Source organism: Strix uralensis, chromosome 3 (assembly GCF_047716275.1).
Source record: "Strix uralensis isolate ZFMK-TIS-50842 chromosome 3, bStrUra1, whole genome shotgun sequence".
Taxonomy (NCBI): Eukaryota; Metazoa; Chordata; class Aves; order Strigiformes; family Strigidae; genus Strix; species Strix uralensis.
The window spans coordinates 83,132,316-83,709,031 of NC_133974.1; the positions used below are offsets into that span (position 1 = coordinate 83,132,316).

General features: G+C 42.4%; 6 protein-coding genes and 1 long non-coding RNA gene across 12 annotated transcripts; 3 read left to right on the top strand and 4 right to left on the bottom strand.

Annotated features, from left to right (window-relative positions):
• Positions 1 to 29,988: 29,988 nt before the first annotated feature.
• Positions 29,989 to 37,289, bottom strand: RHOU (ras homolog family member U). Its single transcript, XM_074863123.1, has 3 exons — positions 36,962 to 37,289; positions 36,089 to 36,147; positions 29,989 to 33,005 (listed from the first exon to the last, which is right to left on the bottom strand). The coding sequence occupies exons 1-3, from the start codon at positions 37,287 to 37,289 to the stop codon at positions 32,550 to 32,552; spliced, it is 843 nt and encodes a 280-aa protein (XP_074719224.1). The 3' UTR covers positions 29,989 to 32,549.
• Positions 37,290 to 66,898: 29,609 nt separating this feature from the next.
• EXOC8 (exocyst complex component 8) lies at positions 66,899 to 72,904 on the bottom strand. The gene is made up of 2 exons (XM_074863124.1): positions 71,350 to 72,904; positions 66,899 to 70,692 (listed from the first exon to the last, which is right to left on the bottom strand). The coding sequence occupies exons 1-2, from the start codon at positions 72,865 to 72,867 to the stop codon at positions 70,084 to 70,086; spliced, it is 2,127 nt and encodes a 708-aa protein (XP_074719225.1). The 5' UTR covers positions 72,868 to 72,904; the 3' UTR covers positions 66,899 to 70,083.
• Positions 72,905 to 73,187: 283 nt separating this feature from the next.
• On the top strand, positions 73,188 to 82,598 carry SPRTN (SprT-like N-terminal domain). Of its 2 annotated transcripts, XR_012628198.1 has the most exons (6): positions 73,188 to 73,530; positions 74,803 to 74,902; positions 75,718 to 75,846; positions 76,608 to 76,875; positions 77,152 to 78,207; positions 82,512 to 82,598. XR_012628198.1 is itself a non-coding variant. In XM_074863125.1 (5 exons), the coding sequence occupies exons 1-5, from the start codon at positions 73,265 to 73,267 to the stop codon at positions 77,886 to 77,888; spliced, it is 1,500 nt and encodes a 499-aa protein (XP_074719226.1). In that variant the 5' UTR covers positions 73,188 to 73,264; the 3' UTR covers positions 77,889 to 81,170. The 2 variants fall into 2 exon arrangements, 1 of the variants encoding a protein (XP_074719226.1); XM_074863125.1 differs by lacking the exon at positions 82,512 to 82,598 and having other exon boundaries at positions 77,152 to 81,170.
• An 8,243-nt stretch (positions 82,599 to 90,841) lies between these two features.
• EGLN1 (egl-9 family hypoxia inducible factor 1) lies at positions 90,842 to 126,765 on the bottom strand. Of its 3 annotated transcripts, none has more exons than XR_012628200.1 (6): positions 125,623 to 126,765; positions 99,375 to 99,494; positions 97,085 to 97,221; positions 95,636 to 95,703; positions 93,232 to 93,533; positions 90,842 to 91,553 (listed from the first exon to the last, which is right to left on the bottom strand). XR_012628200.1 is itself a non-coding variant. In XM_074863127.1 (5 exons), the coding sequence occupies exons 1-5, from the start codon at positions 126,523 to 126,525 to the stop codon at positions 93,469 to 93,471; spliced, it is 1,293 nt and encodes a 430-aa protein (XP_074719228.1). In that variant the 5' UTR covers positions 126,526 to 126,765; the 3' UTR covers positions 90,842 to 93,468. The 3 variants fall into 3 exon arrangements, 1 of the variants encoding a protein (XP_074719228.1); XR_012628199.1 differs by having other exon boundaries at positions 93,111 to 93,533; XM_074863127.1 differs by having other exon boundaries at positions 90,842 to 93,533.
• LOC141941063 (uncharacterized) lies at positions 120,522 to 124,853 on the bottom strand. Its single transcript, XR_012628201.1, has 2 exons — positions 121,156 to 124,853; positions 120,522 to 121,065 (listed from the first exon to the last, which is right to left on the bottom strand). It is a non-coding gene; the product is annotated as an uncharacterized LOC141941063 (long non-coding RNA).
• A 31,363-nt stretch (positions 126,766 to 158,128) lies between the features above and the next one.
• Positions 158,129 to 186,966, top strand: TSNAX (translin associated factor X). Of its 3 annotated transcripts, XM_074863130.1 has the most exons (7): positions 158,129 to 158,243; positions 159,442 to 159,472; positions 160,278 to 160,385; positions 163,620 to 163,734; positions 165,365 to 165,495; positions 180,869 to 180,996; positions 182,650 to 184,481. In XM_074863130.1, exons 3-7 carry the CDS (start codon positions 160,370 to 160,372, stop codon positions 183,022 to 183,024), a joined length of 765 nt encoding a protein of 254 aa, XP_074719231.1. In that variant the 5' UTR covers positions 158,129 to 158,243; positions 159,442 to 159,472; positions 160,278 to 160,369; the 3' UTR covers positions 183,025 to 184,481. The 3 variants fall into 3 exon arrangements, with proteins under 3 accessions (XP_074719231.1, XP_074719232.1, XP_074719229.1); XM_074863131.1 differs by lacking the exons at positions 159,442 to 159,472; positions 182,650 to 184,481 and adding an exon at positions 186,868 to 186,966 and having other exon boundaries at positions 158,130 to 158,243; XM_074863128.1 differs by lacking the exon at positions 159,442 to 159,472 and having other exon boundaries at positions 158,133 to 158,243.
• A 22,070-nt stretch (positions 186,967 to 209,036) lies between these two features.
• DISC1 (DISC1 scaffold protein) lies at positions 209,037 to 423,488 on the top strand. The gene is made up of 14 exons (XM_074863132.1): positions 209,037 to 209,110; positions 228,590 to 229,572; positions 233,077 to 233,146; positions 271,514 to 271,664; positions 274,986 to 275,169; positions 278,982 to 279,217; positions 295,065 to 295,119; positions 299,621 to 299,723; positions 310,958 to 311,146; positions 372,664 to 372,724; positions 395,918 to 396,161; positions 401,941 to 401,988; positions 412,531 to 412,647; positions 420,701 to 423,488. Exons 2-14 carry the CDS (start codon positions 228,607 to 228,609, stop codon positions 420,848 to 420,850), a joined length of 2,574 nt encoding a protein of 857 aa, XP_074719233.1. The 5' UTR covers positions 209,037 to 209,110; positions 228,590 to 228,606; the 3' UTR covers positions 420,851 to 423,488.
• The last annotated feature ends 153,228 nt before the right edge of the window (positions 423,489 to 576,716 follow it).

Consider the following 576,716-nt stretch of genomic DNA (forward strand, 5'->3'; position numbering starts at 1 on the left):
TCCCCAGCCAGATATAAATCCCCCACCGTGAATCAATGGTACTTAATGTTCTCCCGTAATTGGGCTGGAGCTTATCTCCTTCTGCAAGAGCAACAGCATGCAGGGTGCAGTGGTTTGCATTTGTCTCAAGAAAAATTACCAGCACGGGAAGCAGTGAGACAAGGGACTGGGTAAGTGTGCTCTTGGTGGACTGAGTTAATGTTTGATGGACAGGTGATGGAGTAGGCTAATATTTGAACCTCTGGAGACTTAACTTCAAACATCCGCCGGGATTTGAGTCAGCTCTGATCTGTTATGGCCACTTGCCACGTCAAAGGGCAGACTTCAGTCAGGCTGGCAGTTTCAATAGCCATCCCCACCTGGCTTGTAGAGGACACTGTGTCCCTGGTGACCTGACAGCCCTGTCCCAAAAAATGGCAGATTGCCCCAGGGCTACTGTGACAGAGAAAGTGCAAGAGAATTGACTCTAACATGTGGGAAAGGGGCAGGTCCAGCAATGCTGGGTATGAGCTGGCAGGTCCAAGAGGTCCTGCTTCAGTGCTCTATTTCTAAATTATTGGTTTTCTCTGGTCAGAGGAGGTGGTTTAAAACAACAGTTCAGATGCATCCCCAAGATAGGAATTAGCAGAGCTGCATGGGGAAGTCTGCAAAGTGCTAGGCAGTGTTGCTCAGAGCAGAAAGGACTTCGGGTTGGCAGTATTATATTTGCTTGTCTCATGCTTTGGTTTTTGAGGAAAAAAGATGTTTTTAAACAAAGATTTCTAGGGTACAAGGTTTCTCCTTGAATTTCTGTTTGTTTGATCTCTATTTCTCTGCTTCAACACAAAGCCAATCTAGTTTATTCCACGCTCTGCACACCCATCTCTCTAGCTTTCATGAACTTCAGTCAGAATTAGCAACCAAAGCTCCAGCTCACAGAGATCTGTTTTACTCAGCCCAAACGGTCATAAAATAGGGACATGCCTTCTAGGCTTTAGCCTCCTCTGGCCATTCTGTACTAGGAGAGTGTATCAACTCTCTGGCTCCTTATTCTGTTCTCAGTACTCTCCTTGCATAAAGAAACCCCATGGATGCTCAGAGGGTCAGCGGAGGGACCTCTTGCACAGCTCCCAGTGGGGAACACTGCTGGAAGAGTCCAGAAACGAAGCCGGGATGTGGAGTGGTTTGTGCTGGTGAAAAGGATAGGTTTGGGGTTTTACTGTTCTTATTGCAATGTTGCACTTAAAATGTGGCTTACTTAGAGAGCAGCCTATGACCCATGTGTACCTTGTCACATCCAATAGATCTCATGTGAAAAGCTGAAAGCTCTCAATAGCAGCTGGGCCCCAGGGACTGTCACAAGGCTGAGCTACGTGAATTAAATAACCAAGAGCAAAACCTACAACTCCTCTGACAGAGCCAAGAGTGAAGGGCTGCTCCCACCCTGCCCTTCTCTTTCGGCACCCACGGGACCAGACCTTCCTGAAACGACTGTCGTTGCTCCAGTGACTCCAGAGAAACTACAATAGTTTAAATCAACACTGTGTCTGGCTCTTTGTCTTAAATCTCCCATCCAGACTTGATTTTACAGACGCTCGGGGTCGTGACAGAGTCCTCATCTATCACAGTCAGGTTGTTCCCCTCCTATCCTAAATCAGACAAGCCCAACTGAGGGCAACTCTTTTGTAGAAGGCTTTCCAGGCTGGTTCCCCCCTCTTCCCTCCCTAATTGTTCATTAATATACGTAAATGATTTAACCAAATAGAGGCTGGAGTTTCCCTCTCCCATAGGAAGGGAATGTTGTTGGAGGAGGGGAGGATCGCACAGATGGATTTATCTGTATCTGATTCTGAGCAAATATTTATTCTCCTTTCCCTTTTCTGCACACTTCTCACCCACGGGAACAATGACAGATCCTCCCCGGCTGTGGGGCAGAAGGGAAATATTATTACTCCTATTTTACAGATATACAACTGGGACAAAGGTGACTTAATCTCAAGCTGGGAAAAGTCAGTAGTGCTTTTACCACCAAGTTCAAGGGACTTTGGACAGGAGCAGCCAGAATAAACAGCCAGAGCCAGGTCGGCTGCTGGCAGGAGCCGAGGTCCCTGGCTGCATCACCAGGCATCCCAGGGAGTGCCACTGTCCTCCCTTGGAGACTCGACCACCACTGGCCTGAGTCACGGTTCCTCTCCTCAACATGGCTCCTGTGGAGGCTGACTTCAGCCCCGCTGACTTGCCTTGAGAAGGTGCCAGGAAGTTTCATTAATTCACATTTGCAAAGTGATTTAGAGTGCTGCCTACAATGAATTCTTTGTAGCAAGAGCTACAGCATTCAGCAAGACACAGGGTGTAAAACGCTGCTGTACATTTTTTTTCCCTTTCATTTGTTTTTACTTTTTGCAAAAGGGAAAAATCAGTGTTAGGCTTTTATTACAAAACAACAGACTACAGCCACCCTTTTTTCCCAGAATAATAATAATGCATTACGTCAAGTTAGTCAGTAGTTTGCACTAATCCACAAGACATGCACTGCTGACCTCTGAGGTAATTTTGGATCACGCTCAAGCCAAATAAAGGCAGATTTGTGGCTGCAGGTGAGAGATCCTCTGAAAAACCATAAACGTAACCACAATGTCCTCTGGTTTGATCTGAACTCAGCCTGGCCTTCATCAGTCTTTCTGGCGCTGGTCCAGAAGTAAGACAGATTAATGATTTAAAGGCATTACACTACGATATGATGTAACTCAGCACAGGTTGGTGACTTTGTAAAGATAGTTAGCAGTAAGTACCCAGAGCAGCAAACCATAGGCTACCCCTGCTGGATTGTACCTTGCTCCTCAGAGGACGTTACAGGATTGACTGGGACCATTCATGGCATGAATGTGTCCAGTGATCACAGGGGCATGTGAATGTGATCTTCTACAGGGCAGAAAATGCCCCTGTGAAATGGTACACCACATCTTCTGCCTCCTGAAGGGACAGCAAAACGGTTTGTGGCTTTGGTGGATGGTGAATGAAGTCAAGGGAGAGAAGTGTGAACCTGTGAGGGTGGTGGCAGCGCCTATGACCATGACATGATATGACACGCTGCATGCCCAGAGAACAGCTTGCAGCTCTGACAGCAGTGACCCTATGGTCTCAGCTCTGCATGGTGTCTTCTGTCACATCCCCAGCCACTGTTTTTTGGGCTCATTGGATATATCTACCAGGGGTCCACTTACCCACACTGTAATCCCTTCTCTGAGTAAGGTCTGAACCCCTCTGTTAATCTTGAGCCTGTACAGAAAATATTTCCCAGCCTGTTATGACTACAGGTCTGCCTGAGCGCTAATAAATCAGCACGGCTCCAGTGGATTAACATAGAGCTGGAGGGAGTGCTGGGTGGGGAAGTGTATATAAAAGGCAGTCCCAATCTTCCTTTAGCAGCCATTAATTACAGCCAGTGATGGGAATAGGAAACAGCAGTCATTCTGGGGTACTGCTGCTTGCAACTCAGCTAGGGGAAGGCTGAAACCTGAAGACAGAGAGGATAGGCACTGTGTAGTGAACTGGGGAGATATGTGAAGTTTAAAAACAACCTCACCTTGAAATTAAGGGTTAACACTTGTTTAAGCATTTGGTCTATGAGGTAACCCTCCGTAGGGTGAGGCACAAGCCCCATCATTGCATGGCAGAGGCACAGGGAGAGAAAAGTGGCACATATGGGAGCACATCAGTAAATGGTGCCAGATATGAGGGGCAACATATTAACATCAGCCAAACAACACCCCATTTCCTCCACTTGAAGAGGCACTTGCGTTAAACAGCAGTCAGCAGGGACTTTGCTAAGGAAAGCAGGTTTCCTGGCCCTGCAGTTGGGGCAAGGCACTCAGAGGGGACCAGGGTGCTGAGCTGAGGCAGGTGTTGGGTCAGGGAGCCATGAGGCAGCAAAGAGTTGGGCTGCTCTGCTCAAAACACTTGGGAAATAACTTTTTCTATTTATCAAACAGCTTGCAAAGAAGCTAAGCCAGTGTCTCTACAGCGATTTGACACCAGTGACACTGTAATTATTAACATGGAAGGAGAAGCGAGCAGTGTGGCAGGTTTGAATAGAACTCTTACGAAAGTGCATCAAATCGGTGGTCAAATCATAGCCCCTGCTTCATTTAAGCAACAGCTTCTTGTGCATTTCCTCCCTCAACAAATAACTTTCTTCTCGCCGAGGTCTAAGTCAAAGCACATTTACCGCCCAGCTGGAACAAGTCAGGAGCACAGGCACAGTCTGTCCTGATGGCTCAGTGGCAGCTCCTTGCTGTGCCACGATGCCTTCTCTACACGCCGCCTTCCTCCCACCAGGGTCACCTTGCTCCTGCTGGTACCGAAACAAAGCTGTGCAATGGCAGAGGCAGACATCCAGCTCCAAAAACTGGCATTATCCCATGATTGCTTTTCCTGACATTTGTTCAGGCCAGCCATGGAGGCTCATCTGGCCACTTTTGTACTGGCAAATGTACTATCAGTTCAAGGCAACTTAGTACTTTCTCTGGTGTTAAGGATTCGGCTTCCCCTCTGCTCAGTAAATTTCCACGTTGGCTTCATCTGGTGTGACTCTGCTACGGCTGGATTGGTCCCACTGCCTCTGGACCTCCTTCCTGACTGTTTCTGCATTTGCACAGCATGGGACACCAGAGCTGAGTCTCTGACTTGGGAAAGTTTGGAGCCTGGAACCCCATGAGGTCTCTTAGCAGATTTATGCTTAAAATATCTCTGAGCTAAGAAGGTGTTAGGCCCTCTCAGAAGTGCGTTCTCTCCCATCTGCTTTTTCATGTAAAAATTGGAGGTGCCAAAATCTGCTGAGAGGACTGTAGAGAAACGGCCAGAAAAGATGCCTGCAGTTGTCCCTCAGGCTCCTGCACAGACAGCGTTTCACAGATGTGAAGTCATGAGTACGGCCATAAACATTATAAGACACACCAAATAGTTCTGGAGTTTTCTAGTGAGAACAAACCCGCATAAATGTCAAGGGAAAAGAAATCAGGAAGATCCTAATTTTTGGGTGGATCCAGTGAATTTGCTTTCTCTGTCTGTGATGAGCACAGACTGTCATCTTCATCCTCTCCTATAAGGTCACTAACATTTGTTTAGCTGTGTAAAGCATGAATTACAGGAATATAAAAAAGTATGTTCCTGTCACACATGCTCTACCACCCTTTTTTTTAATGTCTCTTCCTGTCACACAAATAGGACTTAAAACAGATGCATGCACAGACTTCCATGCTCTAATATCCCCACTTTTAGGTTCTGTTATGGCACCCGCACACCATCATGAAATGCAACCTTGCTCTGATGCTGGATTCACTGTAGCCTCTGGGGCAAGACTGTCAGGACGGGTGGGTTTTTTTTATACACACACCCCCACACACCCCTAATTATGGGAGTATTTGGTTCACCTCTAACAACCCAGCCCCTAGCATAGCTTCCCTCAACTTAATGTGGTGGAGAGAGGGTTCCTTCCCCTTGTATAATCCCCAAAATCTTGGTCCACCTATGTTTTTAATCACAAGCGAGTAACCACCATGCAGGTGGTAGCTGGAGGGAATAGGACTCCTTAATCATCCTGGGCTTCGGTTTGCTCATCCATGAAAGAGGGATAGCCCCTGCCAGGAGCATCCTTGTGGAGCCTTTCACCTGGGTGAGCTCTCACTGTGCTGAGGGCCAGCACAGGGCTCAGGGTCAGCGGGAGCCCATCCTTGGGGATTTAAGTGTCATTGAGGCCTTCTGCCAACTAAATGCCTTTCATTATAAACTTGGCAAAAAAAGTCCTGAGATGCTTTAACCGCATCTGAAGTGGTTCACAACCCGCTGGGCAGAGAAATGGGAAAATTTCGGCGGGGGCAGTGCTAGCACTGAAATTAAAAGGTAGGTCAGTATAGCTCCATTAGTTATGGGAGTAAGAGAAAAACATGCTACCTCCCTAACCTACTCTCTTCCTACTGTTAGTGTAGCTATACCAGCAACTACATCTTGCTGCTGATACAGCTTATCCCCATCAAGGAACAGGTTTAACTACACTGGCGGGACAGTCTGCATTTTATTTGCCAGGATGAGGCTGTATTTTCTGTGGGATAGCCCAGCAAGCCCTTTTCACCATAGACAAGCCCTCGAGCTGCTGACTCTTGTCTTGTAATAATGAATAGCCTTAACATATATCCTCTCCCTTCCTCATGTGTGAGGCTTGCTGTAGGGAGGGGAACGGGAAAGAAGGGGGGCTGTGTACTGTTTCCAGCACTGAGTGCCCAGTCTGAGGTTAAAGACTTTTCCTTCTACAGCTGAGGATTAGGTTTTTTCACCCTTTTACTGTGGCCTGGCCAGCTCTCAATGCTCTTTTCTCCAAGGGGTGACCTTCAGGGAGTCTTGGAGATCATCCAGCCTTGGCGGGCAGCTCGACCTGCTGCAGCTCCGCTGGCTGTGCCCATCCAGGCTGTAGCCCCCTTCCCAGAGGGGCTTGGAGACCCAAGCAGTGAGTGCCCAGTTGTCCCCTCCTTGTTGTGGGGGAGAGGGAGCCAACCCAGGCGCTGTTTCCCAGATGCCCCAGGCCAAGGTGGGCAGCGTGCTTTGGGGAAACCCAGCCAACTTGCTGCATGTGCAGAGAAGTGGGTCTGTTCTCCTCTGGACAGCATCCCCCTTCTCCACCTCCCACCCATCTGCCTGGTCTCAGTCAGAGGCTGAACCCCTTTTAGTCACTGCCTCCTTTCCTCACCCATGGGTGAACCTCAGCATGAGCTTGGTGCTATGCCTCTTGCTCCTCACCCTCACTCAAACGCAGGCAGCCCCCACAGTGGTTCTGCCCTGACAAGGAAGCAGCGTCTAGACACAGATTAGGCAAACAGCTAAAGCACAAGACCAGAAACCGAAAAGCCAAAAAAAAAAAAGAGCTTCCCAGCTCTGTCTGCCACTGATTCCTATGAGATTTGGGGCAAAGAAGGGAACTTCTTTAAGTCTTTGTCTTCCTCACCTGTCTAGTATGGGATAATATTTCCCTTTCTGGCAAGGCTATGGTCAGAGTTAATTAGCATTTGAAAAGTGCTTTGAAATGGAAGACGCATTTGGAAAACTGAAGTATTATTACTGGAATTGAGTGAGTGGCTCACAGTGTAGGGAAGCATTTCACTTCTTTTTCCCTGTGGGTGGAACAGCCTGGAGAATACTGGGATTTCTTCAGATTTATTCATTATTCAAGCATCTAGTACATATCAGGTATCTAAAACAGAACTCAATTTGGATATATATTCCATGAAATATTGGACTGCAGATACATGAAATCCAAGCTATGTTGTCCAGACAAATAAATCACATGACACTGGGGCTCTTCCCCTACTGGCACCAACTCTCCTGGTGCGACCGCCCGAGGACGGGCATTTAAAATCTGTTTTCCATGACTCCTTGTGCAGGATTTTGAAATGTACTCTAGGTTTGCCAGTAAAACAAGCTCTTGCAAGAGTCTCCAGCAAGCAAAGCAAGGTTCCTGAAACAAGTACATGTAAAAAAAATCCAATGAATGTGCTTTGTTTGCCTAGGCCATGATTCTGCAGGGTGTTTTAAAGTATTCATTTGTAGTCTTGTGATTAATCCTACTGAAGTGAGTGGAACTGTTTCTGGGCAGAATCAGGCAGACGCTTAAATACGCTGCTGAATACAACTTCCAATTATTATTTCATCAGCCCACATGCTCTTGTACTGTATTTTAAAGACTTCCTGTGTATTGTTTCACTATCTTCCCCTATACGCTCTAATGCCAATTGTTGCTGAGCCCAGGTTGAAAAAACACCACCTCTGTTACCCATGAAACACGCATTAGTCTATAAAAAATGTGTTTTCCATTCCAAGAAACCTCCACTAATTTAAAAAAAAAAAAAAAAAGAAAAAGAAAAAGTTATGGGGCACATTTTCAAAGCCGTGCTGGGTTGTGGGAGTGGCAGTTCTTAGCTCTGTGTCTCTCATTAACTTCAGCTGAAATTACCTGTCTACCCGTGCAGCTGTGGCACCATGCTCTGAAAATCTGCTCTGAAAGAGGTGCCTTTTGGAAACAGAGTTGTCAAGTTCCTGTGTAGACACAGGAGTTGGGATTGATGCAGAGCTCATGCATCCTGAGCCTAGCTCGTTTTAATTCCATGGAGTTGAGTGGCGCTACCCCAAGTGACTCCTGCATGGACACAGGCAAATCATGCGCATTTTAAATTAATAAGGATGTGATGACAGTATCTAGTGGACCCTGCCTGGAAAGGAGAATTCAGGTTAAAACAATCTACTAATCTAAACCCAGGGATTTCTTTCCTTTGGCTGAGCCACAGAAAATCAGTCATTGGACAGTCTTCACTGGATCAACAGGCTCCGCCTCAGCTAAGAGAGTTGCTGAACATGGGATAATCAGAAGACTAAGTGCAGCTCCCCTCCATGGCTGGGTGTGTGTCATTTTGGAGGCCTGGGGCAAGGCCCCCACCATAACCAGACATGGGTGAAGCCCCACAGTTTGCAGCAACCAGCCCACAGCCACAGCCTGCACCCTGTGCTTGTGCAGTGCTGCACAGGGAAGAGGCCAGGAGGAAGATGGTTATCAGGGCTCTGGACTGGTTAGTGTGGTTGTCTGCAGGGTCACTACCCCAGACTTCAACCCCTGATGTATTGATTGCAAAGGGACCTTCAAAGGCAAGCCCAGAGGTATGGCTGCACGCCCAAGGGAAGGTGACAGCCACGGGCACCGTGCCATAGGTACCTGTGGTAACTGTCTAGGTTCATGGATTGTATCATAGCACAGGCAGGTGGGAGACTCCTTACCTGTATGAGCTACTTACCCCCTCAGCAAGTGGGCGCCCATGGGCATTCACCAGAGAATAATACCCAACATAGCAAATCCAACTCAGGACACTCATGTCTATAGGGCAAAGCAATGTTAGCTGCTGTGAATGGTAGCTTGGGAGGTGCCCAGGCTCAGTGGGCAATGTCCCACTCCTGCGCTGGCCCTGCCACGAGAAGGCATCTGCACCAGCCCAATCTGCTTGGAGAAGCTCGCACAGCACAGGGATGCCACACGGCACCCATCACAAGTGTCATCAATGAAACTGCTCTTTTTTATTTTGCTTTCTGCTGCCTGATGTTGGACCTGAGCCCCTGTGAAATGTCCTCTCTGCCAAAGTCTCTGCTTCCCCTAACGACACTGCAGTGTTGAGCTGGACAGAAAGCAATGAGAACACAGAAGTAAGGCAGTATGAACAGCTGAGTGTGAGGCAGCTCCGTCCCTGCTTAACCCAGCCTCTCATCTTGGCGACACATGCCTCCCACTTCAGCCTCAGAGGCAAAGATAGGTAGTCCCAGGTTAAAACCATTGCTCCTCTGTTCCTCTGACTCACGGTTGGGCTTGTACATGAGAGGGTGTGTTTTCTTCCCTCTCTTTATGAAGCTTGCTCCTACTAGCAGTGACAGGAGTGCAAGCCTGTCTTATCCATGGGAGACCCAGCTGCTCACTGTTAATGTTTAATGACAGCTCTGCAAGCTGGAGATATTCTCAGACTCTATTTCAGCTGGTCAGGTTTCATACAAACTGTTTTCAGCAAACATTGTAAATCTACAGAGCATTAAGTTATTTAGTAACACTGAGCCAGATTCAGAGGAAACTAAAGAAAACTTGGTGTGACTTAGTGCTTCCAAAGGCTTTCTTATATCCAGACTTAATATTTTTCACATATGCAAAACTCACTGTCTCTTGCTGTGGTGCTTGTGCAGTAACAAATGTGTATGCAATAGCCTTCACCAAAGGGTCAGTGACAAATGGGACATGGACACCCTCCCTGTCTCTCCCAGACAGGTTACTGTTCTGTAGTCCTGCACAAGGAGTGGCATCAGATGGTTTCCTAGAGTAAATTAATGCAGCTATGTTATGTTAGGCCAACTGATATCAACAGAGAATTCAGACAGCTAATTTTCAACCTTCTCCAATTTCCCTTTGGCTCATGAAACCATTTCCTGCCCCGGTCCCTCTGACAGTCCCCTGGTTCTCCTCCAAGCATCCATCCAGTAGAGAGACAAAGCTAAATGTGAAGTGTAGGAAGCTCAGAGCTTAAGGTCATGCAAATAGAATCTAAGGGAATGTAAGGATCCCAAATTGGTATTACTTATATGCCCAGCCTCCCAGGAGAAAGGGTAGGTCAGATCAGCTCAGGTAGGAATCTGAACCCTTAGACCAAACTCTGCCTTCATCTAAATCTCATCGTGGCTCTAGAGGTTTTACAGCTCAGGAAGAATGCGATGCTTCCACTCTCCACTCCCACCTTGACCAAGGACTGATCTGAGGCACACATATTTTCTGTGGATATTATTGGCAACTCACATCCAAGAAAGACAATTGTAACTGAGAGCAACTATGTGGAAATTTCAAAGTGTGGAATTTGGCCCCAGCTGCCTTTATGTTCTGTGAAGACCTTGAAAAACCTTTAAAAGTTCATTGCTTTGACTTTGTTAAGAAGGTGAGCTTGTACAAAGGTTTAGGAAACTCTGTGGGTGTGCAGTGGTGGGTTCACTGCAAGGGAGAGCTGGGTTTGCCAGCCATGAACTGCAAGGGGCCAGGTCAGTGCCTTTTGGGTGCAGGGAGAAAATGAAGCAAAGTCTGTCCAAGCCATGAAGACAAGTTTAAACCCTTCCCTCCCTTCTACCTTCCCTCCTCAAAACCATGAAGGCCATTAAATGTCTGCTGAGGCGTATTTCATCCCTAACTGGGGAGGGGACTGAACGGTGACAATCTGAATATTGTGGGAGGAAGGGCAGTGACAAATGCCACCCTGGCAGGCTGATTGCAACCACAAGTACTCCTGGCCCTACATTGCTTGGAAAGGCAGGGCCTTCGCTGTGCTCCTCATCGTAACTAACAGGGACAGGGTGGTCCTCCCCACATCCCCCGTGGAGCTGCTTCCAGTGATGGGAAGACACAGGCCCTCTGTGCGTGTAGAGTTGCACGTGCTCAGCTGCCAGACACTCACATGTGCAAAACCACTCTGCACTATTACAGGAACAAGCTGTGCCTGGAGACCGCTGGTCCTGCTTGCTCCTGGGCATGCTGGAAGCACGCAAGATGTCCTCATCCCTGCTCTTTATAGAGAGCAGGCAGCAAGCTGCAAAAGCAGATTTCCGTCTACCTGGAGCTCAACCCTTCAAAAGCCCAGGGTTGTTTGGACACAGAGTTCATAGGTTCAAACCCATGCCTAGTGTTGATTTTAGGTCACAGCAAGGGAGAGGTGAGCAAGCACGGTGGAGAAGGCAGGAGCTGGCTGGGTTGGGCAGTGGGAGGCTGGTGCTGTGGGCAGCTTCTGCGGACAATGGTTTTAGGACTTACTTTTGGCCCCAAGCAAAGGTGGCAGTCTCTGCCAAGGGTGCAGAGGATGTTCCCAAAGTGTGCTGCTACTCCCAGTCTTCTTTTTCCTTCCCGCAATCCTGTCTAAAAGCATTCCTTTTGCAGGAACAAGATGCTCTCTGTTAAACTAGGAGTGTTGTCAGCGGCCACTGTAAGTAACCATGATAATCTGTAAGGCAATGTGCAGCTCTGATGTGCAAATGGGATTTAGGGAAGCCTCACTAAGGGGATAACACAGACAGTGTTTAAGCTGAGTTTCAAACTGATCATAACGCTTCACTTGACAAATGTCTGGTTTTGAACTTTTTTAAGCCTTTGGGGCTTTAAGCTGAGAATGTCAGTCTCCTGCAGAATAAATCCTTAATATTTTGGGCTTTCACTTACAGAGAGGAAAAAAACTCCAAGCAGAAATGAAGCCAAAAAGAATATCTGATTTCATTGCTTTCATCATACACCACTACGTACCATTTATTTTCTCTCAGAAGCCAGGGACATATCTTCTCTAAATATTTACCTACTTTCTTTCTAAGGGCATGTCTGCAGTGCAGTCACCACGCTGATTTGTGTTGTAGACATACCCGCCTTACTTTTGATCTAATACATCTAATACATCCAGGGTCTAATAGCGGGCTAATAAAACCAAGGTCTAATACTTACAGTGTGAGGTCAGGGTAGCCTGCAACATCTGCTGGGAATATCTTCCAGCCATTGCTCTGTGTTGAGCCAGCCACCCTAAAGCTGCACTGTACTACACCACAGGTCTTGCAGTGAAACTGGGGACAAGCAGGCTTTACTGGGCGTGGAATTTTGGCTACAGGAAATCCTTCAGCCTTGCGGCTCATTAATGCCTTTCTCAAATGCAGCCACGTCTGCCAGGTCTCTCTCTGTCTCCATGTTCCCTGGCCAGTCAACCCAGACAAGCAGAGGCTGCTCTGTCTCCATCCCTGGAGGCTTTCAAGCCCCAGCTGGATCAAGCCCTGAGCAACATGGCCTGACCTCAAAGCTGGCCCAGCTTTGAGCAGGGGTTGGTCTAAAGACTCTGGAGGTGTCCCTCCCTGCCAGAATTATTCTGTAATCCCATGATCCTAGCCCATAGATGCCCATCTTGACTTCTTGAAGGGCTCTGTCCATCTTTGTCCCAGCAACAACTACAAGGTTTTGTACTCTGAGCATTTTCTACCTCAGTATCAGAAACTAAAGGTGTGACTATATCAAAGACATGGTTTTCCTGCCCTCACTTTCCCACAGGCAAGCAGTATTGATGTCTCCATCCTAGAAAGGAAACTAAGGCACACTCAGGTGCCATAAGATGGCTCTCATTGAGGAAGTATAACAAGCCAAAGTTAATGGATCATTGCAAGGCTCACGATGACTCTGTCTAGTTTGATCAGTACTGTGAGTGGCCTTTGCCATATCTTAATTGAAATTGAACAGAGATTCCTGTTCAAAAAGACACTTTCACATTGTGGCTGCAAACCCTGGTGCACACCCCACTTGTCCTCAGAATTGCTGATCACCTCAGCAATCTTCCTGCTGCCCTGGACAAGCAATGTTTTAAAATGTTTCTTTCAAGTTTTTGACCCTCATGACTTCCTTAAACTGTATCTATCTTGCTGTGCATGATGCTGTGCAGGTAGTCTGAAAGCCTCAGTCTTCCAGTATATGTGGTACAACCTGCAAATCAAGTAGAGGATGAGGGCTTGGAAGCTACAGCTTTGTTCCCAACATTGTCATTACCTTGCTTTATGTGAGCTCACTTACAACCATCCCTCTCTCCGCTTCCCTCTGCAGAAGGTGGAAACAAGTAGTGTGAACATCTGCATGCCCTTAGCTGGAAGGTGCGGGAGAAGAGCAAAGCACTCTGTGGGTTATAATGGCCCCATCTCCTTAGCTCTTATTCCCCTGAGAGGACAGACCCAGCATTACTAGACTTCTAGACTTCCTGCCTAGTGATGTTTCCTCCATCCCTGAAGCATTCTGGCTGTGCTCCACTGTATTTTTTCCCCTTCAGTTGCCTCCTTTCTGTAGCAGCCAGAGCCACACACCTACTCCAAAGGCAGCCCCAGCCAGCTGTTACACCGGGCCATCTCCTTCCTCTGACCTACATGCAGGACTCCTGATAGCCCTTTTTTTTTTTTTTTTTTTTTTTCCCCGCTTTCACAAACTTTGGGGAGTACATAGCATTTAGTTGCCTAAATGTCCTGGCCTTTCTGCCTGTGGGAGCTCCACAGCAGATGCCCAGCAGGCAGGCTGGGGCTGTGCTGCAGCCGCTCTAAAGTGCTTGTGCTCCAGCCAGCGCTGCCCTTTGAGCTCACCTACCAACACTTGACTTCCTGAAAGGAAGAGGGAGATGAAGACTTCCATGAGCCTCTAGTTAACATAGGGGAAGTATTTCAGAAGCCTTAGGAGCCCCGTTTTCAGTGGTTTCCATGAAATTTAAGAACCTATTCACTTAGCTCTTTGCAAAATGGGGTTTGGGTACTCTTGGGAAATTTGCCTGCGGTCTCTTCCCAGACTTTGCAGTAGATCCGCCTGAAACATCTTTACATGTGAGTGACATCTACACGTGAGCCAGACACGCTGGGCTCAGTTAACAGGGATAAACAGGCATTTACAGGAAACAATTCATCTTCTCCTATGGTAGATACCTCAAATAGCCCACAGCAATCACAAAATGATTGCTTTCCTCCATAAACTGTAAATTTAATCTGGAAAAGCAGCTCAGCCCTTGACATGTGTTTGAGGATTCAGTTGCCTGGTGCTTTTTGAGTTGCCCTACCTTATCTTAGACATTCACACGGGCATATATACATATATGTACAGGAGCCTACAGGTCACAAAAGCCCTTCCAGCATGTCACTTGAACACCAGGCAAAGGATTCTGGATTCACTGTCCTGTTACCAACAAGATGAGGGTTCCTACTTTTGGGGCAGCTGGAATAATTTCCCACCATTGCACCCCCTCATTTATATCCTATACATTAACATAAATGGTCCATGCTGGAATAGCTGAAAACCAAAAATTTGTCCCACAGTGATATAGAACAAAGCAATGATTAGTAAAATAATAATTGATTTTATGAAAAAGAAAATAAATCTGAGTTTCATGGCATCATGGCAACTGCCAGAGCAATGTGTGGGGGTATCATTCTGCAGATAACTACCCCAGCCAGGAAATGTATGCAAGATGTCACGTTACAAGTGTTACATCATCAGGAAAAAATCTCAATGGTTGATCATCGCCCAGGGGGATGTCAGTGTTCCCAGCTTCTGTGCAGAGAGAAGTCTTAACAGAATTAACTCTTTCCTACATGACCCACACTGCTAGATTTTACCAGTATTTCTTCCACCTTGTTTACCTAAAATGAATCACGGCTCTCTTACTTTCCATTTTTGTCTTTCACACAAGTCATAAACGCTGTGACTGTGCAGTGACAGCTGTCTATCACATCTTTTGTGTGACTGAGGACTTTTTCTCCTCCAGCTCACCAGCGATTTCTGTTGGATGCTGGATGTTCACCACACACTCCATTCCCATAGAAGGCTTCCCATAGAAGGCGATAAATGCTGTCTGCTAAATGCACCCCAGGCAGCCTCCCTGTTGTCTGGAGAGCAGCCCTTTGTCTTACATGAAGAAATAATCCCTGTGCAACATCAGAATGACCCACCCTGTGGTAATACCCAAGGCAGTGTGAACATACCTGTTTTCCCTGAAATACATTCTGGGGGATGCAATCACAAAATGGGGTTTTACCAACTCAGAGATCACACACTATGGCTGGTTACTGCTGACATTAAGGGACAAGTACTGCAGGGACTGATGCCCTCCAAAGCCCCATGCCCAAGCAGGGCAGACCTTTCCCAGTAATGAAATCCCTCCTCACCTCAAGGAGATGAAAATGATAGTGCAATCTCCAGCCCCATAAAAATGTCCTAAGTCAGGGGAACAATGGATAGAATGTATTTCCTCCTCATCCTTGACATTTTGTACATAGAGACACTGTTCTCAGTCCTCAGCGGGTGTCAAGGCATCTGAGCTGTTCTTCATGCTGGATTGCTATGGTTTCTGCCTGGAAACGGGAGTCCAAACAGTTCCTACTATTAATGCAGGCTTCATCCTGTTGAAAGTTCACCTTTGTGCCCTGGGTTAGGCTCACACAGGGCAGAAGGAGGTGTCCTGTGAGAGAGAAGTGCCTGTAACCTCTTCCCTCCCACCTGCATTTGTTCTCAGTTGTTTTGCACCCCTCTTGCTCTCTTGGTCAGGTAGGACACAAATTCCTAAGGTCCTTTTACTTCCTTTTTTCCTGATGCAGAACTATGGTGCTGCATCCCTCGGTCTCTCCAGGCTTTCCAAGTCATCTGTTGCATGGCCAGCATAGTCCACTTAGCCACTTACATACACTACTGAGTCTCTTTTTAAGTTACCTTAAACCTGTGGTCTATGCCAGAAACCTGCTGCTGCCCAGTTACCCAGTTTGGCACTGGAATGTTTTTTGCCCTCACACTGAGAGGCACAGAAACCTTGTGCTTAATTCTAGAGGTCTTCGTCATTTTTGTCCTCTTCATCACATCCCTTCCTTCACACCAGCTCCTGAAGACACCCTCTTTCAATTGCCTTGATTTTTCTTTCTTGTGCATTCAAATACTATTTCTCTCCTCAGCCCTCACATGCCTCCCCCCTCTCAGCTCCTCAGCTGTTATCTTCTTCCAAGCTGTGCCATGCTGAGGTTGCTGAGCAAAGTCTTGCGGGGTTGATTTCCCTTCCCTGCTCATGCCCAGCGAGGCCAGAGCTCACAGACACCTCCTGGACACTGAAGACTGTCAGTCCTGACCCACGGCACAGGTCCCCTCAGCATCTCAGCACCCAGAACCCCCTGCAACACCTTCCTTCCTTCCTTCCTTCCTTCCTTCCTTCCTTCCTTCCTTCCTTCCTTCCTTCCTTCCTTCCTTCCTTCCTTCCTTCCTTCCTTCCTTCCTTCCTTCCTTCCTTCCTTCCTTCCTTCCTTCCTTCCTTCCTTCCTTCCTTCCTTCCTTCCTTCCTTCCTTCCTTCCTTCCTTCCTTCCTTCCTTCCTTCCTTCCTTCCTTCCTTCCTTTTTTATTCTCTTTAATGCTGTGCAAGCTCTAAGTCTCTGAACAAGTGACATACTTCCCTGCAGAGGAACTAAAGCCCTCCCGGCCCAAAGAACATACTGCACTGCCCCTGAATGTCTCGATTCAGGAAGCTTTGAGCTCCCATTGTTTGCAGTTCACAGAGTTCACCTGCATTTTAGTCTCCTCATCTATTAAAGAAAACAAAGTGGAGAGAGAGAGAGCAGGAGAAATACGGCTGTAAAAGCAGCAGTCGGTCAGAAAACCCTCATATTCCTGGTACCAGTTGTAGTCCAATCAATCAGTCTCAAACAGCTCACTGGAGAATAACTGCCCAACTTACCCAAATTTATTTTCTTTAATAACAGAATCCTCCTGTGACCCTGCGGTTCTTGTTGACACAAAGCAAGGCCTGCTTGAGCCCTATATCTGTTCCCTTGCTCCCTGCTGAGTGCAGAGCAATGGAGCCATCTCCCCTTGTTTTCTGCAGACGGCAGATTTAAATCACCACCGGCCACTTCTGCCTGTGAGGGCCAGGAGAGACTTTGCTGCACAGGTCACTCACTTGTGACTTGTGTGCATTCGCCCATGCGTGCTCAGGGAGACTTTAGTTTTTCTCCTTCCTCAGTAAAATAAAGGCCAAAATGCCTGGAGACATCTGTTTATGGTTTGAGTGCTTGGCTCTGCAAGGGCTGTGAACACTATTCAGGTGATGTAGGGACTGGACAATCATACATATACTCAGCTGCAAAGAAAAAAGTGCTGTAAAATCTCTGCGCTGTAAAATCTCTATGCTCATGCTCTGGCCAAGCAGTGTTGCTAGGAGGCTGGTGTGCCCCAAGCAGCCAGACATCAAGATTAAACAAAGGAAAAATGGAAACTTCAGGATTATAGGGCAGGTCTGCATTGTGAGCAGAGTCTCAGGGCACGACATCCTGTGTAATGCATTTATTGCAAACTGTGATCCTTCTTTGGGGCGGTGTTCAAAATCCTTGTGAGAGATGTGGAACCATGTTTTCTGGGAATTCTGGAAGAGGAATCCTGCTCAGCCCTTCAGGTTCAACTATAAGTTATGTCTTTGGAAGGTAAATGAAAGTTCTTTAAAGGGTAAATGAAGGTTTCTTAGAGCTGACATAAAACCCACATCACTCTTTTTGTTAAAAAAGTGTCTGTAGGATAGGAGGAATAAAAAACTTATAGAATGAAACCTGTCTTTTTCAAAGAAAAGGCAGGTTTTTCTCAATGTTTTAGAAACTCAGAGAAGATACTTCTACAGACTTTATCCCAGGTCTGAATCCTGCAGTGCAACCTCAGCACAAGAGTCTGAGTGCTGCACTACCTTCTTGCAAAGATTTGGTCACCCTGGAGGAGACTTCTACTGATAGTTGGAAGGCTCAAGGCACTCTAACAAAGCAGCACCCATCAGCTTTTCCTTGGGGAATCCCAGGTGCTGGGTATAGGGCACGCACGCTGCCTCAGGCATTGCCACGGCAGGACACAGCCCCTGCGAAATCCGTTTCCTGAGTACCTTGTGCTGCACAGACATGCCAAGCAATTGCTTTCCTACCAAAGGGTGAGAGTGAAGTTTAGATGCTTCACACCAAGGGCTGTCACCAGATGCACAGCATCCCTTTCCCAGCAAGCAGTTGGGTGTGCTTGGGAGTATCAGCTCTCTTCAGCTGCACAGCTCAGAGCTGGATGGGGCCAGGGAGCCTGGGTGTCCCAGAGCCCTCCCTGCCTGCACGTCACCCTCTGCTCTGAGTCACCCTCTGATGGCCACACCGTGGGAAGACCTCGTCCTTGGGGCAGGGCTGTGGCAAGCTCCTGCCTGCCTGGGAACCCTGGAAAAGGGCAGGGCTCCCTCTGCAAGGCTGCTTGGACATATGGTTTCCCCTGGCTCCTGCCTCCCTCCCAAAGACCATGTTATCATCAACCGTACGCATGGTCTCAAAGCGATGAGTTAGGGCAGGGGCTGCTGGGGCTGCAGTGCTGCCTGTCACTGAAAGGGAAAATTCACATGTTGCTCATATGACTGGTCTTTCTGCTGGACAGCACTGAAAGATTACACTCCAGATTAATCTTTGATTTAACCTCCCATCTCTGAGAACAGGCCTGCTGCCCAAGGATGGAGAGAGAACATTTCACCCTGAAGGAAAGAGGATTTTGACACTTGACTTGTCACATTTGGTGAGGGAGAAGGCCTGGGTTACATTCTCTAGGCATGTAGGTATATACCAAATCTGGTGTTATGGTCCATTGGAAGCAGGATTTGACCCTGATGAGACAGTAAAATCAAAATGCAGATCAGCTTGGACACATTGCTTCAGTGAGGGTTTTAAAAGCCTCACCCTTTAAAAAGCTGAGTTTTTTCTGAAGCTTAGGGACTAAATTACAAGAGGAAATATCTGCACTACACCTGTACTGGAGAGCAGATTCTGGGAAAGGAAAATACACTCCAAAACTGTAGGAATTGCCCTGCAAGGCAAAGTTTCAATCCAAACCGAAACCCTTGCATGGTCCAGGAGAGGACCTTCTTCCCCTGGAAGGGGAGGACAGGGCTAAGCCCCTGCCCTGCCAAGGTTAGGCAAGAGCAGAAGTGAGGAGGCAGAGACGAAAAGCTGGAACACAGGGAGGGAAGGTCATTGGGGGTGCTCAGTAAGCAGTGAGGGAGCACGTGTGGCCTACAGGTATTTCAGGTATTTCCAGGTGAGGCAATGCTTCTCCTGGGCTGCCTGGGCAGGGTGTGTGCTGCAGCACGCCCCAGAGGGGTCCTGGATCACACAGTGCTGCAGGGACTGGGTGCTTGGGTACTTATCTGCATCCCCTGTGTAGCCATAACCCAGGGATCCAGGCAATTTAGGCTGGGCCTATCCCGCTGACAGCTAAATTTCCACAGCCTCTCCTGAACTCAGCAGGATGGGGGTCTTCTTGCAGGACACATGAGCGAGCAGGGCTGCAGGCATCTCGCTCAGCTGGCAGGGCTGCTGCTGCTCACCCAGAGCTCTGCGAGCAGAGACCAATGGGCCTGTCCATGGGGACATCCTATCATCCTGTGACACATGGAATAATTAATGGACTTCAAGCTAAAAAGTTGGCACAGGCTGTGGTCAAATGTGTTTTTTCCAGTCATTATCATGTTTGCACTTGGATGCAAGCCAAAGTGTATAAACCTTCTTGGGGACATTAATTGGCTTCTTATTGCCTGTCCCTCAATATGGCGGGGGGTGTGGGGCTGAGGCTGTTTGGCTTTTCATAGGTTTGCTCAGTCCCCTAATCTTATGTGAAAATTATCTGGCATGAGTTCTGCAAGTCAGAATGGCAAAAGTGTAATTAATTCCCTGTGTGAAGTGAAAACAGCCAATTTTCCACAGCGTCAGCTTGAACATCAACAGGTCATGGAAGTAATATGCAAAAAGCAGACAAAATTTGGATACAGACAGAAAATACACTGAATTTTTATAGGGCTTTATATGCCGCTGGATAAAAATGTCAATACAGATCTGAAGTGCTCTTCACTCCCTGTATGTATTCAGCTGAAAGTCTGGAACAGCCTATAAGGACAGCCTCCTTTTCTGATCAGTAAGTAGCTCAATACAAGGAATTTGTTGAGAATGTATGTTCATGTGATATTTTTCTTTAGACACTACCATTTTGCAGGCAGGTCCCCCACAGATGTCTCAGCATAGAATGGAAATGATTTTTCTCTAATCAGGGGTAGGGATTTAAAAGTAAAACATTTCTGAAGCCCAACCCCATCCCTTCTGCTGCCTAAGGCTTTGTCTCCTGATAGCAGACTCTGTGAGCTTATGTGCTGTCTTTCTTCTCACCTCGTGTTTGCTCCCACCTTGCTGGTCAAGGGCTGGGCCCCTGGACCATTAGAAATTAATTTGCACAATCTGTATTTGACTTAACAAACTATGACAGCTCTAACAGAGGTCTTCATTCCTCTTTGATCCCCCAAAACACATAGCAGTCACCACAGTCTGGCTGGCCTGGAGACCTGCTGGCATGTCTGGAAGCCAGCTAAAATGGTCCCTGCTGGCTAATCCTGACCCTCTGACTACTGGTTGCTCTGCATGGCTGATAACTTGATTTGGAGAGGATGGGTCTCCAAAGGAAAACCTGAGCTGTTGACGAGCCAGGGAAGCCACGCTGCATTGCTTCTCATAATGAGTGGTGTTGAAAAGCACCTCTCAAGTCTCCATCCTGTTGTTTTACTACAGGTGATTTGAAAAGCAAAGAAGAAAAGCAAGTTATGCTCAGATAGCGTCAAATACAACTTATTAACTGGGCCCTGGCGAGTATCCGGAACAGATGTTACAGATATACGTCTCACCTCTCTGAAACTCTCTTGACACTTCCTGTTACATTCTGGTACAGTGGTGAAATTAAATATTAGCACCAATGTCAAAAAAGCCAGCATGTGCAAACAGTGAACTGAGATGTCTTATCTTTTTTTTACTGCTATACTTAGAATAATGACTAGGTAGCGCAGGTGTAGGGTATATGCTGGCAAATGTGAATTCTTGGGTGCAACTACTCCACTATGTATAACAGTGACAGTGTTGGTGTTTGCAATGCCATTCTCTGTGACACTGCAAACCAGCAACTTCAAATGAAGAGGTCTAATCAAGAGGCTCTGTATTTACTAACTGTTTTCATTTACTCTACCTGCATATAGCCTTATTAGTGAGAAAAACAGAGGGAGAAATCCATCTTCTTCCTTCACCCATTTCTACTTTACGCTTCACACGTCCCAGAAGCTTCCTCACTGTCACGAGGACCACTCTCTGTGCCTCTCCTTACTGAACAATTCTTAGCAAAAGGCCATGATAGCTCTTCGTGTACATAAAATGTAGCAGAAATATTAAACCAAAGATCAAAGGCAGTTCAGTTCCTCAGATATTTTCCCTGACCCTTTAAACTGGCTAGGTGCAGAATGAATAATAAGGACCAGACTCTGTCATCAATTACGCAGAGTTAAATCCAAAGTAGGCTGTTGTAAATCAAGTTACTTTAGAGTTACACAGTGTAACCAGGAGCAGATTTGGGACCTGAGTCTGCAGGCCAAAGAACCAGACCGCAAAGGGAAAATCCTAACTCTCTCCCTCTTCGTTCCACCTAAACTCTCCGGCTCTTCAAATAAGCAGCCCCATCTGCCTGCTTAGAAAAGCACACAAAGCTAAGGCCTTCCTAAGCTACCCAGCCAGAGCAATCCCACCTTCAAGGACAGACAAACGGATCACGGATAAATAAGTTTTTATTTAACTAATGTGGCAACATGCAGCCCAAAAGGAGAAAATATCTAATTTTTATCAGCAGCTATAAAAGGTGAGGGAAAAGGCTTGAATTGCCTGTGTGCAATGCTTATTGGAGGAGAAATAAAACCAAAAGACTTAAGTGTTGTGTAAAGGTGTTTGGAAGCACATTTATACAATAAATCCTATCTCTTCTCTTTCTCTTCCGGTTAGGTTACATGATTCTTCTCCCCCTCACACAAGCATAATGCTTTAATCTAGCTAAATATTTGTAAATTGGCACCACACTGGATCAAGACAATCAAGGAGAATAAGCAAAATGATGCCAGTCATGATACACTTCTTATTACAGTGATAGTGTTTCACAAGATTAAAGGGGATTTTCTAGGCAATGGAGACAAATCCAGAGCCAGCTTTATTGAGAAAACATCGCAGATGCTTCACCCATTAACATGTGGTAGTGCAAACAAAGGAGATTATCTCCTTTTCCAAATGAGCACCATCAACACTGTTATTTCATTTATTACACATTTTCCCACTCAAGTGTTGCTTTTGAAAGGCAAGTGTGTTGGCTGAGGGGACCTAGGTGAGCCAATGAAATAGCCTTTGAAGCAGAAGTCCCAGCCTGATTGCAGCACCTGGGGAAATTATCAGTTGGTGACATGGCTCTTGGGAGTGACACTGTTCTTGGGAGTAACACCACCAACCTAGATGAGAAAAGGAGAAGGGGGGAAAAAAAGCAACCCCAAGCCCTTCCATCAAGGGGATTTTACAGGCCATGTGTCCTGAGAACCTCTATTCTGGTCCACCCACTGAGAGAAAGCTATTTGTAAACACCAGATTGTGTTATCTTTCTGCCACCTTGATTGCTAATTAATCAGAAACAGAAGTGCCTGGGTGAGAAATTCAAAGTTGTCAGGGGAAAACGACCGGGAACCTGCACAGCAACTGCTGTCCTCACTGTGGAAACACCCCTTGAAGTCAATACACTTGCATTAAACCGGGACCCTAGGATCTAGCACTCTTCAGTCCCAAACACTTTTTTATCCCGTGTATTACAGAAATGACAACTGTCAGGACTGCAAAGAGCCCCAGCAGCCCCAGGGCACTGCTTGGTTGCAACCCTGACCCTGCCTGCTGCCACTTCCATTTCTCTCCCTATGCCCCTCTCTCCTCCATAGTCTTCTGTGTCCAAAGCATAGGTCAAAATTTCAAGCCTCGTAAATGTTAAGACTCTCAGCTGTACAGTAAAGTGACGCAAAGAACACATAAGAAAGCTGCTGTGACACGTCAAATCACTTTGAACTGTCGCAGATGGATGAGGATCTGGGGCTGCTTCCTGGTCAGCCAGCCCTGGTTCACACCAGAAAGCTTTACCAGCAAATGCAGCCTCCAGTCAAAACAACCTGGTCCCAATTAGGACCGATCTGTGGCACTTTAAAGGGGTTTAGTGACTGCTTTAACTGACCCTTCAGATGAAGAACTCCAAAAATCTGGACTGGATCCCAAACAATAACAGTGCTTATCAAGGCATCCTTCTGTCATCAGGCTTGCCAAGTGCCTCCTGTCTGTTTCTCATCATTTTTTTGATGGTGATGTTCCCAAAAGCATTGAGTGTAACAGTTGCTTCTCTGCATTCACGGGGTAAAATGCCTGATCATCTCTACAGGCTGCACTTTGCATCCTGATAGCTCCCAGTGTGACATGGGGGAGATTCACCTCTTTAAAAATTAGGTTAGACTCCAACCTGCTTGCTTCTGTTGCATTTTCCTGCTAAAGGTAGCAGTTATAATAATATCATACTGGAGTAACAGTATATCCAGTGTCCCCGTTCCTGAAGTCAAGCAACAGCAGATGTATATTGCTGAAAGCTTGGGATCAGTCTCCCAGATAATTAGGAATATTTTAAAATTACTAGGCCCAATCTGCTCTCTGTAACCTACTACAAACATTACATCTGCACAAGTGCCTTTCACAACCAAATTTATTATGGGAACATTTTCAATGTCATTTTGATAAAATTGACTGAGTTTCCATTCTCACTGGGCAAATGACACATTCCACACAAAATATTTGTCCAGTGAGTCAAAATGAGTTTTAAGTTATACTTTAAGGAAGGACATGGAGACCCCTTTCTCAAAGCACTTTGGCAGGAGAATATTATTTTGTGCTGCTGCTCTGCCTCCCTCCTCAGGCACCTCAAGCATTTGTGCCCTCCTAAGGGCAAAATGCAACTGGGGATTTGTGCAATCAGACCTGGAATAATGATAAAGGGACTTGCTTTTCACCTGGTCAGTGATCAGCAAACCCGTTGAATAATCCCTGGTGAACTACCCACCAAAGTGACTAAAAACTTGTGTCACACCTGAAAATCTTGGCCTAGCATACTGGAGCCTTATAGTACTCTGGTACAATAGGAAATTTTCACTGTTCATGTCCTCCAGATGGAGGGGATGATGCAGAAAACGGTTGCTTGACTTTCATGCTTGGTAAGATCACAGATCCACAGAAGAATTTGGATCAGAGGAACTCCTGAGCAGTTTCTCCTTCCCAGTGCTGTACCGCTCTCACAACAAAGACTCCTTCCCATATGTCCATGTGGAGGGTAGATGCTACAATAAAGAGTAACAATATGGCTTGTTGGGAAAGTCCCAGTCTTCCTTCTCTGAAGGGAAATCCTTCTGGAAAGCCGCTGTAGTTGTAAGGGGTGAAGGCAAGCTTGGGAGTTACAGGGGTCCCAGGGACATGATATGGCTGGATTTCCAGAAAGTTTTTGTCAAGATTTAACACTAAAGCTTGTTGAAACATGACCAGTAAAATGCTGGGCATTACCAGGAAGAGTGCTGAAGAACAAAACATGGGGCATAGGCTTTGCCTGTGGCTCTGTTCTCTGCCCCTTGGGAGTGGGATGGTGTGGCTAGGGGAGACCCGGAGGGACGGCAACTGAAATGATCAAGGGGATGGAGCAACTGTCCTATGAGGGGACACTAAAAAAGGCCAGGATTCTTCAGCTGGGAAGGAAAACAGCAAATACCGTGGTGGTTTACAAAACAGAGAAGGCAGTAGATCAAGTCACGCTGTCATTTACCTTGTCACCTGACCACCTATTTACCTGTAAACTGCTCTGCACCACCTCCTACAATGCTGGAGCTAGGGGGCATGTGACAGAACCAATGGGAGCTCAGTTTAAAACAAAGGAAAACAAATACTGCTTTATGCAGAGGGTGTGGGACCTCTGGGGCTGGCTGCCCTGGGCAGGCATCAGCGAGGGAGACGGCAAAGTCAGGAGTAACAACCAGGCAGGGATATACCCACCAATGTCTGCCTTGTACAACGGCAGGCCTCAGTCAGATGCTAGAAAAATGATTGAGTTAAACTTTAAAAACCCGAGGTTTCACATTACTTTGCATTTTCTGCTTGAATCCTGCATATCTTCTCGGGTATCAGTGGCCCAGGTTTTGGCCTCCTTCTGGGTTACCCAGCCTAGATAAACATACGTGCTGCTGAAACTGTTTCCAGGAACGCCTTCCTCTCCCTGTAATCTCTTATCTCCCAGAGGAGATTGTCAGAGGGTACTTCAAAGCCCTTTGAAAATGGCCAGGGCTCTGCCTGTAGCCCAGCAGATACAGGCGCCCTCGCCCTGAGATGTCAACAGCTGCCCCGCACGCAGGCGATCAGCGCCGCCTTATCACCACCGCAACAACGCGCAGCAGGAGAGACTTTACCCCCCTTGCTATCGCCACCCAATCTTCAGTCTTTGCTCTGCAATATGCTGCCCATCTTCTCCTCAGATTCATCCAGGTGGGTTGTGGCAGATTACAAAAATAAGGGGAAAGGAAAACGAGTGGGTTTGCTCAGCTCTGAGAAACAGGGAAGCCTGAAACCTGCTGAGCTTGTAATTAAAATGTGGAAAGGCCATGACAGAGCTCAGAAGATGGAAGAATGGGATATAGGGAGCGGAAAAATGCTGAGCACCAGGCTTCAGGCAACACGCCGTTTTGAATTAAAAATAAATGAGAAAATTGCCTGTAGAGAGAGGAACATGGGGGGAGAGGTGGCATGGATAGAGAGGATTACTGGGGGGGGGTGCTATTGTTTGAGCACTGCCCTCAGATAAATCTTGTTCAGCGTTCCTCTGCCAAAAGACTACAAGGTGTAGTGAGGCAGAGGAAAGTGGGGCAGCTGTTTCATGGTGTTATTACCCCCGCTGAACCATGGAAGACCAAGTGCCTGCCAGGACAAAAGACAGGACTCCACGCATGCAGTTCTCACTCCATCAGCAACTTGAAAAGGGAAATGTGAAACATTAAAGTCACATTTCTGCCTGGAACTTGTTTTCTGCCATCTTTAACAAGTAGCACCATCACATGGGCTGGCATGAGAGACACAGGTGAGGTGGCCACAGAGGGTCCATGTCACACACAAGGCCAGGGATATCCCACCATGATAGGAAAAGCTGTCTGGACAAGGACTCTGCTTTATCCCATGTCATATTTATCCCATCCATACTAACCCCATTAGGCCACCACTGCTAAAATTACCATCCCAGAGAGAAGGATTTTAAAAACATGTTTGGAGTTAACTGAATAAACTGTGGACTAGGAGTCAGGAAAATCAGATCGGTACATGGGAAGATTGGTGATGACAACATGCTTTTTAGAATGGGTGAGTAAAATAATTTGCAAGGGATGTTGGGTTGGGATTGCACAAACCCAGTGATTAAGCCCATCCTCTTACAACACCAACCAAAGGAACTCCCTGCGCGACTCTGTGAGGCAGACACTGAAACTAGCTCGTTTGGGTAATTAGTGCTTATGCACAGAAATGGCAGGCTAAAAGTTACAGAGACCTACTTAAGTAGGTGAGCTGGACCCAGGGCACCACCAAGAGCAGCAAAACTCTGAGCAGCAGTAGAGGATCAGTATTCACCACTTCCAGTGAAGTTAGGGGGAAAGAGCCATATGGAGGCAATGTCATTACAAGCACACCAGCAACTCCAGAAGCTTAACAGGGAACCCTGCTTAAGTCTTTTTCAGGCTACATAAAGCTTTACAGGTCTGCAACTCTGCTGACCTTGGTGAAATGATTCCTCTTTTGCCTCCAAATAAGATCAGGATCTAACCTAAATGCACAGACCTAAAGAACAACAGATGCCTGGGGACACTCTTGCACCCACCACTACCATCTGAATCGGCATCTGCTGCAGGTCTCCTTGCTCTGCACTGAAGAGCCAGAGGAGCAGCTCAGGAGGTTGGCACAGTCCCCTGCACACCAGCAGGGCTGCTCCTCACGCTTCCTCCTCTAGACACATTTCCCTTGCTGAATTAAAAGAAAACTGGGGCTGAATTAAAAAAGCTGGTCCAAGCTGGGGCTTTATGCCTTTTTTTCATACACATCACTGATTTATCCATCCTGCTAAAACAGTGTGGGGAAATAAATCCGTAACACTGAAGAATACTCTGCCTCAGATGGTAAAATTAATTGAATTACACAACTGCTTGTTCCCCAGGTTATACCACAGAGGAGTGCACTAAACAGGTAATGAACAACCCTCATCACATTACATCTTCCCTCTGGCTGCCAGCAATGGGGGAAGTTAAAGCTTCAGAAGGTCCTGTTAGATCTTGGGGCCCTGCAGTTGGCCTGAAACCCATCCTGCTCTTTCAAAAACATTAAATACATTAGGACAGCCGTGCTGGTTGATGCCAAAAGTCCACCTCATCCCACATCCTGTCCCTAGCCAGCACAGATGCTTGGGGAGAGAGTATAAGAACTGAGCAAATGAAGAGTAATTTTTCCCTATAGTGTGCAGTGATATTTCCTCCCAGCTTCCAGCTAACTCCAGCTTTGAGACTTCCTAAAGAAAAAGCTGTATTTTTGAACATAACAGCCATCCTTGGGGCTGTTCGTTTCCCCATGCATTTCTCTAATTGGGCTTTTAATCTGCTTATGCCTAAAGTAGGTAAAAGTAGTTTCTATCACTCCCCATTGCCCAGGAGTCCCTTTGCCAGTTCTTCTGAGGTTTATAATGTCTCGCTCTTTCTCAAGTAGTTTTTCCCTCTTGTCACCTTGCCGCATGCCAGGGCAACACTGGATATTAGGAAGTATTAGGAAGTATTAGACTGGATATTAGGAAGCATTTCTTTACAGAATGGGTTGTTAGGTGTTGGAATGGGCTGCCCAGGGAGGTGGTGGAGTCCCCATCCCTGGAGGTGTTTAAGAGTTGGGTCGACATAGCGCTTAGGGATATGGTGTAGTTGAGAACTGTCAATGTTAGGTTAATGGTTGGACTAGAAGATCTTCAAGGTCCTTTCCAACCTAGATGATTCTGTGAACACTAAAGGCAGAAGTTGACAGAGGTCTTTTCTGTACAAATCTCTGAGCACATCGATTACCTGCTAGAGCTCAGAAAGCTTGCTCAATTGTAAGAGCACTCACATGCTGCAGTGAGGTTCAGTATTTAAGCATAATACATATGGCAGTATTAGGTCAGCTGAATGCAGTCATACAAAAAGGCCATCTCCTGCAGCACTGTGTCTCTCTCTGTGGTCAGGTAGCTGATGTCTAGGAAGAAAATACAAAGCAAACTAAGACTGTGGTGAAGTTTCCTTAGAGACACCCTCTCCCAAAAATGCCACATTTGTCATTGTCTCAGTTCTAGTCAACCCTCAATCATACCCTACAGGTACGTCCAATGCACAAAATACATGGGGAAAAATGATAAAGGTGACATTTTTTTCCATGAGAAAGAAAGAAATCAATTTTTCCTAGAGCACTGAAATTTGATATGAAAGAAAACAAAATCCTCTCTTGGGAACTTCCATCCATCACAAAGCGGCAGCAATTTCAGCATTCCTGGAAAACCTTATGTACAGTGGGCTTACTTCAGTATGCTCTTATCAGCCACAGCTGCCAGTCCATCCAGTATCTGAGGCAGGGCAGCTGAAGGAGCCTTTTGATCACAGCAGCACACACATGCACAAAGTTACCCTAGCACAAAGGATGACCTGAACTGCCTTAGCCCTGTCCAGATGTTGGGATGCGTAGGACAGCAGCCCACCTCAGCAGAAAAGCAATGCCCCACAGGTAGCAGAGGGATTTTTGTGCTGGGATTTGGCAATGGTGGGTTCTGGGCTCTCAGCTAGCACAGCCCCTTTTCCTGCCTCCAGCCAGCACACCCCAGCTTCACACTGCCCAGCGCACAAACCCAGTGGAAGTGATTATTCAGAGGCACCAGCAACAGCAGTGGTGATTCAACACCAGGTACTCACCAGAAAGGAGCCCACTGGTGGGTCAGGCACTTGGGCAGGGTCACTGGCCTGTGGGCACAACCAGGTGGACAAGCTTCCCAGCAGCTCCCGGCATGTCCGTTAACAAAGCAGAAAAGAAGTCGACTTTGTTTCAGTGAGGAACTGGCCACAGGAAAAAGTAACAGCACATCAATCTCCCTCTACTTCATGCAGGTTGCATGTGTTTCAATGCTTGCAAATACATTGGCCTTATGACCCAGGAGGCGGGCAGCATGGGAGGGCATCCCAGTATGCCACCCGTGTGCCTGCGCCCCTCAGCACCCAGAAAAACAAACGCAATGGTGACAGTTTACAAACCTTGGTCCACAGTGAAGCTCCTTCTCTGGAAGTTTTGTAGGACTACTGGCTCCACAGGGATGCCCAGGGGTCTAAATGCCACTCCCCACTCAGCTAACACAGCCCCAGGGCAGCCGTCACGCAGAAGGCCCCTGTGCCATGGCCACCCAGGGGCCAAGGCACAAACAGCCGCAAGCCTCGTGGGCCTTGGCCCTAGCACAAGGGACGGGATGACAAGACCCTTAGTGCCAAGAAGGAACTGGTTCTGCTCTTCCAAAAACACCCTCTGGCTCCCCTGGGGCATGCGTGGCACAACGTGCAGCATGTGAAACACCACATCACTGGTCTCGGTGTCCTCCCAGCTGTCCCTGGGCAGGCTGTGCTCCTGCTGCCGCTCACCCCACTTTTGGGGGCCAGGCACAACAAGCCTGCCCCCACGTTGCAGGGCCACAGCAAGAGGCTGCCATGCTGCTGGGGAGGCAGAAAGCCTGCCATCGCACCCTTCCCAGCCCCCTGGGGATGGGGCAGCATGGAGAAAAGTCTGTATTTTTTAACCAGAGGCCTTTTGCCAGGGCACCGGGAGCACAGTCCCAGGCTGGCAGCGTGGCCATCTCCAATCTGCCAGGTGTCAGTACGGTGCATGGCCAGGGACTGCCCTCCAGCCTCCCCGAGCGGGCAGCAGAGGCAGACACATACACAGGTCAAAATTTATTTCCAAATACCTCATTTATATCATTCTCACATGAAATATTTCTTTCAGAATATAGCCTACACTTAGAAAACAGAAGAGAGGTTTTTTTTATAAGGCACATCAGATTATAGACTACATAGAGACATCTCCCCCTCACTTGCGCTCGTAAAATACTGGTGATTTTAAAAGTAATATCTCTAAAACCTAGACCCTGTGTAGCCCCGTGTAGAGCAGTATTCATAAAGTTATTAGACCTCAGTTTACACACACCTAGTTAAGGGCTATAACAAGTTGTATATACATCACATTTTCAGAAACAGTCACAGCTGGCTACATTTAAAAGTAATGCTACTCCAGACTATGAAACAGGCTGCTTATAAAATATAACCTACTGCTTCCAGTATGGCGTGATACAAAGCAGTATGATCTTGAAGAGAAATTCTGTTATTTTTGCAAATGGAAGCTGCTCAGATTCAAGCCTGTCTCCTCCCCAAACCCACACTTTTGAACGACTGAGACCATTTTACAGAGAAGCAAAGCACTCAAGAGAAATCTGGCTTTATGTTTTTCTCCAGGATGACAGTATGACTGCATATCTGAAATCCTGTCAAAGCATTCAAGTAAGAAATATAAAGGCTCAGATGTTAACTTCATGACCAGTAAACATTAAACCATTACCAACCAGATGCAACCAAGTTAAATGCATCCAGCTTCTGTGCCATGGAAACTGTTTTTCCAGGCTGTTCCAGTGCAGAAGCCAACACATTTTTATTGAATCAGGCCCTAGGTAAAGATTTCCATCCCATTTTCAAGTTTTCAGCGATGGAACATTACCCATTCTGCACTCACTTCACTGTAGAGGAGGAAAAAATACTGCCTGTGGAGCCTATGCCAATGCAGCACAGAATCCATTTACATAGTGTCATTTTCTTTAATAGGCCAGGAGGTAAACTGTGGTCAACTTTATCAACTCAAATGGCTTCCACAGTTCTTTATATCAGGCATTGATTCATTTCTGATGAAAAAAAGGTTCCGTCTCTCTGTAACTGCAGTTTAGTTTAAGACTATGAAAAAGGTCACTTCAAGGCTATGGCCAAAGGAAAAAAAAAAAAAAAAAAGAGAATCTGATCTTGAAATATCTAGGGGAAAAAAAAAGTAGTCAGGGCCATAAAAAGTCAGACAGACAGACAGCACAAACTAAATGTTCTCTGCAGAATAAGTTAAAATACTGATTCTTGCAGAGTCTCACATTATCCCTCTGGTCTCTTGAACTCACTGGGGCTGGGATTAGGCTTAGTTTAGTAGGAACCAGATTTAGTCAGAGAATAGGTCACACTCAACTCCGCACTATGTTGATCACTCAGCTACACTTTAGGCACACTTCAGTTAATCTGTTGGACTGACCTGGGAAAAAAAAAATTGTAAGTTAAATTTCTGGGGTGGCCTCAGCCAATTTCACGACTATGAGCTTTGGACAAGAGTCAACCACAAACAACTGTTGCCTTTAGAAGGGAAACATTAACTTGGTTGAAAACAGCATCATGAAGCAGCAGCCTCAGTTTCTAGAGTCATTTGTTATAAATCTTGATCTGCCCAGTTTGTTATTTGTTTAGCAGCCTTAAAAGGTAAGGAGGGACATCCTGAAATTCTTGGCTGTAGACCTAAAACCAGATGTGGTTTACATGGTGCTGCACAGATATTTGTTATATCTCTTTAAAAAAAAAATTAAAAAAACCCCCCTAACACAACAGCATTTACATTCCTTTCAGCTGAAATAGATGAACTGTCGTCATGTTTGCAAAAATACAGAGGAAATCGCCACTGCTCGAGGTAGCGAGTTAAAGCTTGGTCATGTTCTCGGGCTTTCACTCAGCTTCCTGGGAAAGGCAGGGGAAGGAGGACAGAAAGGACTTTCACAAAGTCAGGAGGTGACAAACAAGATGTCAGCTCCGTAAGGGATTAGGTTCCCTCACCGCATGCTGAAGGTATATTCATGACCTTTCCAACCATGGCATTTGTGTATAGATTACACCTCTCGCATACCCTTTTAAAAGTGATCCCTAAGAGCACTGGCTTGGGAAGACATGGAGAAGAGCGCAGGAGTGGGGTTTTAAAGCTACAAATGTCAGTTAGGAGGCACAGTGTTATTTTTCCCTTTGATCGTCCACGTACAGAGCTGCATGTTTCCACTGTTGCTCACGTGTTCCTCCTGTGAAGCCCTGGCAGCAAAGGCCTCTGGTGTGCGCTCCTCCCTGTCGCATACACCTTACAACACAAGACGACAAATCCTGTGGACAAATCCTGCTACCCTCACAGACACGCGGTGCTCTTCTTCCTTAATGAGAGGTTTTAGTCACAAAACTGAATGCCAGACCTGATTTATAGCAATTATTTAACTAAGAATCCTTCTGCCGCCCTCAAAAGGGCAACTGAGATATCCAGTAGCAACATATACACATACATACAGATCTACACTATACACTTGGGACGACACAGAATGAGATTTCAGCTAATATAGCCTCTATTCAATGTCCTCAGAGCAGCACTCAGGTCCTTGTGATCCCTATACAAAACAGCAGTATTTTTTCCACCAGGATTTGGAGAGGTTTTTCATCTTGTCTGGAGTCCTACACTTGGATTTCTTTGGTTGCTGCTGGGTATCTGAGTACTGAATACCAGCCACGATGGCCGCATCAAAGACCTCCTTGAGGTTTTTCTGAGTCAAAGCAGAGCACTCAATGTAGGATGCGGCTTTTATTTCCTCGGCACAGAGCTTCGCAGCCTCCTCCGAGACCGGCTTTTCTTTGCACTTGTCCAGCTCGATGAGAACTTTGACATCCTCACGGAGGTCCGACTGCGTCCCAACCAGGATAATGGGTGCCTTGGGGCAGTGGCATCGGATTTCGGGAACCCACTTCTCACTCACGTTCTGGAAGGACGAGGGGCTCACCACGCTGAAGCATAGCAAGAAGATGTCCGTGTTGGTGTAGCACAGAGGCCTGAGCTTGTCGAATTCATCCTGCACAGAATGAAATCATGTTAGCATCCCACGGAAAGAGCACATCAGCCCTGGAGGACACCCCGATATGCTCCCAGTTTTAGCCTGCCTCTGACCTTTGGGGAAGCTGAGGATCACCTGCCGCTGCCCTCTTGAGAGGCACCCTGACATCGGCACCCAGACCACCCAATGTTAGGAGCACAAGTCGCCCGTACCCAGCCTGAGGTCTCACCCTGCATGGCTGCTAGCCAGCAGGCACCCTGCCGCCATCAGGCACATGGGACGAAGGTGGTGGCTTCCCCATGTCACTGAGATTTTCTGACTAATGCCGCAGCTTGTTTCGAGTGCTTAAATATTTTCTTCGCTCTTTGTACACGGGCCCTCTGCCCTGTTTCAGCAAAGGAGCAATGCTGTGGGAAGCAGGTGAAGGCACATGGGCAACAAAGCCAAAAATCGAAGTATGGGAGGGTGAAGGTACTTTCCACAGGTCCACTTCTTACAGGGGTGAGTCAGTGAGCTGCTCCGATGAGAAGCGCCCGCATACCTCAAAACTGCTCTGCCGACACCCCTACCTCCAGGTACCACCGGCAAGAGGCAGCAGGCGTACCTTTCCCGGAATCGGCTTTTAAACTGGTGACTACTTAACAACATCCTACAGGATATGGGAATAATTTCCCTGCCATTGTGCCCAGGGATTTAAATCTGATGGCAGCAATAATGACTCACAATGTGCAGGCTTAACATGCCAATAGCATAGAGTAAGAGCTTTTACCTTTCCCTCCCACCCATGCCACATCAAACAACTGCAAACAGGCCTCCCAGCGCTGCCTTTCTCTTTTTTTTTTTTCTTTTTTTTTTCTTCCCCTTTTACTGCAAACTCCAGCAAAGCAAGGCCCTTTTTCAGCTTCAGGAATTAGCCACAAGAAAGCCAAACACCTCATGGTAACAAAGGCATGCTGATCCTCAGTGAAGAATGCAGCAAGAAGCAAGGGTTAACTCCAGAGGCTGCTTTTATGCTGACAGCAGGATAAAAGCAGGGTAACACTAGCAGCCTGAACAGGTAGGATTTGCCTCAGCGGCAGTGACATTTTAATTAAAATGGACCGTGTTCTCAGAAGCTCTGAATTGAGAGTGCAAAGAACACACACTGCTGAAAACATCTCTCTCGTACCAGCAGCTTACTGCTGAATTGCAAGTTCCATGTTAATTTTCAAGATGTGAAATTTTGCTTTAAAGCCTCTGGAGGCCCAGGATATGCAGTTTAAAGCCCCCTGGAAGCCTCAGAAGTCTTGTTCCGCTCGAATGAATTCCTTCCAGCAGTATCTCCGAGAAAGACAGCGATTTATAAAACACGAGTCGAGAAAGCAAGCTTCATTAGCTCTCTTGATTCTCAGATTAAGCCTCAGAGGAAACCAGAGTCTCACTGCTTGGCTAGAGAGAAATCCTGCATTTACTGAGATGCTGCTCTGAATGACAGGGCCGTTTACAGAAAGGTACCTTGTCATGTAATTGCCTCTTTTTGCCACTGAGAAACCTCAAAAGGGCTCGATTCAACGGGTTTGAAAGCCAAACCCAGATCTTAAGGGTTTCTACCGAGATGAAATAGTGCCCTTTATATCCCATGTAGAGCCCCATAGTTTCAATGGTAGGTACCTGACCTGCAGGGAGGGACTCTACACCTCTTTGGGCTGGTAATGCTGAAATACAGTTTCCGTCTGCCTGGAGCACTTTTTTAGCCGTAGACTTCAGTGGCCATCTCACAGCAGCAGTTTTACCAAAGTATCCAGCTAGGTATATTTTACTCAGGACAACATCTCTCGGTTTAGATAACCCCTTCATTTTTAAGTCAGTGACTCTACCCATACCAGCTGCACTTTGGCAGCCAGAGCAAACATCTTAACCATTAACGGCAGCAAAGGCAAGAGGTGACTGGGCCTGCAGCTTGCAGCCACGTCTCCACAGGCGCTGCTGGTCCACAGGCTGTCACCCGATGCCAATTTCACCTGCCACGTCCACATATGGACACACACAGCCAAGGCTGTTGCGGTACCATCCCGTCTCTTCAGCAGGACACGAAATCTTGGGACAGTTCTGCTGGTTTATTTCCTATCATTACCCGCAGAAGGCTGTTTGTAGGATTTTAGCTTTGGTTTGTAGGGCACATGGGAGTCCTACACTGCTGTCTAGGACTGCAGAGCCCTTCAAACCCCTTTCCTAAGTAGGGCGCCCAGTTACAACTCATCTAAATAGGTTTCTATGTTAAGGCCACTGAGATTTTTCAGCATGGTTTTGGTGAAGGCATAGACCCAGATGCACAAAGCTGCGCAGGAACCTAACTCCCACTGTCTTCAAACACAGGTAGCAGAGGTAAGTAGCAGAGTACTTTTGGCCATCCAAGGCTCAACCCCTGACAAGCAGTGGTGCACGCTGCTCAGGGCGGTACAAGCCAGGGACTTGCAAAAAATAAGAGGTGGTAAGAAACGGGCTCTTCTTATGTATCAGGCAAACTAGGAGCCACGAGTCATCAGCCACCCTCCACTCTTCAGGACTTAGCTTACAGCAACCTCGGCTTTGGGGCAGCAGCACTTTTTAAGGGGGTGGGAAGGGCAAATACGAAGTCTCCACGGTCGACACCCAATAAGATTTTTTTCTCCCTTAAGCTTGTGCCCCTTCAAAAACACAGTCTCTATCTCCGGACACCTACAGCTGTGGAAGCTTTGCAGGCGTACATCCCAAACACCGTAATTCTTAAACCCACAATTATTTAGCAAAAACAGAGTAACAACCGCTCAAAGAGAAAACCAGGTGGCTCTTGAATCCTCAATATGTCCAGCCTCTCTAGTCAGGCTAAGAAGAGCAGCAGCTTGAGCCAGCAGAGCAGCAGCCTGTGCCCAGCCCCTACTCAGAGGCAGCAAACGTCCCCCACCCTTCAACAGACACCAGGCAAAGCAGTGGGTTAAGCGGCAGTGAAAGCGATAGCAGTTTAATAAGATGATCAAACACTGGGAATCCTTTCAAATCCACGAAGTCATTAGCAGGACTACTTTGCGCAACAACTTCTCCCCTCCCGCTGTCACTTAAATCAAGTAAGTGGCTTCACTGACCTGACCAGCTGTGTCGCAGAGCTGAAGTCTCACCGGCTTGCCATCGACAGACACGACAGCTTTGGAGAGAAAGGAGGAGGAGGGGGAAAAGAGTGGTGAGTCCAACTTTACACGTTTTCCATTAAAGAAAAAAAAAAAAAAAGATGTACCATCCCTCTGTAAGCCAAAACGTCTTGCTAACAATTTTTTTCCCCTCTTCGTCTTGCTCTTACAGGCTTCTCTTCAATTAATTTAGATTTAACAGCTTAACAGAGCTGGGAGTCCCTCGCTACCACTTGGGCTCACATCCGCCCTTCAGGCTTTCCGATTAATTTCAGCCCAAGAGCTGAGGTAGGTTGTGCCTGCACCGACCCTCAGCTGGCAGCTGGGAGCGCCGGCCAACGGCCCCGGTCCTTCTGCTACAACGGGTTTCGTTTATTACCCTGTTGTACATCTCCAACACGCCCGGGACACAAAAAGCCCCCCGCTGAACCAAAGAGAAACCCCACAACCTCCCCTTTGCCATGGAGAGACAAGTCAAGTATTCCAGCTTTCCTCCGAGGCGCTTCCTATCCGGCCGAGGGCTGGAAGTTTTAGACCGCAGAGTTCACAATTAAAGCCTGGCTTTGGCCGCGCGGCCGGGCGCGACACCAGCTGCCAGCCCGGCTCCGTTACACGGGAGATCCGCCGGTGCTGCCGGCTGCGACGGGATTCTAACGAGCCCCGGTGCTGCCGGAATAGAGTCCTGCCCCCACATAACTCAATAACGAAATAACCGAGGCTGGACGGCCGCCCCACCCCCGGCCCCCAGCAGCCCCGCCGCGGCCCCGGGGGGAGGCACAGGCGGGATCCGCTGCCGCCGCCCCGGTCCCCGCGGCCGTCCCGGGCCCTTACCGGAGAAGTTGTCGAAGGCGGTGGGGATGTACTCGGTGGGGTACCCGTTGGTGGTGTAGCTCACCACCAGGCTGGTCTTCCCCACAGCGCCGTCCCCCACCAGCACGCACTTGATGCTGCGCCGCGGCTCGGCCCCGGCTCCGGCCCCGGCCCCCGCCGCGGCCCCGGCCCCGGCCCCCGCCGCCCGGCAGCGGCCGCCCAGCGCCGCTCCCAGCGCCGCTGCCGCCCGGCCGCTGCGCACCCTGCGCGGGGGCACCGGCGGCACCTCGCAGCCGCCGGGCACCGGCTTCCCGATGTAGCCCGCCTCGCCCTCCTGCTGCGGCGGCATCCGCACGGCGACGCAGAGCCCCGCCGGCCGGGGGGCGGCGCGCGGCCCGGGGTCGCCGGCCGGGGGGCGGCGGGGCGCGGCGGCGGGCGGGCGGTGCGGGGCCCCGGCGGGCCGGCAGGCGCGGCGCGACCGCCGCGAAGCCAGCCCCGGCGCCGCTGGCTGTCCCCGGGCGCAGGCGGCGGCGGCAGCAGCTCCCGGCGCAGGGGGCGGCAGCGGAATCCCAGCTGCGTTGCGCTCGCCTCGCCCCGCGCTACCGAGTCCCGACCGCCGGCCCCGCGCCTCCGCGTGACATAGCGCGGCGCGGGGAGGAGCCGGCGCCGCGCGGCCCGGCCCGGCCCGGCCCGGCAGGCGGCGCCACAGCGCTCCGCGCCGCCCGCCCCGACGGCCGCGGACAGGGGGCGCGCCGCCGCGCGGGCGCGCCCCTCATTGGCCCGCTCGCCCCGCCGCGCCGCGCGCCGACAAGCCGCGCGCCGCCATTGGCTGGCGCCGCGGGGGCGCACCGCCCACCCCCGTCGGGCCCGCCCCCGCCCCGCCCCGCCCCGCCCCTGGCCGGAGCGGGTGTCCCGGGGCGGGTCCGGGCGCGCCAGCGGCGCCCCGGGGGCTCGGCCGTGGGCCCGGGGGCTCATCGGTGCAGGTCTGGGCAGTTCCGACGGGAGCCGCCCCCCACTGCCTGCGGGGAGCTGCGCCTCTCGCCCGCCACGAAGTCGATCGGACTTACCGGGGTGGGAGCGCACTTCAGTTTCGCCGGCCGGGTGCTCTCGGCGCGTTTGCCGTGGGAGCGCCGTGAGTGAGCGCCGCGCTCCGCAAGCTCCCACCTGCAGCCTGGGGAGGGATAAACTGGGCCGTGTGCCGTGGGAAAGGGGGGACTGCATTTTTAGCACCGTTGAAATAAGTTGGCCGTGGAAAGTTTTGCGGTTGAGCACAGAAAATGAAAGGCTGCTGAAAAGTTTGGCTTTGCCCTGAATTGGGAACATTATTAGCACGTTTCTTCTGGGGACCTTAGCAGCACTGTACAAACATGAACGGTGCCACCTGGAGAATCTGGGATGTGGATGTTAGCATCCTCGTCCTGCAGACAGCAAGTGCAGGTATCTTACACAACTTACCCAGATCAGTGCTGATAAACCTACAGCAGAGTTGGGATCTCAGGTCACCATTTTGAGCACCACCGAGTTCCTAGTGTGACCTGGCATGCTGTTTCCCCATTTCCCTCACTAAAATGGAAACCCACATGATGCGGCTGGTTCCGTAGAGCAGCATGTGCTACAGCTGCCCGTCATGCCCCAACTGCCTGTCCCATGCTCACTGGAGGAGCTGGTAATGTCAGGCCTGTGGGGCTCTCATCTTCCTGCTTCTATAAACCCTGGAGCTGTGCGGTCTGACCACTGAAGGCCCTGCCAAGGCTCGTGCCTCATGGAAATAAGCACTCGGTACAGCTGATCTTGCTTTTCTATGTGCCTTAGTCTCATCCATGGGAACAGCCGCTGTGGCTCTTAGACAACATTTTGGGCACTCCAAAGCAGGGCCAGAGCTAAGGTCCTTCCTGGCTGAAGGCAGCTGGGAAGACCCCGGGTTGGATGCTCTGTGCAGGCAGTTGGAGGCGTGGGGAGGAAACAGCTCCCTGGAGCCCTGCGCCAGGGCAGCAGCACCCACCCACTCCCTGCAGGGAGCACAGCCGGGCAGGGACGGAGCACAGCAGCCAGCGGAGCACAGGGGCTCAGTATGACCCTCATGCTCAAGACCCGTAGAGGCCACTGATCATCCTGAGGGACTCCCCAGTCCTGTAGAATTACCTTCCCCGAAATGAACAAGGATGGTGCTGTCACATACAGGAGTTAGCACCAGAGAGGGACATTACAGGGTACCCGACTACAACCAAGAAGCGTTTCCCCATCGGGTGTTTTCATATATTGATCCCCCTCTGATGAAGCCTGAGAGGAGGAGATCACCCAGGCACCTGAGCTTTGCCAGGATCGACAGCCAGAAGGATTAGAGGGGAGCCTGCCTGCGCTCAGGCATGTACTAAAATAACAGAAATGGCTTAATTCATACCTTTGGTTATTTTGGTGCAAGTCCTCGTGGGGATGCCTAGGTTAGAACAAAAGCATTCTATTTTAATTTAGTGTAATTATAGCCTGTCTACCTAGAAAAGCTGAATTGCTTTAACAATACTGTTGCAGCTAACTCCCCAGAGTATGGATACAGTTGTGCCAGGATAATGCTAATATGGCTTATTCTTGTCAGGAAAAGGAAAAACATTATGTGTGTAGGTGCAGGCTCGCTTTGCAAACAGCTACAGCTGTTTGAAAGGTTACCACCATGGCAGCCTTTGCCACACTTGTGCCTGGGGTTGCTCCCTCCATAGCAAAGCCCTAAAGCCTACATTCTCCATAACCACCCAGCTGCAAAGTGACAGCATTTAATTCAGTATTAGGCAGCTTCACCTCAGCAGATGTTTTACTGAGTGGGGTGAGAAGCCTTTGCGTGGCTGCTCTGTTGTAATGGTTGAGGAGGCACAGAGCTACCTGTAGTGTGGTAACAACTTGAGCATGGATGCTGTTTCCACAGTGAACAGCATGGCTTGGTGTAGCAGTGATATGGGTGACAAATCACACCCCTGATCAAAATCAGGTACCGATCCCAGTACCACAAGTTGTTACAGGTCCTTTTCCTTCAACTGAGCCAAGAGGAAAATGGGTGAATTACACATAGACTTGTGTCCCTTCTTCTGAATTGAAAACAAATTGCTTCAGTGAAACTTTGAAGGTAGTCATGATCTACGCAAGACAAGGACTAACATCTTCAGTCATTTCTGAAGAACTGTATGGAGCATGGAGACTAGATGCTGTTATCTTTGGTACATTTTCTCCCTTCTGCCTTGTGCAGGGGGCAGAGCCACATTTGCAGTCCAGTGTCCCATTTTTATTCTCCGTGGTTCTGAGTTTATACATAGCTGCATCTCTACACAAGACAAGGCAATGCTAACGAAACTCACGTACGATGGGAAAAGGCATGGCTTTTAAAGCTCTAGTTCCCTCTGAGAGTTTATTCTTCAGGCTCCTAGCAGTGCCCAAGAAAGTTGTCTCCCACACACACAAGCTTTGATAGAAAAGCCCATTGTGCCTGAGGAGCAAAGCTGTCAAGAGGAGTCTCCATCTCCAAGCCCAGATGCTTGTTACCCTTCTCCTGCCAGAGCCCAGCAGTTGGTAGTTTTCCATCTCTAGAAATCCAGAAGAACTTTCCACCTCAGGGAACAAGAAATTGGAGAAAAGTCAATAGACCAGACTAGGTTCATACCACATTTATGCAAGGAAAGATATAAAAGGAATACTATAATTAAATTTTAACTGTATTTTACTCTCAGCAGCATCCCATAAATCATGTATCTTGTTAGTATTGTGGATGGCGTGTGATGCTGGAAGTCAGCATATGGTAAATATGCTGACAGTAAATACGGTAAATACTGTACGCTGGTCGGCTTTGGCCATCTTGGGCAGCGTGTCGTGGCATGCTGAAGTCATGACAGTGTATGAATTTCTGTCCGTTTTGGACAGTGTGCCAAGTGAAGGTGAGCAGACATACTGTGATCTCTGACACAAGGACGGAATATGACCCAGCTGAGGGCATGCGGATGCCTGAGCAATGTCACCTCTTATCTGCAGTGACAAATGGCAAATCCATGGCCCATATCAATGCTGAGATGAGCGCTCATTAAGAGAAAAGATGCACAACCACAAGGAAAACTCTTGTAGGTGGGAGATGAGAGGGCGGGGCACATGCACTGGGTGACAATCTGTTTGAACGGCGTCAAAAGATGATGTGAGAGAGCTCTTCATGCAAATGTTGCGAGTGAAAAATGCCATGTGCACATTTTTAAACACCTTCAGTAGACAAAGACAGCCAATGCATTGAGCTAAGTAGGCCCCAGTGAGATAGCTATAACAGTCTGCATTGTTTCTGTGCTCGGGGAGGGGGGCGTGAGTGGATTCAGAGCTGCATGGTTGCCCTATACTGTAATGTACCCTAGCAAATACAGTAGCCTTTTGTGTAAGAGGATGAGCTAACCGGTTGTTTTGCAGAGGGGGGCCCGTTTGCACCACAGCAGCAAGTCAGAGCAGCTCCCAGGCAGCCGTGCCAGCGGTGGGCTGAGGGTGCATTGATGGAGGGATGCTGTAACAGTCAGCCACTGTCTCCGAAGCTTTCGACCTCAACCCTATCACACACACACATCTTACAGGTTTGAACCCAATTGTTTTCAGAGCTCTGAGCTGGGGGATAAACAGGCTTAACTCCACATAGGTCAACAGGGTGGCAGTTGTCTGTCTCAGGGCTGAATTTGGCACATTATCAGCCAGTTCACAGAAAAGCTCTTGCTCTATCTTACATACTCACATTAGTCAAATATTATTCTTTGAGAAAAATGACAAGAGAGAGGAAATTATTTTATCAAGACATGAAGTAGGTCATTGTTATATCCTGGCTTATCATTTTCCCTGCGATATAAAAAATATGAACTGGATACTGGCCTTGTAGAATAAAAGCTTTCTTTTTTTTTTTTTCTTGTAGAAACTTGAAAAGCCTGACACGGAGAGAGGCGAGGGAGTGAGGTGGTGCGCTCTGAGCATGACGTGATGCACTGCTGCTTGTTCAAGGGAAGGGTACAGCCTGCTCTGCAGGGCTGTCACCAAGATCCTGTTCTTTGTTGAGAAGAGCAACCCCAAGGTCTGGAAAAAAAACATCTGTGATGCACCCCTTCATTTTTCAAAGAGCAGGATCACGGTGACGCAGCTGAGCTGGCTGGTGGCAGCGGAGGTGGGGAGAAAAGAAAGGGGAAGTATGAGAGAGCAAAAAAAGCGCAACAACCTGGGAAAGAAAAGGCACCTTGTATAAAGGATGACTCCAGCCTGCTCTGATTCCAGAGAAGTGCTTTTGAGGCTGTTCTTTGAGAACTAGGAGGGAAAAGTGTTAGAGAAATACAAGATATAGCTGCTTTAATTATATATTTGATTTGTAATTAAAAAAAAAATATTTGCCAAGGATTTTTTTAAAGAACATTTTCATCACCCAAGATATCGATCTCGGGGAAGTTTTCACTACCTGGGGAAAGGGATCAGTAAGCAGCACACATTATTAACACAATAAACTCTCCCCACCCCTCCAGCTAAGTTCTGATTGAGAAGACCCTACCAAAAACTCACAGGCAAAAAGCAGTGTTGAGATAAACCTTAAAAACAAAACAGAGCACAATTGCTTCAAGCCTTCCAAATTCCTAGTTAATTCAGAAAACAAATTAACCCTAACCTCCTATCTGCAGTGCCTCTGCAGGGGAACCACAGTGGGACGTGATCCCTTTATCTTGCTTTCCAAATCCTTTTCAGCTGATCAGGGGTCACAGCTGCTGAAAAGTGCTGCATGTCCTGTATTTTGTGTGATGGTCACCAATTTGCCTGCTTGTCCTGGAGCCCCTCACTGCCTTAGAGCTCTTCCACACCCCTCCTCCCCTTCGGCTGCACCAGAGGTGGGAGCTCTGCTCTGGACTGGCTGCTCTTCCCAGGGTTCTCCCTGCTGAGTCTGAGCAGGGACTGAGCAGTGGCCCCAGCAGGTCACCTGGGCAAGATCTTTGGGTAAGATCTCGGTGATGGCAAATAAATGTCTTGGTGAGAAAAGTAACAAAGATGCCAGTTTTGCCAAACATCTGAATGAAGGAACTGTCCCTGCCGTGTGGCATACTGCATTTCATCACTCTGCTGCTCACTGGGATTTGTAACCTGCCATGCTGTTTTTGCCACAGGAGTCCCAGTTTACAAAGGCAATCTGGACTGAGGAAGGAAAATCCAAGGACTGAACTGGAGGAGAAGAGAACATGTTTGGGCAATGTGCTGCACATTGGTGGGGCTGGTGAGAGTGGCAGAGGAGAGAGTTGAGCAGAGAAATGACAACTCAGTTTGGACACATGCCTCTGAGGAGCCAGGGGCAGAGCAGCTAGCACTCAAAACAGGCATGGTATCTGCAGCACAGATGCTCTCTGCCACACTGCCCATCAGCCCATATGTGAATTCCCTCAGTAGTTTTTCTTGGCTGCCATAACCCCACCAGTTCCCCAGGTGGACTCCAAAACAGCTGTCAAAACCCTAGTCCGCCACGCTCCTGATCTCTAGGGGCTCTTTCCAGCAGCTGAGAAAAACTTCCCTTCCTACTACACAACCCCTTCCCTGTCAGGACAGACTAGTGGGTAACTTTTCTGCCACAGCCTTCCCGATATTTGTAGCGCTCCTGGGAAGAAACCCCGCTGCCTGCCTCTGCTGGTTCCTGCTCCAGCCCTGCTCTCATCCCTGCCATGAGCATTCTCTTCACCCTTCCTTCAGCAAGCTTGAGCTGAGGTGTCCTGTGTTTACGGGCATCTTCACATGACCCCGCAGGTAGATTGCCCAAGCCAAGACTGCAATCCACCATCTCCTGTGTACACTCCTACCCCCATCTTCAGTGTCGTAATCTGTGCTCCTGAAGTTGTCTGTATCTCAGAGGTATTTTCTGTACACCAGATATTTTCTTTCCTAGGCAAGCTAAAAGACCTTTACTGGTTTTCCTCTCAGGGTTATGCCAGGCATCTGTCGTTTTCTCACTGGTTAGATACCCCGAGTCTCTTTGAATGAGGATGAACACCAGCGGTCTGCGTACACCAAAATTCATCAACCCCCTCCCATGCACCCCACCTGCACGCTGTACCTGAACCCCTCACTTGGCCAGAGTTTCAGGCCTCAGGGCTGCCTCAAATGGGAGCCAAGTTCCAGAGCAGCCTGCCAGACCTGGGGTTTCCTCCCCGAAATGTCCACCCTGGTGGCAGGACAGATGTAAGGAGCCTGATCTCCCAGGCCTGCAGAGGGAGAGCTGGGAGGGGCCGGGGGGACTCCAGCTGCCCAGAGCTTGTGTCTGGACGAGGGAGTCCTCAGTGGCCAGACCTAAAAATGCTGAACTTTTACATATGGATAAAGTAAATGCAGGGATACCTCTTTACATTTTGGATGTGGGGCTGTATTTAAGAATAAGGTCCCAGTTTGCAAATGAGTTGTGACAGAGAATGATGTGGTCAGACCTGGCTGGGGGATCGGGAAGAGGCAGCCAGAGCCCTGGGTGATAGAGTAGAGCAGCGAGCGCAGAGGGAGACAATCAGCGAGGAGGAAGGTGGAAGGAGGCAGGGTTTGCACATCCTAAACCCAAATGCAAACCTTGCAAGAGAAAAGGGAATCCCAGGGAGCAGGCAGGCTGTGTCCCCTGGGCACGGAGAACCAGAACACAGAACAGCCTCATAATGCTGAGCAGTGTCCTGTGGCACTTGTAAAATATGCCCGGATGGGGCTGAAATGGTCAGTAGCCAGGGTGAGCAAGGGTTACTAGGCAGGGACAGGTGTGGCTCAAGGGTTACTAGGTGGGGCCAGGTGTGGCTCAAGGGTTGCTAGGCAGGGCAAGGTGTGGCTCAAGGGTTACTAGGCAGGGCCAGGGGTTGGTCTAGGGTTACTAGGCAGGGCCAGGTGTGGCTCAAGGGTTAGTAGGTGGGGCCGGGTGTGGCTCAAGTGTTACTAGGCAGGGCCATCTGTGGGCCAAGGGTTACTAGGCAGGGCCAGGGGTTGGTCTAGGGTTACTAGGCAGGGCTGGGTGTGGCTCAAGGATTACTAGGCAGGGACAGGGGTTGGTCTAGGGTTAATAGGCGGGGCCAGGTGTGGCTCAAGGGTTACTAGGCGTGGCCAAGTGTGGCTCAAGGGTTACTAGGCAGGGCCAGGGGTTGGTCTAGGATTACTAGGCGGGGCCAGGTGTGGCTCAAGGGTTACTAGGTGGGGCTGGGTGTGGCTCAAGGGTTACTAGGCAGGGCCAGGGGTTGGTCTAGGGTTACTAGGCGTGGCTGGGTGTGGCTCAAGGGTTACTAGGCGTGGCTGGGTGTGGCTCAAGGGTTACTAGGCAGGGCCGGGTGTGGCTCAAGGGTTACTAGGCAGGGCCAGGAGTGTCTGCAGGGTTACTAGGCGGGGCCGGGTGTGGCTCAAGGGTTACTAGGCAGGGCCAGGGGTTGGTCTAGGGTTAGTAGGTGGGGCTGGGTGTGGCTCAAGGGTTACTAGGCAGGGCCAGGGGTTGGTCTAGGGTTAGTAGGTGGGGCTGGGTGTGGCTCAAGGGTTACTAGGCAGGGCCAGGGGTTGGTCTAGGGTTACTAGGCAGGGAAAGGTGTGGCTCAAGGGTTACTAGGCAGGGCCAGGGGTTGGTCTAGGGTTACTAGGCAGGGCAAGGTGTGGCTCAAGGGTTACTAGGCAGGGCCAGGGGTGGCTCAAGGGTTACTAGGCAGGGCCAGGGGTTGGTCTAGGGTTACTAGGCGGGGCCAGGTGTGGCTCAAGGGTTACTAGGTGGGGCCAGGGGTTGGTCTAGGGTTACTAGGCGGGGCTGGGTGTGGCTCAAGGCTTACTAGGTGGGGCCAGGTTTGGCTCAAGTGTTACTAGGCAGGGCAAGGTGTGGCTCAAGGGTTACTAGGCAGGGCCAGGGATTGGTCTAGGGTTACTAGGCAGGGCCAGGTGTGGCTCAAGGGTTACTAGGCAGGGCCAGGGGTGGCTAAATGGTTACTAGGCAGGGCCAGGTGTGGCTCAAGGGTTACTAGGCAGGGCCAGGGGTTGGTCTAGGGTTACTAGGCAGGGCAAGGTGTGGCTCAAGGGTTACTAGGCAGGGCCAGGGGTTGGTCTAGGGTTACTAGGCAGGGCAAGGTGTGGCTCAATGGTTACTAGGCAGGGCCAGGTGTGGCTCAAGGGTTACTAGGCAGGGCCAGGGGTTGGTCTAGGGTTACTAGGCGGGGCCAGGTGTGGCTCAAGGGTTAGTAGGTGGGGCCGGGTGTGGCTCAAGTGTTACTAGGCAGGGCAAGGTGTGGCTCAAGGGTTACTAGGCAGGGCCAGGGGTTGGTCTAGGGTTACTAGGCAGGGCCAGGTGTGGCTCAAGGGTTAGTAGGTGGGGCCGGGTGTGGCTCAAGTGTTACTAGGCAGGGCAAGGTGTGGCTCAAGGGTTACTAGGCAGGGCCAGGGGTTGGTCTAGGGTTACTAGGCGGGGCTGGGTGTGGCTCAAGGCTTACTAGGTGGGGCCAGGTTTGGCTCAAGTGTTACTAGGCAGGGCAAGGTGTGGCTCAAGGGTTACTAGGCAGGGCCAGGGGTTGGTCTAGGGTTACTAGGCAGGGCCAGGGGTTGGTCTAGGGTTACTAGGCGGGGCCAGGTGTGGCTCAAGGGTTAGTAGGTGGGGCCGGGTGTGGCTCAAGTGTTACTAGGCAGGGCAAGGTGTGGCTCAAGGGTTACTAGGCAGGGCCAGGGGTTGGTCTAGGGTTACTAGGCAGGGCCAGGTGTGGCTCAAGGGTTACTAGGCAGGGCCAGGGGTGGCTCAATGGTTACTAGGCAGGGCCAGGTGTGGCTCAAGGGTTACTACGCAGGGCCAGGGGTTGGTCTAGGGTTACTACGCAGGGAAAGGTGTGGCTCAAGGGTTACTAGGCAGGGCCAGGGGTTGGTCTAGGGTTACTAGGCAGGGCAAGGTGTGGCTCAATGGTTACTAGGCAGGGCCAGGGGTGGCTCAAGGGTTACTAGGCAGGGCCAGGGGTTGGTCTAGGGTTACTAGGCAGGGCCAGGTGTGGCTCAAGGGTTAGTAGGTGGGGCCGGGTGTGGCTCAAGTGTTACTAGGCAGGGCCATCTGTGGGTCAAGGGTTACTAGGCAGGGCCAGGGGTTGGTCTAGGGTTACTAGGCAGGGCAAGGTGTGGCTCAAGGATTACTAGGCAGGGACAGGGGTTGGTCTAGGGTTAATAGGCGGGGCCAGGTGTGGCTCAAGGATTACTAGGCGTGGCCAAGTGTGGCTCAAGGGTTACTAGGCAGGGCCAGGGGTTGGTCTAGGATTACTAGGCGGGGCCAGGTGTGGCTCAAGGGTTACTAGGTGGGGCTGGGTGTGGCTCAAGGGTTACTAGGCAGGGCCAGGGGTTGGTCTAGGGTTACTAGGCGTGGCTGGGTGTGGCTCAAGGGTTACTAGGCAGGGCCGGGTGTGGCTCAAGGGTTACTAGGCAGGGCCAGGAGTGTCTGCAGGGTTACTAGGCGGGGCCGGGTGTGGCTCAAGGGTTACTAGGCAGGGCCAGGGGTTGGTCTAGGGTTAGTAGGTGGGGCTGGGTGTGGCTCAAGGGTTACTAGGCAGGGCCAGGGGTTGGTCTAGGGTTAGTAGGTGGGGCTGGGTGTGGCTCAAGGGTTACTAGGCAGGCCAGGGGTTGGTCTAGGGTTACTAGGCAGGGAAAGGTGTGGCTCAAGGGTTACTAGGCAGGGCCAGGGGTTGGTCTAGGGTTACTAGGCGGGGCCAGATGTGGCTCAAGGGTTAGTAGGTGGGGCCAGGTTTGGCTCAAGGGTTACTAGGCAGGGCAAGGTGTGGCTCAAGGGTTACTAGGCAGGGCCAGGGGTTGGTCTAGGGTTACTAGGCAGGGCCGGGTGTGGCTCAAGGGTTACTAGGCAGGGCCAGGTTTGGCTCAATGGTTACTAGGCAGGGCCAGGTGTGGCTCAAGGGTTACTAGGCAGGGCCAGGGGTTGGTCTAGGGTTACTAGGCAGGGCAAGGTGTGGCTCAAGGGTTACTAGGCAGGGCCAGGAGTTGGTCTTGGGTTACTAGGCAGGGCAAGGTGTGGCTCAATGGTTACTAGGCAGGGCCAGGGGTGGCTCAAGGGTTACTAGGCAGGGCCAGGGGTTGGTCTAGGGTTACTAGGCGGGGCCAGGTGTGGCTCAAGGGTTAGTAGGTGGGGCCGGGTGTGGCTCAAGGGTTACTAGGCAGGGCAAGGTGTGGCTCAAGGGTTACTAGGCAGGGCCAGGGGTTGGTCTAGGGTTACTAGGCAGGGCCAGGTGTGGCTCAAGGGTTAGTAGGTGGGGCCGGGTGTGGCTCAAGTGTTACTAGGCAGGGCAAGGTGTGGCTCAAGGGTTACTAGGCAGGGCCAGGGGTTGGTCTAGGGTTACTAGGCGGGGCTGGGTGTGGCTCAAGGCTTACTAGGTGGGGCCAGGTTTGGCTCAAGTGTTACTAGGCAGGGCAAGGTGTGGCTCAAGGGTTACTAGGCAGGGCCAGGGGTTGGTCTAGGGTTACTAGGCAGGGCCAGGTGTGGCTCAATGGTTACTAGGCGGGGCCAGGGGTGGCTCAAGGGTTACTAGGCAGGGCCAGGGGTTGGTCTAGGGTTACTAGGCGGGGCTGGGTGTGGCTCAAGGCTTACTAGGTGGGGCCAGGTTTGGCTCAAGTGTTACTAGGCAGGGCCAGGTGTGGCTCAAGGGTTACTAGGCAGGGCCAGGGGTTGGTCTAGGGTTACTAGGCAGGGCCAGGTGTGGCTCAAGGGTTACTAGGCAGGGCCAGGGGTGGCTCAATGGTTACTAGGCAGGGCCAGGTGTGGCTCAAGGGTTACTAGGCAGTGCCAGGGGTTGGTCTAGGGTTACTAGGCAGGGCCAGGTGTGGCTCAAGGGTTACTAGGCAGGGCCAGGGGTGGCTCAATGGTTACTAGGCAGGGCCAGGTGTGGCTCAAGGGTTACTAGGCAGGGCCAGGGGTTGGTCTAGGGTTACTAGGCAGGGAAAGGTGTGGCTCAAGGGTTACTAGGCAGGGCCAGGGGTTGGTCTAGGGTTACTAGGCAGGGCCGGGTGTGGCTCAAGGGTTACTAGGCAGGGCCAGGGGTGGCTCAAGGGTTACTAGGCAGGGCCAGGGGTTGGTCTAGGGTTACTAGGCAGGGCCAGGTGTGGCTCAAGTGTTAGTAGGTGGGGCCAGGTTTGGCTCAAGTGTTACTAGGCAGGGCAAGGTGTGGCTCAAGGGTTACTAGGCAGGGCCAGGGGTTGGTCTAGGGTTACTAGGCAGGGCAAGGTGTGGCTCAAGGGTTACTAGGCAGGGCCAGGGGTGGCTCAATGGTTACTAGGCAGGGCCAGGTGTGGCTCAAGGGTTACTAGGCAGGGCCAGGGGTTGGTCTAGGGTTAGTAGGTGGGGCCGGGTGTGGCTCAAGGCTTACTAGGTGGGGCCAGGTTTGGCTCAAGTGTTACTAGGCAAGGCCAGGTGTGGCTCAAGGGTTACTAGGCGGGGCCAGGTGTGGCTCAAGGGTTACTAGGTGGGTCCAGGGGTGGGGTTTACGATTACTAGGCGGGGCCAGGGGTGGGTCAAGGGTTACTAGGCAAGGCCAGGTGTGGCTCAAGGGTTGCTAGGCAGGGCAAGGTGTGGCTCAAGGGTTACTAGGTGGGGCCAGGGGTGGCTCAAGGGTTACTAGGCGGGGCCGGGTGTGGCTCAAGGGTTACTAGGCGGGGCCAGGGGTTGGTCTAGGGTTAGTAGGTGGGGCCGGGTGTGTCTCAAGGTTTACTAGGTGGGGCCAGGTTTGGCTCAAGTGTTACTAGGCAAGGCCAGGTGTGGCTCAAGGGTTACTAGGCGGGGCCAGGTGTGGCTCAAGGGTTACTAGGTGGGTCCAGGGGTGGGGTTTACGATTACTAGGCGGGGCCAGGGGTGGGTCAAGCGTTACTAAGTGGGGCCGGGGGTCGCTTTAGGATTACTAGGCGGGGCCAGGAGTGTGGTTAGGATTACTAGGATTACTGCCATGGGATGTCCCCTGGGGTACCTCTCACTGGGCCATAGACGTCCTTGCATGAGCCCACGTTTTATGGGGAGTGAGAGCAGCTTCCTAATGGGGGACTTAACTTCTGTCACCAGTTCTGGGATGTGAGGGGGGCAGAGAGTCCTGTCTGCTCTGCAGGGACGTTTCTGCACTCAGTTCTGCACCCACCCTCCCCATCGAAGCTTGCCCCAGCCAATGGATTTCTGCTGACCTGCCTCCATGGATGGTTTGGCCCATGCATTTTTAATTGGTTACTCTTAAAGTCTGAAAAACAATGATTGGTCCTAGTATTGTCTCTTTTGGAGCCAGCCACTTCCTCTTGGTAGCAAACGTGGGAGAACCCCATGGCCACTGCTGAAAAGCCTTTTCACTTTCCATATTTAAAGATCTTTTCTGAAAGTGGTTGCCAGGATCTTCTTGGTGGGGATTAAAAGGCTTGGAACAAGGCAGTGCAAGTGTCAGTTTTATTGAAAGTGAGCAGGCTGTTCTTCCCTGATAGCTGCCCAGCTTAGAGGGTGAGCATCGTAGGACAGCATCCACAGTTGGCTCTGGGGCAGCTTAGCAGAGGGGGAAAAGCCACGGCTTTTTCTGTGCTGCATGGTAAAACAAAGGCAAGAAAGCAAATAACGTGACTGACTTGGTGCAGAGCAAACCCTGCTGTTCAAATCTGCACTGTTCTAGCTCAGGTGTTGGTACGTGGAAGCTCCCAGGTGCCTCCCTGATCCCCAGTTTAGCTGAGCCAGCTCAGCGCTGAGTCCAGCCCACCTCCCTGGTATTGGCAGCTGCATCAGGGGAGGAGCAGGTACTTCTCAGCACGCTGTGCTTCACCCCACCAGAAATCTGCTTTGGGAGAGGAACTCTAAGCAGGTTTGGGATGCTGGAAAGCAGTTACCCAGGGATTATGTTCCTCTTCTTTTTCAGGGACTGGATGAAAACTTTCAGTTCCCAGGTTTTCAGGCCAGAACTGTTCAGCCAGAACAGGTATACATAATCAGACATAGAAGCCAGCCACAATGTAAGTTATTTTTTCCCTTTCAAGCATCCCATCTCTACCTGTGAGTCCCTCACTAACTATTTTGTTAGCAGCCAGAGTGTAGCCTGGCCAGCATACAAGGCTGCACTCAGGAAATTGCCATTTTGGTCCCAGCTTTCCTGCTCACAAACCTCCCTCCCTCTGCCAGAGGATTTACCTGGATTTAAAAAGAGTTTCCAGAACAGTACCACCAACGTGGCTCTACAGGACAAACCCTTCCAGGGTAGTTTATTTTCACCAGCCAGCCTAGTTTAAAACAGGTTTTTGAACAGAATGAGATTCAAAGGACTCCTCTGCTGATAACCTTGCCAGACTAGTGTCCTCTGTTAGCTGGGGAGGGAGGGAGAAGGCAGAATTCATGTGCCTAAAAACACAGCTCTAGACGAAAACTTCTGTAGAGTTAAAACTGAGCCTCAGTTTTATCAGTGTATGAGAAGATACTTTTTAGATGTGTTGAAGCCCTGAGATTAAAGATGTTAACAAGGGCAAAGCATTACTGGTAGATAATGCAATCCTAGCTTCAGACCTACTTCTCCTGCTGCTTTACAGTTCTCCATACCTTTGAGAGTGCTAGAGCAAGAGGGATGAAAATGCTGAACCTCCTCCTCTCCAACGGTTAAGGAGAGAGGTTTTCACGGACAGGTGACCTCGGGGCTTTGAACGTCAGTCTCTGTTAGCTACAAATACAAACCACTAAAAGGCACCAGAGCTTTCCCACTGAAGTAAAGGCATCGGGAGCAGGAGATTAATAGGTTGCCAGCTGTGTCGGCATGATAAGCCAAGCGAGGACCCGGGCGCTTTCAGTCAAAAGTGGATTGAGACCTCAGCTAGGACACATGACAAATCAGACAGAAGCCACACATGGAAAACTGAGTGAGGCAGCGCGGGCAAACATTTCTTATCTTTGCTTTATGTCAATAGAAATGGCATTGTAAAAGAGTCAGCAAAGTATTTGCTAGAGAGGAGGGAAAAATCCACAAGCTTTTTTGGCTGTATGTGTGGGTTTTAAAATGCTACTGTTTTTCCTTGGAAACTTGTCATTGAAAACAAATGGGCAAAAATCACCCAGCGAGTTCTTCCAGAAGGCTGGTTAGTTGCTTGTTTTGGTGGATTCAGCCAGGCTGTGCTGGCAGGAATGCTGCCTGCCACTGCTGTTGCACTCTAAAGGGAGCCAGCAAAGTACCACCTCTTAAACCAGCCCAAAACACAGCTGCAATAATTACCCCATCTACTCTGATTTGCTACAAAATGGGGCTCAGGGGGGAGGCAGACCTCAGAAATCTGAGGCTGTCTGCAAGGTGATGCTTTCTTTCTGCAGCTGTCTCCCCATTTCCCACAGCTCCTGCTTCGCCAGCAGCCCAGCCCAATTATCTCCATTGGCTTTTGCTTTGCTTTCTGGTTTTATAGTTTTCTTTAAAGCTAATTAACAGAAAAGTGGATGAGGCCCAGATTTCTCACGTGTATTTTTTTTGCTGGTGGTAGTTTTCATTTTGCTAAGTTTTCTTTTTGCTTTTAAGCTGTGTTGATAATGCAAGAACATCTTTCCTACCAGAGGCAGTACCGAGCAAGGAGGATGATAATTAGGGAAAGGCCATGAGCAGGTTTCACCTCCTTGGTGGGATCCAATTTTGCAGCCCCACCCTGTGTGGGTAATGGGCCCCACTGTACCTCTGCTGTCAGTGCCCTGGAGCAGGGAAAGGCACAAATATTCCCACCACGCAGGAGGTGTGCAGGTGTCAGGGAGAGGAGAGCCGGAAAGAACAAAAGGCTGAAGCCTCACAGTCTGGATCCATATGGCCCCTGGATCCATCCCTGCCCCACGGAGCCTGGGGCTGGCCGTGGGGCACGGCTGCCTGTTACATTGCCAGCAGGGAGCTGCGGCTCCCGACACGTCCCTCCTGCCACAAATCCTCACCCCAGGTGTGCAGGGCTCTGCAGGGATGTTAAACTTGTGTCTGGGAGCCATCCCTGTAAACCTGAAGGTGCTCTGTCAAAAGGTCCAGTTGTGACTGTTCAGGTATCGAAATGATGGTATTTCTTATTAAAATAATCTCAAAATAGGATTGTAGGTAAAACAGTGCTTTTTCATATAATGCCTTAATTAATGAACAACACAGATTTTCTGTATTTGCAGTCCCTGACACCATGGGCATGGACATGATTGAAGAGCAGAGACAGATGACCCAGTAGCTGAAAGACTGATCATCTCCCTGTTAACACAGGCAAGTGGGGAAAATGAACATGGAAAATTCATGATGCTGAACTGCTTTCTGTTTTTCTCAGCAGAGGAACTTCAGGCAACGTGGCTGTAAAGCGCTGAGCACCCTCCACTCTTCCTGACCCCACCAATTTCCTCTGCACAAACTATCCGTATGGATTTGATACGTGGTCTCTGAGAGGCCATGAGGCCTCATACATCCCAGTAAGGCAAAGTGTATGGGGTGGAGGAGCCAGGTCCCTAAGGGTCAAGTTAAGTGCAAGCCTGACCCTGTTCTTGGGACCAGACTTGCCTGGCACGTGCTTTAAGCCACCCATCCTCACCAGGCTGGGTTTCATCTCAGCCACAGACCTCAGAGGAGGTGGCCCCGGCTTGCCCCATGTGGTCCTGGGCAGCTCAGCATCCCCACCAGAGCTGAGACACATTCAAGCCCTGGGGCTGGGGCAGGAGGTTGGGAAACAAGCAGACTACAGGACCTGAAGGCTTCTCTGGAGCCACGTTGCCCTTTCAGTGTCCTCATGGATCTGTTTTTCCCCTTAGACCCAGGGGCTGAGCAGCACTTCCCCGCCCCACAGGCTGTGCAGTGCCAAGACACCAAGGCTACAGCTACATAAATTAATAAGACAGGCCAGGGAATGTTTTCTGCCCCCAAGACCCATTGGCATGCCCAGCCATCCCCAGAGGGACGAGCTCTTGTCCCCCCAGAGCAGGAGAGCTGTGCCCAAACCAACCTGCCGGGAACCTTCCCTGGCCACCCCAGCTCCTGAAACATACCTGAGCATCAGCTGTGGGAATATTTGCTTGGTCTGGGACAAACTCATGCAAGGACAACGCCAACCATTTAACTGTACATGCAACTGCCTGGGCCTGTGCCCTGCCTCCACTTTGTTTATTAGTTTATGAGTACCTTGCTGCTAGCCTACACTAGTATAGACAGAAAGCCTACCATTAACAAGGGCAATAAAGTGCCTGTGAGGGAAAAATCCAAAGTGTTTCATCTGATTTTATAAGAAAAAGGTGCTTTGTCATCTGAGGTTCAACCTCTTTTGTCCTGGTCACTGTGGAGCTGGGTTCAGTTGATGCAGATAGTGTGATTTTTTGTGGGGTGTCTAGCAGAGGGAGCCCTGGCTGCCGTGCATCGCCGCCATCCCAGCGGATGCTGCTGCTGTTACAAATAATAATACAGCCAGGTTTAAGACAGGCCTGCCTTGCAGGGATGTAATGCTCCGAGTGGCCAGCTTACCAAAGGGAACAAAGAAATGATTATAGGGTTGGGGAAAACATAAGGGAAAAAAAAGCTAAAAGAAAACAAGGAGCCATTGACAAGAGGCACAAATTAGTTAGGTCTCGAGTGTCATTCCCCATCTGATAAAACAAAAATGTTCAGAGCAACAATTAACAAAAAAATATGAGGAGTAGAATATCTCTGTTTAGCTCCAGGTACTGACTATACACAGAGCTCTTTTTTTTTTTTTTCTCGCGCTTTGGGTTATCTTAGGTCTTGGTTAATGTGGAGCTGGTTGCGTGTGTGTGTGTGTGTGTGTGGTGCAGTCCCTGCGGGTTTGGGAGCTGCCTTTTGTGAAGGGGAGCAAAGGAGCAAAGCAGGAGCAGAGGAAAGAGGAGTGTGCTTTGGCTGTTCTTGGGGAAATAGCTCAGGGTTAGGAATGCGCATTTGAAAAGGACTCAAAACTAGAGGCAAATCCAGCAGGTGGTTAAGGTTTGGAAGAGAGCACTGAATAAAACCAAGGCAAATAGAAAAAGAAAGCTGTGGAGAGTACTGTTCCCCAGGATGCTCTGGGGTAAGTTGGTCCTCGCCGGCAGGCTGCAAGGCAAAGGACGGATGGGCTGCCCCCATGAAAGGGCCATATGAACAACAGGGAGCTTTGCCACTTTGAAGAGAAAGGGAATAATTTGTTCTCCGCAGCATGCGGAGGTAAATAAGGCAAGATATAATGAGCTCAAATTGCAGTGCAGAAAGCTCAATACAGATGACAGGACAAACTTTCTAACACTATGGACAGTTGCATATTGCAGTTGCCTCTAGGGCAAGGTGCAGTTGCCAGCTCAGCAAGGTGAGACACCCAGGGCTGTCAGGAATGGTTAGGGACAGCTGATTTTATTTCTAGGCAGCTGGGATGTGCTGGTGTTTTCTGACAGCTGCTCTTCCAACCATACTTTTGGAAAACAATCCAAGGACTGTCAAGTGCAATGGCTCCATGGTGATTTTCACTGGCAACAGAAAGGAATCCAGACAAAACCTAGGATACATTTCAGTGCTCTTGCTCCCTAACCATAATATTTGTTTGCTTGTGTGGAAGTAGATGTGCCTATTCCATTCACTTTTTCTCCACCCACTTCACTGACCATCTCCTCTTGTCCTGTGGATCACCAGTGTGTTCCTGAAGCGCAGCCTGAAAACCAGAGGACTGGATATCCTCATGGGAGCCCTTCTGGGTCCCTTCCCCATGAGAGTGCAGCCAGCTGCCCAGCACTGGACCCTGCCCACGGCCAGGGGATGGCTCCTCTCTGTGCGTGAGGCACACACGGCAGAGCCCTGTCCTGCTTGCACTGCCAGCCACTGCCCAGGAGCCTAAGAGAAGACATAGTCAAGAGCTGTCAGATGAACAGCTAGATTCTGTTAAATGTTGTCTGTCCTGGTTTTCAGATTGTTCTCTATCAGAGAAAGATCACAGAAACAAGAAATGACACTTGCCTCTTACAGTTTAGTGTTTGGAAGCAGTAGTTGTTCTTACCTATATTATATCTTTTACCTATATCATACCATCTCTGTATGGTCTTGCTGGAAAAGTCTCCATTTGGTTTGCAGTGATTCCTCTTTCCTTCACTGCTGAATTGACAGATTCAGCTGGTGCCCTCAAAATTGGTCTGAGTTCCTTCTACTTTTCACAGCAGCTAGTGGCATTGTAGGTTATTCAGCCAAAGTTTGCCCAACAATCTTGTTGCCATGGCACAAAGCAGAAGGGAGAAGCCCTATCTTTACCGTTACTGTGTTAGCTTTTGTAGTTCAAATAATTAAAATTTATTTTGTCAGTAAACTGAAGAAGCATGAATTGAAGATGAACAAATAAAAATATTGAGGTTTTTCCAATGCAATAAGGACTGCATTCTGCAAATCCCTGTGCAGCTTGCTTCTCTGTTAACCCAACCATAAATGTTCTTGAGTTCAAGTCCTCCCCTGACTGGGGCTCTTCTGCATGGCTTGTCCTTCAAAAGCTAAATGACGATAATAAATCGTCCTACTTAAACAAGGGACTTATTTCACCTTTTCACCACACTCATCAAAAAATAACAATGCTAAATAAACCAAAAGCCCAGTATGCAAAACAGGTCCTGTGCACCAAACTGACAGGCTTCTTAGGGTTTTGTTGCTATGGTGCTATTGCCTTGACAAGTTAAAATATCCCTTGGCAGTCTCTGTGGGAGCCTAGATGGAAAAGTAACCATCAAAAGATAACCAAATATTGTCTTTGACTACAGTCGCTGAGCAGTTAATTTTTTTTTTTAAGCTTTAATCACCCTTGACTTCACGTTTGGTTATTAACCCACCAACTTAACTATACAGACTAAATGTCTGATTTCCAGAGGATTGGTCCAAAGCTGGGTTGGTTTTTAGTTTTTTTCTGAAGGACTTTAATATCTCCCACCAGCACACAGAAAACCTATTGAATCCCCTGTAAGACTCCAGGGCTAAGCAGGGAGGTACTTGCAGGTTATCTGCCTAGAAACACACTGCTCAGAGCTGATAAACTCACTGAGGCTCTATCCTGCTTTCCTTTTAATGCAAGTCTTGCTAAGCGGCAGGAGTAACCTGACTGAATTGTTGGGGGTCACAGCTTGAGGTCTTTAATCAACATTCCCAGCTTAATCAACGGGAGTTCAGCTAGCCTGAAACCTAAAGCAGGGTATTTCTGGTATTTACCCTGGTGATTGTCCTTTTCCTATCAGGACAACTGGTTATGGATAAATGTAATGTTGCTGCAGAAATGATCAAATGTCCATTGGACTTCTTTTTTTTAACCCCCTCCAGCTTTAAAATGCCTACAGCTGAAATTTTCTAGTGGCAACTTGCTTAGGCTGGTTAGAGACATCTGCTAATAAATGAAAGGAGCAATTTTTTTTTCATGAATAAACTCTTCTGACTCACAGTCCTCATCCTAAACCACAAGACAATCCTTCCCTCCTGACTTAAGATCCATAAGACATAAGAAGCTGACTCTGACTCACCAGAGGAGGGCTGGGATTGGACTGTATCTGCTATGTGCATCTTTCTTCTAAACACAACACAGTCAGAAATAAGATGGGAGAAAGCCTCTGGTACACTGGTCCTGATTTCTCTCTGGGAATCACTGAGGTTTTGATTGCTCCCTTTGGTATGAGAATTAATTAAGCTTGGATTTGTAAACAGCACTCTAACCACCCCTGCGCTGACAGGCACAAACGTCAGGAAATATGTAGTTAGTTCCACTGGCACTACATCTTTGATGTTTAATTGTAAGTACCTCTGTGATACCAGCGGAAGTAGAACAACACATCTGGAACTAAAAGCTTCCTGCTAGACTTTTCACACTAACTGTTTCCAGCTTTTTTTTCAGATAGGAGTTTTCAGCAAAATATTTTCTACTTGAAAAATACTGATTCCTTAAAACTATTGCTTTTCTTGTGGGAGCTACAAAAGAAAACATGCCCAACACATTTCTCAAATAAAATTAAGGAAGAAAATTACAAATATCATGTTTTTCCATTGTTGACATTTAGAATAGTGTTTTCTTTATTCAAATGTCTTCTACAATTTAAATAATTTTACTTTTAAGTGATAAAAAAATCAGCTTGAAAGTACTGAAATGAAATATTTCTGTTGACTCAACCTGCATTTTTATTGTTTGCCTGCAAATATTTTCCATGGCTTGATCTTCTATCCCATTTTGTGACTTGAGGGACTTTTTCCATTTCAAGTACCTTCTCTCTGCTGAAAATAGTAACCAGATATTCTGTGTCTGAATAAAAAATAGGATGAAGTTCCAGCTAAGACAGACCACATGTGCCTTTGGAATATGTTCACAGAGGAGCAGCACACCTGTGCCATCGCTTTGGGTATACAGCAAGGCTCTGCTGTAAGTCAGACAGGAGAGGAGCACTCCATCAGATCAAACATGCTACTGGCTTCCTGCAAGGAGTTGCCAGCATGAGGCTCAGCAGGACAAGAAAGTGGACAGGAATAGACAAAAAACTGGGGGTGAATAATTTTTCTGCATATGTTTATTGAATTTTCCAGTTGCAGAAATGCAATTGTGTCAATGCACAGTCAGCGGGATGAATGCCCCAGCGTAAACAAAAGCACCAGGTTTCCAGTATTCATTTCTAATGTTAAAATCCTGCAGAAAAATCTGTTACTGTGCATAGGGAGGGCCTGTTCCTGATGGGGACAAAGCTCACAGTGAAGTACCAGGCTGTAGCACTGGAGCCAAGAAGTTGCAGCCGCAGCTGCTGCTGCCTTGCCCTACCCGGGTTGCATGCCTGCCTGCAGCCCTGCACAGCGGTGGGACCAGGAGCACACCAGTAACTCCGGCTGCATCCTGTGAGTTTGTGAAGCTGCCTCCTTAGGCTGCAGCAAGCTCACACTAGAAAGATTTTTCCAGCTCCCAGGAATGAAATAACACCTCTGCCAGTGCAGTTTATAACAGGGCCTCAGGCAAAAAAGTCCTAGCATAACTACAGACACCTCCATGGTCAGAATTGCCATTGCCCCTGAGGGCAGAAACCACAGTAAAACCTAGACCCACGAACAGCAGCACTGTGACCTGGGCTGGGGTGCTGGGGTGCTGAGATACTTGGGCTGCCAAGCTGCTGGGTGTGGGGCTGCGGGGATGCTGAGCTGCAGAGCTGCGGAGCTTTGGGGCTGCTATACAGCTTGGATGTTGTGCTGTGGGGGTCTGGGCAGGAGGGCTGTGGGACTGCAGGACTCCTGGGCTGTAGGGCTGGAGGGATGCTGGGCTGTTGGGATGCTGGAATTCAGGGATTTGGGGCTGGATGCTAGGCTGTGGGTCTGCAGGGCTACAGAACTGGCCATTTGGATGCAGGTCTGCCGGCGTGCTTGGCAGTGGGACTGACTGCTGGGACACTGAGCTGGGGGAATATGAGGCTTCTGGGTGGTGGGCCCGTGGAAATGCTGGTCTGGAGGGCTGGGGGGTGGGTCCGAGGCTGCAGGGGTGCTGGGTGGAGGGGCTGCAGGACTGCGGAGCTGCGTGCAGGTCTGCCGGGCGGGATGCTGGGATGAAGGTGGCGGGAAGCGGGATGCAGAGCTGCGAGGGTGGATGCGGGGCGGCGGAGATGCTGGGATGCGGGGCTGGGTGCGGGGATGCCCGGGGTGCGGAGCTGGGTGCGGTGCGGCGGGCGGGTTGCGGCGGCGGCGGCCGCCCCCTGCTGTCGGTGGCGCGGCGGCGGAGGGGCGGCCCGGGGCGGGCCCGGGGCCGGCGGGGAGGGCGGCGGGGAGCCACACTGACCTCCGGGGGAGCATCTCCCCGGCCGCATCGCGGTGCGGGGCCGGGGTGAAGGGCCGGGGGCGCCGCGGTCCCCCGGGAGCTGCCCCGGTGCCGCTGCCTGTGCGAGGTGCCCGGGGGTCCCCCGTGCTTTGGGGGCCGGCGGGCTGCGGGGCTGCCTCCTCCCCCTGCCCTGGCAACGGCCGCTTCCCTGGATGCCCGTCCCCTGCTGTGGCCGTAGTGACGGCCTCGATTTGCAAAATCCCGACATATCGTGGGTTTTTTTCCTTTTTCCCTTTGTGCCCAGGGCCGGCAACAAAGGAGCCTGCATTTTCCACGTGAGATGTCCTGGGGTGCCATCAGGTTACTGATTTATACCATTAGTCACAACTTAGAGATCACAGCGTCACACTCGGGGGCTATTTGTCCACTAGCTGGAGTCACTCACAGGACACCAAACCTTGGCATCATCCTCGTTTTCAGCTTGCTGTGGCCGCGGGCGTAGCAGAGCTGCGAGCAGGAACGGCACCCGGTGTCCTCAGCACCCCTCTTTTCCAAACTGCAGGGCATCCCCATTAAGCAGCACAACGAAATTGTGTTCAGTGGATCTAACTTTCCTTCCCCCAGGGACCACCAGGACACTTATACAAGCACTACAAGCTCCCTAGCCACTCATGACTTTTTTATTCTCTTATTGTATACTTTTGCTTTCTACCCTAAAAAACCTCCACTATCAGAAATGTCCTGGTATAAGTACAAATAGGCTGTGCTGCACTCATTTCTTAATCTCCTCTTGGATGAACTAAATAATTACTCACCTGGTTGGCTATTTCTCATCAAATATAGACAGTACCAGCCCCTAGGACACTGCACACAGTACAGTGAGTTTCCCAGAGCTTCCTGTGCCACTTGTGCAGTGTGAGCAGCACAGCTAGAGTTCAGGGGGCGAGAGCCAGTACAGCATGTTTCTCAGCCCTCACATGCTCTGTGGACCACTTTCAGAGCCTTTTCGAGCAGCCAAAACCTGATGCTTGAACTGCTCATGAACAGCAGGAGGAAAACACACCAGTTTTCACCCAATTTTAATTTGCAGACCCAAATATTTTCCAGCAGAGTTGCAGACCATCTGTCATGACTTTAAGACAACTGACAACAGGGTTGATTTTCTTAGCTCCCTTTCCCCTACAGATAACCCACAGATCCCCTCAGGGCCTGCAGACAATAGGTTGCAAACTGCTGGCATTGATAGATGAGTTTCCTCCCCCTCCACACAGGCTGGAAAAGTGCTTGCTTGTCTCTTACTTCAACAAATTAAATATTCCAACCCCAAACAATGCTAGAGCTAATAATGGAAACGGACTGGTTTAGTATTTGAGTCTGATACCTCCTGATCCTTTCCATCCCCACCCTTCTGCTCTGGCACTCGCTTCTTAGATTTTCATTTAATAACAAAGTGCACAGACGTGTGGATATGTGTGTGCGTGCAGGCTCACAATGTTAACCAGAACATCTGAGCGAGGCAAGGGACAAAAACATCATTCCAAAGGTATCAGTGTTTCAAACCGTGGCCTTGGTGCAGGGTTTGAGTTGGCAAGGTAGGGAATTACAGTCTTTTCTACATCAGCAACAACGAAAATATCACTTTCTGCCTTTCCTACTCCTGAGAGGCTCTTCTGCCTCAGCCGACCGATATTCTCCGTACCAGCTCCCAGGGATGGGAGCCGGTCGTAGGCAGAACCAAACATGTATAGCTGCAGCACCAGCATGAACGGAGATATACAGAAGCAAGGACACATTTAGTGGTAGACTCCTAGAGGCAAGCTTGGCTTGCAGCTCCCATTTAAGTGTGCCAAGGTACTTGTATGCACTGCAGCATAGACGTGTTCAAACCCTTGCACTGCAAGATACTGGAACTATTTTAAGGGGGGGAAAGCATCTGGCTAGCAAACAAGCTTTGTGTGTTTGGGCCTGGCTCATTTAAAAACCATGTTTCTTCCAGAATATTGGAAGTAATGAAAGTGCCTGCAGTAAAATACCCGATAAGCCTCTCCTCCTCTATAGAGAGCGTAAATGCATGTCATTTTCCAATTAGCTCTTGCTCTGAGCAATTACGTTGATCAAATAATTGAATAAGTGACAGGAATGTGAATTCTGGAGACAGTTAATTTCGTTCATCTGCCAGTTTATAGCTTGACTTGCATGAACACATAAACCAGGCTAATGTGTTATTTATAACTTTGAAAATACAATTATAATAGTCAAACATGAAGAGTTGTGTGTGCGGAGAGGAAGGGTTCTGCTAGTAAATTATAATAATAGCATAATGAGGGAGTTTGTAGTTTCTAGGCAGCATGTGAGACAGGAAGGATGTGTGGCTTGTATTTGGCTGAAAAAGCGAACAAGGCTGGTATCAGCTTTAGCAGGGGGAAAACGGCCCCGACCTGAATGTGGGGCAGAGGCGCAGCTGAAGTCTCACCCTCCTGTTTTGTGAGACGTTGTGTATGCGCTGACCCAGAGACTGTCAATGAGGGCTAAATGTCCCCTCGGCTCTCCCTACCCTGGTACACAGAAACCTCTCTCAAAGTGAAGCCGAGCATCGTTTCTGAGGGAGAACCAGGACTGTGATTCTTTGCATGGAGATGGGTGCAAAAGAGACAAACCAGGTGTTTCCTACTTGGGACAGGTCTTGGGTGAGCACCAGGGTGCTCTGGAAAAAGTTCTAGTCCAGTGTGCTTGACATCGAGGTACTGGAACAACCCTTTCAAACCTGGCCCTGACTTCCATCAAAAGCATGAATCCTGCTTTGTGAGTTTTCTTCAGAAATAAGAATAATAATAATAAAGAAAAAGAGCTCAGCAGGAAAACAAACCATTTGTTTTTCTTCTTAAAGCTATCTTTAGATTGTCTTAACTGATTGTATCTTTTATCTGAACTCCCTGTAGCAACCTGGCCTACCATCCAACAGGAACTAATTAGCAGAGATATACAGTAATAAAAGTAGTGTGCAGGCATGAGCCATCGCCTTGCAGGGAGTATTACCTGGATGAACGCTATGCTGACTGCAAGGAGGAAATTTGTGCAATTAATTGCTTCCTGATTAAAGGTATTTGCAGTCTGGGCCTTAAATCTTCAAGGCCTAAAAACAGACACTGAGTTAAATGTGGAATTTGCTCACAGTAGTCAAAAACATTACCCCAGACAGCAGGATTCGGTGCTGTAATTTTGGTTGGGAATAAACACTTTCCTGTCTAAGTGTATTATACCCCAAGTCAAGTACGTAGAAAGTGCTCCAGTCAAAATTAAGGGGCCACAGAAGGTCTTGCGTGGGTTTAAAACAGTTTCTAAACCAGTTTAGTTGAACCCGTACCATTTTCCTGTGAGGACACGATCTTACAGGAATTAATTTCACAGAGCTTGAGGCAGCAGAGCCAGAAACCCCACAGGACGTCTCAGGCTGGAAGGCTATTTAAATGATAATAAACTTCGGGAGAAAACAAAAAATGGTGACTGATTACAGGCACACCAGGAGAGGGGCTATTTGGTGCGAAGAGGCCAGGCAGCAGCGCGGGAGCCTTCTGCCTACTGCGTGCATCACTTGTCGCCAAGCAAACAAGATGGGGTTTAATCCTGCCGGGAGGGAGGAGACCTATTTCAAGCTGTGTGGACGGCAGGAGGGAAGAGCTTGCTGTGTGGGGCATGGGGTGCGGGTAAAATGAGGGAGGATGGAGGTGTAGGCAGGAGGCTGGGACTGCTGCTCGCACCAGTATCAGGCTCAGGTGGAGCCACATCCCAGAAGAGCAGCTGATCTGCCCTTGCTGCGCACCCTTTGTTAAGGGTCATAGTTTTCCCGAGGGCATTTCCTCCACCCTAACACGGTGCCACATCTCCCACCCAGTCAGATGAAGCAACTTTATTTTAGCGTGTCCAACTCTATTATTGCTGCCTCTTGGAAAGTTGCAATACTGGTGATTTATGGAGCCTACTGCTCCCGCTGAAGAAGGGAAGGCTTTGTTTGGGACAACAATTTGTCACACTAGAGCTGAGGTGTCACAGAAATGCACACTTTCTTTGCTCATGTGCTGCTCTTGCTCTAGTATCGCCCCCCTATTGCTTCTTTGCCAGTTGGTTTTGCAAAATTCAACAGAAATTTACTGATGCTCCACGCATGAAAAGACCTTTAACATTTAATTAGCTCTGAGTATAGGAGTAGGCCTCTCAAATTCAGGGGGACATATGCTCTTCAGTGTGTGCTTAAGCACCTTGCTCGATGGAAGTCTGAAGGACAAAGATTATAGATCTTTCCTTGTAACCCTCCCAATCCCACTCCTCCCCACATACATTGTCATTAGCGAGAGCAGGCAGGGAGGTATATGGCCTGAATTACATTAAGACAGATGCATGGACTGTAATCTAACATGCAGTTTGGCCTCCTTCCTCCACAAAGCCAATCTGGCACCTCTGCTGGAGAAGTTACATTGTGGAGTGGGAAAACAAACATGCCTGCCAATTGTTAGTGAGGGGGAAAAAAAAGCAGAACAGGAGCTGCTTATCAGAGACCCACATTTTGAGAGGAAAATTCATAGAATCTTGAGGAAGGAAGGATCCTCTGCAGAGCTTCAAGTACTCCTCTGACAACCCCATCCTGCAGGAGCTGGGCCAGGAATTACCTTCCTATTATGAAAACTGGGTCTGGAGAACCGAAAATGAACCTAACAGGACTCCCCAGACTGCAGCAGTGCTGTAAAGCTGTAATTAAAAAACAAAACCAAACCAAACACATTAGTCTTAACAAATCTGACTGGCACAGATGGTTTTCTATGAATTGTGATTTTACAACGGTAGGAATGTCTCAAAGCCCAGAGAACTTCAAGTCTGGAAGGCAAAGTTTTCCCCTTGGCCTACAGTCAGGCTTGGGGGTGTCTGAGGTTCAGATCTCAATTTTGCCCAAGTCTGCAGGTGTTTAGATTCACGTGCCTCATATCACGAAGGATTTGGCTAATTCTCTCCCACCTTCATGAGAATTTTGATTTTGACTGGATCAGCTTTCTGGGAGGACAGAGACAGAACTGTGTGTGTTGGTGCAACTAGCTGAAGAGCAGCATGATTTATTTTTTTTAAGTAACTTGAAATCATCATTAATCCAAGCATCTCCAAGGTCTTCCCAAACAGCAGTGAAGTTAATGGTACTTGCTGTTCCCCCTAGCCCACCTCCCTAGCGCAATACATTCAATAATCATATGCGATCGTAATAGCACATCTGAACAAGATTCCCAACAGCTGCAGGGCCAAATTATATTTTGGGTAATCTAAACCGATGCCTCAGAGTCCAGCTCCTGCCATGACATGAAGAGATTAATATCTCAGCTTTTATACCTGCTTTTAGCTCTTGTACTGGTCTATGAGAACAAATTGAATGCAATCCTATCTGCTTGTGTACACAGGGGCTGCCTGTTTTCCCTGCACCGAGGTGATGCCCACTAATGCAGAGTTCTTGTGGGACCCCCACTGGCAACCATGTGCCATCGCAGCTCTCTTCAAGTAATTTGGGGAGCAGGTTCTCTCCATCCTCACATATAATTTTCTGCCTGGGTGAGAAGTGGGATGCTCAGGTTATCAAAGGGAATGCAGCCGTGATCCAGGTACTGCATGGGGAGGGAGAGGGGATAAATACCACAGGGTCACAAAAGGGTGATCTAAAATTGCCTGAAAGCTGTCCTGATCAGTTACGTAAACCACCGGGAAGGGGAATACTGCTCAGGGGTCAGCACAGGCCAGGCCTCTTGTTAGTACTTTCTCTCTGCCATGTCAATCAGAGCACATCTGTAGCAGAGAATCTAGTCCAGCCTGAAACTCTGAAGTTGAGATCTGTATTACAGGGCACATTGAGGCCACTGAAGTTGTATTAGCAAAGTTTCCTAATTACTCAAGACGTAATTACTGTGTCTGAGGTGGCTCAATCAAATTCTGATCTATTACTCTAATCAGCATCCCTTGTAATTCTAAAGGGCATAAATCTATTTTCACAAAAACAGTGGCTGTGTTTCTCTCTCCACTACCTTTCACCATTTGTAGGGATTGAATGCATATCACAACTCTTGAACCTCTGAGGAAAAAGATATATCTACAGGCTACGCTCACAAAGCTCCTTGACAGATAAGCCCCATTCTGGATTTGATTTTCTTCAGAGAAAACAGACTGAGAGTTTACAGAACTACTAGTATTTTTAAGGGAAAGGTAACCCAATTAAAATGTAGGAGCTGTGCAGCAAAGAGAATGTAAAGATTGTGTAAATTATTAAGATTGGTGGTGGGGACCTTCTTATTGTGCTGGAGTGCAAAGCTGCATTATGAGCATGAGCTCTCATTGGAATTTCAGTCCAATATTGAAGTAAAATGACAAGAGGTCACACAAGCTTGACTTTGAGAAGTCATTAAGCTGAACATCTTACATGGGACAAACGGCTTTTCACATCTCTGCAGGGGCTTGCAGCCTAGCAGAGTGTCTCTCAGGCAGAACAAAAGGTATGTGGGTACATACCTTTAGAAAAAGTAGAAAGCTGAGATCCTCTGCAGGATGCCTGCCAATCATACAGAAACGCAGCAGGAAAACATGAAGAATTAAGAAACTAACAGTACAAAAATTAGAAAATGCAGAAGAGGAACTCTACCAAGGTAGGAAGAAGAGTTGACTCTAACACCTGAACTGTTCAGTGCAGCGTCTTCATTCCCCAATGTGCTACAAACACATCCTAAGTCATGCTGCAGAGCAGCACAGCTATAATGCCTGTGCCTGCCCACGGCATACGGAGGTTTCAATGCACAAAACTCCACCTAGTGAGGAGATGGGCTGTACTGCATATTCAGCATTCAAGTTCAGTACAAATGGACTCTGGTGACAAAATAACCTCTGGAAGGTAGCAAACCCTATAGCGTGATGCTGCCGTGGTGCTCATGAGGCCTCACATATCTACACAAAGTCCCATTAGACTAGAGTACAGCCTCTCCTTGATTTGAATCAGATACAACGTTGAGAAACATTCTCTTCCAACTTCACCTAGTTAAGCCACACACTGTCTTTGTAAGAATGTCACCAAAGTGACATAATTTGGCTTTCATCACCTCGCTGCCCCTTACATCTTCCTCACAAAAGACTGACTTGAAGCTCTTTGACTCCACTGGAAATTTATTAGTGGACTTGAACTTTGAACCAACATCCTCTTTCTGATGATGATGTAATAAAAACAGAAATACACCACTAGCATTATATGTCCAAAAGCTTTAATACATGGTCCTCACTGTTCAGAAAAGTTATTGCATTAAATTCTAATACATAAATTTATCCAAATTAAAAAAAAAAAATCTTCATTTTACACATCACAATTTTGTCATAATAGCTAAAGGAAACCAGTTTTCATATGCAATTGTCTCAAAACAAAAAAAATACAACTAGTTCCTCCCCAAACCAACAAAACTGCTATTGTATTACTCAGTAGTTACTGCAAATCTCAACTTGAATAACACTATCCCACAAGTGTACAGCTCAGGAAAAGAAAAGTGCCATTCCAAATTACCATCTGCAAATCTGAAATTTATTAAACCATGACTCTCAGCATATGTTGACTTTTTCTGTTAGTTGAATTAAAATACAAAGCATGTTTAATTTAATTGCACACCATTTTCCTTAAGTTATTGGTTTTCTTTTATTATGACTCAAATAGATTCACAAGTTACAAAATACCAATGCTACGTACAGCAGTTTATACAAATTCACACGTGTTTGAATTGTGGCAGGCACATGAACATGATATTTGATCACCCAAATGAAAGGCCAGATTCTCTGATCCATTAAAACCAACATCCATGTAAGCCCACTGCTCCATGGATGACAGCAGAGACAAAATCAGTAGGCTGTGCATGCTGTAAATAGATCGGTGAAGGGAGCAGTGACAAAGGCGTAACAGAGCACATGGCAAAATTACATTCTACATTTCACCCTCTGATGAGGATAAGGTGTGCCACACCAGCTTGCAATAGAAGCACAAATAGGGCTCTCCTCCTATTCAATCTTATGCCAGAGCTGGGAGTTGGAAAACTACAGTTCATCTTCTTACACAAAATCCTCAAGCATCACAATAATCAGTCGTGAGCTGAAGTTCCACAGTTTATCCTTCTCTTGCACAGAAAAAATAAATTACATAAGGCTCATCTGTATTTATTCTGCTTTCTTCTGCTGTAAAGAAAACAATAAAACATACCTGTCTTCAAAGAAAAAAAGCCCTCCCTTCTCCCTCTCCTCCAAAATACCTGTCATCATGGAGAGCTCTCATTTATCCACTTGCAAATACTTCTCAAATTAAGTAAGGCCAGTTTGCTACCTTTGCCCACTTTAAACAATGACAGAGAATATATTACTTCAATATATGTCACTAAGTTCTGGTATCAAAGATAGTTCACTAGTGAAATAACACCTGTGTGGCTCTCTCTTGGACATAACATGTTCACGCAAGTTCTAACTCTCAGTGTCCCTGTACCTTAAAATAAAACTATAGCTATTTCAGTGGTTTTCAATCAGCTTTAGCTAAGAGCACCGAGTTACCCTTTAAAACCATTTTGTACATTTCCTTCTGTGATTTTCTAGCAAAAGGCCCAAACACTGGAAAGCAAGTGAGCAGACAGTAGGATGCTTTGCAAAATCTGGCAGTTCAAAAGGCATCCAAAGAGCAAGAGAAGGAAAACAAGCCACTAAAGTGAACACTGCATTGAACTAGCACTGTGAAAACACGGAGAAATTAAGAACCTCCAGTATAAGCAGTTATGCAGAATGTTTTACTAACAATCTTTTGTTTGTTCAGGCAGTCACAAGGCATTCATTACCATGATAGGAATTGCTAAAGCTTCCATTTGAAAGTGTAAGAGGAATAGGATACTCAATCATTCCAGTTAAGAACACTTACTCAGAGTCTTAACACAAGATTACTTAGCTGTAACATGATTTTCTCATAACTAAGAAAGTCTGCACTAAAGCAGAAGAAGTTTATACAGCTTAGAAGATGATGCTGACAGCTTGCTAAAGCCAGCCTTTATACAAGACTTGGCTTATTTTATTTTCAGAGACAAATACTGAACAATAGCCATCACCATCCAATCCAAACATACAAGCATTTGCATAAACTTCCCCCATCTACATTAGAGTTCCCAACCAAATACAGTCCTTGTGTCTTCTGTAAAAAAAAAAAAAAAAAAAAAAAAAGACAGTTCTTCTTGGTTATTGCTGTACTACAGGAAACAATACTAATATTTGCAAGAGACAGAGTGTGTATTTTGAAGACCACATCATTTACAAAAAGCTTCACACCCAGTCTCTTCATCCTGTGCTGCTTCTGTACAGCAAAACTAGCATTCTGTTTCTTCCAAATGAAAGAGTACCTTCAGACCCTCTCCCTGCCCTGCACATCTCAAGAGGATTTATGCCTTTTCACTATGGTTTCTACCAGTAGGTAACGGCCCATAACAAATTTATGTCAGCACCTCAAGCAAGAGTGCATAGTTCACCAAATGGACTTGACCCCAGTGAAGTCCATGAGAAAACAAGGAAGGGGAACACAAAGGGGAAGGCAAGAAAGTTATTCTCACTTCTTCTCTGAAGGGAACAAAGTTTCTAACAGCAGAAGGTTTGTTTGCAGAAAGCTGTAATTTAAGCCAACATGACAGTTCATTACATAGAAGCAGCCCCTTCAACCAAAGAGAAAAACCTATACAAAAAAACATTTTTAAATTTAGATCTGCCTCTGAAATGAATGAATAGAATTTGAATGGGGGAGAAACTGAAGAGTCTGCATTGCTACCAAACAAATCAGACTGTGAAATCCATGTTGTTTATCTTCAGTGATGAGTCACATCTGGATGGTCGACATGCCTCACCAAGTACCACACCCTGGGAGCATTTCAGCACTTCCCCTCCTACCAGAACACTGCCTTAAAAAAGAATTCCTACAGTGACACGATGAGAAGTGATCTTTTCCTGACATACAGTGTACATATATTTAAGACTTCCACAAACATTTGGAAGGGATGCTGCCGTGGTGCTGATGAGGCCTCACATATCTACACAAAGTCCCACTACAGTACAGCCTAGTTATGGTATATTATAGTATTTCCCTATTGTATATTATAGTATTTCCCAAGTCACTACACAAGCCATTCTTACAGCATATACTCTCCAAGGACATGTGACCTCAACCTTACTTCTTGCTCCCCTACCCCCCATCCACCGAGAAGAGTGTTGCATCCTTGCAGGCTTTGATTGTAAGTCTTCAGCTTCTGGAACACAGCAATTAGATGTCTGCATTTTCCAGGGACTCAAAAAAACCCATTTAGTTCATATATTCAATGTACAACATTTTCAGTAAGCACTTTCACACTCTGTTCCTAAGAAGTTACGTCACTTTACACCACAGAGGTGGTACTTTCTGGATTTACACGCATCAATCTTGAAGCATTTCTCAGATCCTGTAACTGCTTGGCTGGCTTTCCAACTCCTTCCTCAAATCTTTTTTCCACAACAGGAAGGACAGTTTCATACAGGAAGGATGCATTCTGCCTAATGAACGCTTTCTTCTCAGGGTCCTGTTCACACCGTAAACTGTAATCAACATGCTGGACAGCCACCAGGATGATTTCCACGAGACTCTCCAAAAGAACCATATGCAGCTCTGGGAAGTAAAGTTTTAACGCTTCCTCCAAGAAGGCCATAGTCTGCTTAGTGAAAGCTACTACTGTATAGCTAAGGTTGACCCAGCAGTCATCACCCGTGTATTGGTCAAAATTGCCTACCCCGCAGCTCCTCATCTCCTCCCTGAGTTTCCCCAGCGCCTCTGGAGTCATTAGGTTCATCCTTCTCCACATCTCCTCAGAGTTGCGGTGCTTGGTGGCCTCGATGATGATATCCTTGTAGCTCTGTAAAGCACCTTTGATATCCTTTACCAGAAGAGCATGAATGATGAAGGTGAGATCCAGCCCAATCTCGCTAAGCTGCTTGCAGTGCTCTTTAGCTACCTTGGGTATCAACGAGAAAGTGAAGGGTGTTACTAGTGTGCAGGCCCCCTTTACATCTTACATATTTACCAATTTATCATTCTCAGAAAACGGGGAAGCGTTAGTCATACTTCACTTATTTCTCCTGCTTTAAGAAGTTCCTTATTAATGAGAAATCAATAACTGAAACATAAACCCTGTCTGTCAAAAATACTCTGGACAATTATATCACAATCCTCCCCACACACTTTTTTTTTTTCTATTAGCAGCTGAAAGAAACCATAACCTGAGAAACTTAGTCTTGCAAAAAATGATGGAAATGTAGTCCACGACAGGCTTGGAAAACAAACAAAAAGTCTTCAAACACTCATCATTCAGATGTAGCTTATGCAAATTTTAGGACCTCCTACTGGTTAAAGGCAAATTAAGAATAAACACATTTTGCATTTCTGGTAAAGGCAGGGTTTTTCTTGCCATGTGTTTTCATCTTAACGCTCTCCTCTGTTAAACTGAAAAAAACCAAACCAGCCGCAAATAAATATTAACCTGTCAATGCAGGAAACCTCTCCGGAGAACCACTCAAGAGCCAACAACTAAACTGGGGTTAGACAGGATTTACAAGCTTCGCAGCCTTTGTTTTGGCTATCAAGTCACACCACCCTCTTTGGACCCTCTTACCTTGACACACTCTGCCGCCGTTGACAAGCTCTCTTTACTATCAAATACTTGCTTGCTGAAGGCATCTACAAACATCCTCATGGAAGAGCGGGCCCAGACAACAAAGGCCGAGTAGCAGCCATTGTTGCCAGCGAAGTCCGTCTCAAACTCTCTCGCCGTCTCTAGAAGGCTGGTGAAGAAGACGTGGCAGAGCTTGTGGATGTAGAGCAGCGTAGCGCCCTCGATGCGCAGCTGTCGGATGGCCGTCTGCACCGCGGCCGCTCGGTTCTTCAGGAAGAGCTCGCACGCCTTGGTGGACTGGCCCAAGCGAATGAGCTGGGACACGGCTCGGCGGGTGGCCCGCGGCCCTCCCCGCAGCGAGCGGTCTGGAGACAGCTCAAACACCAGCACGTCTGTAAGCTGTCGGACCCGCTCATCCACCTTGGCCCGCAGCTCCTTCACGGGCTGGCTCACAGGTTTGTCCCCCAGGTACTCATTGAGTTTATCCAAGAGGTCCACCGCCCCCTCAAAGTCCCGCTGAGCGATGCAGACATCCAAGTCCTCAGGCAGCTCCTGGATCCACTCGAGTGAGAGGTCAACCACCTCCTCCTCAGCAGAGGGCTCTTCCTCCTCCTCTTCCTCATCCTCCTCAAAGGGGTTAGTGGATTCAGGGGGTGCTGGGGCAGGCCGGGGCAGTGCCTCCTGCTCGAGGCGTCGCTTCTCGCTGAGGGCCCGGTTGCGCTTGGTCTCCTCCAGCACCTCCAGCCACTCCTTCTTGATCTTGGCGTTCTCAGCCTGGAAGATGCGGCTCTCGGGGAACATGAGCAGCTTGAACATGTCCTTCATGGGCGGGTTGTCTTTGACGTTGACCACAGCCAGCCCGTCGAGGGGGTAGAGGGCATCGTAGCGGTAGGCGCCGCGGCGGTTGGGCAGGGCGGTGGCCACGAGCAGGCAGTCGTTCATGAGGAAGGCGTGGACCCGCTGGATCTGCGCCATGTGGTCGGCATCGTACTCCACCAGGTCGCCGTTGTAGACCAGGTACTTGCCGGGGCTCTCGGGCAGGAGGTCGCGGCAGCCCTCCACCTTCTCCAGGAGAGTGGTGAGCGTACGCTGCCGCCCCTCCTCGCTGGCCGCTGCCTCCTTGGCCGACAGCGGCAGGAAGGGGTCAGCGGCGGCGGCGCGGCGGGCGCCCAGGGCGGGGTCGTCGCGGTCGGCCTGGAGGAGCAGGGCCTGGGTGACGGCCTCCATGATGCCCTTCTGCTCGGTGAGGATGTGGCTGAGCTGGTACATCTCGCTCTCCAGGTAGCTGATCTCCCGCGCCGTCTCGATGAACTGCCGGTAGTTCTGGTAGACGTTGCGCTTCAGGCTCTGGGCCGTCTCCTCGCTCAGCGCCTGGATGCGCTGCCGGTGCTCCTGCAGGTCCCGGTCCCCGTCCGACTGCTGCGACAGCTGCTTCACGTACTCCCCCGCCGCGAAGCCCCCCGACTCCAGCTGCCGCCGCAGCCGGCTCCCACCGCCTTCCCCCAGCGACAGCGCCATCGCCGCCCCGCTGCCCGGCGCCCGCCTGCCCGCCGCCGCCGCCGCCGCCGCCGGGGGGACGGCCGCCGCGCCTGCGCACAGCGGTACGTACGCCGCCTGCGCCAGCATCGCCGCGCCGAGCGCGCCTGCGCGAGCGCCCCGCCGGAAAGCAACGGCCCGGAGCGACGCGAGGCCGCCGCGCAGGGGAAGCGCCGGCCTCGGGCGGGGCGGGGCGGGGCGGGGGGGGCGGAGTCGCGCCCTGCTCATGTCGCGCGCATGCGCCGGAGGGGGATAAAGCGGCAGAGGCTGTTCAGCGCGTGCGTGGTGGGAGGGGAGGTGGGCGGCGCTGTTTGCGGTGTAGTGCGTGTGCGTGTGCGTCAACGGCTCCCGGGGCTGCCAGGCCGCGGCGCTGGGCGGGATGGAGCAGGACTTCGTGCTGGCGCTGCAGCTCCAGGAGCTGTGGGAAGCGGAGGATAAGGAGGCGGCAGCGGCGGCAGCAGCAGCAGCGTGCCCTGAGGCCTCGCCCGGCTCCTCTGCCCTCCGCCCGCTGTCGGTGGTGGATGAGGCCTGGGAGCTGCTGGACCCCAGCCCCGACGTGCACGGTCTCTTCGTGCAGTTCAACGAGACGCTCTTCTGGGGGCGGCTGGCGGCCGTCGAGGTGTCGTGGAGCCCGCGCATGACCCTGTACGCCGTCGGGGGGGGTGCGCCGGGCTGGCTGGTAGGGCAGCCCGGCACGGGGAGGGAGTCGGGCAGCAGCTGGGGTGCTGGTGCTGGTCAGGGCTGTCGGGAGAGGCCGTGACCCATCCAATAAGCGGCAGCTCAGCTCATTGTATAGCTGTGGGTCTCGGGCAGGGGGAGGGAACTGCCATGTGTCGCTATATGCTACTCCTAACTGGCTTGATGTACTAGTGCCACAGCTTCTCTTCCAGATACTTGAGTGTCCTGCTTTTCTAGCATAGTTTGTACCCCAGGACGTGGGTTGGTCACTGCCATTGTCTGGTTTGTCCTTCATTTGTCGTCCTTGGCAGCCATAAATGGCTTTTCCCGTGGTGCAGGCAAAGCTGGAGGGATGTTAAAGTGGAATAAATAACTTGGTCTTAATCAGTGTATGTTGAAACTTAAAGGAACATACTTGTATTGCTGTCATTTTTCTTGTTCTCAGTTTTTAAGATAGTTTTACAGCGTGGCAGAGAGGCAAATATGAAATGATAGTGGTATATTAAAAGACTTAGAGTAGGAAGGGGAATATAGAGGAAATTTGAGATTTTAAAAAAAGTGGCTTTGAAGTGCAGGCTGCAGTACTGCAGCAGCCCAGCTGATGCAATTGCTGGCTGTTGGGAATCCTGCTCCCTTTTGTCGTCTGCTGGTTGCAATGCTCTTTAGACACTTGGAGATATTTGGATACTGAACTGGTAGACGACTGACTCAGTAACAAGAAAAAGAAAGATGTGTTTTCTGCTGGCTCAGCACGCAGAAGTGATGATACATGAAGGTTCAGTAAGAATCAAAAGTTGGAGGAGGGTGAGGGGTGAAATTGCAGCAACCTGCAGTTAATTTGGTGTTGGCTGCTGTGAATCTCTAGCCTCTGTTTTATGTATATTGCTCCATCAGGAGTTATAATGAAAACAGTCCTCTGCCTCTAAACAGGTTAGCTTGGAACTGGACATTGTGATTTTTTTTTTTTTTCCAGGATTGCTAGCTTTGAATTAAGTGACTGCAAGAGATCTAATAAACTATAGTTAACTTTTTCTAGTTCAGTCACAGCTTATTCTGAGGAACTTGTGGTCTCTTTTTTTGCTTACTGATGTTGAGTTTTTCAAGTAACTTCTAAAAGTGGTTTTTCATGTTACCTACAGTGTGTTGGAAGGGGATGGTGTTTTAACTCCAATTCTGAGTTTTCTTCACTTACTGTAGAAATGAGTAGCTTTTCGTATTTTCTTTCTCTGTCTCTCTCAGCTGTGCTGGAGTGTGTAGATATGAAGGAAGAGGTGGAATGTGTTCCATTCGTCTAAGTGAGCCGCTCCTAAAGTTAAGACCAAGGAAGGATCTTGTGGAGGTATTTGAAGATTGCGTATGAATCTACACATAAAATGTACTGTGGCTCCACCCACACTCCATACAAACATTTTACATTTCATAGTGGGATTCTTATATACAGTGACTTAAAGATTGTAAAATAGTGGTGGCTTTAGTCTTACATTTGTGTTGCAATATCATAGTAGTCTTTCAGTTTTATGATTCCAAATGGGCAACTCTGAGTAGAAGTCAAAATTCACTTGTTTATTATACTGACTTTATAAAGAAGAAAACCCCAACTTTTTTACTTCTAAATTATCCTCTAATATTAAAACCAAACATGGCCTTTTCAGCTAAAAGATAAAACTACAGCCATTTTCTGAGTGTGCTTTCCATCCAACACCAGAAGATAAGGATACAACTGTAAACATAACTTTGTTTTGCTTCTTGTGCCTCTGTCGGGGCTGGTGCTTTGAGTTGGCTCAACATTCAGATTTGCTTAATGAACAGAAATGATGTAGTTTCAACTTTCTCCCAAGTGTCTCCTTTTTTGGGTTGTAGAGGGGATGATCTTTTAAAGATCTGACTTAAGTTTGAGGATTATTTCTCCTTTTTTTTGAAATGTCACTTATTGTAGTAATATTCTCCAGCATGTTTTGGTGGTATGGGAATAGAGGTAATTTGATTTGACGGGTAGTTTAAGTATAATGTTTTTCTGACCCAGACCGAACATGTGAATGTGTGAAGATAAGATCCATACCAAGATAAATGTAGGGGAGTAAAATACTTCGAGCTTAATTTTGAAACTATGTATAATGCTTTTCAGTAAATAGCTAATGATTTGCATTGTTGCAGACACTGTTGCATGAAATGATCCATGCCCTGCTTTTTGTTACTAATAACGACAAAGATCGTGAATCTCACGGACCAGAGTTCTGCAAACACATGCGTCGCATTAATCGATTGACTGGAGCCAATGTCACAGTAAGCATAATCCACTTAATTTAACAGAAGTTTTTTCCTGATTTGGTTTTTAGTATGCTTGGTGTGGTATGAGTAGTATACTTGTTAGACACTCCCCAGTTGGTACTAATACAAATTTGCATCCAAGTGTATGCCAGTTCCATAGTTATTTTGTTGGGAATGATGGTGGGAACGGGTTGAGGAAGATGTGATGAGTGGTTAGTCATATAATTTTCAAGTATACTCTCTGTAAGTATTTTTCTTTAAAGTTTTGTTCTAAATTTGAAACAGCTTAATGATACCAGAGACAGAATAGCTCCATGTTCAGAATAATATTTGGGAAAGGGCAGTCTGTTTTAGTTAAGATTTTATCAGTAGAGGCTAATGGGTTGATGATATTTAAAAATAATGTGCCTGATAAGATCAATTAAGATAATAGTTGGAGGGAGGATACAATACTGGTATCATTTACAATGCATTCTAAACAGTATGTCATTTAGGGTGAAATTGTAGACAGATTTTCGAAGTGACTTCATTGCAGTTCAAAGAATATAGCCAGGTCATATTCCTACCCATCCTGTCTTTTTTAAAAAGCTTTGTTTTAATGGTAGCTAGATGTTGATCAAATTTTATCCAGGTTCAGCTCTTTTAACTGGCAATGTAAAAATCGTAGCAGTAATGGAAGGAATGAAATGGTAATCTATTTTTAAAAACATATTGTAGAGCTAGTGATATAAAATCAGAAACTTTCTGAGTGACTGCTCTTTTGTTTTTAAACCTAGATCTGTCATACTTTTCATGATGAGGTGGATTCGTACCGCCAGCACTGGTGGCGATGCAATGGCCCCTGTCAAAATAGAAAACCTTACTTTGGATATGTGAAACGTTCAATGAATAGAGCGCCCTCTGCACGAGACTTCTGGTGGGTTGAGCATCAAGAGACTTGTGGAGGTACCTTCACAAAAGTGAAGGAGCCAGAGAACTTCTCTAAGAAATCCAAGGAGAAAACTCAGCCAGCAAAACTTCCAAATTCTGAATCAACTAACAAAGGTATTCAAAATAATTTTTTTCTTTTTCAGACTGTTTTTGTCCATACAGTCCATACTCAAACAAATACAGATCAATCACTACATGAGCTTTGTTTAGATGGGCCCATTTTATTTGTGCATTCCCAGGCTCCTTCTCAACTTAATTGTTTGCAGGAGGTTTAGTTTGCTGCACTATTTTCAAGCAGCAGATTTTTCAGGTGAAGAACATAAAATACTAAACCCATGATTAATATATGAAAAAGTTCCTAGCTTTCCTTATTTTCTTTTCATTTTGCAGACAAGACACAAATGCGTGGTACTCAAGATCTGGTGCCTTTTAGTGGAAAGGGATATCGGCTTGGAGGAGGAGACAGTGAACTCTCAGAAAAATGCATAAATTCCAGCAACAGTGTTAGAAATGGTGAAACATCTGCTTCACAGCATCGTTCAGCAGTAAGGACAATACCAATCCCTAAAAATGAGATAAAATTTGAAAAATCACCCCGTAGCGGCATCTTCTTTCCACTTGATACTGATGATGCCAGTGAGAAAATCAACTTAGCTTCAACGCATGAATTTCCTAAACCATCTGTTGCTAATACAAAAGCTTACAAGAATGTTAGTGGATCACCTGTTAAAACTGCTCATGTTAGGGAAGGAAAATCAAACCAAGGTTCTGCAAATGGCAAGAGGGTGATGCCAGTTTATAACAGGCCATCGAAACAAATTTGTGTTGAGCGGACAACAGCAGCTCAGGTTGCATCTGAGAAAAAAAGCTCAGAATGTACTAATACACTGCAGCAGTGGCCAAAAATGGGAGACAAAGCTGCCTTTGAAAACTATTTCATTAAAAAAGGGAGTCCTGATGTCACTTTAAGCATAAACACACCTATGAAAACCCAGGCTGAATCTGTAGTGTCCTCTGCAAGTTCCAGCAGTGCTGTAAGGCAGGATAAAAAAGTCAGTTGTCCTGTTTGCCAGACTGAGGTTTTGGAGTCTAAAATAAATGAACACCTTGATTCTTGTCTTGCATAAAACCTTTCAGAAAGCTGTCTCAGAAGGATAAACCAGGGCTGAAAACATTGCTTAAAAACTACTTTGCTCAGGGTTTGCTTAGCTGTGGTTACTTCCCCCTGTGCCTGTTCTGAACTGGAATTTAAACTACTGTCAGCATGCTGAACAACAAGTTTTGTGGAATTGCACAATCAGTGCTGACTAAGAAGCTAGCTACTGCTTGTGTCCCAAAGGATCAAATGCTCAAGTTCTAATAAGTGGATGTTTGTGTGTTTATAAGTGCACAAACATATATAATAGGTGGATGTTCCTGGTGCGAATGTGGGTAATACAAGAGAAGGTGGGTGCTTGCCAAACTACGTATTTTCAAGGCAGTTTTTAAAATTAAAACTTCTAAAATCCTAATAATTTATCTTTTGTTCTTAAGACCCCTCTGCATTTTTTCGAGTGTTTTTGGTCATTCTTAAAGTTAACCACCTATAATATTTTATTTACAGAATTATTCTGTTGATGGCAATGTAATTGTGACATGTATTTTTTGAATAGTATATTTTTTCCATAAGCCACAGTTATACTCTCAAGTGGTCCTTCTCATCTGTGACATTTTTGAAAAGATAGAGGAGGGTCAGAATCTCAGATGTGGTCTTTTGTCAAAGGTGGGAGAGGCATAGGCATCAAAAGCATAGCAAAGCATCCATTTATGGTTAATGGGTGGATTGTAGCAGGAAAAGAGAAATACCAGAAGGGCAAAGAAGGTGCTAAAAAATCAGGCACAAGACACTTTGTAGATCAGGAGAAGGCCCTACACTTAAGGGCTCAATTAAAAAAAATAAGTATTTTTGAGGAGCTTGTTTTCAAAAAGGATTTAAAAATAGCTCTGCTGTTTAAAAGTTGGAGTGGTCAAATGAAGCTAACGAACTTCAGTCTTCTGTGTGTCTTTTCGTCCAGGATCCCAGCTAGCTTCTCCACCCACTTTTTCTGATGGTTTGCACAAACTCTGTTGAAAGATCACTATTTTTTTAGTATATAGGTTTTATGTGCATGATTAACTGACCCCCATATCCTGACACTACTAGTAAATAAAAATTGTGAGGAATATTGGTAGCAATACTGGTAAAGACTGTTCCTGCCCATGTCATAAAAGCCTCCATGATTTTTCAGTTAAACTTCAGTGCTTTACAGGTCAAAATGGCATTAAATTGACACAGGCTGACAGTCTGTATTTTGCTTCTTCTGGAAGCCAGCCAGCTTGGTGGTTAGCATCCAACAAGCCAGTCAGTTGAGTACTAAAACCGTTGTGCTGTGAAAAGTTATGAATGCTGAGCAGATGTGTTTTCTGTATAAACTTTCTGAAATGTTAACAGTTCTCTTGCTGCACTGAAAGCATTTAACTGGTTAAACAGTTAACAGCTTGATTTCTTACTTGTAAAACTGATTATAAATATTTTTGTTTAAAAAGAGAAAAAATAATTACACTGTTTCATATATTGTTGCTACAAATTTAAATGGCTATATTAGCCTTGAATGCACATGTTTGCCTTTATATAATCAATTACTTGCTGGTCCCTTTTGAAATGGGGAAATGAACTGGTGTGCAATGGAACTTGGCAAATGATATTTTAATGCTTTTAAAATATTGATTTTTTTTTTTTAATACTGATCCTAACAGGTGTTTAATGTGAATCAGATTGTTCTTGCATATTCTGAATAAGTTGGTATTGGATTTTAAATTTTCATTAAGCCTGGGTTTCACATGGCAGTTGTGGCCATCTTGTGTTACTCACCAGTGAGCTCACCTGTACATCTAATAACAGTCTGGTTTAATAGATCCTTTCTATATTAACACCTTTCCTTCCTAAATTTCCCTGTAAAAACAGGTGTTGGTGAATATCGACTGCATCAACCTCTGCCTTTTCCATCATATTTTTAGTATAGTTTCACTTTTGCATTTCTGTGGAAAATTCTACAAGTACTGATTCTAAAACTTGATTTGACATGTTAATTTTCCATGCTTCCTTTCTTAAAACTGCAGTATCTGTCAGTGTTCCTGGTGAAACTTGACATTTACAAGGACAGTACTACTCAGAAGTATTTGTACTATTGTGTTTTTAAGATGAGGGCTAGATTCACATCATGAATGGTCTCTCACATCATGAAACATTTTTTGAGAGATGTTTCCCTTACTATTGTTCTCATCAGTTTCCTGGTTTGTCTTTCCCACTGCAACTGATAAGAGTAAAGGAGAAGGGAGGATTGTGGGTACTGTTAAATGGATATTTTTTTTTCTAATGTTGTCTTTTACATCAAGGGTGTTCATTTGAACAACAAATGGAAAACAAATATGGGAATTGACCTGTAGAATTCAGTGAATAGTGTAGCCTGTTGGGGCGGGGAGGAACTTATCCTATAGGAAAGTCCTGTCTCAAATACACAAATGTCCTAAAATAGATCTGTTTTCAAAACAGTTGAGCAATTCTGGACCAGCTGTGGAAAAACATCACCTCTGCCCATGTGTGTTTTTACAATGAAGTATTACAATGCCCAGATCTCTCTTATACAGAGATAAAGGTGACAAAGAGCTGGGTGGATAGGCTTTGCAGTTGCTACCTATTGCAGGCTATTATTAACAGGTCATGGCCTTGGTTTTTTGGGTATGTTACTGTGAATGCTGTTTCTGTAAGATTCTGTTCTTTAATACAGTGTCCTTCCCACAATTATAACAATGACTACCAGTATGTCTTTAAAACATGCTGGTAAATTTGGGTCTAAGGTGAGAAATTTCATCTTCTCTATCAGTTGACTTTGTTCTGAGTGAGTTTAGATACTGTCTATAACAACACAAACTACTAGTGAATCTTGAACAAACATGCTTCACTGAACTGCAAAATGAGTGGCCTGACTGGAAATCTGAGAAACAATTAATATATTTGATTTCTGAGACAAATCAGGTATGAGAGAGGTCAAACATGTGCATGCTATTTGTCAACAAATGGTTCTGCAAACTAAAGGCAAAAGCAATCTCATTCTGTGGTGGATCTACTGGAATTGTTTGGAATGTTTCTAGAGGTTCAACCACCAAAGTGGGTGTTACTTAACTATTTCATTATTATAGTTAAGAGGCTGCTCTTAAGTTGCCCTGAAACTGGTTATCAGGCAAGAAATCTTGAAGGTCAAATATTTTCAAGTATTTTTTACTTTATGGAAATGTTATCTAGGAATACTTGATGAGTTCTGGTGAATGAGTGAGAAGTTTTCTTCAAACTAATAAAAATTAATGTCTTGCAAGAAAATACGTAATAGAAATAGTCTGCTTTGTGACATGTTTTAAAAGTGATAATGTGCATTCCTCTATACGTTACTGTCTCTGGTAGTCCAACCACTATTTGTTTTCACTTGTGATATCTGGGTTGTATGGGAAGTGTATTCTTACAGCAGGTTCAACCCTAATGCCTGTGCATACGCTGATGAACAGGCCATTTATGTCCAGGTGGAAGTACGCTTCTCGGGCAGGGCAGGTGCTGCTGCACAAACTGCGTAGGAATTAGTTACCTGCGCCTCCTTTCTAGGAATGTTTTTCAAGAGAGCTAGATGTTCATTTGGAACAGGCTGTGCCACCTGCCTCTGGACCAGTGTTAGTAATAAAGGATACCAGGTAGTAATATTTTACAGAATCGAAGGCTAGAGAGGACTTGGTTGTGACTGGACAACTAGTGAATAATTCCTGAAGTGCAAAGTAGCTATTTGAACTTAAAGCTTCTCTTGCTGCTGCAGCAGCAGGATGTGCTATAGAATAAACTGCTTGTAAGGATTTTCTTCTTCCTCATGTGTTCTTCTGGAGCTCCTCCATTCTGTTGTATTTTCCATGCACACAGCATCACTACACGTCCTTCAAGTAAAGCAAGTTACCCTGTATGGAAGGGTAACAGCAAGAAAGAAGAAATGGTGAGTTTCTGAGAAAGAGAGATGGATATCTCTTCTAAAGTGGTTGGAGAAATTTGTGCGGATGAGGGGATGATGCAGAGGTCTCTGGCTGGAGGGTGATAGGAAACTGCCACCGCAGGTGTTTCCTTCGTCCCTGCTGGATCTGCTCATCCTTGGACACAGTGTCCATGCATCAGCTGTTGCATTTTGCCACCTTAAATTGAAAGGCCATGAAAAGGTTGGACTGGGTGACCTCCTGAGGTTACATCTGACCTACATTCCCCTATGAGCATATATGATTGTTGCTTCCTGACACAGTAATGACAGCAGTCAAACAGCTGCTCTCCAGCAGCTGCTTTTTACCTGCTAGCCAGCATTCGTGAATTTTACACTCCGGACTAAAATACCCAAGTTCTTACTTGCATCTGGATTATTACAGCTGTTTTGAAGTCTTGAGCTTAAAGAAACAATTGTTTGCATATGAATGCAAACATTCTACATTCAGTTACCCTTAAAGCATAGTTTATGGGTAGACAGGCCATGAAAGAGTTGCATTTCAGTATGTGTGTGAAAATATACTCTGTGTTTTCCTATTACTCGTGTGTATGGAAAAAAAATACAAAGACGGCAGGCTGTGTGGAGCTTTGGGATTCTCCAACAGGCCATTAGGTGGCACTCCTTGCACTTAAGGAATACTTCCTTCTTCCTCTCTAACCGGTACAGGGAAAGAACAGAAAGTACAGAACTGGCAGACTCCTATTTCACCGACGCCTGCACTCCAGGCTGAGGATGGATCAGCAGGAACCCTGACTGGACCACGAACAAGTTAACGGAGGAGGAATGGAGGTGGGGGGAGATCTGCAACTAGGTGAGAGGTGAGAAGTAATTTACAACTAACTGGGTTTTCTGTGAGTGTTTCTTTTAGCTTTGCTGCAAGAGGGACTTGTAAGATAAGACAGTAGCTCCTTTTTCTAGTTCAGGACTCGGTGAATAACCCAAAAGGCATTCTTCTGTGGTCTACATACACCACACTGCTTTCATCCATTGCAGTGAAAAATCTATTTTTCTGTCACCATTTGGCATCTACCAAACTCAAGAGAGGCAGGATGGAGTTATACGAAGTCAGAGGGGTTTATAAAACACAAAACTTAACTCCTGGGGCTCAGCTAAGCCAGGGAGATGGAAGGGTGTGACAGGCCAAGGGAAGGGTAGTGTACTATAGGTGTAAAAGCTAAAAAAGGAAGATGGCCATGGCCTTAATCCCTCTGTTCCCTTTTAGCTTCTGCCAGGCCAGGCTCCTTTAAGACTAGATTAAGTTTCTAAGAAGGTGCAGTAGCTTGGCCTGAATAGCTCACCCAGTCTCTGTCCCATCCATCCCCTGTCGTTCACATCACTTCATCTGCTTTTTTGTCCTAATAAGTCTTAGACCTCACATTTCTTAGACTGCATAACAAAGAACGTTTGAAGGAGCAAAAAGTAACAAGCCAAATATTTGGCTCCCCCACTGCTTAATTTAGGAGCAGTAAATAATTTTCTTTAAATGACATCAACCTCTGGACCATAATTTCTGTGTTCACTGCAAGTACCTTCTCTTCAGAGATCTGTTGCTAGACTCATGGAAGCCCTGGGGTAAGATCTGGACTAGAGCTCAGTGAAGTCCTGGTACAGTATCTTAGCTATAGCAATATGGTTTAGTTGGGGTTTTTAATTCTTCTAGTAGCTTCATTCAGCAACTTACTGATGGGAGGAACAGCCATAGGGACTCTCCACTCTTACTCCACTTCTGCCCCACTGCTTCGCTCCCCTGCCTTTGCCTTCCCACTGCCAGAAGCATCTCAGTAATTACCTGCTTTCTTCCCAGAAGGATCTGTTTGGTGGGTGTGCTGGCACCTGTTTGTAAGTGGTTTTTGATTTACCAGAAAGGTGTGGGTTGTGTTTTAAGAGAGGCATGATGCAAAAAAGCTGTGCAAATCACTTGCTCAGAGGGTGCCCACCTGCAGATGCTGGCACAGCCTCAGCAGCCCTTGCCTGCAGCCAGTGCATGGTGGGATGCAGCCTGCCCACAGCACCCACATGTGGCTTGGGGAAGCACTGGCCATTTTGTGCCAACTCAAGGGCAGCACTTCTCAGGAGCAAGAAATAGCAGGGTTTTTTTACCAATTCAAATGCTCCTTCATTTCGAGCGCAGTGTACCAGGTCCAATGGTCTTGGCCTGTTTAATGTGTAACCCAGCACGCACTTGCTATTTTACAGGCATTACTCCAAAGACTCTTAGGGGCTCTGCTATTTATAGTGCACAGCACATCTTACGCTAGCTGTTTTTCAACCAACAGCGAGACAAACTCCCTGGTGTGTGACAGGACCACACAACTTGGCATGGGCTGCTCTAGATAATGCTGCAGTGGAAGGATACGGTACAAAGACTAGGCTGTTCTGGCAGATGGCAAACACATCCAGGGGGAAGAGTCATCCTGAGGATAAAACACCCCTGGGGCTTCAAGGATGGCACCTCTACCAGGTGGAGTATGGAAAGCTGTGGGTAAGGGACTTCAGTCTTAAATCTACTGTTTTCTGCAGGATATGCTGCTAAGAATTATTTGGGTTATTTTTTTGATTTGCTTTTAGCAGTACCTATATAGGAAATTTAATTTAAACATAAACAACTTTATTACAGTGATGGTGGTTGAACATGGGAACAGGTTGCCTGGAGAGGTCATGGAGTCTCCATCCTTGAAGATACTCCGACCCCAACTGGGACACGGTCCTGGGCAGTCAGCTCTGGGTGACCCTGCTCAAGGGCAGGGGAGCTGGACCAGACCATCTCCAGGAACCCCTCCCCACCTCACCTTAGGATTTCTGCCTAACAACCCCATTTCAGGACAGTCAAATTACAGCTGAAGACAGTTAAGATCCACCTGCTTGCCCTTGCGTTGGCACAGCCCAGGAGTGCTCACACCAGCTCTAACCATCAGTTTATTTCTAGGTGCATGCTTCTTCCTCTCCCTGCAAGGTTTGGCACAGGCAGCTCTACCCAGACCATGTCCACTGCCACTACCCAGACCATGTCCATGAGGGATAAGTCCCCCATCCCATGCATCAGAGACTGGGGAGCCAAGCTGGGTGGAGGAGCAGGGAGCTGGGTCACTGCCCCAGGCCCTGCCCTGGAAAGGCAGGTTTTAATTGCTGCTTCCTTGCCAAGCCATGCTGGTGGGAATGGGGTGGCGGGGGATGGATTATGAGCCCTGCAGATGGCATGAGTATGACTGAGATGTAATGAACTCTGAATCTACCTATAAGAGATTTAGAAGGCAGGAAAAGCATCTGATGACAGGAAATAGGAGGTATTTCAGGCACTGCAAAACCCTAAAAGACTACTCAAGCTAGCTGGCAACATTTCCCAGGCAGTTTGGCAGAGTTAAGAGGACACCACCCAAGAGTTCTTACTGCTAACATTTGGGCTGACACTAGGGTCTTGAAATGCAGTTTTGTCAAAGCAGTCACATGGCCCAAGCAACACCGTAACTTCAGAGCTGTTTGCAAGGCGTTATGGACATAAGCATCCCCTGAAGGAGTGAGGACACATCAAGTTTAGAGAACACTGAGAAGTTGCTTTAATGCAGCCTTCCTCTTAAACCCTTTACAGGCTCCAGAAATGTTACCTTATGTCAAGACTCCTCTGCAGTGGAGTGCTCCCACATGAAATCAACGCTTTGCACCCTTAGCAGCACAGGTACTAAACCACACATATGGTCATGGTCAGTCTATGCCCACACTGCAGCAGGTACTGAGGGAAATGCTGCCTTAACTTCTACAGGAAGAGATGAGGGAGTAGAGGTCTCTGCTGTTGGGCAAGCATCCTTACTCAGCTTTGAGTTTGATCCCAGCCCCAAGTGTATTTTTACATGTGCGGGTACACTTGTGTCACAGTGATACTTGTCAGTCTCCTGAAAACTGTAGATGTCCTGTTTGTGAATCCAGCACCACTTTCCAGTCTCCTTGTGTCTCTCCTTTTCCTTTCTTCAAGAGAAAGACTACCCCAGCTTGGTGTAAAACTGCTCCTGGGTGATGAGAGCATGGTTAGATACACTGAATTCAGTGCCAGCTGAAGGGTATGTCCCATGAACTGCCACAGTTCAGCTGTGTCATGTATAATGCCACCACCTCTGCCAAAAAAGGAGGAGCACCCTCAGCAATTCAAGAGTAGTTTGCTTCCTTGAGACGCTCAGCAGCTTGCCACACTGAGCTTTTGTCAAGCAGCACCAACTCAAGGCATGTAGCAAGAGGCTATGCTGCTGGCCATAACTTGGTAGCTGCTCCTCTCCAGGCATTTTTTTGCAACTCTCAGCCAAGGGCTTAAGTAGCACCTTACCACCTGGAAAGGCAGGCACCAGGCTACTGCCAGCCTTCATCTTGCCAGCCCATACATTCTCCTCAGCCAAGTATTTTATAATTTAATCCAACACCCACACAAGGGGTGTAGCACAAAAGCCTGCAGCTTGGCTGACAGCATGTGGGACAACACTTGGGGAGCTAATGCAGCCTGGAAGGGTGCAAAAGCGCTGGGTTAGCAAGGGGCAGGGGAGGCCCCCACATATGTGCAGGAGCAGAAGTGGCAAGGGAGTGTGCCAGGGAGGGAGGAAGCGGAGCTGCTGCTCTCCCTACACTCTCACCTGAGGAAACTGGAGCAAATTTATAAATCTACTGTCAGGGCCAGAGGTGTAACCAACCACCTCCTGCTTCCCTACTCTTCCATCCCTGCACCAGTGGATGTTTAGTGGTAGATAAAGCTGCCTCGTGAGTATCTAAACAAGCGCTTACACCATCCTAATTGACAACAAAAAAGCCTCCCAACCAAAATACGCATCCTCTGATTGCTACAAGCTGAAATAACTTTTGCTTGTGCAGCACATCCTCCACCTAAAATTGAGCGACTGGTCTCTTTGTCCCCTCTAGGACCCCGAGAACACGTTTTTCTGCTCCGAGGGGGAGGCCCTGTCGCGGTTGGGACACCAGGGGGATCCCGGCCCCGGCTCCTGCCCCGAGCTGTCCCCGGCAGCGGGTTCCCTCAGGGTTTCTGCACCCCCGGTGACGGCCACACGTCGGGCGCCAGGACCGCGCCCCCCCTCCCCGCACTTGGCCTGATTTCCTGGGTTTGAACAAGCCTGGTTTTTACCGTAAAATACATGCCCTCCTTGGTTATGTCATTGCAGTGCATGGTTACGAAGTTGCAGCAGCTCTTAACTACACACAGTTGTTTCCTACTTGTGCGGTATTGAACAAGGTTTTTTTAAAGCTAGAGTGTTCTCACAGTGCAGGTGGGGAAAAAGAAAAGTAAAGTAGTTTAAAAATTGCTACCTACATGCCATTAAAGAGTTCTACCCATAACAAAAATTTAGGACTGAAGAGTTAACTTACTGCAGTTTTCGCTTGTTCATTAAAATAGGACTGTGCAGGACATGTGCCCAGCACCACATTACTTACTATTATGTTGCAGCTGGGGAAGAGGAAGTGAAGGCAAAATAAATATGCCCAATCTGACAGCTCAAACCTTGCTCTTTGCTATCAGGAACACCATCAGCTGGACTCTAATCTCAGAAAACAGATTCTGTTATCACCCATGGCCCTGGTTCCCTTTGCAAACGTTAGTGGTGTCCACAATCATATTTTCCTTGGAGGAATATTTATTCCTTGATGTCCAAAGATGTTGCCAAGTGCTCAAATAAAAACAGTTCTTCTGAAATATCTTTCAGTTCCAGTAACCCAAGGTACAGCACTTACCAACAGCCAAGATTTTCAGGTTTAGGGGTGGTAGCGTTTAGTTTGTTGCTGGCTAGTGGTTTGTTGGGTTTTTTTGACACCCGTCTTCACTGTTTGGAAAAACTTCCCAGGATTGCCACAGCAATTAATCAAGCTCCAAAATTCTAGTTTCCTTATGTTTCTTAGAGCTGCCACCATGCCCTCTGCTATAATGCAATTTTTAGTAGCAGTTTTATAAAGCTTGGTTACATACAGTAGTGTAAGCAAGATCCACTTACAACCTAAGCAAGTGACTCGCCTTAAGATTTTTGCTTGGTTTTTTGTTTGACGCTTTCTTTAGGTAATGAAAGACCAGCTCACAACCCAATACAATATTCAGGTATTAGGCATTCTATGTGAAAGGAGTCAAATCTCTGCATTTTAGTAATTCTGGATTCATATTTTATTTAAGAGCAAAACCAAAATTGAAGCACACAAGCCCTTGAAACGAGCTCAGGACAGGAACGGGTTCCACCCTGGCAAACCACACTGACACACAGACAGACCCACAAGGAGCACTGGCTCCACATGCTGAATATTCAGTGATGAAATTTTATTTCCCATCTCCAACAGCATTTGAAAGAAATAATGGGTTTCCAGTTTAAACACTGCCCTGAAGCAATGAGTCAGCTGTGCGTGATGCTGGCAAGCTGTTAGTCCATCTGTGCTCAGATGTGAGGCATTCCCTGCAAATTTTGAGTCATGTGAAGATGCTGGTACTGGGCTTATAGGGTAAATGAACTGGTCATCTTTTCCAGCATTTGTCACCACATTATATACAAGGTAGTTACAGTAAATTCTCCAGAAAAACCCATGAACTATTACCAATAGAAGTTTAATCCTGAGCTGCACATTTAATCCCCAAAATCCAACAAAAAAAATCCCCCCAAAAATCCCCAAAGTCCAACAGTTTACAACTTGGAAGACAACCAAGGAAACCAGCTCCTAGTTCAAGCAAAAAGTTACAAACCTCTCATCTTCAGAGACAAGAACATGCTATTTTGCAACACACCTCCATGAAGAGGAAGGATGGATGGGATGCATCAACAACTGTCTTTCCTGAGGCACACACACTGTGTACGCTTTCTCCTCACACTTCATGTTCCTCCCCAAAGCTACCACCTATAGCATAGTTTTACTTGGCATGTCCGATATTCCTCATACTTGCCATACACACGTGTTTTAATCTTGGTCTCATGCATCAGTCTTTTCCCATCCTGCTTCACCATTTCTATTTAACTCATTCCTTCCTCCCTGTCCTGCCAAGGACTTGAGTCTATCGCCAATGGGTTGGTGATTTGCACCTCATCTGCCCCTTCCACTTTTAGTCAGCTCTTAGTACCTGGCTCATCCATTTGGGAGCTATGGGACACATTTTTTCTTCTCCTTTTTCCAGGAAGGGGATAAATGTGCTGTATATTCACTCAACTTCAAAGCTATGGGGAAAAGCTGGATGGAACTGAGTAAGCGGTAGCAAGTGTCAACAAAGCGAATTCTCTGGAACTGGTTTTGTCTGGTAGGACAGAGGACCTTCAACCCACTCCTGTCAGCTGCTATCCACTCCTACCAGACACGGTCAAGCAACTCAGATTCAGCAGATGTTCCGGAGTGAACACAGCTCCTGCAGCAGTGTAACAGCACAAACAGACTTCAATACGTTTGCAGTAACTACTTATATTCAAGATTTACATCTGCAAAAAAAAAAAAAGCTGAGTATTTTATATGAAAGCTGACAATGGGAGACCCAAGTTTCTGCAGATCCATACCCACCCTCCCCCCACCCTCCAAAAGCAGATGAGATCCAAATCCAGTTAAGTCCCATGAATTTCTTCAAAGTCTTTGCTTCTCAATACTCATAAATTCCCACTATGTGTTTGCGAGTGCATGCAGCTATCTCTGTATCTGCATGCCTGCCTGCAGGCAAGGTACACACGCTACACTTCTGAGACTGAGTTTGCTATTGTCACTTGGCACTCTCCCTTCCTCTTCAAAGCATTCAGCAAGCACAAAAAATAGTACTTTCCAGTCTGATTATACTTACCAGTAAGTATGACTTACAAGATGTGATCTTTTCACTCCTGACCTTAAAGTGGTCAGCACAGCCAGATGTTTCACATAAGGTACAGGCTGTCAGCTAGCCTCCTCTCAGATTTGAAAGCATCTTTCGAGAAACGCCCAAGAGAGACTTCATCTTTCGCTGATGCAGTGTTTGACTTTACTATGGAAAACAATCCTCCTGCACACTGTGCTCAACAATGTGATAATTAAAAAAAAAAAAAAATCACGTCTACATAGGATGGTTGCAAGCACTAGAAAGGCTTCTTCCTTGTTCAGTGTAAAACAAAAATGGGAAAGAGGCCATTTCAAGAGAACATGTAAGAAGTTATACAGCACTGAAGCATGAAAAAAGCCTCAAAGCACTTTGGGATCAGCTCAGTGCTGCGCTGCACTTAGGTTTCAATCTAACACATGGGCAAGAACCATCAGCAAGTAACCAAGTGTGATGAAAGGTGCACTAAGGCTGGCAGACTCATCGGGAGATCCAGGTAACTCTTACTGAACCAGCACAAGACAGACAAGCACACACAAGGGGGCTTCACAAGAGTCAGAGCAACAGCAGAAGCACAGCCAGCCAGATGTTTCCTTGGTTACTGTACAGTCATTACAAAGCTCATCAAAAAGCTTAGGGAAACTGTGTGGCATCGTATGGGCTGGCATCTGTAGACTCCACCATTCTTCTGCCATCTTCAAAGGGCTCATAATTCACTGGGAGCCATGTAAAACTGAAGAGCTCCCATGAAACCTTATAAATCCTGTTTGAAGAGGACTTTCATTTTGCATCTCATGTACCTGTCAGAAAGTGGTAAAAAAAACAGAGCTGCCTCTATGTCCACCATCACTCTTCAGCCAGCCTAAACTTGGTGCTGTTTTTGAGGGAGAAAATCATCAGGAAAATTATCATCACACCCAGGTAACTGCAGGCAGTGTAAAAAAGAAAAAAAAAAAAAAAACAAACCAAAACCAAACCAGATCCTTCTCCAGAGCAGAAATAGCTCTGATTTTAAAAAAAACACAAAACAAAACAAACCAAACCAAAAAAACAAACCCAAAACACAAAACCCCAAAACCCCAACTCTCAAAAATCACAACAAACCAAAATACTCCCCACAAAACCACCAAAAATCCACAGGCCCCCTTTATCGGGGGCAGTTTCTACGGAGTAGTTTTAGAAGTTACAAAGATTACAAATAACCACATAGTTTTCAAGAACCTTTATACATCATCTTTTTTAATTAGATTAGCTTTACAAGCAACTTGAGAGCTCTTTCATAATGAACACTGCTTTTCAAATTACACAACTTTATAGGCAACCTGTAAATGAATCCTGAATTTCTTTGCCTGCTATAGATAAAGGTCTTGTATTTCACAGCCAGCTAACATCATGAATAAAAATAGCATTATGAAGCTTTATCTTTAACCAGGACTAGACACATACAGATCATAAGACAGTTTAAAAAATAGTTTTAAAACAAGGACCTGCTTGGTGATGCTCAAGACTGAATATTCAACCGACATGAAATGAACAGTTTCTAAAGAACATTGAAGAAATGGCTGACCCGATTTGTTGACCCTATTGTAATGACTTACATGGAGTGAAAAATTAAGCACTTTTTAAACCTGTCTGGCAAGCACAAACCTATAGTGTGATTAGAATTTGATACACCGTGTAACTGCAGTTTGAATTACAGAGGGACTGAAATGAGTTTAAAGGCTTATGCTTACATTTCTAAAACAAAACCAACCAAACCTCCGTTAAAGTAGTACTAAAGAAGATGAAGTAGAAAGAGGTGGCTTTTTTGCTTGTTTCATTGTAGCCTAAATGCACTGCAGACCAGACAGTAATGAAGATTTGCACTCCTTGGCCAGGTTGGCAGAGGCACTTACAGTAAAGGTATCCTGTCTGTTTTTCTGGGAAGAAAAGAGGAAAGACGAAGAAAACTGTAAAGGGCAAGAACTTACTAAAAAAAACCCAGAAAAGCAAAATCAAAACAAAACTGGGATTTTTGTTGGTTCTCCTAAAGGATATACCAATACTGAATTTTTTCCCCCTTCTGTCAGTTTGTTACTAAACAATTAGCTTTTTCATGTTTTACATGAACAATAGTAATCTTTTTAATAAAAAATTACTGAGCTTTCCATAGAAAAGGTCTCTAATTGAATACAAACTATACAGATGCTAAAATTGTCACAAGTGTAATATATACAGAAATATTTCTGTACACTCACATTGTTTTGGCTAAGTAAGGAAATAAGGGACAGATAGAAAACTGCAGTGAGTAAGTTGATCAACCCCCAAACTCCTGTAAATATGAATGCTGTCTTTTATAGATTTGCTTTTGTTTTCTCAAGCTTTTAAAGCTCAGGAAAAAAAAAAAAAGAAGAAAAAAAAAAAAATCAGTGTCCAAAACATCCATTTCTTAAAAATAAGAACATCAAAGTTTCTGCACATCTTTTATTCTGTGATGTCCCCTCTCCTTGATAAAAAGAAAACAATGTAAAAGAAAGTAAATGTTTTCTTACTAAATATATACCTCAGTATTGATCAAAGGGCAGTGCCTTTTTGGGGAAATCCTTCAGCACAGTGAAAACCTAAAGATGTATTGCAGAAGGAGCCTACAGCGATGCACTTCAGCTTCAGTGTGCTGACCATCTCCTTGATACTATATAATAGATCAAGGTGTCAACTTACAGACTGCATGGGACACCAACATTTGAAAAGGAAATTAAAAAAGTGAATTTTAGATATTCTATTAACTTATATACAAAGGAAAGGGGGGTGGCAAGTATTCTTTAGAAAACGGGAGAAAGCTCAAAATTTTCTGTCAAGTACATAAGGAGGTTCTGGGTACCTCTAATAGCCTAGGAAAGCCCTTGTATATTCTTGTAACTCGATGGTATTTACCAGGTCCCCAAAGCCAATGACAGCAACCAATAGTGTCAAGTTCACTTAGTGCCAGTCACTTGAAAAAAAAAAAAAACCCAAACCAAAAAAAACCAAACCAAAAAACAAGGAAGAGACAGAAACTTCCTCTCTGTGGATTCAACATACAAAACCACAAACTGAATGTTACTAATAGCGAGATACTGATTTGTTTCTGTTAATAAGGTTCAAGAGGACATAGTCAAAAAAACAATACAGCAGCAATCTTTAAAAGTTAAGATTAGTGTGAGATATGATATAAAACAATCAGGTTTTTAGCTGGTAATTAAAGTGCTCCTTTTCCGACTTAAGGTGTAAAGAAAATTAAAGTGATTATTAGTTACTGGCAACCCTTACATTAAATTAGGTCTTTCATGGCAGAGGAGAACAGTATGAACAGTTTTACAAAAATAGATCCATGTTATTTTGGAGAAGACTGTAATTTTTTTTTCTTTTTTTTCAGTTTTTCTTTTTTTTTTTTTAAGACTCAATTTTGATAAACTGTACCTGGTCATACAAAAATTACCCAAAATTCAAACTTTTACCATATAAAAAAAGGGAGAGATGAATTGGATTCAGCTGGATGACAGGTCTGGCAAAATATAAGGATGGACAAATTCTATGTAGGGCACTTATTTATGTCCAGATGCATATGCTGTTTCTTACTGATTGCTTATTTCTTCACATAAGCAGTCACAGGCCTGGAGTCACAATCACATAGTACAATGCTTCAGCAGTCAAAGAACCTTCTATCTGATGCAACATGGAAACACTGTTTGCTTCTTTATTAAAATGTTGGTTTGTTGTTGATTTTCCTTTATCTTGTTATTCACATTCAAAAGTTAATAGATAGCATCAAGATTTATCAGGGAGAATAGCAAGGGGAGTTGCTAAATCAAAGGCTTATAGAACGTCTTTTCCAACTGAGTCAGAAGGTTTGTTAAGTTCAACCCTCACACCTTTTTCACCTGCAGAAATATGAAAAGGAAATTGGTATTACTTTTCAGCATTTATCAAAGTACAGTCTTTAGAATTGCTACATCACTTTCCAGATTAGTTTTAAGAGAGTACTTCGAAGATTGTCTAGCACATATGATCTGGCAAGATATTTTTGTATACATACTCTGTATCCTGTGCTCTGTAAAGTTAACGAGCCGTGGTTACTTATCATCTCTGAAAGTAGGCATCTATTTGGCTGCCCAAGTAGAAAACCAGATACTTCACATCATACATGCAGTTCTGGAGCTCATTATCTCAGCCTTTAAATGTACGCTTTAAGAATGGTCAATCTAAGGATATTGTCCATTATTCTGTATCAGAATATTCAGAGTTTCTGGGTATTTACTTTCATAAAGAAACTTTGAGAGATTTTTGAAATGTAACATTCCATTTGACTCACTGCTAAAAAAATAAACAAAACAAAACCACCAAGCAGCCTACACCTCTTCTGTCCTTTTTTCTAAAAATTGACCTAGATAACTTCAGGTACCCCCAAATAAAAGTTTGACTATCAAAACGTTAACAGACACAGTATCACATATTCAGGAAAAATTCACTATTCTGCATGGCTTTAGTTAGACTGACACTAAGCCAAAAATGAAGTTTTCTATTTTATGACAGTTTATTCTGTAATTTTATATTTTGTCAGTAGAAAATAAAAACCATCTTGCACAATTCTTGCTGCAGATACAGAGCAAAGAAAGCAATTTTAATTGCAAATGAAAACTGAAATCACAATATGATAATATAAATTAATTACAGGGCAACTTATACCGAAATTTAAACAACCCTTCCAACCCAGCCTTCCTTGCTTAAGTGCCTGCAGTTTAGGGGGACCCTGGAGAGGGGCTGACGGGGTGGGTGAGGGGAGCACTGTCCCTGCAGACATAAGCCCATCTGAACTACTTTCCTGCACTCTCTTTGAAAGGGCAGGAGCTGAAGCTGTGCAGAGATAACTGAAACAGCTCTGATCCAACAAGGCTGGCTCCAGGAGCTGCACAGTTACACGCATGTGACACGAAGCTGAGCCTGCAGACAGAGAGGCTTCCTGCACAGACCAGGCAGGCGTTATCTGGCACTCCTGACTGCCTGGGAAGCCACCGTGCCTTGCCGAGCAGTGGGACAGGCTGCCCAGCTGGAGCGGAGGGACTCCCTGCGTTTCTTCGCAAGCCAGGCAGGAGCTGCATCACTCTTACCGCTCCCGAAATGCACAGTCACCGGCTGCACCAATGGGGACTGACCTAACCCCAGCTTTCGCAGCCACCAGATAGCTCTGGGGCTACTTAGGAGCTTCAGATGCCTAACAGCAATGAATGGAAATGTCATTTGGAAATGATGGCACATATCTTCAACATCATCAGTTTCAGAGCTCTTGACGAAACCGTGGAGAAAGTAGCCCTGTACATGTATGCACTTGTGGTACACCTGATTTTTATTTTTGTGCTACTGTAACAAATACAAAATTATGATGGCAATTACAAGCATGACAGAAGTCCTAGGCCATTTCTCCTTATAATGCTAATTTGAACAGGAAAATTAGATCAACTTCCTCTTGAGGGAGAAGCCAAAAAAGGAAAACAGATGCTAGATATGTGGAATTGGAAATGGAGGAAGTAACTCCAGTCTTTGAGTCCAGATTTTAATTTTAGGCTTTGTTTTTCCAATACAGAGATTCTAGTCAAGTTAAGTTGTATTCACTTGTTGAATCACTATAATCAATCAAAGCTATTTCCAGGGCTCTCAGTTCTGCACTGCTTCACAGTCTCTAGTGTATTTATCCTCCACACCTATTAGGGAGAGAAGACTAGGGACAAGCTGCATCCCCTGTATAAAACTACTGAGCAGCCTCGGGTCTCAGAGGAAGTGTGAGCAAGACAAGGCATTGACCTGGATTTCCCAAGTCAATGCCTAGCAGCTCAACCACTGGGTCACCTTCCCTGTAAAACCTGACTCTGAGTTACACTGGTTTTCTCCCCCTTTTTGTGCACAGGGTGGGCCAAGGAGATGAGGCTGGACTACTTAACTATTCCTCCAGAAAAAAAGGACACAAAAGAAATTAACAAGAGATTACCTGTTAGATATTTTACTTTAGCTCGTGCTCGTTCATCTGCATCAAAATACCACACTGTTATTGCGTACCTAGGGAAACAGATGGAAAAAGAACTCCTGAACTATTAAGAAAAACAAACATTGAAGCAGTTGACATAAAACACAACCTAAACGCCATGATACTTCTGCAGTCTTGACAGAAGAAAGATTTCATAAAGCACAGAGCAAGCAGGTTTTTTCTTCAGTTAGTAGGTATTTTCTGAACAGTTATTGACAGGGTGACACTGATGCTGTAAGTTTATGGTTCTTTTTCCTGATGAGGTGCTATTACGTTTTTTGCCCAGAACCTGCAATATAGTCTCTATCCATATCACCTTGCCCTGTGACCTCATCTTTTACTTTACTTGGTCATGTCCCTCACTGAGTCACACTTCAAGAACTGCTTTTTTTTGGACATTTGCCATAAGAGAAAATTAACTACACCTTCTTACACAGCTTCTCCACTGCCTGTAGAAGATTTAAATACAAAATGCCAGCTATTGAGAAAAGACTTTAAAGAGGTTTAGTAAATGGTATTTCACCCTCTGACTCTGCTCGGAGCACAAGGTGGGAAGGGAGAGCGGTACAGCCTCCGAAAAGGCTGCAAGAGGACAGAGGACCTGCCGATGGCAGTTTCAAGTTACTTCTTGCAAAGGTACTTGCGTTATCTCAGAGCTCCAGTCATTGTTCAGTGCTCTGGCCATCAAAACATGTTGCAACATGGGCAACAGGAAGTCTGGATCAACGACTCCCATGATTTACCTACTAACGCTATCTGAAAATGTCACTCAAGATGTGGGGGCAGCAGTGAATGCAGGTACCTTTATCATCCACTGGCCTGCACTGAGGGACAAAGGAGAAACCAAGTTCCCCTTGTGACTCAGAGTGGGAACAACTCCTCTAATACGCTAGAGAAAGAAAAGTTTTGTGTATTAACAATCCTTTCTGCCCCACAGCCCGCTTCCAATTCCCAAACTAGAATGCCGTGGCTTAGTTTGAAAATTACTATTTTCTAACAACTTGCTCCCAACAAAAGCGGACATAGAACTGAAGTACCTAGTCAATCTTACAGAGAAATAATCTTACAGAGAAATAATGAAGACAGCACCCCTTGGCTAAGGTGGGGTCTGCTTACGGTTCTGTGTGCTCCTACCCAGTTCTGCCAAGCACTCCCTCAGAAACTTCTGATGTTTCCAGTCTGCCCTCCTACCTACTTGAGAGGATGTTTTCTCCAAAATAAGAGATCAGACGTCAGTACAAACTCAGCAGCACAACAGAAGCCTAATTATTAAGAAAAAAATCCCTTCTTGTCATAGTGCAACTAGAACTGTACAGGGAAAGACCTGGGATCAGATCATAATTCATAGTGTCACTCATTTCTCATTAGGATTCACTTGATAAAATAGGCATCGTGCAATACACAGAGTCCTACCTTGTAGCAAACGCTGGCTGTACTTCATGAGGGTTGCGGCGATCAGACCAGAAGAATAGCAGTCTATCAAATTTGGGTTCAATATCAGCAAATTGGGCTTTACCTTCTGGAAATATCCGAAGGATGCCTCCACTTACCTACAAATTAAATATTTAAAACCAGTACTTGAAAACAATGTCTCACTGTATTTAGAAGTACTGAATATCACATTTGAAAATATTTCAGACACTCAGAACTGAAATAAATGCCTTTATCAGATGCTACAGAAATTATGAATCTACGGCTTTTCTGTTGACATATTTCATTTAACAAAACATTTCACACATTTTTCACTGAGTAATTTCAGAATGCTTGCAAATATTGACCTTCATTCCAGCAAAAAGCTGTGGCTTTAGATTGGTTACTAAAAATATGCCAATACAGATGATAGAAACATCATATTTCACATCCAAGTTTCACGTTTTCCCCTTAGAGATTGTTTAATTTACCAGCAGCAGAAGTTTATGGCACATTTCTGTAATTAAGATGAGGAAAGACTAGGAAACTTCAAACTAAAACTTGAATCTGTACTACTCTTGGTCAATTTAGATCTCTGCCAGGCTTTGAAAAACAGCACAGATAATTATTTTTAAGTCACATTAACTTCTTCCTACAGATAGTATTGATGTGTTAAATCTTACTACAGATTGCCACCATAGGCCTTCATGGGGAAGTGATACAGTGCAGGAACTAACAAGGTAAATTGATATGACTGTTTTTTAATTGTGATCTAAATCAGTCAAAAAGAAGTGACAATTTAGATCAATTTGTTCTCCTAAAGAAAGTTTGAGTTTCTTCCTTTGCTAACCACTCACTATACTTGGTAATACATTAATTTGTAGTTTGAAATGGATTTTGCAGGAAATGAAATACTTTTGTTCATAAATTAAATATACAGTTAGTAAATTTTTCAGTTATTGTGCAAATGCTATTTGCTTGACTGCTACACTCTGGTTTATATTCATTTTTTTTCAGAGAAGAAACCATAAATCAACTAAAAAAGCCCCAAAGCTGCATTTTAAGATGTTCAGTCCAACCAGTGCACTTATATGCAAAGATGCTATCAGGGCAAAAAAGGCTAGTAATTTATTTTCTAGTTGAAGGATCAAATTTGACATTTCAAAGAGCAAGTCAGAAACAGAAAGCTTCAAGTGCATCCATTTCACACTCATCTTTCTGATCTACCAGTTTTATGTGAGTATGTTATCAGTCTCATTGTCTCATCCAGCTCTTACAAGAAATGGAGAGCATTCAAGAAAAGAAAACAATACAAAACAAGAAAACCCCTCAGCTGCAACCTATGTTATCCATATCTGGTGCACCCAATTCACAGAAACTGCTTATGTGCTCTTCCACATGCTACTTCCTAAGTACGACAGAAGTATCAGTAGTTTTATCTTTTTTTTCATATACAATGAGAATAAACTTCTCCATAGCTAACTGCACAGCAACTGAGGAATAAACAAAGCTATCTTTGTATTATTCTCTCATGCTTTCAATACAGACAGTTAGCTACATCCATTCTTCAAATTTACCTAATCCCACTAATCACTAGGAAAATCCTTATTAAAAAATTACTTTATCATGGTCACTGTATCTATGGAGAGTTTCAAGTCACTGGTAGTAAATTCTTAAGGCAACTTGAACTGTGTTATAAATCCTTACCTATTCTACATCCTGTATCTACAATGATAGAAAGACTTGTGCTGCTCTGAACTATACTGATACAGCAATAACCATAACACTTGGTTTATTTGAAACTGCTCCCAAGATACAGCACCTTTCTTTTTAGAAGCATACTCAAGTAATCTAGTTGCACAGTCAACTCAAGATTCAAGAGGAATATAAGGAGAAATAAACTAAAAGCAATTATCTTTCAAATATTCTTTATTTACTCTTTGTGTATGTGTGTGGCAACTGATGTACAGTAAATTGCATAATTAGATATTTATGAAACTTGGATACTAGCAGATACTTTTATGTATAATTAAGAAATACACATGAAAAACATGCAACTTTCCTTCAATCTCGTTGTCAAGGAAGTCCTGCTGGCATCATTCTAAACCTTGAAAATAAATGCCTTGTCTCTAGCTGCTCTTACCAACAGCAGATCCAGGGGGGGAAGGATACCCACAGTTAACGTAAGAACACAACTAAGGCACAGAAATAAGGACGCGAACAAAGACCTGTAGCAAAGGTGTATTAGCAAGTATATGTAAAAAAAAAAATACAGAAAGAAATTCTTGCATACCTTGGCATCCCAGTCTTTATTAAGATAATATATACACGTAACACATCTTCCATCTCCATTGGGATTATCAACATGGCGCACGTATCCTGTTCCATTGCCGGGATAACAAGCCACCATAGCCTAGTCAAAGAATCAAAACACAATAATTATTAATTTTATCTGTGTGTGTGGGGAAAAAGTCTACATTTTATCTGTATTAATTCTTAAGCAATTCATACATAAGCAACAGAAAAAATAAGTTAGAAATTATGAGAAAATAATTTTTTAATCTGTGTTTTCTTTCTAGTTAAAACCTGGTTTTTAACACAAACAGATGTCTACAACAAAGGCATGAAATACACTGAGAGGAATACTGTTAATTAAGGTATGGAAGGTGGGACTGCTCCCATGTTGTGACTAACCCTTCAGACTTCCCTCCCTTGAATGAAATACAAGAGAGGAAAAATGTCCTGTATATAATTAAGTAACATGTGCTTCTCCTTGTGATAAGAATAGTCGTCTTCCAGACTCAAGTTCACAGACAACTATCTTTTTGTCCTTTTTTTTTTTTCCTTCTGTATTTCCATTGCAAAGAATTCCTCCTTGAAAAGTTGTGTCAAACTTTATTTTTAAGAGACTTTATAGACAAGACCATTAGCCCATCTTACTCAATCACTCCAAGCGCATTCTTGGGCTTGTGTTTTGTCCTATACATAGGAGGTCTTTGAACCTTTGTTGAAACAATCCTACATGTACAACAAAAACATCCTTTTTAGTCAAGAAGTGAGAAATTGAAAACAGACACCGAACAGTAATCTGTAATAACCTTCTGACATCAAACGATTCCCGTTACAGTAGTATATTTAATTTCCCATGCTGCACTTAGCTCAGCTGACTTGAAAGACCCCTAGAAGGTGGTTTGATTTCTGAGTCTTCAGACATGCGGATGTGCGTGTGAAACAAACTGGCCATTTTGCTAACAGATGGCCTGATTAGCTTGATTAGCTATCAGTTCACATGGCTGGTTTGTTGTACAACACATCCCCTTTACGCATTTGCTGGAAATACTAATCATTTCAGGTTTTTGAAAGAGATCCAAAGTTTTCCAGGCCATGTTATCCACTGCCATCGTAGTACTCAGACGTCTGCAGTGACAATATCCTATCTGAAAAAAAGTCGTAACACGAATTTAAAAGAAAAGCAAAAAAGTGAGTTTCTATCAACAATCCTAATACACTACTAACCCTCAATGAATGTCTGCTGTTTAAAAAAAAAACCTAAAAAACATTTAAATGCAATCATTCCTGTCTAGATTTAGACTGGTTAAGTTAGAACTTAAAGTCAGACCTCTGGATTACAAACTCTTTCACCTCTCACATAAAATATCAAAAATAGTGTTCCCAATGAAGTGTTAACTGTGAAAACATAACCCATCAGATTAAAAGTATTTCAGTCAACTGCTTCAGTGCTTTTTTTGTTTTACACTATTTTAATTCCCCCCCCCCCCCTTTAAATGTTAATGAATAAAACTTTCCAGTTTGCATTACTTGCAAGAAACTGTGCTTTGAGCAGGCTGAGAGACAAAGTACTTGCAGTTCAATCAGTAAAATTTTGTATATCACATGTAAGCAGAATAGATTTCATTATAGCGGCAAATGTTTTAAAATCTTTATTTCCATATATACTCTACTGAGGGAAGAAGCAATTTTTTGGTAGCTGCTTCTAGGCAGAAATCAGAACATAGTATTTGCCAAATAGTAGCACCATGTTTATAAAAAAAACCCCTAAAATTTAAGCCAAACTTCATTCACATGAGATGGAAGTGGCTACACTGCATGAAAAGTACTAAAACTAAAAAACTCAAATATATTGTAATTTTGAGATTAGGCACTTCAGTTTCTCAATCCCTTTACTGTAATCATAGTGTAGTCATCCTTACAGGTCTCACGTTATGTAAACATATGACACGTATCAAGTAATGTGACGTAATATTTGGCAAAGTCATTACTTATCAGTTTTGCTGCAGGAAGATAAACCCACAAAAATCAAAACAGTGAGTTACAGATACCAAATAATGTAATAAGGGTTCTGTAATTTCCTTTCTTATGGAGAAAAAGGAACAAAACAAAAGCGAAGCTGGGCTGAAAGAGGAAGATACTGGGTTTCCACTGAAAGCCAACCCTCTTGAAAAGAGTCCCACATACACCTTATCACACTCTCATGGAGCACAAACAGTGCTGAAAGTAGATCCAGGTCCAATCCTGTAATACCATTCCTAATAACAGAAAAGTTTTAATTTAAGAGGTTTTGTTGAGAAGTGTCATGTAAATTAAATCCTGACATTAATTCTTGCTCACCAGCTGCGTGATCAGCTACTAAAACTCATTCAGAATGAAGAAAACATTGAGACCAAGAAGCTAGAGCAATGTCAATTCTCACTGAGATAAGGAGGAGTTAGACTCAGATATGCAAAGGTCTTCAGGCACATAAATGACCTAAATATCTGTCACTGAGATAAAAACCTCTAGTGTTAGAAGTTTAGGACAGTTCCCAGGTGTCTCTGGCCAATACAGGGTTTTTTCCAAGGGCACACTTGGTTGACATCTGTTCCTCAAAAAGATTATTTTGCAGTTAAGAGAAGCATAGATTTGCAGCCTATTGCTATAGTTTCCTTTATAAGGTACTGAAATGGGTACTTGACTTCCCTTCAGCAAAGAGAACAAGGAAGGAATCTCTAACATCAACGTTGCTGAAGAAAGAGGACCAGCAGCACTTTTTGCAAAGTCTGTGGAAACACCAGTTGTCATCAACTTCACATAAAGAGCAGTCATATTCAATGTCATAAGCATTTCATACAATCATTTGAGTCTAAAATAGTCAATGTTTAAAAAAGCCCTTGTTTCTGACTTTGGAGTCTGAAACTTCTGCTATCATCAACTGCAAGAGACGACAAACAGTTTTACTGCGATAACTTATCTAATACATATTTGTTATAACAGTAAGTATGACTCAGCCTTTAGGGGCAAATTGGAAAGCAAACAAATTTGCAAATCAGCCAGTGTAGTATAATATACATTGCTTTTGCCAGTTAGTGTGACAACTCCCTCTCCCCAGTTGAACTATGATAAGGAAAGTCGCAAAAATTAACAATTTACAGGATGTGGAAATATATTGCTTTGTGAAACAATAAGAGGTGAGTTCGTGTCAAACTCTCATGGCATTGCAACATCTCCCACATGAACGGGACAAAAAAGTGACCCAGGTAAATAATGAAGTCACTTTTGTTGAATAATGAAGTTACTTTTGTTGCTGTTTTAACATTTTACAGTATAAATAAGCAAGCAAATACATGTATGCCAAGCAGAGAGAAAAATTTGGGTTTGCAGCTTTTTTTTTTTTAAAAAACACTGTTAATGGCAGTCAAGAGAGTGAGGCATTTGAGACCAGAATGTCGAAGATTCCTTGACATTTCAGACTATGAGCAATAAAGTTGTTAGCTCTCCAAAACAAAGAGCTACCTGTCTGACCAGTTCTCCCATAAAAGTAATCAATTAATTCAGCTCAAGGCATTACTGGCATTTTCTTAATAGACAAGGAGGTATTCCCTTTTGTGCTTCTTGGGCATTACAATTTTTAAGCACTCAGTAAACTTAATTTCCTCAAAGAATATATTTAAGTCACACAGTGGATTTGTTCACCCAGTAGATTCCTTTGCAAAAACTTTCAATATTAACCTTCTTTAACCCAAGAGCACTCTCTCTTAATCTGAGCACTCATGCCTAGCACATGAAGGATGTCCTAAGATAACCCTCTGGAATTCATGAGTAACCAAGAAAGCATGAAAGCGTCCTCACCACTCTGCAATCTGCCCAACTGGTGCTATCAAACCCAAGTTCTCACACACTTAAGCAGCTGTCGATCGCTCATTCATGTACAGATGTTCTACCTGCAAATGTTTAACTCTGGAAAATTAACTTTAGGTCATTGGCCCAAACGACCAACACTAAGTACCTAACAGAAGAGCTAACTGCAACCACAGATTTTTGCTAAGCATTGCCAGCCATTACTCTAATTAACAATTAAATGCAGGAAAGTAACATCAGAGGCAATAATCCATAGTCCATACGGTTTTGTTCACTATGTAATGAGGCTAAGACACTCAACCCTGTGAGGTACAGCACAGCAGTGCAGCTGAAAACATGATTTCATCGGGGAGTAGCCTCAACCTCCTTTCATAGAGAAGTATGGCATCCTCACACATATATAAAGGAAGACTTGCAGGTAAACAGACTGAAGCTTTTTCCTCTACCCTCTCCATTCCTCTCACAGCTGGATACCTGCAAGTTTAGGTATTGTTCCTTAAAAAAAAAAAAAAGGTAGCAGTAATAGCAAACTCTTGGGAAAGAGGGGAAAATACCAGTTACATGACAACATAAAATTCCTTAGGGGGGAAAAAAAACCCCAAACCAAACATAAAATAGAGAAAGGACATGTGTTCTGTCATACTAGTTTATTAATGTAAAATAACTTTATTGTTTAGCTCAGATTAAAGAAAACTGCATCAGTCTAGGAGATGTCACTTTTGCAGTTTGCCGAAGGAACTGCAAATCTCAGTGAGCAAAACAAGATGTCTAAATGCAAGACCGATGACTTCCTACCAGAATTTATCAGATGCTCTCACAAAGACTTCACTGGAAATCCTTGGCATGGGTCATCTGACAGATTATTCAAAGAAAGAAAAAAACCCCACACATCACTGGAATGAAGAACCAAAGAAAACTTTAAAAAAAAAAAATCTGACCTCTCTCTGTTTGGTCCATCTGTGATATATTTCTATTTCAAGAATTTTTTCAGCCCTCACAAACAACAGTCCCGAGGAAATACATTTCCGTTAAGCACACGTCAGTAAGATTTTTCACAAGGTGTACAAAATAATAATCAAATTGAAGGAAAAAAGACTGTATTGGTACTACCTTGTACTACATGTTAACATGGTACAGCTTGGCTTCAGTTCATAACTCCTCCTGCAAATTCTTCACAAGCAGAGACAGAAATTTGCAACAGAAAGAAAATATCAATGGGGAGAAACTCCATCAGCCTTACCCAAAACAGAGAAAGCCGGAAGGGGTAAAATAAGCGTTTTGGGACACAGCTAAGCCAAGTATTTCCATACTTACTTTCACCTGAATAAAACTTTATGCTGATATCCTCCATGATCTAGTAAGCAAGGCTAGAGAACCAAGTTTTCACACAAGGCAACACCGTGAAACTAGAAAAGTTGGAGAGAAATATCAGCCTCTGCAAAGATTCCCTCCTTAAAAATCCATGCCTTGCAATCGTCATAACTGGAGAACCTGCTAGAGGAAAGCAAACTACTACTTGGCTTAAAAATTAAACAACGCAGTAGTTCCCCAAGAGAGAATAGCAATCTGTAAATTTGAGTTAGAAGCTAACATAGAGACTGACACATTGCAGCAGCTTTGAATCATTTATCTTTAAGCCCTCTCTCCTAGTATGAAGTTACCACTACAGCCGTTCAATTTGTCTATTAGCAAAAGAGTATGAGCTATTATTTTCTGTCACATTTTTCTCTGCAAATATGGTAAAACACCTAGCTGCAGATTAAAAAAAAACCCCAACAACCAAAAAACAAACAGCCCAAAAAACCCCAACTATTTCAAATACCAGCTATTTGGGTCATCTTTTGGCAAGCACAGAGTAAGCTGCTCTTCTAGGAAAAAACGACTGAAGGCAAGAACGACAAGCATGGGTCACCCCTCTCCTGTGGCTGCTGAGGGTAGAAGCAGAAGTTTTAACAGGGAAGTAGGCTTGGCAAAGCTGCCAGCTCTTGAGCTGGCAAAGGGAAGGTAAACTGAAATGAGAACAGAGATGAAAAATGAACTCAGATAGAAAGGGAGAGAGGAAAAAATGAGAGTTGACATAGCTGCTTACACTATAAATAGAATCAGCACACAGCTATGTACAAGATTATATCTCCCATGAGCTTCTAGGGAGTTCAGAAACTAATGGTAACCTGAACCACCTCACTTCTTCCTAGGCAATGGCCAATACATGTTTCCTACTTGCTTTGATAGAACTGCATTTCAGATGCATACAAAATCAAGCAACATAACATACTATCAAAAGTTTGGCACAACAGATTAATACTTTTACTATGCTGCTTATTTCTAACTTGCCAATTGGATCTTGATTTCTCAAGACTGAAGTTCAGAGAAAGCTTTGCCAACCTAGCAGTTCGGTGGCAGGCTCTTCAACTTCTCTTCAAATTAAGTCATTGGTTTACTCTTGTCTTATCCTAATAAACTGACACAAATCAGAAGGCAGATTCTCACCGTACACCCACGAGGCTTTGACAGAGCCCTGAGGAAAGGTAGGGCAATCTGAGAAATGTATCTCACAAGGTGAGCCAATGAGTGACTGAAACCAGTGTTCTAGGCAAACCTAAAATACACCTCTTAACTCCCAGTTGAAGTCCTGCAGCCCCCACCGCTACTAAACTGAGATAACAACATTTAAACATTAACAAGGTTCTCTCTGCTCTCCTGTACCTCAGCTTGTAAAGTTGCAAGTCTCAAATCTCCAAAGGCAAAGAGAAGAGATCACCAAGTCAGCCTACAAACTTCAGGGGAAAAAATAAAGACGTATCTTCCTTAATAGTTAACACACTGGCATTTTCTACACTGCTGGACAAGTTAGGAAGGACATACCTGTTCACAAAATTGTGCTAGTTTAACCAAAAGGTGCTGTTTTAAAACTGAATCAGTCGAATCAGTGCAAATGTCCTTGCAGTCCTTCAATCTTATGATGGTCTAGCTTCCATTAACTTCATCTAACTGCTTATTAGGAAAATAAAACTCTGTTCAAATCTAAAAATGTATACAGAGAGTCATGCACTGGCTTAAACAGGATATTAAAAAAAATAAATGTGAAGTTTATCTAATGCATCTCTGAATATAAACAAATGTCTTAAAGCCCAAACCACCTGCTTTACCTTAAAAAAAGAATTAATACAAGCACAATCAAGCTATGTTAGTGCTTTAGCGCACTAACAGCTCCCCTAAGGTTCAACATGACACATTCTGATAGGTTTGATATCACAGGCTACTACAAACTTAAAAATTCAGCAACCTAGAACAAACAAAAAATCCCCCAAATATACCTAATCAAGGCTTCCCAAAGAAGGTAGATGAAAAGCATGTCACTAGGGGCAGAAAGTTCTCTGTTAAAAAGCCTAGGAATAAACACAACACTCGACTTTGCAGATGAAAAGGGTTTAAAGCTTACTTTGATGTGTGTCAGCCTAAGTCTGTCTACATTATGATTAAATAAGTTGACCGCTACACTTCAGATTCAAACACTGTTGAATAATCTAAAATGCAGAATTGGCTGGCCTCCATGGATAACTCCCAATTCCCTCCGAGAGATGCAGACTGGTGACTCAGTGTTTTGGTGCTGTACAAAAATTTGACAGAGAAGTCAGTCAATCAACACAAACTTTAAGGGTCTGTTTTTAATTTAACATCTCAAATGCTCTGAAATTAATAAAACCATTTAGAAAGTAAGTACTTCGCAACATTTCCTCCCCAACATGGGATAGATCGTTCTGCTTGCACATGAGACTAGTCAACTTACTAGTTTCATCACTAACCGTTCAGAAAGAGTGCAGAGAAGCAACATCTTTAAGAACTAAAAATAACACATTAAACCAATCTACAACAGTGCACTAAAATAAGAAGTTAAGCCTCATTCAGTTACATCACTTAAAATATATTCTGACAGTAGGTTGTGCACACCAAACTTCCAGAGCCAACCACATGACATCAAGAGGCACCGTGATAGATGACACATGAAAAAGTGTGGTTACCTATTTTAAGATTATTACACACAATCAGTGAATTTGTTTAGTTGTGTGAGATCTACTGGATAAACTGAACTTACATTACCTTAAAAATAAAGCATGCACACTAGCCCAAACTTGAAAGCTGAAGACTTTTTATACTTAATACAGGAGAGGCTAGGGAGGAAGAAACCCTAATGATTAAGGGTGGGCAAGGGGTGATCGTTTTCTGTTTTTATTTTTAAACAGAACCACACTGTAATATCTGTGAAAGCGAATGGCTGAGAGATTTGCCATTTAAAGAGTATCATCCATCATCCCTACCATTCTCCTCCCAAAACTATACATACTGAGCTGGAACTTCTTCCCTATGGAAGGTAAGAAACTGTACATGATAGTTTTGCCAGATACTAGGAGAAAAAAAAGGACTGATTTTAGTTATTTCATTTCTTACTTAAAACTGTAGTTTTGTTTCTGCCTTAAGGAGCAAAATAATCATAGAACTGAAATTTGCAGGAAATATTATCTTTATATAATTTTGAATGTTGTGCAACTGCGTGGTAATAGGATTGCATATTTAGTGCTATGGCTAGTCAGATATTTGAAAGTACTTGTGTACTGTAAATATCTTAAATTTACTGCATCTACATGAACATTTACTGAAGTATCCAAGCCATGGTCTCAGCTACCACCTCTAGCTTTTAACCACATAAGTGTTTACTGCCATAAACAGTATATTGAGGAAAATGATTTTTAAAATAGTTTTTAATGATATTTGCAAGGGGACATACATGATTCAGCATGCCCACAGCATTCCAAACTTGACACCATACACTATAGCATTCACTCCTGTTTGAGTCCAGACAATTCTTTGAGATTATTTATAAATTAAAAAACCAAATAACTATACACTGAAATGCTAATAGACAAAACACTGCTTTAATTTATATTAACACTGCACAAATGTCTGACTAAGGTTTAAAGGCAAATAGCAATGAACAGCCTGTAATACGCTTTCAAGTCACCTGCAATTTAAACCCAAGAAATGCTGACTCTGCCCATACTGCTTTTTATGGGCTTTCACACATAAACTGCTTCCATCCAAACCCTTCTTTACAATCCCACCACCGCACTGTAACAGGGCCTCTCTCCCAGCTGGTATAAACAGTTGGGGCTTTTTTGGTTTTAACCAATCACTCAGCGTATCCAGTTCAAACATAAGCTAGCATTATACAAATCTACTTGCGTTCCAGCTGTGTTGGGCTCCCACCAGTGCTTGGGGAAAGCCTTGAGGAACAGCTGTGGCCATGCAGAGCTACAGGATGACTATAAACGCCAGGAGCAGGACTGCTGACATTAGCATGCAAGTGAAAAGTGACTCCAAAACCCACCCCACCCATTCCCACCCATTCCAGGTATGGCCATGTCACGTTATTTCAGGTTAAGGAGGCATTCTGCCGCACTGGGGAGGCTGCACTGGCCCAAGTGAAACTCCTGGAGGAGGGCGGCTCAGGAACGCGATATATTTGCTCTTAGGAGTACATGGCCACATGAGCACAAAAAAGATCTGAATGTACCCAGCACTGACTCCAGACAGCGAGAAACACCTGAGGAAACTGTCCATCCTTGCATAGCCGATACAAAAGCCCCATCATTTTCTTAAACACCAAATCCGGTGGCTCTACAGCAAATTTCCACTCATGGCAGCAACGAGATCATCTTTAGGTTAGGACCTCCCGCAGAGAGCAGAGCTCCCTGGTGTTGCTTCAACAGCCTTTTCCCCACTCTCCCCAGTCACAACCACTTGCATCCCAAGAGACCAGCTGATGGAAAAATACATCACCCTCATGCCTTGGGAAAAATAAAATATGCTGCATTACCAACTATCAATTGATTAAAAGGAACCCATCTAGTTTGTTCCAAGTCCATTTATACTTGGCACTAGGAAACTGCTACAAAAACAACCAATCTAGGCAAAAAAGTTACCTACTTTTCTCCTTGCCACTATTTCAATAACAAAAATATTTTATATATATTCATCAAATTATTGACCCTTCCTCAAAGGCAAATAGGCTTCTCCACAGACTGGTCCTTTTCTGTGAACAACTAAAAAAACCTGTTGATACTATCTGTCAAGGCTTCTGTCAATCAACATTGCTATGACTGTCTGTAACTCGACAAGTATCTTGGTTAGAAGTAGGATGCTAACCTCAAATTCCAAATTTCCCACTCTAAAAATCGGAAGGTGGAGGAACCCAAACTCCACACAGAGTGATGATGTAAGCAGAAAAAACACAGTGTAGAAAACCTGACAGGAATGAGAAGAAAGCCACTCTGAAACAACTTGTCACTGAGATTTTTTTCCTCTTTCAAAGCATTCAGGAGAGCACAGAACCAGGACCTCTCTCTCTCCAAATGCTCACGCAGAAAATTGGAAATCCTAACACCACCTGAGTTAGCATGCAGCCAGTACTTACATACTCTTAAACCTTTCTAAAAGCACTGCGTTTAGTAAAAAAAAAAAAAAAAAAAAAAAGGAAGCACATTGTTCCACATCCCACCCAGAAATGATGGACTTCGAGACAGGACATGCACACCTCATTCTCTCACATTTTTGCAGAAAGGTTTTTCTGCATGGGGAGAGATTGCAGGGATTAGCAGTAGTAGCCCAGATCAGAGGTGTCACGTCAGACCACGAGGACTGTTCCACAGGACGTATTTATGGAACCTACTCATGAGATCTGCAGATCTTAAGTTTTACCTTTCAAAGCCTGTTCCCAGCTTCAAGTTGTGACAAAAAAAAGATAAATAAAAAATATATGCAAGAACATGACGGATGAAACACTGTTTGCCTCAGTCTGCAAACACCCTGAAACAACTTGAGGATATGAACTCCTCATCATCTTAAGCAACAGCAGTGGAAATTACTGATGGACAGATGATGTACAGTGAAACAAAAGGAAGATGAAGAAATAGAAGCAGACAACAGAAGGAACAGCAGCACTGACAAAAAGTCTGCATGACCAGAAGGGGGAAAATAATGCTGAGTATCACGAGAACCAAGGAACAAGAGGAACAACAAATTCCTCAAAATACTAGATTCCAGATTTCTATAGAAGAGATCAACTTCCCCTTCCAGTCAGCAGGCAATCACTTCAAGTTTCAGGGTTGACAGAAGTATATTTTTCAGCCATAGACCATATTTTTAAATTAAATTTCTACATCATTACTGAAAATAAAAATCATGTATCTATTACTGTACACTAACAGCGGATAGTAGTTTCTGAATTAGGAGACATCATTTCAGATTACCCATGGGCAGGCAACTGATGTACTAACTTCCGTTACATGTAGTAGATGGCCCTGTATCTTTACGCTAAAGATACTAGAGATCCCAGAACTCACTTTGTATCCTCTCTAAGGTTTCACCTGATCAGAGATGTGCAACCAAAGGAGAGGGAAAACAATTTTGAAGCCAGAGAAAGGCTAAAGGAAAGAGGGAGGAAGAGGAAGAGCAGGTAAGAACCTGTGGACAGCAGAGCTACTTGCCAACCATGCGCTGCAATAACAAAGGGAGCAAGCGCCACAGCACAGATTTTAATTGTGACTGCCCTGCTACTAACCCCATGAAATCAAGCTGCAAGCACTAACGACTGAGATACAATTATAGCTGAGGCATGATGGGGTTTTTCGGTGTCCTCCAGTCCCTTAATCAACCACACTACAAAACATTTCGGACATTGGAGGTTACTCTCAGCACACAGAATTGCGACTGAAAAGAAGAAAAAAGCCACCGCTCCATGCACAGCACAGTACTATCGTGTTCATATCTATCCACTGCAGGCAGAAGGCTGCTCACATAATCTGTCTCCCAGATAAAATGCTCACAGAGTAACCTTGCAAAAAGCTAACTACCTTCAGCCTGTCTGTACCTCTCTGAATGGCAGCTCTGCCCTGAAGTGTATCGACTAGTCCCCCAGCTTGGCACACACACAAACCCTAAAGTGCCAGTAAAAAGACTGCAATATATTTTATTCCCAGGATCAATAGAAGCAATGGCATATAGCTACCAGCAACACAATTGAAAGTTACTCCAAGAAAACAAGAATTCACTTCCCCTGTAAAGGCAACCTTAACTGAGGGTTCCCAAGCCAAGATAACTCTTCCCTGCAAATGAAGGGGAGATGATGAAAAAAAAAGTAAAAAAAGATTTTTCAAAGAGAGAAATCTCAAAGGGACTCCATCTTCCCATCACTGGCCAATTCTTTTTCCCACTGAGCCCCTGAAGAATTCTACCGCTCTCTCTAGAAAGTTGTACCCAAACACAGGGGAGGGTGGGGGGTGGAAAGAAAAAAAAAGGTGTGTTAGAATTTTCACTCATTCAAAGGCAATTTTTCTTTGGGGTTTTACTACGGAGCTATTACTTGTTGAACTATAGATGCTGAAGTCTCAATGGTGAGGAAGGAGACTAGCTTTGTCTTTCAACAGGTGCGTACCTCCGAAGCAGCAGAATGTGTGTAGAAAGAGTAAAAGGCACAGTAAAGAGAAAGTCAGAAACAACACCTCTGCAATATTTGTGTTGGTATATGAAAAGACTAACTGAAAATAAAGCTAGTTGATAGTATCTTCATCTAGATTTCTTGTCCTGCAGAGGAGTATTTTCCATGTTTACAAGGCTCTTTATAAAGTTATAGGACTAAATAGGTAAAAAGAATATATGTTTATCTTATTACCTATACAGCTTACAATACAATTTTGGCATAGCCTTTGGCTCATGAGAGAGACCACTCCCGTTTTCTATTTTCACTAAGGAAAATGACAAAGTCAGGACTCCAGTCTAGGAACTCCTGTGTTGTTCTTGAGTCTGTGCCAGGTGTCAGGAGGCCTTGGGGAGTAACTACATGTCATTTTCTCCAAGCTATAATGGAGATTTAATAGAAGTTTACTCAAGGCATTAATTTTAATGCAAAAATTATAAATTTTTAAAAGCATTTTAATATGGATCTTACTTCCAAGGGATCCCAAAGTACGGGAACAGGCAAAGTAAAGAGCAACAAAATAGTAAATTGCAATAGGAATTTCCCTACAGCAAACTAACCTCCTTTCAGTGAAAAATAAGGAGTTACCAGCAGGATCCCCACAGGACCTGTACTTTTCAAATGTGACCTGGGAAAAGGGGGTGGGCAGCAGTGTGACAGTGTTTATACACAATACCAAAATATGTTGCATAATCCATCCTAGCCCTGACTACAGAAAGGCATACAGAAGGGTAAAATGATACCAAGTACCTGGACAAGAAAATAGCAGGTGAGATTCAGGAAAGAATAAGTGCAAAGGAATACCCTGTGGTGGAAAAAAAACCAAACCCAAACAACACACCACCTCCTTATACACAGTGATGTCTTCTAAACTGGATAGCATCACTTTAGAAAAAAAATGTAGTAAATACAGGCCATTCTCCTAAGAACATCATCGCAACACAACAGCAGAATAACTAAAGTGTCATAAATCACTAGACAGGGAGAGGCAACACAGAATACACCACTGTGCCAGCACACAAATTCATGATGTACTTTTATGTTAAATACTGTAATTCTGTTAGCCTTACCTTAAAAGGGGGATTAGCAGAACCAGAAAAGCTGCACAGAAGGGCAGCAGGAATGATCAGAAACGTGGAACAGTACCCACCTAAAGAAATACTAAAAAGACTGCAATTCTTCAGTTTAGGAGGGAAAGAGTGACAGTTGAAAAATGTATGGAAGCAAATGCCAGACTTTTAAAATAGTGAAAAAAAAAAAAGTAAAACTACTGGGAAATGAGTTTTCATAATACAGAGTCTAGGAGACACTGAAATCACCAGGCAGTAGGTTTTAAACAAAAGGAAGTTCCTTTTCCATCTAATCAAACTGTGGGACTCGTTGTTACAGGATGTTGCAGAGGCCAAAAGTACAAATGGCTTTTAAAACAAGATTACATAAATTAATGGCAAATATGTCCATCCATCTGTGTGTATTACAAGCAGTGGTCTACATGCAACCTCTGGCTCAGACAGTTCCTGAATTGCCAGAAGGTGGATGGTATATAAAAGCATAGTTTATATATATTTTGAAGCTTCATATACACACCAATTATTGATTATTTACAACAAATACATAACAGTATGAACACAGATGACAAATACTTGTGTGAAACGGAGACATCTGATAAAGAAGAACTCTCGTCTAGTAAACATGAGAAGACAGCTTGCTAGAATCTGAAACTAATTAGCCAGAGTGCAAAAATGGTGCGAGTTCTGAGCAGAGTGGGTCATCAGAATTTTAACAGTAACAACAGCTGCTTTATACTTTGTTTCATTGCTCTTAAAGGTTTTTTTACAGTAAGACTGGATACTCTTCAAAAACACATAGCTTTAACCTACAATTCAGGGATGGTCTAGCATCTAGTTCATACAGAAGGTCACTTCAGATGAGCGCAACTCCATCTGGCTTCAATTTGTGACTAGATATAGGGCATGGATGGTCAAACTGGCATCTCCCAACAGCCATGTGGCTCTTATCTTCTGAACACAGTCCTTGCAGAGGACAGCCCAACAGGGTGCCTGCAATTGCTGAATACCTGGCAGGGAGTAGGAACTGAGGCAAGCCTAGTCCTCTGCACCCTTGCCAGGGGCAGCCTCCTCCCTTGGCACCTGCTCCTTCTCCCTTCTCCTCTCCCTCTACAGCAAAGGGACCCACCACTGCAGATGGAGATCTCCAGGGGAGCAGCACAGTCAGGAGGAAAGTGGGCAGGAGCAACAAGTACGTGTAGGGAATACAGGTGAAAGAAAAACAGCTAGAAGTTAAACGGGGAGTGAGGATTGTAACTTGAGAGCTGCGGGTTTTTGATTTATACAACAGCCTGACAAAATATGAGACTGACAAGATCTTACCTGTTCAAAGGTTCCCTCCTTACATTTCTCTGAAACTGTTTTTAAAGTTAACTGTGTGGCATTTTTCTTAGGTAAAATAAAACTGAAACATACTAAAAATAATCTTGTCCAGATGTTTGATACAAATTTGCTACATAAAGTAAAAATACAAGAAATATTAAAGTAAAGCACTTTTTGGTAGTTTGTGGCTTTTAAATAATTGATTTTAAATTCTTAAACTTCTATTTAAATCAGTCTTGTGAAGTGTACACATGCTTTAAATCAGCAAGTTATCCTTGGACTGGACTGCATAATGGGCATATGCACATACAAACTGTGAAACAGGCAACATGGGGAAAAAACAGGCAACAGCACAGACTGTAGTACAAGTGATCACCTGGATGACCAAAAGGGATCCAAGCTAGGAATATATGAAACTTTTACATTACTGACATATCTGACCACAATGTTACTTTAAAAAGCAAATGACCACTAGTAGGAAGATACACTTCTGGTCACTTCACTCAGAGATGCAATAAGCAGGACTTACTACAGACTGTGCCATTGCTGGAATAAAATAGTTTTAACAGACTGCAAAAATTGGCTTCTTTTGTATCTCCACCACTCCAAACTGCAGTATTTTTTTTTCCACGGGAGGGCTGAGGTTGGCAGGCACCTCTGGAGATCATCTGGTCCAGTCCCCTGCTCAGAGCTGGGTCACGCACAGCAGGCTGGGTGACCAGCAGTTGGGTTTCAAATATCTCCAAGGATGGAGACACCACAACCTCTCTGGCTTCTCTGCTTGATCACCCTCACAATGGAAAAAGCGTTTCTTATGTTTAAATGGAATTTCTTGCATTTCAGCGTGCCCACTGCCTTGTCACTGGGCACCACTGAGAAAAGCCTGGCTTCCTCTTCTTCACTCCCCCCATCAGGTATCTGTACACACTGGTACAGTGCCCCCCCCCGCCCCGTGCCTCCTCCTCTCCAGCCTAAAGAGGTTCTCTCAGCTTCTCCCTGTATGACCTGAAAATCAAATCCACTATTATGAGGAGTGCTACTGACCGGCTAATGCTCCCTCACACAGGGGCTAAAGGAGACACAAATAACGTTAAGCCAAACGTTATGATTAGCCAACATCAATTTCACTGGGCATCATATAATATGCCAGCTGAAACTGAGTCAGTTTAAAATGCCCTTATCAACCGGCCACAGTTTCCTTTCTCACAGCAGCAAGGCTGTGTGCCAACTGCCTGAACAACAATGCAGCAACCACTGGAACTGGAAGGGCCCAATGCCTTCAGCCCAGCAGAGACCACATGCTGCCCAGATACAGCAGAAGCTGCTGAGGGAGCCTGGCATCCATGGCGAGGGTTAGCTGCTTCAACAGATGCTTGAACAGGACAGAGAACAGCAACAAGAAAGATATATTAACCGACTATAAACTGCTTTGGAAACCTTTCACACATTTCATCCCTGGATTTTTTCACAGTGCTGAGAATTTAAACATATGAGGATTTCTCTCTCAAAATTAGTATGGACCAAGTTTTTTTACCTATAGCAATTTATATTCCACATTATCACACAGTCAGGTTAGTCTATTATTGTAACTTTTTGGTTTAATTTGACTTGTAACTTCAGGACTGTTCTAACTACATAGCTGCAGCCTTCTGAACTATGCAAGCAGGAAGATAACAGACCCTGGCACACCAGAAGGTCAGCAAGCCACAGCAAGAGTATGCCCAGCAGAGAAACCTACACTTCACCAAGAATTTTGAGCTATCAACACAAAGTGATGTGGATTGACAATACAAGCTCCTGCTGTAAACAGATTTAAAATACTTTCATATAAAAAAACCCCACCCAAACCAAGCAAACACATATAAACCCCTCAAGTCTTCAGCCAGTTTACTGCATTTTAAAACTTCTTACAATCATCCAACAACCAATGCAACAATTCCTCCACCCTGTTAGGACCAAAAGGGAGGACAGCTTCCTGAACTCCCTCACTGCATTCACCTTTGTATCAGTTTCAACATGCTTGTTTTTGCTGAAACAAGGCAAAGCAGTCTCAGGCTCTGCTCTCACAGCAGCATGCTGCAGCCACATAGCAACATGTCCTCGAAGTTGTACACCATTTGTACAGTCCAGAATGCCTTCATGGTCAAACTAGGTGCTCTGAGCTGGGCTGTCCCCAAATTAATGTGTAAAATTAATCCCTGGGTATAAAACAGTCTTTTTCATTAGGTCCCATTAATTACAGGTATGGCTTTCACCTCTTCGTTAGAACACTATGCACACAACATATACATAACGTATACATAACTTCAAACAACGTCCATACAGACGTGCAGGCACACACGTTTCTACCCAATTCCTATTTATAACATTATATGCTAACAAAAATACTCTTGAGCAGTTTTAAGTTAAATACCAAAGAACAAGCAAGTCTTCAAGTGTAAACAGCTGTTACGTGCATAGAAGCATTGCTCTATTTTTGACAGACACTGCCCTGGAACAGAGAGTGAATTTGCTTTCGACCTGAAGCTTACGACTGCCACTTAACCAGCTAATTCTGGCACAAGCTGCACTGAAAATATGCTTTATCAGCTATCCTTAACCAACAATCTTCAGAAACTGGAAGGAGTTTGCAAGGATTTAATGAGCACCAAATGACGTTTTCAAAAGGCCAAAAAGACCAGTATTAGCCCTCCTTTCAAAGTGTCTAAGTAGCAAGTCACAAACGTGGAGGAAAAAAGGGTATCACAAATAATGATTACTCCATTCAATAGCAAATGCAAAGTCAAGTAACCTTACTGTTCCGTTCACTGAAAATACTGCTTTCAAAATATTATTTCCTTGCTGTAGTGTAAAAAACATGCCAACAATTAAAGATCTTAAACTGATATATTCTGAGTAAGTTTATTTCCAAAAAACACTTGCACAGTCCTTGGATTGTCCACAGTCATTCCCTTACTGTAGAGTAGCAAATACAGCAGCACAGGAGATAGGGAGCCCCACAAGTGTCCCACTGAATTAACTAACCAACCTACTCACAGCAGTCCCAAACTGAATTTTGAACTGAAAAAAACTGCTGTCTTGTACAAGAGCTCTCCAAGGAGCCTAAAGAAAACCCATTTACTTTCTAGAGGGGCAAGAAGAAACTTTTGCTCTATAGAGAGTATCCGTTTCCCTTTTATGAAACAAGGTTCCTTTCTGCTGCAGCAGAAAGCCTTCATTTAAGCTACAAGGTTGAATGTAGCTTACTAGCTACAAGTACACCACGAACATACCTACAGGTACATACATACATACATACTAGCACTCAGTACAGGACAACATGGTAGAAACTAGAAAGACGGCATTTTGCAAAATTCCAACAGCAACCTAGCCTGTTCAAGCCAAAAGCTGTCACGATATTAACCAGGACAGTCTAAACACCACAACTGAATTACAGACATCATGAGCGCAGGTAAGTATCATGAAAGAGAATATAAGCTGACGATTTATTTGCAGGAAATAGTTGGCAACCTATTCAGAAATTAAGCATCATCTAGAAAAAGAGAAAACATCTCTCAAACATCCAGTCAAGGTTACTGATACAATTAACCCAGAGATCTGAGGAGACTGTTGTTCAGACAGTCCTATGACTTGGCAGGACATCACTTCCAAGGAATTTCAGTCCAAGAGGCCACTGGCAAGGGAAGACAGCTCTTCCTCCTGAGCTGTACAGCTATGATGAAAAGCATCCCACTTGTTTTTTGGGAGGTACTGAATCAAGCGCATTCTGTGCAGGAGAGACAGCATAGCACATCAAAGCAGCAACACAGTCAGAAAAGTCATTGATACCACTGACAGAAAAAAATGAAATTAATTACCCACAGTGTACTGAAATCACTGATGTGCACAAGCCAAAAGGCTATGGGTTCCTAATCTTCAAAACAGCAACAACTCAAAAACTAACCACAGTTGCACAGACAAAAAATGACTGGGAAAACGCAAGTAACAAACCAACCCAGAATCTCACAGAGCTGTCCTAATGCACCAGGGAACAGAGAGGAAACAGGACAAGAAAAGTGCAATAGTACTGAAATCGCCCATTTCAGACAGAGCCTCTGAAGCAGAATGAGCACTGGGCCTGGCACAAGGGGATGTGGCTGAGCAGGGACCTTCCTTACCAGCAGCAGCCAGCAGCAGTTAGCAAGCTACAGCACAGTGTTCATCGCAGAGGATGCCAGTCTAGCTCTGTCTTGAAACAGAGAAACCAAGAATGTCTTTGGTGCTAATAAAACTCTAGAATAAAGGATAAGAACAGTCAACAGACATAAGAAATCTAGCTAGTAGGTTGGTTTTGAAGCTGGAGGGTGAGGGGCAGGAATGGGGGGGAAAAAAAAGAAGTTTTCATTTGGAGAAAATACTTCTTTCCCCGGGCACGCTACATGTGATCACATGGTGGGTAGACCAGCAAAGCTTCCATACAAAACTTTCACAAGGAAGATCCTTGGAGGACAGAAGAATCCATTTCTGATGGCAAGAACTGAGTCTCACAATCAACATGGGAGAACAGAGAAAAGAAAGATTAAGAAAGAAAAAAAAAATACATAGCTAGCAAAGATTTCTTAAACTGTGTTTGAATTTTCACAGGCAAATTTTGGGATAATCAGTCCCTAAGTGTTAAACTAAGGCTGTAGTTTGGCAAACACTTTAAACTGGCATAAATTTGCATTGCTGCTGAAAGAAAGTCTCACCATCTGCCAGTCCCCGGTGCCAGCACAAACATCTGAACACTGAACCAGGAGCACTTCTTTTGCCAATTTTTCAGATGGATCAGTTCCCCAAACCAGTTCACAGGATGGCCATGTAAATACTTGTGCTGGCAAAGAAGAGTGACTACTTCTCCGGCAGTGCCAGACAAAAGCGTTTGTTGAACTACAGCCTAAGACACAGGGGTATGGAGAAGTTCTTACCAGTCACAGGCAGTGCTCTCCACCCTCAGACACACAATATCCATACCACACTTCAAAGTCACAAACACCACAAAGTTGCCCCTCAGAAACCGGTATATCTTTGTAATTTTCTCTAGTAGGAGAATCTGCCAGAATCTCAGCAACGTTCACGTTTTGGTTTTCACTGGCCATAAACAAGTGTCTTTTCTGGATGCTGTGCTTCTAGATCAAAAGATCATTCGCATTAGAGACAACAGACAGCCTTTTGATCACTTGTTCTGTTTGGGACCCAAAATGCTTGTACATGAGGAACAACAAATGAAACTGTACTCTTCATGTCAGGGCTCTACCCCAACAGGGATATAAGAACCATGGGCTGCTGAGTATCCATGAATCACCATACAACCTTTCACTGACCAGCACACTCATCTAGAAGAAAACACTATGGTCAACAGAAACATCGCTGTCAGGAAAAGAACATGTAAGTATGAGCACTGGTTGTGTCTTATATCAAGGTCTAGCAACTCAAGTGAGTATTGGGAGACTGAGAGAGACCTAGCCACGCTTTCCCACAACTTGGTGACAAATTCAAACCCATGTAGTCATCCGTTAGAAACCAATTAGATCAGTAAGTTTTCTACCAAGAAATAAATTCAAGGTGTGATAGTGAAATAAATCCCCAGAACGATACAGAAGGATCTCTGTAACCAAGCATGCCACAAGCAAATTGAGGGGAAGCCCCTACTTTACAGACATTCCTCAGTCCAGAACCCCAGCCACAGCTCTTGGGTCCTCTGATCAGAGTGGGACTCACCAAAGCTGCAGCAGAGCCCAACAACCGCCTCTGTGATCGCTTTCCTTCTACCGGCATTCTGCCACCATCGTCACTTCCCAGTACCTGCTTGGTTGCCAAGTCCCTTTCCTCTACCTCTTATTTTCATCTGTCTTGTTACTGCCACATGGTTATATTTTGAAGAATAAGACACAGCGGAAAGAACATCCAGAAATCTTACTCAGGTCTCCTGTATGCTATTTTAAACAGCATCTGCAAAAGTCAGACTTAACCTATCCCCCTCCCATGTTCTCTGCCCCTTCTCAGCGCTACACGGCTGCTGACAGCTTCAGCTCTATCAGCTGATTACTGCTCCTTAGCTACATTTCTCCTTCCTTGGTAACATTAATCCAATGTGTTTATAGGAAAACTGCAACATAAATAAATGGCCAGAGTAGGGAGCCTCTTCTTTCCAGTTTATAGAAAAGCTAACAGCAGGGTATGATAAATTCACTCACTCTTAGAAGATTATTTCCTAAAGGACTTTGAAAGAAGCTAATTTAGTAGGGCACAGTCAGACTAGTCCGAATCCAGAGCCCTCTAGGTCTTCAGAGAACTCCAGGATGCTCTAGCACACAGCATCATATCAAAAACTGACGACCATCTAGGGAATTACAAGCAGCAGTTAAAGTACTTACAATCAGGAGGGTTTATTTTGAGATTGGAGGCGGGGAGAGAGTAAGAGATGAGGAATTATGTAATTCAACCATTTCAAGAAAAAGCAGAGAAGCAGGCTTGCACAATGTGTGGCTAATACAGCAAATTTTTAAGTCACTGGTGGCTGAGAAGCAGCAGATGCCACTGGCCCACTGGTAGAGACAGGAGAGCAATAAAATGCAGCAATCTGAACTGTAGGTCTTCTGACAGGTTACAAGGAGTGGGAATGAAGCAAAAACTGAAGGGATGTAACAGGGACTGTCAAGCTGTCTATTCAATCTCCTACCAACAGAAGGCACAGGGTAGGGTTAGGAGATGGGTGGCACTGGATATGATGGGAGCAGAAGCAGGAACAGCTGGTAGATCAGATGTCCATTTATATGGCTGATTATTAGGAATCCGGTCCATGACTGGGATGTCCCACTATTATCGCAGTACCAGTTTAGGATGCAAACTTCAGATTTATATGATTTTAGATGATCAGCACCGTCCACACTACAGAGAAGAGAAACCTAGCAAAAAAAAAAAAATATCAGAAAGCTGCCCTCTCTCTTAACCCCTTCTCAGCCTCTGTAGGGGGAAGGAGAAAAAAACCTTCTCACCTGGGTGAGACTCAGGAGGATTTCATTCCCTGACTTTGATGAGCAGGTTTATACCTCCACTGGCTATCTAAGACCGAACAGGCAGGAAAGAGAAATACATGCACATACAAGTGTGGTAATTGATAAGAGAAAGGAAAAAAAACCCAAACACAAAGACAATTAATATTTTGGTAAGAGATGGAAGAAGAAAAACCTGGGAAATAAAAGGAAGTAGGAGAAAGACACTACAGCTCATGTATGCAAGTATGTGCCACCATCTGCTAGAGAAAAGAAGGAAGCAGAGCCTGCAAAGAAAGAGACTAAAAGAACAAAAGCAAGGAATGCAGTAAGTCAGGACTTCTGAGATGAGTAAATAGTTAGCCATTCTCTTATAACTGCTGCTGTACTGTCCACACACCACAAAGGTAGTTGGCTAGTTTATACCTACTGCTATACAGATACCTTTCAGGCTGGAGCCATCTATTGATGATGGTCAGGTCTAGGTAGAACCATGTCAGTTTAAGTAGATCAGTTTTAGGTAGCCCAGTTAGTCTAGAGAAAACCTCTCACAGAGACTTTTAAATGTAAAATCTCAGGTTTCTCACACTTAAATTTTAGCTTATTTCCTGTCCTTTTACCTTAAGAGGCAGGCCCTGGTGAATGTAAATCAGTTTGAAACAGATGCCATTAAAACAACGTAGCTTTTTCCCTGACAGTTTTACAGGCTAAGAGATGCAGGGTACATACCAAGACCCATTTCTTTTCCCCTTTTCATGTACTGCTTCTAGATACTTTGTAGAAGTGATGGCAAGGTCATCGCCAAAAACACCAACAGGTATACAAGTTAAGTCTTAATTAAATTTGAAGTATCATCTCTTCCATTTTATCTACAGCTATTTTTCCCCAACACCAAAACCAATTCTTGATCAACAGCATCATTAAAACCTTCGATCAGTAATCCATTCATTTCTGTAAAAGTACCCAGCTGCTAGTTAAAGCACAAAGAATAAGACTCTAAGATAGGTGTATTTAGTTAACAAAACATTTTTGAAGACTCAGTAATAGAAAGAGGGTAGGAATTCCAGCACATTTTGGAGCAGATTTATTTATGAATCATTCCCTCTAATAGCATATGCTTGTTTACAGAGCTTGAACTAGATCTGGTAAAGGTTAAAGATTCAATAAAAGCTCCTGTGACTCCTGTAACATAATGCCAATCCTTGCACAACATTCAAAACCAAAGCCAGTTTTCTAAGAAGACACTGCAGTGAACCCAACAACAATATTTGAAATAACTGTCTGCAAGTGGTTTGGGTTTTTTGCTTGTTTTTTTACTTAAAGGTCTATTAAAAAAAAATTAAAGTTAGGCTTAAAAAAACAAATCAAAACAACACACCCTGAGAACTGTTAATACAAAATCATCTTCTCCTCAAAGCTACAACATTGCACATCTGATTTCTCAGTAAATGACTTTTTGAGGAAACACAAACTCCTGGACTTCATTAATGAGCACAGCCCAATTCTAGCAGGTCCCCTGTTGCATGAGGTGTAGTACCAAACTGCAATCATTTCATACCGTGCCAACCCATCACCCAACAATGGCAGCATTTTAAAGAGTGCAGGGGGATCCCCAAGGGCTGGAATTCTTTTGCTGGTTCAGATGCTGGGGAATTACGAATCTCACCAGTGACGCTGCAAATTGGTTTATTTAGCACCTTCAGTAAAATGGTACACTAAGTTCTCCCCACACCAGCTATGCAAACCACAGTATTGCAACATACACACACAGGAATAGTAAAATTATTCTGTAAGGGCTCAGTCGGTCAATGTGTGCCACATTTCCATGCATTTTGGTCCTGTTACTTGAAATAAACCAATAAGAATAAATATTATGTGTGGATTGTTCCTTTAAAAAAGTCTTTACTGTGAATGCAAATCCAGCATACCCATCAAGATTTGAAAGCAGACCGTATTTGACTAAATGAACTAAGCAGCTGTCACCATGCAAAGCGCAGTAACTGAAAAGCACCCGAGGAACCTGTTGCAGCTATCACAGCATCTCCACTGCACACCCATCTATACTGCCAAGAATAAAAAGTATACCAGGGCTTCAGCAGCAATGCAATCAAACCTCGATTCAGAAAAAGCAGGGCCAAGTGAAGAAAAAATTACTTCAGATAACCCAGAAGTGTCTCGATGTTTATTTTACATCTTCCCTTTCACCCTGTAAACAGCCAGGAGCTCTGAAGGGATGTACAGAAGTTTCCACCGCCGGACTGCTCCCCCCACCACAGTCGTTCAACTCAACTTACTGTGGCATTAATGGCAGAGGAAAGGTGCAGTTCTCCATGGAACTGCAAAAGAAGAGAGATGCGAGTCACATCACTCCTACCGCTGCTGACTTTCCAAATAAGCATTCCCCCACGTTTCAGCAGATCAGACTGACTTGTCCATCTCTTGTCACCAACTGGTTCTGTTTATTCAGCTCAGGAGTGAATCTGTGAGAGTGACTGACAGTTTTCATTCTGCTCTTGCTGAAACTTTAAGCAACTGAGCTTTCCTGCAGCACTGCAAGCCCTGACTTTCATGGGGAGATAAACAAGGCAAGGTGAGAAGACAAAGTAACATATTTCTGTACCACCAAGGAGTAAAGCACTGCACCCTTACTGATCGGACCCCCGCACCTGTTCTGATCCCCCAAACACAGAGGAATTTCAGCAGTTGACTGAAAACCAGGTGAGGCTGAACAATCTTCATTGCTTTGCTGTTGCTCCACAAAAGCATGCAGCATGAAGAGATTTTTCTCTGTCTTTCACCATTAGCAAAAGTATTAGTTAAGATACAGTAGTCCAGGAATCACATGCATGATTTGGGATTACAATTCCAGAAGTCCTCTTCTAAAGCCCTGGCATATATTATTTACAGAAGCATATCGCTGCACATAAAACCAGAAGCAGTATCCCTCTTTGCTGCATAAAACTGAAACCCAGCAAAGACACTGGTATTTTTAGAGTGCAAGTTGGAAGCACTGGGGCCTCGACAAGATTTAGGACTGTCCAAAAGATAAATTGGCTTAGAAAAGTCCAAGCTAACAGGGATCTAGGAGGAATCTAGACCATGTTCCCTCTAAAAAGTTTTAGCATAGAACTGGTTCAACTCAAGGTAGCAAAGACCGCGTTTCAAAAAACTGAAAAGTTCCCACCCACTTTTCTTTATCACGGGAGTTTCCCGTGCTCCAAACAAATCCAAAGCTGTTTTTTGCCTTCCAGTTTCTCCCCTCCTCCCTCTCGCAGCTTCCTACCAGCTGAGATTCTGCAGCTGCAGCAACAACAGCCTGTCTGTGACAGCGCAACCACCACGGCCGGATGGTTCCTACCAATTCACTAGCTTCCTTATGTTTTAACAGAGGTAGCAACTTGTAAAGGGGCTTCCCCCCCTCTTTTAAAAAAAAAAATAAAATAAATGATACTGATGAATATTCATTACAAGCCCTTTACCAAGGGCGTGAATTTCATTTAAAGGACTAGAAGGGAATTGCAAATTAGGCTAATACAATGGGAGATTTTGACTCAGTTCTCCGGTCTCAAAACACAGCTAGAGTAAGATTTTTGCAGAAGAGAGACTTGATGATAGTATTAAAAAAAAAAAATCTCTCCCCAAAGCCAGCCTGCTCCTCAAGGCTGTGACTCACTGCAGCACCAACTGCCAGGGGCTCACACCGTAACTCACCGGTTACTGTGCCACCGGGGCACTCGCTCACCGATGCGCATCTCCTCAAGTCCAGCACTTGGCAGGCCGCACTCTGAGCCAGGACTTACCAAAACCCGGCCCCTTCACCCATTCACCCTCAGCGGGTGCTGCTGCGGGGAAGATGCGGGGCGCTGCTCCTCCCGAGGCGCGCTGCAGCCGCCACCCCCCATTTTCAGGAGCCCAGGAGCGTATTGCTTTCGGTTTTTTCGGGAGAGCACGGGAGAAGTTGCATTTCAATAGTCATCGCCTAGCGGGATAAGCTTCCAGGTCAAGTTTTTAACAAAACGCAGGGATAGAAATGAGATCGCGGGTTTTTTTGTTGTTTTGGGTTGGTTTTTTTTTTGGTTTGGTTTTTCCCCTCCTGCTGGGGAAAAGCGAAGGGACAAACAAACATTTTTCACATCCTCTCGGTCGAGAGCAAGCCCCGGGCACTGACCGTGTACAACACCCGTCCGGCGCCCGGGCTGCGGCCCACCCGGCCCGGGCCCGCCGCTGGGGCTGAGGGTCCCGGTGCGGGCGGGCGGCGGGAGGCGGCTGCGGGCGCGCACGCCCGCAGATAAACAGAGAGACAGACGGACAGACAGGCAGGCTGACAGGCGGACGGACGTGCGCACACGCACGCACACCCGCGGACAGGCGCACACGTGCGCGCACTCACACCCCCGCCCGGGGAAGCGCCCGGCCCCGCCGCTCCCCCCCCCGTCCCGGGGCACCGGGGGTCCCGGCTCCCGCACTCACTTTCGTCCTGCCGTTGATTTTGTAGTTGCCCAGCTTGCCGTTGCAGTGTCGGATGAGATCGTCCATGCTGTTCATGAGGAGCCGGATGGTCTGGCAGCCCGGCTCCTTGCCCTCCACCCAGGTGATCTTGTCGCCGCGGATATCCTTGGAGGAGTCGCTCTTCTGGCTGACGAGCTGCCCGTCGGTGAAGCGGCCGGTGTGGTGGAGGGCCCGCACCTCCTGGGCCACCAGCCCGCCCAGCTCCTTGCCGAGGAAGTCGTCCACCACGCAGATGCCGTGCTTGTTCATGCAGGGCACGATGTACTCCAGCGCCAACCGCTGCGGCACCAGCGACTTCGTCTGCCCGTTGGGGCGCAGCGCGGCCCCGCCGGGCCCCGCCTGCACGCCGCCCGGGTACAGGTTCGACTTGTCCCGGTACAGCAGCACCGCCTCCCCGGAGGGCGACGGGGACTGGGCCGCGGCCGGAGCCTCCGCCTCACCGCCGGCGGCCGCGGCGGCATGGTTGTTGGTCAGCGGGGCGGCCTCGGCAGGGACCTCCGGGGACGCCGGCGCTGCGCCCTTCCCGGCCGCAGCTCCCGTCGCCCGGCTGCCGCCTCCCGCCGCGGCCCCGGCACTGTGGGCGCGGGTCGGCGGGGGATGCCCGCCGCGGGGCTCGGCAGCGCCCCCTGCTGCGCCCGCCGCCGCGCCGCCGCCGCCGCGGCAGATGAGCTTGTGCTTCTTCCAGTCCTGGCGCTGGTGCTCCTTGCTGCAGTAGAAGGAGCTGCGGCAACGCCCGCACCGCAGCAGGTTCTCCATCTTCCCGCACAGCTCGCAGTACTGCCGGTCCCGCTCGCTGCTGCCGCCGCCGCCGCCGCTGCTCTCGCCGCCGCCCTGGCCGGCCCCGCCGCCGCTGTCATTCGCCATGGTGCTGGTGGTGGTGCCGCCGCAGCCCCGCTCCGCCGCCGAGGGGTTATGTAAGGAGGCGGGCGGGAGCGGCGCTAACGCGGGCCCCCGCCCGGCCGCGCGGGGAGGGAGCGCTCACTGCATCATGGCCGCCCGGCTCCGCCGCGGCCCCCGCCGCCCTCCGCCTCCGCCGGCCCGCGGCCTCCTCCGGGGCGGCCGGGCGCGGGGCTGCCGCGGGGGCCCGCGCCGCCCTCCCTGCGCCGCTAACGCCGCTAGCGCCGCCTCATCGCCGCCCCGCCGGCGGCGCGGCCGAAGGGAGGGGGGCGGGGGGGGGAGGGGGGGGGAGAGCGGCGGCGGGGGGCGGCCGGCTGGCGCGGTGCGCTTGGGGAGGGGGGGGGGGGAAGGCTCCTTCCGCTCCCCGCCGGCCTCTCTGCCCAGTGCGCGGGCCGGCGCGGCCGCCGCCTCTCCCCGCCGCGCCTCCGCCGCTGTGTCCGGGCGAGGAGGAGGCGCCACTCGCGGCCCGCTTTGCACGTACGCCACTTCCAGCCCGCCAGCGCCGCCGGCGCGTCAGGCGGGCGGGGCCGCGCCGCCAGGCGGGCGGGGCCGGGCCGGGGCGGGCCGCGCCGCGCCCGCGCTGTGCGGAGGGGCCGCCCGGCCCCATCTCGCCGCCACAGCTGCCGGGCCCAGCCCCGGCGCACGGGCAGGCCTCGGGTCTCGGCCGGGAGCCCCCGCGGCGGCGGGCGGGCGGAAGCGGCCCCTCGAGGAGCGCGGCCTCCCCGGTCGCCTCCGCCGCGGACCCACGCCGCCGGGGGCGGGGCGGAGCTCTGTCCGGGACACCCCCCGCGACCCCCGGCGGGCGGTGGGCTGCTGATCCGCGGGTGCCCTTGTCCCTGTCGCCAGTGCGAGCTGCCCCACTGCCCCTCCGGGTGGGGGTGGGGGTGCGGGCCGCCGCAGGTGAGGCGGGGGCTGCGAGGGGCAGGAGGGGCGCCGGCCCGGCTGACATGGAAGCTGCGGCCTTGAGTGACAGGCAGGGTGGCGGCGGCACTCGGGTACGGTGGAGGGCCAGGTTTTGTCACTCCCGTAGGCCCCAAAATATCCCGCCGATAGCTGGCAGAGTGGGACGTGCGCTCGCTCCCTCCGAAATAACCTGTGGCTTGTGTCCCACCTAACTCAGCAGTAACGAAGGCCGGAGTTAGGCCGGTTAAAAAAGCAAAAAGCAGGAAAAAGGAGTAGGCGATGTGGCCGCTGAAACAAGGAGAGGCCAGGAGCTGGGGCCAGTGCTGTGATCAACATGGCAAAGCCCCTGACAGGAAAAAGGAAACTGGTTTGGCAGAGCAGCACTGGTGGAGGGATGAAGGTCTCGACACAGTCACGTCGGCTGTCAGAAGCCACGTGAGGACCTGGACTGCTCTGAGGTGATGTGTAAGCTCCGATTGATCCGGCTTAACTGTGGCTTCGCTTGCTTGCGGTAGGTGTTAGGAAAGTGGAGTGTATTCTCTGATTCCCTGCGATGAAGCCCAACTGGTGGTCGGTGCCTCAGAGCCTCGTGGTAAGCTGGAGCAAGGACTCCTCCCGGGATGAGGGTTCTCCTGCCCACCCCCTTGGAGAACCGTTTGGTGAACAGACAGCAAGTGTTCACTCTGTGGGCTGGGCTGGTGAGAGGCAGCACCAGAAGTTGGTGTGCCACTGCCTGTAGGTTAAGCAAATCCCTTCTAAAGTCCCAGAAGTGTCCAGTACGTAAGCCAGTACACGGATCTGGAGGTAGAAAGGTGAAATGAATTCTCTGGTTAGTAACCCCCAGGCTGCCACAGGCTTTCGTGTGATTTTGGATAAATCAGTTTTTCTTTGCCACTGTAGAAGAGGAATAGTAATGCTTTTGCTCCTCACAGGCTGTTGTGAGGCTTAAGACTGTAATATTGTAGTGTATTGTAGTGAGATGGTTTTATGTACACAATTAAAATGATTGGGCTCTTATCATCTCCCTATATAGAACAGGATTTAAAATTAACTGACATGGCAATAGGACTTGGAGGAATGTTAGGCACTGCGTGTGCTACGTGAAGGATGTGAAAGGAGAAACAAAGTGTGCCAAGGCTACAAACGCCTGTGGTACATAAACAGAAAATGAGAAGGAAAAACAGGGTGAATTATTAGAAAGGCAAAAGGAGTGCTGAGAGGACAAGGTCATGAGAGCCCAAAGGATGCGATTTCAAGGTGAATGTGATCAGCAAGCTGGAAGGCTGAATTAAGAAAAAAAAAAAAAGCCGAATGAACTGGAAAAGCTGGGAACTAAAACCAGATAGAGTCACAGATTACTAATTTCTTTGCTCTTAAAGGGAGGAAAATACAGTGGTAGAGGCAGAAGGAAGTCAGTTAAAAGCGAGTTTTAAGTCCAGAACATGAAGTGGACAGATTTTTAATCTGTGTTTAACAGGAGTTGTTCTTTAACTACAGGTATATGAAGTAGGTCAGAAATACTCAGCTAGGCATTCCTTTAGCTTGCTTTAAACTGAGATTAATGCAACTGAATTCCTAGGACTTGCAGCATTGTTAAACCAGGCTAAATGAGAAGAGAGCCAGGGCTGTTATTTTCAAAACCTTCAGAAATGCAAACAGTGACGTTTTGCCAGAAAGAAACCAAAGAGTTTTATGTTTGTTGCGTACTCCTTCAGCAAACATAATGGAGATGAAAGTCACAGACTCCAAACTCAATAGTCCAAGTATGAAACAAATAAGAAAAGGACCAAGGTACAAATATGGTGCCTGGCTGAAACCTAATGATAGTTATTAATTCATGGGCTAATTTGGCTTCAGAAGTCTTTTGTTCTTTCCCACATGTCTTTTGGGATACAATTAAAGGTCTTGGTCTTCATTTTTACATTTGCTAACGTGCTGATCTACTTCAGGTTGTCTTGACATACTGTTCCCCAGCTTGGTCAACAGAAAGACCAAGTTCAACAACATCCGTCTTTGGGTACATGAAGCATATTCTGTATTTTATGATTACAGCACTTCACCAGTGGCACAAAACAATTTAATGAAGGTTGTTGTCCAGTGACAGAGCTGCAGAAAAGAGTAGTAGTGGTGGTGATGGTGGTAAGGAAACTCAGGAAGACAATGAGTATTTATATTACAGAAGTGTCTACACCATGCTAGAAATGTTTTCCAAGCATATAAAGACCCTATTCATTGCCAAAGAGCTTGTTTCTTAAAAGACAGCGTAAGAACAAAGCACAGTGAAAAGCAACATATGGTATACAAAGCAAAATGACCAGCATGATGGCTGCCAAAACTGAGGGGGGAGTGACTTCCTCCTCTTTCTTTTCTGCTGACTACTCTTCCCTTGCTCCCTAACTTGGCATTTCCAAGATAGCTAATTTCTTGTCTGTGTCAGTGAATGTTGGAGAAGAACTTGACTGGTGACTAGGTAATGATGAAACATACTGCTGTGCAGAGAAGGTGGATGAAAAGTCTTTAAAATATTACCGGTCATCATGAGGATGTTGTGGGATAAATCTAATGCAAGGTCATAGTTTTTTGTCACCACTTAGATATGGATCTGATATGTTTATTAGAAATGAAAAAAAAAAAAAGGGTTGGTCAATGAATAACTTTTCTGTTTTCATTAAGTAGTAATAATAGCTGCATTTATACCATACTTTATATATTTTGAGTACTACAGTGGTAAGGTTGCATAACCAACTGAAAAGGAACCTTTGAAGCCCAGGGAGAGGGGGGAATGCAGAATAACATGATTAGAGAAGTTTAATTCACAGAACAAAATCAGCTTAGAAATAAAGTTTAAACAAAAAGTAATCTCCTCTTCAGGTAGTTTTGCTGTGAACAGGAAAAAAGTCCCTGGGACTCCAGGCCAAGTTTTGCACAGCTGCCAGAAGGCCACTTGGAAGCTACATGTGCTCCTAGGGTTGGTGGTAGTGTAAGGTGTCAGTCAGACAGATGTGTGTCCACGACAGCGTCGCGATTAAAATTCAGAAGTTGGGGGCTTGTAGCATTTGTTCGCTTCCCTCAGATCATTCCACAGTGTTCTTCAGCCTGACTGCTTTTTATTCCACTTAAACCATTATTCACTGATCTCAACAGTGGCATTTTTCAAGCTTGCTTTTCATACTAGCAAGTGAACTGTAACAGGTTTGCAGCTTTTCCAAATAAAACTAGAGAACTGTTTGTCTGAGCTGGATTCTCTGTTAAACTCACTTCCTTTCTAATCAGGACAAACTGTACAAAGTACATCCACAAGGCTATGCAAGTGCTCCTTTGTTGAATGCACGCTCTTTTCCTGAGGTACTCAAAGGGTTAGCGTGGTCTATTCATCTCCCAAACACCCCCCTGCCCCCTGTTTCTGCAAAGCCAGGAAGGGGTCACCCGTTAGAGGTGATCTGGAAGGCATGTGGCTGTAGGGTTATTGACCGAGACCTTTATGGAGGAGCACCTGACTGACCGCAGGGTCCCATCAAATCACTCTGTAACCAGCACAAGCTCAGGGGTCTCAGCAGTTTCCAGGCTTCAGTTCTCTGATACGCCAAGAGCTTGATATTCTCCTGTTACAGTATGAAGTGGCACGCAGCCCTGGGGACAACGGAGAATCAGGCTCAGAGCCCTGAAAATAATCCACAGTACCCTGGACCACCTCCCATCCTGCTTAGTGCTTGCTGATGCCACTGTAGAGTTCTCTAAAAGTTTCTGATGAAATTAAAGTAACAGAATAATTTGGTTGTTTATCACTGAATATCATAATGGTGTAATGTTTAAAGGAAAAACCTTTCATTATAATCTGAGATTATAAGGGTTGGGCTAAATTAGAAGGAGAAGTATTCTCAATTACTTTGTGTAAACTTGTGTTTAATATTGTGTTTAATATTGCAGGATTCCTCCGGGCTCTCCAACTAAAATTGTTTTTGCTGTCCCTGAATCTGTCTGAAATGATATGCATTTGCTTCTCTGGGAATATAGCCTATTTTTATTACGCCAAAAATATGGTTAGGGTTGATCCAGAGACATTTATACATATTAAAATATGTGACTACTTTAATAATTCGTATTTAAAGAAAAATGAATTATGCTAATGAAGTATAAGACAATGTCTTTTTTTTTTTTTTTTTAAACTGAAAATGCTGCTACCAGATGTCTGTATCTGTAAAGCTATGAAAATGCAGCAGATCTTAGAAAATGCTCAAGACTGACTCATTCCAGTTTTGTCCTCATTTTAAACTTTGTACCATGGAAAGTTCAAAAGCTTTTTCCACATTGTTTGTGAGGTTTCTCCAGAGGGAGTATTTCTGGCTTTGGTTAGAGAAGAACTCCCTCTCCTCCTGAAGATCGACAATTATGTACATTTTTGGCCTCTAACTTAAGCAAGCCAGCAGGCCCTTGGGGTGCTTAAAGTCCAGTTATGGACAGAAAGTTACTTTTAAAGAACATTTTTTAAACACTATTTGAAATCTACACACTGATAACAGCGATAAGCAGTTTTGGGGAAAGAAAAAAGATTCCTGTTTTATCTATATGTAGGTCAAATTTATCTGAACTGCTCTGGAAGGTTTTCTCGATTTCGGTGCAGACAAGTCTTTGAGCGTGAGAACAAGGGACTCCCAACATAAAGAAAGTCTCTCCAGCACTTCTTCGTAGGGCCACAATCATAACATGACCTTTTCACTTTGCATCTCATACGTGCTTCCTGCCCCCGTGTCATCATGATTCAGCATCGTGACATGCTGAAAGATCATCAAGGTGGAAACAATGCCGAGCAGTGTTAGGATGATTGTGGTCTGCCGTGATTATTTTGCGTGTACCTGATTTATTGCACATCATATTTTGTCTTTCCTCGTCTTTCAGCTGCCAGGCACGTAGTTGTCTCTTCTGCCTGTGTCCTGCCTTGTATTTGGAAAGGAGAACAGGGAGGATGCCCTGGGGTGTGAGCAAGAAGGACAGTTTGCTCTGTGCCCCTTGGTTTGGGAAGCTTGAGAGCACCTCAGCTCATGCATTACAATATATCATGCTATTTAATGAGTTACAGTCTCCACCTTTTTTTCATGATTTCCTAGAAACTATTACCCAGAACTCAAGAGAGGAACTCAAGAACTGTTCCTGAAGCCATAAAGATGTATTTGTTAAGACTGGACATTTTATCTTTGGGTGAAGATGCAGTTTCTTGTCTCTTTATTCAGCTGGCTAGCACAATTTCTGATATCTCTAGACTATTTTTCTTATTGAGGCAGTTGTACCAGGAAGAGAGATTCTAAGAAAAGAGCAAGTTTAAAACATTTGCTGTTATGAAAGGAGAAACCTGCCTTAGTAATTTAAGAGAGGAAGGAAAAGATAATAGGGAATTTTTGAGGTGATAAGCCTGACTAGGTGTTATTCCTCAATAAGGCTTAGGATTTTTTGATTTTTTTTTTTTGATGAGGCTATTTCGCGAAAAGAATGGGGGCAGGCTTCATTTTTGTTTGTTTTCCAAGTGAACAATGGTGTCCTCCCCCTTTTCTTGAACAATGGGGATACAATATCATAGCTCATCTTTTGTTAAACTAAGAGCGCATCTGTCCTGAAGAGCTCACCTTTGCCAGGGCTGGCTACAGACACGCACACGTACACAAGCATTGTGAGCCTGAACCCTGAAGAGCCATCGCGATGCAATCTAGATGGACTCTGTACAGCTCGACACTGTGTTCTGCACTCTCTGTTCCCCTTCTGCCAGGACACAGTGCCTGTATCAGGATGTAGTGTCCTGTTGCTCTCCTCCCATTGCCCTCCTCAGTGTCTCGGTGATGTCTTTTCTTGCATTTCCATCCTTCCCCAAGACACAGGTTTTTACTTCGTGCCCTTCTGTTTGCCTTCAGTGCTCCTCTTATGCCCTCCTGCAACACTTTCTTTGGTTGTGGTACATGTAAGTCGCAGTGTTGGGTTGCTGCCCACCAAAAGGGGTGGTTTCGCTCCCTCCAGCAGCATGCACCTTAGCACCACGCTTGTCAAGCCTTTTGGTGAGTCAGTTCAAGAGAATAGTTTTCTGTTGGATTAACAAGTTGGATCGGCTTACCGAGTGGTTTGATGTGGTGCAAGAGAGGGTGTGGACCAGCAGGGCCAGGAGTCAGGGAGGGAAGAGCAGGACCACCCAAGTCAGAACGGCAAACTGACTCAGTCATGTCATGTAACTTCATCCTTATTTACTTCATATTATATAACTTGACCCATTTCTACTTTCTCCCTAGCTGAGAGAGAAACCTTTCCTTTTGAAACTGTATTGAGAGAATCAGCAAACCCGAAGTGCAGGATATTCTATACCAAGACTGGATAATGTCTGGCATCAACTGATTCTATCTAAGGATGTGGGGAGAGGTGTTTTAGGCTATTGATTCTGTGAACAGCATGCCAAGGGACTCATATTGTGTAAATTTCTTTGTTTGTTTTTTCTTTTCAGGTTTTAGTAGTTGAAAGGTTCTGTCTGTTGATTAAAATAGTTCTTGAAATTTTAGAACTGAACAAATGTGGTATTAAAACTGATATTCATGCACGCTCATTATGAAGGTGTTCTGTGTCTTCTTGTTTCCTGTGCTAACAGGCACAACCCTCTGTGCAAATACTCTTAGTGTAATACCAGAGTAAGATATTTCAGCATGTTTTAAAGCACTTCCCAAGCAACTTATACCAAGGACAGATACTAAACCCAGAATGCTAGTAGTGGATACATAGTAATCTAAATTCCTATATTAGTATGAAAAATTGTCTTTCCCCTGCATGTTCTAAACTGGCACTGTTTGTTTTATCTCTTTCAATGGACATTCAGATGGCACAGCACTGTTGATAATCCAGTAAAACATAACACTGGAACTGTACACTGGAGAGCTTTTACAAAGCAGTACCTAAATATTAGTCCCAGAAAATTAAACTTACCAGGAGTTCGTGCAAGCACACAGCTGAATATGAATTATTAACATCTTTGGTTTGTTCTCAGAGTGATGGTACGTGCTACAGAGCTGTAATTAGGGCTGGGTTGCGTCTGAGCCTTGCTATCATGCTGCATCAGTTTGTCACTGTTAGAATTGCTACCCTGAACCTGTTCCTTGCTCACCCAGCTAGCTAATTAGTGACCTAGAGATAAGGTGGCATTTATTGGTACTAGAAGAAATGGCCTTTCATTTTTATGCAGAAGCAAAAAACAGGTCAGCAAGCAATTTACACATTCTTCATCCACCCACAGTGCAATGGAAGATGATAATGCTTATCTTGTCAGGAGGTGGATTTCACTTTTTTCCTTACTGTTTCATTAGACTTACATTTTCCCCCTGGCATTATTCTCTTTTGTTGTTGTTTGGGGGTTTTTTGTTGTTGGTTGGTTGGTTTTGGGGGGTTAACCTCAGACTGTGTCTAATGCTAAGACCATGTTCAGGGGTTTTCACTAAAAAACAGATTCCTAAAAGGGTTCCTCAGACTACAGTTTCCTCACTGTGTGATATAGATAGAGTTTGAACTGGAGGGGGTAGGCAGAGAATAGATAGACACTCTGTCCTCACCTATTTGCCAAATGGTACGCGTTGTTGAAATTTGGGTGGGAGGCAACACTCCTCCCTTGTGCAAACCTATCCTCCAATAAAAGGCATGTGCTGTGGGCAAAAGTAGTTAAGGGCTTGCTGCTTGCTTTTTTTTTTTTTTTTTAAATAAACAGCAACTTATCAGTGTGAGAGGCCAAACATGGCTAGCTCATATACACACAAAGACTCGTGTGTTTGTGGATATGCCTACTCTGCGAACCCAGCCTGGCTCCTACCTTATTTTAGCCATTTCTCCCCTATTTTAAGAAATATTCCATATTTCATTTGTGACATGAGTAAAAGAAATGCTGAATCATATCTTTGTGGAGCAACACTCAGCAGTGCATTTGTTAATGGAACCTTATTTTGATTTAAAAATATCAGCCTCAAGAGACTGAATCTTCTAAGAAAAAATTATAGCATAAAGCTAAAAAGAGTTCTCCCTCTCTGTTCTCTTAAGATAGCACTGAATCGCAGACCTCGGATAAAAATCAATTGAGAATGTGGGTTCATGTTCGAGAATCTGCCCCAAGCCTCTGATTTTGCATTCGTAATCCAGAAATGGATGAGGCATGTCAGGAAGAAAACTTCTTCAAAGGTTCATAAATGCATATAACATCAAATGCTTGCCTGGTGCACTGTATATTTTACTGCAAAGGTTTAGTGAATGCTATATGCAGGACAAAGCTATAAAGCAAGGTAGTAAGCTCATCTCATTTCCCTTTGCAAGCCTTCAGAGCAGCTAGATGGGAACCCTTCCAGAAAGCTCTCTGGAAACTTTCATCTAGGCTCAGTGCTCTATAAATAGAGGAGGTCTTCATCCCCGAGGAGGTTTTGCAATGCCGTTCTGCTGAGCTCCGATGGAGGCAGCGGAAGGAGAGTTACAGAGAGGCATGGTGGGACCAGAAAGGGGAACAGGATCTCCTTGACTGTGAGATGAGGTCTGCAGACAGGTTGAGAGGAGAGTAAGTAAGATGCAAGGGTCTTCCCAAAAATGTGTGTGCAGGGAGAAATTCCCTTAGATCCTACACAGAAACTACTGCTGGCAGAGTGGAAAATGCAGCCACAGCAACCGCCAGCTGCAAATAACAAAGAAAGGTACCTGATATTCCCTCAGTCAGTCAAGAAACACTCCTGAAGAGGAGATCTTTCACTCTCCAGAATGAATGGAGAAACGGTTTCACTGGGATCAGTGAAAATAGCAATAAATGCTGTAAAAATTACTGTAGTTTCGCACATAGAAATTTTTTACTTGCTCTGATGGACTGTCATGAGCCAGATAATATGCAACAGAGTAATCATAAACATAATTCTGGAATAAGTCCCAAGAGCAAAACACTTGGAACTTTGTTTCTAAAAAATATGTAAATATAGAAGAAAACCGGCTGACTGCTACAGAACCTAGAAAAATCTGTCCTAACACTCTCCGTTTTCATTAATGTAGGTCCCTTGATTGTGACAGCAGATTAAAAATCATTGTCTTCCCAAATTTAGCTACAGTGTATTTTCCAAGATTTATCTACAGTTTAAATGTGGGGCAAAAATTTTATTGGGCTCAAGCTTTGTGTATTATTTCCAAAAGAAATAACTTAAAAAATAGGATTGAAAAAGGAAAATTTCACTCTGACTTCTGATAGCTTAGCCTCAGGGTAATACCAAAATCTCAGTTACTGTACATTTGAAAGAGGAATACTCCATTACCTGTTTGATTATTTGGGGAAAAAAAATCTGAAAATGTAAAGAAGAGGCTTAATTTTACTAAGCACAGCAATTCGGAGCCAACAAAGCTAATCTGGGAGACCACATTCTGTCTACAGAAGAACGAAAAATGAAAGCAAATCATTTTCCTGCTCACAGACTACATATTGAACACACTGGGCTATAGATAAGTTATTATTAGATGTCAAATATCTTTGATATGCAATCTTTAAATGTTTTTCTTCCTGTCAGTAGAGTTTCAGAGTTGAGAGATTTTTATTTTGTTGATATAAAAATAATATGGAAATGATAATATATAAACACTGAGCCATTGCCTTACAAGATTATCATCCCTCTGCCTTCCTGAAAGTGTCATCCAGGTACAATTTCTTTAAAGGTGAGGGAGATGTGCTTTCCATGGCAGAACAGTACTTACTTCCTTCAGCATGCTAAGGTGTTATGGTAGAGTTTTAAAATTAGAACAATCTGATCTTAGATGGGCTAGAATATATGATACAATGTGCTAATTATAAGGTAAATTACAAGGAAAAAAAAAACAAAACCAAAACTGATGACAAATTACTTGGTCATATGTATGGCTTTTAAGTACACCATGACAAAACATGTACAAAGGGAAAGGGGTTTCAAACAGTAGCATGCATCAGCTCCCAAACACTTCCCTTTTCTTTTTGATTCCAGTGAGCAAAATCATCCAAGCCTATCCTAGCCTGCTTCAACTGAATTGTCTACTGCAATCTCAAAGGCCAGAGTGGAGTGAGTTTTCTTCATGTAAACAAACCTGTTGACACACACAAGAGTAGTTACTCCAAAGTTGGTGTAATCCCTCTGAGCAGCTTCACAGAAACCTTAAGGCTGTACTCTTGAAGTGATGCACATGTAGCTGTGTACAGTGGTTTTCAGAATATTTTGTTAATATTTTGCTAAGTACTGAAATACATTGTTCATAAATTGGTCTGGCTGCACGCTGTTTTGGTGTAAGAGTGCCTGAGAAGGGAGAGGCCAGAACTTGTTTCCAAGTGGTTTATTGACTATTAAACTCATAGCCAGATAAAAGCAGCAGCAAATAACCTGATCCATGTGTTACAACAGTGCCCAGTCTCACCTTCTCTCTCCCTGCATCATATTTCCTATCTAGGTCACTGTGCAGTGTGAGGCTGTTGGTTTACCAGCTAATGTTTCCACACGTTGACCCAGACACGGTGATGACAGGCACATTTTCAGGCTGTTTATGCAAACCACCAGTGTCCCAAGCCTGATCCTGGCACATATTTTACCTTTGTCCTTGCTGGTTTGGTGCCTGGTACAGCTTGCCCAGCCTTATGGATGGAGTTGGCTATACTGACATCTAAACAGCTTCGTAGATAAAGCCATCTTGCCATCAGCCTGTCAAACATAAATTCCATCACTATCCTGCAACTGCTATGTAATTAAATGTTCTCCTGCTAGACATACTCTGGTTTAACAAGTTTTATGAGTCATGGCAGCAAAGGGAAAGGAGAGTCCCCAAAAACAAGAATGGGCACAAACACCCCCTTGATAATCATCTTATTTAGTGAGAATAAGGTTCTCACTTGTCCAGAGAAGTGAACGCCAGGTCTTCCTGAATCCCTTGTCAGTGTATCTCACACTGATGCTCACTAAGGTACCTGGAGAAAGTGATTTTGTAGTTCTGAATTACATAAAACTTGGTAGTACAGATGTTTTCAAGGAAGCGGTTTGTTTTGAGTGTGTGGAGTATTGGTTTGAGAGTGCTTGAGAAGGAAGGAAGAGGTGAGAACTTGCAAATTCTATGCTCTCATAAGCTCAACCCCAAACCCATCTATACCACAGGACATGTATTGCACGTATGAGGAGAGCATGTCCCTCTCCTTTACATTGCCAGGGCACAGCAGCAAGGTCCCAGTATTTAGAGTGGCACTAAAACAATTTCTTCCTAGCTGCAAGCAGCTAGGTGCATGAGAATTGCTGGTGCAAGAAGGCAGCTCAGCGGCACTGCTCTCTTGCCCGCACACCAAGGCAGAGGAATGCACGCCGTGGATCTCCAGGACCATCCCCAGGACCATCCGCACCTCCCTGCTCTCACACCTCCTTCCTGCAGGGAGGGACTGTGCCCCTGGCAGTGTGCACAGGGCAGTGGCTTTGCTTGCCCCCCGGGTGGACCTATATGCTAGCTGTAGATAACTGCTGAGGCGAAGCAGGGAAGAGGCAGTCAAGGAGCGTGTGGGGATGAGAAAAGTTTGGGCACATCTGGAGTTCCTCTGACAGACTTGCCCTCTTGGTGTAGCTCACACCGAAGACAACGAGTCATGGAAAACAAATGTCAGTGGCTGTAGCTTCCGGGTGCACGGGGCAAATTACCACAAAGGTGTATAAGCCAATCTTTAAACTCCAGGTCTGTTGGCTGAAGAGATTACCACCACTCGTCCAGCACTCAGGCACGCACACCCCCCACCCCCCTCCCTTCCTCTTTCCATGCCCCCCCCCAGGGAGGTGCTGCAGCTGCCTCAGCAGCCTGCCTGCTCCTCCCGTGGCAGCCCTTGTCTCTCCCAGGACTGAGTACTGCATCCTCCTGCTTAGGATGGACACATGATGCTGCGTCGGCTAGTGTCCAGTGCTTGCAGCAACACACAGCACGAATGACAGGGCTCTGCTGTCCCCCAGGTGGGACAAGGATCAACCTCTGCTGCAGTCCCTCTGCTTGCCTTGTCCTTTCACCTTAAGCTCTTGATCTATCTGTGTCCTGTTGCAAATGCTGAATTAAACCCTTAATACCCATGACCAGGGATGGAGGGCTAAATCAGATGAAAGATTAGAATACCTAGGCAGCATATATGCTTAACTAAGGGTCCTGAATCTAAAACTAAAGTCCCAAATATCCCCAGGCAGCTGGTTACACCCCTGGTGGTGTCAAGACTTGCTAGGCAGCTGCCTGTGTGAGCTGCCGGTCCCTGTCCGTAGCCAGAGCTGCTGCTCTCTGGGCAGCTTGGCACCTACCTGTTCAAGACCAGGACACCAGCCTCATTTGGTGGGCATCCTAACCCACCAGCAGGAGAAACCGGCACATGAAATACGTTGCAAAATTCTGCAAATCTGAGGCAGGTGTCTGACCTGCAGAAAGCAGTGAGATTCACACATAGCCTGCTCCTCTAGACAGTCAGTTTCTTGCTTCTGCCCTTTTCAGTCCTCCAGGCAATTTTTGAGGTAGCCACCAAAGCACACACTTGAGGTGCTGGCAGAAGAGCAAGGCCTGTGCAAGCAGGAAACATGGTCTGTACACGAGAAGTACGGGAGGTCTGGCATACAGCACCTTCAGTTTGTACACCTCAGGAAAAATGAAAAACCAGTAAATAAAACTGTCTGCTTGTTTTGGCTCAGATGACTAGAGATTGAGACTAGGTAGTGTGAGTTAGTATAATTTAACTTCCATCTCTCTTTTTTAAGCTGTGAAGTTCATGCTGATTTTCTGTATCTCATATGACTTTCTCAATCTTCACAGGCTTCAGTTCTGATCTCTTTTTAAGCCTTCATATATCCATGCTATTGTTAGTCTTGTGGACTATTTTTGGATAATATCTACAAGATATGGTCTTTTTTTAGCTAGCCTCACAGCCCAAACCATGCCAGACTCTCCTCTTATACCTTGATTGCTGCAACATCCTTTCTCTGGTTGTGAGACACATACATGTTTGTCCTGTGGATATTTATTCACAGGGCTGCTGCAAAAGTTCTCTTTGCTTGCCGTTTTGTCACCCCTTTCCACTGACATCCTTATCTCAGCAGAAGTACTCAACCCAATTTATACAAGCCCATCTATATTATGGCTGATGGCATTACTCTATATATGCAGATGGATTTATGTGCACACGCACAGCGGGTGGAGCAATTTTGCCCCAGGTTACTGCAGGAAGGAGAGCAGCCGGAGGCGTCCTGCTGGTGCTGCACACCCCTTGGGGCTCGCCACCAATGAGCTGCAGGTCACTGAATCATTTGTAGAGGCTGTTTGTTTCCAGCACCACCTTTCCTGGTGTCCCAAGGCCCCACTGCTGTTGCATCAAGGATATGCACAATTCCCATGACGGACAAGAGTGAGGAGCCCTGGGGAAAGGCGGCTGCAGGGTGCCAGAATAGCCCTGCCACCCCCAGAGCAAATTCCTAGCAGACTAATTGCCGTGAGCTCCAAGTTGCCTCAAGAAACAGGTTGTCAAGGGGAGGCTCTAGGCCAAAGGATCTGATTTTCATTAGTATAATCCACGATGGGCCACTCAGAAGCAATCTGCACATTCAGGTAGCCCAGAGCCCCTTCTTCCCTGGTAGATCGCCTGCTAGGATCCTGCATAGACTCTTCTTCACCAGCTCTCCTGCCTCTGCTGAGATGTTGTGCAAGTTATCTGGGGGCTTATTTTAAGGAACAGTATGGCACTGATCTGCAGTTTTTCTAAGGTACATGCTATACATATGGAAATACTGTAAAGCTGCTCTCAACAAGCACAGATTGAGTTTCCCCTAATTTTAAACCATCAGACACAGCTGCTTGTCTTGCTTTCAAAGCCTTCCAATCCCAACCCCATTCTCTCCATGACAAAATACAAGGAGATGCCCCATACTGCCCCATACTTAGATTTTATCCCTGCAACTTTGTGCTCTCTATCATAATACCTTTCACTTTCAGAAGATGCTCCCAGTGAACATCTGCTTTCCAAAAGCTCCTTAGACCCATCCACAGCTGAACTGGCAATGGCAAGGGTGCTGGTGTCCCACTGGCCCTTGGGCTGGCCAGGCAGCAGTACCACAGGGCTAATGCTTTTCTAAATGGGTATGACACTAAGTGGTATCACATACAGAATACTGCTCAATTTCTCTGCATGCTGCAAACAAGATTAACTCAGAAATTAAAATAGACATATATAGGCTCTGGGTTCATGCAGACGGTTATACAGAGAGCTTAGAAAATAAAGATCCCAACCTGATAAAAATAGTGAAAGAAAATATTCTAGATTTTTTTGTGAATTCTGTTCTCTTATTGTCACACAGAATTTGCCTTGCAAGCTAATCTAGGGCATCAAACTACTTTATTTTGGTTTAAGATAGTAGTTTCTTTCTTCCCCAAACCATGTTCAAATGTTAGTATTTTACAAAATATAAAAGTTTAGACATTCTAGGTTTTCTGTGCTAGAAAATGGTACTGTTACACAGTGCAGAAGCAATCACCCCCCCTTTGTGCAGACAGCATAAAGACATTTTATAATAGAACAGTGATTCCCAAATAAGAACTGGAAGAAATTTAGCGGTATAAGCTACCTCTCTATCATCCAAAGTAGGACTTTTGCCAGTATAAACTAGTTTGGTTACAAAACATCACAGTTCTTACTGCAATTATTATACTAGGAAAACTAGTAGATCCAGACTGCCTACAAAAACATGACTGCAGCAGCCACCAATATCCTGAGGACTTCTTACGCCAAAGTTGGTTAAGTTGTAACTCCTGATTTCATTGAAATTTATTCCAAGAATGACTTTGTCCCACTGGACTGGATTCCCTTTCATAGCAAGAGTGCAAAGTGCACTTCTAGTAAAATCACGTATTCCAGGAAATATGTAAAAAGTAAAATATTTTTCTTTTATGGTTGGGGGAGGGACTGTGGGGTGAAAATGAGTCATTTCTGTATTGCTGCAGGATTTCTGCCATTCCACTAAGTATCCAACCTCCCACCAACGTGCTGCCCTCCTTGTTTTGCAGGCTTGTGACATTTTTGCAGCTCCAGGTGTCCTCTTTTTCCCTCTTAGCGCAGCTAGGCCTCACAGTCAACACAACAGTTAACTGGAACTTTCTGTAGCTTGATAAATATATCTGCATGAAGGCATTGCATGGTGTGTGTGAATCCAAGTGGGGACGAGGTGCAGGCTGGGCAGCGCGCAGCCCAGGGCTGAGGCAGCCACACGCCGGGCAGGAGGAACTTGCTCCCTTCCAGCATGTAAGCAGTGGAAACCTACAGCATGTAGGGCACTGCCATGTTAATCCCTCTCAGCTATGCCATTTCCCAGCCCCATGCACTGGTTTCCACCAGCGCTCAGGTGGGCTTATGAGGGGCATGCGAGGTTACCTGCAAATTGATGGCTTGGGGACATCCTGGGCACCTGGTCCCACACGCAGCCCCTTTGCGAGGCTTATCTGAGCTCTCCCTCTCTCTGCTTTGCTGTGTTGTGGCTTTTCTAAGCCTGAAAGAGAGATAAAAGCACCATCTTCCCTTCATCAGGAGAAACGGAGCTGCTTCTGGGCATTGAGGCAGCAAGACACAGGAAATGCTAATGTGAGTCAAATTTGGCTCTCACCATTGGCAAAGTAAGCGGCTGGAGTGGTGGTGGCTTTGCTACGTATTTTAGCTGCAGCAGAGCTTGGGAAGCTGGAATGGGAGGGTACAAACTACCATCCCTGCTCCCACCTCTGCTATTTCCCTTTCCTGTGATGGTAGTAGGACAGCATACCCTACTCTCCAAGGTCTTCTGCCAGCTCCCTGTTCCAGCTTGACCATTTTCATCTTTCCGTGAGCGGTGTGAGCCAGTTCCAGTCCTGGCCTTTTATCCTTGGAGTGGCAAAAGTCAACTTTGGCAGGACACACCCAACCAGGTGCCCTGAAGTGCAGTGTTCCCTGGGTCTGCTCTACCAAGCACCAGGTGTGGGCTGAGCATGTTTTGGTACCTTCACTTATGATTAATGCCAACCCGTTTTACTTCATATTGCAGCAGCCTAGGAAAGTGCATACAGTCAGTGATTGGACCTCAGCTAAGAGGATGGTAACATACTAAGTTTCACATGGCTCAGGCTTTGACTGTCGTTGCTGTTTCCTCTTAGGTTTGGGATGCTTTTCAGAGATGTTGCTCCGTTGCCAGGGTGTGTGCAGCTCTGCAGGATCAATGGTTAGGAGAGCCCACTTCACAGGCTGGCTTCTGGAAGGTGTTTCACATGTGGGCAGCTTGGACCTGACTTTGCACCGAACGTGACTCAGAGTATGTCCCTCACTGCACTGGACACTGTGTAGGCACATGCATCTGTGCACAGAGGTGCAAGCCACTGTCGTTCATATACAGAAATGACCCTGCTCAGGTATCAGGGGCTGTGTCACCTGGGGTGTTTTACCTCCATGGAGAATCACACCTTGGACTTCTTTTCACACCCCTGCTTGGGTGAGGGGGGGGGGTTGTTTTAACATGTCATGTTGAAAACTTCAGTGGGTTAGGAGCTGCTTCGTAATGCAGCTCAGCAACAGCTGCCTCCAGGGGAAGCAGAGAGTGGGAAGTGAAGCACAGACACCCTACAGATATAGGACTTTACCTGTGTGGATGAGTTAACTGCCTTTGCCCACTTTTGTAAAATACTGCAAGGTTTATGCATTTCAGTATCTGGCCTATGCACATATTACTCATTTGTTAAAAGCCTGCCCAGTTATTCCCCTTCACCTGTTGCACCCAATTGCTCTTTATCCTAATTTGGCATTTGGAAAAATCTTGTCACCCAAATTACATTAGCAGAAGGTGAAAGTAAGCAAGGAGGAAACAAGGACAACTGCATATATTCCATGTGGGTAGATTACTTGTTCTTTTCCTGTGGAACAACTGCGGATGTTTTTCTTACTTAAAAAAAAAAAAAAGCACAAACCACCAACCAACCCCGAAACCTCTGGCTAACTACCAGCTTCAGCTACACCAGCCATACCCAGCTATATGCACGTAGCTGAGTGATGCCCCCCCAGAGCAGGGCACATTCCAGTTACTTGGCTCTTTGGGATTAACTGTCCCTTTCATCAAGTTGGCTTGGACTACTGTTGCTGTTCATCATGCAATGCAAATCTTCCTGAGACAGACTCTCAGGCTATTGGTTACAAAAGATAGCCATTTCAACAACCATCACATAACAAAATCCAAATGCTCGATGTTGCAGGCAGTTGTTGCCATAGACAGGAACTGTTTATTGATCTAGCCAGATATGAAAATATGCATCCTTTACACTAAATGATGTTGAATATCTCGTGTAGCAAGATGAAAGTCATCATTCTATGATTTATGCCACTTGCGGGAAAGTGCTCTGCCAGAACGTGGGAGGACGTACCTTATCTAACATCCTACCTAACACGTAGCAGCTGAGAGCAACAAGCAGGAGGAGAATTACAATGCTTCTGCTTGTGAAACATCGTGCCTGAGGAGCAGAAGGGTGTGGATTTACCCCCACCTCATTTTAGGTGTCTAAATGAAGCATCAGTGTCAGCAGCACAGTCGTCCTGGGTGCTCTCTCAGAGAGAAACGCAGTTCAGATTTTAGGAAGGATAAATTGCTTTCTGTAGGTACCTCCTTCTCTCTCGACCACAGGAGATGAGCTACACTCCTCACCTCGGAGGAGTCCAGCTGCAGTGAGGGAGCAGGGTGGCAGAAACACTACCTGAAGGGAAGATACTGGTAGTTGTTTGGAGCCACTCTTAAGGAAGGGAAGGGGGAAATCCTAAATGATTGGCTCAGGATTCATCTGGTGGCGGGGACAGCCACAGCCGGCAGTAGTCAGCATGTACAGCAGATCCTGTTATCTCCAGCCCAGAGGTGTGCTCAGGAGGAAGGTTGTGCTGGGATAGTCCCCTTGAGATAAGAACCTCCTGTGATGCCAGTCCTGAAGCTATGCTGATTTACACTAGGATGAAAATAGCCCTCGAAGGTTTCACACTAGTGAAAGGTCAGCCAGACTGGGACATCAGGGCCAACATATAAAGGAGCATGTGAAGTAGCAACTTTTCTCCCTATGTGCTGGAGGTCTGCTCTAAAGATAGACTCCTGAACTATTTATTGGGGCAATTGTGTGTCCCCTCTGCCTGGGAACAGGTTTACCTCTGAATGCTGTCACCATTAGAATATGTATTGGACAGTTTTGAGGAGCCCTGGGCTCAAGCCAGGATTGTACTGTGCTAAGAGAGAATTTAAAATATAGCCCTGTCCCAAAACCCCTGCCTTCCACGAGCTTGCTCGCAGTGTGTTCCCTGTTAACACTTTCTATGAAAACTGGCCAGATCCCCTTCTCAAAACCCATGGGACTCCTTGGTGCCAGCAGAGCTTACATTCATGTGAGCTGCACAGATGGACAAGTTCAGTGCATCTCCTTGATGCCAACATGTGCCAAGGAAAAGTAAGCTTTTACTTTCCCAGCAGATGCTGCTTTCCCAGAGAGCAGGGGACACCCTGTAGGTACCCACTCCTTCCTCTGGCCACAGAGCTGCCAGCAAGGAGGAGAAAAAGCAGGGAGGGAGTGGCTTCAAGGAGGATTTGGAGAAGTTCCAGTTATTACAAGTCCAGTACCATGTTGAAGAAAAAAGGTGGGTGGTTCAGTAAACCTAGTGTGGCTGGCAGTGCCACGGTGACAAAGGGCACTTTCCTGGCGGTCAGCCTGGAGCCTGGGGGGGCATGCAGCTGCATGTCAAAACAGTCAAGGTGAATATGTGCATCGCTGTGAACACATGTAGAAAGCCAGTCCCTGGAGACGATCAATGGATTTGGAGGTCTCAGATGCTCCGGATGTCTTGGCTCAACAGACAGAGCTCACAGTCCCATTGCCTGACCCACACTCTCCTCTGCCGCCTTCTTCCAAGAACCAGGCTTTGGAGTTCGTAAATATGAAAGAGTGTTTCTGTGATGTGCTTTAGCACCAGGCCATCCACCATGGTCCACATACTGTTTTTAAAGTAGTCAGGTCTGGAAAAGATCACGTTGAACTGTTCAAAATACACATTGCTTTCCCCCAGTGAGAAAGGTGGTTGGCCCACCATGGAGGTGTAGCCATAACATGAACAATCAACAGTAGCTGTGGGCTTCCCCTTCCTCCTCCTCTCCCCATGAGCCTGCATGCACCTTCCTGGCAACTGCGCTGGGACGTGTGTTTTGGCCAGATGTGGTGTTTGCTCTGGTAGGTCCCCACAGACACTTGTGCTGCCACAGTCGAGAGCTGCAGCCCCGGGGCAGGGGCAGAGAGCAGTGAAGTGACAGGGGCAGAAACGCTGCACGGGGTTCAACAACCTGCCTGCCACAGAGCCTGCTTCTTCCCTGGTGCCTTGGCAGAGGAAGCATCTGGGCTGGAGAAATGAGCTGTTTAACAACTGCCTAAGATCAAACTGAAGAGCGCCTTTGGAAAACTGGCAAGTATTAAGCAATGCCCGGGGCAGCTGGAGAAATAGAAGAGGATTTTGTGTTTTGTGCAGCACTGTGAGAAAAGGGAGCGACCTTCCTCAAGGGCTGGGAGACAGAGTTTCAAAGATTTGCCTCCCAGTCTGTGCAACCGGTGAGACACCCGCTTGTGTAAGACCAGACTCCAGCAACGCCTTCCTGGGACACCACTGGCAGCTGCTCTGAGGACAGGAGCAGGCACAGAGGTGGGAATTGATCCCTTGAAGCACTGAGCCTGGCCTGGGTCGCTGCAGGCAGCCATGTGGTACAGGCTCTTTGGAAACTACACCTCATACCGAAAATCAGCAACATTTGCTGCCATCTTCCTCTGTGGGAAGCCTGTTTGGTCATGCCTCTGGTAACTAAGAACTTTCCTCTAATTTCAAGACTCAGTCTGTTGATGGCCAGTTTGCACCCAAATATTTTTGGCTTAGACTGTCCTTCAAGTTGAATGGTTTGTCTTTTTCCTTCCTGTCCCCCCCACAGTGTTTATGGAGAGAAATCATAAGCTCCCTCATCCTTTGCTTTGCTGAAATTCTTCCTGTGTCTTACAGGACAGGCTGTCTGTTCCCTGTAATTTTCCTGGACATCTCTTCACAGCACCTGTTCCCGTTTGAGGGCTTTCTGAAAACTAGCTAACTAGAATTGTATATAGTATTCCAGATGAAGTTTCTCCAGTGCCTTTTTTACAATGCTCTTAACATCATTTCCACCTCTTTTCTGTCTGATTTTTACTACAGCATTTGACTCTTATTTGTATAATTTAATCTCTTGGGGATCTCTGCCTGTGATATCCATAACTTCTTGAGTACTGGCAACACCCTCAAGCTTTCTGCTGTTGACAGATTTCATCACACATCAGTCATGTTTCACAACACTCCTGTTTTTTCAATATCTACAGTGTTGGTAAAAATACTGAAAGCCCTAAGACTAGTCTTTGTGGAACCTCCTCATCCAGCACAGCACCTTTCCAGTGTTACTTTCTTCTTCCCTTCAGGCACTTCCTTACTCCTTTACAATTTGCCTACTAATCTCCATCTTCTCCAGTTTGCCTTTTAATCACCTAAGTAGTGGCACTGAATCAAATGCTTTACTGAAGTCCAGTAGGTGAGACCTACCATGCTTCCTCTGCCAAAGAGGTTGAGTTATCGCATCTAAGAAAGATAATTGCTTAGTTTGGCATGATTTGGTTTTGAAAGACCCATCTTGCATCTTATCCTGTTTCCCAGCTACTCATTACATGCAATTTGTAATTATTCATTCCACTAAATTTGTTCTAAAGGTCTCAATACACAGTCAGCAGATATCTGGTGATGACATGTTCCATACACTTTCTCATAAATCAGATACAGGATTTTTGTGTGACAGATCTAAATATTATGCTATGCCTACTTGTGCTTTCATTGGCTTTTAACGTGGTTTATTTTTAACTCATAATTTATCAGTCAGGTGAGTGCTTGCTCCTGAAGGTGTAGGCAGATTCACTGACCTTATTCAGGACCTTCCATACAAGTGTTATGTGTTTTCGTGTATTTTATACTTTAGTTCTCAGGTTGTGCACTGTGTGAATGCTTTAAGCCTTCAGGCTTTGGGGAGAACGGGTTGTAAAATTTGCAAAGAGTTGCTTGGCTGACTGTAGAATATAAAATTAGTGTTTGAAAGAGAAGAGAAAAACAGCCAGGGTAAATGCAGTGTTCCTTGGAGTCACTCAGGTTCTTTGATAGCTGCAGTGTTGGGGGAGCAATTTAATGTCAGGGGAACACAGGAATATGTTTTCATTAGAGAGATGTTTTCCCTGCTAAGCTGGCAGCAGCTGTAGGTGAATCCTTAACAGGGAAACACTTTTATAGTCCCTGTGCGAGGAGGGGAGTCCTCCACCAGTGACTGAATGACAGAATAGTGACCTTCACCTTCTGATCCCTTTCCATCTCCTTTCTGACATATTGAGGGTTTTTTTTTCCCCTTGTTTAGGGAACTCTTGTAATTTCAGAACTGCAGTAATGTTCTTCACAGTGATCTTCACAAGCTCTCCAAACATCTCTTCTTTATTCTCTAGTTACCAAGATGTTGTATGACAGTGAACACATGAATGCCTGAGGATTTGCACATTGCAAGGGAGAATTCACAAGGTGAGAAAAACCAAGTATTGTGTAATGCTCAGTTTTCCAGCACAGCACAGATAAGGTTTCTTTCAATCCTCACGCTGTTTCCTACAACCATTCTGAGCATCATCTCCACAGCCTCCTCTGAGTTATGGGAGATTCTGGAGGAAGTTTATTTATAGCTGTCATCTTGCATCAAGCCTCCGTGGTTCATGGGCCTAACATCTAGTGAGCTCTCTACCAGTTAGCTGATCCACTGTGTTTCATCCACCAGGGGTGGGGGGGTGGAGAGGGGAGAGATTCCCCCAAGGTTAAGCATCTAACTTAACAATCCTAGTGGGGCACAGCCCAAGATAAGAGTTGAGGGGATGCTGATGGCCAGCCTACTGATAGTGTTTGCACTTTTGCAAGTGATCCTGGTGTTAGAGGGTGTGTTCCCCAGTCACGTGAGGAAACAGCAAAGAAAATATCAAAATATTTGCAAGGGTGAAGGGCAGGTCAGCGAGATGAGCATTGAAATTATTTGCTAGCATGGGCCACCCAATGTTCTCTCTATACAGGAGGATACAGGCACTAGTAAGCTGGGAAAAGATAGCCATGGCCCTGGGGATTTAGAAATACATCAAAACACTTTCTGTCTTTTAAATTGTATTTCAAATTCCCTGCAAACAGGCTAAAATTTCACTGTCATGGGTATTTATGGGATGGTTAAGGCACAATAATTCATGTTTTGAAGGGCGCTGTCTACTCCTACTTGAGATATTGCTGTCATATATCCAGTCTAATCCACTTCTCACACTGCCAGGTACATAAAGCAGATGTCTGTCATCACCAACCAGTTCTATCCCAGACCAGTCCCTTGAAGATGTTCAAGTTGCTGACTTGCAATGTTGCTGCTTTAGTCATTATTGTGTTTCCTCACGTTCCTCGGGGTCACCGTCTCTTCTTTCCTCTTCATGTTGAAACAGGGCTGTTGAAGGACCTGGTTATCTGGCACTCTCAAAACATGGCCAAGGTCAATCTGTTTTCTCCACTGTACTGTTTGTACAGCTGTGGGTAATCACGCAGGCTCTGAAATCTCAGCATTCCTTTTTCTCTCTGGGTGCTTTACAATCACTGTCCCCCTCAGGCATCCGCACTGAAAGCACTTTGATTTCTGGGGAATAGACATGTTCTTCCAAGACTTCAACTTGTACAGGTGTATGTGTAATGTATTTTTAATAACGGTGGCTCAAAAGAGCTACAAGGAAGCTTAGTGTTGCTGCTGATGACTTCCATATGGGGTGTATCCTTCTCATGGAAACAAAGAAAAGATTCCACCCATTTGGATATCATGTTCTTAGACATGAGTGAGTAGAGATGTGCATGTCATGTATAGGTATCCTCAAAAGCCTCCTGCTCCAAGCTTACTCTATGTTGTGTATTACCCTTACATAGCCTGTGGTAAAGTTAGAAACCATTAATAAAGGCATTTATCATTAAATAGGCATTAGAATTGATGTTTCAGTTATTACAGCTTTCTAAACGAGTACTGATTTGCTGGGATTTGTTGATATAAATAGATTTTCCTGGAGGACAGGAAAATAAAAACTTCATCCTGAATTTTTAAAGGTGAGGTTATAAATGCATATCAAATCTTTATTAGTTTGCTCTCTAGGGCCTTTGCACTGTGACAGAACTATAAAGTGTTCAGTCTGTAATGAGCACAGTTTTATCTCTGTAATGAGCACAGTTTTATTACGATTTCAGTTTTCCAGGCTGGAGCTGATTACACAGCAGAGCAGTCAGGGAGAGCAGGGCCAGAATTCTGGAGATGCTTGGTCAAGTAACAGACTATGACCAGGTCACAGCATTGGCATGCGTATGGTAGATTCAGCAAGGAGGTTTTTAGTTTTACAGTCCTCAGCATCTTCAAGGTCATCACCCATGACACAAAATTACATTCTTAGACTAATACCTCTTGACAAAGTCTTCTTCAGCTCATTTTCAATGGACAAAGGTCTGTAGTACTACTGTACTTCATCTACTTGTCTATAATTCTCTGTTTTGATGCAGCTCTATATAGAAGCTGCATCAAGACCCTCCCCTGAGACACAACGTAAACCTTCTAGTTTCTGTGTCTGGACCAACACATCTTTATTCTTCTGCAGAGTATGACAAGGCTCATGAGCCCCCTGTGGCACAGAGGTGGCAGATAAAGTCTGCTAGTATGATGCCAAGACATTGTTCCTAGAGTGCCTGAGTATAAAAAGGCAGAACTAACTTTGTATTAGCATTTAAACAACAAGGTGAAACCTGGTCAGTATGAGTCACCGTGACCCTGTGGAGCAGAAGAAACTTGGATGAAAGTAGCAGCTAGGCACCGGAGGTTATAAAGCTATATAGGAAGGTAGATGGAAGACCACCAACACTGTAAAGCAAGGGCTTCTTCAACGCAAATCTGTAACCAGAATCTGTAACCAGTACCCCCTGCTCCTGACTCCTTGTAATATGATTAGCATAACTAATGCCATTTTTAAGGCAAATGGCCATTCTCTGTGACCAAACTGGTCATGTATCAGTCCCCTTTCCCCTCCTCATCAGGCCTGGAAGGTCCTGCACATCAGGCAGATTTATTCTTCCCCTCCCTATCAGCCTCAAGGTTCCTTGGCACCGGGCCGACTACTCCCCTCGTTACCAGCCTTGAGGGTCCCAGGCACCCGGCCAACCAGGTTGTGAGGACCCCATCACAGAACAGGAAAGTGCAGCAGCACACACTGTATGTAAAATCAAGCAGTTACAAGTCCTAAATGGGACTTGGACCACAACTGCTGCTGGACAGCAAAACCCATGATCCCCCAGTGGTCAGGGATGCCTTCACCGTCATCTGCTTCCTCCAAGGATTGAGTGAGTGACTCATATTCTTTTGCATGTTTTGAGTCTATATTATGATTGTTATATTGATCCTGCAAGCCAAGTATTAAGATTTGACCCAATCTGCAGAGGGTTCAGGGGATTAGGAACCATAAGCTAACCTGTGCTACAAATTTTGTGCTATGCTACTTATAAAATTGTGCTACACTGATTCTGATTATAAAAATCCTGTGCTATTATGGTCATAAAATTGTATGCTATACTGATCATAAAATTCTGTTTAAAAAATAAAGCTTTAATTGTAACTACAACCTAGTGCTGTCATCATTCTATCCAGGATCCCTGTAGCATTGGGTGACAAAACGCTTTCATGTAAAATCTGTCCTGGTCCAGCTGGGAATAAATCATCTAGAAGAAGTCCCATACAAATACCTGGTGCAGGTGTAGCTATTTTTGCAGGAAGGGAACCAGATTTACACTGGTGTAAATATTTCAAACAGCTCATTCTCCAATGTAATAAAAAGCAACAGATGGCTCTTCAGCTCTGCATTGTGGAAGGGGTCTACTAAGTGGAGTGGTCAACCACAGAGAAAACACCGTCTGACAAAGTCAGAGCAGTTCCCCGAGACCAGCAGTACCAGCAGAGTGCATGCTCAGGGGGGCACTTGTTAATCTCTGTTTTTTTCCCATAATTTCCATAGCCTCTACGCATGCACCAGCCGCTAATGCTAGAGTTGCAGAAGCCAGAGGCTTTTGCACTGAAGCGTGTGGGAGGGATGGGTATTTGGTTTGTTTCTTTATCCCGCAGAACAAGGGAAGCTTCTTGTTGGGGTTTGGAGTCTGTCACTGGGAGTGGTTAATATGAGGTGTGCACGATAGCTTATGCGAAGAAGGTTCCCCTAACCTGTCATTTCTTGTGTGGGTGTGTTTTGCCCTGGAGCAACCTTAACTGCTTTTTAACAGAACTTTTTGGTGGGAATTTTTAGGAAAGCATTTCTCTAACTACCTGAGCCTTGCTGTGTTTTTTTGGCCCTACTTATACCACAGCATAAAATATTCTGTACACTGGGAATTCTCAAGACTTGATAGTCATCTCAATGGCACCCAATTTAAACAGAATTATTCCTGATTTACATTGACACGAATTAGGGTTTTCCATATATAATGTAATATTTTGCCTCTCTCAGATGTAGACACAAACACCATTCTCAGACTCCTTCTTACAGAGGGTTAACTGCAGATGAATCAGATAACTCTTTTGCTAAGAGCCATTACCTCCAAACTGCAGCACTGAAGAGGACCAGGAGGGTGGAGGAGAATATGTATTTGACACTGCTTATCCAGAAAGTACTGAGGGCTGTAGGCACTGAAGAGCATCTGAGACTTTTCAAGGTTGGTAGGATTCAGATGAGAGACTTAGGCATGTGTACAAAAAAAAATAGCAAATTCTGTTGTTATGCGATCAGATTTACCATTTCTCATGAGAACTGCACCTTCAGACTGCCTCACTTTTGTGACTCCCATAGCTGAAGGAAATGTTTTGGTTTTGCTTTGTTTGCAGCTCTTACTCCATCAGCATCTTTTCCCAAACTACAACAAACTATAACTTTAGCCCATACCTTTTCTTTGTCCTGCCACTATGGCAGAAAAGCCCAGCATTTCATCGAGTGGGCCAGATGGAAGCAGCTAAAAATATAAAGGTTCATATAACTTCAGTTATAATTTGCAAGGGGCTCAGGTACAGAGAGGGGCATGGGAGAGATGAGGGAGAAAGGTCAGTCTCTGCACTTCGCTTCTACTGCATTAAGGGTGTTGGTGTTGCTGTAGATGCAGAATCAAGATATTCTCACCTTGAATTCCTCCAAAACAATTCTTTCATGTGGTTGCCTCAGTAGAATGAAATCTTTATGAAGTAGCCAGCACACCCACCCAGACATAAGCCAGGCACTAACTGTTCATGTTTAGAAACAAACTTTCCCCATGGGTACATTATTCATAGTCGGTCACTTGCCAGTTTTCCCTTGGAAGATATGAACTAAACATTAGGAATAAAGGCAATACACAGTTGGATTTTTTTTTTTTTCCAGCTGGATGCTGCAGCAAACCTGTAGGTTCTCTCAGTCCCTCTCTTTTCCATCCCCTCATTTACAAACTGGCTAAATCGATGGTGCATTCCCAAAGTCTTCCTGCTGATCCCCTCAAAGGCTGCACCATGGTGTATTAGCACTTGGGAGAATCCTGCCACTTCCAAGAGAAATCCCAAATTCAACTGGCTGAAAAACATTCACAGCTTTCAAACATTATTCCAGGAAAAGAGGAAATCATCCTCCTGATCCATCCCGCCAAAAGACTCTGGGCATCTCTGTTGCCTGAGAAACATAACAGGTTGTTGTTATAACAACTAGAGACCAGCTGACCTCCCACTTCCTTTCGTCAACCAGCTGCAGAACTCCTCGATCATGTAACAGTCTCAAACTGAACATCTGACCTCAGTTTATGCAATTCCCCTGTGACCATTTCATAAGTTTTTTGTCACTTCACTCAATTGTTTGTTGAAAGCATTCAGTTATATTGGCTAATGTGAATGTTTCAGTATGACAGATAGCCCCATGGTTAAGCCCTCCATCTCCAAGGCAACCTCACAGCCTTGCTCTAAGAGTATGTCATGTCATGAGATAAAACGAAAACCAAAAGGATACGCAGAGATAATTTCAGCTCTAACTATCCATAGTGCTATTGATTAGCAGAGACTTTAGGAGACGTTCCCAGGCTGGTTATTTAAATGTGGGAGGGCATCGCAAAGACAGCATTTGTCTCTAAAGCTAAACAAGCTGTATGGGTCCACTGTGAGCTCTGACAGTAGACCCCAGGATCTTAAACAGTTTCCAAAGAGCTACATTGAAATGACTGAGGGCATAAAGCTATGGTGATTTTATGTGTCTGCCAAATCATTGCCCTACCTCTGTACAACCTCATTACCTGGAGCTGTAGGTGTTGAAGCAGCTTCAGTACTGCGGTCCTTGAGTTGGACCCACCACCACTCCTATGTCTGCTCTTCACAGTGTTCAGCTGAGTTGATATGGGACTCGGGCTTTTCCAGAGAAGGAAAGATTCATTCTCCACTCCCTAGAGTATCATTTCAAAGTGGTCTCTGCTGACAATACTGCAACAGAGCAAAAGCTTCACTGAAGAATATTGTGTAGGAGTGTTATTAAAGTAGGTCATTGCCCAAAGCGGCAGACTTCATGGATAAAATGAATTAAGAAGTTCCTACCTCCTCAGTAGTTGTTTTCAGTTAGTTTGCCCACTCAGAAAGGCACAGATCGTATCTGGTCCACCTACTCATGCTCTGTCCTCACAACTGTGAGTCTTAAAAACCACTTTTTTTCCATATGAAAGCTGAGTTACCAACCTTGTCTTAGGATCTGGAGCACAGATGTATGCAACCCATATGCAACATCTCAGTGTGACCTTAAGACTCTGAGAAAACCTCATTGGTTTGTTAGCTTGTTTGGGTTTTTTGCCCTACCCTAAGTCCTTGCACCTCCTTTCTGTTACCATTTACTCCCTCAAAATGTTGCTGTTCCTCCTTCACACTTGTGCAGGTGCCATTTGCTTCAGGCATAAAGAAAACATAACCGGAAGGGAAGGGTGAAAGGTATAATTATCAGCTAGAAGAAAGGGAAAGATATTGCAAATAACCTGTTGCCAAAGAAGTTTAACATTGTCACATTTAAATGGATTGTCTCAGAAAAAAAACCCAGTTCTTATTCATGACAACATCTCAGGGATGTCAAGCAAGCTGTTGAGTATCTCTGGGCATGTGCAAAGTGTCATGGAGTCCAACAGAAATCAGTGGAAGACCAAACCTCCACTCCCCACGACTGGTTGAAAATTCTCCACTGCTGGGAAACATTCAAATGTCAGCGCTCTTTCAACTATCCAGTGACATCAGCATAACCAAAAACTACTCTGCTTTTTGTTTGAATAGCTGCTGAGAACAGGGAAATGCACAGTTTTTAAAAAAAATTATGTTTCCAAAGCAGATTTGTACATCTTCTAAACCAAAAGGCTGTGCTTAACTGTGTGCAGCGATAACACTGACACAAATAATTTCATGTTCTGATTTTTCTACGTAGAAAGCAGAAAGCTCCTGTGCAGCTGGTAGGACAGCAATCAAGCTGTTGCACAACTCCATATGCAGATCAGGCCTGAGGAAGTTCTGCTGGGATCCTCTTTGTACTCTGTTTTTCAAATGTGATAAACATCTGTTTTCTTAGATTAGAAAACTGGAGAGAGGTTTTATGTTATACTTCTGAATAATTTTGAACACTGCACGACAGAGTCATGTGTTCTAGATATTTGGAAATACCAGGTTTTAGCAACTCCTGCTTGGCTGCCTAGGGACTGTTTAAAGCTCCTTGTCAAAGCTTTTCTCCTCTACTATCTGACTTCGGTGATTTATTGTCCTTCTGAATCTGTTGACAGATTCGCCTGGTATTCTATTTTTTCAATTTATAGCCATATTCATTTGTTAAACACAAAGGCCTGAGTCAGGACTGGTGTCCCTGCTCTGTGAGAACTCCCAAAGGCTGGGCTCTGCTAATGTTGGACTCCGAAGCATTTGCATCTCCCAGCTGGGCTTATCTGGTTTCTAGTAAGGTGCAAGTTCCACCCAAAATTTTTTCCCTAGTCAGGATGTTTATAATCAGTCCTGGAGGCTCTTTCCCTCTGTCAAATCAGATCAACCAATTGACCAACAGATTCAAAAATTATTAAGGGTGGGGAGGAAGGACAGACACACATGCACACCCACACACAAAGGCTGCGAGCACTCCGCCTTTGCGCTCATATGGGCTTTGTTTCCTTGGGAATCCAGCTACTAAAACAGGCAACAGATGTGACAAGAAATGAAATCTAGCAGAAGAGCAACAAGACTGATGATTTGCAAGCCTTTTGGTTTCGGGATTTGCAACACCCATCCCTTTTTTAAACATGTTAGAGGAACATATCAGGATGTGTGTGTAGGAAAGAAAAACATGAATAATCCGTTGGGGCGAGCAGACTTTTTGTAGCTCATCACCATAAGAACTGAAGTGTCATCAAGCGCCCTCTGTGCAGGGAGATATTTAGAGTGTGCATCCATCTCCCTTGTGCTCAGTCCTGTGATGTCTCCTATGAATGCTCACACTAAATCCCTAGCAGAGCAATCACTTTTTATCAGGTCTGACAAAACATAGGATGCAAATAACCTGGGTTCAGGAATTAGCAGTTCCAAACCAGGTCAGATTAGCAATCCACAGTCCCCTCCTGACCCTCTCTCCCTGCCTGCAGGCCAGGGACCTCTGTTCTACTGCTGTGGCCAACGCCTTCCCTGTGACTGCAGCTACATCAGCTGCTTCTCAGATTTCTTTTCCAGGTATCAGATGGCTTCACTATCAGATCTTTTCGGTGTATAGTTAAGTGTCTCCAGTTCCCAAGTCCTGTCTCACTGTCAGTCTGCATCCTCCCTGGCCTCCTTCACCTGGTGCACCTCGTGGCTGGGTGCTGTGGGGCCCCCTCCCCACTGGGCACTGAGGTGCTGGCTACTCTGGGATGATGATGTGTTCCGATTCACCTCGTGTGGAAGGAAAGCACCATGGTCCTGAGATGGCAGGGATGGAAGGGCAGTAAGGAGACAGGGAGTGGGGAGAGGGCCTGAGAGGGAAGGGAGGTGGGTGAGGGGAAGGCGACATGACAGCAACTTTCTGCGGGTCCAGGCCGAGAAGAGTCGATAGCACCAACGCCGCCACCCCTCCCCCTCTGTTCAACTGGTCGGGCAGGGCGGTGGCGGTACACACCGGCTGCCAGAGGGAGCGGCGGGCGGGCAGCACCGGAGCTCCCCCGCCCGCAGCTGTGCCACCCAGCCCCGCTCTGACGGCATCGCCACCGCCGCCCCAGCACTACATGTCCCGTCGTGCCGCGGGCGCGGGAGGCCCCACGGCGGGGTCGCACAGTAGCTGCCACGGAGTCGCCTGCTCGGAAGCACGGCCCGGCCCACAGCGCTGCCCCGATCTCGCGGGCAGCAAGGCCCGATATCACCCCCCGGGCCGCCACAGCTCCGCACCGCGCCTCCCAGGCCGCGGGCGACGAGCCGGCGCACCCCGGCTGTGTGGCATCTTGCCGTCAGGCACTTGCGCGGGCGCCCCGCCGCGGTGCCGTCGGGGCGGGAGCGTCGTGCGCCGCGGCGGGGCCCTGGCGGCGCGCGGGGCGGAAGCGGGTTGCCGGGGGGACGCGGCCTGGCTCGTCGGTGGCAGCGCCGGCACCGAGATGAGCGGCAAGGAAGGTGACGGCGGCGGCGCGCGTGTACCTCTCCCCCTCCCGCCCCCCGGCCCGGCCCAGCGGCGGTTGGAGCCGGCGGCTCTCCGGTGTGTGGCGCAGCGCGGCTGCGGCCCCGGCCCCCGCCGGAGCGAGGCGAGTACTGCGGCCCCCTGAGGCTCGGTGCCGCCTCCCCAGCGGAGTGGGGCCGCCCGCCGCCACCTGGCGCGCTGGGGTAGGGGCGGGCGCCTCTTGGGGTGTGCGGCCGATGCGCCGCCTGCCGCCGCCGAGGGGCGGTCCAGCCGCAGCTGGCCGGGGCCGGCGGCTGTGCGGGCCTTCCGGGGCCGGTTCAGCTCCGTGAGCCGGCGGGAGACAGAGGCGCGAGAAGTTAGAGCTGGCGAAGGCGGCGGGGAGGCCCTGCAGCTAGGAGGGGACGGGGGTGTGAGCCTGTGCTGTGAGCCAGTGATTTCCTTCAGCTCTGTCACTGAACTCTGCGCTCAGGCTGAGAGAGACCGGTTCTTCTGAGGTGTTACCGCCTTCTCACTTGGGCTTTACAAATATGTGTGTGAATGTAGTTTTAGAATTGTTCATCCTTGGCGATAAAAAAACAGTTGCTACAGTTGAAAGCTGGGTATGTGTTAGGCCTGTAAAGTGCTTGTAGAAGTAACGAACTTTCAATAACGCAGCACTTGCTTTGTGGCCTGTATGTTGGTTTAGCCTAGGCAGTCTCACACACCTCCTTTCAGCCATAAAGTAAGCTCTGCAACAAGGAAGCTGGCTTTTTTATTTCTTATTTTTTCAAATTAAGGCTAAGTTACTGTTATTGCAGGCAGTGGTTTTCAGATACTCAAATTGTTGGTTATTTAGTGGAACCTCTTCTCTCTATTTCTAACCGCCCCCCCCCCCACACACACACTTGAGGAGAGCCTGTTTTTTCCTGTAGGTCGTTATGATGTTCCTAAATTTCAGAGTACTGCAGAGAGTTTAATTTTCTGCACTATTTCAGGGGTTGTGTTTGTAATGTTTTCAGCTGCTACAGGAAAAACAAAACCCTGAACTCATGTCCTAACAGAAAAGAAGGAAAAAATGATTTTCAGTTTCCTCTTTTAGAAAGTAGCTACGCCCACTTCTGGTTTTGGTTTGGGATAATAAACAATTAAACGGAAACATTTTAAAATCCAGTGTTCGTCTGTAACTTTTAAGTAGCTTCCTTTTGTTCTTTTAAGGAAATTGAGAGAACTCCACATATTCAAAAAGGTATGCTTGTATGTAAGAGTTTGCCAAATTTTGGCCTCTGTTAGGAACACAAAGTATACAGCTTACCCTTAGCGAGAGCGAGGGATGGTTAAAAACATGAATGACACACTGAGTCAGTGCTAGGTGAAGGAAGGACAAAAGTGTAAATCACAGTCCAAAAGAGATGAGTTCTGGGTGGGGGTTTGAAAAGGGAGGTTAAGAAAGAGGCATATAAGGCGGTGTGAAAGGAACAGCTATATTGGTGTGAAAAGAAAAGAAACTGGTTAATGGGCAGAGTGTAAGGACTTAAGATGCTATGCTGTAGGAGCTAAACCTGCAATCATGGATAATGGTAGTCTGTGAAGACCCATGATGTAAATAATTGCAGTAATGAAAAACTTGTAGTTTTATTGACTCCTGTCAAGCTGAATATTTAAAATAATAAAAAAAAAGAAGGGGGGGAAAAAAAGGTCTAATCCTGCAGGTCCTTGCTCACACAAGGATTTCCATGCAGCGATTCCTTACAGAAAGGAAACATAAAATGGTGTGAAGACCTTACCAAAAAAAAGGACTTTGGATCCTACCACACTCATCCATTGAAATTGTTAGGAATTTTTTCTAATTTCCACTAGGCATGTGGTGGAAAAAGTAGCATGCTAATATGAAGATGAGGTCAGTTGGTAATGAGGTTCATCCAATTACTTTATCCTGTAAAATATGGCTAAAGTCAGGAATGCTCTGAAGATGGCATTCTGATGCTGCTTATGCTCTGGCAAAACTACTCTGTTTTTAAATATATTTTTTTGTGTGTATCTCATATTAATAGGATCGGGTGGGTTCAGAAAACGAAAGCATGACAATTTTCCACATGGTCAAAGAAGAGAGGAAAAAGAGAATGTTAATCCATCTTCAGCTTTGATGATGTCTTTTAAATGTAAGTAACCATTTGGAAAGCCAGATTGTAAAAACGTGTGGTGTAGAAATTGTTAGGAAATTACTAGTATTTAGTGATGGAATAAACCAGCTTTCTCTGGGGGAGAAACTTGAAACTAGTTGAACTTGTACTTTATACGTTTAGAGCTTGGTGTTTTGCTTTTTGTGCAATAAAGTCCTGAGAGAGGGATTTCACATAGCTCCACCTGACTCATGACTTGCTCCCTTTTTCATCCTACCTGCCCCTGCCAACCCCGCTTGTGCTGACCCTGATGCTAAGCAAACTGCGGAAGTGTTCAGCCAGAGAAGAGGTGATGAGGCCCTTTGGTGGCAGGAAACTGTAAGATCTGCAGAGGTGTAATGCAAAATCTGAGCCATGGGGATGAGAGGAGGAGATGGCTACCGCTGGGGAGACTGAGATTCTCTTAGCTGTTGACCTTAGCTCTGGTGCACAGATGACTGAGCTACTTTAGTGTAAATCTGGATGCATTAATTTGCGAGCTGGTAGCTGTTTATACATGCACTTTTTAAAAATATAAGTTTAGCTAACTAATACAGACCTGTATGTAGACACTTATTTCAGTTTGAGTGCCTTTTTAAAATTAGCTTGTATTTCAGTTTCTTAAATAAGGAAGTGTAAACTTCCCTCCAACCAAATTGTTTTTATGGATTTTGCACAAAACCAGATTTAAACTCTAGTAAATTTAGTTGAACTTTCTCATTAGATGAGCCCTAACAAGGCAAAATTGAGCTTCAGAAATGAGAAGCCTTGACAGAAAAAAGGAGATGTGATGTGGGGAACAGATTAATTCTTGGTACAAAATTTTCCCTGTCCCACCTATTTTTTGTGAAGCTAGGGAGGATGAAGAAGTAAGAGCTGAATGGCTGTTATAGATGGTCACTTCAACATCATATAATTTCCTTGCTTCCTTTAAAATGCATAGTTCTTTTTTCTGTGTAAGTCAGCCTGGCAGATGATTAACTTTAACCCCTGAACTTTTATACTGAATAGCATACATACACTTGCACTTGAATTGAGTAGTGCAACTGTACTTTCAACTTTAATTTTTCACCCTTAGGCATATCAGTTTATTATAAGGTTCCCATTAATTCAAATTCAAAACAACACTTGTTTTCCTCCTTTCACATGAGATCCAGTCAGCAGCGTTTGGTTAATTTCAGAGAGGATGTAAGGGACACGGTTTATTCAGCTTTTCAGTGATCCACTTTTTGTATTGCACTAGTGCTTATAAGACCCAGACAGAGACACTGGTGGTCTTTGTGTCCATGTCAGGCACAAATGTTAAGCAAAAGGTGTGCTCCAGATGGCTTCTAATTGAACAAGCTGTGTCAGGTGAACTGGAGTGGTGCACTATTTCTATGTATGTTGCCTGAATCTAAACTTAATGTGTGAAATTAAATGATTATACACATTTTGCTCTTTTTCATCTCTTTGGAAAAATGTTGTACTTGACATAGTTATCTGTTGGCACCAAAGATTTCTAAAAAATGAATGAGAAATTGTCTTCTACAATAAAAATTAATCAAAAACCAAGGAGTATTCAGTTACATCTTTTTTAGTTTGGTTTGTAAGATTAAGATTTATTAAGTGTCATTTTTAATGGTCTGATTCTGGACCACCAAAATCAATAGAGTCTGAGTCCTTGCTTTCAGTGATGGATTGTACATTAAAGTGGAATGTGTGGAGGAAGTGACTGTGCAGTCTTGATGTGTAGCCTGGAGAATCCCCTGGGTTCTAATCCTTTGCAATTTCAGGCAACAGTACAGTAGATTTTCTTGCACCCTTTTAGGCTAAAGATTACCAGTTTTGTCTGTGTTTTACTTCAGGTGACAAGACACTTGCTAGTAGTCCCTAACAGTTTAAAATGTAGCATAGAACTCTAAAAGCCACAACTGTCCAGAAGAGCTTGGGGGCATTGCTAATATTGTAGATCTTCAGAATAGTGAATTTCCTGGTAGATGAAATCTATAAATGGTAATTGGAAATGTCATATATGGCATCCTAGGAAGGAAAGTACCAGTCACCTTCCCTCAAGTTCCTGTTACTATGATCTGAGGGAAAATGGCTTCCTGATGATAAATCAGTGGTGGACTTGACTCTCAGAATTTGAAGAGACACAGCAATCAGACACATGAAACGTTTAAAAGATCGGTGGGAGCGTTTGTGACTTAGGGTTTCAGACAAAGATTGGGAAGAACAGAACAAGATAAGAGGAACCAAGTTTTTATCAAGACGATGAGAAATACAGTTATTTTTGTAGCTTCATCTAAACTTTGCTTGCTAGCAAACTGCTATGCTTTTCTAAAGGATATTCACTTGCTAGGCCCTTTAAAAATGTAACCTCTTAGCTTATTTTCACCGTCTTCTCACACAGACACTTTAACACTTCAGACAATTATGCAGGAAATGTGTTGAATTTCTTGTAAGTATCTATTAATGGTTCACTTAGTGGAATAATGGTCTATCAAATGTTAATGGTATCTGTGAAACATTCATAATATTTGAATGTGGTAACCAGATACACATCCTCTCTTCTCTGTGTTCATTGTAGTTAGAGGGAATTTACATCAGTAAGTCAGAAATCTTATTTTATGTAATTGATCTCGCTTTGCTTTAGCACTTCTGTTTCTTAGGGATATTGAAATACTAGACTTTTGGCCAAAGCTGGGATGTGAAATGCAACCTTTCTTTTTACTAAATGGTGCATTTTTAGTAGTATATGTGCCTTAGTCAAATGCCTTTTTTTGTTTGCTGTTTTTCTTTTAGAGACTGGTGAATATTATTTACTAATGATTGTAGGATTTTATTTTTTGATTTATCTTGTTTAATTTGGGTGAAGCTTTAAGTCAGTTTCTTAAACAGCAGTATTGCAAGATAGATTTTACGGGTTAAAACAAGTATTTTTACCTTAAAATTGTTTGGGCTGCCTTAAATCATTATAAGGTTTGACGTATATTTAAGCCTGACTTATTAAACAACAGTAGTATTAATGATGACTGTTGCAGCTCTGGCAGGTGGTGGGCAGTGGTGGCCTCCACAGCCATGCCCTGTGCAGGAGCAGCTGCGCTGCCCAACCTGGGAAAAGGCACCTTGGGGAAAAGGCTGGTGAGGCTGGGGCCCAAAAGCAGTTACTGTAGCACAGGCCCTCTGCTCTTCCCCTGCGCTGTGTACGTGTGATAACCGTGTTTGTTACTGTAATGATTGACTCTGCAGCGTTTCAGCTGGAGCTTGACACCAGACACGATAAATATGAACGGCTTGTGAAGCTCAGTCGTGATATAACTATCGAAAGCAAAAGAACGATATTTCTGCTCCACAGGTTTACCAGGTGAGTCATACTGACGTGAGTGTTCATAGAAACCTAGAAGCTGCCTTGCAGTGTTCTCTCTATCTGTGATTAATAGCTGCAATGTTCTGTTGAGAGGAATTTGATTAACTTCCCATAAACATCCTTTAGGCTGGATGTGAGCTAAGGAGTGCACACTCCAGTTAGAGAATTAAAAGATGCTGGTTCAGGTTTCTCGGTTTTATTGACGTGTTAAACAGGATTGGAGCAGTAGAGTGTAACAGCAGATGAGAGCTTTCCAGCTTTCAGCAAGCTGGGAGAGAAGAGTATGCACCCTTCCTTCAGGTTAGTTGCCTCTGCAGTTATTTCACCATTTTGGTTTTTGCAGCCCACCACAGGTCATCAATGCAAAGAGGAGGTGACCTGGGTTCTGTTTACTTCGATACATACTGCAACCTAGGAGGCTTTTGTATAGAGTTTTGAGCTTTTATGTGTGTTGTATTCTCATGAGCCTTCAAGCAATCTTAGGAAGCCACAGACAAACTAGAAGAATAACAGGAAAATGTGAAGCTTTGCATAGCCTGTTGTATAAAATGCTTGCTCTATGTGTCAAGCATTGGTCTTACGTTTTACAATTTTAACAGCTCTCACTGTTCCTTTTATTTTTAATTTAATTTTTGTTATATATTAATGCATTTCTGCAGTAGTAGTAACTATTTATATTTACCAGTAACAGTTATAAATAGGGATTTTGAAGTTGCCCTGTTTTTAGCTTGGTCGTCTTCTGCGAAGAGGCATTGTGGTAATTCTAGTAACTGCTACAGCCTTGACTGTAAATAGCTACTCCCACTGCAGGGGCTGGATAGCTGGGAACTGGTAGAGGAAAGAACAACAACAAAAAACTCCTCTTTACTCCAAATTTTAGATTCCTGTTTTGTAAGACATTCCTGGTTTTGTGAGAGTGGAAGCTTTCCATACTGTAGCTTTATTTCCTTCTCCTTTGCTTTTTGCTATTATTGTGGCTTTACTTTCAGAAATCTGTTTGTTTTTAAATGTTTTCTTGAGACTAGTTGATCAGTAGTTCCTCAAATAGACTGTAAACTAATATACCATATAGATTATTAGGGGGTGGGGGAAGTTTAAAGGAAATTAGATAAACTAAACTTTAAATGCCAAGTATATATTGTGATTGTGAATCAGATATTTCAGCTGTTCCTGAACAGCATAGTCCATAATTACTTCCTAAAAAAAAAAGAAGATATGTAGGTCATGTATTATGCAATACTGTAATGTATTGCAAAGTATTGATTTTTTTTTTTTTAAAGGTTGAAGTACTTCTGCAAATACTTCTAGTTTTCCGGAATACTCTTCTGAAGCCTTTGCACATGTTTCTCATTGTTCTTACTTAAGCAATAATTAAAATTCTAGTCTGGAATAATCATCATGCTACCAGAACTGTGTTTGGCTTGTTGATTATTTTCATGTTAAGAATCTACAGAATTTCAGAATCTGCAACAGGTAGCAATGTTAAACTGTTTCTTATTCCAATATCAGCTTTGTTTTTCCCTGAAGCCGTTGAAAATGTATTGGTTAGTAAAAGAAAATGTGTAGTATTTAACTGTTTGGTCATGATCTGAAAGGTGCTCTTTCAGTTTCTGTTTTATGATTGCAGTGCTCCCAATGGGGAAGAAATACTAAATGAATCTGAAGTCAAGCTAGATGCTGTCCGACGGAAGATTAAGCAGGTTGCCCAAGAACTGATTGGAGAAGACATGTATCAGTTCCACAGAGCTATATCTCCAGGTAAATTATTTTAAAACAGGGAAAGTAGCCTATTTTGCACTAAGCTCAGTTTCTCTTTATGTAGCAGTGGTTCCTCTTAATGCTGCAGGTCATTTCTGTCACATTTCGATGGTTATAAATTAGGGCTCAGATTAATCTTTGTTGTTAGCAAAGTTAGCTCTGGTATTAGAGAGGCTCTTGCCCTACAGTCTTCTTATCATTGCAGTTAAGCAAAGACTTAAATGGGAGACTACAGCTGGAAGAATTTGGACCCTGACCTAAACTGAAGCTGGGAATAGTTCTAATGAATGTACTGGCTGGTCTTCTCTGACTCAGAGGAGTATGTGCAACACAATCATTTACCCCACCTGAAGGGTTATAATTTCTAGGAGGGGAGCGGGAGCGACTGTCTTGTGAAATGATCCCATGTTGAGTTTATAAAGTTCATGAATTAAAACCCTTAGATCAGTATTTTCTTCTCAAGACTCAGAATGTGCTTCTGCCTGTTACAAGCATTAAATCAGAGTTTATATCTGTTTCAATCACATCTTTTCTGTTCCTCTCTGTAAATAGCAGTCTTTACTAATGTCCTTGAGATACTGTGTCCCAGTGCTTTCATGACTCTTGCTGTCAAATCATGTTTCTTTGCTGAATCTTTGCCGACAGTCTGAATCTTACCTAAATTGTTATGACCCATTTGTGGCAACACATGAGTAAAATATGTAACTGCTTCTTTGTCATCTTGATCACGGCGTGAAAGTGTCTTGTGTTTATCAATCTTGTTTTAAACATACTGGAATCTTTGAGACAAACAGTGCACAGGTTAACTTGTACTTACATCTTACACAAACTTAAGTTTGTTAAGAGTGAGATAGCTCTTAAGTGAAAGCTCAGTTTGGCACTTCTGAGTCAAAAGGAGCTTGCCATGCTGGTCTGCAGTGGCTCTAATTCAGTTCCTCAGTCCTCTTGCCTGTGGTGCATTGGGTTGTTCAAATTAAATAGAAGTAGTTATTCTTAAAGAGCCACTTAATCTCTGTGTGTCTTGCTGCTATTTATAGCTTAGTACTGTAATGAGGCAATGAAAAGAAAGATAATTCAAAACTCTAACACTACAGATGACCCTCAACTGTGAACAATACTAGTCCAAGTGTATTATGAGTATCTTGACATGCTGAAAATGTGTTTGGATTTTAATTTTAAGTACTGCTTGTAAAAGCTGAAAATCCTTGCATTCATTTTTATGAACAAAAATTTCTGAAAGCTTCATTGGGACTTGTAAACCTTGTCTGAATAACCCATGAAGTTTGTAGTCCCATGTGAGTCATATAATGCTGTTTATAGAACAACAGCATTTGAGGTCTGCTACCTCATGAATCTTTGTGAGACCTCATGATAGAAGCTATCAGCCTTGCCATGTGAGCAAAACTGGTACCGTGCAACCAGTTACCCTGCATCGGCTGCTTCACATGAATTGTCTCTATTTTCTTAGTATGTGGCTTTGTGTGGGTAAATTCAAAGAGGCATACCTACCTCTTGTTTTTACTGAGGGGCAGCTTGCCTGGAATTAGCTTGCATTCATCTCAGATGTAATAGAGTACGCCTACATAGCAGACATATGGAAACTTAGCGCACAATAACTTCTGTGTGTATCCATGTCTTATAAAGCAAGTGAGCAAACCTGACGCTAGGTTTCTACTTCCAGATTCTCTCCTCTGAGTAAAAAAAGATCATTGGTTTTGTTTTTTAAAAAATACATCTTTTCCAACCTGAAAAGTTGGATCTTTTTTTTTATATGAAAGATACGTAAACTTAAGCTAGCCATAGCAACCTGAAAATACAGAAATTAATGAAAAAATTTCTGTTCAGATTTGCTATGTGTATTTGGTAAATACTCATCCACAATCAGCTACACTGGTTCTCCTGCATAATTGGTTTCTGACTTGCATAAAAATACCTGTTAATATCTAAATGGACCTGAATAAACTCTTTAGAAAACAACTGAAAATATATCAGAAACAATTCATTGTTTCTAAAACTTTTCCCCATTATTTTAAATCTTAGCCTCTTAAAAATGACTAAAATTGACATTGTAGAGCCAACCAAATTACTATAGACCTCTAGTAGAGGAAGTTAGAGGCCTGCTGCATGTGTATGATGACTCAATGCATCCACAGCTGCAAAGGTTTTAGGATAGACTATTTCAGTTGGAAGGGACCCACAACAATCTCCTAGTCCAACTGCCTGACCAATTCAGGGCTGACCAAGTTAAAGCATATTGTTAAGGGCATTGTTGAAATGCCTTTTCAATACTGACAGACTTGGGGCATCAACCACCTTTCTGGGAAGCCAGTTGCAGTATTTGATCACCCTGTCAGTAAAGAAACTCTCCGGTCTAAACCTCCCCCTGACACAGCTTTGAACCATTCCCAGGCGTCCTATCACAGGATACGAGGGATCAGCACCTCCTTCTCCGCTTCCCCTCCCCCCGAAGCTGCAGAGAGCAATTGAGGTTGCCCCTCAGCCTCCTCCTCTCCAAACTAGACAATCCCAAAGTCCTTAGCTGCTCCTCATAGGAAATTGCTCCAGCTCTTTCACCAGCTTTGTTGCCCTCCTGGACGCATTCAGGGACCTTAAAATCCTTCTTAAATTGTGTGGCCCAGAACTGCACGCAGTTACATATACAACAGCACATCCATAACACTTGCATGGGACTTGGAGTGAGATTATCATAGAATTAAAGAATTGTCTTACTACAGTTTTAAGACAACATAAGAGGGTGAATCTTACTGACCTCTCTAGGTAGGAAGAAAGGATGACAAAGAGGTATTAATTAGTACACTAAATAATGATGGGGAGGAGAAGCAGACTTTGCTGTCCATCTTTCCGGCAATCAGGTGTGCAATCTCTCAAACAAATGCCCGAACTTTGTGGTTTTGTGGACAGAACTAAAAGACAGAAATATGCAGCCCCCCACTGCACTTCTGGAGCTAGAACTGGGAATGGCTGTGCTTTTACCTTTTTCCTCTCTTCAGGTGACATGAGTAAGTGTCAAGCCTCTGGAATCTCATCAGTTGTGTAACTGTATCCTGGGCTGCATCAAGAGAAGTGTGGCCAGCAGGTTGAGCAAGGTGATTCTCCCCCTCCACTCCACTCTTGTGAGACCCCACCTGCAGTGCTGTGTCCAGCTCTGGAGTCTCCAGCACAGGAAAGACATGTGTTCGAGTGGGTCCAGAGGAGGCCACAAAGATGATCAGGGGGCTGGAGCACCTCCCCTATGCGGACAGGCTGAGAGAGTTGGGGTTGTTCAGCCTAGAGGAGAAATGGCTCTAGGGAGACCTTATAACAGCCTTACATTACTTAAAGGGGGCTACAGGAAAGATGGGGAGGGACTCTTTATCGGGGAGTGTAGTGATAGGATGAGGGGTAACGGTTTTAACCAAAAGAGGGTAGATTTAGATTAGATATAAGGAAGAGGGTGGTGAGGCACTGGAACAGGTTGCCCGGAGAGGCTGTGGCTGCCCCCTCCCTGGAAGTGTTCAAGGCCAGGCTGGACGGGACTTTGAGCAACCTGGTCTAGTGGAAGCTGTCCCTGCCCATGGCAGGGGGGTTGGAACTAGATGATCTTTAAGTCCCTTTCAACCCAAACTGTTCTGTGATTCTATGGTAATGCTGGCTAGCCCTGAGATCTCCCTGTTGTTGCTGTAATTAGGTAGTTCTTGCCTTATTAAGAAGACTGTATATAAAATCCAAATGAATAAGTTGCCTTCAGTCAATTTCTATAGGTCATCCACAGCATCTTCTTAAATTCTAGCTCTTCAACATGCTGCTCCTCTGAGGGGAGTTTGTGCCAGCTGGTGTCCCATTGTGCATGTTTTGTAAGGACTGTGTTAGAATATACGTGTGTCACTGAGAAGACAGGGAATGCTTTTAGGCATTGTTTAAATGAGCTTGTGTGTACAAGAAGTATGAATTGCAAACTTTTAGCCAGAGCTTTACTCTTACCTTGTTCATTAAATCCTCTGCTCTCCAGTTAGTCACTGGGATGGCAAAAAAAAAGAATATGCAGGCTTAAGGCTTGTAGATCTTTGTCTTGGTGAAGCTAGGATCAAGGAGGTGTCAGAGATGCAAGGATATTTGATGTCAGGATTATGATGCTGAGATGGAAAACCTAGAGACCTGAAGAATGAGGGGATAGTTAGATAAAGAGCAACTGTGGGAGGGAATGCTTTATTCCCCCTGCCTCCCACTGTTTATGAAGAGCTGTAATTGGGAGGGAAACAGTGACAAGAGTTCAGAATGTTGCTTTTAGTTTTGTTTTTAAGTCTAGTGTTCTTTAATTGTTGCTTTGCTTTTTTGGCAGTGGAAAAAGCTTGCATGTTTTGAAAATAAATGTAGCTAGGAAAAGTGCTAGATCTTTTGTCTTTATGTATTTCCTAGAGCTGTAAGTCTTGACCTTCCTTTCACCTGGTTTTCAATTCTGATTTTGTATTTTAAAGAAATTCTGGAGAACTAGTTAAAAAGCTTTTTATGAACAAAAACATTGCCATTAAACTGCTTTTTTTCTTCAAAAAAGAATAAACGCCTATGTCCCATATCTCAAAAGCAGCATGTCCAATTAACCTCAAACTTCCTAAAAATATTCTCCTTTGTCTTGAAACCAAACATGAGACATCCTCCTGTTCCCCACCCTACCTCTCACAGAAAGAGTAAAAGGGATCAAAACTGGGCTTATAATGGAAACCATCGTAGCAGCCTTAACTGGGGAATCATGACTGTCTGCATAATAAAGCTGCCTAATACATATTTTATTCAGTATAATAACTGTTAGCCTATAAATAGAATAGTTCTATGAGTATAATGCTTGGGAATATTGTTTGCCACTTGTAATTGTTAAATGCTTTTTTTGGGGTTACTCCAAGCAGTTGTTCTTTTGACTTGAAGATAAAACAATTCTGGCAGAGCACTAAAGGAGTTTCATGCTTTCCCTCATTAAGAATAGTGCTAATGGCACGCAGGACGTTTCCCCAAAGGACACTTGCATGAGCTCAAACACTGAGTATAGCACTAATTGAACAACAACAAAAACTGATGACTGTTTTCTACATGTTTCTTAACAGTACAGATTGTCCCAGGGGATGATTAAACAAGCAAACAAAGAGATACTGAAATAATGAAGTCTTTTTTTAATGTAGAGCTCTTCATTTGTTATGTTAGAATGTTCTGCTTTGTTGATATTTTTAAAGCTTTACTATTTGTAATATAGAATTCCTGCTCCTTTACCCCACTTTGCAGTGTATACCTTATATATCCTGTGAGGAAATGTGTACTGTTTCTTTAAAATTGTTGTGAGACACTGTGCAAGAGAAGGACTGGAAAATATTGTAGGAATTTATGAAGGGGAGGAAGAAATTTTTGAAGATTTTATATATGTATATCTCTGTGTTTGGGTATTTTTATATATAAATATCTAAAATACTAAGGAAAATATTAATTGTATACAGGAAAGACCTCTATGCACCTTAAAGACAAGAAAGAGAGTGCTCTGCAACATGTTAGCATTTATGGAATTATTCTGAGCATGTTCTAAATCTATTCTGCATAAATGCAATCTTGAGGGAGGCTAAGACAGTTAGGCTTGATAGGTTGGCACTGTGTGGGATTGAATAGAGTACCTTTTTAACATGATTTTGTTAAATGAAATCTGTAGCTGTTTGAAGACTCACTCAATTTTTTGTTCCTTAACAATAAGGGCTTGTGAGAGAATAGTAAGGCTTTTGAGATGTTAAACTATTTTCTATAGGGCAGCTTGACTGAAAAACTTCTAGGAGTGATAGTTTTAACTATGTGTTGATGTTTTTACAGTGTGGTTATTAGATTCTGCTTGGAGCAAGTACAGGTGTGGTATTATCTTCACAGCTGATAGCCGTGCATAAGACAAGATACGGAATGAGGAGACCATAATTCTTTTGGGGCTTCTTCAGTAGAGCGACATAGAGTGATGATAGTAGGTGGAACTAGAGCGTTGTTGGCTGACCTTTCTGTTTGCTGTGTGCCTGTGCTAGCAGCAGTGGTGAGTGGAGTGGTGTGCACAGAGAAGCTCATTAGCTCTTTATCATGTCTGCACTTGCTCTCAATAGGATTAGATGACGAGGCTGTAAAATGTCAGCACCTTGTCAAAACTATTTCTCTGACTGCTTCTGCTGCTGATGATGTGGGAAGTTCTGTGTAAAAGTTCAGCATTGACGCAGTCCAACACATAATTTATCTGGTGCAGGCACTATTTGTGTTCTGCAAGAATGATATAATGGAGCTTATTTCTGTCTCCTCCCTTATACCATTCAGAGTCACTTTAGGTGTGTAATCATACTGCAACAAACTGCATTGCTGGACTGGAGAAAGTCAGTTAAGTCTGTGTGGATGAAAAGGAAATACTTCAGTTGTGCTAGAATACTATTTTTTAACTGCAGTATGTAGGACCACCAGACATGATGCTGTAAGAAATGCTGTGTGGATGAGTGAGGTCCATCCAAGCAAGCCAGATTTAGGTTACTGATTATTTAAGTAATTTTGGGTTTTTTAGTATTGTATGAAGGATTTTGATTAGAACACAAACTAAAGAACCATCCAAGTGATGCTTTCTGTGTTACCTGTTTTTTTGTTCTTAACTCTCCTTCACTCATAATATGGAAAGAACATCTCATACTTGAGCTGTGCTAGTTATCTTTGTATTTGTAGATACCTATGTATTTCTGAAATAATACCAAGGTAAAGAACTATTCTGCACATTGGGAACAGTAGAAGTAGGACATTCTTTTCTTCTGAGGGAAGCTTAAAAAGTGTAGTAAAAATAGGTGGCATATTTAATCATAGGTTGGCGATACAAAGGAAAAGCTTTTTACTGCATGAGGAAGGTGTCATGAATTGTAAACATCTCACCCAGGAAAAGGTTTGAATACACCTAAAACTTGAAAGGAAAGCTATCCATGAAGGAAGCAATCAGGTTTCTGCAAGATGGTGGGAAAACATAGCAACACAGGAACAGGATGTAACTGAAGAATTAAAGTTAATCTCTTTGCTGTTGTGGGTGAAAGGTAAAATGCCAGAACTGGAAACAAAGTTTCCTGATTATACTGGAAAATTAACAGAAATTGCAGTGAATAAGCTAATATTTATCAGATCTAGTTCTGTTAATTTCTTTCTCTGTTTCTCTGATGTTCTTCCATCAACAAGCATGCCAACAAATTTTGTCAAACTGATTTTCTTCACCCTACAAGTTGCTTATTTGAAACTTGATACCTTCAGCTTGTTGCATTTTGTTACGCTTTGTTTATTTCTGGTTCATGCCTTTTTTCCTAGGTTCTTCCATTGAAAGTAAAAAAATAGCAACTGCACAGCCTTTTTACTTTCTGCTGCAGGGTTTGTATGTCCATACACAAAAACTCAAAATAAACCTGGGAAAATGAATGTGAATTCAGACATGACCAAACAGGGCATGCACTATGTGAGCACTGATTATCAGCTGATCCTTGAATGAGCCATTGAGTTCAGCATAAGCCATAAATTCAGCAGGAGCCATTGAAGGCAACATAAGACTGTTAAGAGAAGCTATATACAGTCTTTTAAAGATATGTGCTGTGGATCAGGTGAAACAAAGATTGTCCTTTCCTGGTTCTAACTTAAGACCTAACTGTCCTAAAGTTCTGCGGTATGTTATGGCAAATATTGCAGTTACTTACATGACAATCTAAAACTGGTGATGTTGTTTGTCTTTTAATTCAGTTTCATAGCTAGCAAATAGAGGAGACCTTGTGCTCTGGCTCAGGAATTTTTTTTCAACCTTGCAGCTGTTAAAAGCAGTCATTCACAGACCAGAGCCCTCCAGCCTTTACAGGAACCAAGTGCAGGTGGAACATGAGAGAAGACCAAGAAAAAAATCTGTGAACCTTTTTTGTTTGTTTGTTTAAAATCAGCAGAATGTGTCATAGAACTACTCCATTCCAGGAAACAACTACTATAGCACATCATGATTAGGTTTTTGTTTTGCAGTCATGTGGTGAGAAATAGCTCTTAGTGAGTGGTGATATACCTTTTTCACCATATCATCAGATCTGTATTTATGAGGATAAATGGCCACCATTGGTATTTCTTACATGCTAGTGAGTTGGGGCTGTTGCACGGAAACATCATCATCTTTAGGAGAACTTTCACTGGAGTTTGAACTGAAGAAGCTGTGTTGTGTTAGGTGCTCTTTCTTCTTTGATCATTGAACATCCTGGCTGAGTCAGAGCTTCCTTTCTTTGGTGTCTTGAACCCTTGCCTTCAAGGCCGTTACATAGTGTAAAATTTGCTGTCTGACTGATTGACTTTTAAAAGTCTGTATCAATGATCAAGGCAATTGGAGGGGAGTCAAAGAGATCAAGAAGACTACTTGTCATAGGAATAGTTCGGGATTTTTCTGTTTGTTTTTTAAGAACTTATAGAACGTAGGCTGCTCTTCAGAATTACTACATTTTTGGGGGAATAAACAAACCAAACCCGTCAGAACAAAAAACCTGGTTACAAAAGTAACCATGGTACATCCCTCAGGTCTTCAACTAGGAGTGAAATGAAAGCTTGTGAATTTTTCATATGTGATGAGTTACGTGCAAGAAACGTAGCATTTGTCATATGTACACGTTTCTAATAACGATAACAAAGAGGCTTGATTAAAGTATTCTCTGCAATCAGAGATTAAAATATTCTTTGCAGTTCTATGCAGGGGTTTTGTGGCTGTTTGGGGAAATAATTTAACTCTCACAGGCACCTGTGCCTATTAAATAGGGAACCTATATTTGTTTCTGTAGTTACTGGGAAAACAGGCTAATCTTGGGATTACATTTTCCCTAAAGTTTGTGTGTATTCAGCTTTAAACAAAGTGCAAACAATATTAATACTTCAGTATCTGAAATATATCACTTCAACACGTGCATCTAGAAGGGAACAGAACTTGGTGGTCACAGATGTGTCAAGTAGCAATTGGCTCATCAACAAAGCATTCAGGGCTTAATATGAGAAATTTGCATCAGTTTAATTACTGATACAATAGTAAACTGGTTTAGACAAATCACTGCTAGATGTAATATACATTCTTTATTTATATTTCGTTAGTAATCAGTTCAAGGTTGTTTAAGTCTGACAAATACATCTGGGTTTGTACTGATTACTAAAGTAATTTCAAAACTGAATTGATAACATGGAGCAGTTTGTTTACGTGGATGTGGATTTAGTTGTGTTTTTTCTCTCTCCAGTTCCCTTAAAAATTCAGACTACTCATAGCCTTGTCTGCCATAATGACTCAGCTTTTGAAGTATTACTCAGTGAATAGAACCAGATTGTTTTCCCCCAGATTTGTAAGCTTTTGTGGACATTTGTTCTAGTGCTTCCATTTGTATTTGTTTAGTCCCATTTTATAAAATCCATCCCTGTTAGAATTATTGTTTTAAGGCATTTTCACGACAGGATGTCCAGAGAATGCCTGTCTCAGAGGATAGTTGGCTTTACGCTCTTTCAGTGTACTCTCATAAAATTAACCTTTGACTTCATGCACACAATCAACAAAGCAGTTGGATTGTTTCACGGCCTCAGTTTTAGTTTAATTACTTAAGTTTTTGTCACTTATGCGTGGAAAGAGACCTGTGAATCTAAGGAATCATTGCCAAGTCTGCAGAAAACTTAAATGAAAAAGACTGAGGTGTGAATTGTCAGTTTATTCTTAATAGGATGCTGACTCTGAGGCAAAATGATTTAATTTGTGTATTAATACTTTTAGATTTATTGCTTGTACTTGTTTCAGTTGATGTACCTGGTTAATTATTTGCTTATTTCACCAGTTCTCCCCTTCAGTGATCAATATGCTTGTAGAAGTGGGTTCTTTAAGTCTTACCATCCTCCCAGTATTCTGCAGAGCTTAGCAGTAAGGGCCCTTCAGTTTAACTTTGATTTTTCTGTTTGGGATTTACACAAGAATATGACACCTATTTTTTTTCTGGGTTGTGTGGGGTTGTGGTTGTTTTTGTTTGGTTTTTTTTAATGAGAATATAACTTGCCAGCCTAAACATGATGATAAGATAGATCTGTGGCTGTGCTGTTTTGATTTTGTAATGAATTTGCAAGTGGGTAGTTTCACATGACTTGCCCTGTAAATTATCTGCCCCACCCTTCATATAGTGATCCTAGAAGAAACTTGCTGTGTAGATTTTCTTACAATCTTTTTAGTGGCTGCTATGGGCCTGGGATTCCTGCTGCAGGGTTTAGGGGAGGAGCTGGGTAAGAGAACACAGGCTGTCATGTGCTTGTGTCCCTAACCATCAGCACACACTGCTCTGTGAACAAAAAAATACAGAGAAAGAAAGAGGACAAAGGGATAGAAGGAAAATGAGTTTGAGAAGAAATAGGGAGAAGCAGCAGCTTGTTTGGGAAGATGGCAGGTAGCATTGGCATTGCTAACCTTAAGAACTGAGAGGCATGAAATCCATTTTAACCCATTTTTAAACTGTTGAACAGATACTTAAAGGAGAAAGTGAAGTAAACAGAATTTTAGGAGGAAAGTTTCACCTCTTTGATCGGTCATTCTGGGTTAAAACTTTCATGTATGCAGGCATGTACAATCTCAGGTGGAACTGGATTCTGTTTACCCTAACCTGAGTCCTGCAACCAAGGAATTTCTATTCTTTACTCATTTTTTAAATAGAACTATTTTTTCCTACCCCTTATGCATTCATTTGACTCTTTGTTTGAGTGCTCCCATGACTTGGTTTTTTGAAGAAACCGGATTTCTTGCTAAGTTTCTGCTTAACAGATCTGTCTCAGAGATTGCACATGTAGACAAGTCTTTCACATCAGCTGATACAGCTGGCAAAAAAAAGTGCACGAACTTTCAGGCACAAATTTCCTCCTTTTCAGATAATATGTGCTTAGAAGATATCTCAGGGTAACTTTCTAGTTCTTATGTAGAAAATAAAATTCCAAAATGTAGAAGGAAGCTGTTATACTGGGTCACTGGAACTTATCACTAGTACAAGCTATTTATGTAGAGTAAATGTAATAAAATATCAAAAATACTTAGCCATTTTTTTACCTCACATCTGTAATTTTAAGAATTGCTAGTAGAAATAATACAATGCTTTTAATTGGGATTTTTGGTTGGTGTACTAGAAAAAAAAAATTACAAAAAAGGCAGTGTTACAAACTATTCCATTACTGGCAACTCAATCTGTAAATAAGCCAATTTTGGAATAAATCCAAAACAAGAGCATAAGGGGAAAGGTATTGTTGGATGGAGTAGTGAAATGGGATGGGGTTTTTCACCTTGGGGATTGTTTGCTCAAAATAGCGGATGTCCTACCATTAAGCTAAAACATAACATGTTTAAACATCCTTCTATCTGCAGGTGGAAACACCTTATTTCAAGGTCTTGGGTCATGGAAGTGTCATGTTGTAGCAACTTCTGGAAGAAGGACTTAAAAAAGGAACAAAAAAAAGTCAAATATGAGTATTTTTTGCGAAGTAGTTGTTACCAGGATTTGTTACCAGTCTATTTGTAATAGTAACAATTTTAAATCAGGTTTTGTAAGCCTTACTTGTAAATAGTAGGAGATAGATTCCCTAATTGTGAAAAGGTGACACTAAATGACAAACCAGACTGTTGTGTGCAACATTCACATGGTGGCATTAAACAGAAGAAGTGAGGAGAAGAGTGGGACATGTCAGCTCGGGTAAAACGACGAGAGGAAGTAAAAATGTGTGTGTGTATATGTACATATAAGTATGCCTATATAAAAAAAGGAATAAAAACTGAACTGCGGAGCCAAACGCTTATCATGGAAAAGGACAAAACCTGTGTGGAGAAATAGTAAAGTGGTGTGAACTGAAACTGGAAGTTATGATGGATCAAGAAAACTGTTTATTAAAAAAGTTTGAAAGCTGATTTGATCTCTCTGAGAACTTGGGAAAATGCCAAGTTGATTCTTCATATGTGATAGTTTTCTCCACAGATAGCAGAGAGAGATTCGCAGAGATGTCATGTTGAGGGCTGCTGTATCTGGTAGCTTACAGCTTATCTACAGAAAAAGCCAAAATTTCGTAATGGATTACTGGCCATGTTACATCAGAGGGTAAGGCAGGAAAAGAACGGGTGATGAAATCTTCCTCTCTGCAAGTTTTGAAGTTACTTATCTTAGAAGATGCTTTTATCTAGTATTCTTCTATTGCTTGTGCCCAGAATGCTTTATCCAAATTCCGTTGATTAAGTTACTGTATTTAATTGGCCTTGCAGCTCCCTGTGTGTGTTCTGATCTGTGAACAGCTTATGCTGAGTGTGGCTTTGGTTGCTGGATGTTTATTCTGCTTTTCCCATTGCTGCTGTACAGAAGCATAAAGGGTGCAGGCTGAACTGTCATTCTGAATTGCCTCTGCTCACCTTGCAAATACACACTTAAAAGGAAAAAATGCAGGTCACTCATCATGCTTTTGTGGTTGTAACGTGGAAAGTTGCCTACAATTGAATTTTCCCTTGAGGTTACCTCTAGTTTTTTTGGGGTATTTCCACCCTCATCTGTTGTTCAATTCTATGGTCTCTTCTTTTTGATTTAGACTTTTTCTTTGATACAGGTGAAGACTAAATTTGCTGCTTCCTGCATATCTCTGTAGGTTGAGGTCCTGGCCCTGTAGTGGTCAGTTGAGGATTTTGAGATTATTCTAATGTGTGGTGGTTTAGCCCCTGCCGGGGTCTGAGACCACGTGGCCGCTGCCCGTCCCCCACAAAGGGAGTGAAATACAAAGCCCCAAGACTGAAATAAGGAAAGGTTTAATACAACAATGCAATAGCAACACAACAAACAACAACAATACCAATAACAGTAATAGTGATAGCAATGAACAGAGCAAAATAGCTACCAAATACAGCAGTGAGAAGCACGATGTACAAAACCACGAGTGCACCGCGGGAGCGCTCCCGCGCCAGGAAAATGTGACCTGCCAGGATGTGACATCGGCATGGTATCTGAATAACCCGGCTAGAGCTCCCCCCCTACTGCTGGGGAAACTTAACCCTATCCTGGTTAAACCAGGACATAATGGAACCAGGATTCTACTTTTGATACTCTTGGGTACCTCCACATTTTCTCACTTTATGCACTGGCAAAACTATTGTCTAATCCTGGTTGTCTTGCAGCATGATGTGGCAGTGTCACCTTTGCTTCCTTTGAAGTGAAACCCTTAAAATGACTCAGAATGGCTCTGCTAGAGCCGTCTTGGTCATGTTACAGTCTGTTCCTTTAATGTCCTCCTTTGGTGCTTTCTCTGTCTATAGGTCAGATATACACATGCATTGATTTTATCTTCAAAACTTTTTTTATCTTAGTCCTGCCATGGCTGTTTGTTCCAGGTTTGTTTCTGCTATTTTTCCACTGACAGTGCCAATTTCAGATTTCTGCTTTGAACTTTTCCCACATGCTTTCCCCAAATCTGGTCTCTGCATGTAAGGAAAATCTGACAGAAGCTGTGAAATTGCTGTCTGAACATCCAAGCTCTTTTTTAGATCTCACCTTTGCTATAATGCATACAGAAAATCACCATCTGCTAAGTAGGTAGTGAGAGGTAATTGTGGCAGGTGGCTGCAGATGGCATATAAATCTGGTACAAGCTAGATTTGTTATCCAGTCTTTTATTTCCTTGCCAACACACCAACTCCTTTTGTTGCCCTTCATGTCTTGTTTTTAGACTATCAGGTCTTTTGGGCAGAGCTGTTGTTGCTCTTACTGGACATCACAGCCCTGCCTTTTTTTTGTTTTTTCTTTTTTTTATGGTGTTTTTTTTTTTTTGTCTGGAGTGATTTATAACAACAGATGCTTTGTCCTGAACATGAATTTCACCTAACCTGCCTCTTTTAGGGAGCCTGTTCACGAATTCCCACAAAATAGTGAAGTGGGAAACTCAGTTTTAAACAAGTGTTTACTGTTGCTAGTGTCTTGGTTTAGCCAGGATAGGGTTAAGTTTCCCCAGCAGTAGGGGGGGAGCTCTAGCCGGGTCATTCAGATACCATGCAGAAGTCACATCCTGGCGCTGAAGCGAGACCGGTCGGTTAACACGTGTGTTATGCCATCGCGCTTCTCACTGCTGTATTGGTAGATATTTTGCTCTGTTCATTGTTATTACTGTTATTGTTGTTTTTTGTTGTTTGTTGTTTTTTGTTGTGTTGCTGTTGCAACCTTTCCTTATCTCAGCCTCGGGGCTTTGTATTTCACTCCCTTTGTGGGGGAGGGGCAGCGGCCGCGTGGCCTCAGACCCCGGCAGGGGCTAAACCACCACAGCTAGTAAGATGGAACAACAGGAACTTTCTTTTTCTGTAGGTGAGCTGCCTTGCTTTTGATTTATCTGCAGTCTTGTTCTCTGCGTTGTGTCCTATGTCTTTGTGAACTCATGAAATAGTAATCTGCGCTGTCCATTGTACAAATGCTGATTTTGAAAAACTCTGTTATCATAGAATGGTTTGGGTTGGAAGGGACCTTTAAAGATCATCTAGTCCACCCCCCCTGCCATGGGCAGGGACACCTTCCACTAGACCAGGTTGCTCAAAGCCCCGTCCAGCCTGACTTTGAATGTTTCCAGGGATGGAGCATCTACAACCTCTCTGGGCAACCTGTTTGAGTGTTTTGCTGCCCTCATTTTAAAAAATGTCTTCCTTATATCTAGTCTACCTTCTTTTAGTTTAAAAGCATTGGCCTTTGTCCTGTGCAACAGGCCCTACTAAAAAGTCTCCCCATCTTTCTTATAAGCTCCCTTTAAGTACTGGAAAGGTGCTATAAGGTCTCCCTGGAGCCTTCTCTTCTCCAGGCTGAACAACCCCAACTCTCTCAGCCTGTCCTCATAGGAGAGGTGCTCCAGTCCTCTGATCATTTTTGTGGCCTCCTCTGGACCTGCTCGAGCAGGTCCATGTCTTTCCTGTGCTGAGGACTCCAGAGCTGGACACAGCACTGCAGGTGGGATCTCACCAGAGCGGAGTAGAGGGGCAGAATCGCCTCCCTTGACCTGCTGGTCACGCTGCTTTTGATGCAGCCCAGGACACGGTTGGCAGCTTGGGCTGTGAGTCATGTTGGGGTAAAATTGCTGGGTCATGTTGGAGTAAAAACTGGAAAATGTTTATCTGCTGTGTTCTTGGTCTGGTTTTTGTACTTCAGAACTGTGCTATGTTAGATTATGTTTCAGTGTTATTTCTGGATTATTTTAGTTTTCACTTTTTGCTAGTAACCTTAAAATAGTCTCACTCAAAAGATTTCTAAAAAAATAAATAATTGTGAGCATGGATCACTGCTGGAAAGTTTGAATCATTAGCTTAATTCTTCTGCTGTTTCTCCAGGACTTCAAGAATATGTTGAGGCAGTCTCATTTCAGTATTTTATCAAGACACGATCTTTGATTAGTGTTGAAGAGATCAACAAACAACTAATATTTACAGCGGAAGACAGAGAAGAAACAACAAACATGGTAAAATTTTTTCTTATGTGACAAACATCTTTCTGGGATGGAAATGCAATGAGTAGGCTTAGTCACATTTTGGCATCTGATTAAATAAGGCCAGTTAGTGGAATGGTATTAGATATACATGTGGGCTTTGACTCACTTGTTCAAAACATGCTTTTCATTCTGGCAAGTAGTAAACTAAATCCGTGGGATACAAGTTTATAAATTTCACATCCTTTTTATTCAGAGCAAACTGAACTTCTGGTAGGGGGAAAGATCCAGGATAGTGAAATACTAGCAAACAAATATAGAGGAGGGGTTTTTAATGGCTGGGACTGCCTCTAAGGCCTAACGGTGTATAGTGATGTCACAAAAGTCGGGGGAGACAAATGAATCCGAGGCAGGGTGAACTCCATGAATGAAGTCTTACTGCTGGTGCTGAACGAGTCACAGGAGGCACTGTATTCAGCTTCTGTTAAAATGCACGGCGTATGTCTTCGCTTAGTCGTTGGTAACTTTCCTGGAGTTGATCTTGATGCTTCCCCTCAGAGAACAAGCTTGTGTTCCATCATACCTGGGCCCTAATACCGTATCTGCTGTTTCTTGACTTGCCCATACTCCTACTCTGTCCTAAATAGAACTTTTTGCGTAGGGACAAACTGCTGCCACCGACCACAGTGAACTGGGTACAGTTTGATTGTTGATAGGGGACAAAAGGCGATTTTGTAGTAATGTACAGAAATACACATGCGGTGCACTGCTGCTTTAGATGAATTCCTCAGTCTGCTTCCATTGAAGAGATTCTGCTGTAAAGCACTTCTTATTCTTTCTTCATTCGCTTTGTAGGATATTTGCAAAGAAGCCAAGTTTTTAGCTTAACTTCATTTGTTCTTACCAGAGGCAAACCCATTGTGGCACACCTGTGTTAACAAACTGTGAAGCTGTTAACCCCTGCATACACATCTCTGACCAGATTTGTGAATTTGGGTGGATAGCATGTTATGGGAGCAAGGAAACAGGAAGAAACCGGTGTTGTCTTCCATGTTACCAATATGGTAATAAAAAAGTATTGGAAACTTGGATATAGGAGAAAGCTTGTAACTTTGTGATGAGTTTTCTTCATGAAGTATTTTTTAAGCTATTTTAATGAGTGCAGTTGATATCAAATGCATCTGAGAGAACTGTACCTATCAGCTTCTTGTAGAAAATAGATTTTGAAATTCCAGATGCTATTACAAAATCATAATTTATTTTCATAATGCAGATTATTTTTGATTCTTGGTTGCTTCGGTAGCTTTAGACAGACCATATAGGGAAAATTTAAATCTTTTAGGCTGAGATCTGTCAGCCTAAACAAGAGTGCCTAAAAGGCAACTGCAAATAAATGTTGGTACAAAGACGTGATAATTCTGTTTGCGACTAGAGATGGTAGAAGTAGGGTATGTTTATCATGCTTTGCTAGAATGGAAATCACATCTCAAGTGGAAATGATGCTTTCCTACCTTCTGGTATGCCTGAAGGAGATTAGAAATCAGACTGTGTGGAAGTGCCATGCAATTTAATTTTCCCAAATGTTTTTAATTACCAGTTATGTTAAATAAGTTAGTGTGTATTTGAACCATTATAGACTGCTTTTCGTTGTTCTCTGTACTGGACTTTGTTCTGTTCTGTCCTCAGACCTCCAATTCCCATGATAAACAACCACACACTTGGAGCCTGAAGGTAACACCTGTAGATTACCTGCTGGGAGTGGCTGATCTAACTGGAGAGCTGATGCGGCTGTGCATCGGCAGCGTTGGAAATGGTGACATAGACACGCCTTTTGAACTGAGCCAGTTCTTACGTCAGATTTATGATGGGTTTACTTTCATTGGCAACACTGGACCTTACGAAGTATCTAAGAAGCTGTATACCTTGAAACAGAGTCTGGCAAAAGTAGAGAATGCCTGCTACACGTTAAAAGTACGGGGATCTGAAATTCCAAAGCACATGCTGGCTGATGTGTTCTCCACCAAAGCAGAATTGATTGACCAAGAGGAGGGCCTTTCTTAAAATAAGGAGATTGTTGCAACTCAGAAGGAAGGAGGACTTAGAGAAAGATTTCTAGTTAGGGTTTGTGGGGTTTTGACCCTTCTCAAAGCTTTTTAGGTAGAGACATTTTTAGTTTTGTCTATGAGAAGATTGTTTGCAGTGGTAATTTGTAACCAAAAGTACTTTTTATGATGTGCAAGAGAACGAATGTTTGACTTTGTCCTCTTGGTATGGAATTTCCTGTATTGCTCCATTGTATCTGCTTTCAGAATGACCAGAATTTCCACTGTCTTCTACACCAGTGACTGTCAGATGTGTGAGTCACCTCAAACTGTTGTGGTTGCTATCAGTTTTCAGCAAGCACAGCAGTAGAAAAAAAAATGATTAGGTACTGTTATTTAGCATTATCCACAGGTTTCTGCTGACCTGTTTTCTGAGTATTTGAATTCTGTACTAATGTCACACCTAAAACAATGCACCTATGTATGTGTAAGTTCATCCCTTGACTTGAAACTGAGGTGGTCTCAAAGGTGCCATGTAACTAAAGTTATCCCTGTTTAATGCTTTTGAGCATGAAACTGAAGCTAAGTCAACTTTTCACCGGTTGATAATGAAGCTAATTGCACAAGGTAAATACCACTGTGCACTCATTATTTTGGGGCTCTGTTTAAATTGAGCTCTGTTCAAGTTAACATTGGTACTTCACGGTTTTGACATGAGCTAGAAGATTCACCGAAAAAAAATTGTGGAATGTATTAGTTTACACTTTTTGCAATACAGTTTAATGCAGAATCTGACATCTTTCTGTTTGTAGACAAAAGCAGAAGACCTACCAAGTATGTTTAACATGAATAATTTGGTGTTAGGACAAGCAGGTTTTGGCCAAAACAAATGTGGTGTGGTGTTGGAAATCTGTTCTCCATTGTTTGTGCTGCCCTGAGGACCTCCAGTGGGGTTGAACTGTTACATGTGAAAAAGGGCTAGCCAAGCTTTAAATATCTGTTAGCAGGAACTATATCATGTGCATGTTCCTATGGAGAGGAAATTGCAAGCAGAAATAAGGCAGACATTCTGACTTCCACATTTATCTTTAAGGTGGGTATGTCACCATTGGCAAAAAATCAGGGCTTTCTGCCGGTGTCTGAAGTTAGAAAAGTCTGATAATGTACATTATGCTAAAGGAAAACAGATAAAACAACATGATCTTTAGACTCCAGGAAATAGGCCTCCCAGCTGCAATTGAAAATATTGCATGTTTTTTATTTCCACTTCCATATGCTGTGATAGTGCCAATATTTTTCCCATGAGCATGTCCTGAGTAGCTGGGATCATCTGATACATGGATAGGAAAGGGTAAAATACATTTATGTCACATTTTTCCATTGTTTCCACATAAAGCAATATGTGGTGGGTTGAACAAGGAGTGGCTTTTTTCCTATTGTTTAATACTATTTTTTACAATAAACTCTGAAAAGCACTCACTGCCTGTACGTTGGTCCTTCTGCCTCTTGGTCCCAGTGGTAAATAACAGTGCCAGTTTCCCACTGTGCAGGACTTGACTCGGAAGTTTCACTCCATTCCTATATTCATACTTTGAGGAGCAGTTTCTAATCCTGAATCTCTTTTCTCTTTCTCCCTTAACTTTATTCTGTGAAGTCCAAAACCTAGTTAGGATAGAAATGCCATGTGATCCTCTTGAATTAAAAAAATGCAAAGGATTCCGATGACAAAAGTTTATTGCTGGAATAAATCTTCAACAGTACCCATGTTTTTATATCTCTCATTGTTTTTTTTTTTACTGCCTTTTTCCTAACGGGAGAAGGGGAAAGAAAGGAGAAGGATACTCATTAATATGGAACGGCTTTCAGGTTTTTTTCTCCCAGAAATATATGCATCTAGTATTTCAGTTGATTCAGGTAAGAGTATAGTTCTGTGTCTTTTGGCACAGCTAAATTTGCTGCAATTAATTTCTTGTTGAGTGTATGTGTGTGAAGTGAAAGCAGATATTGGTATTGTGTGATATTAAACAGAGGTCTGTCTCTTGTCTGTCCTAGCAACTATCAGGTGGAATTTAAAAATTTTCATGGCATAGTTTGAAACGGGATGAGATGAACTGCAGCACGTGGCAGCACTTGGCCAAGTGACATTGTGCCTCTAGCCATGGAATGAGCACACAGTGGCCACCGTGTTAGTCAAACAGCTGCTGCTTTTGTACAGTCATTCATTATTTTATAATTACAGATGTCTAAAAATAGGACTTTTTTCCTAGCAATCTCTATAAGTAGAGGTTCTCTCAAAAAATACATATTGGTTCTAATGATTTTGAGATTTAAATTTTCTGTAAGGCAGGAGAAAACTTTTTAATGACAGACGTGATTTCTAAACTTCAGGCTTCCTGCCCATAATCAAAACCTGTGAGTAATTTCTAATAGGGAGCAAAGTGTATGTGTGGTGTATTAAAACACCAGCACAGATGGGAAATAGCTAATGGCCTGCAAACCTCCTGCTCAAGGAAATATTTTCCCCCAAAAAACAATTACACTGTGGCTATTTGAAAAGTGACAGACATTTATCAGCAAAACAAGCTGCTAAACAAGCAATGGCAGTTTTCCCATTTCTTATCCCATTACTCTGTGGAGCTATTGATACCTTTGGTCTACGGCCAGAACAGGACTACGTCATAGCAGATGTTTCATGAGGGCAGCTCTGCGTGCTAAAAATCATCTGCCTTTCTAGAATCTCCTTTCTCAGAAATGACTTTTCTTTACGGGTTCACTTTTTTCCTGACTATTAATTTGCAGTGAGGAAAATAAACTCAACCGCGTTTAGCTTTCCAGAACTGTCGGAGAAGTTATGCAAGAGAAACTTCCTGTTGACAGGACACGTATGTCTGTCTACTTTTCCTGCTTGCTTGGATTTTCAGTGAGTTTATTGAAAATCAAAAGCAAAAATAAAAGAAAATAGGACCTTTTATAATATTTAGCATATTAGGTGCCTTATGGAATTCTATGGACCAGATTCTGGCACTGCCCTCAAAGACTTTGCAATTTTATAGTAGACAAAAGAGTAGCCAAGACAAACAAAAGGAAGATGGTAGAAGCCGGGGGGAGATGAAGTGACAGGATTTTTACCAGAAGACTGTAGTAGGTTGGTTTACCACTTCCCATTTCGGAAAAGAAACTTGCCAAAACTTCAGAAGTTTGGAGTGTGACAGTAAAGGGTTAGTTGGGAAGGGCAAAGGCAGTGGAGAGGCAAAATGTAAGGAAGTGAGGTAGAGACAAAGGGGGGAAGAGTGGCAAGGAGTGGGACAGCATGGAGGAAGAGCAGGGTGAGCTGCAGGACAGCGAGTGCACATGTGAGTAGGGTGGGACTGGGAGGACGTGGGACAGGAAGACAGTCCTGCAAGGAGTTGAAAACAACACTTCAAAACCAGGTGACTCAGCTATAAAAGAGACTTGGATTTGACCATAGGAACGAAATCTAAAATGACCACAAGGTCCCCGAAGCATCAGTTTGTCTATCCTTGGGTCATAAATAAGGGGAACTTGATTTTCTGAGCAGCTGAGAACCTGCAGGTCCTGGACTGAGCAGGGTTTGCAGGCTTCCAGCCATGCTGTCACAAATCAACAACAAGTAGACCCCGTACCGCCCAACTTGCCATGCACGTTCCCTTCACTCCTATATTGGTAGCACTACCACCCTTTGCAGCTGTTAGAAACATGGTTACATACAGTTTTTAAGATAAAGGAATGCTTACGGTGATCACTGTTTTCCCCTTGTGTGCTGTTTACGTGTCCATTTTGCTGTCATTGCTGCTTCAACCCCCTCTCTGTTTCTTCCCTTTCTTTACTTATCCTTTCTTAGGCTGTACCGTTCTTTGGAGGAGCCATTGCCCAGGTCCATCCCATGGTTCGGTCCTTTCTGTGTGTAGCTGGAATCCTGGGGTAAATCATCTCCATGCAGGAAGAGGAATCAGTTGTTTTCTTAGGTAGGTTTGTCTACTTGCACCTCCAAATTTGGAAACGGTGCTCTGGCTGTGAGGGGAGAGGTCTGGTACTCCTGCACGCAGATAAGGCCTGGTGCGTATGTCCTACGGCAGCCATGGTGCCATGTGTCAGGATGGATGGGTGGGCAGGTCTCATGTTGCTTTTGCAGGTCAGCAGACCTTAGTTATTCTGAGGTTTGCAATCATCCTGAGCCAAGGTAAATTGCCTACAAACATGAAAGAAGTTTCTTCTCCAGTTCTGAGGAAGATTGTCTTTGAGGAATATTATTTCCTACCAACTCTAACACTTTTTACCTGATGCATTATTCCTTTGAAAGGCCTATTTGCAGAATGTAGTAGAAGAGACCTGCCTATGACTTCTTGTGGAGACAGTCAGTGCCTCCCTGAACACTGGCCAAAAGTGATGTGATGGCTCCTTTCTCAGCTCCTCCCACAGGCCAGGCAGGCTGGCTCTGGTGTCTCTCCGGCCACACAGGGGGGCTGACCTCAGAGCCTTCACTATTGGATTTTGCAGACCAGTGACTTGTGGGCTCATCCTCTGTTTTTTTGTTTGGTTTTTTTTTTGTTTGTTTTTTCCTAGTGGTTGTGTTTTCATGTCATGCAGATGTTCATTCCTCCCAAAGAAAGAAGCTGTTGTGTATTCTCTGCTCCGCCACTGCCACAGCATGTCAGATGACTTCTTAAGCCCATCATAAACTGTTTCTTGGGTAGTGGTGCAGTGCAGATTTCATGGGACATCATCTATCTTTGGGCACTTCTTCCACAGTCCTGTGCTTTCCTGCAGGCTTGCAAGTCCCTTTTAATCCACAAGGGTCCTACCACTTCCATTTAGTTTTTCCTCAGGGTCCTCCTCTCTGATAGCCCCAGCAAGAAGAGCTGACAAAACTGATCTGGAAATAGCCCAAGTTTTTGTTAAAATGAGATTTTGCATGCTTGGGGACAGGAACCAGATGGGCAAAGGATGCACTTGAATGGACAGTCCTGGATGTTTCAGTGTCACAGGAATATTGTGCTGGCAGTCTCATTTTTAGAGGGAGTAGGGGTTTCTCTCTTTGCAGCAAGGACTGATGGTAGGTATGTTTTGCTCTGCATACCTCACACCTGAAGGGAAAGGTGACAGACAGGAGACACCAGGACTGTGAGGGAAAATGAGTCAGATGAAGCAGTATAAGGTCACATAGCAAATCAGTCAGGAGCCTGGGATTAGATGTGGCTCTTTCAACTTCCATCCCAGCTTTCACTGCTGCAAACCTGAGCTCCTTCTGCTCTCCAGAGTCAGGCAAGCCAAGAAGCTGCTCCACTGAAATGCAAAGGCCACTCGCATGTGCAGGTCTGTCACCTGCCACATGTGTGTGTTTGTGTGCCCAGTGGGCAGGTAGCAGTGTTAGAAACGCTGATCATAGAATCATAGAATGGTTTGGATTGGAAGGGACCTTAAAGATCATCTAGTTCTAACCCCCCTGCCATGGGCAGGGACACCTTCCACTAGACCAGGCTGCTCAAAGCCCCGTCCAGCCTGGCCTTGAACACTTCCAGGGAGGGGGCAGCCACAGCCTCTCCGGGCAACCTGTTCCAGTGCCTCACCACCCTCACAGTAAAGAATTTATTCCTTATATCTAATCTAAATCTATCCTCTTTCAGTTTAAAACTGTTACCCCTTCTCCTATCACTACATGCCCTTGTAAAAAGTCCCTCCCCACCTTTCCTGTAGCCCCCTTTAGGTACTGGAAGGCTGCTATAAGGTCTCCCTGGAGCCATTTCTTCTCCAGGCTGAACAACCCCAACTCTCTCAGCCTGTCCTCATAGGGGAGGTGCTCCAGCCCCCTGATCATCTTTGTGGCCTCCTCTGGACCCACTCGAGCACATGTCTTTCCTGTGCTGGAGACTCCAGAGCTGGACACAGCACTGCAGGTGGGGTCTCACAAGAGCGGAGTAGAGGGGGAGAATCCCCTACCTTGTCCTGCTGGCCACACTTGATGCAGCCCTGGATACATTTGGCTTCCTGGGCTGTGAGTGCACATTGCTGGCTCATAATCTGTTTTCCATCCACTACTACTCTCAAGTCCTTTTCCTCAGGGCTGCTCTCAATCACTCATCGCCCAGCCTGTATTTGTGCTTGGGATTGCCCCAACCCATGTGCAGGACCTTGCACTTGGCCTTGTTGAACTTCATGAGGTTTTCACAGGCCCACCTCTCAAGCCTGTCCAGGTCCCTCTGGATGGCATCCCTTCCCTCCAGCCTGTCGACCTCACCACACAGCTTGGTGTCATCGGCAAACTTGCTGAGCGTGCACTCCATCCCACTGTCCGTGTCACCAACAAAGATGTTAAACGCTGTTGGTCCCAGTAATGACCCCTGAGGAATGCCACTCGTCACTGCTCTCCACTCGGACATCGAGCCATTGACTGCAACTGGTGACCCTCCAGCCGGCCTTCATAAAATCCTGTTGCGTGTAATTTTCTCAGCAGAACCGGTTTTTCTAATCCTTTCATGGAGCTCCGTGTGCTTGGCGCTGCCCCCCCCGCCCCCAGCCGTGCCCGCAGCGGCACGCGCTCCCCTCCCGCCGGCAGCGCGCGGACAGGGGCCCGACGGGCGGGCAGGGCCGTGCTGACACCTCGTGGTGCAAAACGCTTCCTCTGCCTCCTTCCCAGACCTCTTTTCCAGCCTTTTCAACTCAGCCTTTGCCCACGGTGGCTCCTAGTTGATGTGGTGTTGCAGAAATGTTGCTTTACAGGAGCAAAGCAATAATTAGCAATTTAGATGCTTATTTCTTCATTTGAGGTACCTGTGCAGTGTCCTACCAACTTGCAGTTACACCAGTGTCCCTAAATCACTTGGGCTTATTTGAGATTCTTACATCTCTATAAAAACTTTTATTGTCTATTAAATGTTGGGGTGGAGTTTGTCTGGGTCCTCCTTTAAGAACGCATTGTAAGGGGAGCCACAGACATTTGTGGTGAGACCTGAGTTTGTGACTAAATCATGACCGTCATTCTAAAGAACTTAAAAGGTTTAAACTCAATCTTAACAGAGCCTGGCTCTACAGGAACTGATCAGGAAAAGCAGGGCAGCTGTAAGCTTTCAATTTATTTTAAATATATGCTAGACTTTATCGTCTCTGGGCCTGCCTTCTTAACTGAAAGGATGCGTATTTGTCAGCTATTAGAGAACACATATTTGTTCTGCCACCTAGTGTCCAGTTCTAGAAATACTCAAAGCAAGCTTTTTTGGGTGTTAATATTTGGGAGTTATAAGTTATTTTCTGATTTCTCTTTAAATTCTTACAAACACAATTAGTGGTGCAGTGTAAGCTTCATTTTTAGACTTAGGTAGGCCTCTGATAGTAATAAATCATGCTCAGCACCTTCTACTATTTGGAAATTTTGGGAATACCAGGGAATAGCATATGCTTAATTTATATCTCCTCATATGTGTGTATGGTGTTTTGAAGACAATAAAAAGCCATGAGAAACTTTGACTAAATGTGTTCTTGCAGACTTGCGAGTTATACAAATACTCTTATTTGAACTAGTACTTTTAAGGAGTACCAGTGCTAATAGGGATTTGTAGACTGGAGTCCTAAATTCCTTAATTTATATTATAATCATGCTACCCGTACAAGAAAATGCAAGCCTTTTTTTAGCTGTTGAACTCCTGGTATAAAATCAGATGCTCCTGCGTGTGTGAATGTGCCTGTGTACTACCCTGCCATGACTATGTTTGCCACAGAAAACCCTCAGGTAGAAGGCACAAGTGGCTTTAAACCCACAAGAAAAAGAAGTGTCTGTGCTGCACTCTGTGAACATAATGAGGCTGGGGTTGGTGTTTAAGCCCTGGGGCATTGCCCAGTTGATGCTAAAGGTGAGTTGTTCCCTCTCGTTGCACTGGTCCATTGGCTCTCCCTTGCCCTGTGCTGCTGAGGGGTGCCCTGGGCCAGGAAAGACCTGGCATGCACCGCAGCAGAGGGATGATGAAATACCGCAGTGGGCTTTTAAAGGGGATAAAACAACCAGAGTTGTTGCTTGGATCGCCCCAGTGGAAAGGGACCGATAACAATCACTTGTAAAATTGCATCAATAGACATAGAAATGGTGGCACTGTCACCATGGAGATTTATCTATTCTTCTAAAAGTCATTCAAGGGTCATTTAAGGGTCCTTCTCCTACAGGGCCCATTTTTTACTGAGTACTTTCCACAGGATACGCACTCAGGGACTGAAAGCCATTGAGCAGCAAGATCTCCTGTTCTTACACCCACAGTTCCTGCTTGTCCTACACCCAACACCAGGGTGGTGGGCTGGCACACTGGAAATGATTGGGCAAGGCTGATGTGTCTGGACATGTGGCTGCAGATATCTATTGCTACCCAGGCACTCTGCAATACTAAATTAGCCCTGTTTTATGTTATAGTGTCACAGTCATATCTGAACATCTTTGGCTTTTTGTAGTTTAGCTGGGGCCAGATACCCCATTAATGTAAACTGTGTTCTGGATTACAGCCACAGGAGGAAGGAGATGCTAGTTTGTTTTAGAGCAGTTCCTTTGCCTGTGGAAGATCACAGGTTTTGGAGGGATTTCCGTCTTTTTCCGCCACAGCTTAACAAAGACTAAGATTTTGTACAAACCTCTGAATGTATAGGATCGAACTTGCATTGTGTATAAAGGTAGGAGAGAGTTGGAGTCCTTTCTGTCTTTCGGATAAACTCAGGTGAGATTCTAGCTGGTGTCTTCAGTAAAAATACTTTGACATCCCTAGCTCTGGCAGGGAAGTTAGTGGCATTCCTCACCTGCTGAAACTTAGCAGCTACATCCTGCAGCTCTGTCTTGGGTCAAAGCTCTCCCTGAAGTCATAAGGAGCTCTGGGCAGCACTTGATGGTCCCTCTGGGCAACAGGAAAACCCAGAGATAAGCAGCTACAAAGGTGTCTCCACACCTTGGCAGCTCTTCCCTGGACTGCTTATGGCCCTGCTTCTTTTCTGAAGATTCTGGTCACCTTTGCTTTTGGGAATTGCACTTTGCTGTAGGGTGTTACCACAGGGGGTTGCTGATGCAGCACCCAAAAACAGAATAACAACTGGTATATGAGTACATACTTGTATTTTTGCTTTGTTTCCTGCACACTTCCCTCCCCGCTGCCCTGTGCACACACACGGAGCATACCTGTAAAGATATAGAAAAGGAGGTGAGCTGTGAAGTGAGAGAGTTAGCTTGCGGTGAGATATCCACTGTAGTAAAGACAACAGTTGACTGAAAAAATGCAGAAGAGCATTACGAGACTGCAGAGTGACAGGATGGGGAAACAGATTGTGTGTAGGTAGATGTGAAGCGATACAGGGGAAAATAATCTCTGTGTACCCCCTTCAAGATCAAAATATTGGGATTTCTTTCCATGAAAATATCAACTCAATGCTTGTCAGCAAGCAAAAAAGCCAGTCAAATGTTAGGAATTATTAGGAAAGGACTAGAAATAAAGATGAGGATATGCTGTATAAATGTCACCGTAGGAATCCCGGTGTCATGTGCTTTTGAGTGTGACTCTGATCCCTTTATCTCAAAAAGGATATAGCAGAACTGGAGAAGGTCCAGAGAAGGGCAGAAAGGATGACCAAAGGTAGGGAATAGTTTCTCTATGAAAGGAAACTATGGAATTCCAGTGGGCTGGAATCGTTCTGCCTGAAAAAAAGGACGTTAGGGAGGGTATAATAGACATCTACAGAGTTATGTATGCCATAAAGAAGGTGGGTATGGAGCAGCCACTTACTGTCTCTGGCAAGAGAAGAATTAGACACTATCAACTGCAGCTGGCCACAGCCTGGCTCAGAGCAAGCACAAGGAGCTGGTGCCTCGCACAGTGGATGCATACCTGGGGAGCCCCTCACCCATCAGTGCTGCGTGTGCCAAAAGCTGAAGAGGGCTCAAGCTGGGGCTGGGCAAGCACTTGGAGAGCATGAGAGCCACTGCAGGTTACTGACTCAACAAACCAAACTAAGCTGAGGAAGCCTCTGAGCTCCTTTTGGGCCCAGGTTCCTTTCAGGTGAGCGCTGCTCTCAGCTGGAGGGTCGCCCTTCCTGGTGCTTTGCCCCCCTGCCCCACTGCAGGCGAGCGCTGCGCAGCTAGGCAGCCCCCGCAGGGGCTGAGCACAGTGACAGCAACAGGGACAGTGCACACCCCCGGGAGAAAACAGCCTGTGCTCTGGGACAGCTGCTGCTGCTGTTCTTCCTGGGAGGGGGATGCTGGACGTCTACTTGTGTGGAGGCAGCCACAAACATGGGGAGGGAGGATGTTGGCATAAACTGCTGTGGCCATACTTAGGCTCACATATGTTACAGCACAGGGGAATAGAGTTTAAACTGGGTTTCCCGGGTCATAGAAGCCAAACGCTTTCTACCAGAGTCTTACGCCTTTCACCTCAAGATCCCCCAGCAAACCAGCTGGGTTTCTCCTGGAGGGCTCGGGGCCGGGAGGAGGACAGGGTGAGGGTGGCCACAGGTCCTAAACACAGCAGGGTACAGCCCTGAGAAGCAGTGGGGATCCAGACTGTACATGTAGCAACGTGCAGCAGAGACCACTTGGGCACCTTGACACAAAGCTGCTGCTGGATGTGCTTCAGGCACAGCTCTGTGACACAAATAGGACCATCGCAGCATCCCCCAGGCTTGACCTGAGCTCTTGCCTCGCCACAAAATTCACACCACTTGAGCTAACACAGGTTTTGATGTCGATGTCCTTAAATTGTTTGTCTGTTTGTAACAGGCTTGTATTGATTTAAGTTAATTTGGTTACCCAAAAAAAGGGTTGTGCTGATTGCTCTAAATGGATTAAATAGTGATTTTAGTTAAACTGATGGTAGGCTTGTGTGTAGACAGGGCCTGGAGCTTTGTAAGCTAATGACTTGGCAGTAATGCAGTGAGTTGTTTTAGACAGCTGAGACCAAGCTGTTTTAAATATAAGACTGTAAGTGTTACTATTCTAGTAAATGGTCCCCAAACGTGATAATTTTCCACTAACTTGAGCTCTTTCTGAATCCTGACAGATCTCGGATAACTCTCACTTTTCTGATAATAATTTGGCAAGTACTTTTACTCCAAATGGATTTTAGATTAAATCCAAGTGTAAAGCATGGAAAATTTTCATTTTTTTGGGCAAGATTTCCTAATTTCTGTTCACCTTCCCAGCCTGCTAAATTTTCCACATATTTGGCAATGGAAAAAAACTTCATCCTTGTTTTTTATAAAAATTCAGATAGAAGAAAAATGCAAATGAGCCCAGCTCCTGCCAACAGCAGGGACCTTTCCCCACAAGTGAGACCCGAAAGGAGGACAGATCCAGAAGCAGCTACTATTTAATTTCTTCACTCAGAAAAGAGCAAGGGTGAGATTAGCCCTTGGTCATTAAATCTTTTGTGCCCATATCATCTCAATGGGAAGAAACTATTGTATCTGCATAAAGTATTTCCTGCCTGCCTCTGAACCAGCCAGCTGAGCTTCTGTCAAGTGAATCTGCCTTCACAGGTCTTTTCTCTACCAACCTGCAAATCCCATTTTGATTCATCTGCTTTCTCTGTTGATGTTTTTTTCTCCAGGTTGGGACTGATATTTGAAAAGAACGTGACTCCAGACCAATGAGTCACTGAGCCTTGATTATCTTTGATTTGCAAGGAAGCCTGCTGAGGTACTGAATAAACCTTAGCTCAGAAAACAACAGTCCAGCAGGTAGGCTGTGATCCCTTTCTGTCTTAGGCAGGTTTGTGGAACCAGAAGCAGAAAGTTGGTGGCAAGATGGGAGGAGACTTGATGCCTCAGAGGACAGAGAGAACAGGAGGAAGGAAAAGCTTAGGGCTACCAACAGGACAGTGATTGGAGACGAAGAGTCTGAATTACCTAGAGAAGTGAGTACATGGTAACCACTGTGCACTAAGACAAATTTTTGGCAATGAGGTTTCTATACCACTAGTGCATGTCAGGTCCTGACCTGTCTTCTGCATTCCTGTATTCTGGAATTGGAACCCAATAACCTGGAGCACACATAGAGCTGAATCTGTGGGAGGGGGACAAGACAAATCAGGCAAATCAGGGGTTAGAGGATTTCTGGAGGAGCTGCGTTGCAAAGAAGGAGTAACAAACTGATTCTTTGTCCAAGACATAGGCCAAAGAGATCAAGGGAATCAGCACCGTAAAAGCAAGCAGGTTCTGTGTGACCCAACCACCGCAGCTTGCTGGTCAGTAAAGGGTAGGGTAGGGTGAAAGCACAGCCAAAAGGCAGTCCCACGCCATAAACTTGCTTGTAACCCTGAGGCAATAAGCACTGTGGAAGCCATCCCCATCTTCACTGACCCCCTCGCCAGAGAGATCTGCCAGTGGATGAATGCCCTTCCGTTCCTCCTTCTAACCTGCAGCATGTCCCCAGCCGTTTGTGCAACCCCTAGGCCTGCAACTGCACTCATCCCTCTCACATACATCCTCAGTGCCCACACCAGGGTGTATCAGCATCGCAGGAGTACTGATGAATCGTTCTTATGTGAGGGAAAGGAAGTTGACACTCCACTATGCACTTACAAGACTGTGGCATAGCAGGACCCTGAATCCACATGCCTCCCAGACCCCCATTCATTCCCATTCATCACCCAGGATGTAACATTCAGCCCCCATAAAGTAAACCACCAGCAGCCAGGAGCTCTTCCCAGTCTTGTATCCAGCTCTACAGCTCCACTGAGCAAGGCTCAGGGGCCAGTCATTGAGACATCTTATCCAAGTCCGGAGGCTTGGGGGTAGATATATTTGTCAAATAATAATTAGAGTATCACCTTCTTGCCATGAACACCTGAAATGCAGGTGAACAAATCTTAACCAAACTGACCAAAACCTTTGCAGAGAGATGATGGGACAGCTGGACTGGGAATAAGGCCATTTATCCCCTCCTTCCATTTGCCATCAGGTGGTGTCTGAGAGCTCCTTCTGGACAGCTTCAAAGCTATTCCAGGCTCACAGAAGAAAATGCTGCCCACGAGGGATGCCCTGCCCTGGAACACAGCCCTCCCTGGGCTACAAGTTGTAAAATAAACTCTCAGATCAGAACGGCTGGCTTTGCTACAAAAGACTACAAAGCTCACAATGAGTAAAAGAATATCCTACAAAATCCTTCTTCAGACTTCCCTGAGCCTCATCCATGAAACAATTAGTGGATGCTCTTGTTTTGAACTCTGTGACTCACTCTTGTAATTCAGTTGTGGCCTGTGATCACTCAGTTGCTTAATGCGGTGCAGGGAAATAGGCAATTGTGAGAATTTCCTCTTTCCCTCCCTCAGCCTCTTGTAGCTCTGCAGCACGTTATACTGCAGCGCCATGCGACCGCAGTCTGGATGCTCATATCCCAGATGTGCTGGCTCACCCTTCAGGCAACACTTCCTCACAGTATTAAACAGTGATCAGGAAGGTTTCTCAAAGAGAAAATGCATCTCACTACATTTTACAGTACTTTGTAATCCAGCTGCAACTGCAGTCCTTTGATCAATGGTCTTAATAGTTAAGTTGTGGCTTGGCACTACTAGACTTTTATTTCTAATTTGGTATCTTCACCATGTGTACATGTGTGTGCGCATTTGTATAAACTCCATTAAAGATAATAGACTCTATTAAAGCAATTACACTGGTTAATGTATTCCACATTCTTTTCTGTTCACCGTATTTAACTCTGCCAGTCAGCTGTATAGTTACTGTTATGAACTAGTGAGTGATTTTTAATCCCTGGATTTGCATAACATACACATTTGTGTAACTTTCCAAGTACATGGTAGATATGAAAGACTTTTAACAATTAAACCAAAAGTGTTTCCAGAGATTCTCAGCACCCACAGAATATGTTTGGGAGGCTTCTCTGTGCTTACCTTGCCTTGGTCATGCTGTGATAATTTTGGCAGCAGAGCAAGGAAAAAGCCCCGAATAACTGGCCAACTTTTTCACATCTAAAAGAGAATGAAAACAGAAAACTAAAAAATTCCTCCTGCTGGTACCATGCACCAGAAAACCTGCCCTGTGTCCATTAACAGTTCTGTATGTTTGTCATGAGGAGAAGACTATTTCATTCTCTGACTGCTGACTACCAAGTGCTAAATTTCTACTGTTAACAGGAATGGCAGACAAGGTGGTCACAGGAGTAGCCCGGACAGAGCAAGCTGCAGTGCCCTTCACGCAGGGCTCCCTCTGCCCCTAGGGGTGGCTGAACCAGTGACTCCCACAGCCACAGGCAGCAGCTGCTCCTTGTCAGGGTTTGGGGACAAGGGCTTCTTCACGTGATGCTCAGGCTCCTCGCTTGTCTGCTTTTGGCTTTCCTCTGCTTGCTCTCTTCTCTCACACACTTTTTCCCCCTCAGTCTCTTTGTTATTGCGCTTCAGCGGTTGCTTTCCCTCTTACCACTCATCTTCATTTCTTTCCATTTCTTCCCCTTTTCCTCTTTTAGCTTCCCTATTTCTCTTGCTTTCTGCCAAACCATACACACCACTTTCTCCCTTTCTGATCATTTTCCCAAGGGCTGAATCACAGCTGCTCTGTTTGTGTGGCTATTTGTATGGCCCAGACACATCTCCCACAGTTTGGGGCGCTCAGCTGAGGAAGGTGACCTTCCTTGGCTCCCTCTGTAGTCAAGGGGGAGAGATGGGAGCCTCCAGAAGGTGACTCAGTTTTTAAGGCTGATGAAAGACCTTGTGAAGACTGATCTCCTGCCATGGTGTGTCAGTAAGACAGATGAATATCCTAACTTAAGAGCTTTGAATTGGGGGCCAACAGTTATTTAGTACAAATCCTGCTTTTGCACAGTATTTTCTTGCGTCGGATGGAGGAGCACAAATCAGAGCATCTTTCCTCTAACCAACGCTGCCCTCCCAGGTGCCAGACTTCTGCCTACACCTTGATGATTAGCACAAGTTGCACCTGCAGCACAGGAGCAGACTTGCTGACAGAGCCTTTGCAACAGCTTTCCCCCACCCCAGAGTCCTGTCTCTGTGCTACAGACAAAGCATTTGGTCCAACTTCAATAAGCCAAGTGAGCATTTTTGCTCCTGTTCCTTTTTCGCCCTAAAAATAAGTATCATGTAAGGAATAAGGAAATAAAAGTGAAAAGGGAAGTAAAACTATTAATTCTCACTCAACCATTTAAAAGCATGTGTCCGCACAGTTTCCACGGCTTTCATTTTGCCAGGAGAATGCCTCCCAGGGACTAACTTCAACATTTTGTATGGAGCCATGTTTAGCCTTTTCCATAGCAAATCACACAGGAACCATGAACCACAAATGCAGCCATATCTCTATCCAGACATTTGTTCCCAAAGAGATTTTTCCAGTTTTCTGTGATCAGACCAAGAAAAAACAGGCGAAATTATAACAACCCTCCCAGAGTTTCTCTGTAGTCACAATCTATTGTATACTGAGGTTGCTGACAAGCTGTTATATGGTAAAGGTCTATTTTCTATGTAGAAGTCTGGTCCTATGATCTGCCTGGAAGATTTTGTCAGTGACTTTCCCAGGATTTCATCTCCAGCCTGGATCACAGGTTTTATTGCCTGCTGATCCTGGAATGCAAAAATTTGTTCAGGTCACATGCTCCCTCCTATTCCTTGTGCATCTCTGCCCTCCCTTCCGTTTCAAACACTTGCGGGCACAAGAGGGATGACAGCTTTCCCAATGAAGGTCCCTTGTCCCCAGGGCAGGCTTGATGGGACACTCCCACACTTAACCCTTGTCCACAGGTCACTGGTGGAGGGAAAACTGGGTCCACGTCCACATGTTCTTTGACCCAGACAGCTCATGGGAGTATTTTTGGTTAATTTTATTACTGACCGCAGGACATGACATAACAGAAAAGTGTAATTCCTTGGCCTTGTGTCTAACCAAGGTGGCTGTTGTGGCAGTGGCGGTGACACCTCGCTCTCTGTCTGCCGACTGCCATTCTGTGTGCAGCTGACCTGGTGGCTTTGATAATCAAATTTTTATTAGCCTGTTAAATAAAATGCTGGCATTGAGCCACTGGCAAGCTGTAAAGCTGGCCAAATAATTGGAATAATGATTCACTCATATTGAATGTGGTCCATTTAAAGGTGGTGCTTATTTCCTGAATGGAAATGAGTCTCTTCTAAGGATTTGGTTTAGATTAGTTCACTGCATGGTTTACTTCAGCCCTATAATTTTACCACTGATACATAAAGTAGATTCATAAATAGAGCAATAGAGCCTTGGCTGTGCTAGGAGATAGTGCTATGCACTAATGTAAATTATAAATGTAGAGTTAGAAAACCTAACAAGCCCAGCTGGCAAACTTCCATGTATTATCTCACAATAATTGCTTCCAGCCAGTAGATATTTTTTGTACAGAAGAAGACAGGTTATTTATATATTTAGCTTAAAACTGTAATAACATCCTCTGGCAAAGGTATTATCTGATGGTGTCTGAAATGGAACCAGCTTTCCTCTTTCCAGGCATTAACAGATGAAAACCTTTGTGTCATCTCATGGCATTTCCTGAATTGGAGAATAAAATGAGGAGGATTTTTAATTCATATAGTTTATTTCTTAAAAAGTAAATCTATTTTTGACAACCAGATTTCCCAGAATTGTTACATGTGGTTTGTATCACTGACCAGAGAAATATTTCCTTTATGATTCTAATCAGGCAGAAACAACAGTACCACTAGCTGGAGTGGCTCTTGGCTTAGTACAGCCAGAAAAATACCTGTGAACAAGCAAGGCGCGTGAAGGTCACAGAAGAGAGCATGTTTTTCTCTGTTGCCTCAGAAATGCCTGGATGCCTGCTACGTTGCCCATCTGCACATTCTCAGGCAAGCACTACAGTAATGAGGATGTGAAGCTAATGATTAGGAAGAGAAATAAGGGTATGTTTTAGAAATCATAGGCAGAGACAAATCTTAGTGATGGGGCAGGCTCACTGCTCAATGTAGCTGTTCCATCTGCTGGTGATGACAAAGAATGAGAAAGCAGGAGGATGGTACTTGGGATTTTTGAAGACATCTCAGGTGCTTTCCAGTCCTTCAGTAACTTGGGAGGATGTCATGAATATCAAGAAATTTGTTGGCCTGAGTTGTCTTCTCCCTCCCCAGTCACAGGTCTTGGCCAAGGAAGTCTCTGCCAGTGTTTGGGTTAGGTGACTATTGGGTCCCAGCAGAACCCCAGAAGGTCAGGCTGTGCTAATGACAGGCTCCTTCTCAATAAGGGAGACTAGCCCCAGGGAACTCTAGGCAGGTCGTCTTAACCTTTGCCCCAGGCAGATCACTAAAAATAATTTAATTACTGGTAAAGAACCCAAACAGTTGTGAACTGAAGATGCTGATGTAGTAAGTGTGGAAATCATTAATGTAAACAAGCCTTGTCAGGCCTGATGCTCAGTATTCATTGTTGAGAGCACAAGTTTGGTGGATATGGACCACCATAAATGTAAGAGTTTTCTGTCAGTTATTTGGACAAGTCACATAACAGCCTGATTTTTTAAAAAAAGAAAAGGTAGAACTATGTAAGATCAAAATATTCAATGGTATGAGACCTGGTAGACTGAAAAAGTACAGTTGTCCAAGGAGAACTGTTAAGGAATGGGAGTTACTGTAGTGAAGTCTATGCACGGAGCAGTATAAGACTTATTGCTGTTTAATGTTTTTATCAAGATCTGAGAGTAACCATAATATTTCTGCTAAGAAATTGAATAGTGCAAACACTGGCCAGGTGGCAAATAATGATGAAAAGAAGAGTCACCTAGAGTGGCACCTAGGATTGCTCAGTAGAGTGCCCATCCAGGCAAGTGGTGTCTCAGAACAGTCTGAAGATATCTAGCTAAATTAGATATCTAAAAGGCAGGAATAGAGGCTGTACTTACTGGAGGTGAGTTTCAGAGGGTAAGCAGTGACTCTGAAATACTTTGGAGATGTCAGAAGAGAGAAAGCAACTCAGTAGGAGCTCCCAGTGTGATGGAAGAAAAGGTGTTGACTGTCTTTGGATACACAGTTGGTGAGAAGTGGGTAGTGATCAAAAGCCCCACATGAAACTGTTGCTGGAATACATATCCCACTGGAGTGTTCCCACTTAAAAAGAGCACTGAAGAATTTTCTGCCAGCACATCAAAGAGTCACAGAAATAATTCAAGAACTGGAAAAGAAAGGCCTTTCATCAGCTGCTGTAGAGTTCACTTTATTTGGTTTATTCAAAGGAAGAAGATACCAGTCTTCATCACCCAGGGTATAAACACTTACATTGGGGTAAAGCCCCAGGGTGGGATTCAATGACCTAAACATGGTCACCTACAGTGTGTTAGATGCCAGAAGTGTGAGTCCTCCCTTGGGCAGAGGGAAGGATGAGATAAACTCTCAAGGCCCTGCTCAATCCTGTGTCTGAAAGTCTGCTGGATATGCCACAAGCTCAGAGTTAGGCACGGTGTGCACTCCCTGAATTAAGCCCTTCAGTCTTCCCATGTCAGCGAGTCCCCCAGCTGCTCTGCAAGCTCTACAGGTAACAGAAGAGTTGTTTTAACAGAACAGCAAAAATTCCCTGCAATTACTGCTAACATAGTTGCACGCAGAGAATAACCTGCAGTGTCTGATGTAAACTCCAAGGACAGTCTCAGCACAGACATCCATGGATCAAGTTGAATTTGAAGCCAGACCCCATCCTCCAGCTGGAGACCCAATGCACTGGGCTTTCAATCCCTGGACTGTGGTCCTGCTCTAGCACCCCTTTCTGGCATGCAGGGACCATGCTTTACATATTTTCACTTTTAATATCTTGTATTTCTGCTTAATATATTATTTAAATATGCTACACATATAAGGTATATTGGCATGAAAATAGGAAAAATAAAGGCATCAGGAGTGTGTTGCCAAAGCTATCACATTTGAATGCTCTTCGTGGCTGGGTACATGAGCGTCTCTGAGGGGCCCTGTACAGCCCAGGGCACTCGCCTTCTCTGCACCTGCTGCTCCTTCAGGCAGGGCAGCCGTGTTGACCAGCTGTGGGCAAGCCACAGGACCATTCCTCGGCCAGCGTTTTCACCTGCATCACAGCACCAGCAGGTCATTCGATAGCACTGATGCAGTTAGCCAGGGACCGAGTGTGGGAAAGCCTGCAAGAGCAGCCGCGTCCCAGTGCTACAGGATGGGACAAACTGTTGCCACAGCTCCGTGAAAGTGGGAAATGTTTGTGAGGGACTCTGTGCCAGAGTCACTGTGACTGCCCAGATCCCAGGCCTTCCCCTCTATGTGATCCACTCAATCCACACAGGAAAATGAATGTATACAATGATCATCTTATGGGTAAGATGGCATGTTAAAGGGTTAAGGTCTATTAAAATGAATGCTACAACCAAATAATGACAAGTTCAAATCCAAATACACATGTGTTGTGGGGAAAAACCCTATAGTAATGACAGTTCAATAGAAAATAATTCTGTATCCAGATGTGAAAAGATGAATGCAGGAATGGTTGTTTACTGAGTGGCTGTACTGTGATGTTTAAATCCCAATTTGTGACAAGCAGTAGGTACTGAAGAGTGTGAGACAAAGAAATTTGATGCGATTTGGGGGGGTTAGTACAGTAAAAAGGATAGTTGCTGAGAAAGATATGCTTATTCTGCTTTTTAAACCACCAGTGCGCCTGCTTTTATTTCTCCCATGTTTGTTCTTAGTTGGTCTACTGATTTAGAATTATGGTTGGCCTACACTACAATGAGTAAAGGTTCCTAAAATCCATTTTTAAAGCCTGGAGAACAGCAACAGGAGTCCTCAGCTTGCTTGCTAGTGATCAGGTGTCTCTAGGGAAACGAATTTCTTCTTGGACTAATTTAAGTTTATAGGAAGGCATTCAGCCAAAATAAACATCCAAAGGCTTAACTTTTCTGATCTGCATATCCACTGGATTAGGACTTCAAACATTTTTGAATTATCTATAATGTAAGATTCTTAATCCCATAAATATTTTGAGCTGAGTTGTAATGAGCTATCAGCTTTACTCTTGTTTTGAAGTCTACCCTGACACCAGTTGAGTCACTGTCTTTGGAACAGGATCGGAAAATGATGCCAGTGAAGTCAACCAGCTGCTCTGTTACAGCTGTAGACGAAAAACAAAAAAGATTATTCTAGAAAGTGAAATATATTCACCTGTAACAACAATCACATTAAAGTCTCATCAGTTTCTTTCAGATTTGCATGAGTTTGTTTTAAGAAGTTGTTAAAATATTTTTAACAAAAATCCTGGCTTAGCTGAAGTCTCTAGGAGTTCTGTGGTTTAATAACTGGGACTGGGACTTTTACATTTTGCATTAAGCATTCCGATTTATTTTATTTACTTATCTATTATGAAGATTACCTTTATGCTAATCACATCACAAGCATGTTCTAGAGTTATTGTAAGTACCCATAGAATTAACTAAAGCACAATAAAATTTAGAACATCTCTTTTTGGATAGGGCATGGTAGTATATCTAAGCTAAGCACTGATTAAAGCTGTGCAAAAAAATTTTGCTTCAGTTCTGTGGATGAGCTAAATATATATATACTTAAAGGTTCTTTGCAGATTAACCCAAAATGCTCTTACTTTCACTGTTTCTTGACAGAAAACAATCCTTAGGGAAGGAACTTCACCACCGAAAGTGAAATTAATTCTTCTGGTTTTGGACGTTTAAAGTGAAACTGAAGGAAAAGTGGAAGATAGCATTAGTTTTCCCTGCAAAAGGTGTTACTGAGGGGAAAGAAAATGTGTCAGCTGAGCCGTGAGGGTGTGCAGATGAGAAGGAAGCGTCTCAGAGGTTGTGGCTTCAGCAGGACCAGGCAATGGAAAAGTATCAGCCAAGTTCTGGCTTCTGCAGAGGGCGGAGCAGGAGCCCATGGCCACAGCAAACAACTGAGCTGAGTTGCCATCTCCCAGCCTCCTGGCCAGCCACAGTTATCATCATCCCTTGTCCTGAGTCTTCTGGTGAGATCTGGCAGCTTGACTGGGTGCCCTACCTTCCCATGGGCACAGTCACCATCTCACTCTGTTCTGTGCCAGCCCATGCTGCTGCTCTGCCCTTGCCACCCCTTCCTGGCCTCTCACCTCACTGTTTCCCCAGTCCATGCTGAAGCCATGCTTCAAAAGGTGCCATGGAAATGTTTTTTTAAAGTGAAGGAGAGATGATGAGAAGAATAGCTTAAGAAAATCCGTATTAGAACATGAGGCCATGGCCATGATGGTTATTTACTCTTCTGCTCTGTGATAGATGCTGCAGTGCCACATGGGAGCCTAGCTTAAAAAGATCAAGATGTCTTGATCCTGGAGAGATCAAAATAAACGAGTCTAACATGTCTGGGCTTTCCTCATTTTTATGCTAGGCAAAACCTTTTTTTTTTTTTTTTCTGAATTTGACTTGAATTTGCAAGTAGATTTGGCTTCCTTTCAGCGGCATGTTTTGGTGAATACGTTATTTACTACTGAAATAGAAAAGGTCTCTGGTGTAGCAGTGATGGGGTAGAGAGTGAAAAACAAAGATGAATGCAAGAAGAAGAAAAGCAGAGTTTGCAGCTGAGCTATGAGACGACGAACCAGAGGTCGTAAGGGACAGAGCTACAGGAAATCTGTTCACTATGGCAGCAGGTGCATGGGGAGCTCTCATACACTGATGTCAATTGGAAGCAAAGGTACCACACAAAGAAGCAGCTATGTGAGACAGTGAGAAGCAGAGAGGCCGAGATGAGGACTGGAAAACAGAGGGGGGCATTTTGAGCTGGCACGAGGGCTCAGGAAGCCGTTTGAGAAGGAAAGAGGCAGCAGCACTGCCTTCAGTACACAGGGGGGATTGTTAAAATTTGGTGGGATTTCTGATGCAGCATGTAATGCTGTAGTTTCACAGGCGCTTTCAACTGGTGAAAGGTTTTTGGTGAAAAAAAAAAAGGTTTAAATACACATCTGTTCCCAGTTTACTCTAGTGCCAGAGAAATGCTCTTGCCAGCACAAAGTGGGCAGTAGCATGGGGGAAGGGAAGGAAGGCACAACTGGAGAAGTGGAGGGAGCCAGCAGGAACATTTCTTTTGGCAGGTGTGCCTGTATATGCCATCATAATGAAAACTGGAAATTTAGAAATAGAAAATATAATCTAGCTCCCTCCTGTCAAATCTAAAATAGAAGATAGCCATATAGTATCCGCTGTTAGGTATGTCTTCTGTGTAATTTCTTACACCATCCATCTCACTCTAGACACCTAGGTACTGCCCAAAAGTGCATTAGGGCAAACTGTAGGGAGGTAAATTTCTTTGTAAGCTCGGGATGTCTCACCATGTCATTTGGATCAGACCTTCCATGAAGGGCAGAATTCAAACAGCATTAAACCCCAAGAATACTATTCTCACCTACTAGTATTTGCTTCAGAAGTCTATCTGTTTCTTGCACCTTTTTCTCCAGGTATGCTTAAAGTCCTCTGTAGAAACTGTCTGCCATCTCTCTCCAACAACTTTCCAACAGTCTGACAATTGAATGAGGGTGATTGTCCAAAAGCAGCTCCTCTCTTGATAAAGAAACAGATTGCCATGTTCAATATATATATTATATACACACAATGCGTACACATATTCACACATACTGCTGATTATCTACCGAGGTAATGAATTACCATCTGCTGAGTATTCTGTTGTGGTGGGACTTTTTTGTTAAATATACACATTGATGTGAGTATGCATGAGGTAAGGCAAAGTCACCTGAAGCGGAAGTGTTGAAGTTTGGTAGAAACTTTTAACTCTTGGAGCAGATTCAGAGCAAATGCAAAGAATCCATTCACAGGGCTTCTTTCTGAGTACAGATTATACCATACTTCTTTTGAATAGTAGTTTAGGGAAGTTACCTTTTGGTAGCTTTGGACTGATTAGTGTCTCTAGAACCTCCACTGTTCAACATATAAGCAGCTGAAACAAGTCTGCTGCTGATGCTGAGTTATTTGAGGTAGCATGAACAACGACTGGCTGCAAAGAGCTGCAGAAGGACCTTGTGAGGCTGAATGACTGGACAATCAAACAACAGATGAAATTCACTGTGTATAAACTGAATCACCACCTGCCAGTAAGAACAATTCTAGCCTCTCATATAAGATGAAAAGCTCTGGGATGATCACTGCCACTGAGAAGGAAACCATGGGATTAGTTACGTATCAGAAAATACCAGCTAAGTGAGTGGCAGCAGTCAGAAAAAAACAATCAAATGTTACAGACTATTGGAAAAAGAACACAGAACACAACAGGAAACATGAAGATGTCACCACAGAAATCCATAGCTAACTCGCACCCTTACTTAACCTCCTCATCCCAAAAAGCAGACAGAAAAAATTGAGAGGGGCAACAAAGATAATCAAAGGTTTGGAGCAGCTTCTGTACAAGGTCAGTCTGAGTAGCTTAGCACCGCACAGTTTGGAAAAGGGATCACATGATGTGATAACACATACGGAAATCATCAGAGGCACAGACGCATTGGGAAAAAATCTCTTTCTTCAAGCACAAAAATCTGGCAGCTCTCAAAGGCAGTGAGACACAGCCAGTCTCAGAGGAAGCGCCAGGAGCTGGTGCCCTGTGTCACGGGTGAGACCTGGGGAACCTGTCACCAGTGGATGCTGCGTGGGCCAAAAGCTGAGCGGGCTCAAGGGGAGGCTGGGCAAGCACCTGGAGAGCATGAGAGCCACTGCAGGTTACTGACTCGACAAACTGAACTGAGGAAAACCCTAAGCAGGCATTAGTCAGAGGGTGGGAGAGTCCAAAGAGGAAGTGGTGTGTGCGCTGCCTTGTTCCTACTCTTGCTGAGGCGACTGCCCTGGGTTTGAGTTGGAGGCAAGGCTGAGCTAGACGGGCCCTTTGTCTGCACCAGTACAGCTGCCCTTTTACATCAAATTTCTCTCTGAGTGATGGGAGCTAGCGCTGACATCATCTGAATCAGATGCACTACAGCGAGGCTGAAGGAAGAAGGAGAAGGATGCATGGCTATTTTTGGCATGTGAGGGACAGCTGCTTGCTGTCTTCTCTCACAAGTCAGGAAGGGCACAGACTGGAACATGAGGTCAAAACTCCCTTAGCATGTCCTGTATTTCTTAATAAATGGACTGAAACCAGAGAACATCAGTAAGCTGTCAGTTGTTAGATAAACCTGGGCTTTTTTTTAGCAACTTTTCTGAATGTTATGAAAACTTCCCTGTGCACAGGATGGTATTTTTAACTTACAATAGCATTTGCTGCATCTGAGAATGCAGAAGTATTCTTGAAGACTAGGATGGATGGAGGTCATCTTGAAAAATGCTGATTTCATCTATATGGCTAATATAGTGGATATAATGATCCATGATTGAAGCAGGTGTTACTTTAGCAAAGTTAAAAAGCTGTAGTCAGTGAACAGTCATAAACTTATATAAAGTTCATAATTATGGGTATTAATAGAATTAAAACTGACTGTCAGTAGAGAAATACTAGGGATAGCAAAAGTGATGCATGTATTAAATACGGAGAAAATACACAGGAAGTGATGGAGGACTAAAATTATCTAAAACACAAAATAGGAGATGGGATTTTAGCAGAAACTCATGTTGTTGCAATGATATATGAGTTCAAGAGGACAGACTCAGGGAAAGTACAGCGATCTTAGAAAAAGGACTTCAAATTATTTGGTGTATATTGCTGTGGGTTAACTTTGGTAGGCAGCTAAGCCCCATGCAGCTGATTGTTCACTCCCCCTGCCCTCCCCTCCGGGTGGGACAGGGGAGAGAATCAGAAAGGTATAAGTGAGAAAACTCGTGGGTTGAGGTGCTGCATGCACAAGCAAAGCAAAGTAAGGAATTCATTCACTACTTCCCATCAGCAGGTCGGTGTTCAGTGATGTCCAGGAAAGCAGGGCTCCGTCACATGTAATGGTTACTTGGGAAGACAAACGCCATAACTTTGAATGTCCTCCCTTCCTCCTCCTTTTCCCCAACATTTACTGCTGGGCATGATGTCATATGGACATATGGGCTGGGATATCCCTTTGGTCGTTGGGGGCAGCTGTCCCAGCTGTGTCTCCTCCCAGCTTCTTGTGTACCCCCAGGCTACTCACTGGCAGTGCAGCATGAGAAGCAAAAAGCCAGTGTAAGCACAGCTCAGCAGGAACTAAACGTCCCTGTGTTATTAACACTGGCCACAAATTCAAAACAGAGCCCTACACGAGCTACTACGAAGAAAATTGCCTATATCCCAGCCAAAACATGTTCATATATATAAAAATGATAGCACCTTGCAATAAAATGAAAAACTCCATGTTTGACATCAAGAGATGTGAAGCCATACAGAAGTAATGAAAACACATACGGAGCACTGACTACTTAAAGCCAAAGAATCCCATATTCTCTAATTGTATGCATGCCTTGCTGAATTCAGCGAGTATCTGACACACAACGCAGTACCAGAGTAGGGCGCATCAACATCATGGCTGTAAGACCCAAGCAACGCACAGTATGGCTAAATCTGAAAACAAATCGTTTCCCAATAGTTTATTTGGTATATGCACTTGGTTACAGCCCTATCCCGGTGATGCTGGGGCTGCAGCTCGCCAGGACACGGGGAAGGAGGCCGGACGCCTCTGTACGTCCGGCAGAAGCGGCTCTTCTGGTGCGCTGGTCCCTTCAGGCTGATGGCGATGGGGAGTGGGACCGTAGTCGCCTCCACTTCCCTCCCAATTTACCGCCGGTGTCCTGCAGATCTGGGGGAACAGAGACCGGGCAGCCTGAGACCACTGCACGGGCCGGGACCCGCCTTGACCTGAAGGCCCCTCGCTCTCTGCGCCGGGCCTTTGCGCTGAGGACAGCCCCGAGAGCCCCGCTCCTCCCTCCCCGCAACACCCGCCAAGGCCGGGACCGCCCGCCGCCCTCTGCTTCCCCAGGGCGGCGGAGCTGCCTGCGGCCCGCCCCCGGCTGGGAGTGGCCGGTGCCGCCGCCGCTTTCCGCCCCGGTGAGGCAGGGAGGGAGCGGACGGGAGCGGGCGGGGGGGCCGGGGGGGATGTCGGGATGTGGCGGCCGCAGTCCCGGCCGGGAGGTACCGACAGGCGGCGCCGCGGCGGCGGGGGGGAGGCGGCGAGCTCAGGTGAGCGGGGGGCGGCCTGAGGGCCCGGCGGCTGCTGAGGGGGAGGGCGGGCCGGGCCCGCGGCGTGAGGAGGAGAGAGGAAGGGGGTAACGGCGGCCGTTACCCCCTTCCTCTCCCTTCCTCACGCCGCCGGGGCAGGTGCCCGGCCAGAGAGCCGGTAACGGGTGCGAGGCGCCGAGCGAAGCCCGTGAACGAGCAAGGGGTGTCGGGGAGTGAGGCTGGAGGGGCCGGGCGGCTCGGTTGGACGCTGCCTTCAGGCTGGGAGGGCCGGCAAGTCATGTGGAGTACGGGGGAATTTAGGGGTTTTTTTAGGTGAAAAAATAGGGATCTTTCATTTCACAATCTGAAAGTTTTGGGATTTTTAATTTTTTAAGTCCCCAGTTGGCATTTGTTTCAAAGTAAGCAGAGTTTAAGAAACCATGTTACAACATTGAAATAACATCATTATTTTAAACTCCAAAAATCTTTTCACCTGAAAGCAGTTATATTGATACAAAGATGTAAAATTTATTCATTTATTTTTATAAAATAATCAACTGCAAAGAGGGAAGTAACGGTGCTCTTAGAAAAGTCACCCGTATAATACCTCCAAACTTGGCTTAAAGGAAGAAAAAGGAAACTGCCATCTTAACGGAGAAGCTGTGTGTGTATACTTTTATGAATAACTGGGTTTTATAAGACCGTGACCTCCAGTGCGGACGAGCTGCCCTCCTCGTCTTCCCTCAGAGCAGCAGCCGTCAGCTGGCCCAAGCTAGGGCTGCCCGCCTTACTGACACTGGTGCTGGTGAAAGGCTGGAGCCGTGGGGAAATTCTGGAAGCAAATGCTTCACCTTTCCCAGGAGAGCTGGGAAAGAAAGGCCTGTTGCTCACCGGGTGCGTCTGCTGCCTTTTGGGTTGTTTTGGATATGCAGTTCTCCGAGCTCCGTTAGTCCAGCAAGACTTTCTGCAAACACTTCAGTTGTCCTTGCCAATGTTTTTAATAGAAAACAGCTCATTCATGTTTTGGTAATCCATGCTAATCTTTGTGTACAAGTGCTTGAGTAACTTTTTGCTATACTTCTGAGTAGTGATTTAAGAGCTCTGCAGTCAAGTGTTTTTATAATAAAGGCTTTTACAAAATATGCTGCAGAACAGCAAGCACTACTGGTAATTAAAAGTAAATGAGAGTTTTCAAAGAAGTGAACAAAGTACACTGAGATGCGTTATCTCTGCTTTTGTCCTTTCATATTTGTTCATTTACTCGCTAATTTGCAATTGGCCATACAGTAACTCATGAAAAGGGGAGAAGTTCTACTTTATTAAACTTATCTTGTTGTTCAAATACTGAAGTCCCTTAATTATGTTGTATGGGTATTCTCCCATCTTGTTGCTGAAGTTAAAAAGTTGTGATTCTTTCTAGGAAGGCATTGACAGTGGTTTTCCAGTAGAAGCTACAGTAGAGTTTTACTATTGATAGGGCTTTTAGGTACTTATGAAACTGAAAAGTAGGGATGTCTAAAATAAATATTTGATTTAAAAAGAAAAAAGTTGAGCTTAGACGTTTATGGTTACTTAAAATGTTGTGGTCATGGTGGGTCGGGGAATGTAAATGAACCCCCAAATGCTTATGAACAGTGTTTTGTACGCTTGAGATTAAGGCCGTGTCCAACTATGTATTTTTTTCTTACTTCCAGTGCTTATACTGTCAAAGTTACCAATTTTCTGTATAGTTGTTTGAGATTGGGTGCTAAAAATAACATATTCATATACATGATACTGATGATTACAGTGCAGCAGCACTTTAAAGCGTGGTCAGAGGCAAGTGTTGTATTCCTGCTGCCTTCCTCCCTCTTTAAATTTAGATAAATCAACCTTTGTTCTTTTTGGTAAAGTGAAGTCAAAAGTTTGGACTGAAGCTGCTGCTGCTGGAATTGTAGTGGGGCCATGTAAGAAAAGAGGATTTATTAGTACCAGGATAAATTAATTGTGATGAACAGGAAGACAGAAAGCACTGCAAACAATATTTTGTAGTCAGAAAAGCGAAAACCGTAAAGGTTAATTCTGACTTTGTTCACAAATTAGGCACGCTCGCTTAGGCTTTTTTTTGCTCACCATAACTTGGGCCTCCGACAGCTACTGAAGCACCTGACCTTTCAAATGAGATTTACTGGAGTGTGTAACACCTTCTGAGCTATGGAAGTTATGGAAAGAGTTATGATTTTTTTTGTTTCTTTGTTTTAGCATTGAGTTTCCTTGAGCAAACCTTCTTTCTAATTGAGCGGCAGACAGGCTGTGGCCTTCTCTGGTTTTGGCCATAATGCAAATTAATGACTCCTGTGGAAAGGTGTTTTCTTACCTCTTTTGGTGTATTGGCCTCGAAGGTGAACAAAAAGGAACCTGCAGAGTTGCCATAGTGATTTCCAAGTTCATCCTTAGCATCTTGTGTCTTTTTCCAGAGAGCAGCCCTTTCATGCTGTGTCACTTAGATTAGGATTGAGCCCAGGGTATGTTGTAATACTATTCAATATTCTTGAAGGAAAACTGCTGCAAAACCCTTATGTATTCGGGATGAATGTGCCCTTTGTAAATCAGCAGTCACACGAGGAAAAACTTGGCCCTCTGGCACTGAACAAAGGCTACTGTGCCTATGTTAAGCACGGTAGTATCCTTATTTGGAGTTGTTTACTTAATTCTGTGTAATGTTAACTATCTAACACTCCATTTAATTTTCTTTTTTTCTTCTCTTTTAGCCTGTAGGCACAGATTCCATTAACTGCTTACCTGGAAAATGCTTTCAGGGAGAAATGTTTCTTTATCGAGCCTCCTAGCTGCTGCTGCCGTTGAAGCTGAGATCTGCTATCGAAGTACTTTGTTTGTTAAACATGAGTTTTCTGTATGGAAATTGAATTAGCTATTGACATGGAGTTACTTCCCTATTTATTGATGTAGAGAATGTAAAGTGGCTTAATGACTGATCTGAAGCCGGCAGGCAGAGGGGTGAGATCATGAGCTTGCCTCAAGTAGGGTGTCTTTGTTCAGCACAATTCCTTTGGGGCACACAGAATTTGGATTCTGCCTCCCCTCTGTACATCCCATACAATGTTGCTCTATCTGTTTCAGACCCTCCTTCATCTTATAGCCATGCTTTCTTCCAGCACATCCCTTTCTATCTCTGTGTGATAAATTACTAGTTGGGACCCTGCTGGCTAATGAGTATGTTTGGTGGCACTTTCTATTCTTTCTCAACCCTTCCTCCTTTTTCTTTCTTTCTTGCTGCCTTATGAATAGGTGTGTTAGTTGTGTGACCCTGGTGTCAGAGCACACTCTGCTCTTTTTGCCTTCTGTCAATATGTTTATTTGTAACAAGTGTAAAAAAAAAAAATTTAGATTTTACCTTGAAAAGTAAATAGTTACTGCATAAACAGCTCTGTATTCAGAATTAGGATGGGAGGTAGGAAATGCATTTTCTTAATAGTGCTTAGCTAGCTCCTTTCCTTTTGAAGGTGTGTGCATTACCTGTATTTATAGATCAGATCAAACAGCACCTGAGTCAGAACTGCAAATGTAACAGTAATTTGCTAAACACAGTGAATGTATGCTCAGATGATAAAATCTCCTTGGGAAAGAGCTGTGTGTGGGAAGTGCCTGCTTGGAACTAAGAGCAGAGCCAATGTGATGTGTGTGAACTTTCTCTGTTCTCTGCAATGGCAGAAAGGTTGGTTGTTTAGAGGGGTGTAGTGGGCTCTGGTTGGAAGGTTTATTTTGTTGGGCTGAGAGGTCAGTGGGGCAGGAAACTGTTACAGGGGAAAATCTCTTAGTAGAGTGACTCTGAGGCAATCTGTAGAGTGAAAAGTCAAGGGCTTGATAGTGAGTATTGCAAAACTGAGTACGAATGAAAGGATTAGTATCTGTGGGAGAGGCAGGAACTGGGAGGTGATATTAGATTTTCAGAACTGTTTTGCAAGTCTCCAGATCTGTGTATGGTGAGGCATGCAGCATCAGTGTAGCTTTTCAAGACCTTGCTAAATTCTGCGTAATAATAATGGAAATTTAGAATCAAATGATAGTGATGTTTTCAATGTGCCTGTAGATAAGGAAGTTTGACAATGGCTTCACAACTTTGCTGATTGATGCAGTGAGCAGAGGAGTCCCAAGCTCAGCTCAACTATGTGGCATCACTTTGAGTTTCAATTGGCAGTCAGGCCTTTGGGTCTGAAAAGTATGTTTTGAGCATTAATGAAAACCATCCTTAGAGTCTTTTTGTTTTGTTTTTGGAAAGCCATAAAGGGAGCTTGGGAAGTGGAAGGGCAGTTTTTTCCTGCTAGTAAGCTACTTGCTTGCTGTTTTAGTGGGATACTGAAAGTATTTTGTTTCCCATCTTTAATGATATGATGGTAAGCATCCTTTCCACTGACATACCAGCTTAGTTTTATGGATTATCACTGCTGCAGATATGCAGGCACCTGGAATGGTGCTCGTGGAGACTACTTGCAAGGCCAAACACTTATAGCTGCAGGATTTTTTCTTGCGTTATGGCTGTCTAATTCCTGTGGTCTGTTTGTTTTCCTTCCCACACACACAAGTGTTTTACTTCAGGGAAACACCCTGAGGTTCTAAGGAAGGAGCATCACCATGCCTGTTCAGTGTGGTAAATCCAGGCAGCCGCAGCCCTGTAAAATATCTGACTTCTTGTTGTGAGGGCTAAGCTGATCATATCAGGAAGGACTTGTTTTCCCCCATTGTTCGGCTTTAGGGACAAGAGCTTTCCCTTCTCTGTTAGGGTTTTGGCCGGGGATGGTTACTGAGGCAGGGACGAGGTTGAATTTCATGCGCTGGGCTAAGGTCCAGGTGCTTCCTGTTGTTAATGGCCCATGGAGACCCGGGTGATGGGGGGAATGGGCAGCACAGCTGTTTGCTGGGGCTTGGCTGTTCCCATTTATTGAGCAGTACATTAATCTGTCAGTATTTGTTCTAATAGCTCAGGCTGTGATCAGTGGGAGCTGAGCTGTGGACGTGTTGCATTCCCAGCTCTGCTCTTGAAGAGCGATAGGCACACCAGTCTCAGGAGAATGGGACAGACAACTGCTGAGTTTGGTGGCGTTTTACATTGCTGTAGCAAGATTACCTTAATTTTAACATCTTTGTGGTTGCTGTGTCTCCAGTGGCAGTGACACAGAAGGGATGCTGACATCTCTGCATCAGCAGTGGTGTGGAGTCTCAGGGGCATGAGATGCTCTCAGACACCCTGGATGGTCCCAGGCTGTGCTGCTGCCACAGCGGGGCAGCACTGTTTTGGCAGGGCACTGTGCTGAAACTTTGCTCCCATCCTGCTGTAGCCCTTGTTTAGGAGAGCAGTACGTTTTTTATTTGCTTAGTGCAGTGAAAATCTTAAGGAGGCCCATGTTGAAATTCTGTGACAAGGGCCTGGTTGCCATTGACTGGAGTGCAGCACCAGTGCAGCTGATCCTCTGTGTCGTTTTGCTCCCAAACTAGTTAATAATCATCAGGTATTGCATTTCCCCTTTCCTTGGGAAACCTGAATGTGATCACGGTGAGACAGCTGCTGTAGTGTTCCCATGCTTGTGGTCCGCCAGGGTCTTACGCAGGCTTGGCCATGAGAAGAGCTGCTCAGGTTCCCTTTGAGCAGTGCATCAATGCTGGCTCTCTGATTCCTCTGAGAATGAAGATGGGGGGAAAATCCTGCTTTGTCAGGGGGTCTCGGGTTGCTGTAAGGTAAGAAAAGACCAGCTCCGGCTTCTTCCTTTGTATGCAGTGAGCACTAGCAGTATAGTATTTGTTCTTTTAGGAGATTGAGAGTTTTCTTGTTACAGTGCCAGCTTTCGCCAGTGACAGAATTTTCCATGGGATGGTCTGCTCCAGGGCCAAGTTAGGAACCATTTCATGTTAGCCAAGGAGGTGTTCTCTGCCTACCTTGAGTGCAGTTACAATGCTTAGTTTTTTCAGAAGTACATTTGTTACCTTCTTTTTTTATAAGAGGTAGGACTGGGAACTAATAACCAGAGTTGCCGTTTTAGGAAGAGCAATCCATAGGGCTTCTGACTGCCCTCTGTGAAATCTGCCAGCATGCCCTGTTGTTCTTCAGGGCCTTCTGTTTATCCCTTAGAGTGTGGTTGGTAAGGTTTTTCATCTTTGAGTTGAATAGACTGTGCATATTCATGCCATTCACTTTAAAATAATTTAAATAGCTCAATTTAAAATAATTTTAAAATAATTTAGCTCTGTTGTAACTAGTGATAATGGTATGTAGCAACACTTTTGCCATATTTCTGGTGAGCTTGGTGTGGCACTGAATTTCTTGATGAGGGTCCAGACCTTTCTACTGCATGTGGACACACGCTCTTCTTGCGTTACTGCTTTCTCCGCTGCCAGGTCTCAGTGAAACTCTGTGTGCTCTGCCTAGGCACTAAGTTGGAAGCTTAGGCTTTAAGTGTGGCCCTAGCAAGTTTAGATTGGTTGTGTTTTTAATCTTGAAAGGCCAGTATGACTGTTCAGTGCAAGCTACATGGGAAGTACAAGGAATTGTTGTCTTTCTTTCAGGTCTCTCCTTAGGAGCAATTGTTTTACACATTAGCTGTCAAAAATGATCTCTAATGACTTGCAAATCAAGATATAAAATATGAGAGAAGTTTTGAAGAGGAGGATTACTATTCAGGGAGCTAAGTAGGGAATAATAATAGTAGTAATAATAAAAACCCAAGCAGACCAGATAAAGACAATGCAGAGGACAGCTTAAGGTTATTCTAAGAAATTCTGTGTAGCAGCCTGTGTACACATTTTAAGCACCAACATTGCAAAGTAGTGGAATAAGAAAGAGACCAGCCCCATAAATCCCTCAAATTCCAAATAAAACCAAGAAAGAGAAGAGGACATATAGGAATAACTGTATTTGTGCACTCAGTTATATAGAACTTTTACATCTGTGGCATGGTTATGGCTGCCTGATACAGCTGTGTGGCAGAGTATTCAGGTTTGCCTTTTTCCATGCCTGTGTTGTAATTAGACTTCATGGACTAGATGGGGTAGAGGCAGTATACCCTGGGCAGAGGTGGTCTTCCTCCTTCCTTTGCCAGGAAATTTGTGAGAGCCAGGTTTTGTTGCAGGTGTTCAGAGGTGATGTTAGATTTTTTTTTTTGTGTGTGTGTGTAATGCCCTTGGCACCATGTATGGGATTATGTTTTTGAAAGGCAAGTGTCTTCAGACAGTTATAGTCTCGCAGATGGCTCCATCTTGTCCTCCAATTGTCAAGCAGCCTAGGAAAAGGTATCAAGTAATTTTTAATATAGCAAACTGAATAATGCCTTGAGAGAAATGCTCTCCAATGTTTGTACAGCCAATAAAAAAGCCTCAGTAATAAACATTTTGTGAAATAACTGCAGTAGATCAAAGTGACATTTAAGTGATGCTTATGAGCATCATTTAATCACCAGCTAACTACTAAAGGTCTGCTGCTGTGGAACAATAGGAGTTTCTATGTTATTATGTCTTACTGTGTCTGTCTTGCTTAAGGCACTGACCATCATTGAAGCTTGTGATTTCTCTGTGTGTGTGTGCATTCTGGATGCTTAAATGCTGGTTGAGAACCTATTTATTTCAAGTACTGAACTTTGTTCTTAATTTTGTTCACAGAAAGTCAGCTGTTTCCAGCTTCCAGGATGTGATGAAACTATTGTTTATTAACTTCCGTGTGACTCCCTCCTTTGTGGAGTTAAATTGGATAAATTGTTTTCTTGCAGAGTTGGATGCATCTTCACAGATTAAACTCTTGAATTTGTTGTGTGTATAGATAACTTGTGGAATACTGCAAATCCTGAGACATGTCTTTAAAGCTTAGAGGTATGATAGGATAGTTCGGGTTGGAGGGCACCTCAGGAGGTCTCTGGTCCAACTCCCTGCTCAAAGCAGGGCTGACTCTGAGGTTATAACCGTTGCTCAGGGCTTTATCCTGTTGGGTCCTGAAAACCTCCAAGGACTGCCCAACCTCTCTGGGCAGCCTGCTCCACTACTTGGCTGCCCTCAGGGTGAAAGTTTTTCTTTATATCCAGTCTGAACCTCTCTTGTTATGCTCATCTGTTTCTTGTCCTACCCCTGTGGATGGGTTACTCTTATCCTCACTATTGGTATGTAGCATTTAGGAACATTGTTGCTAGTAGAGGGTAATCAGATGTCATTTATAACACCTTTAAAAGTTTTAAAGTAGCACACTTGGCATTCTTTGATTTGCTTTCCTTCCTATAGCATAAAATAGCACTGTATTTGCTGAAATTTACTGTTGCTGCAAATATATCTTTAAACCCAAAGAGGGCATTCTAACCTTAAAGATTTCCTCAGTTCTGCCTTCATGGCTTTCTCTGGTACAGAAGTCCTTGCTTATGACTCAGACTTTAAGGTAATTTAAGTTTAAGACATTTCATATGTTTTTGTTCAGTAAAGCACTATAACACTTTTTATTGTACAGAAATGAAAATCCATGTGTCTTCTCAGTATCTCTCACAGTTTTATTGGCACCTCTTTGTTTCTGTAAGGCTATTCATGCAAGATTCTCCTGCTCACTGAGGGTTGGAGAGCGAGGATGCTTTTTAAGTTGTGAAACTTTTGCAAGTACCTTCAAAATACCGTGAGTTTTCCTTTCCCCCTAGTCAAGAGAGGATTTAAAAGGCTTCCAGCTTAAAGGTAGCACTGTTTCACTCAGGAGTTAAAGGAGCCTGTCAATGAAATTTTTGTGTCTGTGGGCTATCCTAGTAGACTTACTTGACACAGATATTTTATAAATATACTTTCCTATATCAGATCTGTGGATTAGAATAGACTTGTTCAGATTTGGAGTACAAAAACATAGGCAGGTGAAAGTCATGTTATAGATAAGTTAAGGAGTCATCTAAACATCATGTTTGTATTTGCTTCAAATTTCTGGTAAAAATGTAAGTTAAACCTGAAGTTTCCGATGAAACTTCACTGTACAGAGTCCCACACAGAATAGTATTAGTGCAGGATCTGCCTCGAGGGGTACCAGTGACTCCAAGATTTGGTAGTTCTGAGAATATTAAGATACAATTCTATTTAAATGCTGCTTTTAAAATCTCCCATCTTTTCCATGAAGACAGGAGTTTAAAAGTGCAAAGCGTTAGGTGTATTCTCATAGCAGAAATGCTTTTTTTTCTGGTTGTCTTTCAGGAGTCCTGTCTAAGTCCTTAGTTCTGTCTTGGGTGTGCTTTGTGACTTGGGTAAGTTGTGTAGAATCTCATGTGGTCTGCTTCAGCCACAAACTGATGCATCAGATTACTGTTGTACCTCAGGACTGATGAGATCAAATCAGCCCTTGAAAGGAAGCTACAGCAGTTCTGTCTGCTACTTTTTAATAATACTTGTCAGGAGTACTGTGCGTAAACCAGAAAGAAGCAGAGGAAGAAATCCCCTGCTGCTACTACATTAGTACTACTTGGGGGCCTGTCCTATACAACTGAAAGGGATAGGCAAATGTGAGCTTCTTTGCACAGGACCCTGCTAATCCTGGATTCTAAATTTACGTTTTCTAAAGCAAGTAATAAAAAAAAGTATTGGAAATAACGAGTTAACTATATTTATTCTGGAAAACAATTTGAATGACACTCAAAAGTTTTCCTCTGCCAAGCTTTTTGTTACTGAAGCAGATCTTTTCAGGTGTGCATGTTTAACACCATATGGTACAATCTGCACCTTTTTTATCCATTTAAAATGCTAAGCTGAATCCAGAATATGTTGACCTGAAAAAGTGCTTAATTGGCTTATTCAAGACAATCTTTTTTTAATGTATTTTTTAAAGGTCAGTCTGATTTTTGCATTTACTTCTCATTATTTTTTAACTTGAAGTATTTTGCTTAAGACTTTGTTTCATTACAATATCTCAGAGAGTCCTTGGCACCCAAAAAACATCTGCAAGCTATCTCATGTAAGGGTACAATTTCTTTGACAATTAATACTGTGCTTTAGTTTATTTGGGTAATAAAAGCAGACAGGTAAGGTTCAGCAAAAGGTGGCAGATCCTATGGCCTTGTACTTAGGTAGGAATACTTAAGTGAATTACAAATAATATGTGACAGAAATAAGTTAAAAAAACCTCTGGCAAAAATCTGGGCTTTTGTTGAGCATCATAGGCATATGTTAATAAGCGTAACCTGTATTATTAGCTAATACATGTTAGTCCAGGGAGACTGTCGGAGTAAACTGTGGCAGGTAATTGTCTTGATTTCCTAGACGTGAATAGCAGTGATTTACAGTCAGGGGAAAGAAACTCTTAGAAGTGTGTTTTTATTGAGATAATCTCAAAGGGGATGAAAGGAGCCAGTGTGACTTTAGAGCGAGGTTTGGTTTAGATGCTCATACAAACTGTGTGTGTGCTGGGAAACAGGTAACAGGAGCCCTGAAAACTGGCTGATGTCCTGCTAGCCAAAAGGCTGAGCACCTGGAGGTAAGCAATGAAATCAGCGGAAATGGCTGAAGTGGGGTCAGACTCCTTTTAAATGCACCTGGAGAAGCCTAGGAATTTCTGAGCCCTGCTGATGGAGAGTGTGAAGCAGGAAGGCTTTCCACCTGGGGAGGGATGGGGTGGTCTGAGGGGACTGGGGAGCTGGAGGGTCTGGAAGCTCACGTGAGAAGGATTTTTGGAAGTAAGTTGAGATGTGCTTGTTTGCTGTTGTGAGGGAAATGCTATTAGGGGCCTGGGGAAGGCTTGTGCGTGTCGGGGTTGTGACAAAAAGGGTAAAGCAAAAAGGACCAAAGAGGTGGTACTGAAGAGTGATATTGGAAAAGAGAGTATTTCTTTGTGGCTTTGAACATTGTCTGGGAGCTCTGCAGATGGTTATCCCTGTCTAGCATTAAGTGTGACCCATGCAGAGTTCAGTCAAGGGTCCAGAGCAGCAGTTGGAATGATTTCTGGTTCAACTGTCTTTTTCACTTACTTGAAGAGAAATGAGCAATTGGTTTGCGAGAACTCATTGGGGACCAAGAAGAGAAATGCAATGAAAATTGGTGGAAAAGAAGGCGGGGTTTGGTGGGAATGGTGGAAAGCATGTGCAGCACTGGTGTTGGCAGAGTTGGTATGGAGACAAAGATGAGTGAATGACAATCAAAGGAGATCTGTCAGTGGTGATGATGTCGCTCCCTCAGCCTGGGGTCTGACTGCCTGCTGCTTGACTGTATCCCCTGATCCTTGTCTGCCTCTAGTGGGCACAGCTTTTGAATGTACATGAAGACAGGGCTTTGGTCCTATTGAGTCTTTAGTCTCCAGTCACCGTGTGAGGCGCATGGGGTAACTTTCAGCTGCTGTCTGGAGCTGAGTAGGCAGTCACTCAGATCTTGTGGGAGTTGTCATCCCGGGAGTCTGGTTATGGAGGCAGTGTTCCTGCAACACGGAGTGATGTGGGTAAGAAATACCAAGTTTGGTCTCTAATGCTGGGGCTAGTATCTGGTGATAAGACTGCTAGCTGTCCAGCACTGGTGGGTGCCTTCTTTGAGAGCTGTCCAGCCCTTTCTTGAGGTCTTCTCATCCTCTGTATTGATTGTCATCATCACTCTGTGCTGGCACATCTGCTAAATTCTGTAATTCAATGCAGTTACCTTCTAGAGAGAAACTACATTCTTTCCTGGAATGTTAATTTTTTGTGGTGTTTTTTTTAGATATCTAACTTGCTCTAGACAGAATGACTTCTGTCCCACCTTATTTAGATGGAACTGTAATTTCTGCTAGAAGAAAGGCATTCTTGCCCATGGTTAGTATTCTGCTGCAGTTTCAGCAATATCTGCTATAGTACTACTTCCATAGTTTGTTCATAAGATATCAGAATTTCACCTGAACCATCTACTTTTCTCCTCTGTACTAGAGGAAAAGGACATAGCTGATGTCTTCACTTTTGTATTCTCAGACCCAATAAAACAAACTTTCGACTTGTTTTGTCTGTCTACAGCCTTGGGTAAGGGTTGTAAAGGCTGAGCCATATTCTCACCGAAGATCTCAAAAGGGATATACTGTGCATCTTTCCTGCTTACCAGTGTAGGTTTTCAAGGGAACTGCACTCGGCTTGCTGGAGCACAAAGGTTGACCCCTCACAGGCTATAACGTCTGCAGACTGATGATGCTGAGTAATCTGCTGACCTGATTAAAAACTTGCATTAAGTGAAGTTGTCTGTGTAGCTGTTGAGGATAGGAGAGCAGTGCTGCAGTCTGTGCCTCATGGGCTCAGCTGAGAACCTTCATCTCACTGCTTGGAGTGGTGATTTATTGTCAGCCAACAAAAGCACAATCCACACAATCGCTGCTGCAAAGAGCAGAGAATACCTGAGTAGGGGAATTTTGTGGGAGCATACAGAGTTGCAAGGGTTCATGTAAAGCCCAGAGATTTTCTTTTCAGGGGAGCAGCGTGAGGGAGCAGTGCTGCTCATTTCCCTGCCTCTTCGCTCCAGGTGGGCTCTGTGTCCCATGCACTGCTGTAACTGCAGTTTGTGTACATGCCTGGCTTTTGCAGTATCTTGTATTTAAGCTGCATCCTGAGGTGCTGTGTTTTCTGGAGGAAGTTATTGCTCAGCTTTCCTGATGTCTGGAGCTCCATTCCATCTCCATTGTTGTCTAGACTGCATTGACATCGTGTCCTGACAGCCTGACTGGGGCTATAAGGTAAATTTCCTTCAGCAGGCAAAGGAGGAGCATTTGTCCTGGGACTTTGATATTAAATTGTAAAGCTAAAAGCATTCTGACTCCTCACCCTTGGCAATATAGGAACTGCCACGTTGTTTTATTTTCATTATATGTGATCACTACTGAGCTGTTAAGAGAAAATTACTTTCTATTTCAGTAAACTCAATTCTGGTTTCAGACTGACTGTGCATCAGATGCTTAATTTGGAACCCACTCTCTTGGTGAAATTAAAAATTCAAATCTCCAAGCTGGAGCACTCAAACTGTGCTTGAATTAGAAATTGACTGCTGTCAATGTGCTCTCACACTTCACTTTTTTTTTTTTAATTCCTCCCTCCCTTCCCCCCTGATGAGTTTTATATTAGAGTCTTGCTGTAGATGATCTGACTGAGCAGAAGTAGTGGGAATCCACACTGTCACTCCGTAGACAGAGTGATGAAGGAGAAGTGTGGTGTGTTAAATAGACCATTCTTGAAAAGGACTGCTGTGTACTAATTTCATAGTTACATGCATGTTTGGTGAAATACTTTCATGGGATATGACTGCAAACCCATTAAGTGTTGTTTGCAAATTAATTTATTACCTAACTAAACTTCACAGTTGCTATGCAAAATCCTCGCTCCCCTATTTGTGTGTAATATTTAAAGCTCTTTTCAGATCTTGACTGAAAGAACCAGGGTGTTCTCTCCACTTGAGACATTTGTGTGGACTGCCTCCACAGACTTTTGCACTGAAACTGGGAACAAAAGGGTTTTTCCCCAGGAAGAAAAACAACAAACCTTAAAAAAAACAAAACTCCTGAAATACACTTTGGTTCTCTATTGTGAGTGTTCTCTGTAGGCTTGCAACTTGTGTGTCCTCTTGCCTCTTTGGAAAGTGAATAAATTATTCTCAATTATTTAACTATAAGTTAAAAAGAATTCTACTCACAGGTTTAAAACAATTTGGGCTGGATATTTGTGGGAAAGTTAAGTGTCTTCTGTTAGTGACTGTGCTGAAGGTGCCCAGTTCTGGTATTGGCTTGTTTTCCGAGACCTGCTTGTGTTCTCCCCCAGGGTGTTTCATGGTCCATCAGGTGGTCCGTGGGATGGATTGCAGAGCTGGTTGCAGGATAAGGGGTGACTGGAGAGCCTGAAAGGGTAACTTATGTTAGGCAGTTGGTCATGTGAGTTCAGCAGTTCCAGCTAGCCTGGGCTGATAGCAGTGAGGTGGGTGACATATATAAGCGAGCTGTGTAAGGAGGTTTGGAGACTGATTGGGTTGAGGCTCATCAACCGGAGATGAATTTTGAATTTGAGATGTAGTTAACAGCTGGAGAATGAGATGTGTGAGGAGTGTCTGTAACAGGATTACGCTGAAGTTTATCGCAGAGGTCTTGGGCTTCCCTGGCTTTTTTTTGCTTGGGACTTCTGTAACAGTAGCTGACTGCATGAAAACAAAAATGAAAAGAGCAGGAATGTAATTTTTTTGCTATTTAAGTGATCCTGCTTTTTTGAGACAGCACGGAGTCACCCGACTGTTCTAGAGTGAATTTGGCCACTTGCTTTTCTGGCCAACAAAATGAGTTTCCTTGTAATACCGCAGTAGAGAAATTGGGTGGTGTAATTTTCATTCAGCTTGGAGGAATGCAATTTTCTGTAATAGCCAAGCCTTGGGTCTCAGGTTGCCAGCCATAGGGTGTTATTAGTTATCAAATAAGCCTTCCCAGTGCAACTGCATGCTTTCATGGATAAGCTGGATACTTATTATATTTTTAAATTTGAAAAGATCAGAAAGGCATATTTCTGTTCTTTTTGTCACATCAAGGTGCTTAGGCCCTGATTCAACAAGGCACTTACTTGAGAAAAAAGCCTGCTTTTGTGCATAGTCAATGCACTGCTGAATACTGATGGATGCAGATGTGTTTTAAAGTGTTAGTAGTATCGAACACAATTATAATATGTAATTAAGGAAAGGGATGCTTCTCTTATTCCCCCTGAGTAAATAGGTGATTGTTACTGACATGGGAAGTGTTTGATATTTACCAGCTTACTTTTTAATAGATACATTTTTTCTTTCTTAGTGTTAAGGCAAAACCAGATTTAAACCACTTTTTTTTCTTGAGGGGGAAAAACAATGGGCATATTGAAACTGGTATCAGCTAATGTGATTCTTACTCTAGAGAGAGGTGCTGCAATTTCATCAAATGGCTTAAAATGAGTTGTTGCATTAAGGAGGTAAGTGGCTCGAATGTAACAGCTCAGTGACATGCGCATTATGGGAGTGTGTCAATAAAAATACAATTGTTTAAACACTGGCTAAGGAAGACCACACTCACCTTGTAAAATGCATAACTCTCTGAAGTATTTTTTAATGAAGAATAGAAACTAACATGCATTTAATGACTTCAGAGAATATTTTCTATGTGACATCTTGAAAATTTAATAGTTGAATAAGTGAACCCAGCCTGCAACCTTAGAAATAACAGGAACCCTTGGTGAGGAAATAATTTGTAAATGGTATCAAATATAATATAGCTTAGCCATTGCTTGTCTTCTATAGCTGCACTTTATAAAATGCTAGATAAATCGAAGTATAGTTAACATTCAATGAGTAAGATGAAAAAGCTAAATGAGAGCTTTACATTTTAAGAGTTACAATAATAGTCAAAAGTAACTCTTTGAAAGCTTACTAGTATGAAGAGATGGTGCTGGTTTGTTTTAACATGGACTGTATTGAGATCAGTGCTATCTTATTTTGAATATTTAGTGGTATCTATAAAATTCAGCAAATGAGTCAAAATATAACTGATTAGGAACATTTTACATATTTTTATGACATAGGAACTGAACAGTAATGGTTATTGTCAAGTCAGATTGATCAGTCTCTGAGAATGGTTCACTTTTGTTACTGATAGGTTAAACGTTTGTGTGTCTGTAAGTTCTAAATATTCTCATCTCACTTACTTTGTTCGTGTACAGTTTAACGCAGATGTTTAAAGCTTCCTTGACAGAAGCAGCACTACCGAAATTGCTTGGAGCAGCGCTTTGATGGTTGGCTTTAAATATGACCTAGTATTTTTTCCTCCACACCACAGTTACCGCCCACAAATGCTCTGAAGGTATTCTTCTAATAAAAATCAACTATGTGTAATATAGGTGTATTCAGATAGTCAAGCTCTCTTTAAAACTGCATATATTATTTCTCAGTTACTTTCAGGAAGAACTTAATGAGCTTGCAAGCGTTCTGCGTTATGTGTTTAAAGCAGGGGTGAAGAGGTAATGGCTTCAGAGTTTCTGTCTCATCTGTAAAATCCTAGTGGGCTTTGCAAAAAGGTAGTCTGTCCATAGGTGCTACTAGGGCATTTGATCAAAAAACTGAACTGCAGCTTTTGTGGCTGGAAACAAAGACTGACTACCTAAATTAAATGAGATGACTGTTGTACTGTCCTTTAGCATTAGGCCAGGTACAAGCAAATGTGCTCTTTCCATCAGTGGGAAACTCTTGTTGGCTTCACCTCTCCCTCTTTCATCTTGCTGGTGCAACTAAGATGTGAACAGCATTGCTGGTCATGTCTTGCTTTACAGCATTTTTAGTTTTGTTTTTTTTTTTTTCCTGTGCTCTGGCTCTGAGCTGTTAGTTTTTATGAAATGTCATCAGGAAATATTGTTATGGTGAAAGAGCTGTTATAATTAAGGTATTTCTGGGCTTTCATAATTTGGATTTGAAGCGGTTGCACGTAATCTGACATTAGAATATATGTTGCATCATCGTCTAGGATTGTAACACATTTTTTTACAAGTTGATTTGTACTATTACAACTGAAAGGCTTTTTCCATTTGTGACTTTTCTCTTTTTCTATGTGCATGTCTCATATAATGCATGACACACTATAATGTAGGTTTTTTTTAATTACCTGCAGTTGTTTCACGGTGTTCCAAGGTACCATTTTGATAGTCTTGTAGTTAACAGCCATCAGTTATTTGACATGCTTGAAACTGAGGGATTTATATGAAAAATTTGAGGCCTGTCTTTTTTTAACAAGCTAGCTGGATTGGTTAAGTGTAGTTTCTGTATCTGATGCGCTGACAAAGCAAACTGTGGTTGTAAGGCTATGAAGAAAAAGAAAGTCTTTGTATTAAATTTCAGATATGTGATGATAAACAACTGAAATTATTCTAATCTTCAGAAGAGGGACATGACAGAAGGGTAAACAGCACACAGACAGTATACCCAAAGCCCTAGTAACATCCTGGCTGGATTTTGTGATGGCTGAGGGCACTGCAACTGCTCTCTAGCTGGAGCTGGGGGGTCAGGCTGCGGCCACCTCCTCCCTCCCTTATCCTCTGGGGAAAGCATAGGTGTTCGTGTTGAGGTGTTGGTCCCAGCTCTGTGTCCATCCACTCCTCCTCTGCCTTGTGCTCGGTGCAGCTCCCTGGGGCTAAGGACCTGCAGCCCTCTCCTCATAGTGTCCTCTGAACAGCTTGTGGCTTGGACTATAATCTTGAGTATGATTCAGGCAGTGGTGCTGCTCTGGTAGCCAGGTGAGGGACTTGTGCTGCTGGACTCGCCAGAAGGCAGACCTGGAGTCCCTAAAGGAGCTGAACGGTAAACGTGTCTAGAGGGTTACCAGCAAATGTTGGGAGGAGTGCAGAGATGCATGGGTTTTGTGTGGACTAGTTCAGGCTACTGGAATTGTATCACTTTGGCTCAATAATTTTTAGATTTGCATCCAGTTCATTTGGTGCAAATATCTAACCGTTGGCTAATTTAAACCTTACTTACATTAGCTTAGTTTAAATTTGGGGTTTAAAGAGCTGTAATTATGTCTGCTTTAGAAATTCATAGTGATTTGGTGAGATCAATTTTAAACTGAATTTAATTAAACCAAAGAATCTTTTCCATTTTTACAGATGAGGCCTGTGACTAGCCTTTGTAAATGGTGATATAGTATATCCAGTCTTAGAACAATTTTTTTTCTGCATGACTGATTTCTTCTGCTGAAGGCAAATTTAGGCTTTTATTTTGTATATAAACCAAAAGAATTAAATTCTAAAGAACATTTTGTTGCAATTTTTATTCCCTTACTCCAAGAGCAATTTCTATTTGTTAAGACTTCAATTAAATTACTCCCAGTACAGCATTTCACTGTCTTTTTATAGTAGACAGGCTGATGGACTCCGTGACCTTTTTATTTTGTGATTTCTGTGATGCTTTTTTCTCTGACAAAAGAGAATGTAAGAGACAGCTGGGGTATTCTAATTTATGGTGATAGGAAGCAGAATACAGAAGCTTAACTGCAGTCCCATGGTGAGATGTGCCACTATTCTAGTATGTGGAAAATGTATAAATTGCTTTTGTTGAAGGTTATTTGGAGAGAGTGTAGTGAATGTTGGGAAAAGTCTCCTGGGAGGTTTTGGGTCTAATGCTTAAATTTTTGTACAGGATGTCATTGTAGTGAGGTGTGTATGAGACCTGTGTTAGGAGCTGCTGAGGAGTTTAGATTATGTGCACATCTATCAACGTAAAAATTGACAAAGGGTTGTGATTAGAGATGAACACTAAATACATTACATGTAAAGAAAAAAAAAATCTGAAAATTGTGTTTTTGGAAGAGCTGTTTGGGTGATGAGAATACTTCTAACACCTGAGATTCTGGCAATTAATTCTGTTTCTGTGAGTAGAGGGCAGCTAATTGAGGGTGTAATTCAGCTAGTCACTAGATCCCTTTGAGCGGTGATTGTGGCAAAGAGGTCTGGTCGATATGTTTTTGTGTTACAAAATGGATGATGGTGCAGAGCTTGTATTCCCATTGATTGTGTGCAGGACAGATGAATGGAATACCTTTTGACTAGTGGTAAATCCATAAGAAACTGAAATTAGTCACCATGTAATCTTTCACCCATAATTTTTTTTTTAATAGAAATGTACAGAAGAAAACAAAGATAAGTTACCATGTTCTGATCTCCCACTTTTAATGTTTGTTGTGTTTTTTTATTTTGTTTCTTTTTATTCTGCTCTACAAACAGCAAATTTATCTTTTCAACTATGTAAGTAAGGTGTCTATATAGGGAAATTGAGCTAATGAGGAGAGGCCCTTTCTTAATGATATTAATACTGCAGTAATGCTACCAAGCATATGGTGGCATTAGTTTTCTAGGACTGATGTTCCTGTCTGCAAAATTTTTCTTTAACTTTACATTTTGGACAATAGGTAGTACAGTAAATCTAAATGACAATTTATAAAACACCTCATTAGACTGACATCTGCAGCCACAGAGTGTTACAGAGTGCATCTGTTCTGGAAGCAGAATCTGAATCACTTGCTCATACTAATAAAATATGGATATGAACACAAGAAAATGGACATGAGCTACAACAGATTAGGCACACAATTTCTTTGTGAGTATGGTTCTCATCTTTCTGATGCAGATTCAGTCCTCTCCTCCAGGATGTGCCTATAAGTCTGAAAGTCATTCTGGATCAGAAAAATTTAAACAAGGTCTGTGCTTTAGTGTGCTGCTAAGCAAATTGAGGATGAAGCTCCCAGAGTGGTGCTATGGATAGGAAAGATGATGTGATTCATTGTACCCAGGTTTGTGTCCTGATGGATGTGATTATGTTAGCTAGTTCACTTAAAAGCAGGTGCAAACTCTTTAGTAAGTGAATGAATACACACAGTGTTCTCCTCTATCTACAGTATCTTTTTTTTTTTTTTTTGTGAAATGGAAAGTGGTGCACTGTTTGAAATTCCTGAAACATTTTCAGATGCTACAATACCTTAAGCCTAGAAAACTGCAGAAACACTTTAACGACTTTTTTCCCCTTTCCCAGATGGTCAGGAGCACTTAATGCCTGCAGGCTCTCTTCGTAAAAAGAAACTGGCAAAAAGACCTGGATACATGAGGGCAGAAGCTCAGCAACAGATAGAGTTTCAGTCCCTGGGTGCCTGCAAACCGTTCAGCCCAGAAGAGCTCAAACATGGCAAGCAGCACTGTGGAGACTTTGAGAACTGCTCTCAACGCAGACTATGCCAAAATAACTCTGAATTCTTACGCTGTAGTGCAGTGAGTAGTACCATAGTTCCTGCTAATGGGATAACAACGTTGGCCACTACTGGAAATATGCCAGGACACTGCAAGAATCTTTCATGTTGCAAGAGTCCACCATCAGAAAACACAGTGATAGCAGCTTACCCTGCTGCAGAAACAAGCAAAGATGTTTCTGCTGTATGCTGTACATGGCAGAAAAGTCACGGCGCTAAAGTGAGCAAGCCCCCAAACATGTATGCATTGGATCAAACAGAAGTGAATAACAACTGTGAATATCAAAACAGAGATGTTTCTTGTTCTGTCGGTGCACATGATAGCTTTAGTTCAAGTTTCAGCTTCATACAGCTCTCCCTGAACTCAGCCTCTGGAATAAGTGATGCTGAAGGCAAGTCAACCGTCAAGGAAGCTGAGTATGTTCTGCATCCCAGCACTGCAGGAAATTTGCAGAAGCCAGAAGAGATGGCGCAAACTCATGAGCACTTGGGAGCTTTGCATTGCTTCTCCAGGCCCAGTGAGGATTTGGAGTATGAAAATGAGACTACAACAAATGATAAACTACAGGACTGTGAGACTGTGTCTCTCTCGGATACAGATGCAACATTTTCATATTCTACAGATTCCTCGGATGCAGCATCGGCTGGCTCTTCTGTCACCTCAGGCTATGAAAGCAGCTTTACTGTTAGTGACCATAACTGGGATACTTTGATGAAAAAATATGAACCAGTGCTACAAGACTGTCTGCTTGGCAACCGCAGTACATTAAAGGTTAGTAATCTCACTTCATCTTTGATTCCTCCCCCTGGCCCTCAAAACATTTGTATTTATAGTGACAAAGTCACAGTTGATGTAGGAGTTGGGATATTAATGGCTTTTGTGGCATTTGTTCATGGAGGTTTACAGTAGCACGCTGTGTGATAAAAGTGAGACAACCAGTTCCTTTTGGTTCTTTAAAAAAAAAGTTGATGTTGTCGTAGTGCCCTATTCTACTGAAACTGATATTCTACTGAAACAGTACCCTGTTCTACTGAAACTGTGATCCCCTCAGTTCTAATGTATTGCACATTGGTTTCTGAATCCAACAAATACCATTTTCTTCCACAGGTGGCCTTTTTGTCTGCAGTCTGGAGTATATGTAGTACAAAATTTAGGGGTGGTAAGAACTCTTTTCTTGAAGCACCATGATTTAACAACACTAAACTTTGTAACTGGAAATTCATAAGTTTAACTAAAGATTTCTTGCAGTGAGACAGGGTATGAGAGTAGCCTGTAATCTAATAGATGAGTACTTTCCCTGCACGAAGAAAAATGGGGGCCACGTTCCTGCTCTAACTCCAACTGGGAATTGAACCTTTTTTTTCTCCCTCCACTCCAGAGGAGTACTAGGCTGTTGAGTCAGGAGTCTTTTTGCACATGTGTATACCTACCACATGTACAAGCAGTCTCATTCACTGTGTTCTTTGTGGGAGAAGGGTGGGGAAACCTTTAAGAAGTATCAGTTATATTTTGTAATGCAGTTTTTGGGATGGTGGGGTGGGCGTCAGTGGGAAACCATTCTGAGCTTACCTGCAATAAGGAGCCAAATATTGGCTTTATTTTGCATGCAGGAAGCAGTAATCCAGAGATTAATGTGGACACGATGGATTTTACAAATTAGTTCCAGTACTAAGTGGGTGGTGGGGGGTTTTTGTGGGGTTTTTTTGTTCGTGGGGTGTGGGGTTTTTTTTAGTATCTCACTAGTCCTCTGAGTTTCTGGGATGCCTTTCAGAAACTCAGGTTCTTGTGACTTCTCAGCTCAGACATAGCTGCTGAGATGCACTTTAGGCCTGATGAAACAACCTGCTCTGGGGACACTTTGCACAGCCCTCCTATCTGGGTAAGACAGAAAGTTGAGAAACTTTTATTCATACTTTACTCTTCATGATGTCTGACCTGACGGTGCTCTCTAATATTAACTTTTCAGAGGATGCATGTAGGACTTAAACTAGGTTCTCTTATTTACAGACTTCACACATGACAAGGAGCAGTTTCTTTGGCTTCATGCCTGGAATGAAAATGTGCCCATAGTCTGGAATGGTTTGGGAAATTAATTCGCTGCAAATTTGGGAATGTATAATATAATCAAAATAGGAAATTATTTTTCTGTCTTTTCAGTATGCTTATTTGATAGGCACAGAAGAAATAATGCTATCTTTAATTTCTGTATTCATTGAATGGAGAATTGAGGATTTGTGCCCTCAGATGTCTTTGCCCTTGGTTAGCCAGTCGTGTATGTTTAATTTGAAGCACCTTCCTATTGTAATGATAATAAGCAAGTCTCAAATTTTTCAGAAAGGAACAAAGGCAACTGTAGTAAAGAAAAGGAGACAATACTAAAGTTGTTAAAATAGGCTTTTTCTGCACTTATTAAAAAAAAAAAGTGGTCGTCACATGGTACAGATATAGGACATGCCACACTGAAGCACCTCTTTGATTAGTTAAGCTCCGAATGTCTTACCAGCCTGCAAATAGAAAGCACTTTACTGTGACAGCATCAGTCAGTTTGCTGTGGGCATGCCTGGGCTGTGGTACCCAAGCAGGCTTTAAATGACCTGCCACTGTGAGTGCATGATGGAATAAATGCTGCAAACAGCAGCAAAGCTGTACTCTCAGTATAGATGGTTGTTATACATCATATATATGAAAAAAGTGTCATTTGAATCATTCCTACTGCAGGCTTTTTTAAAACTCTATCAAAAGTGTGGCATAAAATACAGAAAATAATTTATGGTGAGGATTCAGAGCTCCTCCCTTCAATATGTTACACATTCCTCACCAACCTCAGAGAAAAAAGATTGGAGTTTCAGATTGTGAAAAACAAAATAATGCCTTGAGGAAAAGGGAGTATATACAATGTTGTTTTTTGTTTCTCTTTTTCCTCTAGGGCATCCTACAGCCTATTATTAATCAAGCATTTTTTGATTCTTTTCTGGCCTTATTTTTTATAGTTCTTTTCTCACTAGTCCACTTCCACATACTGTATGACAGATACTATTAATTTGAATGTCTTGCCTAATTTGTGTGTTGATTGTGCAGTCATGATAACTGAGTGTTTCTGTTAAGTTATTGGCTGGCTACACCTATTTTTCTCTATGCAATTTAGAGTTTAAATATAGGGATTTAAATATGAAAGAGTTTCAGGGAGGAGTCGGATCTTTTGTAAATGTGGAATGTCTAAAGCATGGATTTTCTTGTTTTGGAAAATGCTTTCCCAAGCACTTTCAGGCTTTAGGCTATGAGAATATACACTGCTTCTTTTTCCAGGCTTACCTTTTTCAGTTCTGGTAATGGCTTGTTTGGTACAGGCCACGTATAAATTTAATAAGACTTTTCAGTCTTACAACTGTAGCCATGTTAGGCTGTGGCTGGCATGTCAGTGAGGAGAGGACTGTCAATGTTCTAACCAAATTCTTCTAGCAGTAAAAACTTTTAATGGCCTTTGAATGCACACCTAGCCTTTCAAATTTTTAGTAAATTTAGAACTTTGGTCCACACCCTTTCATGTTAACAAAGAGAAGCAGTAACTTTTGAAATAAAACTTCATTATGGTAAGAATTTCGTTTTGGGTGTGAGAGGGCACTCTGTATGTAGTATTAGTATAGGTATTGGTGGTTTGTTTTTTTTTTTTCCCCATCTAGCATTTGCAGTGTGAACATTTCTGAAAATGCAAACTTCAATCTTATATAGGTGAGCATAAATTATATTTTAATGAAACTAGCACAGTTTTCTGTGCCATACCGAGTATACCTGTTCCAAGATATTAATACTGTATTTCTCTCTCTTTTTACTTAGAGAAGAAATGTGGTTTGCATATGGAAATTCTGGATTTGTTGTGTGCAAAACTCATACAGGAAAAAAAAGTTATAATGGGCTCAAGAACACACTGTTGAGTACAGTGTGATCAGAAGATGTCATGCTGACAGAATCCTCTAATAATCCTTTGATTTATTCAAAGGGTGAAAAATATCCTACAATCACATGATCTCTTTTGCTTTTCAAGAAATATTGTTTGTTATTCTCTGTGTTTGGACTAAAGCCATGCTTGGCTTAATTAGCTGCAGTTCAGCTGACTTACAAATAGGTCTGTCCACTTAACAAATGTTGGGGTTAACTCTCAAAATTGGGCCATTCTAGTGATGTGGTAATCCATTAAATTTATGTTATGTTGAGGTTAATAGTCTAAACATTTTTAAATGCAACTTCTTCATAATTAACATCTTTCTCTTTGCATAGATAAAATCCTTGATCTTACGGCTTCAGCGGCTTCAGGAAAAAGCAATAGAGGAAGATAACTATGATAGAGGTGAGAGTTGCTCCCCCTACCCCCCACTGCATCATGCTGCTTTTTTTTCCTTCCCCCTCATTCCTTTATTAAGTTTATTTTATATTTGCTACATAGCGGTGGGTAGATGTGGAAGACTAGTTCAATGAACTGTATTGTTTATTCTGTCATATGGCAGGAAACAAATTAAAGAAAGAAGTAGGTCAGCAGCAGGTAGCAACAGTTTTTATTTTCTTGAGCCACATCACCATGTGGGAAGGTTGAAATCCAAATATCCACCATCTGGATCAGCTGTTTTGAAGCAGCATGACTTTAAAAAATGCAGAAATGAATGAAAGCTTTGAAAGGAGAAAGGACAGGCATTGGCTGCTGACAGAGTGTGATTTGTTGCTTGCCACATTTAGTCATGACACTACAGCAGGGCTCAAACACAGAAATGAGGTCAGTAGCTATTATAAAAGTGAATGATACTGTCCTGTGGGATTAACTTGATGTCCACTGGGTTGAATCAAAACCAGCTAGAGAATGTGGTGGTGATACAGCTGCTGTCAAGTATCTGTATTTGAACAGTGCTTTTCCTTTCAAATGCCTTGGCACTTCTGATAAGCTCTGTGTGTGTGCATGTTAATAATTAGAGCATCTATTAACATACATCGTGGTTTTCTTATTGTTTCCTGTTACAGTGGTCTGTGTTGGTACTCATATTTTGATAGTCTTGAGGTTCTAGATTGAATTCTTCCCACTAGATCTATCTTCGGTTGGGAAGGCCTGCATATGTTTCAGTAAAATCTGCATGTGTACTTCAGAGAATAAGGCTAGAAAAAGATAGTTCCTTTCCTGCTGCTTTTTTATTCTCAGCTTTTAGGGGTTGGAAAGTGCTCAGACTTGTGGTTTGCCTTTCAAAATTAATGTGTGAAGTTGTGCAGGTGTACCATAGCTCTGTTTCCCTGACCCCGAAGGTGTCTCCCAAGACAATTAAAGTGTGTTTTAATAGTGTCTAGGGAGTAGGTGTGTAGCCCTTTTGCAGGAGTTGTTCTGTTGGTCTCTTAAAGGCTCACCTATATATAGGAGAAGAGTCTGCTACTGTCACAAGTCATTCTTTTAGTGTGGCATCTCCCAGTGGGGAAAGCCTTCAGGTATGTTAAAAGCTGAGAATGTTGTAGATATTCATGGGTTTAATCTCTGTCAAATAGACATTATTGATGTGTATGCTTTACATGTGTAACACTCGTAACTCTTCTTTTTTAAGTGCCTGTGGGTTGAGTTCCCAGTTGGAGACTTCCCAACAGCTGTGTACTCAGTGCGCGTGGTTCCCACAGACTCCAGCTGGGATTCTCTGGGCAGTCAGCCACTCCAACAGCAGTATTTTAGTATATCAGGTGTGACATCTGCATGTGATGCCACGTAGTTGTTGACCACAGTGGAAAATGATGACTTGTCTAACCTTGCACAGAAAGCTCAGGTGTAGTTTTCTGGGGTGCTAGTCTTGTATCTTCAAAACAGGACCATCTTTCTGTTGACCATCATTTTATCAATTACGCTTTTCAGTTTCTACCCTAGTTATCATGCAGGTAGCACAGAGGGTGGTTTGCAGAGTCTCTCATTGATTCCCCTCAGAAAAATGGTCTGGCTGATCTATGATTTCATCAGGTGTTGTGGGCACAGTTTACAGAGAGCAAAAGTGGCAGCAGTATAGAGGTGGAGGGGAGCATCCACAGGTAGGATTGCTGTTTTCTGTGCTAAATCTGGCATATATAGGCAGAAAAAATTTGACCTGATATGGGACTAGATGCTGAGGTTCTTGAGAGGCTTTGCCTTGACTTTCTTGATCCTTTTGAAAACTGGAATTCCAGCTTCACACAAATGTTCTCAGAAAATGCCATGCTCTATGCATGCATGTGACCATGCATCCTTAATTTTATTAATTCCTAGTTTTTGAGTCCTTGACCCACTTTCTGTCATACTGGTCTTTGTTCCTCTTCTGATGCAACTGTCAGCTGGGGTTTTTTTGTGACTACTTTTCATTATTTTTGTGGTATCTGAACTGGCTTCTTTATTTTTCCTTTTGTGAAGCAGGGGCAGTGTATCTGCAGGGAAAGACTCACATGGAGAAAGTGCAGTGCTGCAAGAAGAGTTAGAGCTGTGACCTTCCCTCCTTCTCTTGCAGTGGCAGGCTTTTCACCTTTGCTTTTAGAGCTACACCGCTGCTCCTGGTGTAGAACAAAGTCTTGCCTGCCGTGAAGTGAAGTTTGAAAGCTTTTTAAAGAGCTTACAGATTGGCCCAGTACCAATTTCTGTTCAAGTGAAATCTGTAATTAGCCTTCTTTAAAGGGATCTTATTGCCAAATATTGCTAGCAGGGAATGGAATTGCTAAATGTGCAGAGCTGTGATGTGGGGCATAAATGGAAATATATTATCAGGGAGTTGGAGAAACCGACACAGTGTATGTGGAGGGCTGAGGACATTTTAACTATAACGCTAAAAAGAAAATGACTGTCCCTGTAATTTGGGGTATTTCTTTGAGTATAGAGCGAGTCCTCTGTTAAAAGCAGAACTGTTTTGAACTGGAGATTGTGGTAGTGCTGCGTGTGGGGATAGCACAGGTCTTGCTGATTTGGGAGTGCTGCAGGGGAAAGGGAGATCTAGTATGATGTGGGTAGCCGCGAAATGCCCTGTACATGGAAGAGGTGAGTAGAGGGGAAGGAGAGCAGGTGGCCCATATCCTCAAATGGAAAACTAAATTGTCAATGAATACATCATTGTGTGTAACTCTCTTATCGCTTCAGTGGTAGAGGCTCTTCTCCAGCTTCAACCATAGATGAGAACCCGAGATCTTCTGATTTTGGCTCCCTAAGAGCCATCCAGTCTTGCAGGAGGGGGCTTGGTTTTTATCAGCAGTTCAGTGGGAGGGAGATGAGTTAGTACTTAAAACTCCTCTAAGTGCTCAGGACTGGTTTCTGCTGTCTGACACTGCAGACTTGGCAACTTAAGGAAAGGCAAGCCTTTACTGTCTGATGTTGTTGCTTTCCTGCTCTCCAGAGCTTTTTGAAAGCTCCGATAGTTTATAGTAACTTTTGAAACAGAAGTGCAAGTAAAGTGGTGCCCCTACAGAGAGGGGAAAGTGATGCACTGTTTTCCGTTGTGACAAGGAGGCTAGGAAATGGCACAGAAATAAAGGCAAGTTTTTCCCACTACAAAGCCACAAACAAATACCTTGTTGCAAATAGGTGACGAATAAGGATATATTTGTTTTTCCCCTTTGCAGAAACACAGAACAGATGCTGCTGCTTGGGTCTGTTAGAGAACATTTGTGTTTCCCAGGTTCATGTTAATAAATTAGCTTTTATTTCCTGAACAGGTGATGTGGAGTGTTTTTTTTGAGGGATATTTGGAACCACAACCCTCCATTGTTGTTTAGGAGAGAAGTCGATGCCTGTTTAAATCTTCAGCTTGTTTTTTCCTAGTTTTTCCTTTCTTTAGATGAATCTATTTGCTCTGTCTTCCTCCTCCCCTCAAGCTTGGGAGGTGCACAGCAGAAATGGCTTTTGCTATTGCTTGTTTACCTGTGCTATGCCTTCTTAAAGACCTGCCTTGGCATGGTTAGGGTGTTGCTGTAGAGAAGTTTCAATCAGTCATTCCAGCAACTACAGTTTCTTCCTATACTTACTGGCAATGCTGTCTGTATGGGGGGGTATGTTTGGTCTGAGAGTGTCAGGTGGGGCTGCTTGGGGCAGAGGCTGCCCTCCTGTCCCATATTCGTGCTCAACTGCTAGAGGTCATCGAGCACAGTGTTGAGAGACCTGCACGGTTCTCCCTCTTCATACTGTAGCCACCTTGGGCTGTTTCAAATGCTGATGTTCTTCAGCTTTGAAATGGTGTGAAATGCATATTCAGTGAGACAAATCTCCTTCTCGGTCCTGGTTTAATTTTAAATAGGAACCATTAGGATGTTATGTGTTTTATTGCTTGTTCTGTGTTTGTAGGCGATGAAATATTGGGAAGTAGCTTATTTTATCTGTATTTGCTTGTGGTTTCCTCTTGATGGCCACATTACTGTATATTTTTAAAGCAGGTACAGTACCATGGGAATATGATAACAGTGTTTTGCCTTGTGTAGCATATAGTAAAAATTGGTCTGTTCTCCAAGGATCACTTGGAGTGTTGTCATGGCTCATTATTCATGATGGAGCTTGACAGCTCCAAGGTTAAATACAGTGCTGAATACAGGAGGTTAAAAAAAAAAAAAAAGCATATTTTTGTGTCTGTGGAAGTTGTGCTTGCAGTGGAAGCAAGTGTATTTTGCTCAGTACAAATCTATTGCCCAAACTCTTAAGAACCCTTTTCCTGTTCTTTTGTTCTTTAACTCCTCAACCTTGACTAGTGCAGGAGGCAAATGGATTGGTAACTAAATGTCAAGACTGAGTCTTGCTGCTGAACTCCACTAGTGGTTCACGTGCCATCTTGTTACTCATAATTAAGTTTCTGCAGAACTACTGATTTTTTTTTTTTTCCTTAATTCTTGTATGCAGGAATGTGAGCGTTACGGATTCACTGCTTGCAACTGGTGGGGAATGGTAACTTCCATGTGCAACAGATTATATTCAGAGTTAGGGTTCTTCAGTGAAGGTTGTTGAGTAGATAGGAGCAACTCCGTATCAGTCCAACATGGCAGCTAGAATACAGAAAACATTTACACTTGTCATGGCAAAAACCTATCCTATCTCAGCAATAAAAATTCATGCTGTAGATACATTTAATATCATGTGAACCTTTGGTTACTTTAGCTGAGGTCTCAAAGCTTGAGCTATATGAATTGGTGAGCTGCCATGGACTTGTGCACTGTATGCTCTGCAGAAGTGTTTATATGTTGTTTTCTTTTTTTTTTTTCCTCTTTGCTAGTGCTCTTTGAGACCTCTTCATGCCAATTGTCCCTTCCATGTCTCAGGATCTGCAGGGCATCAAGGACAGAACCCTATGCTGTGTAGGAGTTGGAGTCTCATTTCTCACATCTTCTCTTAATCACAAGTGTAGGAAGGGAAAGGAAAGACTGTAGCAGTTAGCCTCCTGTACGTTTACACTAGAAGAGGTGCTGTTGCTCACTTGAGCCTGATATTTGTTTTAAGGCAACTGCAGAGAGAGAATACAATAGAGTATAATATTAAGTAACGTCTGGGTTGAAAATGTCATTTGTTAAATGGTATTCAGAAGGAGGTCTTGGGCACTTCTTATGGTGGTACTTGCAAATGCTGAATTATGCTGTAACCCCAAACTTCTGGCCAGATGTATAGTTGTTTGGTCTTTCCAAATTTATTTTTGCAGTTTAAACTGGAAAAATATTTTTCTAGCTTAAAGTGCTATTTCTAGTAATAGCTCTTAAACATTTGAACCCAATTTGGTCTTCAAGCAGGTGGATGATGTGTTTTGTTTTTTTTCTTTTTTTCTTTTCTGGAAGAGCTATTTGCAGATGAGGGTTGGATAGAATCCTTGCTTTACTGTACTTCTAATATTTTGAACTAAAATGCTGGCTTGACAGATGGCTGTTATAACAGGACACAAAAATGAAGGCAAGTTAGCTTCTTTCTGAGGAAGGACAGTGAATCTGAGAGAAGATGTATCTAGAAATAACTCTCAAAGAACATGTTACTTTGGATTGTACTTGTTTCGGGATGGCGTGTACCTTAAACCCAGCTGTATATTGAGTGAAGCTGTATATGTGAGGCTACTGATTAAATGAAAGGTGGTGGATGCTGGAGGAGCAGGATTTCTGTGACACAGGAGACTTAACTGCGAGCTTGTAACTTGCAGTTGCAGGCCATTGAGTTGGAAATGGGTTTGGGATGGATGGGACAAATAGGGCTTTCTGTTGTGCTGTACTGTCAGAGCCTTGTTCTATCACAAGCTTGTAGAAGCTTCCTGAAATGTGTGGGTAAGTCTCTTTGGGTTTCATTTTTATAACTTTCCCATAAAGCTATTAAGAGGATGGGGGGAAGGACTTGTACAAATTCTCAAAACCAAATCTTCCTTGCATGATTCTTGTTTATCTTGTCTTTTTCTGACAAACTCGGATAACCTCCACAAAAGGGTGTGGGTAGTTAAGGAAAGTGCATGCTTATGTGAAGCATAAATTAGACTTAATTTTCCTTGCAACAAAACAGAGGCAGCGCAAACCTTGCAACTCTCCCAACTTGTCTGTGTTTCTCTAAAACACCAGTCTGAAATTAAAAGATAGAAATTTTTTCATCCATATCAATTTATTGTTTGGTGCTAGCTGAAACTGTAGACCAAGATGCTGTCGTTCAAATGCTTGGTCTTGGCTTCTGTCTACTAGGAGCAGTAATGTCATCACTGTTTCTTTTTATGCAGTCTATGTTGGGCTTATCCAGTCCCAGTTGCTATTGATTTTTTTTTTTTTTTTTTAAAAAAAAATCACAGAATGGGGACAGGAGTTGAGCCAGTCACAATTTAAAGTATGAAACTCCTTATCTCACTGTCAGGTAGACAGCTGGAAAACTGTCAGGCTTTTTTTTTTTTTTTATACTAAAAGAATATAGTAATGGCCAATGTTTATAAGAGGTAGGTCTGGTATACACTTCTGGGCACTTTCACTTGTGTTTACTCATAACATGTGTAGCACATGCATCTTCAGCAACTTCTTGAAATGCTTTTGATGTGAATCTTCTCTTTAGCCCAGTTGTTCAGTTTCCGTCATGTCAAGGTGTGTCTTTGAAGGAAAACAGAATCTTGGTGTTGGTCTGCTTATGCCCACACATTACAAATGCTGTCATGTTTTCTGCATCTTTAATTCCTTAGCCAATATTGGAGAGGAAGCTGCAGTAGTCATGCAGTATCTCGCTTAGACTGTGCAGCCTAAATATTTTTAGGAAGTGGTAGTATTTTGTGGGATTCTACTATGCTCTCTTATTTTAATCTTGGCCAGCGTGAAGAGGTTCAGCTACATCTTGTGTTTCTGGAAGCTGCTTGACAAAAAGAAAATTGCTGAAGTTTTGGCATACCATGTGCTTGGAAGCTTTCTCTACTCCCGGCCATCTGCTGTCTAAAACTGACACTGTGGGCTACCCCTCCTATGATAGTTGGGCCCTATTTCTCAGTCCATGATGCAGCCAAGCTGTTCCCAGACAGCCTGGCTGGTCTTTTACAAACAAACAAGCAATGAAAAAATCCGAACAAAATAAGCTATTATGGATAATTTAAGAGCTTACTTGCTGAATTGCAGTTTGAAGCATAAAGCTCTGATGCTTGTAACTTGGGAGAAGTGTTGATGTGCTATCTGGACAGTACCCACTGAGTGAGTGACATGGCTCTCCTGCTACCCAGCCCATCTGGCTACTTTGCACTTGCAAAATCATGCAGCCCAATTTTATATTCAGGACAGACTTTATCTTTCCCTTGCTTTTTAGAAATATTAACTCCAGATAAGACAATTTCATTTGCAGTGTGACCACTGGAGACAGTATGACTATTAATTCAACCCACAACTAGAAATTGATTTTGCTGCCCTTGTCTTATGCTTAGGATGTAAACATTTTAAGGGAATGGGGGGACACCTGCTCTTTTGAATTATTGTCTGCTTAATAAATGACCAGACATGGACAGAAATTTCTGGATGGCATGGTAATGCAACTTCTGTCTACCTGGGGATTAAAAAGATGCTGAATGACTGTGACTACCATTTGAAAGCAAGCACTAAAGTCTTCCAATATGAATCCTCTGTGGGGAAATGATAATGCTCCTTGCTGGTTGCTGGGTGGTGTCCGGTCGAACTCCTTAATATGATGCTTCTGTTGGACATCTCTGCAGACCTTCCATCAGCTGCCAAACTCCTCTGCAAAGTGGGATTGCCTCAAGTCAATTAACTTCTCCTTTCTCCTGAGGCTTCCCTCCTGTCCTCCCTGTCCACATGCCCAGACCCAACTGCCCATGGTGGGGTGTGTTCATAGTTCTGCCGGCACGTCTGCCCTCTCTGATGCTTCCCTGCCCTGCCTTTGGCTGCATTCCTTTCTTATCTTTAGCTGATGGAAGGTAAAAGTAGCAAATGTGCTGTTTTGCAGACATCTTAGTCCTCTTAGGACAGTGATAGGGTTGTGGCCATGAGTGTTAATCAAAAACATGAAGAGGGGAAATTTCAAATTCCTAGCACTCTTATGCAATAACATGCTTTGGACAAAGAGTTACTGAGTCTGTAGGAAATGCTGAAGTGGGAACATCCAAACTGATGTCAGGTAATGTGACCTTTAAACTACTGCTGTTGATACCATCCTACCAGTCTAATACTAGTCAGGTTTCTTGGTAGGTTTTGATTTGGGAAGTGATTGAGACATCTCCATGCTCACTAAGATTTTTAAAGCATGAAAAAATAGGTGGAAGTTAATGAGTTGGATTGGTTTGATGTATGGCAAAGTTGAACAAAAAGCAAAGTGAGGTGCTGTGAATCAGAGGCATAATTGAGACATGATGTTGTAACCAAATACAAATAAAAACATACTGTCTTTTTGCTTAGGTCATTGCAGAATGTGTTATTCTTCTGATTCATTTGTGGGTGTTCGTTCATGCACACCTCTGGCGTTCCCATGCTCGCCTCTATGTCTTCCTGCTAATGATAGCTCACTGGAGGAATAGAATCTTGGGTTGTTAGAAGCTCTTCAGGGGTCATTCAGCTTCATGAGAAACTGTCTCAGTGGCAATAAAGAGCAAAACTGGTTTGGTTTTGTATGTGCTATGGCACCATACAAAACATCTGTTGCATTGCACCGAAGTGTCAGGGACAGCGTTGTAGACTGGAGCACCTGGGATAATGGTCTCAACAATAAGACCTGCTTATAAATGAGTGGGTCTCTATCAGATTTTTTTTTTCATGATGTGCTGTACCAGAAATATTTCTGTGCTGTCCTAATATCCAACCCTAAATTTGGAATAGGTGCAGCTGACCTGAGATCTAGAATTGCAATATCTAAATTTCAGACAATCTTGTTTCCAGTTTCTGCCTCTGCCTGAAGAAACATTCAAAAGGCATATTGCAAGGAGGTACTAACTGATGTATTCTGAAAAGCCGGTGTACATGAGGAGACAGAGGCTTGAATTTGACATGCATAACAATATAACTTCAATACAACAATATAACTTCAATACTTAATAAGCACTCTTGAATACTTGTGTGTTATAACATTTTTGTATAGTTCTAGGCTTTCAGTTGTGCAAAAGATGTGGGAAACTTGTCTTTGTTTTCTTCCTGTTGCGTTGTGAGGCAGTCAGATAAGGTTAGTCTTGGACTATAGGCATAGGTGTTGACTTTCTGGAATTAAATACACTGATTTCTCAGGGTGGTATCTTGCAGGGCCATTATGACTTCCAGACAAGGTTTGTCACAGGGAAATATCTTTAGGAGTCTGACCATAAGCAGACAAGCTTTTGGACACACCAGCTTGAGGAAGGTCTTGTATGCCTGAAAGTTTATTTTATTGTTCCAACTTAACTAGTCGCCCTGGCTGAGTAGTTAGCAGCACAAGCCTTGTGCTACCTATTTCATGGTGTTGTGGTAAAATGCATTGTAAATAATGGTGTGGAATTGTGATGTATGTGAGGGGAAAAGCCAGCTCTAGCTTTGTTAATGGTAGATTCTGTGGTTACCACTGAAACTTCACAGTGAGAATGACAGTTGCTTCTCTAAAAATGTCAGATTCATACTTCGCAGTAGTTGATAATTGATAATACTAAGTAAGTTACAAGTTTTACCTGCTTCATTACATCTGAATAACCAAGAGAACACACAGGTAACAAATTGCTAACTAGGAAGGGTTTCTTTTTATGAAAAAGAAATGCTGAGTATTTATTAGAAAACTGCAAATTCAAAAGCAAGTGCATACCAATAACTGTAAAAGAAATGTTGCTGGAATTAAAAATATTTTTAGAGACTTCTGAATGAATTATTAGCAAATAAAGTTCTTGGGTGTAGCAAGTACTGGGGAAACTATTTTTTTCCGTTTTGTTTTCAGATAGCAGGTGTCTTGGAAAACACTTTTTAAAGATAAAGTTAATTGTTTAGTAGTAAGACCATTTAAATTCTAAAAACTAAAATGAAAACATTTGTAGATTAAGAGTACATCATTTGGCTCCTGTATTTCTTCTGAAAGCACAGGTGGAAAAGGTGGTATCATTCAGTGGTTTGACTTTAGTTTTCCTTACAGAGGTGAAGATCAGCCATGCAGTCACACCAATGATCTGTCACTTTTAGAATTGTACATATTTTGAAATTAATCATGGCATCAGAAAAAGGCATGTGGATAGGGATGTGACTATCAGTCTAATACTTGGAACTTAATTCTACTTTATCTGTTTTTAGAGTAAATTATTTTTAGTCTGAAGAGTTTTATAGTTTTAAAGTAAAGTGTATTGTTAAAAAAACCTCCAAACAATACAACCTGTAAGTGAATTTTTCTTGTGTTGTCAAATGCATATGAAATGCTCTCATGTATTTTTTTTTTCTAAAGGAAATGTTAAAGGTGGTTCGCTGTTTTCATATTTCACCAATGAAACGTTCTTCTCTCATGTTGTGTTTATAGCTTGAGATAAGAATTTCACTAATATGTAATTAATTTTTCAGGAAAAATACAAGGCAACCTTCTAAGTATGTACAGACATACCATGTTATCCACTGACAATGTATTCCCAAACAGTATGTCATTTAGCAATGTGATGGATAGCAATACATTATTTTTCCCTATAAAAATTACTATAAGGGGAGCTTTTGACATCCAGCATACATTCAGAGACAGTGTAGATGATACAGCAGATACAGTTGCAGAAAGAGGACCATCACCCTTATCAGGTGAAGGTGGTGCTTGCTTTCTGGAATGGATTGCTGTTCTAAGAGTTCTCTTCTGCTTCAGCTGTGAGACTGCATACTCAGCATTGCACTTTTCTGTCCTTCACCCTTAATTGGCTTTATTCTGAATCATTTCAGAAAGGTCATGAAAATGTAACCATTCAGAAGGAGGCAACAAGAATGCTTCCAGTGGAAGACTTGCGTAAAACCTTCAGTCTCAGGTGAAGCAGTTGAGAGCTTTTAAGAACGGCAGTCCCTTCCAAAAAGTCGGCATTTCTTTCAGCTGACCATACTGATGTTCCCATTGTGCATCTCCATCTTCCACATCATACACAGTCCCTGTGAACTGGAATTTTATGTATTCAAGTCTCTGCACGCATCCCCCCTGCATTACATCAATTCGTAGGGGAAAAAATTACTTTGTAGCCTGCTCACCAGAGCCATTTAATCTGTGAGACTGATGGCAGCTTGTGGAGCAGGATGTTAAATGATTGCTGATGGAATACTAAAATAATGGAGAGAAATGGCAGAGGCAGTAGGGTCTTGCAGTACTACATAAACCACGTTTGGTTTCTTCTCAGTAATCTTACAAACTGTTGGTCTGTTGATGCACAGTCTTCTCAGTCTATATTTGTTGGCTGTTACTGCATTGGGTGGTTTGATCATGCTTTGGTTGGGCCTGGCATTGAGCAAATTCAGGGTAGATTTGAGCATCAAGGCCCTCATTAGAAAAGAAGAGAGGGGGTCTAGGTGAGAGCTATAGGTCTGTGGACATGTGTGCACTGGAGGAGATGGCAGGATTTGATTAGGATTATGGGAGGAGAGGGAATTTTTTAGCCAGGAAGCATGGTTTAACATTAAATTTACATCTGTGGGTTGAGTGAATTCCTACGCATAGCTCAGCACTGGATGGAGGTGGCAACTTATTTCCATCTCTAAATGAGGTTTAAATTACAAGGAGATGTCACAGCTAGGCTTCAGGAAGGGAAGGGATGAAGTTGAGTTGTAGGAAATCATCAGTACAGTTGGATTTTGTGGAGGCAAAGAAGAGTTCAAGAAGCTTTAAAACTGCAATGAATCAGGCCCACATAAACTGCGATGTACATGACTTCCTATTTGTTAGAGCTCAAGTAGCTGACAGTGTGGTTCTGCACCCTAAATGACATTTAAATGTTTTACCAAAGTAAGTTGTTTGTTTTTTTTCTTCCCCCCGCCATGTTTTGACTTTCATCTGCTCAGTCTCAAGGGTATGGGTGACTCCCAGTACTGGAAAATACTCTGGTGGTGTAGTGGAATGCCTTTTGGCTGCTGCTCTGCACAGGGCTGAACCTGTGCTCTTTTCAATATGAATCCTGAGCAACAGCGAGAATGTTCTCAGTGGAAGTCATCTGAAATGAAATGACTGTTTTAATGATGAGCATATAGGAATACAGAGAGAAAAGGTTCCTGCTGTACACCATAATGTAGTGCCAAGCCTACTACTTGGGGTTTTATTGCTGAAAAATCCTCATCTATCAAGTGCTGTTCAAGGGGAACAATTTCTCAATCCTTAATCTGAGCAAAAGTCAAACTGGTGAACTGGAAGCAGAAGGCTCAATAGCACAAGACAGTCTTGTGTTTACAGATTTAAGAAAGTATCTCTGGTGGTTTAAGGGTGCTATGCTGATCCTGACCTTCTCCAAATGTGTACAAGCAGTTTCTGCTACTCTGTATTCATAGGTGAAATGTCATGCTTTGCTGTCCAAGTTCATTGAGAATCTGCTGTCCTGTCCTTTCAAAGAACAAACAAAAGGAATAAAACAAAAAAGCTCAGCTCTTTGAAGTGCACAGCGGTAATTAAAATCAAAACCAAATTCATATTGAAGTGCAGGGGGGTGTTGGTTTGAAATATTTTGACCTTTCCTTGTTGGAGAAAACACTTGTGAGCAAGAGCTGAAATCGCCCGTCTCAGGCAGGCTTCAACAGCCTTGCAGGACCTAGGGCAAGAAGAGTCAAGATGTATGAGTGTTTTTTTTTTTAAAAAAAAAAACAAAAACAAATTTTAAAATTTTTCATAATATTGTATAAAATGACAAGATCTTCCAGGGAAAGAAATGATGAAGATGCTGAGGAGGAGAAAGAATGAGAAATATTGAAGTAGACTTATTCTAGAATTAAAATTTAATTCTGTTTCAGAGCACTGTGCCTGCAAAGCACTGCCACTGGAATAGCTTTCTGATATTAATTATTCTGTCATCACAAGTCTATTCATGTCTGCCTGGAGATAAGTCTTCTTAGTTTTGTGCAGTTTTGTATTTCCTGTCTCAGGTGCTTTTTTTTCCACCTGTAACTCCCAGGACTTGCAACAAGGAATACACAGGATCCAGGAGGATGCTGTTATTTCATTTAAATGACTCTTATGTTTCTTCTTTTGGACATTTTCAAAAGCAATCATGCAGGCCCAAATAAGGAAGAAGAGAGAAATCTGGCAGAGGAACAAATAATCTTCATTTCTCATGCCATGCACTATATTTGTCCTATTATCAAATGTCCTAATTTTTTTTTCATTTATGTGCCACTTTGCTTGTTGGTTGAACCTGGCTGTTACTGTATACAAGAGGTGTTTCTCTCTTCCCTCCTCCTGCTTTCAAAATACTTAGGCTCTGCTTACATATAGGTGTATTGACTGACCCATTCAGTCTGAATATTTAGGGGCAGCCTTACACACTCAGCAAAACTATTGCTATTACTTCTCCTGGGGAAGAAAAAAAAAAGGAAAAAAGCTCTTTTAAACTGAGCAAGGAGAAGGCAAGGCTGCATGTCTGCGTGTGAATGGCCAGTGCCTCCCCAGTGTAAACAGATGGGAGTTACTCAGGAATTGTGTGGGCAGCAAAGCAGCTGAGCTGTATTTGACTTGCTTTCTTCTATTGTGGCACACGTATTTGTTGAGTGCAGGAAAAAAATTATTTATTATGTCAAAAAAAGTGAAATGAAGCTTTCTTTGCTCATTGAAGTGTCCGAAAAAATGCTGCTTTTGCTCAGATGAGGAAAAATAATTAATTCGGTTCTTATCCAAGAGAGAACTCAGTTATGTGATGGCTACAGGAGGTGTAGGTCGTGTAAGGACTGGAATCATTCATAAGAATAATACAGCAGGCTTGGTTCTGCTGGACAAGCATCCCCTGGGTTGTAGCTTTAAGGAAGCAAACTTGGGACTTTGACTTCAACAAGCCTGTGATGAGAGGTTTCTTGTACCTCCATGTATGCTCCTCTAGGGACTGTGCTATTCATAGAATCCTGGAATATCAGGTTGGAAGGGGCCTCAGGGATCAACCTGGTCCAATCTTTCTTGGCAGAAGCATGGTCTAGACAAGATGGCCTGGCACCCTGTCCAGCTGAATTTTGAAAGTGTCCAATGTTGGGGAATCTACCACTTTGCTGGGGAGATTATTCCGGTAGTTGATCATTCTCATTGTGAAAATTAGTGGTGTCAGACACATTTCGTGGCCACCCTTGTGTGCTGGCAACAGTGTTGTGTCTCCTGTCTCTCTGGAGTTCAAGGCCCAGTCTGCCTCACATGCTGTGCCTGCTTTAATTTGTCTAGAAGCCCTTTTTTCATTGCTTTAATTTTATAGGGTATAATTGCTTAAAAGAAACTTTCTTGCGAAGTGCCTCTAATTGTCTTTCAGAGGGAATGCTGTTAAGAGCAACTAATAATGAACTGAATGGTTGCCTAAAAAATCAATTTTTATTTCAGAAGTTAGAAGGGATGGAAAATTAGCTCTTAAGAGAACCTTACCCTCCTTGCTCCTAAAAGCTTTCCTGGCTCTCCCTTTCCTCTATTTCTGTTAGAAGAGTGAACTTTTGTGCTCCCAATTCCCTGCTCCGGAGTTCAGCATGCTGCTTGGCCTTCTCTGCGCTTACCCAAGTTACTTCCTTCTATAACAGATGTGGGCAGGTCAGTGACTTGTGTACCTTCCCCACTGCTGGAGCAGGGATCCTAGAAGCTGGGGTGTTCTTAGCCAAGATAGATGCGGGTTTTTTAATTTCTTTCATGTAAGGCAGATGCCTGTGGGGTTCATATTTCTTTGTCTGTAGGAAGATCTAAAGAGTTATTTGGTTCGTTGTTCAGGTATGTATAGTTATTGCCTATTAATTCTAAGAAATGTCATCTTTCTCATGTTTTTTTATATTATCTTAATTTCCTTTCCCCCATCCATTACAAGGATATACTCTATGTCTGCCTAAAATTACCAAAGTCCATTCTTAGTGTTCAAGATTCAGCTGTCATGTAATGCAACAGTACACATAGTTCCTAATATCTCCAATGCCTACCTAAAAGAAATATTGCTAAATATTACCTGTGGCCCAGAATTTCTTGAAATACCCATGGGAAAGTAAAGAAAACATTTATACAGCACACAACCAGAAAAGCTACCTATACCAAAGTACATTGGATAACCTTTGGAAAAATCAAGAAAACAGTGTGAAATACTAGATCCTTTCTTCTATTCTCATCTGCAGGCCAATTGACTCTTGTCAGTTGGAGGTCTTTTTGAAGTGATGTATAGTGCACAAATGTATCATCTCAGCTTCCGAGCAAGTAGATGGAAGATACCAGGGCTAGCTAAAGGTCTCAAAAAATACCAATTGCCCCTTCAGTGCCAAGGGGTTTAAAGCAACCCAAACCAATTTAGAGAAGAGATACAGAAAGGATGGAACTTCCTTGATGTTAATATTTTGCTCAGCTAAGATTAACTAACTGCTGCAGATTTCTTTTGAAGGTTAGGATGAAGCTGTGGCAATGCTTATTTCTGGTCAGAGAATGTTCTTTTTTGGGAGCTCATGGTAAGGTTAAAAAGTTGAATGAGTATTTCATCACTGCCAGCTCTCACAAAATTCATGACTGTCCTGCTTCCTGCTATCAGTGAGGAGGCCAACTGGGCCTCGATTACCTGTTTGAGAAATATCCTGTAGATTTGGGATATGTTTAGCAGTATTATGATGTGTTCAGTGCCACGCTGCCTGTGCATGGTCTTTGTGCAGGTGATGCTCTTGCCATGCTTGGTTTTTTAATCGATATTTAAACGGCCTCTTCCTTCTGTATTGCTTGGCTGCTTCCAAGCATAGGCAGCAGCTTGCTACTGAAATCTGTGGGAATGACCATAATGAAAAAGGGAGTGTTAATTACCAGGGTAACCCCGGTGGGAAATGCGGATCTGTCAGAACTGCTGTCCCTGGGTGGATTCTGTACTCTTGGGTTTTGCACTTGTTCATTCAGAAATACGCTGCTTGGGGTTCCTTTCTGGCGAAAGGGCTAACAAATGGCTATTTCTTTACTGCCTTAATTTTGGCCATGAGGAGTTGCCAAGGCTCCTACTGTGCAAATTCAGCCCCAGCAGATGCTGTCTTAAAAACGAAGATTTCCAGTCTTTCAGGCATGGGAATTGTGCATGAAGAAGAGTGCATCCTGTGTGCACACAGTATGAGGAACATTAGTGACTGTAAGGCAAGAAGCTTGCTCTCCTGTGTCTCTCTCTCTGATGTCCTCTGTTCTCATGCTCTCATCTTACATTAGGATATCTCCTACCAGTAACTTTTCTTCCCTCCACTTTGTGTTTTAGGAAGGTGCTTGGCAAGTGTCCTTTGTCTCCTCCCCTGAGTTACAGGTTCTTCCTCTCCTGTGCCCTTCTTACGCATTTATTCAGCCAGGAGGCTTTGTTAGCCTTTGCTGCTGCTGTTTCTGCTTGTCACCTGGTGAGCAGGACTTGAATTTGCTCCTCACCTGCTAACTGTAGTCTCCTGGGGGTAGTAGTGGCTGTTACCAGCTTGCTGCTGTGCTGCGTTTCTGTGGTTGTAACTGTCCTCTGGGCTGCAGGCTCCCAGCTGGTGCAAAATAGTCACTCTGCTGCCTCCCTGTAATCTGAAGTCAAGATTAGGGGCATGATGACAAGGTGCATCTTCCTTGTGCCTTTCTCTCAATGAGTTAATTTTCACCAGGCTGGAAAGCTATTGACCTTTTCTTAGCAGGTGGTGTTTTCCTGCATTCCTTTATTTGCAGCAGCCCCGCAGGAGCCTGAGGGACAACAGTGCATGTATGAAAGGAGCTGGAGGTCAAGCCACTGTGCTCTTTAGTATGGGAGGGAGCCTCATGCAGTGTGTCTGTATGCATCAAAATGAGGTGCTGGTGGTTTGAACCTGTGCTCTTTGGAAGCTGGTAAAAAGGATTTGGGTGGTGGCAGTGTGTGTTTCTGCATGTTGTTTTTCTGCTGGCAGTGAATGGTTTGGGTTGGATTCTGTAAGTTCATCCTCAACTCCTAACAAAGTTCCCTGTTCCATCCTGAGGCTTCAGACCTCTATCTGTGATTGCAGGAGAAGAATTCTGGCAGGAAGGTGTAACAGGGAGAGCCTGTGTTAAACTTACCCTTTGCTGTCCTGGTCTCTTGGGAGTGAGAGAACAGAACTGTACTTCTGGCTTGCTCTTTGCCTATAACTTTTGTCCTTGGCCTTGTCAGAGCTTCCCATTTTGGAAGAATGGTGGGATTGCTGTGTGTGGTGTGTTTTGTTTGGTTTTTTTTTTTTTTTAGCAAATATTTACATTGAACCATATCTATTTTGCTCCCAAGACATGGTAGAGGATGTATTAAACGTTGGCCCCAAATACTCCCCTTTCCTCCCTTTCCTCCCTTTCCTCCCTTTCCTCCCTTTCCTCCCTTTCCTCCCTTTCCTCCCTTTCCTCCCTTTCCTCCCTTTCCTCCCTTTCCTCCCTTTCCTCCCTTTCCTCCCTTTCCTCCCTTTCCTCCCTTTCCTCCCTTTCCTCCCTTTCCTCCCTTTCCTCCCTTTCCTCCCTTTCCTCCCTTTCCTCCCTTTCCTCCCTTTCCTCCCTTTCCTCCCTTTCCTCCCTTTCCTCCCTTTCCTCCCTTTCCTCCCTTTCCTCCCTTTCCTCCCTTTCCTCCCTTTCCTCCCTCCATCCCTCCCTTTCCTCCCTCCATCCCTCCCTTTCCTCCCTCCATCCCTCCCTTTCCTCCCTCCATCCCTCCCTTTCCTCCCTCCATCCCTCCCTTTCCTCCCTCTCCTCCCTCCCTTTCCTCCCTCTCCTCCCTCCCTTCCCTCCCTCTCCTCCCTCCCATCCCTCCCTCTCCTCCCTCCCATCCCTCCCTCTCCTCCCTCCCATCCCTCCCTCTCCTCCCTCCCATCCCTCCCTTTCCTCCCTCCCATCCCTCCCTTTCCTCCCTCCCATCCCTCCCTTTCCTCCCTCCCATCCCTCCCTTTCCTCCCTCCCATCCCTCCCTTTTCTGTTATTTCTCAGCCTAAGCTCTCACCTCAGAGCGCATTCCTTGGAACCTCTCTGCCCGCTGCTTGCAATACCTTCTACTGCAGCTGGCAACATTTGCACCTTATTTATCACACAGAATCACAGAATCATCTAGCTTGGAAAGGACCTTGAAGATCATCCAGTCCAACCATTAACCTAGCACTGACAGTTCCCAATTACCCCATATCCCTCAGCGCTATGTCGACCCGGCTCTTAAACACCTCCAGGGACTGGGACTCCACCACCTCCCTGGGCAGCCCATTCCAACACCTAACAACCCATTCTGTAAAGAAATGCTTCCTAATATCCAGTCTAAACCTTCCCTGGTGCAACTTGAGGCCATTACCTCTTGTCCTATCACTTGTTACTTCGTTAAAGAGACTCATCCCCAGCTCTCTGCAACCTCCTTTCAGGTAGTTGTAGAGGGCGATGAGGTCTCCCCTCAGTCTCTTCTCCAGACTAAACAACCCCAGTTCCCTTAGCTGCTCCTCATAAGACATGTGCTCCAGACCCTTCACCAGCTTCATATCATTTGCATCACTGTTGCTTTTCTTCCTTCCTTCTCCTCTGTTTCTGTTCGTTCCATGCAGTCGCTCTTCTTGCCCCCAGTATCTCCTGGAAATTCACAGGCTACCTTTAGTACTGGGGAGCGAAGCACCCATACTGAGCTATTGTGGGACATTTCTGCTGACCTGGCTCCTGAAGCTCTCCCATATCTTTGTTTCTTCCTTTCCAAGTCACTGCCTGGAGCTAAAGCTGCTCGTGGTCAGATTGCTTCCTTAGTCCCTATGTGGCAGCAGGCATGCTGGCAGCCTGCAGGTCTGGGGTTCAGCTGGAATCACCCCTTGCTCTAACCACATTGGGTGAGCTTCACACCCTGCCCTGATGAGAGCTTCGTGGCCAGCCACCAAGAAGGTTTTAATCCTGTTTCAATCCTTTTTTCCAGAATTTGAGGAAATCTCTGCTCATTTCACAGCTAGGTCTCATTGTTAGAGGATTTAGGTAGGTAAATCAGTCTTGCTTATATGTGAAGAAAATAAAGGTATGCTAGGAAAGGAGAAGCAGCCAGAATGCTAGAGGATGTCTTAGTATCTAAGTATCTTAATCCTTTCCTTAGAAAATAAGTAATTTAAAGGGTCAGATTAAGTATAAGGACAAATGATGGTTGGTTTGGTTCCCAAAGGAAGATTTGTGAAACTGGATGGAGTGATCAGGAATGTCTGAATTGGACAAGAGATTTTGCTACTTCTTAAAAGATTTTATTTCTAACTCTTCAGGTGTTTCACGCTAATTCTCTTTTCTAATAACAATGGAGGAAGAAGGTGAATATAAATTAGAATGATGACAGTGCAAATTGAGCAGTGTCAGGGAGAACTTCTGTAGAATTTATTTGAAAAAAGAAAAAAGGCTTTTGATCATCAGTGAAGCTCAGTAACAGGGATATAATGTAGGAGATAAGGTAGTTGTACGGAGGGAAATATTCTATAGGAGTTTTCTGAAAGAATAACATTCAGACTTTTCCTTTCTTTAAAACTTCATGGAAATACTTTCTTGCATTTTTTTAAAATTATACTCTTTCATCTATTTGACACGTTACCTATTGTACCTGATTGCACTTTCTGCTTAATCTGTTTAAAAAAGTATTTCTGGAAAAGGTTTTGGAAACTTGGCACAAATGGAATTTTGTTTGAGGGTTTATTTCTTAACGTTCTTCATAGCATAATTGCATTAAGTATAGGGTATCACAGCCTGGTAATTCCTGGAGCCTGCTGAAGAAATCCATAGGATTTCCCGTCACCAGAGCGTGTGCAGTGTTCCAGAGGCTGGCAGGCTGCCCTGTAGGCCTTTCTCTCCATCCTTTGAAATGTTGAAACATCCAGTCGTCACTGCTGCAGGCAGGATCCTGTGCTGGATAGACCTGAGTCTGATCTAGTCTGGCAGTTCTTGTCACTTCAAGACTGTCTTTGTTTCTTCTGCTGGTGTAACATGCCCATGTTTTGGTGTGTATGTACTTACATGCTGCTGGATTGTCCTTAGAAAGGTATAAGGTATCATCTGTAAACTTTTCTTTCTGGTCCTTTTATAAAAAAAAAAGAAAAAAAAAAACCAAACCAAAACATTTTTCTTCTGCAACTTAAGCTCATATAACCACTCCAGCCTGCAAATAGGCTGCACACCTGAGAATCCCACTGACTTCAGTGGATATCAGATTCTTTAGATCACGGATTTTTAAGCTTTCACCTCTTCAGGTAGGAGACAGCTGACCAAGGGCAAATTTTATTTACACAGTAATGCATCTATTTGATGAAGTTTCCAAGTAAACATAAGTAACATTCTCCAGAATGGGAGGGATATATTGTGTTGTGTTAATGCAGTTACAGTTAAAGCATCCACATCTCAAGGGGCATTCATCAAACATGGTGCTTTGTTAGCCTAAAAGTAAAAGGCTTTAAAATTGTATTTCCTGTGTGTTACTGAACAGCTAGAAAAGAAAGATCTTTGAGACTACTTTTGTTTTCTTCTGGATGTGCTTTATTGCAGCTACTTGCAACCTAACATTTTGATGCTGCCATCACTCATAGTGCTTGTCATTGAAGAAACCATTATGGCTTTCTAAGGACTTGATACTGTTGTTATTGAGTATCTTTGAATAACTAGTTGAATTTGACACACTTAGGAAACATGCCAGAGGGCAAAACAAACATCACTTGCATTCTTGCATGTGGCAGTGAAGAGGTCTGTGAAGAATGCCACCCTGTCCCTTGGCCAGCTTCCAGCCTCCCCTTCCCTGTGGAAGTGAAAAAGGAGTTATGTGTTATTGTGCCGTGCCAGATGTTTTTTGTTTTTGGTTTTTTTTTTTTAATGGAGCAATAATGCTTTGAAAGAGAGGTATGTGGCTTCAGATACCTGTGCTGTATCTCTTACAGTACTCATTGACAGGATGGCCCAATTCTGTTACTAATGTTGATAAAGTTAGAATTCCCATTAGCCTCGTTCTGGAGACATTCAGGTAGTTAGTTTATTCTGTATCTTAGGGACAGAGCTGCAGCTGTCTCTGGTTAACTTTTTGTTTCTTTAACAAAAAGTTGTTTCTTCTTGATTTAATCTAAAACTTGCTTAGGATGCACACAGTTTTAGGTTATATTCAGCTGGCATCTGGGAAATCTGGTAAGACCTGGGTTTCCCAGATGTAAGCTTTGCAGCAAATCCAGAAGCCCAGTGCTTACAATCAGAGCATTGATTGCACACTATGGTGAGAAAGGTCCTTGGTTGTGGGTTGTTTTTTTTTTTTTTTTTTGCTTTTAGAGTCCGCTGTGTAAAATACTTCTACTACTCTTCCCAGTAACTGCAAAATTTCTTCCAAACTTATCTTAATGATACAGGATATGAATCTTATGTGCTAATGTTCAATTTTTAATCTTTCATTAATAATGGAAACTGAGAGTACACTGAGTAGTATATGAATCGCTTTTGGATTGATGTAGTGAGATGACGTGAACCTGAACATCTTCCTTCCCTTTCTCTTCCACCATTGTACAACACAACCCAGGCTTTTTTGGGTGACGATGGTCATGCATCTGTGTAAGTTAGGTTGTTGCTCACTTAGCCTTAGGATTTCAGCTCCAGCATTAAAGTGGCCTAGTATTGACTTCTGTATTTATATACATTAATTTTACATTTTATAACACAGTGTGATGTTCCAAATGATAGAGTGATACTTTTTGGAGAAGCCTAGTATTGACATTTGTATACAATAATTTTACATTTTATAACACAGTGTGATGTTCCAAATGATAGTGTGATACTTTTTGGAGAAGCAGAAAAATGCTCTGATGAGAGAGAATGAATTATTATACAGGAATAGGGAGCTAAAAGAAAAAAAAAAACCCAACCCACAACAGATTTCCTTTTGTGATTTTGGGTTTTTTTGGGGGGTTTGTTGTTTTGGTGTGTGGGGTTTTTTTGTTTGTTTGTTTTAGACTACATGATCATATTTGCTTTTTGCTATTTTCACTGTAGGCAAGCTACTTCAGTCTGCTTCAGATGAACTGTCCATAACATGGATATATCATCACTTGCCATACTACAGTCTTCAGAGTTTTAATTAAAGACTGTAAAGCCCACTGAGCTCCTATCATGATTGGAGCTTTAGAGTTGTAAGGTGTTACTATCAATAAATGCTGACATTTTAATTTTCATGGTTTTATGGAAAAGTTATCCTTATGTAACTTCAGGTATTATAATTGATGCACTTGTGAAAGCTATAGAGCCTGTAGGTTAAGCTGTTCTCATTAGACTGTATAGGCTGCAAGAAAATGACTGTAATGTTAGTTTCTCATGTCTTAGAAAAAAATTAAGGGCTTGAATTGCTTTTTTTCCTCTATCATGGAGATTACAACAAAGTTATTTTCTGTAGTAGCAATTATTGGATGGAGTGACCTTTACAATTTATGACATTGATGTAGTGGAAGGGACATTTTTCCACTTGACCTTTATGTAATGTGTCGGCTTGTCCTGTAGCACCAAATGAGTTGCAACTGACAGATTTGATGGAACACTAACTTGACAGGATCTTATTGTTTGGAAGAAGATATGTGGTGAAATGTGGAGCCTCTAGTAAATAACATGATAAAAGTTATTTGCCTGTCTTCCGTCACTGAGGAACAACTTGCTTAAAAATGACTGCTGCCTAAATTGCAATTTGAACACCGATTAAATGAGATTCTAGCAAAACAGTAATCAAATAGTGATATTTCAGAATAAAACGTGTATTGTTTTAACTTTTTTTCCTCTCTTTGTTGTTCTGGAACCAAGTAACAATGGTTTTCTATATTTTAACCTTGCTTCTTGTCTTAACATCTCTGTCCATAAAAGGAAGAGGAATAAAAGTCAGATAAAGTTTTCGGTATATGATGAGGAAGACATGTCTCCCAAGAGGACGGGAGAATGTGTGTGTGTATATGTAAATATTGATGCACTCCACCCAGAGATGAATATATATGTATGAGTAGCTTCTTCGGTTATTTATTAATATATTAAAGAAATAATGGTCATATATAAATCTGGGAAGAAAGAAGTTCTGGCTGTGGGGAGGAATGGGGAGATATGAGCACATGCTAGGGTGAGGGTGGATAGTGTAGAGAGAACTGCAAAGGAGGTCCAGACTGTCCCTGCCCCACTGCTCCTGCTGGGAAGCCCAGAGGTCAGCTGCTCTTCAGATCTGTCAAAATAAAGCAGAGAAAGGATTGTGCTTTTTGAGGAGAAATTTAAAAGCAAAGAACAGCAGTCAGTTATTTCGGGTGTCTTGTTATAATCCAGTATCTTTTTCTGCTCTGGTTGAAGGTTCTGATGCTTCCTGTAAATAAAGTAATTCCACGTACAAAATGGATAAGACAAGGTTGTAGCAGAACCCAGGATCTATCTGAGCTATTCAAGTAATGAATTACCATGGTTTTTTAAAACTATTGAGCAGCAGGATTGATAAAAGAGCAGCAAATACCATCTGTCTGATCTACATATTTTACCACAGTTCTTCTCAAGCTGTCCAGTTGAGGTAAAAAGGAGCTGAATGGGTGTGGGAGGGGAAAGCAGCTCAGCTATCTTCTGTTGCATTTGCAGGAGGTATTTGGAAGGAAAAACAAAAAAAGACTATTATAGAGGTTGCTGTTTAAACACCTTAATGTAATCCTTACTTGTTATTTCAAAGACAATCTGCTCAAACAATAGAAGAGGATGCTGCTGGACAGAGTCAAGGTAGGAGGCTGAATAGACATGTTTATTTTGCTGTGGCAAAACAGGTGTTGTAGGTGTACTGACATAGAGTGAAATTCATAGCAAGATTCATTACTGTAGCAATGCTATTTAATTGTAACTCATGAAGAAAGTAGAGATTAGTTATTGTGAAGCTCTATGCTAATGAGAACTTATTTCTTGCAGTGTTTGCATTTGTAGTTAACACATGTTACAGAAGATAGTAGGCTTTAATGCCTTTATTTTATGTGCTTGCAGGAGATGTGTGGAAAGCTCAGATGCAGGGCTGGAAGCAGAACCTGTGTCTGGTGAGCTGCAATTCTGGGGCCTACAGCAGGATCACACTTAAAAAGATGTTCTGTCTTTTGTATGTGGGTCATATTAAAATGGCAAATCCCTCGTCCTTGCTGGAGCACCAGCTTTTCTGAACCCCTTCTGGAGAGTGTGGCAGTAGCCAAACCTCTCTCCCTGAACTTGGCTTCTAGCAGGTGCTCCTACCCTTGCCTCTACAGGCCGAGTCCCATCCGAGTCTCATTCTGCTCCCCCTCCCCCTTCCCTCCTGGCTCTGATTCTCACCTGGCTCTCAGTGAACACAGGTACTGGTCTGGCAGCTTTGATTTCCATCCTGAGGAGGCTCTGATGAGCAGGTGGAGAGGCTGCTGGAGACAGTGAAACTTCATGGGCACTGGAAGAAGGTAGTGAATCTGTATTTAAAATTTTTAAGTCTCTTAGTGTGAAGCATAGAGACCAGTGAAGGTACCTTGGCACTGCTGTGCTCCACTCAGGTTGGAGATGTGAGAGGCTCTTCTGTGGATCTGCATGCTGGAGGAGGTCGGGCTGCTTGGCAGTGGCTGTTGAGTGGGCTCAGGTGTTCCTTTGTGAATGCAGTCCAGCCAGGCCTCTGACTGCATTTTGTGGTCGATGGAACGTTGTCTCATTCGTAACTGCTTTGCTGAAGGGGACCAAAGCAGAGTTAAAGGGCTGTGGAACTTGCCTAGAGAGCCTTTTGGTCTTCTCCCCAATGACCTCTGCCGACATTCTCCTGTGCAGCTCTGCCCGCTGCCCTGTGTGCTTGAGGGGTAATTCTTATATCTGAAAAACTTCCAGGAGCTCTGTGCTGGGCCAGTGGGGACAGTTGCAGAGCCAGAATGAAAAGAATATCATAAACGTGAAAAAAGTAAAGTGTGTGTGTGTGAAAGGAGGAAGGTAGGGGAACAATGATATTTAAAAAAAAAAAAAAAGACTCCAGGTTCCCTATTGTTCAAATAGGAAAGAGAGGCTGGGCTCTATCTACTTTTGAAATTAGAAAATTAAGAGGTGACTCCAGGACGCGATAGTCTTTTATAGGGAACAGAGCCCTGTAAGAGAACAAAAGGGCACTAACTTTTAAGAAAAGGTCAAATTATGAAAGGGATAATATAAGCTTTCTTATGCAAGAAGCAGTTCAGATTGTGTAATTACAGCAATCCTTTTATCTGAAGATCTCACACAGGTGTTAATTAAGCCTAATGAGGCCCCTATGGAGCAGTTGTTACTATCTACATTTTTACAGATAGAGGACCTAGAAGCTAAAAGAAGTGGGGTTATTCATCTGAGATCCTGTAATGCAGCATTGTAGAATCGGTGCTTGGAAGAGAATATGCAGAGCGTGACTTGAAGCCACCTGGCACAGCCATGGGCAGAACCCTTTCCATGAAACCATGCTGTGTATTCCTACTGCTTTTTTTTTTTTTTTTCCCCCTGAATATGTAGGTATGTGTAGATGCATAAAAAGAACCCGTGGGCTAAGAAAAATTACTCTTTTTAGGTGGGCTGTCTTGATTATGCCTGTAACTACTCCTGCTATTTTTCCTTTAATTTTTTTTCTAATGCTGTGCTTAAGATTTGCAGGTTCCTGTGATATTTTGGTTAGCATTCAGTGTTTTGAGAGCCTTATGGGAACCAGCAATAAGGAAAATTTACTTATGCTGGTAAGATTTTGTATGTTAATTCCTTTCATGTGTTCGTGTCAGTCTTTCCAATGCAAAGCAGATGGACAGATTGTTTTGTGAGCTCCCTACAGGGAAATCAAACAACTTCTAATTGTCATTTTCTTCCTATAATACTCTTGAGCTGTTAATTCCACAAGAAATTCTGTTAAAAGTACTGGTGGGTGGATGAGGATGGGGAAACAGAATTCTGAGATACTCTCACAATGCTTTCTTTGTAGGATGTTGGACTTTTGAGCGAGTCATCCAAGCTTTTTGTCTGTTTCTGGCCATACCCCACACAGTGTGGGTGGTTGACTGCCTTGTATTTAGTTGTTTTGTTCTTTTTCCCTGGCAGTGGAATTTGGGCAGCTCGAAGACTAAGCTTGTCAAAATTGCCACTGTCGTCATGTCTGGAAGCCTCTGTAATGGATTGAATGTGGTGGGTACATTGACTCGACCACTACCATGATGTGTCAGTATAGATCTGTTTTAGAGAGGTGGTGCCCCTGAGTTGCCAGCTCTGTTTGCACCCTGTTGTCCTACCGTATGGACTGGGTCATTTATAAATGACAGTGTTGCGGTGGAGATCTCGGTGTTTCAAGGCTTTGTTCCTCACATGCAGAACACACAGCTACTGTTTCAAGGGAAGTGTGTTATATCTGCTCATCTTCCATAACAGAGACTTGCAGGCCATGAAAGGCGAAATAGCTCAGCAAACTAAAGCAATTTTTAGAGTAAGAACCTGCTGGGCTAGTTTGTGTTTTTTTTTTTTTAATTTTTAGATCGGTCTAAATGAACAGCAGTCTGTGAAAGCGTATTAGTTCCAGTACGGAGTCATTATCTGAGAGGGATGCTTGGGACCTTTGTTTGCTGGTAGGCACCTGGTCTATGCTACTTGTGAAAACATGATTGCTCAGCAACATAATGGGTAAGAATCTGATCTGGAAGACTTAAAAGAAAATTAAAGCTAAAGACTGCTTGGGGCAGTGTGTGTGTATCCCTTGGATTTCTGTGCCTGTTAAGGGAAGGTCTTATTTTCACAAGGTAGAACAGTTCACCGTTCACAGCAGTAACTGTAGGTAGTTACTAAGTAGGTAGTGCAAGGGCTGTTAACACATGTGTGTGGAGTGGGAGAAGCCTTTGTTTCAGGGCAGTGCTTTTGCGGAAGGTGGTGACTTCGGTGCAAGACGTTACACTGCTGCGAAGCTGCTGACATGGAGTACAACATGATAGCAGAGGAAGTGCCACCTCTGAGGTTATTACAGTGAGATGCCGCTTTGTTCCAGTTCAGCTTGAGAACCTGTTTCTGTAGAGAAGTATACTTTGCACGGTGCTCTGAATCCCACAAACTTTCTGAATTTTTTTTTTTACAGAATTTGGTGCTATTTTGTGAATGTCAGGAGATACTCAATGTTTTGAAATTGGGAATCAGTTGGACAAAGTGTGCTTGAGATACAATTTCCAGAAAAAAAAAAAAAGGTTTTTACAGCTTTTACATTTGATTTTTTTTTTTTTTTTTGCCTTCCAGAGCTGCAAGATTCAACTACAATTGTCACTGCCCAAAATTATTTAAATTGTTTTATGTTTACCCCATGTATGCTTTGGTACCAAAAGCAGTCTTGGGAATTGGTAGTTAGGAAACAGGCAAGAGCTCAGTATTTGTATATGTAAGCCACATAAGCTGTGTGTGTAGGTCAAATAGCTAAAAAACTTTTATTTTGTCATCTTTTGTGTGTCTGTGCCCCACCAAAAGTTAACTTTATTCTAACCTTTGTTCACAGTCTGGAGTGTGGTGGGGGAAAACGGAGTTTTGATGGAGGCCTCTGTGTAAATCTGGCAGTGTAATCTGAAGTCTAGCAGAAATCCAGGAGGAACCCAAATCACTTTCAGGAAAGAAAAGAGACTGAAGAAGCAGATGCTAGTTGAGGTGGAGGGTGTAGGAAGGGAAGAGGATGAAGGGGCAGAGAAACAGAGTGGGGAGAAACTAGGGTTTAAGGGTGCCTGTGAGTTGCTGAGGAGAGGGAATTGGTTTGTGAGGCCAAGTTCAAAGGGAAGGGCAGGAAATAAGTCACCAGATATTAACAGTCAGAAAATATTCTGTGTTTAATTTATTTCCTTTGCCATTGAATTCAGACTCCTTGAGCATGGTGGAAATTAGTGGATCTGACTAGACATAAAGAAGAAATTTTTTTATGATAAGGGTGGTGAAACGCTGGAACAGGTTGCCTGGAGAGGTGGTAGATGCTCCATCCCTGGAAACATTCAAGGTCAGATTGGACAAGGCTCTGAGCAACCTGATCTAGTTGAAGATGTCCCTGCTCACTGCAGAACGGTTGGACTAGATGACCGTTAAAGGTCCCTTCCAACCCACACCATTCTATGATTCTAATAAATTTTTAAATTTCTGAATTGATTTTGACTTACAGCAGGCAAAATAGTCTGAGAACAAATTAAAAATGTTGTAAAGGGTTGTCTCTTATTGCTTGCTTTCTTAGAATATGGGCTTTTCTGGATGAAGTAGAACAGTGTAACTTCTGGGTGCTAGAACAGTGATGGATGGTGGAAATTGGAAACGTGGCTAATTTGAACTAAGCTAGCATCTTTGGTCGTTTTTTAAAGAGTTTTTGGTTTTGCATCTGCTGATCCAGAGTGCTTGGGAAGGGTATCAGCTTAATTTGAGTGTAAAGTTTTAATTCCTGAACAGCACTGGGGATAAGGAAGGAACAATGAAAGAGGAAATCATATATATATATATATATTTGAGATTATGTAGACTACTAAATGTGAGAGTGGAGACCTGGAATATGAGAAAACATTGAGAACTATTGTGGGAACTCATGAAGGGGAATGCAGCGAGCAAGAGAGGAAGAAAAAAGATTTTCTTTAACCAAAAGCAAAATTCTGACATTCAGGTAGTCATCCATAATGAATGGATGTACTGTTTTCAGCTCAACTACCACAGAGACTTCCTTTATCTTCTTTGTCCCCTTTTGTTTCTAGAGTAAAGCTTCAAGTTTTCTCATAGAGTTATCCGCTGCAGTTTTCAGAGCAATTGGTTTGGGGTTGTGCACACGTATTTATAATCTCTTCATAGTTCTCTGTGTGAAATATCCATTCTATAAGAAAGAACATTTGATACCTTTTTATCAGCATGCCTTGCCACAGAAAGAAGATAATATTGTCTAATTGCGCTTTGGTTTTTGTAGTGCTGATCTGTAGCAGGTGGCTTAAACAGAACTGCAAGCTGATTTCGTCACGTATTATAGTCCTTTGGGGAACATTGCACAATTTAATAACTGCCACATTGAAAGAAAATAGATTTTAAAAACTTCAACTTAAAGGAACTTTGCACCTATCCATTGGTGCTTCTTAGCCTAGGCTTCGTGCTTCTTTGGGCATTTTTACAGCATGGCTTTTAAGTATGAAGATAAACCTTTGCGGAACACTTATTATTTATACTAGCTTTGGACTTATATCACAAAAAATAAAAAATTAAAATCTTTCAAACAGAATGCTTTAGGATAGTATTCTCAATATATTCAGGTTAGGCAATAACAAAGGAACCTTTTCTTTGTTTGACAGCTGGAACAAAGCACTTTAGATTCACAATATGTGCTTAAATAGAGGCTGGTACAAAAAAATCTCAACATAATCTGACTGTGTCTCTAGTCATAAAATCCTTGATATAAAAGCCCAGATATAGTCCATCAGATTTTTAAATTTCTTGTTAGAGTATTTAGAACTTGCTTTATAAAAATGACTGGTATCTCACAATATAATGCAATTAGTGGTAGAGTATTGCATTATTTCACTGTTAATCGACTGGCCTGTCTTCTAATCAACCCATGGCATTTATTCAGAAGCAGTGAAGAAAGGCAGATGTTGGCTTAGAGATCCTGGAGCAAGGAAAGGGACTTAATGAACTGGGACTGAATTGTCCTCAGTTGACATTAATATATAGCTGACAGTTGTTCATGTATATGAACTGTGCTGATTGGAAACCTTTACCAAAGCTCTTCCTCTACCATCTCCAATGAAAGAAGGAGCTGTACTGCAAGCCAAGGAGCTATGCATTGATTTCTGCTAGCTACCTTGTTTTGAGGGATCTTTTTAAGAGTAGAATTTAATTCAGAATAGGGATCTATGCCATTGTGCTGCATAGCCTTTTTAAAAAATGCACATTCAGCCTGGAATCAGCGATACGTGTTTTTCTTTATTTCTGTACAATTTCATATGTAGTGACAGTACTGTCAGCACTGCTTACAAAATAATGTTGATATCAAATAAAGTGCACTAGCAATCAGCTTGTTTTTTCGTTTAATGTATCTTTTGATGTTATTGTAAATTATTTTTACTGTAAAGTCATACTGGAAATGTAGGCATCTCAGTGATTTCATTGGAAATTTGATGTTTACAAAAGAATATGAAAAGCAAACAGTCAACAGGGCACAGATTATTTTGTATTGTGCCTTGACTAAAACAGACATGATGTCTCCAAAAATGCCTATGCATGAAAACCCTTGTGCTGTTCGAATGAACGTACAAATGCATCAAATCTGAAGATAAGGACTACATGGGATAGACACTGTATAGAATTGTACCTTTGTAAGGTATTGAGTAAGGGGTTGTCACAAACAGAAAACCATCCACTATTTCAGCAACTGTTATGCATGTCAAGCACTTGAAAAAATGTAAGTACTCCAGCGTTTAGAAAATTATGGAAGTGGCTAGTTTTTGCTGCAGTGTAAAATACTTATAAAGCTCCTACTATTAAAAATGTTGCTATTCAAAATACTGTAAAAACTTAATGTTTTTCAGAAGTATCAGATTAAGAGCAGTGGAGATTAAGATGCTTCTGGTATGCTGGAAGTATTGTGTATCATTTTCACCCCTACTGTGTGTCTGATGCTTTGTTCTCTCCATTTGTCTCTTTGCCTGTCATTTGCTTTGTTGATTGTAAATTTATTGGAGTAGGAATTTTTTTTTTTGCTGTTTTCTGAGCCTAGTACAATTAGGTTCTGGCCTCCATTGGAGGCTCCTCTGTGAGATGATAGCGGCAAATAATAACTACTTTGTTTGCAGGATAGTCATGTTACAGGAAATTGTGATGTATGTTTATGCAGATAATCCTGATGTGCCTTAAGCTCAGCTCAGAAAGAACAACTGTGAGGATAGTTCAGCCTACATCATTGCAGGTGATGACAAGAAAGAAATATGAAAAAACAAGATTTTTCTAATGCTGGCCAAGTAATTTAAGAGGTTAATCACCCAGGTCAGGACTCGGACATTTTGTGCTGGGCTCTCGCCCCCCTCCTGTCCCAGAGGCATGCTGGAAGAACCTTTCTGGCTTTGTGGCTTCTTGCTCTCATCTTCCTGCTGGTATTGAAAGTGACTGTACCTACACGCTCAGAAAACCTGCTGAGTCCTACAGCTTGTGCCCAAATCACTGCTGCATTTAACTTATTACTAAGAGACAGAGAACATGTTACAGATCTGAGTGGCAATCTGTCAGCAGTGCTGCTGCTATAGATGCCCTACGAAATAGGGGGACTGGTCAAATTTTATGCTGAAAGTCTACACCAGGCTTGTAGTAGCACCCTTCTGGGAAGAAGTTTCATATACAGCATAGACTTTTCAGTGTTAAGATGTAAACTGTAGGTGGGAAACTTGGTGTTGTGCTTTGGAGGAAGCATCTGTGAAACTTCTGAGAGTTTATCTTTTTGTTCAAAGCCTAAATGAATGCTCTTAAACTCAATATGAGTTTGAGGGGAGGGAAAAATCAATATCTGCCAATGTGTCAAGCTTCTTTTTATAAGTAGTGTAACAGCTGAAATGTGTTCTTGTATTTTTTAAAGCTTTGAGACTTCCTAACTCTGCTGTAACACTGACATTCAGTACATTAAATTCTGAAATGTTATATATGTTTTAAGGAGGCAGCATTTTCCTGGCTTGTAACTAGTACGGATTGATGGGGGGGAAATGCAGAGCTTGCTGGGAGGCAGAGAGCCTGCTTGTAAGAAATCCTTCAGACACTGTTCTCCATTGCTTCTCTCGCAGGGGCTATTTTGAGTACCAGGATTCCTTCACTTTCCTCCCCCATCCGATTTATGTATACTGGAGTCTCATTGCCTGGAAAGAAAAAGGAGTGGGGAGACAGTAGACAGTTGATGTTGCCTGCAGCAGGGGAAGCTTGTGACATCGGATCTGACATCAGGTCATTGCTGTGTGTTTTGGCTACACTGCCTTGAGTCTGACTGGGAATTCAGGAGATGTATTCTCTTGTACTCTTCAGGTTACTAGTCTTTTAACTTTAAATAGCACCAGAATTGGAGGCAAACATCGACCTAGCATCTCAGTAGGGTAAAGCAGGAATTAGAAGAGTTTGTCACCTGTACTAAGAGTGCCAAATAACTGAGGAATAAACATAAAATAAAGAATTATGGAGTTGTAGCACACTCTACAGGTTCTGAACCACCTGCTTTAGGATGAATTCTGTGGTAGTTGCTTCTGACTCTAAATGGTGTTCAGCAGCCAGGTGTTTTGCTCAGCTGTTCTTCAAGGTAGTCTTGATAGTTCAGGAGCACAGCTCGAGTGCTGAATTTCACGAAGTTGCCTTTTTGGTTGGAATGGAAAAATTAAGTGGTGGATAAGGGGCTAATTTAATTTGCGTTTTGCTCTAGCCTTTTATGGACTGAACACAAACGTTTGGCTGCAGGTACATGTCCTGGTTCAGCTAGGATAGGGTTACGTTTCCCCAGCAGTGGGGGGAAGCTCTAGCTGGGTTATTCAATACCATGCTGACGTCACCTCCGGGCACTCAAGCGGGAGCGCGGGACAGTCAGTGAACACCTGTGTTGTGCGATCTCTCTGCTCTCGCTGCTGTATTGGTAGATAACTTGCTCTGTTCATTGTTGTTACTGTTATTGTTGTTGTTTGTTTTGTTGCTGTTGTGCTGTTGTATTAAACCTCTCCTTATGTCAGCCCCAGGGCTTTGTATTTCACTCCCTTTGTGGGGGAGGGGCAGCGGCCGCGTGGTCTCGAACCCCGGCAGGGGCTAAACCACCACAGTACACAAGTGGTTATAGCCTCGTCTGGAAAGCTTTAACCTCTGCTTACTGGCCTTTCAGGAGCTACTTTTTCTACTGACTGCTGGAAGTATTCCAAGGACCCTGGCCCAAATAGCATTTTAGTTCAGATTAGGTGTGCAAGCCTTTGAAAGGAATCTCCCAATTGTCCCATTTACTGTGCTTTGCTTTGTATTGTAGAGCAGTCTTGGAGTGCATGGACTGGTTTTCTTTCAGGTGGAACAAAGTCTGAAGATGTGCTCTAGAGATGTACCCAAGGGTCTCCAACTACAAACTGGCCTTCAGTCCATGCAACTATGCTAAATCTGGTCTGAAGTAAGACCCTCTGAACTGCAGATGTTGGGGCCTCAGTACTGAACTCTTGGCTCTGTAGATGTGCTCCGTTTAGTCCCCATAGTCAGTAGGGTAGGCATAGCTCTGGGGTACAGCTGCTGCTCCTGTCGCTTCAGTGGGCTCTTCCAGTGTCAGTCCCCAGCCCCATGCCTTTGTGGAGCCAGCCTTGCCTGGGTGTGCCGTTTGACTCTGCACTGGGTTTATTTTGCTGGTTTCCATATGCAGGGCTGAACGGAAGGTAGAAAAGGTTTTGCTCTGTTCCAGTGACCAGATAGCACATGATAAGGGCTAGCTGCTCAACTATCCAAATGTAGTCTGAAGCTCCCTTTTAAGCATATCAACTGTGTTAGAACTTGTGAGGAATTGAGTATCTTCTACTGTGTATCTTTTTGGTACTGTTAAATGGTTAATTATTTTATCCTTAAATTAAAAGCACACACATATTCCAGTTGCTTGTAATACCTTCAGTTTTCACCACAGTATATGTCCTTAAATGTCATATTTGGATATTAATTGGTCTGCATGTTCCCCTGCAAGTAGTTTTGTAGGAGTCAATGCTAGTAATTGGGCTGTAGACACCTTGATTATTACTCTGTTCTCCAGCTGCATTTCAGTCATGTATTCAAGCTCATATTAGACTCCTCACTTTCTAGCCGTTGTAGCATTGCTTTAGATAATATAAGTCCCTCTGTCCTGGAAAATGAGTAGTGCAATTTGCACATGATGATGCTTAAGTTATTAATAAGCAAGGAAAGTGAAGAAGGAATGTTTTATTTTATTTAGAGTGGAAAAAAAAAGAAAGCAAACACCTAATAAGATCATCAGACTTTACGTTTAAGATTACCAAATGGGATATGTGTTTAAATAATTCATAATTCCATTTTGAAATTTCTGTTATAGTATATTTTGGAGACCAAAAGAATAGATAGCCTGAGAAAAGAGAAGTTTCTGGTGGATAGATGTCTACATGTTGGTGACTTTTTTCTTTTACCTTTTTTTTTTATTCCATTTTCCCTCGTATCAGTGAAGTGATCTAGGAGTAGTGTCTTGCTCAGGAAGTCTTTCAGCTGACAGACATTAGAGGTTCAGGAACAGTATCGAGGTAAATGGGCACTTTGCACCCTGGTTCTTAGTCTGCTCTCTAAAGGCCTGCTGCTGTGTGTGGTTGGAGACAGGCTGCTAGAGGGGTCTTCGGATCTGAACCTGGGACTTCTTTAGTTCTTACAAAATAGGTGAGTATCCTTGATGCTGAGTATACAAAAACCCTTCAGTCATCTTGGAAGCTTCAAGTTTTTCAGAAAGTGAATGCTGGGGAGGTTACCTGGCGCTGGAATTATCTAGCAAGTAAGAAAAAGATTTTTAGGGCTGCAGTGTATGATTTACGCATGTAAACCCTACACAAATCCTGGTTTAGGTCTTTCACATTTTAGGGGGAAAGAGCGGAAGGAGGTTGTTTACAGGATTTGTGGGGCGGGATCAAATGGCCTTCTCTAGTTGAACTAGCTGAAGAAACACTTTCTTAATGTCCAGCAATTTGTAGAATAGCACAATTGATCAGCAAAGAACAGACATAAATAAATGTAAATACATGCAGTATGTGGCAAATGAGATTCTACCCTTACTGTGATGATTTTCTTAAATGGTGATAAATAGTTCTGATAAAGTGAACCTTGTTTTCAAGGGAATAAAACCAGTATCAGAATATGTAAAAATTAGAGAAGAAGAAAGATGTTCTCATATGGTCAGTTAAAAATTATGAAAATTGTTTCCTTTGCTCAAGCTATTACAAAACATGATGTTTGGAGACAATGCAGTTCTCTGACTGCTGTCTGTTTAATCGAGTACAGCAGTTGGCATCTTCCAGGCCTGTACTCTGGCTCGGCTTTAAATTGAGTGGGATGTCTGAAGTGCACCAGGTGGTAACAGATTGGGATGGAGGGTAATTTAAGGGTTAATTTTTGCTGTTTGCACTGTAGTAGAAGCTTTGTCTAGGGTATCAGTAGGACTGCTGCAAGGCAGCAAGCTAGCAACTGAATACAGTGAAATAAAAGGCTGGTAAAGAGAATTAAGCCTTATTCCAAATGCTTCTCTGTGAAACAGTATGTATTGAATACATTGAAGTTCCTTCATTTAAGAACTTCATCAAATGGGGGATTGCTTTTTGCATGTAAGATGTGTGTTAAATAACTTATTTTGAGGTGAATTATGGGACAGAACAACAAAGCATTAAGCCTTTGCATGGGATGGAGGTGTCTGAGTGTGTGTGGTTTCTTTCAGTGTCTCAACCCATTGGTGAGCTCTGGGGTTCTGTGAAGGGCTTTTCTGTGTTGGAATAACATGCTTAAAAGACTAAAATGAAGGCAAAAGAAAGAGGTGTCCTTGAGTCTGATGGCTTATGAATAGCAAAGGCCTTCTGTGTCTGTTTCTTGGCTGAAAAATCCTAGAAAATATGGTGGGAAGGAATCTCAGGAGAACACATTTGATCTTGCTGGCCTTGACCTTAAAAACTATGCCAGCGCTATTCCTGAGAGATGTTTGTCTGACCTGAAAACCAACGATGCTGGAGATTTCCTGTCTGTCCCAAGCACTTAGTTTTAGTGCTTTACTATATATAATGTTTTTCCTCATCTCCTTTGCTGCAACTCAGGTTTGTTACTGAGGACTCAAGTTCTGAGGAGAGGTGAAAAGCATTGTATTACTGCTTTCTTTGCAGCTTCCTGGTGTGTAATAGTACTGGAAGTTACTCCTCTAAGTCTTTATCTCCACTAGACTGAAGAACCCTTCTTATTGCCCTCTTTTTCACATGCCTTATTTGCTAGACTTCTGATTGTTTCCATTACTTCTGCTTGATCCAGATCTCTCTTAAGCTGCAGTGCTGAAAGCTGAACTGAGATGAGCTTATTTGCATGGTTTCCTGCTCAGCAGCTGACACTGAGGTGCCCTGGTCTCTCCATGAACTGAAGACATCAGCCAGGTCAAGCTGAGGGGTCTCAGTGTTCAGCTCAGTGGTGCTGGAGTCAGTCTTGAGACATAACCCCTAACTGCAGTGCTGAAAGGATAAAAAAAATCATTTCGTGCTGAGAGATAACAAGGGGATATGGCCAGCAATAGTACTTATAAAATGCCAGTGGAACAAACTATTTAGAAATGTCTTTTAGTAGAAACTAATTGAATACTGTGTAGACTGGAATGTATAAAGCAGGATGCAGCCAAGAATTAATGAGAGAGACTGTATTGGCATGTGAATTCCCTCATGTGTTTTCCTTCCCAAAAATAGCCCGTTTCTAGCGCCAGGATGGGTAGAAGTGGAACGATGAAACAACTGGACAGACAAACACAGCGTGAGCATGATTATGTTGAAGAACAATGGCAATGTTGTTAAATGGCTGTAGAGGGTTGCCACAACTCCCACTGGAGTAACACAGGAAGCCCAATGGTGAATGGTATGAGTAAAAGGAGGTGTTCCCACATGTTTTGGCATTCAGTGGTCATTGGTCACAATCCAACTCTTACTTTTCTGTTTGTAACAGTGATATTTTTGATGGCTGTGCTTGAAATTCCACATGAGATGCGAATATTGATATGTTTTTCTGGTCAAAGTATGGGCTTGGGAATCTTATCTGGGCCCAAATTCCAGCTTCCTCGTGGTGATAGGGATAGGATCAATCTGTTCAACTGTGGTCCCTGAGAAACATGTGGTAAATGTGGTTCTCCACTGCTGAAAAGGTGTTTCTCCTTTGCAGGAAGAGTATGCATATGTGTTTGTGTGGTTGTTGGGGCAAGGCCTGCACTGTGCAGTAACTCAGGTGGTGATCATTTCAGCTAGAGCCTTTTGGCAGTGTTTTGCACTGTAATAATAATAACAACGACATGAGTTGAACTACCCTGGAAAAGTCTGCTGGTCCAGGGAGAAGATCTAGTCTCATTAGTACGTTCTGTGTCTTTGTTGCACCCTATCGGCACAAAAGCAGAAGGGAGATCAATACTAGTCATAGATTATTGTAAAAATGGATCATTTCAGTAAACCAACAAATGTAAACAACCCCTCTTCTTAAAACCCCTTTGAGGATAAAGAAAGAAAATAAGCAGTATAAAGCATGCACAGATGGATGTTATTCTGATAGTAACATGTTGTATTGAAAATGTTAGAAGGGAAGGAATGCTAATCATGCAAAATTGTAGGCAGCGAGGTCATGAGGAAAGTACTGAACTGTAAAGGTTTTCCATTTGTGAGCTAGTTCAAAACTCTCTGATTTGACTAATGTATCATCAAAGGTGTTCTGGCTTGGACCAGCCAGGCTTGTTATCTGTCATGTATGTGATTTTCCTAGTGTACTGGCACTATAGAGAATATATGTACCAGAAATAATAATTTGTAATTGGAACTATGTTCCTTTGTTTTCTATATGAGGAAAGAAAACAAAGTAAAAACCAAGTTATACAGAGAAATGTTTGCTCTAAGAAATTTATAGTTATGATAGTCAATGAACTCTCTTAAGGACCACTGTTACTTTTATTTAAAGTTGAAAGTAAATCTTTTTGTTGGATGATAAAGTAAGCATAATTCAGGAGAGCCTGGCATAAAATAATTGTTTAATTGCTATAATTGCAAGTGCATTTTCTCCTGAAATATATTGCTGAGATATCATACATGATTCTTCAGTTCTTGTCCTAATAACAATGCAATTTTTTAAAAGATCAGACTTTAAATGTATAACTGCTATCTAAGATTGTTTTAAAACCAGAGCAATGAAGAATAGGAGTTTTCTTAGAATTGAATTCAGAGCTGTTACTCTAGGAAAAGAGCACAGATGATAACTTTGAGCCAATTCTTTGGAGCCTTACCAAATTAAAACTCTGTGAAAGTGCTGGGAAGCCTGCCGTTTTGTCCTTGTCATAGAAGAAAGTAGTTTAGCATCCTGGTTATCTGATGTTTTCCATTGTAGTCTTAGTAATTCATCCTTGAGCAAAACAGACCGATGTATTTTATCAAAAGGGGAAGAACCATCTGTGAGGTAGATTTTATTTTTTGTTGATCAACCTTTTTTCTTCAGGTAAAATGGAAACTTTTTGTCACTGTTATGTAATTTTTTTTTTTTTAATTTCATTTCTAGCTGATAAATTTAGACGGAAACTGGAAGAACTGGAGAAAGAGAAAAATTCTTTAAAATTTCAGCTTCCTTCAAGGCATCCTTCAATTAGCAGTTTTTTGGATAGATTCATTACCCAAGTTCAAGCAGCATTGCGCTGGGCTGCTGATCATCGGTAAGTTTGTAATTCCTTATTATGTAAAATGATGCTTTTGTTTTTCTCAAAACATGGAATACAATTTATGAATGATATTAATGAAGAGTTTTAAGGACCTTCTGACATATCAATATGGAGCTTGTTTATGAAAATCCCCCCCGCCCCCCTTCTTTTTTTTTTTTACAATTCTTTCAGAATTGCCCTGAAAAACATTGATCATTATGAACTCATGAAGTAAATGGAACTTTTTTTCACTGATGTTGAGTGGGAATGGGATTAAATCCTTGACACGGCAGCTTGAGCATACAACAGCAAGGCAGCTTGAGCAACGGTTCCCTGTGGGGTTAATTCTGATGCTCCTTTTCAGGCAATGAAAGGATATTTAAATATAAAGAAAAAACAGATTCTTTTCTGATATGCATAGACCTTTGGGAGCTTCCTTTTATGCGTCACTTGGTAGGTGGCAGTAATGTGCTCAGCACTGAACAAAGTCACAAAAATAAATTCTCAGCCTTCTCTTGAAGGGATAACTACTTCAAAGATTGGGGGAATGTGAGATGTGTTGGATGACCCAAGGGAGGTAGTTAGCTTGGGCAGAAAAAGTCTCTCTTTTTCTAGGTCTTTCTTCTGCTATGCTACTGGTTACTGTTGTTAAAGTAAGAGGATTCTTCATAAGTATTGGCAGCTATTCTCAAATGCAATAGCACAAATGAAAGAAGAAAACCCTTTTGTTTTCTGCCAGCTTGTGTGTATATAAAGGCTGCAGTATGCTAGTCAATACATTTGGTTGTGATCTTTGATATACATGAAAATTAGATAAAATCAGTACAGATAACAGGATTTTATTGCAAAAGTTGAGACTTTTAAGGGTATTTTTAGCCTCTATTTATAGTATTTAGTAATGAGGCAGGTTTAAAACAAACTGCACTTCCTCAGAGCTGTTTCCTTTTACCTTCTGAGGCCCTAAGAAGCTGTTTTACCATTGCTTAAAGATTAGGATACAACATTCTGTATTTTGTCATTAAGACATGTTTGCTCTATGCATCAACTTGTAATAATGATTTTGGCTTTAGAGGTGGTGTTCTCTTCAGTGTCATAGAAATTGAGTCAGTAAAGCATCCTTGAAACATATAGTCTGCTTATTTTTTCCTATATAATGTATACATTATATATGTATTTAGATAAAATATACATCATATATATAATTTATGACAGTGTTCCTGTTCTGCAGATGATTATATCTGTAACTCTTCTCTTTGCACAGGTCTGAGAGCAGTGCCATTCTTCAGGGTCAGATGAATATCCTCTTCACTTTTGTCTTGTGCTGCACACTCCTTTCTTTGAGCTTGACTGTTGTTGTGACACCCTTTCTTTTTCTTGCTTGATTCTTGTAGCCTTTCACACCGCTTTGTCTGTGGTCTGACTCTTTTGTTGATGCAGCAAGAGTACCCTTTGTTTTCAGTAGGGGTGTTTAAAATTTTTTTGTTCCGACAGTATTTTTAGTGGTATAGTACAGGGTGGAAGACATGACCACTTCTTCAAGGAAAATTTGTAGGCTTCAGTTTTTATTTTCATTTTAAATCGGAACAAAACCAATATACCCAAGATTTCTTATTTCACCTGGAAAATTAAAAAGATGATCAAACTAGTCCCAGAAGACCAGATCATTGCAGTTTTACTGTAGTTAAGCCAGTCTCATCTTTTTGCAGATAAAGAATGTTTTAAATAAAAAGTGTGTATGTCAGGTTGTTCATTTAATATGCAAGACTGAAATTCATGCCCTGGTTTTGTTTTACTTGATTAAATCATGAGATGAGTTTTTAGGTGAATGCATTCTGTATTGACACAGGGTATTGGGGGCAGGTGGTAGGAGCCAGGTTTGGTTATATTTAGCTTAGGAACAGTACTGTGTTCATGCAATCACCGAAGTTTGGTGAGATCAGAGAGATTTTATTTCTGTTTCCTCATTACAACTAGGCAGATGTATATGGGATTTCCAAGGTGGTTCTCAGAATAGCCTATTGTGGAATGTTTCCTAAATTTTGACCAGTCACTCAGAAATTTCTATTGCATACTGCTCTTGGAAAGATGCAGCTCTTACTAAAAGAAGGCGGCTTCAGAACTGCTGGGAAGTGTGGTCAGCTGGAGCCACAGCAATCTATAATGATCATAGGGCACATACACAGTGATGGCCTAGCACCTCATAATACAGGTGTCTCTTTGATCTATTTTGTTATTACAGAATACAGTTATACTGTCGTTATGTCTATTTTGTTTAAGTATTAATTCCATTTATTTTAGTGCCAGGGTTTTATTTTGCTTTTTCAGTACATTCTTCAACCATAGAGAAGAGAGTTAAGCATGCATTGTTTTCTGATGGTCCTGCAGAAGAGACAGGAACCTCTTGTCCTACACACTTGTTAAACAACTGTGCATGGAGATCATCATTGTGTGATAAATCATGCTTAAACCAGACTTGTGATGCATGGTTTGTATGTGGCATGGATGTATTTGCTTTGCAAGATTATGATGGGAAATCATGCTTCAAAAACATTCTTTGTTTGAGACTGAGTATTTTTTTGAAACAAGATACTGAAATGCATCTGTACAAACCTTTGTCTCTAGAGATGGACACAGAAATGCAATTGGTCTTGCAAGCGTGCGTGCCCTTACGCAGGAACATGAAAGGCAAAATAGATTTGTGTGGTTTGCAGGTGCATTTTGAGAGGCTGATTATAGACTTGACACTTAATGTAATGCACTTGATTGCCTTGGGGTCCAATCATGCAAAGACTTACAGCTGGGGGTTGTACTGACCATTGTGAGGAATCCCACTGCCTGTGATTTTGAAGGAACTCGCTGTGCAAGAGAGAAGTAAAATTTGGCATCATGGAGCAAACACTCCAGATGATCTCTAATGTAGTCTCCAAAAGCTGACAGAAGCTGCAAAAATGGCTTTGGCAAGTTTCTAAACTTCTGTCTAAGAGATTTTTCTCTGTATTGATAGAAATTACATGCCTTAGTTTTGTCTCTTTCAAGGCAGTGATGGATAAATTTCTGAAATATGAAAAAGCTGGGGGAAGCCTGAAGCTATACAAGTTTTCCTTTTTCCTTCTTCAGCGTGTTGTAAAAACAGTGTAAATGTTTGAGATAATAAAGGAAGTTATGCCAAGGAAAAATCTCTTGTTCTCTAACTCTATCCATTTAAGATGTAATCATTCTGGTGATGGAGTGTTATGACTCTGGTGGTAACATGTAGCATTCTGATCTATTTAATCTTTGACATGTCGATACTCAGTGATAATGCTAATTTTTAGCTTTTGTCATTTTTTTTCAAAGGGTTAGACATGAAGAAATACAGCATTGGCATGAAAACGACCACAGACTTTTGAGATCTACTTACCAGGAGAGGATGCAGGTTTCAGCCACAAAACGAAACCAACTTTTTCAAGAAAAAAAATGGTTACAGGTAACAGGACTACGAAGTTGTCTAGAAGAACCAGTGCTGTGTGGGGAAAAGCTTGTAAGCCATCACACAGAATTAAATAAATTTATTGTAATAGTAACTTTGCTTCTGTGCAGCAATTAGAGCCTTGGCTGTAGTCCAGTTTCTAAGTGATGATTGGAGATGGCAGCCACAGGAGTTGTGTTAATCTCATTACGGAGAAGCAGAACTGGAAGGCTCGGTGGCTTGTGTGCGTGCTTTAACCTTCCTCATTATCTTTTTAAATGTGCTCTTTATGTTCTAATTTGCCATTTTAATATTTCACTAATCTTAAGAAGTTTTTGTTTAAAGACAAAAAGTTTTATCAATTTCTGGTTAGAATTGACTATAAATACAAGATTTACCAGCTTTTGTTCCTGAAAGATGATTGATGCATTTCATAAGGATGAAGGAATCATCATGGAACAGTCAACATTTGCCAACAATAACTTTACACTGACACGTGATGTCACAATGTGGTAATTTGGCAAATGGAATGTTTTTAAGATGGCTTCTGTCCAATTTTAAATCTGCAAGCCTTTTAAGCAAAATTTAGCTCTTTCTTTTCACTGTCCTTCAAAAATCTCAGTTGCTGTCTAGTACAAGTCTTTGTTCCACCTCCTTTTAAACCTTGTCAGTCACACTCAGCAATGTGACTTCTTGGAGAGCTAGTAGGTCCGTTTTGGGTTTTTTTTGGTTTTTTTTTTTTTTTTTCCCTGTGGTCTTGTCTTGAAATATATCATTATTTTTGATACTTTTCTTCCTTTGATGGATCCAATAGTATAATCATCTGTGTGTTTGCATACACATAAATGTATATATAAAACCAGAAAGAAATAGAGAAATGCATCTTAGATGGCCATTGCAAAATCTTAGATGAGGAAATGTCTTTTCTATCCTAGTCATCGCCTTTGTATTGTTTAGATTTATTTCATCAGCATATAAGAGGACACATAGTGTAGTTCAACATTATCAGCGTCCAGAAAACTATTTCTGATAATCTAGACATCCAGCCAGCCACCCCAACTGAAAACTGCTGTACTTAAGATTCTACGCCAGCTAACTTTTTTATATTTGCTCCAAGTGAATCTTTATTCCTATGTAGTTATACTAGGGACAGGTTAATGACATCGTTGTACAGGCATGCTATTTATGAGCATTTGATCAAAATTATCATGAATTCAAGGTTTTGGAGAAGGCTGACCTGTGATGTTTGGTGGCTCCCAGCATCCCTTAAAAGGACTGCTCCTGTCCAAAATATCACATGATCTGAAATCATCATTATTTTATTTTTTTCCTCATCCCTACTTTACTTTCATTTTCCTTCTACCCTCTCTTGTTGGTTCTGCATTTGTCTTCAGGGATTTAAGAGCCTATGACAGTGTCTAAAATCTACATATTAATGTTTCTACTGCAGTCCGTACTTCATGGAGAATACCAGCCTGTAAGTGAAGCTGGAGGTTTACAATCAGTACTGATTAGCTGTCATGTTAGAAATCTCAGTTTAAACTCAAATCCACAAAGTAGAACTCCAGCTTATGTTTAGTGAGCTGAATATCATCTGCTGCTCCGTACTGAGACTTTAAGTCCTTTTTATCTGTCCCTGGAGGCTGACCAAGAGCACATTAAAGGCTTCTTGGCATTTCTGGAAAAGAACGCGGGAGAATTCCAGTTTACTGGCTAAAGCTTCCATTCTCCCAAGAACGCCTGTGAACTATTCCCAAGCAGAACAGCTTTCTCTCTGTGAATGCAGATTGTGTGCTTCTGGTATCTATTTATGTTGTAACAACATTTCAGTACTAAGTGTGTTCGTAAAACCAAATTCTGTTCATCTCCCTTTCTGTTCTCATGTAGGATGATTACTGCAGTGATTGCAATTACTACATTTTCACAGAATATGAAGGTCTTTGTATTAAGTAGGGCCTATTAAGATTTTGGCAGTATTCCCAAACCAGTAACACGGAGACAGAATTGTCCTTTGTGCGCACTAAAAGCCTAATTTGAGACTGAAAGAAACAAAACTGATGTTTTTGGCCTGCTGACCTTTCTGTCCTTGATGAATGCCGGTGGGTTGAAACATGGGCCGCTCTGTTCTTTTGTCGCTAAACGTAAAACCAGAAAAGGAGGAAAATAATTGATGAATCTAGTGCGCAGCACTAACATAAGTTGAAATTTTTGAGCCAGTCAATCTTTTAACATGCAAGGACTGTTTCTTCCTGTTTTAAGTGATACTCAGGGAGCTTGTTGCAGTGCAGCAAACCTGAAAGTATGTTTGTTGACAAAATGAGCATTACTGAACTAAACTTAACTTACATTACATTGAAAACATTAAAAGAATGTTAAGTTTCAAAATGAAGCACTCAAAAAGCAAGGAAATGCCGAAGTCAGTTATCTGTGCATAGTATGTATGTTTTATGAGAGTCTTTATTTATGTGAGCGTGTCTTTTTTCCTGAAAGATCGCTGTAGATGAAGGGTGCTTGTTCAGGTATTCAGAATACTATTTTATCTTCATTACTCAATATTGGGCTCCGGAACCCTTTTACTGTATGCCACTCAAACCCCCTTTTAGATGCAGATTTATTAATTTGTGAATGAGCTCTTTTTACAGATTTAATCAACATGGCATCTGAGTGATTCAAAACCACTTAATTTTATCTCTGTTACATCACTTTGGGTGAAGAGAGATTCGTATTGCCATTTTACAGTTAGAGAGTGAATTGCCATAAAAAGCTATATGGTTGTTTCTAATGTCAGTTGTGTAGTTTCTAGTTATTTACCTGAAAAAGGTTTGGGTTTTTTTTATTTTTATTTTCATTTTTCTTTTTAGTTGGCCTGAATTTGATTTCTGTTGACAGTTTATAGGTAGCACTTCAGAGACCCTTCTTGTTGGTTGAATGGAAAATGGTAAACATTCAGAACATTCAGTCTGTGGCTGTGTGTGGAGATAATAGTTTAAGTGGCTTGCATTTTCACAGAGACTGTAATAAATGTAGGTATAGAATCAAATTCTCCAGTATGGCATTCAGCTACTTTGATAGCAAGTAGTTCTCCTTTGATTTTTTTTGTTTGGTTTTTTTACTCACTTTTTGAATTCTGGTACAAATGAGCCAAGGGCCATATATTAAATAACTCAGCAACCCAGACTCCTTCATGAAGTGCTCTTTTCTGGGTGCAAGCTATCTGTTGGGCCTTCAAGGAAAAATTAGAATGTGCTCTTGCAAGAAACATTAGTATCGTAATGCATGGAGTTTGAACTGCTGGCAAGACAAGTGCAATTGAGGTTGAAGCTCTGGTTATTTTAAGTCAAGGGAGGGATTTTGTGCTTTAAATTAAAATGAAATATTAATAACCAAAAGGACTGACCAGCTAGTCAGTGATTCACCACTTGCATCCTGTTCCTGATGTTGGATTGGAAGCCTAGAGGAACAATTGCAGGGATATTCTGCAGGAAGACAGATAGATGGTTCATCGCTTTAGCTGCCAGCCTGTAGCAAGTTTCTGTTGTCATGGTTGAACTGAGATTTTGGGTTTTTTTGGGGAAGTTTTTAACTTGGGAAAAACCTGTGTATCTTAAAGGTAAAAGGTGACTGACGGTGTTAGAAAAGGAACCTGAAATTTGGTGTTGAAATGCACGTGTGGAATCTCAGACTGTGGAAACACTAGAGTTTCTAAATACAACAGACACAAGAATTTTTTTGTGTCAACAAAAAGAATGTCTTCTCGTTGACTGTTGTGCTAAATTGGACAACCTTAATTCATGCTACTTCTGAGACTTGTACTGCATTTTCCTAGGGGCAGAGCGATTTCTTTAACAGGGTTCATAGTAAACTCAGGTTTCTGTTCTATGCAGAAAGAAATTGAAGACCTCCAAGCAAGACTGGCCATACTAGAAGCAAAAGATCAACAGCTAAAAAAAGAAATTGAAGAACAAGATAGGCTTATTCAGTCACCAGATTGTGAACTGACTGCTTTACTTGGATGCATTTCTTTGAGAGAATTACAGGAAATAAGCAAGGCTGTGGATGACACTTTAGCATCTTCCTATCAAATTCCACTCAGTCTGGATCTTCCAGGGACAATAAAGAGGTATTTAAATTTCAGTGTGTTTTAAGTGATGAAGAGTCTTGTATCTTCCCCAATGTACTGTTGAATTGGCTGTCAGTTGTTTTCTTCGTAATTGTGCTAGCTAATTAGCTGGATTTAGACACTTCAACGTCTGTCCTTAGAAACTTTTGAAGTTCTAATATTAATATACTTCCTCAGGAAGGAAGACTTTGTAGTTATTTGAAGGTCTTGCACTTCATATTTTTTATGGTAAAGAGCCACCTACAGAAAGCGTATGTATCCATCAACTGTTAATACCCATCATCAGTTTAAACTACTTCTTATTAACTGGTGGAACTTTTTCCCTAGCTTGGTAATGCAGTAATTACAACATATTTCTCACAGCCTGAAAGTGTGTACTAAGCACCATCCAAATAAATACTAGAGATGCTTCTTGCTTCAGTGAACTTCCAATCATAATCAAGTCCGATGTGATGAGTGTTAGGCTCAGACAGTAGACTTGAGGTAGTGGAGGAAGGGATGCAGTATGGAGACTTTTGGGACACCTACAGTTAAATACACAGCATATGGTATGGTTCCTTTAAATGGAAAAGTAGCTACTCGTGGTAACCTTTTGGAAATAACCTCATCTTTATTTACAAAAGCAATAGAAGTGCTCAGGGCCTAAACTGTACTGGCAGTCAATGGGGACGTTGCTGATGGAACTTTGAAAGTGTTACTCATGATGTGTCACCAGAACAAAATAAAATTCCTGTTTATCCTAACTTGCGTTTCTTCCAGATAAGCAATAACTATGTTGCTTGCAATTTTTTTTCTCCCTTCATGTTTATTTGATTTAGTTTGGTTATATTAACATTCATGAGAAATTGCTGCTCATGTGTGCTAATTTATACAGTTTTTTTTTTTAAAAGTCAGCAGAACATTTTATAGAGGACATAGTCCTCACTTTTGAGGTTTGTTTAAAATTTTAAATTAGGTTATTGGAAATAATTTCTTGAATTAAGTTTAGTTTGTTTTAATAGTATCTTATACCTATGTTTCTGAGATTGAGGAATAAAAGGTCTCAAGCAGTCTGTCTGAGAACCCATGCTTTGATTTGATTTTTCTCTTAGTTTTGGATTTGCTTACGAAAGAATATTCAGATGTTTTTTTCTCTCACACTGCTGATGCAATATTTGAATTGCACTTAACTCTTCGGGAAATTATTTAAAGATTAGTTACATTAGTACTGGTTCAGGAGGAACTTGCTCAGAGTTCTTCGCTCACTAGCACCACAAATAACACAGTCACTTGAGGGGAAACAGGCATTCATCGTTCGAAGTGGGTTCAGAACTTTAATGAAGATTTAGAATTAATTTATTTCCTTTCTGTTCATTTTTGAAAGATGCCTTGAATGGAGCTTTTCTGTTTTAGTTTTGTTTGTTGACCAACTTTGTGTCACTGGGGCCAATGATCATGTGCTTCTGCTCTGTTTACCATAGCTGGAGTTCCCCTATTGCAAGTGGGGACAGATAAATGCTGGTTTGGGCTGCACAGGTAAGCACACTTAGGGACGCATCTGTGACAGCCTTCAGAAACAGTTTAAATCTCCTATATCAGGTTATAGTTGGGTGCTCTTGTCAAATCCCAAAGCCTTTTCTGAGCAAGACTAATGGCAATGATGTAGATGTCCACCTATGGCATGGTCATGTGGAAGCTAAAGTCCTCAGTTCAGAATGTGGAAGCTCTGCACTTAAGTTCTCTGCAGCCTGATTAGATCAGAACATACAGCTTTAGAGCAAGCTCTTACCTATCAAGAATTTAATTGTCTTGTCAGGGAGTGTGCTCCATCATAGTTCTTAAGATGGGCCTTAATGTATCTGGGAATGCAAAAGCAGAAATCTGGCAACAGGCCAGAAGGCTAACAGGCAAGATGAGATCTGACTCTGGAAGAGTGAAAGTGGAGAGGATTAATGGTTATAGTACTCAGCTGAGGTGAGGGAGAGACCTGGTGGTCATAGTTGTTCAAGGAGTTGGCAACTGTCCATCTAGATTATTTTTTTTTCTTCTTATCAATTTACAAGCAAAGTATGGTGATAGGAATGTGTTACAACCTGGCTGATGTAGCTTTTCAAAACAACAGTGAGGGATAACTCACTGTTTATTCAGCAGCTTCTCTCCTCACTGCAGGAGATAGTGACTCTCTGAATTAAAAATGTCTTGTAGGTGTGTTCTCTACATGATGTGGCTTCTTGGTCTGGTACATCCCATTCAAAATCTGCCCAACTGTTGTATATGCTGTGCCTGCTGCTCTATTGAAAAATGGACAAGCTGTCTTGGGAGCACAGACTGAAATCTCCAGTCCAGCTGTGTGACTCAACCGCTTGACTTTATCACGTGGCCCTATACTTGCCTTTCATTCTCAAATCTCTTCCCCCAAACCACTTGCTACTTTAGGTAACTGAAAGCATCCTACAGCTGCGCTTGCGTGATGGTCAGCAGGCACATTTCCAGCATGGGTTCTCTGCCACTTTCAGGGCAGCCTATATATCCAGAAGGGCTGAGGGAAAGAAAATGCTCCTCCTGCAATGGTTGCAGTTATTTAACAGTGAGAGTTAGGCTCACTGTTAAACTGAACAAAGTGATGGGTGTCTTCCTTTTAAAGCTGTGCAGTCCGTCATACCTCAGATACAGTGGTCTTATGTCTGTATCCAGTCATGTTCTGGTCTCTCCTTCTATAAGATGAAAAAGGAGCAAGCAAATAGTGAGATGTCTGGTGTGGATATACATCCTGTGTGCCTATGGGTATCCCGTACACTGTCACACAGTTATAGAATAATTTAGGAGATCATCTTGTCAAACTTCTGCTCAAAGCAGGGCCACAATTTCCAAGTGAGATCAGGTTGCTCAGGGCCCCATCTGTCTGAGTTTTGTGAGTTTTGCGTATCTCCAAGGATGGAGATTTTGCAGACTTGCTAGGCATCCTACATTTCACTCCCTTTGCTGTGAACTCTTTTTTTTTTTTTTTTTGTCTCACATCTAGCCAGAATTTCCATTGTTGCAACTTGCATTACCTTGTCCTACATCTGTACTTCTTGTGAAAGGCAGTTGTATATTAGGTAACAGGTTAAAATGCTTGATGAAGCCAGCTCAGCGTATTAAATTCCAAAGTCTTGGGATATTTAACATGAAAGAGATTTTTCTGGAAATGTACATTTTATTTTATGAATCTTTGCGGAGAAAAAAAAATTAAAGTCCTCTAAAGTTAGGGCTATCTGCACAAGAAATATAGCTATTACTCATGTATATATATCAGTGCTTATGTAGACAGTTGTTCGATATTGATGGGCTGTAAATTACAAGCTCCTGGCTATTGGGTTGCAAGGTACTATATATTTATTCTAACTGCATTGTGCTAGTTGTAAAGTACTGCTATAATGTGCTTTTGCATAATTATTTATTGGATACATGAATTGCATTCAGCACTGGAATAACACAGGGCTGATGTGAAGCATCTCTTAAGACAATCTATGCTATAATGAAGTGTATTGAGTGACTTGCAGCTCACTATAAAATACAAATTATTTTGCTTTTCATGGTCTAAATGCTATCAAATAGCAACTTATTAAAGCAAACTTCAGGGAACGTTAGAGAACATCTTAAATGAGGAATAATTGCCCAGATAGAAGTGTGCAGAAGCAAGAGAGCAAGTCAGTGTAACATGGGTTGAGCATTGTTTCTAAGCTTATTTTTCTTGTCAAATGTTGTTATTTGCAGGAAGATTAATAATCCTTTGTCTTGTTTATCTTTGGTATGCGGTGGACTTTCTGAAAACAAAAAGCCTTTGTTGGTAACTATAGCATGCTTTGAGTTTGAAGAATGTTAAACATGTTACCTAGGGCCCTTTCTTGTGGGCTGTTGGAAGCCAAGGTTAAAACCTGGCTGGTTAACGTGCAGATATGTTAGGTTATGTTTTGACAGGGATTCTCATCAAGATTGAGACCACAGAATGTGGTTGCTCATCCAGACAGGCCTAATTGCCCTTGGTAAACTAAAGGGTGTAATCATTATTATAAAACAAGCAAATGGCAGGGGAAAAGCTCAGTTCACTTGCATGGGGTTGCATGGGGATGTTTTTAAAAGGTGTGAGGAGCTGGTGGTGTGTGCACCACGACACATCTGTGTTTTAACTGAAGATGACATACTGAAATAGGAGGAAAATAGGTCTGTTTGTGTGAAGTACTTTCTCCTGGAGATTGCAAAAGGTAATAAAATATATAATTTCTGTACCCTCTACTGAAGAGGACACCATTTCAGAAATACATTTTTTTTAACTAGTGTAACTTGAATCTTCCAATTATAAAATAAGACCATGTTAACTATTTGACTGATTCTCTTCAGTACCTGTTGTTTCCTTTTTCTTTTTATTTCACAATGAAAACTGGGGAAGCCTGTTACACTTCTGTTCATATTTAGTTTCATTTAGCATTTTCTCTTTTGGTTTTATCCATATTTACAGATGCATGTGACAGTACAACATGTCGTCCTTAAAATAAATTGCACGGTTCCATCTGGACTATTGTCTGGGCACTGAGTGCTGGCCGCAAAAAAGAAATTCAATTAAATATCTTTCAAAATATTTGAATACTCCATCTCTTCTTTCACCCTTCCCATGGAACAATTTTTAATTAGTAGGAATTTGTTCCACAGTGTGTGTGGGATCTTCTGAAGATAGGGAAATTCTCTATTCTGTGTATTAGTTATTGTAGTACTGTCATGGCCAGTGGCGCAGTGAACTGAACTTGAAGTTTTATGCAACCAGTTCACTCTGGTTTAGTGATGCCTGGAGCTCATCTGACAAAGATTAATTCAAAGTGAAATACAAATGCTCAGGGGGTTGAAAACCTTATTAGTTGGAATATACTCAAAGCATTCACCAACTTCAGTTGAGGCCAAAGCCTGATAAAGGCAAAAAAAGTGGTGGGTTTTTTTTTTAGAGAAGTTGGTTTACTTGGGAAAAGTTGGAAAAAAACTTATAGTTTCACTTATTAACTTAGGAAAAGGGACATTCAGAGTGGGCTGTCATGTACAGTCATTAGGAGAGACTGCTTTGTACAAGTTTTGTTGTCCTTCAAATTATATGTGCACATGAAATTTCTAGTCAAATTAACGGTTAGCAAGCTACGTGAAATTACTGAAGAAGTCTGAATGCAGCCGTGTTTATTCACATCAGCCTTTCCACAAAAATCTTAGCTTTAAAGAATTTTATTTAGAAGCAAACCAAATTGCATCCTATCCTTTCAAAAAGATACCTGTTTGCTAGATAACATGCAGTCTATTCAGGAAAAGTCCTTTTTAAATATGTGGTTTAAGGTTTTCTTTGGCTATTTCTGTGAAAATGCATGCATATCAAAAATATCCTCTGGGAACAGAAGGGTAGCACAAATTACAAAGAGCAGAGGGATGAAATGGCTTTATAGCATCAAAAGGTTTCTACTACAGTGCACAGGCTGCTAATGTTCCTGACTCTTTGTTGGGCCTGTGTGTGGGACAGCAGAGGACTGAATTGTATGTTAAATGCCAGATACTCTTGAATCTTTACTTTTGGGTTTACTTTTTAGATTTTTGAGTTGTTTGGACTTTTTTCTTTTCTGCACTTTTTCCTAATTTCACAATCTTAGTAGTACTTAATTACAAGTAGAATGGGATGTTGGTAGGTAGGTTAGAGGCAAAAGATCTTCATGAATATTTTCAGGAGAGACTCTTATGCTGTGTTATGAGTCGGACCATGAAGACCCTGATGCTTTAGTAGACCTCTGAGCACATTGCATCATTATGTAACTACTTGTGGCCTTATTTGGTGCTGGGGAGGTTTTAGCTGATCCTGGGTCTGCATATACATGGAGCTGTTTTCAGCAAGTCACTGTTGCTTTCACCTTCTCATGCAACTTAATTTACTTCTGGGTCTTTCACTTGGTGGGTGATTTTCATGTGGTGCATCATCACGTCTGTGCCCTGGTAGGATATCAGCAATCCCATGGTGCTCCCTTGGCAGAACGGCTTTCTGCCCTGCTGACCAGAGTTTCCCTGTCCTGCTGTCAGTTGTCACTACCTAATAGCCACTTGCCTTCCCAGATACAGTTACATTTCACTGATGGTGGTGTAAGCATGTATTTGTGTATGTATGTGTCTGATCTGTGTAAGGTTCTTGCTCCTGTGCTTTGTGAGAGGATAAAGCTTCTGGGCTCCTTCCTCTGTGCTGTTCCCTGCTTTGTATAGCAATCTTTCTTCTTTTTCCCCTTCTTAAAAATCTCTTTCTCTGTCTGTCACACCCACACCATACTATCTGTCCACATGGTGTTTCTGTAAAATATCAAATGTCCAGGAAAAGGATAATATTAAATAGGAATGAAACTAAATAAAATAGATAAGTGAGAGAAGATAGCTTCTCCCTCTTTGTTTTTTTCTTATAAATAGTCACGATGAAATGAGTGTCTTGAGCTGTTAGATGCACACGCAAAACAAGTTACTTTGTAATGGCCACCACAGCTAGGGCTTCATCACTGAGTAACAGGAGTGAAGAAGAGAGCTCTCAGTCACCTCACTAATTCAGTTATTTTGGCTTTGCAGGTCTGCAGGAATTGAAAAACAGTGTTTGCATATGAAATACACCACATGAAGAAGTGCTGCACAGCCCCAGAAAATGCTTTTCCTGTTCACTTCTGTCCCAATCATAAGCTCTGGGTATGGGAGTCTTCAAGGCTTCTGACAGCTTCAGTTCCCCCCCCAGGCCTGCTCATGGTGATTTAATTTCATTCAGTGATAAATCATGTTCCATGACACGAGGATGATGCACAGGTCACTTTAAGTATTTGCCTTACTGCCTTGACTTAGGGTCCTTTCATGGAGCTCTGATATTTTTTTTTTTTTAATGCTTAACACAGAATTTTAAAACTGTTTTTGTGGTAGGAAACATGTCTCTGTCTATGCTACTTGATATGAATCAAAATACAATTCTGGGGTTCTTAAAATATAGCTGATACCATTGCTGCTACTATAGCTAGGTATAATGAAGATGGTACGTTGCCCTGTTTTTTAATTGTAGTTCTTTTGTTTAGTGATCCATTAATCCATTTGATTCTGTGCACTACATAAAACCTGTAGCAGTGGACTTACAGCAGAGGAGCAGAGCCAGAGAGGATGTCCCCTGGCACCTGGGGAGGACTCTGCCCTGGAAATTCCCCAGGCCTCCTGCCCTCCCACTGACTGGCTGCACAGCCAGCTTCCTCTACCACAAGGGGCTTTTTGAGGGGGAAACTCTAAATTTCATGTCAAATGTCATAACCCAACTTGAGCTTTGATAATAGGATTGTCTCATTTTCAGCAAGTCCCACAGCTGGGTTTGTGTTTTGAGGAGGCCATCATCTTGACTTTCTCAAAGAAGTTGGCTGCAGGCTTTTGTGAGAGGCTGAGATGAGTCATAGGTGAAAGAAGAGGTCTGCCTCTTCCTTTGTGATCTGACTGATTAGGAGGCTCAGCTTTCTTTTTGTAGTTAGGTGTTTTCCTCTCCATTTTGTCTACCTAAGATTAATTTCATTCCTTTGTTCTCTGCCTAGGATTGAAGGGGGTAGACTCCTTTGGCAAGTGGCTTTGCTTTTTTTCTCACTTGTGGGAACAACTCTAGAAGAAACTTTGTACTGAAAGCCTGGGATGCCATGCAATGTCTGCGCTTCAGCAGGTGAAGTGAATTTGCCTCCTGCAAAGTTGCAAACAAAAGTAATCAGGCAAGAGTTGCCAGAGTTTGAAATTGTGGCTGAAGGTCTTCTTGATTGACTTGCCGGTGTCTGAGCCAATCCTTTGTTCTGTGGCTCAGCAGTTCATAGGGACTCTGATCCCCGGTTGGAACCCCTGCTGTAGGGAGGAAAAAGGGCTTCTGTGAAGCCTGCCCTCGCACCGTAGGCACTGGCCTTCCTTGGGAAGAACAGGAGGAGTTGTAAACACAGCAGGGAAAGGAGAGAGCAAGTCTTGCAACTTGGAGGACAGAGCCACTGCTAGCAACCTGAAGTATTTTGGAACAATCTTAGAGACAGTTTTTTGTCCTTCCAGGCAGCATTGTAGAAGGGAAAAGTCCCAGCAGAAAGATGAGTGCTACCTGCTTGAGTACCCACGTGTGCAGTGTAATGAGGAATCTGGTTTTCCTCGCTCTGAGCATCTGGTTCCCTCTGCTTGCCTGAACAGCATCCACTGGGATGTAGCAGCCTATAAAGTCCGGGCCACATATGTGCTGATTCCTCTGGGAATGCATATGATGAGATTTATTTCTCTTTAGGGAAAAATGACCAGCTGTCCCAATCAATGTATGGTACTGAATTCATTTGTATATAATAAAAAGAAACAGCTAACAACAATATCCAGGGACAGACCCTTTCAGTCAGTGAAGTACAATGGATGTTATTCTTAGGAGAATAATTGCAGCTGCTGTGGGCAAGCTCTGTTTTTTGTGCACTCCAGACAGATGTAGCAGAAGTATGGGGATCTCTTAACACATCATAAAATCTGGGGAAAGTGATGTGATGAACTGCTGCTGCAGATAGCTGTTTGATTGTGCCTTTGTTTTCAGACTCATGCTCCTGTTTCAGGTAGCAGCTGGAGCAACAACTGCCACAACCGCTTTGTGGCAGCAGCTGACAGAAGAGTGGTGGGAAAAACAGCACCATGTGAATGGTTGGTTGAAACAGACAGCCAGTTAGACTGTATGAATGGTGTATTATAGACCAGAAGATTTCTTAAGACATGGTAATGAAAATTCAGCTTGGAATCATCATTAAAGATGCTAGCAGTATCTTTCAAGTGACTGTGAACTGGTTGTTTCTGTTGGAGTGTTTTTAGCTAAAAAAACCAGCTACCATACTATGTAGACTGAGGTGCTGCCTCAGTCTTCCTGTTGTGGGCATTTAAAAAAAAAATCTTACTAATCATGCAAAAAGTGGTGAAGTGTCATGTAATGCTCTGATTTTTCTTCAAGCCTCCCATAATTGGGGCTAGTGTCTGGCAGCACTGCAGCAAGTCAGGGTTGTCTCAGTTCAGAGTTCTTGTATATGTAAGAGTTTCTGGGCAGGATGATGAGTTATTGTAGTCCACTTAATATAGTTATAACTCTTCAAGAGTTGACAAAGACAAGTGCAGTCACCAAGCAACCCATGAGTCAATGGGAAACCTTACTGATAAGCTGAGGTTATACAAAGACATTGGGAAACTGTACTTCTAGTTCTGCCTCTTGATAAATTCTGAGTGGGGGAGCACATATATTGAAGCAATCCTTGACATAAAGCAACAATGCAAAAATACTACTCTGCAAATGATAACTAGAAGAGCAAATTGCTGGAGCAGAATCATCTCTCTGATGGTTCAGAGCTAGGTGCATAGTTTTGGATTCTCATTCATATTCCTTGGAGAACTCTGTAGATTGAAACATGCAGAAGGTCCAATGCTTCTGTACCTTAAAGTACATCTCTTGACAATTGTTGTCTCAGATCAGATTAATTTTTGAGGTTGGAAGCTTTCCAAGGTGACACTTTGCATTTTACTTCTAATTCAGGTGACTAGTCCTTGCAACTGCCACAAATTTCATTTTCGGTATGAATTAAACACAGAATTTCTCTCCTTCTATTCAGTGTCAAAGTCCATGCCTCAAGAGCACTGACAGGTTTAGATAGAGAAATTGGATTTTCACCACATCAGTTCAGCAGAAATTTTGTGGTTTTATCATTGTTTAACTAGCTCTGTCATCTTACAGAAGTTTTCTGTGGGCCACATTATCACAGTAAACGTCAGAGTTTATTTGGAAAACCCTGACTTACATTTAAAGGATGATTTTGTTTCCCAACACAGAGATATACTACTGTGAAAATCTCATTGTTTAAAGTCTCATGGATCGTTGCATGAAGATGAAAAGGAACTTACATGCTTGACTGAAAAATTGCTTTACTGGTATGTTAATATCCAGATATGTAGCCCACCCAGGCTTATGAACAGATCACAGAATGAAAATCTTGTTATCCAATGTTTTCCTTGATTAGGTAGAATTGAGCTTTGTGGTGGAGAGTTTAAAAAGAAAACAAAAAGTGCTGTTTCACTGTAGTGCATTTAATGCAATCTAGCTCTGAATGTTCTTAATAGAGCAGAAGTGTAGGACTGGCAACACACTTGTAGGTCTTGTCCTGGTAAAAAACTGCACGTGGTATCTGTAATAATGAATCTGTTGATTTTACCCAAGAAAACTTTGGGTACAAGTATGCTTTCTTATTTTTTCTTTTAGTCCTAGTTGTACATGTCTAGCTTAAAGCTGTCTCTTGTTAAGTATAGTTTTGTTCAAAAGCTTTTTTTTTTCTGATTTATCTTCAAAGCTGAGATATGCACATCAAGGGAAAGTAAGAGTGCAAGAAAGTTATCGATCGTTTTATTTCATTTTGTGGATTTGATTGTGGATTTCTTCCTTAAAGGCCCAGTGAAGTCCCTAGACTTAAGATTTTTGGTGGATTTCTGGTGGATTTTTGCCTTGATGTACACTATAGCAGATGTTTACACCAAATGTTACCCAAGTAGCACTTCTGATTTCTTTTGCAAAGGACTGGACAAAGGCTTTTTTGGAAGGTCAGCTTCTGTTTGCTGTTAAAAGCAAGATTACAAGTGTAGGGTCTGGTTTATATATTTTCATCTTCTAAAAAAGTACAGCTTCTTGTGACTTCAGAATCAGAGAAGGAATTGTGTTAAAAGACTTAAAGTTGGAAAAGTCATGCTCTCTGCATGCTGTGACCTTTAGAATGAGGTTATCCTTTGCAGGCAGTCTCATTACTCTGGGCCAAATTCAGACATACTGCAAACTGTTTAAATGTGCTGATAGTCAAGAAAATACTCTTCAATAATCATTTTATCTAGGAGGGAATACATATTCATATGAATTGAGGGTTCAGCTCATCATGCTTTCTCATATGCATACAATCCAAGCGTAGGCTTCTAGGCCATTGCTCTTGAATTAGAAATTCAAATATGGGTAATTTTAAATTGTTCTGACTTGTGCTTAGTTTTAAAGAAATGAAAGTGTGGGTTTTTTTTTTTTTTGCTTAAGCACTGTATTGTTTTATGGAGAATAGTGAAATAACAGGATCTGGAATAATCTTTTAGGTGACAGAAATGTAAGGAAGAATATTTGCTGTTAAAGGGCATCCTTTTGTCTTTCAGTCTCTTCAGACAGGGATCAGAGATGGCTGCTTAGTTTCTGTATGAATATAAGAATTGCCAGTACAGAATTTATTTATTTATTTTACACTAATACCACGTGTGTGGTGTGTTCTATTGTGCAGTTATGGAAACTGCATTCTGACTACATTTTTTTTTTTTGTCACTGTATATATGATTTTGTCCTTAACACAGGAACTGTTTCTGTTTAAGCAGTATGTATATTTATATACCTTGAATGTAGAGAACAGCATGACTTGCTTTTTGCCCACTTTCATTCTTTGAATATTTTCTTAGGAAACAAAATATAAATACACAATAGCCTGGTATGCAAAGGGAAATATACTAGCAAAGTGGAAGGAAAGACATTCAGAAACATGCCTTCCTTTAGTAGAAAGCCATTCTTCCCAGTATTGTGCTAGTCAGCCTTCCTCTGAACAAAGCCGCTTCCATTGAATCTGTAATTCCTGCATGTAAATCATAACTTCTCAGAATATTCTTTAAAAGGCTTTTAAAACATTATCTGTTACATCATGATGTTTAATGTCCTCTGTGGTCATGTAGGAAGCCTGTGATAGAGCAAGGAATGTGTGAACCAGACCACTCGATTCTTAGTCTTCCTTCTGTCCCTTATTGCATTGAGTTGACTTTCTTTATTTCACCAGCACACCATTCCTCATTATGAACATCATTGTCTCAGCAGGTTCCAACAGTGTTATTCAATTCAACGTATTTGGTACCTATTTTTCTTTAAGGTCACTAAGATGAGATACTTAAAAGGCACTGCCTTGCTTGAAGTATTGGGATCTTAAAATTTTTTCTCATAGTCTGTTACTACATGCCAAGTTAGCCTCAGCTCCTGAATATGCAGCATTCCCACATCCTCCTGCAGTTCTCCAGCTGAAGCCTGTGTTTTGCCAAAGTAATACTTCATTCATCACACAGAAAGGGTAATTCCTCAGCTCCTGCTTTCCTGATCTGGTCTAGCATGTATGCAGTGAGGCCGTAGGATGTAGCAAGTCTACATTCCTCTTTTCTTCTCTCCTCATTATGGATCCTAATGTGTGTAAATCCACTGTAAGCCATTTAAATGATAGGCCTACATGGCCATCTGCGTGCATAAAGAAATTACACATGATGTATGGATTGCGGTCAGTTCTGCAAGTGTTAAAAACCTTTATTTTCTCGCATTTAGTCAGTTAAATTTGCGTTAATTGAATTCCTGTCTTATTCTAGTCCTTCCATCAGCTGGGTCAAGAACTTTTGCTTTCTCTGTGATGAGTTAGCTTATATTGAATTTGAGAAGTAACTTCTAAATGGTCCTTATAATAGATTTCAGAGACTGCGAGGACAAGCAGTCAAATTCTTGATTAGCTGTTCTGCCAGAGAAGAATACCAATGAGTCAAAACTATGGACATCTTCATAGGCAAGAATTCAGTGTTATTCCAATGAGCTCTTTTTAAAGCCATTTTCCCTGGTAGTAGTAAGTAAAGCAACTTTTAAGCGGACATAATACCCCTCTTAAAATGATATATGATGCTCCAGGGTGGTGGTAAAAGAAAATACTATTTCTAGTTCAAGTCACATGTAACAGATCATGGCTGTTAAAGCCCTTTGTTGGTAGAATGAATCGGAATTGACTGCCTGGTTTCTCTTGCGGGTCATTAGCTTGTCAGTTAATTGGAAAGCTTGTGAGGGGCTTCTCTGTGACGGTGTTTGGTGGTAGAAGAAAACAACCTGGGAATAAACTTAGTTAAAAGCTGTTCATAGTTGGTAACTAAGGCTGGTTCGTACATGGTTTTGATTGCTGTGTTGGAGTTGTATGATGGGCTAATCTCTGAAAGGGATAAAGGGATTCCTGTGGTATCTCTCTGAAGGGCTAACAAGGATTCAAAGCAGGATACTACTGTGAAATTCATGTCATAAATAATACAAATACACTTGTTAAGAGTCTACATGAATGCTGTAACTGTAACAAAAGGATTCTTTAGATTCAAGTCTGTGGTTAATGTGGCTATCACTAGCTTGAGTCAAAATGGTGGTTTACTAATGATATTCTTTATTGATACGTGTCAGATTAATATAAAATTCTCTTTAAACTCTAGTTCTGCAAAATTCTCTTAAAACTATAGTTCTGCAGTCATTAAAATGGCAGTGTGTGATTTCTTATTTATTTTTCAGTGATTTGATAGATGCTCATAAAAAAGAAATTTGGGTATAAAGAGGGTGTTTTCTCCCACTCAGCACCTGGACCTGAAAGTCTGCATGGGCTTGTGCATCTTTGTTAGGAATGCAGACTCTACAACTGGGTCTTAGTTTGTAATGCTGTTTAGATGTATGGTTTAAAAAGAAATTAAAAATTGATCTCTCTTCTGTTAACTGAGTGAGTTCTGCAGAGGAGGGAAATGTTGTATGAACCTGGGGGGGCTTTCTATGAGGAAAGTAAACAGATAGGAGGAAAGGCACATGGAAGAGATTTGTTAAATAGAGGTGCCATCTTTATACTGTTGTTCTTCTGGCTATAACTGCACTTTACATTTTATCATGGCCTGGGTCTTTAGAGGTGAATTTTATAAGGCTGTTTCAGAACAATTGGGTCAGTCACCCATTATTCATTCAATTACACACCACAGCCTTGCTGCTCCCTGTTGACATCTGTACACAAAGCCCAGCTCTTTTTTACATAACCTGACCAGCTCAGATGCCGATCAGGAGATGCTGAAAGTCACTGGGAGCTCCAGAGCCTGAGAAAAGAAATGGCTAAATAGTTCATCCCTCTGGCATGCCCAGAGGCAGGCAGAAAGCTAATAATGGCATCATTACACATGTAATATTTTGTGTTTTGCCCATATATTGCTGTAGAAAAGGGAGAGATTGGAGACTGCTATGTGGGAAATGTTGTTAAACCACTTTTACATAGCTAGCCAGCTGCATTTCTGTTTGTTGCCGCACAGAGGCATTGACTTACACTGTCATGAGTTATTTCTGAGGGGACTGCCTCATCTGGAGCTGGCGGGACCCCGATGTGCTGTGGTGGTAAAGAGGTGACTGGCCTTGCTGGGCTGTAGACTGAAAAGGTGTGTGCTCCATGAAGCAGGGTGTTAGGGAAAGCAGTGCAAACAGCTGTCTCATTAATGTGATTAAATAATATGCCGGGCAGCTGAAGTCTGCCTCTGAGGCTGTCTCTCTCCTGTGTGCAGCTGGGCAAGGTGGTCCAGCCAGCCTTTCTGTAGGTGGTCAGTAACTGAGTGTAAGTTCAACCTCGTGTGTTTTGGGGTTCAGACTTAGTAAATTCTGACTCTTGAAACAGGTCTTTGTAAGTGCTCTGCTTGAAAAATACGAAGGAACAAGTTCTCAAAAGAAAACTGAAATGCATAGAGGTAGGCAGCAGGGACTGTGTGCATGTCAAAATGGGCACTCAGCCTTAATGTGTGCTTTCTGAATAACAGTGACTTGTGTTTCTTCCACCTGTAAAATGAATACAATACTGCCTTATCTTGCAAGAGTATCATTGAAATAAGTCCTGTGATGTTTCTGAAATGTTTGGATACTTCAGTGCCAAACACTAAAGAAAAGCTCAGAAATAAATTAATAGTTCTTTATTCAGGAAGAATATCAGTGGTAGGTCATGAAAGAAGTACAATCTTTATAATGCACCTAAAAGGAAGAATTGAAGTGCTGCTGGTGGGGAGTGCTGACTGTCATGTACAGTGAATTGAGGTGTCTGACAGAAAAGAAAATAGTGTGTGATAAAGTAATTGAACACTGTATAAAAAGTGTATGCCTGCTAAGTAGGAGGGAGGGAGGTATTAAGTTGCGAAAATAATCTCTGTGCTAACTCCTAATGTTTGATTTGACTTGGATTTTTGAATTTATGTTAAAAATGTAACTTGTGAATTTATTTACAAGCACCAAAGACACAGGTTTATGTTATGTTCAGTAATATCAAAGTAGTAAACCTATCTGTTTTTATATGTGGAAGAAAACCTTGAATTTTTTTATATAAGCATGGATGATGCCTCCATTTCAGCCCACTGTTGAATCAATTTGGTACAAATATTTTGTAGGTTTTTATTAAACTAAACAAACTGAGTAGTGGTATTTATGTAAAATTACAGTGAGAACAAGTGACTGCAGTTGAACTTCTCCTGGCAGAGTTGGAAATGGGGTTGTAAGAGGATAGTTAACTGCAAACTCTTTGTGTCAGAAACACGTTTGTGTTAGGTGTTTGGATGGTAGCCTAGCAAAGCAAGCTACCAGTCCTGGATGGTAGCCTAGCAAAGCAGGCTAGGAGTCCTGGACACTGCTGGGAACTTCTGAGATATTACGGTTATACAAATAATCATAATTGTGTTTCAGATGGTAAGTAAAATGCATATAAACTCATTAATTAAGAACTGTAAAGCTAGGGTACAAACAGTTTTGCAAACAAACAGGATTAAATGCGTAGAAATTGGGTGGAAAAAATGTTGATTAGTCACTAGCAACACTGAAACAAAATACATAGATTTTATCATTGTATTGGCTCTTTTGTGTTAGTATGAGTCATCTTAAAGCCTATGTGCTTCCATATGAAAAAGTGTCTTGTGTAGCAGGCAGTGATGAGCAGAGAAGGTCAACTTTATTTTATTTTATTTTAATCCCTTCTAGCCTTCAGGAAAAAGAACAATCATTCAGCATGTCCATTAAAGAAACTACTGACAAAGTAAGTACACATCAGTTTTCAGTTCTTCAGAATATTTAGAGAAGCAGATAATAGCTTGCATTTTAATAAATTGTTTGTGTTTTAAAAAATTATTTTGTGGCGTTTCTTCTAAACAGATTTTGCATGTAAATATTTTTAAACATACACTCCAAAAAACCACCCTGGTTTATATTTGGACAGGCCACGGAGATTATGCTTAAGGAAGCAGATGGAGTAATTTATTGTTTCTTGGCTTATGTTTACTAGTGATCAGTTTTCTCGCTGGTCTCCATTTTGGAACAGACTCCTTAGCTTCATGAAATGAAAGTGAACTCTGGTCACAGCTGGATGTTTTTACTCTTAACTCAGTTCCTCTTACTTTCCTAGCTGATTTCATTGATGTGAAGGAAGAGCATAAATGAAGTACCGCTTTTCCCTGCCCTTTCACTAATAATAAACTAGCAGTCTAATTCTTATCCCCCTTTAAAAACACAAAGAAAAGTGATGTGGTGTATTTAGCATACCTTTTGTGTCTAACCAGAGATGTTAATGCTTTTCCTTTAATTTTCTTATTTCTCATGGCATCCTTCCAAGAAGGAGAATACTAATTTTTTTATTTCAGAATGGCACAGTGAGCCATAGAGCATCTTTGCTCCAGGAGTGCTCTAGAAAGAGTTCAATTTGTGGTAGCTAATTCATATAGGTCTATATGGAAGAGGGGGTGGAAAATATTTCTGGCTTTTGATCAGTAATGAATTTATACTCTGAAATAAGGTTATTTTTCATGTTCTTTCTCTAATATCACTCACCAAAATTAGTGAAAATTTTATCCTTTATGATCTTTTCTTCCTAGTCATCTTGACCAGTGCTTTTAGTGTGCACTGTTAAAAAGACTGTTTAGACTGCATCTCAATACCCCTCCTTCGTTCTCTCCTCCTTTATTTTGAGCTCATTCTCCTCTGTTCCTTGCTTTTGCACACATCTTGGGAAAAACTAGTATAGACAACTATAACATGATGCTCCTCCCTGTATTTTTTAAATGACTATGAATAAAGTACCAAGGAAAAGATTGTAATTGACCTATAGCTCATCTACTAAAATGATTGAGACATTCGGTACCTCAGAGAGATGTACTATCTGAAGCTATCTGCAAGCTGAAACCTAAGTTACAGATTTTTGCCTTCTCCCCAGAAAATGTGCCTCTTAAAGTTTTATTTTATAACTGTAGCATCTAGACACTTTTTCAATAAGAGCTGAAACATTGCATGACAGTTGAGAAGTCTGAGAGGTAGAATTCCACAGCCTGTTTGGTTCTTTAAAAATTCAATAGATAAAAATACTATTTTAATTTCATTCTATTCATATGTGATGGCTTTTATTTATTAGAGAAGATAAATAGGAAGCATGTAATGAGACTCCTCCAAATCATTCATTATTTTATTTATTTAGATTGACTTATACTATTATTTTCTTCTCAAACTGAATAGAGCTAGTCTTTTAAACCTTTTCATTGTATGGGAAAAACACCACTTTGTCAGAGGTCTCTCTTTCCTTCCTGTGCCATTAGTATTTATATGGCCTTTTCTGCCTCATCTGTGTTGTGTTCAGCTGAAGCTGCAAAAGCTAAGATTAGTCCTTCCTTCAGAAATTAATATCTGCTTTTGCTAATGGCGAGATTGTGCTGTATGGAAGATCCAGGTGGGCTGTCCTTTTCTTCAGGCAGTGTAAAGAGAATTTTTCTATCTTTTCCAAGGTGCTGTTGTAAAGAAATGTGAAGGTTACTCAAAATTTATTTTTTCTTGAGATGGTTGGAGGAAGAGTAAATTTCAGTGCTTTAGTCAGTGTTCTTGTCCCTGTTTCTGCTGCTATAGATTAACATCATACGCTGGCAAGATGGAAGAGGATGACAATGGGCAAATGTGCTTTTGATATTTTGCAGCTTTTCATCTTGATTCCGCATATCTTTGCTAACCAGCATCCTGCTGGTTTCAGATAGACTGCTGTTTTGAGTAATGTTTATGTGTCTGAACACAGATTTGTAAGGTATATTCCTAAACAGAAACCTTTTTATTTTTTGAAAGTCTGCTTTTAAAAAAGCCCCACGAACCACTGAAGAGGGTTTTTAAATAGATACAGTAATATTTGACTGTAAAGAATTTCTCTGAAACTCAAAGGAAGTTTTTTTGGACTTGGAGCTCATTGGTCCCCCTGGGCTGCAGCAGAGCTGGTCACTGGGGACAGGGAAAGGGCATTGCTGGGGCCACAGGCACAGGTGCTTGTGATCAGACTGGTTAGGGGAGGATGGTGCATTCCCCGAGAGCAAAGGAGGAGCTTTGTGAATGTTCATCATCTTTATTAGCGAAGAAATAACCTTTCCTCAGTGGCTGAAGAAGGTACTGTAATGAAGAATGCTAGCTGTTATTAAGATAAAATAATTAGAAAAAATTAAAAGAATTGGAGCTTGTAGAGTAGAACTGATGTAACATTGAAGAAGTGCTATTAGTTTAGAGGACATTATATTATTTTGCCTTTCCCAGTCCTCACTTAGTTTTGTTGAACTATGCCATATGATAGCACTGAAGATTAATGTTGTTCATTTATCTACAGAATACATGTGACATAGATACAGGCAGAGTCTTGCTAACATACTTATTTCATGTTCCAGGAGAATTATCTCTGCGAGCTAGAGGAACTTCCTTTCAGCCTCTGTTCCCTGCATTTGCTCCATTAATAAAGAGTGCCAGTGAGATTCATTCTGACAGTAGTGCTTACAAAGTGGACAGTGTTCACTAGAAACTGATTAAACCTCCCAGCTTATTTTGCATAATTGCCAAACAGCTGTCTACTGGTAATGACTTTAAGTTACTACCAGCATGGGATATATTCATATAGTTTTCCTGGAGCTGAAAGATTCCCCATCTAATTGCAATTCACTGAGCCATTCAGTACACCTAAAGAGAGAGTGCTGCTTAGAAAGAAGTTATTAAAAACTTTCAGATTTATTTTGGAGATGTGAGACAGAAATGGCCTTTGGGTTCTTTGGGCATGTTTATTCACCTCTGACAGGTTTGGGTTTTTTAAAACATTTTAAGTGAATTAGTAGACAAGTCTCTTAGAAGAGGGCACTGAAATAAAGTGAAGTATCTTGGAACTGAAAAATTATAATAGGTGCAGAAGTGATGAGATATATGTTTTTTAAATTAATAGGAAGACTCTGAAGTCTTTAGATAGTAACAGTTACTGCTTGGAGGATAGTTCTGTTGACTCAAGGAAAAAAATACGACCCATTTATGGTTAAGAGATTCTTTCAGCTAAAGCAAGAGGGTATTATCCATTTAAAAGGATTTACGTTAGTGTCATATCTGAATTATTGTACTTTAATTGTACAAACAGATAAGCCATTAGAGCTGTAAGGCTTTTACTCTTAAAAAAGTGAAGTGATAGCTGTGCTTCTGTTAATAAGCATGGCATATACGTTTGTTTTTGAAGTGGGGGGACAAAGTCAAGGAGGGTGGGGAAACTTTCCTCTGGAGATTTCATTTCACATCTCATTTCTTCACAACTGGCCTGTGCCTCTCTCGACTGTTGCTTTACCCTTGGTTCCAGTGAATGCAATGTTTTCTCAAGTGTCAGCTACAATTTTAAGCAAGTGTTTGATGGTTGCCTTCAAAACAAGATTTGCTTTAGCTTGATGAGAGATTTTTTTGTTTGTTCATTTGCTTTCCTTCACAAATGATGCAATATGGAGTAAGAACCAACAGTTTTGCATATGTGGGAGTTGTGTAAATTGCATGTGCTGTATAAGGTCCTTCTGAGGTGATAATGTACACTTAAATGTAAAGTACAGAAACAGTTGCACTTCCTTTATTTTTTTTTTCTCCTGTCTCTCTCCATGTTTTTAATACCAGTCCTGATTCATTGCTGAAGGAACTTGCAGTTAAAAAGATAAAAAAAGAGAGATAGGAAAAGTCAGAAACCTGAACCCCAGTCAGCTGTGTCTCCTGACTGTGAAACAAAGTACAGTATGGAGCTGGTATAGCCTTATTTATTGCCTCTGCAGATAATTAATGATGGCTGCTTTGCCTTTTTCCAGTTAAGATGTGCAGCATGTTATATTTTGTATAAAAATTGCTGTACACCCTGTGTTATGACATCTTGAACTCCAAACATTGGCTTATTTATGCTCCAGGCATCACTGTTAATGCTAAAATTTTACAAAATTTGTAACTTGGCCCTTCTTCTATGTGCAGCCTCAGCATCTAGTAGTGAAACGTCCTCTGTCATGCAGGTAGCTAATGCTAATACTGTTCCCTATTTTTATAATAGTATGTGCGGCTAAGCCTGGAAGTTTTGATTTATGTTGGGTATTTCTGTAAAGACATCACTTTTTATTAAGCTTTCTTCACCTTGCTGTAGGATGTTATGTCGTGTCTGTAAACGAAGAACATTTGAAGCCTCGTTTAAATTGCCTTATACTTTTACATGAATGAATTATATATCATGGCTGTCTGCCTCAATGTAGGTTTGCACGAGTCAGAAGCTCTGCAGTACTTTGAGGAGGAAAGTGAGTGATATTGAGACTCAACTACCAGCTCTACTTGAGGCCAAAATGCTGGCTGTTTCAGGTAAGTTTTAAGTGACGAAAATGACTAACATTGAGTGGTGTGTTAGAGCAGTTGTTGACCTTTTCATAGCTGAGACTTCTTAAGAAAAGTCATTGATGTGCACTTGTCTAGATCCCTCGAAGGCGTGGCAAGTCCAGCCGAATCAGGCTGTGTCATGCCTTGTGTAAGGTACTTCAGGCCCTTCTCCGTGGCTAGGAAGTACTGGCGAAGTGGATGCTGTGTGGTAGGCAGTAAGCATGCAAAGAACATGGTATTTTTCCATAGGTGAAATTGATAAATAACTATCAATAGCTGTTCCTGGACCTTACAAGTTAAATGCCTAGAGCTCTCTAACTAAGAGCATAAATTTACAACAAAGGTATAATAATTACAAGTGTGGCTTTAAATGACACTTTAAAAGGGAATACAATAACTGGCAGCTTCTGCTGTTCAGATCATTAAACAACTAATGTTGGCAGCAAAAGAGCAATTTGGTTCTTGGTGCACTCGTGCATGTTATTTACAACCAGTAAAACACTGAAATGTGATTACAGAGTCTGATACATAACAGCTTTACATGCCACTTACTTGGGATTACTGCACTGTTCACTAAGGAAAAAAGGCAAAGCATGGTTCTGTCCCTTAAGTTTGAAGAGGTGGGTTTTCTAATTCAGCAAATTGTTTGCAGATGTGTAAGTAGGTGTCTCTTTGCTAGACACCTGTCTCAGAGGCAGCTGAATAGGAGAGAATGTGGACTTGAGCACAAGTTAAAAAAGGCTAGACGGTTTTAATACATGTCAAAGTGACATGTTGTAGATACCTGCTGGTGATTTACCTTCTCAATTAGATACAAGAATCTACTACCAGCACACATGAATTATTTTAAAATGAAACCTTGTGCAGTTTCACATGGTTTGTTTGCCAGAAGTGTATAACGTCAGGCTTGAGCAAAATCCTAAAGGAAATTAAGGACCAGATCTTGTATCAGTGCTGAGCATGCTCAATTTCCTTGCTTCTCATAACACCTTTTTGAAATGGAAACCCTCTGTATTTCTCTGTATCCACCTGCAAGAGGTAAGCTGAGCAATCATCCTTCTCTGCCCGTGGGCTGTTTGAACGTAGGTAATTTTCTTGCTTTCAAAATGGGGTCAGAGTTTTCCCCAGCCATTTTATGACTTTCTTGAGAACAAAATAGCCCATAAACTGGACTTGCAACTGCTTCACGCTGCCTACAGGAAGTAGTTGGCCAGAAAAGATGTACCTCAGTCTGACTCTTTGAGAGAGTAAATGACAACTTGAGGATGATTTCCAAAACATTCATAACAATATTTTATACTTGCTAGCTCTTAAAAGAGGTTGCTTGTTTCAGGAATAAAATCAAAAGGCAATTTAATGCTGATGTTTCTAGAAACTGTATTCACAGTACTGTGACTGTGATTGCCTTTCTATGCTTTTTAAGAAGTATCAGTGCTATTTTGTAGTACTGATAAGAAGCACTGTTTCTTTTTTTTATTCTTACTCTGAAAAGCCCTTACTTCATGGAATTTTAATGACTGTGAATGGTACAATCCTAAGTTGTTACTGTGGCAAAATTCTGAAGGGAACTGGTTGAAAATTGAGGATGAAATGTAATTTGGTGACAGTGGATACTGTAATTTGTTTACCTCATTGTAAGATATGGATACATTTAGTTGATGTGATGGCGCTTGCTTATGTTAAATGCAGAGTAACATGCAGAGGATGCAGGAGAAATACAGGAATCAAGAAAATTGAGCATGAAGAAATAAAATCAGAAAAGGCAGGATGCAGAATGAATTGCAGCTAGCAGAGAAGCAAGTCAGGAAGAAAAGATTTGGTAAATGCAGAAGAGGAAAGAGGAAGGAAGAGATAAAAATAGCTTTTTTTTTTTCTTACTTAACAAGGTGAAAACAATGAGGAGTGGATAATATAGAGAAGTCTGAATTATTCAGTTCCTGTGTATTCCTGTGTTAGGCATAAATGGACACCTCTTAAATAAGGCATAGTTAACAAGTAGGTCTTAACCTTTTAAATACTGGTTAAGATTTAAGCAAGATACTGTATGTATGTATCCCCTGAACTGTCAGGCAACCAACAGAATGTTAGTGAACAGCCTAGATATATTAAATTGTTAGACGGTGGGAGAATCTTCAATTGGGTAATATGCAATTATTTAAGGACAGCCTTGGAATAGCATGAAATTTGGAGGAAATTACAGTGTGTGTACAGAGGTTACATTAAGTTAGTTTTTCATTTAGTCTGGAAGCATCAGGCAGTGATAAATGTCTGTTATTTCTGGTTTTTTTTACTGTAGCAGTCAGATCATTCATTCATTCAATTTCCGCAGACAACAGTATTAATGGATACTGAGAAAACTGTTTTCTCTAAACAGATGTTGCATCATTTTTGATTAACATAGCATTTTCCTTGAGGAAGCAGTCAGAGCTAGGTGATTTTGGAACAGTGTCAAAGCAAAAAGGTAACTAAATGCAGTTACACACATCTGGATTCATGTATCCCAAAAGTTAAATTAGATGAGTTTAAGAATACAGTGAAGTGATACATTAGTTTCCAGAGCTTACCAGTGTGATGACTTAGAAAGCATGATATATACCTCAGCCTTTAATGGCTACCTTGATAGCTTCAGACAACATTAATCTTCTACATGAACTGTACTTTCTATTCCAAACACATTGATTTACAGTATTGGAGTATTTGTACCAGAAAATATAAGAATATAGCCGATATTGTTTTGAGGGGAAACTACCACAATAAATGCAATGTAAGCATAACAATTCTATTAGTCCTGTCAATACAATACCTTGGATATTGAGACTGTATAATAAATGATACTGTAAAGACATGAATCAACACTACATATGTGAGTGTCTTTCCTCCTTATTATTTTGTCATTGGGAGGAATATAAAATTAAATTTGGAGGAGAAAGAATGAAGGTTTATGATTCTTTGGATTACTGAAGGCCATAGAAAAAAATAGAGTAGATTAATTAAATCCCAGTGAGATTTCATACCAAAAAAAGCGCCCATACTTATATGTTCAAGAGGTATTTCTGTGAACATTTACAATTCAGATCCTTTATATCAACAACTCCTTCTGATTGGCATTTGCCAGTTGTGATAAATAACTTGCAGTTAATACTCCTGAGATGCTAGTCCAGAATTTTTCTCCAAACATAATTAGTAGAATCTTATTATATTGTTCACGTTTTTTAAGTCAGTAGCTTTAGCTAATTATAGCTAACAAGTACTCCTGATTGCATGAGATGTTACTGTTGACATACACATTTGTAAATACTTATCGATGAAATCTTAGGGTTTAGCATCTAGTGGGTTTTTTTTAAATTGAAACAAAATACCTTAATGTCAGTGCTTAGAAACCTGCATGTGATTATAATAACAGTTGCTTCTTATGTTAGCTCTTAACATGCTTATAAAAAATTTGTAATCAGTTATGGGAAGAACTCTTCTGTTAGCATCATGTGACTACTTATCATGAAATTTTTTGGGGGGGAGTAAGTTGCAGATGAAATAATCCTAAACCAGTAAGAAAATTCAAGTAGGATGACACATAAGCAAGTGTCAATGTAACAGTAGAAATACTATTAAATTTTATTTTCCTACTTTGGGCTGTTTTGCAGGAGAGGAAATAATATGTGAGAAATGGTGTGTTTCTCTTTTTTTTCTTTTTTTCCTTAGTGAGAAAATAATTTGGGAATAGGAGGGAGAATGTAAACTAAAATTAATTTTTAGTCGTCCTTTCATCAGTTTCCTGTATTTGAATAAAAGAGGTCATTGGCTATATTTTACAATGTCTTCATAGACCCTATGTGAATTTTTTTTCCTCTTGAGAATGTGTAATAGCATGGGACTAGACAGCCAGCAAGTGGCTAGCAGGGAGCTAAGCAGACATGAATGAAATACTGAATTCATTATGTAGTTATCTGAGGTGCATGTCATTAATTTACATCTTTGCAAATACAAATTAGATCCAAACACAGAAGTTAGAATGGGGTGACTTGTAAGTAGTTAAAAAAAAATATTCTGATCTTAAAACTGTCTATACCAGTAAGAGATCATGTGTCATCATCCTATAATTAGCACTATCTCTCTCATTAAATACCTGCAAGTGGGAGCTGCTTGGAAATACTGTTGTGGGATGATTTCCAGCAGTACAGTGAAAAGGGTTTTCTCCTTATGTCAAGGTAGAAGTGTAGTTTATAAATAGCATGACATAAATACTAGATATCATATTTTCACAAAACTTAATGCTAGGACTGTTGCCTCTTTGTCTGCTCTTTGATGCTCATTTAGGGCAAGTTCTGCATGGCTCAGAAAGCAACTGCAACAAAAAAGCCCCCAGCCTTCCAGCTTTGGTGCTAAGCATTCCAGTTGGGAATGAGTGTTGTAGAGAGGGGACAGAGCAGTCAGGCTGGAAAATGCCAGTGCAGGCTGAAAGACATTTTCAGACATATATTATGTGCTTTGGTAAGGTGGATGTCTTGTTTTCATGCCTGTGCTATATTCTTTCATTTAATGCAGAAATACGTATGGGCATAAAGTTCTTGACATGATGTTGAGATCTTCCCCAGACATGCTACATACAGCTCTCAATTTGTCTTTCATTGGAAGGCAACGGTACTCCTGTTTTTTAAATCTTTCCTGTTTCTGAGAACTGTTGTTTGATAACAGTTGGAGAATTTGGCTAGTCTTAGAGGCAAAAATACCAATGCCTCTTTGTGCCTCCTCATGAAGGCTTAGTTTTTTTTTATGAATTGGAGACTGGTAGAGATCTGTGTCCTGTCAGGTGACATAGCTGGTTCCCTACTTTCAGATTTTTGCTTCCAGCAGAGGCCTGGGTTGATGGCTTAGGGGCATATTGAGATTAATTCTTCTTCGTGCCTGTATCACAATGTCTGGCTCCAGTATACAATGCTGTGTATTGGCATGTCTTCCCACAACAGTCACTTTATGCTCCATGAAGTAAAATTTGCCACTTGTGTATTGGTGCAAGTAATGTATTGGCAAGCCGATTAACTCATTTAAAAAAATAATGCCAGAGAGCCCCCCAAACAAGCTCTCAAACAGTCACGCAGACCTCAGACAGCTATGCTATTTGTCTTTTAATCTCATTTCCAAATGAGACTGCTGGATGTTACTGGCTTTCAGTAAACTTCAAGGATAATTTGTTGTAGCTGAAGTTCCAGCATATGTGACCAGACAGCAGAAAATCATTGCTTCTCTTGCAGAAGTCAGTCATGTAACAACTTACTCTCTTTCTCTTCTGTTACTGAAGCTGTATCCCTGGAGTGTGAGAGAAGGTCAAGTAATCTCTTTGACAGTTCTTTTTCTGGGGTTTTATGCTCAAAGGAGAAATGTTAGATGGGGAGAGCTCTCAAGGGAAGGTGCTCTCTCCCCACGGAAAGGGTATGCTGTGGTCTGGAGGGGACGTGAGAAAACCCCTGTGCAGTCTGCAGAGGGGGGCAGTGATGTCCCTCTTTCCACTGACTGTCCAGGGAGCCAAGGTGACAAACCTCTGAACCTCAGTGTATGTACTTTTGGTGCCTAAACCTAGGTGGCATGAATGTTTCTCTCCCTGATTCTTCTCTGATTTTCTTTCCTGGCCTGGTTAGTAAGAAAGGAGGTTGATGATTTCATGCAGCCATCAAGATCATGGAGATCAGGTCTGGGCCGTTTCCCTACTCCCAGCATGTCCCTTCCTCTCCACTGGTAGTAATAGTGAGTGGAGGCAAAGGCAGGAGAGAGAGGAGATGTAAAAGAACCAGAGATTGAAAGGCATATGGTGAGTGGGAGCTATGAGGGAGGGGGAAATGATTATGTAGGGAAGCCTGTGCATACGTCTGCTATTGGGTGACACTTGAGCCTTGGAGTCACTTTCAGTAGGGCATCCTTTACTATGTTGAAAAAGGATTATACAGGACTTGCAATAACCATTTACTGGTTAATGCATATAGTTAACTGCTGGGACTAACCTGCTCCTGGGCTATATTTGTCACCCCCAGTGCAGGCACTTGAGAGCATCCACCAGTAGCTATTGCTCTTTGGAACAGGTTGTGTCTCAGAACTGCTGAATTGGCATCTTTCAAACCTCTGCCTTTTTCTTCAGGGTTTTTTTGTGCCTTTCCTCATTAGTAATTTTCATTTGAGCCTTTGAGTTGTTATTACTGATTTAAAATTTTATTGTTGGGTTTTTTGCCCCCCGTCCCCCCCCCCCCCCCTTTTTTTTTTTTTTTTTTTTGTATTCCTGTGTTGCTCTGTGGTGACTGATTCAGTCCGGGTACAAGAAGCTTTCTGTGGCAGAGAATTCCTCCTCCAAATGTATGTCTGTGGGGTCTCTTGCCAGCTTCTAGATAGATTTTCTTACTTTACCTTTCAGGATCACGTCAATCATTCAGTTGCGTTATGCTTCATAAAAGTGTTGGCACGTGTTATTCCTTAAAAACAATGATTGTGATTCAAATATGCTGGAATTTGGTAAAATGTTTCAGGAGATGATAGACTGTCCTTCATTTGCTATTTGTTTTTTTCAGAGGTGCAAACACACAGGCAGTGCTTTCAAAATCTTACATTTCTGTCATGTTTTTAGCTTTTTTCTTTTTTTTTTGTCAGCAGCTGAATGATAATTTATTTTCTTCAGTTTCTTTTCTGGTGTTGGAATCAGTTTGTATTCTCATTAATCACAGGGTGGAGGATTTTTACCCTTGAATTCCAGTGCCATTGATAAATACCATGGTGGAAAATGCCCTAAACTAAAATGTAAATTTTCACTTTCTTATGTATTATTAAAGGTAGTGTTAGTCTATGAAGAATTAGCTTATAGATAATGATAAATAATGACCAATCTATTCTTTACTACATTCAAGCCAACGTCCAGTACGTATGCTTTACTGTTATGCAAAAATTACTTGTACTACAACAAACATAGTTTCAGTAGAGATGGGACATACCTCTCTGCTTCAAGTATGGATAATAGAAACTATGAACGTATGTAATATCTGACGTAAGTATGAGAAAAAGAGGTCGTAAAAAACTTGTGGGCCATTAACTTTGTCTTGTATTTTGAAGGGCAAATATTTAACAAAGCTTAAATAATAACAACACATTTGTTGGTTTTTACAAAATGGGACCGATTTCAAACCATATTTTTAGTCAATTTGTTGCTGGCAAGTGATATCAAAATACTGATATGTTAGTTTGAGACTACTAAATGGGCAACAATCTGCCCAATATAGTAAAATCTGTCAATGAGCTGTTATAAGGGACGTGAGTTTGTGGCATGTAACTATGTATAGAGAAAATATACTTGGTATGCAGGGCACTGTTTAGCTGTAGCATATAGCCATACAAGGACAATTTTGGGAAAAGAGGAAAATAAGGTAAATATACTATTTCTATTCACAGTGAGTAAAAGCAATTATATAACTACTTTGTGCCTGGGGATAATTTAAAAAAAAAAATTCCAATTTGAGTTGTTTTGCTTGATTTGGCTGGTATTTTTGGCCTTCATGCCAACTTGTTGGTAAAGAGCAGGGGATGAAGGATGTACACGAGGAGAAAGCCCTAGAGGGAAAGATTAAGGAGGAAATTTAAACTGGGTTTTTGTTGTTGTCTTTTGAGATAATGCGGTGTTAAGCCCCTCAAAGTTAAGTGTACATACCCAGCTCCTTATGACAGTATACTGCAAGTACGTTATTCAACCTCTTCAGAGCACTGGATGCTTTGAATTAGCTGGAAAGTGAAAATACAACTTTCTAGTGTTGTAGAAGTATAATCAGTTTGGCCAAGTTCATGTGAAACGATTTCAGATTTTATGATAATCCCAATTATACTTCACATGGTTACTCTTCCCCTTCCCCTCCCTTCCATTTTATCCAAACACTGTTGATTCCATGTATTTACTCAAGTTTAAATGGAATAGATTTAAGATTCTGATAGAGCAACAGACTTTCTAGCCTCGACATTTATAAACAGTTTTCTCAACTTGTGGCTTTTCCCATTTGGTGTGCCAGTTTGTGCCCAGCATGTTTATAAGTAGATGTATGCAGTGGCTAAAATTGCACATTGCTAGTAAGCATCACTGTGAGACAGGAGGAAGGATGGAAAAAGTGACATTTCACCCTTCAGTCCCCTTCACAGAATCCCTGCCTCACTTCTTGGTTTAGACCAGAAGCTCAGCTTTGGTCTTAGATCATTACTTCCTTAGTTTTGTTGTCTCTGTACAGATCTTCTGAGTGAGCGGTCCTATTAGCTTCAGTGATTTTTTTTTTTTTTTGAGTTTGCTGGGAAGAGCTAGGACTGACTTTATTTATCTAATGTCACCCAACTAGAACTCTCCCAGCGGTATGACTGTAATAAAGCATAGCTCTGAGTGGTTGACAAAGTAACAGTTATTGTGTTCACTTAGGCAAAATATTTATTTTTTCATCAAAAAGAGGAATTTTAATATTTTCAGGATATTAGCAGAGTAAAATATTTTGACACATGTCTTCAGAGTGTTTCTACGGCATCAATGTGACTGTGTCTCTTAACAAACAAAAAACCCCAGGAGGGCATGTTTTTAATACTGGCAGCTAGGGATTATATATTAATTTTTATATCTACTTTCTTACGGCATTTAGAAAGCAGTTATTTTGGTTGCTGTGATTGAGGTCACTGATGGCACCTGCGGGGCATGAGTTAGTATACACTCTTCTGAATTTTCACTGCAGACTTCTAGACATTTCTGCTGTAAGGGGGAGCTGCGTCAGGTAGTTTTGGCTTTTGGGTATATATATCTGATGCCATTTCCTCACAGCCTCAGTTTTGATATAAATTTCCCCTCTGGGAATTAAGATCCATTCAATATGTATAAAACTTTCATATGTAATATCATACCTTTTTCCTTGCTATCTTCTGAAATGTAAGAGCAGGCTCCAGATTCTAATGAGGAATCTCTTGCCTTCATGTTTTATTAAGGCTCTTGTGTGTTGATGCTTGGGATGAGTTCAGGGGAAGTAAAGGTTCACTGTTTAACTGTAAGTCTTTTTGCCTTAGAAGCATCTGAATATCTGCCATTTTTCCAATGATGTTGTCTTGCTTATCTTGCTGCTGTGTTTTGCCCATTTGGAAACATGTGACAGATTAAGATAATAACATTTGTGGTGTTGTTTCCCAATAAATGCACTGGTAAGCCATAAGATCCTACTGTTTGATAAGCATATTTATAGTTATTTAACTGTATAATTCTTTGTAAGATAGAACTGGCAAACAGGGTTTTAGCTGAGAATTAGAAATAAGGGAGTTTTGAACTCTTAAAAAGAAACAAAAAAAGGTCAGCTTTAAGCAAGGAAAAGGGGTTGACTGAAACTACCACAGCCTTCTGACTAAATTAAAAAAAAAAACAACACCAAAACCAAACAAGGCTACCATACTTAGCACTGTTCAATTTTTAAGCCTCATTTTTTTGATACAGTCTTTTCCAAAATTTTGGAAAGTGTGGTCTCCCTTTGGCACACCTGTTCTCATATGGCCACTCGAGTTTTCATCAGCATCTTTCCTCCAGGAGGATGGTTGTAATTATTTGCTGGAAGTGCTTTCATTCACTCTTAGGCTCTGGAGGAATGAAGCCACTCTCAGCAGCTGGTGGTGGTTTGCCATATTCCAACCAGTGTGAATACTTGTGTCCCATTCTTCCTCCTAACAGCAGCCAAACCATTCCTGTTTAAGACTTTGTGTCTAATGCTTTTGAGACACCAGGTAAAAATGATGTAATGCCACAATTTAGGATGCTCTGATGTGGATTTGAGGTTTTGGATTATGTCTTAATTTTCTAAAATAAACTTTTTAATTGATATGTTGTGTATAAGGAACAACTTACTATATTCCTGAAACAAAAGCCAAAGGACACCTTTATATCTGAATAAGATGGTGGTATTATAAAGTTACTTCAGGAGTCTATGAAGTCATTGCACATACTTCAGAAGCTGATGAGACATCTGAATGTGTGACTGTATGTGCTTTACATTAATATTTGCCTCAAGGCTAATTTTCTAAGTGCCTTTACTTAATAGATGCCTTTACTTATTAGATCATGCCACCAAATTTTTGCTAAAATAGGATGATGCTGGAGTTATAGATCTTGTGCTAGAGATCTCTTGTATTGGGCAAGTCTACATGGAAATTATTTTTGTCAAGTATTCTTTAGATTACAGTGCGTTTTCTGTGGGTTTTTTCTTTTTTTTTTTTTTCCCAGACAAGTAGCTGCATCATTGAAAAGACGCAGGTATAGCTGTATAAATGTATCATGTAATAGTTGCTCTAGTGCTATTTAAAAATCATTTAATAGCTGAGCATCTCACTGTCATCGTGCATCTATACTCAAGACTTCTATATGAAGTAAGGAAATGTTCCTCTCCAAGTTCTTATAAAAATGGTTTTCATAAAGGTTAAGTGGGCAAATGTTACTCGACTACACTGTAAACTAGTTGAGAATGGAGCTTTTGACTCTGGATCCCTGCCCAAAGGAGCCAAACATTTTTAAAAACTCCAGAGCAGTGTGAGCTGGCGATACTGAGGTATTCTGCCCATCTCAGGTTTCACACTTCAGGGAGAGCCAGAAGTGAAAAGTTTTGACTTGTAAATATGTTTTCTCAGAAGAACATCTCCTGATGGTCATTGCATAGGGTGCATGCCATTTAAGAAATGCAGTGTGTCCTTTATAAACAACCTTCTGGTGCCTGTTATGAACAGCATAGTGCTGCTTTCTTCAAGGAGGAAATACTTCAGGGTTTAGAAGATTAATAGCATCTATTTCAAAAGTATTGTGAGTTGAGATGTCCTCCAAAACAGGAAAATGATCTGACACATCACACCGCAATGATCAATGAATTACAGTATGATATTTTCTGAAGTGTGGACCTTAGGAAAAGGTTTTCTCCAAAAATGTAAATTGTATCAGTAATAATAAATACTATTTCTGTGTGTATAAGGTTAAATGTGCTATGATTATGATTATTTTTGTACTATGTTAATGAAATGGATGCTTGCAAAGCAGGGTTTTTTTCTCTTTTTTTTTTTTTTCCAAAATTGGGTTTTTCAGTTGCTGTTGGGAAATATAGTTGCTTAATTTCCCTTGTTTGCTGTGTAACCTACTGATGTTGCAAGTGTCTGCTTCATTGTCGCTTTCCTCCCCCTTCTCCCTGCCCCCACAAAACATGCAGGAAGTAATTTCGGTACTGCGAAGGATCTGACAGAAGAAATAAGGTCATTAACATCTGAGAAGGAGGGGCTGGAAGGACTTCTCAATGAGCTGTTGGTTCTGAGTGCCAGAAATGTCCGAAAATTAGAGAGAATTAAGGATGATTACACCAGACTGAAACAAGAACTTGAACAAGGAGAGGCTGCCTTTGGTAAGTAGTTCACAGGCTGTTACAGCTTTTGCTCAGTCTTACACACCTAGAAGTCTACTGGGTTTGATGAGCCATCCTGCATTTCACAAAGCGTAACTTTTTTCTGAGGAAAGTTTGTCCAGGACCTAGCTAAACGGTATGCTGAACATGCTTTCAGCTGTTTCCACTGGAGGTTGGGGGAGACTGAGGGGGAGAAGGGGTATCTCAGCAATATACAACTTTTGGAGATCTATCTTAGCCCAGTTCTCCAAAACTTTCTTTTCTAAGCCCATGTTTGTAATAATGATGATGATACTGTGCATTTGTTCAGATACAGAGAAACATATGTAGTCTTTTATGTGGAAGCAGTTGATGCAGCTGGCTGTGACAATAGAACCATATTTAGTATATATAACTAAATATTTAGTATATGTAACATATTTGGTGATGAGTTTGAACGTATGAGGTGCAAGTGATGCCTGGTTCTGAACGCAAGAGTTTTCTTTGCAAATTTATGCTTGAGGGGGAGGTTAAACATCTTGCCAAACACAGCTCACCTGTAACTATAAGCAGTGTGCTTGGGTTGTGGTGTCACGGTGCAATTGGGAAAGTTCTATGCAATTGCTGGGAAAGCTACTGACAACAAAATAGCAAAGACATTCCTAGACTTGGCTTATTCTCTTGTCTGCTATACCCTCTCCTGAAGTTAAGTGGATAAAGTGGCCTTGCTGCTTGATTAAATGAAAACGCTGAATAACATTTAATTGACTACAAATGTATAGTTACTATAGTTACCTCTAAACAGCTACGTATAAATATAAGAGCTACTGTAAAGCTCTAGGGGTTTTTCAGGATCTTATGAGCAGTAGGTTGGTTAAAGAGAGGAAAGTGCCTCTGCTCTAAAAGTATATGAAGTTTCTTCATAGGCAAGTGGATAGGCAAGAGCTATTTTAGAATCAAAAGTTGTAGGCAATGGAATACATCAAAGACAACATTTTCAAGATGCATAGAGGAATATATATATACACTCACACTCTACTAGATAAGAACTTTCTTAGGAATTTCTTAGAAATTAGATGGTTAAAAATTTAAAAAATGGTTCCTCAAAGTAGTCCATTGTTACCTAAGTTGTGTGGTTCTAACCCGCATCAGGCAATACTTCCTCATTGCTTGGATTTGCAAGTGGGTTGAAGGGGGTTCTGACATTCCAATCTGTCCATTTTGTTGCTCCTTTGTTTCTAGGACAATTAAACTTCCTATAATACACATGCACTTTGCATTTGTATTTTTCTTCAGCAGGGTTTTAAACAAAACCTGTGCAAGACTGTTGCTGAAGCAACCGAACTGGTTGCAGTTCATAGATTCCTTTTTTCCCCTTTGCATTTATGTAGCTGTAATGAGGTGTCATCTTGGTCTGATCTCTCCTGTCCCATTATAATTTATAACAATAAGTTGCAAAACACTGTATATTTACTGTGTGGATTGTTCTTTTAATTTATTCTGATTCTGTAGACTAAAGGAGAAATTTATCCTTGTGTAAATTAAAACTCTACCAAGCACATACTAGTCAGAAATACATAAATTGATATCTGAGATCTTTCCTTTTCCTCATCCCTCCCCCATTGCATGTAATATACACAGTTTTCTTCTTTACCAAATGGAAACTCACTGAGGTTTGAGAACACTAGCATGAGTTCGATACCAACACATTTAATTGAATAAAAGCCTTCTGATACCCTCTGGAAAATAATAAACAGACTGTATCTTAAAGACAGCATCCACTTTTACGAACCAGTTGTTAGTTTGTACAGTGCTTTCATGTTTGGGGAATAAAGCATAAAGAATTGGAATACGATTTTGTTACCATTTGTTTTTGCTGTTTAAAAGAACTGGAGATAATTGTGTTGGCTTTGTCTGCACTGTGAAAGGTGTGATTTGTGTCGGGGTAGCCAAGCTGCCTTGCTGCATGGCCTCAGGCTTTGTGGTTCGTTTAAGCCAGTAAAATCTGTGTTGCGGCTGAAATGAGTGGTTTTGCCTTTTCCTCCTGTTCCTGCCCCATCCCATAAGCCAGCTCAGTGCTGACCAGAAACCTGATGTGAGTGGGGTGTTAGCACACCCATGAGACCCACCAGCACATGGTGGGAATGCCATCATTGGCATAAGGGATGCAGCAGGGGTGTGGGGCTTGTGATGGGGAATGTGTTGCCCTGCTGCTGTCTGACAGGAAAATGGCTCCTAAAATGCTTCTGTTGCTTGAGCTAGTAGTGCAGCATGGGCTCAGCTGCTCTGTGCTGTGGGTTAAATTAGTGTGAGCGGTTGGTCTTGTTGCTTGGTGAAGCCCATTCCTGGTTAGTTTGATTTCTCCCTCTATAGCTATGATCCAGGGAGAGAAATCCTTTTTCCATCTAACTCTACTAATTGAGGATGTTACTGTCCTACAGCTTTTTTTACTCTCTGTCTGCCCAGAGTTCATTAGGGAGCCCTTCAGGCCAAATTAGCCATGCTAACTTTAACAGCAAAAATGATCAGGGCTTGGCTGGCTGATCCATGTCCTGGCATGCATTAGGGATGTACCTGTGATTCCTCCTTACAGCACAGTTGTACTATGCTTTGGCTCAACTCGTTATGAAATAGGCGTCTACCCATAAACTAAACATAGGTTAACAAAAGTAACATAGAGAAAGAGGCCCCTTAGTCTTCTTGTCTTTGAAGGTTTATGCTAGTTTAAATGAATTAGTGGGCTTATATGTCTTTCAGTGTAGAAAGGAGATGCTTCATTTTTCTCCAGGAAAGGTAGTTGGATCAATGGGAGCTGTTGTCTCCTCTCATTCTTGCTTTTGTGTTGTTTCCAGGGAATAATCTTCTTTCTCTGCATCAGGAGCCCCCCCTCTTTTTTTAGTATAGCACCTTTAACTTTCTGCGCAGGTATTCCTGTACATGGCTATTTCAACATCATCTAGCAAAAACTTATTTTGAAATGTCGTGTGGTTGTTTTTTTTTAACTGCAGATAATTCCACTTTGTCTGGAAGACATTAACAAAGAAACTGAAATGCTAAAATATGTGTGTATGTTTGTCTTTCTCTTGTGTATAAATTGATCACCTATTTTTTACTTCATTAATTGTTGATTTCTCACAGTCATGCAGATATAAGGAAGCAGACGTCAGGGGAAGAGACTTAATCACACAATAATCAGAGCTGGAATTTTAAATAGGACACATCATTAGCATGTTAATGAATTTTCTCACTTTGTGCCAGCTGCCCAAGTATAAAAGATATTGCAGATGTAGTGCAAAAATCAGGCTTGGCTTACTGTGCTGAGAGCTGTCAGTGCTCCCTGTAAAGGAGATTTGACAAAAATCCTTTCATATTTTTGGAGATGCTCAAAATATGTTTTTCCCATTAGATAATAGAAGCATTAACAAGTAATGCTATTTATTAGCATTTTAGGATGAATAGTACTAATTTGCCCTTTAGACAGTAACTTTCTTCTAAGGGCATTAGAACGCTTCTATTGAAGTGATCAACTGTTATTGCCATTTTACGGATAGGAAAGCCAGGGACAAACAGGTCATGTCATTTTACCTGAAATGGTGGTGAAACAGAGTTTCCTGATTGCTCTAGCATTAATTAAATAATGATTTAATTAATCACATTCAATAAACAGATCTGAAATCAAGTTATACTCTCTGTGAGCTTTACGTTCTTCTAGATTGCAGGTATTTCTGTATCCTAAGACATAATAGTTCTGGAAAAATCACTGAAGGTCTTGTACTTTACTGTTGAGCAGATCTACCTTATAAAGTCAGCAGGTTCTGTTATGGTGAGGAAGAGAACATCTTTGCAACCCAAAACAACCCAACCTGTGTTCGAGACAAGTGAAGCTTAATTACTTTCCTGTCTGCCAAACTGCTGGATTGCGCTTATAAATCCTGGCTTGGGTTGATTGGCATTTGTAACCCAGGGCTGGAAATGAAACCTACCCTCTTGTCTTCGTTTCCTCATTACCAGTACTGACGGGCAGGTTTTCCTGCCTCATTTACTGAATTCTTTTCTGGCTGCACTCAGCCTTTTTCTGCCCCTATTACACTTTTGGAAAAGCATCACCTGGTAAATAATGTATGTATGCACAAAACTAGGGGGGGACTGTATTTCTCAATCTAATTGCTAGGTTGTGCTTGCCAAGCCATGTTAAGTACAATTTCTATACTGAATTAAATTCTAGGGGAAATATAAAATAAAGGCTATCATGCACATCAAAATAGCTTTTTAACCCATTTTTTTGAACTATTGTTTGGAGGCTGATACTTCAATCTCTACTGATCAACTCTCATTGACATCATTGAGTTTTATTGTCTTAGAAATTGCTGTGTAAGTCCTAAAGCTCTTACCAGCCTGCTGGTAGAGTGAAGCTTTCTGGAATTGAACAGATACATTTATTAAATAATGAATTAGATGTAGCAGAGGGGTTTCTTAGGAAGCTGGAATTTTCTTTCACACTTAGTTTTTCCTTCTCTTGTTCAGTGCACATACTGTGCATGCTTGCACAGAATATCTCATAGATTTTTGTCCTCTAACAGAACAGCAATCTATCCAAGTCCACTTTTTAAAATTTGCTTCTTCTAAAAATAAGTGTGTTTTGGCTTAGCTACCTAAGTATAAAATGTGTTCAGAATGTACTTCAAAGAATAAGAAAAATTCTTCTAGTCTTTTTACAGTCATTGTTCAAAAAGCTGCATATTTGGCTGTTACGGAGAATGCAATTAATTAGCCGAAAGCTTAATATCACGTGGACAGCAGAAACCACTAGTGGTGCTGCTTAAAGTAATACTGGCTTTGCATACTGAAATATTTATGAAAAGCAGGTTCTGTGTTTCATATACAGTTGTATAGGATGTGACTTACCAAACTGTTAATGACCATTTACTAGAAAGCATTTTTATCCTCTTTCAAAGACACACTTTTATTCTGACAGATTCAACACTGAAAGTCTTATAATAGAAGCACATGCAAAGTGCTTCCCACCAGGAAACCCTTATGGTTTTTTAGTTTAAATATTTGTTTTTAATAACAGTTGTCATACAAAAGCTTCTCTATTTCTCTTCGTAACTGATTTTTATAATGCTTTTTGAAACTAAGGATTAATAAAAACTTTATACTGCTTTTAATTAATTCAAAAAATACCAATTCAATATCTGCCTATGACATGACAAAAATAGTTCCATGTTTTGCTTTATTGATTTTTCAGGTCATGGTTTTAATTTTTTTCATCAGTGCTGGTTTTTCTGCACCAAATAGGCTTTCCATATTGTTTCCACAGTTGATTCTCTGTCTGAGTGATTATCTGATTCTAAACTGAAAAGCTGAACCTTTTGATTGCTTCTGCTTAAATAAATCATTAAAGGAGAACCACACAGTGTGTAACAGATGGGTTTCCATGAGGAAGAAGCTGTTCTGAGTCTCATTGTGTGTCCACTTCTAATTTGTGCAAGGTCATTACTTTCTGCATGTCATACCTACATGAGATGCTTTTGTCATTCAAGTGAGTGGTGAAATGGATTGGCTTATTGCTTGTGTCTGTGGCCATCTCTATTTAAACAGTGATCTTGTCAGATTTACCCAGCGTTCACTTATTTAACTTTCACAGAAAGTATAAAACCCTCAGTGGTGATGCAGGAATGGGGCTGGCACTGCAGCTGGTAACATCCTTTATTCTGAGCTGACATTCAACTGATTCTCCAAAGTAGCACTCAGCAGCCTTCTGTCAGGCAGCATGTAAAAGCCAGGTCCACATAAGAAAAGAAAAGGAAAAAACAACAACAGAAACCACAAGAAGCCCAACCTTGCAGAGCTCCTTTTGTGTTGTCATGGCCAAATACAGCATGAGTAATTGCACTCTGCTCATCAGTATTCTCTCTGCTGTTTCATTTGAAAAATTGGTATTTCTGCATTTGCTTGGACTTGCACTGTTATGCATATTGTGTGCTTGTCTGCATTTCATTGATTGTGAGCATGATTCTCATTTTCTTGGGTCATTTTTTAAAGCACTTGGGATCTTGCAGGTTAAGTACACCCATATACATCTTTTGGTCTTATAATTCTGTAATGGTAGTCAATGCATTTCAAATTGTTGCTGAGCTTTGAGGATCAAATTCAGACTAATGGTATTAATTCCAAGTCATGCTTCCACAAAATCTATATAAAATAACTAAAACCATTTTTTAGTAATATCATCTCTGTTAAATAACATTTAATTGTAAGTAGTTGAGGGCGTTTTGTGTTACGGAATTGCTACCTTTGATAAATATCTGCAGAATTTAGTAACACATAAAGAGTAAGTTCTGCTAAGTATTTCCTCTAACTAAAATGTGTAATACATTTTTATTTTAGAGATCCCTTTTTGTCAGGATTCAAAAGTTTGGGAACCAGTCTGTTTTAGCATAATTAAGTTTGCCATATATTTTGAGTCACTTGTAATTGTGTTTCTTATAACGGTGATTATAAAGGTCATCTTGTCTTGTGGTGTTCATTTAAATATGTAAAATTACTTTATGATTTTTCACTTGGAGGATAGAGGTTTCGTTTATATAAATGCAATGGAGGTATTAAATTTAATCTGGACATTCTGTATAATTAGATGCAAATATCTGTAATGCAGGAAGTATGAAATACGTGTTCAGGCAACTTGAACTGACTCAGCATTTTGGTTCAAAGCCACCTGGTATCTGTGGGGGTCTTTTGATCAGGGCATTTCTCTGTTGATGCTCAAAAGTGAGCTTCTCCTCTATCTCTTTCTTCTGAGATCTGATGGTATTAACTTTATGGAAATGTTTCATATACCTGTGTAATATTTTTTCTTTGTAGATAGCAGTATGACCTAATTACACACAGAATAACTACTCCTGAAATGTTCTGGTACTGGTTTTGGAGTCATAGAGGTGGTTATGTACCAGGTACAAGAAATAGAGCTTGGTCTGAAGTTTTGTGCTGGATCTTTTCAGGGAAAATGATCATCTCATCTTTAACTAGGATAAGCAGTAAAGACATCAAGGTTTCCTAAGCTGTAGCACTACAGAAATATAGAGTGGCTCTGCTGGAATCATGGAAGTGCAATCCAATGGTGAAGAGTGTTACTGAACAGCCTTCTGCTGTAATGAGAAAAGGGCAGCCTCAAGCCTGTATTGCAACATACACACTTTAATGTGCTGGTGTAAAACAAACAGCAAGCAAGCAGAAAGGTCTGATAGTATGCCAGGCAGCTTCTTCCTTTACATCTGAAATGCTACTGCCAGCTATATACACAGTACATTCAACTTTTGGGGTGTGTGTAATATCAAATTATTCCTGGTTTGACATCTCTGCTCTAGATTTCTGCATTACTCCACTTCTTAGTTCAGCTGCTTCAGCGATTGAGTTGCAACAGGATAAATATGAAGCAACACAGATGAGTGTATTTGGAATAAATTTGGAAGTGTATACCACTGATTTTAATAATTCTTCATTAGATTCTAATTCTGCAGCTGCATCTTCTGAAATAGTGGGCTCAGATTGAACTTTCACAATTTCTTTTTAATGATTATAGCTAGTTTCAGAAGGAATGAGATGCTAAGATGCCAGAAAGCTAGGATTAAAAAAGAAAGAAAAGATAAAGTGTCTTCTGCTCATCAGACAAATGGAACAGGTTCCCGTATGCAATAATAACTATTTTAGCATGACACTAGGCCTGGTGATGACCAACAAACATTCTTTAAGTTTTGCCACTTCTAGGATTTGAGCAGATAGTACTGTCGTGTTACTGTACTTTCTGTTTTATTTCATTGTGAAGCTCTCTTTTTCCTGATGGTGTACAGCTGCCATTTCTACACGTTGTATTAAGAGAATTCTAGTTTTGACAGAAAGATAAAGTTGCGTCTGACTGGAGCTGCTCAGAGGCAGGCAGAAAGGTGTAGCCTGTCTGAGGACAGTGGGGTGCTCAGAAGAGGACCAAGAAAACTGCTGACATACCTAGTTAACACTTAACAGATAGGATTGAATTACTTTTCAGAGAAAGGTAAATACTGCTTTCCTTGACTCACAGATGAAGTAACTGAGACACTCAGGTAATTGGTTTTGTGGTTCTCTTCATTTTGCCATTTCATATAGGTACCACCAGTATGTATTTGCTCAGGACTTGTTGGATGGGATTACAGCATGTATTTCACAACTCGATCCTGAAACATTAACAGGTTGGAAGTACGAAAACAGTGTTTGACCTCTTAAAAACCCGAGGTTTTATTGAAAAAGTCAGTGAACAGTTGGCCTAACATTCACAGTTTTCTTTATTTTAAGTTATATTCATTCTAGGTTTTATTCTCAATGTGATATAGTAGGGTTTCACTTTGTTTTCTTGGTATATTTTTTTCTGACATTGTTCAAGTTATGTTAACATGGCATGGTATTTTCAGGTCCCCAAAATGTGCAGAAGGGCTATTTAGGATTCTTTGCTTCATTTACTTTTCTTTTGAGGATGAGTATAGAGATGGATAGGGTATTTAAGGAATAGTGTCAGTTTGTTTTCAAGTAGCACTTCAGCGAAACCAATCTCAGGCAGTTATCCTCCCAAAGGTTCAGGCTTTCTGCAGATTGAAGATAAAAATAGTACAGCATTTTACTTTCAGTTAATGTTTTGGATTTTATTTATTTTTTTTGGCTATAGCCAAAGCAAGAAAATGTTGGTTTGAGTCATCTGGGATCACTGATGTAAAATCGATGTCCTAGAAAAGGATTATACTGCAGCAGAACCAGAGTGAATATACTGTTTAACTTTGCAGTTACAGGTATTTTTTCAGATGTATGTATTTTGATTCAAAATCTTAGCACATTAATACATTTCCACCCAAAAGTTTTCATTCAAGAGTTTTGGCACTGTTCTCAAGTTACAGTGCACAAGTCTAAATCTATGCTTGCATAAATGCATGCAATTTGTAAAGAATTGCACCTCCTTACACTGATGGTAAATTCACCTCAGTGACTGAATGAAAAGTCAGATAATTTTCGGACACATTACTTTTCATCTTTGCTTTGATATTGGCTGGCAATATTCAGCATCTAGGAGTATCAACATCTAAACAAAAGAAACCCCTGAGATACCATTCCATTTAGAATACAAGATGTTCCTCATGAAATAGGGGTTTTTTCCAGTTTTTGTTCCTGTTGATTGTCAGATGCAGAGTAGTTAAATCTTTCTGCCTCATTGTTTCTTGTTACTGGTTTAAGGTTTTCCTTGAGGTATTTGCAAATACTGTAGTAAAGATACAAGCTAAATGAAGGTTTCTGTAATTAAGATATTTTAAAATAGGGACATTATCATCCTCACCTGACTTTTCACTGAATTGTTATATACTTAAAATTAATAAAATTACTTTCTGCTGTCTAGTTTGTTACTTTAGTCACCGCAGGGTTCCAAGCATGCTGCAGGCTTTATACCCACAGATATGCAGAAGTATAACCAAATCTGGAGTAATGGAAAATACTTATTGAGAGATGTGAGAGGTATATAATATCTGATGATAAAAACAGAATAAAAACACTGAAATTGTAATTCTTTCTAGAACAGCTGTGTTTTGTCCCCAAAATTATTTTAATGCTGCATGTATTATCCTAAAGAAGGTTTAACAATAGAAAACCTCTTCCAATTCACACCTTTTACCAAGATACAAAAGTGGAAATACAGAGAATTTAAATGGAAGAAAGAGAGATTATTTGTTCTGACTATGATTCCCTAGAGAAAATGAATCTACAATTCTTGGTTTTTCTCTGGAAGCTTTTTGTCTTTTTCCATACTTCCATTAAATCCTAACTGATTACTCTGAGGCAATGGAAATCTTATTATTTAGAGCAGAGTTAAGTACCTTGTATCTCCTGTTCAGGAATTTAAAGTTTTCATCCAACAATTTTCTTCCTCCCTCTGTCCTTGGAAACATAAACTGGAGTAAAAGGCAGAAAACCAAGGAATTGTTAATGCCTGGAGTCAGGACCTGGAACTCTGTATCCTTCAGTTTGATTTCTCTTCTCACTGGGACGGGGAGAGTTTGCTCGTTTCAGTTATTTGTGCCACGGTTTCCTTGTATGAGGAGTGGAGGTAACCATTATTTCTCCTACAGTTATGCTGCAAGGTTTGTGGTCTGCAGACTCAATACTAAAGCACAGGAGACAGTAGTAGCAGTCTATAGTATAAGACCAGGGATTTTGTCACCTATAATTTCACAAAATCTGTGGTCAGTGTGCAGCAAGTGCTAGTGATTAGTATTATTTCTGATTTACCTGCCAGATTTCAACTGATAGGCTGAGATCATGTAAGAAATGTAAGAAATACATCAAACTGGATATTTGAAAGACTATTTTTTTTTTTGTTTTGTTTGAACTCTGGTTTATTTCTTTATACAAAAATACTGTAGTAGACAGAATATAATTAAAACTTTGAGTGATGCTAACTGAAAAGAAGATTCAGTCATCGTATTTGGGGAAGATATGTTTCATTTAATGTGTGTGTTGAAGGCTTGGGTAAAGATAAACAGGTAGTGTTTGCCAGCTGCAGAAGATTAGACAGTTCATTACCTGTTGGAATTATCAGCTGGAAGACACATTGCATAATTTGGACTACAACCTTTATACATTCTTGGCTGGATTATACCTCTTATCTAGTGAGGTGCATTGAAATATAATTAACAATGCGCGCTGGAAATGACAGGCTGAAACTGTGTGTATTTTTGTGCAGATAAACAATCCTATATCTAGATCAGAAGTCATAGTAACATTTTCTCTAGTAATTTTTTTCCCAGTTCCTGTATTCTAAAACATTGTACAGAGAAAAATTATCTGTGCTCTGTGCCAGAGAAAAGCAAATAGGTACCAGCCATGTCTTCTGTGGGCTTGACTTTAAGAACCTTTGGAAAATATTAAATCCTGCAGAAAACAGCAGGAATTGAAGATTTCCTGTATTATTGATTTTGAATGTTTTGTTTGAGAGAGAATTTTGAAAATACATGGAGGCAGAAATTCTGATCCATTAATATCAGTAAGAGGTTTGCCTCCAGTTTCAGCAGAGTTCAGTGTTTCAGCTCTATATATAGCCTTTCTGCTATATTGAAGCTGCGGTGTCCATTTCTGACCTGAGCTGCTTGGATGCAGGTCATTCTGCTTTGGAAGTGCTGTCCACATAAGAGAGCAGAACTTGGTCAGAAATTCTTTTAACTGGGAAATCCTTCAGTTTTATCACAACATGATACATTTTGCAGTTTGTAGGCCTCTCCTGTTAAAGAAGAAACAGGTATTTTATGTTGTAGTTTTTAAGCTAAAAGCTAATTACTTTGATTTTAGTTCAATGAACTTACAGTACTTTGACTTTTGCAATGAAATTTTTATCTTAAGACGCTGTTTCTCTGTAGTTAGGAGATAAATATTTTTTTTTTACAAGTCAGAGCATTTGCAATGTGGCATTTTCAACAGAATCATCTCTAGCATTTATTCTTGTTCCTGCAGTAAAAGAATGACCTGAATAAGATGTATTACACTCATATTTTCAGGTTTCCAGTATACAATCTTGTGGGTATATAAATGTTCTTGTAATTATTATCTAGTGATCAAAATAAAAATTTGCATGTCCCAGCAGAAAAATGTTAAAACCCCAGTATGACGCTTATTCCTTCTATTCAGTACCTGTGAAAAAAGGTGTGTAAGTACCAGTGTAACACACCATCGTTCATTAGCTCAGCAAGTGGTGAGCCGTCTTCTTAGGTGGGAGGATATTATTCCAGTGGAAGAGATGCCCTCTAAATAAGCCTTATACACTGTCTGAAATATCCAAAATGGTATTGTCCTTTTTAGGACCTCAGATGGCATTACAAAGGCATAGATGTGAATATTTGTTAACTTAGCTCTTTTTCTCTATGTGCTTTCTGTTTATGTGCTAAGTAATGATTGTCTTGGGAAAACTTAAAAATTACAAAACTCTTAGAGAGGGACACAACTATTTCTGCAACTTTCTGGTGCTGAACAGAGCTTTTGACAGTTTCTGCAAGTATTTGGCTTAGATTTTCGCCAGCCCAAAAAAGTGTGGATGGTGTGTCAGTGTTGTAGCCTGAAGATGCTTCATGAGCAAATTGGCCAATACTCAAAAAAGATTTTACCTACAACCTGTCTGCAGCATGGGTTGTAGACCAGAGGATGTTGAAAGAACGCAGAGGGAGCCCAGCCATCATTTAATGCACAAAGGCTCAACTTTATTAGTACTCACACTTCTTTTATATCCACAATAATTAGTTCATACATATTGCAAAAAGCAAGCTCCTTATAGGTTGCTAAGGTTAGATACTTTGGTTGCTAAGGTTAAATACCAATCTCGCCCCTTATGATTTCTACAAGGCCTTCTACATAGTCCTGCTTCTGTTCTTTGTTCTTCTTTGATACTTTTCGGTATTCTCCCATCACGTCGCCGTTGTCAGCAGTTCCTCGGTGCTGTGCCCTTTCTCACGTAGCCAGTTGTTAGCAAACTGCTCCACATCTCCCCCGTTTTCTTTTTGCACTTGTGCTAAAAATATTGCAGAGGCAGTCTTCTGCAGGGCCCTTTGCAGAAGATTGACAATACATGGCAACATCAAAAGCACAACCACAATTACCAAGATCATGACCCCCACAGACTTGATCAGAGATATTAACCATCCTGAAAGTCCCCATCCTTTAAACATCCTTGTTAACCAATCTAATCCATCATCTTCTGTTAAATGTTTGACACCATCCTTTAGCTGCTGTATGCTTTTGAAAATAGATTCTGAGTGGTCAGACAAATTCATGCAACACATTCCTTCAAATTCCTCACATCCATGTCCTTGCGCTAAAAGCAAAAAATCAATAGCTGCTCTATCTTGTAATACTGCATGGTTAACACTTTCTACATCTGCTGTAAGCCGATCTAAAATTTCAGAAGTGCGATTAAGCTCATCTTTTGCCCAACATCCTATCTGTTTTGCTAAGTTCATGGCCTTATTAGCCGCTCCTCCTGGCAAAATAGTTGCAACTAACACCTGTGTACGTCATTGGGAGGTGCGGCAGGTTTCGCCCATCTCGCTGGAACCCATACGGTGCCTGTTGGTGTAGAAACACAAAGATATCCCCTTCCCCATATTACTACTTTAGCTGGTCCTTTCCACAATCCATCTTTTGGATCCTTATAATTTACCCATATCTCTTTCCTTCCCTCACTTACTTTTGCCTTCTCATAATGTAACATAGCTGGTGGTTGTTCTGCGTCTCCAAATATACACAAGTGATTCATTACAAATAATGTTTTTGCTAATCTTTCCTGTACATCCTGTATTTCCTGATATTTTGCTACATAACGTTTCAAGGTACCATTTGCTCTCTCAACTATGGCCTGTCCTGTGGGAGAATGCGGTATCCCTGTTACATGCTTCACTCCCCACTTGTTTAAAAATCTTTGCACTCGACTTCCGACATATGCTGGTCCATTGTCTGTCTTTATAGTATTCGGGACTCCCATTATTGCAAAACAACATGTTAAGTGTCTGATTACCTGTGTGGCCTTTTCTCCACTCTGCGCAGAGGCCCATATATATTTGCTATAAGTATCTATAGTAACATGTACATATTTAAGTCTACCAAAACTTTGTATGTGAGTCACATCCATTTGCCATACTTCATTAGATTTCGTCCCTCTAGGATTGACTCCTAACATGAATTACAGCATACGGTTGTTCCCTTATTTTTATGGCCCTCTGTAATTGTAAGAACAACTCATAGAGACGCTTATTTTGTACTTCCCTGACTTCTGCATCTTCTATCCTTGCTACTATTCCCGCTACATACATAGAATCAGTTACAATATTCAATGGTTCATTAAACTTAACCATCGCCCAAACTACTGCCAACAGTTCCAAAGTTTGTAGTGTGTCTTGTGCTGTGGCTTTTAATATCTCGTGTTTCCATGTATTATCTTCCTGCCACGTTATAGCTGCTGTCTGAGATTTCTTTCCTGCATCTGTATAAACTGTGATGGCATTCGGAATCGGCGCCTGTTGTCTTTTTGGCTGTTCAATCCAATGTAATTGTCCTAACCATCTCAAAGGTTCCATAGATAATTGATCAGTTGACAACATCATTGGCCCATTTAACATGGCTTCCTGCAATGCTGTGCTATTTGCCAGGTACCACTGCATGGTTTCCTTCTGCATTGGACAGTATATGAATTGAGGTTCTCTTCCACTTATTTGAATAACTCGCACACGACCTTTCTTTACTAAATTTGCTAATGCCTCAATTTTTTGAAGTAGAGATTTTGATTGTTGTAATGCTGGCGTGATCCATTCTAGCACCCATGTCTCCCCCGTTTTCTTTTTAGACTGCGTAATAGCTCCGAGCAAATGCTGTGAACCCATCCACACAAGTATGTCCAGGGGGAGCTCAGCGTCTCTCCGACGCACTTGTCCAGAAGTAATACGATCCATAATTTGTTGTAGCACTCGCTTCTGGTCTGCTGATAAAGACACTACCTGTGCAGGATCATTTCCTTTTAACAGTGGTCGTAATTGTTGTAAAAGCTCGTTTGGGATGCCCACTATAGGTTTTAGCCATTGTAAATCTCCTAATAGCTTTTGAGCATCATGCAGTGTTGAAATTTCAGGATTAATTGTCAATTTTTGTGGTGCTACTATTTGTTTCGTCAAAGACAATCCCAAATATTTCCATGGAGCTGTTTTTTGTATCTTTTCTGGTGCAATTACCAATCTTTGCTTTGCAAGGGTGTTTACAATTTCTTTTATCTGTGCTTCTGTAAATGGTTCTTTTTGTGCAAATAATATATCATCCATATAGTGATAAATTATAACATTAGTCCATTTTTGACGTAACGGCTGTAAGGCTGCATCTACAAAAATCTGACATAAAGTTGGACTATTTCTCATTCCTTGTGGTAAAACTGTCCATTCAAACCGTTGATCTGGCCCTTCTCTATTTATTGCCGGTAAAGTGAAAGCAAATCGGCGCATGTCCTTTTCATGAAGCGGAATCGTAAAGAAACAATCTTTTAAGTCCACAATCAATATAGGCCATTCATAAGGTAACATAGCTGGATTCGGCATACCTGGTTGTAAAGCCCCCATTGGTTCCATTTGCTTGTTTACTTCCCTAAGGTCATGCAAAAGTCGATATTTGCCTGATTTCTTCTTTATGACAAATATTGGAGTATTCCAAGGACTAGTAGATAATCTTAAATGTCCTTGCTGATATTGTTCTTGTACTAGCAAGTGTGCTTGCTCAAGACTTTCCCTTTTTAGTGGCCACTGCTTTACCCATATTGGATTGTCAGATGTCCAAGTTATAGGGATCGGGAAAGTCCAAGCAATGGCCATTAGAATAAATGGTGATCGTTTGTCAAAACTACTCCCATTTGTGCTAACACATCTCTTCCAATTAAGCAATTTACCCCTGGAGGTAATTGCACTACAGCAAGCACCGCTGTGACTGTTTGTCCTTCAATTGTTAATTGTAGGGGTGGCGTTCGATTAGCTAAAGTTAAACCACCCACGCCAGTGATGGTAGTGGTATGCTCTTGTAATGGCCAGCCTTGTGGCCAAGAAGAAGGCGACAGTATGCTGGAATCTGCGCCTGTGTCTAACAACCCTTCCACAGTTATTGCGTTACCTTGAAATGACAGGTGAACAGTCTTCCTAGGTCTCGTACTCAGATCCAGTGTTAGCAGGGTCAGGCTTCCTGTGGATCCGAAGCCTTTATTTCCGCGACTCTCCTCAGTTACTGGTCGTATTGTTTGAGTCACTTGTGGCAGAGGTACCAGCTGTGCAATCCGTTGTCCCTGTGCAATCTTTACTGGTGGATTCAGTGTATATGCCATAATATAGATTTCACCTTCATAATCTGCATCAATAACTCCCGGTAAAACAAATAGTCCACATTGTGATGCCGATGATCTTCCTAATAATAAAGCTCCCATGGCTCTCCCATTAATGATGATAGGTCCTCGTACATTCGTAGATATTGTTTGAGGATTATTTGTTAACAGAATAACATCTACTGCTGCTGCCAGGTCCAACCCGAGACTTCCCCGGGTGGCGGGTTGAAGGACTGCGCTGCGGCTGCAATTTTGGTCGTTGCGCGGCGGCCGGCGAACGCGCTCCGTGTGGAGTTTCCCGACCGTCTGCAGCAAGCCACCTCATTATGGGAGTTGGATCGGCAAGTTTGACACCATACATTTCTGGCTGTACAACTCTTTCGTACATGCCCTGGAGCTCCGCATCGGTAACACCGCAGCTGCCCCTTTTTAGGTGTTTGCACTTTAACTGCTGTTGCTGCTGAAGTCTGGAGAGGCGCAAGGGCTGCCATAACCTGACTTTGAGTAGCCTGAGCCTGTTCTTTCATTCCTTCCCCTAATTTCTTTATTGCCTCTACAAGAAAAGCCTGAGGTCCAGTAGGTATCGATGACGCTTTTTCAAGTGCCTCCTCTACAGTCCAATGTGCCCTTAATGTATTCAATAAACTCTTTGTAGCAGGATTGCCATTTTGTGAAATACACTGTTTTAAGAGAGCACCCTGCATGTAGAGAGGTACTCTTGCTCTTTCAATTGCATTTACCAACTTATCTACAAAACTGCCCAAAGTCTCTTCTCTCCCTTGCTTAATCCCCATATACATTGGAACTCCGCCTGGCTCTTTCACTTGCTCTATGGCTTCTCTCACTAACCTCATTGCCTCTCTCACTTTATCCGGACCGAGCAGTGCTTGAGCTTCTACTCTAGCATAAGGTCCTAACCCCATTAATTCATCCATTGTAATCCCTTGTAATGGATCTCCTGCTTGCCGCTGTACCGCTATCGATTCTAACACTCTTGCTTGCCAATGCGCATTAAACAACAACCACTGACTAGGAGAGAAAATTAACTTTGCTATACCCCGACAATCTGCAGGCAAAAGAAGTTGAGTGCTCCAGAGATAATCTAACATTTGACGAGTCGGTTCACCAGTAACACCATAAGAACTCACTGTAGAGCGCAATTGTGATAAAAGCTTCCAATCTAATGCCGTAACAGTAGCATTTAGTCCACCAGCTGGGTTCGGCTGAAACTGAACTGGAAAAGCCATTGCTGTCGCCATCTGAGTCATCTCCTCATCCCCTTTTTCTAGCCCCTCTCGTGCCAATGCATTCCAAGCCCGACACCTTTCTTTAGCGATCTCTATCCCCAGCCCATCTTCTGAGCCAGGAGTAGAATTCTCGCTTTCCGGCGTCACAGTGTGGCTGGATGCGTCAGGGCTACTCAGGGCAGAAGCGGGGGGAGCGGTAGGGAGAACTCGTTCTGAGCTTTCCTGTCCCGTCTCTTCGGAACGCAAAGGTGGTAAAACAAGCTCACGAAACGTAGGCGGTAATGGCCATCTAGTTTCCTCCTCCCCATATCTGGTGTTTTTCTCTTTTGCCGCAATTGCGCCCTGTGCAGCTCTTTTTTCAGCCTGATACCTGAGCAATTCATTATGAACCACCCTCCATAACTTTCCCAACTTTTTTGCTGTCTTATCATCATTCAATGTTAATTCCCATAACTTATCTCCAAATTTTCTCCATTCCGATAACTCATGAACTGTATGTGGATTAATAAAACAACCTTGCTCTACCCCATAAGCTAAAAGCCCCTGAAGATCCTTTTTTACATCTATTCCCTCAACCCGGCGTTGTGCCAGCCAGGATGCAAATAAATCATATGCTGCTTGCCTGTCCATACCTGAATTTTTCCGTTGCAGCCTTTCCAGGTCTCGGCAGCACGTATCAGCAGGGCTCACCTCTTATGACACCCAGGGCGCGGGCCTTTTTAGTCGCCTTTCGCCGTCCTCGCTGCTTAAGGACCTGAACAACCTTCTCTGGTCTTTATCCTTCGTGGTGCCTTATACGTCCTTTGGCACGTATCACGTCGGGGTCACCATTTGTTGAAAGAACGCAGAGGGAGCCCAGCCATCATTTAATGCACAAAGGCTCAACTTTATTAGTACTCACACTTCTTTTATATCCACAATAATTAGTTCATACATATTGCAAAAAGCAAGCTCCTTATAGGTTGCTAAGGTTAGATACTTTGGTTGCTAAGGTTAAATACCAATCTCGCCCCTTATGATTTCTACAAGGCCTTCTACATAGTCCTGCTTCTGTTCTTTGTTCTTCTTTGATACTTTTCGGTATTCTCCCATCACGTCGCCGTTGTCAGCAGTTCCTCGGTGCTGTGCCCTTTCTCACGTAGCCAGTTGTTAGCAAACTGCTCCACAAGAGGAAATTGAAAAATAAAGCCCATGTATCTGAATAGCTTTTGCCAGTGAGGCTGGTTAAAACCATTTGCAGGTAGGAGCCCTCTTGGTTTTGCCATCCCAGGAAGCTTGAGAGACAGTATTGTACTTTTGTTCTGGTAGGTAAGAGCATTCTCCATTGCCTGGAGTTGGTTTTGAGTGGAATGTGAGCGTATTTGCACTGATTACAGGATTTGTTTGGACAGCAGTTGGAAGAAAAAAAGAAATTTTACATTGCCATTTGAACTAGTCTTTTTAATTTTTTATCACAACCCTTTTCCCTTTTTTTTTTTTTTTTGGTCACTGGGTGTAGTTGTTTTCCTAATGACAACAAAAGAGAGAACTTGTAATTTTTAAAAATATTTCTGTTATCTTTCAGAATGTGATAGATGGTGCTTAATGATGAAATGAAGTCAGTTCTTTCAAAAATTGAAGAGAATTTATAGAACAGTTGTGGGAGATGAAAAGGTTGGGACATGGGCCTAGTCATGGAAGGCTCAAGGTGCTTAGTGGGTCTGTTCAGCTTAATGAACATAAGTCTGAGATAATTTGATGGCAGTCTGCAGCTGTATGCTCAGAGACCAGAACTTGATAGTGGAAAGATCTGTATGGTGATAGACAAAAGCAGAAGTGATCACTTATAATGGCTAGCAATTGAAGTTTGAGAACTTTAGATTAAAAAATGAGTCATTCACCTTTTAACTGACAGGACAATTAGCTTTTGCTAGAGTTCAGCAAAGATTGTTGTAAACTCCCGGTAACTGTGTTTGAGTTATTTTATACCTAGTTCCAGCTGGAATTAATTCAGAGAAATCTCACTGTCTGTGTTTGGCAGATGATCAGGATCAATGAATGCAATAATCTGTTAGACTTGCATTCCAGAACTGTTGTTTTATCAATATAATGATAACTAGAGAAATATTCTTTTTTTTTTTTTTTTTACCCAATGCAGAATATTATTAACATTCTCTGTTAGTATTACAATTCACTGGATTCTGTAGTAACTCCTGGTTCTCTTCCTTCCCCCTTTTTTCTTTCATTTTTAATTTACTAGCTCCCAATACTTTTTTCAATCTCTGCATAGTTTATTCTCTTGCCCAGCTTATTCTATATGAAATTGTTTTCTTGCAATTCAATAATTCATTGAAGTTCTGTTCATCTGAGCTCCTAATCACATGGAGCACAATTTCACACCTTTTCCAGGGCAGTGCACAATTCACCAAGACCACTCTCTTTACCTGATATATTTATTCTTAAAAAAAGCTACCATGTCCAAATCTTTTCTGCCTTGTTTAATTCTTCAAAGGCACAGTATGTAGGTGTTACCTCATTCTTATGCTGCTTGCATTTTGCCTCTCATGGTGACCCCTGCTGAGGTTACTTATGTAGCGTATGAGTGGATTGGTTAGTGAAACGGAGACTGCAGGAAAACACAGAACACTCTAGGAGTGTAGAGCATTTTACAAGCTGTCTGCCTGACCTTGAAAACCAATATTCACTGGTCTAAATGGAAGAAGATATATGCACAGTTTTGCAGGATAAAGTACCAGGACACCTGAATCTTTTCCTGTGTTAGAATACTTTGTCACAGTGCTAAAATTCTGAACTGCAGCTGAGAACCATCAGGGTATACACATTTATTAGTTAGTTCTGCTTCTGTGGCATCCCCCTAGGTAGGGTACCAGGCATCCTTTTATGCCTTTCAAAGAAATATAAAGTAGGAAGAAAATCTCTATCTCTTAAAATTCTCTAGGGGTTTGGGAGTTGTTTTAAAATTTCTGAACCCCCAGAGTCTGTCTTTGGCATTCCGATATTTATTTTATACTCTCTAGCATTAAGCATTCTGCAAAGCATGTGCTTTAATATTTCTCCATCTCTGATAAATGCCATGCATCTCTGCAGCAGAAAAAAAGCTTTAACTTCTAAAATCTGGTCATTAAGTTGTTTACAACTTTTCCTTTCTTTCCGTTAATTGTTCTTCCTACTTTTGTTACTTTCATTGTAAGCCTTCATAATTCCTAAGTCCAGTTGACATGTATTTTTCCTTTATTTTTTACTTCTTTCTTTCCTCATCTCTGTTCAGACCTTTTGCATCTTCTGTAGACTTTTTATTTGTATCCATGTATGTGCAAAATAATTTCGTTTAATTTATTATGCTGTTCACTCATTGCTAATAGTTTTTTCTGGTGCAAATGGTTCCTGAAGCAAGCTGCATGAACAGACTTCGTGGTTAATTTCATTTTCTATTCTGTAATTTATTTTTGTTGTTATCTTTAGTTTTCCCCAATGACTTCGCTTCGGAATTATTCTTTCTTTCTTTCTGTCTTGATTTCCTCCATGGTGTTTTGCTGCTGAACAGTAGAGCTGGTGATAAACTTGTATACCCAAGATATTTCTGGAAATTACATTATCCATAAAGTTTAAAAAGGCAAAAAGATACATTTCTGGAAACAACCTACCTAAAATGATTGTTTACTGAAGAATTCTGCTTCACTACATAGAGTATTCTTCAGGGAATAGTTTGAGTCTGAGTATTGTGAGATTTTAATGTTATAAAACAGGTAACAAGCATAGTAATAGAAGAGTTGCTGTCCAAGAATAACTGTAATAAGGAGTTAGGTAGGAAAAGTTATCTGATTGTCTAGCAGTCAAAGGTCACTAGCACAGGCAAAACTCATTTAGCTTTTGTTCCCCATTCCTACTGTAGGTGATTGCTTTCTTCACACATTATTGTTGTTATTTTGGCACACTGTGTGTGAGTGACAGCAAGCTCTTTAACTCTCCCCAGCTTTGGCAACCACTCCCCTGCCTCTGTGAAATGACAGTCTCTCTGTAGGTTTTGATAAGGCATTCTTTAAAAGAGAGCTTAATCTGCCATCATTTATTTTATTAGATTGAAATATGTTCTTGCTGCCGCCTTTGCTGAGAGTTATTGCTTCAACAATCACAGGCAAATCTGATTTACTGTAAACAGCTATAACAGCAGAGTAGGGATGTGGGCTGTAAATTGGTTGGAAAACGGGAGCAATTTGCTAGCAGAGAGAAAGTAACATTAAGTTAAACTGTTGTAGCATTCACTGGAGTCTTGTATCGTCAGCTATGCCAGCTTAACTAAGTGTTACGGGAAGCCAGTTCTTGTCTGCCACTGTGCCTGCGTTATCAGAGAGCACCGAGAAGGCTCTTCCCTGCCTGGCAGGGTATAGTACTGGCTCAGCTGTGACTGGTAGTAAATCAACTGCAATGAAGAAGGGAAGGGGCTGTTCCTCCGTTTTCCTGAGGGGGCATCTGTGATTTGGATACTGAAAATAATTTATTTTTCATTTTGTCTAATGAACTGGAAAATTGAGGGAGGGAAAAAAAGAAAGCTTCAATGGAAGAATTTAAGCAGCAGCAGGGAGGAGGCATGAAAACTGAGGGTACGTTTGAAGAGAAGGTATTGTAGATTGGAAGAAGCTCTTGATTTAGTAATGCATGAAATGTTTCCTTCAGCCAAAAGGAAAGCTTAAGTCTCCTTCCCTTGCAAACCTCCAGAACTGGGTAAATTCAATTTTTTTTTTTTCCCCTTAAAGAAAGGGTGGGTGATCAGTGGCCCCATGGTTAGAGCGCTATCTCAGTGTGCAATATCTGGATTTGGTTCTTCCTGAGTCTGGGATCTGAATCCACCTCTCTGGCTCCCGCTGACCCGCAGGACGGGGGCAAGGCTGGAGCGGGGGATGAGTCCCCAGTAGTTGAATGTGCTCCGGAGGAGGGGCTACTGCCATAGTAGAGCTTTCTCCTTTTAGGGGTTATAAAATGCATACCGCTCATTCATTGCTTTTTATCATTCATTGCTTTTCTTAGTGCAAACTGTTTCTGGAGCCATGGGAAGTTGTAATTATGCAATTTATATGATTTATTGCTTGCACTCAACAGCCACTCTGCACTGCTGTTTCCAATACTTCTGAATCCATTTAAAAGTTTGACGATCTTACGAATGTCACGTAAATATAATTACAGGTAGCGTAACATTATTGGCCAGTCTCATTTGGTAAAGAATTAATTTCAATAGGAAGTGTTTTCAAGAATGATTTAATTTGGAGAAAAGCCTTGTTTGATGGGTGGGTTAAAGGGTCACTATTTTCGTACGCTGCAGGGTCTGACACTGCGAGGGGCAAGTTCTGCACTCATTAAGGCGGCAAATGTCAAGTTTGATGTTAAAATAAAAACAAACCACCACCCAAACTTTGTAACGTTATGTATTTCCCACATAATACCGTTTGTGCTGCCTCCAAATGTTCCTTTTGACCTCGGCGGACGGCTGTGACCAACCTGCCGTTACGGTAAGGCCGGACGGAGCCGGACAGCGCCGGACGGAGCCGGACAGCGCCAGGCAGCCGGCCCTGCCGGGGCCGAGCGCCTCCTCTGCCGCCCTGGCGGCGCCAGGGGGCGGTGTTGCCGCGAGGGACGCCGCGCGCCGCCCCGCGCGGTTGCGACTGGGCGGGGGGGGTGTGTGTGTGTGTGTGGTGGGGAGGGGGTGGGCGACACCCCCTCCGGCCGCGGCCCCCCACCCGCCCCAGCGGCGACGCGCAGGGTCCTGCCCTCAGCTTCCCCTCGCCACCCTCGCCTCCTGCGAGGTGGGTGCGGACGGCGCTGAGCGGGCAAGGCCGCGGTGTTCCTGGGTAGCCAGGCGGCCTCTTGAAACCCGATTTACGGCTGTTAGTCCGGGGGTTGAGTTCCAGTTCGTTCTGTCCAGGTTGTTCTTGGCTGCACACCTTGCTGTAATGTTCCAGATGGCTGTCGTCTTAACAATAGATAAGAATTAAGAATGGTAATAGGGGATATTTTATTTAAATCCACTTCTTTATCTTTCATTATTTATTCACATTCTATTATACCCAGGTGCTTTATTCAAAGCGCTTGAGGATTTAACAAGGGGGAAAATAACCATTTGAATTAGGATATTATGTCGGCACCTTTCCTGATGGTAAATTTTTAAAGCAGTAGTGCAGTATGGAAGAGCTGGAGCTGTTTCACATGGAGGAGGATGCCTCTCAAAGTGAAAATTTTGTTCAAGTTGCACTTACAAGCAAAGAGTTAATTCTGAAAGAGGAAAAGACCGACTTACTTAATTGGGTGGGAGAGAGTCACAGACAGGTATGCTCACAGACCTCTTGTGTGTTGCTAAAGCAATACCACTGAGCTGAACCTTGTTAATCACACTAATAACAGACTCTTACAATCATCATAGGAGCACAGAGGGAGCATACCACACATGTATTTTGTGCTACTTCTACTGCTGCATAATGGAATAATGATATTCTGCATTTCCTATATACCTATTCAAAAACAGAGTACCGAGAAGTGTGAGACATCTTTTCTTTTAGATACTGAACAGAAATGGTACAGGGTGTGTAATAAGTAGAACTGTGAGAAGACTTTTTGTAAAAACTTTGCAAAGCTTTTTAATGTGTTGGAGCATCACAGAATACATTGCTGAGACTTCAGACTAAAACTTCCTCAAGCCAAGTGTCACAAATACAGTGATTTGGGAAACTATGTGTACAGGTCCATGCATGGCTTGATTCAGAGCAATCTAGAATACTGATTTCTTCACAGAATGAGGTGGTGGAGGAGTAGAGAGGTCATGCTGAGCCTCTAGCCCTCCTTGTCTCTGCACCAGATTTCCTGGGATGGATGGATCCGCCTTCTCACTTGTAAACAGACACTTTGAGAGACTTAATGTTTCTTGAAACAGTGACTAGACAAATTTGGGCATTGTCTAACCTAACTTCAAATTACCAGAATGCTGCTTTGAAACTGAATTATTAACTGGTCAGTGCTGGTGATGCTGCGACATGTAATGAAGCAAATTTTTAAGATGTCTGTATAGTAATGAGTGATTGAGCTGCATGAAGTGCTTTTTCATACAGGACAAATCTCAAATGTCAGTACAGGGAGGAAACAAGCAAGTGCATTGACACTGCTGTAGATTTGTTTCTGTGTAGCCACTGTGTGCATAAAATTAGCCTTCTGTCCATGATAATTTTTACTGACAGAGGTGGAAGCACCGTTTTCCTTTGTTGCTTGTGGGATTTGAGCTTGTTAAGAGAGTTTATTTGGTTCGTAACAACCATGCTTAGGTTCAGAAGGACAGCCAAATGTTTCAAGTAATTAGTAATGAAAGGCAGGCCATTCTATGTCTTGATTTCCATCTCGACGGAACCGCTTAGGGCAGATTTCTGAGTTGTTGGTAGTCTAGATAAAATGAGTTGTTGGTCACTGTCCACTTTCCTACAGCTCAACCTATTGTGGTATTTTAGACCTTGATGGGAATTGCACATGAGAACTAGCACTGTATGATAAGCATGGTACTTGAATTTTCTCTCAGGCTTGTTCCCTGAAAGTCAGGATTTCGGTTCATTGGCATAATGAAATGAAACACATACGAAGTATGTGTTGGGAAGAACCTTTCTTCTTGATATAGTTGGTCTCTTGTAGAAGATACGAACAGCTGATTCCTGCTCATAAATCTAGTGTAGCATGTTCTTAGCAAGGTAGTGGATATACAGATAGAAACAGCCCGTAACAAAAATACAGATTCTTTTTACTTAACATGCACTATCTGCATGTTTTCAGAGCTCGACAAGATTGCAGAATGCGCATGTGTAACTAAAAGCCTCATCAGACTGATCGAAACATTTATAAAACACTCCTGATCAATGGAGTGAAGACAATGTGAAATATGTTTTAGGGGGAAATATTATTATCTGTGAGAATCAATACAAATGTTGCAGGTGAATTACTGTTTCAGAATTGCATTTGTTATGTTGAGGTATGCAGCTGTTTTCCTGTCACTGCTAGTGTTTAGCCATTTGTTTAGCAATAAGAGGAAAATCTGAAGTTCATAGTCGACCATACTGAGATTTTTTTTTTCCTTTTATTTTTTTTATGAGTTCACTTTACTAATTCTATTGTATGGAAGGCAGGAAAACCTGCCATTGGACTTGCAGTTGTATTACATTGCTCTCTGGACCCTTCTCTTGTTCTTTGGAGAAGAACACCTGGTATAAGATGACATGTGTACAGTTTTAATGAACACAGGTTTCTGAACCCCTTTTATGCACAATTAAAATGACAACTAAGGAAAGAATGAGAATAGTTCTTGGAAGTTAAATCATCACGACCCAACTATCCTGGAGATGTGTAAGAGAATTTCAAAATGATGGGCAGGATCTAGAGTCTCTGTGTTTTTTGAACCCAAAGCCTTGCAGTCAGCAGTTTGTTTTCCCATGGGTTTGTGTGACGTGTCATGAGTTATTTAAGTCTCTTTATAAAGGACTTCTCATCATGCCTTTTTTCTGTTGAGTTTTGAATACAGCTCTGTTTTGCTCAGTACAATCTGTTTGGTCTGTGTGTGCTGGGACACATCTTTGTCTTCCATCCAGAAAGGTTATCTAGGTGGAAAGAAATTAGTTTAGGCGATTGTCCTTAAATGCTGCTATAAATGTACTCGTTTGACGTGTGTGCATGCATACAGTTAATCTAGTGTGTCCAAAATGCCTACCCTGTTGTGTCCTAGTGTCTCCAGTTCACTCTGAGGTTGGACAAGGGTGAGAATATGAAGCCAAATTTGTGGTGTTATGTGTGACTATTGGAAAGTGTACATCCACATCCCTGCCTGTATACATGCAAGTAGTTATGTCTGTTCAGAGTCAGAGTGCAATTATTGATGCAGCAATACCATGCAAAACTGGGTTTTTTTCAGAACCTAATTCTACAGATTTGCCTGTTTCTAACTTGTCTTTCCCGAGGAAAACAGGTGCTTCAGCAGGGGTGTCTGTAGGTGTCTGTAGGTGTGCTTATGGACTTGTGACAAACAGCACAATTTCTACCAGGTTCATAGAAACCGGTATTTGTTCTTCTGTATCTCAATTTCGAATGTTGTGCTGTGAACACACTGAAAGCAGTTTTTGAAGATCAGTTTAGAAAAAGAATCAACCCTCAATTACACTGTGACCCCCTGAAACACTTGGCTATGGATTTGTGTGGAGACGATGGGAACTTCTAGCGTCAGGGTGAAATGAGGGAGTTGGGTATGAATGGGATGGAAACATTAGAAGGTGATACAAAAAGAGGTTGGTAGTCTCTTGTGAAAACCTGTAGTAAGCAGGTTACTGTGTTAAGTCCCTGTTTCAGCTGGGTTTGATTCCTCAGGACCACAATGCAAAGCCAAGTTCCCATGGAAGCTGCTGTGGAGACAGCACTCTTTCATAGTTTGCCGAAGTGGTTAGTTTTTTGTAAAGATTTATAAAAGTCATTCCAAGAGTTGTGTTACTGCTTTTGCTGTCAGATATGGATGAGATTAAAGCTGTGAAACTATTTACAGAGATTTCTAGAATTCAGAATATAATTAAACTTCTCCTCTTGAAAGATTTTCATGATAAAAATGCTTTTGGGGAGGAAGTTTATGGGGTGTCCAGAGTTTATGCCCAATAACTAATGTGTCTTATAAGCTATCTTAGCATGTAATGTAATATGTGCATACAAGATACTAAAATTTAAAGTTATAGTCAAGCTAAAAGTGATGGTTTGATTTTCCTGATAAGTTTGAAGGGCTGCAAATTCTTGTGGAAAATGCTTGGTTTTGCCCAGAGGACTCCATTGACACAAATTAATTTTTGGCTTTTTGTCACTTTAATTGTGAAGTTGGTGTGATAGCTCAGAACTTGGGCTAAATTGTGTGTGCAGGGTCTCTGAGGCTGTCAAAACGGTAGTGTTAGTGGGGGTTTTGTAGGCACTGTGTGGGGCTCCTTTGGTTTCCCTCTGTCTCTGAATTGTCTTCTAGTTTTTGCAAGAATGTGTATATACTAACAGCAGAACAGATGGCATCTCTGCTGGTCACTACATCCTTCTACCACGAGTAGGATTTGGTTTAGCTTCGCTTGTGATAAAATTGAGTTCGTGTTAAATGCAGCTGTTGCATGTTGGTTTTCAGACAGGTCCAGTGTGGTGGGCGCAGGGCTGTCCCTTGAGCTCCAAACCAGAGAGCCCTGTGCAATGTTCGGTTTCCTTGTTTAATTCTAAAAGACCGTGAATTGAAAGCAACAGAATAATATTGGCCTTCATAGGCAGAAAGTTTCAGTTGTACGTTGTCTGTAGAACCTTATGCAATTGCTGCCACTTCCCTTTTCCTTCACCCATCTTCCCTCCCTGCATTTTTTTGTCCCTTCTTTCCCCTGATAATTGGCTCATTCAGACACTGATGATCCTGTTTGGATCTTTAACTGATTTCTAAAGAAAGAAACAAAAATTGCTTTGGGAGTGTTGCAAGGATAGGCTTTCCAATGCAGTCCCAGTCTTGGATTTGTTTGATGGGATTTTTTTGCAGTTGCGCCCTTACTTGTCGCTGTGGTAGCCATATGCTAAAAGTTTTTTGTTTCAGTGCAATTGGCATATATTTTAAGGCACCCCAAAAAAAGTATTTTAAAAAAGCAAGGAAAAGAAATCCCTCATAAAACATTCCAAAAGATAATAGCAGTGTAGGTAAACATTTAAAACAGTGTTGGAAGGGTGGCTTTAAATTTCCTTTTTAGTCTAAATTATTTAGAAGATCAGCTTAGTCTGTAGCTTTCTGAGTCCTTGTTCCCACAAATGTCTAAGTCAGTTGCAGAGCAATGTGAAAGGTTCAATTAGGTTTGACAAAACTAATGTAAGGTTAGAAGTTTTTAGTCTTAGCTGGGTTGCTGATTTTTCTGGCAGCCACATAACCACTGTAGATGGAATTTCTAGCTAATATTGGACAAATATTATTAAAAATACTTAAAATCACTCCTATCCTTCTTTATTTAGAGCTTGTTTCGCACCAGTATTACAAAAATATGTCATTGTGGTTGTGTTTTCCCTTGACTTTTCAAAAAAATGTATCTGCCTGCAAGCGCTACTTGACCGCTGAGGTGGTGAAGCTGGCAGCTTGGGATACTGCCGTGTGTCTCGAGAGTCTCCCTTTGCTTAGCTTGTCCAGTGGAGTAAATTACCCCAAGTGCTGAAGTCCTAGTCCAAGTTGCATTGGCTTGGACTAGAATTTAGGCTGTTTAATGACACAAATGATTATAAAAATATGATCTACATCTTATTTTCTATATATGGCTTCCAATATATTTTTAGGCTTTTTTTAAAAAAACTTGGATCACTAATTGTTTAATGAAAAGTGAATAAAAAGTGTATTTTTCCATCTCAGTAAAGTCTTGCAATATTTTTGTAAAAAAGTGTAGTTCTCATACTAAATGAAAATTTGACAGGAAAAATAAATTTCTATGGACAGAAAAAGTCATGAGTTTTCCATCAAAACCTGGGATTCATTTGATTGAATATTAAGGATTATGAAACTGAGCCAGAGAAATGCAATTTTCTGAATATGTATTTTAAATTCTTCTAGCTAATGTTATCCTTGGAAAGCGAAGCTACAGTGCAAATGTTTCTGAAGTTGGTAACTCTGTAAATGCACACAGCATTTGAAGGCTGTGGCAAATGAGGTAGGAGTGTTCATCTCCCTCACTGTACTACTTTAATGTAAATTACTTTCCTGAATATCCATTTCGCATAAAGGGAGCAGTACACAACAGATGCTTCATATGCTTAACTAGGATCATTTAAAAAACAAAGCGTCTCTGTAAAACCTGTCCCTTCCTCGGCCATCAATATTTCATTTGGCACTAGCATTGCTTCTCAGAAGAAAGTTCATCTAAGAACAGCACAGGCAGCACCTCTGCCCAAAAACAAATGTTCAAGGTGATGGAGAGTAGAGCTGTTAGCGGTATGTGATTCCAAGCTGGAGTTTATAACTATGAGAAGTCTGTAATAGATTAATATGCAGATTACATATTCAATATCAAAAGAAGGAGCTTGTCAGAGGAGTATCCAGGTGTGTCACGCAGTCTGCCAGCAATAACTTGCTCCCACTGATCTTATAAATAGTCTGTGGCTTGTTATGTTTTAATCAGAATATCTTAAAGAGCAACATAACATATCAATATATAACTATGTATGTCCCTATATGCTCTTTCAAAAATGAACTTTGGCAGATACTAAAATGGAGAGCAGCAGACTTGTTGGCTCCTCAGACAGGACCTGCTTCTACACGAGTTTTGCATGAGCCAAAGTAGTGTCAATAAATAGTGTGAGCTCTGGATGAATCGTTTGCTTAGGAAATAGAGAAGAACACTGATACGGGTTGTTTTAAATGTGCCCCTAGTGATGAATTGTTGTTATTTGAGAAGGGATGCCTGACTCTGTTTTTAAAGATGGTATCACGATGAATGCAAATTGTCTGTATGTGTCTTTAAAGAGAGTCCTTCCTCACAAGTGTTAAATTTTAGTCTCAATATTTAATTTTATTTTCTTCCAAATAATTTGTATCCTCTGTGTCACTGCTTCCTGCCAATTTCCGTATGTATCCAAATGATAGATTTTTCTTTAGTGTTCTGAGGCATTTTCGTGTTTGTAAAGTTCTTTTTCTTCCTGGGAGAAATAGGAGTTATTCTTCTACTGGAATGTATGTGAAGACTCACAGCTCTATTACTAATGTAAGGGTTCATCCCTTGAAAATAACACTGCACAGTGTGTGCTAGCACAGACTTCTTCCCTCCCTTGGAACTGGCTATTATTTGTTGAGCGCTGTCAACACACTCAGCACTGTGTAATATAAAGAAAGAGGAGGACGGGATTTCTGCCCCAAAGGGTTCGCAGTCTGTTAGATGCACAAAACAGGTTAGATAATGCTAAATATGGCACCGGTCAGATGCACAGATTAGTCTGAAAATGCCACAGATCTTTTTAATATAACTTCCTCCTTTGATGGATGTAGTCTGTGTTTTAATGAAAGTATAAAAATACTCTTGGCTTCCCCGAAGACTTTACAAAAAGCTACATCTGAATAACTGACAGGTAGGATCTATCATGCCAAGCTTAAGCTTATTGCTAAGCCAAAATATCTGATAAAGATGGTTTGCCTACTGGCAAAGAATTAATTGGATTTTATAGTTTGAGTCCTTTCTTTCACTCCATCATTATTATCATGGAGTTACAGGAGGTAGAGATACAAAAGACCTATTAAGTCATCCAGGCGATAGACTTCTCAAAGCCTTCCTTCTATTGCCCTTCTTTTTTTTCTCAAGAGTCAGACCATTCTTAATTTCATCTTGTTATTCCTAATTGTATCTAGTTTTTGCCATCCTAAATAATTCATTTTACTTATTGGTGTATGTATCCTTGAAATATTTACAGGCTGTTACTGTGTCCCCCAGAAAGTTGTTCCTTAGCCAACCTTTATGCAGTTTACTTTTAATGTCTTGATGTAATCAATCTCTTCAATCTCCACTTATCATTTTTGTTGCTTCTCTAATAACTCTCTTTAATGTGTTATCTTTCTGGTAATGAGGTGTCCAGAGCTGAATGCAATATTTCATATGAGCCTGTGCCAGAACTCTGAGGAGGGGGGCTTTCGGCTCTCTGCACTGAGAATTGATGCATCTGCAAATGTGGACAAAACCCCTTGAGCTTTATTGTGCTATATTGTGTAGCAAACAGGAGACCAATTGATTCAGATGTGACAATGGCTTTGTATCATTTCAGGTGATAAAGCGGTGTTATTTATGTTTTTCCATGCAAGTGTGAATGGGATTGTCTAGATTTTTATCTCCACAGGAGTGAACTACATTCACTGAAAAGATTTGTTTCTTTTATCCCCTCTTTATAATGTAGACAGTTAAAAGCTGAACAGGCAACTGAGGTTAAAATAACACCAACGTGATTGGCAGTGCCCTGCTGCTGATCTCTCCTTTGAACATCTGCTGGCACCCTCAGGGAGGGGGGGAATGGTTGGGATAAGCGTGATTTCTGCTGACTCATTATGGTTTATTAACACCAAATTGAATATATCGGCAGTGGAGATCTCCCTGGGGAAGTGGCAGCTAGAACGGGTGCTCTGTAGGTGTGCCTTATTTGCTTGTGATTAAAATAAATAAATCCTCACACTGGAAAGGGTTGGGAGGGTTGCAGTCGGGATACGAGGCCTTGGGAAAGATAAAGCAAGAGTGCTCCTGCAGTAAACCCTCATTATTTTGAGGTGTGTTGAGGGAATTGCAGCTGTGGTCCGTATCCTCTGTGTAGCAGAAGATACGAGAAGATAAAAGGGCAACAGGGAGGGAGAAGAGGCTGGCGAAATGCCGCCCGTCCCGGTGGTGTGTTCCAGGCTGGTGCCCCATGCAGCACAGCACTGCGTCAGGCCGCTGATCCCAGCCACCAGCTACAGACCCTCCAACAAATAAATCAGGCTGAACTTAGAACCAAAGGTGAAAACAAATGGCCTGAAATTGGGTTTGCTATTACTGTGACGCGACAAAGAACTAAGCTTGCTATGACATGTTAATTACATTTTTCATATTTAGCTGCTTGTGCACAGAATGGAACTATGTCCAGTTAAAATTTTAACAGGAAAGTGCAGCTGCTGATCTGAAGGGGAGTTTGGACTCCAAGCACCTGGGATCCCAGTGTGTTTGAAACGGAACTTTTGATACCACCTTATCTTTCTTGCCTCTCCTGCAGGAGATGCGAGATCATTTTCTGTTTCAGTTTAACTGATTCAGTTTAGTAGCTGGTTTATTGAACACTGAGGAACGGAGTTAAACTAGTAAGAAACTTGTTTCCCCTCTTCCAATCTGCAAATAAATAGTTTGGACACACACGTCTGCCAGGGCTGTAATCTTGGAAGAATTTGTGGCCCAGAACTGGTTGTGTCCACTACCTAATTTGAGGCAATGTTTCCTTTTGATCAATTTAAAATACCATTTTGGATAAACTTAGCTTCCTTCGTATGTACACCAGTCATTGAAAGTAATTTATTTAGTGAATTAATACCATTTTTCAGTGTTCTTTTTGTGCCTTTTGAAAAGAACTCACTTTCATTCAAGCTGAGCTTGGTATAAATATATTAAAAGTCACTATAGAGACTTAGCTTACTATTTTCTAATAAAATAAATATGAAGATAATAAAGATACAACTCTGGTAGGTTATAACTGTTTAAATAGTATTTATGTTGTGTGCTCTCAGAACATATAGTATATATTCTGACACACAGTGTAAGTTGGTTGTGGATGATCCTGTTTTAATGACTGCTATTCAAAAAGAGTCATGTCTTTTGAAGATTAAGTAAAAAGTAGAAGTGTGGATTAAGACCGATTTAAAGGCAGGCTTTGTTCTAGCTATAATCCAAGATTAAAACTGTCCCAGAGCATAACGTGGTAGTTTTGCTTGCTCTCCAGTTGTGTATTTGATGCAGTGGGATTTGTATCTTTGGTCCTTGCATTCCCATGCAAGGCCTATGGTCTTGGGTGACTGTCAGGATAAATTGTACCATTCACTTCAGCACGTATGCATTGGTGGAGAGTATCTGACTGGTCCCCAGACTGACAAGCCATGGTCCTTGTAAACATCGCTTTGAGATAGTTTGTTCCCAGTGTCTGGGTTAGTATCCCAGTATCTAGGATAGTTTTTCTTCAGTGTTGAGTACTCTTCCTCAAGTACCTAGTTGGAGGCAGATCCTGGTTTTGAGCCAGAGGCATGGTAGGATGCTCGCAATGTTTTACCCTAATTTGGAGCAAGCCTGAATCTCCTGATAATACGAAAGGAAATTAAGCCTCTCAGCTGTACCTAGTTCTTTTTTTGTTGTGGGTGGTCATAACCTGCCACAGATGAGTAGGCATGTATTGTTCCCAACCTTCTGGCACGTTGAGGACAACAGAGAGGAACAAAGGGCAAAACTACTTGTCTCATTACAGTCTGAAGTTTTAATTTATTCCTTAGCTTTTCAGTCAGCCTAGCATATACAGAATATAAAAACAATGTGTTGAAGCAATATATGGAATAATTAGCCTTAAACTGCAAAGTGTCTTCTACTTCCTTGCTTTATTCAGTGTAATTTACTGGGGAATACACTGATACATGCTAAGGGAAAAGGAGTCTAAATTAAATTAGCTGAAGAAGAATGAATGCTTTGCAAGCAGAGTAGCATCATTCTTCCAAGTTTCTGAAGGGTTTTTTAAAGCACAAATTAATTAGGCTCTCAGTCCCTCTGAGATAAAGATCCTTTTACCCAGGCTGAGGCCAGGAGAGACTGTTACATCGTTTAGTCTGACTTTGCCCTTAGTGTGTGCCAGGCAAATGCTCTCTTAATGTCTCTCACAGACAACCTAATGTGGCTTTTCCTACCAGTCTTTAATAAGTTTTTGAGGACTTGGTCTGAAAGAACTGGGTGCTGCAAGGCAGATTGATGGCTTCTAGATGTTAGACCCTCCAATGTGTGATACAGCATACTGTCATGCGTATGGGCATCCTCTACAGCACTTGGGGAGGATTAGTGCCTTGGATGGGGATCTGCAGCAACTGCTTAGAGCTTGCCGGTAAGAAAGGCTAAGGAGAGAGATGAGTCCCCAGCCTTGTGTCTCTCCAGAGCTTAGGTATTTAGCCCAGACCTTCAAGGAAATGTTCCTTTCCATTTGAGTTCATAGCCTGCAGCCCTCTCCCGAAGACAAGATAAAGTGATTTTTTAAAAATTTTTTTCCAAAACCCCAAGCAAAACTGGTTGTCCTTTAAAGTATAGGCAGTATTTAATTTCTCTTATAACCTGGAGGGATAAAGACTGACAGATTTCACTTTGTTGGGGAATATCCAGACTGCCAGGGAAGAAAAGGGAGCCTGGGTTTACTGCCAGTCCTCTTTGTCTCTAACCAAGAGGATAGACAGTGGTATCTCCTGGTGATGTCTGTTTCCTCTCTAATGAGCAGTGGAACATTTTGACTAGGCTGATACCCGAGATAGACGTTGAGCATTGTGCCCTTGCCAAAACAGGGATACTAAACCCAGGAGGCTTTAGCTGATGATGGAACTCCAAGGTTAGTGAACTTGTAGGCATGTTGAGTGGTTTAGACCACCACCAAATTACCAGGATGATATATTCTGTGCCATCAGAGAGCTTGTGTAAGTTATGTAATGTAATGTAGGCTACATTTTAGTAGAGATGAAAATGTTTGAAATGAGTCCTTTATATTTTGCATGAACTGACTCCTCTTGGTTAGAAAGACCTAACAGCGTATTGTGTCAAATCACTTGCATAGAAGGCTTTCTGCAAGGTTTCAGTGCTACAGGTTTCATAAGTCCTTAATAACCTCCAGTTTAACACTAACATGTTTTTAAAACATAGATACTAGAAACAAAAAGTAATAACACAGAGAATACGTTTGCAAAAGGTTAGTTTCCCCTAGACTTTTTCTTGAAAATATTTTCAAGTTTGTTGTTAAAGCAAAACCTTTGCCAATTGATCTCTACTGAAACATCATTAAAACTTACAGTACAAAGAAATGGTTAATTACTTTTGAATCTATTCCATGCTTGCCAACTGTGAGTCAGCACTGTCTATCATTTTTGCTAAGATAGCATTGTATTTCTTATGTGACTAATGTAATATCTACAAATTCCTGCAAAAATTATGGAATAAATTAAAATTAGAATGTAGAAAAACATCCCTTGTAAAGAGGACACTTCTAATGTAAGACACAGGACTTTGATATCAGGATATACTGCACAAGGCTTGTCTTTACCTCTCTTGGGAATTAAAGTTACCATATTCTCAATAAAACCAGTTAAACGACATGGCAAAAAAACTTAGCTATAGTGGTGGAGGCAGAGAAAGAAAGGGGGAGAGATGGAGGTTTGTCTTAACCGCAACCACATCTCTATCCTGAGGTGAGTTTTGTCCTGGCTAGGGATGTCTTGCAAAAGCATGTCTTAGTGACTGAGCAAAGAGGTTTCAAAAGGTCCAGTATAATTTGGAAGCTGAAGTCATATATGCTGAACAATTTTGGCACTTCTGAGTATCTCTTTGGATGTTGGTGTATCTTAGACTCCCTTGTACCTATGTCACTTAAAATGAGAATAAGGCATCCTGTGGAAAATCTTAACCCTGGTTTTCATTCCTTTGAATGCTATGTTTCACCCCTATCCCTTTGAATAACATTTTTAAACACTCCTTTGGTTGGCATGACTCTGAGGCTCCTTTCCAGTACCAGTCCCTTTTCTCCCTGCTTTCTCATTTGTTCCTCTGGGCAAGCAGGCAGTTCTTATAATTAAGAAATGGGGACTTCTGGGACTTTGGATAATTACAAGATTACTTTTTGAGATGACGACAACTGATGTTTCAGAAGCTTTCCAAGTCTGAAAAGTATTGTATCAAAAATCATAATCTAACTTTTTTTTTGCTTCCTCCTTTATTATTGTGCCATTTGAATTGTCACATAATGATTTTGTAGTGTTCCAGAAGAGGCAAACTGTAATTATTTTCTTTGTGATAACTTAAATGAGATTTGTGGCAAAATTGATCTCGTGGTTCTGTTGAAGTTTGCTGATCCCTACTGCTTATTCCCCTGCTGACTTCCAGTCTGTGATACTGAAGAGTGGTGTAGCAGAAATATCAATTCCATTGTAAGTGAAGGATGGCATGTCAGAAGGTAAATGACCAATTGCAGTCAGTTAATTCCATAAGAAAGCAAAAATCAGGACTTGCAAAATGACCTCTTAAAAAAGTAGCTGTCATGACCTGTAGGAGAGTGTTTCTAAACAGATCAAGCTTCCTGTTAAACACTGAAGTCTAACATTAGATTTTTATGGAAGAGAGATTCATACTTGAATTTTCTACCATGCTTTTTTCCCTCCCAACTATAACTTAAAAGACTTGTGCCACTGGTTTTAACTGCTCAATATGTGGCTTAGGGAAGCGTGTTCAGATCAATCACTCCTGAAGAGAAACAATGTCAGGAGATCTCAATGAAATGTTTGCTTCACATCTGATAGGTCGTTTATTGTTATAGTAGTCGGGCTATCAAGTGACTTCTAATATGTGAGTGACTGCTTTGCTATCACTTCAAAATGGATGTATCAATTATCTTCTCATACTTTACATTTAATGGTCAGATCAGCCTCTGAACTGCAATTTTAGTTTGTTTTTAGTGTACCCTTTTTAGTCATTGTTCTAGATGGCATATTTCAGATGAAGTTGCTTTATTGAATCTCTTCGGGGAAATTAGAGGAGGAGGAGATTAGAATTGAATTGTTAATGCAAAAACATGCTTCGCTAAGTTACTGAGAGAACTGGAATGCTTATTGCTGCAGCATGTAGTGTATTGATCATGCACCAAGCAATTGTTTGCAGACCCTCCCTTGTTTTTTTCCACAAAAAAAAAAAAAATCTATTTGTATGTATGTATATCTTGGTTTTCTTTTTGATTGCTTTATTTTCATCCTTCGTTCTGTTACTCTTAAACAGCAGCGGTAGGGTTTTTTTGCTTTCACTCCCTCGTTGCACAGCTTGGCATAGATGTGTTTTGAGTTATCCTTTAGTGAACAAGTACAGGCTGCCACTTGCACACAAAAAGCACTGAATGAATCATCCTGCTTTTCTTCCTCTTCCTTTTTTTCCCCAGTCTTCAGCATATTTGTATTGCCTGAAAAACAGCCTTGCTGTGAAGTTTTGCAGAAGTTCATTATATAATCTCCAAGCTTGGGTTGCCGTCAGCATTCTGCAGTGAACTTGCCGTGGTTGCTTTTCTTCTTCTCCAGTTTGCTGTGGTAATGGTTTTCGGTACTTTTTGTGATAATCTTCTTCATTTATCTGGAACAACAAAAGCTGTTGTGGGGGTTCAAACTATGTGGTAGGTGAAGCCCATCATTGTATTTGCCTGCCCCAGTGACAGTGAAGTAAAGAATAGTAACACACTTTTTTTTTTTTTTTAACCTTTTGGTGTTTCCCTTATGTTAAATGAAAATTTCCCTGCTCCTCTTCTGGGAAATTGCTGTGTGCAGCTTCAGTGTGAAAACTTTTAAAGTATTTGATTACATTGATTAGTTAAGCAAAATTCATGTCCACAGCAGGAATCTGTTTTTCCTCTTTGTTGTTCATCACTGTCAGTTTTGCCTAATTAAAATCCTCTCCATTTTTAAAGACTATATCATCACCAGTTTTACTCTGAAGGTTTGTTTGAATCACCCACTCCTTATTTACCTTTGAGATTTAACTGTTGCTGCATGCAATAATGTTAATAGTAATAACCTAGAAATAATGAAACTTGGCACTTCTCCAGGTTTTAACAGTATCAGAGCACCCAAATTATAACTTTTTATACTTTTGAGATGTCTTTGCAGTTTCCGTCTGTGCTTAAAGATCTTGGAGGTACTTCCTGTTTGTTTAGGCTAGTACATAATTCTTACCTCCATAACTCAAGGCGCAATGTTCTAGTCCTGTGTTTCATCCTGTCAGTCTGGCATCCTGGTTGCTTCCTTCACCTCAGCATCTGCACCCCTGAGAGAAGTAACTAACATAGCTGCTGATGTTGCCCTGTCTCAGGCTGTCTGCCCTCTCACCATCAGTTGCCTTACTCTCTTCTGAACTTTTCCATGTCCTATTTAAGAAAGAATAAAAAAATTAGTCTGACACTCCAGTCTCTGTGAAGAGTAATTAATTTATCTCTTAATATTTCTGGTAAAATGTGTGAGCAGAGAGGGAATTACTTGGAAAATGATGCAGGCTGTTTTTTCAAATAAGGAATTTTTTCAATGTTTTTAAACAACCCACAACAGTGAGTATAATCTAAGTATGATTAATAACAAATTAAGCATGAAAGAATCCTGTGTCAAGCAGCTCTTTGGTTTTCTTTCTCCTTCTGCTCCATCAGGTGGTCAGTTCATGTTGCTTGGCCACAAATCACAAAAGCTTTGTGATAAGTGTAATGTTCATATAGCAACATTATCCCCTAGTTCATGGTAATTATTAAATTTTTAAGTATCTGAAAGAGAAGATGGAGCAACTGTGTTTCTAATGAATCTGTAATGAGTTCTAAGGCTGGGTAACCATGCGGAGTTGAGGGATTTGCATAATAAGTATTATAACTGGACTAAAACTATAGAGCTCTTTTCCTGAAGAAATGAGAATTGTTGTACAATTTAGTGAAAATTCAGCTTTTGTAGCTTGGCCAGTGATACCACAACTGTAAGGAAAAGGAACTGTAAGAAGGGTGGAGTGATAGCACTTCACTCATGCATGTGTAAAAGTGTGCTTGAAAGCAATGGATTTTATGGCCTGTATAATTACAAAGAAATAAATTTGAATTTTATACTAATTGGATCTCCTTCAGCCAATATTAGGATTCAGAAGAACTGAATAATGGAGAAGTGTAGAGTGTAGGTAGAAACCTCCCCAGCATCCTTACACACTGATAAGCTGAGACGATTCTTTTTTAGTATGAGGATCACCAATAAAGGAGAGAGATTCTTTAATTTCAGTTGCAGGAGAAAGGGCTTTTCTTAGCTCTGAGGTGTTGCATGCTAACAGTGGTAGGTTTCTTTGTCCAGTTTTACCTTCTGCTTAGATTCTTATAGTATACAGTGAATGCTTCAAAACTGCATTCATTGATTTACTGTAACATAGCAAGAAACAGCTCACATTTTGTATCTTGACTAGGACTAGAGGATTCTGAGGGCTCTAAAACAGTGAACTGGAAATTCTGATTTTCTTTTGATACTGACTTTGAATCTATATTTCAAAAATACAGTTGTACGGTTTTCCAGGCAACCAATGTTTAACAACAAAATTACTTCATCTGTATGCTGCCTGTATTGGTTTATTCCATCTTTTACTCTATCAGGACCCATTTTTTACTTTAGAAAAGTGTAGCATTTTCTTGCTGGTTTTAAAGGGCAGCATTAAAACGAACCCTGTTTTATCTGCAAATGCTGTGATTGGAGAACACTTGGTATGCAATATTATGCTTCTGATTCGAAACACTGTGCTGACATAATCATTTGCAATCACAACTGTGACTGCAAAAATAAAGCTCTTGTTACTCTTCTCTTTGGTTTTCTTTCTCCTTCTGCTCTATCAGGTGGTTGCTTCATGCTGCTTGGCCTCATCTCACAGTCAGGCTGGTTCTCTTTCTGTCAAGATACTTTATGCTGTGGCTTTCCCCTAACACTTGCTACTGGTAAACTCACAAATTTTCTGTGGCTTCACTGATCTGATTACATTTCTCCAGAAAATGCTCCCTAGAGGGGGGAGTTGGGGAGGGGAAAGGGGAAAAAGGGGATGAAAATCCAAAGAGATCCAGCTATGGGATGGTGGATGTTGTCCAGCAGTGCAAGGGCAATCACTGATGTGTTATAAAAACCTGTGTGAAGTCAGGTGGTTCCTCACCAGGTATAGCAGGTATTGTCACATTTCATCCACTTTCTTTGCCTTCCAGAGGTATGTAAGTCAGGCCTCTCCTTTCCTTTTTCCTGTGTCCTAGATGTGAACGTACCATGGGGATCTATTTCCCTTATCCTGGTGAAGGATTGAGGATAGCAGCTACCAACAGTGCTCACAGCAGTTTGTATGTCTGAGGTCACCAAAACCAACCAGCTCACATTGGCCTCTGACTGCAGGCTAATGAGATAGTTCATCTTGGTGAGAGATGTATGCTGTCCTTCACACTGCCTTCTTATCACAGTCAGTCTGTTACAAAGATGCAAATGCCATTTCTGACCCCCCATCTCCAGAAATCTTGAGGTCGAATGACGTCAACATTGCATATGGTGTCAGAAAGCACATGGGTTAACACTGTGCTTATCCTAGTCTCATGGCTCTAGGACTGTACAGAAGGAGCTGTCATTTCCTTAAAACCTGAAATCCCTGAAGTGCTGTTTTTGGATTGGTGAAACTTCTTTTTTGAAAGCTCTTTCCTGTGTTTGAAGTCTGGAGAAGCATGAGTCTGGACAAGGTGATTTGAACTCACAGAAATATTTAATTCAGATTGATGTACCTCTACTGCTGCGCTAAACTGATTTATTAATAGTGTCCAGAACAGTGAATGACTCGATTAGGAAGAGAAAAATCTGATTGATATACTTCTTATTTTCTTGAAGAATAATCTGGCTTCTTTGAAGTAGCCTTACTTTTGAATCATTACCATGATATTATTTGTCTGTGTGTTTCTGTACTCTCAAAGCATGTTATTTTTTCTTTAAAATGTGGTCTCTAACAAACTTTATTAAATACTCCTTGCTTAAGTGCAACTTCAGGAATATTTTGAGATGGAAATGGATATGTTTTCTACAAGTAAATGGTAGTGTTTTGAAACTTCCCATCATAGTTTTTAGTTTATCTCAGTTGAAAACAATCAAGAGTACTGCATTCAGCTTTGGGGCCCTCAACATAAGAAGGACAGGGACCTGGTGGAGCAAGTCCAGAGGAGGTCACAAAGATGATCAGGGGGCTGGAGCACCTCTCCTGTGAGGACAGGCTGAGAGAGCTGTGGTTGTTCAGCCTAGAGAAGAGAAGGCTCCGGGGAGACCTTATAGTGGCCTTCCAGTACTTAAAGGGGGCCTACAGAAAAGCTGGAGAGGGACTTTTTACAAGGGCATGTAGTGATAGGACAAGGGGTAATGGTTTTAAACTGAAAGAGGGTAGATTGAGATTAGATATAAGGAAGAAGTTCTTTACTGTGAGGGTGGTGAGGCACTGGAACAGGTTGCCCAGAGAAGTTGTGGCTGCCCCCTCCCTGGCAGTGTTCAAGGCCAGGTTGGACGGGGCTTTGAGCAACCTGGTCTAGTGGAAGGTGTCCCTGCCCATGGCAGGGGGGTTGGAACTAGATGATCTTTAAGGTCCCTTCCAACCCAAACCATTCTATGATTAGCAAGCAATGATTTTTGTCCCTAATTCCCATATCAAAGCTGTTTATGTTAACTAAATAAAACATTCTGAGGCAATATGTGCAAAGGCTTGTTTATCAGCAAGAAGCATAAAGTTATCCTCACTTGACCTGAAATTTTTTCTTCGTGCTTTTTCTGGATGCTTCTAAAACATTTAAGTAGAAAAATAATTTATATTTGAACTGCACTAGCATAATTTTATCTTCACGTTTTGTGTTTTATTGCTTAATCTAAAACACATCTGTAAGTAAAGGTAATATTAATAAATTAGTGCTTTTCTTTCAGAAAAACAGATTAATGCTACTGAGACTCATACATTTTTCAGTTTCATCAGAGAACAGTGTTATTCAGTAAAGAAAATGGTGACTTCCTACTTCTTAAAATTATTATGAACATAAATCTATCTTATGATTACTTGTATGAGAGTAATGTGAAGGGTATTACGCAAGAAAACTATTGCCATAGCTTTGCTATCTCATTTGAGCTGTTTCCGTGTGTCTCAGTTGAGGCCCAGAACCACTATGTTTTGTATTTGACTTTGCCTTCCACATGGGTTGTCATTAGGAGGAGTTCAACCCTCTGACCCCTTGCTCTATCCTTGTTACATCTTCTTGTGCCAGTTACCTACTGTGAGCCGTGAATGCTCATCAGGAGTTGAAGCAGTAGGCTTCCAGACTCTGGGAGTTTTATGCAGGTGGACAAAGGAGCTGTGATTGAGGCAAAGAGATTTCTGCTTCTTTTTTCCAGTGGCAGTATTGTGAGCACTATCTATTTGAACTCTTTGATTCAATCTGCAATGCCTCACCCATTCGGTAATTTGTTCTGGTGTTCTCTGTCAAAATGATACAATCTTCATGGAAGAGATGAGAAGATTCCTTTTAAATCCCAGAATGAAAAGATTTTGTTTCTTTAGAAATTCAGAGTTTTGTTCCTTGTTCCTGACAACAATTTAGAAAGGATGCTGTCTTTAATTGTCATTATTTTTATGCAGTATGCTGATGTTTTGGGGCTGTTTTGAAGCAGAGCTTTAGTAACATCACTGAATGCAATGGGAGGTTGTTGAACTCAAAAACCTTTATTATTGGAGAAAAGGTTTAATTGCTCAGGAAGAGCAATTAAAGGGAGGTCTTGGAGTTGCAGTTTTGCTCCCCGAGAGCTGGAAGTGATGAGAGGTGCTGATCTCAGCAGTTGACCAGGAAAAAGGGTTCAAAGTGGAACACTGTCAGTGAGAGAATTTGTAACTGAAATTACTAAAAATGAATGTCAGGGCGAGTAATGGGATAGGTGATTTTTTTTTCTTAATTTCTCCAAGTGTGTGCATGCCTTCTCTGGAAGGAGGGGGCTTTTTGTCTCTTGTGAGGAGTATCACACCTAGATAACATTGAAATCCATGAAGCTTGTGTCTCAAACTTGGTTTGTGTTTTTTTTAAAGATTTTGGTATTTTTAAGGGAAGTCAGTTGTAAAGACACTTGATTCTGCTAAGGTGGTCCCCACTGCTCTTTGTGTTTTACGTTGCATTGATTCTTGAGGACGTTATGTTTTTCTTCTTAGCTCTTCATTCCAGTGATAAAACAATAAATATTTCAACTTAGCTAAAGCTGATCAGAACAGAAATAAGTTTTTCAAGGGGCTTTTTGAGGGATCTCTTAATTTTTTTTACTAGTTCTATTAGAAGGTCTGAAAACATTGTGCTTGGGGGTGGAAGAATTTCTGCTAAAATTATAAAGGGAGATGTGAAAAACGATATCAGTAGGAAGAAATCTAAACAAAAGCATTGAACTGAAATATCATTTGACTTGTTCTTGGATTGGGTGTTGCCTGTTATGCCCTATGGAAAATGACTTGCCTGTGATGACTTGTGCTGATGCAGCACTAGAAGCAGCTGTTCACACTGAGATTGGTCTTTGTATGTGTTGGCCCTTTAAGTATGTGAGGGGATAGTAGTGTTGAGCTGGAAGCATATTAAGTAATGCAGCTAAAACAGGATTTTGCTGAAATTACTTATATTGGCTATTCTTTCAAAGACACAGAGACCTTAATGTCGATGCAAAACAGACAGAGAAGTTTGTTTTGTGCTGGGGGATTGTCCCATTTCTGTTTTGCTGTCTTTCCCTTTCTCTTCCAATAGCTATCTATCAGATTCAAAATTAAGCCCCCTGGTACCTCCTAACCCTTCTCTCTGCAGCAGTTCCTGTGTTATGACAGGCCTTGACATGCCTCTTTCCCCAAAGGCGGCCTTCCCTACCAGCCCACCTTAGCTGCAAATGTTCTGCGTGTGGTTTCTGGGTTAAGGTGAATGCTGACACTAACACTATAGGAACATAGACAGTTGATGCAGATACTTAAAGCTCTGACTGCAGATAGATGAAATACCTTTGTTAACAGTCTTTTGAAGAAGGGTGAATGGAAGTGGAAAAGAAATGAGGAAAAAAGCAGATCAGAAGCAGAGCCCTGCTGAGAGGATGAGAGGAGTGAGAGTTTGTTTCTGTGGTATGTACCAGCCGATTAACTTTTTGCTTTGACCTCTGCAAGTTACAGTCTTCCTTTGAGGAGAGTTTGAGGGCCCCCTTGGTAGGCATTGTCAATCACAATCAGTTGTCAGTCACTTAGGGCGCCTTGCCCTCCACAAACTGTTGGCATGTCTTTGGTTTCCTTTGGTGAGGTGTGGTGTATCCCTGTGCAGGAGGCTGGAAAGCAATCTCCCTGAACACTGACTGTTTCTGGTATTGAGGGTATCCCCACTGAGCTTCTGAATCATTCTGGTCCTTCAGGTGACATGATGATCTGGCCCCTCACCTGTGGCGAAATGTGCGTTGGCAGGATGCAGTGTATCCTTCTTTACAGCTGAGGGGTGGGATTTGGTTTCACCTCGGTAATACCTTTAGAAGTGAAACTGCAGAAATAGCCTTAATTTTGGTTATGTGTTTAACAGACTTAGGCTGTGGGTCTGTTGAAGCAGTGTACAGTTTGGAGCAACAAACTGAGCAGTTGGATGCTTGGAATCAGCTCCTGTCTCTGCCTTCTATTCTCTTGGCTGATGCTGACACAGTACCCATGTCTTTCTGGGTCTGTTCATGTAACTGAAATGGTGAAATAGTTTCTCTCTCCATGAAGAACATCACTTAGTTTTTTGGGATCCAACAGTGAACGATGCTCATTTAAAGGCAGGCTGCTGAGCAGTTCCTTGGCACAGGAACTTCCTCGTGGAGGAGGTAACATGCAGCCATCATTTGGAGGGTGCTGGGTACGGATCGTCTGATCCTGGGCAGAAACCTGAGTAGTCTGAGAGCTGCTCTCTTTTTGCCAGGAGAAAATTCCCAAAGGGGTCTTCTGTTAACTGTCTTGGCTAGTCCAGAAGATACTTCATCTGCTCACTGTTTTAGGCAAAAATGAGAAATGTTGTTTCAGCAGCTGCAGTAGACAAAGCACAAGAGGCTGAGATTTGCCTTTAAATACAGTCCAGACATACAAGCTGTCACTTTACTCTGAAGGTCCTTGATCTGAAATAGTTGTGGTTCCCATCAGCTAGAATTCCCATTGTGGTAGCTGAAGTACATTGCTGCCTCCGTGCTTTTTCTAAGAAGTTTTTTCCTGAAATAGATTTTTTTTTTTTTTTGAACAGTGAAGGATTTTTTTTCTCTATTGTCCATCTGGTCCTTTCCCCCACATCTGGAATGCCATGATTACCCAATCCACAGCACCAGAGATAATTTAAGAGTCTTAAAAAACCAGCAGAAGTTTGTGGGAAGGATTTATAGCCTGTTGCCTGTATATTTTTTTCTCTGTCTAAAGAACCTTTGCATTATTGTGTTGTTTCTAAGGATGAAATTGCCCTCAGGGAAAACTGAAGTCCATCAGAAAAATGTACTTGAGAGTAGCATTCATTTCCTAGAAATCACTATAAATAAAAGATGCGCTACAGGTAAACACTGAAACTGCAGAGTCGGTTTCTTGGACAGTCCAGGTCAAAAAACCAAATATACTTCAAATAATTGACAAAGTAGGATAATGACTATTTTTGCTATGTATGAGATGAGTTGTATCTGTGTTGTATTTTCTATGCTCCGGTAGAAAGCAGCTTACATTAACACCTTTCAGAACTGATGAAGTCTCAAAACAGGACAAATCAAATACAAGAAATCCAATGTCATTTAATGCCTTTGTTGCTAGTTTCTTAGCTAAGGAGGCCAGGAGAGAAAAGGTTAATCAAAGATGATTCTTACTAGACTACAAGGTGATTTTTATGGCGGGGTGACAGAAGCTGTTACGGAAGGGTTTCTTTCCGTTCTCCTTCATTTTGTCTGCCTCTCCGTCCCTCCTTGCACCGTGCAAGCTCGGCAGGTCTGTCCTGGCCTCCGAATCGGGGTAAGTGTTTACATGCCTGGCTGACTCCAGAAGGCTGGCATGCCCCAGGAACTCAGGGCAGTGGGTCAGGAGATGGCACTGTTCACTCTCTGTAGGGCTCGAGTCCTGCCAGGGTGCTCCCAGCTGGAGACCATCCCCTCGGGTGCCTGCTGCATAATATGCTGCTGGTCCTGAACCTTCATGAATGAGAAATTCCTGTTTTCCAAGTAGAAAATGGGTGACTACAGTAGTAACTGAAGGCAGGATGGAAAAAGTTTTGAGGAGAGCTCCTCAAACCATAGAAGGTGGATTTTAAGAAATCGTTAAGAAGCCCAGGAGGAAGAGGTGATAACTTCAGGCAGTAGGAGTGGAAGTGTCAAGAGTTTTCTGAAATTACCATACCTGGCTCCCTGTTGTCTATTTGACCAGTTCAGCTGGCCAATAACTTATAGATTGTCTGATTTGGAGGGAGAACAAGTATTCAAAACTCTGTTAAAAAAATTATGAAAACATCAATATGTTAATGCTTTTCAAAGAATTGTAGATGTCCAAATGCCGCAGAACTTCCCACAATAACTTATTTTGAGCAAAGATGCAATGTCAGAAATCAAGGTTAGGCAGCTGTATCTTCCTTTGCTGACGTGCTCCATTTTGTTTTAGTGAAGCAGTGCTCGCTTCCTGCTGCTGATTGCAGTGTTGTGCCCTGTTTAAATATCTTCTGGGGAAGACCAAGGAGAATGAAGCTATTAAAAAAACCCTAAATCTGAGGTTCTCTGGGATCATTTGAAATGAATCATTATTAAGCAATTCTGCCTCACACCTTTTTAGAAAGTGAGTATTTAATTGCTAGTGTTCAAATGCATTTTCTTAGGAAATGGTTCCCCTTTGGACATCTCCTTTCTCTTTGGGTAATTTAGTTTTAAAAATGCTGAAAATTGGAATAATGCACAATTAAGAATAATAGTTACACCACTCATTAGGGAAGTGATAGCAGACTGACAGTCTCATGTGAAACACAGAGAAAGCAGAGAAGCTTTATTCCCCCTCTGTGCTTGCCCTGACCCTGAGTGGATGCATCTTGAGGAAGAGTCTGACACAAATTCCCATACATTTGCCTGTCTGAATATGTTAAAGAGAAACTTCTAATTGATGTTTCTTTGGGGATATAGAAATGCAGAATGACAGAATTTCTTTTTTTTTTTTTTCTCCCAGAATAAAATATTTGGCAGTTTCTCTGCCTCTTTAAGAAACATTAGCCATCAAGAACCCAATAGAAAAGAACAGCAAATTGCAGTGAACAGCTGTAATTGAAATAAGGAAAGAAAATGACTCATGAATTGATTTTAAAAGAATTTGGAGAATTCGAATTCATCTAACTAGTCCTTTAAAGACAGAATTTTCTTCACAGTAGATCCTATTGCATCTTGCAATATGTTGCTTCCTTGCCTCTGCAAATTCATTTGTGCTTGTAATCTAATCCTTCTAAGGCTAATCTAAGCCTTCCTGTGCTACTAAATAGGTAGATATAATAAGCAGTCTATTGATTTGTGTTACTCTACCTGGTTTCAGAAGCAGTTATTATACCAAATAGCTTTTACTTTGCTGGGCACTCTAGCTCATCTGTTTTGCTGCTGAGTTTTCATGCAATAGTAAGCATCTTATAGTGCTCACTTTCTGAAATATGCCTTTTTTTTTCTTGGTATTCTGACAATATATTTATTTTCTTCCAATTTACATATGGTTTCTGATCTTTCATGTGTTACTGTCTTCCATATAAAGCATTTTTTACCCAGATGAGTATTCATAAGTCCTTGTCAGCTATTTATAATGCACTAAAAGCCTATTTTATGTTTCACACATCAGTTTGCACTGCAGGTAGGGTGGAATCTGTTATGTATTGGTGTGCTGTTTTCTCCCCAAAAGTATGCCCAGTGTCTCAAATAGTCAAATCTTTTTATTCTCACCTCTTCATCCACGAGGAGGTTACAGCTATGTAGCTGGTCATGTTCAGGGACCTGGAAGCATTTTGCAGACACACTTGACTCAAACATCCAAATTACTTCTCCAGTATCTCTTTTTATACCTTTCTACCTGGTTCTGCATATATCTTCCAGGGTTTGTCAGAAGCTTTGGCAAGTTCAACCCCTATAGACCCATTAGGCAGTTGCCAAACAGGTGTGTATGCAGTACAAAGAAAGTAATTATAAATATTAATGATGAAATCCTCCTCTGTGTAACAGTTATATCCATTTTAGTGTATGAGGAATGACCATTTTTATGCAGTTGACTATGAAACCTGTCCATTGAATGATTTCTGTGGTGTGATCTGAAATCCCATCATCTGGTTTAAGATTATATAATCTTTGAAGTCACCTAGCTGTTATTTCAAGTATATTTCTGCAGAGAATAATGATGTATTATGGGTCAGCATTTACAGAATAAGCAGCTTTGTGAGGCAGTTGTTCAGGTAAAATTTCAGAAGCTAATCACAAAATGATCCAAGGAATGAATTTTAAGATCATCTTTGGCTTGGCAGAGGTATAGCCCCTGACTTGATGGCTTGATAAGACTGACCTGAATGGACTAGAGGGTTTAAACCAATCAACTGGCTTGACCAAAATAGTATCCCTTGGCCCTTTCTTTTATTTTTATCTGACATCCTTTGGCTTCCTCAGAGTTGTGGTCCTGAGGTAGAACTACATTAGGATAGCCCTTCTCCTGTTATGTCTATATGCTTCTGTTACAGCAGTTTGATCCAAAGATGCTGTACGTGGTCTCTGAAGTTCATTAAGTTCATTAACTACTTCCATAGTTGTGTGTGTGTATGTGTGTGTGTGCATATATATATATATGTAGTGTGTGTGTGTATATATATATGTATGCTATTTGTCCAGAAGGTAAGTAGTCCTACAGTACTTGTTACTGGGAACTCCCTGCCTTAAGTGGGCCTCCTCTCATCATTATTAAACTGTGACTTTTTGGTCTGTGGCTGTGGGCTTGGCAGTGCTAGGTTTATCTCTTGTGGTAGAAACTAAATAGCTTTTCTGTGTTAGTTGCATTTTCATGTAAGCAATATATTCTATGTTAAATTCCCAGATCCTCCAAGTTTTCCTCATACTCACCTTTTTAATTTGGATGGGGAAGACAGTGTCTCTATGGGTTTCTGAGGATTTCCACACCTCCTGCAACTTAATTTTGCCCCCTCTTTAGAACAGGCCAGTATTGCTTATCAGGTATTAGGGTCACCAGCATCAGACCACACTGCTGTGAGATGAGGCATTCTGGTTTCTCCCAGAGACGAAACCAGATTTCTTTCGAGAGGTGCTTAGCCCAAGAAGGGAGAGGATTTCCTAGAATTTTAATCATACCCCTTATGTTTTCACCCAAACTAATGTGCTTTAGAGCTGTGCTAATTGACCTGATGTTCTGGTTTTAGATTTGTGGTAGTAACTCTCAGAGCTAATTTACACAATGTGCTTTGAACTGAACTTGGTAATGCAAATATAATGTCCTATTAGCAAACTACGAATGGTTCCTACTGGGATTTGTACAATGATTCTGAGCTCATTATTACTGTCATTCTATACTGTGGATGAGTAGAGGAAAAATAATTAAACAAAATAGTACTTTAAATCCCAAAAGGAATGTAAAATCAACAAAGTTGAAAACCCAGAAGTCTTAACTTGTGTTTAATATATACACTCTGTGGAAAGGGAGGAGGAAGCAAGGGTATGTGTTAAACACTCAGCATAGCTGCCCAACCTAATTGGATGGAAAAATTGATACCCAGTGAATCATGTATTTCCCCCAAATGATTCCATACTTCTCTGAATTTAAGACTGATAATGTTACGTGGAAAATAGTGTAAGAAGTATTTTCTTCTAATCCTCCTTTAAATATAAGTCATCTTCCAAAAGTGTTGCTTGGGGATTTAGCTGTGTGACTCCTACTGATATCACTGGAAGTTTCACAGCTAAAATGCACAAACAGTGCTTTGAAAAAGTCTCTTGCAGTCCAACACTGAGGAAGCATTGCTGTGTGAGCATTTCTCATTTCTACAACTTTACCTGGTGTGAGCAGCAAAATCTATGGGAGGCCTTAAAGTTCAGAAAACTGTTGAATGTTCCTCAACTTTGCATAAACATACAGGATGGTACAAGTCTGCTTCTATTAGACTGTGGGCATTTTGGCCCAACCTTTAAAATTCAATTGGGGTGAGGTGGGGGGGAAAGACAGGCAAGCCACCTCTGACTGTTCAACTGACATATCAGTTGGTCAGCCAAGCAAAGAGGTAGTAGCTCAATTGAAAAAAATATTGTCCAATCTGGTGCTCTGTAGCACTTGGCTCTACTCAGACTTGAACAGTGCCCTAGGAAGTGGGCTATTACGTGCTTATCAGCTGCAGACCAGCTGAGACCAACGGAGTTCCCCTTGGGCTCAGTTCTTCCAGCAGCACTTTCCAACCTGATCTTCATTATTACTTTTTTTTTCCCTATTTACCTCTATCCACTTCTCTTTCTGGCACTACTCCGGTCTGTTCCTGGGCAGATTGTCTCTCTTATACTGTTAACTGCCCAATAAGTAGACAGGATACCTGAGCAGGAAGTGCAAGTCATCCCCTCTATGTTCAGGCTGTGGGACTGGTGGAAAATTTCATTCCCTAGGCATCGCAGTTCAAATTTGGTGTGGTCCAGCTGGTGACTTGCAGACAATTCCATCTACCTGGCCACCTTTTCCATGAAGGAGTGATGAGAAACAGGTGGATGTTGTCTGAAGAGCTAATTAGTTTCTCCTGGCCAGAAGAAGTAAGAGTTACTGCTGCTCTTGCACCTTAGTGAGGAGAGAAGGTTGAGAGAGGAAGCATAAAATCCTAACTCTGTACCTTTTGGAGCAGCCTTGTAATACTGCTCTTGCTGTGGGTTTTGGGATGTCCTGAAGATTTGGACCTTGACTTTTACCAGAGTTGGACTTCTACTTCATGTCTTCAAAACTTAAGAAATTAAAACTTCCCAGAAGCCACTCAAAAAATAATTTGGTCATGAAGATTAGATCAACTAAGCATGTGAATTCATATCTAAAGAACATTTGGTATTAGAAGATGTTAAGCTACTGTAGAAGGAGTCTACATCAGCCACTGGGAAATTATTTCAACATCACCAGAATGACCAGTAAAAGTCCACAAACTACCAACTTGGGAGTCGTTATTAGATTGTGCTAGAACTTTTCTTTTCTGGCAGTAACTTAAGCACTCCAAGTTTGGTGTGGAGGGCAAAACCAGAAGTAAAATTCCCTGTGGTAATGAATGATGTACAGCTTAAGTGAAAAGAGCAAAGTTGACAAGAACTGAAAAAGAGGAATTTGAAAGGCAGAGGAGTGGAAAGAAAAAAGAAGAATGGAGAAGAAAATGAGACACAAACAATGTAGACTTAGGAGTCAGGGAGGGAGACAGTTAGGGTCATACAGCAGACAAAATGTACAAGAAAGAAAATCATAGTCAAAAGTCAAGAAAAAGCGTCAGCTCCACCAGAAATGGTTCTTTTCAGTGAGAAAAAAAAATTATATATATATAAAAAAGAAGCCACTGCATTAAAGCATTGTGCTGCTTTGAAGAATGAATCCACTCATCCTACTTACAATATAGCAGTGCTGAGACTCCATGTGAAGGGCAAGGTCTTTAATTCCCTCCTTTTATGGACATTGTCAAACAGAGGTCTTAGGGTTTAATTCAAATAAAAGATTTTTCTATTGATGCTGAAACTGTCTGCTTCAATCTAGAAAGCGATTTTGAACTAGTAATAAGGCTGATTTTTTCATCATCTCTCTAAGCAAAGTATGAATTAAGTCTCTTTTTTAGCCAAAAAAAGGTTACAGGGAGCTCAAATATTTTATAGTTTATCCAGACAAGGGGAAGATGCAGATTTATGTCTGACTCTGGTGACAGAAGAGGGTATCAAGGAAAAAAAGATATGAAATAGAGTAACAAAGGTGGAAATTACATGGTAATCTGCAATGTAGTAGGTTTTGTCTTCCATTGGAATGTCATTGTAATCCCTTGTTTATTGTGCAGTTGGAAGTAGTGTGTGTATCTCATTTATAAAATGTATTTTATCATCTTAGGGGAAATCTTATGCCTTCATTGTCACCACCTTAACTTAGAGATATTAAAGCTGTTGCTTTCAAGATCTCTAGCAGAGTTTTGCATTGGAAAGTTAACAAGAAAGCTAACAAAGATTTTATGGTGTAAGCAGTGTTTTTAAGTCAGCCAGTTAAATTAATGATCCTGTCTTGAAAGCAGCTCAGAGGATGCCCACTCAACAGCGTGCACTTCTGTCTGTGACTGCCCTTTTGGGTGTTCAGGATTAGTATGAGCACTTAGTACACATACATTCTTGTAGCTACATCTGTTTTGCTCAGCTGCTGTGATTTTCCCAATTACATTTTGTAAATCTCTGTTCTAGCTTTGTATATTAGTAGCGTAGAGGCTTTTAAGGCATCACTGCATGTTCATGGTCAAAAGCATCATGTTTACATTGATATGTCAAGTATAGCCAAATATTACCGATGTGTTTAATGAAACTCATAAGCAGTTGTGTGCAGGTTGCATAATGCCAGGAGGAGGAGGCAGCAGCAGTCAGGGCAAAGATTATTAGGGTTTAAGGAAAGTGATATATTAAGGCTCTCTGCTGTACTCCTTGTTCCTGGAACGACTGCAGAACAGGCTCTACTCAGCCTCTGTGCTGTGCAGCTTCACGTTTTTTCTTGTTTAGAAGCCCTGTAATTGCATTGCAGAAAAAATGCCTGGTATAGCCAACAGTGACCAAGTAGTTTACAAAGGGTTTCTGAAAACTGCAGTGTATTGGACTATGTGGGACACTTTGCTTCTCTATATCGCTGCTCATTGTCAGCTATTTTTTAAAAAAGAAATTGCTGCTTCTCTGTAGTTTGACGACCTGTTCTAGATCCTTGGAGAGAACAGCGGTGCAAAAACGCAAGTTAGAGCTATTTGCAGTTATCATTTATAAGCGTTGGTACAGAAAGTCACTGCTTTATTTGATGTCATTTCAAGGTTGTTAAAAAATAGCTTGCAATGCTGAATATTCCTCTTTCTCATTGCTATCGCAATTTGTATTACTTCTAACCTTCAGTATATACCTTTGAGCTCTGCTTTGCTTTCTTTAAAATAATCTGAAGGACTGATGTCTTAGCAGCCATTTATTCTACTGGAGTGAAGATGTGTTTGTCATTTTCCTTTGTCAGTGGTAACATTGGCCTTTTTTTAACACTTTTTTTCTTTTTTGTTGACTTCAAAGCTCTTATGCTTGTACTCAACTCTCCCTTTCATCTCTTTTAGTAGCCAGATTATATGGCAGCATTTGGGAGCAAATTCTAATTTTTTTTTTTTTTTTTGGCTGTGCTGTGTTTTTGTTCCATAAAGAAGTTTTGAGCACAAACATCTTATGCATTAAATAATTGTATTTGTTGAAGTAAAAAATATATTTTATCCTCTGGATGAGGGCTGTCTCTCTCTAGGTGCCTGGGTTCTTGCTAATTTGTATAGCCTGACTAGCCAACATGTTGAGCTGGAGAAAAGATAATTAGCAATATTAAGAGTAGCATGAAATTTTGTGGAGTCCTTCTGGAAGAAAATTTCTGGAGGGGTTAGAGTGATTCAAAGAAGTCTTTGACCGTCTTCCCTTTGTGACCTTAAATTGAAAAGCCAAAATGGGTCACTCATTTAATATCATTTTTTGGTTGCAATTCAGGGACTAAAACATTAGGTTTAATACAGAATGCTTGAAAGTTCAGCAGAACAGCCACCGTGGGAGAACTTAAACTAGCTACTGTGTATTTTAGAAGCCTTGATGTTGCTGAACAGCTCTGACAGACGTCTGATGGATCATCCCTATTAGCCATAAGGTATCCTGTTAAGCCAAAAACTGAATCACGATTTCATTTGTCTTAAAGTTTGTCTCCTCAGACAAAAAAATTTGAACTGTTCCTCCTTTTCATAATATAGGCATTAGATGTTGTCAGTTATTGTCGTGGAGCTTAGCCCCTGCATAAAGCTTAATTGTTCTTTGATATTTGTCTTGGATAGCTGTATAAAATGGCTAATTCTGGGTCTTTTTGTTCTATCTAACAGTGTTAACATAAATCTTACTTTCAGGAAAAACTTGTGGCAATTCAAGTAACAAATCTGAACTCTTTTGATGCCTATGCACATGTCAAGTCTGGTTGCCTTGTTAACTTGTTTAATGGTTTCCAGATGATCCCTTGTGACTGCTGACAGTCTACAGAGGGCAAGCTGGACACATGTCTCTCCTTGATGTTCAGGCTTGGCTTTGCAAGAAGAAATGAGAAAAAAGAAAATGTTTTTTTTTGGGGGTGGGGGGGTGGTCTGAACAGATGGTCAGCAGAGGATTGAAGCAATAAGTTGCGAACAGGCAGAGAGGAAAACCAGGTAAGAAAAAACATGAAGAAAATGTAAGCAGATTGCTCTCTCTCCCTCAGCCTTCCCCTTCATTTCTCCCCAGTTGTTCAGTGAAAAATGGAAGGGAAATAGGAATGGAAAGTGAAAGGAAACTTTCCTCATGGTTTTTGGAAAGGATATGATACTTTCAATCCTAAGGTACATTACATAATAATTTATCGATGTTCTACATAAAGAGTGACTTGGGTGGCTGCAGAGAATCTAGCAAAACAAGAGGGTCCTATCCATGTGATGGGGTGGGAGAGTAAAACTCAACCCTTGCCTTGCCTGTAGGAGAATTAGGAACCTTCATCCCCTAAGGATGTTGTCAGTGCAGATCTCCAGCATCTTTCCGGAAGCAGTGCTGTGCAGCCATTCTGGAGCTAAAAATTGTGCATGGTTCCATGTCTTAACTCATTTTAAATAAAGTAAAACCTGTCTGTAATGAAGAAAACATTTCGGGGAGAAGCTGGCTTATTTATGTCAGCAGTGTAAAGCAGAGAGATAGGTTGGATTTGAGTTCAGATTTCCCTGCAGTGAGAACACTGCCATCCGGTACCAAGCACATGACAAAGTAGGAATGGTTTTCTTAACATCTGCAGCCAATTTAAAGCTCCATTTCATGCACCCTAAACATTTGTAGCTTTTGAATCATTTGTGGAAAGGTAATCAAACCTGTAATAGGGGGTCTGCACCTGGCCTGTGGATACTGCAGAGGTGGTATGTTGCAGGAGAGGAGTTTTAAGTTGGAAGGCCTGGAGGCTGATCCTCGATCAGTGGCTGGACAGGTGGGTGGTCTTGCACTAATCACTTTATAACCCTCCCTACACTTTATATAGCTTCTTAAAGTATCAAGGCAGGTCTGTTGTCCTGTAAGTTCAGTGCTCTGGTCACTGCTGGGCCAACATTTCACCTACTGCCGCTTTAATTTAGAAGCAGTATGCTTGCTTTGATACTGCTTAATAAAACAATTTGTAAAATTTCAGCTGATTTTTTTTAAAAGGTAGATTATTTACTGAAAGTATTTAGAAAGTAATTTGGCTCCTTCCACCTGCAGTCTCCCATATGTAGCACAGGAGGAATTACTGTGTGTCAGGCTTGCCAGATTTTACAGAATACTGAAAGAAGCTTAGAAACCCCGTGAAAGTATGGTAATTCTCTTCAATTTAGGCAATTTAATCATCACAGAACTTGAAGGGTCACCTGTCTCTTTGGATGAAAAGTACCACATACAGTGAAGAATGTTCAGGAGGTAAATTCTGGGAATGTCTGTTTTTTCAAATGTGCCTTTTTAGGCACGGTGGTGTGTGTGTCCCCCTGGCTTTTCTGCTCTGCAAACCTTTTATGCCATGCCCAGAGAGATAGAATTGTAAGTTGTTATAGGCAGAGCTGCTGGAACCTCCTGTCATTTCTTTTTTTAAGGTTTAGTTTACTGGGTTTTATTTCTTTGTCAAACTTCTGTTCATGCTGAGATTTTCTATACCTTATATCTGCCCTGACATCTAACTTGAGGGCAGAACATGGCCTCTCTGTTAAAATCAGTATTTTCTATATACTATATATGTTCAGCTGTAATTTTTTATGTCAAAGGCAAGGTATCACTCATTGGGCAGGGACTCATTGCAGGCTCAAATTCGTTGTTGCACCAAGGCCTACAAATTAAGCCAGCTGTAAATATGTTGGGAGTCTTGTAGGCAGAGGGACAAAGCAGATGGAGCATGGTTCTTTGCCTGCTTCTGCTATGTGTAAACCACCATCTCCCCAGATGAGCTGGTACTTGGCCTTTCTGGGGTCTCCTAAAGAGAGGAAACTGTCTTGGGTATTGCAATGCCCACCCACTCCCAGCATGTCTAGAGTTTAGACTGTATGCTTCCTCCTCTTCAGGATGTACCTGCGTGTTTGAGAGAAAGTTAAAAGTAGACCTTCTGTATTAGCAACCCCAGAGGGAACTTCCTGAGGAAGATCTGCTGTTCACTCTGTACTTTTCCTCTTTTCCTGTTTCAGTGCAGCATAGGTGGGAAAATGCTTTGCTGTCCTGTGTTCTGCCAATTTTGTATTTCTTTATTACTCTTCATATATTTTTATTACTTCCCATATTTTTACAAAGGTTGAGGGTATGAAGTGGCAGTATACTGTAAGATTTTAAATGTAAGAGTGCGCAAAGTATTTTAAGACAGTGATGCTTAAGCTAGAACCTTTAATTGTTTGATTCTATTTATCAGAAGAGTTGCTCTATGGTGTCAGAGCAGTTGACCATCTAGTGCTGGAGAGACAACTGAAGCTGATGGAGGAAATCTTCATATGGACGAGATGCAACATACTGCATCCCTCTGAGAGCTGTGAAAGCAGTGGAGTGGCATTTGACAATAGATTCCTGAAAGCCCCCTGTCCTCTTGTGGGATGGGATTATGATAAAATCAACATTACCAAATCACCTAGCAGTTCCTGCAGACTCTGTTCCATGCAGAGGGATTGAGGCTGTCTAGCAACCCTGCACAGTGCCCCCCTGCTGCATATGCACAGCTCTGTCCTAGCAGAACTGCTGTGCTTGTGTGTCACCGCAAAGCACAGCTTTGCATTTGTGTGACAGGACAGTATCCTGTTCTCCAGGCCAGCTGTTTTCAGAAGGAGGGAAAGGTCTTGTGGTTGAGTTATGGAATCATCTCCAGTTAGGCAGATAGTATCTTCAACTCAATCAAGTAAGATTGGGTTATGTCTTTAAATGTGTGGATTTAATTTCATAGATGTTCGTTACCAATTTTTGTCTTGCCAGTTCACCTTTATGTAGTCTTCCTAGTCAAGGAATAGCCAGTCTATTTAGAATCTTCCTAAATTTTGGCCACCTCATCTCTGGTGGCAGTAATTTCCTCAGGCTAACTTTATGCCATCCTGCAATGATATTTAGATGATTAGCACATTCCTTATAACAAACCACAATTGCTGGAAGAGACAGATAGTAACTACATATCTTGACATTTACTTTATTACTGGAAGACAGTCAATGAACCAGCATAGAATTTGGTTGATTGACTTAACCCAGACTGTTAGCTTTTTTTGGAGTATTTGCACATCTTTATTAAGGCACCTATTTTCCTCTCTTTAATCCTGGCCTTTTCTGTTCTTTCTACTTGAGTTTCCTGGAGAGAGGCTGTTGTTCTTTATGCAGAGCTTGTTCTTTGGGTTTTTCCCCTGTCTGTCTGCACGATGCAAAATTCCTTACCATTCTGTAATCCAAAATCTTATAACTGGGACTTGATAAATCATCTTGACATGTAGTTTAGCAGCTGAGATGTCATCTCTGTAGTTTGACTGGCTTTCCAAGCTAACCTTTCAATTTATCAAAGCCATTCTGCAGTTTTTCAACCCCAACTTCACACATTAATGCAGCATATCTTCCACAACAGAAAAGATCAGATATTTTCAACTCATCATGTTCTGCTTTTGCTTTTCTCTTAGTGTTAATAATAATTTCTACATGTAAAAAATACAGAATAGTGACAGGACAAGCAACCTTGTTCCCACTTAATTCTGCCCTCGGAGTTTACCCCAGGTGGATCAATGTGTGTCCATGGAGTTACTTCTATTTTTATATTGTTCTTAAGAGCCAAATCTCATCCTAGGTCCTTAAATTGGGCAAAAATCTCATTGAAGCCAGCAGTTTTGCTCTACCTGACTAATAAAGTATTTGAGAAGGAATGTAATGTTTGTGGATTAGAGAGGCTAATTCCATAGGCTTCAGGTTTGTTGTGCAGGTAAGTAATGTCTGGCAGTTCTTTTCATGCTGGGTCTAGATCTGCTAGCAGCCATTGCAGCCGTTCCAACCTTTAATTTTGTGTAAAAATGTGTGTCACTGTTCTCCCCTACTCTCCACCCACCCCTCCCAAAAAGAAAAAAAAAAAAAAAGCCTTCCAGAATGGAAGGCAAAAATTAACTTTGGACGTTGCATCTCTGGGACTCAAGGTGTGGATCACTTGTCTGATAGAGAAGTACAGACCTGTAGGCCAGCCATTAAAAACTGCTGTGATATTGGCTACCAATTTTTTAAGGCACCTAATTTAATTTTAAAGACATTTTTCTGAGGTGTCAAGCATCCGCACTGAGAACTTCCATAAGGACACTGCGTTCAAGGTGTCTCCAGTCAGATACTCAGTTTTAGAAAGGTTTTGAAAATCTTGGTCATAGAATCCAAAGCATATGTCATGGTCCACAGGTCTTTGTAAGCTCAATTTATGGTGACCAAGACTGAAGAATAAAAATGATGATACACCTTCACATGCAGGCTCAAATAATATTTGTAAGTAATAGAAATAGCATTACCCCACTGGGACTGCTTTCAGATGATAAACAACATGTGATGTTATTTTAAAGGAACACTATGTAGGTAAATTATTGGAATATATTTATGCAACTTCTAAAATGGCAGATTTATGCTTTGTAACAACTAAAAGGCCACCACAGGAGCTCACCACTGTCCCTCAGCTCTGGCCGACCAGGACTGATTCCAAGACTAGACTTTGCTGCTGTAAAGAGAAAGAAAGATACATGATAAAATAAGAGAAAGAAATGCTGAATCGCTTTTCTTCAATTAAGGCTTCACAAGGAAAGTCTATTTTTAATCTTAGCAAATACCCTGGTGTCTGATCTTCTGTGAGTATTTATATTTCTTTATTTTAATAACTCCTCTCAAGGGCCAGTATGAGTTAAGCATGTAAATCCCCAGAGAACTGATGAAAAAAGCAATCCCATTCACTTAAATGTAAAAATAAAGCATGTTTATGCAGAAAAGAATTTAATAAATCGTTGTTACTTTTTTTTTCCCCCTCTGTCATCTAGTACTTTCTTAGCAAGATTGAAGGCATGCACAGGTTCCTGTTTGCATTTTTTTCTTTGATGTGATGGTGAATAGATTCATTAAATTAGAACAAAAAAATCTGCTAATTTGTTCTTGTCTTCTATTTCAGATGGATGATCTAAAGGCTGAAAGTATTTCTGTATTTGTTGCAGTGCTGCTTGGAGTTTGTTACGAGGGATGTAACTTCCATCAGATTTTTTAAGTGGTGTTTTCCTTCCAGCAAAATCTCCAGGTCACAGCTCTTCCAATTACATGCAGAAGAAGGCAAGGAGACAAAGCTAGTCTGGGGAGCTTTCTCTTTCAGCAGCAAAGTTTGCATTTCTTTTAATGTACTTAAAGCATTTGACAGGAGAGAGTAGGGTTTAGTGATGTGAGGTGATTTCCAAATGAGTGTTAGCTTTTTACTGACCTACTTTTGACTAGCGGTGTATTCTTGTCCATTACTTTTTGTCATTGAATAATGCTGATATATTAAGCTGTGTGCTTCAAGGGCATTGTAAAATTGCATGTAGGGGCAGGACTGAACTGTGAAAGTGCGAATTACTCTATCAAGATCATACCCAATTAAAAAGTGACAAGCACAGCAGGAGAAATTGAAAGCAAGGTTTATCTTTCATGTAACATAAGAAGTCACTATATCGGTTAGAAACAAAGTGAGTGTGAAACAGATTCTCCACCTCTTCTCATCCCTCTCCAAAAATTAATAATATCTGCTGACTTCGTTATCTGAAAGAATAAGCCCCTGAGTTGTAACAGCTCACGTTGAAGAATATTATGACAATGGCAAGAGAAGGGGAAGTACAGCAGCCATACACCTTTAAGCTATCTGCTATCAAAGCATGCATGGGACCTTGGGTCAGCGCATTGGGGATTGACGGATAGGGAGTTTGGAAAAAGTGGTGCTACTTCATATAAAGCTGTAGTGTGTCATTAAAGGAGGACTTGCAGTCTTGCAGGCTCTCCACAGTTCTGCAGGAAGCGTAGGAATAAAAGTGTGGTAAGGAAACAAAGAACTTCTGCTAAGCACTGTAGTTGTTACAGAACTGCTACAAGCTGAGGAAACTTATTTAGGCTCCACTTCCATTGCAAAAATCCTTATATAACCTTTTACATAGCATTTGCCACCACTCTTCTAATGGTGAGATGGGTCTGTGAATGTATAAATGAATGCAGTTGTTTATGTTCTAGTCTTCTAGAATCTTGCTGGCTCAAGGTGTTGTGTTGCAGAACCTGTTCTGATGGTGAACCTGGATGAAAGATGTTAATGGACAAAATTGTAGTGCTTTCCAGAGTACTAGGGTTGTGGTGGGTTTTGTGAGGGTTTTTTTGGTTTGAGTTTTTTTGTTGTTGTTGGGTGGGTTTTGGGTTTTGGTTTTTTTTTTTTTTTTGCTAATCTGATAAACTCTCTTGTAAAATAAACAAGAAACCCCACAAAAAGTAGATCAACTGTGCAAAATATGTCCTATATTTGCTATTGGGATGCAGTCTGCTTCAGTGATGTGTGAATGCTGTCTGACCAGGTGAACACCACCTTTGCAGGCAGGCAGTGTTACATTGAGCCTGATGTTTGCTGCTAATGGTATTACCTAAGTGGTTTCAGTTAGTGAACTCCTCTGTGTGTGTATGAACACAACTTCAGCACAGCTGGTTTGATTAATGCTGAGTTTTCAGATTGGTTTTTTGTGTGTGGCATTCTACTTTGTGAAATACAAAAAGATACAAAAAATAAAAGGGGAAAGTGAGAAATACGTGTAAGCTGTGCTTGGAGGCACCGTATTGTAGGGAAGATGGGGGAGATAGATGGGTAAATTCACAGGGTACCTGATCCGTGTAGCAAGCTTCACCCTTGAAGACAGTGATGCTCTGTAGAATGCATCTTCATATAAAATACATATTTAATTGATGTACAATGAATTAAGAGTTTAAAAGTGACCAACTGATTTAACAGTACTACTAGATTTGGAGTTGGCAAACAGCTATTAGGGAGGGGGAAAAAAAAAGTTATTGTAATATGAAAATTATTATCCTCTAAAAGCCTCCATTTTCCTGGAGGGAGTTTACCTTTTTCCCCATTTGTACCCATGATGGAGTACTAAGGGTCATCCAAAAGAATGGCTTTATTATTGTGTGTTATGGTGAGTAGTTTACTGGAGTTTTTTCTGAGTGAAGAAGTTGTAGGGACTCATATGCAGGCAATATCTAGGTCCCAAGTTTAAAAACAAACAAACAAAAAATGCCAAAGCATAAAAACCCCGAATCTCATAACAATCTTGAGTGGTATTTCTTTCCATTCTATACTGGTTCAGTTCTAACAGAAGAAGTTTGATACAAGATTCATAACATTTTCAAGGACTTTTGTGCATGGACTGATGAATTAGTTAGGCTTGCTTGCTTCTCCTGAAGGTAAAGGGGAGGACCTAACTGTGTGGGTTTTCTTTCTTTTTTTTGGTTTTTTTGTGTGTCAAAATGAAACTTCTACAAGTTGTGCCTTTGTTAGTCTTACCATTTTTCTGGCACAACAAAGAGGTTAATGCATTAATTACTAGGTATATTAATGTAATACAGATACAATAGACTTTCAAGCAAAAAAGGGAGAAGACACCCACATGTGTCTTCTTTTACATGGATGTAAAAAAGATGAATGGAATTCTCATTTCTAACTGATATATGTAAAATTTGTGGGTAAGAGATGAGTTGGTTTAAAAAACAAAACAAAACAAACAAAACTGTACAGTTATACCATTACCTAACTTTGACTTTTGTTTTGCAGTGACCAATGTAAAAGAAAATGCTGAAAAGTACATGGAGATCCTGGAGGACAAACTACATAGGTAAGGATAATATCATGGAAACCTTTGAAAGTTTAAAAATGCTTGTTAATGCAGCATTGACATACATAAAAGTGTTAGGGAATGTTTTGGAACTTGCATTAAAATAATACCAAAAATAGTTCAAAGTTTGAAATCCCGTAAGTGTTATCGTTAAGACCTCTGTTCATCGCTATGTTCAGCAGCTTTGTTACCAGCCTGCCATGGATGCAGGTGGAAAAAAGAATCTGTGTTCTCTGGTGAGTAGGACTACCCTGGAGTGGTGGTGATATGGCCAGAGAAAAGGGAGCATGTGTGCGGTTGGTGTGCATCACTCCAGCTCCACCTGCAGGTGCTGTAATCCGTGGTGTGAGCTCTTGAACACCCAGAAGCCCGTAAGTGTTGGGTGAAAAGGGATCCCTTACCAGTCTTCTGGGCATCTTTAACAAGTAATGACTCCTTATGTAACAGTTTTGAAAGAATGCCATTTTGGGGGATTGTGGAAAGCAAAGAGAAACCAAGACAACAATGGAGATGTTTTAAGAACTGAATCCTAATGCATAATACACTTATTTTGATACTTATTTTTTTTAACAAAATAATAGCATTTATATTTCCTTCACTTGCTGTGTGAAGGGGGCCCTAGATCATCCTAAGTCTTAGGCTGTTCCTTGAAGTATGATTAGTAAATGTTGCTCTGCTGTTGTAATGTAGTCTTCTATTATAGTGGACTTTGCCTTGCACAAGTATATTTATATTGAAAAGAGATTTCATAGGAAGTAATTGGAGCTTGTGTCTTAATAAAATGCAAGCCACCAAATTAGTGCCACTTCCTTTTCTATTACTGAGCAGGTATAATTAATAAACTTGTTGCCCTCTATCTTTTGTTGTATTGATAGAGAGAGGGTTCTAGATCTTTAGATTTGCTCACTCATACTTTTGAATACAGAAATATTTATTTTGCATAACTCCTAAATTTTAAAGTAAGTTAGAGAGCTGAGTGAAAAATGGTGGAAACAGAGCTCAAAGATCAAGCTGTGTGTGTCCTGCCTAATCCCCCTTAATAACACTTATACTCCGTATATTCCAATCTATAAGTAAGAAAGACAGACAAGCCTTAAGAACTTTGTGGGTTGTCTTTTTGAAAACCATACTCTTTATTAAAAAATGTAAAGTATAACAACATGTATTGATGCTTCTAGGCTGTATGGATTTAACTGACATCAGGCTCCCAGAAAGTAGTAAATTTATCTTAAACAATTAAATACTTGGAGAATCTGTATAGACTCTTTTATCCTTCTGAAAATTTTCATATAGAATTTGCAGCTGTGACTTTTTAAGATTTATTTATGCTTTTTTGTGTAATTTTTGGGTTGTCTACTTTTCTGCATCAGTTTCTTAAATTGCAACACATTTTTATGTGTCTTGATAGGTGTTGTTAATGAGCTTGCAGCATGCTTTTTTCCCTTTTCCTGCTATTTGTGGGAGAAATTTCCATGCTGCACTGCTGGTATGCATCCTGCTTCTGTGGGGAGTATCATTTCAGGGGAAGGATTAAAAGTTAAACCCTCTTTTTGGCACTGCGTTATGTTTTGGAAGTGGTTTTTTTATGAACTGTAATTGACCATTTCAAACTTCCCATACCAGATTTAGGAGTTGTTGAATATTGTAATATAATCTGTTGCTTTTGTATGCAAGGCTTGCCTTCCTCAGTACCACATCGACCTGGGCCTGTTTCACTCTAGGTTCTCTACTGCAACCTGGCTACGGGCTTCAAAGTTTTGCTGTTGAGATAAGTTGCTTGGTTTTTTTTTTTTTTCCCCAGCCTTTGCTGAGGACACAAATGCATGAAGTCTAAGTATATCGCTGCAGCCGTACTGGTGCATGGACTTTTAACATGCACCTTAGAGCTTGCCATCAGCTTCTCTGTTTCTAACAGACTGTTGGTGTTGCCAGGCTTCTAAAATTTCCGTTCCTGCCCTTAAGAGTTAAAAAACCTCCACAACAAAACCCCCCAAAAACCCCAACAACAAAACCTCATAAAACTCACCAAATAAACCCAAGAAAAATCTCCCCCCAAAAACCCACTATAGTGCTGGCCAAGGCCCCAGATGGTGAAGATTCAGTCCTGAAACAGTGATAGTTTTGCAATATGTACAAATGGTATTATTCTAAAAATAGTTTTTCCCAAGTAATTAAGGGCTAATAATTTCTTTTAATATTGGTGGGAAGAGAAAATCTCTAATGGTTTTACCAGAAAGAAGTCCTTAAGATACTACATCTTTAAAATATTTTTATATTTATACTAATAAAGTGTTATAGATACTTGTTTTTTAAAGGTTCTTTGACTTAAGTAATTAACTCCATCTGCTTTACAGCTTGAGTAATTAAAAAAAGTAAGCAAGAGCCTGAGAGGCGCGTTTTTTTTTTTTTCCTAACCTCTTAAGGAAGTAACTTGAGAGACTGTTTCTTTTTTTGGGGTCTTCATATAGATGCTCAGATTACTCCTTATATATCATAACCTAAGGAAAGGCTCTCTAAGGGAAGTTTAAAGACTGTTTTAAGTTTGCATTGTAGACAGAGGTACAATTTGCATCTGGCTCGTGGATGCACTTTTTTGGATGCCTTTGAAACCAATAAAGGATCAAGTCTGCACAACATGAATTCAAATAAGCTTCTAAAGCTTTTCTCCAGATGAAACACATCATTTTGCTAGGTGAGTTTCAAATAGAAACAACCAAGATTCAGAATGCTTCAATTTAAGATACAACTTCAAAATAAGATAGAACTGTTAGAAATGTAATTTTTGACCACTTTTATAGTAGAAGAGAATTAATGAAGAAAACTCAGACCAAAACAGCTTTAATGAAGAATAAAGTTAAAAAGTATCAATTTTATCAATTATAATATGGTTCTTCCCCCCCACCCTCCCCTTTTGTTTATTTTCTTAAGAAAAGTTTGGAACATATTCCTCTAGTGTTTTTTGTTTGTTTTGTTCCTTTTGGCATGGTGGGGGAACCTAGCTTATTCACTAAAGTGTCATTCTTTTTTTGGTGTGGTGCTTTTTTTTTAAAAAAAAACCCAATGCAGTACTTTTGACTGCAGACTACAAAATGCATCTGTTCTAAAGTAGCTTAATAGCTTGTTTATTGTTAATCTGCTTGATTAAGAACAGTACTCTTTTTTTAATAGCCTTGCACCTATAGAAAAAGAAGAGAAAATACACATTGACAGAAAAGGAAATATGCTCAGTGTCTAGTACGTTCATCCCAAAGAAGGCTTATCACCCATTAAGTATACAGATTGCTTGATATGTTTTTTTCCTTTTAAAATATACCTTGTATTCTGAGCAGTGGATTGACAGTTGTTAAGGACAGTATCCTTCAAGCAAAGAATAAATAAATAGCATTTTTAATAATCCTGTAGTCTGTCTCTTTTCCAGTCACCAATATCCATTAAGCCACTCCTAGAGTTTATACATTAAATCACTAGCTGCTCTTTTGAGAGTGTAAATGCCATTGCCATCACTTCTGTAGTAGACCTTGCAAATCGCTTACCTTTTGTTAGTAAACCAGAAATGTGCTAGAATGGTCAGTGTGTTCAGTGAAGACATCTGCCTGCATGAATATCTGAAGTGCAAGGATTTTTGCTTAGATAACTTCAGCTCATCACTTGAGCCATTTAAGAGGGATTGTACAGGAGTTCACTATAGTTGTCTGATCTAGTTCATTGAAAGTCAGCTGAGCATCTTCTTGTGGGACCCTTGTTCTTCCACAGAAAGTGTATTTCTCAATCTTGCTTCTTTATACTATAAGTGGAGGCTCTGCTGGGCCTTTATATCATTACCATGACTAAGGTGGGCTTCAACAATCCAACTCTTTCAAGAACGACCCAAGTTCTGCCATAAGTGAGTTTAAGTTGTGTAAATGGTTGAGGGTCATGAATTGAGCCCAGGAAAGTGCTATAAAGCCATAAGAGCAGAAGACTTAGGTTGGGATTTTGTGCTTAAATGCTGTCTCCCAAATCAGTACTTAAATAAAAGTGGCCAGATTTTGCAAAACGTGTGCGGTACCAATAAGCACCCTTGAAATCAATGGAGATGTAACCAAATTATGTTTGTTGAGGTACTTATCTGTGTTGTGAGAATCCAAGTCTAGACTTGGGGTTTGTAAGTATTCATTTGTTTTCGAAGATGCCAAAAAAATCACCTGCCTTCTAAATTGGTAAGAAAACTTTGATATATGTATTTCTGCATGAAAAGTCATCAGCTTTTGAGTTACTTGCTAACTCTTACATACCTCAATGAAAATCATGTGATGTGAGCAATTGTGTGTCTGTCACAATTTACATGTGTCTTGTATCTCATTAAATCTCTGTCCTAGCCTCAGTCTATTTCCCTTCCATTGAAGAGGTGGTTGTGAGAATGTGTGTGCATAAAAGATTGATCTGTGTGAAAACTGTATTTGATAGTTGGAGAAACAAAAACAAATGTGTGGAACAAGGTAAAATTTTTTTAAAAAAATTATCTTTCAGACCATGGGCCTTGCAGAAACTAGTAAATGTTCCACAGTAAATATAGTTATTATAAAGTGCTGTGCAAAACCAGGTATTGGATTACACCACTGAAACATGCAAGCAAAAGGCTTTGGTTCCTTCAGCTCAGTCTTACCTTTGGAGACAGTGCTGTGCTATTATTGCAGTAGTAGAGGGAAATAAGCCACTTTAAAAAAAAAGGTGTTTTTTTTAAAATAATACTTTTCTTTCTATACTTTTTTACATTTCTTTATACCAAAGAAAACAAAGATCAAATTAATAGTGCAAACCAGTTTCATGAGATTTAGGATGAAATAACAATGCTTTTATTTTTCAAGAGTCCATCTGCTAGATATCCATAGAAACATACTGGGAATACATTGCCCTTGTGAAACTTATTAGAAACTAATAATCTGTGAAAGCTTGCACTCTTAAGCAGATGGAGTAAATATGGCAGAATGGTTAGAAGAGAGTGTAATCTGAGGATTTCATTTTTTTGTATGCTGTGAATGATTTGACATTTGCCCTAAGAACTGGGCTTTTTGGTATACCAAATATTTCCTGAGTGGAATTGCATGTTAACATGAAAGTGATGCCTGAACCATAGCCTGAGCAATTAATGATAGATATGATATTCAATGAAGGAGCCATCTCACAAGTGAAAGTACATCTTGAGGGCAAAGGAGGCAGAGAGCAAATAAGTCAGGAGGAACTGAAGATCTTGGGATCATCGTTCATCCTTCTGCATGCACTCAGAATATAAGAGCCAGACCTGTAATGAAGAATTGAACCCTGAGGCAGTAGAAACCCCAGAAGGAGCTGCCTTCATTGCTGATTAAACAATTAGGCATTTAAATGTTTCTCAAGACTGTTTCTGCAGTGCAGTGAGGTCCCTGCATCCAACTGGAGCTTTTTAGCCTCCTGCACCTACCCAGAGCCCTGTTTGAAGTCTGACACTGTGCTGTTGAAGAGCAGCCTGTGGTATCCAAGCCTACAAGTACAAGCTTGCAAATATCGAGCGTTTTAATGACAAAGCCCCTCTGTGGCTGTCTACAGACGCTCCTGTAAGGGTAAGATTGCATCTTGGGCCTGTTAGTGTCTTGTATGTCATTGTGTAGAAAGCCTGATGTCTGCTAGAGGAGAACTGCTGTACTAAGGCTGCTGAGTAAGGCTTTGCAAAAGCTTTTCCCTCTCCTATAGGCAGCAGCTCAGGCGTGCTTGGGAGTGCCAGGTGGCCTGTGGTAATTCTGTGTAACCTGTGACCTGCCTCAGTTGAACTGAGGGCCGTTTCAGCTGCCAGTAGCATCTTAGGAGTGCACAGATGGGACTGAAATGCCATCTTTACCTACCTCCTCCCAAGACGGTATGTTTTCTACCTCTCTTTCAAGAGAGCACACAGCCCCCGTCCCTTGCTGGATAATGATCTGATCTTATTTTGCTTACCAACAGTTCTGCTGCAGGAGTGTTAAATGCAGGTTAGCCAAAATACTAGATTCTTCTAGTGACTCATTTAGTCCCTTTCTTCTTCCCAGCTGGTTTAAGCCATACACAGCTGTGAGAACATTAGCTCTGAAATTGTGAGCAGCAGACACTTTATATGTGGTGATGCATTCCTTTATATCTCATGGCCCACATGGTGATGGCTTCTAAATCCCTTATCATAACTGCCTCAGGCTGGAAACAATTTTTTTGTACCAGCCGATGTAAAGATGACATTTCTTGAGCTGATGGAATTTAATATGATTGTACTGTTCTCCAAGCCTCAAAAGATTATGCTGTGACTTCCATTCATCACAAAACCAAGACTTTTTAGTTGCTTTTGCTAATTCCCAGATAGGAATCATGAAATTATTTTGAGGGAATAATATTGTTCAAGAATAACTGGTGACAATTACACAAAGGTGTTTTATTGAGCTATTTTCTGTATTATTCTGCAAGACTGGGGAAATGAATAAATATGCCTGCTAGTAAGGTATAGTATTGCAATGACTGTGCTTTGCCATTGTTGAATGATATAGCACCTAGTAACTTTGCAAATGTATGCAAACCCTTTCTTCTTTAATTGGCTCTCTTTCACTATTTGTCTTGGTTTATTTTCTGTTAAACAATGTTTGTTTTCATGTTAATGGTGGCTTTTTTTCAACTCATGGATGCACAGTGCAGGAAATGTAGTGGAGTCTTACCCTGATGTAAGGTGTGCTCATCTGCACAGCTCCTTGTTCACTGAGGTGTGAAGGGGATTGTGTGTGATTAGGACAACTTGCATTTACTGAAGAAGCAAAAGTTGAGCCCAAGCTGTGTTTTACCTGATCTCATACATCTGTGATTATTTTTTTTTTAAGGGTTTCAATCAAATGTCACTTGACTAGTTCAGAACAAATGTGGCTGCAACCTGGTTGCTCAGGCTGCTAGTGCATGCATGCATTCTGTATTAGAAACTTGTGGTTTTCTCATGCAGACAATGTTTTTAATGCATTTGAACGTGCCGTCTTCACTGAGCTCCATCCCCTCAGGACATCCAATGTCTTGAGGGTCCCATGCCATAAGAGGACAAGTCAAGATTAATTGCCACCACATCGCATTTCAGTTTATATGAAAATGAACAATCTTAAAATAGTTGTTCTCTTCCCTTATTATTCATCCTGTTAGCTCACATACCATGTGTCTCAGGTCTTCTTTATAACATACTAAGTTTCAGAAATGTTTTTGGGAGCAGAGCTGGGTATGAATGCTCTGAATAGCACGGCACACTGAAGGCACAGTGTTTCGTACTGCTGATGGTATTAAAGCTGGTCTAAGATGGTCTTGGAGCACATCAAAAGGCCTATGTGTTCTTGCAGATGCATAGTGCTCTTTCTCATCTGGTTACAACTTCTCTACTATTCCTATGTGTATGGGGTATTTTTTTTTTTAATATAACATTGACTATATAGGGGTAGTTTCCCAAAATGTGTTTGCCTGTGACTTCAAGCTGTTGCTAATGAGTGATCCTAATCTCCCTCAAAAAGTGCCCTTGGATGGCAATGAAATCACTTTAGTTGCCTGCCCTTGCAACAAAGGGCTTGCAGGACTAGGCCCAGTGTGATTATCTTAAATACTGAAAATTTGGAACATGGTTAGAAGTTGATGCCACTGAAAGTGAATATGGTAAATAATTTACCAGATTTGCAAAACTGGAAGAAATTTTTACAGGCTTCTGTGACATCTGAAGGCATTCTGCTTCAATGGTGGTTTGCTGTTCTTTAGAGTAAAACAGCCCCTTTTCGAACATGCTGTGTAGTTTTATCATACTGATGGGTTCCCAAAAAGCCTTAAACCACCACCACCACCAAAACACTTGTCTGGTTTCAGTAATGTTGAAAAAGCATTGCAGTGTTACCAAACCCACATGGGGACATTCAAACACTTTACTTTGGAGAATCAGTTCTCCTTGTTGTGAACAATACATTCACTTTGTTTTGGTTACCTTATTCTTCAGTCTACATGAGAGACACTGTCATAAAAACAGGATTATTATTTCTTAAAGGCTTATGTTTTCCTGATATTCTTTTCCAGCCTGAAAACAGCAACTTATGTCATAGCACTTACTTTGCTGTGGAAAGGTTATGATATCATGAATTGAGGGATTATCACTTCAGCTGTGTAACTGGTACAAGAGCATAGGAACTCGTGAACAAAAATAGCATTTTAAATAGACTTCTATAGGGGAGGGAAGAATTGGTAAGATCCTACTGCTCTTTTGTGTTGGTAATATTGTAGTGAGGGAAGTTTACTTGCCCAAAATATTAATGAATGAAAGGAGCTGTGAATAAAGAGGAGCAAACTGCAAAGTGTACTAGTTAATAAGTTACAGGTGATTTTTTTTTTTTTTGGTTGCTGTATTGGCCAAGCCTTATTTTGTGAGATACAGCCTCTTTTTAAAATAGCTTTGGAACTTTAATTTTCACAATGGTGAATCCAATTAGCAAAGAACAAAAACCTAAGTGTCCTTTCTTGCTCTATTTCTTTTTTTCCTCTGCTTTGAATGTTTGTGTGCTTTCTTGTTTGCTGTTCTTTAATTGATCTATCTTAAAGTTAGCATTCTTAGAGAGGGGGCTTTTTGATTCATCTTCTGGTCTTTCCTTTATTGTGGCTTCTCTGTTTCTCCTCCTTCCACTTGTCTCATTTCCACTTTGTAAATTCTTACCTTCTTTCTTTTGTTTCTTACTGTATTCCTTAGCGAACCTATTTTTGGGTATCTCTTCTCTGTATATGGGAGGGGTGGAGGAGTTGGATAGTAGGAATATAAGAAAACACTTGATTCACAGAAAACCTATTCTCACCTTTAAAACACAGCAGATTATTTTTCAAGATATCTTAGACTGCATTACCACAGTGCGGGTTCTCATTAAATGTTCTTATTGTCTTCATAATCACTTGCACTATATTTGAAAATGACTGCAATGTCCTGATGGAGTATAGTATCTTGGAAGCTCTTAGTAAATTTAAATAATCTCACAAGAAATTTGATGGTATTGCTTCATGGAAATGGATTAGTCTAGATTAATTGGGTCTGGAGGAAAGGGGAGGATCTTTGCTGTTCCTTTTGTTTCTGGATGTGGAAACTGTAGCTAATGCCCATGGAGGGTGGAAACTGAAATCATCTCTCTGGAAGTGCAGCAGATTAGAGTTTGTAATCATGTATCTGCAGCATAGTGCGCATTTCATCTTCAGGGTGACCTGGTGCCATGTGGTAGTGGAGATCCTTTGATAAACAAACCCATGTCTCGTGCCTGGATACAACTCTTGGTTCCTAACCTATAACTTGTGTCTTTCAGCACCGGCAGAACTAATATTATACCCATCTATAATGAAAGCACGTTGCACAAGCAGTAAAAATGGAGGAGGGCAAAGAATGCAATCTACTACTAAATACTGAGAAAATATTAAAAAAAAAAAAAAACCCAAACACAAAAAACCTACAAAAAAACCCTATTGCTTCTGTCTGCGGCCTCCACAAGATAGGAGATAATTGCATTGATGGAGCCCACATGTCTTTTGTGGGTGTAGCAAGGATCATCTGAGTCTGCAGTAATAAAATGAATGCTTGCTGCAAGGGGAGGAGGACTTTTGTTTTAATTTCTGAGGAACCATCTGCTGCTTGAAGGTGTGGAGGGAGATTTTTGCAGAAAGGGAGAGATGCGATGGGGAGGCTTTTGGGTCCAGCAGTTTTCTGGGGGAAGGGAACATAACACAAAATTTACTTCTCCACTTTGAGTCATAGTAAAGAGTTAGTGCATATTTGGTATATCTCACAGAATCATCTAGGTTGGAAAAGACCTTGAAGATCATCTAGTCCAACCGTTAACCTAACACTGACAGTTCCCAACTACACCATGTCCCTCAGCGCTCTGTCAACCCACCTCTTGGACACCTCCAGGGATGGGGACTCCACCACCTCCCTGGGCAGCCCATTTCAACACCTCACAACCCGTTCTGTAAAGAAATGCTTCCTAATATCCAGTCTAAACCTTCTCTGGCGCAACTTGAGGCCATTCCCTCTTGTCCTATCGCTTGTTACTTCATTAAAGACACTCGTCCCCAGCTCTCTGCAACCTCCTTTCAGGTAGTTGTAGAGGGCGATGAGGTCTCCCCTCAGCCTCCTCTTCTCTAGACTAAACAACCCCAGTTCCCTCAGCCGCTCCTCGTACGACATGTGCTCCAGACCCTTCACCAGCTTCGTTGCCCTTCTTTGGACACGCTCGAGTAATTCAATGTCCTTTTTGTAGTGAGGGGCCCAAAACTGAACACAGTAATCGAGGTGCGGCCTCACCAGTGCCAAGTACAGGGGCAAGATCCCTTCCCTGTCCCTGCTGGCCACGCTATTTCTGATACAGGCCAGGATGCCATTGGCCTTCTTGGCCACCTGGGCACAGTGCTGGCTCCTGTTCAGCCGGCTGTCAATCAACACCCCCAGGTCCCTCTCTGACTGGCAGCTCTCCAGCCACTCCTCCCCAAGCCTGTAGCGCTGCTGGGGGTTGTTGTGGCCCAAGTGCAGCACCCGGCATTTGGCCTTATTGAAACTCCTACAGTTGGCCTTAGCCCATCGCTCCAGCCTGTCCAGATCTCTCTGCAGAGCCTCCCTACCCTCGAGCAGATAATTATATATTGTGTCTTGAACATTTTTTAATGACTGCTGGCTTCTATATGAGATGGTAAGAAGTGAAGAAGTGCACAAGAATTATAAGCTTAGCAATTGTTGTCGTCTTCTGCTTTTTTTGACATTTTGCCTGTTCAGGGATGCTGGGTCACAAATATTGATTTCTTTTTTTCCTTTTTAATTGGGTGGTGGGGGAACTGTGGCATGTGACTATACTGCTTTATGAGAAGTAGGGGAAAGCTCTGTTCTTAAATCTCATCTCAGCATTGAAATTAGATGTTTTTAGGAAAAAAAAAAAAAAAAGAGGTCAAATTTGGGGTCAGTTTCCAGTGTCTTTTAAAGCTTTAGAAAAAGCAAAGCACACGGTCACACAGCCTTTAGTAACTCTCTGTCCATATTAATTCAGGTTTCATGCAGGCTAGGGCTTTTTCAAAGTTACTGAATTAACTTCAGTGTTAGTGTGCAGCATTGGCAAAGACAAGGTGACAGGGGATTTTGCTGCTTATTCATGGAAAAGCTCGCCCACCTCCCCCCCTTCCCTCCAGGCTCTTTGTCTTCCATTCATTTTATACTTAGCATAGCAAAAATCATCAGAGGGCAAGGCTGGGTCTCCCCTTCTAAAAACAGAAAGTATTGCCCTTGCTTAAAAAGAAAATGTGCTGAAAGTTCACAGCATTTCTAGTTGGTTAGTAATTGCATGTTTTGTTAGGATCTTTTCTTATTCTGTATGCCTTTTTCTTACGCTGCATTGTTCTGGTGCTGGTCAGTCATGCCTGCAAAGCTAGAGTTCAACACTTTGCTGAAACTCATTAGTGTCACGGTAGTCTTCTCTGCTTCAAACTCTTCCCTCATCAAGAATAAGTAATTCTACATCACTGCTGCTTTTGTGTGCTGAGATTTCACTATTTTGGACCAGAAGTAATGTTTTCCTTATTATTTTTTTTCAGTCACTTGTGCTCTTTCCTGTTTTCTCATCTCTTTCTATTTGATTGACTTACATGAATTTTATTAAGAGTTTGAAGTTCATATTAATCATTTTTATTGTTTGTTAATCAGTGATACTTGTGAATGCAGAGAGGATCCCATTTTGTGAGTGGTGAATATCTAAGATGACTGACATCAGTCATAGTGGCTGCTTCTTCCTTGAGAGTAGGTTGTGTGGTTTTTTGACCTGGAAGCCTATATAATTTTTCTTGTAGATATCTATGCTAATATATGTTTGCATTGATGAAGGGAAGGTTGATACAGTGAGCTTTGGTGACTTGCTTTTAATAGTTTTCCATCTACTATGAAAAAATGCTTTGGCTGTGAGATATTTCTATCCCACAGCTCCATTGTGGTTCAGAGTATTCAGCCACTGACCTCATCCCAGGATTTTCAGAGGATGTTTGAAGATAAGTTCTAAGCCCATCAACATGAGGATGCATTTGCAGTGTGCTATAGCTGTCGAGGAGTTACTTTTGGATACTCTGTCAAGCTAAAGGACAGTGATTTCATCATCACATCCAGATAATGGAGAAAATGTGCAAGAGGAGGTGCTAGCATTATTTGCAGATGTTTAGTAGGAGTGTAGTGTCAGGTGAGAGGCACTCTAGAACCTAGGGACTGAGTTTGAAAAATTGATAAAAGACACCTGCTTAAACAGAAGACTGTTTCCAGTAATTTCATGGGACTTTTCGTGGTCTTATTTTACTGAGTGTATCATGGCTGTGTTCTCTTTGCCCATCAGCATCACCTGTGCCTTGCCTGGCTCTGCCCTACTGTTGTCTTCTCTGTGAGCTGATTTCATGCAAACCTCAACCTATCTTAGTTGTGGAGATAAGACTGTGTGAGGGGAGGGAGATGCAAAGCTGTTTGTCACCTCTGTGTCCATGGCATTAAGCTTTCGCTCTCTTACCGGGTCCCTTGGTGGCTGTACGTGGGTGCATATACATAGTGACAAAGACCTTGATCCCTTCTGAACTTGGCAGGAAAATTGTTCAGATGTGGATGTGTGTTTTTCTACTGCTACTGGTTTTGAGTGCAACCCTGAAGACAAGACTTGAAACCAGTTTGTGCATTTCTCAGAAGCTTTCTCATCTCTGTTGAGCAAGATTGCCGTCAACCGTAGTAATGGGTGTAGAACAATTAATCAGGATGAGGATGGATGTCTGACATCATCTGCCTGCTGCCCAGCAGTGCTGCTAAATCCTCCTGTCCTGTGTTTGGACAATACTTTGCACAAAGTCCTGACTGGCCAATTAGATACAAGCATCATGATAATTAAACAAGTAGAAAATAAATAAAGTATCACCACCTACATAGCATGAGTATGAAGATGTAGGATAGCTCTGTCTGTCATGCAACTGGGACAGTCTTTCCCACTAGCATTTGGAAGCATTCGTGACTTAATGTACGTACTGCTGGGAACATACTCTGCCAGTTTGGGAAGACATGCAGGCCCTGGCAATTTTAAGTGTGCTGTCAACAGCAGTGCAGTGTTCATTGTAGCTAACAGGGTTCAAACAGGGAGGATCTACAGACCCTGCCCTTTCTCTCTTGCTCTTTTTGAGCCAGAACAGGATTTGGCTCCTGACCTTGTTTGACCCTGCAGCTACAGCAGGTCATATCGTGCCGTCAGACATTTCAGAGGAACTCCGTAAGCACACGGCTATTGACATCAGTATTTGGCCAATGCTCTCATTTTTCCAGGTGTGTCTTCCTGATTACAAAGGTTGAATTTCAAGGTACATTCCCACATGATGACAATATGTCATCTCTCCCAATCTCTTCTAAAAGGGCATTTCTTTGTCCTGTTATTTTAAATTGTTATGTATGCTTAATTCGTGCTCAGTCAGTAGTACACAGGATAATTCACATTCCCAAATTCACTTGACACTGAAAGTCTAAATCTGTTACCCTTTCAGAGAGAGGAATGTATTATAAACAGTTGAATTTTATATTGGAGAACAGAGATGAAAAAAAATGACAGGAGAGTTGTGAGTTCCTTCTGTATGCTTCCTAACACTTGTGGTCAGAGAACGTAATAAACAGTAAGAGATCAGGCTCATTATTCTAATTGCTTTGCGATAAGAACTCATTCTTCTCTGGACATAAATAGCCATTGCTGCGATTGCAGCAGTTGTGGCAGCTGAGAATGTGGCCTCAATGCAAACACTGTGCTTTCTTCTTGTGGCATACTTTTGGAAACAAATTTATTTTCTTGGATTAGAACTGGTGTTGTGACATGGAGAGCCACTGCATTGCTTCAGTTTCAGTGGAAGTCACTAGAAGTTGAATCCTTTGTGGGTTTCAAGCTCATGAAGTATTTAGGCTTATTCAACAGCTCTGTTTGAACAGAGCTTAGATGAATACATAGATCCTGAGATGCATGCTTTCCCAAACCAGGGCCTAATTCATGCCTCTCCTTTAAATCTGATTTGGGATCAAATATTAAACAGTGCAGAAAAAATACCTAATACCAGCAATTCCCATCCAGTCAGAAAAAAACCCCAACTGTTTAATGATGTTGTGGGGCTTTGCTGTTATTGCAGGAGCCAAAGGCAAGCAGGATGCAGACTGAGTTATCAGAGTTAGTACCAAACTTGAAGGTGCTTTATCAGATTATGAATGAAGTGAATGATAAACTAGGGTTGAGAAGCTGGCGTTGTGTGAACTGCTTAATAAGAAGAATTCCCTGGTAGCTTTCTCCTCATCTATCAAAGTTAGAATGGATTATTTATAATTGATGTTTCAGTGGAGGTAGGGGCAGAGGACCATTACTCTATTCCTTTTTTTTAAAGAGAAATAAATAGCCCTGAAAGCAGGTAGTAAATTTTTACATTATAGATTAGGTAATATAGTAAAAATAAACTGTACAGTAAATATAGGGACAAAATTGACTAGTAAATTCTTACTACAAGGTGCCTTCCTTCTTCTCTTGTAAATTACTTAATTTCCTGCATTCGACATGTTGGTCCCATTCCCGCATCCACCTTGCATTAAGAATCAAAGTGAAAACCATCAGCTGCAGCAGTCTATCATTTTGTGTTTCCAGTGGAGATAATTTAAGTATAACACAGTGACATTGAATATTGATAGAAAGATGACAGGCCATGATTAAAGTTTTGTGCTGGGTAAAATAAAAGGCTGGAGGATTGAAGAGAAAACAACAAAAATACTGTTCAGTATTGTATGGTATCTTGTTTTCTAATAACACTAATCAAATGTCCATTATTGTTTTTAAGCACTAGAAAAATTGTTCTTCCTCCTTGTTTTTGAACAGGCCTTTCAAGAAAGAAAAAGCAGGCGTAAAATATGTACATTTCACATAAAATACAAGGTGGTAGCTCTGCCCTTAAAATGCTGATGTCAGGTTTTTTTCTATGGGCAAGGGAAAGCTGTCATGATCCTTATTGGATTGTTTTTAGATTTCAGTTTAGATTCTAATCCTTCAGTATCCTAGATGCAGTAGGTAATGTTTTACCGAGTGGAAGAATTTGTGGATAATGAGTGTAGCTGATAGGCTTAAATTTTTTTTAAACATTTGGCAGAAGATATTTTCAGATATTTATCTTCTTCTGTTTAGTGAGGTCACTGTGAGAGACCATATATTTTTACATGAATATTATTTCTTATTTGTTACTAGACTCTTTTTTATGAAAAATTCTGCATGTCTTAATGGGAAGGAGTTTTTTAAGAAATGTTTATGAAATCAGTTCAAGTTAATAGCATTTGAAAGGTCTGAGAAAATTCCATAGTAATCTTAGCATCCATCCACCATAATAGAATGCGTTTATCCATTTTTTTTTTTCTTAGTTATACAATTTATAGAATTGGTGGCATAACATCATTATACATATTTACAAAATGCCCCAAACTGATTTAAAATGTTAACGTGAGAGTGTGATGACTCTTCATGTGAGAAATATTTTGATGCATTACATATAATTGAAATTTTCTTTGCTGAGGGGAGCAGAGTGGAATTTATGGGAGAGGGTACAACTTGCGTCTGGTTCATCACTTCGTTAACATACAATTATTGCTGTAAAACATAATGCTTCAATAAATCAAAATCTACGGAACCAGAGAGAAAAACAGAATTCTGGAAGGAGCTCAGATATGTTGGTCCCACTTGCAGTTGGCCCTGGGCTGTGGTTTGCTCCCAGCCCTCCCTCCTAACACACGGTTTGTCTTGCCTTCTGCACTAAAGACTGTATTCTCAATAATGTATCTCAGCTGCTGATAGAAATCATTCAGCTACAAATCTAAAGTAGGAAAATGCCTACACTCACAGCTCACCTTTGTTTACCCGGCTTTGACAATTTGACATGCACATTTGAAAACTCTGTCCCTCATTTTGTAGCACTGTGAAATATATAATAGTTACATGGTACATTGATTGTGCTTCAATGTTACTAGTGTTTAAAGGAAAATATTTATACAAGTTAAAAAGGCTTATTTCCTTCATATACGTACATCTTCACTACATTCATCCATTTTCACATACTATGAAGTCTTTCGCACAAGGATAAAATAATACAGTTAAAATTGTTTACAAATTACATAATCATGTAATCTAGATGTTTTCAGCTAGTTAATTCTATAGTGCATCATACACTTATTCTGTGCATGATCTGTCATATGGCAGTGTTACCTGCTAGGTAACAGCACAGAAACAGGGAGAAAATAGAGGCGGGGAAGAAAAGAGTTAAGTTTTCAACTGAAAGGAGTGTAAAGACCTGTGGAGGTTGTCCCTGCGGCCAGACCTGCACAAATACACTGTCACTGCAGTGGAAGTTCAGAGAGGGGCAAGGAGAGATGTGAAAGAAGCCAGGCCCATGCAGCAGGCAGCAGCAGCCCGAAGGAGAATGTGCGGTGTTTGAGTGGTTGTATTCTAGTGTGGCATTTTTTCTTTTTAAAGTGGTTTTGTTATGCTTCAGTTCCATTCGGTAAGTGTTTTTTATACTGGGCCTAGGGTGTCTACAGCGTTAAGTATTGGAGATGAGCAGGTGTCTGCTCATATTTGGGGTTCTCCACTAGGACTCCTAGGACTCTTCTGAAATTTGGCGGCTGTGGGCAAGGAGGTAATTGAACTGCTGCTATTTTTTTTTGCTCACAAAGCCAAGAGGCAATATCTTCTAATCCCACCATAATTTAAAAGACTGTGGTGGGTGTTCCCTAGCAGTATCATGGAGATTAGATTACTCAACAAAGACACAGGAGACCTGGCTCCAGGTACTCTGCCTACTGCACCTCCAGGTATACTCTGTCCTGCTACATCCCTGAGTAGGAGAGAAGGATGCCGTAGCCACCACATTGAGGGCTAGCCTGGTCTGGGGGCTCTGCCTCAAATCTGTCCCTTTCTGCACATTTGCCTCTGCTCCTGGGATGCTGTAGAAAGCAGAGCCACTGCTATCACCCATTCTTCCAGCTGCATGAAAGTAGTGTCCACATCTCTGTGCCGCGCTATCATGTCCTGTCTGAGTGTGCTGGATGTCTTTTGGCTAGGGCTGTTGTGCAGAGGGCTTGGCTGTGGCTCATAAGATTTAGATATTAGAAAAGTCAGCCCAGAGCAGAATTTTTAGATATAGAAGATGCAGAAGTCTAGAAGTTAGATGAGGATTGTGAGGATTGCTTTCTTGGGCTCTTATGGTTCTGGTCCAGAGTATTCTCCAGTAGGTCAAACATCACATTTAAAGAGGGTCAGCTACTTGTTGTTTTCTAGATATTATTATATGTTTTATAAGGGAGAAGGCAAGGTAAGACAAGCAAATTGCTAGTGCTAGAGAAAAGTACTGCATGCTTCAGACTTTGCCTAGGAGTTCTAGTTAGTCTCCAGGGTAGGTGTTAGAGCAGGTTGACATCTGACCAGGGGAGTGTGAAGTCTCCTGATCTTCTGGGAGAGAGTCTTGTTTTTATATGGAGAAGTGCAGTAATAGTGCTGAACAACAACCAACTGTTATCAGTGAGCTTTGAAGTAAGGGGGTAGGAAGAATGTCTCCTGCACTGGGGGACAACCACATGATCGGACCAATATGAAGTCAATTTGTGTCATTTTCAGCTTCCGAGGAGGTTGGAGAGAAGAGACACAATTCAAGGAATTGAACTGTAAAATTGAGGTTGTGTGAAGAGATTTATAGGCTAGGGAGACTTGCAAGAATAAAAAAACACAAAAGGTTTTGATTTCAGATGTTTAGAAAAGGTGATTTTTCTAGCGCACAGGCGAATGAAAAGGAAAAGTTTTTCCTGTTCAGGCAGAGTCCAGGTTTTCTTTGTCCCTTTTCCTGCACCTTCTTCTCTCTTTTATGTTGATCAGCTGAGAGCTGTGATCTCATGAGCTAGCCTAGCTGTACCTTCTCCCTTATCAGTCTGCCGTTGCACACCAGCCAACTGGGGAAAATACGTTTATGTGCCTCCCTGTCCTTAAAGCCTCATGTGACCCACTGAGAGGAACATTGTAGTCCTTGGTTTGTTCAACAGATTGGTTGTAGGCATCTTAAAGTATAATGGCTAAGGTTAACAATCAAGAACTGATCAGGCTGAAAACCCTTTATTATGAAGGAGAGAAGCAAAACATATTGCTGAAGTAGTAAATACTTGTTAAATATAGGAATGGCTATTAATGCATGACAGTGAATTAATATGATAAACCAAATGAGAGGGGTGGATTTCTGCTAACAGTAAAGCAATATGGTTGCCTGCTTTCCTCTAGGTATTATTACTCCATACTTTCTTTTACTTGCCTCCTTTGATCACTGCATGGCTTTGCCTTAAGAAAAGGCAACAAAGACATAACTAAATGTAGAGTAAAAAAAGCTAGTTCCTTCCCTGTGGTGCAATATAAATAGAAGTGAGTGACCAAAATATAGAGAAACTTTCCCTAGTTTGTACAATAGATCAACAAAGAATGGGAATATAGAGCAAAAGTCTTTAGATTCGCATTGCCATTTTCTGCAAGCCTCAAAACTTTTCAATCATTGTAATTGTTGTAGTGAAAATCCCTGTTGTTTCTGCCAGACTATTTTTGTTGCATTTTGTTTGCTTTCTTGTCAGAGAAGACTGCCTTTTAGGGTCAGCGAATGCAGTGTTAACATATGTGCCAGGTACTGGGAAAAGGTAAGTACATGCTTACCTGAATCTGCACCTCAGTGTGGCTCACCTATTAGAAGGAAGTTGCCTACAATATTTCTTCTTAGTGATGGTTAACCTTTCCTCATAAGTTAGCTTTTGTTTATGCAGCTTCTAAATAGGTGTCTTACTATGTAGCCTTTTAGCTTCAGTCTCACTCTCTTGGCTTTCAATATGTGGCTTCTTACAGGGATTTCCCTTAAAATAAGCAACGTCTATCAACATTATAGGTTATAGTTCAGGGTGTTATAAACCACTTTTCGTTCACCAAGGTGCATTCCTAAAAACTAGAGATGATGAGATTTACAAGTACTGACACCTCCACATGTTGATTCTGATTTGCTTTTGAGGAAAATTTGGGGGACTTTGTTTTGGGTTTTTTTAATAGGGTTTAATATAAAATTTTTGGCTATGTTTACATGGGCATGTTTTCATTTAGGCTATAATGTTCAGGAACTGAATGTGCCTTTTGTGTGTACGCAGAGCCCTCAATAGGAAAATCATGTTCTCGTCGTTCCAGTTAGCACTATAAATAGCTTTAGAATAATGTTGTGCTGAGAGCCCCATAGAGAGCCCCCATTGATATCTCTGGGAATCTTATGAAAAGACAGAGGAGCAATGTTCTTTGGACTTCAAGGAAGAGAGAGAGAATCCGTGTTGGATATGACTCTTGATATGAATTTCACCCAATGTTACGTGTAGATTGAAGATATCCTCTTGTTTCCTTGTACCCTCTGGTCTCTGGTGTTGTTTCTTAAAAAACTACTTGAGACTTTGTAAAGGCATCTGAAATTACAATTTCAACTGCCACTTTATGAAGAGAACTCAAAGATAAACCTCTCTGTTCCACATTAATTTCCTTCTGTCCATAAACAGTTCTGTTTCTCTGACAGCTCTTCCATCATCATCAACTTGACCTAATCCAGAATTCTCCCTGCTGTGTCCTTTTGTATTGCTGTGGATGTCTCAGCCAGTCTTTATGTCAACTTAGGCCTGCTCTTGTAGATTCTTTCTGTGACGTATCCTTGAGATAAGACCTGTCCCAGCTATCCATCCAGCTAAAAAATTACTTGGGTTGAGTCTTGCATCTCAGTCACTTCAACATCCATTTCCCTGGCCGTGAATTGACAAAAGCAGTCTTGCCCTATTCTTATGCATTCAAAGTGCCGTTACCACTGCAATGACTGTTCTCTCCTCCTCTCTCAAATTCTGTATGTCTGATCATTTCACTTTGTTTTCTTTTCTTCATTGGTTCCCTCTGTCCTGTCACATCAAACATAACTACTAGCCTTCAATGTCAAGGCTGCTTACAGTCTTTTACCCACCTACTCTGTCTTTTCTTCTTTTTTTTTTTTTTTAAATATCAAAAGACTGACTTCCATCTACAGATGTTAAACGATATTGGTATCAATCAATTGCCCATTTTTGTTTTTATACTAGAATCTTTTACCTTTCTTACGTGATTCCTCAGTGGAGGGACGGAGATCTTGGATATCCATTGACCTGTTTTATTGACCTCCTGCAAGTCCTTAAAATGCTCATTCACTGTGATACCTCAGTGTGCTTGACAGTGATTTAGACTAGTTAGTTACTAATTAACTAATTAAACTGTTGTACTGTAACTAATGTGTCATGTTCACTCCACTGATGTCTCAGTGTTTCTTAGAACATCCTCATCTGTATCCTAGCTCTTGTTGCTTGTTTTAAACTTAAAAGTCTTTCTGAGGAAAGGGCCATCATTGTAATCTGTTTGGTGTTTGTACAAAGCCTGGCACTTTGGACTCATGAACACTCTGACACTTGGAAGTTCACAATCAGTAGATGATTAAGGTATGCTTTGTTTTTGATGCGTCTATATACATGGTTGATGGATTGTCTTTTGTTGTGGATTCCAGCAAACTCTTCCTGGCACCTCTGTTGAACTTGACACGTATGCCACTTTGATAGTAATGTACAGATGTATAACACCTAGAGGTTGATATATCATAAAATATTTATAAATATAGGAATAATATAAAATCTGATCCAATCTTGATCCGTCATTTTGAAAAGTTGCATACCTGAAAAAACTCAGTGTTCAGTACAGGCATCCATACACTTTTGGCTTCATGCAGACTGCAAATGCACTTTTAGTATGGATTGAACACGAATAAATCAAACTCTGAAATTCAGCTGAGCTTGATTTTACACCTGGTGTAAAAGCTAAAGATTTTTTGCATGCTGGGGACAATATAATTTTTAATAATTATTTGGTATGTGTTTCTGTGTCAGCTATTTGCAGCTTTCAAGTAATTTTTGTTCAAAAAGTGTGTTTGAAAAATGCTTCTAGGCACTGAATTTCAAAATACAGACTAAAAGATAAAAGATGCAGAGTCCTTGGGCTTAGGTACATACAGAATATCCAAGTATATGTGTGTTTTTCTGATTTCAGATGAAAAGTTCAGCGTAATTTAGTTCAAGATGTATCAGAGTTTTACAGATACGATGATTAAACAAAGATGTCCTTAAAATAAAAGCAAGCCATTAACAATATGTTCAGTAATTGCTGATTACTAGAATGGGTGTAAAACTTAGATGCAACCAAAAGCATGTTGACCGATGAGCTGAGTCATGGCTGAGTAACAGCATCCCAGGCCCAGTTACGCTGTACTTTTATATATGCAATTCATCTTCTCCACTGTGAATACTACATACATCGCTATCTCTGCCCTAGTTTTGTCAATATTGCTCTTCATTAAATTGAATAGCCAAAACAAGCTATCCACTGGAAATTATGATTTAGGTCTCTTGTGTATTTTCTGAGCCTTTAATAATAAGCTATATATAGCTGCAAACAAACTTTTTCAAAAAACAAGTAAATGGACTTATGTATGTCTGCAGGGAAATGTTTTGCTTGTGTAACCGTGATGATGTGACTGACAAGTAGAGAAACAGTGGGGGCTATTTTATTTTTCTGGCTAAGTGAAATGCTACCTGGATGGAACACAGAAGTGTAAACCAGTGAAGATTTTTTCCCTTTCTAATTAGTGATACTCTGAACTCCTTGGGGGAGACCAATTTGCGGACCTCATGCTGTATTCTGCCTTCAATAAACATACAGACTGACTCTAAGCACAGATCAAATAGCTCAGCTTTTGGAGCTTAATTTTGCTCTCAGTCTCAAAATATTGCTGTGTGAATTTTTCAGCTTGGCATATTGTAGAGTTTGTAGAGTTAATAATGTAACTTTATTAGATTAATTAATTCATTGTAAGCAGTGTAGCTCCTTTATCCTTCATTTAGAAGAAAAGATAAGATGGTATTTAATTTAGTCAGAAAAGTTAAAATCAAATAGTTATTTTCCTTCTTTTAAGTCACTTATAATTGCTTACAATTATGTAGAAAATGATATAATTTGAAAAGCACTGTGAAAAAAATATTGCGGTTATTAGATACTAGCATTCAAATCTGTATGGAAGTGTGTATTGCCATGGGAATTGGCAATTCTGAATCCTATCCCAAGCTCTGCCTCTGATCTGCTATATTTTAGCAAGCAACCTAACCTTTTGGTTCCTTAGAGACAAAAGGTATTAAATGGAGATGTGACCACATCTCTTAGGAGCAGCGTGACGTTAGCGTTCAGTGTCTTGTTCTGAAAAACTATCTATGCCTAGAATTCCCATTTACTTCAGATGAAAATATCTATTGGACGGATCTCAGGAGCAGTATTTGTAATGTACTTGGACATCTCTGAGAGATGATCAATGGATTAAAAGTATGAAGAAGTTTTAGTATTTTGAATTTCCTAATACATTTGTTTTTTCTTTGGTGGGATAACAAAACAGAAAAAAACCCTAAAGCACATTAGTGAGAGATAAGGGCAACACTCCAAAGTAAAAAACTGAAGGAAAGGAGGAGTATTATAGTTTAATCTAATCTGATTCACCAGAGTTGAAGCAAGCACGTTTCAGTCTAACAAGAAATTTAGTGTACCTATTTTCCAAAAATTAGAGCTGATTTAATGCAGTAAATAGTGTGTTTTTTTTCATACATGATCTTCTACATCAGATTCAGGAAAACCACATGACTGCTTTTAGGACGACAGGCCTGTGTATCCAGTAGCATGAAGGAAGCTCTGGCTGTGACCACAAGACCCCTGCACTTGGGTCTGATCAACAGAAGGTCACATGTAGGCAGTGTACACCGTGCAGATGGAAGCAACAGTCTTAGCACAAAGGTGTTTTTATGGCATCAGATTTGTAATAGAGCCATAATTGCACTGCTTTTCAGTTTGTGAAATAGCTTGTGTTATCTTTGTGGAAGTCTTTGAGCTGCTGTTGGTTTTTTTGATGCTTTAATTTTTCTATCTAATAATAAGCAGTCACCCCAAAAGTTACTTGAAATAGCAACTATTCTCCCTGAACTGCAGTTTTATTTTCTTTTGGCTTTTATTTCAGCTGCAGGAGCCAGCTGCTCCAAAGAGTGTGGGAAGCAGACTTGGAGGCCTGTCAGCTGTTGATCCGAGGGTTTCAACTGAAAGAAAACAGTTGCTGTGTTTTTGAGGAAGAGGAGAACCAATTGGATGAGATGGAGATGAGTGCTGATGGCCCATCTGATTCTGAAAAAAGAAAAGAAGGTCACTTTCCAAAGGGCACAGAGTGGGGCACTGTTTCCTGCCCAAAACACAGCGAGCTAAAAGAGGTATCTGAAATATTCTACAGCTGCATTTCAAGTGGTACTGCTGGTTTTCCTTTTGAGAGGAGAAGTTGAATCTGGGTGATGGGTCAGCAGGGCAGGTTAAGTATGAATTTAACATCTGGCCTCCAATCTGGGACATGAATAAAATAGCTTATTAGCCTCTCAGAAGCCCTTCAACCCTTTTTCCTTTCACCATCAGTCTTTTTAAAATGTGGAAATTATTCAGGCAATAAATACAGAATGTACATCAGGATTTAAAGGAAAAATGTTTAAGTATTTAACACAAATTATCAGCTGTTCCTCATCTCACTGATGAGTTTCACTCTGAGTTAGTTCTGCTGACTAGTTAGCCTGGATCTATGTTAGCTGAAGTGGGGAGAGAGTAAGTTTTCCTTTCCTAGTGAAATGGTCAAAGGCTTCCTAGCTCAGATGCTGGTAGGCTTCCAGCATCGAACAAATACTAAATGGAGGAAAAAAATAATGAGGCTTAAAAAGTTTGACAAATTTCTTCTAAGTTTTCATGTTCTGCTCTGGAATGTGATCCTGGCTTGAAAAATGTACAGCTACCCAATAATCTTATAACTGCACTGCCAAGGTAAACAAGCTGTTAAAAAGCTTCATCACCCAACAGCACTGCTGTGACAAAAAGACCCTCCAACGGGAGTTGTCAGTTTTATTACCTTGGTATTTGGTTGACAAAAATTAAAAGTGTGCTTAATTGCACCTGATGTTAAGAGCCATTGAACTATGTGTTACATTGAAAGCTGATGCCTAATTTTGCATTTATACTGGCTGAGACTTAGTAGAAAGCTGGCCCTTACCTTACTGTAAAATCTCCTCTTGTTAGTAAAATTCTGTTTTTAAATTGGGCTTCAACAGTACTTGCAGCCTTTTCCTAGGGAAAATGGTTTATGGTCTGACTCCACATAAAGAGCATTTTTATTGGAAACGGTCAGTTGTGGCTTTGATTTTTATTTTTTTTTCCCTTTCCTTTTCCCCCAACCCCCCCACCCCTCATTGTATTCCTGATGAGTCTGCTGAAGTAATATGAGGAGTTCTGTTGGTTATGGGAAGCTGTGCTCCCCTTTCAAAAGTGCAGTTGAGAAGCTCTGGAGGTTTTGGGGTTTTGTGACTGCTTCTGTAGCCCCCTTGAGATCTATGCTGCAGATGATGACCTATTTCACCCCTGCAACTCCAGATACTTTACCTGGAAATCAGCATTGCTATCCTAGAATGACATCTAGGCAGCTGAAGTGAGGTGACTTCTGGTTCTGGAGAGAGGTGCAGAACTCAAGAGGGACAGGTTCCCCATATCTTTAATGGAAGAGGAAAGTATATTTGCAGTGCTTCCATTAAGCTTCTCCTTTTGAACTTGCTTTTTGATAATTTCCCTTCTGTCTCTATCAACCACAGAGGGAACTTAGGGAGACTACTTCCCCTAACTTCAGCTCTTCATCTAGGTGTTTAAACTTTGTGGTATAAATGCCTTTGCCTAGGATCTGGCCTTGGCTGGTATCCTGAATAAACTCAATTTTGAGAATGTACCAAAATCCATTCAGAAGCTGATGTGTAAATACAAACGTGAAAATGCCTATCAGTGAAGGACCTGTGAGGGTATTACTGCATCTATTCCCACAGCACTCCTAGGATTGACAAACTTGAAAGAAAAAAAGAAAAAGCAATTTTGTTAGTATAAAACCATTCATTCATTTTCCAGCTTTTAGGAGGAGTTGAGCAACCCAGCTATGTTTTACCATGGCTTACTCGACTAGCCTTCCTCTGCTTCAGTGCTGCCTGCAGCTTTGACCATTGAGGCAACTTTATGCAACAGTGATGGCTGAAACCCAGTGTAACCATAAAAAACCCCAACATACAGACTGTATTCTGGTTCTGGAATTAGGGTTGGTCCGCTTGCTTTTATACTTTCAAGAGCTGGGATTTTTTCCTCATTGTAGGGTATAGAAGTTTTACCCAAATGAGTACACTTTAGATAGTAAAGCTGGTAGGATCTCAGTAGGAGTGACAGACAGAATCTAAACTGTTAGAGAAGAGCTATAGCATAACATACCCTAACATCTCCTAGTAGTTCATCACAAGGCAGAATATAAAAACAAATAAAAAACCTGACACATTACTTACAAATCATGCTAACTTCCAGTTTTGAACATGTTGAAGTGCGAGATTTGTCTTGATTTGTAAATGGACTTGGTTGAAAGAAAAACACTTATGTAGCGTTTAAGTGTTCTGTTATATGGTATTGTATTCTTTTTTATTTAAAAATAATGTTTGTGGCAAAAAATAAATAGCGGTGTGGGTTTTAGTCTCCAACATAGCCATTCACATGACTTTCATGGAAAAACTTACTGTTGTCCATTAGTAGTGAACCTCTTTATAGCCATTTATCAGCAAGCGGGGATACCTAATAGAAAAATGCATGTATTTGTCAAAATTCTTGGTTTGACATTTTATAACAAGGCTGTGGTATCCCTGTGAGAGGAGTAGCTTGATGTGGTTGCCATGTTTCTGGAATGACTATTCTCTTCAGCTGTGTCACCTCTGTTCCCCATTGGGGAATTTCTAGAGAGCTGTTGGTCACTGAAGCAGAAGGAAAGACTGGCATTCTTTGTATTGAGAGGTTACTGAATTGCTTGCTTCAAAACAGTATAGCAAAGGATAATAATAGTATCTGTGCATATGTGCCTTGGAAGGTACACTTCGTCCCCAGCTGATTGATTTACTTTACGGTGAAATGCTATAAATGAAGCTCTGCAGTTATTTATCATGTTGTATCTGGCTAAGTATTACTGTGGAGTGGATATTGGTTCTGCTGATGTATACTATAAATCAAGTTTTCTTGCATATAACTATCTTACTGTATAGGTTTCATTAGAAAACAAATAAGAAACATACCAATAATAAGAAAAGCAAAATAGATGAATGGAAAGAACCCTTCACTTAGATCCTCAGATACTGCTTTGCAGAGGGGCTGTTTTTCATTTTTAATTAAATATCTTCACTAGATCATAAACTATGACATGTTCTGGTATAAAATATGTAAGGTATAAATTCGTTGAAAGTTCAGATATTTTACTGTCATGTGTGAGCACAGGTTTATTAACTGTCAACAGTTACTTTATAGTCTTCATAACTGTGTTTTCTAAGACAGTACGGATTTGTTTTTTCCAGTTCTTTTATGTGGTAGGCTGTGGCATCCCAAAATAATCCAGTAAATCAGGTTTCCTTTATAACACTGACTGGTACCCAGGGAAGACAATCACATGCTTTGACAGCTCAGCTTGTTGAAACATCACTACTAATTTTTTGGTCAAAACTAAATAACGTGAGGCCAGCAAAAATCATCCTGTGGAACACTCTGAGTTACTTAAAAATTAAGATCTACTCCTTTCAATTACAGATAATTCATTAGATTACGGTATCTTTAAAAAATGCTGAAGCAAAGTTATAGACAATATTATTGGCCTCAATCGTGTCAAAGTCAGCTTGTTGTCTAATGTATTTAAATAGATTCTTGAATTTTCATATAAGCGTGTACTCTCCAGCTGGTAGCTATCTTGATGAAATTAGGGTGCCCCATCATTGCAGTTCTAGTTTGTCTTTTCATGACTAATTGGGCTTGATTTTCTCCCAAGTCTCTGAGGAATTAAAGATGGGTTCTAGTTTTCACCCTAGAAATGTTCCATACTTTTAAACTGACTGCAAATTATTTTGCCCAGGTGACATGTGAGTGAGGTGGAAGTTGCTATGATCCTTATTAGATAGATAGATACGTATCTGGGTGATTTCTAACATATACAGTAACATTTCATTTCTCTTCAGACAGTAACACCTGCTTGTTCCACTCCTTATGATATCCTGCTTTATTTTTGACTTGTTAATAATGTATGTGTAAGCAAAACCTTTTTATAACCAATGATAACTAAGAGACATGTGCAGGGACCACCCTAACACCAAGTATCTTGATGAACATGAGTATGTGTGCACCTGCAGGCTTGAGTTCCTGACCTATCCTTTTTTCTTCTTCTTCTGCTATCTGGCATGCTGTGCAGTGCTCCCTCTTAATCACTATGAAGGAAAGAAACACCTACTAGATTTCAAGAAAATTGAGGTGATTAAACTTACAAGGTAAAACCTCAAATTCAGTAGTGTTACCTTTTGTAAGTCAGCATTTTTGGTAGTTATGCCATCAGAATTCTTTGTAGGTCATTTGTCACTTTTTCACTATAAAAAAAGTGGAGAGCAGGGGTAAGAGTAAGGGCTGCTGTCTTTTCCTCACCTCTGCATACTTCAGTTTTTCTATCTGGGACGATCTTTTGGGGTCTTTTGTTGAGTACTCTGGTGTCGGGAAGACCTTCTATAATTGCAGAGCTTTAATGTGATTTACTTTTTTTGAGATACTGAATGTTCTAAGTGATACTAAGTGGATAGTCATGAAAAAATAATAATTAATATTTAATGTGGTGTCTGTCATTAAAAAGAAGTCATCACAGGATATGACACAACATTTTCCAGAATTTAGCGATACCAAGCACCAAGAAAGCCTCTGTCAGCAGGCTGTAACTCATTACTGTGCATTGAGATAGCCTGTGGTTCAGGAGGCAAATGTGCAATGTGTAAAGGACAAAGCCTTTAGGAAGCTAAATAAACTATGCGTTCATTTTAATTAAACATTGTATTTGTAGAGCTTCAAAAATAATTTGGAAACTTTAAATTTAATCTTCGTTTTAAATGTCAGCATTAAGAATCAGTGAAAGTCAGTGTTTGAATGTTTTGTGTATTAATCCAAGCTGGAAAGGATTTCTGTAGTAACAGGCAGCTGGCTTGTACACAATGATCAGATCATCGTTGTACAATTCACATGCGTTGTTGTGCAGTAAGATGCCCCTTAGCTGCATGTGATACTGTTGTCTAGTATCTACTGGTAAAAATGCTAACTCTTTAGCTAGAGATCATAGCATCTCAGTAAGCTTAATGCTTACATGTATTTTGCAGTAAAAATATAATCAGAAAATATTACAGGTAAAAGAAATCTAAGCAACCTCTTTTCAGATAGATTACTGAAAATAGTATGCAGTAATAATGATTGTATGGCAGAGTAATGATTTTGCCCTTTCTTATATATACATGTACATACCTGTGATATTAAACATTGCCCTATCAAAGCAATATCCCTATTTCAGTTTATTTAAAGATTATCAATACTGTTATGTGTGATAAGTATTAATGATTTCCCAATAACGTTAACATCAAATTTCTTCGCTCTTCAGCCAATCAATTGGCTAATTTCTTATACACTTCACAGATGAAGCAAGTTTTGAAAGAGGAACTGACTAGTTAGCACATGTTACCAGTACAAAACAACAGTGGGGTCTCTTGTTTCGCCTGCTGAAAATCGCTATCAGGGTTTGTGCCAAAAAAAATTCTGTAGAGTCTTGAATGGTGTATAAATCTGTAAGAGCTTGATAGAAGAGTTTGTTTCAATCTATAGTTAGTCCTTCAGTTTGAGGCAGTATTCCTGTGGGCTTTAACTGGAAAGCCAAAGTCAGGCTTTAATAAAATGTATTCAAATTTAGCTTTAAATATTGGGTGGCTGCCACTGCTCCATTATAAATGCAATTTAGATGTTTCATGCATGTGAAGCAAAATGATCCAGTTGTTCAGCTTATATGACTTTCTAATGTGCTATATGGTTCTTAAAAGTTCTATTGAAATCTTACTGTTTATATAGCATGTATCTACCGTATACTTAATAATTTATCTCTAGCAGGTTATGGAAGACATTTCATTTGGAGCAGAGGGTCATTTATCTGAGGTAAGTGTTTTCTAGGTGGTATAAAGTGGTGATATTATACAGACTTTTCTGGGTCTCAGTTAGAACTAATGACGCTTGTTTTTATAGTATTACCTTTGGGTAAAAATTGCTAGAGAGTGTGTGAGCACTTAGAAAAGCCACATAGGCACAACTAGAGTGGGCCCGTTCTTTTTCTTCCATTGAAGATAATGGCAAAATGGCTGTGTACTTCGGGGAGTTTATAGTTAGATCCTGTGCTAGTGCATACTAGCACAAACTGTATACCAGCAACAGGATGAATATGTTGGGGAACAGTAGGACCAATAATATTTAGCCTCACTGTAGCACTGTAATGATGCTTAGGAAGAGAACAAAATCACGATGCTTTACTTGTTTCCTTGTGTACCACTAAAAATACCTTTGAGTTTACTTTCGAAGTATAAAAGCATACTGCAGCAGAATACAGGGTAAGAGGAATTTCATCTGAATAAAAATACTGGATGTTTGACATTTTACACTGTTTTCAAAAATAATGTGTAAAATAATACAGATCCTAGTCTATAAGAAAGTCTAGGATAACTGAGCAACATGAGAGGCATTTCCTAGGAGAGTAAGTGATGAGAATCTACATACACACAAACTAAGAGTTTAGGTAATATATGTGTAAGGGGAATTATACTAGTTCTAAGAACTGTACTGATTCAGTCTGGTCCATTTTTATATTGGTATGCCTTGGGCTGCAACTTACGTATTAAGGAAATTTAATATCCAAGCATTGTGTCTAGCCAGCAAATTAATTACAGGGGTAAGTAACCCCCAGTTCACCTTCAATAATAGCACACATGCCACATGTCAAGTACAAGTGACAAGTGCTCAGCCAAGCAAATATTAAATAAATAAATAAAGTTGCAGTTTGGGATAACTATTCAGATGATGCATTTCTTTGGATTCCCACCAGTGAGTCCAAAGACTGCGGAGCAGCTAGAATGCTCCAGGAAGGATAATCTAACTGCAAGACCAAACTCAGATTGTTGACCTTGTGTATAAGGAGACTGTGACATGAGAGCATGCCTAGGATAGACTGCTTGGCTGTGTGTAAGTTCAGCATAAATAAAAACAGGAAGCCTTGAGAATGAAGGTGAACTTTGCATAAAATGCAAATAGCCTTTCTCTTATCAGTGACCTTTGCTGTGAATTAAAGCAAAACTGTTCAGGTGCTTGTGTCCACAGATGACATGAAATAGGAGCAGGTAGTCCCATGGGATAAAGGTAGAAAAAAGCCCTACTGCCAGCAGGGCAAATTACTGAGGGCACGTTGGTAGTGAGAGCTGCCCAGACAGCAGAATATTTGCTGGAAACTAAAAATTGCATATGGTCTGGACCAATGCAAATGAGAGTACAGCTGCATGCTTGTGTCCAGCAGTGGCCTGCACTGAAAGCTGTAGTACAGCCCAGCCCTTGACTGAAGAAGTTGTTTTGCTTAACAGGAGATGTGCTCAGCACACGTGTGTGATCTGTGTGCTGGGTTTACAAATGCACCAGAGCTCACAGGCATAGAGGGCTGCCATTGTAGAAGTGTTCGCTAAGAGCATAATACCCTGGAGTCCTCACAAGCAGAGGTACTTTACAAACCTTTTGAAGTTTTGAGGAAAAATAAGTGCATAAAGAGAATAGAGAGCAATGATGCAAATAAAGGAAATGGAAACTTGCTAGAAAGCTGGGCTCTACCACACTGCCACAGCTGGATTGATGTTGACTTGTAGACAGCTCTATAAAGGCTCTGTGAAACTGTCAGCACCCTGTACCATGTCAAGGCTTTGCCTAAATGTTCCTTTGACACTCTGGTCCCCTAATCCACTCTTGTCAGTCTCCTTACTGCCTGCAGGAGAGCACTCTTAGTCATTCCAGATTGTTGCATTTTAGTGATTTGGGAGCAGAGGTGGGAGCAAACAGTGCTAGGAGCCACCTATAAATGATACCCAGCCATGCTGACTCCTAGTACAGCAGTGAGTGGACACTAGTAAGCAGTTTGGTGCTTTTGTTTCTTTTCCAAGTCTTGGCCCACTGAGAATTTTTATTGGTAAGTCAGTAAATAGCCTCATCCTCCCCCAGCAGGAACTGGCATTGTCCCACTTTAAATGAGCCAGTGCAATAGTGTGCACTGATTTTAGGAAGTCTGCACTTGGGGAAGATCTTTAGTCTACTAGAGATGAGAATGAGAAGACTGCTGTCACCCAGACCCCAGCAGGATGCTGGAAGGCAGTGGAGAGCTCTATTCCTGCATAGATGCTTTTCCAAAGGCACTCCTCCATAGCTGTAATGGAAGGTACATGAGGGGAAGAATTGCCAACATCGGGCTGTAATACCGATGAGTCATTTAACACTCCCATGTGTTGTTGTATCCCTGCAGAGGAGGGAAGGGGATCAGTGCAAGCAAACAGAATGTGGGAAAAGTGTGTGATGGTGGGGAGGAGGTAGGTCACAGTTGCAAAACAGCTGTCTGGAAAGCTTTATGCCTGAGTTGTTGCATATGAGAAACTGAGGAGCATGTTGTAGTGCTGCAGTCTCCTAAATATACATAAACAGGCTGATGGAACAAGCTAGCAGTCTGTAAGTGGAAGGTGATAAGGGCAAAAGTAATTGGGAAATCCCTCTTCTGAGAAAAGATGGATTAGCTACCTCCATGAAAAGCAAACTTGCCTAAACAAAATCAGGAGAGCAACAGGTGAGTTTCTGTGGGACAAACTCTGTAGGAGGAGGAATCAGCAGATGATCTTTGGTGGCCTCCAGAAGACATCATGTTTATAGTAACAGCACCATCTTCTTTTGGTGCAAACACAGTAACAGACTACATATTTGTGTCAGCAACTCTTCAGTGGCCCAAAAGAATTTTGAAAAGGAAAGGACAAAAATGTTCATAAGGATGAGCCTAAAATGGTACTGCATAGTGTAGGGGTGAACCAGAAAGACCACTGAACACACTGAGCTACTGTAAACAGAAGACATGCGAAATGGCTGGGGAGTTCAGGGATAAGCTGTATGTAAAGGATAGGTGAAAACAACCATGTGTGTCTTCTAATAAGAAAGGTGAATGAGAAAATAATGAAATGAGAGCAGAGGGCAGAAATAACTTTTCTTCCTTATTTTCTTTGCTTTTGGTCTTTCTGAAAATGATAAGCTATGTCTAGTAATGCTCTTAGTATTCACTACAAGGTAGCAAAGAGACGAACACAGTAAAGGATCCTAAAGCAAGTAAGATGTGCTCAAGTCAGGCTAGACTGATGAAGTTTCTTCTGAGTGCATAGGAGCCAAGAAAAACAATCTCCAAACCATTAACAAGCTTCTTTGAAAACTCCTAGAGGAAGACTGAAGTCCCAGCGGATCAGTAAAAGGCAGACTTGGTATTTGCCTTTAAAAAGGAGGTAGGCCAGGAGCTTATGTGCCAGTCAACATAATTTCAATTAGGATTAGAATTCCAAATGCTCTTGATAGATTGAAAGAATAGCCTGAAATCAATAAGATGGGATATATTAAAAGACAGGTGCAAATTACATTTGAGGAAGAAAAAAAGTCGGCTTTATGTATACAGATGGTAAATAGCAGCTAAGATGACAATACTGCAGAAGCAGAATCTAGGGTTATAGTGGACTGCAAATAGAGTGGGATTCATTACCTTCATCCTGTTGCAAGAAAGGGCAAATGTCATTTGCAGCCTCATTAATGGGAATGTCAGTTGTAAGACAGAAATAATTACTGTGCTTAGCTGAGAATGTCAAAGCCTCCAGAGGTCTACAGCACTGGTCTGGGCACCTCACTCTGTAGAAGACAGGAACACACTGAAGAAAAGAAGGAAAGGAATAGAAATAAAAAGTTTAGAAATCCTGGTCTGGTTGAAAGTCAAAGTCTTTAATCACATAAAAAATAATGATAAAGATGACAACTGTTAGTTATCATTGTGTGCTATATAAGGGTAAAATGAAATGTAACTATCTTGGTTTGTAGCAAGGGAAGTTTGCAGTAGGAAAACTTGCTCACTGCAAGGGCAGTTTAGCCCTGGAGCAGGCTCTACCCTCAAAATCCCTCTCAGCTGCTGAGAACTGTGTAGACAGACACCAGCCAAGGACAGTCACAGTGGGCTTGATTGCACTGCCAAGTGACAGAGTGGGCTTTGGTGGTCCCTGGTTGCTTCCTGGTCAGCCTGGCCATGATGCTAGGATGGTGTTGGTCATGAGTAACATGCATTATTTTCAGAGTGAGAGATTAGGCCTGTTCTCTCTCAGTGGCCACTTTGCCTTCCTCATCTACAGCACCTGGCCAGGACAGTGCACACAGGGCAGGAAATCTGGGACACAGAGCAGGGACAAAGGCTTCCTCCACCTGCACTTTGGACACTTTGTGGCCATGTAGCTCATTATTTGAGGGCATGTGCGCTTAGCCTGCATGTGACTGAAGCATCTGCTCAAGGAGGACAAACATATGGATCATTGCATTTTGTTTCTAGAAATGATTTAAGAGATGCCCTGGCCTGATGTGCTGGAGTTTCAAGTGCTCACAATTTCCATTAACTTCTGCAAGGGGTGAGGGTAAGCGTGCAGCACTTCTGCCAACAAGTCACGGTTCTAAACCTGGTGCCATAATGTCAAGTATCTGTCTGCGAGGGCAACTTTTCACAGTTGTTACTTATGTTATTTTGAATGATTTTAACTATTATAGGAAAGAGGGGATTTAGTACAGGTGAAAGAAATCTGGCTTTGATGTTCTACAGAAGGTCTTCTAAAGCTTTTATCAGGGTTATGATATTGCTAGTTGGAAGTAAAGCAATGGCTTTTTACAAAAGTTCCTCTGTAGGAAGAATTAATTTTAAGGATATGTCTGGGAATCCTGCTTCTCAGCACAACCACCAAAGACTCTGTTAGAGACTCTAATCCCTAATAGAGTTAGATTAATCTAGCTACTACAATACCAATTCTTTATATAAAACTGCTGAACTAGATCCAAGACAGCATGGAAGGTGTTTGCACTGGAAAAGCTGATCAAACATTTTCCTTGAGTAATGCTGTTGAGGAGCTGTTGCTCATAGGTGACTAAAATAACTTGTAAAAGGGTAAAAAGAAATGCAGAAGACTAAAGTGGAAGCCATTCCCTCTGCTCTTAATTCAATATGCTGATGCTCTAGCTGTGCATCAGCTGGAACATCGTCTGTTCTTCCTGTTTCTTGCATCAGACTCTCACATCTCTGGGAGAGAATGAGAATTTCTACTTTGCATGAGAAGGCAGAAGAATTTCACCTTAAAAAATAACAAATCATTATGCTGTTTTCACCTGTTTAAGGATTTGGGGGGGGGGGGAATAAATCCCAACCTGCTACATCCCCTGTTCACAGAAAAATCCGTAAAGCAGTATTGCATCTCAGCTCTTTCCTGACTCCTTCAGTCTCTCCTAGCTGCTTCCTAAAAGTGCTGTTAGTGCAAAAATAACCAAAGTAGTCTTAAGACTTACAATAGCTTGTAGCATTGACATAACCTACAAGCATGGATGAGTTGTATTTTATTAATATGTTGAGCTGGAGGCAGAGTCCGCTCTCCTCTCAGAAATGTTGTTGATCAGTGTAAAGTGCTGCTTTCCAACCAGAAGCTCTTCTGAATAGTTTGTGTGTCACTGACAGCGGTTTCCCTGCCTACATAGACAAATGTCAAATAAAAATGTTACCAGTGACATTACTAGGCATGAAAGGTACTGAGAGAAATCTTTCCTATCTACTTCTCTGTGTTATCAAACTTTTTTCAAATTGAGGGCCTAGGGGCAGAAGCTGTGGAATTGGTTGAATATTTAGAATTATTCTTGTATATTTTTGGGAGTACTATATATTTTTTTCCATTTCATTTATAACTCTTGTTGATGTTAAACTAAAGTTAGAGTTCTCTGCACAACCACATCTTTCCAATCTGAAATAAGAAAGATCATATATATATGTTCTGGAAAACCATAATTTATATGATGATCCTACTGCATTTTTATGTGATGCCTGCAAGTAAGTTCCTGAGAGATGATGCTTGTCTAAACTATGGAGGAACTTCTCATCTCAACTAAAAAGTCAGCTGTGTCATGTAGGCACAAAAATAGTTTAGCTATACACTATTATTGCTGTGTTAAAGAAGAATTAAGCTGCAAAATACCTATAAGGAGTTTAAAATTAATAGAATATAACCTCTACCTTATGGAGCTATTTTAGTTACACTGCACTGCAACCATAGCCATATAGTTATGATTAAATGGGTTTCAGGTGTTTAAAGATCTTAAACAAGTTTGATCCAATTTTTACTTACTCAGATTTCCCTGCCTTCCTGTATTGCTGTAAAAATTTTGCATTGAGCACATTTTCCTGGTACTCATTCTTCATTTATCTTAATTTCCAAAGTAAACAGGATTTTTGTTACATTTTTAGACAATTCATTATGTACTCAAAATGTGATCATTCAGAAAGAATACACTATTTTTTTCACATGAGATAGAATGGACATTTTACTTTAAGTGAGACTCTAAGTACTCAGTTGACAAAGGAATTCAAACCAGTGAGTTAAAAACGATAGTGTCTCATTTCTAAGCATTTGTATGAGACCAATACATGATAAAATCCTTGTCTGGATTTGTAGCAGAGTAGAAGCTACTAGCCAAAGCTTAGAACCCCGAAATACAGGTTAGTACTGATGCAAAGCACTGTGAGATACCTTTGCTGCAGAATGAGTATTCACCTAAGTGCTAGGGTCTTGGGGGCTTGTTTGCTGGGTTCCTTCCTTCCATCCTTCCTGGGACCTTTCTTTACTTGGCTGTAAAGTTTTATTTTAAAAGGGAAAAGAAAATGTCAAACGTGAAATCAGATTATGTAGCAGTACACCAGTAAGTGTAGTCATCCAGCTGCATCGCTACTGTGGATTTCAGGCTATAGTTATATTTTATCTCAGGTTTTCAGGATCTGTGCTAAGCCACACTTGCAACTTGGAGCATGTTTTGCCAATCAGGTATCTAAAGCTTGTCTCCAGTATCTTTCAACCCATCTGAAGTTCAGTAAGGGGGTAGGTCTAAAAGGCCCGTTTTACCCTGTACATTCACTGACATAGTGAATAGGGAAAAATTTTCCCCTGTGAATCTTCACAGCAGGGCTAGACAAATCCAGGCACTCTGCTTATCATTTAGATTAGCTGCCCAGTGAACTCCTTGTATATGCATATATGAGACAGGAAATGTGAGGGCAGTTTTAAAGTGGAGGAAATGGATCTTCTCTTACAGCAACTGATATTAGTGCTGACTGACCGATTATCTGGATAAACATTCCTGCCATCAACAGTACCCTAAAAAAGAAAGGGTATACCCTACTGTAATGCGTATCTTTATAATGCTTTTTATATTTAAATATATTTAATGGCATAGGTATTTGGGAGTGTACTGTAACATGTACTTTTTTTTATTTGCTGTCTGTAGTAACTGATGATTTCAAATCAGGACTAGAAGTGTTATCCTTTTTGACACATGAACGTGATCCAAAATTTCATATAGTAATAGTTCTTGATAAAAGCAGTGACTGGATCAAACTAAAGTATTCAATATCTTGATGTTATAAGAGCAAGAATCTGCTTTTTATGTGTCACTATAAGATACCAGTCCTTCAGGATCTGTACAGGGCTAATTCATTTTATTGAAATACACAGTCTGTAGAAAGAGTCTGGTTTGAAAATTTCACTTGTTTTTTGTCTGTCAGAGCAATGCTTAGGGGTTTGTGTATGAATTAAAAGCTGTTCTTCCTAAATTAACTGTTCAATGATTGTATAGCACTGAGTGGTTTTTGTCTTGTTTTTCTTGTGTTTGAGGCAATAGTTATGTGAACACCTGATTTTCTTATGTGTAATTAGCTGTTAAAAGAAAAATCAGTTTTCAGAGGTGGAGCTTTCTCTAGATGGTCTCAATTTTAGATGTGCTTTCAGAGTACTAGGTTTTTGCAATTTACTGACTCTTCTAGCCTGAGACCTAAGTTCTGTTAGACAACTATCATCTGTTCTTGTATGTGTGTCACAGAATGATTCCCTAAAAGCTTTCTATTGATATAAATTGCCTGGGTTATCCCACTCCCTAACAGCATATGGAGTCCTGCTGGTGTACAGAATAATGATTTAGCAGCTGGATGGAAGACTTGTTCCTCATCTTCTGTCCCTGCTCTTGAGAAGAGGACATTCCTAGTTGCCATAGGGAGAATGTGTACCTTCTCCCGTTTTCATTTTAAAAACAATGGGTCATTTTTACATCTATAAATTCTCTGGAGTGTTGCTGTAGATTCTGATGTTTGGTTACGACTCTGAAGATGGCTGCTCAGGTCTCCTGCACAGAGCCAGGGACTCAGCCAGCTGGTTCTCACGTGGTGCTTCTCTGTGTCTGTGGTGGTTTGACCTTGGCTAAATGCCAGGTACTCACCAAGTCGCTCTATCACCTCCCCCACCTTTCCCCTTTTTTTTCTCAACAGGGCAAAGAGGGGAAAGAAAACAAGATAGGAAAAAAAACCAACCCTTGTGGGTAAAACAAAAGCAGTTTTAATATAAGCAAAGTGAAGCAAAGGTCCACGCGCAGAAGCAAAAAAAAGAAAATGGATTTATTCTCTACTTCCCATTAACAGGCGATGTCGGGCCTTCTCAGGAAGCAGGGCTCCAATACGCGTAGTGGTTGCCTCGGAGGACCAAGGGTGACCCCACCCCCTTCCTCCTTTCTCCCAGCTTTATACTGAGCAGACGTCATGTGGTATGGAATATCCCTTTGGTCAGTTCGGGTCAGCTGTCCTGGTTGTGTCCCCTCCCAAGATCTTGCCCACCCCATCCCACTGGGAGGGGAAAATGTTGGAAAGAGCCTTGGTGCTGTGTAAGCACTACTCAGCAGTAGCCACAACACCAGTGTGCTATCAACACCCTGCCAGCTCCCAACATAAAACACAGCCCATGAGGGCTGCTATAGGGGAAAACCAATTTCGGCTCAGCCAGCCCCAGTACAGTGTCTAAGCTGCGGGTGTTTGCAACATAACCTCTCAACACCAGCTCGCTCGTCCAGGATTCGAGCTGCAGCTGGTCGCATACCCGTGCAGTCTGCTGGATAGCCATGTCTGGCAGAAGACAAAGGAAAGCAGAAAGGTCAAAGCTCTGTGCTGTAGCAGAGGATGTGCCAGCAAGCAGAGCTCTTCTGACATTTGACTCTGTGTATGCACTGTGTCACATATAGTGTAAGGATAGCACAGAACTGAGGTCTGGCAAATGTGTTAACCAAAAATCAGATTGTTTCACAGTGGGCAGTATTCCAACAAGTGTTAGCATAATTTCTTTGGAAGGCCTTTGATTGAAGGCTTGATTTCTCTTAAACAACTGCTGATGGCTGCTCTTGTAACAACAGATCAGTACAAAGGACTCCAAGTACTTTTTTGAAGGAGAAAAACTTTCTGATGATTGTATATGGCCACATGTGCATCTGGCTTTATGGACGAGTGCATAGACTAGGTCTAGAGAAAATCTAGTTTTCTGGATTCCAGCTGATAAATGACTCCAGTTTTTTCAACATACCTTGAGCGGAACTTCACCTTGGCACCATAGTATTTTCCTTACAGATAACCCCTGTCATTCACTGTAGACAGCACTATGATGCCTTGGGAGGGAGAGGAGAGGCTTGTCTCAGTGCTGCACAAATTGGTTGATTTTTTTTTTTTTCTCCTCCCTCCCTCTCTTGTATTCACTGATTATTTGGGTTGTTTCTCAAAGAAGTACTCAATATAAATTGTAAAAGATATAAATTACCGTTGTGCAGTATATCTGAAAACAAACAAACTTACGGGAAGGACTTTGCAACTGCTTTAGAATACTCAGTTTAAAATAGAAAAAGTGTTTTTCTGTGTAAGTAAGTCCTAAATAGAAAAGCATTATTTTTGAGAATTTAATCTTGTTTCATGATAACACAGTAAAAAAGTGTAGTTTCATTTTGTAATCTCCAAGACTTTGATGCATTTTCTCTAATCAGTTGAGAAAAGTACCTAAGTATTCTAGCCAGATTTTTCCTCAAAAAAGTAAGTATATTTTATGTTTATAGGAGATACCAAAAGTGATGCTGCTTGGAATTTTTAAATGGCCTAAGAGTGTAAATCATGTTTACATGAACAACTTACAATTTAGGAATGTCAATGGTGTAGTCAGAGTGAGATTTCCCTCCCCTGCTGTAGTGAGACAACGGTGAAGAGGGAGAGCAGTTCAGTCTTCACACCCCTTTAATCCTCTGCTGAAAGTGAGATCATGACTTTTTTCTGCTGGGAAATAGACTAAGACCACAAACTCATTCCATTTCATATAAATCACCAATTTATTATATAGTAACAACTTTTTGTCTCTCTCTAATGGGAATTTGTTTTCAGGCAATGTCTTAGCACAGCAAAGTATCATATCGCCTTATTAATATTTTATTTTCCCCTTAATTTGATGCAAATTTGATGTAGAAAAGTGCACTCAGCAGCAAACATGCTTTCTTTTCTTTTTCAACTTCCTGTAGGAGTTCTTCATATTTTCTGCAGAGTTGGGAGAAAAATGTGAAGCAATAAGTGAGAAATTGGTGCATCTGGAAGATCAATTGCAAACTTCCGCCTGCAGAGTTGATGAAGGAGTTATTCATATCCTTTTTGATATAGCTATAGTTATGTATCAATCTATGTAAGTATATATGTGAAATACTTGCCTTTCAGATTCATATGGAACTAGTTCTTAATGCAGATTAAATACATTAAGAAGGGAAGAATTGATTGTCTTGATGAAATGGGCGTTTTTGTTGTAGCAAGTTTTCCTACGGTGCATTTTCACTGTGGTCTGGTCCAGCTTTAACTGATTTATACAGAAGTTAGTTCTTTGTAAATTGAGATTAGGCACTGAAAAGCCTTTTTTCTACTGTTAAAATCCTTTTGTTTGTAATGCTCATCTAAGTAAATATCCAGTGCACCAAAAAGCTGCATGGATACAAGCATCCATGCACCTGCATTTCCCAACATGATTTAGCTAAATTGAATGCTACATTATTGACTCAGACCGTGTATATTGTCACATGTAGTTTGGGGTTTTTTTCCTTTTAAAAAAATGGCCACCAGATGCATCATGTGGCATCCTATGCAATTTAATCTGCCTCTAAAACTCCAGTGCAAGTAACCAGATGAGATGATGTCTTATAAAGCACCCTTATCTCTTTCTGTTCTTCATCTGTCATTTAGTATCTGATTGAAGATTGCTTAACTTTTATGAGGCATTCATTGGGCCTACATCTGTAGACATTTTTCAGAATTTAAGAGCACAGAATATTGTTTCATTTGTAACTTTAATAGAAAAACTTATCATAAAAGACATTTTGTTCTTCTAAGAAAGGGAAAAGAGAACAAGAACCAGTGAGGCTAAAGAAGTTAGAGTACTTGGTTAGGTTTTAGCGGACAAGAGGTGTCAGGCAATGGGCTAATGAAGAAAGATTAATAAATTCAGGTTGGAGAGATTAGCAGAGGAGCCCTTACAGACACCTGAAAGTGAGTTCAGGTGATGATGGTGCTAGGAAGGATTCAGTTCCTCCTAAGCTGAGCTAGGCAGTCCTGCAGGAGAGGGTTTAGAGAAAGGATAATAAATGGAGTGAGTGGAAATACCACTGTGTTTTAGGTAATGAGGCATCTATTGCCAGCTCATGGCAAAATTCCTATTATAGAAACTTTGATTTCTTTAAAGGTATCGGAATGATAAATTTTAAAGGGGGATGGGGGGGAAAAGTGCTAGAGGGGAGTGCATCAGAGGGGAGAAATCCAGTCACTAATTTGTTACTACTTCAAATCTTTCTTTTCTAAGCATTTTGATGTACAGAATGATTACTTTCTTGTATTTACCACAGGGCAGTTTGCAATATTCTTTTAATTACATTTACAGCATGTGTGCTTAGTTGCAGTTTTGTTGCAGTTGTGATTCCCCAATGCTGTTTGTGATCATTCTTTTCAGAGTGATATGGATGTGTGTGTCTTGTGTGTGTGTGCAGAGCATCTAATTCCTTCCTCTCTTACATATATGTGCTCTGAAATGAGCTTTTCTCATTGACCCTAATAGAAGAACACTGAGGGTTGAAGTTACGGGTTCTTTCCAGTGGATTTAAGTTCATATTCAAACCAGTCAGGTCTGATCATAGTTATAGTTTACTAGGTAAGGGAAAACAAGCTGAAAATTTGGTTTTTTGATTCCTGAAGAAAATACACTACAAGTATGTAAAATAGTAGTATTTGTATTTTCTACGTAGCTGTTGAAACTGCAAGAATGGTTGAAAAAATAAAATCTAATCATTGAAAGTTTGTGAAGAGTTGTAGATAGTCTCATTCTAAACCACAGTTGTCTGATACAGATCTATCCTCTTATCAGTGAAATTCAGCTCATGTTATCTAAATACAGAAATGCACACTGTGTGATATCCTGGTCCTAGCAAGACCATCAGTCACAAAATAAGAAACCATGTTTAAAACATAGGGACATACAGAGAAGCAGTTCAGCAATTCAGCTACCCCTCATTAACATTCAGTTGCTATTTCAGAGGTAGTCCAGATCAATGTGCATAAAATGTTACCATCTGCTACATGTAATCGCTGTGCTATACTTCCAAAAGGAATGAGAAAAATAGCTACCACAGTGCTGCAGACCTGTAGATTGTTTTTTTAAATAAAAACTGCTCAGTGCCTATAAAATAAACTTTTACTCATTGGTAACTTGCCTATATTGCAGGAATGAGCACTGGAATTAGTGTCAATAATTAGCCTTAGTAGAAGAATTTATGATTAGTAGATGGATATATTGTTTGCATGGTAGTTTATTTGGCTTTAAATAAAACAGTTTATCCCAAATATTAGACAATTATGCAGTCTTCATTAAAAATCTATAGAACTCTGAAAGCAGGAGCTTAAAGATCTGGAACTGTAATGAAAGCAGGATAAATTTTTCAAATTCTTGTTTGCTGGTTATTTTTTGCCCTTCCCCTTATCCCCCAGAAAACTGCCTTACACATGAATGCTATAAACTGTATTAGGTCAAAAATCTAACTGGGGGCTGCACAGATGTAAATTAGTCCTGTCGTCTGATTATTAAAAGATTTTTAAAGACTCCACTGAGAAAAATAAATTCGTGATGCTCTCGAGCCATTTGCCAGTGTTGTATGTCATAGCTTTGATTAATAATTAAGTTTGTATTAGGAGAAAAATCCCAGATGTCATTGTTTTTCATTTTACGTTTTGATGGCATAGCACACTTAAATCAACCATGCTGCTTGTTGTAATTGCCAGCACGACCTGAACAAATGAGAAATCCAGTGATACTTCTTGGTCCTGAGCATAGCCACAGACCCACTTGGGATTCTCATTTATTACTGAAGTGTTTCACAGCAAATATTAAACTGTACTTTCGTGTAAAAAGCATCAAACAGTGGAGAGGGGGGAGGAAGAGCTCCTCTGTAGCACTATGACACATTTGCTAAAATCTGTGTAGTATAACCAAATAAACCCACAAAACATTCAATTATGGTTAATCATTGGCGAGTGTATGAAAACAGTCCACATCATTAATTGGAAAAACCAAAGGACAGGAGATGACTCATTCTGGTGTCTACAGAGCTGATGAGAGGTGTTACTTCCCTGACAGTTAAAGGCCTGGGATTCCCAGTAAAATTAAATGGAGCCTATATTGCAATTTCACAGTCATTTTTATTCTTAATTAGCAGTTACATTTTGATAGACAATTTGAATGCTTGTAATAGTTCATCCTAGTGAAAATGCTTTTGTTGGAAGAAAACCTGGCTGGGACTATTATTATAAAAGCAATTTTCATTCCTTGCCCTAAAATGGGCATTTTAAACAGTTATTTTGACAATAGAATTTTGTGCCTAAAATGTTCATTAGGCACTGCAGGTTGCTTTGCTAACCCTTCACCCATATCATATGGCAGGCTCACGTACAAGCCTTCCTTTACACCAGTGTAGGTTTTCGACAGAATCAGGAATGTAGAATTTAGCAGCTCTGACTGTACCTCACTGAGGAATCTCACCCTGGGTGAACTTGTAAGAAATTTTGGGATCCCACAAGAGTGAGAGGTGGCAATGGTGCCCTTTTTGATTTTATTTTGAACGACAGGAGGGTGAGCCCTTCCCAGTGTGCATCACATTGAGAGAACATGGTTCCATTTGTATTGTTCGTGCCATGATAGAGGTGGGTCAGTGTATTTCCTCCCATGTGCTGCAGCTTCTTTGTCTTCCATTTTCTGCTGGAACAAGTGATTTGGAGACAGCTGATATCCAGACCACTGAAGTGATCCATTTTTCAAAATGTTGCAATCATTCTGTTGGGATTTTTTTTTGTTTAGTCATTTTTTGGGGGAGTATTTTGGTTTTTACATGGGAGGGGTATCAGGCTAGTTTGTAGAAACACATTCATGGATGTGAAGGACGGAGACAGTAATGGAGGGGAGACATGGGAAATTTCTAATCTGGTTTCACTACCACAAGCATTTCTGTATTTTGTAAGAAGGAAGTGATGGACTTCCAAAGGCTGTTTTGCTCTCTTGCTGTGAGACCACACAGGGCTCATATAGGAGCAGTAGGGACTTTGTCAGTGTCTGTCTTTCACTCCAGAGTGTACTTTAAGAGGACAAAACCCAGGTCATTCCAAATAAACACTGAATTGTCTTGCCTCTTCGCTGGTCCTTTGGCACATGGCACACACAATCACAGAATCATTTTGTTGGAAGTGACCTCTTGAGATCATCTGGTCCAACCACCTGCTTGAGCAGGGTCACCTAGAGCAGGCTGTCCAGGATCATGTCCAGTCAGGTTTTGAAAATCTCCAAGGATGGAGACTCCACAACCCTGTCTGTGTAACATGTTCGAGTGTGTGATCACTGTCACAGTAAAAAAAAAAAAAAATGTTCTTGTATTCAGATTTGATTTCCTACTTTGGAATTTTTGCCTGTGGCTTCTTGTTCTGTCAGTGGACACTAGTGAAAAGATTCTGGCTCCCTCTTTTTCATTCCCACCCTTCAGCTGTTTATACACATTGGTAAGATCCCCCTGTGCCTTCTCTTCTCCAGGTTGAACAGTCCCAGCTCTCTCAGCATCTCCTCATACAATGGATGTTCCAGTCCATTAAACCATCCCTGTGCTGGACTTGCTCCAGAAAGTCTGTATCTTTCTTGTACTGTGGAGCCCACAACTGGACCCTGCACTCCCCATGGGACCTCACCAGTGCTGAGTAGAGTAGGAGGATCAGCTCCCTCCACATGCTGGCAATGCTTTTCTTAATCCAGTCCAGGAGGCTGTTGGCCACCTTTGCCCCAGGACACACTGCTGGCTCACGTTCAGCTTGCTGTCCACCATGACCTGAAGGTCCTTTTCTGCAGAGCTACTTTCCAGCTGACTGCCCCTGCCCCATGCGTACTGGTGCCTGGGGTTAGGTGAGACACATGCGGTTATGTAGTGGGATGTCTAGCTGAGCTGCTGTCTCCAGCCACTGTAATGTTCAGCTGTTAGAAACAAGCAGAGTAGTTAACCAGGTAAAAGAAATCCAAACCTTTCTGATTATTTCTATTCTTCAAGACTTAATTTCCTCTTCAGATCTCCAAAATCCCATAGGCCCTTACCTCAGCTCTGTGGTAGTCCTTGACTCTCCTTCCAAGGCCTTCTGTATTACAATATACTCTTAGTTTCTAACCTTTCCTATAGGAAGGCAACTGGTTTGTAATATCTACTTTTTGTCTCCTTTCCATGAACATCTGTGCTGAGAGAACAGAAGATACATTGATGGGCCCATTTTTTCAAAAAGTTAAGTCAGTCTACAGTTATTAGATCTGCTTTTTATCTCCTTGTAAATCATGGACTCTGTCATGATGCTCCAGTTTTTTAAAGAGAGGAAGTCAAACAGGTGAAAAGCTTCAACCAAGACAACATTAGAGCTGCAGCATTGTTGCAGAACATGGATTGTGTTTGTGCAAAGCTGTTCGCAAGTACTTTAATTTACTGCATTGGAGAGATTTTGTCAGTTTTTCACAGGAAGAGAGCAGGACCAGAAAATGTTCCTAGTTGAAACTTGTTTTGGCTCCTGCCTTTGATACTGGCTCAATATTTACAGCACTGGATAGAGAATTTAAGCATAAAGGACACATTTGCCTGTGGACCCATGCAAAACTAAGTTTTTTGCATTTTTAAAATGGGTGAAGCTGTTTATCCAGACATAACCTCTGTATATAGAGAGAGATTCCATGCTCAACCTTATACCATATATTTTGCCTAGTCATAAAGGCTCATTTGACAGTTACTGGTCTACAGTTGTTGTGGTATTATTTATTAGGTTATTGAAACTTGCTGGAGGTAGTCATCTTTCTTGATGCTCCATCTTTGTCTTAACTAAGAGCTTCTTTCCCCATCTCCTTCATTTTCCTCTATCCTTCAAGATTTCTGATCCACTGGCAGCAAAACATTTTAATTTTGCTTTTTTCTCTACCTGAAAATAATTTTGTAATTTCTTGGGATATTACAAATAACAGCATGTAGTCAGAAGCTGTGCATCAGAAGTAATTAAATTTCAGAGGCTTCATAGTGTTCATAAACTGAAGAATTTCTCTTTTACCAGTTAGATTTTCAGCAGAGCATCATAATTGAATTTCAGAGTGGTGGACAGTCCAGGACTGTTTATGAGAGGATAATAATGTTTCTTACTTCAGAGGAGTTGCAAAGCATAATTATTTTGTCCTTGTACAGTGCTTTGAGATCGTAGGATCGAAGTTTTGTGTGTACTGCTATTACTTGTAATCAGAGGTAGAATCCCTTTAGATTAGTAGAGCTGTCCAGACATTAGAAGTATGCATGAGTACTCCTGGTGAATGTACTAAAGCATCATAGTAAATGTATGTAAATACACAAAGACGAAATTCTGAGGAACTGATGACAGAATCAAAAGCAGTCAAAAGGCTTTTCAGAGGTGTAACTGTGACTGCCTGAAATAGCAGTGACTTGTATAGCTTTCCCATGGTCCTCTCCAGTTGCTGTTTTTCAAAAGTAGCAGCTCACTTTTTACAGTCACATAACCTGAGGGTGTCTTTTTTTTCTTGATATTGCATTGACATCAGGGTCTAGTAAAGCAACATTTCATAATGGATGAGCTCTGTAAAGGATAAGCCTGTCCTTGTGTGTTATCCTTCCTGTGCGTTGTATTTTTGAAATTGAGTTGTTTCAGTGTCAGCCTGTTTCATCTCCCTTGAAGTGAGTTTCTGGTGCTCTCAGAGATCATTTGACAGCCTACTGCTAGAAATGAACTTATTTCTCTATCCCTTAACCTGTTTGGGTTAGCCTTTTGGAGTCCTTGCCCTTCAGCCATACCTGTACAGGAGGCTTCAGTGTGGATGGGGTGGGCCCTAGGGCTTGTTCACATAGACTTGGTTGCTGGTTTAGAGGTTCAGCAGGTTCTGACTTGTCTCAAGCTTGCTTTGCTCTCCACATAATGTAAGCTAGGGAAGAGAAGATAAGGTTGATTGTCTCACTGAGCTACACCCAGTCCTTGCACTTGATCCAACAATGAATAGTCTCACTGACCTAAGATTATCAGCAGAAGGGCCGATGTATTGATAGTACAAACTGCTTATTCCCAGGAGAGACTAGTCATCAGAACAAAAAGCTGTACTGCCAGGAAGCCCAGATGCTTAAAAACTTGTGCACATCTCAGCAGTTGCCACTATCTCCATGCATGCCCTACCTTCCTCTGCCAGTCTGTTCTTTGCTGCACCCCTCATTCTTGTTACCACCACCTGACACCTCCCCTGCCCTTGTGGAGCTGGGGAAGGAGGGAAGTGGACGGTCTCTTAAAAGGCTGAGCCATTAGCCATCATTTTCTTCCCGAGTGCCTTGCAGGAAACCTGAACTAGGCAACAGCAAATAAAATGTGGAAAACTCTCTTAACCAAATGAAATATTTTTACTGAATTATTCGATGCTTTTCAGGGGGCCTTTTTCCTTTTAATGCATGACAGCATGACCTTGTTACTGCTAATCTCTTTGCTTTTCAACTTGTTCAAAGCATTCACTGTGGAGCCTCATATAGCTTTATATGTGTGTTTTCTGTGCTATAATTATACTGATAATTCAGCTAAGATTAAAGCCTTCTGGAGGTAAGTAAGGCAGAAACACTTTCTCTGCTATAAACTAATTTTGCTACTTGCCTCAATTCCCACCCCACCTAATGCCACACAAGCTGTGGTCACTTGCCTTATGTCTCAGACTGGTCCCACTGCCCTGTTGCCTTCACCACCCAGGTCTGCATCTCTGGCTTAAAAGTCCACTCTCCATCCAGCAGGGAACTCACAGCTAGTGGTGCTGACTCCATGGTACAATTTCTTCATCTCCTTCCTTCCCCTGAGAACAGTATCCAAGCAGTATCCCCCATCCCCTCCCTTTTTTAAAGTGCTAAATAATGCTACTTGAGAACTTCAGTTTGCCTGGATTTTTTTTGAAAGCAAGTGCGAGAAACATATTAATATTTAATCCAAACAATTTGGAAGAACTTGAAGCTACAATTAGATAGCCATGGCCATCTGTTGTGAGCAGCAGAACAAGAATTTATTTAATAACTTGGAAAGAAAAGAGGGACTGCCAATCACCTATAGATTTGTTCCTTAATAAAGCTTGCACAGTCTCTGCAGAGGGAGATCCAGGTGGTGAAGGAGACACTCCAGACCGTGCTGGTGCAACTTCAGCCAGCCAGGGAGGCAGGAGAAGAAAAGGCTGGAGACTTCCTCTGTGACAGCTGGTGTCCAGGAAAACAAGACTTGAAGGAATAATGAGCAGAAAGAGCTGGTAGGATGACATTAATTCACAAAGGGCTGCTTTTAGTAACTGAATACTGTTTTACCAAGCCTCAGGGATCTCTTCTCTCCCTGCATAACTAATAACTAAATCAATTACGGAGAAACAGAGCCTGGAGGTCTATCATCAGAAGTATTCTACACTGCCTTACATGTTTTGGCACAGATTGGGAAACAGCTTTCCGAGCAGAGCAGCCCCTGTAAATGTGTGGATTACAAATTGATACATTTCAAGTGAGTCTGCAAAGTTGCCTTTAATGTCAGTGAAATGTTCTCTTGAAGACTTGTAAACAGTATCTGTCTTCCTTACTCATGGATTTTTTTCCCTGATTTAAAAAATGTAGTGTTAAAGCTGGAACATCTAGTATTTCTTGAAAAATAGCTGTAAGAATAATAACTTTTTTTTTCCTTTGGCTTTAACAACTTTCTTACACTGAATGTATTTTCACATTCCTGCCAATAATTAAATCAATAGGATGAAATTCAAGCTAACCACATTCTTTCAACTGAAATTTGGACCTCATTTACTCTGTGGTATTGAGTATAGTGGAGGTAACTAACAGCAGCCCCTATAGCAGTAGTTTAACTTGCTTCATTTAGGTACTAATATAAACAGGCTTTAGTATTACAGGGGTTGTAAAGCACAAAAAAACTATGTTGGTGATTTATGTTCCTTATATTTAAATATTGTATGAACAATAAGTCATTTAAGTCTCCTTGTAAAGTTTATTACTACTATTATATTACTTTGATCTTCCTTATAAACTTCGGAAGGAATGCAAGATTTTTTTGCAATAGACACGTATGTGTATATATACATACTTACACATGTATTTTTATAGGAAATAAAAGCAGTGCTCAACTGAAGCCAACTAATATAAATGACCTATATTTAGATCATTGTTCAAAACAGTTAATGCCTTTAGGAATTCATCATGTGCGCTTTCTTGGATACCAATATCTCTCTGATGTCACAAAAAATTCTTCTTCTGCTATTTGTTGCAGAGGGACAATTTTTTTTTTAAATCTGTTTTTTTTTTTAAACCTGATAGATGAAGGAAACATCTTGCAACTCAGTACTGTACTTTTTTATGCTATTTTTGTGACTTTTTAGAATGACTTTTCTTCTACTTCAATCACTCATTTTATTGCCACATTGTGCAGGTTTTTGCAAATTTTGAAGGTCATTGGACTGCTAGCCCACTAAGATTGTGTTCCTTTTCTTTGTGTGTTTTAATACTAGTTGAAACTTCTACCTCAATGTTAAATGCATAAGGAGGGAGGAAAAAGAAGTGCCAGGCAGCTGAGACATATAGCAGAATTATAATTGCATCCAGGAATATACAGTTGTCAAATCAGGGGAGCAGAGCTCAGGTGGTTTCTGTAGTCATCAGATCCTCAGGGTGGAATTACAACCCTGTAATTCAGAACATGGTTGACTTTTCTCACTGTGTAATATATGGGCCAGCATCTGTGTTGTGGTAAAGACTCTTGGCTCTTCACCTCACACGGACTCTGCCACTCTGTTCCCATCCCCAGTCTCAAATGGAGATCTCTTGCTGCTCTGCTGCTGCTCTGTTTGACAAGTTTCTTTCTCCAGGTTTTTCTGGACAGTCCCTGTTCAATACCTACCTCTCCATAGTAGATTTAGCACTTTCTGAAACTCCCCTGGACAGATGAGCAAGGCATCTTTCTCCAGCTCAAGGCAACCTGAGAAGCACAGGAAGCAGCCTGTGGCACCCTGACATTCAGCCCATGCACAGGACTTGCTCCCCTGGGACACCCTGGCTGGGTATGGTAGCCTGGCTGTCAGAAAGCACTCATGGAAACCCACATGGATTCAGGTAAACAGAAAAGAAAGCACACTGACAAGATAGATCTCTTAATCTATTTCCTGAAGACCTGTAGAAGCTCCTTGTTCATTGACACCACAGAGAGCCTGGCTAGAGAGTTTCCAGAAATGAGCATTTATATAGGACAACAAGGACACACCCAGAGATGATGACCAGGTTGCATGACCCCCTCTCCCACACACTGAGGGGTGTGTGGAGTTTTGTCCTTTGAATAAGTAGGGCCTGCAGTGTAAATGGTTGATGGGCCCTGTAAGTGCCTTAAAGCCAGGAACAGCCACAGCTGAAGCATGAGCAGCAAGGGCTCAACAAGGATAGTGACCAACCATCACAGGGGCAGGAGAACAGCACCCTCATTCTCACTAACAAGGTTTCTTGAAGACATTCCCATTCAATTAAAAACAACCCTGTGTGGCTTTTCTGTTTCACAGCTTCAGAGCACCACTGCATTTTAATAAAAATTCAACTTATGCAACCACTCTAATAAGACACTGAACTCCTGAGAAGGGAAACTGAATCAGTCATCATTCATGTCATATTTGTATTTGTTAACGTTTATTTTATACATAATGTGGACTACTACTAATTTATTATTCCATTAACTTCACTGTTTGTTGTGGGAAGTTAGAGCCAGTACTCATTCCTTTTCTCAGACATGCTGAATAATAAGCATACTAAAAAAAAAGTATACTGTGTAATGTATCAGCTGCCTTTTTTATCTGTGGATAGAAGTCTCAAATAAAGAGAAGTATGTTTTAACTAAACCCAGTGTCTGTTTGCATTCTGTGCAGTGTACAAGATTTTAGAAATTTCGTCGGGGGGTGGGAGTGGGGGGAAAAGGAGAAATCATGTGTGTGACTATTATTGTGCTGTTGACAGCAGTGATTCCTCTGCTTGGGAAATTCTGTGATGCCTTCTAGAAACAGTCTAAAGACACATTCAAGACTAGAGTCTCACAGCAAAATGTAGCTATTTTCAGTGTGAAAGGGAGAAAAATACCCTGCAGTGAGCTATACAAACAGGTAAAACCTCTGCTTGAGTCCTGGCTTGACTCAGCCAGTCTTGCTGTGCAACCAAATCCTTCCTGCAGGCCCTCCCTCAGTTCCTCACCTATGGAGAAGGGTGGAGGGAAGGGAAGGATTACTGTGCACCAGCTACAGCAATATCTGAGGTCAAAGTCATGCTCCGACACACACCCTCATAGCCATGATGAGAAGTAGGAGAGGACCTGTGGTGTCCCAAGGACCAGTTTCACACATTCTTGCTAGGACTGTCACCTCCAGGTGGACTGGTCTCCCACCACCTGCAAACATGAATCTCACCAGCATTAAGCCCCTTTCCTGCCTGGGACGTGTTTGAAGTTTGAAGAGCAAAGTTTGAAGAGCACATAGAGGGGTATATAGGTTTTGTGTGAAGAAACCTTAGTCACAGCAACAGAATCATAGAATCATTTAGGTTGGAAAAGGTCTTTAAGATCATGAAGTCCAACCATTAACCTAACACTGCCAAGTCCACCACTAAACCATGTCCCTAAGCACCATATCTACACATCTTTAATACCTCCAGAGATGGTGACTCCACCACTTCCCTGGGTAGCCTCTTCCAACACTTGACAGCCCTTTCAGTGAATAAATTTTTCCTAATATCCAATTTAAACATCCCCTGGTGCAACTTGAGGCAATTTCCTCTCATCCTATCACTTATTGCTTGGGAAAAGAGACTGACACCCACCTCTCTACAGCCTCCTTTCAGATAGTTGTAGAGCATAATAAGGTCTCCCCTCAGCCTCCTTTTCTCTAGGCTAAACCACCCCAGTTCCCTCAGCTGCTACTCATATGACTTGTGCTCTAGAACCTTCACTAGATTCCTTACTCTTCCAAAGTACATGCAATGGACTGCTTGAGAAGAGCTACAAGATGAGGAGTCAGCTCATTTTGAGCAGTCCATTGCACGTGCTTTTGAGAAGTAGTCCATTGTGTTTAATACAGAGACACTCCCACTGCACAAACATATTCTCAAGGGACTAAAAAAGAAAGCAAGGAGGGGACAGCACCCCAAGGGGTATCAAACTCCAGCCTAATATTTCTTTTTGCAATCAATTAGCTAATCTGTTCTAAAGCATGACAGCTCAGGCTTTTGCTTCTCCTATCATTACTTGTTAAATCAAGATAAGCACATCTTTTCTAGAACACTGGAGAAGGCAGTTCAATAATGGACCTCAGATAGGCAGTAGTGCTGGAGAGAGCTCCAGGGTGAGATTAGAATAATCCTCATGTATCCTCTTAGTTTGCTATCCTGTTAAAAATGAGACTGGGACCAAGAGATTTTTTTAGTCTCAGAGATTAACATGCTACAGAGAAGCTCTAAAATATTATGCACATGTGGGTATTTTTCTGCACTGTTAAGGAAGATAATACAAGTTTCTGGAGAGATACTAAAAAAAAAAAAAAAAGAGCCTGTGAATATAGGAGATTCTTTCTGAACCTGAAAAGCAGCCAAGCCAGCAGCCACAGTAAAGCATTTCTCTCAAATTTCTAGTGAAGGCTTGAATATGAGGCCTGGGAAAAGAACATCTGGGGTTGAGTGAGTAAGGAAATGTTTGAGTTCTTCATATGCATGGCGTTCAGTCACTCCTTGTTTTCTTGTCTGGAAGAGCAGTGTCTTAGGGAAAGGGGTGTTGGGACATTGTCAAAGACACACACAAAATCAATACATCTTATAATTGCCTGCAAAGTTGAACAAATAGTTTATAATAAGCAGCCGCATGGGAATACTAAGTGGAGAAAGAGAATATTAAAACAGTCAGAGTCACAGCTAGGAGACAGATCATGATAGATCTTACTGATGAAATGGAAAATTAGAGACCTTTCCATAGTGACAAACCAATTTACAAGAAGAAAACCACCTCAAATTTATTACTTCTCTGACAATGAGACTGTAAAACACCAAAGGAAGCACCTCTGGGTTTTCTTGCCAAATAGGCTCAAGATTTTAAGTGTATCAGCTTGATTCTTTGTGGCCACTCTCAGGCTTGTCTGTAGGAGCAGCCCCAGTGCAAGACTTAGGAACAGCAGCCTGGAGCCAGGCACAGCTCTGCACGTAGGAGCTCCTCCAAGGCTGTGCTGGGAGGCAGTGTCACAGGGATCTGGCTAGAGATATCAGGGCCAACCTTTTCCATTCCTTGGGAGTTGGGAGGGGCGATAGGGATGCATTCATCTTACAATTTCTGTGCTCTTCTAAAGTTTTCTTCTATTGTTTTTGCTTTAAAGTGTATTTTCCAAAAGTTACTCATGAATCCTCCATGACCTGAAATTTAAAAGGACCAGGATTGTTTAATTTCTCCTGGTTCAAATACAATAAGGTCAAGCAATGATACCTATTTGTTCTTAGCTACTGTCTGATGAGTTTGGATCACAGTTTACTCCTTTACTTTCAATAACATGAGTTTCTGGAGCAGCAGCTGACTGGTTGACCAGGCTATTTCCAACACTTAGATGGGCAACATTGAAAAGCAGGAACACAGCACTGCCATCCAACACACAGCACTGACAAGTCTTTACAAAGCACTGCCAACTCCACTGTCCCAACAAAGTAAAAGCGGACAAGGTTTCAGGAAAAGAGGAAGAAGAATGGTTCCTGGAACAGGAAAAACTAACTTCCTTACAACAAAAGACCAGCAAAGCCTGGAACAAATAATTTAGCCAACTAAAGACCAAAAGGTGACCCTCTCATGTCTGTTAGTATTTACATGGGGAAAGATTTCCAATGCCTACTGGCTGTTTCATCTAGCAGAATCCTCTACAACAACAAGAACAAGACATTTCTAGCAGGAAGAGTAATTGACCATTGGAGCAGGAAACTATCTCAAACTTCAAGCAGAAATTGTGAAGAAAGCCCTCCTGCATCCCAGATGTAACACACTTGATTCAGAAAATACCTCAACACAGGTTCGTATAGCTTGCATGATAAATATGGCACTGAGGAATAGTCATAGTGCTTTACCTTAAATATAGGCATTTTCCTTAGTGGCTTAAAAAGAAAAGGCACAGAAAGAAGAAATGCTTTGATAAGCTGTTGTTTAGCTGCAGAGGTGGAGTTGGAGGACAGGGCAGCTGGGTCTCTGCAAGTTGGAAAAGCCTATTTACCTACTCTCTGATCTTGACCTTAGCTCAAAAGGGCAAGCGAAACCAAACGTTAAAGAAGGGCTTATTGTAAATCTTTCCTGGGATGCCAAGACTGAAGCTGTTACAAAATTCAGAGCCTGACTAGGCAGAAGCCTAGGCTTTCAAGACAAATTTCCTGCCTTCCAGGGCAGGCAGGTTAAATGGAGCTGGGGGCACGTTTCACAGTGCAGCACCAGACAGGACAGGGTGACAGACTCGGTGGCCGTGGAGCCGAGGCAGCACCGCAGCAGTTGCGCTACACTCCAGCCTTAGAGACAACGCAGCCGTTTGCAGCACTGAGCAACATCCTCTGCAAAAGAAACCCGAAGAAACCCGACCGGCACTGTAGTCATCAGGCACTGCTTGTCTTGGCTCATGGTGCTGGCATTTGATCAACCTATTGCCACTTGTTTTCATTAAATGAGAAGGAAAAGGTGAAAAGAGCACCCTGCCTCTCACAGCCATACGTGATTTGTCATTGCTAATTTTCTATAATGAGCTGTAGCAAGTGAAGCCAGTCTCTGTCCATTAATTCTGATGGGAAACGTTTCTTCTTTGTCTTCCCATCAAGTGCCCCAAATTCATTGAGTGAATATGTGCTACAGATGTACCAAACCCCCAACTCTTCTTGAAAATTCTCCCTAGAATCATGAACAGAAGGCAGCAACACAGAGCAGCTCTTCCAGCACAGTGATACTCCCTGGTTATGACATGGGAACAGTAAGGCATCACCAGCTTTATTTCCTTCTTTCTACTGTGCATGTTTTTTATTATCCTGAATTGGAAATATACTATTGATTTGGTCTGCTTAGATGTCAATGCTTAATAATCCTATTAAAATAAAGAAGATCTTCTGTAGTGGAAAAAAATGAAGCAGTAATGTGGTCTTCTGAAAGATAAATAAATCACCAGGCCTGGTTAATGTTTCCTCTTCTGCAGCCTTAGTTCTCAGGCTTTAGAAAGTTCTTCCCAAAAAGATATATTGAGACCAGGGGGACAATCATTCAGGGATTTCTTTATTCACTTTCCCTATAAATTGGTAACAGAGCCTGCTTATCTTTTGCAACAAATATTGGTAAGCTTCAAGTTTTGCCTCTAAAACTGTTAACAACTGGACCATTTATTATGGGAGGTGGCATTTAGCTCTAGGAGTTGAATCAATAGAAGAAAATAATCTCGACTCCTGTGTACAGACAGTCCTCTACAGCAACCTAAGCAAAGTCAGCTGAAGTCATGCTCAGCAGCTCCCAGGGTGCTCATCCTTCCCTCTAGCCCATCCACTCCTAGGTGAAGGTTCAGGGAGACACGTGCTCCACATTCATCTCTTTAACACCTTAAACATATGGTTTATGCATGTCCTAAACGGTGCACAGATTTGAAAGAAAGAAACCAACTTCATACTGGAATTAGATTATTTTCCCCCAGTGCTAGTCAGCTTTTCACTTCAGCTCATCTCTTTGATCTCCCTGCACAGCATCCTGCCTCTGCATGGGCTGGCACCTCAGCTCTGAGACACAGGTGGTTGTGGCAGTCCTCATCCCTGCACTCTGCAGATGTGCCTGAGCACGCACACGCCTCCCTGCACACACACTTGGTCCAAGGGAATAAACAGAGCCCAGATGCTTCACCCTGACTCCTTTGGATCGAAGCCTGTGGAGAGCCTGATGCTCAGGGGAGGCAGGCATGGCTGTCAGGGATTAAGGACCCCCAGAGGCCAGTTCTGAGAAAGCTGTTTCCAGCCGAGTCTCTCACACATCTGCCTCTTCAGAGGCTGAGGCCAGCCAGGCACAAAGCAGAGCCATTTGTCTCTAACCACACACCCCAAGCATCTACAAATCTCCCTATCCTGCAGAAACACTGACAAAACACCACCAGATAGGCAAGAAAGTTTAGTTCCACTGGTTGAAGTGGGAGGCAAAAGGTACATTTTGGTCAGGCAGGGGCTTGCCCTGACAGTTCCCCCAAAGGAGGAAGAGCTGCATGATCCTGTCAGCACCACGCAGGCTGAGCTGAGCTTAGGCTCTCACAAGGGCTCATCAGCTGCAGTAATGTGTTCATACACCTTCTTCCCATCTTTGCAAGGGCAAAGCAAACTCACCTGCCTGGAGATACAATAAAAACAAATTCAAGAGTCAAGGATAGTCTGGTTATCCATCTGGCCCTTCCGAGGTTTGGCTGTGTGATCACAGGCTTTCTGCACCTCGCTGTACCAAGCTTGGTTAGAGTTAATGTATGGAGTCCTTACTGTGTAGCTCAGTTATTAGTTGCGAAGGGCTTTAGAGAAACAGGAGAGGGAAACCTCTCATACTTCATCAGCTACTCCAAACTATCTCAAAAATTTAGTAGTACTGCTCAGCACTGTCCTCACTAAAGTGAAATGAAAGGGCAGAGGTCCCTGTACCTCAGGGCTTTTAAGCACATCAGTGATTTTGAGGATGTAAACCAAAGTCTCTAGTATAAATTTTACCAACATCCTTACTATAAAAACATTGCATGCTGGATGGAAAGGCTGTCCATGCTGATCTTTCTAGTCAGTCCTTCTTCACTAATACTACGATGAAATTCAAGTGCCTCTGTTCCTGACAATCAGGTTTCCTGGCCAGTCTGTGGGAAGCCCTCTGCAAGGATGCACTGTGCACCTGACACAGGCTGATCACCAGGCCCTTTTTTTTGGGGTATACATCTCTTCTGACTTGGGGCACCAGTTTGATTTTGAAAATGTCTACAGTGCTTCAAGGAGGTTTGAGGTAAAAGAAAAAGCATCATGATCATCTGTAGTTAGGCAGGGATTTGTGTAACCCCTAGGTTGATGAAGAGGAATGATGCTCACTAGACATCCTCCATGAAGCACGTGGAAAAGATAGACTTTGTGTGACTACACAAGCTGCAAAATTCAGCACCTGTTAGAGCTCAAGTCTTCCTTGTGACTTGGTGACAAGATGTCAACCATATGCTCTTGTAAATCTCTCTCAGTGTGTCACTGAATGCAGTTTAGTTCTCACCCAGAGTGAACAAAGTTGACCAAGCAGGAGCTTCAAATACAATGTCAAATGCCAACCCCAAGCCATTGACCAAGAGGCTATGGTGCTAGCTCTCACCAAGAGGTGAAACAACTTCCCCCATGCTATGTTTGGGTAAAGGAAGGACTTGTCAAGTTTTACTACAGCTCACATAAAGGAACAACATTGCTCTGGAGCAGATCTTGATCTGGGAGGGCTCTGGATTGAGTTTGGGAGGCAGCACTCACATGGGTGAGTCCAACACGCACTTCCACTTCCCACAGCCTCAGCCACTCCCCAACAGCCTGACATTGATTTTCAGCTGCTCTTTCTACCTGCTGATGCTCTCTGGAAACCCTGCCTCCTCTTTCAGAGTTTCTCTTTGCAGATATTCAGCCTCTCTAGCAGGGGACATGGTATAAGAATTGACATCAGCTGCTGGTGAAGGGAAAACTTCACCTTCACCTCAATACGCAGATTCCAACCCCACCCTCTCCCAGACTAAACGTTGAGTATTGAACCAAAACCCACCTGCCCTCCCAGGCCTGGTAGGCAATCTGACAACTTTTAAACATAAATAAGAGGCAAAAAAAGCCCAGAAAGCAAACTGCACTGCTTAGTTGAGAATCTCTGATCTGCCAAGTGTTCCCTGCCACTTTTAATCACAAGTCAAAGTAATCCTTTAAGAGGTTTTGCTGGAGGGAATGTTACAGAGTGCAGGATCATGTAGAGTTCTCCAAGAAGAGTCACAAAGTGATATCAGGAGAAAAACCGAGGCAAGAGGCGTGCCACTGACATGGCTCCCAAATTCTGCTCTTAAAATATTAGAGAAACCTGAGATTAGACAGATACTCACACAGGATGCTTGTAACAGCAGCCAGTAAGTGCATTTCATTTCTGAATTACATCTTTACAAGCAGCACTGACCCAAACATAAGATTTAAGCACAAAGAACAATTTACTGCCCTTTTTGGAGTAATGGCTGACCTGCTTAAGAAAAGCTTAACCTAAGGTGACACAAGATAAAGATCTCCGATGTCTGCAGCCACATTCCTACAACATCTGAACTCTGCTCCTCATGTGTCTCTTCCCTTTGAAACTGGTGTAAGACAGTCCTCTCAGTTCATCTGTTTATTGCTCATAAAATAACAGGAATGACGACATTTGTCATTGAAACTTTGCACCAGAAGGTAGACACTGCAGAAGTAGAGTACAAGCCTGGCTCCTCCAGCTCAGAAACAGATGTGAAGCTTTCAGAGAGTGATAGGAACTGGCTCTTCTTGGAATAAACAGAAAACAAACTCAGGCCAGACACTGCAGACTTTCTACAAGTTACCCATGAGTCTGACACCTTTCATCCAGCAAGGCAGGAGATACGAGGTAGGTCCCTTCAAAGGACACAATTTAACATAGCTTATTTCATGGGTCCCTCTATGTAAGGGCTTATAAGACCTCAGAGCCCATCATGCATTTCAAGGTGGCAGCACTGCCATCATTGGATTTGCTAAGGAAAATACTACCTTATTTAGATTTTTTTATTCCACCTCTCACCCCAAAAATGATGTGAACATTTTCCCCCCAGTTAAAAAAAAAGTCCCTTTTGTAAAGGGCATGGGAATCATTCTAACATAATGATGCTGCACAACTTTTAAAAAAAGAGAAGGAAAGATGTAGTCAGCAATGCTAAAGATCATTTGGGAAGAACAAGGTATTTATTTTTTCAAAATAGTTTGGCCTAATTAAATATTGACCTACACAAAGGGGTACAGATCCATCTTCTCAGTAGCCCTATCATGACAGAGGTGGTTACATATTCATATGTAATACCTGCCCACTCTGGTCCACAGCATGAGTCACTAGCATCACTATGTCACCAGCAAGACAGTGCAGAAGGTGGTGTATGTCCCATTCCTTGCATTACAAGGATTAATAATAATAAAACAAAAACCCCAGCCTTCTTGGTGCAAAGAGGAGGGGAGGTAAAAAGAGAATGTGAGGTAAGGAGTTCAGCCACCATCTCCTCACACATCTGGAGTTAGTAGCAGTATTATTCATGCCAGATTATTTTGTGTGGAACAAAATTTGTGCTTTATGCCAAACCAAGGACTGGAACTTCTTTCTCCCTCACAGGATTTGCAGTCTTCCAAACCTAGTATAAAATAGCCAAACAGCCTCCTTCACCCAGATTCACTGACCAAGACATAAAAACTTGTCTGCACATGTGGAGCTAATCCAAACAAACAAGGGTCCCCCACCATTTGCCTGGTCCTCACAGGAAGCTCCTGCTGAAAGGGCTTCTTCCATCTACTTCTCCTTTCCATTCTGTGCCCCACATCAGAGACACCTTTCTCACTCCCTACATACCCTCTAGCCCAGTTGACAAAATGAGTAACATGCACTTGCCAAGCAGCAACCCACTACAAGGCAGCAAAGAAACCCTCCGTGGCACCTGCTCAAGGGCAGGGGTAAGGAGCTCACTGTTTCCACCACTGGCTCTCATCAGCTTCACAGCAAGAAGTGAAGGGAGGGATAGTCCCACCACTGACCAGCTGAGACCAAGAGAACTGAATGCAGAGATCAGCAAACATCAGCTCACAGACAGATGTACCATGTTTCATGCAGCAGTTAGGGCAGGGACTATCTAGACAAGGGCAACATGATCAGGACTGGCTGGCAGACCTTGCAATTCTCTCTTTGGAGGGCATACTATCCCCAGTTATTCTGCAGGGTCGCTTCTTCCTTCCCCACCGCTCAGCCCTTTGGTACTACTCATTCCTATCTGCACAAACGAGACCCTGCTTTCATCATGACATGGGCTAATTAACTAATTCTGACACAATAATTAACTGGTAAAAGTAGGTCTACATTTTCTTATTTAACTCATAAACACTATGGTTCTTGTGCCAGGGAAGCTGCAGACAGTGTCTGGGCACATGCTGGATGGCCCTGCCACCTCCTGCATTGCAGCTCGCCCCATTTACACTGCTCCATGATGCTGAAGAGCTGCTGTGCACATGGTGACAGGGTGCTCTGTGTCAGGAGAGGCAAGGGGACATGGCAGGACAGAGGGAAAGCCCATATCTGCCTTGGAAATCACTCCACTGGTACATCCCAGACATCCTAGCGAGTCAGGTCACATTTTAACATTAGACATGTTTTGTATAAGAGCTCTGGTGCATCCGTAGCTGGGTCAGATGATGCTTAACAACTTTTAAAGTAGCTCTGTGAGAGTCACAGAGCCTATGAGCCTGTTTTCACTCAGTAGCCATGTCACGGGTGGTGGTGCCGAATAGTCTGCAGACAAGAAATAACAGCTCTATCAAGCCCCACTGAACCAGGGATCAGGATGCGCATCCCCAGGAGTGCTGGCAAAGCGCATTTCACATGCCGTTTTGAACCACAGATATCAGTTTACTCTGAAAATGCTACTGAGTTTTAAATATCAAATGCTCTGCACAAACATGATATTTCTCCTCACTGTCCCCCCACTCCCCACCCTCAGGGCCATATTGTTCTATTTCCAGCTTACAGACTTCTTAATGAAGCTTCAGTACCTCTCTGGTCAGAATGGATAGGTAATATTGTGGAACAGACACTGTTCTGCCCAGTGCAAATGCACTGTGTGACTAAAACCAAGGGAATGTTTTATTTTGGGAAGGTACTATTTAACTTTGTCAGGATAGAGAACATTAACTATCTTAGAGTAAGCCATGTCCGAAAGACTGGTATCCACTCTAACACCCATCAGTCCACATACTCTGAATTAGGAAGTGTGGCTGTTAGATGGCCATTAAGCACAGACAGGTCCACCCGCGGTTCTGTTAAGCCAAGCAGGGCAGGGCTGTCTGTCTGCACCCCTGTGCTGGGTGTCTGATGTGTGAGCCAGTGCAGGTACATCTGTCTCTCCCCTCCTCCTGTACCCCCCACTAGAGGTATTGCATCCCAGTGCCACTGAAATTAATGGTAGTTTACAACAGCTAGTGTCTGGGACAAAGGCTGGCCATGCTCTGGATCAGGTCCTTACTTTTAGCTTGACAAAGGACCTTTGAGGAACCTGGGGGGTACTGGTGGCCCATCCACATTTGCACAGAAACACATGAAGCTTGCTGAGAGAAATCCTGTAATTAGCCACTATGAAGATGCCTCCATCGCATAGCAGATGGCAGCATCACATGCTGAAGCATTTTTTGAAGTGCTTTATGTGCCAGGAAGCAGTCACATCAGGTTAGCAGTTCACAAGCATACTGAAGTTCAGAAATTCATTTACTGCTGCTCCAACACTTCCCAAACTTCACTTGTGAGCTTTGCTGCCCCTCCATGACTGTATTGCTATTTCCCTGCCCCCAGTAGCTAGAAGATGCATTTTATGTGTTCTGTCCCCCAACATGGATTCCTACAAATATGTAACTTTTCAGAAAGACTTTGCAGGGTGGTTTACTCCACAGCACAACTCATCTGCCTTGCCTATTTTGTACATCTTTAAAGAAAACACATTGAATAGATCCAGGGTCCATCAAGTAACAGTTGCAGAACCCACAGGAATGTGACCTCCCCAGGTTGGCTTCAGTACACATTAGTAATGCAAACTCTGTAACACAAAACATCCTCCAGACAAATATTGAGCTGATGTTATCTTGCTGCTGTTTCTCAGTTAAGCATGAAGTATTCAATACTACAGGTGTTAGATATTCACATCACAAGCCTCTCCAGCATCCTCAGTTTCAGGAAGTATGCAGGATGCTTAACAGCTTAGTGGAAGAGTCAGTTACTTTAACCCATGTCCTGATCCCTTGACGTTGATTTTTAAATTTATCTTAGTCCCACTTAATAATGTATAATGTTCCAACTTGACCACAATCTCCTTCAAGTACAGGTTGCAGGTGAATATTTAAGTAGTCATATTCCTCAATAGCCTCTGTAGTTTGAAAAGGCTTGGATGAGCATATGAAATAGTGTCTCCTCTGTCCCAGCAGAGACATTAGCAAGTTATGTCAGATAAAACATTTTTAAAAGGGTACTGTCAGGGATATCCAAGCAATTGCCAAAGCTAAGAGGGAGAGCTAAGATTCAAGCAGTGGAGTGTCAGTGAGCAGCCTGAGCTGAGCCATCCCCTGTGAGGACCAGGACCCTAAAATTGCAGTGTTAAGCTAGAGAATGAGAAATGTTAGAAGGCAAATAGATGAAGCTGGGGTGAGTTTGTTCTCAAAGGTGAGCAAATGTAAACTGTGATTTTAAGATTGCTTACATTTGCATAACCAACACCACAGTAAGAAAATAAGAACACTTAAGTAAATTCCTGGATTATATTTAAATCGACCCCTGATTATGTTGCCCCTTAAGGCAAGTTTAAAGGGTGGTGAGGGTTAAAGGGTGCCTCCTAAATGTACAATTGAGGCTACACTCCCAAAAAGACAGAGAAGAATTGTCACTATCAACCAGAACCCAAACTGTGGGAGGGCAGAGCACCACCTTACTAGAAAGGTCCTACTGGAGTTAAGAGAAGCCACAAGACATGTACTAGCACATCACAAGGAGTCTGATAATTCTGAATTTCTCTAGTCCAACATGGCCAGGTCCCATGGATTACAAATTCATGGGTTAGTATAATCCATACAAATGTAATTACAGACCTTTATGGCTCTTAACAAGCTCTGCATACTGGCCATGTGCAGAACTACAAGCACTTTTCTAATCTCATTTTCTGATTTTTTTTTCCCCCCCAAAAGCACATTACCAAGTGCTCCTTTATCCAGACTGAAGTTTGATGCTTTTGATCTGTCGGGATTGAAGACCGTACACTGCCCAGCACAGAAGTTTTTCTTATCTCTTCATTCACAACCCTTTTAGTCTGTATGGTCACAAAAAACCATTCAGGGCAGATGTCAGGCCACAAGGCCTGTAATGCCAGTCAAATTTTAAACTACAGGCCTGTCGCAGACTTAACACAGACACCATGCTCCTCTCAGGCTAAGTGCCATGTGTGGATCTACCTGCCAAGACCAGGACATTGGGACTGATACCATAACAGAAGTGGCTGTAGCCAGCCCATGACAGTAGGCTGTATAGGGCAGGAGGATCGTCTCTTTGCCCTGCTCTCCTACCTCAAATGCCTTGTGCAAGGGCTAGCTCAAGCCACTGCAAACATGAGAGCGCAGGCACAGAATAACAAGCATCCCTCTCCTCTTCTACAGTCAGGGAGTAAAGGGGCTGCTTTTCCAGAAGGAACAGAACTCCCTGGAGGGCACTCATCTGAAACACCTTCCACATCCAGTCCAAGATCTGGACAAGCCTGTGCTACACCTGCCTCTGGCTCTACATGCATTTAGTTTAGGTAGCTAAAACTCCTGTGGTGTTTTCAGGTGCCACAGCAAACCCAGGATCTTCCTTGTAGGACCTGCTACTTGCTCCTAGAACAAGCACATGGAACTCCACTATCCTTGTATTTTCTCCACCAAATATATTTCCAGTCCCTCCACTTGAGCCCTGGCCTGATATCTGGGTATTCCCAGTGCTGGAAAGGAAGGTGAGACTTCAGCATTCTCTGTCATGCCACTGCAGGAGGGAGAGCGCTGTTTAAATTGGCAGCTCGCCCTAACTCTGGTGCCTAGTTGCTCTGGGAAGGCAGAAAGGCAAGCTCCAAGGGCAACTCAGCATATTTTTTTACCCACCAGCTCTGCAGGAAGACTACAGAGGCCATGCAGGTAACAAGCTACCGAGTGCCAGTTCACCCCAGAGGCTGCTTCAGGAACAGGCAATTAAAAAACAGCAATCAGGGGAAGTTTCCAGCCTGTCACCCATATCACTCTCCCAGACATGTGCATGGGGGTTTACATGCTGGCAAAGGATGCCCTTTCTGACAGCCCCAGGTCTCGGCGCTCCTAGAGCAGACGGGAAGCTAGACCAGCTCCCTCTCACACAGACAACACCTTCCATTCCCATGCTGCAGGGACACCTTTGAGGGGCACGGGCAAGGCTCGCTTTCTCTGACCTATTATGTTAATGCCTCCTGTGATGGAGACAGACAAGAACTATGCCAGTTAATGGCAATTATAATGAGGGAGAGAAATAATCCTTTTTCCAGTTGAGGTCGATAACGAGGCTCCCATGGGTACCTATGGGAAGCAGATTAGGACTGTTACAGGAAATTAAGATGTATGCAGAAGAGTGTCGAAGGAACCCTGGAGAGGAGTTTTGAAATTCTTGTAGCCTGATGAGAAATTATTCACTTATTTTCCCAGATGGATTTTAGGAGAAGAGGTAGAGTTGCATGTATGAAAGAAATGCCATGCATTCACTGGAAATAAGTAAACCACAAATGTTACTTGCCCAACTCTAAAGTTTTTCTCCATACTCCAATGGCTGTAACTGCAGACAGTGTTCCCACCTTCCCCTCCAGCTAACTCCTCACTTTCAGTGAGCTTCACCTGAAATAGAGGTAGGGAGCCAGTAACAACTGGCCTTATTCTCTCCCATTTTATGCAATGCAGAGTGTTTCTTTAGCACAGACTCACAGCTCGGATGTGGGGACAACAGAGCTGCCCTGGCACCTGAACCAGAGCTGCAGCTCTGTTGCACAGATACCAGTAGTCCTAAAGCCTCAGCTCAGAACAGGCCTCTTGAGGCATGCTGGACAGGAACAAAACTTCTTCTGAACCACTGGCATTTTCTGCAAGCAGAAAGGTCTTCATTTCAACAAGCTATGACATACTATCCCAGATGAAGAGAGTTTAGCCCTTCCCAGTCTCCACTGGCCTCTGGGCTTCAGTTCTCACTTGATGAATCATATCTCCAGCAAGCCTCAATGGCCATTAAAGCAAATTCAGTGCCAGCCTGATTTCTCTGCTGCTTTCAGCCCAGTCAGCAACAGAGACAGCATCCCTGGTTCAGGGCCTGTCCTCTCCCAGCCCATGTGCTCATGGCCCACTTACCCTTCGTCTGCATGCAGATGGCCAGCTGCTGTGCCAATTAATACAAATTCCGATTTTGCTTCCTGATGTGAACATGTGCATTTGGGACAGAAACCAAACAGCCTGCCTTACTTCACTGAGCAGTCAGATCCCAAACAGCTGACGCTGCAGTATCAGTGAAGACCACATCTGAGTACCAGCTCACTAGTTACCAGTCCTCCAAACCATTCAGGGCAAACCAAACAGAAAATGCTTCTGGTCTGTGAAGAGCTCCTTCTTTTCCAGTTCAAGACTCACCTCCATTCACTGTCTTCCAACGCCTGAAAAATGTTTGCTTTCCCCTTTGAGGCAGGGCTTTGCTGTTTTGAAAAACATGTATTGAATGCCAATTTTTGAGGTAGCTAGGTTGAGACAACCATATAGCTCTGTAATCCAGAACAGTGTAGTTTTTCCCCATGATGATGAACTTAACACTCCTGTCCAAGAGCACAGCGAGGCAGGTAGCATTTATAGACTTGGGAGCACCAGAGATATTCTGCTGATGATATTCTGGGCTGCTACCACCTCCCAAATCTTGCATGGACAAGAACAGAAACCCACAAATGAAAATTCACCTGGCCAGTAGTATTTCAAGTGTCCTGCACTGCAGCTTCTTACCCTCCACACCCCTGGCTGCCCAATGCAACAGCATGACCAGGGGGCTGGAGTAAAGACTCTGCTTATCTTTTATTCATGGAGGTGGTGCTGCACAGACAAAATAGAAGAGAATAGGAAAAACACTTCCCCCCACCCCTCTCAACTCCAAATAGCACAAAAAACCTGTGATTAGATTTTCTCAGCTACATCTTACTAGCATCCAAGATCCTATCCCTTAAATGGACAGTAGCTATCTTTCTCCTATATTGTCGCCTTCCATTTGGCTTCAAGGAGTCAAAGAGGCTGTGCTGGTTTTCCAAGAAGAGGAATGCTCAGGCTTCCCACCAACTTCTGTGGAAGCTGAAGGTGTGAAGATCAGGATCTTTGAGGTCAGGTGCTTACATAAATACTTTGAGTCAGGTTTGTTCAATTTAGCAACAGCCTGGATCAGGGCTCAGGAGGTCAACGGTGAAGGGAGGAACAAAGTGACTGCAGGGCAGAAAAAGGCTTGGCAGTCTCAGGAAGAGTCATTCCCCAGACGAGCTGGAAAAGAACAGAGTCAAGTGGAGTGCAAGCTCCCATTTTTGACCATCCGGCGTCACACTGAAAACATGTCAATATTTAAGAACTATTTCATAGAAGATACTCAGTGAATTAGTGATGGCAAAATTCTGCAAGTGCCTGCAACCTTTTAATCTGACTTTAGTCCCTTCAGATTGAAATTCCAGGTATTGTACTTGCTTGTGGCACCTCAAAAAGATCTTCAATTACAGGCTTTTGTTCCATCCCAAAAGTAATCTCCAATATTTTCTCTTTTATTGTCATTACAGTGAAAAGATATCCTTTGGAGCTTTTTTTGAAATGCTGACATCAAAGCCCATCTAAGATTAGCAAAGTACGTGCTTGTTACACAGCTTTAAGGACTCCAGCAAGCTTCTCCCTTATTTAGCTGCTAGATTCAGCTCTCAAACACTGAATAGTCAGTCTTACTCCTGTAGATATCAGGGGAAGATAGATGGGGAGAGCAGAAAAGATGCAAGGGATGCCTAATTCTTTACCATACAGAATAGTAGTAGGTTTCAAGTGAGAGCTCCCATCCATCCCAACCATACATAGCAAATGCAGCCGGTGAGGGGAAAAAAAATGTGCATTTGTGACATGCAGGTCAGAGGAAATATGGCCCTCTCCCCCTTCCTCCATTGGCTCAGTCACAGATAGAGCATCTGCAACAAATTAATTTCCCTTGGTGTGTTGCAGGCCCTTGGCTGCACACAGACTGTGCGCTCAGCATCTGCTGCCTTTCCTCACAAGTTCATGGCATGCTTTGAGCCAGTCGTCACAGCGCTTACAGCTGTGGACTTTCAAAGGCTTTTACAACTGGATACAAGATGGATCTTCAAACCCAAAGTCAAGACAAGACCAATAAGTTAATTTTCATACATTGTCCAGATGAGAAATTGAACCTGGCTCTTCTTACAAAAAAAGCCAGGTACAAAACTTCAAAGGATCCACATCCTCTCAAAAGCCATAGCATTATATCTTCCTAAGGAGGTTGGATGGTTAAGTCCCTACTGTGGAATGCCGTTTTATTGAACATACTCCTCTTTACCATTTCAAACCCAGGGTAGGATATAAACAATTTTGATGTACTACATGTTTGTTGCTACCACAGAGAAGCAGTTATGAGTAATGAGGGAACAATGGTTTCTAAATTGCACACTAGAAACCCACTAAAAGCACTGTTGAGTAAAGTTTTTTTGATTTTTGTTTCTCTTAACCCTCCCCCCAAGAGTAACTTAAAGCACAAATTTCAGAGAGGGTGTCAACCTTTGAAGATCCATTCACCTGCAAGGTGCAAAGCTCAGATGAACCTGATGTAAACAGGAAGAGGACGTAAGATCTATAAACACACAGCTGCCAGATTGACATGAGTTACCACAAGTCAGAGATAACTCTTCATCCCTTAAATTCCCTTCTCAAAGTTTCCTGCTGCAGACAGGCCCTTCCTCTTCTGTTAGCATGTCCTGATTGGTTTCCTTTGTCACCAGCTCAGAGGAACCCAAGTACACCCTGTAAACATGCTCCAGATAGGAATTAACTTATCCAGAACTACATTCCAGAGGGATGAGATCTCCCTTTCCAGGAGAGGGGACACTCTTCTGTGCATCACCGTGTCATGATCACTAGGGGGTGGCTGCAGAGTCCTGAAGGCAGGAAAGGAAAGCAAAAACTAAAACCAGAGTTCTCACTTGCCAAAAGGCCACAGCTGCCTCTAGTACCTGGCCTCACACAAAGCCAACTGATATTCTTGGGCATTACACCAGCTGGCCTTCATAACCTGCTTGTTAGGAACCTGTTGTTGCGGTCCGGTTCCCCCAGCTGGTGTGAGCCCAGAGCTCAGCACACAACCCCCAGGCTTCCCCTCTGCTTTTGTCCACAGGTTCAGTTTTCACTACTGTGAACTGCTGCTCTGGAGCATCATAATTTGCTCGAGGTTGTTACAGGACTCCAGTATGGCTTATGCTTTTTAAATTTACTTTAGCCTGAAATAAATGAAGAAGCCTGGACAGGAAAGCCCAAACATTAATCAAAGGGCCCGGGACAGCTATCATAGCTTTTCCTCTAACAAACTCAAGAATCATGCTGCACCTTTAGCACATGCACAGTCTCAGCTCCCACAGTCAACAACTTCTCTGCTATGTAAATGCTTCCTCCAAACATTTGCCCTTCCTGGCTGTTTCGACAGCACAACCTTGCATACCCTGGGGCTTCCTTCCCACCCAGTACTTCACAGTGTAGCACAGGCAGAAAACTTTAGTGCATAGGGAAGAGAGAGGCTTTGTAACCCTGTGCAGATGTTCATGCTTTTACAACTGCAGAGAAAGCTCATGGTGAGCAATTAAGAGCAAACAAACAACAACCAAAAACCAAGACCAAAATGTACATCACCAGTAGTATTGTCATTTACAAGGTAGGTGCATGTGACAATTTATACGGAATGAGAGAGGCAGCAGATAGCATTTTGAATTTCACTGGTAATACAAATGTAAATTGGCCTAGCTTTAATAGCTTTCATCTGTCATTTAATGCTTCAGCTTAGATCAGCAAGGCTCCAACTTCTCTTTTTGATGACATTTATTGTGTTCCATATTCATCATTGCTGTGCACTAGGAATTGCTATCTGGGGGAAAGCTAGCAGGGCTAAGATCCAATGGGGATTTGGGGGGGGGGGGATAAACCCAGCAACAAATACACATTTCCTTGGGGGTAATGCTGTGAGCAACAGGGCTTTCTATTAAGGAGAATCCCCAGCAGCTAAGCACTGAGGCACAGGATTTGTTTGCAGGTTTATAGGATGCCAACGCTGGCCAACCTACACACATGAATATCTACAGAGACTGTTCCCTACCTGGCTGGAGCAACCCAGCAGGGGCCAGAGGACACCCTGCCCAGCCTGTGCTGCAGTAGGCTGTCCCCACAGTGGCCCAGGAGCATCAAGCAGCAAAACAGTGTGTTGAGAAGATACAGAGAAGGCTGGGACAGAGGAAACCATATGCCCCAACTGCCAAGTCATCCCTGCTCCTCCCTGTTACTCATTGTCCTTCCAGAGAGCTTTCTGCTTTGCTGGTACTTGCTGCTCTCACCCAGAGGCAAGAGTCAAATTCCCATCATCTTTGAGGGAGCTGATGGCTTCCTTTTCTCCACTGGAAAGAGCACCTAGGTACAGGCTCCTATAAATTGTTTTGATGGACTCAGATGAGGGAATTGGTGTTGACAGAATAAGAGCTATTGGGTCAAAACAAAGTTCAGCTCAGACTGAGGCTGAGCCACCTTTCAAATCTGGTTAACCACAAATATGAACAACAGCTTTCCCTTCCTGTGCTGTGCACCTTCTGCCTCCCCCTGGGTCCTGCAAGAATAGGGGGTGAACATAGATGAGAGACCATCTTTGACTAGTTCTAAACTTGAGCAGGAGCCAAAAAATACCAGAAACTTGTTTTTAAGGGGAAATATTTTTTCCTAGAAGTTTCCCAACCTCCCAGAGACACTGCTTACCTGAAGTACTGTCTGAACTAATGGAATATTGGTATTAGGACTGGATAGGAAATATTTTTCCTATCCTATGAAAAGAAGCTTCCCTTTTGTATCCCTCCTGAGGAAACCATGTTTTGTTAGTCTTCTTACTCAAGGAAAGTAAAATAAAATACCCCCCAGCAATTAAGAAACCACCTCTGCTTCCCACCATAGCTAGTAGACCAGCAATTGTGCACTTCCCTGCAGTACAGGAGAATCAGGTTCAAATTCTTAATCTCCCCAAATCAGAGACTTTAGTCTTGCTCTTTCTACATCCCCGACATTGACATGGTTCTCTAGGCTGTTGATATTTCACTGACAATATTTTCAGGAGTTTTGGATAGCCTGAGATACCCTGCAGGATGCACTTGGAGCCTGACACACATTACTGAGCTGGAATGTGGAAGTTCACAGACCACCTCTTCTGAGTACCTCAGAGCCATGGAAACTGTCAAAGCAAAAATCAAAGAGCCTTCTGTGGTGCTGATAAGACAATTCTAGATACCTTGTAAACCATGTCCTAGGTAACAAAGTGCGAGAGATCACCAGATTTATGCAAAATACCATGCATCTCATGAGGAAATAACTTATCATAGCCAGGTAAGGAAGTGCCCCAGCCTGTTACTCCCACTGTATTTCAGTCCAAATGTATTCATCTTGCTTATGAAACTCGAGAGGGAGTTTCACACCACACAAATTCAGAGATTCTCCCAGCTCATGCCTGGCTTTGTAAGCTGAAATAAGTGAACTCCACAGGCAGGACAAAACCAGTTTGGCAGCTTTGCATAGGGAAACGGTTGTATTGATAGGCAGGAGCTTTTGAAACAGTAGAGGCAGAGACCCAAGGTGTACAACTGCTATTATAACCAAGGTGTTTTGGAAAGACTTCTGAAACTGCTGATGTATGAGTGGAAATTACTTTTCATATCATTTTGTAGTTGTACAGGAAACTGACAAGGCAGAACTTTACTTCCCTATATACTTTCCCCCCCTTCTTTACTCATGTGAGGGAAATACCAGAAATATCCAGGAGCAAAGACTTCTGTAGGTGGTCCCACAAAGCACTCAAGTAATTGCCACTTTTGCCTTAAACCTTTCCCTTATAACTTGAAGAATAGCACTGAGGACAACAGTGCATACTTCAAAGCATATAATGCTCCAGTACAAACAGGTTAACATCTACGGGCAGAGAAAGAAATGCCTTAGTGTCATGGATAGCCAGATCAAGAACAGATCAAAGTTCTTGGTTTAAGAAAGAAAAGAATCAAACACTTATTCTCAGTGTCTTTAACCAGCCTGTGAAGCATAAAGGCCTTTTACACAGAAGTTGTCATATAGGCAATTATAAGAGGCAATAGATTTGTCCTATAGATCAGAAACAGTAGATTCATTTGTCCTGATCTCGACTGAATTAGATAAGCGCCAACATACCTCAACAAGAACTCAAACTACAGGCTATCCTATCACAAAACTGAAATAAACTTGCATGTGCACACATGGAAAGGTTCTTTTATACAACTTACGTAGATTCAACTAAGATACATCAGAAATGAAACCAAATATTTGTTTATCCACATGTTTGTTAATGAATGTATAAATCAAATTGTCTCATTATCTCTAAAATAAAAGTGACATTGTATGATTTTTGATGGGGCATATCTAGCCACAGATCTTATTTTGGACTTGCAATGCTAATGTGACTGTAGAGTAGTTAAAGGCAGTTCTGGGTAAAACTAGAATAGTTCTTGATAAAATCTGCAAAATCCTAATTTGCATATGCTCAGCTGAGAAAAAACGTTTTCAAATTTTCAAGTTGAGGGTTGTTTTTTCTGCCATCATGAAAGAGGTTAGAAAAACAGATCGTATTTTTATTATCTGTTCACAAGGCCATTTACTAGAGCTCATTAAAGTGTGAGTGCCCATGACAGCATGACTGAGCCTTGACTTCTTTCCCTCTGCCAATTCATGTTACATGCAAAGTCTTTGTGCCCATTTCAAACTAGGGAGAAAAAAAAATATCCACGGGTTTAATAAAGGAAAAAAAAAAAATCATTGACCCATGGACTTAGGGTGAAATTTTCCAGAGGTTCTAAAGCCTGACAAATTCAATTACAATAAAGTCACAGACACTCAACCTCCTGGAAAAACTAGCATCTTAAACAGAATACCTAGAAGACAACTTGTTTTTTTATGAACCCAGGTCAGGTACCCCTCCGGGCAGCCTTCCTGTTCACCGTTTGCATGGCTGTGGCAGTCTGAAGCCAGAAGGTTTGTAGGTGAGACCCTTGAGACTTAGGCTTCATCACTAAATGCTCACCTGTTTCCCATCATCACTGCTGTAAGCCAGGAGAGCCAACACCCCTCCCTGCCCACTCCTACCTACCATGCCTGTAGCACAAGTTTCCTTCATAAGCCAACCAGTAACAGCAGTCTCTCAAGTGTTTTTTAAGTTTCGTCTTTTTTCCCCCCTTATCCCCTCTTTTGGTAGGCTAATTCTTTTGTTCAAGGCTTGTAGAACATGGTTTCATTAAAGGCTGGTGCAGATGGCAAAGATGCATTATGGGAATAACGGCAAAGACAGCGGGATGCACATGAGATCAACACAAAGGAGCACTGAATAGCAGCGATACTGAGCTGTGACATCCTTTATCATTGTAGAAGGCAAGACATAAGGTTATCTCAAGGGATTAATTGTTTGAAATCCCACTAGGTCTTTCCAACCATTGCCCTGCAGTTTTGGCTATCAAGCAATTCCATTCCCTGCCCTTCAGCCTGGCTAGTTTGTCATCAGGGAGGAGGAGCCACTTTATTGCCCATGTAACTCTTTATACAGCAAGGTGAGCAGTCTCACACAGCACTAAGAACTGAGGAAGAAAGTGCTCTTAAAACTAGAAAAAATGGCAGGAAGCAAAATTGTCTACATAAAGCTACAGGGTAAAAATCAGGGGTAGAGCAGGAATGAGGAGTTACCCTGGCCCTCAAGCACTGTTAATTCCTCTAGACGCTGCTTACCCCCACTTGCAAAAAGACTGAACAAAAGCAGTTTTCCTTTGAATGCCAATCAGCTCCTTTACCAGATACCCTTAAATCTAACTTTATCCCCTGATTGCTGCAATTCTGTCACATTAAAGCGATTCTCTGAAGTAACTCTGATTTATTCACAATACTGCTATTTAGCAGCCAGAGCATCAGAGCGATACGGTTATGTTTTGATTTCAATTCAATTACCAACAGAGTAGAAGCCACAGCACAAAGCCGAGATATGCACAGCACAGCTGTGACAGCGGTCATACACCAGCAGCTCAATGCCTCCCCTTCCCCAAATTAAAGCCTTTCTGGAAATACCCCTCTGCCACATGGCCCTGAGCCAACACACAGGGGCTTACATGATTTTTGCTGGCAGAACCCAGGTACAAGGGGGCAGTTTTGCTTTCTGAAAAACTGATTGAGACCCCTCTGTGCCAGCAGGGACAAATCTGGTTTCTGAAAGCAGCACCAGCTGGAGAGGCCATAGGAGCTAGGGTTTGGGTTTGAGAGAAAGGGAAATACCACATCCCAGGAGGACACAGGCTCTTCGCATGAAACAGATCTAAAAGCTGAGATTAAAAAAACATTCAAAAGGAGCAGTTCTCTTTTCAGAGGAGAAAGGAGAAGTCACCTCAGGCCAAAGCAAGAGCAGCTCTTCCCACAGGACCATTTCAGCAGAGCTAGGACCAGTTCCTCTGAGCAAAGGGGAAGGGGTGTCCAGACCTCAGCAGGGTCGAGAAAAGCCTGACTCTCAGACTTAACTCTACTGCACGCTTCAAGTATCAGAGTACCAGAGCTTTAACATGCAAATATACAACTACCTCCCTTCAAAGCAACACCTTTCAAAGGACCCTGCCAATCAGACAGCTACAGGAATACTCAGATATAATTAAAAAGGACACAGACACTTTCAGCAATGAGCTCTTACTATGTTCTGTTCTGTTAATTGTAGCCAAGCTGCTTCACAAGGTCTTAGCAGGTAGACATCAACACTCACCAGTAATTTTTAGCAGAGATCTATGCAGCCCATTCCAGAAAACTGCTTCTGTTGCTCTCAGCACCTATGCCAGACACCCAAAGGCAATCAGGACCCACCTCACCACAGAGCAAGACTAACTCCCTTACCCTAGGCTGTGTGGCCAAAGGGTCCTTGCAGAGGCACCTCATCTTTAACCACAGCTGATGAGCACTCACCACTGATGGAGGCTCTAGTGTTTGCAAGTCATGAGATTAATGACAGCTTTGACTACCACACTGGCAAATTAAATTATCTCCTTCAGGTGGCCTGAATGAGGAGAAATGCCCCAACCCACATGCACAGGGAATTAAAAAAAAAAAAAAACAAAACAAAAAAACAAACAACAGAACCTTCTAGAAAGGGGACAACAGTAGCAGCCCAGGTTAATAGCTCAGTTTATCACTCTACCAAAAGTCTTGGTGCTTGTCTTAATCCCATTTTTTTTTTCAATGCCTCTGAGTAACCAAGGATTCAATTCTGCATGTTCTAGATACTGTTTTTTACCCACACCTGAAGGAGCTCCCTGTTTTGGGAAGGTCTGTATTTTACCTGGAGGGATGAGCTGCTTTTAAGTAAAGCCTGCTACTGTGACAAAGCTGTAGCACCAAGGACTTCACCAGCACTCCTTGGTGAAGTGGCTACATTTCTTTACAGACTCCCTGGAAGCTGTGTCAGCTCTGATGGCTGCCCCAGAGCTGCATCTGCAGTGCCAAGAGGCTGCTGTGGGCTCCAGAGAGCAGTTCCCTTGCTCCTCCTTTTCTCCCCTGTGCCTAGGAAAGGCCTTTTTACTGTCATGCTGAGGACTCTGGCTCTAGCTAGGGTGATACCTCAGATTTTGTCACCCTCAATTTGAGAGTAACATTATTGAAATAAAAGCCTCCCACCCTGCCACCTCTTGGAGACAGAAACAAGGCCAAAGCCATTATTTAATTTTTGTTCTGGAGTCCATGGGAGTTCTCGGGAGCTCAGCATCCTGCTCTCAGGGGCCATCCCCAGCCAGCTCCCTGCTGGTTCACCATTTCTCATTTACAGGAGCAGCTGAAATCTCAAATGCAATTGTTTTATTTTGCATCTAGGTTTTCATGCTCCATGTAGAGAATGCAGTGATTTTTAATGGGTTAAAGGGTGTTTTCTCAGAGCAGGACTTTATGCACCAGTTGATTGTTTAAAGTAAGTTCAACTACAGAGCCACAGAAATTCCCCTTATTAAATTTTTGGAGTGCTGAATCACCATCTGGAGGAGCCGCCCAGCTGCGGGGGAGGCCAAGGGATCAAATTCAGATTGGAGGCCTCACTTGGGAAGACTAAAGTTAGGTGAGAGGAATCCCAACTAAGACACCACAACAGCTGCTGAGAATATTTGTGGAGCAGCCACCGAAAGAAATGTAAGACGAGTTTTTTAACGGATTACACTGCTGGTTTTAGAAATGAAGCTTTCCAGCCCTGTTCCTGTTTTAGAATTCTTTTAACTGCAGGAGATGCAGGATGTATTTCAATTCATCACCTCCAAGGAAAATAGGTGCCTAAATCCCAGTGATTTCAGTAGGAGCTGAGATCTTCCAACTCTGGGACTTTGTAACCTATTTAGTTTCCCTCTCCAGTGACCAGTTTGTCTGTACACATAACTAAATGTGAGATTTAAATCTTTATCTAAAGAACAAATTGTTAGACTCCATGATTTTTTTTCAGGCAGGATTCACTGAAATTTGGGGGAAAAAAAAATCCTCTCCTATGAGGTGTGAATCTGCCAGTGGATGGAAGATGTTGCTCCCTGCATTGTCACCCCTGGTCCCGGCAGTGGGAGGCAGCAGCAGCTGGGTGCTGGGCAGTCCTCTCAGGCACCCTGCAGCTAACCTACCTGTGGCCCTCTCTACTGGGTCCTTTTTGTCGCCTGACACTGCCAAATTTAGTGTAAACTTTGTAGATTTTTTTTCCATCATATCTGTTTCCATCCAGCCACACTTACCACTATAGTTGGATAGCAGCCATAAACAAATTAACAGATTATGCTATCTGTGAGCTCTGAAATTAGCTACTGTTAGCAGTCATCCTACACGTCTTGTTACTGCAGTGATATCTAACTGGTTTGTGTTCTGAATTATTTTTTGTCTGGTTTATTTCCCCATGTCCCTGCAGCCAAACAGTGCAATAGCAGATAATTGACCAAATAGTTTTCTGCAAACTATTTCTGTGTTCAGTGAAAATGATCTGTGCACAGCCCCTAAACATAGATCGGTTGCTGACACTGTTATATTCATATTTGGGATGTACCTAGGCTATTTTGTCTACATTTGCTGACTCTGAACACTGTAATGTTCTCATGTGAGTCATCCTAGAAAGAATTGTCATTTCCTAGGCAGCATTATAAGCATTAATGTGACAGTTTACTTCTACACTTGATACCCACTGGGATAGGATGAAGGATTTTTTAATTATTATTTAGAAATTAGGAAGAGGAAAAATGATCAATTAAACTACCCTTGAAAGATTCTTAACTTAACCTTTCCTAGGCAGATATTTTGGTTGAATTTTCTTATTTTAAGTGGCAAGGGAAAAAAAAAAACAACTAAAAAAAGATTAGGCATCTCACATTTATGACAGTAGATTAAGAGAAATCCTGGACTGATCACTGAACTTGCAAAATCAGACAATATTGAGCCATGAAGTAAAAAAATTCTCAGAAATGGTAATTCCCTGAAATGTTGCCTTTATTCATGACTGGTATGAAACCAATGAATGGTGGTAGGAAGCAGTGGTTAGACAGTAACTTGTCTTAGTAGACTGTCAAGTGTTCACCAGATATTTGGGTAAGCCAGCCATCTATCAGGCATGGTATCATACAATTGCTGGGTATAGCTCTGCACAGATGACTGCAGTGTTCTGCTTGTAATTAACGTAACATAACGTAATGTAACGTAACATAACATCACATCTTTATGTATTTGCTGCATTACACCAGACTGAGCGTGGTGTGGTGGCGGCTCATTTCCCAGTGCTTCCTACCAGGAGGTGATGTGGGCACAGGATGGCAGAAACTCAGAGTCAAGCTCAAATGCAAACGGTAAAACAACAGCCACAGAAAGAGATGTTGTGTTGTAAATCATGACAAGTTGCACTCAGAAAGGAGCCCAGCTGGAGTTCAAATAAGACATGACTGCATATTTGAAAAGACCTTTTTTCTCGAAAACTGCTTGATCTTGCCTGAAAACACATACCAGACTGCAGAAATTTCTATAAGCAAAGGAAGGAATCTGACTGCGAGTGAAGTGATTAAACAACAGCTTTAAGGTTCGGTGACAAATTTCTCAGTGGCATCTGAAGACATTTGAGGTGCATGATACGCCTTGTTTTACAGAGTGCCAAGGAGAGAAGAAATGCCTTTAGAAAAGGGATAGAAATCCACTGTGTGTAAGAGCAAAACCAGGCTCATTCTGACGCTCTGGGACAAATCCTTATGCTCTTGCTCACTCTCAAGCCACTGCCTTTGCTTCCAAGGGAAGGTCCTATTTTAAGCTCCTTGAAGTGGTCTAACAGCTAAGCAGCTTGCAGCATGCCAGAGCACACTGGAGTCCACGGTGTCACGCACAGCGGCAAAACAGGCTGGAGGCCCAGCTGACCCCTCTCAAGCCACCAAACCTGTTGTCTTTGGGGACATCTTGTTAATTTTTGAGGATTCTGTGAGTTCTGTGAAAATTTTCTGGCCTTCAGCTGCTGGAGCAGGGAGCAGTGGTAGGAGCAGGAAGATAGGCAATGGAATGGGAGGAAAGAAATTTTTTATTTCCCTCTAAAACAAAGAATTGGCTGACTTTGGCTAAACTAAAAACACACACATATGCCCTCACATGTAGTTGTCACTGTCATAAGACAAAATATAGGAAAAGTTGTCTCAAAAGTAGTTTACCTTTTGTAAGTAGCTAAATTAAGGGAGTTGGGCTAGGGACTTGATTTTAAAGTGGATACTAAACAGGCATGATATAATACTATTTTTGGATACTTAAAAGCTGCTAAAATCTTTCTAAACCAGGAATTCCTCCAAAAATGCCTTGCCTTGCTTGGGCACGAATATTGTGAGGCTGGATTCTCCTGACACATCTCTCCAGTTAAGGGCAGCATTTGGCAGTTGAGAGTCTGGCTGAGCCTTTCCAAGTGCAGGGAGCACTTCAACTAACCGGCTAAACCATCTCCCTCTGGGCATCACAACTCAGTAAGGCTCAGTCGACATAAGAGCTTGTAGGCTAAGGTTGGTGGGTGTGATTTAGGACACGCCTTATATTGTTCTGGGGGATGAGAATTAGAAAAACTGGTTCCTTAATCTCCATCCTGAAAGGCCAGTGAAGGAGCTGTGAGTCACTGTGGTGATAGGAAGCATTGCTGACATTGACTTCTTGGGACAGAGGAGACCTGACCTCTCTGTGAGGACTGGTGTCATGGACTTGGCAGGAGGAAAAGGAGATTTCTGTCTGTTCCTTGCAAGCCTCAGCTGCTGGGGCAGGCAGGGCATTGCTCAGCCTTCAGTGCAGGCTGAAAAGCAGTCTAGTTGTCTGCTTGGGATTCGGTTGCTACAGCACATTTTGAAACATGGAAAAATGCATGTTTAGAGTAAGCCCTGCTTTGAAAACCCCATCCTCAAGGCTCCCTGGACAGATCTATCCCTTTGGTTTTCAGTGGAGCAGTGCTGATGGTGGTGACGGGATGGAGGACTGGGTTTGGGTTGCCCGCCAAGATAGACTGCGTTTGGGATGAGCTATCTGTGAGGCTGCTTCTTCCCTGGGGCTTTGACAGAAGGGGAGTATCAAGGACTGGCCATTGCTGTACACTGCTTTTATAAACAGTGTTAAACGCTCTTATTTGATATTTTTAATGATGCCACTTGTTCAGATGTGTTTACAATGTAAGCTCCCCAGTCGAGGCTCTTCCCTGTTGCCTTCTGGATGGAGCTTGGCACTGTGGGTTTCCATTCAGGGCTGCAGCTGCAGGCACTGCCACGATGCAGACTGTAACACCTGTAAAACTTGCCGGTGTGACAAGCGTCTTCCCGTTTACACAACATGCCTTTGTACCTGGATGACGTTGAATCAAATCCTCGATACACTCAAAGGGTGACTGGGATATCCCTGTTTACAGTTGCTTAATTTTTTTGCATGGCTTAGAACAGCAACTGGCACAAGCACAAACAAGCAAACCATGACAAGGGATGCTTCCTACCAGCTCCAGGCAGCATCTACAATCTTTCCACAGTATGTGTTTGTTTGGGGGGGTAAATGAAGCATCTAGGTCAGGGTACTCTTTTAATAGGCAAGACTAGTGCAGGAAAGCCTTGTAATATGCTGCTAGTGACATGCTAGGCAGAAATGACAGTAAGCTCATGGAAATATATGGAAATTTGACATCCCGCCCCTCCGTAACCCTCTCCTCCCCACCCTCTGGTATGTATGACTTTGTATCTGTGTTCAAGAGCCCCTGCTGTGCAGGGGTTGTCCATCCATCTGGCAAGGTTACAAACACATTTCAGTACTGTCTACAACATGCCTGATGTAACCTCCTTTCTATAGCCTCTGCTCTCCTCCTCGCAATCTTTGTCTGACGCGGAGGAATGAAGCCCTGCAAAGCAAAACCAATGAACCGTGAAGAATCTCAGGACCCAAACTGCTGGATCCCAAGAGGGGAAAAAAAGCACAAAAGGAAGAAAGGGGAAAGGAGGTGGAAGAAATAGCTGAAAAATACAAAGAAGATCTTACAAAGGAGGGGTGGGGGAGAGAGGATAAGGAGAATGCCAGCAGAGATGGGCTGCGCCCTCGCTACAGGGGTTTAACACTCGGTTATTACTTGCTTTGCAGCTATGTTACATCTGTCAAAATCTCTGATTCTGCCAGTCAAGGTATTTACATTAGCTCACTCATGACAGCAGTGAGCCTGTCGCCAGCTTCCCCTCTCCCCTCCACGACCATTAAGGAGGGAGAAAGCCTTTCTTTATCTGTCAATTGTGGGTTTTTTTCTACTGGGAGACTTTCCCTAGCCAGGTCATGGAGGGGCCCCTGCTATAGAAACTAGGCACAACGACATTGCAGGTGTTGGTGGTTGTTATGGCAGTTCGGATGAGATGTTGAAGTTCCCATGTTAATAAGGAATTGCATTTACTTATTTAGCTAAGAGCTAAAGTGTTAATTTAGTTGTTTGGTAATTTATTTTGTTTTCTTTATGGTACTGAGGCAAACTGTTCTGTACACATTAATCAGAAGTTCTATGGCCCATGACTTCAGGACATTTTATTAGAAATTAGCTAAGAAAAAAATGGGAACAGTCAAATCTCTCTCTGATATGACTCTGTGGAATAGATGTTTATATGTTGAGAGTCAGTGCACTGAATACAGAATATGTGGGTCAGAAGCATTTAAGATTGAAACAGACTCTTGGTTTTGTTCCTCTAAGAAAGAAATTTAAATTGACCTGATAATTTATAGAGGAAGCCTAGGTATTTCTACCTTGATGCCTTTGAATGAGAGCATAAACAGGGGAAGTTTTCCTGAGGAATCTACAGAGGGAAAATTTACCCTCAGGAAACACAGAGCTTCCCTAGCAGTTTACTGTGGGGTGGTGGGACACTGGGACACTGACGATGGCCGGATCTCCAGAAGGCCAGCTTCTGCTCCTGGATGCAACTTGCAGGCACGTTCAAATTCAAGTGCCAGTCTAGGAGGTCATACATCTGTAGCAGGAGAACCAAATGTGTTAGCAACTAACACGGGAGCATCTTTCCACTTTTCCATCTCAGTTTTTTTCAAGAGCAAGTCACAGTGACTCAGACTCACTAAAAATATGCTCTTCAAAAATAAAATATTCCCCTCTGACCCAGCTTCTGAGACAGTCGGGCTTTCCGACACAAGACCTCACATGGGCCACCAGCATCTTTCCACTGACTTTTAGAAAAAGAAATTAATTTCTTTAGACCTTCACTATTCGTACATCTCACTGCTCGTACTAAAAGTGAAGCACCTAAAAAGGCAGGGAAAAGGGCTTTATGGTTACTGCTTTTGCTTTTATTTAGAACTTTGAATGCAGTTTGAAAAAAAAAGGCATGGGCTGCAAAACTCCCAGCTGGGTCTGCAACCTTTAGAAAACTGAGAGGTCAGCTGGAGCCAGTGGAACCATCTCCCTTGGTAACAGCTCAGGATCTGGCCCAGGCTTCTGCATTTCAGAGGGGACTAATATGGAAAACACTCCTCCTTGGTTTTCCAGGGTTCTTCCCTTTCTTTCTAACTGGAATTGAAGCTGAGTTTTGCTTGTTCTCTGCTGAAGCACACAGGTTACTGCAAAGTCAAAATCTGCTTACGTAACCATAGAGGAAGATCATGTAACTGCTTGCAACCTTTCATAAACTTAACCCAGTTTGCCAGGCAATAAATAAGAGATGGGATCACTCGTGTGCTGTATTACTCCACTTAAAGGCCTTTTAACAATTTGCTATTGTTTGAAAAAAAATTGCATGTCATCTGTATTAGTCACACTCTTCCTCCCAGGAACATAACCTTAATTACTGTTACTAGGTTTGCGTGCCTAATGGTTTGGTCCCACCTATTTTACTTGTGAACCTGTTATTTTCAATCAGTGCTTTAAAAAAAGAAGTACTTCATTATTATGACTGTGTTGCTTCTTCACTAAATGCCATGATATTTATTTTCCTCTAAGCTGGAAGGATGAGCAGAGTGTTTCGACTGCTTTGTTTGTCATGGTAGCATCCCTGGTTTTCCCTGTTATTCACAAACTATAAATATAAATGGTTCAAAATAAAAAAAAATTAAAAAGTGATGCTGGATCATTCTCATTTTATGACTGGCTGAAACTGAAACCCTCGCTCTTGGAATGAGAACTCGGGAAGGAAGATGGTGGCAAATGCCCAACTGCAGCAGCTATGTGCCCCAGTGAGGTGCTCAGAAATAACCCCACTCACCTACAAATCTGGGGGCTTCTCACACGTGCCTCACCATGCTCCGCCTTGGCTCCTGGGAAGCTACCTGATAAAGAGGTGACACTGTGATTCCTGCTGAAGAATGTACAGTGAGAGACTGTTTTTCTCACCCTGTTTTTCTCCTTGTTTTTTCTCTGACTGTTTTTCTCTCCCTGTCTGTGCCATACCATGGTCACGATGACTGGCTTCTTTACCTCACTGCTGAACTTTGTTTTGTTTACTTTCTGATTGTAATATCATCACTTTAGTATGTGGCCTGAGCACACTGGGCTATTTTTCCCCCGACTTGACTTTTTTTATGATGGGTTTTCAGCTTTTGTTGACTTTGTCTATAATGAGTATTTTGAAAGACATTCATACTGCTGCCATGCTGACTGGGTCTTCACTTTTCCTTTTTCTGCATTTAATAGGAACTGTGCATACAGATGCCACAAAGACTAGTTAGCTGGCCGTCCTGTGCTGTACAGAGACAAAATGGCTGGAGAAGATCAGAGATTCTCTTACCCAACTACTTTTTTTCTGAAATTATCCTGATTTACACTGTTCCAATTAGAATTTGTTACCTTAGTTGTGTAGAAGAGGTTTCCCATCTACTGGTCCCTTTCTTTCTCCCTACTGTGAGACAGATGCAACTTTCTGAAGAAATTTCATGTCTAATGCCAAATACAAAAGGTCACAGGAGAAAAGGATCTGGAGAAAAACATTTGCTTTTCCATAAGATGATGCTTCAGAATGGTTTTCGCTTGGTCCCCAAAGATGTCAGCTTTGGACTCCATTTTCCATCAGCATTCTTTGCAGCTTAAAGCCTGTTGCAGTATAATAAGAATAATTCCTTTAGGAGTTTAGATCATTTAACGTGGAATTCAGCAATACTGGTACTTTTAACCTCATTCCATCCCAAAGGTGATAAATAACTAATTGTGCTCAACACAGGCATTGTTTGTCTGAAGTCTCACTATTTTCAAGAGTCCTGTTAAGTGAGGCTGAATATATTCTGCTTTTGTCCTAGTCAGGTGCTGAAAATTTCCCAAATGCCAGTCATTACAGGGAAAAGCAGCCCTGAAAAGCATTATTAAGGTTGCCAAATTATATGCTCAAAAATTAGGTAATTAGGAATGCGTCATGTCTGGAATCACCTTACCCACATCTCTTTTCTTATTGTAGAGCCTATTGCAGTGATTATACATGGTGGACTGTGCTCCCTTGATGGGCAGATACTCAATATTTTCTGTTTCAAATGCAACTTTCTGCAAATGAAACCTACTTTTCTGTGTACTGTACAAACTATTCGCAGAAAGCTGGGTGTTTCCTCATCTGGCCGTCTGCCGGTTGGGCCCTACAGTCTTTGAATCCATGTCAAAAGTTGGTCTGACAATTCCCAAGCTGCTTTTCCCAGCACAACCTTTCTGGCGAGCCCCATGATACCCCCCTTCCTTTACACTGTGGCCAAGCCAGCACAGTCTGTGCACAGTCTGCATCTCTGCTGTACTGCTCCCAGCTCTGCGGCTGGGCTCCTGGCCTCATGGTGTGTCCCACGGGCCACTCACCTCCCTGCAGGCTGATTGACACCTCGGGACTGGCTGTATTTGTGTGTGACTTTGCACCACAGCAGCGCTATGAGGGGTGGAGGCTGTCTGTTCCCTGTTTCACAGCTGAGGCATAGAAAGGATGAGGTCAAAAGGTAGCATTGATTTCAGCACCTCGTTTGAAGTGATGATGGTGTGATGATTTGGGCATATTTGGCAGTTTAGAGCAGGAAACACACCCACTAACATTGTCCATTGTCAGCCTCCGCAGCTGGGAGAGCTCCAGCATCTCAAGTCAGGCACCAAAAAATAGAAAAGGAAACACAGTTTCAGTGATCACCTATGTCAAATTTGGTTTAACTGGCATGTCAAGCATGACACAGGATCTCTTTGATGATTGTAAGGACAGAACTGGATTTTTCAGAGCAGTGATCAGTTGCTTCACCCTTGAGATAAGCTTTTAATTTCCTGTACTTCAATGCTTAATTCACCCTGTACCTGCTGATTTCTGCAGCAGATGAGGCTTCTTTCTCTTCCCCAGTCTTCTCCCTTCCATCAAATCCACTTTCCCTTCCATCCCATTCCATTCCAACTTCTGCGTCCTGGGTTTCTCCTTGTGCACGTGATTTTGCCCAGGACGCTTCCTTTCTTCAGCCCGTCTCCCCTCTCCCCAGGTCCTGGCAAGCCTCACTCTTTCCTGGTGCCCTTGCCTCATCTGTGGGGCCATCCCTCCCCTCCCCAGCTCTGCTCCAGTTCCCCCTGACAGCCCTGTCTTTGCTCAGTGCCAGTTTTCCCTTCCTCCACCTCCCCACCCCAGCTTGCCCACTTCATCCCCCCGCTCCTCACCTCAGATGGGGTCCCACAGGAGGACAGGGGCAGCGGCCATCACACCAGCCACTTCCCACCATAAAGGCAGTGTGGGATAAGCCTGTCCATGGCACGCTGGGGTGAGATGATACTCTTTGCTGGGCACAGACCGCTGGCTTCAGCATCCGAAATATCGCGGTGGGCCCAGGATGGGACAGAGATAGTTCCCTGCCACTGTTAGCAACTTAATAGTCAAACTAAACTAGCTGAATAACTAAAATGGTTACACATACAAAAATACAAGCTGTTTCCTGCTATGCACTGTGAGAACTCAAAGGCTGCTTCAGTAATAGTAAAAGTTGTCTATAGTAGACGTGTTGCAAACTGAGAACCTACCAGAAGTGCAAGGGAAGGTGCAAGTATGTAAACTAAAACGCATGTTCATTTTTAAGATGTGGCCATTTGTTGCTTTTTTCCTTCTAGTCATTCTCCTAGTTGGAGATATCTTATCAATGACAAACAAGAGCAGAAAGCAGAAAAAATGTGTAAGGTGATAAGGACAACAATATACAAGACTTAGTATTTCCAATTACTTGAAAAATCTGTTCAAAATTATGAGCTACAAATAAACACATCTATTGGAATAAAGACCACTTTTGTCCCTCAGCAAATTGTCATCTCCTATTCTTTTCATCTCCCTGCAGGTTGTACTGCAAATTATGGCTGAACTTTCCTTTAACTACATTTAGTATTTGTTTTTTCTTTTTCTGCTCTTGCCTCAGAATCATTCCCTGATGATTGCATGCTTTTCCCCGTTATTCTCTCTGTAAATACTTTCTCCTCCTATTAAAATAGAAAAAAATCTGTCAAAAAATGAATCACCCCATAGCAAAAAAACCCCCATACGCAGAAGACTTTGCAAGAGTTGCCAGTTTTGAAAGAATCCCCTAAAATAACCAACAAGAAGTGAGAAAGGTAATGAAATTACCACAGCCATGTGGAAAAAAAGGAGAAGGAAGTTGATACAATGGTGTATATGTTGAGGGAGTGGTCTGTGAGCATTTTCACTGACTTTTTCAATTTCATCTTAACAATTTGATGAAGCGAAAGTTAAACCAATATTAGCTCCACATGCTCTTAAAACTTACTTGTTTTAAATAAGGCAAAAACTCCTCCTCTTAATAAAGCAAAGACTTCAGAGTACAGAGCTCCCTGCAAGACTATTTTCCTGGTGAGTACCAGCCACTGATCACTTGCTGCACCAGGACTGCAGGACTCTGACCTGACCTGGTGGATAGTCCTGGTGGATAGTCCCGAGCCAGCCGAGACTTTAGTGGGCTCTGATGCAAGCTGTTGCCAAGACACCCGCCTTCCTTCTGATGTTCAAAATTTGGTAGGCTGGCTTGCACTAAGAAAGATGGTGTGAACTGAGATATTGTAAAGTCAGACACCTATTATCTTCTGATGAAGGAGTTATCTCCAAGAAAGGGTCATTAATCAAATGATGGGGAACTGTAAGGAGTTAAGTCACTACAACTGTTTATTGTATGAACAGTAATCAGTGCTCTGAGTTATTACAAAGCCTGTTGAAACACTTTGAATCTGCAAAGCACACACTGAGTAACTGATACAGGGCTAGACTAGAAACTAATGTGCCCTCTGAAAGAAACTGTGTCTGGCCTAGGAAGCCAGGAAACCACCAGAGGTGAAGACACATACATCGCTTCTTGGGTACCCCTCCAATAGCTACACCTGATCAGGGATAGAGCAAAGCTCCTCAAGTCTTGGTGCTCCTTTCCCAACACAGGACTGAGTCAGTATCAGTGACAACAACATTGCCTTTGCAACTCTGAAGTCATACCTCTTGTTCACAGGAGCACAGTGTGAACAATAACTTGCTCCCATCTCTTTGTTCCATAACACCAAAGGCAGGTGGGTCTTTACACATTTGTGAATATTAGAGCTGCAGTGCTACAAACTTTGGTCTCACAGGTGCATTCAGGATAGTGAAAGCAAGTCAGTTAATGGTACAAAGTCAATAAGCACATGTTAAAGTGTATTAAACTCCCATGCAGATGTCCTCATCTGGGAATAAAGTCATCCTCTAAAGAGGATTATGCTGCAGTGAAAATATAATACATATCTAAATGAGTCTCCTGAGGATTTAACACACTCTACACCCTGTAATTTAGGTGCATTAACATCACACATTGAGTTGAAACACTTTGTAGACATTGGCTGTATCCCATGTTTACATGGTCATGATGTGCTCCGTGTGTGTACCTGTGTGCTCTGTCTCTTCCTCCACTTCTGTCTCTTTTGAAGGAAGATCTTCAGTATCAATGCCAGAACCCTCTTTTACCATGTGCATCTGCACTGCCTACCACTGACTTTATATATCTCCATGACACTACAGAAGTACAGCCAATACATGTGGTGACCCCATTTCATATTAGTAATTTTGGGAAACAGGTTGGAAAGTGTCCCATATGGTATCCAGCACACATTTTGTATATAGTACTTCCAAGCTCCAATAAGGATTGGAGTTAAGGCTGAGTTTGATGTGTGATAGCATGAGTGCTGCATAACAGCAGGTAGACCACAGACACTCATCCACTCTAGCTCCAAAACCAGAATCCCTATCATCATATCATTATACTATTGCTATTGCTATAGCTGATTAGTTCTGCTGACAGGCAAGACTCATTACCTGTGGTGCAACCCTGTTATCACAGAATCACAGAATCATCAAGGTTGGAAAAGACCTTGAAGATCATCTAGTCCAACCATTAACCTAACACTGACCGTTCTCAACTACACCATATCCCTCACCACTATGTCAACCTGCCTCTTGAACACCTCCAGGGATGGGGAGTCCACACTTCCCTGGGTAGCCCATTCCAACGCCTAACAACCCGTTCTGTAAAGAAATGCTTCCTAATATCCAGTCTAAACCTTCCCTGGTGCAACTTGAGGCCATTGCCTCTTGTCCTATCGCTTGTTACTTCATTAAAGACACTCATCCCCAGCTCTCTGCAACCTCCTTTCAGGTAGTTGTAGAGGGCGATGAGGTCTCCCCTCAGCCTCCTCTTCTCCAGACTAAACAACCCCAGTTCCCTCAGCCGCTCCTCGTACGACATGTGCTCCAGACCCTTCATCAGCTTCATTGCCCTTCTTTGGACACACTCGAGTAATTCAATGTCCTTTTTGTAGTGAGGGGCCCAAAACTGAACACAGTAATCGAGGTGCGACCTCACCAGTGCCGAGTACAGGGGTAAGATCCCTTCCCTGTCCCTGCTGGCCACGCTATTTCTGACACAAGCCAGGATACCATTGGCCTTCTTGGCCACCTGGGCACACTGCTGGCTCCTGTTCATCCGGCTGTCAATCAACACCCCCAGGTCCCTCTCTGACTGGCAGCTCTCCAGCCACTCCTCCCCAAGCCTGTAGCGCTGCTGGGGGTTGTTGTGGCCCAAGTGCAGCACCCGGCATTTGGCCTTATTGAAACTCCTACAGTTGGCCTTAGCCCATCGCTCCAGCCTGTCCAGGTCTCTCTGCAGAGCCTCCCTGCCCTTGAGCAGATCAACACTCCCACCCAACTTGGTGTCATCTGCAAACTTACTGAGGGTGCACTCAATCCCCTCATCTAGATCATCAATAAAGATGTTAAACAGGAGTGGCCCTAAAACCGAGCCCTGGGGGACACCACTCATGACCGGCCGCCAACCGGATTTAACTCCATTCACCACAACTCTTTGGGCCCGGCCATCCAGTCAGTTTTTTACCCAGCGAAACTTGTGCCCATCCAAGCCACGAGCAGTCAGTTTCCCCAGGAGAATGCTGTGGGATCTTCCAGCTATACATCCTATGGGAATCAAACTAATATTTGTTATTGTTAATAAGCTGCAGCTCATGTCATAAGGTGGCCTAAGACCAATCAATGGTAACTTGGGATTCTTGGCACCACACTCATGTGCAAAATAGAAGTAACCCCAAGATCCCCCCAGGTATTCCCTAGCAGCCAGCAGCAATGCTTTCTCTTCATCTGAGTCTGGGTACCAACGTTTGTAGCATTCCCAGTGACATAATTTTAATCTGGTGGACAAAACCAAGTCTCCTATGTGACTTTTTGTTCTGGTAGTTCCCTTAGACATGATCAGATTTTTTTTTTTCCTGATGATCTATTGATCTAATATACTGCAGTTTCATTGATATTCTCATGTTGATTCCACTCTTGCCTGGCATCACAGAAGCTTTTGCTTGCTCATGCAGTGTAAATTAGCTTCAGCTCAATTAACCTCTTGACATATGTTGTTTTTTCCAATTTCTTTTCAGACCTGCTAGTTTTCCTTCAGACCATCAGCACTTGGCTCCTTTGGTGAACACTTCTCTGCATTGCAATACTGTGCTGTTTCAGCAGTGGCTGCTATGACACAAGGGCACAAAGCCACTTTATGCACAGTTTTCAGAGGAAGGCAGCTGGGTGCCCTGGTGCATGAAAGCCCCTGGCCTCTTGGTTCAGAAACTCTGCATTAGCTCACTGAAAAGAGAAATTAGAGAATGGAAGAGCACAAGAGATAAGATCCCTGAAATGGAGCTTGTGAACTTGCATTTACATTTAATGACTATGCATATATAAGAAAAATTTGTCCCAGTACTATCAGGGTTAGGTGTGCACAAGATGCAGTATACTGAAGCAGTTTACCCTATTCATCTTCATTAGCTCCTTTCCTTTAAATTCCCCCTAATTCAACAAGGAGAGCTGCACTCATTATGGCCAAGAAGGGTATTAATGCATGTGAAGTACACACAGATTTCTAATGGTGAGTTCCTATTTAATTGAATTCAGTGAATGACAACACCATGACATTGCTAAGATTAATGACTCAATAATTTTTGAGACAAGGCAAAACGTGAAGTAAATTGATTGCATTAATTTTATTTTTTTTCCGTGGAAACAGTACTGCGTAACAGCTCAGCAGTGTCCTAGAGAGGATGCTTTGCTGTTACACAGTGAAGCCCAGCTACCCCTTCTCCATTCAACTCTTGCACTCTGACATCACTTTGGAGTAACTTTGAATGTAATTTCCTAGTTGGAGAAATGCAGGCTGACAATAATTGAGCTGAGATTTCGACAGACCAAATGATTAATTCAGAGGGTTGTTTGGAGTGGAAACTTCAGTTATTATTAGATTATTCAAGAGAAGGAGAGAAGGTGTCAGAGCATGGAATGGAGGACTGCAATGACTACACATCTCACTTGAAAAATTATGAATAGATTTTAATTTCTGCCATCTTGTTAGTAACTCTTATTCACATAAAAATCAGTTCTTGCCTAACTGCAACGTCAGAGGTAACATCTTGTTTAAAAATCCATTTGCAGACAATGAGATGGCTTCTTCTTTCCTACATGTAGTATAAATTGAGATGGCTTTTCACAGAGTATCTGTAACAGTGGCTGTCAAAAGTGTCCCTGTAAAACGTAGAGAGCAGTGTTTGGTATTGTTCAACATCATCTGTAGTATCGCATTTTTTTTTTTACAAGATAGTCACCGAAAAACAATAGTTATAAGTCTAGTGAGAAGACCAGGCATCATTACGCAGGCACAATGTTGTGTTTGTCTGCAGAAGACAGTGACAAAGACAAGTATTCCAGAGCTAGGATTTTGCTAATTAGGATATAAATCAAAAATGTTAATCAAAGGATCTTGAGGACCAAGGAAGACAGAAGTAAGGTAACTTGTTATAAGATGCCTTGTGGAGTCCAGAAACTAATCACAGATGTTCAGAAGAAAGTTTTCTCAAGTAAGCTATGTGAAAACTGGGGTATCTGAGATTTGGATGGCATGGAAAAACAGTCTTAGCTTTTGCCTCTACCCTTCCCTCCCTTGGGAGAATGGGAAGTAACAGGGGAGACAGTAGCAGTGAAAGCCATCTCTGGCAAAGAAACTCCATCTTATGTCAACAAAAGGATATTTTGCTGCCTAACATAAGCTAAAAGAAAAACATAAAATGGCTGAGATCCACAAAGGATCTTTACCAGTAAGTATAATCTTAAGAGTGGGATTTTTACTACTTTATCTGTTTGCATTATTGCAAATACTTTTCCCTTAAATTTTGTCTAAAACTTACCCAGAATTCAGTGACATGACAACATGTTCCTCAGCCAAGGTTTGGTGATCTATAGAGCAAGGGTCCTGGTATGGGTGCCCTGCTTCCCAACACAGCCCTTTCAGGAAGAGAAGGCAGCTCAGGATCACAGAAGCTATGCTGACCCCTCCAGGATCTGCTTTCTCAGGGCTCACCAGGGAAGCAGGACCTTTTGGAAAGCATGCATGAAAGAAAAAGTTCAGGCATGTCTGAAGAGGAACACTCCTGAACCCTGCGAGTCCCAGAGAAGGTGATAACAATGTCATATCTCTCCCCATTTCCCCATTCATTCTCTGGACTTCTCTGCTTTTAAACCTAGAGCAGATCTAAATGCTGTGCAATGGTTCAGAACAGACACTGTTGAGCCAGAGCCTAAGAAGATCAAGGCTGGCCACCACATCGGAGTTCCCAGTTCCTGTGGCAAAAATTGAAGAGGGTCCATGGCATCGCTCCTGTAACAACTGCAGAAGAGCCAATACCTCTGAGAAACTGGGTCCTTAGAGACTATCTACATCCTTCTGGCTAGGGGCTGTCTTCTTGCAAAAGGGCTCTAGATGTAGGCATTTGGGTGGTACTTCAGGAGGAATAATAACATGGGAAAAAAGATCTGAATTCAGGCCTACTGCGATATGATAGGCCTTTGAAATTTAATGCAAACCAGTTATTCATTCAACTAATATTTGAGGCACCTGAAACCTAGGATTTCATCTTCCTTTTTTGCTGTCTGACTGAAGGCAATTTCATCACTGTAGACATTTATATGAATTGCAGTTATGGTTCTGCCTCAGCATGCCTTGTTTTGTAATGGTCAATATTGAAGAAAAAAAAAAGCATTTTCAGTCTCAAAACAGATAATTTTCTACCTCAATGGTAAGATATGATCTCCTTGTTTTAGTGCTGTATCATTTACCTTGCTGTCTAACTGCAAGCCACCTCACCCAGACCTCAGTGCACAAGAGATGACATGAGCAAGGAAAACTGCTTCTTTCAATAATATTGCAGCAGCACAGAGAGTTTATGACCCTGAAAAGATGAAGGTTTACAGTCACAGAACACTGAATCATTACAAGTCTTGAAGGAAAAAGGGCAAGGACAAGTTTTCCCTGAACAATAAATAAATTTACAAGGTTCACATACCCTTTGGTATGAGCTTATGATCAGCACTCAAGTTTGAGACTCCACCACAGAGGTAGAACTTCTGCATTCAAGGATTTCTGCAGCATTATTCTCACATGCCTGGACAAAGGCTCATTACACAGTTATAGTCACATTTCTATGGGTGCCTACTCCTTCCCTTGGAGTACCGCCATATGTGCAGTCCCAATTTCAGGCACGATGGCCTGTCTCTGAGTAGTGCTGGAGGCTCAAAAGCCTGCATGAAGTTTACAAGAACTGAAGTTAAAGATTGTCCCTGCAGGAGCAGCTCTAAGGCATGACTGGGGAAACAGGGAACACAAGGAGGGTGCAGAGTCAGCACTTGCCAAAGGCTCCCCCAGACACGTAGGGATCTATAAAACCAGTCTTATTGCTCCTCTTGCCACTGCAGAAATAGGCAGGATGAGGACAGTGGCTGCCCTTGTGAAAAGGGCTGCCCCAGCAATAATCACTGCCTCATACACTCTTACTTTCTCTTCCTGGCAGGAGCACCAGGAGCCAGCCTGGTTTCCCAGGGTAGTGTCACAGGTAGAGCAGGCAGAAGGGAAACCAGCAAAGCCTGAACTAGTGGGGTGTGAACCACTTAGAGATGCTGTTCCCTCCCACCTCCATCACAGCTGACTCTATGACTTTCCTTCTCCACTCTCTCCCTTCCCTCTTATCTATTTGAGTTAAGGATTTGGTTAAGTGTTTGGTTGCCAAAGAACATCTCTAATGCATTCCTCCTTAAAGTGGCACAAGTGGGCAGCACTTCAGGAAGCCACACACAATATATAGGACTCTGGGTTTTATTGTGAGACAAAAGGCAGGGATCTCATCAGGGTTACATTTGCCATCATTAATCAGCAGAAGAAAAAATCCTTCAGCAGTGCTGACAGCTCCAGTTTTGGCTTCCTACTAGATTTAGACCAGATGTGACTCGAGTAACAAGACAGTTGTGGAAAAAACAATAACCATTCCTTCTTATTTTGTAAGTGAGAAACCTCCAGATGCTCCGTTCCTAATTAAATAATAGTGATAGTGAAGTGTACAGGTGCAGGAGGCATCCAGATGGGTTGCTGGTTCTCAACTGTATATTGCCACATGCCTTCAGTAACTTTAGCACAGTCAATGGCTAATTTAGATGGACCATTTTCCTTTGCTCTTCACCCTGGGCCAGAGGTGGCTCAGGTTTCTCCCCAGGGGCAGAATATGGACGCTTGTACCCTCTTAGGAAGGAAAGTCTGAAAGACCTCCATTACAAGAATTCTGGGGGCTTGCAATGATAACTGAGTAACCCTTCTCTTTTCAGTGCTTGCAACTCCTCTCCCCTCTCCCCACCTTCTCCTCCACAGAAGTAACAGTGATTCCTTGGGACTCTGCTATGGGCAGAGTAGGACATGGGGCCAGTCTTTTTGCTGCACACTCACAGACATCTACCATAGATAAACACTGTGATGACACCCAGTCCTGGCCACACTCTTTGCCTTATTTCATGATGCAGCTCACTGGAAGGAGATGACAGAGAGTTCAGCCAGAATCCCTTCTCCCTCTTCTTTCAGACGTTTTCTAAAAGTGACACCACCTATTCAAAACACTGTCTGCATTCCCTCTGAATGAGCCTGAACCCTTCAGGGCTTCACAGGCATTGGAGCTTTTTTGGGGTTTTGTATGTACCTGATTTTGTTGTGCCACAGCTCAGGATGGTAGACAAGCCAGTGCAGGAGGCTTGCAATACTCCTATGGTACAAACCAACTGCAAATGCATCTTAATCTGCTGTCTAATTTGGGTTGGCCTTTCCTTTGTGTCACCACGTAGAGCAGCAGTGTCAGGAAGTCTTGGTGAGTGTTGCCATATCGTTCATCCAGTGGGGAAAACCAGCACCTGTAGCATCCCTAGGTTGTACACACCATGAAATCAGTAGGAATCTGTGATGTAAACGCTGAGTACTGACTTATTTGAAATAAGACATTGTTTTTAAATGTGCTGGTCTTACACTGATTGCACTAAGTGTGGGACTGAGTTTACCAGTAAGAAAATGAAGTGGATTTCAATATGGTTTCACAAAGATTTCTGGCATCAGCATTCTTCTTGACAATGTCTGCAGGACTCAGACTCATGAAGAGCATTTACACAGCCACAATAAATTCTATTTTTATTTGAGATAATTTGCATACATTTTTTCAAGTTCCTGAAACAATAGGCACAATATAATTGGCCTTCAAGGATTCTCTGGATACATTACAAACAACAAATGATGGGGATGTTGGTACTATATGGTGTCTTTCATCCAAATAATACAATATGTTCTCAATACGTTGGGCAAGTCCAGTACAACTCTACACAGTCATGAACTGCTTAGCTACAGAAATACTGTCTGTCTTGCAACCCATGAGGAAGCTTGGAGAGAAAGGTAGGAGGAGATTATGTCCCAGAGCAGTGGGTCTGGGCTGTGCCTGACAGTGTTATGAACACACTCAGCAGAACGGGGAGCAATGGCTCATGCCAAAAAACGTCTTTCAGCTTTGAAGTAAGCAGTGAAGGGCCAGCTCAGGAATCGAGATCTGAGGCACTCACTGGAGTCAGTATTTCTCTCCTTGTCTGTGTTTAGTGAGACTGTAGATGAGACACGATATGTGTTTGTGTGCAATGTGTGCACAGGTACAGATCACCCAACTATCACTAAACCACAATCTGCTCTGAAGTGGTAGATGGATACCTCTAAACTGGATGCATGTCTACATAAAAGGTTTATGATCAGTACTTCATACAAATAAGTTATAAGGAAACTTGAGACATGTAAACTGTAATAATGTATCTGGAACTCACCCAGGACAGTCAAGGCAGCAACCTTTCATTACTGCTGTGAAGATTGACATGAGAGCTGGAAGAGCTCTACAAATGGCTAGATGTTTATAGCTTGTTCAAAAGGCTGCACCTCTGACATCCAGGTGTCCCCAGGCACTATTTTATTGCACTGAGTGAGAAGGATAAAAAAAAGGCCAAATGCTGACCTACTTCTCATGGCACCTACATTTGTTGTGTGTCATTCCAGGGACTGAAAAAGTTCCAAACTTGCCTCATTTATGGTATTTAGCAGTGCTTCAATGCAAGGTTCAAAGCTAGTCTGTGGAAGAGAAAATGCACAACTATAAAATAAAATCTGCTACAAATAAAATCAAATAACTGAGTCTAGAGAATAACGGTTAATGACCAGGTAGCTCAGAAATAATCATTTTACTATTTTGAATTACAACATATAAAGGGAATTGTCATTGACTCCAGTTTTATTAATGCAATACATAACTGATTCAGAGGAGGCAAAATGCAAACTCCCTCCTGAATTAGTTTAACCAGTGTGAATTTGTGGGTAGACCAGGCCTCAGTCAGAACAAAAGAGAAAATAAACCCCTTGTAATGCAGCATTTAACACCTAGCAGGCAGGTGATAATTGCTTCAATCCAAGGGGATTAGCACATTGTAACCTCATTATAATGTAAAATGTAACTTCCCTATATGGGTTTGTCTACATGGAAAACTTACAGTGGCATAAACAAAGGTACGAATTCAAACTTATTTAGTTTTACTAGAATAATTCCAATTGTGAATTTACTTCTTTGGAGAGAAGAACGTGTTTTGCTTGTGCTGCTTGTTTTTTGTTTTTGTTTTGTTTTTTTTGTTGTTGGTTTCCCCCCCCCCCCCTTCTTTTTTTGTCCTGCAGTTTAGTCAATAATGTTTTAGAATTAATTTACGATAAATCAGAAACTACCACTTATTCCTGAACAAGAATAATCACATAAGAAGTCCAGTCTGATGTAAACTATGTTACTTAACTCTACATTTTTTACCGATATAACTAATAAAATCTTATTGCATAAACAAGCTTTAGATAAAATGAAACTTTGATTCAAACAGATGGTGCATTTTCATGGTAGGCTTAAGCAGCCCTAGATTCATCTTGCCACTGCCCTTGGTGATGGCAGTAGCATTTGGGCAGGCTGTATATCCAGACAGATCAGGTACTTTTAAAATAATCTTACAAGTAAAGAATGAAGGGGAAAAAAGGTGGGGGGAAAAGAGGAAGGATTCCTCTTCTCTGTTTTGGGGAAGGATAAATCAGGGTAGGGAGCAAGAGATGGCAGGTTGCCTCCTTCTAGCAGGGGTTCAGACTGATGTCAGCTGACTGCAAAACCACACAGTATTTTTCTTACCTTCTGAGTACAGTAGCTTAAACAGTCTAAAAAGCAGACACCATAGTCTGGGTTAGTCTTTTAGTTCTTTTCTATTGTCATGGAGACACACAGACCTGGAAGGGTCTTGACCTGCCTTAGGCTCTTAGTGTAGTGGATCCTGTGTCTCTTCATTATTTAATGCTAGGTGAGATGAACCCCACCCTGAATGTCCAATGAAATATGCTGAAGCAGTTCAGTCAGCTTCACTTTAAATAGTGTGGTGTTTTAAGAGCTCACCCAAAATGAGAGACACTGGATGTCAGCCAAGTTCCCCACCATTTAATGATACCAGAGCATTCCTAAACTAAAGAAGTATATGGTTTGAGGGAGTCAGTTTTTATTAACTAGCAAGCATGCTCAATTTTATGCAGCCAAGTAGTAATACGTTTAAGGAATACTCATACACAGAAACACTAGACAAACATGTATTCTTGCTAAAGCAAGAATGAGTTCTGACCTTAGTGGGAATTTTTGTTTAATTGCTGGTGCAGGATCAGGTGCATGGAATACTTGTGACATGAAGATACATGAAAAAAAGCAATTACCGGTGGTTCAGTGCAGAGTGAAGTCCCACCACTAGAGTTGGTGCCTGAGCCGGCTGCCAGGGCCCCCTTTGCTGGCCTGGATTATCCAGAGCATGACTGGAGATGGCAGAGGGACAAAATTCTCCAAGAGAAGCATGGTGCTAAGAGCCTCAGTAAAAGCTGCTGTTGAGAAACAGGTATACTAAAAATTTCATGCCAGTCCAGCCACCCTTGTACTCTGAGGCTGCTCTGCTTTTTCTGCCGGCGCAATAAATTGCCAACGGCTTTTTGTAGACAAGTCCTGAGGAGAGTTTCCAGATTATACCTTACTCTTGAATGTATTTCTGTTATTTATTGCATCAAGCCAGTTCAGTAACAAATAGCAAAAACTCATTTTATCAAGACCCCTGAACCAACATGAATTAAGGCTCAAGTCCACTCTGAAAATGTGTTGTGTTATGCTGATTTTATAAGTGATCTAAGTGAGAAAAGGGGTTAAGAGAGTTCTGGCCCACAGCCACAACTCACAGGAGTGGGGGACTGCTGGTTGTGAGGGTCTTCTCCCAGGTAATGGTGGAATCAAGAGTTTTATCACACAGTTCTTTCCATTTCTTCCTAAGGAGCAAGCCCTGATGAGGCCTCACCTGGCTGTCATTTTATGAAGAGCCGAGGTCACAACAAAGAGAAAAATATGAAAATCTAATCTGCTTTGCTAATGCAAAATAACTTCTTTCTGTATGTAACCTCACACAGAGTTCAGCCACTCAGATATAACAGGCTCAAGACTGCTTTCAAAGGCTTAATTCAATTTCGGCAAGCTTGCTGTGAACTCCCAGAGAACAATGCAGGTGCCTCCTTGCCTTTCCCAAAAGGGATACATTGCAAAGCTCTCCAGGATGAGGTCTTTGATTTCAGATGCACTCTTACACACATCAGTCAGCTCAGATGCATCCTTAAAATTTGAATCACCTGGGGATTTGGCCACCTTATAAACAACGCATTTTGCCACTTACCAGGCATTTACATATCAGAGGAGTCTAAGGAAAATTCTTCTTCCATGTGCTGTAAGCTTTCTCTTAACAAGTAGGAGTATACACAAGGGCGCATGTTTTTCTAAATAGGATTTCTTTTATAGATAAAATAGTATGTAATAGCCCAGCTATGTTTTGCTCTAAACAAGTACTCTAAGGTTCTTTGGCCCTTTTTGTATATGGATGATCAAAAGCATTTGTTAATTGTTCTGTTAACTTCTCATCAAGGATCATCTGAAAATCCAAGCTAGAGGCCTGTCTCTTCAGGCGCTCTGAAGATAATGTTTCAAACACCCAACTTGCAGTTCTTTGCAGCTTCCTCTGAAGAGTGTGTCATTGCTAGTACAGAATACTGGCTACACAGATTAAGTTTTTACCATATTTTTTCCCCTCTGTACATACTACTAATGCCAATGGAGGCTTGCAATTTTGGGATACATGGGATTGTACATGGGATCAGCATCAAGGCCTGCATTACTTCCTGGGAAGCCAGGGTAACAAGGCAGAAAGATAGAATATGGTATAAGTTGTATAAATTGATCAAAGTGCACTTCCATTGGAAGTGTAGCTGGGAATGCCTCCTGATCTTCCTGTTCAAGATCTTACCAAGTGGCTTTATAGACAAATACCTTCCTTTATAGTGGCAGTACTTTCGAGTATTTAGGATTGACAATTCTTTTCATAAATTGTTATCATCGGTATCAAGCAATAAAGCATCTTTAAAAGAAACATGATGTTCAATTTAATTGGAAGTATCTGATGGATGTGGCTATCTAGAAGAAGGTCTTTTGCCAGGAAGCAAACACTTCCCTCCCTAGCAAGTGCAGTTAACAGTTTGTTAATTCTTTATTAGAGGCATTAATCTTTTTGTGCTTGTTCCCCCAAACTACTGGAAGAAATTGTTTCTTTTTAATTACTCTGCAGCATCTTTACTACATTATTCAATTCAGCTTTAATAATAATAATACTTAGCACATAGATAGCATTTTACATCTTCATAGTGGCCTACAGCATTAACTATTGCATCCCAAAACATCCTGCACTTGAATGAAATAGGTACACTACTGCAGGTAAACATCTATTTCCTTTGCTCCTTTTGTGGTGTAATTTAAGATTACACAAACATAACAGAAATCACATTCCTGTTACATGTCTGGGACCAGACCCAGGTCCTAGGATTCCTCTCTATTCTCCTTACCTTCAGCTGTTGTTTGCTGTAACTTTTCCTGCTGAGGAAAAGAGCTCTTTTGGAATAAAGTATGTGCAATGCTCTTTTAGGAAATTATAAACTGGAGGCAGTTCTCCAGCCTGGGAAAGGAGATAAAGAGCTATTTTTACTCTTAAATTCCTCTGAGGGAGAGGCCCTCAGATACGAGTGTGACAAGAGCCATACAAGTACATAGAGTGAGAGAGAGCAAGAGAAGGAAAGAAGTGATTAATGTGGCTGGGCTACACTACTAGCCAGAAGATGAAACTGAACCAGAAAAACCAACATTTTGACAGAAAGATTTCTTTCCAGCTATGGTCACTTTCAAGTGAAAGATACCAGTGGCACTATTAACCCTGGTTTCAAACATCTCTGACAATAGCCATCACCACCAGCTAGGAATGACTCTTCCTAAAGCAAATGACTAGAGATAACCAGTACCAATTGCATTTACCAAGCTCCCTGGTGTGCTCAAATCACTCCCAGGCTCCTCTTAGGTCCCACTGGAAGTGGCCTATCTCCCAGGAAGCCTGATCAGCTGAGTGGCGATGCCTCACTCATCTACCAACTGAGAAAGAGCTGGTCCTTGACAAAAAACAGTACAGGAGTCCCTGCACTGTGTCACAGCCAGGACCCTGGGGCACCACATCCTCTCCCCTCCTGCTCTGCAGAGCTGCTAAGAGCAAAGCTGCCAGGCCAGGCCCCTGCACAGCCCCAGACAGCAACACAGCTCGACCACCAGCACCAAGAGCGCAGGAAACTCACAGAATCACAGAATCATCTAGGTTGGAAAGGACCTTGAAAATCATCTAGTCCAACCATTAATTCTGTGGGACAAACAAGCATATGCAAGCACAGCCAGGGAAAGGTCATTTCTTCTTGGCTCTTGATTTGACTCTGGAGAAGATGAACTGGCCACCACTAGCCCTCATAACAACTCTAGCCCCAAACAACTCTGACACTAGCAGCAGAATAGTGGGCATGAAGAGAGACTCTCATAACTGATTTTGCTTTTGGTTATTTAAAGAAGACAGAAATGTTTAGAAATTTCAGGCAGCAAAGTCAACTGTGTTTCTAGGAAGGTTATGTATTTTTATGCTTTGGTTGGGGTTTTTTTTTGGGGGGGAGGGGGTGTGTGTATCTGTGAGACTGCAAATATATAATTAGTAAATGTATCAAACTGCAGCCTGAAAAAACCTGGAACATTTTCCACAGTGTGGACGTTTCTCCTCAGGAGCTGTTTGTGACTCACTGTTCTTGTCAAGCAGGTTAATGTGCCTCTAAATTTCACCTGACAGAAAATGTATCACAGTGTCAGTTGCATTAGGGAATGACAAACACCACCCGATGGTGGTACTGTCGGACACCTCGAGGTTGCTCTCAGCAAGCACAGGTGGAGGGACTAACCTGTCTCAGTTCCAACAAAACTAAAGGACGTGACCAGCTCGAGGACACACTAAGACAAGTTCAGCAACTTGTAAAAGCACTCATTAATCTCCCTAAAATGAGCCTCCAAGGTTCTTGGAGGGAGGGCATGTTGAAATAGAATTTGTGTGACCTGCTTATAAGCAGAAAACCCACTCAGAAAGAGTATTGGGCCTCTGAATGGTGTCTACTGTTTTGATAGCACCTTCTGCCAGCCCATTGCCCATGGCAGATGCAGTTTGTACAGCCACAAAGAGCTCCTTGGCTCCCACGAGTGGCTGGGACATGCCAAAATGGGGCAAGCTCTGCAGTGCAGGGACCAGCATGCTGCAAAAGTGCTCATGTTGCTGTTGACCAGGGGAGCTCCCAACAGCTTACCCTGCTTTTGGGACATGTCTTTGTAGCTGTCTGCATCACGGATGTGGCAGTCTGCATGGGATTAGCTGGAGATATCCCAGTGTTTCTACAGACTGTTATTGCCTCTAAGCAAGAAGACCAATGTCTTTTGCTTTGGCCATACCAACTTCAGCTTTTGTATTGAAAGAGACAAGTTCATGCCCTGTACATATCCTAACTGGAATTAGGATCATATGAACCCCATCCAGAAATTGTGTTTATCTTTCTGGAACTGGGATTCCAAAGCCACAAGATTTCTTGTTTTCGTACTTCAGGTTCTTGGCTGTTATGGCCAGGACCAGGTGCCACCTCCTGTACTGGTGGCCCCAAGAGCATGCTACACCAGTGACTGCGGAGCTGAACTCACAGATCTAGAATGAACCTGGGTGCAAAGAGGGGAGTACCCCAGTTCTTATCTTCTCTGGCTGCTCTGGGAGTTGTTACAGCACATCTTGTTTGAGCTAAGAGTGATGCTGCTAGCTTCCACTGTGAGATTTCAGTTCCTCTGTAGAGCTTGATTTACTTTCCTTGGTTTTTAAATCCTTTTTTAAGAAGTCTGAAGAGTGAAAAAAATAGACTAAAGCAATTGCAATCAGCTCTCATTTATCTATCTATATATCTTTATCTATTCAGTCATGACTTTTTTGGATAGATCTCAAAGAAATGGATGGTGGATTCAGAGCAAAGAGTGAATGCCTCCAGCCAGACTCTAAAAATGTTTAGAGGTAAAAAAATCACATCTAAGCAACTGGTTATGATCTAATGACAAAGGTCTAAATTGAACAGAGCAGATAGTCTGGACAACCTGTCTGCACTCTGCTTGTTCTTCTTCATCCCTCCTGATGCAACACAGATGTCCAGCAGCACAGCAGCACAAACCTCCGCCTGTGGTACACTTCCCCAGATAAGCTGCCACGGAAGCTATAGTGGGTAACCCACCCGCTTCAGTCAGATTTGTGGTAAGTCTATTCCATGAGTAATCTGCAAAGTCTTTGAAAGCTTGGGCTTTCTGGATTCCTTCAGAGTCCCTTCCTTCACACTATAAACAAAGACAAACACTGTAAAAAAGATTTACTGGAACAATGGTATCCATCTGCTGCTACATCTCCACAAACCCACATTTGGTAGGTTGAGATTAAGCAGTTGGCCAGACTAGATAGCCAATGAGTCAACAAACATAGCTGTAGCATAAATAAAACCAGTGTGTGGAGAAGTTAATGAGAAATAGGCTTGTTTCTCAAAATCGCTGAAGTTCTCCCCAGAAGCCTGAGGGGTCTTTCTCTCTAGTTGCGTTCCTCCTGACCCTACAACTGCCTTGGCACCCAGCCTTTTCTCTCCCCCAAACAATCAGACTGCTTAAAAAAAAACCAAAACAAAAGATTGCATTATTTTCAAACTAGTTTGTTGGTTGTTTTGTGGTTTTCTTTTTCTGTGAAAAACAGAAATGAAAAAGTAGCTCTCAACTGTTCATGTAACCCTTTGTTTCCACAGCTATGCTCTGATTAAATCATCAGCTATCACAAGATTATGGATGAAAGATAAGAGCTGGCAACGTCGAGATGTCACATTAAATCACAGCCGGCAGAGGAAGACTGGACAGGGCAGTTGCAAGTGAATCCTTCGAGGGCACCCACCCTGGGAAGGGTCTACTCACCATTCAGGGTGCTGTGTTACATGCTGGGGATCTGCACCTCAGAAGGGAGGGGAAGGAACTGCTGCAACCTCTGGCAGACCCTGTGGCTCAAACCCATTTCTCATCAATCTCAGCGAGAACGCTGCAGAGCCAAGAGGAGAAATCCTCTCTTCTTGCAGGCTACATGCAGTACCTTTCAGCAAAGCTGTCTTGGCCCCATCTTCTGTGTGCATGGTGAGAGCGAAACAGGTTTAGAGACACGCTCATCTGTTCAGAAAGGATGGGGAGGATGGAGCAGGCAAGCTTGCCTATCTGTCACCCACAATGTTTTTGTCCTGTTGCCAGAAGACTACACTTCTTCTTATGCAGCATAACATGAGAATAAACAAACATTCAAAGCCTTAGGGAAAAAAATAAATGCACTGGTGCTTGGAGCAGCTTTTAGTCCATTGCTAGCGAGGCCCTGAGGAAAATATGCCTATTTTTATATCCATGTCTCAGGCGGGAGACCAAGCCACTGCTCCAAGGCAAGCGTGCCACCAAGGCCACTACCTTTCCATCTGCACATGGCATACTCCACCCTGCTTACAGCCATGGTGCTGCTTGCTATCTCTAACAGTGGGTTTTGCCTCCTTGTGGTGGGGTAACTGTGTGTGTCTGCTGAGCACTGCTCATCACAATCAGTTTAAAGCCCACATTTGTGTGATGTTTTCACTCTGCCCCCTGATAGAAAGGGTGGGGGGCTATGGAGAAGTCAGAGAAAAGCCACTTCACAACATCTTTGGTGGCTGTTGACTTGGGTGCATTTAAGTTACCATATATCGTTGTTTCTTTAAAGCCCCTGGCTCACAATTTTTCACTTTGTCATTTCTTAGGATATCGGTTTAACCCTCACTGGCATCCCACTGCCCTCTACTCTATAATACACCCTTTACCACAGAGCCATGGGATGGAGTCTTCCATAGCAAGCTTTGCCTTCAAGCTACCAAAGTGTTAAACCTCTAATGTACTCAATAGACTGGCTGTGCCTTTCCATCCCTGAGGGCAGTTTTGTATTAAGATCCAGAACCCACACCCTCAGGCCACCCCAAAGGCCATTAAAGTTAGTGGAAAGGCATGTTGTAGGCAGTGACAGGATAAGGTGGGCAAGAGCTTCATAATTGAAAGGACTTAAAAAATTCACGATCAGTTCGTCAGAGGTGTCAACTCATTAGAGGCAACTGATTTTTGAGATGCTGCCAGCCCAACCTTCAGAAAGTATCTCTAATTCCCAGTGTGCCAGCAAGGATGGGGTGTGTTTGGCACTCCTGAAATGAGTCCCAGGAGCATTGTAATGGTCAGCACCCAAAGGCGTTTCAAGTTTGGAGTTTGTGGAACTCAGAGGTTGAACTCAATCCCAAAACTTTGTCTCCAAAATGTTGGTGGAAATGCCTTGCCACATACAAGTCAGATCTTTTTGTTGGAAGCCCTCATGGTTACCCCTGCTACTTTACTGAGCACATATTGTTACTATTTTTGAGAAACAGCATCTCGCTAAGTTCTTCCCCTTGTCTAAGAATAGGAGCTTTTCAGGGAAATGGCTTTATTGCAGAGTTGCCTTGATGCAGAAATGTAACTGTCTCTGCTCAAGACAGAGGGTTTCCAAGTTTGTTAAAAAATGTATGCATTTGACAATTTTACTGTAACTTATTAGGAGTGTGAAATAAAATGGGGGGATTTTTGTGGTTTGACTTGCATTTCTGCACTTATATATGGTAATTAAATGTAAAAAATGGCAATTAAAACCAAACTTTGGCAAGACATTAGTCAAAATATGTGCACTTGAATTTTTTAGGGGCTTGAGGGGGCATTCCTTTGAATTTGCTTTTTAAAAAAATGCCTTAAAATATGAGACTTCAAAAGCAGCTGCTTTGTGTGTTCGCAAAGCTGTTTCCTTATGCAGATTTCATGTCAGATGTACAAATGTGTATGAGCCCAAATGGCCATAACCATTGGTAATAGATTAAATAATTATTTGCATAGTGCCTTCTCAAGACTGGTGGATCTCTGTTAGTGCTCAGTTTATAAGGAACAATTAAGGACAGAAGACGAATCTTACCAGTAATAAATGCCCCTAGCCAGTGCAGCATGTCAGCAAATGTAGTAGTGTGGTGCCATGAAAAAATAAGTGATCTTATACAGCTGTCTGGATTTTCTGGCCTTTCTTACCTATTTCTGTGAACATGACTAGGTCTTGTAACTTTTCTGTATCTCATCTTCCTCATTTGCAGAGTAGGGATAATGGTCTTTCTAAGTGCTGTCCAATATAACAAAGCAAAGTGCACCAGAAGAGCAGGAAATCATTATAGGAAAGGGTTGTTCATTGTCATACATAAAAATTGCCTGATTAGCTAGCACTGTTGTGAAAGATAGGAAGGCAGAGTGCTCAGATGGAGTGAGAACTCATCAAGATTTTTTGTTATTGCAAAATATTGTTTAAAATAAGCTGAAGGTTCAGATGTGCTATTGGAGGAATGGGTTGTGCCCAGCCTGCCATGCTTTGTTTCTGTCCTGTGGGCCTTCGCTCTCTCGGTAGGCAGCAGCCCCAGCTATGATCCGTCCCCACTTCTGCCAGAAGGCTCTTTCCAGAGATGGTCCCACACCTGCCTTGGGGACCACTCAGCTGCTGGGCCATAACAGTTCCTCCTGCTAGAAAAAATGCAGCCTCTGAGAGCAAAACCATCTGCTCTGAGAAAACCCCTGCAGGAAAGCCAGGCAAGCGTGAGGTCTCACGGGAACTGGGAGCGTTAGTGCAATATACAGTCATCACTCGAGACAATTAAGAAATCTGCTCACAGGAGAAGCGACGGTAAACAGAGTGCTGTGTGCTACCCAGTGTTTATCACAGAGATTTTGAATTTAAAAGATAATGATAGAGGTCTGGTTACATCAGGGACAAGGAGACCTGTCTCGCTTATGCCAATGCATTTATGCACTTTGTTGCCGAGATCCCTTCCCTTCAATTCCTTTGCTAGCCTGCAGCTCCCTTCCTCTGCTCTGTAGTGTACCTGAATGAGGAGGTATTCTCATTTCAGTTCCTTTTATCCCCAACTTTCCTTCTGCTTGGAACCCCACAGCTGAGCTATTTGCTTTCAAGTTTGCAGTGCTTTCTGGCCCCTGAGGTGATGGTGCCTGGGTGCAGCTGTAAGCTGCTGTGCAGGGTGCGTGTGCCAGGGCGCCCTCCCTTTCCCTGACCCGGCAGCTACAGGGTGAGCTGGGTCTCCTTTCTGAAAACTGAGCAGATAAGCAGCCAAATCTTCCCTCTGGTGACTTGGGGAATTTGTGACTGCAGAGGAGGTTTGCCTCCTTCTGCTGGGCATGGGCAGATGTATAACTTTGTGCCCCTCTCATAATCCTAGATCTGCATGACCCAAAATCATTAAGTATAATCCCTCCAGCAGGCCCTAAATTCTTAAGTCACAGAGGTGTTATGATGCGTTTCTCCTGTCATCAGAGGCCATCCCAACAATGGGAGGTGGCAGGCTGGTGGACGTGTCCTCCACCTTCTCTTCTGCATCATGTTTAGGACAAGCTGAGGTTTGGTGGCACAGACACAGCCTCAGTGAACCAGCAGCAGCTAGGGGGGAAAAACTTTGGCCTTCCCACTCAGCCCTGTCACCAAGGTGTTCCCAGTCTGGACTGGTCTGCTTGTGATGGTGAGGGAATTAACAAGATTGGCACATTTTGGGAAAAGAAAGGCAAATAACTAGACATCTGCTCTAGAATCACACCTGGCAGATTTATATCAAATATCAATATTAGTATAAAAATTAAATATAAAATATAATTAACACAGCAGTATCTTCCAGTCACTAACTGGAAGTTACAGACCAGTGACCCCAGGCATCTCCAGAAATTAGAGTGAAAGGAGGAGGATAGGGGGAGGAAGTAAGAAAAACATTATTTGTAAAATAAGATTCAGACATTCCCATAATTAAGAGAGGAATACAACCCGAATATCCAATCATGGACATTAACACCCGGATGAACAGACTTATAAAGAAGATAATAAACAAATAAAGATGTAATTGCCTCCAAGCATTTTTGGCACATGTCTTCATTGCATTAGAGCCCAGAGGATTTGATGGAGAATTTTTGTGGCAGGGCTTGTAAGGAATGTGTTGCAGTGCTGGAGGGAGGATTTTTCCATTCAGTTCTCTGCTACTCTGGTGGTGAGCATCAAAGAGGTACATTTTTTTCTGAAACATGTTTTTGGTTTGTTGGTTTTGGTGATGGTAGTGCTGCAGGAACAGTGCCTTCTCCAGGTGGCATTCTGAAGGCTGCCTGTCTCCTGACTGAGCCATCAAAGATCCCTCAGGAGACAGGAATGTCGTAACCAACTGGAGGGAGCATCCATCTTGCCCAGGTCCCCATATTTGGCAGTCCCCACCATGGACTGCTTAGGAGGGATACAGCAGTAATCCTGTGGAAGACATTTACAAACTGCCCTGCTTCATATTTCTTCATCTCTCTTTGAACATTGCTGTGGAAGGAGGCTTCCCACCTTCTTCAGAATTCCTTGTTTCTTTATAACATTTACTTTCATCTTTTGGGAAATAGTTTCACAGGCCATGAGCCCATTCTTTGGGAAAGCACTTTCGTTTTCCCTTTGTACTAGTTGGTTCATCACTCATGTGGGACCAGATGCTGAACTAGGAGAAAGCAGTTTAAAGCTTGTCCAAACCAAAACCTTCTTTTAAAATTCACCCTTTCAGGCCTTGTCAGCAGCTTCAGGCATTGCCAGAGCATATTGAAAAGCAATTTGTGACATCTGCGTTCAGCAATTTAAGTCTGGGTCTTGCCACAAATAGCTTAAACTGGAAGAGCATTAAAAGGTTAAAAGGACAAATCTGCATCGAGCAAGTTCTCCCCAGGGATCCAATATTAGTTGGTTGCGTGGTCCTGAAGGCAGGGGGAGGTTAAGGAACAATTGCAGACACACCACTGAGCATGGCTGAGCAAGTCACTCTCCCACTGCGATCCTAACTGGGCAAGGAAGAAGCTGAATCTAGAGAAAGACCAGCACTTCATCTTAGCTGAGCATCTTCATCTTTTCTGAGCAACTTAATTGACTTTCCTTGTAAATGAGCACATGGTGAGGACAGTGCAAGTGCATGGAGGGAGGAACTGATAGCTGGGTGGAACAGAGGGCCCAGGTCCAATCCCAGCTCTGCGGAAAAACACTACCACTTTTCAGGATTTGGCCCCAAATATCCATGCAGAAAATGAGAAGCAGGAGGTGCAGCACCTGCACAGTGGTGGAGAGGAGCCCTCTCCCCTCACCCCTTCCTTCTTCCTGCACCAGGTGTGCTTCCTTTGAGCCCCACACGCAACCCTTTGGGTGCGGGGCCAGGGCTACACCGGCTGCCCACCAGCCTTGTCCTCCTGAGTGACACATGCTGCATGGAGCTCGGCACTTCCCTCTGAGCCCTCCATCCCAGCCTACACAGGTCCTCCATCCCATCCCACCCCACCCCACCCCACCCCATCCCATCCCATCCCATCCCATCCCATCCCATCCCATCCCATCCCATCTCATCCCATCCCATTCCTCCCACCTAGCCTGGCATCCACTTGGTCCCTGACAACCTGCAGTCTCAGTGGTGCACCCTGAAGTGGAGCAGGGTGCAGGGGGGAAGTCAGGGATCCCTTCCCTGGTGTGCTGCACTTGGAGCAGTGAATGAAGCATTGCCCAGTAGTGGGACCAGTGATGGGAAACTTCATGACTGCGATTCCCTGCACAGAGGGGCAAGAGAAATCAGACACAGATCTTTTTTGTTCTTTTCCTCTTTCCCATTATACTGCCACTACTGAGCTGTTTAAATAGGTTAAGTGGCTTTTAAAGTAGGTTTTGCAGACGAGTCTATGATCTTAATGTATAACATTTAAAAAAACTATGTCAGTTAAAATTCTGTTGCTATAATTCTGAACTGAAATGTTCTTCTACATTGTTTGAAATCAAAGCCAGCTCTTTTCTCTGGCATATGGGAACTAGAAAAGCAGGAAACAAAACAATTCTGCCTTAACTGTCCAAGCTAAAAAAAGACCGCTCAACACTCATAAAATAAAAGAAAGAAACATCATCAGTCAGAGGAAAAGAGAATTGTTTTTAAAAGCTTGTATGTGCCATTTGTAATATGGGTATATAATTTACTTAAATATATGAGTGTAAGTCATATTATTTTCACCCATACAACTGAAAACAGTTCGATCCCTACTGTGTTACATGTAACTGTGTTACATACACAGGTTACATATAACCACATGGCAACAAACAGAAAACAAACTAAAGGAAATTTGTCATGGGCTTGGAGTTTTCCTTCTGAGAAGTGAATTTTTATTCCCCCTGCTAAACCTGATTTCATGCCATGTGTGCTAAAATCATCACTTGCTTATTAGCAGGTACAGTTGGGAGATAAAAGCAAAGAGCACAGGGTAATCAATAAAAGAAAAGTCCTTGTCCACCAATTGCCTGCAGAGACTAGCAAAGAAGATCTCTGCACAAGAGCCAGCAAGGCGTGCAGCACTACTTCAGATTTCTTCTCTTTCCAGATATAATTTGTTTCACATGCTGTTTACTCACTGATTCTTCCAAACCATGTCTTGGCTAGAAGGCAGGTGATGACAGGTCATGGGAGAAGCAGAAGAATTTTGCAGCTTGTCTTGGCTGTACTGACTATGCCCTCATGCTTGGAACAAATCAAATGCTTTGTGCCATTAACAAACTGTGGCGAGTCCAGTGAGCCTTTCCTCCCTGGCGGGGACTGGGAAGATGCACCAGTACTGTAAACAACAGCGAGTTACGGGATGGGTTCAGTGCATTGACACTCAGAGTGGGGAAAACAAGGACAGATATGCAAGTGTACTTTACTCTGCATGGGTGGCAGGGGACAGGGCGAGATCGTTCTCCATGGCCAGTTTGTGTCATTCGTCTTCCTTTACTGCCTGCTTGAGAGCTGTCCTTGAAGCAACAACACTGTTCTCATATTTTTCCTGTTTTCAAAACCATGCACAAACTTCTGCAGCAAATTCCTTGTCCCACAAGTCACTGGGGTGTCACTTGCTAAAGATACACTCTGGGAAGTAGCTTCTGCAGTTGACAAGTATGGCAGGGATTAGCTATTTCATTGGGGAAATTTCATAGTTGCACTAGGTATCAAAGCTTCACAGTCAGTAACACCTAACTAACACCACCATGAAAACACATAAATTATAGCCCATCCTGCACAAACCAAATCTTTAAGAAGTAGACATGAGGAAAACTCCCTCTTTGCAAGTTGTCCTGTCTTTGGAAAGTGCAAAGGGAAGGAACGATGCACTTCTGTCTCCATCGGCTCCCTTGTAGAGTAGAAGAGCTATGTGCTTCCTTGGTAATATCTTCTCTGCTTCTCTGGACACCACTGAGGGAAAGCCCAAGGCTTCACATGTTCAGGTGTGAGCTGTGAGGTGAAAGGCTAAGAAAGTAGGGGAAGAAATGTGAAAGCTGGAGGCAGCGTGACTCCAGTGCCTGTGTCTCTGTCCCTGCATGCACACAGAGCATTTGGAAAGGACAGTACAAGCAATGGGACTGAGCCTGAGCATGGACTCAATGGCAGCTGAATAAATGTGCACCGATTTGCGTCAGTGTGTTATTTTTGCTGTTGGACCCCGCTGAATTTATTTGACCTGGAAGTCACTGATCATCTCCCCAGCTGGGAACAGAACTACTGTGATCTATATAAAAATCTAAGCTACAGTGGCCGAGAGAGAGGAATTTGGTGAGGTATATTTATGTGTCTGTGTCAAAAGATCAAGTCTGCAAAATCACTGGATTGTTATACCAGTATGGTATGTCTCTGTAGCTAAAGATGAACAGAGACAGAGATGAAAAAAATGCCTCTTGTGTCATGCAGTTCATCTAATTCATCTCTATGACAATGTATGTCCATTTTCTGCAACTCATTTCCTAGTTTTTGGCTATTTTTTTAATGTCCCAAGAACTGAAACTTCCCCCCTTCCCATGAAAAGTTATTTCACAGACCATGTTGCCTGGACTTGTGGGGTTTGGGTTTTGGGTTTTTTTTAAAGTTCAATCAAAATTTTAAACTTCCTAATTTCACCTCAGTGCTAACAGACACTTCATTGTTAATCTCACTTAATGCCTGAATCTTTCAAAACTCTGCAGATGAGTAGCCCTTTACCAATATGGTTCTTTTAATCAGTCTTTTCAGTAACAGAACAATGTTGTCCTGCCTGAATGTTACCAGTTTTTGCCTGGTAATACAATGCAACAGTTCCTTAAACCTCAGCCACCAGCTACTCTGCGGGTTTGTTTCCCATGGCGTCAGCTTCTGTGATTGCCTCTTAGTTGACTAAAGAGTCTAGAATATCTTAGATTTCATTGGAGTTCATCAGGATCTACTTTTAGGGAAAACTAAAATAATCCAGCACTTCAAAGGTGTTGGAATCTGGCCATTTATTGATATGAATATTCTGCTAAGCTACACCCCCTTGCCCAGCTATTTGACATGCACATTTCCCTTCCTGACTCAAAAGCTGTAAGTACGTTAGAGGTTGTCCAAAGGAGTGAGCTAACTGACTGTTGTATGTCCACATTACTTGAACTTAGAACAGCCTTAACTCCCAGTCTTCGTCTTTCAATTTATTTCCCTGGTAGGACTTACTGGTGCACTGAAATCCAAATGCAGTCATCCAGAATCCAGCTGTGGGAATAATTCATAAAAAAGTGTTTCTAGCCTAAAACCTGGTAAAATTCTTGCCTTCTTCAAGATTGTCTCCTTATCAGGTTGTGATCAGCAGTTTGGAGTTGGCGAATCAGTATTTCCTTGAACGTGCCAGCATCAAAGGGAAAGTACATGCTCCTGTCTCCAAATAAGAGACATTTTCCATATGTGTGCTCTCCACTCTGTCCTGCCTAATGACTATACATTAAGATATTATGCGGGAAACGTTGCAACATTTTGTAGCATATGTCTGCACAAGCGAGAAGCATGTCTCACACCTGCTTCTTGGCTTTGGGACATTATTCCTCATAACTCTCTTACAGCCTGGCTGGCTTGTGGTGCTGCAGACTTCGAATGGCAAGCCGGGACAGCAAAGCAAGCCTTTCCCTGCTCGGGGTGGCAAGCTATGCAAAAGCCTGTGGTTCCTTCCCTGGCCTTGTGCTCATGGGGAAGGAGTGCTCTGTGAGAGGTAATGGCCAGCCCCCTTCAAAACAACTCTGCCTAACCAATTCCAACGGAGGCTGATGATTATTCACATGGAAAAATGCTTACAACTTATTTTCTCATTTGAAATTCAGAGAGCTGGTCTGAAATAGAGACCGCTCTCCTTTAAATAACGTAAACAGTGCTGGAGCAGGATTACATCTGTCACAGATAAAAATGCTCTATTTATGCCTTATTGTAATCCATTCACTGGTTTATGGTCCTCGTGTCCTTCAGGGAGTGTCAGAAACCCACACAGCATTCCCGAGTGCTACATTTTGCATTTGAATCTCCGATTCTGTTGACAGATGTGTACAATCACATGCAGCAGTCAGACAACTCCCTCTTGACTCTCTATCGGAGGAAGAGCAAGAGGCCAAATTATTTCAGCTGAGGTCAGCATTAACTTAAACTCAAAATAACTCCCTCCAGATCCACCTGTTTCAGACAGAAGCATGCGAATAAGAGGTGGTCTTTGGTGAATTCCAGCCACTTCCCTATTTCACATCCCATTTTGGGGCTCTGCCATCACAGATGTAGACAACACACATGTACTCAATTAAACAAAAATATCAGCCCGATGATAAATGAAATAATAGAAAAAAATACCCTCACTCTGCAAGTGTAATGTAATGGGTTAGTAAACACATATTTCCGATTTTATGTATAAGCATTGAATATGTAAACACAGGAATGTTCCTGAGTGCTTTGGGGAAAATATTATCAATTCATTGAGAATTGTCCATTAAAAAAAGAAACTGATGATTGCATTCATGTTAAATTAAACAAAGGTTTCTGAGAAGAAACCCTTTAAACAGAGTGTTTCCAGTTTTTCTTATAGTTTCAATTGCTGAGAGTATGAGCTCCTTCTTCCCTGTCTTTCTATAACTTCTTTCATTTCTTATAGTGGGCCTAATAAAGCTGAGTAGTTCCAAAGAAATGCAGTGAATCACTGACCCTTGTTCCTTGTTGCCTAGCAGTCTGAGATCCACCCGTCCTCCAGGGCAGGGACTTTTCTTTGACCATGTTCCACTCAACCTCAGGTCAGAGGGCTCCTGGCCTCTCTGGACCCTGCTGAAGATGTTGGGTAACATCTGGAAATAGAATCCAGTTTTTGTTGGTCCTCATTACTGATACTGGTGTGTGCTGCCTAGTGTCTCCCAAGCCCTTTGGAGCTGCTTCTGAGAGAAAATCACCTGGTGTTTAAGCAGAGGTTGTCAGAAGGGCTAGGGAAGTAAAACCAGGGCCCTGCTCTTTAAACTGTCATCATTCTTGAAATAAGCATAAATCTCTTCTCTTTTATTTCCACTTAAACTGAAGTCTAAACTGTCAAGAACTGGGAGATTTTCCCTGGGTAACCACAAAGCTTCTTATAGCTGGAGGTCAAAGCTGAGGGGAGGTACCATCATGTTAACCTCAGGCAACTTTGATATTTTTGTTGGCTGTGTCCACAGAAAATAATGGTATTAGCAGCTCTGACTAAAATACAGAGAGCTGTGGCTCCCTCACAGCAGGTAAACAATCTGTGCAATTGGGCACAAATGCTGATAACAAGGCCTCCTTCCAATTAGGAAGCAACAAAACAAACTGCATCAGCAAAAGTTCCTGCAAGGATATGCCTTAAGGCTTCTTTCTGCTCTTTATAAAACACAAACATTTTTACCATTTAATACCCCCAAATTCATCAGATGCCCACAGGAATACTTAAGCACTATTTCTTTGTGAAACTGCATAGAAAAGATTGCCTGGTGCTGTTGCAGCTAAAACTTGGGGTCAGAGCCAGAGGAACACATTCACATGGGAGAGACATAGACTGACATACACAGACACAGAATTGCTGCCTCTCTGTGCAAGGGGAGTTTACTAGGATAAGCTGAAACCTCTGTGTAGACATTTTAATTTTCAGAAAGCTGCTTGAATGCAATGTACTTGAAAAACAGATGTGTTCTGAGAGCAGCCACAACAAATATCAAATATGGGTGACATGTGGGTCTGAGATTGCACCATCAGAAACACCACGTCCTTGGTCCCCTTCTGTCTGAACATGGAGGGCTGGCTTCTAACACTGCAGAAAGACAGGAATGCTCCTGTTTTTCATCAATGTCTACACAGTTCCCTAGCACAGACTCATATTGCTTGACCATCTCAGCCATTTATCACATTGTCAGAGCTGCTTGACCCACATGTGAGCCTCCCTGGTGATGGTGCATCCTGTGGGTCTGTGATCTCCTTCTTCCCCAAGGTCCAGTTCACAACTGGTGACACCATGTCTATGCAGTGCACATGCAAAGCAATTGGATTTCAACCTTGCACTGGAGTGGTGAGGAAGAAGTGAAGGGAACCAAGGAGGAACTAAGACCATGAATTACTGGACTCATGGTGAAAGTCACTGACTGTATTTGAAGCTTATTCCCGACCTCTAGAATGTCATCTGTGAATGAAATTGATGACTCTTGGAAGAATTACTGAGGAACAGTTTCTTGAGGTAAGGCAGGGTTCAGGGGATAAAACACATCATCAAAGGTAAAAAAAAGACCAAAGAGAAGAGATTATAACATGACACATTACTTGATGTCAGCATTGGTAACTCTGGAAAATACCTTTTTTTACAATGTGCAGGCATGGCCACTTTTTTCATATTGCCTGAAGGGGTGTTCCCACTGCTCACCTGGATGCAAAGGGCACTACCAGAAGAACAGCTCTTTCTGGGGCCAGGGGCACCCAGAGAGACTGTGGTGGGAGGAGGAGAGGGACCATGGTGCAGTGACCTGGTGAAATGATCTCCCATTCCCTTGGTGCAGTTGACCTAGAGACTCCCAGGCCAGAGATTTAGTGGTGGGCTAGGAAGAAGCAGTTTTACTAGGAAAGGTTAGCAGCACTGCCTCTGGGAGACTGGAGTTCAGTGGCAGGGAATGGAGTTTGCGAAAAGAGGTTTTTAACAGCTAGTTTGGCTGTGATCTTGACAGCCATTTCTATCAAACCGGGATGATTCATCTCCAGCACAGCTCTGTCTAGGCAAGAGACTTAAGATTTATAACAACCTCTTGGAACTGTTTTGTAAGTGCTTTGTAAATGACTCCTTTGATTTGCACATCACCTTCTTCAGTGAAGATACTGAGCATCATTCAAGTGATGTAGCTGTCTGTGAACTGGGTAAATATGAGTTAATCTACTTTCTCTGGCAAAGACCTTTACTGCAGCTCACAGTAGGAAAGGTCCCTTCAATTACAGTAACAATTCATGATTGTGTTGAAAGTTGATAGCTCAGCATGCCTGTGTCTATGCCAAAAACCTGCATGGGATCCCTGGACAATAGCCTAGGTCGGGGAAGGAAAGCTATGGTTGGTCTGGCTAAGAGACCCAGCCAAGTCCCCAGAATTAGTTGCAACCCAGATGACACAGTAAGGTAGTTCAAGACAAATACTTGTGTTTAGATATGGGTATGAGGCTTAGACACCTCTGCCATGTTCGAATGACTGTCTCACAATATTGAAGAGGGCTGGATTGAGTGGGAGCTGTTCTGTATCAGCAAGATCTGCCCTTACACAAACAGTGTGGCCATGGGTTTTTTTCCACAGTAATTAGCAGATTCATAACCTTTAACAGCGAAGCAGCAAGCAGAATGAGAGCTCATGTGTATTTTCTGCAGGGAGTTTGGCCTCCTGGAGAAAGATCCACTTGTAAATGCAGAGCCCTTGAATGTTCAAGATTTTTCAGGGATGGGGCTAAAGTTTCTTTTAATCATGGGGTTTGTCACCAAGAGTACCTGGGAATCTACCCTGTGCATATTCTGGACCTTCACTGGTGGAAGTTTGGGTTTTCCCACATGTGGATGTGTATAGGATGGGGAGATAGCTGCAGTTTATCTCAAGGGCAGTGTTTATGGGGTGCAATGGCAACATAGAGGTTTTCAAAGGTGTTACACAACTAGTAAGAATTATTTTAATGGCCCCTCTCCTGAGGAGTTCTTAAAGCTAATGAAAAGGTAAGCATGTGAAAACAGCGAAAGAAAAGGCTGAGAAGAAATGTTAAAGAGAAGATGGAAGGCAGTCAGAGATATGTCTGAGGTGTGAGTGTGACTGCTGAAAACCCCACTGGTCTTTGCAGATTTTACGAAAGTGGGCTGTAGCATGAAGTGAAATGCTAGAGACATTTCTAAGGGCACAAACAAAGTCAAGAAAAAAACCCCTGGTTGTCTGATCTTCACCAAAGCGGCAGGGAACAAGAGCAGCCCTTGGATAGAAGGCTCCAGGACAGCAACAGCACATGGAAGGACACGGAAACAAAAGGGTGCACGTCCAGAGCCTACAGCAAGAAGTGTTAGCCTGCTGCAAGAAAGGAAAGAATCAAAATCTATAAAAGGCTTTATTGAATAGGATGAAACAGATGCACCATCAGGAGTTAATAATAAAGGATTGTTGCAAACACAGTTCATACTGTCGAGGATCTCCGCAATTTCCTTTGATCAAAAAAGAGCTTTTTGTGGAGCAATCCAGAATATTTCTGTTGAAAATCTCAGTCATAAAAATATTTTTTTAACAAAAGCATTTAGGTTTGTGGGTGTTTACATGTGCATGCATGTGTGTATTTGCATTGACATGGATGAAATTCACCAGGAATCAAATCGTAAGTTTTGAACTGATCTGCTTTTCAGAACTAGTGTCATTTTACAGACTTATTGCTTTTCAAGGATTCTTCTTGAATTAATGCTCTTCTTGAGCAGATTAATTGTAAGTTCCTCACTTTTAAAGACATATGTTCTCATATGCTATAAGGATTGTTTACCTCCTATTGAAGATTTTTTGTGATTGTTTTTTGCTTTTATTGAGAATATTAAAAGAAAAGCATACAAGAGTTAAAAATTGACTGTTTGGATTTTCACACAGATTTTTGTGCCTGGAAGCTGCCAGAGATAGATTTGTTATGAAAGAAAAGTGGAAGCACCTTGTGTATTGCCCTTGGAAATTTCCACTGATACATACACAGGTATTTCTAATTGCACACACTGCAGTCATGCAGTGGAAATGTGAGTCCTCTCTTCCTTTTTCACCAGAATAATGGCAAGTGGATGACATAACTGAAATAATAAGTGAGAGTCTTGCTATAACCATGGTAGTACAAGGACATGGGTAAGACAAGGTGTTTGTTTAGAGCTGCCTTCAAAAATAAGCACCCCTGTTTTGTGCTCATGTCTTCCCCTGAGCTTTTATCTGAGAGCCACCTGGCCACAGTGAAGGGCATTTAGGAGCAGTGGGAGCTGGGTACCTCACTACTCTTTGTAACTCTGAGACTTTCCACCACAGACTGTCTTTTATTAGACTAAATGGCAAGGCTGGAAAAGATTAGACAAGGTTTCTAGCACATAGCACCTTTGCTAGGTCTGAAACACAGCAGCTGACTTCAGAGCTAAAAGCAAACCAAAACCAGTTGCTCAGAATTTGGTTCCTCCGTGTACATTGTTCCCTTATCATAACATTACTTTCAGTCACTTCCTCTAGCTGAAATCAGCCGGTATGATACTTAAGCCTGACATTTGCCTGAAAGAGTCTGTTCAAGGGCATCATTTGGGAGAGGACAGGAGCAATAAACAGGCCAAATTGACTGCTCTGGGAAGTGGGCAAAGCTTAATTGGTGCCGACTAAGCTCAGCTATGGGCACAACACTAGGGAGGAATGAACAAACAATTAACTAAGTGTATAAGTACTTAGGCAGGCATTATACATCATTCACTCTATCTATCTGGCCCTGCAGAAGATAAAATGATGCTACAGTGTCTGTTACTGCAGGGGGCTTTTCTCAGGGTGCTTCCTTTGATTAACAACAGGGCCAGGATGTCTCAGCAGCCCTCCACTCTGCTTATGTAAAAGCAAACCCCAGACCCTCCCAGAATCCTCAAGCCTTCCTCTTTCTTAACGGATTCCTGGCCCTTTAGTTTTCCCCACACTTCCCCAATTAAAATGTTCCGGCTCTGGACGTGGGAAGCCATGCACAGCTGCGTGCCTGGCTTTCCAGCCCGCCGCCGTGACGGCTGGAGCTGCTGGCCAAAACCTTGGAAACAGATTTTTAATTTAGATTTTTGGCCAAGCTGTGGCCTATTTTAAGCCTTTAAAAACACTCTGGATATCATGCAGATCTCTGTTGCCTTGAAGTAAACTGGTGGCAGGAGCACAGCTGAGCTTCCCAGTGGCAACCCTGGGTAAAACAGGGGGAGAAGGGATCAGGATCCTGCCTGGTATTTTACTGTTTGCACAGAGGATAGAGTAGCTTCAAGTTTTGTTCCAGACTTTCAGCAGAAGCTCTGCCTCTGTTGTTTTGTCAGTTTAATGGGAATTTAATGTATCTTTTTCTTTTCTCCAGATGTGTTAACAGATACACAGATCTGCAGCTTCATAGCCAGATCCCTGAATGAATGTGCAAAGAAGATAAGGGTGCAAAGAGCTTTCCCTTGTCCTCTCCAGAACATGTGACAGGCTGTCCCAACCCCCAGGATGTCCCTGCTGCCTTCTCTGCTGCCCCACAGGACCTCAGGCTGGGTTGGGGAGGGAACACCCAGGGCCTGGCAGCCCCCACACACCAGCTGAGTCCTGGCAAACGGGCAGGCTCCCTTTTCCAGAGATCTGTGAGCAGTCCTGTTGTAGGGCATCATGGAGCCACTATCAGTTTTCTCCCAGCAATCACTGGCATTTTGCACAAAGTAAGGTCCCTCTAGCCCAGCACTCTGCATCTGGCAGGGCAAGAGGAGGCAGTGGGCAGGGGAACCACATGAGCCTGGTCATCGCCTATTGGTCACAAGTATTTCCCAGTCAGGAATATATTTGGTTGAGAAATGGGAAGGGTTTTATGAAATAAGAGCAATGAAATTCTGTGCTGGACTTTTAAATAGGAAGGCCAAAGATTGAGCTGGTTTAAAATGTAGTTTAGGAGGTAACTGGGCTTACCTGGTGTAGTGACATGTGAGGAAGGGGACCCAGGTAGCTGGGCTACAGAGCCCTTGGCTGCCCGGGGCCCGGGTGAGCCAGCCGCTCTAGGACAGACGATGCAGAATCCTTTGCCAGAGACAGGGATAGGCCAGGTCACATTGCCACTGCATAAGAGGGCACTTCTGACAGAAGAAGTCTCTTCACAGGAGGAAAAGCACTTTGCCTCATCTTTAACATGGGACAACCAGATACATCAAACATTAACTTTCCTCCATTGCCAGTGAATGAAGTTAGAGTTTAGATCAGAGACCTAAGGAAGATGGTCTGAATATGAACTCTGTTCCTCTTCTCACCAGTGCAAGCTTTAGGGATGAAACTTGCCTCAGCTGAAACAAGTTCTTGGTAGTTAGTTGCTCTGTGCCTTAGTTCTCTGCAAATTGAAATCCTGCAACGATGACTGTGTTGAAGGCCTAAGACAGATATTGAAGTATCACTCCTTTGCTCTGGGTGACACTACTAATTGAGCTCATTTACACAGCAAATACAGTTGGTTTTTTAGCAGTCTACAGTTGAGCTGAGGTCTTTGGTGCCAGGCAGATTAAAATGCATGCAGCATTGTTAATTTTCCGTTACTATTTCTCTCCTTTGCTGTTAAAAGGGGAGCATAGATCTATAGTTCAAATATAAAGGCGCCTGGTGACTAATACGTAACACTGGCTTGCAGACTGGGTTATTCTCTGCCATCAGGCACTGCTGTGGAGACTGAGGCATTGCTATATTAGGTGACATGCTTTTCTCTGTGAGCAATGATTGAATGAAGATCTTGAATGAATTTGCTGCGGCAGTTTTATAAATCCTTCCTCAAACCTAACACTTACTAAGATTGTGTTCTTCTCAGTTGAAATTTCTTACAGTTGTGTCTTGATGTTAGTATATTATGTCACTCATCACTACAGGGAAAATGACAACAGCCAATTTATGTATGTTAGAATGAGATAGGCTAGTTATAAGGTGTCCACTGTGATTCAGCATTTGCTGAACTGTTAACATGTTTCTTTTCAGCTGACAGGGCTCACTGTAACTGGAAGTCTAATTGGAGTAAGAAAGAGACTTGCACAAATCTGCTATTCTATAAAATTGGAATTTTGAAATCAATGTGCAGTACAGTCAGATCCACTGATGTTCTGATTTCTTTGTCAATGTTTGTCTTTTAAATACTGTGCTGTTTTCTGTGTAATCAAAATCCATAGAGAAAAAAAAATCCAGGGGACGTGAGACAATACAGCTGCACAGCAGTTAGAAAGCTCTGCAGATCTAGGCAAGTAAAGCAGACGTCTCATGATCCCCTGACCTAGCAACATTCCCAGTAATGAAGAAAGGTGTAATAAAAACTTCTGAGATGAGTCAAGACTCGTGTACTGCAGACAGCCTTGGTTAGGATCAGATTTTAACACAAATTTTCATGTAGATTCTCCTCACCAGATTGTAGCACTGCCAACCATGCAGGGTAAGATTTCTGCTCAGTGACAGCCACTTGCCCACTCCATCCCTGTGGGGTGGCCCGTGGCTTCACTCCTGTGGAGCTGCTTCTGGTCTGTTTTGGGATTTAGTTGAAGGAGTGAAAATGTTGGGGCCTCAGAGTGGACATTTGGGAAAGGGACAGAGTGTGATTGAAATGGACGAGAAATTAGAAGCTGATGGCCCAGGATAAGGAAGCAGAAAGGCAGTGTTGCAGGTTTGGAAGTCAGAGGTGAAGTCATCAAGGGATATACAACACAAACTGATAGCTAACAATAAATGCAGGAGTCCAAACAATATGGTGATTTTTAGCCAATAATTTTCAATGAAAATAAACATGGCACCCTTCCACAAGGACAGCTATAACCAGGGAGGAAGTAATTTCACAAACAAACATGAACAGAGATCAGCTTTTCAGGCCAGGAGAAGTGAGGAGTGTGGTCCCTTCCAACCTTGAGATAACCTTGGGGTAAAGTCCAGTCTGGAAGGGAAACAGTGGAAGTCAATGTGACTTGGCACTGACCATCGCCAAGGGAATGTGATATGTCAGATTAATTTCTAAAAATCCTGTCTGTGTCTGTCTCAATTATTGAGGACTGAAGCGCAGGCAGTTCTTGTGCAGACTGCACAGGATGGGGCCTGGGCACACAGTGGCTTCCCAAACCTGTTCTTTGGCTTTGCCAAGGTCTATCCCCTCAAGTAAGGACCACTTGTCTCTTCTTTTCTCCAAGGCATAAATCTCTTCAGAAAGAGATGGGAAATAGGCCAAGGTTCAGTTGATCTTAATCTTTTCCCTTCTGCCTCCACCTTATGATCCAGGCCTCAGGAAGGGATGAAGCTTCAGTCTCCATCATACAGCCCCATCCAGGTTAAACAGCAGAAGGTGCAGATACTGCACAGACACTGGTCAGTAGCGGTGGTGGGGTTTAACTCCTACAGCACCCCTCAATATCTATGTCTTGTCTTTAATTAAACAGTCATTTACCTTTTGATCTTCATTCAGTGCATAGGCTGGAAGATAAAGGATTGATACAGAAGTTTAACGGCACAAAATTAAATGTAGCCTCTCTGAAACAGCAGTTACTTCCTTCTTGTGTGCAAGTTAGCTGCTGGTTTGCATATAAAAGGGGCAGACTACTGGTGTAAGGATATTAAGTTCTAAACTCAAAAGAAGATTTACTGTGGAGTTATAGGACTAATCAGCTTTGCATTCATCAATTTAAAAATCAAAGGAAAGACTGCTTGCTTGTTTGCTTTCTGGTTTCTGAGAAATACAGTTTAAGACATAAAAGTTTAAAATGTATTGCACCTGCAAAACAACCCATAGTAAATAATATCTATTCATACTCTATGTAAATTCATGCCCTAGATATGCAAACAGTAGTTCAGAAACTTGTTGTCAGGAGCTGCAATAGACAAATACACAGGCTATTGGCAGAAAAAGTACTTCCATTATTCATTTGTCACTGGTACCCAGGACTGGTACATTCAAGGTAATGTACTGTCTCAAAATAAATCTTTTATCACTACTCACTTCAGCAGCTGGAGCTGGTGATGTATACAAGCACATACAGATACAAGCCCAAAAGACAGCCATATCTTGCCGGAACTGGCCTATTGCAGCGCAGTTTCATTTAAATCTTGTGCACTGTTCTTTTGGAGGATTTTATCGAGCTGATGGTCAGATGTGTCTGCTGATGTACACACTGCTGATGTGTACAGTGCCTTATGTGCACAACATCTAATAAGGAACCTTTACAGTAAAGACCAAAATCTGTGGGAGCCTGTGCAGAAAAGTAGTAATGGTGAGTGACTGACAGCATTGGAAAAGGTGAAGGGATTTTGTGCTTCCCTGTAGTCTGGACCACAAGAATTATAACAAGACCCAGAACAGAGAAGCAGAAAGATATTTTTTTTTAAAAAAATCTTTCTTCTGTAGACTGGACTGATGTTAAGGTAAATGAAAACTCCTTTCATCCCTGAAGAGATGAAAAAGTCTGTGGTGTTAATAACCTTGATCCCAACTCAAGTCAATCTTATTTGAATCAAATCAGGTTTTTCATCAATTTAGATGCTAAAATAGACTTGAAAACTGACAAAAAGAAGAGCAAAACCTTTCTGCTGAAGTTTTGCATAGCAACACGGGAAATATATATGCACAATCACATTTAACTACAATTCCATATAGCAAAAACCAGAATGGCAACTTTGCTGGTGCTGAAGAGAGTATTTAAGTTTAAAACTTAGCATTCAGAAAGCAGTCCTTTCTTCTATCTGAAACATGGTGGAGGAGAATTGGTGTGTGGAATCTGAAGCATAGCAAGGGACACTATTTTATGGTGTAGAAATTCAAGGAGATAGGAGGAACAAGGCAGAGAAAGATGGTTCCCACAGGGACTGATTCACTTTTTTTTTCTAGTTAAGTGGTGCTAAAGGTCTTTGTACCAGGCTAAAATACTAAAATGGGAAGTACTAATGCTTCCTAAAAAATTTTAGTGAAGATTTCATTCAATGATGGAAAGTGAAGAAGGCATTTCTTGTATGCTTTGGGTCTAGTTCATAACACTGCACAGACTTTCAAATACAGTTGTATTCCTCTGCTGTGTCCTTCTCCAAATACAGAATAAGTGAATAAATAGTAGCAGAGAGAATAAAGGAAGACTTTGGGAGAAAAAATTCTATTTTTGAAGAGGAGAAGGACAACATTTGTGGGGCATGAGGCACACAGGAGGGGTCGCTGCTCCCATAGTCATGATGGGACAGGAGGACGCTTCAAAGAAGTAGAGCTTGGATCCAGTAGGCTCATTTAGGGGCTGGTGGTGGCAGGAATGGGGCTATGCTTTGAGAAGGTGGAAGCAAGGCTGGCTGCAGGGGAGCCAGCAGCAAGCATGGACAGGGACATAAGCAGGCACGGGTGCTCCAGTAAAATGCAGGGTATTGTGCAAACAGTGTTAAGGCAGGGGCATGAGTGGGACTGTGGTGGCAGAGCACCTGTAGCACTGAGAACCTAGAAAAGGGGGTTTAAGACAGCTAAACATTACCTGTGTGCTGCTGCTCATAGCAATTGAAATTGTTTCCAGTGTATGGCAGTCCATTGCCCGGACATCAAGATCCCCCATTCCCCAATGGCTCACAGCAGGACCGCTGCCTTAGAGGAACACCAGGCCCTGCTGGGTCTCTCCAGGGGCTTTCACCTGCTTCCTCACTGCTCCCTGAAGCACTGCCTGGCATTGCTGGTTCTGGGTCACAGCTCTGCCTCTTCCTGCCCCATGCTGCCAGCTTGCACTGGTGCCTGCATACATCACAGCTAGGTTGCGGTCCCACAGCTGCTCCACATGAGCCCTCAAGGGGCTCCAGGACAGTGACCAGAGAGAGGGTTAATGGCTTCTGCCTGAACAGGCCTGGTTTTATAGAGGAGGGACAGAAAATGGCATTTAGATACACAGATGAGTTGGCTGGGGGCTAGGATATGCAGTGTAACATGCTTAAGATAATTGTGTGTGTGGTTCTTGGAAAGTCACTCCTCCAGGGTGTGATTAACAAAAAACTCCTTGCTTCTCAAAAACTCAGAAAAGTTGACAGAGATAGTGCAGCTTTAATCTAGACAGGGAAAATACTGTCTTTTAAATTAATTTCACAGTTCCCATCATTTGCTGCAGACAGCAGCAACAGTTAGAGTCCATTTAGTAGCAGTAAAATCCTTGTTTTTCTTGCCTGTTTATTTATTTCAATATATAGATGTTTGTCCTTCAAAATCCTTTGAACACTATTCAGGTCTCCATGTCAGTTGAAATCACTGTATTTATTGATCTTCTACATTTTAATCCACCATTCACTAGAGTATGTAAACACCACGATTCAATAGCCTAAGGAAGAATCAGTGTAATGGGATACATTTCTGGTCCATCTTCTGATGAGTAAAACAAGATTGCCCACTTTGACTGGAGAGTTAGTGGTCCTGCCTGTTCTGCTGCATGTCTGTATGAGCTAAAGGCATCTGCTTTTTGTGCAGTGTGGCTATTTCTGCTGAAGGTGCACCCAAATGGTCTTGGTCCACCTCTGGTGACTGGACCATGAGCAAAAGCTAAGGTTTTAGTTTTGACTGGCACTGCTAAGTCTTTTAACACAGGCAGTAGAAACATTGTCTATGCAGTGGGATGAATAACATTTTTTGGTGGTTTAGATCACAGACACTATCAATAGGAGTCAGGTAGGACTTGGAATAGTTGTTCAAAGGAGAATTCCTGCATTTCAGCATTAGCATTCTGAAATGGGATGTCAGATTCCTGTGGGGCAATGCATTCCCAACAAGCTGTACAACATTGTTAGGAGCTTAACTTTCACTGGTCTATAGCTGGTTGGTTGTTGTAGACATGGAATAAGTTGAAAGAATGGTTACAGAAAACCAGAAGTAAACAACTAAATTTACATGCAAGTAGGAAGCCTCTTAAACCAGACAGTGCAGCAATCAAAGATCCCACACTGAGGTTTTAAGGTGTTTGCTAGCATCTGTACAAACGCATGAACAAAATTACTCATCAGGGAGATCCACTGGGCTTCCTCAAAGCTTACGCACCATGTAGTCCTGGGTCATCTTAGCAGTGGGAGCTTCTCTCGAACAGGAGCAGGCTTGAGCACTTGCCGCTATGTGTCATGGCAATCAGAGCAGCCAACAAATTCAGGCAGGGCCTGGCAGTTGAATAATTAGTTCTTTTCTGATGACCTAGGGAAAAGTGATGGCATGGAGGTAGAGCTGATCTCTTCTGCTTAGGGAAGAGGGGATCCAGCTGTGGGTTCAGATGGCAGCTAGGACACCAGGCAGACTGGTGGGACTCTACTTTGGAGACTGTCTTTCTTTCCTCCTGTGTAGCCTGGATGATTACTCAGGTTTTCGTTTTTTTTCTCTCCTGCACTGTCTTTCCTCCTTCTTTCTCTCCCATGTCCCCTTTACCTCTCTGCTTGCCTCCTCTCCAGTCTCCCCTGCTCTAGGAAGTTTTGCCAATAGAAATTTTATTTTACACGTATGGTGGCTGTGGCCCACTAACACTCAAGGCCTGTTTTGACTGAGCACCACCACCTTCCTCAGTGTCACAAGCAAGCCCTCACACTTCCTGCAGCTAGTGACACAAAGTCAGCTTTTCTCCTACCCCGCAGTGTGTTGCAGTGTCTGCTCTGGTCTTGGCTGTGAGTTTCAGTGGGCAACGTTGAGCTGACTGAAACTCAGACTGCCACACCATGTCTCTTTGTTTCAGAAACACCTTTCCTGCTGCTTGTATGCATGTGAGTAACCAGGTGGTGGCATCCCAATGGGAGGACCATGCTTGGAAACCTCGTTCTTCTGCTGGGCTGGGACAGAGGTGGTGGGAGTCCCCAGCCTCTGGGGAGAGAGTTGTGCGAACCCATTGGCCTTGAAGGGGAGGAACAGAAAGGCTTCTGAAGATCAGCAGAGGCTATGAAACCCAGGAGTACGAAGGTCAACACCAGCTCTACCAAAGATCCACTCTCCAGAAGAAAAGTCAGGAAATGCCAAATGATGTACCCAGGAAACAAGAGCTTCACATCTTTCCAAGCAGTGATCCTACCATCTCCCAGTTGTCACAGCAAGGAAATGGGAGGGAAACTACAGTACTACTGTTAGTTTTTGTTTGCTCTGCCTGACAAAGATGTTTCATCCTCGGGGTCCTTCAAACACAGAACAAAGGGAAAGTAGGTGCAGGTTTTTTGGGCTGGCGCTGCTGCCATTGTCCAGTCTCCACTGGCCAGTGTCTGCTTCTGTGGGTCTTGTTCCTGTTAATACCCAAGCCATATGGTGACCTAGGAATCTCACATCTGCGATGGTACTTCCTTCCTTTGAATTGTGATGGGCTATGGTAACCATGTGTCAGTCTTCCTGTCATGAAGGTCCTCCAGAGTTTCTGGCACTCTTGCCTCATTCAGTTGCTTCATGGCAGAGTTCTGCAGCAGTTTTCCCTGCAAACCCTGACCTCAGCGTGGTCTCTGTTACAACTGCATAGCAAAACCTTGCTAAAGTACTCACTGTTCCCTTTGTGCTACTTCTGCAAACTCAAGAAGTGTCTTACGTTTTCTTACCAAAAAGCAGGATTTTTTAAAGAGACGAAAATAGACAAAAAGTAAAAGGAGAGAGGCAAAGCAGTCCCATAAGCTTGCTGAAAGTTTGACATCAGAAGATATTATAAAGCTCTTCAAGCAGAAGATACAGATGTTGTAAGCTGGAGACAGTAGCACCTGCACAGGTACCCACTTCTCTGTTTCAGCTGCTATTGCTCATGAGGGGCTACACATGTTACCTATCCTCTGCCCACACAGTATCTCCTGCTAACTTGTTCTGACTCTTTGCTGATGTCCTTTGCCTTTTCTGGTGGTTCCAATGACCACAGCCATGCCTTTTGAACACCACAACATGCATCACCATACACAACATCATGAAGAACCTTCATACAAAATTTCTGTAGCTAGACCTGCAACATAATATGAACCTAGTGTTTGATGGCCTCAGAAAGTCAGAAACCACCGGGTACAAAAAACTGCTACATGTTTGTGAGCCTAAAGGCTACTGACCGTTTGCTACAGCATCCATTCCTGCTCCTTTGTTTCTGTGGCTTCAAACAAACATCCCTTGTTTGTGCTTATACCATTCAAGTGGAGCAAATGCAAACAAGCATTTCTGTGCTGTGTTGTAAGAAGGACTTAAATACACTGGGAACATCTTCAATGAGGAGAGAAAATGTGGGAGAGTATGGGCTTTCATGTGGCATCACACTAATTAAGGGATAAATGGATACAGAGAAAATGGTATTGTGGGAAGCTGAGCTCTGAGCATATGCAACTCCCTGGGCTTGTCTGCAGCTTTCTGTAATACATCGTTCCTATGTCACATGGTCAGGAGGTGCTATAGCAAGCCCTGAGGTGTTTGGCTGGGCAGTACTGATGGCTATTAATCTGACAAAATTGTCTTGGGTGGGAAGAGGTTGTGTTCTGCAGCACAGGGAAGGGAACGCTGGCTGCCTGAAGCATAGAGATCACAGAGAGAGAAACCTGAATATGGGCCCTGCATATGGATTGAAGGGTTGACACCCATGTAAAGCTTAATGTGTGACCACTGTCTTTCACCCTAATTACCAAAAGAGTATTTCACCTTAAATACTCATCTGCAGATCAAATTCCTCATTCCCTTAATATATTAAGCCTCACCTTCCCTATCTCCATGCTGTCATGGGGCGCATCTTTAGGATGCTTTCACACAGTGCTATACTGCCCTCACAGTCAGTTGCTCTGCTAAAGCTAATATAATTTTCTCACATGGCTGGATTTTTCCCAGGGCTTAAGCTCATTTGATCAGAGCTGCCTCTGCCTGATGCATCCCTATGCTGTGCCCATACATAACAAAAGCCTGCAAGGCATCTCCACAAGCAAATTTCGACCTCTCCACAGACTTAATTTCTGAGGCATTTTTGGCCTTTGTTTTATGAATCTGAGTCCTTGGTTCTCACTTTGATGACTGTTTAATCACACAGTTTAGCCTAAAATGTAAAACCTCAAAATGGCTCCAGAGGCAGATCACAATTAATTGTAATCCATCCATCTAAAACTTCTTCACGGTAAGAAATTACCCTGTTCTGTTTATGACATTATAAAATCTTAAATAAGAAAACACAGATGTTAGTTTAAAATGAGAAAAGAAAGTCTAATGAACAGCTGCTAATCTAATCAATCCCCTCACTTAATTTGCTGTTCAGGTTAGATTTACACATCAGTAACCGGATGGGTAATATCTTATGTCAGAAAGATATTTGGAATCCAGGAAATTTAGAATTAAGATTGAATTAAAAAGAAAAAGAACACCAAATAACTCAACATAAAATACATGGAAACTGCCACCTCTTTCACAGAAAAAGGACATGGAAAATTCCAGAAATACTGAAATACCTTGGGCTATACAGAACAAGAAATGTAGCTGGTTCTGCCCAAAATGAAAATTCTCTGTAGTAAACTGCAGAGCAACATCATCTACTAGTACTTTATTTCTAGCTGTACATACTGTGCTGAGAAAGACATTATTGCTAAATAGTTCCAGATTTTCTCATATATATGAGTCTTGCATAATTCTATACATCCATTAATTTTGGTAAAAGTTTTTCTTTACTTTAAACAGGTGAATAAAAGCCTGCCCTTTCGTTCATATGCCATACTCATCATACATATAGGTTAATTGATTTTGCACTTCACTTGGTGAGTTTTCAGAGCAGCTTATCAGAAGAAAGCAGTTAAAAAATCATAGTACATTAATTGCTCATGGACTCAAAAGTGGTGTTGGTGCTGATGTAAGGGAAATGTTGTGCACACAACCTATCTCTTATATTTGGAAATGATAAACCTGAAAAAAGCCCACATACACACATGCACAGACACACAAATCCCTGCTGCTGCAAATTCAAACAAAAACTGCTTCTGTGTGCAGTTTCACTTCTCCGTGCAGCTGGGAGGATCATGAGGCCTAAGCATCGCTGGGGGCTGTCAGTCACTGAAACCTATCCACCAGGGACTATAATTACCCAAACCCAACTGTTCAGTAAAGGGTATTAAAAGCAAAGGCTTCTGAATAATGCTATCTTCCTAATTACCTAAGGGTTTCTATCTTCAAGAGACTGACTGATCAATTCTCTTCTCAGAAACTCTGAAGCTAAAGTTCATGATGTGCTAAGGGAACAGCTTGATGAATCTGATCGTGTTTACTTTCCTTGAATATCTGCAGTGGTGAAAGCTGTTCCTCATCCCAGTAGTTCTACTGGAGAAGAGCAAAACCCCAGCTAAGGATGCTATATATACATAAGCATCCAAACATCTGATGTTCTTTTGAAATGTATATATAAAACACCTCAGCCTCTTGTGTCTGCAAGTTTAGATGAAAGTCTCATGACAGTAAGCTTTTCTGTGAAATTTCTGATGTGTCTGCTCCTTAATAGGCCAGAAGTTCCCCATGAACCACCTTGACTGCTGTGCAGAAGTCTAGCCCCTGTTTGAGTCCTGTGGTACCCCTGACATTTGGGAGCTCCTACAGCAGCACATCCACATGTTTCATTAGGCTGTGGCTGGAAATGGATTCCTCTGGCTGGAAATTGATTCCTCCATCAGGAATATGTGGCTTGTTATTTCCAGAGCCTGTCCCCTTTTCCTTTTTGCTATAAAAAGAAAGAACAGAAGGCCCTGAAATACTTTCTCTGTACCAGTGGTTTGTAACATTTTTAGTTCATGTTCCTTTTTCTTTTCTTTTCTCTGTATGCATTCATCCCTTCCTCCACTCCTTACATCTGCTGTCTGCTCTGGCCTGTCCTGATGCTCCCTATCCCAACTCCTAACCTCCCTCTCCAGCTCTGACATGTAACCCATCTTCTCCCCAGCATTCTGAAGCAAAGGGAGCCCTGCTCCCCTCTCCCCAGCCCAGCCAAGCTGCCGTTATCCCCTGCCTGGCAAGCTTCCTGCCTGCCTGCCCCTGCCCACACAGCCCTGCTCTCTTCAGCTGCAGCCACCAGCCCTGATGGCTCCTGCTGTCAGGGGTCCAGACGAAATGTCTGTCTTCACTGAAGCAGAGCTCCCCATGGCCTGCATACCCAGCCCTGCCTGAGCTACAGATGCAGCCCCTGCAGAGCATCCTCTTGGCAGGCACTGCAGAGGGAGGGAGAATGGGCACAGAGAGGAGGCAGGATCATACGCACACCCACGGGCAGTGCCACAACCACAGGACAGCCTCTGAGACCATGGTCACTTCACCTACCACCCTACCCACCTCTGCCCATACACCCTGGCTCCCCACACCCTGTGTCCTGTGGCTCAGGGCAAATACTTCACTCTTCATCCTGCTGCCTGGGAAGCAAGAGCACCTGGGGTGTGGGGAGATGGGAGATGCAAGGGCTGGCAGAGGTTCCAGGGCCCCCATTCCTCCCTCCTCAGCCCCAAGATCTGCCCTTAGTCTCAGCGTTGCACCTCTCCCCTTCATGCAAACCATTCCCAGCCTCTGGGGGATTCCTAAGTTCCTCATCAGAAGGCATCCCTACCTGCATGCCATTATTTATTTGTTATTCAAAGCATGTCAGCTTTGAATGTTTTATTCAAAGCATGCTTGCTTCTGCAGTTTGCCCGAGCAAGTGAAGCCATAGAAGCAGGCCCAAACACATCAGTGTCAGTGCTGAGACAATTGTACTCTTTTAAGAAAGCTTATGCAGTGATAGAACTTCAGAATGAAACACTACCTCATAATTAACATTCATTAGATGTATTTATGTCAGTGTGTAGCCCCAGACATGTAGGTTGACGTTCAGTGAATGCGTACGACTGTGCGTGTACTAAACAGATGTTCAGTCTCTTCAACTCTTGATGAGTTAAAGTCAACTTTAATGGCAGTCTGCATTTGCAGGTTGGCCTGGCTCATAAGATTGAGTCACATGCAATTTTTCAGCTGAAGGGATGGGATTTGATTCTGTTTCAATGGAAAGATAGCAAAGCTCTCATTGCCTTTGTTTGAGATGGATAAAAAGAATAAAGGAAAAAAAGAATAAAGAGATTTTTCCATGGCATGAAAATCATTGCAAAAAGATTTATTTCTGATAAGTTTAATAACTTTCATAACACTAAAAAATAAGTGTACGAGTTTGATTCAAACTTTTGTAAAATGTTGTCTTTGGCTTAAAGGAAAACACAGATCATTTCAACTGAAAGGAATAATTTTTCAGGCTTTTACAGGCAGAAGAAAAGAGGGTTTTATAATGGAAGTCCTGGAGCAACCTCAGCTAATGCTTTATGTATCAAGGCGTGTTAGAAAGAGGAAAAGCTTGGGTTCCATATACACCAAAAGCACATTTTTAACAAGCTGTTCTTTATTGTACTGAATCACACTGTTTATATGTTTCTCCCTCTACAAACAATTTTGTGTGCTTTAGACAGAGCAGGGAGGAACAAAGAAATTAAGAAAAAAAAATTCAAAACAAAGCAATTTATAAATGAACTCAGATTCATTCAGCTGAGATAATCAACACATGCTGTACATCAGAAATGTTGGAAATGGCAACAGAATGACTCCATTAGATGGGCTATTGTATAAAAAACAGACCAACTGAGGCAAAATACCTTGTGAAACTGTAGAAAATACGTATTAGCCGTTAGAGCTGGCTTTCCTTCCCTGTGGTCCATCTTGTCCAGAATGGACAAAATGTGACATTTGGGTTGGAACCACTAAAGGCTGGCAGAGAGTAACCCATTTCTTCTTGCACCCTTCTCAACAGCCCCTTTCCCAAGTGTATTCCCTCTTCCTTCTCACTACGCTGCTTAATTGGCAGTTTCGATGCAGCACTGCAGACTCTGATGGTTTTCTCAAGGCAGTCACTGTTTTGGGCCTTAGGGACCCCATGAGAAAGGCAAAGCACATTAAATCCCACAGATTTCATCCTGAACTACTGCTTCCACATATTTCCCTCTGGCAAAGAAAAGCAGATTTCCCCTCTGGCAAAGAAAAGAAGAGCTGTAGCCTTGAAAACCTACTGAACCCAATGATCTGCAAAGAGCAGAGATGACGGAGCAACATGGGTGCTTCTGCCTGGTGTTCCTGCTCTCCTTTGGCTATTTCTCACTTGTCAGGCCTTTCTGGAGGCACAGTGCCTTGAGGAGAAATGGTGTCATTGACTCTTTCCTCTGTGATTGTCCACCAGCCACTAATTGCAGAGATGCTTTTAATTGCAGGATGTTTTTAATGTTCATCCGACCAACTTTAATTACCATGCAGAACTCACTCAAAGATTTTTTCTTCCAGTCAGCAAGCTTGTTGCACACATGCATGGAGGTCACACAAAACCCGAGGAGCTTATGGACCAGAATGCGGTGAAACATGAGGTGGACTCCATCTCCGCACAGTTCATTTGCCTACGCTGGCACAAAAGGGGGATGTAAAACCTGGGTCTCACTGCTTTAATAAACAACAGCTTACAAGTGGTGTGGCAATGGGTTCCATACATGAATTTGGAAAATACAAAGCAATAATGAGTAAGAAAGAGCCATATGTTTTCCTGTGTGACAAGTGAAAAGGTGTGGAAGGAGCCATGACCTGCAGAAAACTGATCAATGCAACGAGCTGTGCAAATTTTTGTGTGGAACCCAGGAATACAGCCCTGCTAGCCTGCCACAGAGGGGGACTGCTGTTCAGAGCTGCTATCAGCTGCCAAATCTTACTAGGAAAACTGCTTGATTTTTATACAATTTTTATACATGTTGCTTTAACTAGACTGGTGTCTTTAAGGTAGCCCAGTACTTCAAAAGAAACTGCATTACACTGAATATGGAAAGGAAAACCTGCTACATGGATATAAGATGTCTTTTAGCTATAGCCTTAGTGGAAGCTGTGTGCAGGTCTGCTACACTGCTGTGCTGATCCAGTGTGGAAATCAGTTCACAGCTGGTTTAATAAGAGAATGTCAGAGTCTGCTTGTGAGGGCAGGGAACACAGCTGATGGATCTATGGAGCTGGCCATGCACAGTGTTATGAGGGTGGAAACAAAAGCTGGGGGTTCTCGAAAGGTTTTGGCTGGCAGTTCTGACAGCTTTTGGGCTCTGGGCAGCCTTTCCCAGAGTGTGAGGGTCAGGGATTGCAGGCAGCACAGGGTGCCCCATGGTCAGCACTCTGTGCTGGGGATGCTCCATCCTTGCCACAGTCAGCTATTGCAGTCCCTAATCTTAACTCAGGACTTGGTGTCCACAAACTGCGCAGTTCAGCTGCACACCAGGTTCATTGAGCCGGTTTCCATATCAGGGCACAATGGGAAAAAGCTACAGGTATACGTTGTGCCAGTGATCAGGCAGCACAGGGTGGGGTCTGGCTGTCCAGCAACATGTGTTCAAAGAGAGGCTTTCCTTTATATATATATTTACTCTTTCCTACATTGCATAATGTGTTCTTGGTCACCACCGTTTATCAGACAACGACTCTACATTGTTTTAATAGGCTACATATCTATGCATTTAGCACATATGAACATTACAACCACTAGTGATAACTTTATTCAGTTAGTGTCATGTCACTGGATATTATATTTGAATATTGCCCCATCCACTCAGTTTCCTCCACACTACTTTGAGTATCTTGTGCAGACCTCAGCTGATGAGAGACATAATTTTTCTGTTTGTTGGTCTATTATCAGTTGTGTTTTCAGGCTCCCTAATACTGCCCTTATACAACTGCAAGAGTTAGATGTCATTTTTCAGGTCTCAGTAGCAGTGCTTTCACCAGATGGGGTGACTTCTCCAGGTCATTTGCAGCACTTCAAGACACAGTTGCTTGTGCAATGGTTAAAGACAGCATGGGAGGACAGGGCACCACCTCTTCACAAGCAATCTAAGGATCAGAAATAAATCTGTATGAACAAATCACCATGTATATGGTACTGGTAGCTGATGTGGAAGAGAAGGTCGTGAGAAGCTGAATTGTCCAAGCAGATGGAAGCTGAAAACTGATGAAACTCAAACTTGCTGAATACCCATGTGGATTGCTGTCATGTCCTTTGCACCCAAAAAGTAGAAAGGAGGAAACTCACTGAACATCCCCAGATGGCAGAGAAGAGAACTTGGAAATACCCCAGCAGTTCCTAGACACGGTGTTATGAGACCTGTTTTGGAGGCAGGGTTAAGAGTAGAAGTATAAAAAGGTCCAAATGGGGTTGCCATCTTGTCTGTGAAGTATAGACTTTTGGAAGTATTGACGTCAAACCTCTCCCTGACATTTGGGTCCTCTCCCACTTTCCATCCACAGAAAATGCTGGTATATACATTTCAGTCACTGGTAGGAAATGCAAGCGTGCACCAGCCCCTTGTCAGCCTGCCCTCAGGACTGAATCTGCTGTGTGTGTCAGGCACGCTAAGCATAACAGATGGGACTGGCGGATGGATACTTGCCAGTAATAGAAATCAAACTAGAAGCTGTGTTCCTGTGGCTGGATGAAAGACATAAACAGGCAGAACAACTTATAAACCTGCATGGCTGACAGACAACCTGCATCTCTCATGCAACAAATTCCTCAAGCCCTCCCCAGGTGGATGGGGCTGTGACTGCAGAACATGTGTGCAAACATGTGGATTGCATTCTAGACCTGGAGAACACATAGGGTTTCTGGGTCAAAGAGAAATTCAGTTTTTTAAAATGTGTATTTTGTCCCTCTTGCTCTTGTCTCATCTGCTCTCTCATCTATCCTGCATTCACTTTTCCATTTATCTTATCCGTGCTTATTTAACCTACACACAGAGAGACCGAAATAAAATAAAGCATTCTGAGATCAATACTATGCATGAATATTTCTGCTTGTGTGTATTAGATGCTTTTCCCAAACCTTTCTCTGGCTATTGAACTGTAACTTCCATGGATCAGGGACTGTCAGCTTGTAGAACAAGGATCCATCCATGGCTGGTCTTAAGACACTAGCACAATAAACATGAATAATGGTAGTGGTGATACATCCTGCACAGCGCCACACAATTAGTGAATCAAACTTGCAGCCTGGCCACTTACTCTAGAGGGTCCTTGGACTCTGCACCTTCAGGAAACAAAGCTTGCTCCCTGAGCATTTCTGGGGCTCACACACCTCAGAACCATCTCCACCCAGGGGATTAAAAGCATGATTTCATCCCTAGAAAATAGTGGAGATGGAAAATAAAGCCAGATTTAAATATGCTTTGGCAAGCTTTGCATTGGCTTTTTTTGCAGTGTGGTGTAAAGTGCATTTTAGCTAGGTGGCTCATGCCTTCTCCAAAGACTAAGAAACAAATCTGTTCCTGACAATCCTTTGTAACACTATGCCAAGTTTCCTGTGCTGAGACTCAGGGGAATGGGAATACAAAATATTTTGTCAGAAGAAATACAAACAGTATCCTATGGTGTAACATTTATGTCAGCTCTTGTCAGGGTGGTACTGCAGCTTCCCAGGGTCCCGTGGAAACAAGTCACAGCAGGGCACGGTTGGAAGCATGTGAATTGGGGTGGCTCTGTCTTTTCTGCCAGTTGTTACCTGCCCTGCTATGGGACTGGTGACTGTCCCAAAGGAGATGGAAAACAGTATCTCCAAAGCAGAACATCTGCAAAAAGAAAACACTTTCAGATGGGCCAAACCTCCCCTCCTTCCTAGCATGAGGAAGGGCAGTGCATGCCTTCTGGTCCCTCTGCCCCCAGGCTGTGGTAGAGGGGAGGTGGCAGGGCGTCCTTGGGTGACCCATGATGCACAGAGGGGTGGCAGTTCTGAGCTCCTCCAGACAGAGACTTGCCCATGCATGGGGTAGGTGTGTCTGCCTGGGCGTTACTTGTCTAAAACCAAGAGCAGTGGAGATTGCTTGCTGCAGCTGGAAGAAAGGAAGCCAGAGAGTCCCAGGGGCCCTGCCATAGGGATATCAGAAGAAAGGTCACCCTAAGTCACCCCAGCATTGTACTTCACTGCTCTACATAATATTTGGGAGCCTGAATGCATGTGTGAGGCAGGGACACTGTCACAGATTGTGGAGGTGAAAGGCAGCGCTGGATGGATAGCTCAAAGCAATTAAATGGTGAGTTTTGAGACGGGCTCGTGTGTTTCCCTGTAGGGCAAGGCTGTTGTTGATAAGTGAAAATTAAATGTCTTTTGCTAATCCCCTCAGGGTGACAATATCTGTCAGATGTATCCATAACTTGCACTCAAATCTCTCTCACTTCCTCCCACTCTTGAAAGTAATAGTTATCTTCAGCACCTCTGGGCTTGTATACTGTCATTGAGCTGGAAGAGGCCTGAAGCTGCCATCTACTCCTGCAAGATGGGAGGGAGAAAAGGGAAGAAAAAATAAAATTAAGGAAAGAAGAGAAAAGAAAGGAGGAGCACGGAGCCCATGTCAAGTTTGTTTGTTGGTAAACTTTCCAAAATGTGCACAGCATGGCCTTGCTGAGCAAGTTGTTCTATGGCCTCAGTATTCCCAATCCTGGAAAGCTTTACCTGCTATCTAATCTGTAACCCCCTTAAACCTATTACTTCTTGTCCTATTCCTGATGGATTTCTAGATTCATTATCCCATCCCATCTTGCAGCACACTTCTACACAGCTGACAACTCTTAATGCACTTTCTCATTCTGAGATCTAAATCTGCTCTCCAGTGCCTTGCTGAACGACCGTGCTGTAATCTGTTCAGGGCATTAACAAATGCACCAAATAGCCCCAATGACAAGAAAGACTCTACCCCCCCTTGGTTTGTCCTTCCATTTCTGGCCCAATGGAAGCTTTCCCAATCTTTTTTTCACCACTGCTATACCATATTTTCCCAATTTCCTTATGATAATTTGTGTGATATAATGCAAAAGCCTTTCTAAACTGAGCTATAAAACAACAGTTCTTCTCCTCTATCTGCAAAGCCCCAAGCCCTGTTGCAGTAGAAAATTAGATCAGTTTAACAGAATTTCCCCTTGACAAATCTACACCAATTCTTACACTTTTTTTTTTACTTTTTTTTTTTTTTTTCCTTACAGGGGAATACAGATTATCTTGCTGACTGGTTGTTGCTATACTCTTCTAGCCACTGAACTACCAGGTCTCTAATCCCTGAGAGCCTCCTGTCTGTACCCCTTTCAAACTAGATGCGCTGTTTACTTTTCAACCATCTCCTAGTACGTCTCCTATTCTTTACAAGCTCTTAAATAGTATTAATGACTCAGATTTAATCAGACAGGACTTTAAAGGGCCCAGGATGAAATACATTGGACCCCATGCGTGTGGAAATATCATTCCTCTTGGTGCATTGTAACCAAACCTAGGCAAACCACCAGATTTCTGCCTTGCATTACCTTTGGCCTCACTTCATGCAAACTTGGATTTTACCTGTCTTCAGCTGAGTGTCATAGCATTAAGGTTCTAATCTATTCAAACAAGGACAAACAAAAGAGACTTCCTGACTTGGAGAATATTTTAGATTTTCACCCTTTCGCTGAAGTTTTGCAGAATGACACCTGCCAAAGACGACTGCTGGGCAGAGGGCTCTGGCACTTCCCCAGCCCCTCATACTGCCAGGGAACTGCCACAGTCTGGGAGCGTGATGCTCCATGGGACTTTATGGACAACCTGTCACGGCAGTGTGAAGAGAGGCATCCTTTGCACTTAGGGGGTTTTATACATGGACACCAAACAAGTACTCAAAAAAGAAAAGTCAAAGCCTTTATCTGTGGCAGCAAAACTGAATCTCAAAAAAAAGAGGCAGAAAAGGCCCTTCCCTTGCTGACATCAGATTCATTCACAGATAATTTTTTGAGGTCACTGGTGTTGCTCCTGTTATAGCTGCTCTGAGGACAAAGTTCCTGTGCAGATTTTGTTACAAAGAATTTGGGGAAAGTGAGAAGGGGAAGCTAGTGCTTAGGGCAACCAAGATGTGCCTGAAGTACAGACATAACACAAAGAAAATCTATAAATGAAGAATTTATAGAATAAAGGGTTTCTTGATCTAAAGCTAAGAATAACCAGAGCTGCAGCCAAGGTTGTTAGAGATATGGGTGGCAGTAATTTGTTTCATGCTGGGTTTAGAAGATAATGTATTAGATGTAATCATCAACAGCTCATGAGACAACAGAGGACAGGTCCAAATAACTGGTACATAGACAAAGAAGGTACATCAGGTTAGCAGTGTGTGAAATTATCAGTTTTCTTTTTGCCTGGCACTTATTAGTGAAATATGTACAAAAATATGCCCAAATTTGATGCAAAATTTGTTTTACCTATTGTGCATGGAACATAAACTTTCATGGTGGCAGCAGTAAAAACTGCCAGGGCAAGGTTTAAGTTTCCGGCTTGATGCTGTTCACTCTCCCCAGACTTTTAAAAGCCTTGTTTTACAAAGATCCAAGTTGCCCACTTCTCTGCTGAGTGAGGATCTTCGGCGTGGGAGTTGTCCAGCTTGTTGTACAAATGTAGGTAGGTGGTTATGAATCATCTGAAGATCCACCTTCCTGTTTCACCCATTCCTTCACTCTGTTCCCCAGACAGAGTGGTGTGTGACACAGCAGTGCCAGCACTGTCCACAGCATCTCTGGGATGGTGAAGGACACTGCCAGATTGAGGGGACTACAGTAGGAAAGTAGGATTTGGAAGAGGAAGGAAGGAAATAGGATCTTATTTCCCCTTACCACTAAAGCAACACGGAGGGGATGGAGAAGTCAGCATAACAGACCCTATGTTTCTGGATGACTATCTGGAGTACAGAAGGAGGCAACCTCATGCTGGGTTTTCTGTGTCACAGTGGACTCCTGTCTTCCAGCCCTGTTCCTGGGAAAGCTCTGTCCAAGGCACGACAGAGCCAGGAGGAAGGCAGCTCAGTACCAGCCAGGAATGGAAACTATTCTCACAAGGTGAGAAGGTGAGAGCCTGTTGGTGCAAGCAGGAGAAAGAGGCTAAAAAAGGCAGACAGTGTCAGTTACACAAGCTGTGATCCCAGCTTCTTTTCTGAGTGAATATGAAGTACCCTGATTGTGGGTTTTGGAGTAGTAAGGCAGTAGTTTATTCAGGTTCACATAATTCTGCTCATCTCACAGATGACTTTGTAACCTTAATTATTCAGTAGGATTAAAGAGACAATGTACACCTTTTTTTCTTGGTAAGTGGAAGAAACATTTCTGTTTCCAGCAGAAACCAGGCAGAAAGTTTTCTGCTTGTGCAGAAGAGATAATTTCCTTTATGCTATATGCAGGTAAGAGAGAGTTTTAAAGGCAATAGTTACCTGATGTGACATTGGTAGCAGGTATCAGCTCTGTACAGTGTGTGTGGATTGTTATGTGTCCCATAAAGGGATTCCCAATAGCTGGTAGGCTGGACAGGGGCTGCCTTCATGAATCACTGAGTTTCAGGCTTAGCTGGCTAACTGCTATGCATAACTGGTTAGCTGAGATGTCTTTCCTAGAAGTAATCCTACGAGCTTAAAGAAATGCATCTCAATTAATGGACAAACTAAGTTCCTGGGAGCATAGGAATTATCTTCATGTTTCTTTGACATGCTTATTACCTTAGGCAGTAAAGAGGAAGCTGAAGGTCACTGAAAAGAAAGGAAGCCTCAATCTGAAACAGTTCCTTTTGTCACTCTGAAATTAAGGCATTTTCTCCTTACTGGAGCAGAAAGCTTCCTGGATTTTCAAATCAAAATGTCTGTTATATTGTATTGATGCTTAGCTTATGAATTGTCTTAGATTTTGCTATTAGCAAGTGTGCTTATTGGGGTATAATTGCATTACAGAATGATAGCAGAATGAGGCTGTTTCCTTGTCCAAGAACTTCAGAAGACTTCCAGCTGCTTTGGAATCATACAGTAGGGTTGCTAAGTGCACTCAGTCAGCGGTACAGATGAAAAGCTCCGTTATCCATCATAGACTCATTTTTCAAATTTTTTTCTTCAATTGTAAAAATGTGATGTATGCAATTTTATATAATACAAAATGTGTGAATTAATGATATTTTGTGTTTCTATAGGGTTTTTTTGGACAACATTTTCCTTTTTCAGCTAAATGTTCCCAAACTCTTTCAATAGCTTTCTAGATTATCCTTACACTACTAATAGTGAAAATATCCCTACAGAAAACAAGAAAGAGCACAGTATTGAGAAAGAAAATACAAAACATATGGGAAGAGCAACAAGGAAAATAGTCATGACCTTTTTATTTATACAGGCAAACTTTATGATATATGTTATATATACTCTATTTTATCAGTGCCTCTGGGACAACTGCCAATATATGAGCTTAGCTAATTAATGGGGAAAGCAAAGACTACTTGAACATCATTGTGGTAGCAAATTTTCCATTTAGCAAGACATACAGAAGATGGGAAATCCCAGACAGTGGGATTAAGACAGAGTAACTGATAAATCAAGGGCCTGATTCATCACTGCATTGCTCTCATTTTACATTGGAATAGCTCTGTCAAGCTCAACAGATTTCTACAAACATAAAACCCAGAGAAAGATATTGGTGAGTCAAGTGACCGAGACTGTTGCAATCAATATTTTTTTGTTAGTGTTTTTTTCTTAGTTAATTTAAAGTTTTTCTGCCTCAAGGAAATAGTCATTTAGGACTTGATCCTTCCCAGAACACGTGTGGCTTCCACACGTATGTGTTATGATAAAAACAAAGCAAGAAGTCGTGTATTAAATACAGCAAACGTATTAAATAGACACACAGCAATCATGTCACTCTGCCTGGTAATGGGTGTGAAGACTAAGAAGGAGATGTAAAATTAGTGCCTGACCCAAACCCCACTGGAATCAGTGAGTCAGGGAACACAGAGGGACTCAATTCTTCTGATGAGTTTAGAGCCTGATGCCTCACAAACACTGCTATTTCATTTACATGTAGGGCCTCAGCTCTGTACCCTCTGCTGTGCACCACAAAAAGGTTTGGGAGATAAATGCTGCCAATCAATGCAAGAAGGTGCCAGGTTATTTTAATGTGAGACAACTGCCATTTAGAAGTTGTGTCCAGCATCAAAGGAAAGGAACAGCCACAGTTTTAAAAAGAAATTAAAGTAACCAACATAGTGTATGGAACAAACGATACCATGCAAGACTCATTGAATTTTGCTATCAACAGCAGACCTTGCCTGGTATCTGCTGACAGTCCCCTTGATTTCCTCAGAGAGCACAGTCCAGCTTTCCCCACCATGCTCTGGGAGACCCAAACCATCAGGGACTAACTGGAGACTCACTTTGACAGGGATTCCAGGGATTAAGCAATGTTTAGGCATCTAAACATTTAGGGAATGATTCCAGTGCTGAAACACAGATTTCTGGTGCCCTTTGAAATGTCCTGGGATACCTGAGACACCCTCCTTGACCAGACAGACATGACACAGGGAGATTGGAGAACTGCACCCTCTGTGGCAGTGCTGGAGGCCTGGCAGGGTGCCTAAGGCATTTCTAATGTCACTGGGTACATGTGTTTGATGGCACCACTCTGTCTGAACTATGCTGGGGAGCCAGTCCTGCCATATAGCACATGGACGGCAGTCATCTTGTTGCCTCAGGTTTCAGAGAGTCTAGGTCACCTCAGGAGATTCCCATCACTTCCAGTTGAGTATGGAATAGTTCAGAGCCATAATTCAGACAGCTGGAATGTATGAGAGTCCAATCCTTTATACTGCAAGGGAGAACCTCACTTGTAAAATAACTGGATCAATTTAAAGGATGATTTTTATTGTGACAATCTCAGCAATCTATGCAGTTTACCAGCTCTGAATTAAGCCACTTAATTCAGATGAATATAAATGGAAAACAGGGTATGGGGTTTATCTTAATTTTATAGTTCTCTGGAGACAAGTGGTTCAGCCAGCATATAAGTTATCAAGTATACTGTTAACTAAACATTTAAGTGAACCCTATTGTGGGATTAGAAAGTCTCCAAGTGTGCTGGTTTAGGCTGGGATAGAGTTAATTTTCTTTATAGTAGCTAATATGGGCTATGTTTTGGATTTGTGCTGGAAATAGTGTTGATAATTCAGGAATGTTTTAGTTGTTGCTGAGCAGCTCTTACACAGAGTCAAGGCCTTTTCTGCCTCTCACATTCCACCAACAAGTAGGCTGGGGGTGCACAAGATGTTGGGACAGGACACAGCTGGGACAGCTGACCCCAACTGACCACAGGGATATTCCATACTATATGGCATCATGCTCAGCATATAAATCTGTGGGAAGAATGAAATTTAAAGTTATGGCATTTGTCTTCCTAAGTAACCGATACACATGATGGAGCTCTGCTTTCCTGCAGATGGCTGAACACCTGTGATATAGGATAAGAAACATTTAGGTAAAATAAAATTTTAAAGTTGCTATATGTTAACAACTCCTCTTCTGTATAATCTTAAACTAAAGTAATCATTAACTGGTGAGCTGTTTGTAGAATGATTCTGTAACAAACACCGTATTGTAGGTGCCTGCTAGAAAACTATTACCTCGTTGATCAGAATGTTTTCGAGGATGCCTTGTGAAGAAGCCTTGAAGCACGTTAAAAGTGCAGTTCAAGACAAAGTCCTTGAGACAAGGACATTCAGGGGTCTTTCTTTTGAGTTGGTGGTCCGTGGTGATTGCACAAGCACCCCCCTGACTCCTTTCAGGACTCAAGTGCACATGACCAGAAAGAGGTGGGAATAAGAAAATGAATTACAGGAATTAGCATGTTTATATATGAGAATTTGTTTATTATGTATTACTGTGACCTATATGATCTGTGCCTTGCACAAGTTAGGTGTGCATCGTTGGTGAGCCAACTCCCCTATGCCTCTGGCTGTTAATAAAAATGCCTGCTTCTTAATATTGCATTAGTGTTAAGGACTTTCTTTATTCCTCATTTTGGTGACACTTGCCTGATGATGGGAAGAAGTGAATGAATTCCTTCTTTTGCTTTGCTTGTGCTTGCAGTTTTTTGCTTTGCCTATTAAACTGTCTTTATCTTCTTAACCCATGAGTTTTCTCACTTTTACCCTTTCGATTCTCTCCCCCATCCCACCAGGTGGCGGGGAGAGAGTGAGTGGCTGGGTGGTGCTTAGTTGCCAGCTGGGGTTAAACCACGACATCAAGGAATGGTGTGACAAATGTCATAGGCAAACAGAAATATACTGAAAAAGAAAAGACTTCTAGAATACTTGACATGGAAGAGTTTTTGAGGAACAGATGAGAGAAACAACTAGAAGAGTGCACATAGAAATAATTGATCCCACCACGAACTGGGAAGATAGATTCAATGGCAAGTTATAGATTTTCTGTTCCTTGATTAATCCCCATGAGACCCCTCAATATATCATGACGTTACATTTTCTTGTAACTTCTTTGTCCTATGGCTTTTACACAAACTATTATGTTCACCTTTCTTTACTTCTTTCAGTGGGTTTCTTCTCCTTTTAAAGTGCCAGGCAGTAATTTCTGTAAATAACATGAAACACAGGTTAGATCAAGCTATCAAGTGATTAAAGCTTGATATTTTTTTTAAAAATAAGAACAGAATGGAAAATTAAATAGTACGCTCTGGATGGTAGCTAATGTTTTTATTTAGTGAGGTGAACAAACGCAAAGGAACATAGATTCAAAATATCTTATAATTTAAGATATGTAGGAAGAAAACATGGAAAAAATCCAAGTTATTTCACTCTATAGTGTGTTACAGTGTGCTTCAACCCTTGTCTTTCTGCTGTTGAGAACTGCAAGAAGTGTGAACTGCCTCTGGCTCTGATTCTAATCTCACCTATGTTAATGTAAATCCAGAATAACCACTCTGAATTCAGTTTAAAATGCTGTAATTGAGATCAAGATTAAAGCTTTAGGGACATTTTAAAAATAGGGATTTAAGTACCTGTTTATTTAAATATCAATTTAAATCAGATTAAAGTTTGACTCTGAGGCATTTATCTTACTGTCAGTAGCATGTTATGGTGATCTCAGTGACATTCAGTGCCTGGGTATTTCACAGACATAACCCTCACTGTTTCAATAAAAGCCCAGTTTAACTTCATACAATTTCTGACCTCTTGATGCAAGTGTTTACAAAACAAGTTTTGTCCCTTGCCTGACATCAGAAATATACGTTCGTTTTTGGTTAAGCTTCTTAAACTTTGAAGTTCCAATCAATACATATAATTGTATCTTCCCCCTGTTGATATGGGATATGGGATGTGTATGGGATGTGTACTATCACATGACATCTTTGAATATTCTCTCGAGGTTTTGTCAGCCATCTGCTGTGCGCAAAAAGAAATGGTTTTGAGTCAGGGAGTTTCAATCAATTAAATTTATTGCCAATTAATGTAAACCTCCAATCACTGATTCCAGTATTGAGAAAAAAACCCAACCAAACAAATAAATAAATGCTTATGGAAAGCACCTCAGCTTCCCTCCCACACATCTTCCCCCTTTGCTGGTCTTGAATCTCCTTGCTGCATGTTGTACAGTCCCCTTGGTGAGGTGACAGTGGTGCAGGAGATGAGGTTTCCTACTCCATATCTCTGGGCAAGACTCAGCTTGGGTTGGAGACACATACATCTCAGTGTCTACATACCTCCAGATGTCCTAGATCCCACCAGAATCAAGAGACAGCTATGGTAGAGGTTCAGGGAGCTGAACATAGATAGGCATCTGAGTGACTGAAGGGCATCCCAGACCTCCACATATGGACATGACCTACAGACTACCTTGCCAAGGTGGGTTAAACTGGAGTCTCTAAAATGGCAGAGGATGCAAAAGTGTGGGCAGCTAAGCTGTAAGCCTTACAGGCAGTGATGACAGGGGATGATACAGCTGACCAGCCACTAAGGACACAATTCACCTGATTAAACATAGGCATCCAGCCCAGTGGTGCATAAGACATCGGGGCCAATGTAGTACAGGACACATGGGTGACACACACCCTTCTGGGATAGCCACTGGATGCTGTGTTGGGTGCCAGAGAGCATCTAAAATAATGCTGGATGTCTATACTGAATCAACTGAATAAATAGTTAGATAGCTATTTTAGGATGAACTGCATCATTCCCTAGGCTCTGCTGGTTGTTTTGACTTAATTACTACTGACTATAAGAGGAGCTTGCAACAATAGACCATATGCAGGTCCTTGCTTGTGAATGTGGCTGTGAAATCCCACCCTTATTGCCTGTACATGCCTATGTGGACATTGAATGGGCAAACTCTGACTACTCACATGCCTAGTTAAATTGAAAACTAATTGGAGATCAGTGTGACCTGCAGGCAGAAATCAGGAGGAGTGAAGGTGAGAGAACCTGAGAAACGCAGCACCTAGAAGAACTGGGGATAAGTGGGGAATCTTTGTTAAATAAACTAAGAGATCCATAGCCTAAATTAATCTACTGAACAGCACTGATGGGCAGAACACCCAGAAACCACTCCAGAAACTAACAGAAAGGCTCAAAAGTATTGGTTATGAAACTAGGTAGTGTTAAGATAATAGTAATATGTCCCACTTGTCATCCAAATTGTAACACATATATGGAAAAGTATGCGCTGGTGAGAAACAGCAGAAATTAAGAAAAATGTCATGGGTACTGTAATAATGCAAGAAACATGACTGAAAGAAACACGAAGAGAAAATATGAGGAGAAAAGAATCTGTTTAAGTTAAACTCAGTTCAGAGAAGGACAGTTGAAAAGGTTTTAGCAGAATGGTGCTATGGGTCTCTGGTGAATTTTTAAAGTTAGAAATGAACAGAGATTGCAGTATTATTAGAGAGAAATACTGTCAGATATTTTGGTGGTATAGTATAGTGTAACAGGATGACTACATTTTTTCTGTTTGACATTAGACTACACGTGACTCATAATCCTACATTGTTCCCAGATAATCTAATATTATTGTTACATTAGTCTGTAACGTTACTTGTAATTTGACTACATTTAATCAGTCTCTATAACTGGATAGGCTAAAAAAAGCCTCCAAAGTACCTTTCTAAATACATTTCTATTATTATTTCAAAATGGCAAAATTTGAAAAATTAAGGGAAGTAAATGATGAAGTGGATTGGACTTGCATTGGATTGGTGGTGAGCCCAAGGTCCTGAGCATCAGGGAAACATAGAATTTTCTCAATCAACAGAACAAAATCTATTTGGACCTTGAACCTTCAGTGGTGGAAAGAAACCTGTATGGAAGGGCTTCTTAAGGATAGTTGCAGGCTATGAGGAAAAGAAAAGAGATGACAAAACAGCCTTCAAAGAACCAGAACTAAGAAGCATTTTTTTTACACTTTATTAAAATACTAATCTTTGACTACATTCTTCTCATTTTTTAATTTCCTTGTTACCACTCTGCATGGCTTTAATTACTTGAAAAAAAAAGAAGAATGAAGGGAGGCCATTTCTGAGAAGTGTTCTTGAGAGAGCTCTTAGGCCATGTTTTCTTTTTGTCACACTGTGTATCAGGAAGTAGATGCGAATAAATGGCTCTTTGCAAGAACCCTGCAAAGTGGAAACATTTTCCCAAGGCACTGCATATCTACCAGTATAAACCTTTTCATATCTCGCTCTGGACCGATCATGTGGTATGAAAGACTCAGGCAGACAGGGGCTGGAAGTGAGAAAAGAGTATCTGTTCCCTGGAACTCATTCCCATGGCAGAAGGATGACGAGAGCTGGTGGTGAAAACAGTTTGACTTCCTTATATGTTTTCTCATGGTTTATGGAGCTCTTCACAGAAACAGGTTTGCAAGAAGAAACCCAGACACGTGACATGAGTTTGGGGGATGCCAAAATGTCCAAGCCCAGAATATATCTGCCCGGGGATCCACTGGCTTGAGATTATTGTACTTCCCCATGCCAGGCCAGGCATTATAGCCCATGCTGCACAGATCCTCCCTGGTCACCAGCCCTGTCTGAATGTTTGCCACGGTTTTTTAATGAGGGAAAGAGAGGAAAGGTAAAACATTTAGAGGTGGAAATTGAAAAATTCTTATTAGCACTCGCAGCCGGCTCTGTGTTTTAAGATATCAGATCGTCTAGGAAGCTTGGAAGGGCAGATGCTCTCTCCTGCTTTGTATTTGCACTACAATTTGCAGTGAGAATGAGCAGTTCCTATCTGGGACATTTGGGAATAAGACAATACAAATGAGACTGTTAACTCTTCCTCAGACAAATGCGTCATCCCTTTAGTGGTTACTGGAATCTGAAGAGTACTTCAAATGAAAAAAACAAAAACTGCTGCCCAAAAGTGAGAAACTGATTTTGCTTTATGAAAGCTCAAGGGTAATTTGTTTCCTTTGCCTAAAGGAAATCTCTTGGCTATGTTGTCATTTCTTATCTTATGTGCTTTCCCCAGTAATTATTACTATTCTTTCTCAATTTGAACTTTAATTATAAAATATCAATTACAATTTCTGCATGTTTATTGCCTGGAATGGCTACCCGATCCAACAATTATCTGGAGGACTACTCTGAATTCAAGCTCAAAACTATCTATTGAAAAGGAAAAAATAATATGAAAACCTACCAATCCCCTTGACTGACCACAGAAGATAATTCCTTCATACTAGTTTTGATAATAAACTATGAAAATTGACTTCTGAATATCAATTAAGGTGTTTTGCAAAGCAATTCTCCTGTTTTGATAATTTTTTTTAAATGGTTATTTTTATTGAAAGTATGGAGAACTATTTAAAATATAATTGCATAACTTTCATGGGAAAAAGATGATATAGAACATTTTTATTATACATATTTGAATATGTTTGATTTGGCTGTTTCATGCTTCATCAAATGCAGATTCCAAGGCCCAGCTACTGTCATTGGGCTACACTGTCCAGGAAATGTCCAGATTCATATTCTAGGGATGAACGGCTAAAAGAGCTCCAGGGTAAGTTTATATTTTAAACAGCAGTCTGGCTTCATTATATAAAACCACAAAAGAATAGCACCATTCACTTCAGAGGAGATTTTTGGATTTGCATTAGCAAAGAATATCAACCTTGTTGGCCCGTTATTGCAGTGCTTGGGATAAGTGTTGCACCTTAGGACTGCCAGCTGCAATGGGACCGCTTTTGCAGTAAAACATGATTCAGCATGAATAAGGGTCACAGGAGCTAGTCCTAAATTGAATGGATGGAGGATTGGAGTCCTCTGTACAAACCTCAGAGCATTGCCTCTCCTTGCTGAGTCTGTATTTTCTGCCACGACACTATTAAGTGTGTTCAATTCTAATTAATTTACCTGCGCTGGTTTTGGTACAGTGTGACTGATACAGTTAGAAATCTGTTCGGAGTAGGAGAGAAATGCTGGCACTGTCAAAGCTATGCTGGCCTAGGGATGGATGGGGATGGGTGGGGAAGTATCCCACCCTTGGTAGATTTTCCTGTGGCAATGGCTGGATGTGCCTTCCTCTTCCGTCTTCTTGATCTCACCTCATATATATTTATATATGCTTTGCATCCAGCCTTTCTTTTCCAGAGTGCTTGTGCCCCATGCCTCCAGTAGGAACTTGCCCTCATGTTATTCCTGCAGTTCCTGCCTTCCTACTCCGAAGGGCACCTCCCTGCTCAGCCTCTCTTTCCTCTCTTGTTAAGATTTTTCTGTCTCACCAGTGAAGCTCCAGGTCTATAACAAGTCATGCTGGGGAGAGCCATGACAAAGTGAGCTAAGCTCTGCAGCCATGATGCTCAACCCTAATGAAGCCTTTGATGCCATGCCATGATCCTTTCCACCCTTCATCTTTCTTTTCTCTCTTCCTCTGCTAAGTACTTACTGTCTCATGACTTCTAACAGAGGGCCAGGAGTGCCTTTTCTCAGGCTCCCTGTTTACCCCTGCAGGCAGGAGCGCAGCCGTGGCTCCTGGCCCCTCCTGTTGGGGCTGGGTCCTCTGCTGAGATCTTGAAACACCACCTGTGCTCCTGCGTCCTGCCTTGGGACTTGCCTTTGGCACTTCCTACAGAACTCCCTAAACTCTGTTGGTCTATGAGGAGGCAGTTGCCAGAGAGAAAAGGGAGGAAAGAGGGGACCCTCTGGATGATGAGGAAGAAGAAAGAATCAAGTGGAAGTTTTGGGGAAGGAAATGAGAAGTTGGACTGAGAGTTGCAGAATGGGCAGTTTGGGAGGCTTGTAGCATGGATGTAATTTTGACAGCATGCTGCTCAACTCTTCCAACACACGCTGAGACTTCCACCCCTCCTAGGGGGTACCAAATAATAAGAGTTTGTTAGTCATTCTTTAGCAGCCAAAACCAGAGAAATCACTTGTAGGATTTGTTCTGCAAAATATTTGGAGCTGCTGCTTCAGCCAAGTGTCAATTTTAATACACGATGTCATATGAAAACATTTGTATGCCACAAACTTTGTAATCTGGATCCACACAAGGCTGGCAGAGAGCAGTGATTATGTGAGAGAGGTTGGCTGAATATTCTCTTTAACAGTGCAAGTGCTTGGGTGTTGCAAAGCTGATGGTCATGTTGCCTAGCAGACTGTGGAGATGACAGACGGATTGCTCAGCAAATGGCTATATATGGATGGTGACATTTCACTAAGCAGTTAAATAAGATGTATTTGTGGACAGAAGCCACCTTTTTCGCTCTGTGTTTGTACAACTCCTAGCACAGTGAAATCCTGGGCTTTTTTGTGGGTGGCAAAGTGTTGCTGTGCTACAAATGAATAACAAAAAGCACAGCAAGAGAAGCTGATTGTAGGCTTTCCTATTAACTGTATGAACACATACAGATGACAACATACATCATGTTGTATCTCTTTGTTGTAGCTCATGTTGTAGCTTCTTGGGTGTCTTTAGCACGGTTGTCAATTAATCATTTTCAGTGCCTGCACTTGTCTTTAGGTGTCGCGTTGTGATGGAGGCAGCAAGGCTCTGTTTGCCACCAGTCAGTGGGACACCACACCAGTGTGAGTCGTCCCAGGTCTTGGCATGCTGCTGATGTATTAGCCATACCCAGATGAATGGGACCACAACAAATGTCTCCACAATGTGAAACCCGTAAATACTGAGCTGTATGTAGCACACAGCTGGAATCTGGTACTCATATTGCTGTGCCCGGCTCAAGTGACAGACGTGAGAAATCTCTGTGCCTTGGCAAGTAACTGACATTCTTATGATTGTTTGCAACACGCTGTTGATGATGAATAAATGAGCACGGGTGCAAACATGCTTCTGAGTTCGTGACTGGACTGCGCCCTTTGCAGACATGTTTCTGCCTGAACTGAGGCACTGCAGTGACTGCAGCATCTCCCCGTTGTTCCTGTCTATCACATACACTACCTCAGTGTTCATGGGTCATGGGAATAGCTGGATGAGTTACTGTGCTTGCCGGACACAAAGTGATCCAAACTGTATATTGTAGTTTGCCATAAGTAGTCACATCACAGCTTTGTCCAGAGACAACAGTGATTTCTAATAGCCTTTGACCAGCACTTCTACCCTCAACATTTCTTTCCCTTTTCACCCCTTGTGCTACTTTTCTTTGTTCCAGTCACACTGAATTCAGTCTGTTTGCCCTCATCTGCACAGACACCTCGGCAGCCACAGATCCCTGTGTCTGAGTGTGATTGTGCTTTGCCTTCTATTCTTGGGAATAGTATGAGTGGTATCCAAATCCTTTGCTCCCCTGCGGTCTGACTTGTCTGACATCAGCTATCCTTTCAAACCACAGTCACAAAAATCACTGAGTCGTAAAAAGTAGAGCTGGGAGGGCCTCCAGACTTCCCTAGACTATCCCTTGTTCCTTGAATAACACTTTCAAAACCAGGTTTGCATCTCTTTGCCTGTGCATGGGCCTTATTAACCTCAGAAATCTCTCTTACCTTACACATAACTGTGTCTACCTGTGATTTAGTTCTTGTTCCCCTGTGTCTTCATTGCTTGTTTGCCAGTATATTTTTGGGACTCCTCACCCTCATTCTGATGATGAACCCAGACCCTTGTCTGGGTTCTGCTGCTGAAGTGTGGCAAGAGGTTTGGAAAAGCTGCAGGGTACAATGCACCCAACCCAGAGGTTCTGACAGACTTCCTGATACTGTTCCACAAACATGATTGCAAAACTAATTCTGAGGATTCACTTTTATGGATGCGAAAGCAATTAAGAACATAAAAGAAATTAAGAAATGCTGAGGAGGGTCAGAGCAATGGACCCTCTTGACCAGCATGCTGTTTATGACAGTGGCACTGGGAGATGCTAATCTGGAAGACCGTGTGAAGCTGGCTACTTTCTGTGGTCCACTCCCCTCATACTCCACCAATATTCAGCCTTTATGATCAGAGGTGAAAAAAGTATTGGCTGTGAGGAGATCCATTTCCTCTAGGCACAACACTGGGATCCGGGATTTGTCTACTTTATAAAAGATGAGAAGTGCTCATCCGTGACTACTTCCAAATTAAGGATGAGAGTGACTTCCAACTAATCATACCTGCTCCACTGGGAATGCAGCATGTGCTACAGACAGACACATCACAGACTCTCCTTCAGACATAGACCTAACACTGTCTTAAACTACTTAGGATTTTTCATTCCTATAAGGCTGCTCCACTGCTATAGTTGTCATCAACTTCTCTCTTATTTCCTTCCCAAATTTATGACCAGCAGCAGGTGTTGACTTGTTTCTTTTTCATATGGTCCTGGTGTTTCTCAGCCCAGCATAGGGAGCACTCTTCCCCTTTCAGCTTTCACTTTGCTGGGCTAAGCAAGGCAGGCTCTTGAAGCCTTTGTCTTTTTCAGTAGATAATATGAATTACCCTTCCCTGCCATTTCCTCCAGATTTATTCCTGTCTGGAATGTTTTCCGAATTAGGTTGAATTCAGTTATGCCAGAGTTTAAGGGCTGGGTGAAGATGACAAACTCATTTCACACAGGCTATATCAAAAAAAGACTCCAGAGAAATGATTTTCAGTTACTAGCATTGGCTAGATTTGAATTGTCAAGCTGTTTGTCTCTGGTAAACAGCATCAGTCAGACTTTTAGGTCACATCAAAATGGGCGAGTCGGGAATTCATGGGTAAAAAAGATGTACCCAACAACAGAAAACGCAGACGGTCTCATGAGGATTCCCTCACCTTGGATGGAAGTCTTGTGCAAACCACTGGGGCTTTTCTGATCTGTTTTTCTTTAAGCTGCAGCTGCATCCAGCTCTACACAGGAAAACAACACAACCTACTCCCCAAGGCCCATCCCTTTGCAAGCCTCACCCTCTCTACCACTTCTGAATCCAATAGAGGACCAAAGCCATGGGGGTGGGTTCAGCTTTACATGGTCATAACCAAACTATGGAAAAAAATTTTGAAAATTTTTCAGTTTCAAGGATCAGATTTTGGCTAACGCTCATTAATACTGTCAACCTAGAAATCTAAGCTCACATTTTGGGGATAAGCATGTTCTCAATGCAAGATTTTGGCTGGAGAGAGCAGAAGAGGCAGTGCAGATCTTGGGGATTTTTTGATCAATTTTCTGTGGAAGATTTTAGTGCAGCGAAGTCTGGAGCTGCACTCCTAGGCACTGTGGGAACCTCACTTCAGCAAGACTGTGAGGAGATGACCACAGAGGGAGAAAAAAAGCAGCAAAAACCAGGAGTGGTATCTTCTGAGGTAGAAAAAGTACTTCTGAAAATTTTTCTGCACAAAGATCAGAAAGCTCAGTCTTCATAAAATAAACTCCTTTGTTTCCAATAAGTGCATGTTTACAGAAAGGTGCACAGCTACACAAAACCATACCACAGCTGATTTTATCAGTGTGTGATAATACAACATGAAAGCAAAGAAGAAAAGGTGAATTTTTTTAAACACAAAGTATCTGCTCCAGGAAGGTGTCTGTCAACACTTCCCCAAACCTCTGTTTCCGAAGGAGCAAGAAAGTTCATTGGTCAAAAAGACTTAATACTGCCTTCAAAGTCACAATGCCTGAAGTCTGGGGTTTTTTTGGGTTTTTTAAATTTTGTATGGAGGTACAAGTATGGTATGGACAACAAGGTTATGCTAAGAAAATCTTTTTGCTAATGTTCAGCATACAATCTCTCTTTTCTGTGTCCATTCTCCACTATGATACACCTCACACAACAGAGCTGTAAGTTTGTTGACGCTTTTCTTGAACAGCAGTTTTTAGTTTCATTTTATGGTAACTCACTCTCCTGAGATTTTTCCAAGACCAATATAATAAGTCATCTGTGTATAGCATTTCAAAATTAAGGCACACCTGCATTTGCTGATTTCATCTGAAGAAAGGTAATTAGCTATTAACACTCCACCCACCTTCATTTTGAGCATATTTATTCCCATCCTCATTTTCTTGTGCAGTTTATCCAAGCTTTAGGGTATTGGGTTGATATTTGGTCCTTATGTGTAAGAAAAGTTGGTCACTTTTCAAGAGTTATAATACAAATCAAGAATCTTTCAGAAATTATAGGCTCAGAGTGTTTTAATGCCTGACCTGGAGGAATTAGCTGGGAGGTGAAAGTGTGGACTCTGCAAACCTACCATTTACTGTCCATTACAGGGAAGCAGCTAAGAGTGAGCAGGGAATGCAACTCAAGTTCTCTGCCCTTAGGAGCCTAGCAGCTTCCCTGAGAGCCCTGTTTACACAGGCATGCACACACACACACACATATATATATGTATGTATAGGTATGTATGCATGTATATGTATATCTATGTTAGAGAGAAGGAGAGAGATAGATTTTGGTGAAGGGAGAGGAAGGGAAACTTAACCATTTTGAAAGAGTTGTACCCTTCAAAAGCCCCATAAAAAGAACCTGCTGGGGTTTGTAGCCCCACTTCTAGACTCTTCATGCATTGGGGAGATAAAAAAACCCAAACAAACATTGGTACTCAATCTCTGTTAAAGGAGGTAATTATCAGATTAATGACTACATAAGAGAGACATTATTGCTTCTTGATAGTAATAGTGTGGCAATTCTAATTACTTCTGTAGATCTTACACCACTTACTATTTCTGAACAGAACAATTAGTTTAATTAAACATTGTTTCCAAAGCGACTGAGCACTCGTCTGGCTCTAAATACGTGCAAAAGTTAAAGTGTCTCAGCTGTTCTCTCTGAATGAAGGGAACACCATATCCCATGGGGGCCAGTGCAGCCCTGATGAGTTCATCAGCTGCTCCACCCAAACACTGGCTGCGAAGTCCGAAAGCAGCTTGCTGCTTCCGAGCTCTCTGCATGAAACACGGATGGAGAGTGAGGGCGAGGGAAAGGAAATGTTGTGTGGGAGCGGATGAGCTAAATCCAGGGGCAGAACATCTCTCACTTCTGGTGATGATGGATTTGACTGCTCTTGGAAACACAGTGGAAAAACAATACCTCATAGAGATGGCAGGGAAGCCCTTGTGTGCAAGCATGGGGAGAAAAAAACCCCAAATGACTCTGGGGTTTTTTTGGGTAACAGATTCATAACTGGGAACAGGTAGGGATTTATGGCTGTGCTTTTGTAAGGCAGTGGTAGCCCTACTGAAGCTGAGGAAGGCTAAGAGGTAGAGCAAGAATAGATGCCACTCTGAGATTTCATTTCCTAAAGGCACAGATGACCAAAAGGGAGCTGCATGAGGTAGAAGATAGGCCTTTTGGACTATGTTTCTGCAGCAAACATGAAGGATGGAATAAAGGAATGGAACAATTAAGTCCCTCAGTATAACAGTTCTTCATCTGGGACAGTAAAAGTAGAGAAGAGAGGATGTGAAGGTCTGAGCTGGTAGAAAGCCCTGGGAGGGAGGTATGGGATGTGTAGCTGGATGACAGCTTCAGGAGCGAAACTGGGCTGTTATATGAGCACAACACAAGCTTTCCTACAAACTTCAGAGATCAGCCAGTATTTCTCACTTGCTCTCTGCTGCTCACATTTTATAGTCAGTGTCCATAACTTTGCAGCTTGCAGGACTTAATCAAAGATTTTCACTCCCATCCTCCATGGCAGTGAGTAAGGGTGTGTTTTTTTGAGAGCCCATGGTTTATTTTGCCAGGTATGTGGCAAATGCTGAACACATGACAGGGTAATGGAATTGTGTAATTAGTCCCAAGTACTGAAATCACCTCAGAATCCAGTTTATAAATTACTTACACCCGATTGCCTCACGCTGGGGGAGAAAGGAGTTTGTGCATTGACCTTCCATGCTGCTTTTGCAGCTGCTCAGTCTCATTGATCTCTCTGGAGGTTGCAAGGGACTTGCTGGAAAAATCCAACTACTGCAGACACAGGCAGAGGCTGGAGAGCAGGTGTAAAGACCTGCACATCCTGCATTCAGTGTGAATAAATGCCATTCATGGATGCCTGCAGACTTTCCCACAAACCTTCATTAAGCTTGCATGAGTGTATCTTATCAGAAGATCTCAGAAATGGGGTGTGTATATTCATTCATACCAGTGGCAACCACAATAATGAAGTCATCCAACACGACGTGCAGTATGCAACAATGCCTGTTCGCAGGTGCACTGTTAGATGTGAACATACAGGGTGTGCTGCAGCCACCCAGGACTCTGTTGTGCAAAGCTGTCACCTCACAGCATGTCATACCAAGGAAAGCAGACTGGAGAAATAACCCAGCCTTTCCATACTGCTGTGCTTGCAGGTCCTGTGAGTAGGTTTCCACATGAAGACCTTGTCACTGCTTTCATCACCAGAGCTCTGCTTCGTAATAGCAGTGTGAAATGAGTCTTCCTATACTGTGCACATCCCTTCCCCTGTTCTGTGGTGAGGTTACCCACATCTCTACCAACATCCCTGCTCTGAGCTAGATGTCCTCCCCCCTTTCAGCATGCCCTTTCTGAACCAGCTTTGTTTGTCACTCCTGATTTAGTTTTCTGTCAAAACAGCTGGTTATTTCTGAATAACAAGGAGTGAACATCACTGCAAGGAGGGATAGCCTTGCTGGGGCTATGCTTGGCTGGAGAGTCTCTACATGTGGTCTCTCTGCTCAGCCAGGAAGACATGAGCTGCTTCCTAACTGGCATGGCAAAGGGATCCCCACAATTCACTGTGCAGAAGCAAACGAGGAAGAAGAAAGAGGACCTCAAACACTTCAAAAGCCTGAGAGGCTTTTGGAGAGGTGAGGACACAGGAGCAAGGACAGCTGTTCACAACTTCAGCGTGGATCAATACCTTCCCAGTCACTGTCAGTTTATTTGTTTCCTCAGTGTATCTGGTATGGAGTAGCCAAGAAGTCATTCTGCAGAGGCACCCTCAACATCTCCCCCAGCATGCCTTGGACTCCCAACTGGAGAAAGGATCTGTGAACTCTTTCACCCCCATTGCCTCAGTCCCATTGTTCAGGGCCAAACTGGGTGAGAGAGAGAGATGGTAGTTCCCTACAAAGGGCAGTCTGCAAGCTTTCAGAGAGGGCACAAATCTTTCATGCTGGATCACTGTTTTCACAGGTGGAAGAGGTCAGAACATGACCCCAGAAGAGACCAGAGGGGGAATGGTGATCCTATCACCATGTTCATGGTGGAACAGGTCTCATGGGGCTGACAATCTTCTGCTGCCCTTCATGTACCCTCTGCAATGAAGAAGTTATACAATCCAGAATTTTCATCAGTTGAAGCATTTCTCTTATTTATTAAGCCACTTATTTGTTTTGTGGGTTGCAGTCGCCGAGCAGCGACAAGATTTCACTGTGGACACTGAGGAGAGAGGCTGAATGAAGCCAAAAGCTCACAAACCTCCAGGGACCTGTCTGAAAGTGGACAGAGCACCTGACTCCCTTGTGGGCTATCAGCAACAAACATTGCTGATGTACACAAGCTTTGCTGCCTTCTTGAGGCACCACAGCTTGGAGTAGAGCTTTGTACTTGCTTTGCAGTCAGTTGCTTCTGTTAGCAAACCTGCTGCAAGAGAAACCTATTATGAGCTTTTTTTTAATAACAAGGCTGCATTCCTACCTTCTGTGTTATTAATACATCAGTAAAGATTACTTGTAATGTTTTTCACTTCTGTAACATGTTCTATCTGGGGAATCTCAGAACATTTTGCAAACATTAATTAATTAGACTTACAGCACCACTATTTACTAGCTAATTGTTGGTCTTATTTTTAAAGAAGATTAGTTTCCATCTGCTCTAGATGCTCCATCTCCCACATCCAGAAGAAACTGTGTCAGGACTTGTGCAGCAGATGGACATGGTATTAAAATGTCCACACTGCCCAAATCCCTTGTCTGTACTGTTGCATTAGATTACGCACTTTAGAAAAATAATCTAGTCCTAGAACTGAGATGCTTGGATAATCAAAGTACTGTATGTGTTGTAACAGCTGGCTTAAAAAACGAGTGAATGTGTTGGTAGTTAAATTCAGAGGGGGTTGTGCTGGATGGTAATGGGTTTTGCTTTTTGAATTTATAAGCCTTTTTTCCATGGGCTTATGTTGCCTAAATTTAAACTATATTTTTAGCTTCAGTTGACCTGCTAGTACTGGGAATTTTTAACTGTTTTTAACGTTGAATACAAATTGAAAAGGTTGTGTTAATTCCCATGTGTTAGTTATTTTTCTTTCTAGGCATCTTGTTTTTTCAGACATCTCCATTCCTCTCGTTTGTGTTCACAAAAATCTCATTTACATACTTCTTATATAGACATTGTGATTTCTCTGACACAATTGCAAAGAACAGCCTGGTTTCTTTTATTTTTCAGTATGTTCCTTTATTATTTTTCACCCTCCAAATTTAACACCAAAATTTTTTCTCAAGAAAGATATGAAGATTGCCAGAATTACTATATATGGTTCTTGATTGCTCAAACTTTAAAGTGATACCTTAAAGGCGGTTCCTCTTGTGGTCCTGGAATTTATTTTCTTCCCAATTCCTTTTGTGCATTTCTGTGCTGTATCAATATAATGCCACACAATCTTAAAAAAACCCCAGAAAACAATCTATGGAATGATAAATAAATCTGACACATATAATCTGAGACTAGGCTTTAAGAAAAAGCATTACTAGCATCTGACACAGAGGGAGAAAAGCATATTGCTGCTGTTGTTATTGCTGTTGAAACCATTTCTTGCTGTTTCTACTTACCTTAACATGAGTTTATCTAGATTTTGATGATGTCCCACTCCGGACAATTTGTATGAGTGAAAAAAACCCAACCAGTTTTTATGTCCCCCACTGTTTCCCAGCAAAATATCAAGCCTCTACCCCTCTTCCATCCCACTCAAGACCCACTGTTTCTGAACAGCAAGTATTGCTGAAATTGATTTACTTTAAATGAGAAGGTCCTGCTATAGACGGAACTGACATGCCACAGAAGGGCCACAAAGTTGAACTGTATTGAAATTCTGATTACTTTACCTTTTTTACATCCTTAACAACAGTCGGGGCAGTAGCAAGAGAGTCAGTCCTCTTACCCAAGCTCAGCAATACAATATCCCACAACAGCAGTAGGGTAATAGAAGTGCTGTGATGAATTGATGGGTTCATTAGTCTACAATCAATGGATAAGACTTCATAGTAGAATAGACCTCACAGGAGCCAAATACCAGCGCTTTAATTGCAGCAGGTGCTCAGTGCCAGGGCATGTATTAAAAAGAAAAATTAAATGTTTTACTGGAACAAAAAGTCCCTAGAATCAAGTAGACTACAAGAACAAAGACCAAGTTGCCAAGAGAGGAAAGAAAGAAAAGGGATCACATTAACTACCATGCTCATTTCCAGCTTTGCAAACTAGAGCTGTACACCTGAAAGTTGAGTATGTTGTCTGTTCTCTGGCCTCTGTGGCAGTAATATCCAAGTATATGCAATCTGAAATGTACTTGTCCCCACAGTACCTTTGTGAGGCCAGGGAAGCTCTCTTACTGCCTTTCATGGGCAGAGAAGTGACAGCTTGGAGGCACCAGTGTGTCCAGGAACTTCATCTCTGCTGGCCTGAGCGGGGAGCCAGTGTGCAAGGTGTTGGGTGGGAAGGTGTGAGAAGTCCAGTCCCACTGGCCCCCTCCTGCCCCGCAGCACAACACACTACCCATTTGCAGGCACTGCCGTTTTGGGAGCAGAACATGAAAACGAGCTGCCATGCTTCCTCTCCTGCAGAGATTTCAATTCTTTCTGCAGTTCTTCTCTTTTGTGAGCTGTTCATAACAGACAGATAATTAGGCTGGGATTTTAGTGAGCTGCACCCTCTTTCTGCCTCTACAGCTGGGCTTCTGTCCTCACCTCCAGGAACCACTTTGCATCATGGCTCCCTTTGCATCAGGTGCACGCACAGCGGGACCCTTACCTCAGCAGGCTGCATCTGTAACGCGGACTCCAGGCAACTCTAACAGTAAAATATACACCTTTTCATCACTTGGTGCAGGTGAAGGATGTGCTTCCTTGAGGTGTTCAGCCCCAGACCCCTGCCGGTGTGATGGAACCATATAAACCAAGTGGGAGAAAAGGTCATCATGTGGGTGGTACAGCACCAAGCTACAAGGAGGGGAGAAATGAGTACTATCAGGTCAAGAGTTTGTGGGTTTATGGTCTACAAGACATGATAATTATTTTTAGAAAGAGGATCATTGTAGCATTTGGGACAAATTTTCTTCTCAGTTGCTCAGTTTTGCGTCTACTGAGGCTCTGGGGTGCTCGAATGCTGGTGTAGTTGGACCCAATGGACAAACCTAGCCCTGATTCTAATCAGTCCCCACGTGACTTACTTCAACAGATGTTATGTAGGTTATACAGGAGTTGATTATTTCCTACTGTACACAGTCAAGTTCCCAAAGAAATATACAGTAAAACCATACTTAGAAAAGCTAAAGGGAACAGGCTAACAGCAGGTGTCCTTGGCGATGTACCTTGCCAACAAAGATGTGGCTGAGTATAGTGCCTTAAATATAAATGCAAGGGAGGATATTTATATAAATAAGAGCAATCCTGTTTAAAAAAGACTATGATAAATATACATATCTGTTAGGGTATCTTCATAGATATGTTTTTGTGCTTGCCTATACATACATGTGGAGATGTTTATATACAGAAAGATATGTGAGTATATATTTATATATGAACAATATTACAGTGTATATGTGTGGGTTTCTTTCAGTGTATTTGTATATATCCATATATAAACATGCACACACAATGTGTGAGACTGTGATACTTACGAAGATGGCCGTTCCTGTGGTCATGATAATCTCTGTAGTGAAACTGCACACTGAGAATATTTTTGTAAGATTTAGATCAGCATCTGCTCCATTTACCGTAAGTTGGCAATTTACCATAATAAACGTGGAAATGAGCTGCTTATGACTGATCTCTGTCTCTTCATGCAGTATGTCACACTCTTGTACCTCTTAGATCTGCCAGTTGTCCATGTCATCTACTTATCTGTGGGCACCCATGCTCTCCTCAGGAACATGCAGTTCGGCTCTCTCAGCAAGGAGGCTCCAGTGGACGCACATCTGCTGTCACCATGAGTAAAAGGCATCCTGGATATAGTCAAGATTACGAGCTTCCCAGTGAAGCATCTGAAGACCCTGACTTGCCTGGTTTTGTAGCCTTTACTAGTGTTAGTAGATCTATTTTCATCTTTGGTTTCATATGACTAAAGAACTGGAGAGCTGGACTTTATTGCAGTGCGAAGAGAAAAAGAACAAAGGTGATGATGATCCAGGCAGAGAGGATTTACTCCTTTCTCTGCCACAGGCTCTCCTTTTCATCTTCAGAGAGTCACTTGCACCAGCATTTTCAAAATGTGGCTACTGATTCCTGGTACCGAATGTACGACAACTCATTTCAGTACTCAGGTTTCAACACCTATCTTTGGCAGCCTGGTCTGAATAGTTTATCCTTAATACTCAGTGCTGCTTATAATGTTAAGAAGGCTTTTACATACACCATCAAAGACAAGAAACAGTTTTAGTAAGAGATGCTCTTCATGCACCGAGTAACTACTATCAGCAACTACTGTATTACTTTATATGCACTGTGCATACACCGAGTATTATCCACTGCAAATTCCATTTTAGTGAGACTGCTGTGGGCAATTGTTCCTTTGTGCTAAGCGTCCTGGGAGAGCACAGCTATAGCTCACTATTGTCTCTTTCTTCCGTTGTCACTGGAGTTCATTTTGTACTTTCTTGAGCTGACAGCTCTGTACTACTATTGGTCCAATACTCATAGGGTAGAGAGGAAAAAAAGACTTGGGACCAGCTCTACTTTTTGTAGCATCCTGCTGCATTTTATCAGCTCGTTGTTAACAATAGCTGAAGGCAAGGCCTAATGATATGCTGTTGTTAGGAAGCACAAGTCTGAATGTGTGAGGGAGAATATCATAAAACAGAAATAAAAATAGGGGCAATAATATGAATGTTTTATCTGCTATGAATCTGTTGAAAGATAATGGGTTGTTATTGAACAGTCTAATGAGAATGAATAAAATATGTATGTCATAAAAATAAAGGGAATAACTGCAAGATGTACTAACAGGGACTGCAGATCTGAAACGGAGCAGGAAGTAACTTCTGTTTGGCTTCATAAGAAAATGCTGTTACATGACTTGCTTTCGGCATGGCTGACAGGAATTCTTTTCAGGAGCCCAGTATTACCAGCAAAGCCCCTGCCAGCAGCTGGACATGGGTCAAAAGTAACAAGGATTTGCAGGACTCTGGCTGGGGAGCTTTTGGGCTATTTAGCATTCAGGAATAGAAATGAAGAGAAGGGAAGCCCTGGATACCGACAGCTGGAATGACAAAGTGGGAAAATCTTGATCTTTATTTTTCTGAGGACAGAAGTGGTAAAATTTTCATTAGAACATTACAAAACAAATTATATTTTACCAGCAGGACAGTGTTTTAATACTCTTAAGGTGGATGATAATAGGAGAATGAGCCCTAGAGACAAAAGAAAAGCTTCCTAGAGGAAATTAAACTCAAGCTTTGCAAATAAGAACAATAGCCTACAATCCAGGTAAAACTACAGACACAAATGAATGAATACAAAATGAACATTAGCAGAGCCTGAAGCAGCGACACCTCAAAATACAAAAGAGAGGAGAGTGGCTTCACAGCACCTACTGAAACTAATTTATAACAATATGCATACTAATGAACCTGAAACGCCACTTAGTTTTTGCATCCATTATTCATTGTTCAGCTTTATAGGAAACGCAGCCATACAATGGAACGATTATAGGGAGCATCACTGGGAGTGGGATGATAACAGGGAGGAAACAGGAGCAGCATCTGTTTCTTCACCCTGGTCCCCTTGCATGAAAATTACCATAACATTGGAAAAGAAAAAGGTTGCAGGAAGAGAAACCAGATGAGAGGCTCAAGATGTCTTAGAGCTTTTTTTCTCTCACCCCTGAAATCTATGGGATTGCTATTCCTGAAGGATCAGGAGGGGCCAGGAGATGAAAAGAAACATCCTACAAGGGCCTGTGCTCTCCCTTGGCTGTCTGGGCATGTTTTTGGGGGCTGATATATTCTTCTGAAAGCAGAAACTGTCTGTTGATGAATAAAGGGCTTTATGTAAGAAAAACAATATAGGTAATGAATGGAGCTGGTTCAGATAGCCAAATCTATGAAAGCTCCTGGCACAGGGAAGCTGAAGGAAGGTGTTCAAAGAGAAACAGATGGAGGCAGCAGCGGTAGCCTGGGTATCCCAAGTTCTTCTGTCATTCCTGTCCCTTTATGTCTGTGCAGGCAAAAGCTTTCCTGAATCAGATTTCTCAGTCACCTGTAGCACTGCAGGACATGTTGAATCTGACCTGCTAGTGAGTGTACACCACCAGTCAAGACAGACCTACAATTCATCCTTTCTAATGAATTGGGTCTTTTTTAGTCCTAGGCAAATTTGATGAAGGATTATTTATATATACGATATATGTTTCAAAGCTTATAATGTTTCTCTTAAACTATGTGCCCTTCACATTTTATTTTCTGAGTATCCAGGGCCACAATAAAAGCACAGGGGCCAACGCAGACCTGCTGGGATAACACTGCACTCCCCAGGCTTTTATTGTGCCCCTTTGAGCAGCTGGAACATCACCAGTGGGACTAAGTTTAATAGACTGAGAGCTTATTTTGCATAGATAAACTGGAAACAGAATGGCTGAGATTGGAATAGACCACTGAAGGTCATCTGGTCCACTCTTCAACAAAAGATGGGGCACAGACTTCTTCATCTGTGAAGGCCACAAGGTTTCAGGCACTGTGTTCATGTTTTGAAATAAATATACAGAATATGCTGCACAATTACAACCTTCTGATGTAAAATCTCTGGCTAAATTACAAAATGTAACAGGAGATATATGATTTTTACCTATCAAACTATAGAGAAAGGGGATAGGACAAATAGATTCATTGAAATCTTAGCAGCTTTTGCTCACTTTTGCATTTAGTGTATCTTATAACTGGAGAAAATGTACTTTTGAGAGCTACATCTTCTGCAAGCACACTCAGAGGGTTCATGGAAATTATATCATCCACTGGTATAGGCATCAGAGTTAATGACCTACTGGAGCTTTGTAGCTGAAAGTGTTGAGCAATCAGATATTATATGCACTGGAGTTCAAAGCTATGCTGAAATCTCTGCAAAAGTTTTAAATTTTCATGAGATGGAAAAAAATTTTCACACACCTGGGTTATACTAGAGTGGCTTGTGTATATTTCTCCAGGAGAACTGCTTCTACACCTGGATTTGATATTGTAAGTTCTTACTGAAAAAAAATTAACTGTTTTTTACAATTTCACATTTTAGAAAGCAAATACATTGGGGGGAGGATTTTTTTGGTTTTGTTGATTTTTTTTTTCCCCAAACCCAAGAGGCTTTCCAGTTTTTGATTGTTGGAAAACCCATAATATTTTATTTGCACTACAAAAGGATTAAGAACAATTACAACTAAAACTCAATGTAACAATTATCATGTCCAACAGCTATATATCATTGCTACTTTCTGTGAGAAGGTTTTGAGCAGTTGTACTGCTTAATTTTATTCCACTGCACTAAGCCATTTTCATGCAGACGCATTTACAAAACTACAGCTTAGGTTACTTTTAATGCGTAAATTCCTGTTTTGTCTGATTTTATCAGTAACAGGACAAAACAAAACAGGTGTATAATTCATGTTAAAAAATGTGTTTTCTTAACGTTAATATATAGTCTGTCTGTCTGTCTCCCTGTGTGATAACATGCTTGCTTTCATGATGTCTATGTATTTATTTTAAATAAAAGACTAACTAAAAAACCTCCTGACATCCCAAATACAGTATAATAGGAAGAGGGCAGAAGGTTCATCCTCAGCGGTTTTGTCTCTACTTTGTCAATAAAAACCCTCAATGAAACCTGGATTCATAGCATGCAGATCTGTTGTTCATTATCTCTTTATGTATATAATGAATAAATCATAAAGTCCAAATAACAGTATAAATATTTATATTCATGTACACATGCAGATGGGGTTGCAGTAAATCAGTATTATCTGCTCTGACTTGTACTATATTTTCATTATTATTAAATGTGTAGGAGCTGAGGAACTATGTATTTTCCTTCCGATCCCATTTCTACATTATGTTCAGATTTCCTGACACCTGCAACTTACAGAGTTTGCATTTGTGTTGGGGAAAAAAAATAAAGAAAACTCAGCTACTTCATTGATGGAATCACATAAGACCTATATAGACGGGGTGGTAAAATATTTCAAAAATCCCATCAGTCTGAATTACAGTTATACTTGGAAAATGCCTGGGGATGCCCTGTGCCAGTGAGCTCTGTTGTGTCTCCGTGGGCCATGGCTCTGGTATGGGCAGACAGGCAGCCTAAGCCTGCATTCAGGCACCACGGCATGAGCCCCAGCTCTGCTACAGGCTGACCTGGGGCACTTCATCTCCCTCCCCCACTACCACAGTGGGGGTATTAGCTTGCCTATGTTGAATTTCAAGTGTGTTTATGTGTTCAGTTCCTAAAACATAGGGCTTTGGTTTTAAATGGGTCCCACATATCCTACAGTGATAACAAAGAGTAACACCCACTGGGTGCAAACTTACTAGTGGACATAGTCTCTCGCCAGCCCTGAACAGCAGGGCATATACTTCTGCGTCAGGTGAGGTGGTCAGAGATGGCTGAGGTTGAGTCTTTGGTATTGACTCTTTTTTGTCAAACGTATACATTTCCAGAAAGCTTTGGGAAAATTCTGGCTCTACTGAAGCCAGTGACAAAATTCCCTGCAAATCTGTGGGATACAGATCCCTATTTTAGTTTGCAGGACTACCAGTGATGAATAAAATTGTTTTTTGGTTTGCCATTGGGTTTCATTTGAAACCTGGGGAGAGTGAGTGCAGCAGCATGGAGCACCATAGTGTCGTTTTCCACATACAGTTTTTATCTCTGTCTGCCTTTTGATAAAATTAATGTCACACACAGCAAGTTATACTAAGTGTATTTTATCACCCCAGTAGTGCCATCTCAAGACCTGGATTGATTCATCTGTAGCCTCTCTGTATATTGTCTTTGTGGGACATTGTCTGTTGTCTAGCCATGTATGAAGCTGGAAACAAAAACTCTAAGTACTCCATCCTCACATTGCTGTTCATGACTGTAAATCTTGTTGATTAGAAATAAAAGTAGGCTCCTACCAATAACAGATACTTCTTACAGGAGACAGTTGATTTCTCTGTGTGATGTTTATAAAATGACCAGGATTCTTTTTAGGAGGTAACTCCATCATGTTCAGTGACGGATAGCAAAACAGACTGCCACTAAAATAAAATTCACATTATGCAGCAGGACACAGTCTGACTGAGAACAAACATTAAGAAGGTCATTCTGATCTGATTTATCAAGTTCATGCTGTTATTCTGGCTTTCTTGAAGCAGAAATCCAAATATTCTGATGGATGGCGTTTTAGGAACCTCCTTGAGCACAAACTTGTAAGAAAATATTCTGGACAAATTGTAGTTTTGGGTTAAAATATCACACACTGCCCATGATTTAGTTCCTCCTCCATATTCATGTGCAGAACTCGGAAGATGATGATGGCTGTTCATCTGCTTCAATAACTACATCTTCAGCTCTTGCTTGTTTCCAGCATTGTGAATACGCAGATGAAAAAAGACATGCTGTTCCATTTATAACCAGCCATTCCTTTGCTTCTGTCTTAAATAATTTGCAGGAAACTTTTCCTCCAGTTTCATGACTGAGCCTGGAGCAAGAGTAAAGGTGAAGGATGTGGTGGTGGAGAATGGCAGGGGTTTTTTTAGGTTCTGGCAGTCTTCTTTCAGGGCAGTCACACAGTCTGCTGCTTACTTTTAACAGAGACCCCATCTCAGGGTCTCTAAGATGAATGGGCAACCCTGCTATGAGATTATAGACTAGTGATCCAAAGGACACAGTTATAAATATTGTTCTGACATAAATTCCACAGTAAATGCAAAACTTCCCTTCCTCCACCTTACCTCCTTTACATGTAAATGTCTTTTTGATTGAATTATGCATTTCCAAGCAGGTCCCCAAAATATTCCACCTTCACATTATCTCTTTTAAATACTGAATCCCACTTCCCTACTATGCTCTCTTCCTACCCAACCTACCACCCTCTCTAAGCATTCCCAAACCCCACTCCATCTGCTGTGACACACCATTTTGCACAGCTGTTTTCCTTCCACAGCTGCCTTTTTCCCCAGGCTTCTCTTCTCTCCCTCCTCAGCACCCAGTCCTGCCTGTTTGATTCTATTTTATTTTGTGGTGGTTATATCACACTAAGCAACGTAATGTTTTGTGGTGGTTCATTAAGCAATACAACCAACATCTGTCGTGTGCTTGCTCTCTCATCCTCTCCCCATAGGAAGATGTGTGCACAGTACAGTGTTTGTTTTTGAGATTTTTAAACTCTACATATGTATATATGTATATATACACCTGTGTGTGCATAATTCTATATGTAAATATGTATGTATGTATACATATATAAACACACACACACTCTGCCTTGCATTTATATGAAAGAAGGAAACAGCACAGAACTGTGCCTTGCCTGTAAGCACAGCAGGGAGCAAGGGCTGGGAATGTCTTTATTTTCCAGGGAAGATTCTTACCACCATTTTGGGCTAACATTTGAAAAAGCAGTGTCTCCCACAAGACTGGGTTTTACCTTGGTTGAGGCAAGTTCCACTGGGCCAGAGCAGTGGAGCGTAGATCACTGCTTTTGTCCCAGAGCTTTAGGCAGTCTTTCAGAGACTTACCTTCTTTCCCAGAAATCTGAAAAAAGAAGGGCATCTAAGATCTTGGGTCTGTATTAGATGGGGTGTAGAACTACTCAGCATACAGAGCAGGACTCATTCCATAATAGTTAGGTATGCTGTTCTGTTATTTGACATTGTTTCTTTGAGTGAGTGATATTTCCACCTAGATATTTTCAGGACCATGTGAGGGATGAAAAAGTGCAAGCCCACTGGTTTGAAAGCCTTTGGAGAACAGCTGCTTGGCAAAAGCAAGTATGGTATTTTTTCTATGCAATTCACCAATTGCACTCTTATTAGAGCGGAATAATTTAAAACATCCCAGCTTTTTCTCTTTCCTCTGTTATTTCTGCCATTTTATTATGCTCCTTCCAAAGTCACCTTCTCAGCTTCTTGAAATATGGATCTGTGCAAGTCTGACACCTCAGATGGTACCTTGTGTACTCTAGGGAACTGAAAACAACTAAAACAGACCAGGTGCATGCATTTGCAGCTAGCTGCATGCAGGGAGAAGTGTGTTGCTCTGCATTGGTACACTACCTTCCTCTGATCTAAGGATTGGTATTTGCAATCAACCCCCATGTGTCTTTGCAAAGGTCAAAACCTAGGAGTGGGGAATGAGCCCACCCACCTTCTCTCTGAAGACTCTCCCTGCCCTGATAGCAGGGGGATGGTCTGCAGGACCACAGTCCTTCCTTTTCTTCTAGCACATGGGGAGGTTGTGTGGGCTCCTTGACACCCCTATGCCCTTGACACCTGGTGCCCAGAGTGGTGTTTGTCCACAGAATAACAAAAGTGGTGGAAGTTTGGGGTAAGCTGCAGGGTGAATTTTGGGGCAAACTAGTGTGTGACTGAGGAACTGGGTGGAAGAAAGACTGTTTTACACAGTTACAGCCCTGGGTATAAGCTTCTGTTTTACATTAACTATGCTTCTGATGGTCATATACAAAATGCCTCACTGTATAAGGATATTAAACACATTGTTATCATCAAGAATAAAATGGATCCATTTTAGTGAGACGGTATTAAACATATTGGCTGTTCTCCCTTACATACCCTTTACTGCCTACTCGATGATGACATGCTTATCTCTTAAAAATACCATAAGCTTGGACAGGACATATGAAATTTTCCAAAGTAGAAATAGGATAGGGAGGAAAAAAGGATTATCTCAAAAGTACATTTTTGCACACAGGACTGCTGTTATACAGTATCAAATGAAGCTAATCCTTCATTTCACATATATTCACTTGGCTTAATTTCTTAGGGCTATATTCTTCCATCAGATTTACAGGGTGGATCTTAGATAAGTTAGAGAAATGAAGGGTGTTCTCAGGCTGCAAGGTTCATCTGCTGCCTGCTCCTAGACTCCAAGTAATACTTTCTTCTGGGTGCTTTACCATTGCTGCTGTGGGGTAAATGGATCTCAGGGAGGGGCTACAGTTTCATGGAAACAGGGTATTTTTAGTTCAACAGCAGCTGAAATTTTGCCTGTTTCAAATGCAGAATGCTTGAGGTGAAATAATTGCCATGCAGCAGTCTCCTCAGATGTGGTGCCAAGAGCCACATCAATGGCTACACTGGACTGAGCTGCATTGTTGCAGCCTCCTTGAAGTCACAGCCACAGCCATGCCACCCACCATTGCTGGCCCCTCACAGAGGGCATCCTTCCAGATGCGGCAGCCCTGACCCTTGGCAGCTGCTGCCCTGGGCACCCCAGGAAGACGCTGGCTGGGTCAGCTACATTTCTTCACATTCCCCCCAGTGATGCCTCCTTGAAGGCACAGTCCGATGCCTGTGAATGAGACCTGCATGTGAAGGAAGTGGTTTTGGACCGTGATAGCATTAGCGAAGGCCCATGGGCTTCCTCTGGCCCTTTCCACTTTTCAGGCAAACACAGTTTTATCAAAGAAACTATTTTAGGAGGGACCTCTTCTTTGTAAATGTAATTCAGTATAGAGACTCTAAGTCAAACCAGACCAGGTTGCCCTCGAGCCCTGACAGTCTGGGGTGGAGGAGGAAGCACTCTACTCTCATAGAGGGTCAAACCGAAAATCGTGGGCACGTGAATTGACAATGTCTCAGTCAGATGTTTCAAGCTTGATTGATTTGTTTTTGCCTGTAGATTTCATAGAGAGCAAAAGTTTTGAAGAGAGTAGAGTTTGGCATTTTTAAAGCTGCAGCCATTTAACCCAGGCATTAGATAGAAGCACATTTGAGCATCTCTGTGCCTTTGTAAATAAATTTTAAGAGATGCATTTTTTTTAAAGTTCTGTAGGTGAACATATGCCTTTCCGTTGATAAAATCCAGAGGCTCAACATCTTGAATAACTTTGAATCAAGACGTGTGCATGCCTTTGATGACAACTTGGTATAAAAGGCATGCAAAGTTAGTAAAACATGATGTGACTTAAGAATTGCTGCTACGACTGGGAGCACTTACTGTGGAAAATTGCAAGTTTTGTTCCAGAGAAGCAGCAGACTATGGCTGCCTCCAGGGACCTGGTGGAGATGAGCTTCCTATTGCAGGATGTGTGGGCTAGGAGATTTTTCCCCTCCCATGACAGGCTGTGCCTCAGCTCCTGACTGGAGGCAGCGTGCAGGAACCTCCGGAGGCATCCCTGGCTTCCTGAGTCCCTTCCACGGGCTTCGGAGTGGGAGGAGGCGCTTTGACACAGGGGCCACAAACAACATGTGTTTAGTTAGCAGCAGGTAAACATCTCCATCCTCCCTGTACAGTTGTTCGATGGAACTCCTAGCCTGGCTCCAGCAGCATCAGGTCTACAGCAATCAACTGCATCCACTTTCTCTGCAAGGAGGGGAATCTCCTGGGAATCAGAATACGGTGTCTGGATAAGGAAAAGCTCGCCCAGAGACAGATTACAAGAAAAGAAATTATAGCTAGAGCTGCTTTGAACTGGCCAGGGCAGTGCCTCCATGCTCCTGTCTTAGATCAGGTCTCCTAGGAACTTGCCCTCACTGCACTTGGGTTCACATGGCAGGGGAGCCTCTGAGTGCATGGGCTGGGGTCCTTAGGGATGAAACAAAACCAGAAGATGCATCCCGGTTGCTAAGGGGAGTTCAGCCTGCCCCAGTGTCACCCACCACCTCAGAGAGGACATTGGCTTCTGGACACCAGCTCTGGCTGTTCTGGGGTCTCTCCCTGCTGCCCCTTCCTTATTCACTGTTCCTGAGGAAGACAATGCACAGAGAAAAGTGTGGCAGAAGGACAGCATGGCAGAACTGGGAACAGAGCCCAGGCCACCTTTGCCTAGGACCAGACATCACTCAGTCACTCTCCTGTATCTGTCTATCTCCACAGACACTAGTTTTTACCAGGGACAGACCCCATCAGTCAGGGACATGGAGGCAGCTCCCCAGATGTGCAGGTCCCAGCCTGTGCTTGCTGTTCTGCTCCAACCAGCGAGGGCTAAGAAGGAGCAGGGCAGCTACTGGGTACCTTTCTGACAGGGAAAACAAAAGGGAAGAAAAAGACTCTCTTCTCAGAGACTTTGATAGAGTCATCTGAACTCTATCATGAATGCTTCAGCCTGTTGTCCTAAAGACAAGGTTTGGACTTGTAAGCCAGCAAAGGCTTACAAATATCAGTAGAAGATGGTCTTTGCCTGCTTTCCCTTACAAAAGAAGTTTTTGGGAAAAAAAATCTATACTTTTCTTGTCCCTAAAGACACTATCTTTCACTACAGCTATGTGGCAGGTTTGCAGATTTCATCAGTGGGACAGCTAGTCTTCAGTTAATTAGTTGTGTTCTTACTATTAGGCATAGAAGTCAAACAAAGGGTGTGAGCAAGCCTTTGCACACTTTTCAAGAACTGTCCGTGGCTCTAAAACTTGAATTTGTTGACAGCAGACCTTTAAGAGTGTGCGCATATGTATGTGTGGTTTCTAGTCATCCATATTGTTGCATCTGTCTCTGTAAGAAGTACAAGACACAAAAAATATTGTATGTAATATCCATTTTTGAACTCTTCACCATATACAGCAGTTTTAATGTGCTGCTTTTCTTCACAAGGTCATTACTCTAGCAAATGCCCTCTGCTTTGATTTTTCAGGTAGTACAATGATACAGATTAACAATTACAAATAAACTGCCTGCTCAGAATGAACAAACAGTGCACTGATAACCAGCTTTAGATGATATCTGTGTTCAGTGTTGCTCAGAGTCAAAGGATATAAGGAATACAGAACATGCACCTCAGCTTCTTCTTGCCCACCTCTTCCACCCCAAACTTCCGAAGGAGATTCCTCAGTCTAACATTTTTGTGATTCCTGATAGAGGTCCATAGGAAGAGCAGAGCCATTGTAGTGACAGCTTTCTACTCAGCATCATACATCACTGTCTCGAGCTATTCTTAGTGATGCTTGGAAAGCAGTCAGAGTAATCTGTGAAACTAGCCAGTGATGCTGACAGCATCTTACCACAATTATGATGATGTATACAGTGCTAGCTAATAAGGCTGGGGAAAAGAAGAAACCAAACCAAAACAAAAGAGCATACTCTGCTTTCCAATTTTTTCAGAGGTGTCAGCATGAAGGATTTCAGGGAAGGGAGGGAGTTAGGACTGAGGAAGGACACTGAAAAGGACACCAAAAAAATGTTCAAAATAGAAAACCTCTCTTCAAGCTCCCTTTTTGTTCATTATAGATTAATTTGATTGTCAATAATTCTGACTCAAAGAGATGAGAATTACTGGGCTGCATTTAAGAAAGCTTAAAATTCAGCGTGTTTTCAGAAACAAGAAGAGAGAAAAATTTAACCTTGTTATACAGGGGACTGAAGGTCTCAGGGAGGTATCCTTTGCCGATGTACATAAGTGCAAACGTCATGCTTATCAATTAAACCATCTTGATATGCCAACTGAGGCTTTGGACTGGTAGAGGAATCTGCTATTGCATTCCCTTCACTGCAAAGGCTTTCAGAGCTCCACATCTCTTGTAATTATAAACAGTTATCGTCAAACAATTATACTAAAACCCAGGCATAGAGAAACAAGTAAGCTACAGGCATGAAAAGAGTGCAGGGGAGACATCAGTGAAAATATAGTAATAGTGAGATCTATTAAATCTATTAAATAGTGACATCTATTAAATTGTTGAATTTTTTGCAGCTCAGGGAGCTGCAAAAGCAACATTACTTGAATCTTTGGTCTTTGAGGGGGCAAATGCATATATTACAGGGAGGAATAACCCTGCCCCTGTGTCATGAAGAGGAGAACATCCAATTTTTTGCACGGCTGACTTCTGCTGTGTGTGGAACAAGGCAGCTGGGAGAAGGGTCAGTCAGCACAAGTGCTTAGTGAGCCTGATGTCCTTGTGCTGTTGGAGGTGGTACAAAGATAAACAAGGCACAAGGCTGTTTTCCATCCATGACAGTAAGACCTGAGTCCTGATTAAAATGTAGGATTTTTCAAGAGGTTTGTAGCTGCCTTGGGGGCAAAGGGCTGCCCAGCAGAAGTTTGCTCTTCCTCCAGGAGACTCCATCAGTAGCGTTGCTGAGGACTTGTGAGCACGGTCCTCCCACTAAACCTACCTTTGCATCAGACTCATCACAAAAGCCTCCTATCCTACTTCTGCCCCATGGACATGGTGAGCATATCCTACACTCTGTGTACAGACCACAGTGAGAGCCAAACATCTCCACAGGAGCTGATCAGATACTAGTAGCAACCATTTCCCCAGTTCAGATCATTATTTTTTGCTGAAAAACAAACAACAGGAGTTAAACAGAGAACTTCAGTTTGTGGGAATACAATAGAGTCCTGACCCCATAAGTCTGGAGGGACTGGCTCAGCCCAGGCCCTGCGCATAGACCTGCAGGATCTTACTGGCACAATGTGCATTGAGTAAGCACTTCTAGAAACCCTGGCACGCAGCTTATTTTCCAGCCATCCTTGGAAGAGGCAATTGACAACACTGAACTGATCCAAAGGCCCTCTATGGCTCCACCGTAGGCACCAGGAGCGGGATTCAGGGACCCAAAGAGGGACTTCAGTGATCTAAAAGTGAGGCATTTAATACAATCAGATCAGCCAGACTCCCTTCACAGTGCACGGAGGGAGACAAGCACATCCAGAGGACATGTCCATGAGCCTTGGATGTCTGCTGTGGTATCCATCTAAACCACTCTTCAGAGGTGTCTTTCCACTGATGACCGCAGGGCCTGAATGACTAATTCAGAAGAGACGCCTTGTCTTACTTTTATACAACTAACATCAGGTGAAATTAATTCTTCTCCCCTCTCATGTTCCTGTTCCCCAGAAAGGAATGCAAAGCTCATTGAAATCAGGCTATTTCTCATGCTTTCTGGCAGACAGCCTATGTTAGAAGAAAAAAGACTTCACCAAAGGACACAAGTGACTCCAAGTGATATTCATCTTCCTACTCATAGATTTCTTCAAATCTTAGGGACAACAGCAATGAAAAGCATACAAATATTGGTATTGCAGCAAAAGGCAGAACCATTTGGAATAAGGAGTTCATTTACTGTCACTCGTATCAAGCACCATAGATTCACAGCACATTTAGGATCCCTTCTACTAGACAAGGCCAAGAAACACACCTTTCCTGGCTCACCTGGAAATCACATTTAGGTTGGCTTTAAAAATTCTAGCTCCCAAGGGACTGAAAAATCAGTAAAAAGTTAAAGGGTAACTAAATGCTTCTAATGCTCCAGACAGCAACAGTTAAGCTCTGAGCAATAACCTTTGCCACTGCTCATTGTACTGGTTCATCCATCTCAAATAAGTCTGGTGTTACATACCCACTTCCCTGGGCATGAGTAAGAGAAGCAGAGGAATAGCACAACCTGTCAGCTCAGTGTGAATTCTTCTGCCCTGGGCAAAGGTGTTGCAATCTTCCTGAATATGTGACAGTTGCACAGGAGTGCCCAGTTGCTTAGCAAATAGCACTTGCCTCAATACGAAAAATGTGAAGATTCATTCCATTTTACTGCTGAGGCGGCTCCAAACCAGCTGCTCTGTTGGAAAAAAAATGGCGATGTGTATTCCCATTTGCATGATGCCAGTATTTAAAAATGCTGTGCCTGGACCCCATTGTGCTAGCTACTGCACAAACAGAACAAAAGACAGCCAAACAAACTGCCAGGCAAGAAGGAACAGCTATGCCAGTCCCAGGAAACACTGCACCACTGCACATCAGCCTGCCGGGTGGGCTGCCAGGCTTGCCTCTGGTCCTGCTGCTCTTGTGCCCAAGGAGGGGCATGAGGGCAGATTGGAAAGAGGAGAAATGAGATAACTTTGCAGGTGTTTACAGGGAACTTCTCCAGTGGGAGGGGAAGCATGGGAGAAAACCCGAACCCTCCGGCCGCTCACCAAACGGGACCTGAAGATCATGTTACCAGTGCTGGTTCATTCCCACAGGCATGCTGTGGCTCTCCAGTGCACTGCACAACACAGCCCCAAGGCAGGATGATGTGGGTTAAGCATAGGGTGCTATGCCTTAACATGAAGTTTCTCAGCCTTTGTGGTGGGTTTAAACCTTTGCTGCTAGCTTTTATGTTGAGTGTGTTAGGGTTTTTTCAGTCTAACGAGTTTTCAGCATGTCTTTGTTCCTTGCCAGCTCTACGCACATACACACATGTACTGCAGCTCATCCTCCAACCAGAAAGCCTATTCAAACATCTCTCGGAAAGGTTGGGAATAGAAACAGGAGATAAAGCACTCAAAGCAGAAAGCAAGTGGGTTACTATGGCGCACTACTGTGGCAGCGTGGAGAGTGCAGCCTTGAGCGGTTAAACCAACATGTATTATTGAATTAATGGCCAGTCTTGGTAGGCAACCATCTTCATGCTCTGCACTCTCCTTCTCTTGGTGTCTACTAGTACAGGTACAGCCAAGAAAAAGCCATTCCCAGAAATACGCAGGGTCTGTTGTGAGCAGTGGGTAACACTGGGAAAAGGAGGGTTTGATTTCTAGAGAAACTCTTGCAAATCACTACTGGTAGAGGGCATGAAAACAAAGGAAGTATCAGGCACCACTCTATGGTGATAAGCCAGTGATGTTCCTCATTAATGCTCTGTCTTGTTTTAAAGTTCAAGAGATACTGCAGCTTGACTTGCTTCCCTTGACTGGAATTCATCACTGCTAATAGAGTAGAGCCACAGGGTTAGACATGCACTGGCAAGAGCAAACTGTTACTGCATGAAAATCAGCCCACATTAATGTCCTTGAAGAACCAAAGTCTGGGTGGAGGATGTGCTTCCCTGCTATGCCCACGGGGGTTTCTATTTACTAACTGGCTAGAGGGTCAACAGTTCCGTTTTTCTTGACTTTCCAGTGTTAGAGTTTGCCTTTACTGCCCTCCATTCAGCTGCACCCACAGAAGAATTATGTAAAGGAGAAATCATAACACTGAAGCTTCAAAATCCCCAGGCAGGACATTTTGTATGTGTTTGCATGTGCATCCTTAGAAGGACTGTAATACATTTGAAGGAAGAATTTCTTCCCCTCAAAAAACAGAACAGTTGTGAAATGATTTTTGCAAGCTTTATTTTTTTGACATATCTAATTATATGCAGCGTTATGCCTGCAATCAGATGTATACCCGGTGAGAAGCCTTTCCTGTGATTCGGAGATGAGTTGTAGCTTCAAACTGTGATGCCTTTTGTTTCTTGTGTACTTGCATTGCTATATTGCTAAGATCACCACTGTGTCACACAACAGATCACCCGCTTTGTCCTTGGAGCTGCTGAAGCCTTCATACAGTGGAGACGCATTGTGCTCTCTCATCGAGACCTAAATTTTGTTCTTTCCACTTCTTTTCTTTCTTCCAAGTCATAAATCAGTAAATAAGGTTGCCTGCTTGTTTATAGGAACTTTCCCTCCATAAATCACTGTGTCCCACAGAAGCTGGCTATCCTACAGGCAGTGGGGCTGAGCATTACGGTGCCGCTGGAGCCCAGGAACTGAGTGCTTGAGCTTGTTTATGTACAATAACTTCCCTTCCTCCCCTACACGAAGTCCTCTGTGGCTTTCAAAGCAAGATTAAGCATTCTGTCAGGATTTCCCCTCTCCAGGAATTGAAACGCCCCCAGAATATCTGATTGTGTGTTATTTTATCCCAATTATATGGCCTCTTTATACATTAAAAAAACTATGAAAAACATCAACACAAATACTAAGCATGCAAGCACTCTTTGAAAACCAGTTTCAATTTGTAAACTCATTTCCCACAGCTTGATGTTGCAATATGGACTCTTTGAATGTGGATATGTTTAAAGTGAAGAAAAATAAACTGTGAAACCAAAGGATACATGCATAGAAACCTGATCTACACATTTGTGATAAACTCTTTTAGTGTCTTGAAAGCGTAATAACACATTCACCTCCAAAGAGGTGTATGTTTTAGTGTATCTAAAAGAGTTTATATGCCATGATTGATTATAAGGCTTTTCCTCTTGCAAACATAGCATGTTATAGGTAAACTTTTTCTTTTTTTAATTTAAAAGGAATTAAGTAATTATTTTATCTTAACATAATTGATTATTTTTAGGTCTAGCTGTTAACCGCAGGCTGAATCTGGAGCTGCCCACACTGTGGTTGATGATGTGTTTGTCCAGCATACAGCTTCAAGATGGAAAAGCAGCATGTGACTACAGTAAGAAAAATCATTAATTCCCCCAGAATCTGACATAGAAGAGACATCATGTGAGATAACTAAGCTAAAGGGAGGCTCAAAGATGTTAATCCTTATTTTTTCAAATCGTGAGACATCTGTGGATACATTTTCAACTCTTCCTACTAAGAAGACCTGGAGGTGAAGTACAGTGTTTTAAAGCTCTACCACATGAGTTGTCCAGGGCTGGTAGAACTATGCATGACTGATCAAGAGTTTTCTGAATTGCCTAGGGAAGTAAAAAAGCATGAATCAGTGACATTTCTGTGGGCCTATGTGCCTCAGACTCTTAGACACTATTGCAAATCACAGTCCTTTCCACCTGTATTAAATTCAACCTCCATCTCAGAGGAGGATGAGACTGAAGGACAAGCAAAAGATTCTAAGTAACACAAAAGACAGTTTTTGCCTGGCTAGGTGGAAAACATCAAAAAAAGATAAAAGATCTGAAGACAGAAAGCAAAAGCAGGGAAGGATTTGTGTCCCTAAGGAATTCAACCTCCAGTCATTCCTTCCACCAAGGGAAATGAGATTGTTTTCTTTTTGTCAGTCAACAATATGCAAATCAATCTAACTATCTGCAAAACATTCTTCTATTGGATGTAAAAGATTTTCTTTCATAAAATTAAAAAGTAATGTTTAGAGAAAGACTTACAAAGACAGCAGATTGTTTTTCCGTCTCATTTAAGTTGTGATTTGCCATTCATTCACAGACACAAAAGATGGCCTTTTTATGTGATGTTTTGGTAAAAAATAATTAATAATATGCTCTGAAACAAGAAAATATTTTAAAATGCATGTTGTTTTTCAATTCCCGGGAGATTTAGAACATTTTTTGCAATGGAAAGCCTAACTATTTTTTGTAATGATTTATTTGTGTGCTAGTCTCTTCAAGTGCTTCTGCATTTGTAACAACTATTCACTACTGATTGTAAGCAGTTTTGTTACTTTGTTCGACCCACTTTAAAACCTTTTCCAAAAAAAACCTCACTGTTTTGTTGTCAGGGAAGAAATGAAATCTTTCTTCAGCTGACCGTGTGGAAATGGTGAAATGATCCCCAAGCTGGTGCGTGTCTGTATATGTGTCAGGGAGACAATACAGACTTTCTGCAGTGTTACCTATACAGTGGTTTCTGGAGTGATACAGTGATGATCTAGAGATGCTGTTCATGTTTGCACCAAATTGAGAAAGCAGGATTGTGACCTAATGTTACTTTTCACCATCAACACCGCTGAAATTATCAGACTGTATTCAAATGAAGGACAGAAAACTGAAATTAGTGTTTATGTTTATATTTAAGCTTGACAAAAATATGTAATGATGCCAAGTGCAAAATGTTCAGTCATCTTCACTGTGCACGTATCACCTGTTCAGGTGCTCCAGATGAACTTTGAGATTTACATTCTCTGTCTATATATTCCTGCCAATTACAGTACACGTCACTCTTCAGTGAGATTTATTATCTTATTGTATCACTAAGGCTCAGATAGTGAAGAATTATAATCTTACAAGCTATTATGAAATGATATCCACTCATTGGGGCAAGTTGTTTTCAGGAAGAGCAATTTTTTGGCGCGTTTTTAGTGGCATTAAAACCTTAGCCAGAAGTTGGCCTCATGCTTGTGTGGGTACAGATCAGACTTAGAATCAAAGGGAGGTATGCAGGATGGGTGCTCAACTGCAACATTAAGTTCATCTCATCTGTGTTGAGAACTGGTTTAGAACAGCTGTTCTCATCTGGGCCTTCTCTACATTGTCAGAAGAGCAGCAGAATAAAAGGGCTCAAATATTCAAATAGATTGTGAAGCTTTTGAGCCTTTAGAGGCAAACTTGCAAATTCAGTGGTTTGCAGATATCTTTTCGGACAAAGGCATATTGCATATTTTCTGAATAGAGCTGCTCAGGAAAGAGAAAAAAAAATTGACTGAGTATTTATTGTTGGAAATGCCAGCTGACAAGGTCAAAATGTTCCATACATGGCTAGTTTTAGAAACAGCTCTGGCAGAGTGCAGGCCCGGCTGAACCCTGCTCCATTTTCCACCAGCTACTCTGCCCACAGAGACTCTGCTCCTCCCAGGACCAGTGGCAGCCTTGGGGGGTTCACTCCAAATCCAGACAAAACCTGCTTTGGAAATACTGAAATCTCCTGACAGTAGGATTAACCTGTCAGCTCAGTTTCCACTGTTTGATCTATGCTAGCCAAGAGTGCTTAGGTAAAAGCCTTAAATTACAATTCACATCGGAGCCCCACTTAGCTCAGTCACTGGGCTTAGGGGAGTGCTTTGTGCTTCCCTTCATTGATGGAGTGAGGAAACAAACATGCTGCCTTGAGTCAGGTGTTGAGGGTGGACATGGCAGAGGTGCCCATGGACATCCCTGAGCCTTGTGTCCTTGATGGGTGGCTCTAGGCAGAGCCCTGCCAAGACACAAAGATTTTATGTTGTCCTACCAGCACTTCTTATTCTCCCAAGCAGCTAAACTGGTAGCCCGCAACAAGGATAGGGGCCAACAATTTAGGTATTCCTGTGTCTAAGATGGATGCTCTTAAGCAGACACTCTACACCTCACCTAGGTCCCAAGACGCCTTTGACAAAGGAGCCTGGAACATCTATAGGGGCTTCACTCCTTTCTGTTGCCCATCATTCCAGAGAGCAGTAATGCATAGATAGCTCTTATGACACCTTTTAATCTATAATATTCATATAGGACCTTGGCATCATTGACCTCATTTTACAGTTGAGGGAAAACAAGGTTTGCGAACCGAAGAGAGATTTTCCCCAAGGTCACCCACAAGCCAGTGGCAGAGGCAGAAGAGTTCCTGGTCTCCTGAATCCGAGAGTGGTGCTCTGTGCAGGAGAGCACATCTCCCCCCAGATTAATTCAGTGCAGACATCCAAACCCTGCTCAATCTGTCTGGGTTGCAAAGGGCAAAAGACAAACAGGGGATCTGCAAATTCCTGCTTTCAGTCATATCTCTCAGAGGTGTGACTTATGCCTGTGTCAGCTTTCTTAAAGGGATCTTAATCTAACAGAAAGGAGCAAAAAAGCTGATCTGGCTGCTGGTGAAAGATGATAATCCAGAAACAATTAGGTATCTATGCACCCTTCTTTGTTAAAAGCATGAATAGCACATGTGGGGAACATACCCTCAGATGGCTGGAAAAAATAATTGTCTATTTTTACGGATCTTTTATTTAAATCTTGCAAGTAGTAAGAAAGCAATTTTAATAAAAAATGCTATGCATAGAAGAATTGCTGCTTTTCATCTGGGAAGTGGCAAAGTGAAGAGTTTTCTTTATTTTTACTAATTTTCAATTTGATGCAGATGTGATTCCAATGCTAATTATGCCCCCCACTGCCTCTATGCTCCAGTGAAATGTGACTCCCTGATGTTTCTCATTGTCTTTTGTTTACAATTATAAGAAGTTGATGGAAATCATCTGGGTTTTGCTTCTGTACTGCTGTGGGATTTGTACAGCAGGAACCTGTCAAACTCATGACCTCTAGCATGAGAAGCTGTGGCCAATTCAGGCTGCACTCACAGCTGAAATTTTAGCATTGGACTGTTACTCTTCCATTCCCCTGCATATCTGTGATGAAACAGTTCCTGAATCATGGAAAGATGATTGCAGAGATAAGGGTAAACAGTAGGAACTTCATGAATTAATTTTGATGCCCGATTTTGCTAAATGTTGTCTTGCTCAAGGCTGCTTTTTCTTGTGCCTCAGTTTTCTCCTGAAAAAGAGAGATAATAATGCAGATCTGTTGTAAGAATGATTTCATCAATGTTTCCAACGTTTTGGGACAAGCTGGAGACTGGAGGGCTCTCTCAGCACCTATTCACTATCTCCAGAACCAGGATCCATTAAATGAGAATGCCTGTTGTGTAATTTGCTGGTGACGTGCTCATGACATTGCCCAGACTGGACTGTCTGTGAATGTATTTACATTTGCTGGAACTGTATGGATATATGGGGCATCTGTGCATCAACCGTGTATCTTAGGGACAAGCAAAGTTTATGTTTAGGAAGATAAATAATTGAGTTCACCTTTAATTATATATAATGTACCTGGGCATCTTGTACATACACATGCAACTGCAATCTTTGTACTGACAATGAAAGCATTACCAGGAAAAGCCATCTGGATTTCCATGCTATATAGAAACCATTAGACAAATACAGTTCCCTATCTAATGGGCTAATTCAATTCATCCTATTACTTAGAAGTGAAATATGTCATAAAATTAACAACTGTAAGAATGCCTTCTGCACAGAGGAACAAGAGAAAGCTTATTCCCTAGTTCCTAGAGATTTTTGTTCTACTTTTCCTTAAATCCTACCCCTTTTCTATAGTCTCCTGTCCCTTCACTATTCACAGTGTTTCCCTTCTCCCAGCTAGGGCTTTTGGCTGGGTGAGGGCCAGCACACAGTGCTGACAATGGTGCTGTTGATGCCATGGTTGTGGGGCCAACATGTGTGCTGCTGGGCCAGGTGATGGCTGCTCTGGAGTGATGGGAGCCCCAGTTACAGCTGCGTAATGCTGGTGGGCCTTTATTCACCTTGCTCTTGCACTCTCCCACTGATTTTCAGGACACAGTTGGGAATTTAATGTCTCAGAGATATCTCTAACACTTCATCAAATGTAGCTGAAAAAAATCTAAGGGGGTTAAAAGTTTTTTGGGAGGGTAAATAATAGGAAGCTGTACAGATGGACAGACAGATAGAGATAGGTGGATGAATGCTGCAAACTCATTTATCTGTTTTCTTAGGAAACCAAACTAATGTTGAGACAAAACTGTTCATAAACACTAGTCAAATATGTACATGTCAGCAAATGAATACTTACTTCTGAGTGGGAGCTTCAAAAACCTTCACTGTGAAGCTGAACTCTGCACAGGCTTGCAGAGACCAGTGATGGATGTGGTGGCAACAAACTCGTGACTTGCCGCAGGAGGTGGAGGGCAGAGCTCTGTGGAGATATGCTGCAAATTCAGCAAGGGGAAAAACTGGAGGGTTGGGCACTGGGATTCCCTACTGGAAATTTGTCTCAGCTCACCATCTTTGGCCACCTCTGATTGGTCACAGCTACTTTACTCAAAATATGAATATTAATAACATCTAATAATAACAATGATGATGTTACTAGCTGCATTTCGTAGGTTCAGTTGGGAGCACAGATAGCCAGATTGGATTTCAAAGTCAAAACTGGGTAAAGCTTGCTCGGGTCCAACTTACTGGAAAAATGTGGCAGTCAGTGTTTGAAAGTAGACAGACATTCACATGACCCTCTGTTTTGGCATGTGCTTCCTTCAGAAGAAGCCAGAGACTGAGCCAACATGATGAATGAATCACTTCAAATCACTGGAGGGTAAATCTGAAAAGATTGCAACTTCATGTTGCAACTTGCAATCATCCACCCTTTTCCACTGCTAACCCCCCTGAGACTGGAGTCGTAAACCTTAAATTCACTGCAGTTTTACACCGGTGGTACAAGTTTAACTTTAATGGTTATTTGAGATTTAAACTACTGTAAATAAGAGGAGAAAGTCAGACACATGCTGTCATAAACATACTAATGTACAAACATTTTATGTTCATTTTTCCATGAACCATTTCACCAAAGCTCAACCTGATTCCTTTTACAAACACTCGTGAAGCAGTGGGGCAGAGGCAGCCTCTTCTGCTGGTGAGTGGACATGTGAACCCAGGCCATGCCTCCACATGGGCACCTAAGCTCCGGGAGTGCTCCAGGTGCCTGCACAGGGCTTGCAGCCTCCTCCCAACCAGCACAAAGTAAGAAGGATGGTGCAGAATGAATGCTCTTTTAATTCATGGAAAATGAATTTTTAGTGAAGTTGCTAAGCATCTGGGGACCCCTATTCCAAGAACTGACAATGTCTTATTTTGCGATTTTGAGCAGGAATTCCCTGTGTCTCTATTAGTTCATTTGCCAACAAATGGTGTTCAAACAGGACATTTGTAATCCATGTACTGCAGAGCGTTTTACAAAGGACATTGAACACCATGGTTCTTACTTGGCCAGTGGGCAAAAAGAGGTCCAGAGACTTTAAATGAATCGCCCAAGGTCAAACAGCAGCCCAGTGGCACATCTGGTATGCCACATCTCCAAAGTCATGTAATAATACTTTATTCACTAGATAGTATTGCCTCCCTAAAGCCAATATAATGATATTCACTAATGAGGTTGTTAGGTTTAATTAAAGCTGGTAGAGTGCATTACGTAGCAGGAATGAAATTATTGTTTCATTATTGTGTATTATAATAATTACAGAATAGCTAGACTTCTGCATTAACCACAGAAAAAGACTACCCAAATTTTGTGTCTTATAAATTTTTAGACACATTGCATAGGAATTGCAATGGACAAAGCAACTGACATTCTCAATGTCGTGCTTAAGTACTTGTTTGAAATCTTCTGGCTTATTAATCACTGTATTTTTTTAATAATGGTTTAAAATAAATTTAGTTAAGAACGAAATACTATTCACTGAAAAGACTGATACCTTGAATCTCCAACTTGTTACTGAGGGTCTGTTGTCCCACATCTACTGACACATGATAAAATACTTGGGGGTGGGGAGACTTCAAAATACTGGAATATGAGATGTGACATTGTTTCATTTTTGAATAAAGGATTCTGCTTTGTTTCCAATTCAAACTGACTCCTAGCTGGAAAATGTAAACAGAATTTAAAGGAAAGCTAAAGATAAAATGGCTAAAATTGGAATAGAAGTTTTCTAAATTACTCTATTTGGGTCTGTTTAGACCTCCATTATAGCTTTACAGTTGCATTACTACAGAGTGACATGGGTTCTTTTACCAGATGAATTTCCCCAAGGAACAAATTTTGATCCTGTATGTGTACCGTCAAAGAAGATAAACATAATTTACACAGGAAGATCTGCAGCCATGGCTCATACTGAGAAGCCTCTTATTCCATGGGAATCTTCCCTGAGACTTTTTGTGTTGCTTTATGCAAGGAAGGGTGTCAGAATCAAATCCATAACTAACTTAATAATTCCCTCATATTTTATCCCTGAAACTCTATCCATCAGACAGCAACAGCATACAATACATGGTTCACATATTTTCTCCCTCTCCAAGACACTCAGGGCAATGACCATGACCTGCAGGATCAGAAACCATCCCAAGGGTCTCGCTTGGGTGTAACCACAGTGGCGAAACCAAGTAAAGTTGCTTGAACCATCTTCAAATTCAGTGGAAATGGCATGGAAGAAAACAGCCACACTAGTTTGTAGCCAGCAGTCTGAGGACATATAAAGAGCAACAGGTTTTCTGGTTTCCTATCCCTTGCATATACAAGAAAAACAGGAACAAGCACTACAGTCATAAGGAACATGCGGAACAGTATTGCACAAGTCTCATTTTTCCTATAGTAGCTAACAGCACAGGCAACTAAACTGCTAAGAAGACTTCCACCCTGTGTGGAGTCAATGTTCACATACTTCAACCCTCCACACTAAGGCGACATCTTTAAAGCCTAAAAATACTTCCCATATTCACTACCCTTTTTGTTCATTTTTCCCTCCTGTCTATATTGCAAATGGGACAAGACTTCCTATTTCTGTATGACTGCTTGCACTGTTCTTGGTTCACAGCTGAGCCCCAAATATTTGTAGTTTGTCCTGGGCCCTCTCTTTTTAGCAGATCCCTTTATTCTCTAAACACATTGGATCGTTTCAGTCTTACACTGACTATGGTTGAATACCAGGCAGACAGAAGAGTTCACAGGCATGTGAATAAAGAAGTTCATGTTCCTGGGTACACAGAATAACTGCCTGCTCGTGACAGACAAGGATGTGTGCATGTGTGCAAACTGCTGGGTTTGCACCTGCAGGAACATCTTTAGGTGTACAATTTCCTACCAGGTCTCTTGAAAGGCCAGATCAAAACCCCAAGAACCTCAGCAGAACTCTCCACTGATTCTTGATAGCTTTGAGACAGGCAGAGAATTTACAAAGGTGGCTCTTTTAATAAGTCTTTTCAGAAGCACTTAACTTTTCAGCTTAAGAATAAGCTGCAGTCTTCATTTCCTACACAGAGGTGTAAGTTCAGTGTAGATTCTGTGGGACAGAAATACTCAAAATACCAAACATCTCAAAGCATTTCACAGAAACTGTGGAAAGCCAGGGAATGTCCTTCCAGCCCCTGAAAGGAGGCAGAAAGCAAGGCAGGAACTCTGTCTCACAACAAAAAGATTATGTGATAGTACAACATTTAGGTGTGCTTTTGAAATGTTTGAGCCTAGGATCCCAAGAAGGATTCAGGTGTCTCACTGATGTTTACGGCACCTGCATCCCAAAGTCAGAGTCTTAAAACCTGACTGATGTCTCAGTCCTGGCTGATTTTGCAAGTTATACCCCCTCCCAATTGTTTCAGCACAAATAAGGCTGGTAAGCACACCCTTGGGATGCTGAAGTCCTCATGGAGTGATAAGAAATCCCTTTTACATGGTCACCCTCTTTGGCCACATGAGATCAGGGCTTTGGACAAGTGCATCCTCACTTCCAGAGCAGTGCGTAGCGACAGCTCTGCACAGCTGCCCAAGTTACATGACCCTGAAGACCCCATGGTAGCACTGCCACTTTCCTCCATGCACCTGATCATGGGATCCACCAGGGACATGGGAGAGTCAGTGCCTGGTCTCATGGGTGTATGAAACCCAGTGTAGATTAATACAGTTTCATGAAGAGATCTTGAAAACATCTCACCCTTATGAGCAGTGAGGTCAGACAAGGATTACCTGGGAAATGTGAGACCCACGGTGCTGGTGGGTTTGGAAGCACATCTGTTCCTGGAGAGAGTGCTTCACAGGGAGACAAACACCATGACTTTCTGCAAGAAAGGGTTGATCTAGATCAAGGCCTGAGCTCCCTAATAAGTTTCATGCCAGATCCACCCCCTTTCCTTAGCATTTTGTTTCCTACCATCTATTTTAGGCAGTGCCTGATTGGTGTGGTGACTTTCGCAAATCCCATTCGCAGGTGCCCACCTCACCCCACAAGCTCAGACCTCTCACTGAGCGTCTTTTCCAGTGCGAGCGGCTGTGCCGTGGGCACAGGACAGGTGCCAGGCAACAGCACTGTGCTGCAGATGGGATGAGATGTAACCTCAGATAGAGCTGCAAGGGTGGATGAGACAGGAGGCTGCAGAGCGGGGCTCGTGCTCAACACCCGACCCTTGCCAGGTCTGTGCATCCCGGCAGTGAATTCCAGCATGGCACCTGAGGTTACAGCACTGAGCCCAACTGCCAGTTGGAGCTAAAACTTCCTCTCTGCTGAGATCACTATCAGCCAACACTCAGCCCATCTGATGGATCCATGCATTTAATCGTATTACCTAAACACAAGGAGCTGAGCAGTGTGTCACACTGAGCCAGGAAACGGGGAGTTTTTGCAATTTGTGTTCATGCAGGAAATGTTTCTGTGCCAGTGGCAAAGCCACATCAACCCACAACCAAAAGCAAGCTTCCAAGAATGATGAAGATAACATCTTGTTAGCAGCAAATACAGAGACTTAATTTAATTAATTACAATATAGCAGCTTTTCAAAATGTCTGAGAAACCTTACTGGAAATGAAATACAGTACAAAGGATAGGAAAAGTAAATCTGTAGGTATAAAGCAGGGGAAATATCAGGTATCCACTCTTCTCTAACTCTGTTCATGCTTCCTCTTACTCTCTTCTTACTTTCATCTTCTCCTGAAACTGATTGTATCATTATCAAGATGAAAAGGAGAAAAGAGGGAAAATGTTGAAGAAGAGATAGATCACTCATAACTGTATACTGTTGGGGCAAGGTCCGTTTGGCTTGATATTATGGTTGGTCTTGGTGAAAGTGTTGATCTGCAACCTGGAGGAAAGCCTGGAAGGAAAACAGGCTAAAACAGGCAAAGAACCAGTACAGCAGTTTAATTGAGAGTGAGTGAGGAATGGATGGATCTTGAATTGCTCAGACATTTGTCTCAGCTTTTAATGATTTATCTAGCCAGGTTATGGATGGAAAGCTGACGTAAACAGTTGCTTTTCTATGTTTTTTGAAGCTTCCTGGCTTCAGTCAGATAAGGGATTTGCAGAAAATAATCTTCTTACAGTATTTCCAGATCATTTTCATAGCTGGATCCACAAGTAAGCAGTCATATGTAAAGACCCATGTATATATGTGGCCATTTTCTAAGTTCAGAAATATCTTGAGCTTCATTCCATCTCTAAATAAACATCCATAGGGGTTTTTATGTTATCTGAGGGGTTGACCCTTCTGCATTTGTTTCTGGTTCCATCTAAGACTGAGAAGAAAACTCTTCTGTCAGATTTACACCTCAAATATTCAATATCTTGTTCTTCACTACTTGATATTTATAAAAGGAGCAAAATATTGCAGTGAAGATACACTGTGTGGTAAGGATCCAAGAGGGAATTTAAATTCATGACAGCTGTGATACAAGAAATGTATTTTGTTATATAGCTGGATTTCTTTTTCTCCTGAAAGCCAAAAAATAGAACAAAATGCAGACAAAAATGTTTTGCTAGAACTGCCCCACCAGTTGTTATTTCTTCAAAGCTAAACCTTCACCTACAGAGACTATTCAACTGAAGCACAGAAAAAAATCTCTTCTTCAATTGCACAACACCTCCAATAGACCAATTTCTTGCAAGTGAGTGACTTTGCTTTTGCACATAAGACAAAATTCTTAAGTCCACAGGGTAAATACTGATTTGGTTATTCTGCTCTTCTTTTCTATGCTGTGGAGCTGAATGATGGCAATAATGAAGCAGAACATGGAAATATTATGACTATAGCTTTGGATGGCACTTGTTTTTGCAACGTTAACCACATGCGCAGTTTTCAGACCAACTTCGACTAGATGGCTACAGACATATGAAGTGTCACCAGACTAATGCTCTTTGTACTAATTGGCCAAATAATGAACGATTGCAGAGTCTATACTCAGCATGCCTGGAGGGCAACTCTTCCAAAGCAGAGTTAAGACACATTGCCAGGGCACCAGCTGCATAGGAAAAAAGTCTGCTAGGCTGTGCCGACTCAGTATCTAAAGGGAAGAGTACAAACACCCAGGGCGATTCAGCACAGCCTCTCTTGGAAGATCTACATTTATCTAAATAAATGTCTTCGAGGGGTCTCTCACTGAGTTGCCACCTCTAGGTGTAATACAGCCAGGTTTAGAATCAGATCCAAGTTTCTCCCCACCCTTGTTATTTTACATTTTCACACAAGGCTTCATGATTATTGGTTTGGAACATTAAAATGCAAATGATAGAGGAAGCAATACATATTTAAATGTACAGTGTCAGCTTGGTATAAAAGCTCTTCTGAAACAGAATGACACTATTTTCTTCAGTAACTTCTAAAAGTGGCAAAATAAAAATGAAAGGGAAAAAAAACCTTCAGGCCTATTTGCATTCATGTTTTATTGGTCATGCTGAAAGAAAAAGCTTAGTAAGCTTGGAGGGGGGGGAGCAGGGGGAGAAAAACAGTCATTAATGGAAATGCAACCCACAGCTAATTCTGACTTCCCAGGCAGCATGAGGAGGAGGAGAGCACACCAGGACCATTAGATTCGAAACAAGGGTAACCTCCTCCCTGCAGAAAAACAAAGAGGAGCTTTGACTTGTCTTTGTCACTTCTGGAATCAATATCCTCTTCATGTAAACACAAAGCAGAAGGGGTGAAGAAAGGACAAATCCGGGGCAGAATGCAAAAAGCCTCTCTGCCTCCTATTCCATCCTTGCGGGATGCCCTGTTATTTTCCAAATTTAACTTCTGGCTAGGGAGTGACAGAAGGTCACTTATTCTCATGATGTTTTTTTCAAAGCTTGCATGGTTACCAGGGCAATACAGAACATTTCCAATTTTACTTCCTTAATACCACTTTCCCACTGCCATATTCAGTGTTTCCTGAAGAGATAAACCAAGATTTTAAAAGTGTGGAAGGCATTTTTCATAGTCTAAAGCTGTAGCTCACAGCTGTGTGCCTGTACATTCCCCATTTTCACTCGAGAGTCAACATTAGGACTTCAGCATCTAATGTTATATGTTAATGGGTAAAGGAGGCAGGTGGCTGAGCTGTCGTGACAAGCCATTTCTGCCCCCTTTACTCACGGTACCATAAAATATCCATGCTAGCTCCATTTGCCTCCTCGGACACAGTTCTGCTTCCCACGAAGGGACTGCAGAATTGGGTTCTGTTTTAGCAATAGCAGGTGTGAATACTGATTACAGAGAGTCCCAAAAGGTAGGTTTGTATTTAGTCTCCATGAAGCTGAAGAGCATCTGGACGCAGGCCTGGACCAGCTCTCTGCTGTGGAACAACATGTCTTGATGAACTGACAAAGTCAGCAGAAAACCTAATTCAGGCCCCACTCCTGCATGCACCCACACACACAGATACACACACATGCAGGTACAAACAGTCTTTTTCAGGTAAAGCTTAAATCAGTTCCCAGAATTTAGTCTTAACATGTTGTCAGAAATGTTTTTGCTGGAGGAGTGGTGTCTGCATTAGCTTTTGGCAGGATAGTGAGGAGAGATGGGAGAGTAACACCCTTGGTTGAGGAAGCTAATGAGTTGGCAAAACTACTGTCATATGTACCAGCCTCTAGTGAGAGCAGAATTAGGAGCTTTGAAACTTGTAGCCTTTGCAAGTATTTACATTGGAATCCAGAAGATTACAGCAAAACAAAATTGAAGAAAATAGGTAAAAAATGTCTTTTTAGAAAACCTGAAATTGTTACAGGTTAAGTTAAAATTCTGGCAAATTCCTAAAGGAAACATACATTACTCATACCGTCCAGATCATCTCAAAATGTGACTGTATTACTTTCACAGTTTCTCAGTTGCAGCTGTTCCTAAGTTGTGGATAATCAAGCCCCAAAGTGAATTATCTTGTTAGAGTCCACTGCTTGCGTTTCCCTTTATTACCACCTCGGCTGCCTTGTGCTTGCTCCAAGGATATGGTCACTCTGCCAGGGCTGCAGCCAGCAGCTGTGCGTGGGTGCTTGGGAGGGGAGCTTTGCTCTTTTCTCTGCTGTTCTTTCCCTTCAGCGCATGGAAATCTTCTGAGCTGTAAGTACACTTTATGTCTCTTACCCTTCAAAAAGTCATCTTCCGTAATGCCAATTTATTCTTTTAAATAGAAATTCATTCCAAATAGTGTCACCCACTCCTCTGCCCCATCCCCACGCCAGCATTACATAAGTAAAAGGCTGCCTGTTCCCCGCTGTCTGAGCTCCAGGCTCTTCACCAGGATGACCCCCGACTCCAGACAGGCAAAACTTGCTGCTCTGGGATTCCAGCTTCCTGTGCCAGTACATGAATCACACTGGAAATTATTATGAGCGTGAATTAAAATAGCCCATGAAACCATATTAAAAAGCTCTTCTTCATTAGCCAAATGTCAACAACAGGGTAATTGTCACCAAAGGGAATCCGACGCCACACCCCAAAGGTCCAGTCAGTTAGCTAATGCTTTTCTGGAAGAGACGCTGTCCTAAAAGCAAGTCAGTTACTTATTTGTGTTTACTCAGTAAGGGTCAAACTGGGTAGACACCATAACTGTTTCCCTGTAAACTAATAACCCCCTTCCAAAACATGCTTTGGTTTGGCCAGTTGTGGATATCTTTATAGTTTCTTATTAATTGCTGGTAATTTCATTCTGAGATCTAATTACAAATAGCACTGCCTAGAGTGAAGTTTGACACCAACAGAAGAGGTTCCTCCTGTTTTCCTCATCCTAGAGCATTCTCACAGACATCCTAGGGCATGGTGATATTGCCCTTCATTTCTACTTACACCTTTTTTCTTCATAAGCTGATCTTCTTATATATCTTCATATAAAGTCCTTATGTCAATTCAGCTTTTTCCTGGATGTTCCTTAGTTTACAGGGTTTTCATGCATCCACTCATCTGGGTGTTATCTGCAGTGTGTCCGTTCCAGTAATCTAATTCCAGTCCTTGGATTCACATCTCTCAACCTCTGCAACCACCTTGTCTGACTCCTCCATTATTTCCTCTACATCTTTTGAAGATCTACTCTATTTTCTGTTTCCTACCTGCTGCCATTCTCTTCACTCAGTAACTTGTTTCCAATCCAAAGAGTGATGGAAATGAAAAAAAAGTCTACCTTGTATTTGTCTAAGAAGTCTCCAGAGGTGCAGTTAGCAGCTGCATTAGTAAAATGGAGTAAACTACTGTTAACTCGAACCACTCTGTAATCCCATGTTACCCCACTTTAACAGGAATGGAGAAGACAATGAGCTTCATTGACAGCCAGAATATAGAACTAGGGCACAGATTCCTACACAGAGAAGCATGGAGAGTTTTATACCAATTCTGTTACACATCCTTGCTCCAGAAGAGCACCTGTTTTCATAAATATCCCATTGCAGTTTCTCAAAGAGGGGTAAAATGTGGGTAAATGTTGGTAAATCTCATCCTCAGGGTACAGATTTGGTAGAAACACAATCTAGGTAATAATTAAGGATAACCAGAAGGCAAACTAGATGTTTCTCTTTACCTTCCCAGGATATGGGATGAATAGGATATCTGAAGCTGCTGAACAAAGCATTAGTTTAACAGTATGCATAACAAGCTGATAGAGATCTAGTCACACGATACCACTGAGACCTTGATTTTTAGAGTAAATAAAAAGAGTCTAGATGTGTATATGGACAATAAAACCACTCACATTTGCATTAGATGATTTTGGAGTTTTTAAAGCAGGAATACGCAGCTTCATGCTTCTGTGGGTAAGGCAATGATCAGCACAAATAGATTGAAATACTTCTATTATGAGTAGCTACAGTTCAGTCACAGAGCACAAGTGCTGACCTCATTGTGCTTGAAACCAGGAGGGTAAGTATGACAGTATCCTTGAACCATCAAGGACCTCCAGGCTTTGATGGTTTGGGGACTGCTTTCCTGTATTAACCAGCAATGTTGTACTTCTCTGCATGCAGCCTGGTGTGGCTTCTGCTCCAGTGTAGCTTATGCTTCTGCTGGGAAACACTCTTAGGCCTATTTTGTTTCCCATCTCAGGATCCATCTCTGTTTCCCAGACATGTAGGGAATTGGCCCAGTGTGTCACAGGGAGACACGTCAGCCTACGCATTAGGTGGCCAAATGGGCTGGGTCAGCTCCCTCTACCTTCTTTAGTCAGAGGAGACACCCAGGCTCAATGACCCCAGGGAGGTTCCTGTGTGCCGGGGAGGGGAGTCTGGCCCCTTAGCCAGTACACAAAGGGCTTCACCTCACCCAAATATACCTGGCCAGAAGTGAGGTCTCTCATCCGTCTGCACTGCCTCCGTAGCCAGCAGCAATGGAGGGAGGCAGCTCTGGCTGATTCATCCCCTTTTAAGCCAGGTATACTGGTAGGTGGGATGAATCACTGTCTGGCACTGCCTCTATTGACTGCAGAAAGAATTAGACAACTAACGTAGGTCAGATGCTTCATTTCTAAGTGAGTAAAATTAGGTTAAATTAATCCCTCCCTATGTTGCACTGTAATGGGAAAGGCTAATGATTGCACATTATTTGAAGAGAGAGACTTCTCCTCACCTCAGTAAAATAAAACCACTTTGCTATTTGTTTTCCAGCTGTGCTATTTGTTCTGATCGGTGGATCTCTGCTCTCTAATACAGCAGGTAAAATGAGAGGAGACATCTAAATCACTGATGCAATATTGCCAATTGTTTGTATCTTATTGCTGGTCTCTCAAAATATGTTCTGTTCCTTGAAGCCTTGGGCATCGAAAACAAATGAGAATACCACCTTCCTTTTTTAATATAAACCAGAAGTTTATGCTTCTAGTCATCTGGAAAACAAGTGTGAAAAAGCATGATATGAGTGTGCTATACAAGAAAAAAAAAAGTCAAACGCAAATAAAAAGTATCCAGGATTTAATAAAAAAGAACAACTCTCCTTCATTTTAACCCAGTTTTCAAGTCTGACCCAAGATATTCTTCCTTTTGCTTTCAGTAGATTTGCTCTATAAAAGAGCAGAATGAACCCTAAGATTTCTTGCAAACTTTATAGTTAAAAGAAATGGTCTTGAGCTGTAGTATCCATTGCAGCATGGTCAATGAATGGCACCAAAACCAGTAGCTTTGTCACCTGTTCCTTTATAAGCCAGACTCTCCAGGATTTTCCTTCTATTTTCTTTCACCCGCAGGGGCCATGTACAAAGCTCAAAGACCATCTCTGGCTGTTGCTTGTTAATTGGGCGGTTGTGTGAAAATAGAAGAGAGTTCAAAAAGGTTCCTTAGCTTGTTGTGTTTCCCTGTGCTGCAACGGATGCAACTGAGGTTACATGGGTCCCCAGTCACATGGAAATCACACAGCAGTAGGCTAGACAAAATAGTCCTACTTTGACTTGTTACCTTATCCATTCCTTCAGGCCACAAGGCTCCTATAATCAACTGCAGGTCAAAGCCATTTCCCCCCCCAAAATAAGAAAATCTATTGTATTTCAGCATGTGACTTAGGATTCTGTCCAAATCTTGAGGAAGCCAGTAGAATTAAAGCTTTAACAATGAGAATTAACGAAACAGTGTACTTTAGGTATTGAAGGATGATTCAAGAAGGCACAACCATCCCCACAACAAGTAGCTTTCTTCACTCAGGGACTTGGCAGAAGAAGAGCATGCAGAAGTGCAGTTCTCAGTTTGGAAGCAAAATTTCATAAGCATGGGGATGATGGAGTAGGAGTCAAAGAGGTTTCTCCTACTATTTTGCTGACTTCTAAGTAGGGTTGCTGGTACATATAATATCTTCAAATGAAATTAAGAGGGTTGATGCAGAAGGGGTGTGTATAATGCCCAGCAGTTGGAGATTCATGACTCAAGGCTTGACAGTTGACTTCTGTCTTACTTGGGCAAGTTGTTGCTCTCTCAGCCTTCATTAAGTAGATACACTTGAAATGGACCTATTCCACTCAGTCTTTCACGGATAGTGGATATTTTAAATCATCTTTTAAACACTCTGAAATTCTGCAAGGCAAGGCATTATACACAGTGCAAAATATGACTAATGTTTGTGTGAGTCATTGACTGTGTTACCAAAGATAGTATTAAAGAAGCGAATATGCACAAAATAAGGCTGATCCTGCAAAACCTGAAGATCTACTTCTGTGTGCACAGTGGATGTGAGGATACCAAACGGTGTGCTGGGATTTTCCCAAGCGCCCCGTGACAGCCTGTTTCAGCCTCCTTTTGCTGCCCTGGGACGGAAAATGCCAACTGCTGGGCTAAGGCTGAGTGCTTTGGATGTCCTGCCATGCTTCCTCATGATCCATGGAAAACCAAGAAAGCCTGGAAGTAAGAGCAAAAAGGCATCTCATCCACAAGCAGAGGAAATTTCAGGAATACCTACCTCAGATGCTCTGCTGACCACGCTGTGCACAGAAGCGTGCTGATGGAGAGCTGACCCCAACAAGCCTGCCATCTGGTATACGCAGCATGTTGCAGCAGGGAGAAAGGGGTGTTGTTTTTCAGCAGTACTGTGGCCAAACAACCAGCAGCAGTGGCAGCCAGGGAAATGGCCTTATTCTTCTGGCAAAAGCCTCTCCATGTATACATACGTCTGTTCCCTCACCCACCCCCTGTCTGAATGAGAAATCAAGGCCTTCTTGACATGAGGCAGCACACGCCAGATGCTGAGCAGTCAACAAGACAGATGCTTCCAGGGGGACAAAAGAGGTAATCATATAAATACTTAAAAGCTCCTTTTAATCAAAATGTTCATTGTCCTTTTTAAAAGGAAGGTACTTTTTAATAGCTATTTAATTCCTTTCAAAGGCAAGGAAGGGGCGGAGGAAATATTTCTTTACAAGGATGAGGCACTTTTTTTTTTCCATAAATATAATAACTTAGTTGAAACTTTCTTCCTTTTCATAGTGCTTTTTTCCCCATGGGAGCTTATAAGGGAAGCAAACGGGGCTACTTCTTTACTCATGCATACATCAATTTTACAAACAGTACGAATGGTGTGTATCTGAGGAAGAGCAGGATGGCAAAGCCCTGGTAGGAGTTGATCCCCCGCAGCACCCGCAGCCGTCTGCAACACCCAGAAATCTGCTGGTTGCATTACGTTCATGGAAATCTGCCTAACAGTCTCCACTGTCCACTTTTGCTGTTTGTTTCTGTATTTCTAATACATCCATTGACTCTCAGGCCTGCTTTTAAGGGCATTTAAAAGATAAGCCTTTCCCTCAGAGAGAGTGAGCATGAAGGGGGAATGCCTGCCTTGCCAAACAGTGCCCAGACCATAAGAAGGCAGCATGACCACCACTGCCCCAGCTCCTACATCCCAGTGCTCACTGGTGCAGGGAGCTGTACTCCCTGATAGCCAGGTGTCATTACAGCCATTGCCTGGGCTGCCAGGGAGGACAAAGGCTTTAGTAAACGACCAGCCCATGCAACACCAATGGTCAGTCCTCAGACCAACTTGTTGTTCTGAGGAAGGCACAGCAGTAGCTATCTAAAAGTTCACTTTAGTTGTAAAGGCCAACTGCCCCCACAGTCTTTGGGAATGGCAACATTGGCTTTGCCCTTTTCAACTATGTGGAGGAAAGGCAAAGAGGGATGGCAGCAGGAGGTGGCATCCCAAGTCAGAAGCATTTGCATGCTTTCTCCCAGCCTCCCCGCTCCCTCCCCTCTCCTCTCCATGAGGATGCTGGCACCAATCACAAACCCACTGAGGTCCCGGGGGATGACACCATCTGCAGTGAGGTTGATGAATTAGATTCTGCACGCCAGTGGCAGGTGGCACAGGCAACACCCTGCCTACTCCGCTGATGCAGAGGTAATGATGGGGGAAGAAACCTTGTTTTGTCATTGTGTCTCTTTCTGAACACATTCCAGCCAAACGTTTCTCTACCTCTTCTCATTTGTGAAGGCAGCCCTGGTGATGACTCCCACAGCAAAGTCACTGCTAGCAATGCCAGCTTCCGTGCAGTGGTTCTTCTATGAATCCTGTCTTTATGATCCTACAGGGCCTAACTGGGCTCTGATAAAGTGTTTTACTGATAAAGTGTTTACGTAAATAGCATAAGACGGGAGTCTCGTCTTTTTTCTCACAGTCTGTCTTGCTTATGAGTTAAGCGTCTCTTTAGTGTGGCACACAAAATTCAGAAAGCTGTAGTTTGGTTAATAGTCACGGTCATGTTCAACACAGGTGCTCTTACTCAGGTTTTACTTTGTCTTTCACTTGGAAAGTGATGCCAGACTTTTATCTGATGACAGGTTTTGTCAAACCTGAGGAAAGCTTTGCAATGTGACCCCAGATGATTACTCAAGAGGGTGTCCCAGATGTGTCTCATCTCCATGACTGATGGCTGCCAGATGGTGGCTCTGGAGAGGGGAGAAACAGGTACCATTTTAACATGTTTTTGTCTAACGTGACCCCTTGATCCTCAGGAGAAGGCAGACACATGGTATGCAAGAGGCAGTGTCCCTGGAGATGCCAGATTAAATACAAAACCTTAGGAACCTCTCATTTTGACTTGCACCATTGGCTCTTTCTAAGTTCTGTCCCAGTATCATGACGGCTGGTCACCTGCATACCCAAAAGCAGAAAAGCAGGGAGAAGAGGGAAAGACCCTGATTGGAGCTGAGCCTTTGCAGCAGACAAACCCTGACAAAACCTTTTACAGGATCACAGTGAGAACCACTGCTGGAGCAGATGCAACCCTCAGGCTGAATTGCTCCTCAGCTGTCAAATGATGTTCAGGTGGTGTGGCAAGGGCACTGCCAGTTCACGGGGGTCCCACTATGCAAGAGGGGCATGACCCGGCTATGTGTTCAGACTGGCTTGAGGGGCTTCAGCCATCACAGTTCAGGTTTCTTCATAGCATCCCACTATGTATGGGAAATGTCATTCACAACACATTCACAGAGCAGGAAATTATTAGGAAAACACCATCTGATATGAATAATTAACATATTTAACAATCACTGCTTGATTTCACACAACACCCTCTCTTCTGAGGTATGGCCCCTCCCAAATTTCTTAAAATCTACATGGGAAAAAAATTGCAGAAAATTTGGAAAAAAGTTCTTGGATTTCTATTCAGACCAAGGACTAGGTGGTTACACTGCCAGCTAACAATGCCAATAATGCAAAGCAGTTTGTCTTTCTGAGCACTACCAGCATCTTGGGTGAAGAGACCAGCTCCTTTTATTAGAGACGCCATGAAATAACAGGGGGCAAACCTTCCTGTGATAGAACTTTCCTGTGGTAGGTAACTTCTGTGCCTGCTAGGTAAGTACACAAATAAACCTTTTACCTTCAATGAACAGCCTGGTTTGACATGGTAACAAAGAGCTGAAAGGTGCCTGTTAATAGCAGAGAATCCTATCCTAGGTAAGTGGACAGCCATTCCCACAAAACCCTTCAGACCTATGGTTCTTCCACCCACCCTAGCCCATGCCTATCACTTTGTGCCAGGGAAAGGAGACGAGAGGAGAGAGAGCACACCTTCGTTTTTTTGCCTCCAGACCCAGGCTGTGGGTTAAGGTCCCTTGGTAGCTTCCTGCAGAGTCAGAATTCATTCCTTCTAATGTGAACCCTAGAGACTAGAGCGCCTTGAATTATTTACTGTTACTAATTTATATAATGAATGCAACTTTTTGTTCCCATTCATGAAGCCTCTGCAAAGAGGAAATGCCTTTTACAAGCATGTTCTTTCTTTACAAGAGTTTGCATTAGTTCATGTTTTGTTTTAAAGCTAATAGCTCTGAGCATTAGCAGTCATTTGCTGTACAACCTGTGACCAAAGCTGCCATCCAATTTCTTCTTTGCTTGGGACAACCAAAGAATTGCAACCAGGACTCGAATTCTCTCACATTTGCAATTGCTGCATAAATCTAACATGATTTTGGAGGTTTTTTAAAAATAGACCCAGGAGTGCTACGTGGGCACAGCTTTTTTTGACTGCTGATATTTATGATGTTTGGTTTCTACAAGTAATTCTGCAAGTCACAACCCATTCATGCCTGTAAAAGGCAATAAAAAGGACTAGAGGCACCAGAGATATAAGTCAGCAGCTTTTATTTTTACAGGCATTTATGAGTACTCATTTGTTGTATTAAGCAAAGGGTGTCTCTTGCCAAGTAAACAAAAGGTGGCAAGTTGTAAGGCAGGGGAAATAATATCACAAAGGCTGTATGAAAAACTCCTCCAAACAGATGTCCAAGTTAGAAGAGTACTCAAAATCTTATGTGGTACCTTTAGATAGCATTGAAATATGAGTGTCCCTCCAGCCTTTCTGTCCACTGAAGAATGAATGGGTCAGCAGAGGGGATCCAAACTTTGTTGCTTCAGTTCCTAGTTCTCTTGATGATTGGGCACACGCATCCCCATGCGTGCACACAAACGTGGAGGAGACAGTTGCATAACGTGTCATCAGTCCACCTGGTAAAGCTGACTGGCTTCAGTGTGGAAAATCCACACTTCTTACTTCTCCAAGCAGCACAAAAGAAATGTCAGCAACTCTTTTAGTGGCCCAACATGGACATGTCAGACTCTGTCAGAACTCCCACTGAATTTACTTGGAGCTGGATCAAATCGGATCTTTCTTTCTCTGCTACTGGCAGCCTTTCGCGGTTCTGAAACATGTCTCTCAAGGCCTATTTTCAGGTGCTGATGTTCAAGCCAGTGCAGAAACAATGACTGCAGAATGCGTGTGTCTGCAGTAGCACATAAGATATTCAGCTATTCCTTGCAGTAGGAGCCAGCTGATTCATGCTTCATTAACCTGCACAAAATTTGTAGTCTTCCCTCTATCCCTAAGCAATAATTAACAGCTGAGTGCTGTAATGACTTCATGTTTTACTAAGACTGGATTTTTTACTAAATATAAAACAGCACATTAAGGAGTATTACCATCAATAATTAAAAACTGAACTACAACTATCCAAATAAATGAAAAGAGTATGTTTTATAATGCAAGATTCTTGCTCTTATATTGCATTTAGTCACTTCCTAATTTGCAACATCTAGTGATTCACTGCAAATTAATGCTATTCTAATGCACATATGTTTTACCAATGAATCTTTAAACATCTGTTCTTATTCTGTGAAAGGTACCTATGAGTGCAACTGGGAGAGAAAACAGTCAGCCAGCATAAAAGAATGAAGGGTGAAGAAACACACAAGAAACCCACACAAGCAGGAAAAGTCCTGCTTCACCTGTCTTGTCTTTTAACCACCAGGACTCACTAGAAGATATTTTGTTTTGCAGGATTTCTGAGATACTTCAGAAGCACCCAAAAAACTGACTAAGCTTCATTCATACTGTGCTAGTAGAACAGAGTGTCACTGAGTGAGGACTCATCATGAGGTTCGGGGTGGGGGGGATGTGGTGTAGAGCAACATCTGCAAAGGATGTGTGCATTTGCAAGGCTTGTTCATCAGCAGAGTCGTGACATGGCCACACACCCCACAGGATGCAGTGCGGGGCCGCAGGGCTGCCCACTGACACAGACAGACACCAGCGGCAGGGACTCAAGAGCTGGAGTGCAACAATGAAGGATTAGAGGGGAACCGGGCCTGCCTTCAATTCCATCTTTATGCCCTGCTTCTTACAGCATGGCTGAGATGCCACACAGCCTGGGCAAAACATCCAAAGGAACACCCGTCCCCTGTTCAAAAGTGAGTTGAGCTCTACAGATCCTTAACCTCAGGGAAAATCGCAGCAGCTTCCTTAGGACAGGATCAGACTTTTCCCAATTATTTAGAGAGCAACATAGAGATCAACGCACGGACCCATGAGAGAGAGAGAATGAGAGAGAAAAGAAGATTGATAATCATAATTAAAAATCTATGAGACACTCATATATGATGCTTTGTTACCACGGTAGGTTGTATTGTCCCCGTGCCAGTGGAACTTAATAGCAAGTCATTAGCCATCAAATCAGTAACACTGATTTTAAATCAAATACTGTCTCTTTGAGATTTATCTGTAAGAGCCTGGGTGTCTGAAAAATAATGTGCTGCTTAATCATTAAACCAATTAGAGGCTGCAGGTTAAATATGCTACATAAAGGAGAGCCACTATTTTCTACAAGAAAATAGGTCTGGTTCTGATTTCATTTACCAAGAGAGCCCTCACTAAGTTGGATCCATGAGACCAGAATTGGGCCTAGCCTTTCAGATTTTTATATTGGTTTTGCCCAGTGATTAAAGACAAGACCTCATTACATATGATCAGCTGCTGTGCCATGCTATTTTAAATGTAAATCTTTCAAAGTGTGAGAAAGTGAGAAAAACAAAGTGGATTAAATAAAAGCATGTGCCTTTCTTTTTTGCCTTCCGATGTAATTTACATATACTCACCTTCCTGTTTATATTGTAAAAATAGTCAAAACTAATGAAAATAAAATCACTTCCTAGCTATCACTTTGAAAGGAAGCTTGAGCCTGGAGGAAATTTCACAGCTGATCTGTAGGCTTCTGGGGAAAAGGAGGCTTTATAACACAAGTGTTGCTGATACAGCCTTCAGTTCAGTGATGCTGGCAGTTCTTATGATATGTGCAAGGTCTTTTAGTCTGAGAAGTGCTAAAAAAACTTGAAGACATCGTATTTTTAAAGGCATGACTTTCCATTTTATCATGGGCAGGTCACAGTTAGGGGGATGTGTATTTGCAATCCCTGATCTCTCTGACCAAGCCCTCTTTAGTTCTTTTTTCCAGACAAAATTTCTTTTGAAGTGAGTGAGAAGCTCTGAACAGGGCATAGTTATATATAGTTATACAGCAAAGCCCAGATTACTGAATATAATGGGGAGGACCATAAAAGCTGCAGATTCCTGCATCAAGGAGAAGAGAGGAAACATAGGTGAAGCAGTTCCTGTGTTTCCAGCATGAAAACAACCAGCATATGGTACAGATTTTCCTATATGCTACATCACTATGGAGGACTCAGCGCACTACAGTAATGCAGCCAGCTGGTCTCTTGTTCATTTGGGCTATATGGTACCTATGCATCACTTTGTGTGACAGGTTATTATAGCAGACACTGGAGGAAGTCCTGGCTACTCTTTCTGCAGTCAGTGGAAAAATTCCAATTAAGGATTTCATCCCAAAGGTCAAACCCAGAGAGAAACAGAAAAGTGAATGAGGATGTGGATTAACATAGTTTCATACTGTGGCCTCAGTATTACGCGGGGCGGTTCAGGTTAACACAAATAAGGCACATTTTGGTGCCTTCAAAGACACTGAAATAGCAACAGTTGGCACTTCTCATGCTTTTTTCTCAGGCGTATCTCTAAGCAGTTTAATGTCACCTCACTGATAATTCGCAGCAGTCCTCCAAGATACATTCGGCTAATCTCCTTTCTACAGCCCCCAAGGCAGGGAGAAGGGCAGGAAAATGAGGCAGGTGACAAGGTCTGTCACAAACTGTTCATAAACTGTTTGTAAGGAGGATGTCTCAAACAACTCGAGTGGGATGCCCTGTGGGGGAGAAGCGAAGTGAGCTCTGCAGAGGTGGGGCGGTGGGCTGTTTCTCTCCCCCTCCCTCCTGTTGTTGCCCAGAGATGAACTTGCCTAACTGTGCAGGTACAAGCCAGAGAAAATGAGAACCTTCTGGAACAACCTACTGCACATGCATAAGAAAGACTATATAAAGGCAACACCCCACGTGTGTCTTTATTGACCTACCAGCTACAGACCAAGATGGCTACTCCGCAACAACGGGGGATCCAAGGGTGGCGATTTTCCTATCCCTTTTCCTCTCCCCTCCTCCTCTCCTTTCTCTTTCCTCTTTCTGCTCTCTCTTACATATATTCATGTGTATAAGTTTTGTTCGAATTGAATTTCGATCAGTTGATCATTGATGGGTTATTAGGAAAACAGCGCCTTGATTGTTTCTCCAGACAGTTATCAGTTGATTGTTGCCAAATTGCCTCCATTCATTCACTAAAGTGGTCAGTTAATAAAGTCACTAGCACAATTGTTCCTCTGAGTCATTGTGGTGACTTGGCCCACTCTGCCGCTCTGCTGAGCAGAGACTAGCTCTTCCAGCTGCACACAGGCTCTCAGGGAATTCAAAAGATTCACCCCCCTCATAACCCACCGCGTGGGACCAGGCAAGGACACAGAAGCAATCTTATATGATTTTAAAGTAAGATCTTCGGAGAGTCTGACTGGGTCTCCACGACAAAGGGTTACACTACTGTAATGTGTGCCAGAGAATCACTAATGACCATTCCCACATCACTGCTCTACAGCTCCACTGACAAACAACACTACCAGCCACACAGGGTTCCCTATAGTCCATTGGGCTTACTGGTTTAGTACTTCGTCATGAATCATCATGATCATTTTCCACTGGTACGTGCTTGTTTGTGAAGCACCCTCATGGAAAGCATAATGAAGAAAGTGCACCCAACCCACAACAGCATGTGGCACATGGTATTGAACGTGTTTCCTTTAATGCCACACAAGGGACTTTTGTCCAAATGACTTGCCATACATCAGACAGGGGCATTGTTCCAGGCCTTATTCTTGTAGAAAATCTTTGGGTCTGAACAGAGAGCTGAACTTTCTTAAATTATAACTATCCACTGCCAAACCCACACTATTTTTCATGATGTGGGCTGTGGGCCTCTTATTCTGCTGTTTATAATCTAGAAAGTAGAAATTAAACATCCTCCTTACCTGCCATTTAGCCTCCAGTTTCAAAAGCACTAACTTTTGTCTTCTTCACTGTTAACCATTTCCTTGCTATTTATCTATTACAGCATTTTTGTGGGGAAATGTTCATCTTCTGCACTAGCATTTCACAGAAACCAAAGCGGAGCCTTGAGAGTATGTCTGGGACACAGGTGATGTCTGCAGTGTCAGCTGGTTTCATATCTCTGAGAAGTCATGAAGCAGTGAAAGCCCGAATGGAAGTGCCCTTCCCCGTGCCTAGGGGTTATAATCGCATTTGATGCATAAACCACTGACCTCCAACTCCATGCCATGCATCACCAGGGCTGGGGAAGGATGGGCAGGCAGCTCTGTCCAAGCTGCTGCCCCCAGGACCTGATTGCAGGTGGTCCGTGGGAGCCATTCTGCCTCTTTCCCCTCTTGGCTCCATCCCTTCAGGGAGGAATCACAGACATCCAACTGCAAGAAGATTTAAGGATGTAGTTCATCCTTACCTTAACTGGGAAATGCTGGAAGGACCCAGTCAGCCATCTGGCTTCTCCATCAGGTCACTAGTGCTGTTTCAGAGAGGAGTCTTTAAAGTCAGGAAGCAACCCTTGTTTACTGGTGTGGAAAAGAAGGAGCTACTGGCCAAATATTTCTGATTTCAGCTTCTCGTGACCCCAAGAATATCATAAATCTTTGCTGAGGGTTAAAAATCAGTCCATTGGAGAGATGACTTCTATTCAGAGACCTAAGTTACTTTAAAGATTTTTGGAAAGGTGTGAAACAAAAGTGAAAGATTCGTACTGCAGATTATTCCTGTTCAGCATTCATGTCCATCCACAAGAAGCCCAGGAGTTAGTAAATCTGTCAGAGATGTCTTAATAACTCTCAGCTAAAGCCTAGCTCACTAATCTGTCAATACAGCAAAGCTTTATTGCTGTGGAAAAGTAGATCCACTCTGTGCAGGCATATATTTTGCTAAATGTGGAAGGATTATGAACACAGATAATCTCCTACTTCTGCTTCTGGTTTATATTGTTTGTCAACTGTCCTCTATTCCAAAAGCTCATCTCTTGCCACTTGCCAGCTTTTAGGTGGAATTTGTAGTGTATGTATAATTAGAGACACCTACACACACAGAGCTACACACAGATGTATACCTACATGTACAGTTTTCTACATTGCAGAAAGTGCTGCCCAGTCATTTCTGTTTGAAAAAAAAAAATCATATTAATTGCTGAAATCTTTCTCAGTCATTAAACTTTCTGGCTGAACTGCAGCAGATCTGAGCAAGTTGCTTCATCTCTCTGCTTCAGTCCTGTGGCTGGAAAATAGGGAAAACAGAGCCACATATGCACCTCTTCAAGATGTCTCAGGTGCTGGAAGGAGAAGAATACAAACCCTCGGAATAAAAATAGAGGAAACGGCTTGGGGTATGTTCAAGGTTGCATAGGAAGTTCCTGATGATTGATACGGGCATTTGACCAGGCTCTGCATGAGACACCAGGCTATGCATTTTCTGCTAAGGCTAGAAAGAAAACCAGAACAGGTACACTGTTCATTGCAGAGCTGCACAGTGTCCATCCTTACAAAGGAAGAGGTAAAGATCCTGACAAAACCATTATGTGAGGCTGCAGTGAAAGTCTGTATTGTAATGGGTACACACACAAGGTTACTGGTGTGAAAACTCCAAGGGAAACTTTATCACAGTCATTTCCCTGCAGCTGGCTTCGCAGCCTTGAAAACCTAAATGTTCTTCTAATATTGGACTTCTAGTATGGTGTTTTATAGCTTCATTTGTCATGTAGTTTTATCTTAGGTACTGCCTTTATTCATGTTTTAAACCGGAGGATATGTGGAGAAAGGGCAATAACTTGCCTATAATAGGGGGCAGAAAGAACAATTTCCTTGCCTATTTTTGCACAAAACAGAGGCAAAATATTCAGTGTAAGAGAGTTTTGATGATACCTTATCTTTCAAGTCTTTCTCATATTTTCCAGTAATGGTGCTATTATGTATCTTTGATTCTTTTTATGATTACAGCCTGTGACATCCTAGTGCAGTGCATGAATTTATCCGTTTGCAATGATATGGAGGCTTTCATTTCCACTTCACTGCTTCCCTTATCTACCAGCTGCCCATCATTCTCTGTCTCTTTGGCGTCTTGTCTTTTTCCTCACTCCTCACCCCCCTTCCCCCAAAAAGAAGAAATCGACTTTCAGTTGAAAAATAATCTTAGTGTGATAACTTTCTGACCCTGGGTGGAAATACTTGTTACAAATGGGACCTTCTTGACCTGTGTCGATGAAGGGGTAGGTAAGTTAAAGATGGCACCTAAAATGGAGAGTGTATAGAAGTCCAGCAGATGTGCACCAGGACTACCTTGTGCAGGACTGGCAAGGCTGGTGAAAGCATGTGCCTTTGTTCACATAGGTGCTTTAATCACA

What these genes read in the sequence shown, in the direction of transcription:
- RHOU (XM_074863123.1), bottom strand. Translation starts at nt 37,289, where the DNA reads ATGCCGCCGCAGCAGGAGGGCGAGGCGGGCTACATCGGGAAGCCGGTG. An exon ending in CGCCTTCGACAACTTCTCCG is followed by an intron (nt 36,148 to 36,961) that starts GTAAGGGCCCGG and finishes TTCTCTCCAAAG; the next exon opens with CTGTCGTGTCTGTCGATGGC. An exon ending in TCTGCGACACAGCTGGTCAG is followed by an intron (nt 33,006 to 36,088) that starts GTCAGTGAAGCC and finishes CATTCTGTGCAG; the next exon opens with GATGAATTCGACAAGCTCAG.
- EXOC8 (XM_074863124.1), bottom strand. Translation starts at nt 72,867, where the DNA reads ATGGCGCTGTCGCTGGGGGAAGGCGGTGGGAGCCGGCTGCGGCGGCAG. An exon ending in CGGCGGCAGAGTGTGTCAAG is followed by an intron (nt 70,693 to 71,349) that starts GTAAGAGGGTCC and finishes TTGATACCCAAG; the next exon opens with GTAGCTAAAGAGCACTGCAA.
- SPRTN (XM_074863125.1), top strand. Translation starts at nt 73,265, where the DNA reads ATGGAGCAGGACTTCGTGCTGGCGCTGCAGCTCCAGGAGCTGTGGGAA. An exon ending in TGGAGCCCGCGCATGACCCT is followed by an intron (nt 73,531 to 74,802) that starts GTACGCCGTCGG and finishes TGTCTCTCTCAG; the next exon opens with CTGTGCTGGAGTGTGTAGAT. An exon ending in TGACTGGAGCCAATGTCACA is followed by an intron (nt 75,847 to 76,607) that starts GTAAGCATAATC and finishes TTTTAAACCTAG; the next exon opens with ATCTGTCATACTTTTCATGA.
- EGLN1 (XM_074863127.1), bottom strand. Translation starts at nt 126,525, where the DNA reads ATGGCGAATGACAGCGGCGGCGGGGCCGGCCAGGGCGGCGGCGAGAGC. An exon ending in CAGCCAGCGTTTGCTACAAG is followed by an intron (nt 95,704 to 97,084) that starts GTAGGACTCTGT and finishes CTGTTTCCCTAG; the next exon opens with GTACGCAATAACAGTGTGGT. An exon ending in TAAAGTAAAATATCTAACAG is followed by an intron (nt 93,534 to 95,635) that starts GTAATCTCTTGT and finishes ATATTTCTGCAG; the next exon opens with GTGAAAAAGGTGTGAGGGTT.
- TSNAX (XM_074863128.1), top strand. An exon ending in CTGCTCCACAGGTTTACCAG is followed by an intron (nt 163,735 to 165,364) that starts GTGAGTCATACT and finishes TTATGATTGCAG; the next exon opens with TGCTCCCAATGGGGAAGAAA. An exon ending in GAGAAGAAACAACAAACATG is followed by an intron (nt 180,997 to 182,649) that starts GTAAAATTTTTT and finishes TTCTGTCCTCAG; the next exon opens with ACCTCCAATTCCCATGATAA.
- DISC1 (XM_074863132.1), top strand. Translation starts at nt 228,607, where the DNA reads ATGCCTGCAGGCTCTCTTCGTAAAAAGAAACTGGCAAAAAGACCTGGA. An exon ending in CAAAATGCTGGCTGTTTCAG is followed by an intron (nt 299,724 to 310,957) that starts GTAAGTTTTAAG and finishes CAAAACATGCAG; the next exon opens with GAAGTAATTTCGGTACTGCG. An exon ending in GAGTTGATGAAGGAGTTATT is followed by an intron (nt 412,648 to 420,700) that starts CATATCCTTTTT and finishes ATAAAGCTTGCA; the next exon opens with CAGTCTCTGCAGAGGGAGAT.